We start from the raw sequence: 523,409 nt of genomic DNA, 5'->3' as shown, positions 1-523,409 counted from the left end.
TGAATTCCACCAGACAGCAGGGACACTCCAGATTCAATTAGTCGGTGGATGAGGTCGGGAGGTAAGTTGAGATTGCATTCTGGGTAGAACAGGACAGTTTTAATTGTTGGGCATCCCTGTGGGTTCTTCTGATTGACCTGTAGAAATGAGAGGTAGGGGAAGGGAACCAGAAGTCAGTGGTAACTTCAGAGCTTCTGACCTAGAGAAAAAAATCTATTTGGGGAGCAAATGAGGGGAGAATGAATCTCAGCATTACCTCATTAAATGTTTACAATAGCCTCATGCAGCTAATAGCACCTTTTACAGAAGACAAAACTGAGCCTCAGAAAAGCAACCTGCTTGGGAGTTACACAGCAGTGAGTTAGTAGACCTGGGTTTGAGCCTGGGTCTTTACCACATAGCTGCCGTAACTGAATGGCTGCTCCTCAGCTGTGCATGGAGAATCTGCTTTCAAAGTGATCCTTTCCTCTTGGATCTTTCCAGAGACTGCAGAAATCACAAGATTGTAGAAACATACCAGTAATCGCCCAGAACAAATCCAGAATATATACTCAGGTTTACATGAGTCACAAAATTAAGGTTCAGAGCTCTCATTATAGCACTGGAAATCCAGCAATATAGGATTTTATGGTTCCAGAAAAATGAATATAATCAATTTGAAGTTTTTCAGAATCCCTAATAAATTAAAAGCATAAAACTAGGACTTTGATGAAACTGTTACAGCATGAGAAACTCAGTCAATTACAGTCACATGGAAGTATTTAATTTTTTTTCTTTTTTTAAAATCCCTTTCCCTTCTTTCCTTGCCACCCCCTTATTCTCCTTCCTATTTGTATGTGTTCTTCAATCTCTGTTCTGCACTTGGCTCCTTACTCTTAAGAGTTTCTCACACAGTGAAACAATGTGACATTTAAACTTGTGTGTCTGATTTATTTCACTCAAAATGATAGTCTCAAAGTAAATCTTTTCACCCTCAAATGACTCGTTTATCCTTTATGGCACAGTAATACTCCACTGTGCATAAATTCCATATTTCCTTTATCCATTCATCTGTTTAATGGCATGTGGGCTGTTTCCAAGCTTTATACATGGGTGCTGCTATAAACATAAATTGTGCTGCCATAAACGTGGGTGTGCACATATCATTGTGGTATGACACTTAATTATCAGAAGATATCAGTGTCAAATAGCTGGGTCAAATGGAGCCTCTCATTTGAGATAACTTTAAAAACAACCTTATCAGACGATTAAAAAGCATTAGAATTGGGGCCCCATGGATGAAAGAGATTACTCATTCTAATTCTTGGCAAAATTCATTTGAGTAATTCTAGATCATAGTTCTTTAGGAACGTTCCAAAGTTCAGAACTTAGAGCTAACTAAACTGGATTAAGTTCAGTGTTTCTCATTCGTTGTTAGCATTGGATTGAGGATCTCCTGGTGCTAGGATGACAATGAGGTAACTGTCCTAGGCAACTCTGAAATACAAAGTTTATGTTTAGTCATAAGCAAAAGTCTGTTGGCATATTGTACAGCAACTTTCAGAGTTTCTGGAAACAGCTTATAGGAACATCTGTTTGAATAGTTGCTATATCTGTTGATTCTTTGCCTGTGGGGAAGGGAAATAAAATAGAATCATTGTTCTATGGTAACTATATTTGTGAATTACCTATAGTATTATTTAAAAATTACGATGTCCAATTTCATTTTATAAGGCTTAAAAAGATGAAATAATAAAACAAAGAGCTTATTTAACATTTTATCTGCATACAATATTCCAAAGAATTTTTCTTCCAAATTAACTTTTGTCTTTAAATTTATAAATAAATGTTAAATAATTTTGTACAAATATGAACATACTGTAAGTTCTTTGTTGCAGTCTTTAATGCTCATGCCTTGAAATTTTCCATGTGTACTCTTTTACTTAGTAATTATAATTTGGATTTTTTTGTGTTTTATTTTGTTTTATGAGACAAGGTCTTGCTATGTAGTTAAAGTTGGCCTTGAGCTCACAGTATTGCCCAGCCTGGCCTTGAACAGGTATGCACCCAGCTATAGTTAGGATTTGTTTTTTGTTTTTATTTTTTTTTGTTTTGTTTTATTTTTTTAGCACAGGGTCTCACTGTGTAGTTCAGGGTGGACCTGAACTCATGACAATCCTCCTGCCTCAGCCTCCTGAGTGCTGGGACTACAGGTGTATTATACTACAGGTGTAATTATAGCCAGCCACGCTTGGCTATAATTAGGAATTTTAATTACAGTATTATACCTGTGAAAACACTGCCCCATGAACATAATATCTTCTGTAAATCACACTACTCTGATTATCAATTCTGTTTCATACAATCGTTCATCCATATTGGACATTCAGTGATGATGCCTTTCCCCAAACCTATCACATCCAGTCCTGGACCCTCATGTGTGAGGCTGAGCTCACAGAATTATGGTGGACCTGGTGGTCCCTGTTGTCCAGCATCCCACTGTGCCCTTTGTGTCAGACACACTTAGGTGCACAAGTGTGCACCAGTCGCCACAGCGTGCAGTGCTGCACAGCTCTGTGCCCTGGGCACAGCGGGCTACAATGAGTGTGCCTTCGCCAGGTCGCAGGCCGCACCGTCTCAGCTCACCTGGAGTCACTGTCTGATGTTCACATAGTGATGAAATTGTCTAAAACCTACCCCACTGGGAAGAGATCCATGAGTTTACATTCTTCCTCTTCCTTTCCCTTTCTATGGAAATAGTGATTTAATAAGGTTTAAGATAATCTATTTCTTTCAGGAAACTTCATAACTGTCTGGTATATAATGTATTAGCATTTCATTCGGAGTAAAATAATCTAAAGGTGTAGTTGTGTTAGACAAAAATGAAGTAACCATAATCTGAGTTATTTAAAACTCAAAATTATTTAGAAGAAAATGACATGTCATAGAGTATGACATAAGTGAAATACTGCAAATTGTAAATTGAAAGCACTGTCCTGTTCTCCGTCATGTTTGCAGTACATGAAGTTTACATCCAGCCTGGAGCTTAGGTCCATGTACAAAATAGCTTCTTTTTTGGTTAGGGATGTGATGATGGAAACAAAACCCTGATTCAATTCGGTGTACTCTGGTGGCCAACCTGCAGGAAATTTATGGATATATTCCATTGGTTTAAGGAAGAAAAGATGACCATCAGGTACCGCACCTGAGAAAGACAGAAGGCCATTAAAAGGGGTATGCTTGTATCTTCCCTGGGGAAATGACCTGAGCGGAAAGGAATGAGGAACAGAAACAAGAGAAGCCTGACATGGAGAATCTCTCTGAGTTAGCAAAGATAAAAGCGATGTACTTCATCAGTCTTGTCTCCGTGAGTCATGAGCACCTAGAGTCTTTTTGCATCAGAGGTCACTAGTGCGCCCCCTACTTAGTAAAAGCAGACCCCTTGTCCAGAAGACCATTCCCTCCTGGGGTGTATTTTTACAAAGGGTAAAGAGCATTGCATGTGTTGCTAATATAAAGGAAGCGGAGCTATTCAAGTTAAATTCAACAGCAATTTGCACAAAAGGGGAGGAAGCAGTGATTTTATGCTGGACACATCACCCCTCTGCTGGCATAGTGACAGTGGGAGAGTGCAGAGGCAGAATGCGCCCCTGCGTTCTCCATAGCATGTGGCCTACGGAGTGATAGCAATCAATACTTCTGTTGTGGGCTCCTAATTACAGCTGCAGCCTCTCTGCTCCTGCTGAAAGGTTACAATAATCGCTGCAGGCTCTTGGTGGGGCAGCCGGTAAAGCAGGGCTCCCACCTTGGTGCAGTAATTTGGCAGCATTGTTCTGTGGGCCAGAGCCTAAAGAGCTGATGCCACCACGAGGTGGCCTAGGTAGGAACTTAAGGGCGTGAAGAAATTCCCACAGAACTGATATTTTGGGGTAACTCACTGTTCTTTTGTTCTTACCAAATTACAATTGCCTAGGGAATGTTACTTATACATTTGCAGCATCCAACAAATACCCAAAATGTAAGTGACAGAATGGTCTGCTTTAAGAAAATGTAAGTAAAATCGTGAGCTTCTTGTCAGGGATTCATTTTAGGGAAGATATTCGTTTCCATCTCAACATATATTGCCTCTAAATATTTTCAAGCATAGAAATAAAGATTCTAATATGGATTCCATGGTGCACTCTGGACTCTGAATCCAGAAATAGAGATTCTAAGATTCTTTGTATATCTCAATTATCAGGCAACTTCAATTAGTCTCAATAGTCTGTATTTTTAAAACTTCTTTTGTTTTTCAGTATCTTTTGTTTATATGGTTAGTTGATTGTCTCAGTCTAACAAAATTTAGTATAACCCAAAGATAAGTGAGATATTTAGTAAATTAAACATTCTAGTTAATAAGAGTATACCATAAAAGCTCAGAGTTAGATGTATTTCCATAAATGGGAACTCTAAAATCCTTGATCTGATTTCTCATTTTTCTTGCCCAGGTAGATTACAATGTGAAGTGTGATTGAAATATATGATAATGTCTTAAAGTTTTAAAAATGTTCAGTAAAAGACACATCACTACTGATCATCCACAGAATACTCCCCTTCATTTCAAACACATTTATCCTCTTGTTCTTGCCACCCCTGAAGCAGTTCTGAAGTCCTCTTTTCTGAGTGTTTTTATGAGGTATAATTAGACTTTCGTGAATTCTGCTGCTGAGTCTCATCTGATGGAAATTCGGGCTTGTGAAAATCACACTTGGGTCCTCACCCATCTATTCACCAGACATGGTGCCAGATGACTTCTTGCTCTTCCCTAGAGCTAAAAGGACCTTGCCAGCTAAAGGTTTTCAATCAGTTCAGTATAACAAGGCAGCCATCACAGCACAACTAAAAATACTCGAAAGAGAGGGCTTCCAGAACTGCTCCAGAAAGTGGCAAAATGGTGTGTTCACGATGAGGAGTAGCTTTTTGAGGGCAGTTAAGGGCAGGGTGCCTTTTACTATACTACTTTCCTCTTATCACTGAGTTTACAGACTCGAAGTTTTTCCTCTTGTATTTTCCAGCCCCAAAATACTATATCTTTACTGATATAATCTACATTGTTATTATTCTTTTGATAGTTAACTATGAAACTACTGCTGAATCCTTTCCTATCATTAGTACAGATATAGCTATCATGTAAAGTATATGTTAGCTGTAAGTCAATACCTGTGTTTTCTTAAGGTTTACAACATATGTGAAGACTTCTTCTCCAGGATTACGAGCGGTGTATAGTTGGTTCTTATGATATGTTAATGTCCAATTTGTCTTGCACTATTCCGATGTACCTACTCACTTGATATTAAGGAGGTCACGTAATGGTCACTACTTCTCTGTAGGCCAACAGTCATATTACCTTTGTGGTAATAAAAATGCTAGAGTATATTCCAAGAGTACTTGGTTGTTGGGCTAATTACACTGCATTCTCTTACCCCAAATTAATCAGGATGATCAAATTGGGGGGTAGGAGTGTGCTGTGGCAAGGGGCAAGAGCCATTCACAAAGAACTTCACTGAAAGGGAACTGAAGCGATCTTTACACTAGCAAAAGAGGCTTTGCTCTACAGATGTCTATGAAACTCAGACAAAACACTAGAAACTGAGAAGACAAGACAATAAGACACACCCCTCAACCCCATGCTCCCTTGAATTCAATCCAGTGGCACTGTAAAATGGATAAGCCACACACACCCTTGGATTACTCAGAAGCATAAATGAGGAAGTTAGAAAGCACAGTGATCTCCAGAGAAGATAAAATGAACAGATAATGAAGATAATACCCAAAAGGATGCAGGAGCTTTTGCAGGACACTAATAAAAAGCCAGATGAGCAAAACAAAATGACATAAATATGGATGAGCAGTTTACCGAAGAATTAGAGTTTATGCAAAAGTTTTGGTCAAATCCAGAAGATTAACCACTTATAAGTCCAAATACTTTAATATGATAAAAAGTTACAATTTTTGTAAAGTTTATAATACAACAGGAAATATAAAAATGATGATTTTATCAAATTTATTCAATAGATTTTCTGTGTGGTATATCTCAAAACATTCCATACCCAATGCAACATCACAATCTGGGCAGTACTACCTAATATCTTTCAGAATTGTTTTTGCATTATTGTCTTCTGATGAAAAACACACTTTACACTGTAGTGCTGGCCTTTCCTTTTTCTGTGCATGGCATAATTTCAATAATGTATCTACCCACTAAGCATAATATTGAAGACATCGATTATGGATGTCCAGGTTGGGATTTCACTAACCCACATTTTTCAATATTTGGTCTGTTAGACCTAACCTAAATTGTAAATGACTTTTTTGATATCCTTCAATAGGAGTTTTTATTGATTATAGCACAAAATTATAGGTTTTTTTTAACAAAAGTGAATTAGTAAAAAGAAAAGAAATTGTTTCACTAAAAAACAAACATCAAAATTTATTTCACTAAAATACAAACATCAAACATTCTAAATAAAAAAGTATACAAAAAGCAGTGGAGACAAAACAACAAAAAATGTACAAATGTGCAAATAAGAATCAATGAGCTGGGGTTGGGGATTTAGCTCAGCCCCATAGGCACCTGCCTTGGAAGCAGGCAGTCGTTAGTTCGATTCCTGGTACCGATAAAAAGGAAAAAGACAAAAAAAAAAAAAAAAAAAAAGAACCAACAAGCTAAAATGATGCCTGCCACAGCAAAGGTCATACTGACCAAGTAACACTCAGGATATGCTGTTCAGTGATTAGAAATCATTTTGAAAATAGGGCCAGCGGGAGAGGGTTTCAGAATTAGTAGACAATATTGTCTTCAAAGATCAACTACTCAGACACCTTAAAAACAACAAGAAAACATGAAAAACGGGTTCAACAGTGGTTAGATAATGCAAAGAAACCTAATCTAAGAATAACTGGAGTAAGCAAATTCTGAAGGCAATAAAGATGCTATAAATGTTTTATTTCTGATTTTAAAAATGGTAGGAAACTCCTCAAATATAGGATGTCTTAGTTACTTTTCTCATTGCTTAGACAAAATACCCAATGCCCAAAATTAAAGAAGGAAAGATTTGTTTAGCTCACAGTTTGTGGAGGTTTCAGTATATAATTAGCTGGCTCCAAGGCAGGGTGATATGGCAGGGGGCAACAGTTCATGTTGGTGGAGGACAGCAAAAGCAACTAAAGCAGAAGAGGAGGACAGCTCTTTTCTCCTCTATTATGTGTACAGGCTACCCATCTAGTATAGGGGTAGTATTCACAACTCGCAACCACAATCCCTACACTACAGACGATGAATCAGTCACAAACCATAGATTCCGCACCTCCAAAAATCCTGCCCCTCCTGACCATATGAGGCTTTGGGAGGACATCTAGATACAAACTACAACCCAGGGAAAGAAAGAAACATGCAGAAATGTATGGCAAATAGAACCCTAAATAGTCACAATCAAAAGAGAATGTGAAAGTACCAAAATTGCATCACAGAGACAAAATCTTAAAAGCTATTAGGCAATGAATCACATATGAAGGTAAACCCATCAGAATTACAACAGGCTTCTGCACACAAACCTTACAGACTAGAAGCACTTGGAGTGAAATGTTTCAAGCCCTAACAAATACTAATTTCCAATTTTCACTTATGTACACTGCAAAACATTCATTCAAAATTGATGAAGAATTAAAGTATTTCCATGGCAAAGAGCACCTCAAGCAATTTATGACTACCCAACCAGCATTACAGAAAATCTCAAGAATGTTCTTGAGAGAGACAGTGAAACCCAAAATGCCAGTAAGTCCAAAAGAATGATTATACCTGATTGGAAAGAACAACTACACAAAAGGAAAGAAAGAGGAAGGGAGATTGGCAACAGTAAAAAGATACAAGGAGAAGAATAAGTCAGTGCCTGTCATAATAATTCTCAATGAGAACGGTCTCAATTCTCCAATGAAAAAAATGGATAAAGAAACAAAACCCAATGATATGCGGTATTTTAAAAAAACACTCAACTTAAAAAGAAACCAACTCATAGATAAAAATCAAAAGATGAAAAATAATATTCCATGCAACAGGAAGCCCAGAAAAGAAGCAGAAGTAGATATCATAATTTCAGATGAGATGGATTTCAAGCCAAGACTGATTAAAAGAGACAAGGAAAGTCAGTACATATTGATTACAGAAACAATTTAACAGAAAAAGATGACAATTATGAACATATATGCACCAAATACTAATGCAGCCAACTTTATAAAACAAAAATTAATGGACAGGAAAAATCAGTTAAACACCAATACAACTGTAATGGAGCATCTCATTATCCCACTGTCACAAATAGGCAGATCAACTAGACAAAAAATCTGTGAAGAAATATCAGTTGAACCAAGTCTTTGAATAAATCATCTTAATAGAAATTTACAGTGTTTCACCCAACAGCAACAGAATACATAGTCTTCTTAGCAGCACAAGGGACTTTCTCCAAAATAGACCACATACTAACCCATAATCCATGCTTAAGTAAATGCAGAAGAATTGAAATTATTCTGTGCATATTAGCAGTAAAACTAGAAATCAATGGTGAAATGCATCACAAAAACTATTAAAGCACATGGGAATTAAGTAATACTTTCTGGAATAATCAATAAGTCACAGATGAAATTAAAGAAGTGATGGAGTTTCTAGAATCAAACAGTAATGCTGAGACAAAATGAAAGCAATCATAAGAGGAAAATTTATAGTGGTGAATTCTCACATCAGAAAAACAGAGTAAACGCAAAGAAATAGCCTAATCAAGCACCTAAAGGTCCTAGAAAAACCAGAACAATCCAAGCCCAAAGCTATGTGAGGAAGACAAAATAGGTAAAACTCTTTAAGACATAGGTGGAGGCAAAGACTTTCTAAACAGAATCCTGGTTGCACAAGCAATAATACCAAGAATCAACAAGTGGGATTACATAAAACTAAAATGCCTCTGCATAGCAAAAGAAACCATGAACAGATTCAGAAACAACTTACAGAACTAGAAAAAAATTTTTGCCAGCTACCCCTTAGACAACAGACTAATAGCTAGAATATATATATAAAGGATTCAAAAAATTGCACCCCCAAGTTTAAAGACATAGTCAAAAACAGGCATATAAAATGAATAAACACTTCTCAGACAAAGAAGTGCAAATGGCTAATAAATGCATGAAAAGAGTTTGACACCGGTGGTCATTTGACACGTGCATATTAAAGCAACAGTGACTGAGATTCTACCTTACCTCCAAAAGAATGGCCATTATCAAGAAATCAACCTAATAGCAAAGGTTGGAGAGGCTTCTGGGGAAAGAGGAACCCTTCTCCTTTGATGCTGGAAATGTAAACTGGTGAAACCATTATACACATCAGTGTGGAGAGCCCTCAAAAGCTAAAGAAATTCCATTTGATCCAGTTATTCCCCTTCTAGGTATCTGCCAGAAAGAATGAAAGACATTGTACCACAGGGATGCATGCCCACCCAAGTTTATTAGCACAATTCATAGTAACTAAATCTTGGAAACAGTCTATCTGATTATCAACAGATGAATGGATTGAAAGGTGTTGTTTACACACCAGAGAGCACGCTCTGCTATAAGGAGGATAAACCCGAGTCATCTGCAGGAAAATGCCTGCTCCTTGGGACCATAACAAAAGTGAAGTCACAGACACACAAGCTTGAATGTTGCATAGTCTCTTTTGCGTGAGCCCAAATATAATTTAACTGTAAAATAAAAAGCAGATAATAAGAAAGAAAGAGGAAAAAGTTACTGTAGCCCAGCAGGGACAATGAACCCACAGGTGCACTTGGTGTAGTGTAATTGTCTTAGTGCCTTACGAGTTTTAAGCCTGTGTCATGGTTTATGTCTGTGGCCCCCAGGCCTCATGAGTTTGCATTGTGCATTTGTGATTGGTTCATTGTCTAGTGCTTGGATTGATGGTGTCAGTGCTCCTCCCACATAGGGGTGGAGCCAGGATGTGACGTAATGGCAGGAAGAAGGTGTGTCTTGCTCTTTGCTGGTTCCTGCTTGCTGTTTGTAGCCGCCATGAACTGCAGCCCAGCCATGCCTGCCTGCCTTGGAGCCAACTGAGTGTGGACTGAAACTGCCAAAAACTGTAAGAAATAAACCTTTACTTTCCCAACTTGGGCTTCAGGTATTTTGTCTCAGCAACGAGTAAAAAATAACTAAGATAGGCCTGCTAGTGTGGTGTCACTCTTTATGTACAACAATGAACTTTGTAAGGATGGACCATGTCATATAAATTAAGAATCTGATGCTGACAAAAAGAAACTTAAAAGGGGAGGAAGGGAAAAAGAGTTGTGATTTTTTTATGTACATGTACCAATTCTCTACCATGAAAGTAATTCTTATATACTGCAAACATGTGCTAATAAAAATAAAGAATACCCTCACATTTTCCTTCATGTGGCAAGAAACTGAAAAGAAAGATGATATCTTCCAAATTTTTGTCCTCACTCAAAATGTCTTGAAAAATTTTCTACTCACTGATCATCATTTTTACCGGAACGTCACAAGCCTCATTCATAGGTACAGGTACTTTGCACATTGTCTGGCATTCATTCACTCATTAACTGGTTCACTCATTCATTCTTTCCTTCATTCACATGCTGAACTAAGATGCCTGCTATCTGCTAGACACCTGTGGGGTAGTCATGGCTCCTTCCCTCCAGGAGCTCAGTTTAGTGATCAGAGGCCCAGATAAACAACATGGCCCGCGAGGAACCAGAGTGCAGATGCTACCTGCTGGTAACAGAAAGCTGAGAAGATAATTCCAGGCAGAGGAAATGGATATACTCAGAGAAATGCATATAAGGAGATTTTCTAAATCAATGAAAAATTTGTGCAATTTGCTGTTGGCCTTTATGAGCTGCAGAGAAGAAGCAGTAAGTGATAGCAAAAAGCTTCATGCCAAATCGTAAGGAATCATGTTCTGCATTTAGGATGAGGTTAGAAATGTATATAAATATTTGGCAAAAATCTAGGAATGCTTAGAGAGTGATGCTAACAGAAGATTGGGAGGAAATATAAACCTAGAGACAAACTAGGAAGGCACTTTTGAGTCATCTAAGAAGTTTTTAATGATGATGAACTAATTCGTTGGCATTGTGTTATGAGTAAACAGGGGAATGAAAAATGTTTTAACAATGGGATAAAACTGATAACTGATACATGATTTTTTCTATTATTTTTATTGATAAATTATAGTTGTGCATGTTTATTAAGCACAACATGATGTTTTGATTCCTTAGTTTTATACATTGTATAACAGTAACCATGCAATATTCAACAATAATGTGAATACATTCTATATTGTTTTCATTGAAGGAACAAGATGAGTTTCTAGTCTTCTCCTTGAGGTAAAGCAAACAGAAGGAGAAGCACGGTGTGTGTGTGTGTGTGTGTGTGTGTGTGTGTGTGTGTGTGTGTGTGTAGCCAGTCCCTACTGGGGTGCTCATGAATCACTCGCAGTTGTTCTGTTCCACACATCCACGAGACACACCCAGTTGTGGGAAACACTAATGGTACAAGCCTGAAGTGCAGGGGAGAAGAATCCGATGAATGTGGCAGAATAGTGAAGTAGTAGAAATTGAAGTGAACAATCGCATTGAATAGCAACAGCCAGTGAGGATTAGAAAAAGAGAAAAAGCAGGAGGACAAGAGAGCAGAAAGGAGAGAATAGCCTTGTTTGTCGGTCTTGCTCTTCACCCAGGAGTGCCCGTGAAATAAAAGAGTATTCTTTGTTTAAAATTCATTCTGTGCTTAATTAGTCAAAGGGACTTCACCTGAATTCTTTGCTTGGAAACTGCTGATAAAAATTCCAGAAACTTGCTGTGCTTCTTAAAAACTGCTTCTGCATTGCAACGAGGTTATAAATTTCGATGAATATATAGTAAAATTCCCCAAGGTGACAACAACCATAAAACTGTATTATGCTAAAGATATCAAGCAAGTAGCTATTTATAAATCTCCATGGGTCTCATCTACTGAATCTCTCTATCATCTTGGTTGTTCATGATGAAATCTCAAAAGTGCAACATTTCTGAGCTTGGCCTGATATTTTTTGTTGAGTTTGGCTATATGTTTTTCAATAAGACCTAGTATGGGAAGAGTAATTATGTCAGAATCGTGAAGAGAGTTTTGAGCTCTAGAGTTAGAGTTAGAATCACTTTTGGATTCTGGGGACAGGGTAATAATTCCAGCTGGGATGTGACAGGAAGATAAAACTTGGACTCTTGGAAATAACAGAACAGAATTTGACATTTAGAAATACTGACAAAGAGGAAGACACATGCTCAAAGTTTGGCCGGTGGAATGCTGTTTGACCTTGGAGCAGCTGGGACAGAATTATGGTTGGTCACAGGGGTCACTGTCCCCCGCTCCTTCCATCTGTTGGGATTCTCTGAGGAGGGAGCACTGGGTGACCTGGCAGCCACTCTCCTGCCATCTTCAGTGCCTGGCTGAGAAGTGACGGTGCCCTTGTTGTAGCTTAGCATAACTGACGCCATCTTGTGCCCTGTATTTGAATCGTGCCCTGTGTTTGACCCAGAAGAGTGAAAAATTACTCAGGGTACAAATCCCATGAGAAAAGCAGAATGAGCTGCTACCCACAAGAGAGAAAAATTAACCTGCTCAATAAAGAAGCAGGATACAGGTGTCAACCAAAATTAATGTGAGATTCTAGCTAAATTGTTTCCAACAGGAGGTCTTGGTTTGTGGTGTTTTGCTTTAAATGTTTTGTGACCCTTTAGTTCAGTGCCACTTGCTTGGATCTGAAACAGGGGTCCACAGGGGTGGCTGAGCTCAGCTAATAAAATTCCAAATTTATCAGTTTGGCTGCTTGGATTCTCTCATTGTTTATGAACCCACTTCAACCTGAGGCCTGGGAAGCTGCTGGACATGTCTTACTGTCTTTCTGTCCCTCTCTACCCCACCTTCCTTCCACCCTGCCATCTTTTACCCTCTTACCAAAAAACACAAAGACTCTTCTAGCCAGTGACTCAGTCTCTAATTTGCTTCCTAGTTAATCACTCTTGAAAATAGTAAACAATGGTGAGAAAGTGGGTGCTTGAGGGGACATCTTACCCTCTGGTATAAAAGATGGAAAGATAAGAAAGACACATCACTGTTTTATTCTTTCCCAAATACAGACACTTGGTTTGTTGATTGGCCAAAATATAATAAGCCAAGAGGGTCAGATTGGTGAGTGTCACAACACTTAACCTCAAATCATGTTTGTGGAGTGAACCTTGAATTTACCTGAACATGATTAACATCACTTTTAGATACTAAAGTAAAAATTCGATTTCGTTAAAGACAAAAGCAGAGCAGATATAGCACCATGTAAACCATTCTCTAGTTTATTCAAGGAAGTAAAATAAATAGATGGGATCTGAAAATATGGGAAACGCATCAGCGGCAACCCTGCTGAATGAGCGTTTTCATTGGCTGCTTCTCCGTTTCCTGCACATGCATTACACTTGCGAGGAACTGATTCAGACTCCAGGCCCTACACTTCAGCAGGAATCTGAACTGCTTGGAGAGCTCATTAAAGCACAGATTTCTGGATCTCATCCCCCACTCACTGGGAGGAGGTCTGCAGCAGAGTCCAAGAACCTGTATGTCTAATAAATTCCTAGATGAAGCTTTCGGCCAGCCTGAAGAATCACGATTTGGACACTGAATGTTAAATTATTGGTGATGCTCAGAAAATGCTTAATCTTAATAATGTCAGCAGAGGTTGCAGTAAATTATTGTAACATTTAACTAGAATATATTCCACAAAGATAAAATATTAAACCTTTGTTCTTTATGAATGACTTGTTTCCTTATAATCTATAAGACCTTCACATACACACACACACACACACACACACACACACACACACACACACATTTGATGAACTATGGTTGATTTAATTGAAGAGAAATATGATTAATGTTATTATTTGCTCTTTCTACACACACACACACACACACACACACACACACACACACACATTTTCTGGGCCACGCATAAGATTTTTTCAACAAGAAAGTTACTTCCTTAATCTTTAAGCTCAGAGATAGTTTTTCATCTTTAATGTGTGCAAAGTTAGCTACCACACCTAATCCAGATTGGTATATTTACTCACTCAGCCCCAACCTAATACATACATTAAAAGTGGGGAGGGATTGTTTGTCTTACCAACATGGATGTTACAGGCCATTTTCGCAAGTGATATGCCAAAGTGGATTAGAAATTGTACACTCTATAGCATTTGATTATTAAAGGACAGCTCAATTTGCTATTTCAGAATCGCTCCCATAAGTAAATTCATACTTTACAAGCATAGATTCTCCACTCAAAAATGTCTACCCCATGGGAAAGGATCTATAACATGCTCAGCTGTTGTGATCTAGGAACAATAACACAATAACTAGTGTTTGGCAGAGGGCCTCGAATGTGGTAAGTGTTTTAAACACATCAATTTCATTTCTCAGAAATCCCCATAACAACTTCATCCAGTGGGAGAACTGAAGCTTATACCTTGGTGGTCCCAAAGAAATTAGTAAAATGTAGAACCAGAGTTTGAACTAATTTAAAGCCCACAAAAGTATTTTTAAAGTTGGTTGATCTTTCAATGAATTGACTGGCTGTAGTTCAAAACACGTGATCTGTGTTAGTGTTTTAATCACAAAATTTGCCAAAGCATTCATTATCATAGCTTAGAACAGATAACCTTAGTTATTGATCTACCACACCAGTTAATTTGAGACATTTGTAACATAAAATATAGATATGTCTTGCATTTACTGTTTATTAAATATAAGAGGACGGAGAGGAAAAAGGGCCATGGCCTGGTGGTGTGATGTGCTAACAGGAAGATGCTGTGGAAGGTGGTGTTCAGACTGAGTGTCCTGCTCCTAACATCATACCCACCCCTCCTTGTTTTGAGAATAGAAGTTCTTTCCAGATCCAATCCTCCAAATTTGCTCTGGGATTCCTTTAGTCCTTATTTATATTTTTGATAAGTAAATAAGTAAATTCTTGTGGCATATTTACCCTCTCCCTGTCATTTCAAAGGGTTGGTGCAAATCAGCCATCGTAAATGGATAGAATTGCTTTAAACCCAAGAGACAAGAAGGCACAGGTCTGTTTTTCTCTGTGACTGCCAAACAAAGCCATACATTTCCTAAAAAATACATATATATATATATATATATATATATTTTCACAATTAAATGTTTTATTCAAGTTGCTGATCTCTCATTTGTCACCTAGAGTCAATAATGAAAATACCTCGCTAAGATTCAGTACCTGCTTTCAAAACATTTCCAGTATACAGGGATACATAAGATGAAAGGAAATAATTATTGTGTTAAAGGCAAAAATTATGAGACGTATATCCAAAATAATGTCTCAGAGAAGGAAAGAAACATAACCAGATGAAAATTCACTTGTTTTCCTTCTTAAAAATGGCTTAGTTCTGAAGAAAGCTTTGTGCAGAAAATAAGTCAAGATATCAGTTACTATAAACTATTATATCTAACATTTAAAAGTCACCACAGAGAAAATTAAAATAATGTCATATATATACATTAAGTGATTTTTAAAGATAAATATTGGACATTAAAATGTTGCTTTGAGAGAACTGTTCTGACAAGGTAATATTTTCCATTTGTTCAATGGGCTGAATCTTGTTGCCAATATTTCTGGTTTCTAAAATCAAGAAAGGAATTCTTTTTTTAAACTGTCAATTAAATGAATATATAATTTTGAATAATCATTTGTAATTATTTCTTGGACATGGTCCCCATACCTTTTAGCCAATTCCAAAAGCCTAGCATATGGGCTACGCTTTTACAGCTGAGTCAGAAGTGGAAGTGCCAGTAATAGGGGGTCTGGCAACCTCTCCTCTTGGAAGAGAACCAGGACTTCACCGCACTGTGCAGTCGTCAGCTAAACCAGCTGCTCTTTCTCTAAATTCAGCAGTGTACCACTCTGTAGCAGTGGTGGCAGCCACCTCTCGCCAAACTTGTCTGCAATGGTCAAGACAGAATATGTAAGTTCAGAGTCACTAAAGCATGATTTATTTTCAGTATTGCAGATAGATGCCCTGAGTTTGTAACAAACAAAACTGTGGCAGTACTGCATAATTCTTAAGAACGTGAGTTTCAATCAGCCTTGTATTCTATTTGTTTCACAGCTGACTTTGGGATGATCCTTGGGCAGATTTCAGAATTATCTGAGCTTTCATATCATCATCTGCAAATGGAACCAGAAAAGTTTTCTATAAAGGGTCAGGAAGTAAATATTTCAGGACTGGAGGCTACAGGTCTCTGATGCAACTATTTCTGTCTCTTGTAGAGAAAAATCCACCCCAGATATGATTTAAGCCAATTAATGAAACTGGGTTCTAATAAACCTTCACTTACAGATGCTTCAGTTTGACTTTCATATCATGGAATGTCATTCTTTCTGTGATTCTGCTTCAGCCACTTAAAGATATCACAGTACAGTGAAACATGCTCTCCTGTGTTTAGAGCAGCACTGCTCATTATTCCTGAATCTTGAAGGCGGCCCAATGTCTATCAATAGATAAATGAAACAATATGATATGTATACACAATAGTGTTCTACTGTGCTGTGAAGAAGGATAAATTCAAGACTTTTCTAGGAAAATGGTTGCATTTTTGAGAGCATGATGTTAAATAAAATAAGTCGGACATGCCAGCTTAAATATAGAATGGTTTCTCTTATATGAGTAACGCTGAATGAAGAGCAAAATAAAAGATATATAACAGGAAATAAGAAAGTAGATATTTTGCAAAAGGGAAGAGGGCAAGAGATGAAGGGAGAGGAGAGACTGGAGGAAAAGGGTTAAATTGTGCTATATCAATGTATTAACTCCCTATGAGGAATGTAATCACTGTGTGCTGCAAATATGCATTAATTATAAAAAATAAAATATGTGAAAATCATTCTTAGTCCATGGCCCATAGTTTGCCAAATACTGACATAAAAAATAGTGATAATAATATGCCTTTAGGACTCTTGGAATTATGATGAAAGGTAAGAAAGATAAGTAAAGTTCTTACAATTACTGTAGTCTTTACCAGTTTCATTAAGATAAATATAGCTTTTACAGACTAGTCATTCTGGAAGCCAATGCATACTTTGCAATCAAGTTATTTGGAACATTTTTGCAGACCTTTGGAGGAAATGGCTTGTGATTGCATTAGCCTCCTTTTCTCTCTGAGAACTTGTCAGCATTAGCCAGGAGCAAAGAGAAGCACAGACACAGAGCAAACCAAATGACAGCTTTGTAGTCAGTCCCTCAGTGCCAGAGGACTTAGGTAATTCAAAGTTTTAGACAAGCCAGCACTGATGCCAAATAAAATCCAAGTGGAGCAAAGTAACAGGGGTCATTCCCGTCAAAACGTCCAAGTCAGTGAATTGTCAATATATAGTATCCTTGTGATCAAAACATTCAAAATTTGTGAAGGAAGCGGAGATTCACAGCAAAGATCCAACCCACTACAGCTCTGATATGCCAAACTGGCAAGTACAATATCAAGCAGAAAGAGCAGAAACTGGCAGTAACTGAAATTTGGCAAATACATTAATGTCCAGCACATCACAGTGCAGCTTAACACAGCAGGAAGACCGCTGGTGGAGAGTGCTAGGCTTGATGAGTGCAAGAGAGATAGATGGTAGACATTTAAGATTAAATCCAGATAGCGCAAGAACTGCACTGTCATTTGCATGTACAGTATTTCACTTAATCTCTCTTCACTCATCATAAGTATTTATTGCTCCAATTTAACACATCGCAGAGCCAGACATGGTCTACAAGGAGCTGAAGATCCATCTGTCTTATGACAGTAAGGATAGCTAGCAGGTTTTCCTTAATATGCACCCCTCCACATGCACCTTGATGACCGGAAGGAAGTTTTTGAGCAGGACTCCACGGTAGAGCCTAGAGTCTGTAGGATAAAGTCAGTGTTGTATTCAGATTACCTGGACTTCACAATTTTCACAAGCTATTTTCCCAGGTAGGAAATTTCCAAAACTGTGTAAACAATGGGTGGTATTTACACTCAGCTAACTTCTCTATAAATATGTAATATATTATAGTGAAAGGGGAGTTACCAGGACAATAACAATGCATGAATAAATGCCTTCCTTAGAGCATATATGGAGAAGTACTCAAGCATGACATATTCCCAGCTTGCTCACCTCTCTTTGTCCATCTTGGGAGCTGAGCCCTAGTCAGCAGGCTTCCGGTTTACTGTCAATTGTTAGATTGTCAGATTTCTGCACTCATCTGGACCTTGATTTTGACCACAAGAACAAATGGATTCTGCCTAATCCACTGCTTCCCTCCCAGGATTTAGCAATCTTAGAGCTGGAATGGACAGAACTCATAATCTAGGGAGGATATGTTCAAGGTGGATCAGTTACTGTCATCGCAAGTCTTGGATAACTGGTTCTGAGCAAATGAGGCATTATCATTAAAGAAATGTGAGCTAGAATCAGCTGTGTGAGCTGAAGGTGCACATAGTAAACCCCATCCAGATGTGCAACCATAGCACATTGCTTGGAACCTGGTAGGGGCCCACCCAGTGACCCAGTCAGTCTCAGATTTTCAAGTAGGTTCCTCAGGGCCTGGTTGGGCCCTGCCCAGTGACCCCAAATAACCAGGGAATCACCTGAGCTCAGTGGTGTGAGCCGAAGGCCTGCACAGCAAACCCCACCTTGCTTGGAACCTGGTAATGATGTGCCTAGCAACCCCAAGCAACTGTGGAGCTTTGGTGCGCCATGTGGCATGAGGAGAAGTCCTGCATAGCATAGTCCTTCCAACTGTTTAGCCTTGGTACACCACTCAGAACCTGGTAGAGTCCTCAGGCAGCCAGGAAGCTTCACAGTACCACATCCAATGAGCTGAAGGACTGTCTAGCATTATTCCCACATTTCAGGAGCCATCAAGTGCAACTAGGGAACTGACAAGGCCTGACTAATGACCTCCACTCAACTGGGGAAACTCCTTGCAGTATGGACAGACATCCTTAACCCCAGAAGCAACTGAGACTTTGTCTTCAGCTTCTCCAGGGGAATAGAGGAAAATGACAAAACAAAAGAGCAAAATGTAATCTCAAACCTCCAGCACGTTCCAAGCAAGTTCAAGAGATATGGACGTAGAAAGAAATCTAAGTCATATACCTGAAACATCTGAAGAGATGGCACCTGAAGTAAAGAAGAAATTCCATTAAACTTTAAAGGAACTCAGATCAGAAAAAAATCTCCCAGGTAAAAGAAGAAATACTAAATGTAATAAAAGAAATACTGAGCACATCTAAAAAGACATAGTTGAAAAATTGAGGAGCACTGTAAAAAAAACTTTGCATAAACAATAATACAAGAAAGAAACAGAATGCATGAAACAGATTCAAAGAGATATTCAGGAAAACACAAATACTATTGAGAGCTGGCAAAATCACCTCAATGAAAGAGAAGATAGACTTTCAGACCTCAAAAACAAGATTGCAGCTAGTGACCAGGAAAGACCTTTTTAAAATGACAAGGAATCAGGAAATAACAGTACAACAGTTGCAAGACAATGCAAAGAAAAACAATATCAGATTGATAAGTGTAAATGAAAAAGATGACAATGCAAACGATATCAAAAGATGATTTGCAGAAATAATATCTAAAAATTGCCCAAACATGGGACTGGAAACTGACATACAGATAATGGAAACATATCAAACTCCAATTAGCCGTAACCAAAATAAATCTATACCCAAACATATAATAATCAACATCCCAGAAATGCAACATAAGAACAGCATACTAAAAGCTGCTAGAGAAAAGAGACAGATCACCTATAAAGAAATCCCATCAGCATCACAACAGACTTCTAACACAAACAATGAAGTCAAGAAGAGCATGGAGTGAAGTATTTTAAATTCTAAAGGAAAACAACTTCCAACTAAGACGGATATACCCTACAGAACTTTCTTTCAAAATCAATGGAGAAATAAGATACCTCCAAGAGAAAGAACAGCAGAAGAACTTTATGACCACCAAACCAACCCTGCAAAGATTACTGAAAGATGTTCTAGATAGTCATAAAAATAACTACAACTTCAAGAACACCAACAGAAATAAATGACTAAGCAAGGCAAACAATGAAACAGAGGGGAAAGTTAAAGAACCAACAGCACAAAGATAACCATGACAAAAAATAAGCAATATATAACACTTATAACCATTAATGTAAATGGCCTCAATTCACCAGTTAAAAGAAACAGATTAGCACAAGGGATCAAGAAACAGCATCTAAGCATATGATGTATACAAGACACCCATCTAACTCAAAAGGAAATTCATAGACTGAAAGTCAAAGGATGGAAAACAGTATTTCATGCAACAAGAACCTCCCAAAAAGCAGGAGTAGCTATTCTGTTTGCAGACAATGTGAACTTCAAACCAAAAATGATCAACAGAGACAAAGAAGGTCACAGCATAGTACTTAGGGAAAAGCTTCAAGAGGAAGAGATAACTGTCTTAAGTACATATGCACCAAATATGGAAGCACCTAGTTGCAGAAATCAAATATTATTAGAAATGAAAAATCAAATAGGGGTCGATAACACAATTAGAATGGGAGACCTTAACAAAGAGACAGATAAACCAGATAGAAAAGTAGCAAAGAAATTACAGATCTAAATCAAATATGTGAACAAATGGGCTTAGTATATGTGTACAGAGTGTTCCACTCAATATCAGAATATACATTCTTCTCAGCTGCACATGGGAAATTCTCTAAAATAAACCATATACTTCCACATAGAACATGCTTAAGTAAATGGAAAGAATCTAAATTATTCCATGCATATTATCTGATCATAGTGCTATGAAACTAGAAATTAATGACAAAAGAAACTGCAAAATCTCCATCAACACATGGAAATCAAATAATACACTCCTGAAAATCAATGGGTCACAAAGGAAATGAAAGAAGAAATTAAACAATATCTATAAGCAAATGAAAATACAAATACAACTTACCAGGACCTGGGGGATGAAATGAAAGCATGTCCTCAGAGGAAAATTTATTGTGGTCAATTCCCACTTCAGGAAAACAGAATGTGCACAAATAAACAACTTGATGCTATACCTCAAACATCTAGAAACAATCCATCAAGTCAAGCCCAAAGTCAAAAGAACAGAAGAAATCATAAAGATCAGAGCAGCAATAATGCAATAGACAAACAAATACAAGAATTAATGAATCAAAGAGTTGGTTGTTTGAAAGAATAAATAAAATTGATAAGCCTCTAGCCAACCTTATTTAAAAAACAAAAGAAAAACTCAATTCAAGCAACAAGGAATGAAAAGAGAGAAATCACTACAGACCTTGTGGAAATACAGAATATCATTGATAACCTACTTCAGAAACCTTTATTCTCAATAGCTTTGATAACACAGAAGAAATGGAAAGATTCCTAAAAACATATTAATTAATAAATCTAGATCGAGATGTGAAACTGCTGAATAACCCAATTTCTATTAATGAAATTAAAAATATAATTAAAATCTTACCAACAAAAAAAGCCCAGGCCCTGATAGATTCACAGCAGAATTCTATAAGAAATTCTAGGAAGACTTAGTTCCAATACTCCTAAGCTCTTTAATGAAATTGAAAGGGAAGCAATTTTTTCTAACTCATTCTTGGAAGCAAATGTTACCCTAATGCCAAACCCAGAGAAAGACCCAACTAAAAAAGAGAACTACAGGCCAATCTCTGCAATGAACATAGATGCAAAAATTCTCAGCAAAATACTGGCAAACAGAATGTAGCAACCATCAAGAAGATCATACACTATTACCAAGTGGGATTCATCCTAGGAATTCAGGGATGGTTCAACATATGCAAATCCATAAAGGTATTATACCATATCAATAGAAGCAAAGATAAGAATCACATGATCATTTCACTAAATGCAGAAAAAGATTTTGATAAGGTCCGACACTCATTTATGATAGGAACCCCATAGAAAATTGGAATAGCTGGTCTTTATCTCAATCTGATAAAAAGCTATCTATGACAAACCAATATCCAGCATCATATTAAATAGGCAAAAACTAAAAGGTTTCATTATAAAATCAAGAACAAGACAAGGATGACCATTATCAACACTCCTATTCAATATAGTGCTGTAAATACTAGCCAGAACAATTAGACAAGAGAAAGAAATAAGGATAGGAAAGGAAGAAGTCAAATTAATATTATTTGCAGATGACAGGATGCTTTACATAGAAGAACCACGCAAGTCCATTGCAAGACTTCTTGATGTAATAACCAAATTCAGTAAAGTAGCTGGATTCAAAGTGAACACTCAAAAATCAGTAGCATTCCTCTACACAAACTCACTGAGAGAGAAAAGAAACCACACCCTTCACAATAGCATCCAAAAAATGAAATACCTAGGAATCAATCTAATAAAGGAAGTAAAAGATCTATACATTGAAAATTACAGTACACTGAAAAAAAGAAATCAAGGAGATTTTCAGAAAATGGAAAGACATTCCTTGTTCATGTATAGGAAGAACAAATGTTGTCAAAATGACCATTCTTTGTTATACAAATTTAATGCAATTCCAATCAAAGTACCATTAGCATACCTCACAGATTTAGAGAAATCATTCCTAAAATTCATCTGGAATCAGAAGAGACCTAGAATAGCAAAATCAATTCTGGGCAACAAAGGCAAGGCAAGAGGCATAACAATCCCTGACTTGAAGTTATGCTGCAAAGCTATTGTGATAAAATCAGCAAGGTACTGGAATAAAAAAAATAGACCTGAAAAGCAGTGGAATAGATTAGAAGATACAGCCACAATTAGAAACACACTCAGCCACCCTGTCTTTTACAAAGGGGCCAAGTATGTTCACTGGGAAGGAACATAGCCTTTTTAATAAGTGGTGCTGAAAAAACTGGCTGTCCATATGCCAGAAACTAAAACTAGACCCATATCTATCACCATGCACTAAACTAAAATCAAAGTAGATCGAAGATCTAAATATTACAGCAGAAACATTAAATCTGTTGGAAGATAAGTAGATAGAAATCTTGAAGACATAGGGTTAGGCAGAAAATTCATGAACAAAAACCAAACTCCATGGGAAATACTTCCCAGAATCAACAACTGGGATCTTGTCTTATTAAAAAGTTTTTGCATGTCAAAAGAAATCTTAGACAGAATAAATAGAAAACCCACAAATTGGGAACAAATCTTAGTGAACTGTCCCTCAGACAAAGGACTTCTGTCTAGAACATAGGAAGAATTAAAAAAAAAATCAGATCCCTGAAATTCAAAGACCCAATCCAAAAATGGGCATCTGAGATGAATACACAGTTCTCAGCTAAAGAAATGCAAAATGGCAAATAAAAACATTAAAAAATGTTCTGCTTCATTGGTCATTAGAGAAATGCAAATTAAAACCACAATGAGATTCCACCTCACTCCAGAAATAATGGCCATGATCAAGAAAATTACCAATATGAAATGCTGTAGAGGCTATAGGGAAAAAGGAATGCTTTTATAGACTGGTGCAACTATGGTCAGTCTGGAGGTTCCTCAAAAAGAAGAAATTTGAAGTCCCATTTGATCTAGCTATTCCACTTCTGGAAATATTCCCAGAAGAACTAAAAACATCATACCACAGTGATATACGTATATTGATGTTTACAACAGCACAGTTTGTAAAAGCCAAATCTTGCAAACAACCAAAATGCCCATCAACTGAGGAATTGATAAAAATGATGATTTTTTTTTTCACAGTGAAATACTCCTCAGCTATGAAGAAAGATCACATTGAGGCTTTTTTAGACAAATGGATGCCGCTTGAGACCATGCTCATAAGTGAAATAAATCAAGCTCACATGTGTAGATACTAAATTGTCTCTCTAGTGTAAGAAACTGAAAGGGTAGTAAGATCTAAAATCTTCAAAAAATATTGTGCACGGGTAAGAAACTGCTGAAAAGGGAAAAAAATAACTCAGTGAGGAGAAAGAAAAAAGAAAGGGAAAAGAAAAAATATAATAAATTTGTATATATACACTTAAGATAACTAAGATGATTGTGCCACTAATTCTATTAGTTTTTGGAACAAACGTAGGGTTAGATCAAATTTGCATGTTTATGTCTGGTAACATGAGTAACTCTTTTGAAGATAACTATACAAAATTACAACATTAGTTATCTTCCTACCACCTCGTTTTCAAAGCCTACATTGTCATCGTTTTGGGCTCTCTGTTATTATTATTTGTCTCTTTTTTTCTCATAATTTGTTTTATTTTGTTTTTCTCTCTAATACAGAAAAGATAGATGGACATGTATAGGTTTATACATTTCTAAAACTTCTCCTAAAGAGTTTACAAGAACTGATTTTCTTATGTGTGATGGTATGAACAGCTACTTGGAAGAAAATGACACATTATGGTAGCCACTGCTGATCTCCTATCATCTGGTTGTGAAGTTCAGTAATGCTTTTATTCTTTGTTTCTATTGGTTTTAATTTGTGTTGTATTATTTTAATTTTTATATATTTGAATGTATAGGCAGCTATTTTGAACAGAACAAGAGATATTATGGTAGCCATTGTTGATTTTCCTTTTGTCTGGTTTTGAAGGCCTGTAATGCTTTCCTTCTTTTGATTTGAATGGTTTTATATTACTTTTGTCTTGTTTGAATTCACTGTTTGTGACACTATGGACAACTATTTCAAAGAACACAAAAGATATGGTGGTCTCTGTGGATTTCCTGTTGTCTTGTTTTGAAATCCTGTGTTGATTGCATTGTTTTGTTCTGATCTGGTTTGTTCTGTTTTGTTTTATTCTCTTTAAAATAAAAGTAAAAAATTAAAAAAAATATGACCTAAAAAGACACTTTTGAACGATAATTTTCAAAAAGACACCCAAGTTTCCATCAAGCAGCCTGGAAGACACATTGAACATTTAGTTTCCATTCCCTTTTTGTACTATTATATTACACGGATGTTATGGGAAGAGGCAGTCATTCAAATTTAAAGGAAATAAAATTTTAGATTGACATTCAGTTCGCTTACAGATAACAACAGAATATTATTTTCTCGTGGTTCACAACACCTGTGGTACTCATTAAATTTACATGTTTTATCTTGCTAAAATTTATTTTCTTAATTTTAATACATGTATACTCCCATCTCTTATTTTTCATATTTTATAATATTTTTCTTAAAGGATGTTGCAATTGAAAACAAAAATAACCCCTAAAAGACTCCTGTGTTCAGCAGTGAAGTTTCTACATGATGAGATGGTGGATTAGTCCCTTGAGCAGTGGAGAACTGAATGTGCTATTGAGAGATGAGGCCAGCTGGAGGAAATGAGTCCCTGGAGCTGGCTCTGAAGGGTACGCTCTTGTCTTTGGCCCCTTCCTCTTGGGTCCTTTGCCTGTCTTCTGCTGGTACATGTTATCAGTTAAGCAACTTTGCTCCACCGAACTCTTCCACGGTGAAGTTCTTGACCTAGAGCTGGTCTACTATGAACCAAACCCTCTGAAATGGTGAGCCAAAATAAACATTTTCTTCTCAGGACTGAATGTCAAAGTGCCTTGTCGTAGTCAAGCAGAGTTAACCAGTTCAAAGGGTAAACTCTGAAATAGAATATGCTTCAGGCCCCCCAAATCCTGAAGCATCCCAAGTCCACCTTGAGGGGTCCCTTTTGTGATGGAGCAGCTTCCAGTCCAGTTCTGTTCCTCCCATAGGAACTGAAGGGAAGCACGTCTTTTGTACTCAGAACTCTTGCTTGTCAGTTTTTCCACAAGTGAGTCTCGTCACTCTGTGTTGTTGCAGGCATGTTTGTGCCACTTACCCAGTTTAGTATGCAAAAATGGCTTGGCAATGTGCAATGCCAAGTTTGAGTATGAGGAACATTTTACTAGTTAGGGCCAATGCACAAGGTCTCTGAGTAACACATTTAAAACTGATCTGTGGGGATGATAAAAGTTCCTACCCCATAAAATTTTATTGAGCACTGAATGAAATTATGCAAATGAAAGGCTTAGAAGTTTCTAGCTTATGGATATTTTTCAGTAAAATTACAACTAATGGTAGGTTGAAGAGCATCATTTTTGTTGAACAAACATGAAAGCTGGAGTGGACTTATCAATTTGAATATTTATAATACTAGCAAAATGTTAATCATGGTGGTTATTTGATAGAAAGAAGCAATAAAAAGAACATAGAATTGTGTTTGCTGAAAGAGAAACATTCTCAAGAGCCATGCATGGTGCCGGAGTGGTCTATCAATTCTGAAGGCAACACTACTTTTTTTTTTTTTTTTTATTACAGGGCACTAGATATATTTGATATAGTAACTACTTCAGGAAATGTTGGCAATTCCACAAACAAAATCCTATACAGGCTATCTAAATTTTATTGTGTCCATAAGTAAATTAGACCTATCACTCAGATTGTTCTACTTGGTTCTGCTCATCTCTGTTGATTAAGAGAGAAGAGGGAATGATACTCTTTCTGCCAGGAATATCTGACAGACTACAAGAACATACTAAAGACTAGAAGCTTGAAAAACACCCTGCAACACCAAATGCAAATAATTTTGAGATGCTGAATGAAAACTATTTTAGAAATTCAAAACAGTCTTATGTCTAACATCCTTCCTAATGCTTTGTTAAAATTGGGCTTGCAATGTAAAAGACCAAAGAATCTCAGTCCTTCACTGTATGAAGAGCAAGTTATACTTAGTCAAGTTATATTTTGTTTAAAATTACATGTGTGAATCCACAGTTAATGATAAAATTGCTTTCATAAGGTTGAATGAAACACTCATACTTAGCATTAATGATAATGTGTGTATTATTTGTTAAAATGCTTTTTTCTGTAGTATATAATTTAAAATGTGTTTCAGCGTATTTGTGTATCTATGTTTTTAGGAGGTATGTATTTTCCAGCAGATGTATTATATGCCACACATATTCCCCAGTAAATTGAAAATAAGTTTTGTATCTTTCATGATAATTCTGAGCACATAATAGCAACACAATATTCCATTACTTAACTGCGCTGAAAATATCTCTACTCATTGGGTATTTTCACATTCCTTCTTACAAAATAAACCTTCAATTGCCGATAACAGAGGTAATTATTTTTTTGAAATACAGAATAATTTAAAATTATAGTATATCATTTAAAAGAAGTTTTATAACTCTTTCCTGTGCATAATTTTCATTCCATATTCATAGTTAGGCTTCTCTACCTCATTTAGTGAAGCAATTTTACCTAAGGTAGTTTTTAAAATTAGATAAACCTGTACCTCCCCAAGTTTGGCATGCCTTAAGAAAGGGCCTTCCAGTCCCTCTAACACATCTAAATTATGAAAAGCTTCTGTTCTATGGCAATCAATAGAGTTGAACAGTTTGCCTTCAAGGTGTCTTCTTTTCTCCCATGTTTTGTTAGCAACTTTTATCTACTTTTCCCGCAGAATTCTCCATTATGTTGCTTATGCTTTTGACACTGTTCCCACAATTGGAACAGAATTACAAAACAAATAAAATCTTCCAAGAGATAAATAAAAATTACTTTTTTTTTGGTGGTATTGGGGATTGAACTCACAACCTCACACTTCCCAGGCAGGTGCTTATACTGCTGAGCTAAATCCCCAGCCCAAAACTACTATATTTCAACAACTGTCAAACCCATCGTACATAAAAACGTATGCATGATACGCTGCAGTTTCTTGTATTGAATCTTTTTTCTTTTATAAGCTGCTAACTTAAACCATGTCTACATAAAAACAAAGAAAAATCAAAGTGATTTTTGTAGAAAGGATTGCATGTTAGCATGAAGAGATGTACTCAGCATCAGGAAATACTCAGGGAAAATGTTTGCTTAGAAGTCTCATGCCACACTTAAAATGAAAGGCTGTCCAGAGTTTCTGCAACTTGAGGTCCACAGGTATTGGGTCCTCTGGGGTGCTCAGAAAAGGACGTCTTCTCTCAGTGATGCCAGTAGACTGCTGGCAGGGGTTCAGGTTGTCCAGAACCTAAGGAAGAACTCCCAATTGCAATCCGGCAGGAAGCTGAGGGTAACTCAGAGAAAATGGCACTCTGTTGGACTGGTCGTGGGGCGGTAGTTTTTGAGGTCGCAGCCGGGATTTGGTACGCTCAGCTCACCAGACTCTACTTCATCTTCTCTCCCCAGTCACATTTCCCAGTTTGTGCTACAACCTTTAACCCCAGTTTCTACTCCACACCGTATTCCTCTCCCTACTATGCACAGCCCTGGACTCAATGGCCTTGGTGCTTCCCGTGCTGCTTTCTGTGCTCTTAAAGGAAATCACTTCCAGAAATAAAACAAATAAACAAACAAGAAAATTAGCCAGTCACCACAAATAATTTTCCACACTGGGATTTTAATTTCTTTACTGCAGTTGCCAAATCAGGCTCCTTGAGAACAAATCAGCTCAGACCTAGCTTACCTTTAACTTTTGCATGCTGCAGCTTTAGTTGGTAGGAGTGGCTCAGCTTTGGTCTGCTCTCATTTTATAGTAAAGTTGCCAATCTCTCAGGCTTGCTTTCTTACAGCAATTCCAGCAGACCTGATGGTCAGCCGCCCGAATTAAACGAGTGAGCTGTATGGATCGCAGAGATTATCAGAGGCATCTTGACAAATACCTGGCTTTTTTATCTTGCTTTTTTCTGAAGCCTAAGAAAAGAGCTATAAATTGATCTCAAACCTCTTTTTAAGCTTGACACAGCTGTATGGCTCTTCATAACTAACAGCTACGGCAAGCTTCTGCCATAGATCAGAAACCTTAAACCTTAAAAACCTATTTTCCACATGAAGTACCTTCTATCCCAAGGGCTCCTTAAGGCGCTTGTAGACTCTTCTAATATAGTCTTGAAAACTGTCTTCAGAATTAGAGAAGACGGAAAGGGGACAGCAACAGAGTTTTAATAAAAGTGATGCGATTTAAGGCAATTCCATCATTAAAAGATTCTCAGTCCGAATTAGAGCATTGGTCTTTTTGTAACAAAATGAAGCATGATCCCTTCTGTGAGCTCAAGCATGAAAAGGGGAAGGTACCATCAAATTAGAGATACAGGCAGGCCAAAAGGGAAATCTTGTCTTTAATTCCCATAAAAACGACGCTGAGCAGGATTTCTCTGCGGCTAGTGCAGTTTCCCCTCCGGCCCACAGAGGGTGTGCACTGAGGCTCCCGCAGCTCCTGCTGGAACTGGGGCAGAGAAGGGTGCCCATTCTGCGGCTTCTGGCTGAGTTTGCTCTAAGGGGCCAGTGAGATTTCCTCTTGAAATAGGCATGCTTCCTGAGTTTTCCCTTTCCTTCTTTTGGTAGATAAAGGATTTTTGGTGATTTTAAACCATAGTTCCCTCAATTTATGGTATGGAAGACTGAGTTACTTTCTAATATAAGTAAAAATACAGTAAACCAAAAAACAAAAACAAACAAACAAACAAAAAAGCAAAACAAACAAACAAAAGACCTAAGATGTTTTCCAAAGCAGCCATTGTGGCAGTGGCACTGTGAGTCACATGGTGTTTCATGTCCTGCCTGTGTCCTGAAAGGGGCTTTAAGAGTTCATTTTGCTCAGAATCGAACAATGAAGTTGGTACTCTGTTTTCCTACAGCAGAAGAAGATCCCTTGCATCTGCCCATTTGGTAGAGCCCTCTGGGCCTGCCGAGATCCTAGAGATCCTAGGAGCACACCCTGGGATGCTCACCTTTCCCGTGGCTCCTTAACTGCTCACGCCCCTTCTCTGTCTGTTTTGCTTCCTCCTAAATCTTAGGAACTAATTTTTAGGGAGAGTCTGTAAGTGGGGGTCAGAGGCTCTCCCTGTCCACTAGCTTATGGTGAAGGTTTTGACTTGGGATCATCAGGGACAGCACAGATGGCGCAGCTCACCTAGGGTGTGGTGCACCTGAATGGCAATCGGCATGGGTAGCTGCAGGGGATCTCTCCAAGTGGTGGCTCAAAGAGGAAAAGAGAAATTGGCCTGAAATGTGGCTTGAAGGCCAGTACGCTGCCACTTCCAGCAGTATTTGAGATCATGACATACTCAAACGTATCCTGTACTTTTTGTTTCCCCCAATTATGAGCTATAAACAAATCCTTTATTTCCTCATGTTTGAGAGAATTTTTGTTCTCCCATCTGCCTCTCTGTTGAGTTGTACTATATTTTTGATGTATGTGTAACAATATTCCCTGAGCAGTGAACCAATAAAAAGGCAGGATATTTAGTCAATAAAAACATATCAGATGTTTACTGTATACAAATTACTAAAATTAATAATTCTATAATAAACATAAAAATGCAAAAGCTATGGATCTTGTTCTTAGGAAGCTCATAACTTGCTTGAAATGCAACCTTATACAAAGAATTGATCTATAATAATGCAAGACTATCATTATTACATATTACATATGACTGGTATGCTGCATTTACCCACAGGGACAGAAAAAACAAATAATATTCATTTTCATTCATTTCTTTTGAAATGATGAGAGCCCCAAGAATTCTTTCTTGTTCTGAGTTGGGCTCTGTTGTTACCGAGCAATTCTTGGCCCCTTCTCCCAAGACACTGCCACGCGTGCTAGAGGAAACTGCACGCTACATAAAGGGGTGGGGGTCCAGGGGCAGTCATTCAGTGGACAGAGCTCTTCCTCTGCAAGGGCAGGATGGGGCACAATCAATCTCCCTTTCAAAAAAAAAAACAATTTTATCTTGGGATTCCCTGTTCTCCATTTATAGGGCCAATCTGGAGGCTGTCACACTTGTTGTAAAGATAAACTTCAAATGGAAGAAATGTATGTCTTATTTACAACACCTTCAGTGTTTCTTTCGTATCTCTGAGCTCTTCGCTGGGTGAGAAGTCGTACAGCAAGTAAAGATCACATTAGTAACACATCATCGTCTGACACCAGTGCCAAAGCCAGCAGTCTTTGCCAGGACAGAATGTACCATTTTTCTGGTGACTTATGTGCTTGCATTAGGACGAAATGGGAGATAACATTAAATTATGAGCAGTTTTCAAAACACAGGATGTAAGATCTTTACCAGAAGAAGGAGAACCTGCCCATAGCATTTAAAGAACATTTCTGTGGGATAAAAATAAGAATTGCATTCTTATTCTGGTAATAGTCAAGTATTAAGAAATCCAAGCTAGAAGAGGGTTGATGTGGGATACATTTTGTCAGAAAAACAGTCTTAAAGGAGTTGGGCCTGTGGACCAGCAGCTGGTCATCTAGGAAACAAGGTAGACATTAAAATAAATCCGTTGTTTCCATCTGGAATCTTGTACCATTGCACCCCACTCCCTGTAATAAAGAGTGAGGCACATGTGGGACGGGGAAGAGAACAGAAGTAAGATGGCACCGTGGGTGAACAGGCAGCATTTACGGCTGTCTGCTTGTGAGTGTGAGAGGCCACCGATGTGGCAGTGTTGCTTGAATTACTCTAGCTGCATGGTCTTTTGTACTAACTTTTCAACTCAGATTAAATCAAGAACAAAAATGATGATCTGATACGATCTAAACTTGAACATAGTAATAGACTAAGGTCATTTATTGGAAATTTCAAGCCCAGGCCCTCATTTGGAAGAGCAGAGTGTTTACACAATCAGGACACATCTATAATTCGGAATTGGCTTTGAATAACGCTCACAACGTCAAAGTCATTCCCTTTGCTCAGGTGAATTGAATGGACTGCACCAAAAGTCTCAGTTTCTGAAAGTTTTTGCATTCTCTCTCAGTGTGGTGCCGCAGAGCTGCACTGAGGTAGAGGTCCAGCATGGTTCTGCAAGAGGGATGCCTGTGGATTTAGTTCCTGCAAGTCTGCTCCAAGACTCAGTCCCATGCAGCACATACACTTTAATTACAGGAAAATCTAGAATAAAATATATGTAATTTAATATATGGATCTCAGTAATATGCAATGACCTTCACCCCAAAGGAATGTTAAAAAGCAGGCTCCCAAACCTAAGTCATAATGTGCAGCACAGTGTGACTCTGCATTGGCTGCTGTGTTAGTTACTTCCCCTCTGGTGGGACAAAGTTCCCGATACTCACACCTTAGAGAAGGCGAGGTTGGTTTGGTTTAGTTTCAGAGGATCCAGTCATGGTGGCTTGGCTACAGTGTGGAAATGGCATGGCAGAGGGGTAAGGAAGATGAAAACCACTCAACCCAAGGCTACCCCAAAAGAGTGAGGAGAAAGAGGAATCAAGGACAACAATGCACACCTCTATGTCACATGCCAAGGGACCCCCCTTGTTCAGTCAGACCCGCTTCCAACAGCACATCAGGGATGAACTGATCCAAGGATTAAGCCAACGATAAGCTTGATGGTCTAATCACCTTCCAGACTCCCAGCTCTGAACACTTGAGACTCCTAGGGAACATTCTAGAGCTAAAAAATAACAGTTGGCAAAGAGAAAGTGGTTTGGGGAACCAAAGTACCCATATTTTGCTGTTCCCAGGTTTCCCACTTACTGTCTTTAAGATTAAATAAAGAAGATTTGCTCTGAAGATTAGTCCACAATTCCTTCAGTGAATAAACAACACTTCCTGTTTTTTGAGTGCTCACTTGATACCTTATTCTTTTTATTTGTTCTGTACTTGCTTTTCTTCTATTATGAGGGCAATACCCTTTGTGGAAGAAAAGGAAACTGGCTAACTTCTTACTATTGTTTCTGCTCTGAAACTGTTACCACTGATTCTGGAGACCATTTTGTTTTAAAGCAAAATACTTAAAGATGCATGCAGGGACGTTAGACGTATTATTCAACACTGTATTTCTACTACTTCCCAGTGATCCTAAACGTTTTGCTCCACAGTAGGCTCCAGGATGAGCCCGTAGTAGTATCTTACCGTTCTGTTTCCACTCTATTAGGTGAAGTAATGTTCCATTTCTTCTATGTGACCCCATTAGAGAAGTGCTGGAAAATACCCTCCAGACTGTCACTGCTGTCTGAGCCCATAGCTGTACTATGCATTAATTCACTCTAGAAATTTCTACCTAATAGAGAAGACACTGCCAAGTAATGGCATGCAAATGGATAGCATTTTCCCGCTGAGAGGTTTGGGAGATACTCAGCAGGTAGTTTCTCTGAAGACAGAAATAGTATGATATCATAATTTGACAAGTGGAGATTTTATAGCTTGACTTGTGTGCTCTCAGGATCTAGGCCTTTGTTTCTAGCATGTTCAAATGTTACCTTACTTCAAAATGAGGTCTTTACAGAGATAACCAAGTTAAAATCATCACAGCAGTGCACACTAGGTTACAACTCGTGTCTTGCAAAAAGCAGAAACCTGGACCCAGAGGTGGATGTGTACAGCAGGACGTAGGGGGCACCACCTGGAGTGGAGGAAGAGCTGTATCTTGCTGTCATAAGCTAAAGAGAGGTCAGGCTGCCTGGCCACTAGGAGAGGTGAGGCGGGGGTCCCAGCACGGGCCTCAGGGAAACATCATCCTGCCAGTGCCTAGACTTTGACAGTTCTAAAGTTGTGCATCACTTTTTGTTACTTAAAGCCACCCAGTTATTATTTTTTAGTTCAGTTTATTTTTAGATGTTTGCAGTACGTGATGTTTATGTTCTCCATATGGAGTTGGTCCATGTACAGGACCCTTCCCTGCTCCTTGCATCTGCTCCGCCCTGTCTTGTCCCCCTCTCCTTTGAGAAACCTCGATCTCCCTGCTTTCTGTCTCTTATTTTGCTCTTTATTGGAACTCTGGGTTTCTTATATAAAAGAAACAAACCATTTTTTACACTGTGGGTGCATATGTTGTTAGAGCAATCCTGGAAAAACAGTAAGAGAGAGAAAATTACTAGACACTGAAATAAATTGAAAAAATACTAATAAAGTAATTTTCAGGTGTCAGATTTTAAAATAGTTCCTCTTCATATTTATATCTCTTCCCTGAAGAGGCTTTAGAAATAGATAAAAAATATTTTTAAAATGAAAATAAACTTATCAACCAAAGATAATTTTGATATTTTTATAAATTTCCTTTTGTTTTTTGATATGTCCACTTTTAAAAGTCAACTATATACCTAATAAAACTTTATCTTATTAATTTAACTTATGGTAAACCTTTGTTCCTAAAATAAGTCTTTGTAAACAATGATTTGGATTTTTATATAATGTGATTAAACATAAAACACTTTCTTTCCTGTCTTCGGACAGGTTTTCTTCTCTTATAAATTTTTGTATAAACTAACATTTTCATTTTAACATATTTTAAATATTTTCTCAAATATTTGAATCAAGTGGATAACATTTTAAAGGTTTTTTAGCCAATAGTTTAGTATTGGCTAATAGTTTCATTCTAGTATTTGCCAGTAGTATGCAATGTTATTTATTTTATACCACACTTGGTGCAATGAAATGTCCTTATTGAAATTTGGTTTTGTTTCTGAATTTGATAATTTTTAAAAAGTGTCTAAGTGTAAACATTAGCTTTTTATTTTCAAGTAATTTCAGCCTCATAGAGAACTTGAAACAGTCTGACTAGTACAAAGAACACACACAAAACTTTCATGCAGATTCACCTTGTCTTAGTTACTTTCCTTGTGGCTAGGACAAAATTTGGTTCACAGTTTGAGAGGTTTCATTGCATAGTCAGGTGGTTTCAAGGCAGGGTGATGTGGCAGATGAGAAACAGCTCATGGCATCGTGACAGGAAGCAGAGAGATCAAGGGTGGAGGAGGGGGACAGACCCTTCACATCATGGTGATCCACCTCCTGCAACCAGGCTCCACCTCCCAGCATCACGGTTAGCTGTAAACTCATCAGGGAATTACTCTAGTGGTGAGCATCATTCCTCCATGAGATCACTTTCCCAAGCCCCACCGGTGAGCACACAAGGCTTTGTGGGACATGTAGCTATGAACCATAGCACAGCTATTCTTAATATTCAACCTCATCTACTTTCTAATTGTCTTGCAGAACTATTTGAAGCCACAGAACTTTAGATATGACCCTTGAAATCTGGATATTTTAATGCTTACTTCTGAAGAATAAGGTTATTTTCTTAGACGTGAAGCCCAGTTTTTGGTTTGGTGAAATTAATATTGGTGCAATAATGTTCTCTAATTTATCATTCATTTTACAACGTCATCAATTTATAAAAAATTTTGCATATTGGTTTCTTATTTGTACTACAGAATCAGATCTAAAATCAGCTGTTGCTATTTAGTTGTTATCTCTTTAGCTTCCTTTAATCCAGAACATTGAAGTGGTCCTAGTTTGTCTCTTATGACCTTAATGTTTTTGAAAAATGTATCTTTTCCCTTGTTTAGGAGAACAAGCCACATAGTGAGTTTGTCTAATGGCCCTATTTTGCCTGCTGGTTATGGACGCTCTGCTGAGGTTGTTTGGGAAACCATGGCAAATAGCTACAGAGCACCACATCTGGTACTTATGTCTATTTGCCCCTCATGTTAATTTTGTTTGCCTTGTCAGTGAGGTGCAATTTCTTCTTCATTCTTTATAGCTTTTATGTGGAAAAAGTTTAATACCATACAAATATTCTACCCTTCCTAAAAATTCTCCTGAAATTTAGCACTTACTGATTATTTTATTTGCTTATTGCAGTCTTTACCAGAGTAATTGCAAAATACTGACTTTTAAGTTCTAGTGGTTCTTTCACATTTATCTACTGGTCCCTAGCATTCTTTTTTTTTTTATTTAAATTAAATTTATGTTTAAACTAACACATAAAACATAAACATTGCATGCATTAATGGATTATTATGTGGTGTCTCAATACATGTATGTATTGTATGTTTAAAAATGTTAAACATGTTTATTTCTCCAAATATCATCTTTATTTCATTATAATGACTTCCAAAATGCTTTCATTCCCTCTTTGAAGTGCACCATGTATTATTGTACTTCCTGGAGTCCCCATCAGCTCTTCCTCTTACTAACCGCAGTAGGGCCGCCCTTTCCCAGCCTTCCCCTCCCTCCTCTCTCCAGCCTCTGCAGACAGAGTTTTCAATTTCTAAGCCAAAGACTTTTGTTTTTCAGTGCTGAATCACACATGCTAGGCAAGCACTTCACCCCCGAGCTCCATCCCCAGTTCTGGATCTTTTGTTTTAGTCCTGGGTGGAATCAGGTGACGCTGCCTTTACCTGGTTAATTTACCTAGCATAATGATCTCCAGTTCTACCCAAGTTGTCCCGAATGACAGTATTTCATCACTTTTGTAGTGTCCTATTGTATAGAGGGTCCACATTTTCCTTATTTATTCATTAGCTGATGAGAAGTTAGCTGGCTGTAGTTTCATGGCAACTGTGAACAGTGCTTTCGGTGAAGTTGGGTGTGCACATGTCGCTCTGACGTCCTGACTTTAGAGTCTGGATACACCCCTGGTAGCAGGACTGCTGAATCATATGGTGGGTCTGTGTTTACATTTAGAAAAGGAGAGGGATCTGGCTCTGATGCGAATCCTGGCCCCAAATCCCTTGTCTCCAGCCTCAGCCAGCTGAATTGCAGGCACTGCAGATATGTGCCACGGTGCCTGGCTTTCGCTTGATGAATCTGTGATTTTGATAATTTTTTTTGTAGCACAGGGAATCAAACCCAGAGTCTTACATCTCTAGACCTGCCTGACAGTTTTGAGGAACCACCACAGTGAGTATGTAATGGCTGCTAATTTCCATTCCCAATCACAGATTCATCCTCACATTCCTACCAGGGTTCGTTATCTTCTGTCTTTCTGATAGCAACCTTTTTAACAGGCTGAAGTGAGGCAGTACTGTTGGTGTGATTTGAAGCTCCCTGTTAATCAGGACTGTTGAAGATGTTCTCAAATTTATTGGCCATTTGTATGTCTTCTGTTGAGAAAGTTCTATTGACTTTTTAAATTATGTTATTTATTTATTAATTTTACTATTGAGAAGTTGGGGTTTCTTATATATTCTGGATATTAACCCTTTGTTCAATCTTTAGCTTCCACATACAGTATTTTTTCCTTCTCATTCTGTAGATTGTTAGTTCACTCTTACTCTCTTTGTGGTACCTTCTGTCTGATGTAGTCACATTCTTTACTGTTGGCTTGGTTTTCTGCAGTTCTGTTGTCTCACCCAAGAAAATACCTGTCTATCCCAATATTCCAAAGTGTTTCTAATATGTTTTCTTGTCATTGAATAGTTTCTTGTCTTCCATAGAAATCTTCAATCTGTTTTGAGCTGGTTTATGTAATAAACAAGAGATCCATTTCATTGCTCTTTATATAAATATCCAATTTTCCATCACTATTTGTGAAAAATCCTTTCTCCAGTGCATGTTACTAGTACTTTTGTAGCAAACTAGTTTGCTGTGGATGATATCTGGGTTGAATTCTAGGCACATTTTTCTGTTCCACTTGTCTATGTATCTGTATGTCAGTACCATGATGTTTCAATTACAACTGCTTTAATGGTATATTTTGAAGTCAAATAGGAGGATCCCTCTTGCTTTGGCCTTTTGCTCAAGATGGCTTTTGCTACTCAGGTTTTTCAGATTTTTGTATAAGCTTTCAGATTGTTTTTCTTTGTTTGTGAAGAATCCTAGTATTTCAATAGAAATTATACTGAATCTGAAGGTCACTTTGAGTATGATGATCATTTTGACACTATCAATTGTTCCAATTTATGAAAACAGCATATCTTTATAATTTGTGTCCTCCTCAATTTCATTCACCATGATTTTATAATTTTTGTTTAAAAATGTTTTGTCTCTATATTTATTCCTAGATATTTTAGTGTTGTGGTTATTGTAAATGGGATTGCTTTCTTGATGCATATTTCAGCTATTTCCCTTTGGGCATATAATAACAGTACTGATTTTTGTATCTTGACTTGGTATCTTATGAATTTACCTATTATTTGTAATAGGTTTTTTTTTTAAAGTCTCTGGAGTCTTCTTACATTGGAGAGATACATAGAGAGAATGAAGAGAAAGAGAGAGAGACAGAGAGAGAGAGAAAGACAGAGAGCAAGAGAGTGAGAGAGAGAGAGGGAGAGAGAGAGAGAGAGTGAGAGAGAGAGAGAGAGAGAGAGATTCATCTGCCAGCTGTGACAACTTGACTTCTCATATTTTTTTTTTTTCAACTTGGATGCCCCTTCAGTTTTCTCATTATTCTGGTTAGTCCTTTCAACACTATTTTGGATAAAAACTGAGAAAGTATGAATCTTTCTCTTATTCTGTATCTTGGAGGAAAAGATTACATCTTTTCTCCATTCAGTATGTTAATGAAGACTTGTTATATATAACCTTTAGTATATCTAGATACATGCATTCTATATGTATTTTTCTTCCTATACTTATGAAGTTGTACTGAATTTTATCAAATGTCTTTTATGCATTTATTAAGATGACTATATAGTATTTTTTGCCCTTCTATGCTATGAATAAGTGTGACAGATTATATTGATGTCTTTATCTAGTTTTGAATCAGGCAGCACAGTGTTTGTAGCACGTGTTTGGAATAATTATTTCCTTTTCTTTCTTTTTTGGATAATTTAAGGACAATTGACATCAGTTCTTTATACTTCTTAAAGGTCTCAGAAGGAAAGTTTCTGGTCTTGAGATTTCTTTTGTGAGAGACTTTTATTACTGGGTCAAGCTCACTATTGGCTTGTCCAGGTGTCCTATTGCTTTGTGATTCAGTTCAGGTAAGATGTATTTATGCAAGAATTTATCCATCACTTGCAAAATACTTAAATTTTTTGATGTCTAACTCTTTCTAATAATCTCTGGTACTTTTGAGATGTCAGAGTAATAGTTCCCTTTTCATTGCTGACGTAAATTAAATCTTTCCTTTATTGTTGTAAAGCATGTCTACTCTATCCTTTTGAAAAACCTGCTTTTCATTTTGTTGGAGTTTGTATAAATTTTAGTCTCTGCTTCTGTTATGACGGTGATCATTTCCTTTCTTCAATTCATTTGAGGTTTTGTTTCTTTTTCTTACTTTTCTAATTGATTTAGATATTTAGTGATAGATTATTTTATTTTTCTCCTTTTTTTGCTTAAGCATTGATTGTTATAATTTTCCTAGTTTAACTTTTGCTGTACTATATTTTACAACTTTCTATATTGTTTTCATTATTTTTAGATTTTTAGTTTTCATTATTTTTAGATTTTTGGTTTTCATCCGGAAGATCTGAGTGGTTTGCAATATTAGGACATTCTGAGTTTGTGTGTGTTTTAATCTTCTCAATGAGTTTTATGCTTTCTTATGTTTTCTGGCCACTCATGATTTCTTTCTTCTGTTTGAAGTACTCCTTTTATCATTTCTCATAGAACATGTGAGATCAAGATATATTCTCTCAGCTTTTTTCTAGCAATGTCTTTATCCATCCTTCATTTCTAAAAGTTAGTTTTGCTGGGTATAACATGTTGGCTTGGCAATTTCTTTCTCTCTAGTACTGTGAAAATCCCACACGCATCATTGCTGGTCTGCAAAGTTTCTGCTAAGAAGTCTGTGGTGGGGTGAAGCAGGTCCACACCGATGTGTTGTTTCTTTCTTTTCTCTTGCTGCTATGGGAATCCTCTCCGTATTGCTCATGGCTAAGATCTTACCAACACTATGGGGGTTTCTGCCCTTCTCCTCAGTAGTTGAATGGCCTTCCTGCTCAGTGTGGACATCAAGACCAGTAAGCACTGGTGCAGACCAGAAGGGGCTCCGCAGCTTTGGTGTGGCCCAGGCACTGGCAGGCTCAGCGGGCAGAAGAAGGAGGGTGTTCCTCCAGCTCCTGTCACAATGCTCCATGTGTCACCAACAAAACTGGAATCCTCTAAACTGCGTGCCACTTGCTAATTCTAAATATGTATCTCTCCAGCATAAAAAAATGCCCATGGGCTTGTCTTCTTGTCTATGAATTTCACATCTATTTCTCTTTATATATTTTCCTCTGTCCTTTTCTCCATCTCTTTTCTTCCTTCTTTTTCCTCTCTCTTTCTTTCCCTCTTCCTCTGTCTTTCTTTGCCTCAGATGATTGAATGAATCTGACTCCTTAAAGGAAGGCATAGTTACCAAGTTTCCCGGTTGGGCCTCCTGTTTTTTGTTTTGTTTTTCTGTTTTTTAACTTTCCTACGTTTCTCCATTCCTGACCCAAAATCTTCCCAGTAGGATCCTGCTGAGAGATACTTGGTTTTTGTCAAAACTTTACTTGGAGGAAATTTGATAACTTCCTTTATCTGCTTATCACTTTAATTGCCCTATTTACATCTATATACATGCAAATTTGCAATTTGTTATTTAAAATCCAATATTTAAATTACATAAGTGATAGGATAGTATGTCATAAATCAACATTGTGTTTAAAATGTGCTCATATGGTTCTAGGCCCATTCATCACATTTTAATTTATTCAATCCCTAGCATGTGAGCCCCTCTGGGGCCCGACTCAAACTGTCAGGGAATCACACTCATCCTCACCTGCTGGCTGACCCCCGAGAGTGGGAACCCGGCTCCCAGGGGATCCTCAGGCTTCATTCTGCAAAGTGTTGCCAGCCACTCTCCAGAAAGAATGGGCAGTGTGCCGCTTCCCCAAGCAGTGATATTCTCTTCTCTCAGTGTCTTAACCAACTCCAGGAACTATTCTTCGCCAAAACTGGATGTAGAATTAGATCGATTTCTTTTGGATTGTATTTATCTTGTTATAAGTAAGTTCAAGCATCTCTTCCATTTTGGCTAGCTGTTTGTTTCGTAGTTCAGCTGGCAGTTGACAAGAGCCTGATGACATAAATTGAAATTTCTAAATCCCGTCTTTAAGGTAAACTTCTCAATCCAAGTTATGCTTTCTTAACTGCATATGGCACCTCACCACGCAACTATTTTCCAAGGAGTACTGTCAGCTGGACCCACCGTCCACTTATACTGGTTCATTCACCTTGATGTGTACCTGGTAGTACAGAGGCTGCTTCTGATTGGCAATATCCATGCTACACCAGCTCTTAGTGACCCATGATATTTTGTTTCTAGACCTAAAGTTAAACAAATTTTTCTCAATCTTTCCATCTCCCATAAAATTGTATTAAGACAAGCATTTGCAAACATGCCTTCCAAACTGATTTATCAGAAAGACAGAGAAAGAATATGCAAGGAAATGGATTTGAAAGCTACAAAATAATTGCTCCTAAAATCATTAAATGGCACTGAAAAAGTTTTAAGCATTTGAAAGCAATATAAAAATGCAGGTGACAGTTTCTTTATTCCAGCAATTATACTCCTAATTTGTCACACAAAACAATTCCAAGGATGAAACTAATTTACCTGAAGATATTTATTGCAGTCATGCCAATTTGAGATAAATAATACCATATTTTTATATTAAAAAGAAAGAAGATTAATTTGATAATGGTTAAAATGATATGTCTTGGGTGAAGTCCAAACTTGGACTTCTTAATTTTACTTTTATTTTTAATTTTATTTGACTATTTTTGTTATTTCATTAAACGGCCAAAGAATTTGAAAATAAGATAATGAAAAAACATAATGTTTACCTCTTAGGATACAACATGGTTAAGTGTCTTGATAGGATTCAGTAAATCTTCATGAACAAATAAATAGGTAGAAAGTAGCCCAATAGGCAAAGGTGAAAAATGAGAAAAAGAGGCAGAACTCTGAGCCTCTAACATCTGAAAACTCATTTTTAGAAGAGGAATTTGTGGTTTCTATACACAGTGGTTTTCAAGAGCAACTGCTCTGAAATGGAATGTGCTGAGCCTTCTATCGAGAATCAGTGCAGTGTCAGGAGATGCTGCATGTATCCCTGAGTGTAGGATACAATTTAAAACATGGACCCTGCTTGCTTCCTTGGCAGCTGAACCAGGACTCACATGCGAAGCCCTCTTCCCTCCTAGATCACTGAGTCACAGTGAAGGGAAAGCTTTTCGCTGAAGGAGGTCCAGGCTTCTCCTTTGTCATGTGTGACTCCAGTCCCTCCCTTCTGGGTGAGTTCTCTGTTTATGAGAATATATCCCTGCCCTCACATGTCTAAATGGTGACACAATGGATTGACTGTGTGTGTGTATTTCATTGTTGGAATAGTGTGCCTACCTGTCCTCATTAAATTGGAAGCCCTGGATGGCAACTAGTAATGTTGATCTGTTCGTATGTTACAACCATATGTCTTCCTCAAAAGAGATTTATATTACTCTAATGCCATTTAGATGGAAAAGTTATTGTCTATATGCTGATGATCCCTAAATGGTAATCCCCAAGGTAGACCATCTACCTCTGGAGTTAAAGTCCTATAAATCATTTGCCAACAGAGCCTTCAATCTGGGTGCCTTAAAAATGCCTGCAGTAATTGCATTTGCTGGTGAACACGCCACCTTCTCAGGAAAACCTGCTACTCTATCCCACAGAATGACACTGTCTCTCCCCTTCTCAAGCCACGTAATACTTGACCTTTCCCTCTCCCACACTCCCACAAGCAAGAACTCACAAATCCTAACTATTATCTCCCTGATGAGTCAGTCAAATCCATCTATTTCTGCATACTTCTTCTCTTCTTCTCAGAGGATTGACCAGGCTTTGTTATAGCTGAATTTTTAGTATGAGCTCACTGGACAGGCAGCTCGCCATGTTCACGGGGCTCACTATTGGGGTTCCCAGCATCTGACTCCCTGTGTCTGGGAATAAGAACTCTGCACATGTTTTTAAATTACTAACACTTAAAATGAAAAATAATCTTGAAAATAAGTAAAAATTCACTGAAGGTCAAGTTCTACTAAAAATATTTTCAAAAGCTGAAAATACATATGAACATAAAGGGAGTCTATGTCTTTCTTCTTAGGACTTAAATAAAATACATGTTTATTTTTGCCTTTGTGCTAGAAACTGTGCAATATATACCTGTAAATTGTATTTCATTATAACAACTTTGTAGATTCTTCATACTTAACAAACCAAAGACCTAAAAATCCAATTAGATGATGAAATACTACTCAGCCATTGAGAAAGATAAACTCGAGACTTTAGGGATACAACTCAAGACCATACTCATAAGTGAAATAAATCAGACTTACATTGTATAAACATCATATTGGCCCACTAGTGTGAGAAACTGAGGGTAACTAAGATCCAAAATGTAAAACAGATATTGTGGACTGGGAGGAAACTGTTCAAAAGAAAACTGTTCAAAAGAAAGGGGAAAGGAAGGAAGCAAAAGGAAAAAAAAATATGCATAAACAAGATAATTAACATAGTTATACAGTTAGTTTCTCTTAGCTCACTGAAAAAAAAGTTTGGTGCTAACACTTTTTCAGACAATATTTCATGCCTGTATCTTGTATGATAAATAACTACTATGTATACAGCAACACACAAAGTATTAATTATTGTTACTCTCCTACTAAGCTGTTGTGAAATTTTTATTGTTATTTTCAATTTTTCTGTTTAAAATTAAAATAAAAAGAAAGAAAAAAAGAATGAACCCTACAGAAATATATGATGTACAGCTCCTGAAACTGGATCCACAGAATCAAATAAATGAAGGACTTAAAAGAAATTCCCTCTCGCCTGTGAGTATGCCTACATTTCTTTTTTGGTGCCCAAAACCCCACAAGAATCCCCCTATTCAGAAGGACTGTATCCTAAAGTTGACTCCAGTCTAGCGCAAGCCCAAAGGGGTTTTGTGCAAAACTCTCTAGGGGTATTCAATTCCAAGAAAACATTAAAACTTATAAAACCAAATGAGTTACAGACAGTGGGGTACTATCCTAAAAATCATAATAAACAATCAAGTACCTTATAAATGAGAATATCTCCAATATTATCCTACTTATTTTTCAATAGACTCTTGGGAAATACTCAGAAAAACTACCATTGTTTTACAGATGGGAAATAAAGACAGAGGAAATTTAAAGGTGAGTTTCCTTTTAAGGTATATAAAGAGGATTGTCAGAGAACTAGCCAAACCCAAGCCTGTGTAGAAGACAGTGGAGAGGAAACTAATTTTTGTAGTCTGTAGTCAGAATCTATGTGCCCTAACCATAACTGAATTTTACAAGCTGTGTTTTTAGATGCTTTACCTGTAAATATTCAATATAATATATTCATTTTGCTAATCATTGTGATTAGACTTGACTTGTTAGTTTTTAAATGATATGAAATTGAAATAAAATTTAAATGAATATATTTTTTAAAAAATGTATATAAAGAAAAGCCATACATTCAGACTGATGGTTATATAGATAACGCCTGAATTTCTTAGATTAATGTCTGGAAGCTGATGGCCACCACTTTGAGCACTTCTTGTGACTGCAGAGACCAAAGGTAATGTGTCAATCTCGTGACGTCTCAGTAAATTTAGTACTAATATATTCACACAAGCATTTATTTCCTGATGTGTGTGTACATTTTTGGGTGTTTCTCTCTCTCTGTCTCTCTCTCTCTCTCTCTCTCTCTCTCTCTCTCTCCCGTCTCTCTCTCTCCCTCTCAATTATTTAATAAGGGAGTGTTGTATAGAATACACACTCAATCAATTATTTAAAATTAATCCTGAAGCAACATTCAAGTTTAAAACAATCTGAAGAAATTGCAAATAAAATACATTTTTGAATAGCTGCTAAAAAGTACAAGGCTGCTTCTAATAAAAATGAGTCACTGAATAGAGTTTTTGAGCCCAGTACTCTATCACCTGAGCTATGGAACCTCTTTTGAATAGAATCTTAAAAAGTAAAACAGGGGAGACATTTGGAATATACCTGGCAAAAAGTTCCTACAATCTATAAGAAAAAACACTAAGGGACAGATACATACATTTTTAAATGTATTAACTGAGACCTTAAATGACAGAAACTTGAATAAACATAAAAATACACCAATAGCAAATGGCACATAAATTTAAAAACTGAGAATGTGGAATGGTACAGTTAGCAAACAATGCTTTTACAGTCAGAGACTGGTTGTTTTTGGAATATGAACTCTGGACCCAGAGGGCTGTTTTCATGAGTTTCCGAGCTTTCTCATCAGGACAAACCATTCACACTGAACCTGACTTTCTTTTTTGTAACTAAACAGTCTCACTCTGTTTCTGCTGATTTGCTGCTGTCAGCTTTCAAGTCTTGCTTCTCTCTGTGTCCCCCAATCACTCAGTAGGTGAGCCATCTGTTAAGGAAGCCTGGCTGCACACTTCTTTGGATCTGGTGGGAAGTTCAGTTCCTGCAGAGAAAGCCTCACACTGCATCATGCCTCTAACTACCACACAGAAGGAAACCTATCTCTCCCAATGCATATTGCTGAGTGCAAGAACCCCATCTGAAATTGCTGTGCTCCACAAGGCCCTAGCAATGGCAGTCTGGAAAAGATGAAGCTGTGTTCAAAGCTCACTGGGCTCTTTGGGCTCAGGTGTTGGGAGAGGATACGGTTGATCAGATGAAAACACCAAAGAAGTTTTAGGCCAGGGCAGCTACTTTGTATGATACATTGTCAAAACATAAGATCTAAAATGGAAAGCTATATCCTAATTTAAAATATGGATTTCAGTAAAAAAGAATGTATCGACAGAGTCAAAAATCAGCAGCATTCCTGCACACAAACAACAAACTCATGGAGAGAGAAATTGGGGAGACTACACCTTTCACAACATCAGAAAAAATGAAGCAGTAATCTGTGTAATAAAGGAAGTAAAAAATGTTCACATTGAAATCTATGGTACTCTGTATCAAAGAGGATTTGGAAAACAGAAAAGTATTCCTCGCCCTTGGGTAGGAAGAACCAATATATAATGAAAATGGTCATACTTCCAAAATTGTTACACAGATTTAATGCAATCTCAGTCAAAATACCTATAGTTATCTCATTAGAGAAAGCATTCCTACAATTTATTTGGGACCAGCAGAGACAGAGAAAAGCAAAAACAATTTTGAGCAACAAAGGCAAATCAAGAGACACCAAAATTCCTAATTTTACAAAGTTTCTGTGATGCAAAGAGCATGTGTACTGGCAAGCAACAACAACAAAGAAGAAGAAGGCAAAGATCAAAGGAACAGATTAGGAGACAAAGAAACAACCATATCTTCCGCAGAGGCATCAAACACCCTCACCGAAAGAAAGCCCCTCTAATAAATGGTCCTGGAAAAACCAGCCTTCCACATGCTAAAGACAAAAATGAGATTTGTGACTCTTACTGTGCACTAAACTAAAATCAAAATAATTCAAATACCTAAATATTAAAACAGAAACATTAAATCTGCTGCAAGATAGAATAGGTGGAACTCTTGAACATGTAAGTGTAGGTAAAGACTTTATGACTGCAAGAAAAATATTTCAAAGAATCAACAACTGGGATTTCATCTTATTAAAAAGCTTCTGCACAGCAAAAGAAATCATCAAAAAAGTGAAAAGACAACTCACAGAGAAGGAAACTTTTTTTGCCAGCTGTTCCTCAGACAAAGGACTCAAAAATATAGAATATATAAAAAGCTACAAAAATCAGATCTCCCAAGTTTAAAGACACTCTCCAAACATGGGTATCTGAAATAAATAGATCAAGTTTCAGGTGAAGAAGTAGAAATACCAATAACGATATGAAAAAATGTTCAACATCATTGGTTATTTGAAAGATGCGAATTAAAACAATGCTGAAATTTCATCTTACCAAGAAAGAATGATTATTAAAAGAAATCAACCAGTAACAAATACTGGCAAGGATGTGGGGAGAAAGGCACCCTTCTCTCCAACGTTGGTGGGAGTGTAGACTGGTGCAACCACTGTGGAAATCAGTGTGAAGATTCCTCAAAAAACTAGGACTAGAGGTTCCATTTGACCCAGCTATTCCTTTTCTTGGAAGCTTTCTGAAAGAATTAAAAACATTATACCCCAGCAATTTATGTACATCCATGTTTACAGTGGCACAGTTTATTGTAGCTAAACCCTGGAAACAACTCAAATGCCCATCAACCAATGAATGGATAAAGAAATGTGGGTTGTTTTACACAATGGAGCACTGTTAAGCTATAAAGAAGGATAACCTTGAGACATTTCTAAATAAATGAATGCCCCTTGAGACTATACTCTTAAGTGAAATAAATCACACACACGTGTGTGAACATCATGTTGTCTCCTTGGTATGAGAAACTGAAAATGTCAATAAGGCTCAGAATGCATGCTATTGAGTCAACTTGAGAAGTTTAGAAATCTTACTGAGAGGCTCAGCAGGGAGCCAGGATCCTTACTTTGTAAATATCCTCTTCCTGTGCAAGAGGAGGGCACAGAGATTTTGTGAGTGCTACACCTACCCTGGACAAGGGCGGAGCCTACATACAATATAAGGGAGGAGAAGAGGGCCTGTTTTCCCCTTTTTGCTCTGGCTGCTCCCTTGAAGTGTTGCCCCAGTGCCAGGCCACCCTGCCTTGGAACCAGCTGATTATGGACTGAAACCTCCACAGTGAGCGCAATAAACCTTTCCTTCCTTACTTTTGGGTGTCGGGCATTTTGTCCCAGAAATGAGAGAAAAGTAACCAAGACAATGCATATCAGATTTTATGAAACAGGAATCAAATGCTCAGTTGGGAAGGGGAACTAGGGAGGAGGAGGAGGTGGGGGAGGAAGGGCGAAGAAAATGAGAAAAGGAAAAATGGAAAGCAAGCTTTTGTAAGCAAAAGGGGAAATGGATTGAAGGAAGCACAGGGAGTAGGACAAAGAAAAAGAGAAATTTAGATAAATCACGTACAGGTGCACAGTCCCTAAGATAGTATGATCATTATGTGTATAGAATGTACCAGTAAACTTAGTTAATAAAAAACAAATCAACATTGGGTCATCGCTGTAGCAATTATGCAGTTCAAGTTGAAGTAAATAATTTGGGAAACTAGGATAGGATTGAAGCAATACTTTTTATATTTTTTGTTTGATTTTTCTGTAAGTAAAAAATTGTTCAAAGTAAAAATGTCAGAATGATGACTTTTGACATTAGTAATACTGAATTTTATTTTAAGTTAGCAGAGAATGATGCAATTGTGTTATCATTATATAAGTATTAACATTTTATTAAAATTATATCCTTAAACATTGCTTTGTTCAAATATAATGACACATCAATGTTCCAAAAATAATTGGTATAAATCAATCAAATTAAATACTCATGATTCTTAGAGATTCTTACAAAAACATTTTTTATATAGTACAGGCTCAAAATTATTATAAAAATGAGAAAAATGCATAAACATAAGTAATTAAATTGGAATAAAAAGTGAAGGTGGGAAGTCCATTTCCTCATTTAACTCACTGACATGTTCTCCCTCTTTCCCTTGGGTAGAAGGAAGCAATTAAACAGGAGTTATATTTAGGCACAACTCCACAGTAAAGAAACTCTTCTATTCCTCCTAGAATATCGATCCTGTCCTTGAATTTTAATGAAGCATATTTCCTGTTTTTACAACTTGCCATGCAAATTGTTTCCTCTTCATTCAAATAATTTCAGTAGAGTGATTTAACTCTTAATGAATTTCTATCTTGCTACCACTGTGTCTGTCATGATCACAAGCTTATGTAGACACAGAAACACAGAGATCCAATGCTGGTCTACACTTGTAGTCTGGAGGCTGCATTTACACAGCATGAGTGTTTCATGAATATTCAGGTCCAAGACACATTACACCCACGCCAGAAGTCTCTGTATTTCACCAGATGTGTGTGCTGTGTGTGACTTGTTTTGTGTCTGATGCACATTACAAGTTTCAGAGATATTCAGTGTGTATGCATGATGGTAGCCAGTGTGCTTAGAACTCAGCCAGTCTTTAAAATTGTTTACCAAGTTAATTGTGTGCACAAATCATATCACAGCTCTGAATGCAGTTTACTCATCTGTAAACTGAGGATAGTAAGCCTATTATTTGGGTTGAAATGAGATGGTATTAAAATGTAAGCTCCACAAAGGCTGGGATACTTTTCTATTTGGTTAATTGTCACAGCCCTAGTACCCAAAGCATGACTCACTCATGTATAGTTCGTATGTATGTATTATCTTTCTATAGCTCTATATTACTTTAATAGGTTAAATTAGCTAATGCCTGGTGGATCAAAGGCAGGTGGATAACTAAATTTGGAAGTTGTAAACATAGCTCAGTGATACAATCTCACCTGGTTTCAATCCACAGTACTACAAAACCAACAAACAATTTAGTTTTTAGAAATCCTGTAAAGATTGTCTTACTTACTTTGCTCTTTGCTGAGATAAAATACCCAATATCCAAAGTTAAAGGAGGAAAGATTTATTTAGCTCACAGTTTCCTGGAGTTTGTTCATAGTTGGCTGCTCCAGGGGAAGCCAGAGGGGCATTGCAGAGGAGAAACAGTCCATGTCAAACCAGGGCAGGGAGAGGGCAGCCAGGAAGTGAGCTATAAACAGCAAGTAGCAAGCTTCTAGCAAGGAATGCTGCGGCCCTTTGGTCTTTCACAGCTCATCAGGGCTAGTCTTAGGGTGATTAGTACTCACACCGGTAATCCCAGCACTGACTAGAGTCTACCCCAGAATCACAGCTTTGACCCCAACAGCACACATCCTAGATCCTGTCTCCTCCAAGAAGCCCCCTGAATGACTATGAGGCTTTGGGGGGACATCTAGATAGAAGCTGTAACAGACTGTGTCATTATTACTATTTGTAATGAAGAACTTAAACAAATATAAGGTAAATAATTTGGTAAGATGTGGCATATAACAAATTCAAACGCACCCAGACAGTTTTGGTGGTCCATATGCCAAACATTACTAATGTATGAACTGTACCTAAAGCAGTACTTAATTAATAAACAGTCATGTCTGTTATTAGATTAGCATCACTTCAAGGGTAATGTATCCAGTCAGTGATGGCATCGTATCTATTTAATAATTCACTAGCATAACAAAGCTTGAAATTGCTTATTCATTTTTGCTTTAAATAATATATTTTTCTGCCTTATATGCTTACTCTTATAAAAAAAAGAGGTTAGCAAACTTCTGACTCATAAGCAAAACTTTTACACTTATGAAAATAAGAGTAATTTCAGAACACTTAATTAACCTATACAGACTACTAGATTGTTAATTACATTTTTAAATTGAAGGTCATAAAGACATAAGTTGTCTTCATTATTTTTAAAATAGAGAAACAAATTCTACTTTGTGTATAACATAAATATATGTGCACACTGTGTCCTATTGCATATATTTTCTTTCTTTTGGATATGATTCAAGAAGTTTCATTTCTCGGTAAGCCAAGCCAATCCTGAGTATAAGTGTTGAGTTTACAACCATTTAACCCCACCTGCCACCCTTGTCTTTCCAAATTTATAAGCTAAAGTTTACAAGCTGGCACTGGCAAGGCAAGTGGAACAAAAATAAATATGCAAAGGTATGCTTATGTAAATATTCAAAATCAACAGCAACCTAATGGTTTCTTCCAGACACAGGGCTACCAGGGGCAGAGGCTGAGCCCCATGACCTGAGAAAAAAGTGTCCAGCACCAGAGAGGAACATGTGACCCTTGCCTGAGATGAACTTCCATGATTTTCCAGTTTTTCTTTTCTTTCTCCAGTTCCTGGACTGGTCTTCGGCTGTAGTTTATGGTTCTTAGCATTTCCCGCAATGAACACGGCCATGTGAGTAGGGGATTAGGCAGTGGAGCACAGTAAAAGTAACCTTCACTCCTCCTGCTTAAATACTTAAAACCCCGGTATCCTCTCTCCACCTGTCACTCAAGTTACGCCCTGGCTTTGAAGCAGAGGCCTGACACAGTAACAGAGAGGAAGCCTCGGTGTTCTTAGGGTGCAGAGTTCTTTTACCCTCTTTTGGACCATGGCATTTGCCTATTTTCACACCTGCACACTGGCAAGCGACAGGAACTGCTTCCTGTTTACATCATCAAATGTTTATTATTTTTGTCCCACAGGCTTAGCTTCCATTACAGATAATAGATTCCAGACCTGAAGTGTGAATGACAGCCTCTTCACAGCTCCTGGAAAGAAGAGGAGTAACCAGCACTTGCTGAGCAGATGTGAGGTGCTTGACGTTGTGCCTGAATTTGGAAAGCACCATTCGTTTACATCTCCTAACAACTGTGGTATCATGACACCATGTATATATTACGCTGAGTCAAAGGACAGTTTTCATAAGAAATTTGTTCGCCATCATAGCCCAGAAAATAAGGAAGCTAGGACCAAATCTCAGCTTGGGATGACCAAAAATCTTCTGGACTTTACAGCAAATGAGTTTCACTCTTAGCTTCAAAATTCTTTCAGCACCTCATTGTAGAAAAAAAATCTAAACTAGCTCACCCAACTCTGTTAATGAATTTCAGTTGAAAAGAAAATGTTATTTTTTCAGGATATTGAACTAATTTGTGCTAATGCAATTATTTTCCATTTTGTTTCATGTACTCACAAAGTGTCTATTAAGCACTTACTTTCGAAGGTTGTTGTTTTATTTAGAAAAACAAAGTAGTGTTGACATTGTTAGATCAAGTAGGCAGATTTGTAAGGCGAACACATAAGAGTGAATCATTACATGACACTGTTCCATAGCAGTCAGTTAAATGACTACAGAATGGGAGTGCAGAGTTGCTCTTGGGTATCTGAAAAATCTAATGGATTTAGATGAATAGAATTTACTTATTCATTACTTTTAAATTTACATACATCCCCACATTAATGGGGTTCCATTCCATCTTTCAATATATGTATACCTTGTGAAAGAGCATGAGAATTTTAGTTGATTTCAAAAATAATAAAGTTTGGTAAGACTGGGGCAAGGATCTCGAGAGGGAGATCAGCAGTATAACTGACCTTTTGGACCTAAACCTTAGCGCGATATATTACGTAGTTTCTGAGAAAGGAACTCAGGGAAACTGAAGGTCAGCACAGGTAGGAGCACAGTAAAGGGCAATCAGTACCTCCCGAAGCTAGGATGTAAGCATAGTGGTGTTTCCATATAGAACACCTGACTGTCAAGAAAAACTCTAGGATGCTGTTACCAGGTCACAAGACCGACCTGGTATTTTAGGGGGAATAGTTGATCTGATTCATGAAAACAGGGAAGTGAGTAAGATGTTCAAGAAATCCAAGTGTACAGTAAATGTAAGAATGGTGATTGCAAGTGGGGTAAAAGGGGAAATCTAAAGAATGTTAATAATACTAAGTGCAGTATGCTAGCATTGTCGGGGTGAGTAAGAGGGGTACTGGCACTGTCACCTGCATCACAAATCACTGTTGCTTTCGAAAATCACAGAGCTGTGGGCGATGTTACTGGAGGGCACTGGCTGCAGGTGTTTCACCATTTTAGGGGCGTGCGTTGGTGCACACATCCAGTGTCAAACCCAGGACCTTGCACGTGCCATGATGCAGTGTGCCACTGAGTTGAACTCTTATTCGTGAACAGGTTCAGATAGGGATGAAAAGCACGGCTCTAGGGGGTAGAAAACAGCACATTAACAATGTGAGAGGGTGGCTGGGGAGGAGCGTTTTTTCTTTCCTGCTTTTTCTCATGTTTTCTTTGTTTTCATTTGCCTACATAATTTGAAAAATAAGAGCCAAGCTAAAAATTGATTGATAAATGGTCCTTAACTAGACATCGAAATTTCTTAACATCTGAATATCTGAATATCTTAATATCTAAATAATAATTTGTCCTGGCTTGCGGGTAAGTCCACAGAGACTCTAGAGGGAGAGAGGGGATGAAAAGCAAACAAGAGACACAAACAACAGAGACAAGATAAAGTCTGATCAAGTCTCCTTCATTCAAGAAATGAGTAACAAATATATAGGGTATTGGGGAGGAGGGAGTTGGGTTCTGAGACGTCAGCAGGTAACTTAGCAACAGTGGTAAGACAGGGTTATAGGTTAATTCAAATTTTCAAATTTCACGTGCTGGCTCATAAGGCACGCTGATTGGCATAATCCCTTAATGAGCCAAATGAGCTGGGCAAAGTGCTGCCTAACTACCAAACTGAACTCCTAGAGGGAGTTAAGGTGGTGCGGCCTGCAGATGTAAGGTGGCAGCCAATTACAGGGCTTCCCACAATAATTGAGGAACTGACTAGTATTTGTCATATTGCCATATATATATATATATAATATACTATTTTTAATGTCAGTTTAGGTGGTCAAATCCTAGGTTGTTTTCTTCTATTCTATAGAAATCTTGCCTTTATGCCTTTATGCCAAGAAAAGTAATTAACAGTAATAAAAATGCATGCGGTCAGATTGCATAATCCTGTATATTTATACTTTACTAAACAAACATTTCAACATGTAAATGCTTCTGGAAATTTTTTTTAGCCTCACGTAAAAGAAATAAAAAAGTGTGCTTCTCAACCTAAAGTTTACAAGTTTTCAGTGTCAATTTTATTTTTGCCTGTATATGTATATTTGATATCAGCTGCTTTAGATATGCAAATATCGATCCTGTTGGCTTCACTGCAATGCATAGCTTTTATTGTACTGTAACATGTACTGAAAATCTGATTTATGCGTTAATCATTTTCTTACCACCGAGAAAGTGGGGTGAGGTGTCACTGAAATTCCTTCTAGCAGAGCTCTGTCTCTTACAGCTCTAATTTACCCAACTCTCTGAGGCAATGGTTCTATATGGCATTTCAAACTTCTCACTTGTCAAAATAAAAGATGTAACTAGGAGCACAACAGCACTTTTTTCTTATATTTATATTATTCTTTCAAACACTTATATCTGGAAAAAAAATCAACAGTCTGATTCTAATGAAGTACACAGTGTACCCAATGAAAAGTGACGGAGGAGATCAGAGGAAAAAACTGAAAATTTTGTTCATTTTTCTTCCCTCTCTCCATGATGGTCCAGATTTTACATATATGTGCAAATGTTTGGTGCTATTCTCTGGCCCCAAAACATATTTGAAGAGAGAGAAAAATAAAGGACTTTATCAACCAAAGGAACATTATTTATGCTTGGGTGGACTTGTTAGAATGTGTCTCTGTCATCTAAAGGACAAAGAATAAAGCAGATATTCCTTGGTCATAAAGACATCTTCAGTTATAAACAGAACAAGACCAGTGGTGATTATGATGGAAAGGAAGCTAGTAGCCTTATGAAAGACAGTGGTTGCAGTGAAATAATTATCACAGGAATCAGCTGAAACAGAATAATGTTGAGTACCAAGTGGGGGACACGGGCATTGAGTGTGGTCACTGAATGTCAGGTATGGTAGTTGAATTGGCCAATATGACAAAATAAATAAGTACAATATGTGCAAAAAAGGGTTATGTGAATGACATCACTGGATCAGAGAAAGTTTAAGGAATAAAGAAAATATATTAAAGACATTAAAAACCTAAAATCATAGAGTAATGCAACCCAGGAATGTTTGAAGATAATGCCCAGTGTGTCCATAATAGCAAGCACAATTGTGCCATGAGAGCAAATCAGAGAATGAGAACAATACACATGGAATCTGATAGCACACCCCTGACACAGCAAGGAGTTGTAAGAACCCAAGAAATTTAAACCATAGGACACAGGAAAAAATTAAAGAAACAAAAGGCAGAAGTTTTGTCTTTGGACACCAGTGCAAAAAGAATTTGCCAATCCTCCACTCTGGAAGAACTAGTGATTGATCCACTAATTTAATCAGCCCTCTTTCTTCTCTTCCTTCTCCCTTCCCCTTCTACTTCTTTTTTAAAGGCATTAATCCCGCCACAAGATTATTAATCTAAATTAGTTGTTGTCTAAAGGTTCCAGCTTCAACTATCACATTGGAGGTTAGGGCTTCAATGTATAATTTCCCCCAAATTTCAAAATCTTACTTTAATATGATTTTTATTGTTAGTGCATATCAATTATCAGAACAGTGGGTTTTATTTGGGCCTATTTGTAAATGCATGTAATATAATTTAATCATTTCCTTCTTTGTTTATTTTTTAACATTTTTCTCCATTATTAATTCTTTCAAAATCTCTAAATCTAGAAATTAAGAAATGGTGTGATAAATCCTTTACCTTGCTCTTTATTTTTAAATTCAAATCTTTGAATATAGTTTTTAACAAGTATTCTCTGTCTCCAAAGTCCTCTATTTCTCATCTCTTCATTATTTGTTTAAAGAGGGTTAAAATATGATTTACAGAAATATATCATTGTTTCTTTTTAAAAGTCAGTTTCATCAAACTAAGACTGAAGTTCTCTGCAAAAATAAAAATGTCATAAAGGAAACTTATAGTGGGTTTCCTTTTCCAATTTTTATTATTAAAAGAGATTGCTGCCTTCATCTGCACTAGATTATTATAGAAAATGTGCTCCGTCTTATGCATGCTCTTCACCTAGTATAAAATAAAAGTGGACTTGATAATATGCAATGTAACGTCTTCTTGCTCAGTCTTTTTTACCTTCTGCTCACCTAGCATCTTCTGTCATTTATTACTGGTGAAGCATGGGGAGCTTAGTTAAACAAAGGAGTGGATAAAGGTCCCAGCTCCCTGTCTTTAAGCAATCTATCTGGCCTTCTTTCCATTCCTCCCTCCCTCCCTCCCTCCCTCCCTCCCTCCCTCCCTCCTTCCTTCCCTTCCTCCCTTCCATTCTTCCTTTTCTTTCTTTCTTTCCTTCTTAATTTCCTTCCACCCATCTATTCATCTACGGCATCTACCTGTCCATCCATCCATCCATCCATCCACCCATCCATCCACCCATCCATCCATCCATCCATCCATCCATCCATCCATCCATCCACTTGTTTACAGAGCTCTCCAGAGATACCTGGCTCTAATTGCTCACAGTAGCAGTGGACTTGACTGTCTACTTGTTAATGTCTTCATCCTCTTTCCTGATTCATTCCTCCACATCGCTGCCTTTCTTGTAAATACCTCCCAAATAAACTGCTTCCGGTCAAATCTTAGTTCAGCATCTCCTTTTGAAAAGAATTAAAAATAGAGGGCCCATGCTGCGTCAGCTATGTTAAAATGGCAAAACAGCACTTTATAAAGTTAAAACAGAAAGAGTTTTCATTGAGGAACAAGGTATTAGAATGAAACTGAGAAGAGTGATTCAACACAAGGAAATGATTTGCTGTTAAACTGAGCCTAAGTAATGTCCTTGTCGTATAAATCCTATTTTTTCCAAAGTAGTTTAAAAAACAAAACCATACTCTCACTAAACGACTCATGAAAATTCTCTACTGTTGGTGACTCCCTGTTTGTTTTCACATCATTTAATTTCAGGTATTTATTCAAGTCAAGCAGAATTGACAGTAGCAAAGAGAATTAAAGAATACAGTGATGATCTTATCGAGTAGTAGGAGAATAGATATCCAGAGGAAACAAAATGGATCATCACTGCATAATATCCTTAGCCTTTGAAGTAAGTGGAATTAGATTAAAAATATAAATTAAACAAATCAAGAAATTCCACTTTATGGACCGTCTGCTAAATATTAGGTCTCAAGACTTCAGTTGCCTTTCGAAGGCTGATGTCATCTAGATTTATTTCTCTATCTTTGACTACACCTCTGAGCTCTAGAATGCCTGGCACAGGTGTAAGAACCCCTAACGCAGTAGCTCTCTGACTGCACTGTGAGTTTCACAAGTAAAGGAACTCGTATAGATCATCAGTGTATTGTGGGTTCTACTTTCTCCTTCCTATCCCCACTTTTTAAACAGGCATCTCCAAGTCCTTTACAGTTCAGTGGGAACCCTCGCTTTTGTCCCACAGACTTACTTTGTCCCCGTCTTTCCTGAAATTCTGTAAATAGCCCATTTGTTTAGGTACCTGAGTCCTACTGAACCCATCATCTGTCACTGCGTGCAAGCTGTGTGGATAATGGTCTATTCTCTTATTGTCATTGTTCTGTTTCTCCTTTGTATTCACTCTTCTGTCATTCTTGCTTTCATGTGAGCCAGTCCAGTTAGCAGCCAGCATGATCTTTCTAAAAGAGAAATACATTAGACCGTGCACGTTTCCTTCTGAGGACCTCCAGTAACCTCCAGTGCAGCCAGCACAGGTGTCCTTGTCATTGCTCTGTCTTCCTGCTTCCTTGTCCCATCACCTCCACACTGGAATCCTATCTTCCACTATTGTTTTCCCACTCACCATGTTCCAGCCTCTTATGTCTCACAGGCAGCTGGGTTCTTTCTCTTATGATTGATATTTGAAATACTTTTCATCCGTGTCTACATAGAGCAGTTTGTTCTTGCTCTTTGAGTCTCACTTTGAACATTCCTTCCTTCTTGAAGCTTTCTCAGCACCCAGTTTCTGGGCACTTTCTGTGGCTACAGGCGTAGGAACAACTAATGCAGTGACTGTCATACCACTTCATGAGTTTCACAGGTAAAGGAACTCATCATGTTGCTTGCCCTGTAGTCTAGCATCTGCGTCACGAGTCGGTACCAAGAAGGTGCACAATAGAAACATCAGAATGAATAAATGAAAAAGAATGAGTCTCCTAGCAGTGAGTGGTGTGTGTGTGTGTGTGTGTGTGTGTGTGTGTGTCTGTGTGTGTGTGTGAGAGAGAGAGAGAGAGAGAGAGAGAGAGAGAGAAAGAGAGAGAGAGATGATTCAGAGAAAATTAATAAGACAGGCATTCCTCAGTAAGATCCTTCACACTTGACCTTGAAGAAGTATGGGCTTTATCCTTGGAAAGGATGAGAGGTTTATGCACCAGACCTACACTGCAGGTAGATATTCAGAGCTGAGCTGAGCATTCTAGGAACCCCTCAGAGGGATGTTAACAGCATTGGTGAGATCTGCATCTACAGGCTGAACAGCAAGAAATTGTTGTTTGTATTGGTGAATAACTGTAGTAAAGAATCTACACAATTTAGACCCTCATCTCAGACTAAAAGCCACAGGATGCTGCCTGGTATCCTATGTATTTCATCCAAATCAGTGCTGGTAACAAGATGTTAAAGGCAAAAGCTCCGAGTCTAGTAGACAGAAGGGGTCTGGATGTGCTAATGTGCTTCCTGCCTGCCCAGGAGCAGGAACGGCTCCTCAGTCTGTCCTCTGCTACCAAACTGAATGCTTCTTGTACGATTAATTATAAGAATATGCATAAGTCATTGATGACATATTCAACCCTGGATTAATAAATAAAAAATTGTTGCCACTATTAATATGTTGGCGCCTAGCATCTGATGTGAGTTCCAGCCATGAAGCTTAGCCCTCTCCTTCTGTTTCAGCTTGTTCTTTCTCTCTACTCACATCCGAGCTGACAGTGCTGGTGTGAAGGATAAAAGTAGCACAGTGTTAGGCTTAGTTTTAGAAGTGCTTTGTGAGGCAGAAAAACAAGCAGAATTAGATTGTGGGCAGTAGAATAGTAATGCTTTGCATGTTGCAATTGACATGTATCTAAGTCCTAAATAAAGTGAAAAATTTAAAATGGAACTAGATCAATATAATTTTTAAAGCTGTATCTTTTTGCACTTTTCACAATGAAATGAATACACTCTTGAAAAGTTTATCTACTTGCAAAGCTTCAGCATTGACACTGTGACTGTCAATGCTCTATATGTTGATAAAGAGAAGCATAAAAGCATATGTGGTCTTTGTTCATAGAGGAAGGGACAAAATTAATAAATAATTCAAAATATAATTTCACACAGTGGTAAGTGCTAGAAAAGAAATTGCATGATTCCATAGGGTTCTGTAATAAAAATAGCTCACTAGAAACTTAAATTTCTACTTTTTTATTTTAAAAAGAAAAAAGATAAAACAAGCAAATATATTACCAAACAGGCCAGTGGAACAGTTGCAAAAGTTGATACAGTGCGTATTGTTGTTTTCTTTAGTAGTTTCTACTGTGAACTATAACTAGAACACACTGTCCCTATGGCAAAATGAGAACAATGCATTATAGGTCATGTTAGATGCTTTAAAAGAGAACTTACTAATACTGCATTAATTTTTCAGGATGACCTTAGTACAATAAACTTAACAGAGTCCCATAGTCTTCATTTGTCACTCACGTATTCATGCATGTATAAGTGCACTTACGTATCTTAGATGATCTCTTGTTGCTATAAAAACATATCAAAGATTAATTTATAATGAGCAGAAATATATTTCTCAAGGTATGCAGACCAGGAAATTGAAAATTCCAGGTCTGATATCTGTCTGGGCTTCTCAGTCTAGCTTGCTACAGCACAAGATGAAAGACAGATGAAAGGAGACCAAACTCATCCTTTTCTAAGGAACTCACGCTTGAAATAACAAACCTACTGCCATGAAACAGCATTTGTTTTTTCACCCAAGAAGAACCTTCAAGGCCCAATAACCTCATAAAAATGTGGTCTTAGTAGTGTTACATGCAAATTTCAACCCAAGTCTGGGAAAGGACATTCTAACCATAGCGCTATGCATGCACCTACATGGCAGGACCTTGTTTCAGGTCCTTCTCTGATCCACCCTTTGCAGTAAGAATCTCCTACAATTCCTAGCCCTTGTGAAACGTATTTCCTTCTCTGTGTCGCTGGTCTTTTTGAGAGACTGCCAATAAAATGAGTTTTTTTTTTAAAATCATACTTCATCAAACTTCACTTCTACTTCTAACCTAAAGACTCAGTGAATGAATTTCTAGTCTTCTACAATTCAGCACACATCAACCCTTGTAAATCTTAAATGCAAAAGTGTGAAACTATATTATTCTCCTGCCATGTATTCTTTGCATGTTATTCGATTCTTTGTGGATATTGCTGCTTTACATTTCGTAGCTGCCCTTGTTTCCTAGGGCTGTCACAACAAAGTGTCTCCCACTGGGTGACTCGGACAACAGACATTTCACGTGCAAAGTCCTACGAACTAAAAGTGCAAAGTCCCGATAAAGGGAAATATAGCTGATTGGGAGCCCGTTCTCTGTACCCTGCAGGTAGCGTGACCTTCTCACCGCACTCTACATGGTCCTTACTCAGTGTCTGTGCATCCTTGAGCTCTTCTTGTGCCAAAGTGGCTCTTTTTATGAAGACACCAGTCACACTGGTTTAGGGCTCACCTTAGCAGCTTCATTTCACCTTCATAAATAGATCCAGTGCTTCAAATATCATCATGCTCTAAGGTACTGAGGGTTACATTTTCAATAGAGAAATTTTGGAAGCTGAGGTATTTTGACCAACAACAGTACCCACCCTGGGTGTGTAGCATGTTTGGGAGGCCTCCCTTTCCCTCATCACTTGATATTCAGCTAGAAGACAGGCACCGTCCACGAGACGGACCCTTCTGTTCTCTTTGTTGCCTAACACCATTTCTTACTCCTCTCTTGCCTCTACTGTTGTGATGTTCTTTCTCCCTCCTCCAGTCTAGCTCTTTCTTCACGTTGTACTGCACCTTGTGATTGGAGGGAACTTATTAATTTCCAACAGGGAAGCCCTTAAATGTCTTACTATTGGTGGCCTGCGCAGGGACCACAACAAACTATTACTCTAACACTGCACTTGGTCGCCTTGAGTAATCTCTTTTCATGCATGCTTATATTGCACTCAAGCAAAAACATCCTTCCTCATCTCTTTCTTTGGGGTTTCTGCCTCACAAATTCTACTAGTTCCCAGCCTTTCTGAAGCAGAATCTCTTCATCTGGAGTCAGTGGGACTGTGAGCCTTCTGTAGTTCCCCTGCTCTGTCGTGACTTGGGCATGGTGGAAGCATTGAGCTGAGTCGCTCTGTGTTTTCAGGTCATTTGGTTCCCAGCTCCCAGGGGTAGCAGTCCCATGTTTTCTGTGGCCAGTAGCTGGAAACTGTTGTTTCCATGTGTTCGCCAGTGTTTAGTTGTTCTTAAGACAGAGTTTGAGTAAATTTCTGATTACATCATTTTGGTCAGAAATAGAAATGATTAAAAACATAAAATTATCATGGATTTATACTGCATTTCAAATTCACAGTTAATAATATTATAGCTTTACTGATGAATTTTTATATTTCTATGTTACCACAATTGTCTTATTTGTCATAAGACAGGGAAATAGATCTTTGGAAAAGGGAAGTAGACCTAGAGATGGGGTTATAAAGATGGACAGGAAGAGTTTGTAAAAAGAATATAGATGTTTTTTCCTCTTAGTTTAAAAAAGAAATAAAAAAATTAGATAATTTTTTAATGATTTTAAATAAAAAAGAAAGAATCTAGATGGATGCGACATGCACCAACTCGCCATGATTAATGTAATCATTACCTACCACAAACATGGACCAATGAAAACAAGAAGACAATACTGCTCATGTAATAACTTCAGAGTAACAATTTCATTATTAGTAGAGACAATGAAACACTTATATACATACAACACACTTATAAGATGTGTTTAGATTATTCTTTGCTCTCAGCCTGCATCTCTTTGAGGGCATCATGAGCCGAGTCACACAGAAATGATTATTCTTTCTTTCTATTCCAATAGAAGGATACTTTGCAATATATTTGATCAACATTTTTTAAAACTTTCAAGGTCATTAAAAACAAGACAGCCAGGCATAGAGGTGCACAATGACAATCCCAGCACTCAGAAGGCAGAGACAGGATAGCTGTGAGTTTCAAGTAAGCATGGGGAGACCAAGTTGAAGCAAGTTCAAGGCCAGCTTGAACTGCCCAGTGAAATCTTTTCTCAAAAAGGGGAGAAAAAGCTAAAAACAAGGAAAATCAGAGTGCATAGACAAGAAGGCTGACTAAATATCTAAATATAACGGAAGGATTTTGGTATACAAAAAGACAATGGGTACAAATTAAGGAATCTGAATAAGCTGTAGATGATGCTTAAGGAGAATATCAGTGTTGGTTAATCAGTAGTAAAAATGCATTATCCTAATGCATTCGAAGCTTTGAATGAGGAAGAGACAGATATGGAAGTCCTCTGTGTCCTACATCCAATTATTCTGCAAGTTTGAAACTGTCCTAATGTCTGCTCTATTTTCAAAAGGTTATTTTAAATCTTGGTAACTATTAATAGTAGTGAATCTTTTTCCTTTTCAGTGTTTCACATTGTTTCTTGGTTAACTGAAAATTATTTTAAGTTATTTGTTTATTTGTTTGAGACGACGTCTTCTCTAATTCACTGCAGCCAGCCTTGGCATAAGGACAGACTGTTTTTATGAAATTTGAATAAATTATAGTCTTTGTTTATGTAGGCCTCATGATCGTGGCATTTTTATGCATTGCTGTACTATATGTTTAAACCAAAACATGACAACTTAATCCATTTTCATGCTTCTTTTTCTCTTTCTTCTTTTACTGACTTTTGCTTTAATCTAAAATTTCCCATGTGCTGTGATCATTTGTGTATCTCAGAAGTTTCTCCAGCCAATTCTTACCCAGACCCACATGGTTCAAATTCTCCCTTCCTCTATGGTTTTGTCGTCTAAACTGACTTTTTACGTTTACTTCTGTATTCTCTACATGTTTCAAATTTAGTTTCATTTTTTTCTTTGAAATATATTTTATTAATATTGAGATATAGCAAATTTCCCTCCAACCAGTACACTTGTTGTCTTACTAAACCACTATTGATGTAACATTGCATATGCTACACTTAGTGTGTACAATTGGATGAGCTCAGATACACGCAGGCATCTAACATATCCACTACAGCACTGCACATTAGAATGGCCAAATGCCTCTGTCCAGCTCTCTAAAGAAAGGGCACGACACAGGGTTTCATTTCCTTCCCTACCGCTAAACCACTGCCCCCCCCCCATCATACCTCAGCTTGAAGATTGCTTACTTCCTCTGTTTTGTCCCTCTTCAAATTCAGTTCTCATGAGCCTATGTTGCAAGAAATTTCAGATTGGATCACTTCTCACTACAAGAACAAGTAACTCCTTGGCCCACAAGGGAACACCCTTTTTGCCACATTTTTTGACCCACTGGACTTTCCTCTTAATAGTTTCCAGTAGCTCTTCTGTAGTCCATTTTCCCATAAACTGTCTACAGTCTGTTTTCCTTGCAAATACAGATCTGATCATATCATTCCTGGATTCTCATTCTGCAAATTTTGCTAGCCTATCTCATTTAAAATGAAGTTCAGAACCTCTCCCTTACCCTGCAGTGTTCTGTGCAATCTAGTACTGGATATTTTTGCTTCCTCTAACTTCTTTCCATTTTCTCACTATATGTTTTCCCATATCAGTAAAGATTTCATTTATTTGGATCACTATTTTTTTCTTTGCAAGAATAAAGATGATTCATGATAGATATTCAAAATATTGTGGAAGGAATCAGTGCTATTTCTATGGGCTTTTTATACAATAAAAGATATTCTTAAAGACTATAGAGTGCTCATTGATGTTCAATTTAATTTTAATGTAATGAATATATGACATCAATTCCCTTCTAGATTTCCCAATAAAGTTTTGTAGTTTTAGTAAAAATCCTTTGTTTTTAAATTAAATTTTTCTTAGATGTTAAATTATAGTGTTGACAATATAATTGAAAGCATATCAAAGCAAATTTGAATTACTTCTAAGTATTACATGGTAGCAGAAAATCCCCCTCCCCAGTCATTCTGTTAGTTGCCCAGGTAGCAGTTACTGTTATTCCTGTCTCTCAGAAATGACTGATCACTATGCATAGCTGGTCACTGATACATATTCAAGAACCAACCAAAGCCAAGTACTATGTCTCTTTGCTTCCCCTTTCAACCCCATAAAAACGTCCCTCCTTCAGCCTTCGGGTCTAATATTTTGGAAGTGATCCCAGTCAGTACCAGTTGATGTAAAATAAATCTGCCTCCAAGTCCTGGGTGTTGTTGCAGTGTTTCTGTTTGCTGTTACATTTGGTGCATGAGCTAGGAAGACCAACCTTGCTGACCTCTTTGGCTACCATTAATGCCCTTCACAGACAGAGCAAGGACCTCTCCAGGTGCTGACAGAAAGGCACACCTTGAAGATTTCTTGAGTCCCCTCAGAGGTCTGGAGGGGGATTTTTGACTCCTTGCTGAGTGGCTCACTTTGGATCCCAAAGGAGGAGGATGCAGTCTGCCTTCCTGGTTGCCTGTCTGTTTTGATAAGACCCTTATGAGCACCCAAGTTAGTCTGTTAGTACTGCTCATCTTGGGCAGAAAGGGAGTCTGACCAACTCCTTTAGGACCACCCTCAAGGGAAGAGGATTAGAATGTTTAAACTCTGAGTGCTTGCTTAATGAATGAGTGAGTGAGTGGAACAGACAGCATAAGCAATAGGTTGCTTTATCTGTGCATCAAGACTGGGAAGCATTGATTATAATGGCTGATCAGGCCCTCACCTGTGATTCTATGGCAATTGACATGACATAACAGAGGTTTCACACCTTCCTTAGCTAGATGTGCCCAAGTCCATGCAAGGGACATTGCCAGGTGAGTATCTGAATGATCAATTTTTGAAGGACACCCACCCTTTCTCTGTTGCACCATCATTCAAGGGTACACAACACATATATAGGAAGTCAGAGATGGGAATGAATTAGTTAAAAACCCACACTCCCTTCCTGCAGGAAAATGTCATTTCTGAGATTACAAAATTAAAAAATGAAACCAAATCATGGAGAACAAAAAACAAACACAAGGGCTGGGGATTTAGCTAAGTGGCATAAGTGCCTGTCTTGCAAGTAGGCAGTCGTGAGTTCGATCCCTGGTACCGATAAAAATGAAAAAGACAAAAAACAAACAAACAAACAAACACAAAAAGAGGCCCATTTTTCTTGAGAATTCTACCTTTGCACCTTCATTGGCCATTGAAGTTGCTGCAAACACCTCTTCACTTGTCTATTTCCACTCAATTGAGCTGGATTGCCTGCATTTGGCCACAAGGTCCTCCCTCCAGAGCCTTCTGCTTCCTATCCTGTTCAGACAGCATCATCTAATGCCCATCTCAGATTAATGTCAGAAATACTTTCTGGGTCTATTTTAACACAAAAATGTCTATGTTTTGAATGAGGAAAAAGTTGGCCTGTCAGCCCTGACAAATGAGTTGCCATGGACTTTAAACAAAGCAATGCAGTCAAGCACTGTACAAAGACATTAAAAAGACATTTAAAAATCACCAACCCTGTTACCAAAAAAACTGATAAAACAAAATTACCTGATGTCATAAGAAAATTCAGTCTGATGGATTACCATACCTTCTATGAATTATAAACACTGTGAACACAAAAATAAATGCCACCTCCACAAAGAAACCTGACTGTCCCAGTCCACCTCAACTTGAATCTCTTCTCACTCTGTCAGGTCTGGATGGATAAGACAGATCAAATTGTATAATACTAGGTCCCCAAGATTCTGCAGTCATTGTAAAATTTGGGGGTAAACCTATAACATTCCTGGTAGACAATGGAATGGAATTCTCTGCCTTCAAATGTTCCCTCTGTCAAAAAGTTGCCATCACTGGGGCAACTAGGACTCATACCTCTCACCTTTTCTGCAAGGTATAAATTTTCAGCCTGGGAGGCCATCTCACCAAACATAAATTTCTGACACCAAGCCAGTCAACTGCCCTCTAGTTTAACACTGCACTTTTCCCAAGAGGAAGATGACGCATGCATCAGCTTGAGACAGATAATTACAATCCTGAAATTCTGAAACCTCTTCTACCCTCACCCACAGCCTGCTGGTACACCTGCCTGGAGCTAAATAATGCCTTTGGTTGGCTCCTGTTAACCAGTCCCTCTTTAGAAAGACCCCAGTTCTGAACTCAATGGTTAACTGACTGGCACTCAACTTCCTAAATGTGCACAAACTTGTTTACCCTCTTTGGAGAAGTCCTCACAGCTGAATTGACTAGTTTCCCAACACAAAATATCACCACACTTCTGATTAATGATGTCCAAATTGCTTGTTGGAAAGACACAAAAGCTCTGCTACAATATCTTGCAGAAACTGTTTATAAGAAAAAATCTCCACAAGTTTCTTGGAGCTGCTGGCTTCTATAGAATCTGAGTCCTCGAGGTCACAAAAATAATGCCTGTGCAAATACTTGTATCTAGTCACTAAGAACTGCCTTTCCTTCTGCCTCTATGCAACTGTCCTTCTGAAAAAAAAAAAAAAAAAACTGACAAGCTCACCTGAAGTTGAGATCTAACTGCTGTCCAGGAGCTACATGCTGTGCTGGACTTCACTGAATATCAAGCACTTTTAAGCAAAAATCCTCACCTGACTCTTGTGGCCATAAAACTGCTCAGTTCTGCCACATGCTTGCCCACTGGGCTGGCCCCTTGACTGCTTGGTCCTAACTGATGAACTGTTGTCATGTAGACCAGACTTAAACACCCTGAAAGATGCTGAGGACACTCTGGTTAAGATGGAAGTAGCTTTGTTAGGGATGGAGTCTGATGAGCTAGATAAGCTGTGACCACCTTGGACAAAATTATTTTGGCCAAAACTCTCCTACTACTGCTTTCTGTTGTTGTTTGGAGACCTGCCACAAATCATGCCAAATCTGCACTCAGAATAATCCAGTCCAGAGGCCTAAGTCCCCGTTGGGGATCTGATTGACTGAAACATCAACTCCTCCAGAAAATTTTACCTGGTATTCCCAGAAGATCCAGACCTGCCCCATTGTATGTTCTATAAGCTGAAGCCACAGTGCTGGTACTTGTATCCTGGAAGCCAGCTCAAGATTCAGCATCTGTGTCACTGACCTGAACCTCCACCAGACATACAGATGGATTTCACTAAATTAGAGACCTATAAGGGTTAACAGATACCTATTAGTGTTTATAGTTACCTATTCTGGCTAGCCCAAGGTACTCCCTACCGAAGATGAGCAGGCAATGAAATTTGTAGGGTACTGCTGTGAAAAACCATCACTGGATGTGGTCTACCCTTGACCACTGGCAGCAACAACTACTGCATTTGTAGCAGAGATAACTAAATGGAAACTACAGACAGCCTGCAGACCACAAGTTCTAAAAAATTTGAAGAAATAAAACATAACCATACAGGAACAGCTTATAACCAGTTTAGCTAAAAGACCAGGCACCCCTGCACACACATATAAATCAGGTGCATATTAACTACCTTTAAAGGCTCAGAAATTTGGTTTTAGATCCATTATTCCAGAGTTAAAATACTTCCTCCAGATGATTGCTGAAGAGCTTACCTGGATCAGACAGCTCCTCTCAACTCACTCTGAAGACCTGATTCCCTTAAAGCCCTGCTCTGGTCACTCTGGATGCTGACCAGTCCATGTGTAGGTGAAGCCTAAGGACATTATTCACAGGATTGTTTCACACCTCACTGCATTATTCCCCCTTGATTTTTTTGTGCCTTTTCAGGCTGATTTACCCCATTCCTTGCTTCAGTTTACATATGTATTTGTACTTTTGCCTTAGCTCTTTTGAGGGATGACTGCCCTCAAAAGAGAAGAAATTAACCAGGAATGCCCTTACAAGTGATAAGATTTGCTAAGTGTCCAAGGCACATTGGACACTCTCCTATATCAGACTAATTCCTTCACTCCCTTGTCAGGGAGAAACCTCATAAGGGAAGGAAACCACAGACTTTTGGTGGGAAAACTCTCAGTCTTGGGGATCTTGTCTGGGGCCCATCCTAGAACCACAGACAGCTCTAATGTTACTGCTTAATGTGCCTTGTCTCAGAAGATCATAAGTGATATACCCAACACAGATTTGCTGGGAAAACTAAAAGGAGAGGGAAATGTAGCAGAAAATGTCTCCCCAGTCAGTCTATTAGTTGTCCAGGTAACAGTTTCTGTTATAAGTTCCTATTATTTCTGTCTCTTAGACGGTGCATACTGCAAGAACCAAAGACACCAAATAATTTGCCTCTGTAGTTCTCTTTTCAACTCCATAAAAATCTTCCTCCTTGGATCTTCAGGACCTGATATTTTGGGAATGAGCTTGATAAGTGCCTGTCAGCATAAATCTGCCTTGAAATCTTAGTGCTGTTTCAGTGTTTCTGCTTGCTGTTTCAATATAACTATGATCTACATGACCAAACTTTGGACATTGTGTGTTTGTTTTGTGTTTCTGGAAGTTGAACCCAGATCTTTCACACTAGGCTACATTCCCAGTCCCTTTTAATTTTTTTCATTTTGAGAGAGGGTGTCACTAAACTGCTAAATTTCTGAAATAGACTGTGGTACCTTCCTTCCTTGACATTCCAGGATGCTCTGAGTACAATCTTCTCATAGATACACATATATGTATATGCATACTTGCAAAAGCATATATCTTTTCTAAGTTGTATATTGAAAATGTATATCCTTCTTATCACATACTCAGAAAACTCCAAATGCATACCTGAGGACTGTGTGAATGTCTTTTCCATTCTTCTCTTTACTGCATTTTTTGTATTGAGCAATTATTCTCTAGTGTACCATTTTAATTCCCTTAATAATTTTGTATTTTAACTTATTTTATTAGGGATATGCCCTACTTTTAAATAATATGCTTATCAAAATCTAACTCAGAATCAAATGAATATATTTCCAGTGTACAGAGAAATATTACTTCTATACAGCTTCACTCACTTAATTTTATGCTTTATTAATATAAAGATGTAGAAAACCATGACATTCCATATCCTTCAAATTTCATAATATTCAATCTCCAAACAACAGCTTCTCATCAGAATTTATTTTTGATTTGCTATGGTAAATCAGAGGTAGCGTTTTCTCTAAGGGTATAGTCATGGGAGCTTTTACTAATCTCTACAGCTTGGTGGGGCCAAAATTCCCAAATGCACCACATGTTCTTTCTCAGATGTTCAGCTCCTTGAGATGGTCTGATCCTGTGCATGTACGAACCATTCAGATCAGTCTTCAACCATGGTCTTAAAATACTTGTACATGACCTTTTATTCTTTTTGTCTAACTACATTTCTTTTCTGAAGTTCTGGCTACAGATGTCAAATGCTCTGCCATTCCTCATGTGGTTCTCCCTTTCTGCACTGGGGACTCTGTTTTTGCTTGTGCTCTGACCTACCGTTGGTTAATTTCCCCCAGGTAGACAATAAGATAAACTCCTGATTTCACTTTTCTCAATAATCACAGACTTATGGTCTTCATTTCTCCTGCAGAAGGTAGTTTCCCTGTGTCTAAATGCATAGTTGCTGATGGCAGAAGGCTCTGGAGACAATGTGGTTGTAAAGTCTGAGGATTTTCTGCATTTAGTAAGGCATCTACATGTTCCAACCACATCATCGGAAGTCTTCTTACCTTAATGTTGCTGGCCTCGTCTTTGGGCAGGACATTAAGCAAGGGTCTTTTCTGGTCCAACATCCTCTAAGGTTTCAAAGTGCCTGCTTTCACTAAGGACTTGGCCACGGAAGAGTCACCTTAGCCAGAAGTATGTTTCTTCACTTCACTAGCTGCACAAAACTTTCAGTGCAAGGAACTCCAGACTCATATGGCAGTGGGTTCCAGGAGATCGTTCTCCCCACTTTGCATATTCTGCATTCTCCACTGGAAGGCAACATCCACCCCATATGGCAGTGCCTGGCCTTTTTGGTCCTTTTTAAAAAAGAGAATTCTAAGTGTGCACTAGAGACAAGTGGAAGGCTGGCAGCAGAGGATTTCCTCCAGCTATCTCAGCAGGAACTCTGTGGGACCAGCTTCCAGATAATGATCATTTTTCATTCTGCTGCTGTGGAAAGCATTCCATTATGGCCCTTAATGAGACAGGGGCCCCAGGGGTCTGCAGAGAAAACAACATCTAGCATGACCCAGAAACACAAGTGAGAGACACTGGCAAAGACATGGGCAAAACAGTGTTCTAGAAATGTAGATACCAAAACAAACCTAGACACCACAAGAGATATACTACAATGTGAATTCTAACATACTTGCAAGAAGCATCCTGTGGCTGATAAATTTCCTACTCAAAAAGGTAAGCAATTTTCAAGTGGATGAATTGAGAAAGATATAATTGCTGTTGAATCAAAAATTCAAAACCTGAAAGATTAAATAAAAGGAACATTTTCATGTACAATGAAAAACTTGTGAGAGAAAACCCAAGAAGCCCATTTTGTGATTATAACTAAAGGAAATAACAGAGAAGCAAAAAATTCTAGAATAGCATGTGTTGTGCATAAAGAAAATTCAGATTACAATAATGGGCCAATGTGAAACAAAAATAATTTTTTAAAATTTTACTGAATTAAATGAAAACCAAATTTGGAGGATGACATATCCTGCCAAATTCCAGGCAAATATGTGATTCAGTAGCTATTTAGAGAAAGCCTTCCTCACATAAGCAGAAAATGTATAATCATAATGTCAATCATGATTTTACTCACAAATCAAAAAATTGATTTCTTTCATACAGCTAGAAAAACAGCAAACTGTATTCCACAAACATAACACAATTAAGACTTTCCTAGTTAAAGTATGTTTTTAAATTAAAGAGTATTTTAGACCATGTTCTCTAATAATTACTCTCAAAACTAGATAAGAGATAGATTGATAAATAATACAGTAAAATGTATGAAGTATGAAATTATTTATCTATTTTTAAATCAAGAAACAAAATTCTTGTAAATATTTAGCCAAAGAAGAAATGAAATGGAGAATTATAAATTACATAGAAATGAGAAATAAGACAAGAAATGAGATGTTCCATATCTTCCTATCATAAGCTTTGTATGATTCTATAGCTTTAAGCATTTTTAGCCTTATGCAGTCTTAAATGTTTTACTGACTGGAGATAGACAAAAATAAAAAAAATTTAATATGCATTTAAGAAATACATTGCTAAAAACCCCAAACTAAATATATAAAACAAAAACCTTATGAAAAATAGCTGTAAGGACCAAAGTGAGTGAAACATTCAACAAAAAGCAAATAATTTCTAGAGAGAAGCCAAGAGCAGAGAGATTAGACAGATAAAGACAATTAGGAATGAATACATGGTACCTTCAGTGGGTGTTGTAGGAGACTGGTGCAATTATACTACAAAAACAGACTGGTACAACCACTGTGCAAAACGGTGTGGAGGCTCCTCAGAAAACTAGGATTGGAGGTCCTATTTGACCCAGCTATTCCCCTTCTGAGTGTTTTCCCAGAAGAATTAAAAACATCATACCACTGAAATATATGTGCACCTATCTTATAGTAGCACAATTTGTAGTAGCTAAATCTTGGAAATAACCCAATGTCCATCAGTCAAGGAATGGATACAAAAGATTTTATACAATGGGGCACTACTCAGCTGTAAAGAAAGATAATCTCAAGGCTTTTATAGGTAAATGAATGCAACTTGAGATGATACTTACAAGTGAAATAAATCAGAATCACATGTGGAAACACTGTATGTCTCCCTCATACTGTTAAGAAGCTGAAAGAGTAAATGAGATCCAAAAGGTACAATAGATATTCTAAAAGAGAAGGAAATTGTTCACAAGGAAAGAACAACTGGGATGAGAGAAAAGAGAAAAGAAGGAAGGGAAAAGAATATATATATATATATATATATATATATATATATATATATATGGTAACTAAATAATTGTACTATTAATTTCTATTAGTTCACTGAAAAATATGGTTGGTACTTATATTGTTTATTTTTTCTTACCTATATCTTGTAATCTGTGCAACCACTTTGAAGCCAATAATAGTCAATATATTAATAACCAAGCTCATTATCACTGTTTTGATTATTTTTTGTTTTCAAAATAAAAAAAATTATGCTACAAAAGAACAAATAAAATGTAAAAGAAATGAAGTATTTCTGTGTATGATATTCATAATCAAATTAATCAAGAAGGATTGGAAGAATAACCAGCAACTCTTGAAGTGATGAAGAAAATATTCAGATTCAAGCACTAGAAAAACAAGATCAAATTGGTGCATAGATCATTTCAAAAATATGCAATCTATTCTAAGAATAGGAAAAAATCTAATAAAAATTTAAAATCCAGGGTTTTTTTGTTAAAACATAATACAAGAAAAGAAAGTCATAGGCTAACTTCTCGATAAAGTCCTACATTATATCAAAGCAATAGCAGACTCCTGTGAAGGTTCTATTTCAGGAATGTAAGGATGGCACAATTTCAGGGTGTCTACTCTATAATTTAGAACATCCACAAAATAAAAAGGGAAACCACTGATTATGGCCATAGTGGTTGCTAAGTAAAAGATTTTGGAAAATCACTTTTATTTTTTTATGTTTAAGAAGTCTAGGGAAAGTAAATTTAATTACAATACAGGTACCACTAATCAAAAACTAAGAAAAACTGTCACTAAAACAGCTAGCTTTTATGTAATTAAAGCAATTAAAGATTTTCATAAACTCATATATTAATACATATACAATATATATTTGAAAAGCTAAAAAAATTATCATTTGTGTGAAGATTATATATCTAGAAGCTCCAAGAGTTCCGGAGAAAATAACAAGAGTACTATAATCCTAAGACAAATGAAATATTTCATTTGTAAAACTTAGAGTATTTGCAAAGAGCTTGCAATAAATTTTATAATGGTGGCAAAAACTTTCTATAAAGAACAAGATAAATCAGTAGAAAGTGTGTCCTATTATTAGATGGGAAGGCTTAGTGACAAAAATAAATTATTTTTATTACACATACATGTTTAAGAATTACAATTGTAATCCAAAACAGTTTTCCTTGGGAAAAGTAGGTAACACTAACTATAATTCTTAACTATAACTATAATTCTTAAAACCTGCCTGAGAAAGGAATAATCATCTGTAAACAAATCAATGCAGTATAGCATTATGAAGAGGTGTAAATAGAATTTGGAAACAACTGTAGAGCACAGAAATGGAACTCCCACGATGTGTCTAGTGCACAGAATAATACATAAGCACTTCTGTAGGAAGGGGATGGGGGCAGCATACCTTATCTTGGAAAACCAGTTTTCTATGTGAAAGAAAATTAAATCATTCTCCATTGCACACAACTAATTTCACACGGATTAAAGATTTAAACAAATACTACACCTTTCATAACAAAATTCTACAGACTACAAAAAGGCACATGAGTACTCATAAAACTTGCCATGAAAGAAACCGCTTACGTGTGAGTGTGTGTGTGTTCGTGCATGCATGTGTGTGATGCTGAGGTACTGAGTCTGGAACCTTTGCACTGAGCCACATCCCTGGCTTTAATTTTTTTTTCTCAGTAAATTGTTGTTACCCAGGCTGAGTTCAAGCTTGCAATGCTCCAGCCTCAGAGTCCTGGAGCCTTGGGAATGCAGGTGTGCACTCCCATGCCAGCTGATAACTTGCACTCTTTATGCCGCACAAAGGCTAGAACTCGAAGATATTAAGTTAGTGTGTTTAAGGTTGAAATACACATTTGAAATATAACTGCTGCCTCACACAGGACAGGAAGAGGCCCAGGGACTCTAGTACTTTGTAAGAAGACAGGCAAATTTGGAGGGTTAAGGGGAGTTTATGAGGTGTGTGGGGAGACGCAGGTCATTTGATGACATGGAAATTACACTGCAGCCATCATGTCATAGATGTTCCATGAACTTCCAGTTGTAGGAACTCTTCAAAAGGTACTTGTGGGAGACCATCCTTCTTCAGGTAGTAGTAAGCTGGCATCTGTCATGGACTGGTGGTTTCTCAAAAAAAAAAAAAATGGGCATTCGTATCACACAATCTTACATTTTTACAGCAAGAAACTTCTAAACTGCCTTCATGTGAATCCTCTCTCTCTCGGCCATTCAAGGTTTAATGCAGAAATATGAAACATTTTGAGCCTCAATGTTTCCCAACATACACTTATGGTGTTTCTGCACACAAAGCTTAACAACTGAGCAACACAGCCTCACTCTCTCGTATAAAACCATTTGTGTTAACAATTTTCTTCACTAACTAAGATGTAACACTATAGAGTCATCCTAGAGGGAAGACCTTATGTCTTGCTACCAGGTAGGATGACAAGTCCTTAAGGTACATACACATTTTTTCATAAAGAATGTCAATACATGTGATTTCCTGGGTTGTGTTTGCTGTTTGCTCTTATAAGACCTTGTATCATCTTGGGAGAGCTATTTAAATACTTAATAACTTGTCTGAAGAAATAATTCTTCGCTAAAAGTTTTCTTCAGGTCACAGAGTTTAAACATTTAAAATGATTAGGATTGGAAAGATTTTGATCTTGTAATCTTCCTTTTATACAAAATAGAGCAGTCAACAAATGAGTGGTCCTTCCAGTAACGTCCTTCAGGCTCTGCGCTGTTAAGCGGATTTCCGGTGTTTATTGATTAAGCAACACTTACCCCAGGCCTGTGCTTGTGAACCATATACACACGCGAGGCTTCCATGGCCTACATGGTGCACGGTGGGAGCACACAGAGATGCAGGAGCGCTGCCCGTGCACGGAGCCTCACGTGGGAGAAGAAACAGAAGAGCTATGAGGGCTCCGGCCTCAGGTTCTTAACAAGTAGCTTCTGCACTGTATGTCTCCCTGCATTTATCTCCATTTCCTTTTTTGTCACTATGGTAAAATCAAAATACTATGCATAGGACACTGGTTTTCTATAATTTATTGAAGTGAAACTTACATGCTTACCTAATTGGAGAAACTTCTGAATTACCCAGTGGGTGAGTTTCCACTTTGTGACTGTCCTGTGCAGATATTCTTGGGCAACTACGTGCCTCTAAATTAGAAGAAATTAAAATGAATACTTTGTGTGCTTCTCTTAAAAATGAATTTTTGAATATAACATACAGAGTACTGACCTGATTGCCTTCTCCGGTACCTTTTGGATCACCAGCAGCTGGGAAGCTGGACTGCATTTCTCCACCTCTTGTGTCCCAGCTTCTTGGACACCTGAGTGCCCAAGCTCCACAGTGGTAAGGTGAGCTGTTTCTGAGGCTCAGTAGAGCTGATGTGGGTTCTTTCTGGCGGCTGGTGCGGCTGTGGCCTGTGGAGTCCAGGCTTGGGCATGGTGCTGAGTCACAGCTGACCAGCAGTGGGATCCACTGCTTGTGGCTGGGCATCGCTCCTGGCTGCAGCTTCTCTCTGTGCATTCCTTATGCTGGACTTCCTAGTTCTGTATGAAATTCTGCAAACTTTCTAGAATGAGTGGCAGATCTTTTTCTGTTTAAACCTATGAGGGTTAACTGAATTATCTTTTTATCTGCTGCTGGGTATCTACTAGGACAGCCTCTAACGTCTCAAGTACTCAGAGGCAGGGCTGTTTGAAGGTGACTTAGAATGTCCCTCAAGCACTCAAGCATTCAGAATGCCCTCTCAAGCTCCAAGAACAGGCCAGTGCCATTGAAAGGTGATTTGCTCCATGGGCACTGGATTCATCAGTGAGTTCATTCACTCATGCACTCAGCAGCTGAGGTTGGGTCTCCCAGACCCCACCTGGAGGATACATCTCCCTTCTTGACTCCTCCTTTCTCTCTCTGCTTCCTGGCCAACGTGAGGTGAGCAGCTTCCATCCACCAGAAGCTTCCATGCCCTGATCACCTTGGAAATAGCCCTCCATGAACTGAACCCGCTAAATCTGTGAGGCAAAAGAAATCTCCTTTAGGTTGTTAAGTATTGGCTATTCATTCCCAATAATATGAAAGAAACTAAGACAGTACTCTATCATTACAACTACTGACGAGCGTTTTGCAGAATGGCTAAAATAATTTAAGGTCAGCTATTTAAAATAATTTTGAATTTGCTGGTGAGAATAGTCTCCTCTAAAGAGGAAAAATCTGTCAGGATTATTTTAGGGACTTCTTACCCAGATCATCAGAAATGATGGGCATTTGAATAACATTCCAAGGGCTTTTGAAGAATTGTGCATTGAAATGTATTTGAGAATTTAGCTTTGGGAAAATTAAGAAGTAGCTTGCCAATGGTATTTAATTTTCCGCTTAACTTCTAAGAGGAAAGCTTATCTGATGAGGTACCTTATTAATATGGTCAATTTATATGTTAATATGGATTAGGTAAAATAAGTTTAATTTAAATTTGAACACTAAAAATTGTAAAAAAACAAAACAGTCTGTAACGTGCAGCAATGGTAAGGTTGGAAAAAGGCACTAAGAAATGTAGGTTGGATGAATAAAACATCAAAGATGATTAGAAATAAAAAATGGTGGGCAACACAAATAATATTTCCCTACACCAAAAACTTATCCAGAGCTGGGCATTTCTTCAAGGATGTTCAGAGGAACAATGATACATATTTTTTATTCTATCCATGGTCACTAAAAATGTTTTTACCATTGCTAAAATAAGAAATAGCATAACCAATTTAATGTATTATTTTTATCCTAACATTAATCACACATAGTAGGTGCTATGATCACCATTTTATTTGTGGAAAAAACAGATTGAAAAGGAGAAGTGTCTCACTACACATCACCAAGCTAATAATCCTGGCCTGTGTACATCATTATGCCTCACCCACTAGGACTTTTTCTTCCAGCCACCTTGGTTGGGGGACTGCTGGGGGAGCGAGGTACCACTCAGTTTGCAGCCTGTGATCAGGCTGGTGAGGAAGAGAGTCAGGGTTTGGGTTTGGTCAAACTCCCAGACCCCTGCTGCCACTCATGATGCACTCCCTGTGGGGCAGAGAGCTGAATCCAGAGTAAGACCCTTAAAGGCCACAGGGCTACAGTGCAGGACCAGGCTACGGAATGGGAGAGAAAACTTGCAAGTCAACATCTCACTAAGATTTAATTTTCAAAGATAGGTAAGTAGCTCATGAAACGAAACAGCAAACGAGCAATCCAATTAAATAAAGAGCAGTAGATATTTCTGTAGAAAAAGTATACAAATGGCTGACAGGTCTATAAAAAGTGGCATGTCACCAATCACCAGAAAAAGCACGTATGAACACGTTTCTGAGTATGAGGATCGTCAATACGTTAGATAACAAAATGAAAGATCATGTTATAGTAAAGCTATCAAAAAAAGGAATACTTACATACTGTTCATGGAAATATGAGTTAGTATAATAATTTTAGAAAACAAAGATTTATAAATAGAAAACCCACATCATCCAGGAATTTCATTACTGGGTATGTATCCAGTAGAAATAGAATTCCCATGTTGAAAAATTGTCTATACTGCCATGTTCACTGAAGTATTATGCTTAATAGTACAAATACGAGGTGTCATTAGCATCATCAGTAAATACAGAAAAATATATCCATATATCTTGAAATATTATTTGGACTATTTTCTTTCACTTGATTTTTATTTTTATTATCACATGTTTGCAGTTCATAGTGATTACATTTATCATGGGAAGTTGGAACATGTATAATATATCGTCACTTATTGATATATTTTTCTTATTAAGTTTATTGGTACATTTTAGATATATGTAATGATCATATTCATCAGAGGGAATTTGTACCTGTACATGATACCTATTCTTTCCCTTTCCTTCCTTCAACCTGTCTTCTCTTCCCTCTTTACAAACCTCTGTTTTCATTTTATCTAGTTTTTAGTTATTTTTTCTTTCCATCTTTTCCTCTTCTCCTACCATAGTTTTTTTTCTTTTTGAACAATTTCTTCCCATTTCACAATATCTGTTGACATTAAAATAACAAAATCTTGTATGACAACATGGGTGAACTTGGAAGATGTTGTGCTAAGTATACGGACCAAGTTATGCACAGAAAGACAAATGTCATATGATTACAATTGTAAAACTGAATACAGTAGGTCTTAAGTGTTTTCACTGCAAAGTATGATATGTGTGAGGTAATTCTTGGTAGTTTAATTTAGCTACCCACAGTGCACGTGCATTTCCAAACAATCATATTGTAGATAATAAATACACATGATCTTTATTTGGAAATATAAAGTCAGCTATTTTTTTATAAATAAAAAGAACAGAAGCACTCAAGGCAGATGTCTTCATTACACATGCTGGCTGTGGCCTGATTTGTAGGAAGTGGATGCTTTAACTATTGTCAGTGATGTTCCTGGCTCGGTCACAGCCAGCCTCTCTGCAGCTCTTGGCCATCACACTAAGACAGACTTTTACAGCTACCTCACCAACAGGGACCCCCGGGGGGTACACACTTTGCCAGCTTTCGAGTTGTGAATGCTACTGAGTTCTGCCATCCGGCTTGTGTCGTCAGACTGGGCAGACCAAGACACAGCCCCAGCAGTCACTGTGCCCACGTTAAAAAAAAGCGACCACAGCAAGTATTAGCAAGGACTGTTCTGCAAGGCAACTTCATCCAAAGTAGCACTGCTGATGCTGTGGAGAGAACAGAATCAGAGGCCAGTCTGAGGAATGGTGGGACCAGATGCTGATGTAGCTACAGCATACGAGAGTTTGGTATTAAAAATGGCTAGCTGCGGCTGCAACCATGAGATATTTACTACCTCAGTATTAGCCACATTATCTGACCACTAGAACTAAGATCTATGCAGAAGTAACAAATTTTCTAGGAAACTGTGGACCCAATCAGTATAATACATTTAGAGAATAAGACAGCTAAAGTAAAAAAATCAATTTCATTGAATGGTGGTTACATATTGCTGGAGAGACTTGGGAAACATGTAAACTGATCAAGTTACAATCTCCATGGTCTCAGTACAACTTTATTTCTGAGACCGTACACAAGTAGATATCATCCAGTATATACACGAATACATAGATACCTATATATATATATATATATATATACATATATATATGTATACCTACATAGATATCTACATATATATATACATATATATACATATATATACATATATATGTATATATATATACCTACATATATATACCTACATAGATACCTACATATATATATATATATATATATATATATATACTGGATAGCAAAAAATAGTAGCAATGAGCTAAAAATAAAAGATTTCAGTTTTTGCTTCATTTTTAAATCAACTGCATGAAAGCATAATTTTATACAATATAGTGTACTTGCTTTAACTGTAGAAATTTATGAGTCTTAATGAATGCATTTTCCTTTAGTAGTTATCAGCACAATGAAGACATAGAGCATTACCATCACAGTGAAAAGATCCCCTGTGGCTCTTAAGTCTTCATCTACCATCAACCCTAGCGGCAGGCTACTGGTGGTCTACTTCCTGTCACTAAATGCTAGGTTTCACTTTTCTACATTTTCAGATCTGGTAACATATGTGAAGTTAATAGTTAAGTTCTCACTGTCCACTAGGTAATAATGTGTTAACGTCTTATGTTTGATATATTAGTGCTCTCAATTAACAATACTAATCTCTTAATGATGTTAAGGAGTTGGAATCTCCCTCTGTAGCTAAGATGATAGCTAGAATTCTAAGGGAATTCTATCATCAGCCTTTTGAAGAGCTCTGAATAGATATTACTCATTCAAGCAAATCATTAGTGCATATTTGTTGTTTCAGGCATCATTTAATTGTCAGGATATAAGTGAACAAAGAAAATATTCCAGGTCTCTCTTTGAATTTACATCATAATGTAACGCAGTAAATAGATAAGAAACAGCAAGAACATGAAATAGTTAGAAATACAATGTGAGAAGTGCTATGGAAAAATAGAGCCAAGTTAAAGGAATTTGGGGGTGAGGTGGGGAGTCTACTTTACACAGGATGGACACAATAGGGTTCACTAAGAAGGTTACATGTGCGCAAAGCCTAAGGGGATGAGGGAGTGTACCCTGAGAATATGTGGGTGAAGTTCTCAAGAAGAAGAAGAAGTTGACACAAAGGCCCAACAATGAATAGGCAGCCACAGCGCATGAGCCAGGACTGACTCATAGCGCAGAGGAAGGAGGCGATACCAGCATACAAAACTAGGTTCCAACTGCTTGAACCTCAGCCCGTTCAGACCTGCACACTGCAACATGAAACACGAAGACAAGTTGACTCAACAAGATTTCAAGATCCACTAACTAGTTCAGCAGCTTGCTCAGCTTACAAATTCTCATCAGTTTCTGCCCTGACTTTGGTTACTAACTTGTTCCCTAAAACCACTCTGTGTGACTAACTTCAGCTTTCTCATCCTGACTTTCCAATTTTGAGACACCTTGACACGCTGACAGTTCTCTTGTGTGTTGGACATATTTAATAAATTCAGCTTCATTCAATTTAGCAAGCTTCATAGAGTTTGTGTGGAGGCGGAAGAGTTCCTGGACTTCTAAAGTCAACAACTTGGAGTTTGGTGTGGCTGAAGCTCTGGGAGAAAGGCTGCCATTGGAAAGGAGGGGAGAGGTAATAGGAGCACATCATGGAGGGCCTTATGGGTTATCTTTAAGGCTCAGTGTTAGCCCAAATGAACCGCAAAGCTTCAGAATATTTGGAGAAAAAAGTGCCATGCCCTGACTTCCTGCAAAAGGCCTTGGTAAAGCTGTTGAATCATAAGTGGAGGATAGAGAAGAAATATAGGAGAGCTGGCCAGATGGGAAACTACTGACAGAATCAAGGTGAGAGCTAATGAGAGCTTGAACAATGGGAGAGCCCACAGAGACAGTGCAGGAGAGATCAGACTGTGGCTGTAGTTTGCAAATTAGCCAATTGTATTTACAGATTCAATGCTAGTGAGGATAAGAGAGAAAGATGCATCAGGGATGATGGCAAAGCTATGAGACAGTGACTTAAAAGTATGAAATCGCCACTTTTCCAGCCCGGAAAGATTGGCGTGACTCAAATTTATGGGAGAAAGTCAGCAATTTACTCTTAGAGATTGTTACAGGACAAACTGCATGCTCTCGGCATTTACACACTGAAACTCTAACCCACAGCACCTTGAATTCTGAGTGAATTTGAAAATAGGGTTTCTAGTAAAACTTAAGTTAAAAGGAGGTCAGTATGGGAGCAGAAACATACAGAAAGAAGACCATGTGAGAGACTGCAAGCCAAGGGCACCTCTAGATAAACCAGCCCTGATGACACTGTGACCTCACATGTTCAGCTCTCAGAATGTGAGAAAATAAATTTCTGGTCTCAGCCACCCAAACTGTGGTACTTTGTTATGCCGCTCGCGATAGACTTGGGAATCATTGTCATAAAGATGGAACTTGAGGGTTTTTGATTGAGGTCCATTACAAAGAGAACAACTGCAGATAAAGCATAAAAGAGATGCAAGAAATAAGGTGAGGAAAGTCTCACTTTTTCAGGTTGGAGGTGAGAAGTCCAAGAGTGTATCAACACAAGATACTGAGACAGAGCAAGCAACTGGGAAATCAGGATGTACGTTCTGGAAACCAAGTCAAGAAATTGCTTCCCATAAAAAAGGAAGCCACTAACAGTTTCCAGTCTCCCTGAAGTGTCAGCAGGTTGAGCAATGAGAGCTGGCAATTGTAATTAGCAGTGGAGAGATTAGTTGTGACAATACCAGCAGCACTTTTCATACAAGAGGAGAGACAGTGCAACCTAATTGGAAAGAGTTAATCGAGATCAGGAGACGAAGAGCATCTTTTGCTCTGTGCCTAGAACAGAAGTCATCTAGAATCTGCTTACTGAATCTTTAATAGACGATTCAATGCACTTTCCAAGACTGCAACATTAAAGCGCAAACTCTTCATGGAACACCCCCCCACCCTCCCGGGGCCCTTGAGACATTTTCTGTTGCCATTCTTAGAAATGCTGCAGAAACCATGTCATGATGCCCTTTCGTAGCTAGATTTATGTGTAGAATATAAGTTACCACTTTTCATTTGGTGCTGTCAGTTTCCTCAGAGCACAGGATATTAAGTAATTCAGCTGAAGAGTTAATAAAAACTTAAATTGATAGGTGAAAGCAATGAACATATGCTTTAACATTGACATAAAAACAGCATGGCAGAATCGTCTGGACAATCTTTCAAAAGAATGCAAGCATTGCATCATGGCATACAGAATGTTTTTGTGACCCAATTGATTTAACTGTCAGTTGTAAAAGTTATTTACTTAATATCAATCAGAGCAATGGTTATTGCAGTTTTTGAAAGGTAGTAACCATACTTTGGTCATTAAAATGTTGTTCTTAGAAGTTATTTAACTACTAAATTGGATAAAAAGTGAAGATTTATATGATATGAGAAAAATGGAGTTATTTTAGCCTTCCATGGCTGGGACAAAATTCTGTTACATCCAATTTACAGGAGGAAAAGTTTATTTCGGCTCATAGTTTTGGAGGATTTAGTCCATGGTGAGTGAGCACCATTGTTTGTGGCCTGGGATGAGTCTGTGCATAATGAAAGAAGGGATGACAAGGGACAGCTGTTTATCTCATGACAGCCAGGAAGCAGAGAAGGTGAGAGCAAGAGAAGAAGGAGCTGGAGAGAAGATTCACTGCTCAGGGCTCTACCCCTAGCTACCTGCTTTCGTCAGAGAGTCCCTACTTCTTAGTTGAGCCCACTCAGCCATGAATTCATCCTTACATTCATTCATTTGGTAGAGTGAGAATCTGCATGACCATCACATTCGAAAAAGTCCATCGCCTGGTAACCAAGCATCTAGCACTTGTCCTCCAGCAGACAACCCAGTTCCGAGTCACAGGAGGGCAATGTGGCAAATGCCAGTAATCTGTTTTCAGGTTTATGGTTCATCAGATGTGTGTAGGTGGGCTATTTCTTTGGACCTTACAGTATACCAGCTACTGTCGATCAATTAATCAACCAGATGAGTACGCTCTCTGTGTCACACAGTTTATAATCTAATGCAAGAGACAAACAACAAGTAAATAAGTGTGATCAAAATTTGTGCTAAGAACAAATAATAGAACCACGTTTACTCCTTGGGAAATACTGTATGGAAATTTATAGTGGTCGGTAGAATATGAAGGAGAAAGCTTGAGACAGAATGGCACAGAAAAGCCAAAGGTGAGTGGAGATTCAAACAAGAGGAAGCCTTTTGAGCAAACCAAAAAAGACGGGGCACTCCTAGCAAAAGTCTCTAGTTAGAAAGATCAAAAACTGAAAAAGGACAGAGTGCTAGGCCCTAGTGTGTGACAGCTTATCTGGCTTGGAATGAAATGATGAGGATGTTTTTGTTTGTATGTGTGTGTGGGGTGCTTGTGTGTGTTTACTGGGAATTGAACTCAAGACCTTGCTCTTGCCAGGCAGGGCCACAAGTGTTTTAAGAGAAAGAAAATGACATTTCAGAAAGGTCACTGCGAGAAACGATTCCGAAGAATGCAGTCAAGTAGACAAGTTGTAAGATTCCAGAAATATTCACTTCACACAAAAGCAATGAGCTCATTTTTAGTGACACATTTGAAAATGCTTCCTGATAAATTCATATGGGGAATGTGGAAGTGAAATTACACTAGGAATTGTAAAATCTTTCACTGAAGAAGCCCATATTTAGCGTGCTGCTTTATTTCCTTGTTCGCCTGGAATCTGTCCAAATAAAAGGAAACACTATTCGCAGTGTGCATAGCTTTAACTCTTCTTGTTAGATGTTTATATCTGAAAAAGCCCTTGAAATATATAAAGTAGAAATCAGTGTACAGCCAAGAAATGAAGGCACTTCTTTACTAGTAAAAAGGACACGGTTGCTGAATAATGATTATCAGTTTAAAAATTGTGTATGTACACACATATGCATACATCTTTAAAATGCATGCTTTTTAAAAAAAATATCATTTTAACTCATAAGAGCCACTTAAAAATACATTTTAACTCCTAAGGAAAAATATATTTCTTTAACTTTCTAGTTCACTGTGTTCAATCACATTTCCTAATGGAATTCATAGCTTCCTCATAAATAGAATCATCATTACGAATCTCTTGTTGAACTTCATCAGTGGTAACTTAGCTTAAATATTAGGAAAAGTTTAGATGTTTAGATGTTTGCTGTTGTGCTGTGGTGAGAAATAATAATCCTTTATCTACTTACCTTAGGTTTGCTGTAAATAACATAATGAGGGTCAAAACCCTAAAAAATTTTTAGTCATTCAAACTGTGTTTTTGCTTTGTTAAAGCAATTTGTTTCTGCCAAAGGCTGAAAATAGTAATCAATTCCCTCATTTTTATCTATCATTGAAAGAAAACAGAAGAAAACAAAACAGTATGAATAGAGGTTTGTTCCCTCCATCTGCTCCATGCTGAGGTCCCAGGGAAGCAAGACTGGTCACTGCATGTAGATAGTCTGCCCAGGCTTCCTGACTCCTCCTCTGTGGGACTTCCCTGTGGAAAAATGGTTTACGTCTTTCTATTTAAAATTTATCTTATTGAAATTAGTTTTAAATTCATTCTCAGTTTATTCTCCATGGAACTTGAGCCATAGTACAGAATGATTGAAAATATAAAAGATTTAAAAATGGCCAATAAATAGATATTTACAAAAGCAATCAGAAGCACATTGTAACTACAAGAATAGTTTGTGAGAGAAGTCAAGAAGTAAACTGTTTATTTATGCATTCTTTACACATATATACTTACTTGACGGTGTTAGGGTTAAATCTATGATCTTGTACATGCTGGAGGAGTGCTGTACCACTGAGATGTGGCCCAGTCTAAGGTCAATTTTAAAATTCACTTTTAATTTTTAAATTCATTTTCATTTTTAAATAGTAATATTTTCAGGAAGACAGACATCAAACTACAGTGAAAGTCTTCACATTATTTGCCTAGGAAATAAAAAATAATACTTTTAAAGTGCCAGAGAGCAAAGGATTTGAGGAAGAAAACTATATCTCCTTTGCTATGATGGGAGGTGTCTGGGAGGAGGGGAGAGAGCTGTAATGAAAGTAGATGAAGGAGGTAAGCCTTCTTCTAACAAAACTCCTGAGGCTCTAACCCCCACCCCGCTGTTCCCCAGAAGGCCAAGGCCGGGAGAGGCCACCCAGTTCTGAGTGGCCGGGCTGCGGCAGCAGTGCTGTGCAGCGAGCTGATGGTGCCAGCAAAGAGACCCAGGCAGGAGACTGACAGAGGCTGGGCTTTCCTTTGTCCCCACAGGCTCTGTCCACAGCCCCAAGCTAGGAGGACTCCCAAAGCTCCTAGGTAAAGAGCCAGCATCAAGGCTGTGTCCATTTCAGCGCAGTGACCTCTTCTGGGAGCTCTGCTTCCCAAAGCAAGGTCGAATTCCCACCTTGTCTGCCCTCCAATCAGTGGCAGCAGCATCCTCTCGGCCCTTGTTGGCTGATGATGCAGCCAAGTTTGGGACACTTACCCAGAAATAGCTTTCAAACCTAACAGCTTTAAATCATGCTGATTCATAGCACTGGCTCTCAGATACCTTGATGTGATCGTTCTTGGGTGCAGCCTGGCCCCTGAGATTTCAGGTTTCCTGAAAGGTTTCCAGTGGTCAAGCGGGTTGGAAGTAATTAAAGAAAGGAAGATTGAAATCTCATAAAACCACATCGACTCATGGGCCTGTCCCCTAAAATCACAGTGGTAAGTCTTTGTCTACGCACACCACCTTACACAGTCTCTGTTTTTCTTTTCTGCTTTTTTGTGTGCTTATTATAAAGGTCAAGCTATGCAGAATGAACTCCTTGGAAATGTGTGATTTCTTGCAGACTTAAAGAAGGAAGAGGAGGTGAATGTCACAGGCTCTCAGAACACTTGCAGACCAGCCCTTTCCTTTCTCCCTGCTGCTCTTTTTCCATTGTAAGCTGAGGTGACTCAGGACTGAGTCTATTCTCGGCAGCTGAGTTCAAATGCATTACCACATCCCCTCGTGTGGGGCCCGCAGGGACCTCAGGGAGTCACTTTTCAATTATAGTCCGTGAGTATCTCGGAAATTTAACACCAGGTAAAATGATTCATCCTTCTAATTTTTACTTAAAATATTAAATTATACCACAAGCTTTGGTGTTTGGTGACATATTTTTCCTCTCAGAGGTGACTGCTGACTCTTACATCCAACATCTTGGTTGATACTCATATTCATTATATGTATGTGTGTGTGTGTGTGTGTGTGTGTGTGTGTGTGTGTCTATATATATGCAATACTCCTGTTTCTTCTTTCCCTTAGCAAAAATTACTAGGTTTCAGTTATCATTTCTAATATGAACAACCTAGCTACTCATACAAATGCAATTGGTTTATTTCAAAAGGTCTTGTGAAAATGGTATTTTGAGATGGAGTAACAGCAGTGTTTGGGGATGTGATAGTCACTACGCATGCTTTGTGGACCTCCCTCTTTCTTCGGGGGAGTTTGAGGCTGCTTGATGGTGGGATGACTGGTTCCCTTACAAAGGGAGTTCCCTTTTTAAAGGGAAGTAGTAGACTATGTAGGTTGTGTGAGCCGAACAATAGAAGTGTGGAGACCAGATTTGTCCTCTACTAGAAGTGTGACTTTAGATAGACTATTTAACCTCTTAATACCTCTACCTGTAATCTTTAAACTCGAGATGAAATTACATCTTTACTTATGATACTTACAGACTAAACCAGTTAACGTGTAAAGCACTTGGAGCAGGACTCTCTTGCATATTAAGATCAAATATTATTAAAGATGTGTGTAGAGACTTTGCTATTCTCACATTCAGATTATAGATCTGATTTTTAGAAGTTGCAATCAGTGACAAATATGAGACTAAATATGAATTCAAATTAGATTGCAAAAGTTTTAAAATCACCGAGAGTTTTTAAAACTGAGCGTTACGAAGAACTTAGATTTTCCCTCATGGAACGGTGGGTTGTTTGTTCCACAGTTGGATGGGCCCTGAAGCTCCTCCATGCTCTTCACTGCTCCTAAACAGACATGAGCTCCTTAGGCAAGAGGAAAGGAAAGAGCTAATGAGAGTGTGAGACTCCTACTCAAACTGTAAAGGTCAGTTACGGATAGTTACTACTATACTGGACATTTACACCATTTCTCTAGAGTAATCAAGTCTCTGTGTCTCTGTCTGTATTGCTTCAGTTTGTTGCTTTAAAAGAAACTATCAAGAAATACACTTGAGTCATTTGCTGGAAATTGGATGCACCTTGAGATCACAATTTTAAGTGAACTAAATTAGACACAAGATTTAAAATCACATGACTTCTCTTACCTGAAAAATCCAAAGTATACGTGAAGAGCAAAGTAGAGGACATAATAGGAGGTTTGGAGATAGATATTTCTCAGAGGGGAAGGAGATTGGAAGAGGGAAGGGGAGGGACAAACAGAATGAAACAGGAGTGAGGACATGTCATGTCCAGGACCAGCTCCCCACGAGGACTGCAAACACTGTGTGCCACAGACATGTGCCAGCAAGGAAGGGTCACTGGAACAAGCTCTTTTTGTGTTTTCAATAATTTTGCATTGGCTCATAAAATAAATAACTATATATTTAGACACAGGGGACAGAAACAGAAAGAGTGATTATTTGCTTTATAATAAGCATATGGGGAAATGCGATGGTAAAAATCAAACATTAGGAAAATGCATTGTATCTGTCAGCGCTCACTAGAGAAACAGATGTAACATGAGGTGTGTAAATGTGCAAGGGTTTACAGGGGAGGCTGACAGCAGCTGCCTGCAGCATCAGGTGTGGGATGCAGAGGGCCGTCTGTGCCCTGCAGACCCGAGGGACCCATTGGAAGGCCCAGGGCCTGGAGCTCACTCAGTCGTGTGCCAGTCCGTAGCAGTAGCAGTAGGCTGACAGGTTTGCCCTGGAAGCCAGCAGACAGCATCGGAAGTGGAAGTGACGTCTGGAGCTCTTTGCAAGAAACAGAAGCAAGCCCTCCATCTTCCTTTCCCTTCATTCCACCCAGGCAGCAAGCCCGAGCGTTGGTGCCACTCACAGTCAGGGTGGGTCTTCTGTTTCCGGCTTTTCTCCAGTCACACCCAGAACTCTGCTATCCAGTTAAGCCGCATGTTTCTTACATGGACTCCAGCAGTTAACTGTCACAGGTACCTTATTAAGATGACGCTGCAACTTGCTAGTGGAGACCAAAGGATCTGATCGTATCCACCTGGCCACGAGAGAGAAATGGAGCTACCTCTGAGAGTCCACATGTTTTCAGTCTCACTCCTGCTGCGAAGAGGCTCCTCCTAAGGAAAGTCTATGGAGGTGGAATTTACACAAGATCGGTCAAGAGGAGGAGAGGGAAAATCTTAGCATCTCATCTTCCGGATGCTGGGAGTAGCGATCTCGCATCGCTGTGGATGGTGCTGAGTCTCCTGGCTATTAGGAGAGAGCAGTGTTCTGGGCAGCAGTCTGTCCAGCTACTGTACCCTGAGGATCGAAGTCTGTCCAGCTAGTGTGCCTTGAGGATCCCATGGGCATGAAGGACCAGCATGGGGTGTCACAGGTCAGCAGAGAGCTTTTTTCTTTTTCTTAGCATGTGTTGGTGGTACACAAGGCTTATATACATTGTGTATCATCAGTCTGTGCATACACATCTTAATTCCTTTTCTCATGGTCTTTCCTTCCCTGCTTCCCCTTCTCCCTCCCTCCATCTCTTGATGTCCCCCCATTTGAGAAAAGCAGGACTGGAACCAGCACACCAGCAAGAGGCTGAAATGAAGCCTCATAAACACCAAGAGGCTTGCTTCCGAGCTGTAGAAAGAAAAGTCTCTGGGAATCCTCCAGAAGCAGCTGAGGGATACTGAGTGGATTAAAAACTGAGATCTTTGTTTGCATAAGTTTCATGGGAATTCCCAAAGGAAGTAGGACAGCAACCTACCCAAGTTAAAGTGAGCTTTGTAATGTCTAGTGGAGGAAAGAGCATCTGTTAATTAATTATATAACACTAGGACCCCAGCTGAACATAACTGCTTTATCTGCTGGTGATATAATAAGCAAAAATGGAACATATATTATGCATGTATATATATATGTATATGTATACACAAACTCTTCTGCAATTTATGTTTAGTGTTTCTGTGCATTTTCGATAACAAATCAAGTAATTTAAAATGCAAGACTGGAGAGTCTAGATTGCTTATTCACAGTTTCAAATTAGTTAAACTAAATATTAATCAAAGTACTCTGACAAACCAACAGCTAACATCATACTAAATGGTCAAAAACTGAAAGCTTTTACTCTAAAATCAAAAACAAGACAAAGATCAAGTCTCCTAATTAATAGATTTCTGGAAACATTAACCAGAGGCAGTTATACAAGAGAAAGAAATACAAGGAATAAAGATAGGAAAGGAAAAAAGTTAAAATATTATTTTTTGCAGATGACATGCCACTTTACATAGAAGACTCCCAGGACTCTATCCAAAGACTTCTAGATTTAATAACCAAATTGAGACACCTTAGTTGGACACAAGAACAACATTCAAGTAACAGGAGCACTCCTGGACACAAACAGAAGCTCATTGAGAGAGAAATCAGGGAAAATACTGGTCCTAAAGAAAGTGGTTTAAAGTATTTATTATCTAATTTTTCTCTTCACAAAGTACAAATTATTAATTAGTGGCTGGGATATTGTTTCACTTTTAAATAATTACTGAAAGTTACAATGTTTCCCAGCTAAATATATATTCACAGGTGAGATAATAAATGATACATATGAAGTTCATTTTCCACAGGTTTAAAAGGGAAGGAGAATAGGAAAGTGAGGGTCAGGTTTAGGGGTTCAGGTGGAAGAGGGCCTTTGAAGGGACAGGCCCAGAGCTCTTTCAGGTGTTCCCTGTGTATCTGGGGTGTGCTGGGTGATTCAGTCCCCCTCAAGACCGTCTAAGGTATTTTCAGGGTTGTGAGTCAAATCAAATATCTGAAGTATGTCACAAAATCTCAGGGGAAACTCCACCACTGTCTCCTTGCTTCGTGTCACTTCTTAATCCGTTCCCTTCGGAGCCTAAAAAGCTGCACAATCAGGTCTGTGCCAAAGCAACCTCTCTCTTCTCCCTCCCATTCCATTTCTCGCTCCATCCCACCTTTGTTTCCCCTTCTTTTTCCCATTCTTTCCTTTCATCTGTAAGACTCGAACAGCCACAGTGTCTCTCCATTGCTTTGGATGGATACAAGTGAACAAATTACATAGGAGTGTCACCAAGTTCCCTGAATTGTCACACTAAGCAAACAACCTTACAGTACACATACATCATCAGAAAGTAGTGTAATAATACTATGAAATATTAATAATCGTGTGAAAATGACTTCATAAATGCTTGAATAAAAATGATTAACGTATATTCTGCTCTTATCTGCACTAGAAAAATCACTCAAAAACCCTATGAAGAAGTCCTATTTCTTGTTACTTTTTCATGTTGGGAGTCTGACACTTGGAGATTTTGAGCTTCTGCTTGCAGATCCCAGCCAGCCGATCTGAATGACTGGCGGGCTGAGCTCTCCCAGATCTCTGCGGCTTCAGCGTCAATTTGAAATCCTAAGTGTGGAAGAAAGTGCCCTGACTCACACCCTGCATCTGAAGAGCCAGGTCCTCACGGTGGCTTGTGACGCCCTGTTCCCACCTTGCCTGTGGCTTGCATGCTGTGGCTGCCGGTTGGCTCTATGGTTTACTCTTTCTTATTCTTTGCCATGTCCATTGTCTATGCCAAATGTAGCTCTGGAGTGCTGGCTCCCGCTTGGGGCTTTGGAGACGTGGTTGCTCTGTCCAGGGCAAAGACTCACCGTGGAAAGTTCAGGGAGAGCCTCAGATCTTTCTCTAGCTCCTTCCTGTCCACAAGAGGGATTTCCTGGCCTATGTTTAGGAAAGGCCTCCACTACTAGCACAGTGTCCTGAGTCTCTCCTGTCACAGGGCTCGACTTTCCTGTCACTGGTTTTAATGTCATTTTTTACTCCCAGACATATTCTATGGGCATAATGAGAATTGGTGTCTACTCTTAATTCAAAAAAGTATCAATAAAAATGAGTCTTTTATGTTTTATTTTTACTTTTTTTTGGAGACAGGATCCCACTCTGTAATTAAGGCTGAGTGGACTCTTAGTGGTACAGTTTCCTCCAGAAGTGGCTCAGATGCCAAGAAGTTATAGAAGTTAAACGAAGGAGACTATTTTCCTCACATCATAAAATGTTATTTAAATTTTTTTTTTACTTTTTTGGAACCAGGGATCGAACTCACGACCACACATTTGCAAGGAAGGTGCTTATGCCACTGAGCTAAATCCTCAGCCCCTATTAAAATTTTTAAAAGTCAAGTCTATTGAAAAAAATTTACAGAAAAATAATTCCACTACTTAACCTATTAAGAATAAATTATTAGAAAATCAACGAATACCTAGAGGAAAATAAAGCAAGGCTTTGTCTTGTTGGCTCGTGAGTCACTACGGTTTCAGTGACTAGACACTATTATATGCCATAGAAACTTAGGAAGATGATGATTCCTAGTGAAGTAACACTTGAGAAAGGAAAAGGAAGGTTAAAGCAAAAGACCGTGATAAGATTTGCTAGTAAACTTCTTAACTTTCACTTAGTTCCTTACCACCTTCTTATATGGAGACCGCCTTCATATTTAAAAACACACAAACAGTGTTTAACTTCCAAAGTGTTAAAAAATACCTGCACTGATATTAGTAGGATTTTAGGAATAAATGAGGCTTTAAAAATAGATGTTTTAACCATGTTTGGAACCACTTACATTTTAAGCAACATTTAAATTTCTTGTCATTTGTACTTAGCTTGAGCATGACGGAAACAATCATTTATAAAAACGATAATCATTAAAATATATATTTAAAGGTGAATCAAGACATTGTTCTACAGTACATTTACAGTGTTTTTTTAAATTTAGGTGCTGTGTATTTTGTTTTGTTTTGTGGTACTGGGCATTGAACCTAAGCCTCACAAATGGAAGTACATACTCTGTCACTGAGCTGCCCTCACAGACACGAATATAAGCCCGGAAACCTTGAAGAAGCCTAGTTTTAAATAAAAAAGCAGAGACAAATAATCCACCTACAACACTAGATACTTAACTGATGTGTCTTCTGCTATGATGTGAAAAGATCTAACTGATATTGAGGTCATGTAGTTCAGGGTTCATATTACATGCTACATATTTTCTGGGGGCTAAGCTGTTGTTCTCTGACCCCAAGGCTGTTCCTGAATGGTAGAGCTTCTGAATTCTTGGATGAAGTACGCACTGATTTTCTGGGTTTACCATGACAAGATGCTACAGTTTGTAGTAGCTAAATTTTGAAAACACCCCCAATGTCCATCAACTGAGGAATGGATAAAAAGATGCCATCTTTTTGTACAATGGAGTACTACTCAGCTATCAAGAAGGATAATCTAGAAGCTTTTATAGGTAAATGGATGCCACTAGGGACCATACTGATAAGTGAAGTGAATCACACTCACATGTGTACACATCCTATTGTCTTTCCCTCAGGTAAGAAATTGAAAGATTAAATAAGATCCAAAAGGTCTAATAGATATGGTGAAAGGGAATGAAACTGCTAAAAAGGTAAGAACATTTGGGATGGGGAAAAAGAGAAAAAAAGGAAGGGAAAAATACACACAAAATAGTTAAGATAATTGTACTATTGATTGTATTATTTCAGGGAAAGAAACTGATTGCTTATATTGTTTGATCTATTTTGCATATCTGTGTCATGATAGAGCAACTATTTTGAAGATAACAATATACAATATAGTGACTATTGTTAATTTTTATCTGCTTGTTTTGAAATCCTATACTGTTTCTCATGTTTGTTTTTATTGTTTTGTTTTCTTTTAATCTCTTTAAAATTAAAACAACAAAACAAATATTGGTGCACCCAACTATGTAAAACAAATATCAACAGGCATGAGAAATCAAATAAGCACTAACACAATTATAACAGGGGACCTCAATACCCCATTGTCACTAATATATCAACTAGACAAAAATCAACAAAGAGATGTCAGAAATAAACAAAATCTCTGAACAAACGGACTTAGCAGATGTCTACAGAGTGTTCCACTCCACAACATCAGAATACACAAGCGTCTCAGCTACACATGGAATATTCTCCAAAATAGATCACATCCTAGCCCCTACCACATGCTTAAGCAAATGCAAAGAAATTGAAATTATCCATGTGTATTATCAGACCATAGTGCTATGAAATTGGAAATCAGTTTCAAAAGAAACGACAAAAATACATTAACACGTGTAAGTAAATAATACCTTCCTGAACAACCAAAGAGTCTCAGAAGAAATTAAAGAAGAAATCATCCAGAATCTACAATTAAATGACAATGCTGTTGCAATATAATGGGATTTATGGGACACAGTGAAAGCAGCCCTAAGGAAAAGAGTGGGGAATTCTCACATCAGGGAAACAACAAGCTCAAATAACCCATCTAACATTCAACTTCAAAAGTCCAGAAATAAAAAAAAAAACAAATCAAACACAAAGCTCATGTCAGGGAGGAAATTATCAAGAAAAGAGCAAAAATTAATGCTATTGAAACTAAGAAAATTCTAGAGTCCTCTTTCCTATCCTTGTTGCAGTCCAGGAAGTTTGTATTTTCAATTCCATGGAAATGTTATTGGAATCCTGGTGAATTAATTCCAATCCACCCACTCCAGTGCAACTCCTAGCAAGAATAAACACACTAAGACATATTTACAGCTATGGGCAGCCAAGGGGTCCTGAGTATGATCCAGAGCAGGATTCATGGAATAAAGACCTCGACCCAAGGCCTAACCCTAATTTTATTAATTGGTCAAGAAGGGAGTGGCCAGGGATGAGTGACTGTGAGAATGGCGGGAGCTATGTGAGCACTGTGAGCGGGGCTAGCTAGGAGGCCAGAAAGCACCTCTGCAACACACATAGAGAAGGATGTGCAGAAAGACCCATCTGCACGACACAGCTGAGGCAGCACTTCATGCTTAGGAGGCTGGTGCTTCAGTTCCTGAAGGGCAGACTTTTCCTATCTGGGAACCCAGTTGTCAGCCTTGGAGCATTGGCTAGGCATCCTCCTGTGCTCAACTGTTTAGGGATGCAGAGGCAGGAAACAGGGGCTGTCACTTGACTTCAAAGACTATGCATCAGTACCTCAGCCAGCCCTGTTTATATTGCTTATAGCCAATTGAAGGGAAAAGGAAATGGCTTAGCCAGCTCTGTATACATCAGAGAGAGGGCCAGGTTTAGCTAAAGTGGAGGTAACTGTTCTTTATTCAAGAGAGCTGTTCTGGTGCTCCTTGACAGAGAACAACACAAAGAATCAATGAATAGAAGAGTTGGCTCTTTGAAAAATTAAATACAAATAATAAACCCTTAGCCAACCTTATCACAGAGAGGAAAGAAAAGACTCAAATTCATGCAATTAGCAATGAAAAAGGAGACATCACAACAGATTCTGTGGAAACCCAGAAAATCATCAGTACCTATTGCTATAATTTTAGGTGAAACTGCAGGCAAACAAAGAATTTGAAAGCTAAAGGAACTGAACTATTACAACTAAAGAATGCTAAACAGGATTGCAACTGACTCCTCTGGACCAGGGATGAGAGACACAGAGTGGAATTACTCAGGTCACAGGAAAGTTATTGCAGTTCTCTAATTATGTGCTCAGATTAACACCCATTTCGTGTGAGAGTAAATAAAAACATCATCATCTCAAAGAATAGAAGCAAGAATAAGGAAGACATTTCCAAAGCTTTTTCTACTAACAGAAATCACTCCAGGAACTTCCGAAGGACGCAATGGAGAAATATAATACTACAGAGAAGACCCCGAGTAAATAGTAAAATACTGGCAAACCTAAATAATTGTGTTTGAATCTAAATAAATGTTAACTATAAAAAAGAGTGACCTGAAGATAGTGAAAAATGAAGAGAGAACTAAAATATTTTGGAGGAGTCGTGGGTAAGATTAGGAGGGACCCTCATAAATGACAAGAGAATGGAAAAGAATACATGACAGATTAAAGGCCACCATGAGACATAAAAGTGACCACATTTAATGAATTTAAAGGATACTATGAGAAATAATAGAGACCAAATTTAATCTGGACTGGCATATACAAATCATCAATTATTATCGAAATTCTTTTAGTGCATTTCCAAATAAGAAAAACAGATTCACCCAAAAGATGTAAAAAAAAAAAAAAAAAAAAAAAAAAAAACCTTGCATTCAATTCGGCAGTCATTTGTGAACATTTTTTCCCACTAAACTAAGTCAAAGTCAAATTATATTCCTCAAAAAAGGTATGTTAGAATCCTACCTCTCATACCTCAAAGTGGTCTGTTACAGATGTAATTAGTTAGGATGAGGCCCTCAGGGGCCAGCCTTTGATCCAAAGTGATGTGGATCCTGATGAGAAACAGAGAAGAGGCAGAGACAGGGAGAAGCTGCCATGTGACCATGGAGGCAGACATCTCAGTCCTGCACCTGCAAGTTAAGTGAGGGTTCCTGGCAAACCCCAGAGCTTCAGAAGGCAGGAAACATTCTCTTGTGCAGATTTCAGAGGAATCATGGGCCTGAAGCACATTTTTTTCAGGCTTGTGTAACTGAGAGTAAATTTCTGTTATCTTCAGTCACCTGATTTGTGATGTTCTATTACATCTGTCACAGGAAACCAGTGCAACAGTGATTTAAACACCCACTCTGATAAAATGCATGTGCCAAACCTATAGCAAACAATCTTTAGTAATGACACAGTGTAGTCTTATCCTTTGTAACAGAATGGCATAAAAATCAACTCTGAATATAGTCACTAATGCAAAAAGAAAACTTCTGAAAATTTTTGAATAGTACCCAGGAAAATACTTTAATGATCTTATTTCAAAGTAGGAAGGATATTTTTTGAAAAGGCAAACTCCACTGAAAAAGGTTTTATATAGCAAGTCATGAGGGGCCCAGCAAGAGAGAAGTCAGAGCGCCTCCTGTGAGCCTACCTGCGTGCAAGCTGAGAATCTAGAACATTATGCCCCCATTCCTGGAAGCAACCAGCTGGTTCAGAGGGCAGCCTGAGTCGGTAGCAACTGAGGCACAAAAAGCAACTGATTTTCAGCCTGTGTGACAGTAGGTTCACGGGAGACACTGACGTGTTCTCTTCCTGGTGAGCCCACGGTTCACTCACAAGGCCACCTACATACCAGGGAGGGCTCTTTGCTTTCTTGCTGGACTGGATGGTGTCAAGGACAGCCTGAGTTAATAGCAACTAAGGCACATAAAGCAACTCAATGCTTGTATTGTTCAGTCAGTTATGCTGACCTGGGCCCAGAGGTCTGAGCATCTCTTGGGAGGATGGCACTATGCAATATAGCAAATAATGGGGATTTCCTTCTGCCATCTCTTTGAAGGCCAATATTGTTTTCACTATTTTGCTTTGTTCTGATTAATTGTCTTTGCTCTGTTCAATATTCTGTTTTGATTGGTTTCACTGTGTTCTGTTTTTGGTTTAATTTTGCTATACCTGATGGAATGAAGAACTATCGTGAAGATAATGAGATATACTATGGCACCTACTACTGTTATCCTGGTAATCTGCTGTGAATTGGTAATTTCTGTACCAATTTCACTGCATTGCATTGATTGGCTTTGTTCTGTCTTGTTTTGCTGTGCTTTACTATCTTAAAAAAGCGGGGGGGGGGGGGGAAGCAACTGCAAGCTTGTATTGTTTGGTTGACTTTGCAGGCCTGGGGCCAGCGATCTGAGCATCTGTTGAATGACAGTATGCTGTCTAGAAAATATGGGGGATTTCCTTCTGTTTTTGAGGTCCAATATTGTTATCCCTGTTCTGTTTTGTTCTGATTAAATATTTTGCTTTATTTAATGTTCTGATTGCTTTTATTCTGTTTGGTTTTGGCTTGATTTTGCTATATCCAATGGAATGGACAACTATTGTGAAGATATCAAGAGATACAATGGTGGTCGCTGTTGCTTTTCCTAATATCTTATTTCAAAATTCTGTAGCAATTTCACTGCTTTGCTTTGATTGACCTTATTCTTTTTTGTTTTTTTTTTTGAGAGGTTTTACTGTCTTTAATATAAAAAAGTTATATAAAGACACATGAATTATAACTTTTATAACTGTTATCTACAATAGAATTATGACAATGAGTATTTGAATTGTGATATTTCTAGGTCATAATATGATAGCCATGAAAATACACGAACTAAAGCTGTATTTATCTGTGTTGAGAAATTTCATAAATACAGTCTTGCAAATGTAATGCACTGCAACTTGTGAAATCACACAGGACACATAATCATGTAGATGTTTGCAAACACTGAAAACTATGGTATATATCACTTAAAATATGAATTTATGTAAAAATATGTAAACAAATGATGATTATGATAATATGATCTCCTACCAAGACATGGGCTAAGGCCAAGAAAGAAATGAAACATAATGTTTATGTGTAATACCTAATTTGGATTTAATATGTTTTCAAGTTTTTTTTTTCTAATTTTAAACAATGTCATAGCCAGAGCCTAAATTGATCACTTCTGTCCTAATGAAAATACTGATAGTAATGGAGAACAGATGTGTACCCTTCGAGGAGACATTTCCTTCACTTCTATTCAAAAAATATTTGAGTGTCTACCATACATCAGATACAGAATTAAGTATTTAGATCCTTTCCCCAAAGAAACAGAAGTTTATTCTATGTCATTATCCTACTTGCTCCCAGAGTAATCAGTATGGATTAGGTGGCTCAGTTCTGAGATGATTTCTAGTTTGTGTTCCAGTCTTGAAATTTTCTCTGTGAGGCCGTCCACTTTCTATGATCCTCGGCTCCTTACCTTCTTCATTTTGCTCACTGATCACCAGATGGAAGCTTTCCCAGTGACTACGCGTGGAATGATGGTTTATTTTATATCTCTTTGATGTGAGTCTTTCCCTCTATTCACCTCACTGGGTAGAAAAGCAAATAAATCCTTTCTTCCTGTTTTACTTTATCCATTATTGTTCACATTTCCTGGAATCCAACAGAAGGACATGAACATATGCATATGGTTCTTTGTGGGTAGCTTTCACAGGTCTTCCTTTTGCACATCTAACAATTCCTGCAAGCTGAGTGCTAATCACTGGGAGCTTCTTACCTACTGTAAATATTTTATGATAGTTACTGTTTCCAAAAAATCAAATGAGTAACATTCACGCTGTCAATAACTTTTAAAGGCATGTCTAGGAGCTGGTGACTCAGTGGCAGAGTGGTTCTTCCTCATATGCAAGGCATGGGTTTCATACCCAGCATTGCACACCCCATATAAATCTACTTTGTAAATATTTAAAATGACTTGAGGAAACCCCTAGTGTTTTAGCACATTTTTATTTAGTGATTTTCTCATATCATATTTGTTCTCAAGTCTTTCTACTTTCCTTTCAATACCTGACTGAAAGGCATCTTTATTCATTGGTCATATTCAAAAGCAAAGTATTTAGGGGTCAGGGATATGGCTCAGTGGCACAGTACTTTTCTGGCAAATGCAAGGTCCTGAGTTCAATTCCCAGTAGCAATTTTTTTTTAAAGTGAATTATTTGAGGAAATACATATTAATCTTTTAGGAACATTACCGAAAGTTCATGACTTTGGGATCAAACAGCAGTGGTTCTGTTCAATCTGCCATATCGATACAGCATGCTGCATTTTCCTTCCTTCCAAAGCATTTTGACAGTCCTCTTGCATATCATGTTCAGCATCAAAATCAGATAATGAGGTCCTGGAGCTGTCTGTCAGTCTGTTCCCAGGCATCCAATGAGATCACTGAAGCCTGGTTTTAGCACAGTACGTTTGTCGGAGAAAGACTGTCAACCAAGGGTGGTTGTGCACACAGACGGAGTTGGAATTGGCCACAAAAGTGGGCAGTACTCACGCTGTACCCAGACACTGACCCTCAATTTAAGGAACTGCTGCAGAGAGATAGTTACATAAACAGCTTCCTCATAAGGGTAGAAGTACGGAGCACTAAACTTGACTGAAAGTTACGAACTATCCATGGGAAAAGTTTATAAATGACAGGGAGCTGTGGCTCTGCAATGGACCACCCCAGGTTGTATCAGAAGTTACGCAGCAGCCCTGAGCCAGATAAAGTCAAAATTCACCTTGTAAACAAAAAATCAGCACTTCAAAGTGTGTGTGCATGCACGTGTGTGTATGCACACAAACACACATGTGCACAGGAGATATAGTGGACACTGTTTCGCGTGATAGTTTAGGCAGTGATTATAACCAAGGTCAAAGTTACTCATCAAAGTGAATACGGTCATTTTGTTTCACAAACATGCAAGCTAACTCATGACATCTTCTATTTGTACTTGTGGCATCCAATCCTTGGCCTCCAACCACATTTGAGGAGGTTACTGTCATGGTTTCTTGGTTGAATGCTACAGATCATCCCATTAAAAAATTCAATAGCAAAGGAAAGAGGTAGGACAAAAGGCAGCACCTATCACTTTAGACTCAGCGGCAGGCAGGAGGACAGGTGGCAAGAATCTTTCATGCTGGAAAGCATCTGAAAGGTGACATTGAACATAGGTAATAGAAAAAGGTTTAGGAGTGCGGTTACCTAATTTAGAGCTGCTACTGAGAGCCCAGTGTTCTATAGAAAAGGACCCGAATCCTCAGTTAAAGGTGGTTTGTATGTAGAAAGAGAAAGTGTTGCTATAAATATCAGGTAGTGTATTGCACGTCATGCTCAAGGAACGGGAAGCAGCATCATTTCGCTAGAGGAGAAAAGGAATGTGGCTGAAATAGCTGTACCAGAGACTCAGAGATAGGGAGGATAAGACAGAGATGTGGGGTCTTCAGCACTTTATAAGTCTTGTTGCCTTTAAAATTCAGATAGACAAACTGTGTCATGGTGAGATCAGCATCATATAATACAGAGAGAAAAGGGTCTGGATTTTTGGACATTATGAGTGACCTTCTGCATTCCATGTGGGTGATTAAATTACTCAAGAAGTTTGAAAAGATCCCTAAGAAACCAAAGTGAGAACTGGAAACACTTGTGTGAGGCAGGAAGGAGAAGGATGAGGACACAGAATTCACAGCGACAGGCAGCTGCCAATCTGAGCCTGTCTGGAAGGAGGACCTCCGAAGGGCGGACTCCTCAGGGCACAGGAGGAGGCAGCCAAGCTGTGCTGGGTGAGAGCCGCGCCTGTCTGTGTCCACCCCCAGCCTGGCCGCCATCAGAAGCAGGCATAACGTGGCAGATGAGCTTTGAAACGCTGCCAGGTGTCCCGAGACTGATGTTTTTTCATGCTTTTCACGCTCAGATGCTCCTGTGTCCACCCCTGACTTGAGGCTGCGTCAGATTTCACATTCTTTTCCTTCTTTCTTCCATTATCGTCCCTCTTCATTTTTCTTTTCTTTTCTTTTCTTTTTTTTTTTTTTTTTTTTTTTTTTTTTTTTTTTTTTTTTTTTTTTTTACGACCAGTTCTTTCCTGAGGGAAACACCCTGAAATTCTCATCTGGTCTGTAGCATTTCAGTGGCTGAAAATTCTGCAGTCTTTTACATTTCTTCAACGTCTACCCCAAGGTATTGTTTTTATTTTTATTGCATATGGTTAAAGTGTCAATCATGACATTTTCGATATTCTTACGGTGGTGATTTATAAGTATTTTCTTCTAACACATAGACTGTATTTCCATTTTTGTTGACTGCTACTTTGGTTGACAGAACCTTTTGAGTTTGATCTATTCTCATCATTTAGTTTTGTGGGTGTGACTTTGTCATATTTTGAAAAAAAAAAAACTACCATAACTAATATTCAGGAATTTCTTGTTTCCTTCTATAAGTTATAAATTCCAGTCTTTGACCTATGTAGTTTACATTTTTTGTGTGTAGTATAAGATTAAAGTTAATTTTCTTCTTTTTCAGATGGATATCCTGTTTTCTCAAAACTATTAATTGAAATACCTTATTTTTTGCCATGCTTTCCTACTGACGTGCTTGTTAAAAATTACTGTAGCATATATTGCCTGCCTTCATCTCTGGACTTTCCATTCTGTTGTGTCAATCCAGGTATTTGTGTTTATCCCAGTATCAGACGCTTTAGCTACAGCTTTGTGGGAGGCTTTGGAGTCAGCTAGTAAGATATGTACACTGTTGCTCTTTCTTCTTAGTCTTGGCTACGTGGCATCTTTGTGGTTCCACATGAATTTTAGGACTGTTTCTCCTGTGTGTGTGAAATGCTCTGGATGTTCATGGAGATGGTACTGAATATGCAGATGACATTGGGCAGTGTGGACCTTTTATCAGCGATAGGGTTCTCAATCTAGGAGCATAGGATAGCTTTCTATTGATCTGTTATTTCAATTTCTTTGTTTCTGGTGGCAGGTTTCAAACTCATGACCTTGTGCTTGCCAGGTAGGCTCTGTGCCACTGAGCTATACTCCTGGCCCTTGATTTCAATTTTTTTATCAGTGTGTTTTACAGTTTTTGCATGTCTTCTTTGGTTAAATTTATTCTCAAGTGTTTTATTTTGGTTCATATTTCTGCACAGGAACAGTGAAAAAATCTAAGGAAGCAATTCAGATACTCTGTTTTTAAATCTCTCAAAAACCCTCCAATGGTCTTGCTGGCCTCGGTCCACAGGCCTTTTTGACACGTCTGTGTTTTCCCAGCACTCCAGTACTACATACAACCTCTCCTCAATCCAAATCCAGGACTCTGAGCCTTCTTGAGGAATCCTCTGGTCTTCCTGCTGGCCACGCCCTTTCTCCAGGGTGTTTCCTTGTCTCCTACATATACTGCCACCTGCTGGTGGAGGACTGCCTTATTGTTCCCAACCCCTTGTGAGACCTAGTTTATTAGTATGCAGAATAACAAATGTCAGCAGACAATATATGCTGTAAGGCAATGATAAACAAGTACAATTATCTTGTATTCTGTAGTAACAAACTAAGTGAAAATATATTTCATATTACAGATAACTGCAACCAGAACAAAGTAAGACAGGGAAAGGGAAGCCACATTAATTATGGCGTAGGGAAGACAGGCCTCTCTAGGGAGGGAAGTTTTGAAAGTCTGAGGAAATGAGAAACTTGTATGTGCCAAGCTTGGAAAACAAAAATTCAGAGAGAAAAGGAGGGACAAAGGTCCTGAGGTGACCACAAGGCTGGCACATTTGAGTTACAGTGAGGAAGCCAGTAGATAGAAGTTGTCAGAGATGACCAGGGGACCAGAGGGTGTCTGGCGTTTGCAATAATTATGCACATTTTGGTTTTGATTCTGAGGGGCAGCTCTAGACAAAGAAAGGAGGCGATCTGTTTTACGTTGTAATGGAACTACTCCTACTGCTTCAGAGAGGCTCACTGAAGCTCTCAGGCATGAGCACACTTCATTACTATTCTGTCTTAACACTCATGGGACTCACCAAAACTTATCTAAGTACCCAGGTTAAGTTGGTTGCAAAAGTAGTTTAAGCCAGAACCAAAGATAGTAAAAGTCATTCTTTTTAAAGTAGTGCAAAAAGATTTAAAAAGTAACCTAAGTCCAGAGGGGTGAAATAGAACAAACACACCATGCAAACCATGATGGCAACTGTCCTCAAACTTCTGATTTGGGGAATTCTCAGAAATTCCTACTCTTTAAAATTACTGAGGGTCCCAAAGAGCCTGTGCTTCTGTGGGTTAAATCTACTGACCTTGGCTATAGTGTAAGTTAAATTAAGATACTTTACTTGTGTATTTATTCATTTGAAAATGCCAATGATGAATCTACTGTTTATGTTCATGCAAATCAGTATTTTTATGAAGCATATATTTTCTAAATAAAAACTTAAGAAACTAGAATTATTTTAAATTTTTGTAATTTCCTTTATTATTTGACTTAATAGAAGGCATCTGTTTTTGCCTTTCATCTAAAGAAAACCACACTCCACAGAGCTTCTGAAAACCTATACACATGGTCACAAGTATATGAGAGTGAAAAACATGGCTAATATAGTTGTCTTACTAAAATTTTTTGACCAATAGACTTCCTGATAACAGGGCTCTGAACCATACATTAAGAAATGCAGCTCCAGGAAAAAAAGCAGTTATTATTTACATGAGAATCTGCCTAGGTCCTTTAAATCAGGCCAATGTCTCTGTTAATAGAGATGAGATGAAGTACTTTAATTTAAATAAAACAGAATGAATACAAAAATTATGCTGAAGAAATATCCTGGCTGTTTGAAATTTTCCAGGAGAAATTATTTTACACTGCTTAGTCGAGTTCATTCTTTGTCTTGAAATGTGAAATTTCTGGCCACAGACCGGGACAGAAAAGAGAAATTCTAAAGAAATCAAAGGATTTGGGTAAAGGCCAGCTCCCTGAGGCAGACACCGGAGAGCAGACACATTTCTCCACTTTTATCCATGACTTAGGGACAGTGCTTTAGTAATGAAGATCGTATTTCTTTTTAATCAGTGGACGCATCCTGGGGAGCAGGGACTCCCAGGGTCCATTTAAACTGGATGTTGTGTTTCAACTTCAGGTCATGTTTTAACATCTCAGACTAAAATACATTTGATTTTAAAACTGCTTCTATGAATTTTGAGGCAAATTACAGCAGCATTTTTATAATAGTTTCATGATACTTTTAGTAAGTACAATATTACCCTGAAAACAACCACTTTCTTTTTTTTTTTTTTTTTTTTTTTTTTTTTTTTTTTTTTAATTTAAGAGGAAAAAGAGAAAAACACAAAACAGAACAAAGCAGTGTAAGGTTACACATAATACATAACTACAAAAAAAAACATAACAGTAAGAAATCACCTGTTAATAGATTAACAACCACTTTCTTATGGTAAAGAAATGTATCAAGAAGGAAACTTTAAAATGATTAAGAAATGATTAAGAATATATGTATATATAATCTCCCCAAACTCCCCAAAATTCAAATTTCAAACATAAACAAATTGCAAGCATATACCAATTTAAAAAGACATTTTCTACTCTAGAAAAATTTTTACCTGGTATTTCAGAGAAATCATACTTTCCTTTAATATATTTACTGTAGGCATTTATGTTTTTGTTTCCCTCTGAATAAAAATTTTGTGTTTTTTAGCCATTTTTGAAATATTACTAATTTTCATACTGTTTCTTGAAATTAACATAAATTTATGAAACTTGTGGTAGAAACACCTATTTTAAAGTAATTGGAACAAAATTTCAGGATTTAGGCCTCATATATATGATTTTTTATGTCAGACAACAGTAACACTCCCAATAATTACAGCCTTGACTGACAGAGAAGTTAGGTTAAACAATTACTTTCAATTTATATTAATTTCTCAGTGACTTATTTTAATATTATGTAGGATTTATAGAGATAAGCAGGTTATCTGCAAATTAATATTTAATCAGAATTTCCATAAAAACAGTGAAAGTAACAACTGGAAAGAAATGTGTCCTGTGACATATTAAGACACACCAAAGATCGGGTTTTGTTTTGTTTTGTTTCCAGACAGAGGGTTGCCATGCAGTGCAGGCTGTCCTTGAACTCACTGTGTAGAGCAGGCTGGCCTCAAATTCACAGCAGTCTCCTGCATCAGCCTCCCAAGTGTTGGTATTACAGGTGTGTGATACCACATCCAACTAGAGCCATTTCTTGAACATGTGCCCGTAAACACTGTCCATGTCCTGTGCTCTGCATGTGATATCCCCCTAGAAATCTTTATTCAGTCTTCTCCAAACATTTATCTTCCATTCTGTAGCCTTCCTGTGTCTTATTCCAAATATTAGGATAATAATATCACTCTAGTCATCTGCCTAGGACTAGCAAACTCTTTATAAGAGTGGTCATCCCACTTTGGAGAAGCTTAGAGTTGAAATGCATTTGTGTGCCAGGGCTAGGCCTAAGGGCCAGGAGGGAAGCAGAGAATTAAATTTGAATGCATCATTCAGAGGAGTTGATTTCTCCTGCCTTAATGATTGCAACAGAACAGATTTCATCACAGTACCTAAACTGGAAAGAGTTTACATTTATCAGGAATGAAACTACAGGATCTTCAGTTTTTCTCTACCCAACCTTTAATTCTCAGCCCCCTGATTTATTTCTGCACCACTTTGTAATATTCTTTGTTTAAGGAGGCATTGCATTTTGCTTAAGAAATTAGATATCTCAATCTTCTTCCCTTTTGTGTTTAATATAGTTTAATAATTCCACCAGGCTAATGATTTTATTTTCTACTTTTTCAAATATTTGCTTATAAATTATGTTATTTCAGTTTCTAGTCCAACAAGTAACTAGTTTAAAAGTTGGCTCTTCATCCTAACATGTACAAAAATGTATAAAATGAAAAAATTTATAGATTCTAAGTTTTTTATGCAGGACAAAGATACGGGGTAAACAGTTTCTTTGCTATCAGAGATACTGGTAAGGGAATAGAGAGTAGGTGCTTTCTGTGAATGCATGACTGTGGTGAGAAGCCTTTGGGACCAGTTGATGGGAGGATCTTGGAAAGGTATGGAGATGCTGGCTACAGAAGGACCCTAGAACACTGTGAGGTGAGCTTGATGGAATAACCTGTTTGGAGCACAGACGACCAGGATGCTGATAGAAATACAAATGGTAAAACCCGGGCCCAGAGTCTCTTAGTTGGGAATCAAAACTCTATTGAGAGTTGGAAGCCAGGCCATATGGGCCACATTCTGCCTGTCTGGAGACTTTGCATGAGAATAGGATTATACTGGAGTCCTGGAGTTCTGTTGGGGGAAATTTCAAGGCAGTCCAACATTCAGGCTACAACACAGGTAATGCTTGCTGCTTTTACCTAGGTTTTATATTGCAAATCAAGAGCAAAAAGTATATTAAAGGCTTCAGATTCCAGAAAGGTGGTGCCTATACAAGTGGAGCAGAGTAGATTTTGCTTGCTGGAAAAACTGGGTTAAAAAGACAGCAAATACTTTACAACAGTTGGAAAGTTGCTGCCAGGCTGTGTGAGGAGCCAGCAAGGCCCCTCCTTCCAGGCTTCAAATTCTAAAAGTGAGAACTTCACTCTGAGGTGAGCGCCCAGGGCACTGTGCTCAAGAAAGGCCAACTGGAGAACAGTTGCTGGGATTTGGCTTACAAAGCTTAGCCATTTAGGCACTTGGAGGCTTCTGCAGTTACAGTTCAAGGGGACCTGGCTACTGCTCCTGCTGGTGGTGGATTTGTACATAATCCACATGGTACTGGTTTTATAGGTGTGTCAGATATATTAGTTCATAGGGTCAGATATATATATATATATATATATATATATATATATATACAATAATATTTCTAAAGAGAGGCTGGAAAGCCAGGCAGTGTGCCCCTGAGAGGGCAGTTGGTGAAGCTGTGAGAATGAAGCCAAAAGTATGGTGGAGACTTCAGGGACTTGGAGGAACCAGGGACCCGAAATGTCTGTGGAAAGCCACAGTGAGCAAGCATAGTTACTCCAGGGAAAAGGCAGGAGGGCTCCACCACCAGCAGTACCACAGAGGTGGGGCTGTCCTTCAGCAGGGAGATGGGAAAACTGTGGTGCTGTGTATATGATGGGATGCTGTTTAGTCCTGAAAACAACTATAAATCCATGATAAGGCACAAAAAATTAAAATGCATATTACCAAGTGGAAGAAGAAGTCAGGAAAGGCCACCTACAATATCATTCCAGATAACTGATATTCTGGAAAAGACAAAATTATGGAAACAGTAAAAAGTAGTGACCATGTGTTAAGAGGAGAGAGAGACAAATAGGTGGAATACAGAAGCCTTTTTACATAATTAAACTCATACATATCCCTGTTATTGCAAATATGTGTGTATACATTTTTTGAAACCCCGAGAATGCCAGCTGTAACCCTAATGTGAACTGCAGTCTGTAGGGAATAACACTGTGGCACTTCAGTTCAGGCATTACAACTGTAATAGCATGTGTAGGCTTGGGGAAGCTCTACCACCCACAGACATTCACTGTATGACATACCTGTGTACTTTCCTCCCAGGTTTGTTATAAGCATCAATCTGCTCTAAAAATAAAATCTAGTAACACTTAATGAGGGCTATTATGGCACTTGACACTAAAATATCTTAACACTTGGCTCTGAGAATTATTTTCCAGATTTCCTGAGACACACAGTCTTCACTGAAAACACTACACGAAAGCTGATCTTTGGTTTCCACCAGCTACATGAGCTCTTCAAACCTTTTGACTTTCTATTGTCCTCCACACCTCACTTTGCTGTGCACTCAACTGTCTCATGTGGAGAAAGCTTTTCTTGCTAACTGTTCCAGGGAAATAATTGAACTATGAGTAAAGGGCTCCATGGAAGGTCTCAGAAGTCTCAGCCGAGGAGACTGGAGAGCTATTCTTTGCTTTGCATCATTAGAGGGCCACAGCTGTGAGTCAAAGAACTTGGCAAACCATCTCTAGTGGATAGACAAAAATTGCATTGTCTCTTTCAGTACAAATACTGATATTGACTTCTCTCCAGTCTTCTCTTATGGTGCAATACATGTTTGATATTTCTTTGTTTGCTTAAGATGCCAATTTCAGCAGCAAAGCCCCGCTCTAACAGTCCTGTTTAAAGGGTTAATGTAGATCTCCAGAACAAGTTGTAAGCTTAGGTAAATGCTTATGATAAGTCCAAGAAGTTTATGTTAAAATTATGCCTCCTGCCTATAGTCTGGGAGGATAAGGTGGCTCCATGTTCTCCTAACATATCGGACCACCTTGAAAGTGACAAGAAGATTTCAGAATTTAGTTAACCATGTATGCTGAATGTGGAAAGACATTTCTCATTTAGTGACAAAGTATCATTCCTGCAACTAGGTCATAAAATGATTTGGTTACTAAATGAAGAATTGTATGATATGTGCATTGCAATATTCAAAACAAAGACATTGTCAAAGGAACTACAACTTGATGACTTTGCTTAAACCTTCATGACTCTTACATGCAGTGCTATAATGTATGAAAGAACATAAAACTACAGTAGTGTACTATGCCGTTATCAAAAATTACAGCACTTGACTGTAGGAGAAACCACCAAGATTTAGCACAAATTCCTGTGTCCTGAGTCCAAGTGTTGGGTCTACTGTAACTCTGAACAGTTTTAAACAGGTAAGTTGTTAAATGAGCAGTATCCCTAAGGGGTTGATGAGTGTGGGTTTTTATATGTGTATGCATTTTTGCTTTCCTCCAAAATAGACAAAACACAGCTAAGCATCTAAGAAGAGTCTAGAAATCAGCACTTTTGAATCCTGAGACCTGAGTTAATTGTTCTTATCCCAGTTTCATAAAATATGTTAGTTAGTGGAAGAATAGCTCCGTAGCTGCTAGGCATAATAGACTCTCTAAGAAACAAAAAACAAAATAAAGAAAGTACTATGGCCAAGCATGGTGCTGTGCACCTTTAATCCAGAACTCTGGAAGGCTGAGGCAGGAGGATTGTAAGTTCCACCCAGGTCTCAAAAACTCAAGGATTAAACAGCACCTTGTCTAAAAATTAAAATTTTTAAATGGGAAGGGCTGGGGACATTGCTTGCTGTGAAAGTTCTAGGTCTAATTCCTAATAGTCCTCTCAAAAGTAAACCAGCAGAGGCTAAACCAATTCACAATAATAAGTGTAGCATAATTACTTTTTGGTTGGATCTATGGCTCACTGGTTTCTTTCCCATTGTGGAATTTACATAAGCAGATATCGTCATTCCTAATCCAACAGGAAATAAGCAGTGAGCTGAAAGAGCACCAGAATGTTCTGAAACAGCAGGAGAGATTGGCAAGGCAGCTGCTTGATTGTGTTACCCAAAGACTGATGCCAGGAAGGGAGGTGAGGAAGGTGTCACGGCACAGTGACAAAATGACCTTCACCTGTAAAACAAGACACTTACTCACTCAGAACATTTTTCTGTACTGTGAACAACACGTAAATTTAGTAAATTATTTAGTTTCTTTAAAAATGAAATTCAATTATGATGTTTTTCTTTTCTTATTATTCATTCATTGGCTATTCTTGCCAGGAGGACACTGTTTTTACCTTTTATTTCTACCCTTTAGTTATAAAGAAAGATTCATTCTTTTTCTAACCTATTTGAGCTACTTAAACTACTGAAGCAATGTCTGTATTCACTATAGGACACAAAGTGAAAAATGCTGGTGGAAAACAATACCCTCATACATTGCAAACTGTTTGAGGTTGTAAGGACTCAGAATTCAAAGATATTAAAGAGATACTTGGTCATTACCAATAATCCAGTGCCTAGTCACTTAACTATTTCCTATGATTTTTTGTCAAACAATAATTTTTTTAATCTTCAGGTAAAACAATGTATTTCCCATCTAGAAAGCATGAGGGTTTTTACAGTGTTGTTTCCATAGATGTTTTTAATACAAAAATCAGAGAAATCTAACTGAAGATGCTGGGAATTAAACATTGGTTTTCTTTGCAGATTGAAAATAGCTATATTTTGCTAACCCTAGACAAAAATCAATAATTCTGTTTATAAGACACTTCCAAATCATACCTTTTAGTATGTTCAGTATTCATAAAGCATTCTAGAGAAAATGAACCCAAAATACCAGGCTGGCTGCATACCCTAACATACTCATTATTTGAAAGATTGTTAGTGCATGAGTGTATCACTGAAACATTAATGTTACAATGGATTAGAAAATTAGAAATCTCATAAGGCAGTAAGTGGGTTTTTCTGCCGCCTCTTTTCTTATTGTTATGATTCTAGCAAAAGTAGCTAGTACAGTACCACCATTCCGGGACAGTTTGCCTTTTAAAATGTATTTCCTCTGATGCTTTAGATCCTTTACCCATACTCTTAAAGACAGAAAAGAGTTAATCTAGTCCAGCAGTTTCTTTGAGCACTGTACTAAATATTTGCCTCTAGGGCTAGGGATTTAGCTCAGCGGCATAAGCGCCTGCCTTGCAAGCAGGAAGTCGTGAGTTCGATCCCCGGTACCGATAAAAAGGAAAAAGACAAAAAAAAAAAAAAAATATTTGCCTCTAAAAGTTCTACTGCATTTACATATCATTCATGGATAAAAAGTACTACAAAGCCTTTCCTAAATATCAAAGAGTTCCAACTATGTTGTGAAAGCCTCAGCTATGTCTTAATTTATTCAACAAACATGTATTTAAGGTCTGCATTATATAGTCAACTAGGAATCAAGGACAGTAATACCTTGGTTCACAAATGTTGCTGTTTGCAAGCAATTCAGTCCTCAAATAAAAGTGTTTAGCAGAATTTTGCTTCCTTTCTCAAGCTCCACACCAGGTGGTAAACATGACCACAGCTATCTTCCCTGCCCTGCACACAGGCATCTTCCCCACAGTGATGAAACAAATTAAGTTTGCAAACCAAGATACCTCGCATTTACAGATGGCTAAGTCATAGCAAACTCTATCTCACAAAAGTGCTGAAAGACAGTATGTTTAATAAAAGAGAATTCAAAATGTATTAAGTATGGGTATGTGTAAGGCATAGAATTTTAACAGAAATATGAGCCATAAGATGTCCTTTTCAAAGGTCAGGTGGTATCAGAAATGTTTCCCAGATAATTATATATTTATTTTCATTATAAGAACCTATAGAAGAGAAAAAGTGAACTCTGAGCACTTTGTCTAGAATTTTGAATTCCCATTGTTCTATTGAGAGAAATTAGTTTGAGTGAGCCAATAGCAGACAAGTATGGAGCATTCTCTATAATTTCAGTTGCTATGCTAAAGAATTAAATGTTTTATACAATCCACTTTTTGTGGACTGAGTTATGTCTCCTCTCATTTGGAATAAAGTCTTTGTGGAGATTATCGAAAAAGCAAAATTGCGAAGTTCTAACTCTATAAGACTGATGTCTATATTTAAAAAACAAGATGGGATGAAAAACCAGGGATTCCCACACATTAAACAGAGAGATCTTGCAGATATATTAAGAAAGGGACCATCAGTTGGGCAGAAAGAAAGGTCTCATCAGAAACCACTCATGCTGATACCTTATTTGTATTTTAGTATCAGGGATGAACAAATGTGCCGTGGAAACACGGGTCACTAGGCTATAGTAACAGCCTCCATGCTGACTTCTTGCTATTGGATTTCCACCCTTCAGAACTGTGTAAAATGAATTTCCATTTTTTAACCTCACCTGGTCTGTGCCATTGTGTTATGCAGCTATATTAGTCACCCTTCCATTGCCACTGGGACAAAAACCCTGACATTCACAAATTAAAAGAGGAGAGGTTTATTTGCTTAGTTTTGGAAGGTTCAGTTTATGGCCAGCTAATGTCAAGGTACAAGCAACCTGGGTGTGGAAGGGGCCAGGGAGGGAAGTATTGACTTCATGGCAGCCAGAACCAGAGAGCGAAAATATAAAGTCTTAGAACAAGAATATACCTATCCAGGTCATCCACCAGGGAATCATCTTCCCTGCTTGGCCTCAAACCTAGTATCACATTCATCGGTGAACCCAGTAGGTCAGTTCACTGAGGAGTATAATACCCTCACAACCCATTTCAAAATCCCCACTTCTAAACACATGAGTGTATTAGAGGCTCTTTAGGTCTAAATGCTTACATTCCACACAGTCCCTGAAAGGCTGATGCCATCACTTGAGGAACAATGCGTGTAATCCATCTCTAAGAGTTATTAATGTCTTAACACTTTTAGCATTGCTGAAAAGTTAAATCCAAAGTCTCCTCTGAGATTCAAGGAAAATTTTTAGCTATGACCCTTTGTAAAAGTTAAAAAAAAAAAAAAAAAAGAAGTTAAATACTGCCATGATACAATGGAACAGGGTAAACATTTCCATTTTAAAAGTGAAGAATACTAAAATACAAAAACAAAATCAGACCAAAGCAAGATTATAACATAGCAAGGTAAACGTTAAAACCTGGTTCCATGTCCACCACTCAGGGTAGGTTGTGTTGAAATGTGAACTGAAGAAGGTTTGGGCAGCCCTGTCCCTACATCTTTAGTGGTTACAGCCCGATGGCATCTCCCTTGGGCTCATTCTGCTTGTTGTCTGTAGCTTTCCTCAGTAGATAGTCCAAATTCCTGGCGCATCCAGCTTCCTTGGGTCCCCAATACTTGTTTGGCTGCATTCTCACAGTTTCACACACACACTTCTCTTGGGCACACTGCCTGCCTTCCAAGACATTCTTTTAAAACATTGGTGGAAGTCTCTATGATCTCACAACTGTTGCATTCTGCAAGCCTAAAAAGCCTTCACTGTTGGAATAAAGCCACGTCTGCTGCCTACAGGAACAGCAGTCATGCTGTAGTGGACATGGGTGGGAGGCACTCTTGGAAAGCCACGATGGCTGAGCCTACACAGCCCTGAGTAGGCAGGCAACCCTGGGGTTCACCTCTCAAAGCAATGTCTTTCAAAGCAGTTTACCATTTTACTCTTGAGTTTGCAGTGTTCTAACCACTTCCTGAAACACTCTGAAATCATCTTTCCTAGTATCCCACAGGATAAGACTTGCCTTTTTTTTTTTTTAATGAATCAGTGTTTTTAGCAACCACACTTGTCTTTTGTCCCAACTTCACATATGCTTCCTTTCTGGAAAAACTGAAAATTTTTCATATCATTCAGCTAGGCTTTTGCTCCTGTGTCTTATTGTAGATCTAGCTAACAGCAACCCAGAATACCTACACCAGCGTAAGCATTAGGCTGCTGGAAATTTTCTTCAACAAATTAGTCTGCCATCTATAAACCTTATACAACGTTTAAGGGTAAAGGTAGAACAACAACTTTGTGAGACACACATGGTCTCTAGTCCACTTCCCAAATAAATCCTTTGTTCCCATCTGAAATCTCATGAGCCTGAACTTCACTGCCCCTATTGCATCAGAAGTCTGAACTGTGAGCTGCCAGAATCACCTGTCAGCTCTGTTTACAACAGTAGAGGACTTTTTTAGATCCTGTCTCTATTCATACTTTTCCAACTCTTTCCCACTAACCAGCTTCAAACGCTTTTCAACCACATAATCAGATTTACTCCACAGCCCTAGCCCCTCTCTGTTTTGATTTCATTATTGGTCACTTTCACATCACTGAAGAGAATACTGCAACCTCTCCAAATTGAAAGAGGAGCAGTTCATTTTGACTCTCAGCTTCTTATGATTCTGTGTGCGGCTGTCTTTCTCTGAGGAACAGGATAAGGACAGAGTGGCATGGCAGAACATAGATGTTCACCTCATGGCTGCTGAGAGCAGAGAGGAAAAGTCCGAGACCATGCCAAGCCACCAGTAGCCAGCTCCACTACCCAGTCCAAAGGCACAGCTAGCCAGTAACTCTTTAAGGAGTCAGCCCACCGATAAGACAAATATATGTGGCACCCCTATGACACAGTGGCCTTCCAAAAGCCCTTTCTCTGCATGCAGGAGACTTTACATCCACACAGTAGCAGTAGCCCTAGCAGGCTAATAGATTTTAGAACCCTAACAAACTTCTAAAGTTCCACATGTGTTCTGTGCTAACACTGTCACTAACTAGATACAGCTCCGAGAATGTGACTTCATGTTTTGTACCTGGGACAACTGTTTTTCCTTTCTGGTTCAGTAACTGAATTCTATTTTGTTATGCTGTGATCAGATTATGTGACTTGGATGACTTCTCCAGAGAATTGTTTGAAATCTTTTATTTTGCCAGCTTTTTTTTTTTTTTTTTTTTTTTTTTGGCCTTTTTCCTTTTTCTCGGTACCGGGGATTGAACTCACGACTGTCTGCTTGCAAGGCAGGTGCTTATGCCGCTGAGCTAAATCCCCAGCCCCATATTTTGCCAGCTTTTTACCATTAGAGGTTGAGTGTAAACATGTATAGAAACATTTTTGTTAATTATATTCAATTCCTGTGTTTGCATGTTTCATTTACTTTGTTTTGTGTGTTTAATGAATTTTGATGCTATTTTAGTTAGTGAGTATATGTTCTTGTATTGCTTTTTTTTTTTTTTTTTTTTTTTTTTTTTTTCTTTTTGAGACAGGGTCTCGCTATGTAGTTCAAGCTGGCCTTGAGCTCACTTTGTAGCCCCAGGCTGGTGTTGAACTCGCAACAATCCTCCGGCCTCAGCCTCCTGAGTGCTGGGATTACAGGGGTGAGCCACCACGCCCGGCTTCTTTTATTGCTTTCTGTCACACTTTCTTTCTGACAATAATCCCATAATTTCATTGTTTCAAAATGATGACATTGCTTTGCCAATAATACTTTACGCTTTGCTTTTAGTCACTTTATTTTTAGAAGCTGTTCTCATATTTACCGTATTATTTATTTTACATTTTTTGACTCATATGGACATCTTTTGTTTTAATGAGTACCATCCACCTGTATTGATTTGACAAATGACTGTGTTTTTAGTTGTCCTTAATTTTATATTAGCTTTTCTGCTTTTCAATTTGCTACTTTAAAAAAAAACAACCTTTATATTTTCTTGTGTTTTTTAAAAAAATGTTTTGAGTTATTTTCCATCTGATATTTGGAATGTATATGGCTATTTTAGTTTTTCTTTTTTACTCTTCCATAAATACATAATGACTTCATCCAGTCTCCATGAAATCAATCTCTTGTTTCTGATTTATCAGCAATTACCAAGATTTATAGCATTTGTTTTAGTTTCTGGAGCCACAGTTGCATGATTGCTTATAACCAGGCTCAATATCACAAGTATGATTTTTCTTTATTCCTTTTTTATTGGTTAGATTTTACCCAAAGTAGCTTTTTCAAAGCAAATAGGTAGCTTCTGAAATGCTTGAGTCATACACATTCATAACACTTTGAGTTAGGCTTCAAACTGATTAACATTTCTCAAATGTTCATGATATACAAACTATTATTTTGAGGCTAATATACATACAGGAGAATTTTATTTTTATGGGATAGATACTTTCAGATACATAAACTGAGAAAGCTGAACAAAAGAGAGGTTAAGTGAATTAAGACCCAAAACAAGAATTTATAAGCCTGGATGACAGCTTCTCTAAGTACATAATTACAGTATTAAGATTTACTTTATTTCTCCAACAATGCTGCAGAGAATGTTCAACCATTCCCCAATTAAATGTAGCTATGAAGGAATCTGGATTTATTCACTTATATATGGCTTTATTTATTCAGTGTAACAGTACATCATATTGATTTTTTAAGATGATGTAAGATGCTTGTGTCTCATGTTCTCTTGGTTTTACGTTTACCTTATTACATGCTCCAATAATACATTATTTAATTTTTTGTCCCTTTTATAAAGTCACTTTCCTGGTGACTACTCAAGGATTAAAAGCACATGCACACTTTTGCTTAAGGCATTACTGAGTGCACTACTGAGCACCCCATGACAAGAGAGGAGAGGACTCATGCAGCGCAAGCTGGCGACCCTCTTCCAGTGTTTCCTGGCAGCTCTTGTCTCCTAGCTAAGACTCCCAACTGTTGCTGTCCCTACTCAGTCTTCTGTGTTTCTCTAAGTGCACCAATAGCAAGGATCAGCACTACCCAGATCCAGGATAACTTCATTTCACAATTCTTTATGCAATGACATCTGTAAATACACTCTGAACCAAGGTCACACGTCACACTCATCAGCAGTTAAAATTTAGGAGTGTACGTGGGAAAACTTTTATCCATACACACCATAAACATCATCATCATCTCTTAAGGACCCATTCAGAACGCGTATCAGTTATCACGCATCTGTATTGGATTTTCTTGGTGCAATTCAGTATCAGTCTGAATATACAAATTCCACTGTAATTCAGAAAACACACTGTGTCTGCTGTCTGCAGTATTTTTCTCTCTTATTATTTCTGATTTTTAAACAGACCACTAATGATGGCAGTGTAGGAACTCTTCACCTCACTTGTGTATGTGCTATTTCTCCCGAGCTGTACTTCACTGATGTCTTAAATTTTTAACCATGTATTTTATATGTTTAGCAATTTTTATTTTAAGTAAAATTTACCAGTGTATAGCTGTATATGATAAAATGAACATATTTTATGTTTAGCTAGTTTCAACGAATATATAGCACCATGTAACCAATTTAATTAAAATATGGATATTTTCATGAACAAAAATTTCCCTTATCCCTTGCCAATCAGTTCCCATGCTTCCTCATCCATTCTTTTCTCAGGCAAACAATTGTCTGCTTTTATGATTATAGATAACATTTTTCATTTCTGCAGTTTCATGTGAATGGAATGATTCAGTGCGTTTTCATGTTGCTTCCTTTACTCACCATGAAGATATTGTGTCCATATATGTTATCTTGCTTCAGTCAATCCTTTGAGGTTGTGGAACATATCCCAATATCTAGAGGTACTACATTTTGAAATGTATTCGAGTTGGGGCTATTGGGAAGAAAGATTTAGAAGCATTTTTGTACAGAGAAGTACATGAACATAGAATTTTATTTACTTCACATCAAAATTTAGAAATGAAATTATTGAGCTATATGCTTTGTGTTCATTTAATTTTATAGATTTTTGCCAACACCAAAGTTGCAAAGATGTTGTCCTATATTTACTCTTGTAAGATCTTTATTTACAACTATGTGGAATAAATATTTGTGTATCATTTGATGGAAGGGTTTAATTTCAGCATTTGTCACTTGGAAATTTAATAACTGCAGGATATTTGCTGAGGATTATTGTTCTATGTACAGTTACTTTCATCAGATTATTGAAAATGAATTGGTCATGTATTTTCTTGGCCCAGATTCACTGTTCTTCTCCACTGCTTTTTATATCTATTTCTATGAGTTTTCTTCTGCTGTTATTGCTATATCATTATATGTTGAATCAAACAGGTCAAATTCTCCAAATTGATTTTTATTTTCAAAGAATGTTTTGGCTGGCCCTTTACATTTATATGTAAATAAAAGTATATAAATATACTGCCTTTATAATACATTTGTATAATTATCAAACATATCTTAATCAGTTGTCTATTAAATAAGCTGCTTCTTTGAATAGGCTTATGTTGACAAGATGACAATTGTCAACAACTTGAAATTTTAACTCCTAAATAAGAAGTAGTTCTTTATTTATTAGGTCATTTTAATTTTCTCAAGTATACTTTACTACTTTCAGTGAATCTAAATTATATATGAAGCCATTGCATGTTTGTTTCTGTTAAACATGGATGGACTACTGGATAGAAGGGTTATAAAATTATGTAGCCTTTGCATGTTGAAGTCATCTAAACTTAGTAAGCACACTCAGGTGTTTCTAAGCTAAAAACAAGTACCAAAGGATTCATTTTAAGTATTTCAGACTATTCTGTTAAAGTCTTCTTCATATGTTAGTCTACTGGCAGCAAATTTGTCACCATTTGCTTATGAAAAACATTATTTTACCTCTATCAAAAATAAGAATTATACATGGTAATATATATTATATGTGTGGGCCTGAGTAATTCCCTTGTGGGCCTGAGTAATTCCCCTGTCACAGTACCTCACACATGACTTTCTATTGTTTTCTACCTCATGTAATTTCAGCAAAAGAGTCTTATGTCTGTATAGTGTGCCTTCTTTTTGTAACTTTTCTTTAAGATAGTCTTATTGTCTTGGGCTTTTGGGAACTTTATTAGAATCCATGATAATCTACTTTATTTTATCAAGGGCTCACCACGTTCTTTTTGTCTGTGGTTTTATAAATTCAGTAACACTCGAAAGAAACCTGTTTTTTCTTTGTTTGACCTCTCTTTGTGCTGTAATTACACAAATATGTTACATCATTTTGGGGTGTCATGTAAGTCACAGTGTTTATTGTTTTTAAAATCATTTTTATCTGCATTCCATTTTGGATAATTTGATTGTTTTTTCAAGTTCACTGACTATTCATCCTCAATGTTGTACCTGTTCTTAATCTTACCCAGGAAATTTTTGCTTCAGATATCTCACTTTTCATCTTCAAAATTTCCATCTACTTATTTATTTATTTTGGTTCTAGCTTCCACATTTATGCTTGCCGTAGTTACGTTTTCCTTTCCATGTGTGACTATAGTTATGGTAATTGTGCTAACATCTTTTTGTGTTCCTTCCACCGTTTCTGTCATTTCTTGGCCTCCTTTAATTAAATAACTTTCATGTGGATTGGTCCCATATTTACGTTTCCGGACATATACTTAAGTTTGATTGGATGCTGAACAGTAAATATTTTATGCCATTGAGTTTCTAGTGTAGTTGTATTTTCAAGATTGGCTTTTCTGTGGGCTTCACAATTAAATCACATGCTGTTTAGTTTTTTTTGTTGTTTGTTTTTTTTAACAGTATTGGGGATTGAAGCCAAGGACTTTGTGCTGTGCTGCATCTCAGGCTTTTCTATTTTTTTTTATTTTGAAACTTCTATACTGCCTTACTCCCAACATGCTAGAATTATAGGTATGTACCACTACAACACACTTCATTAAAACCATCTGTACTTTGTTTTGAAGATTTGTTCAGAGAGGCTCTGGAGCAGCCAGTATGCTAGGGAAAAATTAGATTCTTTAATGCAGTTCCTGAATACCAAGCACTATCTCTCCACTCAAAAGATAGAGATTCAGATGCCTCCTGATTTCTTGTGTTTATGTGAGATTCCATTGAATCTCAATGCAGATTTCTGAAGCACAGTGCTTTTTACTTACATATTTGATTTTTTTCTCCAATCTGGTTCTGAACCCTTAACTACCAGCTTCCTGAGAGCCCACGCAATCAGCTCTCAGCCTCTTCAATTCAGTGAGACCAACACATAGCAGGAGGTCAAAGTGACTGACTACAGGTCTTCCTTCATTTTCTTTTTCTTAGAGACACAGTCTTGCTTTGGTCACCGTCACAGACTCTTCTCATTGCTGGGATAAAATGACACTCACAGTTTAAAGGAGGAGGAGTTTGTTTTGGCTCAGAGCCTCAAGGATTTAGCCCATGGTTGGCCATAAGGCAGAAACAGCACCAGGCCAGGATGGTGGACGGCTGCTCAGGTCTTGTCTTCCAGGAAGCCAGGGAGAAGGGAGCAGCAGGGTCCAGGAACACACCTTCCAGGTCACATCCCCCTGACCACCTCCAGCCAGGTCCCGCCTCCTACAGCACCATCGGGCACTGAGTTCATCAGTGGACGAATCCACATGATCCGATCACCATCCAAACACAGGAGATGTCTGGGAAACATTTTAGATCTAGACCACAGAAATTATTATTCAAGGAATGAAAATAGAATTCTGGTTGTTTAAGACAAGACAATAAATTACTTTCCTACTACTGTTTAATCTTACCTATTGCTTAGCGTTACATTTTATTTATTTACTAATTCTTATTGTATCTTTAAATGTTGCTTTGTGTCTTTTTTCATCTCTTCAGTTTGTTTTCAGTGTATCTAAATTTTACTTTCTTTAAATCTTTTACTCAAGTACATGCTTCTGTCTTTTTCGTTATTATGTTCCATAATTATTCCTTTAAGTTGGGGGGTAGATGAGGTAGTAATGTTTATGTTTTTATCATATTATGTATGTTTGTTTACAATTAACAAAGACGATTCTGTTTGGAATCTCATTTTTGTCCCTGTACTTGTGTAATTATGCCCAGAACTATGACTTGGGTGGCTTGTTCATTTGACCATTTAGTCCTGAAACAATTTCTTAATAATTTTGTCTTAATAATTTTCTCTACTTTGATGCTCACTGTTTGCTTTCTATTACCACATTTAATTTTATATGTCAGCAGATTAGCCAGATAATATGAATGTGATGACGCTTTTGCCTTATGAACAACAAGTCTTTAACTTTATGTTTGAATCATTTCTTTTCAGCTCACATTGCTCTATAATCACAGAGCTAATTTTCTCCTATTTTTTGTACCCAATTGATAGCCTTGAATTTATTTTAATTAAGGTTGAGAGTGCAATCAGTATGCCCTAGAGAGCTGCATTTCCTATCCTGTCCGATCTCATTCCCACCTGCCATGGACTCCACAGTCAGGCAGCTTTTTCTGTAGGTAATTCTATTTTTTATTTTTGAATGAAAAAGCTTATTGATTGTGTTTTTCTTCAACTGCTTGCTTTCACCAGAAGAAATCTACATCTTACTCAAAGTTGGAGAAGCACAGATTTTTGAGGCCTTTCTCATTCTATTCACCCAATTGGAAGATTTTTATTTTGCCTGTCTGTGGCTGTGGTATTCTCTCTTCTATATGTCTATCTGTTGTTGTTTGCTGTTTGTCTGATTTTTGGGTTGTTTCTCTTAATTTGGATATTTTAACCCCTCTATGCTGAGATAATGTGTGTTTATACATTTGTACAATATGATGCAGTTTATGAAAAGATAAGAAAATTCAAGTTAGATGTAGACATTTTAAAAAACATGATCAATTTGCTTTTATAAGTCAGTCTTTCTGATTCATATAGATTGGCAAACAAAAGCAAAAAGTGAAGATAATTACTCTCTTTGTTTTTAAAAGATTATCCTAACAAGGTTAAAGCTCTAATGGGATTCAATGGAATTTTGTGTTTGCACATACACGTGGGGGAATGGGAAATAAGGGATAAAAGTCTCTTGGGACATGTCAAAGACTTTAATGGAGATTCTCTACTAGGGTTTGTGATTCCTGCTGTGGTATTACCCAGGTCGAGACTACTCTGACTTGTGCTTCTGCGACATGACCGTATAGTGTCCCTCCTCACTTCCTGAGCATTTGTTAGCCATGGTGCCTCTAGCCAGGAGGACTGGGTTCACAGGACCCTTGACCCCTGGGACCTCGTAAAAGAATGAGTTTTCACATGAGTTACAGAGCATTTACCAAAATCTCAGCTCTATCTATTATCAAACACCGTAATCCCAAACCCTGGTTGAGATATGTCCTGGTCCAAGCATTAAGGACTTCCAAAGAGCTCGTTTCCTGTTATTTTAGCAAGGCCATACTCAGCAATTTTAATGACTCTGTATCATATACCTCGAATCATAAACTGCCTGATGTAATAGTGAAATAGAAGAAGCATCTATTCCTGTGTTCCATCTAGAGTTTTGTCTACCCAGGAAGCTAAATTCTTCTAATAAAATATCTTCAGATGGGGGTTTTATAATGCTCGTTGATCAAACAAAGAAACCCCACAGACCCCACGGAACAACCTTTGTGTTAATGATAACAAAATATAACTAAACCATATTATGAGCACTGTAATCAGGGAGAACAGCAAACCGAAAAGATATTTTGCTGCTATTTGCCTTACCGTAGGGTTTTAACTTTCAGTGTATTCCTGTTATCAGCTATGATTTGAGAGTAAATGTCATTATTTTTCCTCAATTAGAAGCACATGATAAAGAATGTATAATAAGTATCTTTGGTGTAGAATACAGCATACTTTTTGTAATATTAATGATATAATGCAGAACCATAAAAGAGGGTGTGAATGGAGAAGAAAAAAAAAGGGAAAAATACAGATGTGAAATAGCCATGTTTTATAGAAGAGTCAAGAAATTCCACATAAGTGAAACAAATCAAACTCACAGGTATAAATACCGTATAGTCTCGCTAGTGTAAGGAATGGTAAGAGTACATAAGAGTTTATGGTAGTCATGATTCCCCATTACATTGCTTTGAAGCCCTATAATGATAGCATTCATTAGCTGGAATGCTAATGGTTCATTTGATTTTATTATCTGTGATGATATGAACAGCTATTTTGAAAAAAACAAGTCATTGTAATAGCCAGTGCTGATTTAATGTCATCTTACTCTGAAGTCTTACCATGCTTCTGCTCTTCTGTTTCCTTTGGTTCTATCATGTTGTATCTTATTCGATTGTATTATATTTATAGTATAAACAAATGTTCAATGGAAAATGAGATAATATAGTAGCCATTGTTCATTTTCTGTTATTTGGTTCTGAATGCTCTGTAATACTTTCATTCTCTTTAATGGTTTTATACTATTTTGTTATGCTTGATACTATTATATATGAAGTTACACTCAACTATTTAAAAAAAGGGACATTACGGTAGTCACTGTTAGTATTCGATTGTCTTCTGGTGAAATACTGTGTTGCTTACATTGTTCTGTTCTGATCTGATTTGTTATGTACTGTTTTGTCTTAATCTCTTTAAAATAAAAAAAAGAAATTCCTGACTCACACTAATGTAACAAAACAGATCTATAATGAGCCTTGAAAGAGCTAAACTAAAGAAAACACATGATTCTTGCTTCTGGAAGTGGGCTTTAGAAAATAATATTTCTGATTTTTTTTTTTTAGCTCCTTAATGTGCATTTTAACAGAACATTTTTGCAGCATTGGGGAATGAAACCAGAGCCTTAGGGATGCTAACATGCACATTAGCACTGAGCTAAACTCTCAATCTTAACAAAACTTTAAAAAGAGATTAGATTGCATGATTTTCATATTCCTCTCCATTATTAAGGACTGGTAATAAAACTGGTATCTTAGGTTCTAAATGAAGATGGAAAAAGACATAATTCCTACTTTCCAGCTCAACTGAGAACAAATATTTCAAAAACATTTCCATCAAAATACTCACCAGTAAAGTGTAAAGTGTGAAATGAAAAATTAGATGATTTTTGCCAGTATTTTTTGCCAGGTGAGGGATAAAAATAGCTTGGAAACAAAGTAAAACAATGTAATTGTTGTTGTCAATAGGTTAGATTTTCACTCTATAAACCAATACTACAAGAATAAAGTTAATCACTAAGACCTTGTCTCAAATCTTCCAGTCTACTGTATTTTGAAACTTAAGTTTTTCCTCTGTTGTGGCTTCATAATACATTTATTTGGCAAAGGCAGAAGTGCTTCTTTTTAGGCTCAAAGCTTCTAATGTAAAAATTAGAAATCAGAGATCAGAAAGTTCAAGAAAATATATTCGTAGTATTTCATGATCTAAATGACTTCCTTAAAAGAGAAAACAGACAGGCGATGTGACCGCGCTAATCTTCCTCACTTAGTAGAATGCAGGGCTCAGGATTAAATAGATCTGAGTTCAAATACCGATGGTAATGACACTACACAGAGCTGGCTCATGATGTCCTCCTAAGGAAGAGAGGGGTGATTCCTTTAAAGCGGCTCATTCAGTGTCCTGCAGGAGGTGCTAATTAACATTCCTTCCATCAGCCCAGTACCAGCTGCACTAGGAAAGGACTTAGCTGAAGGAATGCTTCTAGTTTGAATGCTGATGAAAATAAATGGTAGAGGAGACTGGAGACTGATGTGTGGGGAATGGTAGGTGCATTATTAATTTTTAATGTCACACAAAAGCAATTATGAAAAATGTGAATTATTGTTTACCAAAACAGTGTGGGTGGAAAATAGCAGGTGCATAGCTGTCTCTTTTTCTAAAATATAATTTAATATGAATGCAAATATGATGTTTCCCTGAGCATAATTCATTACTTTTATGAGGAAATTTATTTAACCATATTTATGAAAACAACATGGAAAAATGTTTGTTTCATTTTGTGTTTAAAATGAATGTCTCATCTATGACTTATTTAAATGAAAGAACACCTCTGTTTGTGAACAATTTGGTTTGCAAACAGAAACATTTGGCAAAGTTTTGCTTTTGTTTGCAAACTCCACATTGGGTTACGGACACAAAAGCAGCCACTTTCCCCAGAACTGTGGAACAAATTAAGTTTGTGAGCCAAGGCACCACTGTATCTGATATGTAGAAAGGAAACTGGTTACTTTATATTGAAAATGTTGGGGATAGCATATATATATATATATATATATATATATATATATGCTATTCCCATATTTATGCATGCACGTATACATGTATACATAGGAAGTGTGTGTGTGTGTGTGTATGTGTGTGTGTAGAAATCTTTTAATTTCTAGGAAAAAGGACTCAAAATAAAGTCAGGGAAACCTAGATGTAGGAAAAAAGATTTTACATCTCCAAATATAATCTGATGGCATACAGACTCCGAAGATGAAAAGAAACTAAAAACAAATAAGAACTAAAAACCAATAAGTATTAGTGGTATAAGAGAATCAGTGGTGTAAGATATAAAGTGTTCTCTAAGTGGTCAGAGAGCATGGACTGGGACCCATGAGTCCAGTGGTGATGAAGGCACCGTGGTGATAACTAGGCACCGAGCTTATGGGTAAACTCGACTGGAATTTACTCAAATGGAAATGGGGCTTAATCCATACTTCGATAATGTGCTTCATAACACCATGCCCTAAATGAAGAGAACATTCAGGTACTTTCAACTAGCGTGGCACTGGGTATAATTTTGCCCATTTCTTAGATAATGAGTGCAGAGAAGGTGAGCTAGGGCAGAGCAAGCATAGGGTTATCATTAATGATGGCCCTATTCAATGTCTTGCATACTGATGCTGTGTAAAATCAGCTCGGGTTAAGTACACCTCTATGTAAAAGCCTAACAGCTTGAATACTGACACCAGTTAAGAATGTGACATGCTACTACATGGACCTGCTGAGTTCATGATCTCGGTATCAACAAGGAGTGATTACCAAGTCATCGGGGGCCAGAGCCATGAAGCAGCCTGTTTCGGGGACATGTACACACACACAGATCCAGAGCTGCCACTCTATTCCGCACCTGAGCAGTGCACTGCTTCAGAGCCATGCTGAAGGGCAGTAAGGTGACAAGAAAAACAGACAACCTCGTCTGTGCTCACGAAGGCTCAGGCCAAACAGTTTTGCACCATATCTATGCCAGAAGTTTGGTGATACAATAAATTGATAGAAATATCTTCTATTCATTCTTTTTTCTTTGTCAGATGAAATTTAACTGAATATCTTGCATACTTGCCTGTGATTCATACTCTTATGGAATGTAAATCTTAATTGTGTACAGCTATTTTACCTGGACTGCATGGTGACGTACTGAATTATTTCTTTACTTCAGTTTTGCAGAGGACCTTATCCTCTCGATGAGTTTGTTCATGCTCTTTATCGCCACAGTGGCGGAAAGGATCACCACTGCTGCTTTAGCTTAATGGTCAGGACTTCACAGTTCCCACAAAGACCGCTTCAGTGAACACTTTGCTGTGGTTTCTGCTAGCTCACTTTCCCCATGGCTTCCAGGATGCCCTTACAGTCAGGTAAGATTCTTTTCCTCAGCAGCCACATCAATTCTTCAGAAACAACTGTGCTTATCAATCCCAGGGTCAGGGCCCAGGGCAAATGTGAATGACCTCGACACACGTCACTTAAGTGAGGAGCAGTATCCCAAAGGCAAAAATACTCAGTGAAACCTCTGCGAGGTTCACCACAGCACTCAGCATATTCATCCATGATCTTCACAGCTGTATTTTCTTCTCTCTGTTTACTTCCTAAGAAAAGGAAAGTTTAAAAAGTCACCATGACAATCACAGTGAAACAAAATGTAGAAACTTAAAAATCATGAGGGGTAGGTGATGTGAATGCATCCTTCCTATATTGCAAGTCTTTGATGGATTCCTTTTGCCCTTAAAGTCATACGTGCACTTCTGAAGGAGATGCTAAGCCCTTTGCAGTGTGGCCTCCGCCTGCACAGTTCTCTGTGGTGACTCCAGGGCCCTCTTGGCCCTGCTGCTTCTTTCTGTGTTTTCAGTCTCTCACAGTGTAGGAGACCACATGGCCCCCTAAAAATCTGCCACATTTTCCCCTTCTCACACGTACTGTATGGCCGTTTCCTCCCCTGCCCCACTCTTCAGCCTGACTTACACTAACACACTTCGGTCTTGGAATAAACATTTCATTCTGGAGGAAGCTTGGCCTGCTGTGTTGGGTGCTCTGGGTGCCTTGCTTCCGTGACACTGCAGGATTTCTCTTAGCAATTGGGACTATTACTGTTTCCTAAAGGTCTCTGGTTTCCTCCCTAGATTATTAATTAAAACAGGCAGGAACTTGTCTAGGTTTTCACACCACAAGGTCTCACCATTCAGCATGGTGCATGGCACACAGTAGGAGATCAAAAACCCTTACCGCACACCTGAGTATGAAGCTATTCTAGTTGCTTATCCTCTTCACGGAAGGTAGTCCATTCTCTCTAGAAGATGTTCTCAACTCTGTGCGAGAGGACCCAGCTGCATACAGAGGTGATGAATTCTAACTATTTGAATGACTGTACTTTGTTTTCCTTTTTGCAACTGTAATTCTAATATCGTAAAGTCCCCAGGGTGTCCAGCCCTGTCTACACCCAGACTGTGTATTTGACAGGTTAAAAGGTGAACATACTCATTCACGAGGCATCCTGAGGAGGCTGATACTACTCTCCTGAATAATTAATTTCAGTGAGGACTATGAAATTCTGAATTTCAATGACTGGGTTTCACAGGTGTTAGATGAAAATAGGGATTCAAATCATGGTGTATCCAAATCTTTCTCACTTCAAAGCTAAATGTTTCAACAGTCCATTCTCTGCATTACCTGCTCTTTCCCTTGTTAAGAGATCTCTTTACTTTGTTAAAAACAGAACTAGGGAACAATTTTTATAATGTATATGACTCATTTCCAAAATGAATGTAATAAAAACTTACTTGCTACCCATCAGGAAGAAATATTGTTTTCAGCCTGTAAAAGTCCATGACTATTTTAGACCTCCTAGATGCTGTAACAAATACCATGACTTGTGTGCTGTTGAGATCAGAGAGGTCTTATAGCACTGAAGACTGTGGAGGCCAAGATCAAGATACCAGCAAATTCGGTGTCTGATGATGGCATCTCCTGATACATAGATTTTGGTTTCTCATAGTCTCCTCATCTGTTGGAAGAGTCCACGGAAGTAACCAAGCTACCTTAGCAGCCTTATTCTGACTCTTTTATATTCTGTGGTGCCCAGGCAGCCAGTGGACAGATCAGTAGTCACACAATCTTAATCCCAGCACCTCATACTCTAGATTCAGTCATCTCTGCAAGGCTCCGCCTGTGACTGCATAAGGCTTTGTGGGGAGCATCCAGGCACTATGCATAACAGCTGTGTTCCAGGGAAGTTACTTCTGTATGCTACGTGCAAGCTGTGGAAACAGTTAATAATGTCTGACAAAGGATAAAAAGGCTTCTTTAGGACTCTATGGCTCTACTGTTTATTCAGTGGTTTTACTGTATAATTTCTGATGGGATCTGTGAACCCCATTTCAGAACTCAAGAATGCAAGAACAAAGGAAAACAAAAGCATTTGCATGTTTTTATATCTTCTTTGAAGTTCTAAAATATATTACATTTTGATAATTTACTAGGCCTTCGTTTACAACTTCAGATGACCTGTATTATATAACCTAAGAACCAAGCCTTTTTTCCCCCATGGCAGAAATTCAGCTCAAGCTTTGCTTCACATATTTTGGGTTTATTTTCTGTACATATTTATCTTGTTCTATTTAATGGTCTGAACATATAAATCCACAGTGTAGGATTTATATTTTCAAATGATAGCATTTCTTAGGGGAAAATGCTTACTTACCAAGCAAACATTGTTTTCAACCAAAGAGGATAAAAGACCTTCTGGATTGTGTGTTAAAATCTACTCTTGTTTTTCAATATCAGTAAAAGAAATGTAATGCACTGAAGATTACTGGTTTCTTACCCTGTCCCTGTGGAGGTCATATTTAGACAAAATGGTATCATCATAAGCTCTTATTGATCCTATTTAGAACTTCATTCTGTCTTTGAAGTGTGGCTCTGACAAGGGGACATAGAATTTCTACAGAGTGGAGGAATGTGCTTTCCTGTTTTGATAGTGCTCCCGCACTTGGGTTGGGGGGAAGAGGAGGATAAACAACAGTATGAATTTTGCTGCCATCAGTGGTTCTCACCTTTTCCCTAAAAGAGATGCCAGATTGCATGGAAAAATGGATGCCCCTGAAAGATTTTTAAGTTTCAAGTTTCATCCCAAAATGTATTCTATTTTGTAATCAACTATATAAATATTTTGGTATTTGACAAACTATTGTCTAAAGTTCATGTAAGAAAGTTTTCTGCCCATCTCAGGCATTGCAAAGTAAGCTTTTACAGGATTTGCAGTATTCAGATTGAAATTTTGGAGGTTTAGGTTCAGCTTTGCCACTTAGGCCTGCCACTCACATGATTAAGAATGAAACAGTGTATCTTACTTTTATGGTTGGTGTCCAAATGTCCTCCAAAGCCTCATGCGGTCTAGGTGAGGTTTTTTAGAAATAGTTGGACCTAGAATTCTGATGTTGGAATTGAGTCATGGTGCAATGCTAGGCTCAAGGGCACTAGGATTAAGGGTCTGAGTGCTTCCTGCCCTGAGTAGCCTGGAGAACAAAAAGGGGAAGATAGATGCTGCCATCTCTGCACCATGAACTCTCTCTCTTCTGTCAATGCTCTTTGCCATGTGCCACCCTGCCTAAGAGCCAGTTGATTATTGACTGGAACCTCTATGAATTGGAGCCAAATACACCATTCCCACTTTGGGTGTTGGGTATTTTGTCTCAGCAATGAGAAAAGTAATTAAGACTAGCAACATTCTGCCTTATGTTTTTTTGAGAGGAAGTAGCACTAGTCAGTATTGCTCTGAAGTTTCTGTGTGGTGCAAATGCAGAACAATTCGCATACCTCCAAGCATAATATTAAACCCCCTATGAAAATCAGGCAATGTTTCATGCATACTTAAGGTAACTGAGCCATGATCACATGCCTTAGTATCATATGTGTATGCTTAGAATTCTGTTATATATATATATAAATGCATAGATAAACATTATATTTTCACTTATTAATGAGTATAGCTTAATAATCACTGAAGCGAAGTATGCAGAATAACACGTATCAAAAGATGCAATAAAGCATTATTTTTTTGGCTACCTTAAAAATATGGTGTCGCTCGTAATCACATATATGTGACAAAAATGAATTGGCTCATGAGCAGTCAAACATCAGCTGAATTAAGCTGGATTACAAATTCTGTTTATTTTAATGTGTGAATTAAAAGATTCAAAAAGTATTCCAACACAAAGAGTATCCTAGATCTAAATCTCAAGTTTTATTTTCATTGGAATCATTTCAGGTGACGGAAAAGATTAAACATACAATGTCTTGTGCTGTTAGTAGAAACAGTGGAGGATAGACCTTCAAAATTCATCAGCTGGGTGCTTTTTTATGCTGAATTAAAATCTCAGTTACTCATAGCTCTTACTCCTTTGTGCTAAATATTTTTCTATGTGGAGACAGATAATAGTTCAACCTTGAGTTTAAAAACTCGCCAACATCTTCCCTTGCCAGAACTTATCAGAACTGAGCACCATCCCAAGGTTACTGCTCAGGTAATTATAAAAGATTTTGCTAGTATAATATGTCACTGATTTAACCATTCCCTTTCACTCAGTGAAAACAATCACAAGGTGATCACATTGAAAGGATGTACTCTCAACCAGTATTGCCATTTGAACATAAGGTACATATTTTAATCCATTTACAGTATATTTTTCCTGTTTGCCAAAATTCAAATATTTATTGCATAATCACCAGGTTTTAGAAGCTGTCTGTCTTTGTTACTTTTGTCATCGCTGAGACGAAATATTCAACATCCAAAGTGAAGGGAAGAAAAGTTTATTTAGCTCACAGTTCGTAGGGGTTTCAGGCCATCATCGGCTGGCTCCAAAACAGAGTGGTACATGGGAGGGGGCAACTGTGCATGGTGGTACAGAACAGCAAAAGCAGCGAGTGAATAAGAGAGGGCAAACTTGTTCTGTCCTTTATATAATATCCAGTCTACTGGGGTTAGGGTGGTACCAATTCATTCAATGGACTGATCCAGCAACTCCTCATTCTTAATCCTAGCACCTTTAATCCCAGCATTGTAGAAATAATCCACATGCATACGAACTGGTGGAGTTTCGTCTGTCTCTGTCCATTTACAAAGTGGTAGATATATACACCGAGTACATACACACATATACAAACTAGGAATATATTTGTGTCTCTCCTTTCCCCCAAGGTCCTCCAAATTTCATATCAAGAACTGTTTCCTTCTTAGTTGTCTTTTTTCCTAGCAGCATATTTTAAAAAGCCTTATTTAAATACAAATTTAGATATTAGTTTTGCTGCATGAAGGATAATTTTCCAAGAAAAAGATTTTCGCTCTTTCCTGGTTCGAGTTTGCTGTTGGAGGCCACCATGAACTTCAGCCCAGCCATGCCTGCCTGTATTGGAGCCAACTGAGTGTGGACTGAAACCTCCAAAAACTGTGTATATAGAAGGCCTCAGTTTCTTTCTTTGTTGGTTATAATTCTTCCTCTGAAGTGTGCTGGCTAGATGGTCCTGCCCACTGCAGGGTGCTATTGAGATGCAAACAGGGGCAGCATTTGTTGGCCCATCCCCTCCGGGTCAGTCAACATGCTGAGGCCAGAGAGGTGCTGAAAATGGTGGCGAGCTAGGGGATCGAGTGAAGAGTCTCTCCAGAGAATTCAAACTCAAAGCTAAAAAAAGACAGCATGGAGAGGACCAGACAAATCGATAGTGATTCTTATTAACCAAGACAGTACAGCTGGAGGATTTAAAGTCGTGCTGAGACCGGAGGCTGCAAATCCCGCGCCCTTAAATCAACAAACAGACTCGTGGACCCAGCACGAAAAGCTGAGTTGCTTTTGGGGACCGCGGGAAACTGAGACCCAGATCGAGACTCCAAGTAGCAGCCAGTTCTGCACCGCTGCACCAGAGCGGACGTACAAAGCTCTGGCATTTCAAATCTAAACGGTGCACAGAAATCTGACCGGTCAGCACTGAGCCGCGAGTGGGGGAAAAGTGGACAGCTTGGTGTGCGGCGGTCCCGGAACGAGGACTTGCACTGGACTCTGGTGAGTACAGAAAACCCCGCGGCTGCTGGGTTTGGCCAGAGAACAGCTGGCCCGCCACCACGGGGAAATCAATAACACAGAGTCTGGTGCAGACATATTAGCCTGGCGGCAGAAACCGCAGCTTGGTGACATCACCAGGTCCCCCTGTAGGGAGGGCTGGTGGAAGACATCTTGAGTCCTGGCAGAGCCTGATTACTTGCTGACTTCAGCTCCACACAGAGAACTTAGTGGGAGCCATCTTGGTTTTGGGCAGATCTGCTTTTCTGGTGCTCCTATCACAGAGAGGTTTGGAAGAGAACGGCTGGGACCTGGGCAGAATCCTGTGCCATTACTCAGCTGCTTCTGATTCAAAGAGAACTGGCAGGAGCTACTGGGGCTAAACCAAGCCTCTGCTTGGGGCCCAATAAGCAGATACAAAATAGTCACAACTCAGTGACAACCAGAAAGTACAGCCTAATTTATGAACTAACTGACACAGAGGCTAGAGACTAGACTGTACCGCCCCTACATCCCAGCCTACCCCAGATAACAGCAAATTGGGGAGGACAGCAAAAACTCAAGCCAGCACGCTTCTGAAAGGCCCTAAGCAATTCGGAGAGGGCCAGAGAACTCCAGGACAGTCTGAAAGAAACCAGAAACATGACAAGAGATAAAAATAAAAAAAAAATCTCCCGCTGTTCAACAGGAGAAATTAAACCCAAGAGAACTAAACACTGAAGAGCACAAGCACAGTAACCATCCTCTACTCGACACAGCATCAGCCGAAATTAAAAAGTACTTACATGATCTCATAGAGGAATTTAAAGATGTACTCCTGATCCAAGTGAGGCAAGATATAAAGAGATTAATTAAAGAAATGACAAGCCCCGCCCAAGAGAACACAGATGGAAGAACTGAGGAAATCAGAAAAGAAAGAGAAGCATCTGAAGAAGAATTTAAGCATAACTTAGAATACATGAAACAGATCCAAAGAGAATATCAGGAAACTAAGAACTCCATTGAATATTGGCAAAATGCCTTGACAGAAACTAAAGACAACCTTCTGAAACTTGAAGAGAGATTTAGGGCTTATGAACGTGAAAGAAAAAGCCTCTTAAAAATAACAAGGAACCAGAAAGAAGCAATTCTAAAACTGGAAGATGATAAAAAGATACATAACCTAAGAATAAAGAATGTGAGTGAGGAAGCAGGAACATCCAAAAATGAAATACAAAAAATATTCACAGAGATATTAAAGCAAAATTTCCCATGTATAGCAAAAAGAAATGATATCCAGATAAAAGAAGCATACAGAACGCCAGCTACCTACAACCAAAACAGATCTACGCCTAGGCATATAATAATCGAGATCCCAGAAATCCACCAAAAAAACAGAATATTAAAAGCAGCCAGAGAAAGGATGCAGGTTACCTATAACGGGAAATCTATCAAAGTAACAGCAGACTTATCAACACAAACTCTTAAGTCAAGAAGGGAGTGGGGAGAAATATTCCAAGTCCTGAAAGAAAAAAATATGCAACCTAAGTTCATATATCCGTCAAAACTCTCTCTAAAAATTAATGAAGAAATAAGATACTTTCAAGACAAGGAGGAACTGTGGGAGTTCGTGGCCACCAATCCAACCCTACAGAGAGCGCTGAAGGACATTACAGAGAAAGAGAGGAAGAGATATCAGGATTACAGCTACAGTGGCAGAGAAGCCTCAGTGAACGGGGCAGACCATGGAATGAGGGAATAAGGTGGACAAATTATAGCAGAAAAGTGGAGTAGCAGACATGAGGCAGAGGCGGTAAGCTAGTCTTTAGTAGAGACAGCTCTGAAACTATATTTAAAAAAAAAAAAGCAGAGGTCATTGCTAATGGTGTATAACGATTTAAAAGACACAGCAGTCCTAGTGCCATATTTAGATTGAAATAAATTTGTTCTGGTCTGTCCACTCATATCAGATTTGAGGACACAGACCTCTAGAACCAAAAATAGCAGGTTATACCACGGTAACTATCCTTACTTTCCTATTGACTTAGGCTGAAATTCTGTATTACTTACATTGTCTTACTATGACTGATCTTAATTGTATCTGAATCATAAGACTATTGGTTGGCCTTGACTGATCCTATTTGAAATCGGTATGCGTGCTAGAATCAACCCTAAAAGTAGAGGAAACTACTCTGAGCATGACAAGATGTAAAGGATATCCATACTGGTATGAATCAGTAACAGCTCTCAAATACTACAATGCAGTCAAAGATAAGTTTTTATAAAAATAGGTGATAGTATGTTTAACTATAATAAGCCAGTGTTGTCGACAAATCTATTGAAAATAACAAGAGAAAACATAGTAGCTATGGAAGATCATTTATATTATAGTTTTATAAGTCCTATCCATTGCATGTTTATCTAGGAAATTGTTTCGCGGTCTTGTTATGACTTGGTTTTCCCTATAATACAGAGAGGATAGGAACAAATACTCTGAGGAAGAGACCTGAAAAACCCGAAGCTTATTTTGTAGCATTATAATATAAATTCTAGCAATCTATTGCTTGCTGATTAAAATGACTCTGGACTGGTTTCTTCAGCTCAACTTCAGCATATGCAGAGATGGGGACGGCTATCACAAAGAGAATGAGAGATGCGATGGTAGTTGGTATTGTCTTCCCTAATTTGGAACTTGAGGACCTAAAAAGACTCCATCATCCTGTAATGATTTGATTAGTTCTATAATATGCAATAAGTATAGAAAGTGGGTGAAGTTAGGGACAACTATTTGTAAGAAGCTAGAGACAGTTAGATAAGGTAGATCTCCAGTGGACTTGCTTTGAAATCTGTATTTCTTTAAATTGTTTTTTATTTATTTTTTAAATGTTCTGTTCTGTTTTGATATGGTTAACCTTATCCTCTTAGAGATGTAAAACAAATAGGTGGGACTGATAATCATATTACGGAGCTTTTGTTCGGCCATAGAGCAGAATGGTTTGTAGGGTCATTTTTTTTTGAATGTCATTCTATATACTTTAATTCTATAACCTGAACAGCCATTTCGAAGATGACAATTTGTAACTTATCAACTGGCAATTTCTTACCTTTTGTTTGTCTGTAATTTAGTATTATTTCTACCCTTTTTTTTAATCTCCATGTATTTTTTTTTCGTTTCCTTTTCTTTAAATAAAAAAAAAAAAAAAAAAAAAAGAAAAAGATTTTCCAAGAACTCTGCTTCAGTTTCCTCCCCCAGCGTAACAGGTTTTACATACATTTAACCTTGATTATAATGAAACCAGCATTTTAAAATGCTCTCTGAAGTGTCCTTAATGTTTTGAATTTATTGCTACTTTTTATAGCTATATATTCATTCTGGTGTGATTGCTTCCTCCTTTTAAGCTTGCAAATGGTAGAGCTCATGGAAAAATGTCACAGCTACTGTGCTACTTCATTCTCTAAATACCCGTTTATCTGGTGCATTTGACTGTAGCTCAAATCTGTTTAAAGTTTTCTACTTTACACCATCAACCCATACTTTTGTCTGGGAATATAATTTTAAACAATTGTGCTTAAAATGCAAGTATTAAAAACACTTACACCAAAAGGAAACTAGAGGTCAAAATTAATGTTTGTATTATTATCAATAAATTTATAGTGATGAGAAGTGAAACTAAGTGTAATTACATTTTGAAAAAGGGTTTGAAACAAATGACTGAATGAAAGTAATTGCTTTGTGGTAGTTGTGAGTTTATTTTGAAGGCGATCACTTTTTATTACCTCCTAAGGTCATAAACTTGTCTTACATTTTAACAGAACAGAACAAACTGCAGGCTCTGTGTCTTCCAAGGACTCCCTGGCAGGCTTATCAATCCTGTCCTGTCCTCCTTCCCCAACCCAGAACTCCGCGCTACTCAACTCAGCAACACTGGGACACTTTCCCTCCTCAGTAGTCCCTGGCTCCCCTACCTCTGTGGTCCAAGATGATTTTGCTGTGTAGCCCAGACTGGATGTGAATTCACGGCAGTGCTCCTGACTCAGCTTCTCCAGTCCTGGAACTACAGGAAGGAACTACCACTGTCGATGCTGATTTTCACCAATTTGTATTTTCAGCTCCTAAAATGAAATAGGGACTTTATAATCAGACAGGTCAAGATGAAATCTCACAATTTCTATGTAGTTGTATAAAGCTGAATAATTTAATGAATTATTAACACCGCACGGTGTTGCTAAGATTAAACTGTGTGTGTGTGTGTGTGTGTGTGTGTGTGTGTGTGTGTGTGTGTGTGGTATAGCAGTGATACCAGCTGCAGTAGTGGATGCAATGCCGGATGGAGAGCCAGGCATGTGTTCTAAAATGGTTATTATCATTAGTTAGTAGTCTTTGCTAAATTAAATTGAAAGAAACATAGCAATGTAGTTCCTATGTAGAGTTTAATAGGTTTATAGACGCTAGCTATGGCTTACTCTAAAAAGGATAATATTGGACGATATTACCAAGAGAAGATAAAACATATGGACTCAAAATACTATTCTAAATTTATGTCTAAATTTTTAATTCTTATTTTTATTTTCTATGCTTTTTTGTTAGACTTATTTTAATTGTTCCTGTACGTTCGAGTGTAATATGTTGAATTGTCCATGCATCTCTATGGAGCTTCAAAATGCCTCCTATATACCAAAGTTCTAAAACTGAATTTATCTTTTAAAGTGGCATGTGATTTCAGATGCTCTGGGCCATAATGCATGCCCTGTTACTTACTGAAGGTGAATGTGCGTCCTTGTCTCTGTCCTCCTTGGACACGCCCTCCCCATATCTCTTTGCTGTTATTATTCTCACTGCTCTTGATCTTAGGAACCACTGACAGATTATTCTCTATCAGCACTGTCTTCCACCTCTTTTCAGTTCTAATCTTTCATCAAAGCTTCTGTTTTTGAATTTGCAAATTCATTTTTAAGTTCCATGGCCATTGTAGTTGGTTACTACATATATACAATAGCATCATCAGAATAGAAATTTACCAAAAGAGAAAACTGTCCCATCTAAAATTTGAGAGAATTTCTTTCTCTAGAATCTGTGGTTTGAATGCAGATTTCTTTATATGCAATTCCCAGAAAAACAGATAATCTCAACTCATTAATGTGAATTATATAAGATGTGCATGATACTTTTAATGAAAATTGTTATGAATTTAACTTTGAATCTCCATAATCTTGAAAGTATTTTATTGTGTGTATATTTGCTTAGCTCCATTTTCTGATTTTAAATAGGTAAGGGATCCAGGGGGATGCAGCTCAGTAGTAGAGGACCTATGTAGTATGCCATGAGTGTAGGTTCAAACTTATACACACACAGATACAAAAATTTTTTTAAAAATTAAAAACTTGGGAGTATTTTGGATTTTTTTTTTTTATACCGGAGATCGAACTTATGACCATGCGCTCACCAGCAGCACCAGGCAGGCTGAGCTAAATCCCTGGCCCAAGGAATTAAACTAATTTAAGGAGAACAGAGGGAGAGAAGGTGAAGGAAAAATTAAGAGGAGGACAGAGAAGATAAAAAGAGAGAACGGGGAGAAACGAGAGTGTGGTTGAAAATATCTGTTCTTGAAATAAGAATATAAGTGATCTACAAAGAACTATAATAATGTTTGTAATCACACTGAACATCGCCTTCCAAATGATTGTATCAAAACTGTAGTTTATTCCAAATAATACTGTAAAGAGAAAAAAAAATCAAACTCTTATTTTAGTGGCACTAATTCAGAAACCACTACTCAAAGTCATAACAATGATGAGAGGTACTAACAGTCTAATGACATAAGTTCCAAGTGATTAAGTTAGTTCACAAACCTCTCAAAACCACAATTATATGGAAAAAAGAAAGCCCGAAGTCATAGATCACAATGAGCAGATTTCCATCATTGCTAAATGAGTTGTCCTTGCTTTTTAGAGATAGTGGTTTAAATAAAACATCTTACAGACAGAAGCAGGGACCCTTTATATATAGTTACCTCTAAAGAATTGATACAACCAGGTAAGAAACTACATTTATGAGATGGTGTCCAATGACCAAATTACAATTTCATTAAATGCAACTGAGACAAGCTAAGCATGATACTTATCTGAACTTCCACACTGTTCAGATAAAGTCTGGAATATGAACACATATTGTAAAAATTGCAAACATAATGAACCAACAGAAACATAAATCTGAGTCCTAGTTAGGCACACATTTGTGACCTCTTGAAGCAGCCTGCAATACACTGCCCTGTACGGTGTTTATCACAGCTCTGACCACTTCCGCAGGAAGGTATTAGGATTGCTGTGTTTTCCTAGAATGAGATAAATATTTAAAGAAGATGGCTCCGACTGCCTGCAGTGAAGATGGGATTGAAAATGGGTGTCCAGAATCTCCAATATTTCTCCCTAGTGATAGAGCAGTTCCATCAGTCAGACCAAATCTTCCCAATTTGTCTGCTTACGGGAGCTCTGTTTCCTAGTTCCTGTGTGGAGGCTGAAGTTTCCGCGGCAGCTGTAGTTGCATCCTTTGTGACACTCTGTGACCAGCTCCTGCCCTTGGGATTTCTGTTCCTCTGGGGAACAGAAAACAGAAACTCAAACTCTTGACAGATGCTGCTCCAGGTTTTGATCTCCTGCATATTTTCCTGTTTTTAATCTATTTTTTCGTAATACTCAGATGGGTGGAGAGGGGTTGTATGTCTTTTCATAATTGTTTAAGACTGCAATCAGCTGGAGGAACAGGGTATCATGGGGCTTGTGTCACCACAGCACAGTATAATGCGATTTTCGATTCATTAGAAATACAGGACCACAAAGATAGTTAGAAACAGCACAAAATCACAGCACCTTGCTTCCAGATCCAATGCTGGTTTTTTACATCTGATATTTCAGACCTCTTGTTCCTAGACTTGTTGCGTCTCATGGCTTTTTTCCATAATTCTGACTTTTGTGCTTCTTTTCATATTGGCAGCTTTCTCTTGGCCTAGAGCTTAGAATCTGTCTCATAGTAGCTGTTTGGCTCACTGCTTTGGGTCTGCTAACTGTATGATTTTATCATTTTTCTACTTTTGACTGTCCTGATGGTTTGTAATTATTTCTCTCCAGTACTTACCTTGTACTGAGTATTCTCATTCATGAGAGACTGGTTAATTACACCCCCTTGTTTATCCCAGTGTCTGCTCAAAGCCAACAGCCAAAGTGGAAAGCTCCTCTTTGAATATGTCAACCTCCACCAATGCACCACTGACAGACCAAGTCAAGGACACTGAGGCTTCCTTAAGGAAGGCCTACTCAGTTAACATCGAACATGGATCTGGAAGCATTAGACATGGTTAATCAAATGAATACATGAGCATATGATCTTAGTGAGTGGAAGAAAACATGTGACAGTTGGTATGACCAAAACTCATTAAAAGAAGGAGCCATAGATGGCTCTCTTATCTACTTAGTTATTCAAACCAGAAGCACACAAATCATGCCAGTCGCTTTGTTTTTCATTGTCCATGTTCGGCCAACAGGGTACCTCATTTCCTTAAGATTTTCCAGTACATTTTTCTCTCCCCACAGCATCTAGTGTGGGTTCCCAGGTCCCAGTGGTTTTGTTTTTGTTTTTGTTTTGGTACTAGGGATTGAACTCAGGACCTTGCACTTTCCAGGCAGGCACTTATGCCTGCTGAGCTAAATCCTCAGCCCCAGTCTCTTTGTTCTTGTCCACGAGTCTCATCTCAGTGCAAACGTGAGCATCACACACCACCCCCCACCACCCCACCCCCGTCTCCTAGGCCAAGGTTCTGCAGTTGTGTTACCTGCTCCAAGATGATGCTCAGTTTCTCATGCCTATCGCCCCTGGAAGCCAGTACTCTTTGATTTTAACCCTTTAACTTTCCTATCGACATATATTTCTGTACTTATTTCTTATTTGTATTTTTAATGACACCAACTACATAAAACACCCATGGGGAGTTTCACAGACTGTATCTCCTTTTGATAAACCCATCAGTTTGAAAGCACAGTTCAGGCGTTAGCTGGTTTGGTTGTCTGTTAGGCTCTTACCTTATCTTGCAGGATTTTCCTCTTTGTCCCTCTAGGTCACAGACTGATAACCATGACTCGCAGGTTCTCATCTCTGGTGGAAATTTACTCTGACTTAAGTATCTCTGCATACAACCTCACTGATTTCTCACAGGCAACACAGGGTTAGTGTGACTGATATGCCACTTGAGACTCTTACTGTCAACGTGCAGCCTCTCCTGGTGTTCCCTATGGGTGACTCTCACCACCGTGTGCCAGCTGGAGAGCTGTAAGTCTTCATTTCCCACTCCTACTCTTGCAGCAACCCAACACCAGTTTTGAAAATTGTATCGCAACATGGCATCTCCTTCCTGGAGCACAGAGGCTGGTTTTCACCTCCTCATCTGTGGGGACCCAGTGGTCCCTAATTCCCCAGGCCTTCCTCTCCTCTGCTAGCCTCTCTTGACACCATAGCACATCTACTCAGAAGTGACTTGCTGACTTGTGAGTACAGTCAATTGCTTTCCTGAGACAGCATCTTTAACACAGCTAAATCTTCATGTACCAACAGAATGTCCTCGAGATTCATGAATTACAGGCATCAGGATTTAACAAATTCTGTTTACTGAAGGAGAAATGGGAGAAAAGTGGTGCCAGGTAAATGTTAAAATGCAGATTAAGATTTTAAGTTTTGAGTAGCTTTGGTGGTTCAGGAAGAGTTGAGTTTGACAACATAAACCATCAATCAGCGAGTCTTAAACAAAGACTTCAAATGTCCATGCCAACATGTTCTGCAGTTCACCAAGAAATCCACACATTAAATGATAGATGGAGTCATGTCTCACTTTTTACCATGTTCGTTTATAATATGTACATAACAATTTCTTTTTACTGAGATTTTTAGCTTTAGCCTATATGTAATGTGAAATTTACTCACGATGAATATAATACTAACATCAGTTAATTTTATGTTTCAATAAGCAAAAGCAGGCATATGTTAGGGGAAAATATATATTTGGTTTGTCTAAAATTTCTTTGAGATAAGAAAATTAAATATCTTGGCAGCATAAAATAGAATTAATCCTATAATGGAGAGTAAAAGGGTGCTTGTTAAAAATTAAATATTTCCTTTGTCAGAAATTTATACTTATTAATTTTTTTCATGGCTGTACGTGTGAAAACTGCATAGCATACTAAAGTCACAAAAGGAGTAAGGCTCCTTTGCCTCACAGTAACTAGTGAGACTTGAAAATACAATTACAAACAATGTGGCAAAAATGTTATAAAATTACATATCTCGGAGCATGAAAGAAAGAATAATACTTCAAATCCATACTCTCAGTTAGATTTTCTGTAGATTTAAAATATAAGAACATACACATGTTTATGGACAATTTTATACAAATGTAGATGCTTCTTTAATTAATAAAACACTGTATAGAATCTGCCTTTCATAGTGTTTTCTAAGGAAAGATAATATAAAATTTAATGACTCTCAAGCTGATGTCTGTAGTAATTTATTAATGATGTCTGTATAATTTATTAATTTAATAGCATGTACTCATAATAAAAATAAATTTAACTGAAATCATATGTCTCCAGAAGTCCTCTATTAAAATGAACATATATTAAATGGGGATGAGTAAATCAGGGCTGCCGGGTAGGTTGCAGAAGTGCAGTGGCGAGACAGTCAGATGTCTGAACTAACGGTGCAAGGATGCAGTTGATGATTTTCTCTCTGGGTGCTTGGGCACAAGAGAGGGGATATTGACACACTGATTGCCATTGCTGGAGTAGGACAGCAGCATAGATATTACATGATTAGTCTCAGGTACAGAGAAACAGAAAGCACAGAGCACATTAAAATTAAATGTAGTGGGGACCCAAAAAATCAGTGCACTCCTTCAAAGACAGCCTCGCCCAGGAGGATGCAGTCCAGCCTGGAGTCAACTCTATGCCTGAGAAAGTGAAGGAGATCCATGAAGGGCAGTGGAGGGGGACAGTAGAGCCCTGCTTTGAGTGACCCCTCCATCCATTTCTCATCATGTTCATCCCAGAATGGTGAAGAGAGAGAAATGAGCTGTTTGGGAGTGCTGTTGCTTTGATTTTCACGAATCATTCTTTGGAGGGGAAATAAGCAAATATTTTTCTTACCCAGGCAACACTTTTCTTCAGTCAGTCCTTTAAAAGCTAGCATGTAGGAGAATCGGAGGGTAAGAGTCTTGAAATGCTAGTGTCACAGAGCAGTACTAGCCTCAGCTTTATAGACTAACTATCCAGACCTAGTTGTTGAGAGCAGTAATATACTCGTTTTGAATATAAAATCAAATTTATATGGGTACTTTTAACGGTAGCATTATTTGCGGAGTAACATTTTTTCCTACCAAGCTTGTACCTCCTGGCTTTGCTCCTCTGTTCAGGCCTTCCTTTCAAGCATCTCATACACACAAAATTGCAACTGGTGGGCACATTCTTTCCACTTGCTTTCTGTATATGTATGTATACACGTGTGTGTGAGAACACACACGCACAATGTTTATAAAATTCACAAAGCATGGACATCCAGCTAGAAACAACAATATGCAAAATGAAAACATGATATCCATTTCAAAGCTTTCTCTCATTATTTTAGAGTGGTTTCCAATTCAGGGAAAACTTATTTGATCTTAATTCTTAGATAATATCCTTTTTAATGCGAGTATGGATATCTATCAGTGTAGCTTCTAAAAAAGAAGGAAGAAATGTCTATATTTGTGTCTATCTTGCTATGTTGTAAACTCATATAGTTTATTATATTGTGAATAATACTGACATTTTGTTATTTTAAGTATTTCCTTTTTAAATTATTTAATAATATTAGTGGTGAAGGTAGAGCCAAATACTTGTTTTCCCTTATTAAAAACAATTCTTGGTTTTATCCTTAGCCACAAACATATCAGTAAAGTGGGTATTACAAATAAGTTCACTATTTAGCAAATTGGGAAAATTCAAACTTAGTTAATTGGTTTATAATCACTTGGCCAATGGATTTGCCATAATAAAAACCCAAACTTCTCAAGAAAAGATAATGTTTCCTACTTATTTCTTTGACTTCTCCACTTCTTACACACGAATTTCAAATCACACCTCATTTCTCCAGCAAAATGATAGTAAATCCAATTATTAATGATTCTTAAAACATGGCTATTCATGGTGTTTCATGATAGATGACAATTTTAGGGTGAGAAGACTGATTATTCTTTTTTCTTTCCCTTTTATCACGTATACAGCTATCTAGCCCTAATTACTTCATCAGTTCACTTCTGCATAGTTTTGTTAAAGATATACTACACTGGAGCATATAAGCTTTCCACTTGTAGAAAGTACGAGTCTACAAAAAACAACCCATAACCTGTTTGACTGAAGAAATTTGCCTGTTTTTACTTCAAGTATCTTACAAAAAATGCCCATGTCTGCAGCAGATAGCTGGTTACCCTGAGGATCACAATGCTATCTATCTCCACACAACTTCCTTTACTTACTAACAGGAGTTGACTCCCAGATCTGCACATGACTGTTGTCCTTACATGACTGCAAAGACATGTTGGTGTTACTAATATCACTTACTTTTACACTTTGATCATGTAAAATAAACTCCCCTTAAAAAGGAAGTGAGGATGCAATACATACAAAAAAATTCCATTTTTTGAATCTCATAGTAACTTTTCTATGAAAAATTATTCCATATGTGTTTTAGCTTAGAAAACATAAACTATATTAAGGTCTTTATTTCACTTTCTCAGAGGAAATACAGATGTCATTACATTTTAATTCAATTCACTGTAACATTTGCTATCAAGTATTTTTTTTATCAAAACTGAACCATGGTTTTTACATGAATTTTGATATGAGTAAGTGCAGTGTGTTTTCAATGAAATGCCAGTGGGATGTTGATGAGGTAGTTTATGCATTTATTACCCAAATACACTGAGATATTACTGACAAACTGCATGTAAAGTATTTAATTGGTGATTTGATACGTGTGTGCATGTGAAATGTTTACCACAATCAAGTTAACACATCTCTTACCTCACAGAATCACACCTGTGTGTATACAAAGAGATGAGAAAACATGATTTTGTCCTTTCAGAAAATCTCATGTGGAATATAGTATTAATTGTGATCACCATGTGGTCCATCACATCCCTGGAAGTGCTTTATCCTGTAACAAAGTTTCTACCCTTGGATCGTTATTTGTCCTGCCCATGGATTGCCCTCCTGCCATAGACTCTGCCCATCATCAGTCTGTTCCCCATCCATATAGTTCAACATTTTTGCATTCCAAATATAAATGAAATTATACAGTGTTTGTCTTTCTGTGCCCGGATCATCTCTCTTAGCATGACGTTCCTCAAGTTCACATGTGTTGCTCTAAATGACAGCATATTCTCTTTGGTAGCAAATAAGACACCCTCTTGCACAGGTTTGCGTGTGTATCTGTGTGTGTGTGTTACATTTCCTTTATTCACCCTTCGGAAAACACTATTTCCGCATCTCGTCTGTTATGAAGGATTCTGCAATGAACATGAAAGTGCAGGTGTCATTTCTGAAGTCTGTATCACTGGCAGGAAGAACAAGACCAATCTATTTTTTACGTGCTCCAGCAAGGACAAGGTGAGCTGCACTAATAGAAAGGAACATGAGGAGAAGAGCAGAGCAGTAGGACTGTGAGGAGATGAGAGATTTGTGAAATGGTCATGGGAAAGGAATAGAAAAAGCTGCTGTGGATATATTTGACCGGTTCTGCACACTGATTTTGGAAGAGACATGCGCGGGGTTGGAAATGACACCAAGTTTTATGCTTGAGTGCCTAGGAAGACATAAAGCTACTGTTTGAACATATGATGAATGTTTAATATTTTTAAAATTACAGTGAAAGACACATTGCCATTAATCTCCCTTATTTCAAGCACACTTGCCCCATTGTTCAAGCAGTTCTGAGGTGCTTTTTCTTGCCTATACAAGGCACCATCAAAAACTTGGTGAATGCTGCTGTCTGTGCCAGCAGGCAGGCAGGCAGGCTGGTGAAAACAGTGCCATGGGTCCTCCCCCTGTTTATTCATGCAGCAGCAACAACTGATGCCTGGTTCTTCCCCAAAGTCAACATGACCAACAAATGTAAATGTTTTGAATTGACTCAGGACATTGAGACAGCCCTGACAGTACAAGAATGGCACTCACAAAAGAGGACTTCCAGGACTGCTAGGAAGTGGCAGGAAAGATGGATGTGTTCAAAGTGAGGAGGGGAAGTTTTCCATCACATATTGTAGTGTTGTCAGAAATAATGAGCTTTCTGAAGAGTTCAATTTTGTTTCAGACATAAAGCACAATGTCTTTAAATAGGGCCTCCATGAAAAACCAAAACAAAACCAAACAAACAGAAAACCCTACAAGTTTAGGCTCAGAGTCTTATAGTTTTACAGATTGTCACAAAATTGGGACAATGTCACAAATCACATAATATCATCTTTACTCATCTACTCACTTAAATGTATGAAACTTGGTAACCTCTTTGTTTCCTGTGTTTTAGAGCTCACAATTGCTTCACTTGTGTTAGAATTGTTCGTTTGATTTAAAAATAAAAATGGTAAGGAAGACTTCTGCTTCTGGTCCTTTCTCTAAAATCTTTGTGTACATTATCTTGTTAATGTTCTAAACAACTTTATGTCATTTGATCTTTTTGTATCACTTCACAGTTTAAAAAAAGGCATAAAAACTCCCATGCTTAGTGACCCAGAGGTGGTGGACATGGCCTGCAGGGCCTCAGTGCACCCATATCCACCCAGATCCCGGGTGTCTGTCTAAGGGACCCACAACACTTTCTTCCTCAGTGGAGGAATCCAGTTAGGTTGGATGTTATCCAGATCTTCGGAATCCAGTTTCAGTGCCCTTTAGACAGCAGCCATACAATTTTTAATTAGAATGAGAAGTCGGAAAACAGCACTCAGATCTCAGTGGTCGATGTTAGCAAAGCTGCTTCCCACTCAAGCGTAAGAGGCCATGACAAGGTGAGGTCTAACCCACACCATGTAAGGAGCCAGCCAATACATCTTCTTTGTCTTTCAGACCAGCATCTGCAGGTTAAAGCATCTGCTGATGCGGCAGGGAAAGAGAGTGCTGAAGGTCTGGTTGGTAGCTAAAGGCTTCGTCATTCCTGCCCACAAAACCACCATCCAGAGGTGCTCACATGTGAGAAAGCGTATCCTTCTTAGAGCCTAAAAAGGGAACAGAATTGGATGTGGCAAACCACTAGAAGACTTCTGGCACCATGGCTTTGGATGACTGAAAAGTACAGGCTTATAAATGAGCACTAAAATTTTTTAAGGAATAATTCCCTGAAATTAATTTCCATGTAGGTGTCAGAAACAATACCTACATGAATAAGAATAAAATATCCCTTATGGTAAGTCCAAAACAGAACATATGCGCCGGCCACATTTACAGTGCCAACAGCCTGAAAGATAGCCGGTTTCCACTTCTTTACACTTAAAATGCCGGCTGGGGTACCCGGAGATTACTGGCCAATCCTGTTCAGAGACTGAGCTTTCATGTGGACCAAAAACAGAAACAATGGCCTCAAAGTCAAAACACAGAGAACAAATAAACACAGCAGCAGGACTGTTACTGATTAATTAATTCCCTAAGAGTAAGTACTCCCACAACCTAGGGTGCTGCTTCAGATGGCAGAACTGCGATGATTTTGTAATTAGAAGTATGGAGCAATGAGAAAAGCATTCCTGTTCTGGATTGTTCCAGACTCAGGAAACCTGAGCCAGTGAAATACCTGAGTTATTTCATGTCTCTGTATCAAAGAGACCCCATACTTTAATGGGAAAAAGTAGACCCACCGAGCCAAATGCTTTGATCCGTTTCATCATGTGTCTCAGACAGGTTAACTGTGCAAGGACATAAATGGTAACACCTATCTTAATGGGAAATTATAAGAAACCAACGTCACACATTTTTAAAAGCATTCTCTTTACCAGAAGCCAGAAAATTAGAAGATGAAAGAACAGCTGGATGTCAGACCCTGGAGGGCCTCATAGGTCAGAATGAGAACTCTGAGATTGCTTTCAGATGGGGAGGCAGTCTTTGGAAGTTTGGAGTAGGAGATGAGGACAGCTAAGTGTACATTTGAAGACTTTGCCTACTGCAGTCTCAAGAACAGACTAACAGAGAATCAGTGTGAAAATAGAGTGACCATTCAGAGGCAAGCACAGGAGGCTAGACTCCCACGTTGTGAAGGATCAGTGACTGAGATTTAAGAGGAAGATCACTCTGGAATGAAGATGAAACACTCAGGAAACCCCATGTTAATAAGGAGTAAACTTTGTGACCTGTCTGACCACTTGTTTGATGCTCCTTGAGAGAGTGGATATATTCCAGATCTTTAAAGTCTCAGCTTCACTTTCCAGTGAAAGCAACATTTGCCCCGTTTTCTCCATGTAATGGTGGTGACATAAAAGGAGAAAATGTTCAATGAAAGCACAAACTTCAAAGCAAGGTGCTCTACAAATGCTCAGTGTGATTACACATAATTATTCGACCTGATTGGTTTGCAGCAAAGAAGTGTGTTTTCCTTTGGATTAGTAAAAGAAAAACAAAGCAACATTCTAAACCTCATGAACTTATCCTACCTGCTGACACAGGTAGAATCTGAAGATCATTTTCTTAAGAAAAGAAATTTTTTTCTTGAAACCCAGAAGATATAAAATTAACCAATTAACCAGTTGTTAGAGTAACTTTAAAAAAAAGTGTATAAATTTCACTTATCCTTGTGCAAGTGGGCCATGGTGGTTTAGTTGAGTTCAGTGCCAATTACAGAGGTGTCTCAGGACCTTAACACACCTGTCCATGCTAAGGGAACTTGACCCTGTTAGGACAACTCAGAAGGCAAAGTGAAATGGTCCTCCTGATTTTCCAGAATTCAGCTCTTTATGAGTGAATGGAGAACCAAAGAGATGTGGTCACCAACCTCCCCGTGCTGTGCTCTGTTTTCTTGTCCAGTGACTCCCCACTGTTTTCCTCATTCTGCTGAAAATGCTAAGGCCTGTGTGAAAACGACCAGCTAAGAAGTCCCAGATTGCTTCTGCAGGTCTCTGGTCTGTCAGGGTATGATTTGTTATTTGGTTTCACCAAGCTCCTCATTCAATTTGGTCAAGGTTTCCATAACTTAAGCCTTTGTTTTTGCCAGGAAACAGAAAACTTTAAAAAAAATACTGCCTCCAGACAAGTGTGTTGACAAACCCTACAGTGCCAGCCACTCCTCCTGAGGCAGGTAGATCGCTAAACCCAGGAGTTTAGACCAAACGAGGCAACATTTAAGAGCGATTCTTTTTAAAAATGCTGCTTCTCACTGCTATCAATATATTTTTGACTAATAACATATTATCTGCAATGAAAATTAGCATTTGTAGATATTTATATTTTAGAAAATACCCTTTATATATTACGTTTCTTAGAACCAGACATGCATATGCACACACACACACACCACAAACTCTGAAATGCCAGCACGATTCAGTGATGAGGAAGCAGAGGCACATGCACAAAAATTAGAGTCCTAGAACCAGGAAATTAACCTATATCTTTAAACCTTAGTTCCAATGTTCTTCTACTAACCCACAGTTGCTTAGAAAGAGTATGTTATTGTCATCTTGCGTGTGCGTACTTGTAAATAATATATATACAAGTATATATGTAAATAATACTAAGTGTACTTGTAAATGATATATATATACAAGTACACGCATGCAAGATGAGGACATAAAAGAGTGTGCCTGAATTCTTGCGTCCTCTCTTCATAGCTTTTTGAAAAGTGCTCATCCATTCAACAAACACTTGTCACAAATGAGGTGAAAGTCTCTGTGTTTCCAATATGTGCCAGAGGCATTGAAGATTCATTTTCAAGTAGAGAAACCAAGACAGTGAAATAAATTACTTAAGTTTATAAAGAAAAATCAGGAAAAAACAAAAATTCTAATTTAAGTTCTCAGTTCATTATGTTCTTATTGCTACTAAATATGAGGCGTGTACTAGTCTGAAGAACAGTTTTGCAAAATATTATTTATATATCATTTCTTTAAAAGAATGTGTACTTCAAATGGATGAGATAAAATTTCAGAGGCTTGAACCCAGCTATTAAGTGATCAGGGCTTTATAACATCAGTACCCAGAGAAAGACAAGAACAAGTAACCACAAGAAACCAGAGAAAGATATTTGACAGAAAATTTTTAAAAAATAAATAATTAGTGGTGCCTATCAATTTGTATAGACACATTCAGCCAGAACACGAAATACGAAATATGTCCTAAGAAAACGTACCAAAGCTCATGTAAAATCCATATAGGGAATATTCTTCATAATTTGCAGAACATAGAACATCAAGAAATGAAAAGCATATTATGAAATTATGTTCATGAAACATTTCACATTAAAACCATCAAAAGAACAGAAATGTCCAATGTGATTAATTAAATAATAAACACAAGATGTAACAGTTGCCAAAAGAATGCAAAAAGTCAATAAAATATTGAGATTTATCTTCACTTAAATAATTAAATAAGGGTAATTCGTTAAGAGTCCTGAAGACAAACAATAGCATTTACGAGAGTTCATTTTAACCTCCCTAATAATTTCCTAAAAGATGGGTTGTTAGCAAGTTGATTTTCTTGGATACAAATATTCTAAGCATTTTTAAACATTACCTATAAGTATAGGTAAGTAGTTCACATAAAATTGTTACTTTGATTGTTTTTATAGCATACATTTCTACACATCTGATATAGCACTTTTTTAAATGAAGGAAGTGGGCTGAGTTAAAAGGAACACAACAGGATTTAGCAATGACACATTCTTTCCCAGCTATGCACATTAGCAGACTAACTCTGAGTCATATCCACGATTTCTATTCAAGGAAGCCCCTACCATTCGTGTGCATCGAAAGCAGAAAGCCAGCCGAAAGCATAGGATGTTGGAGAGATAATAACTCAAAATGTACAAATTTCTATGGTATTCCTGTAACGCTCCAGTATCTAGTGTTAATCTTTATAAAAATTAATGCATGGAAGATTTAGTGGGTAGAGATAGATGATAGAGAGATAGATGATAGATAGATAGACAGATATCAGCTGACTCTTGTATTATATGTGAATATTACCTGTAAATGTGAGTACTTCTAGATAATCAGAGATTATTTTAAACTACTGGGACAAATATGATACTTCATAAATGTTTAGATAATTTTAAGTTAATAAAATGGCAGTTCCCAGTATTTACCAATTATCACACTACTAAATATTATTCTGAATGCCTGGCACAGTCTTCAAATTCTTTTTAATGTGTTTGAGAATTTTGGTTTTTAATTTAGAAAAAAATGCCATCTTATTTACAATGTTTTCTTCTATATTTTGCCTGAAGATCAGAATAAATTACTTTTCTCCTTTTCTAATTATTTCAATACAACACATCCTATAGACCCACTACTTGAGTGCTGTTATTGAAACTTTTATCACACATGTCTCTGTGTTATTTTTTTTTCCTGTTCTCCAGAACAGATACTCACTGATTTGCTTAGACAGTGCTTTCTGTTTCATTTCAGATTTGTGTCATTGAGATTTGTAGGTGTCACTGATATAAACTTGCAGGATCATAGCCAAGATAAAAAAAAAATTGTTTGGGTTATAATAATAGCTAACATTTATTTAAAGTTGTGCTTTGTGCAAGCTTTCTAAATGCTTACCCTTTAGCATTTCATTTAATCTGAACAGTAATTCATGAGGAGTAAAACAATAACCTCCATCGAATCCATCTCCTCCTAAACAGGGAGCACTGCACCCTCCAGGTACATAAGCCTGTGGCCAGGACCTCATGTCTTGCAAAGATGGGCACAACAGGGACTCAGGCATCCTGGAGCTGGGCTTTTCTTGCTCACCAGCCTCACATTAGTGATCGATCTAGAGACCTGGATTAGAGCTAAATCTCATGCAGTGCCAGATGAGTTGTTGTGAGCATTTGTCTTTCACGTGGCTTTTGTGTTGGTTTGGGGCAGTTCTGAGGTCCTTCATGATGGCTTTGAACTCACACACGAGTCATGCATCACTTCAGGAAAACACAGACATTTACTACCACTCATTTCTTTTCAATTCTCTTATAAAAATTAGTTTATAATCATAAAATTAGTTTATAACACCTCTGTTCCTGTCTTTTCCCTGCCTCAGCTCTTTCTCAGTGCCATTTGCTCAATCATCTTCTTCCACATAGCTTTCAAATACAGGTTGTATGCGGGTCTTTGGATGAATACATTTCTCCATTAGTTCCAGGTGATATGCCACTCAGGCATCAGAAACCACAGGACCCTCTCGCCTACAAGCAAGGATAAATAGAATTCATACCTAGAGTACAATACAAGAATGATTCAGCTTGGGACAAATGGGACAAAAGATAAAAATTGCATGATTATTTCAACAGATTTATACAAAGCATTTGTAAAAAAAATCAATATCTCCCATGATAAAAAAAATTCTCAACTGGTAAAATACAGAAAAACGTACCTTAACACAAATCTCCCACGTAATGTCATACTCAAAAGGTGAGGAACAGAGCTTTTCTTTAAAAACAAGAACAAACCAAGGCTGCCCAGTCTTGCCATTTATGCTCAATAGAGTGAAGTCTTGGATAGAGAAATTAGGCAATAAAGAGAAATGGAAGTATTGAAATTTGAAAGAAAATTTAAAGTTTTTAATTTGTCTTGTCTTGTTTGCAGATTACAAGATCTTTTTTCTTGAGATTCTAATTATTTTTTATTGATTTTCTATTAACATATGTTTGTGCTACAGAGTGAATTCATCTATTGTAGGCAGTTTGTGACATATACAAAACATACCTTAATTTTTTCTTCTATGTGAAAGATCCTAAAAGTTCTCCCCAAAATATTTAGAATCAAGAAGTACATTCACTACACTTGCATAATACAAAACCAACAAACAAAATCCAGCTGCATTTCTATATAACTATCTGAAAATAAAATTTAAAATAATATTTATAATAAAATCAAAAATAATTAAATACTTAAGAATAAACTTAAGAGACATGAAAAACTTGTACTGTACACTAAAAATTATAAAACAATTATGAAAAAAAACTTTAAAACATACATAAATGAGAAAATATTCAAGTTCATGGATTAGAGAGTACAGACTCAGTGTAATTCCTATATAAATACTGTTGGAATTTTTTTACATTGATACTAATTTCAAATCCTGATCTCTAATCATTATATTAAGGATCAAATATCACAGTCAATTAATGAATTCATACTTGTTTTCCACGGGTAAATTTGTACTTATGTAAACACATAAAGTACGCAAGGATGTCTAAATAGAACTCAATTTGTGTAATTACTAGTAATTTAATCAATAGATAATGGCTTTGCTTTTGTCTCTCAGCAAAGATAGTCAGCCATTAGTATTAAATGTCTTACACATCTGGTATTTTATTTTAGAATCACTTGTTTGATTCCTAAGACCCAAATGTTACTCGAGGTAGAAGTGTGTGAGAGTGACAGTAAGACTTTATCATACAGTTAATTCATTCAAGTATTAAAAAATTTTTTAAAGAAGCTAATTTGCAAGGTGGGTCAATAGGTCAATTTATTCTTATTTCATTTTTGCTTAAGTCTGCCAGGTATTTTAAGACAAATATATAGTCATTAAATAATATGTGGACCAAGTTTGGTTGATTTATCTACATGAACATGAGAGTAATTCTTAGATGTGAGCAAAAACTGACTAATCTTGAGACTATAACTGTGCCACAGAAATAACTGGTCCTGTGAAAGTTCTAAGTGTATAACTTTGGGGGAGTCATCTGAACATCAGTTACCACTGTCACTTGGAAAAGGAGGACTGGTAATGAGTGATGCCTACATTATGGTTCTGTGAAGATCATATTTATATCTGGTGCTTGCACTATATATATATATATATATATATATATATATATATATATAATGCACATGGAGGGAAACATTAGAATATAAGTATATGATTTTTTAACACAAATATAATGATGGTAATTAATTTTACTGTTGCTGCGGTGGGGAGCTATTAGGTGTGTGAAATCAGAGTTAGGGACATCAGTCTCCATTCCTTGTCATTTGTTGCCTTACTGGTATCACCAGTCCTTCTATAGCTTGATGTAAATTCTACAATTTAAAGATTGCAAAACACACACAATCTCATTCAAGTATCATGAGAATTTGATTAATTATTAATACAGAGTGGAGAATTTAAAGTACTAATTTATCAAGTAGCTATTACCTCTTCAAAAACATATTCAACAGTAAACCTGTTGAATAGTGAACTATTAAACAGTAAAGCTAGAACAAAAATCTGAGTCTCATTAAGAGAACAATGTTGGTGAGGGATTTAGTTCAGGGAAGTAAGCATCTTCCTGGAAAGTGCTAGGTCATGAGTTTGATCCCCAGTACCAAAATAAATAAATAAAAAACTTTTTTAAAAGGCCAATGTTACTCTTACACCCCAAAGAGACAAACATCTTAACCAATATCTCTAATGGTGGCAGATAAAAAGAAAACCTACACACACACTTCAAAAAATTATTTGCAAGATGAATCCAGTAGTACATTTAAAGTGATTATATGTGACCAACAACTGAGATTTATCTCAAGAATACAAGATTGGTTAAACTTATATATATTATGTAACGTAATATGCACCACACTAAAGAAAAAATGAACACAATTTCAGTTCAATAGTATATTTTTAAAAAAGCCTAAGACAACACTTTTTCACAATTAAAAGGTTCAACAAACCAGGAATAGAAGAAATTTCTTCAGCATGACAAAGAACACCTACTGTTAAAATCACAAATAACATCATACTTCAAGGTGAAAAATTGACAACTTTTCTGTAAGAACAAGACAAGACAAGTGGTTTTACAAGTGCTATTTGACATTACACAGAAGTTCTAGACAAGTAGGATTGACAGAGGAACAAAAGGCTTCCTGATAAGAAAGGAAAAAGTCGAATTTTCTCTGACAGATGCCATAAAAACCCTCAATATTAGGCATGCATACACACAGAAACACAACTTTTGAGTTAATAAATGAGTCCTGCAATGTTGAAAGATAATTTCAATACACAAAAACATTTCTATTTCTAACATTAGCGATGATAATCTGGAAAAAAAAGTTAAGAAAACTCCATTTTACAGTACAATGAGAAAGAATAAAAAGCTTAGGAAACAAGCTGAAAAACACATGCTTATGTTTGGAAAAATATATAAAACTGGCTAAAGTAACCAAAAAGAGAAATAAATTGAATAATACTCAATGATTACATACCGGATTATCTAGTGTTGTTAAAATAACTATGTGCTGCACAGTTTGGTACAAATTCAGTGCAATCACTATCAAAGTTTCAACTGCCTGGAATTTAATTCACAGGCATAAGTGCCTCCCTGGCGAGTGTGAGGTCATGAGTTTGATTCCCAGTACCAAAAATAAAAATTAAAACTTAAAAAAAAAATTCCAACTGCCTTTTTTGCAGACATGGAAAACTGATCCTAAAATACATATGGAAATACAAAGTATTTTGAATAATCCAAACAATCTTTAACAAATCACAGATCCACACTAATCACAAAACATATGTCAAAAATACAGGCACAAAAAACATTGCATCCAGGCACACCAGTATGCACGTGTAATCCCAGCACTTGGGAGGCTAAGGCAGGAGAATCTTGAATTTGAGACCAGCCTGATCACATAGTGAAATGCAATCTCGACATAAACAAACAAAAAGAAAGAAAAATTAAATTCTTCTGACCCTAACATGTACACAAAGTCAGTGGGAAAGAGTGGAGAAGACAGAAATAAAAATCTGTTTCAATGGCTGTGGATTTTCAACAAGGGTGCCAATATCATCGAAAGAGAATGTTACAGTCTTTTTGCTAAAAGATTCTGGAAAATTTGACATATAAAGAGATTAATTTAGATTAATTAAAAGAGATTAATTCCTCTCATACTTTGTACAAAAAATTAACTCAGATCAAAGGCCTAAAGTCTTAAAAGTATAAAACTTGTAGAAGGAAATGCATGCAAATCTTCATGATTTTAGATTTAGTAATTATTCTTTTACTATGTCACCGAAACCAAAACATTGATAAAATGTATCTCATCAAAATTAAAAATGATCTTATGTCAAGTGATATTATGTTGTGAAACAGAAAGGTAAACAATTTATAAATTATGTATTTTAAGAAGAATCTATTGTTCAGAATATGTAAAACATTCATGGCTCAACAACAGAAAGAAAGACAAATAATCTTGTTGTAAAATGTAGCAGTATTTGAATAGCTATCTCTCTAAAGTGAGTATAAAAATGGTCAAGAAGCCCATGGAAAGACGCTTGGTATAATTAGTGATTAGGGAAATGCAAATTGAATCACAATGACATATCATTTCATACTTACTAGGATAAGTAAAATTTAAAAAGTAGAAAATATCAAGTTTTCATATAATTGTGGAGAAACTGAAAACTTTATTCCTTGCTTGAAAAACAAAGTAATCACTGTAGAGAAGAGTTTGTCAGCTTTCCTAATAGTAGACATAGCATTAAATAGGAAACAATGATACCATCCTTAGATACATACTTTGGTGTTACAAAGATGAATTCAAGAATATTTATGATATTAAGTGTACAAGATAGTGAAAAATAAGTCTTTATACACCTGAGAGAACAAGAAGAGATGGATTTGCCTTAAGGAATATATAATCCTGAAGAGTAGAGCAATTTCCTCCTCACTTTTATAACTCAACACTATTTAAAATATAGAATAAACAAAACATATATAATTTAAAGCATGCTTTTTTGGCGAGAATCAAAACCTTTCATTATTACTATTAGTCGAGTTTCCTGTAGCTCACAGTACTGAAAATTCTTTGGTTCTTTGTTGGGAAAAAACTATAGAGTGGTGGCTAAGAGCTTATTAGTGGAATTAATTCTGGATGAATCTATACAAAGATTGCAAATTCCTAGCCCCGTGACTTAAAGGAAATTACTTAAGTGCTCAACGTCAATTTCTTCACCTGTAAATTGGAAGAGGGTTCATAAACCTCCTCCTGGAGCTGTGCATGTTTGAGCTGATGCACGATGTGCTGGACACAGAGCTTGGTCTTAGTCTTTTTTCTCTCCAGAACAATCTCTTGTGTCAGGCACCAGCTGTCTTCCTACCCTCAACTTCTGTAATCTGGTGACCAGTCTCCATCTCGGTTCTCTGTTTAAACAACACTTAACTCTCTCCGATCCCAGGAGTCTACAGGATCTCACATCAGATGGGTAGACAGCTCCTGAACTATCAGACCTTTCAAGTGAACATCTAAGGACAGTGGCTTTAGTAAATTAAACTACTTGTCTAGTCCTCAACAGTTCTCCCACTTTTTCATCTTCGTTGGTGTATGTTTGTAATGCACAGTGATTATGTTCATCTTGGCAAATTGGTGCAAATACATAGCACATCTTACCATGGTTACATCCCCCTCCCCTCCTGTGTTCTCACTTTCTGCCTTTCTCAGATGCCCCTCCGCAGCTCCACAAAGTCTACCTTACTTTTTTTTTTTTAGCATTCCTTTCTTATTTTGCTCCTTAAATTATATTTTGAATCTGTCATGTGAGAGAAACCATGCAATAATTAACCTTCTGGGTCTGATTTATATTACTCAGCATTATGGTCTCTCTGTACATCCATTTTTTTTACAAAAGCCCTAAATTTGTTATTGGTTGATTTATTGATAACATCCACTCTTTCTGGGGAGAGATGGAATCTCAGTGTTTTAATTTGGATCTCTCAAATGACAGTGATGTTCAACAGTTTTCATATATTTATTTTCCTTCTGCACTTCTTCCTCAGAAATGTGTATTCATCTCAGATGCTCATTTTTGGATTGGATCTTTAAGTTTGGGGGAGGTCTCATTTTTTCAGTACTTTATATGTTTTATATATATATTTGTCCTTTGAGGAACCACTGGCAAAATTTTGTTCCCATCCTGTCGATTATCTCTTGACATTATTGGGGATATCTTTTGCTATGCAAAGCTTTTTTCATTAAGATGCAATCCAGCTGTTGATTCTTTATAGTATTTCCCATGTGACTGGGGTTTTCATGAAGTCTTTGCTTTCACCTGTGTCTCCAAGAGTGCTACCTATTATCTCTTCCAGGAAATCTAGTGTTTCTGTATTAATATTTAGATCTTTGATCCATTTTGATTTTAATTTAGTGCAAGGTGATAGACACGCATCTAGGGTTAGTCTTCAGCAGGGAGGAAGCCAGTTTTCCCAGCACCATTTATTAAAAAGGCTGTCTTTCTTGCAGTGAATGTTTGGCAGCCTTGTCAAAGGTAAGTGTATTTGGAGTTGTTTCTGCAACTTCTAACCTATTTGACTGATCCTCAGGTCTGTTTTTTGCTGTTGTTGTTACTGTTTTTACTAGCACCATGATGCTTTTATCACCACAGGTCTGTAGTATGAACTCAGGGATTGTGATGCCCCCTGCCTTGCCTCTGTTGCCCAGAATTGTTTTTGCTATTCTATATCTCTTTTGATTCTAAATGAATTTTAGGAATGTTTCCTTTAACTGTGTGAGTTATGCTAATAATATTTTCATTGGGATTGCATCAAATTTGTATACCAATCTTGAAAGTATGGCCATTGTCACAGTGTTGGCTTTTCCTACCCAAGAGCGACAGAGATCTTTGCATTTTCTAATACTCTCTTTCATCTCCTTTGTCAGAGTACTGCAGTTTTCGATGTAGATCTTTTACTTCCTTTATTAGGTTGACTCCTAAGTATTTCATTTTTTCCCCATACTATTGTGAAAGGTATTTTTTTTCCTAATTCTCTCTCCATGAATTTGTTATTTGTGTACAGGAATGCTATTGATTTTTGAGTGCTGATGTTGTACCCAGCTACAAAACTTAATTTGGTTATTAAATCTAGAAATCTTGGTAGAGTTTTTGGGGCCTTCTGTGTAGAGTATCATGTCATCTGCAAATAATAACAAATTAACTTTATTTCTTTCCTCATTTCTTTTATTTCTTTCTCTTACCTAATTGTTTGGGCTAATTTTTATAGAACTATATTGAATAAGAGAGTGATTGCACAATCCTTGTCTTGCTCCTGTTTTTACCATGAAAGTTTTGTTTTTGACCATGTAGTATGATGTTGTATGTTGTTTGTCATAGATGGTTCTTATCAAACGAGATAAAAACTATCTACTTGGATTTTCTGTAGGGTTTTTATCATGAATGGGTGTTGGACTTTGTCAAAAGACTTTTCGGTTATCTATTGAGATGATCATGTGGTTTCTAACACTGGCTGTGTTGATGTGGTGTACTACATGTATTGGTCCACATATGTTGAATCATCCCTGTATCACTGGAATGATCCTAGTTGGCTACAGTGTGTAATCTTCTTGAAGATTTCCTGGATTCTGTTCCCCAGTATTTTATTGAGAATTTTTGCATATATGTTAATTAGGAAGATTGGCCTGTAGTTCTCTTTTTTAGTTGGACCTTTCTGTGGCTTGGAAATCAGGCTAATATTTGCTTCCGGGAATGCTGTTGCTTGCCTTAAAATTTCATTAAAGAGCTTGAGGAGTATTGACATTAAAACTTCTCTAAATTTCTTATAGAAATCAGTAGAGACTCCGTCAGGATCTGGGCTTTCCTTTATTTTTAAAATTTTGCTTACATTTTCAATTTCATTGACTGATACTGGGTTATTTAGAATTGTCATATCTTCTTGATTCAGATTTGGTAATTCACGTGTATCTAGGAATCTGTCCATTTCTTCTGTTTTCCATCTTATTAGAATGAAGGTTCTTAACATAGGTGTTGTGATCTTCTGGATTTCTTAGATTTCACCATTTTTATTCCTAATTGCATGGATTTGAGTCTTTCCTTCTTTGAACAGTTTGGCTAAGCGTGTGTCAGTATTACTTTATCTTCCAAAAGAAATGACTCATATTCATTGATTCTTTGGATTGTTTTCCTAGTCTGAGAGTCATTACTTTTTGCTCTGATCTTTAGTTTCCTCCCTCATCCCTGGTAAAAGGTTTGGGCTTGACTTGCTCTTTTATCTAGAAGCTTGAAGGTAAACATTAGACTGTTTATTTGTGTTCACTCTATTTTCCAGATATGAGAGTTCACTGCTGTAAGTTTTCTTCATAGGATGGCTTTCACTGCATTCCATAGTTTTCAGTATGTTATACTGGCATTAGCATTTTCTTGTAGATACTAATTTCCTTTTTTATTTCATGTGTGACTCATTGGTTATTCAGGAGAGTGTTATTTAATTTCCAGGATTTTGTGATTTCTTTTGCCTTTGATTTCCAAGTTTATTGCACCATCACCTGATAATATGCTTGGGACAATTTCAATGTCCTTATATTTTCTTAAGCATGTTCTATGAGCCAGTAAGTGTCATGTTTTGGAAGATGTCCCATGTGTAGCTGAGAAGAATGTGTATTCTGATGTTGTGGGGTGGAACACTATATAGACATCCACTAAGTCCATTTGTTCATAGGTTTGGTTCAGTTATGATATTTCTTTGTTGAGTTTTGATCCACTTGATCTATTTGTGACAGTGGGGTGTAAAGATTCCCCATGATGGGCTGGGATTTAGCTCAGCAGTTTAAGCCCTTGACTGGTAAGTGTGAGTTCATGAGTTCAATCCCCAGTACAAAAAAAAAAAAAAAAAAAAAAAAAAAAGATTTCCCATTACAAGTATGTTAGTATTTGATTATTTATGTCCATTAATATTTGTTTTATATGGTTCGGTGCACCAGTATTTGGTACATATATATTTATGATTATTATCTCTTTCTCTTAAATTTTCCCTTAACAAGTATGTAGCAACTTTCTTAGTCTCTTTGGTTGGTCTTGGCTTGAAGTTTGTTTTGTCTGCAATAGAATAGCTACCCCTGCTTTTTCCTGGGTTCCTGTCACGTGAAGTACAGTTTTCCATCGTTTGACTTTCAGTCTATGAATTTCTGTATGACCTAAATGTGTTTGCTGTATGCAGCACATTGCTGAATCTTGTTCTTGATCAATTCTGTCAGTCCAATTCTTTTGACTGGTGAATTGAGACCATTTAAATTGATGATTAAACTAACATGGGTTGGATTCTTCTTGTCACATTATTTTTCTGTTGTTGGTTCCTTGTTTTTCCCCTCTGTTTAATTGTTCATCTTGCCTGGTGGATTCTTTCTATTGATGTTCTTGGGATTGTGGTTTTTGTGATCTCTTTCTAAAATATCCTTTCAAGCATTTTGTCAGTGTGGCTTGGAGGTAATAAATGTGTTCAGTTATTCTTTGTTATGAAAGTGTCTTATTTCTCCATTGATTTTGAAAGATAATTTTGTGGGCCACACCAATCTGTTTTGGAGGTTATTTTCTTTTAGTGCTTAAAATACTTCAATCCAATTTCTCCTTGACTTGTGGGTTTGTTGAGAAATCTACTGTGATTCTGATGGGTTTTGTTTTATAGGTGATCTGTTTCTTTCCTCTAACAGCTTTTAGTATTCTGTTTTATGCTGAATTTCTGGAATCTTAATTATTATATACCTTGGTGTAGATTTATTTTACCGATGGCTAGTTACAGTCCTATATGCTTCACGAATCTGTATGTTAAGTTCTTTTTCCATGCCTGGAAAGCTTTCTCTTATTACTTTTATGAACAGGGTTTTCTTTTAGTTTGGTTGTTTTCCCACTGTCTCCTGTTGCTTCTGTGAACAGGTTTCATTTTCACTGTTTCCTTTTTTTTTTTTTTTTTTTAATTTTTATTTAAGGAGAAAAGAAAAGAAAGAAAAAAAAACAGTGAAGGGGTACAAGTTATACAGATTTACAGAATAAAAAAAATGCGCAGTAGGAAATCACTAGTTAATGGATTACATATTGCCATCTTAGAAATAATTAAGTCACAAAATTAAAGCATTGTAGAGTGGACATTCCAACAATGATACTTCAAACAGTTCTGTTCAATGATCCAATAAAACTCTGTGCTATCATTTTTTATCTTATACATTTAAATATACATGCAGTTATATAGTTTAGAGCACTTTCTTTTCCTCTCTTTTGTACAGTGACTATTACACATTCTGGGTTTCATTGCTCCCACGGTTCTTGTTGCTTTTTTGGAAGAGAGTAAAACCAAATGTGACATAACAGAACAGAATCGGTCAAGTCAAAAGGGTGGACATAATAGATAATATAAAAACATAATACAAGGTGATCAACAATGGTTACCATAATGCCTCCTGCTATTTCTAATAGAATTGCCTATATCATTAGTTGTAATACAATTGAACAAAACCGTAAAGAATAAAACCGACAAAACCAAAACATTGGAGATATTGTAGGTCTTCAAAGGTAGATAAAAGTCAACGAGAATGGGCGTTATAATGAATCTCATTATCTTCTCAGCTGATACCTAAACTTTCGAACCTGATACTATCCAGCAAAACAGAATAGAGGAACCTCAGTCAAAAACAAGATGGTGAGAGTAATACAGGGCTTCAAATCGAGATAATAGAAAGTCAAAGTGGGTTACTATATTATATCCTGCTATATTTTTCCCTTTAATTAAGTGGATAAAAATAAAAAAGTAAATAATGGAGTGGAGATTGAGAAAAAAGAGGGCATAACAGCGAAACAGGGCAGATCAAAACATAACCATTTAAGCAGAATAGTGTTTCACCACCAGCTAATCCTGACCCAAAAATAGTTACCATATTGACTCCCTCCCTGAAGTCCTTGAGTACAACTTCATATACTGTAGCATTAAGTATATCAAAACAATGTGAATCCATTTAAGAAAATGACAGCATTATAGAGCATTTAGAATCGACTAACAGAAAATGAACAATGGTCTCTGTATAATCTCCTTGTCTTTAAAAGGTTTTTTCTTATACTATCGTACATAACAAAATCCAATAAGATACAACCTGTTTAGACCATTGGAGACAGAAGAACAAAAGCTAGATGAGACTTCAAAACAAGATGGTACTAAATCAGCATTACCTATTAAAATGTCATTTTCTCCAAAAAAAAGCTGTTCCTATCATCCAATCTTCTGTCTCATTTCTGTTGAGCTCTTTTTCTGTCAGTAGCTGTCAGTTTGTCTTCTTCATTTTGTTCTCTGCTCCATTCGTTGTGGCCTCCCCGCCACTATTTCTGGGTTCTTTGTATTTTTCTTTTTTTAGAATATCCTGCAATACTTTCTGTAGGGTTGAATTGGTGGTTGCAAATTCCCCCAGTTCCTCTTTATCCTGGAAGCACCTCTTTTTTCCATCAATTTCCAGGGACAGTTGTGCAGGATATCTCAATCTTGGCTGTAGATTATTATCTTTCAAAGCTTGAATTATTTCTCCCCATGCTCTTTGTGATTTGATAGTTTGTGAAGAGAAATCTGCTGTAATTCTGATGGGTCTTCCCTTGTAAGTGATCTGTTTCTTGTCTCTTACAGCTTTTAATATTCTGTTCTTGTATTGAATTTCTGGAATTTTTATTATTATATGCCTGGGTGTTTCTCTGTTAGGGTTGTAGGTAGCTGGGGTCCTGTATGCCTCATACATTTGAGTATCTTTACCTTTTGCTAAATTAGGGAAATTCTCCTGGATTATTTCTGTGAGTAGCTTTTGTAGTTCACTTGTTTGTGTCCCTACTTCTTCTTTTATGTTCTTAATCCTTAAGTTATGGCTCCTCTTATCATCTTCCTGTCTTTGTATTATTGCTGTGTGTTTCTTTGTTATTTTTAAGAAGTTTTTCATTTCATTCTTCCATGTTTCAAGTCTGCCCTCCAATTCAGATAGTCTGTCCTTAGTTTCTTTCAAGCTGTTATGCCAGTCTTGGGTAGACTTCTTAATTTCTTGATAGTCCCTTTGCACCTGCTTCACATACTCAATGCTTTCTCTGTTTTCTCCATCAAGCAATTCTCCCCTCTTTTTCTGTTCTTCCATTCCACCATCTGCTTTTTCCTGGGTGGTGCTTAGCATTTCTCTAACTATTCTGCATACTTCTAGCTTCAGGTCATTGATAACTTCATTCCTGAATTGGTCTATGAGGCTCTCTAAATGGCGCTTAATATATATTGGTGCAGTGTCCACTATTGCCTGATTCTCAGGATTGGGGGTCGAGGAGCCTTTTTTGTTGCTTCCCTTCCCCATATTTTCTGTTCCTTATAAAATGTAATCTTACACAGGAGGCCCGGCTTCCCTGCCTGTCAGCCACAGCTTGATCAAATTGCGCTGGCTAGTTGTTCCCGCTCACCGCTGCGCCCCAGGGAGTTGCGGAGGAGGCAGCCTACTCGGGAGTCGGTCGCTCCTCCGGGCCACCGTCAGGCTCTGGGATCTGGGTTAGGCCAGCCTAGGGAGTCCGCGAGCAGCGTCCCTCCGGCCAGGTACCTTTCACCAATCCTGTCCGAGAGGGAATCGTGCGGTTGCAGTTGCCACCGCGCCCTGCTCTTACAGGACTGCCCGCGCCCAGAAAAACCTCCGCTGAAGTCAAACTACGGTAGGGAGTCAGTTCCTCGCTCACCTCGCCATCAGTCAGCCTTCCTCCCTGTCCGTCGCGTTTCCGACTCCGTTCGGAGACTCCCGTTCCCAGAGCTCGGCAGTCGCGTCTCTCCTTGCCGAGCCCGAGCCGTTGTGGACCAGGCGCCGGCCGCCGGGCGGGGCGGTAAATCCAAACCGCGGTTTCCAATGGCGCGGAGTCGAGCCTCCACACCAAGATTTTTCTGTTCCTATTTTAGCGCCAGGACTGTATTCCAAGTTGGATTCTCTCAACCCAGTTCGTTCCTGAGTCAGCAGAGCATATCTCTACTGGTTCGTATCTCCTTAGTCCGCATCATTCCTGGCCTCTGAGCCGAGCCTTTAGAGAGCGTTCAGGAGTTGCTGTTGTCTGTCCGCCATGTTCTCTACTCTCCCATTTTCACTGTTTCCTAATTTCACTGATTTCAATCAATTTTATGATGTTGTTCTTTGCATCATACTATGACTGTTGGCTTGACTTTTCATAGACCTTTGATATTTTTAAGCTATTTTTCTTATGACTACAGAGTGCAGTTTGTCTTCTAGTTCTGATATTCTATTCTCATGTTGGTTCAATTGGTTGCACATACTTTCAATGGAATGTTTAATCTGCTGGGTATCTATTTGAATCTTTCATGGATTCTGTTTCTTTCCTGTGTTCAGAATTCATGGTTTGATCTACAGGTCTGTTATTTCAGATTGATTTTGCCATCAGGATGTATGTCCCTTCCTTTCCTTCAGTTACCTGTGTTTTTAGTTGATTTTCTCTGAATAGTTCTGCTGTGGCTCCTTCTGTATTCAGCCAAGTTGAATTTCTCTCATATATTATTTTAAGTCTGGCTTCTTAGGAGTTATATCTGGGCAGCAGCATCATGAATGGATCACAGGATAATGACAACAAGTTTCTCCTGGATTTGACTGCTGGATGCAACAACACAGTGCCAGATGATGAATTGGAAATGTGGAAATGATTGGAAGTGTAGGCAGGGAAACTTGGGGTGCAGATGTCAGAAACTTTTAATTTCATATAATCTGATTTGTTGCTCTTGTGTACGTGTGTGTGTGTGTGTGTGTGTGTGTGTGTGCGTAAAGGATTTAGCTTGAAAACATAAGAGCCTGCCTAGCATGCATGAGGTTATGAGTTTGATCTCCTGGTACCAAAATAAATAAATAAATAAAAATAAAAAAAATAAAGTCATTGCCTATTACCTATGTCTCTGAGAGTCTTATTTTATCTGTTAGCAGATTCAGTGTTTCCATCTTAATATCTAGGTCTTCTATAAATTTTAGTACTGGGTAGAGATAGGGGTCTAGACCCACTGCTGTGCTATGGATAACCAGTTTCCCCAGCACCTTTTGTAAAAGAGGTTGTCTTCTTACTAGTGCATGTTTTTGGCCTTTTTGTAGAAAAGCAGAGAACTTTGTTGTGTCCCCAGTCTCAATTTTGTCCCACTGACACACACGTGTTTTTGTGTTAGTATCAAGCTGTTTTAATCATTGTACCTTTGAAATGTCATTTGAAATTTGGGATTTCATTGTTTCTTGTTTTACTCTTGTCATTCAGTACTGCTTTGGGAATTTTGTGTCATATCTGTTTCCAAATTTTACTGTTGTATTTTCCATTTCTGTGAATGCCTTTCTCTTTTTTAGTATCTTCTTTAATTTCTTTTTTGCAGAATATGTCTTTCACTACCTTCGTTAGGTTAATTCCTAGATATTTAGTGTTTATGAAGCTTCTACGAATGGGATTATTTTCTTGATTATTTTCTCTGTCAACTCATTTTTAACGTATAGGAAAGTTATTGATTTTGTGTCACACTACAGTCCTGAATTTGCTTGTTAGTGCTAATAGTCTTCTGATAGAGTGTTTTTGGATGTTCTATGTAAAGACATTTGAGGATATGGAAAATTTTTCTTCTTCCTTTTCGGTATATACTCCCTTTATTTATTTTACCTAGTTCCTATTCCTAAATTTGAGTAGGAGTAGTGAAAGTGAAGAGATGCTTCATTTTTTTCTGATGTGGCGGTGGTTTTGTCATAAATGGCTTTCGTAGGTTTGAGTTATCGTCCTGTACTTTTTGTCAGGATTTTTTCTTCCATGAATGGATTTGGGATCTTTATCAAAAGCTCTTTCTAAGTCTATCAGGGTGGTCATTTTTTGTTTTTGTATTTCCATTCATACGATATGCCATGTTTATTGATTTACATATGTTGAACCATACTTACATCTCGAAGAGGAAACCAACTTGATCATGACACACATTATTTGTAAAAAATTGTTGCATTCTGTTTATTAATCTTTTGTTCCCGATTTCTGCATCTGTGTTCTCTAAAGGAAGAAAACCTGCCTAGAGTTTTCTTTTCTTGCTAAAGCCTTGTCAAAATTTTGGTATGAGGCATTGCCTTTAATGCAACAAGTATTGACTAAGACAGCAACAGTATTTGTGCACGTTCAGCATAGCCGGGTCATGCCGGCAGTCCCAATACTGCAAGAGAGGAGGTTAGAGTGACAATCTTGTCTGAGAAAGACATAAGGATGAGGATACAATAGAAGATGGGAGAAATGTAGGAAAAACATTTTCTAGAATTTGTGATAAGCAACATGGATGGTTCATTAAGACACGAGCTGATTAGATTTTCAGCAGAGACCCCTCAGTAACACATATTACCTTGAATCTTCTTCTTTTTAATAGATTCCTAGACACTCTGAAATTTGGGGCTTTCTAGAAAGACTTAACTCTAAAATATATTATAAGAAAATATAGTGGTGGAAGTCTTCGATGCCAGATAACTTCTTGCAAACTTAATGGATTTATTTGGGGAACACGTTACCTGTGTGAGCTTTGCAGCGAGTGCTCAGACTCGATTTTAATTTTGTTGCAAGAGGGAAGAAGTAAAGAAAACAACCTCTTTCTAAATACCAGGAAGTCCACAGTATAATAACTCTTTGTTTCTTTCCCCAAAATGTGATCTCATGGAAGCACAAAGCAAAATATTGGTTACAAGGTCTGGAAGTAGGGTGTGGAGTAGCGGGGAGAATATTAGTTCCAATATCTAGAAGGGGTAGGGGTCCGGCAAAGGATGAGAGAGACTGGTTAGTGTGCACAATATTAGTTAGACACAAGGAATGATTTATAGTAGAAAAGGAATTATGAAAATTATGGAAATAATTTCCCTAGCATAGTATGGTGACCATAAATAGCAATCATTTATTGTAGAATTTAAAAGAGCTGTAACATAGAATAGATTGATTGATTGACTGATTTTTGCGCTTAGAATTGAAACCAGGCCTCACATGTGCCAAGCAAACACTGCACTGCTAAACTACACACTCAGCCCAAAGAGAATTTTAATGTCATCATCACAAGGAAATGACAATTGTCTCATGATAAATGCGTTATTTACCTTGAGTTGATCACTAAGCATCTATTGAAACATCACAACATACTTTATGAATTTGTATAATTTCTATATCAATTAAAAGTAAAAGTGAGACTTTAAAATATGCATCCAAACTCAGGAGCACATTTTAAGCATTTCACTAATAATCCTGGAGGCAGTCTTCCTCATGGAAGTTGTAAGAGGAGATTCCTGCATTTTGGATTACTTCTACTGAAAGCTTATACTTCTGAGTTCACCACTGCCACCAGCACCGCCACGAGTAGGATCATTTTCTCATCACCAGTCTGACCCTTTAGTCTCTGGTTCATTTTCTGTGTTCCTCTCAGAAACAATTCCAAAAGCTTGACCATGCTTCCCCAGCACCTCGCTTTTCCTCCACATGTTCTCAGGCTGTCTTCACCAGGTAGTTTTTATTTTGACTGAGCCTTGCCCCTTTGTTTTGTTTTGCTCTTGAGACAGAGCTTCATACATGTTGCAGACTGGCCTTGACATGTATCCCAGGCTGGCCCTGTGCCTCAGCCTCCCAGGGCTGGGATTGCAGGTGTTCCCCACCTTGCCAGCCTGCCCTCCCCTTCCAGCTCCCTCCTCCTTAGGGCTGATTTTGAGTGATTTTTCCCCGAAGGGAAGCCAATCAATATGGATTTTTCCAAACTGAATAAGGCATTTTTCATGTTTCTATGGTAGTTTACCTACCTCTCTACCCTAATTTCAGAATTCTTTGAAAATCATAACATTTTAATTCATGAGTGGACTAAATGATCATAAAGGCTAGCCATGTTGCTCTTTTGGCCTCTAATTTCTAAGTAAACTCCAGGGTACACAGTGAGTACTTAGAAACATTTATTGTAATGAATTTAAAAAGGTATAGTAGATGTGCAAAAGGATCCCTCAGCAGGAATAAGAAAATGAAACGTGAGACAGCCTGTACTCTCCGAAACCTCTGAAGATTCTAACTACAACTGCTGAGAAAAAATAACATTTTTTTTAAATTCATTGCCTCCCAATCATTTTAAATATATTCAGTTTAGCATGAGATCAAGAATAGTCAGGAAGATTTGGAGTTAGTTAAATTAATTACTCAGTATCTTGCAATTTACATTTTTTCTTTAAAGGCTAAGATAGAAATTATCCATATAAAATGACAATATCATACTAGAACATCATATACTGTCTTTTTAAATATTATTTTAATGAACATCTTCACGTTTACTTTCTAGATACCTAGCACTTTTTTTCTGCTTTTAATAACTTTAAGAGCAAAGCTTGGGACAAATTTTACAACTTCCTTTAGTGTCTTATACTGGGTTGACTCCTTTTTCTGATACACAGCAGGAAGATTTTCAATTGAATAATAATAATAATACCTGAGAACAATACCTTCTTTCCAAATGTCCTGAAAGAGAATAAAAGATGTAAAGAAAAGGTGTTATACAAGAAACGAGTATTGTAATATTCATCATGTGATGTGCTTCCAAAATGGAGAAAAAATGATAAATATCCAAGTGGCATTTAGTATGACATTGGAGTTTCATAAATGTAAAACATTGGACCTAATAAGCTATGGTAGATGGAAATGGAATACTGGCAGGTTCAAGCTAACCCCAGGCTTGTCACAACACAAAACAGGTACCAAAAAAAAATTCTTGAAGACGTCATCATTTCTTCTCCTTTACAGTTTTAATACACAGTGATGATTAAGTGCAGTAGAGTCTAAGAAGAGGAGAGTGAAATGCTGCAGAAGAAAAGTGAAATTTCCTACATAGGAAATAACAAACTGAGTCCGTATTTGGATCAACCTTGGCCAGGAATCTGCAGGCCCTAAATACAGATCCAAGCTAAGCTGGTAACAGCTTTTCCCATTTTTTAATGAACAATCCATGAAAGAGGAAAATGCAGACATCTATCAGTAAAAGGCAGGCACCAGGGGAGGTAGAGGATTTGTGCCCCTGAACTGCAGGAAGCCTGAGCAGCCCTCTCCTCCTGTCTAAGGGCAATGACAGTGGGGGTGGGGGACAGAAACCATTAGTGTTTAAACAAATCTGCTTAACTCTCAAAGTGACAAAATTAAATATTTGCATATGTCATCTGGGTCTCCTGCTGGTATGTTGCCTCTCCCAAACCACTGTTTGCATCACTTTGAGGTGACCTTTGGATTCTCTGCCATCAGATTTCCTGGTTTGGTTTCCATTAGAATGTCTGTCCATTTCTAAGTTTCCCTTATTTGTTTGTTGGTTTATTTTATTTTCTTGTCCCTTCAAAATGCACGAAAACAAACATTTAATTTATATCACTCAGAGTGAATTAGGCTCATTCAGTAAATATTTGGTGAAAAAATGTTCATTCATGTCTTTCTCTTCAAAGAAAATGTAAATAGCACAGATTGGAAAAATTCAGTGTAATATCTCTCGTGATATTTGACATCTGTACAAAAATCAAGTACTACATTGGCATCTGTTTCTGAAACAATTTCCTTATCTGTACAACAGGGCTTATCATAGCCAACCTTGGAGGGGATTCAATACAATGCATAGGAGAGAATTTTTAGAAAATTTAATTGCAAAACAAACGTGCAAATTATGATTGGGGCTGGGGGTGGACACAGTTTACCAGAAGCTCAATGTTAAATGTCCTTGTTATGCAGCTTCTGAAGTCATAATTACGGAAGTGCATTGCCTGCATTCAAAGAACTGTGTGCTTTGTATTCTTCCAGGAGTCAAACCAGATTACTGTGTTCCCTCGCAGTGACACATGCTCCAAGATGGTGACAAGTGTCTGAAAGTCACCAAGAACCCACATGGGTGTGACTGAGGCTGTGATGCTTGCTGTGAAAATGTGAGGAATTTTATGTGGAAGATCTATTCTGTGGAACACTAAAATGCAAAACTGGGGTTGGAGGTAAAATAATAAAAGCAAACCGTGGCTTAAGACCTTGGTCCCTGTAGGGAGTGATCTAACCTCTAGAGCAATCCTGTAACCCTGGAGGTCATAGACTGCGGTAGTCACTTCCAAGAGATCTGGGGACACTTTATTTAACATTGTTATTGAGAGGCTTCTACTCTTCGGCTTAAGTTCAGGCTAAATAACTCCAAGCCCTTCCCACGTCCACGACAGCAATGAAGCCCTTACAGGCCTGGCGTGGTATTCAGGCATGATGAGCCCACGGATTTACACGCTGGCAAAGGATCCCGCAGCAATTGTTGCTAGCGATGACACCACTTCACGGGAGGATGACAGATTTCACCGGTCTCCAGTCAATAGCAAGGTCGGGAGAGGCATGGGGTCCGCGGGAGGAACTCCGCGGCTTTTCGCGGGGTCCTCGGCGGTCTCTGGGGCTGGGGACCTCAGCTATGGTCACGCGTGGAACCCTCGAGGCCGAAGATTCGCTCCTGTGTTTGCTGCAACACCGGCTGCTGCGAATGCACATTTCTGCTGATTAAACCCTTCAGTTACAAACCTGTACTCCCCGCTTTCAATGAGAAAGAGACTGGGGGCTCGGGGGCCGGGGTTCCCCTCCGGCAGGTGCAGATGCCGGGATGCGCCTTCGCGTCAGTGCTGCAGTGTCTCGCGGGGTCCCGTCTGCGCGGTCCCGGGGTGTGCACGCGGTGCAGGACAAAGTTGGAAGGGAAGGGAGGGCTGGAGCCCCGGCCTCCCCGGCGCCGTCCCAGCCTCGCTCTGGCGTCCCCGCGCGGGGGAGGCGGCGGGCTGCGGGCTGCGGGCGGGCGCTCCGGTGTCGGTGTCGGCATCGGTGTCGGCATCGGCGGCGCCGCAGCCTGCGGAGCCCGAAGCCGGCTCGGACCCGTCCACGTCACTGTGCGCCCAGCCCCGCTCCCGCTCCCGCTGCCGGCCCGGTGCACGAGCCCCGGCCCCGCGCCGGGCTCATGGGGCGGGCGGAGCGCGACCCGCAGCTCTGAGCGAACCGGACCAGCGCCCGAGCCCGTGATGTCCGGGCCGGCGCCGGAGCGCGCGCTGCCCGCTCGCCGCAACTGGACCTGGGGCGCGGGCGCCAACGGCAGCCAGGAGCCGTCCCCGCGGCCCGCGGACTATGACGACGACGAGTTCCTGCGCTACCTGTGGGGCGAGTACCTGCGCCCCAAGCAGTACGAGTGGGCGCTGATCGCCGGCTACCTGCTGGTGTTCGTGGTGGCGCTGGTGGGCAACGTCCTGGGTGAGTGTGGGGGGCGCTCGGCGCGGGAGAGAAAGTTTCCGCTCTCAGAGCGGACCGAGCCCCGATCCGAGCCCGGAGACGGGATGGGACTGGACGGGACGCGACGGGACACCGCCTCTGCCCCTCATGGGCGCCGGCTGGGCGGAGTGCGGGGAGCCTGCAGGTTCTGCGGCGTGGACCCGGTGTGCACCAAGGGTGGACCCGGTGTGGACCTGGTGTGCACCGGGGATGCACTGGGAGTGGACCGGTGTGGACTGAGGGTACATCGGGTGTGCACCGGGGGTGGACTGGGTGTGCACCGGTCCGGCCCATGCACCGCGTAGGCGGAGGCAGAGCCCGCAGAGGGCTGAACCGAACCCTCCGGCCCGGCAGAGCACTGGGCGCCGAGAGCCCCGTACGCCTCCTCCCCTCGCCCGGGTCAGCGCGGGGGCTGCAGGGCGCCGGGCTCGGGAATATCCGTGCAGCTCTGCGTTCTGCAAGAGGAGCCCACGCTCGGTGCCGGACACTCACTGTCCCCGGCGGGTCCGTCCTCCTCGCCGGGCCCTGGGTGGGCAGGGGTCAGCGAGGAGCCCCGAGCCGGGAGCGGGGAGCGGGGAGGGATCCGCCTCCGGCTCGCCGCGGTGACTCAGGTTGTGAATGGAGGCGCTGAATGGAGCAGCGCAGCCCGGCGGCTCGCGGCAGAGGGCGGTGTGGAGGGGTCTGGGGCCGCAGGCCGCGGGGCCGCGGAGGGCGCTGTGGACCGCGCGCTACCAGGGCGGAGAAGGTGGGCGAGGCGAGAGGCGGGGGCCTCGGAGGGCAGAAGCAGAGGCTAAAACTGCGGCGGAGGCCGGGGCTTCCCACGCGGCTGCGGGGTTCCCCTCCACGGCGAGGCGGGAGGCGGTCACCACAGGGCCCCGGGGGGCTGCGATGCCAGGAGAACTCGAATCTGCTCCTCCTGTACTGTTTTACAGTATTTGCCTTTTGTTGATTTTTCGAAGATAGAAATAAAAGAGAATCTTCTAAGGATGTAGCCTATGTGGACAAAAAGTTGAAATATTTCTAATTAGGGCCCTTGTTTTAAGGGTGTCAGTTAATAAAAATGCGTTTCTTGCTTCCCTTCTTGTCATTCATATTTAGAATTACAACTGCGGAGACACACGGCTCCGAGCATAGCGATGGTCGCTGCACTCCGCCAGCACTGACTGACTCATAGGTGAACAACCAAAAGCAGCCTCTATCAGCACCTACCGTGCGGCGGCAGCTTCCACAGGCGTCTCACTTAAACCTCAAACTGAGCCGCGTTAGATGGTAGGAAACAAGCCCCAAACGCAGTGGCTTCTAAAGGACGTGGTTGAGATTCTGTTCCATTTCTTGTGACCTCACATCTAGAATTCCCCATTGTTATTCCACTCTTGGCACACACAGAGGATGGATGCTCTGCCTCTGCTTGTTTGTAAACCCACTGGACGGGCCTCTGCCCTCTATATTCATATCTGCAGTCAGTAAAGAACCATGAGGGGTTAAAAGCGCTGCCATTCTTTCCACCAATGATTGCCTAGGGAGATATGTTGTTACTCTTCAGTAAAAAGAAGAGTAACCTTTTTTATTTTTGCAGAAATATCTACAAGTCATAGCTGTGTCTTACATGATTTCATTTGAGATGATCTTTGTATTAAGACATGCCTTTCTTTGATGTTTTCTCTGTCTCTTTGTGTCTGTCTGTCTCCTCTCTCTCTCTCTCTCTCTCTCTCTCTCTCTCTCTCTCTCTCTCTCTCTCTCTCTCTCTCTCCCTCTCTCTTCCTTTTTATAGGCCAGGGGATACAGTCTTCTTTTCCCAAGTGCACAGTTTAGAGGCATAAATTTGCTAACCCGGAGAGATTCAGTTGCCAAGACAGTAAATTGGAGGAAGAGGGCGCTGTCCCGAGACCCTAGTGCTGAAATGGCCAATTCCATTCAGAATAAAGATTTACTCAAAGCACTCTGCTCTCAAGATACTGACAGCGATTTTCCTTAGGACTGAATAACGTTGAAATCCTCTCCAGCGTATCTGAAATTCATTCTTCACAGGAACATTCCCTGAAACTTGATGCCGTTTAGATTTGACATTTAAACAAATGAACAGTGTCATTACTCAAAGACAACTAACTTCTTGCTCTTTGATGTCAGTGTCAAATTTGCAAAATGGATTAGACTGAGAATTGCCTTTTTGCCCCTGTGGCATTGTAATTTTACACCAATATCAGGACAAGGAGTCACATTATTCATGCAAGATAAAGAGTCATGCCAGGTAGGAGGGTGGAATAGCACAGTGTGGGCAGCCAGTGTAACACTGACCCTGCAGATCCACCCTCCATTTGTTCTTTCAGGGAACTGACTGCTTTGACAATATTGATCTTGTTACAGTACAAATATAATGCCATCAGTTAGAAGCCACTTGTCCCACTGTGTCCTTTTGTGAACTTAATAAGGTATATTCTGTGAGAGCAACAAAGTCTTGACCACCCACAACCTCCTTTCCTCCCCCCACTCCTCCTTTTTATCATGATGTCCTCCAGCTTCATTGGCAGGTGTTCCTTCCAGGACATGATCGGGTTGCATGGGAAACACAACATAAGAAGTCACATGTTGTATTAGTGTAAATGGGATGTCATGAGTATTCTAATAAAAAGATACATGCATGACTAATAGTGCAAGTTTAACTCTCAGAAAGGAGCAAGGAGTAGTTATTTTTGGAATGAGTGTTTTCCCATTATCTTCAAAATGATGCCACATATCAGCTGTACACATCTTGTAGAATACCCACGTAGATGGATTCACTTTTTCATCCAATGTATTTTTAGCAATATTGTGCTTTTAATATTAATGTGTATGTGAGAAGAGTCTCTTGGAAAACTCAAATTAACACATGTAATGTACTTTTTTCTGCTATTTCTTTGAGTTGAAATTGGAGGATAAGATGTGCTTCATATCAAACATTTAATACCTAGGGAAAATGAGTAGTTTTCTATTTTCTGCATTCAACAATAGCCTAAATTTCACTTAGTATAGGTCCACCCCCTCCTATTTGCTTCATACAAAAGGAAATTGGAACATCCCATAAATATAGATATTCATCCAGCTGTGTTTCTTGCTTCTTGTCTGACCATTAGCAAGCTTAACGCTTGCCTAGTTCAACTTTTCAAATTGGAAATAAAAGTTTCTATTGCATCCCCCACACAAATCATAGAATAAAAAACATTGATATCCTCTATGTAGATGTATAAAGACATATCTACATTCTTATCTTGAAATGTAGAATAAAAAACATTGATATCCTCTATGTAGATGTATAAAGGCATATCTACATTCTTATCTTGAATAATAACTGATGCTAACTTTATCCCTTCTTTTCCTTTACTAAAATGTCCCTTGGTGAGGTTTGGGATTGCCTTCTGCCCCCATGACCAGGCTGCGTGTCTGCCTCCTTGTCACCTCAGCCCTCACCTCTTCTCAGCTGAAGGTCTAGATAAAGGAGTGAGGGTAGGAGTCACCAGGTGCTTCTCTCCTTTCCCGTCTCACCCATCCTCTTCACACTGACCATGCATCAGTGCCCTCCCACACCGTATGGGCTTCATTCCTAACTATGAGCTCTCACGTCTCTCTCTCTCTCTGTTTAAATTTACATGAACCATGTTTCATTTAAAGTTTTTAAGCTGTTATTAATCATTTGGGCTACCACTACCATTATTCACACACACACACACACACACACACACACACACACACACACACACACATGCACACTTGCACATATGCACACAAAAATGTTGATTTAATTCACTTAAAGCATATCATTAATTAAAGGATATACTCAGTAAAAGTTAAGGTCCACTGCACGACAGGAGTGGGTGGATCATCTGTGAGAGGGTTGCTTTCTGGACAGTTAGGTTTATGTACCAGAAGTAGAAGTGGCAGAGTTGCAATCTTGCTACTCCTAGGCTTATGAAACAATTTTGTTCTGCTTCTCCCAACGTAGAATTTAGTTGCTGGGAGGGTTATAAACTTATTGTGTTCTATATAAAAAGCAATAATGGATTATAGGAAAATGCATTATGTAAGTCAGCCAGGGCTCAGTAGAAACCATAGATTACGGTGTATACAAGGTACTGTCAGCCATCAGGTCTCCTGTCTGTCCTTTGTTATGTAATGCAAAAACACTGTTCATCTAAATGGTGATTAAACTGATACATTTACATTTTTGCTAAACCCATAGTCACTCAGTCTTACTTCACAAAATAAATCATGTTTTTGACTTGCATAGAATTCCAGTGATCACTGTAAAATGGTTCTCTCATAGATAACATTTATCATGGACAGAAAATAATGAAAATAACATGGAATATTGATAATGTAATGTAATGGTTTTTTTATGTATTTGGAAAAAATGTCCAGAAAGTGAAATAAAGAAAAAAATGAAACAAAACAAGTTTTTACAAAGGCAAATCTAAAAATCATTTACAAATACAATGTTCTACCTCTTAAAATTTTTCCTGATTTTAGTAGTCACACATACTAAACTATATCATGCATTTATGAGTTTTCATTACTTTGTCTTTCAATTACATTTGTATCTTCTCATGTACTGCAGTTATGCTAGTATTCTAAACATCCTTGGATTCTCACTCAGCTCCTCAGATAGCAGAAGCGTCCTCTGTTGATGTTACTTTGAAAGTGAAATAAACCCCCTCCCCATCTTTCTTCCTGCAGCATTCTGATGTGCCCCGCACTCCTGGTAAGGATGGGTTTGTTAAGTGATGTCTCCCTGGCATGACTCACTGGTGACACATGACAAACGAAGCCTCCTCTCAACAAAGGAAAATGAAGACTGCTTACCGAGTTACCTATGTACTAGGCCCTGCATGCTGGGTTTCACTGATGTGTGTTTGTCGCCTTCTCTGTAGGGGACAAAACCCTCAACACATACAGTGTATGGGAGGAGAGGATTATTTTGGTTCATAGTTCAGGAGTTTCAGTCTGAGTAGGAGAGACTTAAATACAGAAAGAGGGTGGCAAAAGGGTCTGAGCAGAGGAGCAGCTCACCTCATGGTGGTGAGGAAGCAGAGGCAGAGGGAGGAGCCCAGGAGGGAGAGCTCCCCTGTCAGACCTCACCCCAGTGACCGGCTTCCAACAGGCCACACCCCCTAACTGTGTGTCAACTGCCATATCACGTCACCACAATTTAATCATTTCCAAACCTTCGCCCTGCGCACATGAGACTCTTGGGGGACATTCTTGATCTACATCATAACAGCATTGCATTCCTCTTTCATGATCAATTTGTAATGAGAAGAGCAACTACTTTACAAATGAGAATGAAATGGAACCAGGTTAACCTATTTTGGAATTTAGACAGACAGCAAACAGCAGGACTGAGTTTCAGCTACAGATTCTTCAGATTCCATGGCCCATGCTTGTTCTACTGCTTAATTCTTCCTTGTTCTTTGGTTTCTTATCCCTGACTAGAGATGCTTAGAAGGAAAAGAGAGGGACCAGAGCTAACTGTCCCCTTTAGAGGATTACATAGCTGTCCTGTTGGCATGCTATTTTTCTGATACACTTCGGTTCCTTATCTCTGGGGGTGAGCTCATTGGATAAGCAAATCAAAGTTAGGCTAGGGTTACTTTATAAGAGAAAATTTCAAGGTAAAATAGGCCTTTGCCTTTCGGGGATAGGGTGACTCATAGGAAAAAATGTTAAACAATTGCGAAAGTGCTATTGTTAGGTGTGATTTAAGACTGAGAGCATAAATTCTTGAGACTCACATAATCTAAAGATCCTTGGAATTTATTTGTTTTTAACATCATCTTGCATTTTAAAAAAAAATCGCTTACCCAAAGAAAAAGTACTTTCTATTGCTCTGACCACAAAGGTAAATCTTTATGTTGCATAACAGTGCTCCTACAGAAGAATATTTATTCATACAAAAGACACAGATACTACTCATGAAGACACTTATAGACAGACTGTGGAACACCTTGTTATGCTGTGAACACATGGCTCACCTTTGAGGACCTGAATCAGGAGAATAACCTTGTTCCTTTTGCCAGGGATTTACCTCAGTGGCATAAGTGCCTGCCTCGCAAGTGCGAGATCATGAGTTGGATCAAAGCAACAAAAAAATACAATGCAAAGCAAAAGATATTTGTCCCTCTCATTTTGGTTCTAATCTGTAGGTGAGACTTGCCCTCTTTGCTTTCCCTCTCTCCCCTCCCTTTTTAGCTCTTTCCTCCTTTCCTCCCTTCCTTTCTCTTTTTTAAAAAAAAAATTTGATAGTAAGGATTAAACCCAGAGCTTTGTATGTGCCAGACAAGTGCTCTACTTCTGAGCTATATTCCCTGTAAAGTCATTCATTCATTCATTCATTCATTCTTTTATATGTTTATTTTCAATTTTGAGATAAGGTCTCAGTAAGTTGTTCAAAGCATCCTTGAACTTTTGCTCCTCCTGAATCAGCCTCCCAAGTAGCTGGGATTACAGTTGTTCATCATTACACTGGACTGGGTGATTTTTAAACCAGGTAGTAGGATTGGATAAGTATTTTAAATCATATTAAATTTCTTGTCAGTAGAATTGTACTTTTTTTATTTTAAAACTCCAAATTTCTCAAAATAAATATCTACTTAATTCCTAAAAGTTTTAGAGTTTTTTTTTTTGCTGATTATTAGTAAATTACTTTCAATTTTAAACACATAGAATCAAGGTTTAACATTTATATAGTATTTTCCTCTTCAAAAAGAAATGTTACCCTTACTCTCATTCACAGTAACTTTAGGACCGGTAATATTTCATGAAAAATCTCAAGTACTTGAAGCAATTTAACATCAAGAAATCCAAGCATGAGTACATCAGGTGACCATGTGTTCAGTGAGGGAAAACCTGTCAGTTCTCAACGCTGGAAGGGAACAGATAAAGGACAGTGTGACCTTCAGCCTTTAAGGCCATTTGATTTTTCAGTACTCTGCTGACAAACTTACATTAACCAAATTCACTTTGCCAAAATTAATGTGTTAGTTTATAGTGAAAAATAACTTTTTCAAGGCTTAGAATGTCCAAAGTGCTTTAATCATCCAGATTTCTGTGTAGGCAGATTTTCATGATGATTACTGCTCTGAGTAACTGAGTTACACCATTGTTACAAATAAACCTTGAATTCTCACTGTCGTTTAACACAGCAAAAACGTGTTTCCTGCTCATTTGCCATGCTAGGTCGTTTGGAGAGTCTGTCTCACCCGGTGATTCACCATCTCGGCCTTCTCCATGTTTTAGCCTCCCCCTCAGTACATGGCACCTTCCAAGTAACCAGCTTACAAGCTGCTTCTGAAGCGCCCTGTCTGGTGCTCACAATATTAGTGTATCACCTTCTGTGTTAAATCATGAGAGATCACAGCATCCAGATTGAACTCCTGCTGTCTTGCTCTCGCTCTTTTGGCCACTCTGGAATCTGTCCTTGAATCTGTTTCTCTGATGAGATGAACTATGCTGGTTAGAGCACCCCACCTGGTTGAAGAGTTAATGTCTGTGGCCAATTCAGAGGAAATATAATCTGTTAACCACATGCATGTGCTTAGAGGCAAATCTAGCAGTCCAGACCACACCTTTGCCCCTACTCAACTCTCACTTGTGGGAACCTAATCACAGCCTGAGACGGAGCTAACCTGCTAAGCATCTCCCAAGTACTAGACCCTCTTAGGAAGCTGTAATGCTCACACATATTTGTTGCCTGAGCAGTTAAGTTTTGAGATGTTGATACACAGACTCTAAATTTGTCATAGAAGAGTGGATTGAGAAAATATGAATTTAACTAACTACTATTGCCAAAATATAAAGTGTCAGTCATGCTCAGTAAAACTTGAGTCAGTCATTCCTACGATCATTTGGCCAAGCAATCACATTGCAGTCAGCTTACCTGCAAGGCTGGCTGGGAGATGTGTGATCTCTGTCACAGAAATTGTGTGCCAGTTTAAAGTAATTTAATTTGCATATACTAGAGCAGGTAATTGAAAGGCATGGAGTACTTAATGGCATTGCCTGAGACAGGTTGATAGATCCATCATTCTGGTTTTAGAGCCCTATCACTGGTAGCTAATAACATTGGGAAGCTTTGGGCCTGTTGCAGTGATCAGACTGTGGAGGCAAAGATAATAGAACCAGAGAGATCTGCACTTCCGCAGGGCAGACAGCTGCGTACATAGACAATTTTAATATATTGTGACAAGCACTGTGAAAGAAAGGTGCGCGGAATATGCCAGAAGCAAATGAGGGCACTTAGCCCCACTTCGGGGATTAGAGAGAGGCAGAAAATGATGAAAACTAAACTGAGCTTTAATAGAGGAATTCAAGTTACCCAGGTGAAAAAGATTGGGAAAGGATGTTCTAACCAGTGGGAACAACGTGAGCAAAACCAGCACGGTGTGAAATAGCGCGAGGCGCGGACAGAATGCTAAGCAGCTGGGTAGCTCTTGGATGAGCCCAGTCTGTGAGAGGTCGCTGTGGGGAGGAGGCCAGGGAGTGAGAAGGGTGAAAACACGAGGGGCTTTGTGGGTAGTAACTGAGGTCTGGGCTTTGATGATGTGGTTTCAGGGAGCCCTTCATGGGTTTTATGGAGCCCACCCTTTGTTTGAATTTTGCATGACAGTGCCCTGAAAATGATGCATGAATGAATCCAAAGGGAGGGACATGCATGAAAAGGGTCATGCTAGGATTTGAGTCTTGTTTTGGCTCATCCAATTAAGTTTGCTTTAATGAAATATAAAACCCTGAAGATAAAGGGAAGAATCCAAATTCTTTAGATAATTACTTCCAGGAGGTTTTCTTCTTGCTTTCCTTCTTGAAAGGAAGGAAAGGTGGGAAGAATTAAGAAAATGAAGAAGAAACAGCTAAAGAAAGAAACTGGGCAGGGGGAAACATGTACTCATGCCTGTGAAAAGTTTGTTGCAGTTTCTTTACTGAATAGTTAAATTTGAAAAGTAATTTCTCTTAAAATAGCTTTTTATTATTTCCTATTGGAAGTTTTGCTTATAGATCTCACTGGTCATAACTCTATTAATGTTTTCGAGTATTCTATGGGTTTTCACTAACATCTTTTTGTAATAATTTGTCTATCTGGGTTTCTGTGATTTCTTATACTCTGAATCATCCATATTTTGGATTTTGGATAATGTTTTGGCCACTTACAGAAACCCCCAAAATAAAAAAAAAAATTGAGAACTATTTAAAATTTCACCTTTCCCAATTAAATACTGGTTTCCCCTAAATTCCTTACAATTTAGTGAAGTCTCTTTTAAGCATGGTGATACGGTTATCACATATTCCTTGCCAAGGATCGAAAGACCATGAACCACAGAAAACAAAGAATTTTCATTTGAAAATTGATTTTAAATGACATTTATACCACTCAAATAATCAATGAAGAGGTTAACTTGATTACTTCTTTGGAAATCTCAGTGAACATTTCTCTATAGAAATAATATGATAACATATATGAGAACTCCTAAAGACATGGACAGTTTAAAAACACATGCAACTTCTAGACCACAATAAAAATGCAGCAGTGGTCAAAAACTGTAATATGTTTTTCTATATTTTCAGCTTCCTAGTTACTCTAAAATACTTGTGTAAGGTACATGGTTTCTTATCACATGAGGCCTTGATTTTTATCACCATCTTGTCAGAAATGGGTTGAGAAAACCACTGGCTTTAATAACTTACCTTGTTTAGGATGAATTTGATGAATCATTCACTTCAGGAGACAACCATATTGCTCAGGGAAGGCAATTTGTCTTAAAATACGGAGATTGTGGCAGTCTCTCTGAGACTGGGGAGGGAGGTGTGGACAGGTGCATAAGAAACTATTTTGTGATTGCATGAACTTGAATTAACTTTTTTGAAGTTATAAGACGTCAGACATCAAAAAGCCATTTAGGAACCTGTCAAAATTCTTAGGGTGGTGGTAATTTGGATGAAGTGAATACAATGGAATTGAATATGGATAAAAAAGATAGAAAAAAAACATGGAAGGTTGTAGAGATAAAAACTGGAAACTCATCTGATGTGGGAAGTCTCAAGGAGCAGAAATGTTCCTTGTAATTAATGTAGGTTTTTCTTTTGTATAGACAGGACATATAGGAAGAAAAGCCGGATTGAGTTGGAACTGCCAACGGGGCTATCTGTGAGCAACCATCTAGAGGGAAGGGGCCTCTATAAGAAGTGATGATTAATGTGTTGTGTGAGGGCTACTCAGTGCCTTCTAGAATAATTAAAAGCACACACGGGAATATAGGCTTCTCAGTGTAGCAAGACCTTTGCCATATCAAATACATTTATTGACTCCAAAGATATTTATTAGGTACTTATAGCAGCAAAGTAGACAAACTCTCTTCTCTTAGGGAACTTTTTCTAGTTACTGGGTTTCCTAAAATGGACAAAAGCAAATTCATTGTAAAAATTCCAATTTTAGAAAACTCATATATTGATTCGGAATTTCCGAAAGTAAAATCTCTGGAATCTATGTTTTAAATATGGCGCCAGTACACTGAATATCAATATTCCCATCAAAGGAAAATGGAAAAAGTAGATCTAGTACAGAAAAGTCAAGTGAAAAGTCCAATGTCTTTATAGATGATAAAAATTTTATTGACAATAATGAGCTAACAGAAGAAAGAAAAGTAAAATATCTCAGAATGGAATTAGACAAGAACATAAGAACATGGATCAAGAAAAGCAACAGGAAATGTTACAGGCAGTAAAGAAATTAAATACATGGGAACTGAAAAAATTTCTCAGTGATAGCTTACTTAGTTGCATACTTAGTTATGTAAAGTTTGAAGTATAATTATCAGGGCACCCATTGGCCTTTATTAATTTATTACGTGTTACGGCTGGTTTCTTGACGTCCCCCCAGAGTCTCATGAAGAAGCTTTTTCAGAGGTGGTTGAATGTAGAGTATATGACTGATTCATGGTGAAATGCTGGGGATTAACAGTGCTAGGACTAAGATGTGTGATTACTGAATCAGGTCCACTGATTGGTTTGGCATTGCCTTAATCCAGATGGGCTGGATACAAAAAAAAAAGGGACAGGAGGAGGTTTGTCAGGTCCCTTGTTGCTTTGCTATTTTCTTTCTAATACGAATTTTTTCTCCTTTATGATGTCATCCTGCCTTGCAGCCAGCCTGTAATGGACTGAAACCTCTGTGACCTGTGAGCTAAATAAACTCTTAATTTTGAGCATCAAGTATTTTGTTTCAGCAATGATAAGAATAACACGTTAGGCAAACAGCACATTTAGAGTTAGTACTTCAAAGTCATACTCTAAATTTTCCAGTTTAGATTTCTCTGTCTAGGAAGTCAGACTTCCAGGATGAAAATGAAGTCATACACATTGTTAACCATAAAAAGCACAGTTAATCAGCTATGTGATGGAAGGAACTGAAGGGTTGCTATGAAAATTAAAGATATTTCAGTGTTCACACAAAAGCATTGTGAAAGGCTGGTTCTCAGTCAGATCTAGTGATTGCAATTTATTAAATCATAAAAGTCAGAAAATATTGATCACAAAATAGATACAAAGAGTATATGAAACTTGAGAACATAAAACATGTCAGTGATAATATTGACGATACAGAAATACTGAAGAAATGAGGTTTGAGACAAGGAATAAATCTTTTCCTTAAGAAGTTGCATACACTAAAATTTTGGAAATGTAATTTTCACTGAAAAATTCTAAATACTCTGTATGAAGAAAAGAGGAAACATATCTCACAAGTTCCATCCAGTTCTCTGCAGGTGGATATCTATTCTTTCTTTCAGTGTTCCAGTTTGCAAGTATTCTAACTCTAAAGAATATGTAATATCACACTATCGTGCAAGATTTAGAAGACTAGAGATACAATCTGCTATAGTATGTTAGAAAAGAGATATTTTCATTTTGTACCACATATAGTTAATTCTAATATATAGTATCTAACTCTAATTTTTCATCCATATATATATATAAATATATACGTGTGTGTATGATTTTACATATGTATTTTAAAGACATGTCAATAGCATTCATAATAATTTGAATATCTTTCATACATATTTTACTTTGTTGAAATTTACAGCTTCTCTTTTTATAGCAAAAAAAGTATTTTGGCTCTTTTTATCATCAACAGTGGTGTATACTTTTCCTGCACCTCAATTCCAAGTAACCGCTTGTTCATTACTTATTTTTATAGTTGAATAACTGTTGGTATTGATTGGAGAGATACTTTTAACTCAATCTTTACTAAATCTAGCTACCTTATTCTTTTGAAGACAAACTCTATCATACATTAATTCATACATTAATCTGCATGCCTGGGATATAAGATAGAAACTGGCTATATGTCATTCTTTGAATGTCCATTTTTCTGTTCAGTGTTATAAATAAGCACTTACAAATCTGTCTTTAACACTAAGTGTGAGTAAACATGATCCACTGTCAAATTAAGGAGTGAAGAGTGTAGTGGAAGTATATTGGATAGCGACCATATCATCACGGGGACAGAACACTTTGGAGACTCTGGGAGAGCCACTTTCTCAAAAGAAAATGCTAATCTCCATCTTCCTGTTCTGTGGAGCTTATTCAGGCAGTGAGCCCCAGCTGAAGAGGTAGAAAGTTAATCTGAATGAAAGAACATCTGCTCATGAAATAAAATGAATACTAGGTGTCAGACTTGTGGCACTCTCCTTGACATGAGAGGGATTAAAATTCTAAAAGAGCCATCAATGAACTCAGGTATCTGACCATCTCACTGAAAGCACAGAGATGGCAGCATATTAAACTGAAACACAGCATTGTGTCTATGAAGAGTATGAAGAGAAATTGAGACACAGGTTCATGTACATGTACAATTAACTCAGCAGATGACAAGGAAATATTAACAGCAGGCAGCTGGTATACTAAGCAAATAAACGGCGGAGCAGCATAAAAAGTAGAAGGTGCAGAGGCAGAGCGTGAAAGAGCAAACTTTGCTACCTCTCCAGTTCAGTGTCGTGGAGATGAAAAAAAGCAACTTTGAATTTCAGAGTTTTTATTTTTCTCCTCCCACTCCAATTTGCAAACCATGGACTTGTTCATCATTAGGACATACGTAATATTACTGAAAATATTGGTTATTTGCCAGGTCACCTATTTAAATTTCTAATAGAAGCTGGGTGTGGTGGCACATGCCTGTGATCCCAGCACCCTGAAGGCTGAGGCAAGAGGATCATCAGCAGGTTGACACCAGTTTAGGCCACATAGTGAGTTCAAGCCCAACCTGAACTGCATAGTGAGACAATGTTTCATAAAAAACAAAAGCAAACAAAATTCTATTAGAAAATATTTTGTGTGGCTAAGTGATGATTCATTTGCTTCAAAGGCCCACAATGCTTTACCCTGAATAACAGTAAAAAAGCTCCAGTTCTTTTTAAACATGTATCTTCATATGAAGACCCATTCTGTTTAAGAAATATAGGCATGCCATTTAGAAACCTTGACCACTTAGTGGGGCATTGAAATTGCTTAATACATAATTAGGTAAGATATGTAGCTGCCTATTCATGTTTAAATCTCAAACCAGAAAGCTTCATCAGAGATGAACCAATCTCAAGTTATATGTGGTTTACTTTATAAGACTCAAAATATTAAAACTGGCGTTTAGTTTTGTAATGACCACTGTGAGCAAAGTCATATAAAAGTTAAGATTTATCTGGTGAGGTTGTATACTGTGATCTGTTCAGTTTCATCATTCTCAATTTCTTTAGCTGAATATTTAATTATGTCTTTGTCATTGTGTAGACTAGAAATATGACTAATTTGGATGCCAAAACAATGAAACATTGTTAACGGTTCTTTATGATTGAATCTGGTACTTTTTAAATAAAAGAGATATTACTCTCTCATTTCTACAAAAATATGGTTTTTAAATAAAATATAGTCATATGAAAATATAATTGTATAAAATATAATTGTAAACTAGGAATAAAACATGGAGAGATTCATATAAGACATTTAAAACTTTAAAATATAGATTAATCTAGACATCATGCCTTTCAGTAAAAGTTTTACTCTGATGGTGATAGTTACCAAGTCACTTGCTTTCAGAATAAAGGGAAAGAAGGAAAAAAAATAATGAAGAGGAAACTCAGTGATAAGATAGAAAATAAAGAATAAAAATAAAGTGAAGACTCAGTGGGACATTGATCTTCATAACAATGCAGAGACATTGCAATGTAAAATACCTCAGAGAGGGAAACATCAAGAATACTAAAATGAAAGGAGAATGATGTGAAAATGACAGACGAAGGTATCACGAGGACAGTTATGCATGAAGTTGTCCTCGGTAATCGCTGAAGGCAAATTCAGATGAAATTGTTCCAACTGGAATCAAGGTGACCATGGGCACCAACAAAGTAAAAAGGAGTACCACACTGCCTCAAACCTCACAGCATAGTCTAAAGGTTTAAGAATTTATAACTGTGCTATAGGATATAGCTTTGCAGTTCAGGCTGTGGCTTTTGTCTTCCCAACCACCTCGTCTGCTTTCTCCACATGCTCCCTCGAGCAGCATCCCCTTTCCCTTTAGGAAGCTGTCTGTTTGCCATCCCACATACCAGCAAGTGGGGAAGAAACCACCAAATCCAATGCTCCACTTGCTGGAACCTATGACAGCAATGTGCCATCACCTCCTCTCTGTCAACCACAGAGTACAGCCAAGGAGCGAGACTCCATGGAAACACATTCTAAGAGCTGATAATTCACACATAGCATCGAACCTGACATGTTTTTCTTCCATGCCCACGTCTATGGTGAAGTGTAACTTAATAAAGTAAGCACAACAGATAATTAACTATAATTTCGCACAGATCTTAGCAACCTCAGAACCCTATATGAAGTCAAGAACTTTCAGCCTTTCACTTCAAGGGAGTACTTTATAGCTTCTTCTGGCATACCTTCATTGCCATCAATAGTACTATTATACTTTGGGACCATTGTTAAGTAAAACAGCATTTACTTGACTACAAGCTCTAATGCACCAAGTGACCAGCATGGTTACCAGGCAACTAATGAGTAGGCAGTGAACACAACCTGTGCACAGGGAACAAAAGAGTGACTGGCATCCCCAGTGGGATAGAGGGAGATGGTGCATTTTTCATCATGCCTTTCATAACAACACATGTAAACATTACAAACTGCGTATTTCTGGACTTTGCCATTTATTATTTTTGAACTGCTGTTGACTGTAAGTAGGAGAAACCATGAAAAGCGGAACCCTGGATACAAAGGGAGCAAAGTAGGAACATTCAAGGTCGAGTTCTGAGCTAGACAAAGAGCAGCCCCTACTGATACAGCTTGATTGCATACAGCCAGTCAGACTGAATCTCTCTCTGCCTTTCCCAGGGCCTGGCTTGTACTGTGTTTGCATTCATCAGGTCAGAATGACTCTCTTTCAAAGTACTCAGTAAAGCAGGAGCCAACCTGTACGAAGGGGACAGTGAGCGAAGGAGAAAGAGAACAGGTGAGACAGGATGAGGCTAAGGGAAGACACAGAGAATGCCAAGGAGCCGCTGTGAGGACCTTTCTTCTCTGACACAGTTTATCCTCTTGGAGGATCACTTTCACTTTGTACAGAACTGAGGACGAAGACAGTATGCACATGTTTTGCCAAGGTGGCCTTCTGGTAACAGGGTGGCCTTCTGGTCAGCAGGATGGCCTTCTGGTAACCAACACACAGGCTGCTTCCTCAGGAACCTCAGGTCTCCCTTTGTGGCATTACTGACGCTACCTGTGCTCCTACCTGTAGTCTTACCTACACCCCAACAATTCTGCCCATAAACTTGGCCCTTAACCTAACTTTAACCCCTAAGAGAATCCAATCCTGATTTTAATCTTATTTGCCTTATAGTTGAGCCCTAAAACCTACCATATTTCTAAGCCTGAGCCTAAAGTTAACCACAATCTTACCTACCAACCATAAATCCAATCCAAGCCTCACTCTGACCCTGTCTCTAACCTCACCATGAGCATTGACACAAAACTCACCTCTAAGTCTGACTCTCCTCCTAATTACAGCCCTAACTTCAGTCTTAACTGGAACTGGAACTATCACCCAAATTTCATCTATCTTTAAGGTGACATTTCACAACGTTGGAGGTATCTTTGTCCCTCACTTTGTCTTTGGAAATTGTAGTCTGCTCAACTAAAGATACTTATGAAGGGAAGAACTGAATGCTTTGGGGATGTACACAGTGATCTTTCACTTAGGAAATGTAGCTGCTTACTAGGAAAATGTACTCATGATTTTTCTTTATTTTGATTATTTAACATGATTTCTTTCAATTTATAAAGCAACTTGTGGTCTTCTAGCTTATTCACCTAGATTACAAGTATCTAATTCATGTGTTAAACTCATTTCGTAGTAATACCGTCTATGTATGAAAAAAGTAATAGGTAAATACAAAATGCAATTATGAACTTAGGGATAATAGTGTGCAATGTCTCACATGTACTTCAAAATAATTACATTTGTTTTATTTTGAAAAATAACAAGTGCATGTAATTTGGGGATAATTGAAAGCCAGAGGAAAACTCTTCAATATAATTGACAATTTGAGAAAGATACATTAAAATTCCTCATTTCTCCCTGGGTTGTGTGAATGAAATGAAAAATTCATAAGGGAAGGATGTAATCAGTCAGTCAGAAATCTAAATCTGTCAAAACACTGTTCAGTGCATACTAGCAACGCATGCAGTACCCAAGAGGCTACATTAAAGAAATCTATGCCTTGTGTTCTGAATGTGAATGGAGAAAGATGGAAATCGAGAGTCTGTCTTTGGTGCCAACAGATTTGGGCCCCACTGCAGGGTGTCCAAAGGAACATTCTCACCACTCAGATGGCACACCCGTGCCACGCAGCAGTGAGGCTATAGTGCATTCCTGACAGTCTTTTCAAACACATTTCTGACTGAATGTATTTTGTTTTTAAACACTGTATGTTTCTCAAGCATTAGATGTTCTTTTTAAAAAACTTTACTGTATATGTACATATAAAAATTTTGCTATTGCATATATAACAAACATAATATATAGCAAGCTATTTAGTGCATATATAAATATATAATATACATTAAAATATATAGTAGGTTATTATACTATAGTAAAAAGACAAGCTATCCATAAAGCATATAGAGTAAATTACATATACACATACTATTCTTACATGTTTATATCTCACATACTTGTTTTGTTGTGTATTTTTTAAAAACTTTTCTCTGTAACTTGGGGGATTGGACTTACGCAGTTTCTCTCAATGGTCATCTTTAAGTCCATTGGTTGTTCAGTAAAAGCTCTGCCTGCTTATAATTTTCTATGAGCCCATGTATCTTCTTACAATTTCCATGAGTTTATCCTCAAAATTTAAAACAAGAATTTTTAAATTTTTGCTTCACTTCTCTGCAATTACAATATATGCACTTTATATAATATGATTATATATTCTACAAATGTCACTTTCAACATCCTCTTTGAATTCGGCATTACAAACAATTTTTGTTATTCTGTAATGTAATCGTTTTCAATGTTCAGTTGAACTCTATTCATATTTTGTTCCCTGGTATTGTCTTTGACTTTATGGCACACTGATGTATTTTTGGATACAAATTTCCTTTTTTTGATCAGAGAATGTACCTCACCACTTTTGCAAGTGAACATGGGGTTGATTGGACATAGATGCCTTGTTCATAAAATTTAAAACTCTAGTTCTATACGTGCTTATCAAAACATCACTGCGCTTTAGCATGCTCTGAGGCAATAATTTTAGTCAAACTTGATTTTTTTTTTTAGAAGAAGCCTGTTCTTCTCCCTCCTGGGAATCACTCATTATCTGTAAATGAATGAATCACTTTATCTGATTTGAGTCTTATATTTTAGAAATATTTTTATTCTTGGCATATTGTTACAATGTCTTCACTCATGCATTGAATTCTTACCTGTATTTTTGTGCCATCTGCTTCTCTTCATTGTCATATCTCTTTCTTCTAAATTCTGAATGCCGCTCTGTCATGTCAGGTCCAGTTACCCTTGGCCTCTAGCATGCGTTTTAATTCTGCCTTTAGATTTTAAACGCAACCACACCACTTTATTTTTAATTCATCTACCAATTGTGCTCTGACTTAATCTTAGCTTGTTATATGTGAGGCTACCATACTCGTTCATGTTTTGAAAAACTTAAACAAAACAAAACAAAAACGGTTGCTTCTTAGAATAATTTTTTACTCTGTTCTGTCCTTCCTTCTGGGTTTGAAGACTTCCATCTTTACTGATGTGTCTTCTGCTTGCCAACTGTGATATATTTTTAACTGGAATTGGGATATCCGGGCTTGGAATCTATCTCAGCAATACAGGCATTCGGAACTGTATACCAGAATACCACAGGGTAACTGGCTTATAAACAACCAAAACTTACTTAACCTATTCTGGAGGGTAAGTGAAAGATCAAAGTTTGTGTCCAGCAAGGGCTATTTCCTGGTTATGAAAAGGTCCTTTTAGTGTGTCCTCACATATCAGAAAAAGCTAAGAGAGCTCTTTGAAGTCTCTTCCTGGGACACTAATTCTATTTGTGAGTGTCACATACTTTTATCCTAATTCATTGTCAAGTAGTCTACATTCAGAAACATCACATTGAAAATGTACCGAACATGAATTTTGGGAGGAGTAAATGCTGAGTCCATAGCAATGCTAAATTTCGGATCTGACCTGGGAAATACCTTTTCTCTGCATTTGGTTGTCAAAAGGACACAGTGGTAAGCAGTATGGGAAACAGATCTTCAGACCTGCGCACATGCAGCATTCAGGGCACAAACGTATGCACATGCATTGCACTCCAACTTCAGCAACTCAAGTTTAGCTGCGTTAACAATTAGTTTCACATAAAAGTTGTTTTAAACGTATTCCCGTTGCTTTTAAAGTGTGAAAAGTATTGCTCAAAACTCTTCAGAGTTCATTGTTCGCAGTTCTTCCAGTTTTATTATGTGAAAATCAGAACTTGAAACAACTGCATAACCAGAAACCTTACTTTCTAAATTCACCTCCATAAAGAGAAAAACTGTATGCCTAAACTTTTCAAAACCCAGAAAATGGAATACTTTTACATAACTATTTAAAATAAAATTTCTCTGAAGAATACAAATTTTATCCTTAGTTTTATACACAAAAACTCAATTGATAAATGGCGTGTATAGCTTTATGGTCAAGAAATATTTTGATTTTTCCCAATTTTTTTTTATTAACAAAACTCTTGACAAATGCAATGTGAAGAGTGATCAAGGATACAGGGAAGTCAAGGATGTCCGAAGAGCTGCTGTCCTGAGTAAGCCAGTGGAAGCTTGGTTTTGAGATCCTCTAAATCCAAAAATATAAACTTTTTCCTTTCAAATATTGGAGTATAAATATCTGTCTTAGATATCCAAGAAGGCAATACAAACAGATATTGTATTTTAACATATGAGAGTGAGCTTTGATAGGGAAATTCGAGTAAAAGATGTATATGTGGGAAGTACAGACATTCCTCATTTAATGACCAAGTCTGGGGCTATGATTAGGTCATTAAATGACTTGGTCACTAATTGGATTTGTGTATGGTGTGTACATTATAATATTTAGACAGATGGTAAAAGGAAACCTCAACTTGATGACTTTATTTGCATAAATAAATGCTTTTATTTGCATAAATCTGATGTGCAGTCTAGTCATGTAATAGAACATAAAACTGTGGTACTGTCCTATACAGTACAATCAACAGAAATTACAATACACTTGAGTATAAACAAGGTGTACTACACAAAAAGACATCGAGGCTTTATAAACGAGATGCATAGGACTGCACATAAAAGACAGGTTGTACACAGAGAACAACTAGGATTAGGACATGGAGTTACAATATTTTTATGCCGGTCACCGGAAGTTAACACAAGGAAATGCAAGAAATCTATCTGTAACACCAAAGACATAGATTATTTAGTCAAGAGCCTAAACCCCATGGCAATGTCCCACTTGAGTCCAGATAAAAACCCAGAGCTCAGGACAATGACTCCCAGGAGTCCAACTGGAAGTCCAGAGCCCACAAGAAGGACTCACGCCAGTCTCTTTTACCGATTCGTGCCGGGAAGACCCAAGGGTCAGCGGTGGAAGCCAGAAAGTCTATGCCAGCAGGAGGAAGGAGCTGTGCTAGTGGGATGAGGGTTCTACGCTGGAGCCGAGAAGTCACACTCACAACAAAGACCAGGGCTATCCTGAAAGGCACCGCAGCTGTCCTCAGCAATACGGAGGACCCAAGCTCCTCCTCTGACAAGCACAGTCAGGTACATGCCAGGAAGCAGCATGACGAGTTCATCCTGGAGACCAAGCAGCACATGTCTTCCCCTATGGAGCCAGGAAACAATGGTCGATGTGAGGACCAAAACTTCTCCAGGAGAACCCACAATGCCTCCTTAACGCCTCAACCCCTCTCTTCTTCTCCACCTATTTAGCCTGGCAACTTTCCTCAGGTGGAGCATCTTCACTCAATGCCATGCTGATGTAATCCAGCTGGCGTTGTTGACCACCAGTTCTCAAACCATAACACAGGTCGTGAGTCTGAATAGTAAGAGCAGTCGTTAAACAGGTAGTCCATTAAGCCAAGAGTATCTGTGTTAGGAAGTGCTTGATATTTAAAGCCATGAACCTAGATGAGATCACTGGATTTTTAAAAAGTTTTTCTGTCATGATCTCATTTCTCCACTTTCCAGTGGTTTCCCATGGAAACACATTTCAAATAAACTATGTTTTCTTGGATATCTTCTTCTTATCTCACTCTAAGGGAACCTGAGGTAGCACCAAGACAATGTGCGGAAACATGGAACCCTACTGTACTCTGTTATCGTGGTATATGTGAGTACAAATGAATTACCAAAAATGCTGATGCAAGCATACTCTAGTGAATGTTAGGAAGTCAGTGAGCTGTGAGAGGACACTAAAGGCAACCTGCAGAAAAGAAATCTACAGGAACAAGAAACCACAATGTTTCTAGCAGGAGAGTGTAATGACTCAAAAGCTACTGGTAAGTCAGTAAAATGAGGCTTTAGAGTTGACCTCAGAACTTAGTATTGTGGAGATCATTAATGGCCTTAAGTAGAGTATTTTTGTGTAAGAATGGAGTATGAACAGATAAAAAGAATTCAACAGAAATTACAGTACACTGCTTCATCTTCAGTTCCAAAGAAAACAGAGAAAAGGGGATTAGAGACAGTATAGACAACTCTTCACATTCTGTCAGTGAGGTTTTCTGTTTTGTTTTGTTTTGTTTTGTTTTGTTTTGCTTTTGGTGTTTGTTTTGGGGGTACTGGGTATTGAACTCAGGACCTTGTACATGCTAGGCAACCACTCTACCAATGAGCTACATCCCCAGCCCAGTGAGTTTTGGAATTTAAAAAATCACTTTTTTTAGAGGACAGAATAGACTCCAGAGTGATTGTTTGAGTTGATTTTGTTTGTTGGTTGTTGGGTAAATTCAGTTTAAGAATGAGATTGAACTTCTGGGTTCCACCCTCTTTGAACTCACCAAGTCTCCTTATCTCTCCGTTCATCAGTTCATAAAGGCCCACTACCTGTGTTTGCTTGCTGCTCCTTGGGGCCCCTAGTTCTCTACCTCAGGAGAGCTGGGAGACCTCAGGACCTATTTTTTCCATATCTTCCCATATTTCTGTGGGCATGTGTGTGATGTATCATATGACATATACATATATAGATACATGTTTGCACTGAGGGTTAAGTCCACGGATGCAGTGAGGAGAGACTGTGGTTAACATGAAGATCTTTTAGCTAGATTCTTCTTTCCAGTAATATGCTGCCTTTCCATCTCTCTAGAGACTTTGATCACCTCCTCTGCTACTTCATTAAAATGGTTTGGACCCAGGGGCTGTGTTGTGGTGAGATATTTGCTGTTGGTTATAACAGCTTCAACTGATTGGATCTCACATCACTTGAATGAACTCCTCAGCGATGTAAATCTTACGTGTTATAAATATGAACCATAAATAATATTAACAATAATAATGACAATGGGAGAGGGAGATCCAGAGATGGTGGAAGGTAGGTGGGTGGGAGAAGAGAGGAGAGAACCAAGATGTGTTAAGTGCATGAACCTACTCCCTATGGTGAAGGTAAACCTCAAGTGTTGCAAACATGTTCTCACAAAATAAAAATTTTAAAAGTGGTATTGGAGAAATAGTATCATTTACATTTTTATTCATGTTTTTATTCTTGACCTGGTTGCCTAGTAAACACATGTCTGTATAGTATTTGGTCGTTACATTTTCCTTAGTGTGGATTTTCTCACATACTATTATAATTATATTTTAAATTTTAGTGCTTTTTTAGTGTCTTAATGTTTTACTAACTGTTTCATTTTGTAGAAGTTTAAGTCTACATATATATTTGATGAGTATTTAATAGTACTAATAAAGAGATGAATTTTGATTGAGGAAATTGTCAAATAATGTGATTAATAGAAGTCAAGCATGTTATTGGAGGCCTGTAATCCCATCACCTGGGAGGCTGAGGCAGGAAAACTGCCATGACTTGGAGGCCAACCTGGAATATATACTGACTTCAAGGAGAGCCTGAACTACATAGCAAGACTCTATGTCAAAAAAATTATGGTTAATATAAAGCAATAAGTTATGATATCTATTTTTAAATAATTATGCATAAAGCTACAACTATTGTAAGTTAACATCTTTTAAAAATAATTTTTAATTGATATAAAGACATACTTATTTATGGGTTACCTATCTAGAACTAGAGAACCACTAACAACAATTATAAAACTGTAAAACTGCCAAACAATTGTGAATAGTAACAAAAACTGTATCTTCTTACAACTGGAACTTCACCTGGAGATTTCTCTAGTAGTCTTTTGATAGAGTTTTTGGAATCTTCTATGCAGAGTATCATGTCATCTGTAAATAGTGATAATTTAACTTCTTCTTTCCTATCCTTGTTCCTTTTATATCTCTTTCTTATCTAATTCCTCTGGCTAATATCTCTTCGAAATAAAAGTATTTAATCTATTTGTATTTATTTTATGAGATGAGCTATGATAAAGTCTAGGGAAAAGATACAGTTTTCAAACAAACTAAAGCTAATGAACACTATGTGAGACTACTGAGAGTTTAGTAAGTAATTGGTATCTTTTCAAAGACAATTGAGCAGCATTATGGTGAGAACCAGCATCTTTCAGGATTTACAGAGTCAAAACATCAGTTCCTCTTCACGAAGGCTCACATCCTTGGCTCATCCTAACAATATCAAAAGTAATGGAGGCAAAAATAATTATGTGGAAACTGTCAAGAATATGAGCTGTTTCCAATGTGTTATATGGATCAGAAAAAATCATTTATCATGAAGTTCTAAACATGACCTCTTTATCTTGAAAAGGTCACATCAAAAAGGCACTAACAGGGTTGGGGATTTAGCTCAGCACAATAGGTGCATGCCTGGCAAGTGCAAGGTCATGAGTTCAATCCCTGGTACCCACCAAAAAATAAATAAATCAAAGCACTAATAATTGAATTATTACAAGATAATATTATAATTGACTGAGAACCACGTTGCAAATTCAAGAACATATAAACATAGTGAAAAAGTACAATCGTTCAGAAGATGAGACTTAATTATATGCTTGCCTTTGTAAGTAATTTAACTATGTAAACTGGGTTTAACCTCAGGCTTGATGTGCTTCTCAGGGAGGACCGTGGACAACTTTTAAATTATTATCTAATACCATGCCACATCGGAGACTCCTTCACAATGTTAGTTATCGGGGACTCCAGCAATGAGTCCCCAGAGTTACGGCACACAGTGGAAAGAGAGCAAGAGACAGAACAGGAATGCGGGCAGGGGTGGGGTGACCAGTTGTTTGCGGGGAACAAACAACCTTGCGGTATCAGAGCCTTGGTACTCATTCATCACACCCGAGTCAAGGAGCACGGGTGAAGGGCTGTGGGTGTTTCTGGGAACAGTAGTGGTGACCACGGGGGTTAGGCAGGAGAACAAGTGTTCAGGCAAGGACAGGGATGAGCTGGGGAGGGGCGCTGCGGAAGCTGAAGCTTCCCTGGCACCTTAGCCTCTCCAGTCTCCTCTCGCCCTGTGAGGACCACAGCAGCCCTTAGCCTAGGGATTCCTGCAATCAGCGGGGAGTTTCCGCTTTCCAATCCAACCCAAGGGCAAAATAAGGACAAGTTTTGGACCTCATCTAGACTCCAGTTTTAATTTGTGGTATCCAACAGTGTAAGTCAAAGAATCCTTGCTTTTAGAGATAGAAATTCATAGATTGTGAGATTGAGAACCCTTATTATTCTTCACAGTAAGATTGCAGATAAATTCTGAATAGCAATTTACATTTTTAAATAAATTAACACATTTCACTAATATGCTAAGGAAAAAGAAATTTGCATAAGTGCATCCCTAAATTATATAACAAATTTAAATATGAATGCAACTGTGGCCAATCTAACATGTGGAGGCAAGCATTTTCTCCTATAAATTCAGCTAATTGCAGATAATGACTTCTGTTTTCTCTAAATTTAATAGTGTCTCTTTCTAGTAAGTTCTTTATCAAGTCTGATTTATGGATGTGATTTTTTTTAAAGAAACTTTCCTTTTGAAGTAAACCTAAAAAGCCTGCAAGGTCACCAGAATATAAGATACAAGGACCACACTGTTGTTTTCCTTGGGTTGTACTTGAATGAAAGAGTCGATATAATAGGGAGAAAATTGTAGTTTACAGAAGGAAAGAACGTCTAAGGCTTGTACAATGAGAACAGACTGACCTAATGACATAAGCTCCAAAGCACACCAGATATTTAAGCAATTCACTGTACAATTTGCTATTGTACTGAAGATTTTACGATGAGTAGATCAGACAAGGTGACCTATATGGTTTCTTCCAGTGATGAACTAGCACAGTTCACCTTTTCTCTGTCTCTGAGGGTATATATTATCCAAAGAAGATGTGTGATAATCTATTTTTGAATGTCAAAATGCAATCTAAGTGTACTGAAAATCTGGACAACTAGAGATATTAAAGAAAAGACTTTGCAATCTCTGTAATCCTAGAACAAATTCAGCTTTTAGAATTGGGCCTGCCTTTCTTTCAATCCATATTTGTAGCTGTACTTTCATGACATCATTATGCTATGTCTTGAGGTAGGTATTTGAGTAAGCTTTGAACAAACTTGACTGCCAGTCTAATGGAAGATATTCAGTCTTTTTCATAAGAGGTATTTCTTCCTATGCTGAAAAAAAAGGAGAATTCCAATTTTTTTTGTAAACCTCAATTTTGCCAATGTGTTATGCTAAACTGCCTCATTCACGAGTGGATATAATCCCACAATGACTAGCGTCTGATGAAAATCGAAAGTTTATCCAGGATTTTACCCATCTCATCTACTGATTTGCACTCCGAATACATCCATGAAATTGAACCTTGTACCTTGTGCTGGTATCAATTTCCCCATTTTCTGATGTGTTGAGCATCCAAACCACCAGATTAAGTCTATAGTGAAATACAACCATGAAGAGTAGCTTAAGGTACATTTAAATGGATTCTGAGTTATGCTTTATCAGGATGAGACATATGCAAACTATATAAGTGAAAGAAAGGTTTGTTAAAATGAAATTGGTATGAAAGCCTTATTTATTAGATATGGGACTAACTGGAAGGCTTGAAATCAGGGACTCTGCCTTGTGCTATAGTTTTGCTATGTCTTTTGAACCTTAAATCAAAGCCCAGATGTGTATATAGCTTTTGGTTCAGTTCTCAGAAAGAAACCTGAGGTACTCCAAGCATTTGCAGACTGAAAACTTATTTTTTACTTTATTTATTGTGATCCTGCATCGTATACTCATGGCATGCTTCACGGGGTATGAGTTAACCTCTGTGCTGTCTACTGAGTCATGTAACAAAGCAGCAAGCTACTCACGTGTCATGAAAAAGGTTATTGATCAAGGAAAAGCACTTAGTAAGGTCTTAGAGCACCTCATGCGTAGAACTTCCCACAGAAGGCTTTGTTTCATTTTCAGTCATACCATTTAAAACTAACAGCTCTGTATTTGTACTTTTACATCAAAACTAAAGCATAAATATCAAGAGGATTATCAGAAAAGTGTTATTCCTTTGGTAAGTACAATGAAATAGACTATTGCTACATTTTTAATTATTAACAGCAAACTAATACAATACCTAGTAGTGTGACTGATATAAAAACATACTTTGGGGTTGTTTTTCTACTGCAAAAGGACACATTGGACACTTTTCAGTCGAGGGCCATTTCATGCTCTATGTTCACTTCAATTTTTTTTCATAAATTTATGTCATGAATTCAGAAACTGAAGCTCATTTATACCATCACTCATGTCAAAATGAAATGAACAGTCATACTCCTCTGCTGTGACAGGAATGTGGGACAGCCAGTCTGCAGGGACAGCAAATACAGAGAACAAAACAAGTAAGCACGGCAGAGTGGAAATCCAAGATGGCCCTGCCAGTTTCCTGTTTCTACTTTGTCCCCTCCCTGTGGCCGGTGGCGTCAGCTCCTTGGGCTCTGTAAGATACGCTTGCACCCTTTTAATATATTCCTACTTCTTTCATGTGCTAATGTTGATTTATTCTACTTAAAGGGATTGTTATGCCTACAATTGAATTTTGCTACCTACTCATGTATGTAAAGCCCTTTCTAACGATTGATAACATTGTTTTGCTTCTTAAGAGCATTACCAAGTCTACTTTGTTTGATAGTGAGATGCATGAAAATAAGTAAAATTCTTAAAAGTGCAGTTAATTTTAAACTATGAGTTCCCCGGACCTTTAATCTTAAATATTGTATAAAGCATAATGAGGTATAATTCAAATTACTATCTTAACACAATGTTTTGTTCTGAAAAAGACACCTCGCCTAAATATTGATGAGATAATATGGACTTCTTTCCGACTTCTACAACTTATATTTCACTCATTATTTACTGGAGAATTATTTACTTCTGATGTAATGGGTGCAGATTCCAAAAGCCCTCACACTCTAGCCCTCTCTTTTCTGACTTTTCCCTTCTCTGTACCCCGAGGGTTACTGGATTTCTCTCACGTCCTTTGCTGATCTTTCACCTTGGCATGCACCATGTTCTCCATGTGAAACAACCTGCAAGTCTCCATTTGAGCCTCACTTACCTTTCTGTTACTTCCAAAGTGCCGTGTTGTGTCATTGTCCTCGTTGCATGCTCAGTGACCTTGTGGCTCATAGTCTGCAAGCACAGTGTTAGCAGAAATCATGGTGTCTTGTTCCTGGGGGAGCAAAGGCCTTTCTCTAAGTAAGAGACTAACAAGAAGACAGTTTTACACTTAAAGAAACGAGCCATCACAGTCACTGACAGAAATGCCTGGCTGCACTTTTGATAGTCCGAGAATATGCCAAACGTCCACCTCACACTCAGCAATTCTTGTGCATGGCTGAGCCTGCACGTGGAGCACACCGTGCCCTGAGAGCCCCATGTGGCTGTGGCTCCTCCTTGAGTGTGAGGTTTCCTGCCAGTGTGAATGGATGCATTTGGCTCCACAGGACCACACTCGTCACTTGGAAATGCCTGGGAGGCAGACAAGGGCAGATAGCCCCACGCAGGATTCCTCTTCTCCCACTTCCTGCCACAGCATGAGCTTTGTTTAAATGAGAACATGCCCACAGTCATGGGTAACTCACACTTGTTCTAAAGAAACTATTCTCTTTTTTTCTCAATGATGAGGATTTAAAAGGACATGTCCACAAGGTCTAGCCAACAGGATTTATACAGATTCAGCACTGGAGCTTCTGAGGAATAATTGTTCCCTGATGTAGAGCAAAAGTAGTAGGAGGAGAAGATCTTTTGAGGCTATTTTCCCTGACTTGGGGTGCAATTATGACAAAGAAAGGATCCAAGAGTGGAGAAGGGTATATTGTAATTGTGTGATGATTAAGCTGAGGATGAAAGACCCCAGGACAAATGGGGACAGATGGGTGCCTTTCACTCACAAAACACCAACTCCTCCCTAAGGTAGAATTCTTCTGGATTCTTGTTAAAAACAAGCAAACAAACAAAAGTTTCCTTTTGCTTAAACTCTTCTTTACAAACAAATATATCACAAGTAATGAGATCATCTTTCCTCTCAGTCAGCATCACATCTGACTAGGCTCCCTTAGTTTAAGAGCTCAAGGTTTTAGATGTTCTAGACAGTGATGGCCCTGATGTGCTTGGTGAGGATAGCTTCTGGGGGCTCTGCGGGCACTGTGAGTGTGATTCCTGATTTCACACTGATAGTTATCACAGAGTAGCAGGTTGGGGCTCAAGGGAGAGAAAGAAATAAAAATACATGACATAAGAAAGAAGTTAGAAGACAGAGGGAAGAAAACAGAAAGGACAACAGGGCAAGATCTGACACCGTATAGGAGTATGAAAGAGCCTATGATTTTGGAGAAAAGATAAACAGTGGGATGAAAAGTAAGGAAAAACAAATGGCCATAAGTAATCGGGGGGTGTGGATAACTCCAGCTGTTTATAAAATAGTCTACCTCATCCATTTGAAAAAATCATCAATATATGAAAAACTTATTACTTAAATTATTTTCTATTAATCCTGCCATTCATTAAAAGTTTGAAATGAACCAGTGTGTGGAGCATGTTATATGCCAGGTAAAGAATCACAAAGCCCCAGAACCTCCAGGGAAGAGCAATCTGAAGCACACATCCTGGTTCTGGGTTTGGGGGAGAACCTGCTGGAAACAGCTTTCTGTTTCTCCTGGCTCTGGGTGCCGATGGAACCCAGAACAGTCTAGATGTCGGGGGAATTTATACAGGTAGGTTCAGAGAGATTAAACTCACAGGAAAAGGTGGGAGGTTGTCAAAATCCCTGTCTGGGTCACTTGTTGAAGTTAGCTAGTCCCTGAGGATTGTGGGAGGTGGCTGTTTTTAATTAAATGTGAGAATCTCAACACCAAATTCTAAATTCCATAGAGAAATGGAATGCTAGCTCAGTCATGGGAACAAAATCTCCAAAAACCGATTCTGAAGAAATAAAGGCAAATGAATCACAAAACAAAGGTTTCGCAGTAACTGTTATAAAGATGCTCAATGCATTCTGAAAATGATGAATGAAAAAGATTAGATATCAAGGTAAAGATAATATAAAAGAAGAATGAAACAGAAATTTTAAGTTAAAAGTATAAGTAAATGGAAATTTTTCACTAGAGGCATGAAATAGTAAAATTGAGCAAGGAGAAGAAACAGGGTACATGAACTAACCCAGTCATATACATAAGGATAAAAAAAGGGTGAGGAAAGTCTCTGAGAAACGTGTGACTCCATGGAGCAGACTGAGAAAATTTGGCAGAGAGAATATGGCAAGAAGTCTAACTGATGAAATAATGTCTTCAGTCTCCCCAATTCTGGAGAAGACCTTTCTATTCAAATTCAGGAGCATAAGGGCTTACAAATAACTTAGATCCAGAACTGTTCAGCCTGAGACATTCTAATTGGCTTACTTAAAGGGAAAGGAAAAGAATTTTCAAGAAGTAGAAAAATAGTGACTGACATGGGAACTGCCATGAACCTATCAGCATATTTCTTCACAGAAACTTTGCAGGCCAGAGGCGAGTAGGACTGAATTAGAAAATGTTAAAAGACTACTGAATAAGAGCACAATATCCACTAAAATATATTTCAAACTGAAAAAGAATAAAACCTCTGTCACATAAACACAGTGACAGAGTCCATCACTACTTGACTTACCTTAAAGAAAATGCTACAAGCATCACTTAACTGGAGGTAAAAGACTCTGGCTGCAACAGGAACACACATGAAAACATAAAGCTCACTCGTGGAGGTCACTACAGAAACAAACGCGGGGCACTGTAATACTTAATGGTGATAGGTAGATCAGTTTTCATACTGGCATAGTAGTGAAAATATAAAATAATTAACGTATGTGAATGATCATATAGTACAAAAAGATTCAATTTGTTATCTCCATCGTATGCAGTGTGTGATATGATACCATAAAAGTATAGATCTGGTGTTTTGTGTTATCAGTTGACAATACTTTTTATAACTATATTTCATGTAAGCTCCTTTTAACCAGAATAATTTTCAAAGCTATGAATAATACATAAAAAGTAGAAGAAACCAAAGAAGATAACAACAAAAAATATTAAGGAAACATGAAAGAAGACAATAGCAAGGGATAGAATGAAATAAGGAGAAAATAATAATTGAAAACTGGCAGCATATGTCTTTTCATGTCAGTCATTAACTGTAAAGGACTTTCATAATCAAAAACCAGAATAGCCTGAATGGACACAAAATCATGACCTATCTCTGTGATATCTGCAAGGAACTAAATCTATGAACACACATAAGTTGAAGCTCAGAAGAGAGTAAGCTGACCAATGCAAATAAGAATGAGAGCAGGCTGTGTATACTAATATCAGGCCAAATAGTTGTAACTCAAGAAGTTTCACAAGGAAAAAGGAGGGACATTTCTTTACATTGAATGGGTCAAATCACCAAGAAAGTATCATACAAAGCATTCAGATGCACGAAGCAAACAATAGTAGAGATGAAACAATAAAAATAATAATACAATAATAGTATACATCAAAACTCACCTTGCAACAATAGACAAGAAACCAAGGATAGCAGAAACTTGAAACGGCTTGAACAATGATTTCAATGAAAAGCACCTGACACGTATTTGCAGGTGCTCCATCCAAGACCAGTGGGGAATGTGTCCATCCCAGATCACTCTAGAAGAGATCACATGATACGTTCTGAAACATGTCTCAACAAACTTAACAGTATTGAAATTATTTCCAGTACCTTTTATTACTGCCACAGAATAAAACTTGAATAAAGAACTGAAAAAATGAGTGGAAGTAACCATACATTTGAACAGCTAATGGGTCAAACAAAAATCAAAACAAAACAAAATATTTTGAGACAAAGAATAATGAAAATACAATATGCTAAAATTTGTAGAATGTAAAGAAGCTGCTTTATAAGTAGTTAACAGCGACAACTGCTTACACTGGAAAAAAAGGGAAAATTTCAAGAAAACATCTAACTTTAGAAGGCACAGGACCAGAAGAAATAGAAACTACTCCCTCCAAAGCTAGCCAAAGGAAGGAAATAATAAAGATTAAGGGAAATGACATAATGAATACAAAATAAGCAGAAAAGTCAATAAAACAGGTTGATTTCCCTTAAAGATAAACAAAATTTACAAATTTTTATCTAGAATAAGAAAAAAAGAAAAAAACTGAGGTAAATCTGAAATGAAACAGGTTAAATTATACTCAGAGTTGCCTAAAAGAAAAAGATAAGACTATGTGTGGCAATTATGCACCAAGAAACTTGATAATCTAAATAAATGAATTTATTTCTATGAATTCTCAAAAACATGCAACTTCCTCAGAATTAAGAAGAAATAGAAAGTCTGAGCTTTCCCACACCTGGTAAAGAGATTGAACCAGCAATTTAAAAGGCTCCCTGCCTCCAGCCCAATATGTGAGAGCTTCAAAGGGGAATCCTGGAAGCCACTAAAAGGAAATTAATATCAATTCTTTTCAAACTCAAGAGGAAGAAACATTTCCAAACATATTTTATGAGGCCAGCATTACCCAGAATCAAAACCAGACAAATAGTAAATAACAGAAACTATAGGCTGTACCTGAGTGCCAGTGATCCAAAGGTCCTGAAAATATAACAATAATAACACATTAGATTCAACACCGCATCAAAACGATCGTGAACTGGAACCGATTGGAGTTTGTCTCTGGTGTGCTCCAGTGGAGCAGCTCATGAAACATCAGTCCATCCAAAGCACTGCACTGACAGAAGGAAGCACTTAAGAAAATCACACAGGGTATCTTGACAAGTGAAGAAAAAGGCACTTTATAAAATTTAACACACTTTCATTATAAAAATATTTCACAAAAAGGGACGGAAAGCCTCATGTAATGGAGGCAATATATGGAAAGCCCCAAACTGACATCAGTTTCCATGTTAAAACCTGGCAGCTGCTCCTCTAAAAGCAGAAAGGAGGTGAGGTGGCTGCTCTCAGTCTGTCTTCTCAGCATAGTACTGAAGACTCTATAGAGTCATTAAGCAAGTAAAAGAAATATAAGGACAGAAATAAGTACGTCTGTGCATGACGTGACTTTACATGCAGAAATCACTAGAAAGTATTTCTTATACAGTGAAACTCTGCACAGTCCCTAATAAATTCAGTAAAGTTGCAAAATATGAAGCCAACACACAAATATCAATTGTGTTTACTTGTAATAACAGAAAAGCTCTCTGAAAAGTAAATTAAGAAAACAATCCTATTTACAGTATAATAAAAGCTTAAAAATAGAATGGTTAGCCATAAACTTAACTAAGAAAGTAAAAGACTGATAAACTGCAAAGTATAAAACATTGCTAAAAATAACTTCAAAAGACACAAATAAATGGAAATATCCTGTGTTTATCAAATGGAAGACATAGCACCCAGACCCCTCAAAGCAAAGATTCTATATAATCCCTATCAAATTCTCAATATCATTTTTGTGGCAGCTGATAAAGAAGCAATCCTAAAATTCTTATAGAATCAAAAAGTACACTGTAACCAATACAATCTTCAGAGAGAGACATGTCTTGACTTTGAAAAATATTCTAATGCCATACTATTCTAAACAGCAAGGAACTAGCATAAAGACAGATGTACAGAAGACTGGAACTAAGTAGAGAGACAGAAAAATTCCTACTCATATACAGTTCAATACAATGCAGAGAGTACAGTATTTTTACAAATTAATTTGGGAAAACAAGACAGCTGCATGCACAAAAGAATTAATTCAAACCCTTTTCCCTGGAATCAAGGATGAACATCAATGCAAAACAGAGTTTGTCTTTACTAGTACTTGTGTGTAGTATACCATGTTCATGTTCCTCATGAGGAGATGGTATATGCAATGGAACACATCTTAATTTCTTTTTTCTTACACTTTTCCTTCACTCCCTCCCACTCCCATCAAACCCTTGATTCCTCTTCATTTTCTGTATGTAATTGTAGTACATAATGTTTACAGATCTGGAACTATCAGATTCCATGCAAAATACAAGATAAGAGATGCATAGCATTGTATTGAGAATGATTTCTTAGAAATAACTCCATAAGCACTGGTAGCCAACAGAAAAATAAATGAGACTATAGCAAGTTAAAAATTTCTGCACACACACAAAAAAATGAACAAACTGAAAAGGCAAACTATGGAATGGCAAAACATTTACAAATCATATATTATTCAAAATATATAAGGAAAAATGTCAATTCAATGTAATAAACATAACATATTTGAAAGATAGCAATGATGTGATAGGCATTTCTCCAAAGAAAACATACAAATAGGACATCAGATATATGCAAAGATGATCAACATCACTAATAACCAAGGGGATGCTAATTAAAATGACCTATCACTTTGCAACTGTTGGGGGAGCTGAGAGAGACAGAGCAGCTGTTGGAAAAGATAAGATGAATATGGAAACGTGGGAACCTGTGGTCATTAACGCAGCGAGTTTAGTTTCCTCAATAGAACTACCACATGATCCACAAATCCACTGCAGGGCATTTATTTAAAAGATTCAACAACAAGGTCTTGAAGAGATATCCGCACTCTCTTGTTCATTGCCACATTGATCATAATCCCCAAGGCACTGAATCGAGCTGTGTGTCCCTCGAAACATGCACTTATAAAGGAAGTGAGATATACTTGGGCACATGCGTGTACACACAATAGAATAGCACTGAGCCTCGAAATAAAAAGGAAATTGTATTACACATCCCAGAAGGACAAATTCTGCACGAGCACACTGCACAGTGCACCTAAAATAGGGAAGATCGTAAAACACAGAAAGTGAATGGCTGCTGCTGGGCTCTGGAGACGGGAGCCAATGAAGAGCTGCTGTTCCATGAGAAAGGAATCTGGGTCAGCAGAATGAGAAGGTTCTGGAGACAGTACCAGTGGCATGCCTGCACACAGGTAGTTCATATTGTACTCACACTTACAGTTTTGCTGAGAAGGTAGATTTCATGTTGTTTGAGGGTTTTTAGCCCCATTTTTAGAAGACAGAAGCAGGTGCTGAAGGATTTTCCAAATAGAGCTATAGTGATGTGAATTTCAATGATATGCTGCTAAAAATAAAGTAACAGTCTAATTAATTAACATAACTGATGTTTTAGAGATTTTTCTTCTTGATCTAATGATTGGCTTTTGTAGGTTTTTTTCTCCTTTTGATCTATCTAGATTATCAGTTAATCTCCAAAAATTGGTATCAATCTTCACATTTGGCTAGTTTCTCCCCTAGTTACTGCAATTCACCAAGGTGCTATCTGTGTGTCAAGCAAATAGCTGATTGGTCAGTTCTCAGACAAGAATCCATCTGGCTGCTTGCTTTAACAAATTCATTTGTCTCTCCTTTATGCCTTCTCTATAAACCACCATTATCCTGTAAGCATAGATTTTAAAAGGGAAAGAAAGTGTTGCTTGTTGAATATCCTGAAGGTATATTATAGGGATACAATCTTTCAGTGTTCTTTCATCTTTGTTAACTTTTAAAAACAGTCCTTCTCAGAAAAGCATTTTCAATTAGTGTGGGGAAAGAGGGCTCTTTTTATGACTGTATTTGTCATTACTTTTGTTACCTAGCCTATCTCTTATTGCTAAATTAAATTAAATATTATCAGTTGATATTTTTATCAGTCAAACATTTTTATTTTATTTTTTAATGTCTTTACATGAGGCAACTTCTCTATAGTTAGGAGAAAGTCTACGTTCAATTAAAACCCTGATTATAATGAAGATAGATGCTGAAAAACTCTTTTAAAACTTAACTGACATTAAAATTAATCATGTTCCCCTACTTCTTTTACTTAATTGACCATTTTAAAATGATTTCATTCATTGTAAATGAAGATAAAATTGGTCAAATGTAGCTCCATTAATTTAGGAAACTTCAACCCAAATCTCTAGTTCAGTACTATTGTTATCCATCGGTTACACATAGGTATTAATAAGGTTCAGTAATAATCCAAAATATGGTAGTATTAGGTGGCTGACATCCAGTGATATTTCTAGATTCTTAACTGAAACTTAAGCATGGTGATACTAAGATATATTATTTCAGATATTATTTCCATTAATACCATGAGGGCAGGAATTTGTTGTAGATTCCCAGTAATTTTGGATCATTTAAGCAGGTTGGAATAAATCACAGAGCTATTGTATTTCAGAACCTTAATTGGGACTCAGTTTTGCCCCACTCGTTGCTTTCCCCCGTCCCTTCAGTCTGAGTTATATGTGCTGTGTGCATACACACATGAAATCCATTCCTAATTTTCTGTAGCATGAAAAGTACTAACATTTTAAGGTGTATGTGTTGGAGTGAGCACCACACACAGGCCACGGGGAGGACAACCAGACATCAGCCCTTCCTGGTAGTCGGCGCCATTTGTGGGCCAGAGGGAGAGAACAAGAGGCCAGTCACTTCCTGTGAGTTGGCTCTATTTGCAGGCTGCAGGGAGCACAACCAGATATCAGCTTCTTCCAGGATGCTGACTGGGAGACAAGAAAAGCCACACTGTGAGCAACCTGTTGATCCAGAGAAACAGGCAGAGATAACAGCCATTGAGGTAAAATACAACTTAATCCTAGTAGTGCTTCATTTTCATTGATTTTGCAGTCCTAAAGCTGGCAGTCTGATCATCTACCAGAGGGTAACATATGCAGTATGGTATCTATGGGGATCTACTGAGAGTGGTAGCCATTGTTAATTCCCTATTACCTAGCTTTAAAATCCTGTATTGTTTTCATTGGTTTGGTTTGATTCTGTTTTGTGTTGTTTGATTTTGGTATATCTGATGGCATGGGTAGCTATTTTGAAGATAACATATATTATGGTAGCAATTTTGGATTTACTATTATCCTGTTTTGAAATCCTGTATTATACTGTTTTGTTTTGATTGGCTTTATTCTGTTTTATTTTGCTTGGTTTTATTCTCTTTAAAATAAAAAAAATTAAAAATGTATGCTCATCTGGGAATTTTATATTGTATAATATTGTTCTTCTGTATCATACACAATTAAACTATCATTTATACTCCTTGCATACGCCTCTAATAGTTTTCTACCCTACAAAAGCTCTGTTCTCATGAGGACAGATACTATGTCACATACATTCTTCTTTTCCCAATGGTGATTAAAAGTAAATGCTTTTGGTTACACTTAATGAGAGGGATGGAGAAAGAACCATTTTCTATTTTGAATGAATAAAAGAGAAAGATAAAAGAATAATAAAATTAACAGTAAATTGAGGTTTGAGCATATAGTTAATTCTATGTAATGGAGATATTAATACCTTGAGACAGGTCAAAGAAGATGAAGATGGGCCCAAAATTATTATTTACCCAAATAAATAGTATGCTGGCCACTGGAACACCAGACAGTCTTTAGGCTCTTGTTACAGTCTGACACTCGATTCAGTGGGTTTGTTTGGGCCTAATGCACGGCAGTGCAGGTGGACAGTGAAAGAGGAGTTAACTAAGCTTTGAAGAAATGCAGAAGCCACAGTTGAGGTAGGCAGGGGTTACCAGTGATGAGTAACAGAACTTCTGCCGAAAATCTGTGGGCCTGCAGCACCATAGGAGCAAGGAGATGACCAGGGCGCAGAAGAGAGGGAGATGGGGGTTCGAAATTTATACAAAAGAATTGAATAAAGAAGTGAAAACCTGCGGGACAAAGAATTTTCACATGGAAATTGGAAAGGAAACAAGCGATCTTAACAAGAGAAGTTTAAATATCAAGATTTCCTATGCAAGTTTGTCGAGTTTAAACCACGCTGAGCCTGTGAATTCCATTTGTTTTGCTGCTTCCTAATATTTTTGGATTGACCTGAAGAGCTATATGCATGACTGAGCCTCTAGAGGAGACAGGAACCTAATCGTCATCATGCACCTTCACTTTTTCTCACTGAAACTACACTGATTTCTTTAGGGCTAATGGCGACAAACATCAGAAATGAACAAAGCATTCAAATATCGCCTCCATGTGTTAAAACAAGCAGACAACTTCTGGGCCACATGTTCTCTGAGTGGGCATCGTTCAGCGTTTTCAGTCAAGGTGGGGCACATTTCTTAGACCTTCAGTAAGTTTACTTGTATTTTTAAAACAATTGTAGAGTCAACAACTTAATTTCTTTGTCTTTTTTTTTTTTTTTTTACAATGACACTTTCAAGATCTCTCTACTCCTTTTTGGGTGAAACAGCAGATAATGAAAACGGGAAATTATTTACAGAGAAAACTTCATAAATTTTAAGCAGTTATCTTATGTGAGTTCAGAAACAAACTTCACCTTCGTACCATTCATCCATCATATAGCCTGCTTCTTCGATTGCTGTGTATGAGTATTAGCATGACTTTCATGGTGGGGCAGTAAACGAGGAAATGTTGCCAACAAAAAATTTTGGAATGAGATACTTCGTCACACTAAACTGGATGGCTGTGGACAAGCAACAATCAAACAAAAGATACTTGTTAGGAAAGGATGTAGGGGAACTGGCATTTCTCTACACTGCTGGTAAAAATAGAAACAGAGAAGCCAATATGGGAAAATTTTAAGTACTTCAAAAATTAAAAATGTAAGTTCTATATGACCCAGCAATTCTATTTTGGGTTCACATCCAGCAGCACTCAAATCAAAACCTCAAAAAATATCTGCACTCCAGCTTTCATAACGCTGTCATTCACAAAACAAGCCCGTCCATCCAAGGATGGACAGATAAAGAAGCTATTATACAGACACACCTTGAAGCATTATTTCACCATGAAAAAGAAGAGAATCTACCATATTACATGACACAAATGAGCCTGATGAATGTTACACTAAGAGAAATAAGCCAGACAAACAAAACAAAGACAAACATTGCATTGCATCACTTATTTAAGAAATCCAGTAAAAGTCTCATGGAAACAGAACAGTGGTTCTCAAGGGTTTCAGAGCGAGAGGGAAAGAAGCAGAAGGTTTCTGTCCATGAAGTAGTGCACATGGTTTCACCACACACACATGAGGAAGCTCTAGGTATCTTCTACACACAGCATTGGAGCTGTTGTTAATGATTATCAAGTGGGAGGGTGCCATAGTAAGTGTTCCTACCATGATAAAAAGCTAGTAAGGAATATGGCAGACCTGATATGCACTGATTCACATAGGAAAATTAACTGGGAACAACACTGGAGACCTTCAGGGTTCTCTGGGGAAGATGGATTGTCATACTGAAGTTCTCTGACTGGTAAGGCACCAAAGAACTATGTACTTTTATGCCTTGATTACAGTCTATTGGTGAATCTTTGACAAAGAACTCATGTCTGCTAACCAGGATATGGTTAAATGGATAATTTCATAGAATATTTTAACCATCCCCACATACACACATTTTTAGTCTGTTTTAAATAGTTTAGTACAAATCAAATATATAATATATGACTAATATTTGACTGGCAACTATTGCACTTAATGGTTTTCTCTAATGGTAGTTTTGCATCCATACCTTCAGTAATAGCCATGATAATAATGAAAAAGAAGAGTTTAAAATAAAAGGATTATCAGGAGTTCATTATTCAAAGTGTAGTTCATTGAGCAACTGTAGACTTAACCTGACCTCGAAGTTTAACTTTTTACCTTACCAAATTTTAAAATGTGGAATATGAATTAAGGAAAAGAGATTTTTCTCCTGAATTGAATTATTCTGTGATATATTAAAAATATAACAAAACCTTGCAGTAAATGACTTCTATTAGTCACTATATTAATTTCTGTTTCACATAAACAGAAAATGAATATGGAAAAACACAAATATTTGAACCAAAGCAAAGTTCTGTATTTTGTACCAAAGGAGTCATGACATCAAAATATGTGTAAATTACTTTGCAAATTTTAGATGCTACTCTCAATTAAAAGCATGTTGAAAGAATTCATTGAATAATAACAATTAGACAAAAAATCAAGAAACATGGCTCAGTTGTTTGAATGACATTATCCAAAATAATATCTAAAGATTCCCTTTCTAATTCATTGCTAACAATAAGACCAGGGTACATTCAACTCCTCTGTGATCAGACCTCTTTCCTGGGGCTGTAGGTGGTGAGAAGGACCAGGTCACTTAATTATTTCGATAATTAGCCAGGTAATTGCTAGTGCCCACAACCCCTGCTCCTGAATTCATACCACTTATAGACCAGAATGCTATTCATAGAAATGGTGTGAACAGTCTTAAGAAACAGACACCACTTCTTTTCTAAAAAGCTATGTCTCTACTTATATGAGTCACCTGCACACATTTATTCTATTCAGTAAGTAACTGAAAGTGGATGTAACGTTTAAATAGCACTCATAGATTATAACAGGGTAATATTTAAAGATTACTTTGGTAATCCATTAAGGATATTTTTTAACTCTGACCAGCAAACCTTCCAGTATTTTCATTATTTAAAATATTTTTGCCACTGAGGATTTAGCTTAGGGGCTCAAGCACTTGCCTGGTAAGTGTGAGGTCATGAGCTGGATCCCTGGTAAAAATCAAAAACAAATTTGTAAGATTCATTTTTTTTAAAAAAACATTCATTTTATGACAAAAATAGAAATGTCCATAAGGAATAATAACCCTTTAAGAAGACAGAGAATAAATTACCCATAGAAAACCATATTGTAAGGGTGCACCAGCAGACAAAGGGACAGGGACAGGAGCAGCAGCACTGGCAGGAGCAAGGAGTCTCAGAAAATAAGTGGACAGAGCAACAAGCATAAAGGGAGGAGGAGGATCTCAGGACAATGTCCAGGTGCAGTGAGTTCCTGAGACAAAAAGGCTTAAGGAAACAATGGGGACTGGTCATTCTTTGCAGAAGATGGCCCCAAGGCCAGGCAGGACTGGGAAGAGAGTGACAGACACTGACCCCAGTGAGGAGAAAAGGCTTTTGGGGCTCCACCCCCCACTCCAAGGAAGCTCTGCAGAGCTTCCTGCCTGCCATGCTTAGCCCAGCTCCAGCTCACTGGCCAGCAGCCAGCCTTGTTCTGAGAAGTCTCCGGAGCCCTAGAGACTGATGGTCAGGCTCTCGCTCCAACCAGCAGACCGGAGTTACTTGTCATTGCACCCACCCAGACACAACCACAAGGAAAGCTAAGCAGACCTAGAAAGAAGCCAGAACAGGGGAAAGCTCCCTATTTCTTCACTCATTGCTGTTATGCTGTCTATTAGCTCTACGAGATAGATAGACTTTTGTGCTAGAAAAGAAAACAGTTCTTCCCGACAAGAAGGCCTCTTGAAGAGCACTTATCCAGAAAATCGCTAATCACCAACCATGGAAATAAGTTAAAGAAGTAGCCCTTTGCTAGGGAAGGTGATTGACGCTTCTCAGAAGTGCAGATGGCCAATGAACACATGAAGAAATGCTCAACATTGCCGGCATTACAGAAATGCAAATGCAAACAACATTGAGATTTCACCTCACTCTAGAATGAATGACCGTCACCCAGAAATCAAGTAATAAATGATGGAGAAGCTTGTGTGTGTGTGTGGGGGGACCCTTCTATATTTTGGTAGGAATGTATAGTGTGACCACTATGGAAATCAGTATAGCGAGACCTCGAAAAGCTAAAACACGAAATTTTGTTTGAGTCAGCTATTCTCTTATAATATCTTCTCAAAAGAGTTAAAGACATCGCATTACAGTGTGGGTACTTTTCTATTTTGAGATAACTCTTCAAAAAAATAGCCCCTCTGTGTGTCCCTTGACATCAGTCTTAAGATTCTTTATCAGGAAGAAAGTCAGGGTTACTTCCTGGTGGCTGGACTCCGAGGGGAAGAACCTTCGTCCATGTCAGCCACTGAGCACTTCAGGAATGTGCCCCTTCTGCTCACGGATGGGAGGCCAAGGGAGGCGCTGCTGTGATCTCACACATACCACAGGCATCATGGTGTGCTCACCAGGCAAAGTGACCTCCCCTGCCTCTGTCGCAAAGACTGGAGTTCAGATGACCTCAGCGAGAGGGCCCGACCTGAAGGCTCAATCCCGTGAACTGGACAGTCTCGTCCTTTCCTTTATATACAGTGTTGTCACTCAAGCTTGGCAAAGATCTTGTGATTATTTCACTCAATGTTTATCAAGTGCAGGAATAATAACTTTAATTTTTGAAATGCAGTAGTGTGCTATAATACCTATAATAATTCACTTAATAAAATATGCTGTGGATATGTGTTCTCCCCAAGAGGAATATATTTACAATGTATTGGAAACATATACTAATAAAAAAGGAGAAACAAAGAGATGCTTATTTCTGAATATGCATTTCAAAGTATAGTGGTTCATATAGCTACAAAAATAATTTGGGACAAATTAAAAACACCAAAACAGTCATAATTATTAGAAACACATAAAATTGACTTTTAAAATGCTTAAATTTTGTCATTTAGAGGTAATCATTAGTTTTATACATGTGATTAGAAAATTACTGAAATTCATTCTTAGGCAGCAATATTATAAAAATTTCCTGAATATGTTTTATTATTTTTTGGTGTTTCTGTTAGGAAAATTTTGCATGCTTTTCACATGAAAAGAAAAATGCATGTTGATGTAACTCACTACTATTACATAACCTTTTGCTTTAAAAGTTTTGCAAAGGATAATTCTGTTTGTTCTAATAGAGAACACAATTTAAAGGAAAACCACAATTTATTTCAGTGAACAACAAATAATGTGCTGGTAACTGATTTCTAATTTGAACTATGGTAGCTACTCACATTTTTGTAAACAGAGGAAGCAAGTGTTCTTAAAAACAGATTTCCTGTATCATTTCAAGTTAGAAGACAGTTGTAATCCCAAACAAAGCTGTCATAAAATACAGTGTTTCCTGGTGCCTAATAAGTGGATGAAGAAAAAAACCACCCAGACTTGCAGACTGGTAAGTTATGAGGCCGCCTTGATGAGCATCCATTTAATAAAGGCTCCACTGAGCCTCTGTTTTTAATCATATTTGTGTTGTTCCGTATCTAGCCACAAGTCAGTACATTTCCCGGTGGACACTCCTGAGAGAACAACAAATTTTAAAATGGTCAAATAAAACTCATGCTCCCATCACCTTCATCCTGATCTTCCAACCATGATTAAGTTCTCAATCTCTGTTAATTGTGCATAATCTTCTGTGGACCAGATGTGTTCTAATCCCTTTTCCTAAATGCATTTTTATACAAAATGATTTGATTTTTTTTTTATTTCAGATACCTGTTCTGATAGAAACATTTGGTCTGAACATTTAATTACAACCTTAACAATACTAATAGTTGCTTCAAAGACCATCTTGCCTGTGTCAATGTGCAAATATTTGCATGAATTTGCATTTAATGCACTCTCAGATTCATTCACTGGGGTAAGAATATTACTTAGTCAAACAAGCAATTAATTAATATAATCTTTACATATTCACTTATTAAAATTCACCACATAGCTCCTAATTTCTTGGGAGTTCTCCACTGAACCCACACGATGTGAATTTTAAAACTGCAGCTGCTTCAGCTATTGCTCTTGTTGTCTGATGGAGCCAGACATCTTTGATGGAGGTAGACATTCTTTCATCTTGCCTTGCACAGAGGTGAGTTAAAGACAGCTAATTTACTCTGATATGATGTCTAAAAGGACGTTAACCTCCTTATTCAGCATGCGCCTGAACACACCTGATAGAAGGTCAAGTTGAAGGCTGCCTCAGTAAAAAATTCTAAATATTCAAATGGCAAAAGCTTAGTTATTGAAAGGCAGATACCATTTATGGAGAAATTTATTCAGTTTATTTTATTCAAAAGCATGTACTTTTTAGTGGATATTTATCATACATTCTTATCCCATGTTTTGTCCCAACTAAAAGACAAACCTATATAACTTGCCCAAAGTTAACAGATATGGAAAGTGGAATTGGAATTAGATATTTTAACTCCAAAGGGCGTGAAGTTAACATCTGCAGTAGCTCTTTTTTTGTTTAAGGACAGTAATTTGATAGGATGGAATGATGATTTAAAGATTAATGCCTCTCTCTCTCTCTCTCTCTCTCTCTCTCTCTCTCTCTCTCTCTCTCTCTCTGTCTCTATCTTCCTCAGCCTGCTTCTTGCATCTTAAAAAGTATATTTTTATACCTTCCCAAACTCTTTAATACTTGTTTGGGGAAATGAATGTTTTATGGTTGAACACATGTGAGATACATTTTTAAAAGTCAAGTAGGAGACAAAAATTGATTCTTGAAAATCAATAAAGCTGTGATTAAAAGAGATCATTGCAGAGGAATATAAAACTTCAGTTAAATGCCATAATCCTGGACAAGTCTAAAACTAGTGATATTTGAAGGTAATGCAAATGGTATTTCCTGTTAGTTCTTTACTCAGTTACTACTACTTTATACAAAGTCAGAAAGCCAAACATGACTTAAAATTATTTAACTGAGTTAAAAATATAATAGTAAGTACTGAATTCACTTATGTTAATAAACTATGAATTGTTAAAATTAGAACTTAATGTGGCTTGTAGTGGATGGCACTTTTGTAACTGCATTGAATCTATATATACATCATGACAGAAAGGTTCCTCTTGGATCTCTACATGAGGTACAAATGGATTTAGTACGATTTCTTCTTTTTATTTAAAAGGTCATTTTGCTGTTTTCAGACTTCATCTAAGATACTCCAAGACACTGTTTTTCTGGGATTCATATGAACAAAAAACATAAAGTAAGAAATTGTTAAGTAGGTATTGTTCTTTATTTATATTGAAATTTTTTTCTTTCCAGGATTAAATGTTCATGATAATTTCTCTGATATAAAATAAAATCTGAGTCAAGTAAACTTCATGCATTATCAGTCGTCTGCCATGTTGATTAGGCATCTCTTGCATTCATAAGAGCCCCTTACCAAAGGCAATAAAAAGTAAGAAGTTGGTTGTATAAATGATACAGAAACTGTAAAGACTATATTGGAGAGTAAAAATGTGTTTTCAGCATACTGTAGGAAGAAAGTAGAAATGACCACATGAATTTAAATTTGCACCTAGTTTTAAAATAGGTACAGATTTAAGCCAAGAAGCATTAACCATAATTCTGAAGGACATCATATCCTAAAGTAGACATTTAAATTGCCCAATAAAATTTTAATAAGACTTGTTAGAAGTAGTGAATATTCTAAAGAATTAAATCAAGGACTCCATTTTCAAACATCCAATAGATATACAAAAGTGGGATAAACTAGACCCAAAAGCTGATCAAATATGGGAAAAAATCCAACAGTACTAAGTGCTGACCAGCTGTGCACAATGATGCAGACCCACTGAGGCAGGAAATCCGGCCCCGTAGCTCACATCTACAGAAATACATGGCTGTTACGTAGAGGTGTCCAGTCACACTCTGTGGTAGCAACTGCATGCATAGATACATAGCAAACAGAAATCCACACATCTGTGCGTCAAAAGACATACACGGTCATGTCAGTAGTGAGCTTTTTACAATATCCTGAATTAGAATAAAGAAAACCAGCCTTCAAAAGGAGAGAAGATCAAAGATAATCTAATCACACATGAAAGTACTTCGCAGCAGTGGCCAAGAAGGACCATCAGCCACTGACAAAAGATGAATGACCTTGCAAACCTAATGGTGAGTGGGAGTGATCAGAGGCACAAAGACATACACCTTTTGATTTTGTTTAGATACAAAACAGCTAATGCCTAGTGTTGCAAGTCAGCATGTAGGTTCCTATTTGGCTGCAGAGGAAGGGACTGTGAAAGAGGTGGGTGTCTGACTTCTGCTCGTAGCCTGCGTCTTGATCTGAGCAGCGGTGACAAGGAACGGTTTCCTCTGTGGTAGTCTGTGCAGTGGTAAATGTGTGACTTATATGCATCTGTACATGGATGGTCAGACAGGAAAAATATCTTAATATCAATGCCAACAGTGGCCAAAACAAAACCTGTAAAATACACAGAAAATGATACGATTTCCTTTTTTCTAGTAAATACATTGTGAAATACATGTCTTGCTCTGTGGCATGTACATCCAGCCCTTTTATGTATTTTAACTTTAGAGTTGTTTAATTGAAAAACATCTCCTTATTTTTGTTCAAAAACTGCTGATGTCCTGAAATTATGACCTGGGCAGATTTACTTTGTATCTTTAATATTTAAATGTATAATTGATCTGTAATTAATATGTATATGATATAAAATAGAAATTACATTCACTTTTCCATGTAGATATCATTTACACAACCATTCACAGAAGGTACTCCTTACATAGGGCAGTACCTAGTACTTTTGCTATGTGCCAGGAGTCCCTGAGTGTAAATGTGGATCTCAGGTCCTTGTTTAGTTCTTGAAACCCCCTGTTCAATCTTCATGCTGATGATTTACTATTTTCATCACTGAAGTTTTATAGCAATATTTCATAGCTACTAGTGAGAATCCTTTACATTTGTTCTTTTTTAATATCATAGTATCAATTTGGCTTATCATTTTTTTCCTTTAGCTTAAAAATCAACTTGCTACATATGGTATTTTCTCTGGCTTATAAAAAGAATGCCAGGCTAAGGATTTAGCTCAGTGGCATAAGCAGGTGCCTGGCTAGCGTGAGGTCTTGAGTTCGATCCCCAGTACCAAGAAACAAACAAACAAAAAACCAAAAGAATGCCTTGGGCCACCCTCCACTAGGGACACTTCCCACAGGTAACCAGCTTAGATCTGGGAGGCAGTGGCCAGCCCTGCACTCCAGCCACTATCAGGGATGCTTCCTGCCATAGGTGGCCAGCGCGGGCAGAGAAAAGCAGCAGCCAGCCCTTCACTAGTGCACCCCATGGCCAGCATCAGATACCCATAGCCAGCACTGGCCAGGAGAACCAAAGAGTCACACTTCAGAGAAATTGTAGCCAGTGCAGGAAGTGGGACCCCACTACCCACTTGTCTGGAGGAACCCAGGAAAAAGTCAAGATGAAGAAGCGAAAGGCAGTCTCTGGCCTCCAATCCATGCAGAGCAAGTCCAGGAGATGTAAACATGGAAGACACTGGGAGCCACACACCTCAAGTTTCTGAAGTGATGGCAACTGAAGTAAAGAAACAACTTTATGGGGCTGCAAAAGAAATTAGAACAGAAATACTATCTCAGGTAAAAAAAAAATAAAAACATAATAAAATAATTGCTAAGCACCTCTAGACATACATAAAAAACTGAGAAACATAGGAAAAGGAGGAAAACTTTGAATGAACAATATAAAAAGACTTAGAATATATGAAATAGATTCAAAGAAATATTCAGGAAATTAAAATCTCCATTGAAAGCTGGCAAGCAGCTTGAAAGAAACTGAAAATAGACTTTCAGACTTTGAAGACAGGTTTTCAGTTTGAGATCATGAAAGAAATGATGTTTTAAAATTAACAAGACTCTAGGAAATAATAGTTCAACAGCTGCAAGACAATCCGAAGAAACATAATATAAAATAATAGATCTGAGTGAAAAAGCGGGGGTCAACAAAAATGACGTTAAATGTCTACTTAAATAGTATCAGAAAACTTCTCAAGTGAAGGAAAAGGAAGTGACATTGAGATATGTGAGGCATGTAGAACTCCAGCTAGCCGTAACAAAATAAATCTACACCCAGACATACAATAATCGAGTCTCAGAGATTCAACATAAGCACAGAATATCAAAAACTGTTACAGAAAAGAAACAGATCACCTATCAAGGAAAACATGACAGACTTCTTAACACAAACCATCAAGTCAAGAAGAGATTGGAGTGAAGTATTTCAAGTCCTGAAAGAAAATAACTTCCAACCCAGATTGATGTACCCTGCAAAACTGTCTTTCAAAATCAATGGAGAAACAAGATACTTCCTTGACAAAGAACGATGGAAGGAATTCATGATTATCAAACCAACCAACAAAGAATGCTGAAGGACATTCTAGAGAGAGATAAAAAAAAGACCATTGTTCTAGGAACAGTGGCAGAGGGGTCACCGAGCAGGGTGGACGATGGAATGGAGGGGGAAAGTAGGCAGCCAACAGCAGGGAAAGTAGTAGAGCAGAGACGAGACAGTGCATGGTGGCCATAACCATTAATGTAGGTGGCCTCAATTCACCAATAAAAAGAAACACAGGCTGAGTGGATCAGGAGACAGGATCCATCAGTATGCTTTATACAAGATACACATTTAGCTCAAAAGGGGGTTTACAGACAAAGCCAAAGGAGAGAGAACAATGCTCTATGTGACAGGAAACCAGAAAGAAGTGGAGGTAGCTTGCCCATCAGCTGCAGAGTGGATAAGAAAGACATGACATTTTCATACAATGGAAAGTTACACAGCTCACGGCTCTTGTAGATAAATGGATGCATCCTGAGACCATGTGCATGGGTGAAGTGATTCAGAGTCACATGGGTGAACACTGTGTTGTCTCCTTACTATAAAAAAACTAAAGGAGCTAGTGGGATCCAAAATGCACAATAGATACCGTGAAAGTGAAAGGGGAGGAAATGTCTAAAAAAGGAAGGTAGTGGCCACTGTTAACCTATTATCCTCTTTTGAATCCCTATATTATTTTCAATGTTCTGTTTAGTTTGCTTCTATTTTGTTTTGTTCTATTTGATTTTATTATATTTGATGGAATGGGCAGCTATTTCAAAGATAACAAAAATATTATGAGAGCCATTATTAATCTCCTATTATCTTTTTTCAAAGCCCCATATTGATTTAATTGCTTTGTTTTGATTGACTCTATTCTATTTTGGTTTGTTTGATTGTATTATGTCTGATGGTATAGGCAGCTGCTTAGAAGATAACAAGATGCATTATGGTGGCCACTGTTGTATTCCTATTGTCTTGTTTTGAAATCTTGCATTTGATTTCATTGTTTTGCTTTGATTCATCTTATTCTGTTCTGTTTTGTTTGATTTTATTATGCCTGTTGGTGTGGGCAGTTATTTGGAAGATAACAAGAGGCATTACAGTAGTCCTTACTGACTTCCTTTTGTCTTGTTTTGAGGTCATGTACCGCATTCATTGCTTTGTTTTGATTGACTCTATTCTGTTTTATTTTGTTTGGTTTTATTCTCTTCAAAAGAAAATAAAAATAAAAATAGTTCTTTGGGTTGAGTGATTCTGGATGAGTTTGTATGTATTAGTTGTGGAGAAACTAGTTTAATTTCAGATCAGGTAAAAGTAGTAGAACAATTTTATTTTTCCTGGGATTTAAGACAAATGATATAGTTTATTCAGAAATCTTCATAGAAAATTTTTTATTTGTTCATTTAGATCTCTTGGAATATAATTTGAGATGACTTGGTGCTTCCATAGAAGGTAAATAACACAGTCTACATTATTCTATCTCACATTTGGATCCATTAAAATTTTAGTCAGGGGATAGGGAATGTGAAGATAAGCTTCAGTTATGCAAGTGAAACTTACTTGTGTGATGAACTTTTTAAAATCTCTTTGCTTCATTTCTCTGAGGGCCCACAGTCCACTCTTGAGTGCACTCTAAAGTCTCTGCCTAATAAGCCGTTCCTGTGGCTCTTAGAAAATAAAATGTCATTAAGAAGCCGTGATAGAAGACACAGTTGGAAACAGTCCTCGTGATGGGCTGTACTGCAGTACCATTTCAGGTAGTGGTTTTCATTGACCTTGGAAAGCACAAAGGTCACCGCAGGTGATTCAGTCAGTCCAGGGACAGTTACTCCAAGAGACGAGAATTACCAGAGGGAAAGTGCTGTTCGGTGTTGCCTGAGGCCGGTGGGCAGCTTGTACCTGAGGTTCAGGAGAGAAGGCCAACTGTCAGGTCCCATCACCGAAACCTCACTCTGTTCTGTGACCACAGACTTCTAGGCTTCTACAGACTTGTCAACGTGTCTTCTCTGAGGAAAACAAAAAGGATTGGTAGCAGTTATACTATTTACAAACACATAATTAGGATTTCTTTAAAAAGCAATTTTGATCATTTGTTTTAAAAAAACAAATTCAGCACTGTGACACGTATCCCTAATTTTTTTTTCTTGTGTCAAATTTTTTTTTCCTTTGTCACTAGTTTTTAAAAGTTTTAAAATATAACAGAATTGATTTTCTCAGATTTATTCTGGTTGAGATTTCTAGAGATTCTTAAATTGGTAGATAAATAACTTTGAATACTTGTGAAAAGTTCTTGGATAGTGTTTCTTCTTGGCTAATACATTTTTGAAACTTGTTTTTTACTCATTCTATATCTCTACACACACACTGAGAATCTGATTACCTTATATTACAGTTTCACCAAGTGCTATTTATATTCATTCCTATATTTTCATGTTTTTCTCTATTCTTTGCTGAAATATTTTTTATTAGTTCAGTTACTCCTATCAGATGACTCTCATCTTTTAAAGCAATTTGTGCTGTTTCCACTTAGTCTTTTTTTTTTTTTTTTTTTTGGTACTGGGGATAGAACTCATGACCTCATGCTTGCCAGGAAGGTGCTTAAACCATTGAGCTAAATCCCCAGCCCTAAAGTAGTCTTTAAGTTATGTTTCTTCTTGACTTTTGCTAATTATTATCTGATAGTCTCTATAATAACATAGAATTTCTTAAATTTATTAATCCAATGATTTTAAATGAAGATTTCTTATTATTCTCTGCAGATTTTTGATGAGGTGATATTGCCTTCTGATATGCTTATAGATATTTTTACTAACTGAGTAACATTTTATATGAAAAATTATATGGATTATTTGATGCCATAAATAATGTTAACTATCATAAAGAATGAGCTTTGACACCAGTGAGCAGTTAGTGTCAGGACACAGAACCCCTACCCAGCCGGCCAATGGAGGGATTTGAACTGAGCTCTGTTCCCTAGCAGAGTTTGTCTATGTCAGTTTCTCCCCTGCTGAGGCGCAGCCTTCAGAGTCACAGCTCAAAGCCAGGTTTACTCACTGACTCAGCAGGTCTCGAATGTTTATGAACATTAATGTCTGACTTTCCTCTTGGACAGCTGAGGCTCCTATTTGACATTCCAGAGTCTCAGCTTCTGCCCTCTGGCTTTAAGCTTTTAGTTAATGCTTCCACCCTTTCCTAAATTATGCCAGACTATCTCCCCTTTAACATTTACTCCAAGATACTGGCCCTGAACACCCCTTTCCCTTGGTCTTAAAAGTGATAAGTAATGCTTTGTGAGAGTTTTAAGTGAGATGTTCACAGAGAACTTACCACTCTTCAACACAAATAAAATCATATTTTAGTAGTGAAGCAAATGTTTAGGGCCATGACATTTGGTACCTTCAAGACACAGCTGATAACTTTTTTATTTCCCGATGAGGGACACGTGGTTGTAATTGCATAGGTTTCTGGGGATGGTTTGGTCCTTCCCTTTTTACTGTCCTTTATTCTTAATTTGCCTCAATCAACTGATTTTAATCACCATCTCAAGACTGATGAATCTCAAGTAATTACTTGTAAATGAAATACATCTCCTGAAATACTGACTCATAAACTTAACTGCCACTCAGACATTGACACTAGACAATTTGCTAATGTTTTATACAGCCATGTCCAATTGAATTCCTAACCCTTTTTCCCTGCTGCCAAACAGAGCTAACGGTAGAAATAAGCACCAGCACTGCCACGGTAGCTGGGCTGAAGCTGAGACAGGAAGACCTCTTGCCACTGGGCAGGACCTCTGCTTTCCCACGGAGGGGCAGATTGATGGTCACTCTCCCTCCCTGCTTTTCTGCCTCCAATCACAACTCTAGACTCTTTCGTTCTGTTCCGTTTCAAGGTGGACATTGAGCAGGCATTAACTCTACACTACCCTCCGTGGACCCAGTTGCCTCTTTGGGTTTTGTTTTCTTCTGCTTTACTTCTACTTTCAATTAGTTGTCTGTGGGCCAGCTTACCCTTCCTTCAGCACTGTTTGATTTAGAACAGAACTCTCCATTATAAAGAGCACTTCCGTGAACATCAAGCATCGCTGACTGTCAGGGAGACAGTACCAAAGCTTTCACTGACGCTTTGTGGCCAAGAGTGGAACTACAGACATTTTTGGACCAGCTTCTTGAAAATATTTTGTATGCATCCTATAACAAATAACAATCAGGTAATTGCTATCTTAACTATCTGCATACATATCTGCATGCTCATAGATATATATTAAAAACAGCTAGGAATTTGCACACTATTTAATTAACATATATAAATGGATGTCTCACTATTTACTGCAAGCTATACTTGTTTCATAAATTAGTAGAATTTTCCTTGAAAAGCACATGGCTGCTGTCTTCCTCATTACCATAACAGAACTATAGTTTTTTTGAAAACTTGTGTATTCCTTCACTATTTTACTGGTTTAAAAGTATATATACAAAAAATAGGTAGTGGAATTATCCGTGAACATTTCCATTTTGTGTGTAAGATTTTTGAAAACTCTAATCCTAGAAAGAAGAGCATTTTCAAAAGGACTGATGACAGCCAGCAGGAGCAAGGAGCAGGGGCAGGGGAAGGCTTGCTCCCTGGTGGTGGGAATGTAAGCTGGTCGAGCCCCATGGAAAGCCTTATAGAAATTCCCCAAAAACTCAAAATTAGAACTACCATCTGATCCACGAAGTATCCCACTTTGCATAGATGTGTAAAGAAAATTAAATCAGCATTTGAAAAAGACACGTGCAGGGCTGGGGATGACACTCAGTGGTGCAGCTCCTGCTTAGCAAGGGTGAGGCTCTGTGTTTGATTCCTGGAACTAGAGAAGCAGAAAAAGACAAGGAGCTGCATTCCCACGTTCATCGCAGCACTGTGCTCACAGATACGGAGTGGAAACAGAATTACTGTCTGCCACCTAATGAGAGGTGACAGGGGGCACTCTTCAGCCATAAACAGGATGAAGCCCTGCCATTTGAAATGATATGGAGGAAAATGAAGATTGTTAATGAAGATTGCTCAGTCACAGAAAGACAAAACCAAGTGATCCCACTCATGTGAAATCCAAAGTGGTGTCTGGTAAACAAACAAGGGTGGGTGTTGAACACTGGCGGAGCAGAGAGGAGGGAGGAAGCATGCACAGGTGAGCGATGGGTCCAAAGACCCAAGGAGACAGGAGCAAAAAGTTCTGCTGAACAACTGTACAGTGAGCTGACGTACACAGTAACAGGGCTGTCCATTTTAGAAAGCAAAAAGAACGAAGCTAGCAAGTTTTCCCTACAAAGACCAGACAAATATTGAGAAGACAGACAACTTTCACCTGATTTTAACTTGCACTATATATATATATATATATATATATATATATATATTGAAAAATTATGTTACACCATGAATATATACAATCATTACATATGAATGTGTCAGTTAAAAGATAAATTTAATTACAGAGAGGAAACTGATGTGACCAAACAAGATTTTAAAGAAAATTGTTATTGGTAAAAAAAAAAAAAAAAAAAAAAAAAAAAAAACAGCTTTGTTTTCCATTATGGCCTCCCTTCTCACAAAAGGTAATTTTTTAAAAATATGCGGAACTTTAATATATCATCATCCATTTTTAATTGTTTAGTTCAGTGACTTTAAGTGTATTCACACTGTTTATAATTGTTGGGACCATTCGGCTCCAAAAGTTTTTCTGTTTTCCAAAGCTGAAACTCTTTGTCCACTAGAGAGTAGTGTTCCTTCTCCAGCCTGTCCTGACCTGCAGCAAAATCCATTCTGTTTTGTAATTCTAACTGTTCCGAGTAGCTCATGTGAGTGGAATTGTGAGGTCCTTGTCCTTTTGTGTCTGCTTCTTTCTATCACCATGAAATTGGTATGATTTGCTAATGTTAAAGTACTAAATGGATTTGAAAATCTTTAAAATAAAATCAATAAATCTGTCTCAGATCTTTTAAGGATTGGAGTAGTACACTATGTATTATATATTCACTACATGTTTAATCATTGTGATCTCATCCACTCAGTTTACTTGTTTTTAATTAAGTAAGATCATCATAGATTAATAGTAATAACCTTAGCTTTTATTTTTTCTAAGTACTATTATATTTTGGGAAAGTGACTGTCCACACTGAAACAAAATTTATTATAAGTACAAATTTTAATAGAAAAGACCTGGCAGCCCACAGGGCAGCATGCCAATTTTGACATGAATGTGCAGTACTGTTATATAATATCTACATTTATTCTTTAGGTAGTTTTATTGATAAATTAGTAGCATTAACTTTGAGAAATTTTATTTTGTAGAAAAAAAGATAAAACAAAATTCAGAACAAAATAAAGGGACAATATCAATAGTTAATACATTGCATATTATTATTTTTAAAGAAATTACATAGACTGCAATACAGGGGCACAAAAATATCTCTAATCAACATTGGCACAAACCTGCCTTTTCAATGAACTAAGATACACTAATTGTACAACCAACATACATTTTTCCCTTTCTGCTCTGTCCTTTCCTGTTTTCCCAATTCCTAGTTTCTATTTTCTTTAGAACAATTTCTTTGCATTTCATAGCATCTATTACACATTGAGACCCTCTTTACTCTTTCAGTTTCTCCCATCAAGAAGGCACTATGCTGTTTATATATAAGAGTCTGATTTATCTCACGAATATGGTCTCAAGCTTCCTCCATTTACCTATAAAAGACTCAAAGGTATTGAAACTATACTACAAAGCCACATGGTACTGGCAAAGAAACAGACCTGAGGATCAATAGAATAGATTAGAAGATGCAAGCACAACTACAAAGAAACTCAGTCACTTGATATTTGACAAAGAGGCTGAACATGTTCACTGGAAAAAGAATAGACTCTTTAATAAATGGTTTTGGAAAAATTTTCTCTGTACATGCTGAAGACTGAAACTAGATCCACGCCTATCACCATGCACTAAACTTAAGTCTAAATGGATCAAAGACCTAAATATTAAAGCAAAAACACCTAATCTACTGGAAGACAAGGTAGATAGAAGTCTTGGAGACATAGGGGTAGGCAAGAGCATTCATGAACCAAACATAAACTGCACAGGAAACACTTCAAAGAATCAACAACCAGGATCTCATATTATTGAAAGGTTTCCGCACTTCAAAAGAAATCACAAACAGAGTGAAAAGAAAACCCATAGAATGGGAAAGAATTTTAGCAATCCCTCAGACAAAGGGCTTATATCCAGAACATATGAAGAATTGAAAAATATCAAGCCCCCAAATTCAAAGACCCTCTTCAAAAATGGGCATCTGAGATGAACACACAGTTCTCAGATAAAGATGTACAAATGGCAAATAAATACATGAAGAAATGTTCACCATCACTAGTCATTCAAGAAATGAAAATTAAAATAGCACTGAGATTTCATCTTACTCTGGAAAGAATGGCTGCCATCAAGAAATCAACTGATAACAAATCTTGGCAAGGATGTGGGGAAAAAGGAACATCGCTCCACTGTTGGTGGGAGTGTAGACTGGTGAAACCACTATCGAAATCAGTGTGGAGAATTCTCAGAAGACTAGGATTGAAGTCCCATTCAATCCAGTTATTCCCCTCCTGGGGGTGTTTTCCCAGAAAAACTAAAAAGGTCATAACACAGCGACATATGTGCACCCATGTTCATGGCAGTACAATTTGTAATAGCTAAATCCTAGTAACAACCAAAATGCCTATCAACTGCAGAATGGATGGAAAAATGTGATATTTTATACAATGGATTATTGCTCAGCTATAAAAGGCACGATCTTGAGGCCTTCATAGGCAAATTGAGACAAGTTGAGGCTATCCTCATTAGTGAAATAAATAAGAATCATATTTATAAATATCACATTGTGTCTCTAGTGTAAAAAGTAATAAGAAATATAGGAATAATAAAACCCAAAATGGGTAATTGCTATTTAAAAAGACAAGAAAATAAAGTGCTGTAAAGGATATAACTGCATGCATGTTTAAGTGTGTAGGACTGATAAACATATTACTAAGTTTTTGCTGGATAGTTAAACAGAACTGTTTGCAGTCTCTGTCTTTGAATTTCCACTTTGTATGCTTCACTTTTGTAACTTGAACAACTATTTTTAAGAGGACAATATGTAATTATTTTTTGAAATGATGCATTATTTTCACACTTTTTCTGTTCTGTTTTTTTTTCTTTAAGTAAAAATGTAAAAAGAAGAAAAAAAGGACTCAAGCCTATCTTTCTCTATGGCTGAATATCACTCCACTGCATAAAAATACCAATCTTTTTATCCACTCCTGGCTTGATGAGCATCTAGGTTGTTTCCAAGATTTAGCTATTACACATTGCATTGCTCTAAGCATGGGTGCACATATATTGCTGTTGTATAATGTGTTTAATTCTTCTGGGAAGAAACACAGAAGGGGAATAGTGGGGTTGGATGGACCTCTCATCCTGGACTCCTGAGGAATCTGCACACTGATTTCCACAGTGGTTGCACCAGTCCACACTCCTGCCAACGAGAAAATGGTTCCTTTTTTGCAACAGTCCCTTCGGATTTGTTACTGGTTGATTTTTTTATGACAGTCTTTCTTTCTGGAGTGACGTGGACTATCAGTGTGGTTTTAATTCACATTTCTTGAAAGAATAAAGGTGTTGAACATTTTTTCATGTATTTATTTCCACTTACGTTTCTTCATCTGAGAAGTGCATGTTTATCTCATAGGCTCATTTTTGAATTGAGTCTTTGAATTTGGGAGGAATTTGATTTTTTCAATTATTTATATATTCAAGAAATCCTTTGTCTGAAGGACAATTAGCTAAAATTTTTCCCACTATTTGGGTTGTCTTTTCACTCTGTTGGTAATTTCTTTTGATGTGCAAAAGCTTTTATATAAAGTGAATCTCAGTTTTTGATTCTTCAAAGTGTTTCCCATGCAGTTTGGGTATTGTTCATGAGCTCACTGCCTATGTCTGTATCTTCAAGATTTCCACCTGCTTTCTCTTTCAATAGATTTAGCGTTTATGTTACAGTTTTAGATCTTTGACCCATTTGTTGCTTCCTGCCTTGTCTCTTGGCCCAGAATTCCTTTTCCCATTCTAGGTCTATTCTGCTTCCAAAATAATTATAGTAATGTTTTCTCTAGTTCTGTGAGGGATGCTAATGGCATTTTGATTGGAGTTGTATTAAATCTGTATAACAATTTTGGGAGTGTGACCATTTTCTTCTAGCCATGAGCAAGAAATACTCATTTTCTGATACCTTCTTCTATCTTCTTTTTCAGAGTACTGTAATTTTCAATATACAGATCTTTTATTTCTTTTATTAGGGTGATTCCTAAGTATTTCATTGTGAAGGGTGCTATTTCCTAATTTCTCTCTCAGTGAGTTTAATGTGTGTGTTCAGGAATACTACTGTTTTAAATTTTTTTTCAAATCCATTTTATTCATAGATAAGAAGAAAGAAAATAAGAAGAAAAAAACTACAACAAAATTGTCTGAACAATATCAGTAAAAATCTTTCTCTTCAATGAACTCAGAGAATTTGGTAGTAAAACTAAACTATTATTATGTGCATATAAATACACATATGTATATTTTTTCTTTCAGATCGTCACACTAATAAAGCAGTATGATGTTTACACATATGTGCCTTATTTATTTAGCAAATGAATATGTTCTCAAAGTGCATCCACTTACCCATAAAACTGTTGTTTGTCATGTTCATGGCCAAATAGTACTCCATTGTATAAAATATGACATCTTTTTTATCCATCCCTCAGTCCATGGACATTTAGATCATTTCCAAGATCTGGCTATTATAAACTCTACTGCTATAAACACTGGTTCAAATATATCACTGTGGTATGACATCTAAAATTCCTTTGGGGAGATGCCTAGAAGCTGGATTGAATGGGACCTCCAATTCCAGTTTTTTGCGGAATCTCCACACTGATTTCCTTAGCGGTAGCACCAGAAAAGAATCTGAAAATGTTGCTTCTCATCCCGTTTCATTGATGAGTCTGAGAAGCAGAGGTGTTATGTCTTCTCCAAATTTCTTTTAGAATTCAGCAGAGACTGTCAGGGCTTTGGGTTTTCTTTGTTGATAGGTTTTTAAATACAGCTTTGATTTAATTTATTGATATTGAGTTATTTAGGATTTTTATATCTTGATTCAGTTTTGGTAATTCATAGGTATCTAGGAATATGCCCATTTTTTCTGTATACTGCATCTTATTAGAATACAAGCTTTCAAATTAGATACAGATGACTTTCTGGATTTCTGCAGGGTGTGTTGTGATTTTGCTCTTTTCATTACTAATTGTATGGATTTGAGTCTTTTCTTCCTTTTTTGATAAGGCTGGCTAAAGGTTTGCCAATTTTATTTAATCTTTTAAAGAACCAACTCTTCAATTCATTGATTCTTTTTTTTTCTTTTTTTTAGTCTCTTGCTGCTCTGATCTTTATAATTTCCTCCTTTGTATGAGTGTTTGGTTTAACTGCTTTTCTTTTTCTAGAAGTTTGAGGCTCAACATTAAGCTGTTTAAATGTACTTACTCCGTTTTACTTATATGGACAATTAATGCTATAGTGTTTTCCCTCTTAAGACTGTTTTTGTTGCCTCCCACAAGTACTGTTGTATTATCATTATCATTCACCTGTTAAAACTGCCTAATTTCATCTGTGACCCATTGGTTGCTCAGTGGGGTGCTATTTCCATGTATTTATGATGTTCTTGTGGTTTCCTTTGACATGGATTTCCAATTTCCTTGCACTGTGGTCTGATAGTATGCATGAGATAATTTCAAATCATTTACATTTACTTAAACATGTTCTATGAGCCAGTAAGCACTGTTTTGGAGAACATCCTATGTACAGCTGAGAATGCATATCCTGAAATTGTAGGGCTGAAAACTCTATAGCTATCTACTAGGTCCATTTGTGCAAAAGCTTGATTTAGTTCTAATAGTTCATTATTGACTTTTTTTCTAGTTCATTTTTTTTATGGTATTAAGGTCTCCCAATGTAATTGTACTAGGGCTTATTTGATTTTTCACATCCATTAGTAACTGTTTTATGTATCTGGGTATTATCACATATATATTTATGATTGTTACCTGCTTCTCTTGGATTTTTCCCTTTATGAGGACATAGTAATTTCCGTTATCTCTCTTAATCAGTCTTGGATTGAAATTCACTTTGCAAATAGAATAGCTACCCCTATTTTTTGCTGGATTCCTGCTGCATAGAGTATTGTTTTCCATTCTTTGACTTTCAATCTATGAATTTATTTTTGAGTTAAATGTGTTTCTTGTATGCAGTATATTGTTGGATTTTTGCTTCTTGATCCAGTTCGTCTTTTGACTGATGAACTGAGACCATGAATATTAATGGTTATAATTGATATGTATTGACTTATCCTTGTCATGTGCTTTTCCTGTTGTGGGCTTCTCCTATTTTTTCTTCCCTCTAATTGTTTGCCTTTCCTGTTGGATTCCTTCTATTGGGGTTAATGGAGCTGTAGTTGTTATTATTTCTTTCTAGAATGTCCTTCAGAACATTTTGGAGTGCTGGTTTGGTGTCATAAATTTCCTCAGATGTTCTTTGTCATGGAAGTATCTTATTTCTTCATCAATTTTGAAAAATAGTTTTTCAGGATACATCAATCTGGGTTGAAAAATATTTTCCTTTAGAACTTGGAATACTTCACTCCAAGCTTTCCTTGACTTGAGAGTTTGTGCTGAACATCAGCTGTGACTTTGATTAGATTTCCTTTGCAGGTGATTTGTTTCTTTTCTCTACAGCTTTTAAGAATCTATTCTTGTGTTGAATGCTGGAATCTTGACTATGATATGCTTGTATGTAGACTTCTTTTTATTATTGCTAATTGGAGTTCTATATGTCTCACTTATTTGTATGTCAAATTATTTTCCTCTATCAGATAAGTTTTCTGTCATGACGTCTGTAAACATGTTTTTAATAGTATTTGTGGTATCTCCTGCTTGTTCATTGACTCCAATTAATCCTAAATTATTCTTCTTTGCATCATCTAGCATCAGCTAGATTTTCTCATGCTAGTTTTGAGAAGCTTTTCTTTTCCTGGGCTCTAACTGTAAGCTGTCTTCAGTATCTGAATTCCTGTCCTCACATTGGCCTAATCTGCTTCAAATACTTTTACTGGAGCTTTTATACTCCTAGATATCAGCTTGAATCTACTTTATGAATTCCTTTGTTTCCTGTGCTGTATTTTCATAATTTGCTTAAGCTCATCTATTTTTTGTCTGTGTCCATTCTAACATCACTAAGCATGGTGTGTATTTTGGTAATCTCTGTAATTATTTGAGAGATTATTTCTTATTTCATTTTATCCAGAGCCTCATTTGATTGCTTCAGAGTGATCGGGGGGGGGGGGCTTTCAGATTGTTCTGCCTCAGTGCCCCCTGGGTTTGCCTGTGATGATTTGGATGTCTGGGGTTGTCTGCTGTTTAAGTGTCTTCTCATTTCTATTCTTTTCTTAGTCTAATTCCTGGAGTGGAGCTTGTAAGTTGCCTATGGTGGGCTGCTTTATTGGTGGTATCTGGGACACTCAGGTGAGCAGTTTCCCCAGGTCTGCACCCAGCTAGAAGCTGCTGGAGGAAGCTGGCAGCAGACCTGGTTCCAGGCCTATCGGGGCTGACTCTAAATGGCTCCCAGCCAGTAGCTCTCTCGCACCAGAGGACTGAGTCCTCGGCACTCACTGCCAGCCAGTGCAGTCCTCCACGTCCTCTGCTCCCCTCCCCTGCCACGTCTCCCTGCAGAGACCCCCAGGGTCACCAGCTGTCACCATTACTGTCACCTTGACTGTGCTTTTCCAGGTTCCACCAACAGTTAGCCCAGCTCCAGGCCAAGCCACTGCTAGCCAGAACCTTCTTCATTGAGGTTTTTCTTTCCACTCTCTTTGTGAGCTTCAATTCACACTTCAGTTCTTCCTGGTCCAGGGGCCCCTTGTTGACTTCCTCACAATGCTGTTTTCCCGTCTGGATGGTGACTCTCAGAGAGGCTGTTTTCTCTGTTGCTTACTGCTCTGCCATCTTCCTGGAAAGCCGCCATTGATTTTTGAGTGTTAAATTTGTATCCAGCTAAACAACTGAAATTGGTTACTAAATCTAGAAGTCTTGGAGTTTTTTGTGTCTTCTAAGTACAGTATCATGTCATCTGCAAATAATGGTGATTTAACTTCATTCTTCCTATCATTATTCCTTTTATTTCTCTTTCTTCTCTAATTACTCTGGCTAATGTTTCCTTATTGAATAATAACATTGACAGTGAATACCCTTGACTTCATCCTGATTTTAGAGTGAAAAGTTTCAGTTTTTGTCCATTTAGTAGGATATTGGCCATTGGTCTGTTATAGCTTTTGTGATATTGAGATAAAGACCATATATTCCAGTTTTCTGTAGGTTTTTTTTTTTTAATCATGCATGATTGTTGGGCTTTGTCAAAAACTTTTTCTGCATCTATTGAGATGATCATGTGTTTTTTTTTCTTTGGTTCTGTTAAGGTATATTACATTTATTAAGTTGTATATGTTGAGCCATCTCTGAATTTCTGGAATGAATACCACTTGGTCATGGTGTATAATCTTCCTGACAATTTGCTGCATTGTGTTGCAGTATCTTATTGAGGATTTTTGGATCTATGTACACTAATGAGCTGGGCTTGTAGTCTCTGGTTTTGGTATTTAGGTAATGCTTACTTCTAGAAATGAGCTAGGGAGGATTGCTTCCCTTTCAATTTCATGAAAGAATTTGAGGAGTATTGGCAGGAAATCTCTAAATTTCTTGTAGGATTCAGCAGAGAATCCATCAGGACCTGGGATTTTCTTTGTTGGTAAGTTTTTATTGATTGATTGATTGATTGATTGATTGATTTTTGGTACTGGGAATTTATCTCATGACCTCACACTTGCCAGGCAAGCACTTATGCCACTGAGCTAAATCCTCAGCTCTACTAGTAAGTTTTTAAATACATTTTTAATTTCATTAACTGATACTGGGTTACTCAGAAATTTTATGTTTTCTTGATTCAGCTTTGGTAATTTATACATATCCAGGAATCTATTTCTTCTTTGTGAGTAAGGAGTTTCAGTCAGTATTGATGATCTTCTGAATTTCCACAAGATATTTAGTGATTTTTACCGTTTTCATTTTTCACTGCATGAATTTGAGTCTTTTCTTGATAAGATAGTCTAGGGGCTTATCAATTTTAGTTATTCTTTCAAAGAACCAGCTCTTCAATTCTTTATTGCTTTGTATTGTTTCCCTAAGTTCAATTGTGTTCATTTTTGTTCTGATGTTTATAATTGATTCCCTTGTATGGGATTTGGGTTGACTGGCTCTTCTTTTTCTAGAAGCTCAAGGTACAGCATTAGGTTATTTGCACTTGTTATGTTTTCCTGATGTGAGAATTTACCACTAAAATTCTCCCTCTTAGGACTTCTTTCATTACATCTCCCAGATTCTGGTCTGTTATTTCTGTATTTTTGTTTAATTGTAGATATTATGTAATCCCTTCTTTAATCTCATTGGTTGTTCAAGAAAGTATTGGTTAATTTCCATGTGTTTACAGAGGTTTTACAGTTTCTTTTGCCATCAATTTCCAATTTCATTCACTATGGTCAGATAATATGCAAAGGATAGTTGATTCCTTTGCATTTACTTAAGCATGTTCTATGTACTAGTATATCATCTACTTTAGAGAACTTCCCGTGTTCAGCTGAGAAGAATGTGTAATCTGATGTTGGATGGAACACTCTGTAACATCTACTAAGTCGTTGTTCACAAGTTTGATTGAGTTCTGATATTTCTTTGCTGATTTTTTGATTGGTTGCTCTGTCTCTTTGTGTCAATGGAGTGTTAAGTTCTCCCATTATAATTGTGCTATTGCTTATTTGAATTTTTCATGTGTATTACATCTGTATTAGTTGGGTGCTTCTGTATTTTGTGCATACATATTTCTGATCATTATCTCTTCCTCTAGAAGTTTTCCTCTAAGAAGTATGTAGTGACCTTCATTATCACTTTTGATCATGTTTGATTTGGTGTTCACAATGTCTGCAAACAGAATTGCTGCCCCTGCTTTCCCTGGTTTCCTATACGTGGAACATCACTTTCCATACTTTGACTGTTAGTCTATGAATTTCTCTTTGAGTTAAATTTGTTGGTTCTTGTTTATTGACATATTCTGTTTCTTGGTTTAGTGAGTTGAGGCCATTTACATTGATGGCTATAATTGACATGCATTGTCTTTTCTTTACCATACTGTTTTTCTGTTGTTGGTTCCCTGGATTTCTCCTCTGTTTAATTGCTCACCCTGCCTGGTAGTTTCTTTTCATTGTTGTTCTTGGAATTGTGGACATTTTTATCTCTTTCTAGAATATCTTTCAGTATTGTTTTTAGGATTGATTTGGTGGCTATGAAGTTTTTCAGTTGTTCTTTGTCACGAAAGTATCCTATTTCTCCATTAATTTTGAAAGATACTTTTGCGGTATACATCAATCTGGGTTGGAAGTTGTTTTCTTTGAAGACTAGAAATAGTTCACTCCAAGCTTTTCTTGACTTGACGGCTTGTGTTAAGAAGTCTGTCAGACTCTGAATGGCTTTCCTTTATAGGTGATGTTTCTTTTCCATAACAGCTTTTAATATTCTGTTCTTGTGTTTAATTTCTGGGATCTTGATTATTATAGAGTTATTTTGGATTTGGCTAATTGCAATTTTATATGCCTCACTTATCTGCATGTCAGATCCTTTCCCAGTGTTGGGAAGTTTTCTGCCATTACTTTTGTAAACAGTCTTTTTATGTCCTTTGTGTTAACTCCTGCTTTTTCACTGACATCTATCAATCTTATATTATTTTCTTTTGCATTGCCTTGTAGTTTTGAGTTCTCCTTTCCTGATCCCTTGTTCTTTTTAAGACTTCTTGCTAGCCATGATTCTGTCTTTAAGGTCTGAAAATCTGTCTTCAGTTTCACTCAAGTGATTTTTCCAGCTCTTCAATGGAATTTTTTAATTTCTTGTATATCTGTTTGAAACCATTTCATGCATTCTTTCCTATATTGGTCATTCATGTTTTCCACCATTTTCTGATGTTCTACTTTTTATGTATTTCTACACTGAATTTGCAGATCAATTCCTTTATTAAGGTTATCATTTCTTTTTTTGCCTGAGAGATTATTTCTGATCGGATTTCATCTATACCCTCATGGATTTCTTTACTTCAGTTGCTATCATTTCAGAAATTTCCGATGTGTGTCTTTTATTTTCCTCTATCTCAAATGTGTCCTGGATTTGTTCTGGGTGGGCTAGGAGTCTGAAGTTGTATTTTGCTTCTTCATCTTGTCAATTTCTACTTCAAGAAAAATTTTATTGTGGTATCTATGTTGATCCTTGTAAGTTTTTTATAGTAAGTAGCTTTTTCACTAGTATCAAGTGCACTGTAGCAGAAGTCTATTCTTCAGAGATGTCTTCTGTGTGTCTACACACATTGGTTTGTGTTTTTCCCAAGGTCCCTGTTTCTCTCAGCATCTCTCTCCCCATTGCTGTGCTGTTTGCAGAAGGAGGCAGGGGGACCTGTCCCAATCCCATGCACTGTTGTCTCCTCCTGGTCCTTGCTCAGCCCTTTTTGTTGCTCTTACTCTAGCAAATTTCTGTCTTCTCAAGTTGTTTGTTTCAGGGTGGGGTAGGATGCTGTGTGATCATCTGCTCCTGACATTGTCTTCCAAGGCTGTACAGTCCTAGTTTTTACTCTTCTCCTAAGGAGCAAGTGCTAACTTCCAGCTCTTTGCTTTATAAGGTCCACTGACACTGCCAAACACTTCTGCTGTAGGCTGTAACTTTGTCAGAGAGGTGGAATGGAGTGCTGTGGGATGGCTTTTTGTTCATGCCTCTAGGGTGGGGAAGCCCAGTGCTGCACAGTTGCATTATGCAAGGCTGTTTAATTGCTATGTGTCTTGGTTACTTTTGCTATTGAGACAAAACACTTGACCCCAAAACTAGGGAAGGAGAGGTTTATTTAGATTATAGTTTTGTTTTTTTTTTTTTTTTTTTTTTTTTTTTTGTGGTTTCAGTCCATACTTAGCTGTCTCAAAGACCAGGTGTGAGGGATAACCATCTATGGTGGCCATAAGCCGCAAGTGCAAACAGACAAAAAAGGAAAAAGCACACCTTCTTCCCTCCCCTATATTGTATATTGGCTCCAGTCCTGGGTGGATACAGCATTCAGTTCACCAACTCCAGTGCTAGACAATGAACCAATCATGATTGCTAGATTCAGCCACCTCCATGATTGCATGAGGCTTGGGGGCTACCTAGACACAACCATACACCATGCATCTCTAATTACAGGTCACAGGGAAGAGGTTTGCTGTTCATTGTAATATGCAGCCCTGTAATCTTTAATCTTGTTCCTAGAGATTCCAGTTAATGTTTTGGTGCACAGAAGGAGATGTAAGAAAAGGAAATGAAAAAAAAAAGAAAGAAAGAAAAATGTAAAACTAGTTGATCTTCAGGGAGAAAGCAGCTCACTCACTTTTGAGTGTCAGTGTAATGTACTGTGGGCTGCAGCATTCTCTAATGGGAGGAAAGCAGAAGAGGCAAGGGGATGTTATGTCCCAAGACTGTCCTGTGTGGCTTGATTTAGCTGTACCGTTCTAGTGTATATTATGCTCTATGCTTATCACCCTAGTAACTATGTACTTGGAGCACTGACCACGTTGTTATAAATTTGTTATAAATTAACTGACCACAGAGTTATGCTGTTCTGTATGCATCATTCTCCACCACCTTAGTAACCTGTTTGCTGTGTCAACTTTTGTTTCCCTTGTAAGAGACAAATGATGCTGTGTCAACCATTGTTCCCTTTATGAGAGACAAATGTTCCTGGAATTGGCAGACCAAGGGCTATGAATTGGCTAAGCACACACTGTGAAATGCCTCTGACCTCAAGCAAAGGGGAACAAAGGCCCACGTTATTTCTATTTCTCCTTACTATGTACTTAATGATAAATGAGCTAATCATAAATACACTATAAAAATTAGTCAAAACTCTAACTCAGTTGCACAGCTTTGCAAATTCCATCTGCACTGTGTCGCTGGGCCAGCTAAAACAAAAGCACTTCTTAAAATGACATTGTTTTGGTTTTGGCTTTTTACACAGTTTTGCCCGGTTCTTTTTACATAGTTTTGCCTGGTTCTTTTTTCATCTTTGGGGTCTTGCCCCATTTTTCATATCGGGGGCCTTTTTAGGGAAGTACAACAATGTATCCGTATTTTTTTTTCTTCTTGTAAGATTCCAAGTGTGGGCTGAGGATAGAGCTTAGCTGCACAGCACCTGGCAAACCTAAGGTCCTGAGTTTGGTCCCAGTGCAAATAATAATAATAATAATAATAATAATAATAATAATATTTTCTAAGTATGATGAACAGTTGTCTGGATCTGGTGACTCAGCAGCAGTTGGGTGGGCTGGCTAGTCATTTTATTAAGACCTTTTATTATGTTTTGCTTGATCTATGAGCCTCTTATTTCAGGTTGATTATGGTCTCAGAGTGTACGTTTTTCACCTTTCTTCCAGTTATTGTGGTTTTTGTTGTTCTTGTTGAATTTCTCTGAGAAGCATTGAACCCTGCTCCTCTTTTATTCAGCCATATTGCCTTCCAATTTTGTGAATTTATTATATTAAACAAGGAGTACTTAACAGAAAAATGTTTAAAAAACTTGAATTTTTAATATTTGCTGACTATTTATGTAAATACATCACAATTTCCAATATTCACTGTTATTTGGTGGACAAAATCTCAAAAGCAACATCAGAAATAAATTCTTATATGCACTACAATGAAAACGCCAATAGAACTCTACAACAAAAACAACCTTTGCTTTAACTGTTACAACCAAAGTTGTGTTCACACATGACAGCTGCATGTTCCGTGTGCATGTCTTCCTTGCACTAACAGTGCAAGAGTTGCACTTTCCTTCCCTATGTGTCAGTCCATTAGTTTCACTTCTGTTATCTTCCAGGTTTGTGAGGAGCTTCCTATCGTATTGTACAGTGTGTAAATAGCAGGAAAATAAAGTATCAATAAAATAAAATATCAACTATGAGTGAGTGCTTAGACTAGACATCCACATTTTCATATCAGTTGTTTATCTGCTTAAAGAATGTACAAGATAACATCAGAAATAAAAACCTAAGCAAATTACAATGTAAATACAAACAAAACTTCTCCAGAAATCATCTTTACTTCAATGGTCACACCCAGGGCAGTCTTCATACATGATAATTACATGTTCCATAAGTATCACTTGCACAGATAAGTTTTCCTTTGCTTCTTTTTAGGGCATATTTGATATCTTGTTTGTCTTTGGGATGCTGTGCTAATCTTTTTGCCTGTCAGCTTGCCAGTGTGCTTACAATTTTTTTTTTTTTTTTTGTAAATAGTTCACTAGGAAGAAACGTTTTGTTTCTTCTCAGAGGTAAATGACCCCTTATGAATTCCAGTCCCAGTTTTCAAGAAAATTTCAACATGATGTTTTGTATCTGTTTTCTTTGTAAATTAACAACCATTTATGCCACACATGTTTAGGATTGAGTAAAATACAACCATTGCCCACTGCTTTGTGTTTTGAGTGGCATCAGAGTTGCTACATAACTCAACAAAAACATCTATTCTGCCTTTGGTTTTATTGTAGAAAGTTTCCATCTCAGGCTTCTGTTGTGTTGAGGTTTCTCTATTGGTATTTGCATTATGGTGTAGCATTGCCAGTTTGTTTTGCTTTGCCATATATGAGAACAATGTTACATTTTTCTATAATCCAAAGATTGTACTGATACATTTCCTCTGCTTTGAAATTGCAACATTTCATTTGGAATTTCTGCTTTATTCCTGAGTACAGTTCACACACTGATCAACTTACACTGTTAGCAAACACAACATCAACTGGAAACTGGTAAACAAATTTTCAAATGTTGTAATCTGATTAGTTTGTCACATGGAAGCAACAAGTCTGTTTATAACATCATTTGGCTTATTACCATATGAGTAAGGACCTGGCAGCTGAGTTCCAGGATAAGTTTCTAAGTTGAAAGTGATATGTCTTCACATCTATAAAAGCATGTTGTTATGTCATATTTTGAAGGGCTTTTTGGGAATGCACTGCCTGAAGGTACAATGGCCATGAAATGCTGCATGATATTCATCAACAGTCATACATTCAAATGGTGTGTGCATTGCTTGATATTTAGGCCTAAAGCTCTCAAACAGTGGGTCAATAGCAGCCAGATTGTCAGTTCTTTTTCTTTCTTGGGGGTTATTTGTCATCAAACCTGAGGCTATTTTCAATGATATCGAACCTCAAGCCCATGCCCACTGCTTTTCCATAAGTCTTTTACATTCCTGTGATGACTATGAGAAGATTTTGCTAAGTATAGCATACCTATGAACGCCTCTACTTCAGCTAGTGAGGTGTCACAGTAAACACATTTTTTAACATTGCTGTTGGTGGAGACAGAGCATTTGTGTTAGAGCATTTGTGTATTTCACAGCATCTTGTAGCATCCATTTGCTACAAACAATTTCCAACATTGAATGGCAGTGTTGGCATGTCCAATCGATTTCACCCCTGCCAAGATCCTCACTATATTTTCAAATCTAGTTCTAACAATGGTTCATTCCATTTGGTTATGTGACCATTTTGGACCATCTGGGCAAGTCAAATATCTATTCATATTGCTGTTTTCTTCTTTTCTTCATCAACTACATCGAGGAGTCCTGCATTCCCTGTGTCTGTATTGGTTGGTTCTTGCTCCATTTCACTGTCACGGGACCTTTGACTCAAGTGGCCAATATAAAGTTTTATCATCTTCATCTTTTATTCATGAGTGAGCTGATGACTCACTTTTGACTTCTTCCAAAACTTGGGAATAATTTTTCCTAATGTTCCATTGCACTGAATGAGCTACTTCTACTAGGAAAATGAAAATAAACCTACAACACATTATGGCAAATACATATTTACATAACAGAAGAATGGTGCTGGTATAGTTTGCCTCCCATGGTGCTTAGATTAAACTTACACAAAATTTGTTAGACAGAGCATAAAAATTGCAGTTTGACACTTTTGTGCACATGCACACAAGTTGTTACTCATCATGCCACGTGAGTAAACACAAAAATTGCTTCTTGTTTCCCCAGATGCAGCTACTGAGACACATAGTCAGCTAATTATGCTAAAGTACAATTTACAGGAGAAAAGTATGGTGTGGGTTTTTTAACCTCATGCTATGTGCCATACAAATTTAAAATCAACATTTAACTTCTCATATGAAAGTCAGTTTAATCCTTTAGTTTTGACCCCCCCCCTAATAGCATGCTAATAGATTAGGTCAGGTCTATAGACCACATTTGTATATTATTTTTAAAAACTATTTTTGCATCATGCAGTGCAGACCCTGTGCTGTTACCTGATTCAGTCCTACCTGTTTGTCATGCAGAGAATGGGCAGAAACTAGGCTGTGATCCCAGTGATTGTGTCAAAGGAGAAACAGAAAATGGATTTCCATTCTCATGGCAACTGAGCATGCCAGAAATCCCTATTTCAGAGTCTTGTTTTCTGTGTTTTCTTTCACCCCTGAAGTCTAATTGTTCTCTGCTATTTCCTCCCACAGTGATGACAGCAAAACATACTTGCTAGGCATGCACTCTGCCACTGAGCCACATTTGCAGGCCAGGAGGAAGGTTTCAAATGCAAACTAGCTATAAAAGGCCTTAATATTGATATACTGTAGTCACTCATAGAACTGATTTCAAATATAGTATCAAAGTCAGGTCTCAGAACTTCTCAGAGTCCATCAGAGACTAATATGTGGATGTGAGAACAATAGCTTGCTTACCTCCAGAAGAATTTTTACAACAAAGTAAGCGCTCTGTCAGTTATATAATTTCATTCAAAGAAATGAAAGTAAGTGTCATTTTGCCCTCAAACTTTTCTCTTTTTTCAAGAATTTTCTCTTGGGGTAATGTACCATATCATGGGAGCAATGTATTGTACATGTATGGGTAAGTCAATTTCATTCATAGTTACTGCACAGTGTGTTCCAACAACATTTCTGCTGATAGGTTGAAGACAATAAGAAAAACAAGGAAAAAGGAAAGGCAGATTATAATGATATGTCACGATATATTGAGCCAATGAAGAGATAAATATACAAAAACATCAACAATGGTTCATAATAACTTTAGAATCTAACTCATGACCATGAAACAGCAAATATAATAGGGTTGCAAAAAAGTAAGTTAGGCTGACTATCTTCTGTGAATCAGAAAGTTTTTATTTGGCTAGCTAGTATATATTTGAAAATGATTTAAAATGAATTATGGGCATTTTCAGACAGAGGAATGCTCTGAGCAGTGGTAGGTGCCAGCAATATGTATAATGTCCAGTGAGATTTTTAAATTTTCCCAGTGGTCTACATATATTATGGTGAGCACTGAAAGATAGAGGGGAAAGTTCAACTAGACCTTAATGGTAGAACTGCTATCTAAAGCTTTTTGCATTTAGCTCAGAGGAAGAGTTTTCTGCTGAAATTAAAGAGTTAATATTATTAATGTGAATGGCATTGATGGATTAAACACAGAGGAGTAAAGACAGTTATACTGGGGGAAGGGAAATTAGTAGAGCCAATGATTGTAATACAAAGACTTTGTGTATTTGTAAAAGCGATGGAAAAGATGTGACAGAAACAGGAGATATTTTGGAAATTTCAAGTGTCAATCCCTAGGGTTAGAAAGGAAGGCTAAGGTACTTCACAGACTATGTAGTTCAGGAAAAGATAATGAATTTAAGTTTCCAGAATGTCCCTGTGCTATGAGAAAGCAGCATTCATTTTGTACCTTAAGGACTTCAATGGATAAATGAACAAATGATTGTTTGCTTAGAACAGATCAAGCAGATGACAGCTAGAGATGCCTGCAGTTTTGGATAGGCCATTTAGAGCCAGGTCCTGACAATCTGGAGTCTGCTCACAATAGATCAGGATAATGAAAGATGAAACTCTGCTTTTTTATGCAAAGGACCTGTTGAGGTTTGTTTTTGTTTTTTTTTTTTTTTTTTCCAAGAGAAGCAAAATCACGCAAATTAAGCATGGCCACAGTCTATAAATATTTGTAAGGACATAGCTTACCCAATTTAGAAACCAAATTGAAATTTCTTCAATTGTCCTAATAATGTTATTTCTAGATTTTATTTTCCTCATGTAGGTATGGCTCTCTGGGATTCAAAGGTAAAGATTCAATCAAGCATCTGCACAACAATTTTTATTTTAGTCACTAGATACATATGTGGCCCAAAAAGATAAGACTTGGTTGCTAAGAAAGTTTGAGTCCTCTGATTATCTTAATAGAGAGCTGGTGACTGGACCAGGTATCATGCCTTGCTGCTTTAGACCACACCTAGACTTGTGTGTACAGTTAGAGATGGATCATTTAGAGCCCCTGCTGGCCAGCTCAAGTGTCTTCAGAATAAAGAGATCAGGGAGCCAAATCTCTGAAGTTGCATGTGGATCTGGAAATCTTTAGCTCAGAAAAGAAAAAGCAACAGAATAGATATAGTTGTGATATTAAAACATTTGAACAAATACTATGGCAGATTAAACTGTGTCCTCTAAAAGATGCATCAAGGTCTAATTCTCATGACCTCAGAAGGTGTTCTTATTTGGAAGTGGGGTCGTTGCAGGTGTCATTTGCTAAGGTGAAGTCATGGTGCACTAGTGTGAGCCTGTAATTCAGTAGGGCTGTTATGTTTGTTTACAAGAATGAGGCCCCGACAAGAAGGAGACATAGATGACCCTGTAACAAAGGAGTTCACAGGACAGGAGTTACACAGCCACAACTCTGCAAAATTCAAATGCATGCCTACAAACCACGAGGAGTTAAGAAGAGGCAAAGGAGGATTTGCCAGCAGGTGCTGGAGGGAAGATAGTTTGCAGATACCTCACATTCAGATTTCTAGCCTAGACTGTAAGAAAGTAAATTCTCCTGTTTTATAGCACCCAATTTATGATACATTTTTATAGCAACCCTGGGTAACAGAAGTGCAGGTTTAAAAACAGATAAAGTTTATTCCTCAGGCTCTAAGAAATCATTAAGAATTAGTATGCTTAAATATAAGGGATGTAGATTTTTAACTAAATATGAATAAGAATTTTCCAGTAGTTAACGCTACCACAAAATGGACTCAAGGGCTTCTGTCAGTTGTGTTTACGCAAGAAGAATCACACATGTTTCTAAGGTAGTAATTTTGCATCAGATAGCAAGGTTTCCAGTGAAATCATTTTATAGTCCTATCAAATTGAGAGTGGTAGCTTGCTTTTCATTTTCTGATTTATTCAAGAGTATTTAAGGATGAGACAGCTTGCATGAAAATGTTTAAATGCAAACTTTAGTGCTTACTGGTCAATTTTTCTTAGCTGAGTCAATCTTAATTCTTAGTTCCTCGCCTGTTGAAAACGATATTAGTAGTATTGCCTGTCTAGCATTACTACCATTAAACTAGTTAACAACTTGAAAGTTCAGAATACAGCAGTGCATACAGTAAGTACTGCAGGAATGTTTGTTGAACATTTATTTGCATTGATATTAGACATGATTTGTTAATTCTTTCACACACCACTGTCACCCCTCATCTCCAAATGATGAAGAATTACAATCACACTACGACCAATCACAACTTGCAGTACTGTGTCTTTTTCTAGATCTAGAGACATACAATTACCGCCATATGCAGATCAAAATTCAGAAATACAGTATTCCTGTCTGGAATTCACAGCGGCCTCTGAACATGAGATTTTTTTCACTGCAGACTGTGATAATGCTTTTAATAATGCTAAGAATAAAGTATATGTGTTCTGGTACATATGGGAAATAAATCTTTAACAACACTGTTTTCAAAGAATAAACAGTATGCCGAATTAAGGCTTACTGAGGTTTGGATATTACTGTGTTGGAGAGAGATGTGAAGTACTCAATATTAAATCTTCATGCAACTATGTATTTTATTAAATTGATATCAGCTAGTAACTGATGGCCCATTGTAGTCTTTGGAGTAAATAATAAAAGCATTTTCCAGCATATGAAACTCTTAATAAATAGTCTGTAATTGTCTAAACAAAATATTTAGGGACAAATTTAATAAAATGTTCTCTTATTTCTGAGCTATATATGGCATCATCTGGGGGTTAAGGTGATGTCTTTGACAGGTAACGATGCCCCAGACAAAACCAGAGTTACTATCAATAGAGCAAAAGAACCCCCACTTGTGGGCAGCAGTGTATAACCCTGTACGAGCTGCTGTCAATGATCTTGCAACTTTTGTCTACACTGGAAATTGGAGGAAAGAGAGAGAGAAGCTGGATGTTCCTTTTGAAAAGAGCAGCTGAGTGAGATAGCATTGCTTTTCAGCTGGCGGTGCTCTTCAAGGAGATGAGGCAGGCCTGCTGGGTAAGTGCTGAACAGTACATTTGATGTGAGGGACATGCTCAGAGGCCATCTTGAATTCCAGACAGGAAAGAGGATTGTAGTTCCAGAATCTGTATGTCTTGTGTTACAGCTCCTTAATTTTCATGAAAGAAAGCAGCTGTGTGGTAAAACGAAAATCTTTTCCTTTGGAACTAGGTCCTAGTCGTAGCTGTTATTTTATGCTCTAAAAGCCGTGTGTTCTTAGACAGGTCCCATGAGTTCTCTCCATCTCAGACACCATGTGCATACAAGTGGGGAATATCCTCTTCCACTGAGACGACTTTCAGGACCAAACACTGTACTGACGTGCGCCACCCAGCTCAGCATTTGTCTATCAGCTACGGGCTGCTGTGTTTCAGGGATGAGATTGGCCATCTGTTAGACATTCCAAATGCAGACTCGCAGAGCAGGCATGGGTCAAGGCCACAGAGGAGGCAAACTCATCAGCTCACTGAAAGCTGCCAATACTTAGTTCATCTCAACTCAGCAACTATTTTTTGGAGTTCTGCATAGCAAGTGCTGAGGAAGTATATAGATAAATCAGACTGTTCTTCAAGAATTTCAGGAACACACAATTCAAAATCAAGTAAAACTAAATACACCCTTTTTGATCAACTGGAAAAGGTCTAACAAGACAAGTGGAATTATGCAAAGCATGTATTCAGCATTTGTACAGACTCGTTCAGTAAAAGCACACCACAGCTTTACATATCTTTCCTTTTCCAATACGTACTTTGCATGCACTTGATAGGAATCCTGTTTTTTCATTGATAGCTATTTTCTTTGCTTAGTGCCTATTCCTTTCTCATTCTGATTCAGTTTGTGTGGCCGTGTGGAAGAACCACCACATGAGAACAGTCACCAACTACTTCATAGTCAATCTCTCTCTGGCTGACGTGCTTGTGACGATCACCTGCCTTCCTGCCACACTGGTGGTTGACATCACGGAGACCTGGTTCTTTGGACAGCCCCTCTGCAAGGTGATTCCTTACCTACAGGTAACTCCTTTTTATGCTTTTTGGCTCAATCAGAAACTACTAAAAAAATTTTCAATCATAGTCCCAACGTCTGGTGAATTAATGGGTGAATTAAGAAAGAAATGTATTTCTCTAGGAATGTGCAAACTTACGGAAGATTGTGTTTGAGATTTCTGAAGACACAGGTTGAAGTTTGGATAAAGTTAAAGCAACAAAACTGTCAAATCATCTTACAATATTCCATAAATATTTGACTTTTAAAATTCTTAACTCACTTATTTTAAAATAATGAACTTGCACAGATTAGTAGCTGAATCTCTCTCAGACTACATAGTCAAGGATATTTATTATTTTTAAAAAATTGTTATTTAAAGAAAGAAAGAAAACAAAATAGAAAAAAGTAAAATAATACAGAATTCAAAAAAATTAACATCATAGAATCGCTAGTTGATACATTACATATTGTCATCTTAAAAATAGTTGTTAAAGTTACAAAATCAAAGCATAAAACGTGGATAGACATGCAAACACTGACAGTGCAAACCATTCTGTTCAATGATCTAGCAGAAATTTAGTAATATGGTCATCTAGCTTACACACTTATACATCCCTTTAAGGATTTTTGTAAGTGATTTCTTTGCATCCTGAAGAATTAAAAGCTATATGAAATTATTACAATGGGCATGTTTTATTGTCAAATCTAAATCAAACTATAGGCAGCTATGTGGTAAAACAAAAATCTTTTCCTTCGGAACTAAGTCCTAGTTGTAGCTGTCATTTTATGCTCTAAAAGCCACGTGTTCTTAGACAGGTCCCATGGGTTCTCTGCACCTCATCCATCTATATCTAGCTTGAAATGTGTGATCAGTCATTTACAGGAAGCATGCTACCAAACCAAATACGAACTATTTGGTTAAAAGGGACTATCCCTTTAATGACATGTATCATATATGATTGTTGTGACAATCTGCTTAAATAATTTACATGAATCTGTTGTTAAGATTACACTCTGGTGATCTTATATTCTTAAAATCAGTGATCAACGTCATCATTAGATGGCTTACTAGCCAACAGAGAAAGGGGTTTTTCCATATGTGGTTGTCATACAAATTAATACTTTCAGCGAGTAATTTTCTGATTGCTCTTGTACTTTACAATCTTCTGACTAAAAAGCTCCAACACAATGTCCCCCGCTATACTATGGAAAGAGATCCATTTACTTTAAGAACCAGACAGACTAAAACAGTAGCTACTTTCTCTAGCCTTTTTCTCTTATTCTCTCCAGTCTTGTAGATGGTTGAAGATATTTGGGGGAGGCCACATATAGCTCATTTCTAGAAATTGTACTGATTAGTCCTTTGAAACCTAAAGGTTGCAAAGGGATCTCTAGTTTTATAGTCCTTCAACCTCTTAAAAAAAGAAATTATAGCCTTTAGGGTTACATATTATTTACCAAACAGAAATTACAAGTTTACCTTACATGAACCTACTTCAAATTGTGGACAGATTAAGAAACAAACCATAGCAAAGTTTTGGAGAAAAATAATATAAATAACAAGAGAGAGAAATATCTCCATAAAATAAAAATCAGGAAAATTGGATGGCTCTGATGCTTACAGCATAGTAAAGCTGGGAAAATCATAAGTAGCAGAGAATTCTGATAGCTCAGCACCTACGTGGTACTTGCTGAAAATGTGTTTTCTCTTAGTTATAATAATCACCCAGGAGGAAATGTTGTGAGCCTCCTATGTTTCAGGATGGCTCTAGTTGTCCAAAATCCTCAACTTGTTGAGAACACTTTCTGCTATGTGAACCAGAAACTTGCAGAATACAGTGATGAAGAAAGGATCTGTCATCTGTAGCAGGAGCAGGCCTCATCTGACACACAGGACATCTTGTGGAACGGGGATTTAAGAGACTTCTTTGAGCACTAAAAGACAAACTAAAGGCAAAGTTAACCCATGAGAGATGTGAGGCATGAGTCCCAAGTCTCAGGCAGAGCACAACTTATTAAGAAGTCCTGCAGCAGAAGGGACACCCACATTGCAAAGTGATCCTGTATGCTTCTGCATGCAGTGTCCAGCATACCCAATTCTATATTGGAATCTCTGCTCTGTTAGTTTTCTCAAAGAGAAAGCTAGTGAGCAACTATAGATGGAAAAGACTAGCCACTACCTGACTCAGCATTACTTTTTGGTGGAAATGTGTAAGTGCTCAAGCAGATTCATGCAGTAACTTTTATCCTTAGAATTTTCTCAAAGGCAATGAGCAGGGCCAATGCACAATAGTTGAGATGTTTTGAAACCAATGGATTTTTTTGCTTTGATATATTATTTATGCCTTGCTGAATGTTAAAAATCCTATTACATATCTTCCAGCCACATTTTAAGGTTACTATATTTTATTTAAGATAATTTGGACACTTACCAATTTACTATAATGTATATGTTCTTTTTCATTTAAACACAATATAAGATTTAGATTTATGAGTGATTTATAACACTTTGACAACTGCTCAACAACTTAAAGTTCCACAGTTATATTAAAATTTAGCTGAATAATTAATGTGGCCCTTTATATTTTTAATAATACTATAATTTGAAGACCATAAACATTTATCAGTATATTGGCTAAATAATTGACTTCTACACTGACAGAGGCAGCTAGTTTTCAGGGTGATTTGAAAAAAAAATAAATTTAATATAATAAAAAAATCTGTTTAGGAGGCTCTGCACAATAAATGCCAGAGGAAAATGACCGAAAATAAGTGAGATATAGGTGATAGAATCCAGGTAGACAGAAAGACTGTTTTATCACCCTGCATTCTATTAGTGCCCATCACCAAGTCCATGATTTGGCAAAATTTCTGTTCCTACTTGTCACAGATTTTTGAGATCTTTTGGCACATCTACATGTTAGCATAAAATAAGGGTGTTCTATGCCAAATTTAATAGTTTAGTTATTGAATTCTGAAGCATTGCCCTGAGAAGAGTGCCCATGGTACAGGTGAAAGATCAAGGACACAAAGGCAAGGAAGTTCCCTTTATCTCATATCTGCAACACTAACAATCCACACTGGATCCATCTCTCAAATGACTTGCTTCCAGACTAACTAAAGCCACCATCATCCCATACTCTAAACAAAGAACACACCCAGAAGAGCTCTCGCACAAACAGAAAGCAATTATGAAGTTCTCGTTTATAATAATAAGTGAGAACATGAAAGTTAGGATCTCCCTAAGAAAATCTTAAAATTTAAGTGTGAACTACATACTAATGTATGTTATACACCTGCAAATACGGAAGTTGAAATATTGACTATTAAAACACTGTCAAGGGTCCACTGATGTATTACACTTTAGAATCAACTGAGGCTCCCTTTAGAATCACAGTACTATATTTGTTCATGTCCTGCATAGTAGGCAGGACACAGTGCCTTGGATTACTCTTGGTATTATATATCAGTTTTTCATGTAAAGTGATAAATTGGCTGTTACTCTTTAGTAATAGAATAGTAATAGTAATCAGAAATACTGAAAACGACATTTGAACTTCCATCTCATTCATCCAGGTTGATCAGAATTCATACATAATAAACCAGCTTGATGAACAGTTTCCACATCTAGTTGCTAGAGAGAAAAAATATAGCTCTGGCCCAATTGCTGAGCAAATCAGCTGTACAAATCTGAACTGTCACGGTTTTATCTCCAGGTTAGCAATGGAATTGAGGAGCCCTTGGTCCTGGTTTGTTTGCATGAAGGAGTGCAGATTGGTGGGGATAGAAGTGAAATTTTTAAAAAATTTTTAAAGAAAAAATAAAATGAAATTTCAAAACAAGATAATAGAAAAGTAACAATGGTTAATACGCTGCATATTGTTACACACACACACACACACACACACACACACACACACACACACACACATTGATCTTTTCTCTTGAAGTGAAATTTTTTTGAGATACAGACTGAAATGTATTCTAACATAGTACCAAAAACTACTCAGGATTTATAATTAACTGACTCATAATCTGGCTTGTACTGGTAGAATTCAGTCCTCTAAGATTTCATTTACAATGAGTTGCCACCAATAATTTAACAGAGCTTAGGCTTTTGCTCCTTATTTCTATAACTGAAAAGCAATGCTTCCCAATTTTAATCCAACTCTCAAATGGATAAGAAAACTAATGTGCGTAACCATCACTATTTTTACTATAATTCTAATAACGAATAGCAGGCATACAGTGCTTACATGCAGAGTTGCATCAGGAATTTTACATATCAGCTACAATGCTATAGCTTCACCATATTTCACAGGAGAGAAAACTGAAGATTAGAGAGGCTGTGTAAGTTATCCAAGATCACACAGTGAGATGAGAGTCAAACACAGCACACTGGCTGCAGAGCTCATTCCAAGTATACTCTTCACCTTCCAGAGAAAATCAAAAGAATCAGAACTTTAAGAATTTCATCTTTCCATTTTCCTTCATTTAACAGAACCATGCACACATGCACACACACTCACAACCGAAGCTACACAATGGCTCACCTGACATAGTGCAATTCCCTGGCGGGATAGTAAGAACAGAACGGTGACTTTGACTCCTGTCTCAGAACCCTTTTTTCTGGTCTGCTCCAACGCTTGGTTTCTTTCCCTTCATTCATACCCAAAGTAAATGCATTAATAAAGAAGGTCCTAATGTAATAAGCAGACATTCCTGCCCATAACAAATATTATAGGATCAACAGAACTTGATCGAAAAAAGCAAGAAAATAAGTGGATCACAAATTTACTGTGCAATGAAGCTTACCAGTATTAATTAAGTAAATACTAGTTGTTACATGTAACAATGCACACAAAAGGCTTGGCAGATCTGGGGAACAGTGATGAGACCAAAAAAAAAAAAAAAAAGTAATTTCTTCTGTCACAGAGCTTTATTGCAACAGAGAAAACAGACATAAATAAGAGAAATTAGATGAAATCTCTAATTTAAGGAGGAAATTGATGTTCCATCCAGGATACAACACAGGAAATATGCTTACATAAAAAGATGTGGAACTAGGCATGTTTAAAATGTTTGTATTTTTTTTTCTTAAAATTCCAATTTAAAAAACCATGCATGGTTTTGTTAATTATTTACAAATCTGCGTTGGGTGAACCTCTCCTGCTGTTTAGAGAAAAGTTACTTATCCTAGCAGTGAGTGAACAACAGTAAAAAGATACATAAAGAAAATTTTCTTTTAACGTGACACATGCCTTTGTTTGGAAATAACATATTAGAAATAAACTAATGTACAAATATCTCTTATCTTAAAATATAAACTTAGGCACATGTAAGTCATGCATTTGGTGAAAATTACACATGATTTTCAACAAATTCCTACATGATAATTTATAAAACAGAAAAGAAAGACATGCCATAGTATTCTTCTCTCTCTCTCTCTCTCTCTCTCTCTCTCTCTCTCTCTCTCTCTCTCTGTCTGTCTGTCTCTCTCTTTTTGTAGTGCTGGAATTGAAGCCAAGGTCTGCACACTGAGCTACACCACCAATCCTTGGTAAAAATTCTAAACTTGGAAACAGGGTCAATCTAAGCTGCTGGATTGCACAGGCTGGAATCAAACTCGTGACGCTCTCGCCTTGGTTTCCTAGACTGCTGGGATCACAAACGTGCCACCATGACCAGCCAGCATATCGTTCTCTTTAAAGAAAAGCTCAGTCTAAGCATGCGTGTTTTATTTCTTTTTATCTGAGGCTATCATCTACCCTGTGTACAAAAACTTACAAAACAAAATGACAGTAATTACATAAAGGGGGTCAGGTTATAAATTTAAACATTTAACATAAAAATGATCCCAAGGTTTTCACAGAACCTTTCCAATGTCTACCAGGAAATACAGACTTTTCAATATACTTCTAATGTTTTTTTTCTTTTTGACAAACATTTGCTTAACATAGAAGTCACTTGCACGCGCCTCCGTCGCGCTGCCCTGCTGGCACATGGCTGGAGCCGAGCTGTGCCTTGACGCCTGGCGCCCCTCCCGTGTCGCCCTGTCTCCCCCAGACCGTGTCGGTGTCCGTATCCGTGCTCACGCTCAGCTGCATCGCCCTGGACCGCTGGTACGCCATCTGCCACCCTCTGATGTTCAAGAGCACAGCCAGGCGGGCCCGGAACAGCATCGTCGTCATCTGGGTGGTCTCCGGAGTCATCATGATCCCTCAGGCCATCGTCATGGAGTGCAGCACCATGCTGCCCGGCCTGGCCAACAAAACCACGCTCTTCACGGTGTGCGACGAGCGCTGGGCAGGTAGGAGCCGCGGGGGGCTCTGTGACCTCACCCTGCTTGCCGAACCCCTGGCCAGCTCCAGCCGTGGGGAAGCTGCCCTCGTGCGTGGACTGCATTGCACTATACAGCTGGCAAAAGCGTGAGATCCCAGATGACACCCCGAAAAGTCACAGAGTAACCCCAACTATCTGAGACCTTTGAAAATGTCATAGGCGTTATAATTTCCATTTGCTTTTTTTCAGAAAAAAAAAATGTAAGAAGGAGCAGGTCTATGATTCAGATTAGGTTATGTTAGGTTTTCTCAAATCCTCTAATGCAAACCAGTGAACCATGATAAATAAGAATCCAGAACTGCATTCTGAAGTGATGAGCATTTTACTGGCTTTTCAGCATAATGTTGTCTCAGGTGTGGAGTGCACCTATTTTGTTCTGTTCTCATTTTAAGGCCCTGTCCTGGTGACTTGTGTCTGCAACATTACAGAGTGAGAATCAACCACATTTGCATTCAGTGCATGTTCGATCAATGGATTTTAACACTGGGATAAATGTATGATTTAGGAATTATAATAGTTACAAATCATTTCTGTTTTTCCATCAGATTTGTATGCATGATAGTAAAACTTAAAGATGCTAAAAAGTGTACGTCTTATGCTGCTTTGGCTGAAAACTCATAGCAAAGAAAAAATGTGTATCCTTGCCTTGTGCTGGCAGAAATTTGGGCAGAGAAACAGCTGACAAGAAATCACCCCACATCTTAACTCAACATGTACTAGATACAAAATTATTACATCTAAATAAATCTAAGTAAAACAGTAGTTCTTCTGGATTGAGTCTAATATAAATGGCTCATCGTTAGGAAACTGCAACATTAGGAGATGATTTCTGTAATAGCTAGCTTTCCCTCACCTGGACAATTGAAAGGAATTTAACCACCTCAAGTTCCGGTCAGCTGCCCAAAAGGCACAAAGGGAAAGGCACTGGGCATAGAAGAGGAACTTGCTCATCCCATGGCAGCCAGAATGCAGAGAGAAAATGAAGGCGACGAGAATCCACCCTTCAGGGTCACACTCCCCATGGCTCCCTCTCCTACCCCACTCACCTCACAATACACCCTCAGCTATGAAATCTACAGAGGACACGAACCCACCTGAGAGCAGCACCTCATATTCAGTCACCTTTCAGAAGCGTCACTTCTGAGCCCCTGAGGATTTTAGGGGACAATTCAGGTCTAAACCACAACAATGTGCTTATTAGAAGGATTTATAGTTACACTTATTAGAAGTTTATTATCAAAACCTAGAGTTGCTTATAGTTGTAATATTTCCAAATATTTGAATCCCTGAATTTATAATACTCACTTGAGGTGCTTTTACTGGAAAAAACTGAAAAAAGAAAAAAATCAGTAGCTGGAAAATTTAGCAGAACATTTTCTCCATAGCAAATCAAATTTTAAAAAGTCTAGGATTTTTAATATCAGTAACATAAGACTTTCAGTACCAAAATGTCACAATTTACTTTATTTATCATGAAAATACTAAATATATCTTTTGCATTGATCTCTACTCTTCAAATATTGAAGTTAATTTTGTTATGGTTTTTAGACAATCTTCAAATTTCCCCAATTTTTCTCTTTAACAGTGCAGACAAAAAAAAAAAAAAAATGAATGGAAAGGTCCAGGGTTCTAGCTCACGTTTCATGAGCATTCATTTGATGCTCAATGTCCTGAGTCTTAGAGTATGACAGGCACCAGGCCAACCTGAAGAGAAGGAGACTCTGTCAGTGTACCTGACAGGAAAGGCATTGTATGGTCAATCCCATTAATTCATTTATTATACATAAAGCACCAAGAACACACATGAGAAAACAAACCACTTCCAGTCATTTGGATAAAAGTTTGCAATGCAGCTGTCCACATTTCAGTAAAGCTTTGAAGTAAGCAGGAATGATGCAGGCAGGGAGGAGGGAAAGGGGTGTTTCAGGAAGCAAGAAAAACTGCCTGTGGACACATTGCAAGACAGACAGGAAGAAGGACAGGCATGTAGCTTGTGACATAGAAGCGGGTAGCCTATAAAGAATTGAATTTGGAAAGAAGGTAGTTCAAGGACAGATTATGACATGTTTCTACTTGATTCCATTAAGGTAAAATATTTTTGGAAAACAGTCTAAAATCTCTTAGTTAGAATCTTTTGTTCATGAACACTAATGAGATTAAATTCAAGAGTAATTTAAAAAACGTGTCTATGTAATTTAAAGTTTCCAACCCAGAATTTGTGATCTTTTAAGATCATGGAGATTGAAATTAGATAAAATATTTAATATTATCATTTAATATATTTAAGCAATATTTTCTCTAAAGAATTATGATAATTAGTTTCATTCATATACTTGTTTATGGGATATATCATAAACGTTTGTGCCCTAAATAATCAAGAGCATTAACTCTTAGTAACAAAAATATTGTAGGGATACAGACTCTTGTCAAGATTATGATTCATGAGTACATTATCTCAAATTACCTTTGAACAATAAGTATACATTCTTAAAGTTCATTTCTATCTCCAGTATTTTATTATGCAACACTTGCTATATATTTTCTTTTTAATGAAGAAGTATCAGTGAATAACTTTTAAAAAATCTAAATTCAGTTTTCAGAAGTCATTTAAGAAAACTCTTTGAAAGTAATTACAATTATGGCATCTCTCCTATTAGGAGATTTTGTAAGGATCTAAGTCTGCATATATGTGTTAATTGGAATTTGAAAGTATTTATTAAGGGAAAAGATTAATAAACATATTAAAGATTCATTAAGTTTAATCATCCATAAGTTTTAAAACAAAAGTGAAATTGAATACTAGCAATTTATCTTTAATCTACTTGTCCATTCAATCCCTGATAAATGTAACATGGAGAAATGTTTGTAGCTTTTAGAGAACTAGTTTAACATGCTAGTTGAACAAGAAATTTTAGCTCATCTGAGGAAAAATTAAGGTTTTTTTTTGCCTAATGTATGACATTACTCTTTACTTTCTGATTTCAAAGAGTATATATATAAAAAGAAATATATATATATATATATATATACAATGCAATAATTTATTGAGATTGCATTTGCCATCAGTTGAGTAGAGACAGATTTTAACAGTTGGCAGTTTTCAAAATATTAATCATTAAGTAATTAATTAAGGTAATGTTCAAGTGAAAAAATTTGGTTACATAATTCAAGGTTATACATAAACATCATAAGTATTGAAGATATTGCTTATCGAGTGCAGAAAGTCTTCAAAAGTATCTTCAGCACACAACTTAAATTTTCAGTGTCACATATGGAATTTCAGTTACAGCCTACTATAAACATGAACTGACAAATTTCAGATTAACATACTTCCCCAATCATCTATCATAATGTTCTCATTAAAACAGTCTAACCCAGAAGTGCATTTTTGCCTAATCACCTTTTCTCCATAAGTGTTTATAATACACATTTATCACCCCTCCCATATTTTCCCAACTGTTTATGAACATATCACTTGCAGACTGAGCTTTCTTTCTTTCTAGGTAAAGCTCCCAACCATTATTACATTAAGGTATCCAGAGCTGTAGTTTTAAAAAAAGTTAGTGACTTCTCAAATCTACCATCCTCTGTTTAGTCAGTTTAGTTTGATGCAGACTTTAGGGCTTCACAGATAGGTAAGCTTCAAAGGTGTGTTTTTATGTAAAAAGCTTATGTGACACTTTCTGCAAAACAAATAAAAGTTCAAAGCCATTCAGGTGCCTGGAAAGTGCTGAACTCACCTTCCAGTGCCTTTGAAATCGGCCCACCAAGTGCTGCTCAGCTGGAGGACTTCAAAGGGAAACTCTGTTCGTTATTCCTCCAGTCAGACTGCTTGGATTCTGTCACTTTTTATGAAGGGGCCTGGTTTGCAGGTTAGACTTGAAAGGAAGCTAGAAACTGACAAGGTAGATGAATATCTCACAGGCAGAGAAAGACTAAAACAAGGCCTTCAATACATCTCTTGGGTTTTCTAGGCATATGTAGCCTACTGTGCCCTTCTGAGGGTACCGTAAGGAAAAGAACATGGAGACAGAGTTTTAGAGGAAAACATATGCGGAAAATTAAATTCAGACTCAGACTTGAATCACAAACTATGAATCTGACACTGTCAAGGATGTGAATTCATAAATAAATTTAAAACTTATTCAGTTAGATTTAAATCTATGATTATCAAATAAATTCATAGACATTTAAAATGTATTCATTCAGAATTAAATCCACGATTACAAAATAAATGTCCTCTATTGTTAAGGTCACTACCACACTTCCTGTTGGTAAATACTGAATAATTGATTGCCCTTATCACAAATTTGATCACATAAATCCAAACTTCATATCTATCTATAGTAAAGACAAAAATGCACAGAGATGATAATGTTATTTCTCAATGTGAAAACAATTCCCTTGCCAACAACAGGGTCAAAATATGAAGATACATTTTGTACTAGTTTGGAGGGCAGTTACCTTCAAATTAATATTTATTAGATGTAATCAAGCCAAATAAGATTTTTGATAAACATACACTTGATGTTGGGTAGACTGTGGTAGCATAAATTAAAAAAATCACTAATTATTACTTCTCTATGAGTACATTAAGTGAAATTAAAACTTCATGTATATATATATACATATATATATATATGTATATATATATATATATATATATATATAGAGAGAGAGAGAGAGAGAGAGACAGAGACACAGACAGAGACAGAGACAGAGACAGAGACAGAGAGACAGAGATAGAGAGGGAGAGAGAGAGAAGTAAGTATGTTAAGGAAATACATTGATGCAGTTTGCTACTTAACCTACCCATGAATCTTAACGCGAGGTTTTTATTATTCTGACCTCCATCCCAGGTGAAATTTACCCCAAGATGTATCACATCTGCTTCTTTCTGGTCACGTACATGGCACCTCTGTGCCTCATGGTGTTGGCTTATCTGCAGATATTTCGCAAACTCTGGTGCAGACAGGTATGTAACTTCAAATATTTTGGTTGTGTTTTAAGATTTTAAAAACATAATTTTAGGAATGCTTGGAAACAACTTAACATGCTCACAAAAGTACTATTTGTTGTAAATTAATGAGGCTCTAGCTGTGGAAAGGCACCTTGACTCATTTGAGAAATGTCTTAAGTCTTGTCTTGAGGACTTAAACTAAATTTTAGTTTAGAACTAAAATTTCATCTCAGAGATTGAAGTAATTGTTTTCTAGGAGTAAGGTTATTAATTCCTTTTTTTATGAGAAATAGCAAGTAAAGATTTCTTTAAAGTTTGCCGGGACTGTAGGTAAGTCTAGAAATTTTAATGTTTATACTATTTGATGAAATATACTTTAATAGGTGGGATAATCTCCAGCTTCAAAGATCTCATTTTTGGAAGAGTTAACAAAGCAGACAAATTTAGAATTTAGAAACTGTTTTACATTTGAGTCAATTTGCTAGATAATGCTACTATTACACCAGTAAAGATTCCTATTGCTTTGCTCAGAGATTCATTACCCAAACATTCACCATGTGCTGTGTGACCATACTGCCGGGCTCTCAGTTGGAAGGGAGATGAGGGTTATTTTGCTAAAATCCCAGTCTTCTCTACTGGGTCCAAGGCAGGATGGCCTGGTTGAGGTGCGTGGTGCAGAGAGCCCAGAGAGCTTCGGTCCTCGGGCTCCACACTCACTGTGTGACTTCCAGGATGAGGCTGTCCTCTCCACAGCCGTGGAACGAATTAAATGGAGTTAGGTACCACTGAGCACCGTTTGCGACAACAGCTGTGTCTTAGCCATGGTGCCTATCAGGGCGGGGTCAGTTGCAGGTCCAGCCCTAGGAACAGGCGTCCTGCCCTAGGATGGAGGAAGGCAGGGAGCTTGTGGGAAGGAGGGAGAAAGAAGTGGGCTTGCCTCAGAGAATTCTGCTCTGAACTGGCTCACGTTGTCTCTCCTTTCTTCTCGTCCGCCAAAATACTTCATATAGTTAAGCTGGACCATGAAGGAGGGATGCAGTCATTCCGTGGCCCTGGTGGGGACACGCTGGGAGTCTCAGGACAGTGGGGCCTCCCCGCAGACAGAGGGGACAGGCAGGAAAAGTGACACAGCTCAGAGCAGTAGGAAGTGCTCTGCTCAGGCCCAATTGTGTGAGTCAAACCCTAAGCATCCCTCTGGCAATCACAGGGGCTTTGCAGCGATTTAGAGCATTTCTGCCTCTCCTTTGTCATCTTTAGAGTGATATACATAATACAGATCACTTGATGCTTTATACACAGATCACTTGATGCTTTATACAAAAATAAAAGAAGCTAGGAGAAAGTGTTACAGAGTTCAATAAACGAGATCATGCCACATTTTTAGAAACACTTGAATCTGAAGAAAATTTAAAAAACGTTTAATGAGCATATCACATAGAAATAAAGATACTTAAATCAAGATTGAAACTTTAGCTGAAAATGTCCAATGTTAAGAGCATCCTCCATCCCGTATTTGTACTGGAAGTTTGTATTAGCTTCTCCACTTATGTACAAACTAACATACCTCAAAAACTCTGTAGGGGCAGTGCATAGATTCAGTCTGTTACTATTAAATTCCCACCCTTGCACGGTGCCTCGCAGAAAGAAAGAATTCAAAAACTAATTTTGAATAAATAGATGATTACCAAATCCCAATTTACTTCTGCATTATTTAAACTCATAACTGCCAATTTCCCAAACTCCAAAATGCACTCAAATTATATCTTTAGAAAGAATCTATATTAGTTTCAAAGAATTCTTCTGTTTAAGTCACATGGTACAGGAGGTTTGCAGTAAAATGCTTAAATGTGAAAGCAAAAGCATTTGCAAAACAGATTGGAATAGAAAATGGCGAGTTCAACCGAGCTCCATTTAGCAGCAACAATAAAGTAAATTAACTTCAAAAGGGAAATTACATAGAATTCAGCCTGAGCAGCTCTCAATTCCCAACTGTTAGCATCTATTAACAGAATGGTGAGGCGGTTTGTGTGCTATAGGCTACGTCACCTACAGCATGTAAGCCATCCAAGGAGGAGCCTGTCTTATTTGCTTAAAATTAGACACACAGAGCACTGCTTTTCAAAACTTTCAAATTAGTAAGTTTAGGATTATTAGTGAACAAATCTTGTGTCCTTGTCTGACTTTCTCAAGAACTTTCAGCCTCATTAAAAGAACTAGCTATTGCTTTGTTATTATCAATTAACTGAAGTCTTTATCTGACGATGGGACTCAAAACAATTCTCTAAGAACTTCTGGTCTTACTCTGCTGGGCCGATGTGCAGCAATCAGCTCTCTTTCCAGTTCAGTTTCCATGTAAATCATCATCATCATAGGAATATCTCTTCATTCACTGAACAGATGTTTATTAAGCACTTAAAATGGGACACACTGCGGGTAAACTGAGACCAGTTTCTAATGACTTTGGTAAAACTTACATTTCCAAGCTCTTATCACTATTTATTCTGCTGCTATTTATTCTTGAACATTTCCCCCTAGGGGAAGTTAGAATTAACACACATAATCTGGTGAGATAAGGGACAAAGAAAATTGTTATGTCCCTCACCAGAAGAACTCAGTCTGTGTTGCCTGGCAAGCACCAGCAAGGCCTTGGATCTGATTCCTGGAAAAACACACATGCACACACACACACACACACACACACACACACACACACACACACACCACAAAATACAAAACCAAAGAACGCAGTATGTGGCTCTTAATTCCAACAACAGTGCCAGGTAAACAGCAGTGATGATGGGAGACACAGAGTCACAAAGCGTAATGGGAAATGGTCCCTAGACATTGGGACTCAGTCACCCCCAATGCTGTTGCTGAATGTGAGGGACCAGAAAGGGTCTCTTCATCTCTGCTAACAGTGATGTGCAGGTTACTGTTCATGTAAGATCGCTAGCGCCCCACAAGTGTTGGCTGTACTTCATTAAGATAAAGTGGGTAAGGAATCGGGGAGACCTGGGACCAGTCCTGGGGACCAGCATCTGCTAACTGCTGAGCCAAGGCCTCCTTGGTACTCAGGCCCTCCCAGCTGCCAACCCACTGCGCTTGTCCTCCTCTGAGATAGAAACCACCCACCAGCTTCTCAGCATTCGTGGGCTTTGTGTTCTCAGCCCACAGTAACACTGACTTCTGGGCCCACTTTGTTCTGGCTTTGAGCTCCTTCACTATAGTGAGACAGCATCTACTAAAGCCAACCGTGACTTCTGCAGAATGGCTTTCTGACCTCTTGGGCCATGTTAAGCGATGGTTTTCAGTTTCGCATCCACACACCTCTCCCCAGTGACCCTCCCATGGATCTTTCTGCTTCCTTGTTTTGAACAGTCGTCCTTTCTTTGCTGGCCATTAAATGCTATCTTATCAGATCACTTCATGATTCCTTACTTTCTTTAGGTAGGATCTGAAAGAAACTTCCCAGGAGTTTTTAAAATATATAAAAATATCTGAATGAATGACACTTTTAAAAATGTGTAACCCAGGTTGTGCCCTGGGATGCATCCAATTCTACACACACGTAAATAAACACATATGGTGCCTTTATTATAAGTCGTGAAATAAGCCCTCCACTTTTGTTCCTCTTTTTTATTTTTATAAGTATTTGGCTACTACAGTTCCTTTGCATTGAAAAAAAATTAAAATCAGTGAGTCCATTTCTCCATAAAAGAAGAAAAAGCAGTGTGATTTTGAATGGCATAAATTGCCTAAAGTTCATGGATCAATTTTGAGAGAAATGCCTGCTGTGTTAAGAATATTAAGACTTCCAAACCAGTAAATATCTGTCTTCATTTAGATACTTTTTAATAGTTCTCAATCATGGTTTTCAATATGCATATTTTCACTACATTTTATTGAATGTATGTAAAAATGTATTTTTGCTATTTCCATTTTGCAGTATAACTCTCTCCATTTATGTATTGCTTTTTAATATGTTTTGCTATTTCTATTTTGCGTGGTAACTCTCCATTTACGTATTACGAGTATATAGAAGTGCAATTGACTTGTTTATTGAGTTTGTTTTCTCTTTCTTGCTAAAGTCATTCTAGTTCTAGTTGTCAGTTCCTTAGAGTTTTCTTTGTAAGCAACACTTTCTTCTCAGCAGAATCCATCTGTGTTCCTTTTATTTATTTGTATTTTCTTCTTAATACTGGCTAAAAATTCCAGTATTTCTAAGTACAGTTGATTAGAGAAGATTTTATTATCTTAGAAAAATTACTCATTTTTCTCTATTTGGGAAAGGCTTTGCAAAGATCCTTTTTATCAAGTTGAGAGTTTTCCTTCTATTACTAGTTTACTGAGTGTTATACATAATGAGTGTTGAGTTTTTCAAATGTTTTCCTCCATCTATCGAAATACTTTTCTTTTATGCTGTTAATGTGATACCTTATACTACTTGATTTTTTAATGTTAAGCCTTAGTTGCATTGCTGAGAAAATTCTAATTGAGAAGCTGTTTTAATCTACTACAACAAACTGTTGGTTTTGATTTGATAACATATCTAAGGAGATTTTTGTCCCTGTTTGAGAATGATATTAGGTATTTTTGTTGTTGTTCCTTTGATTACTAAGGCAACTGGGACCTCACAAAATGTGTTGGAAAGTCTTTTTCTATAAATATTCATACAGAGAACCAAAAAGATTGATATTATTTATTTGATAGTTTGTATTCATCAGAAAACCTGTCTGTACCTGTACTTTTTTGGTAGTCAGGTTTTAAGTATTATGCACTATTAATTATGGTAATGATTGTATTTCAAGTAGTTTGTTCATTTTATAAGCTGAGAAACACTGGCTATTCCTAATACTCTCTAATTCCCTTTTTAATGTCTGTAGCATGTTTTCTCTTTTGTTACTAGCTCGTTCTGGTCACAAATGCTTCTTCCAAGAGAGCATTTCCAAGGACCACCATCTGTGTGTCATTTCAAATTCTCAGTGTTGGCAATACCTCTTTCAAAACATCTAAATGAGGATAATTTATGAAGTTTATTCATAGTAGCACAGTAAAAATGGTTTGTTTATGTATGTACTTTCCATAGTCAAAGACCACTAAGCCCTCAATGACACAGAAGCAGGAAACTTTCCCACAAAACATCCCAGGAGTGACTCTCACAGCCATTTGTATTGCTAGCACAGTTTTTGTTTCTAGGCTTGTACTGAAACAAAGGCTTGTACTTAAGCGACTCCTGTATCACTGTAGGTTTAAGTCTACAAATGGGAACTGTGCCTCAAGTGGAAAGAGATGAATTGGGACATCTGATAAACCTGAGTGTGAGTTCTGGCTTTGTGTGTGTCACAGTTATCCGCTTGAATTCTTAAGGATATTTAACCTTAATGTCTGTTTGATTAATCTACAAAATGAGATTTACGGTAATCTTTTCCACATGCGCTAACATACTCAAATTTATGCAAAATCCTTGAAGCTCACCTAGTTTAAGTGACTTCCTTCTAGTTTTATCCCGTTTTTCTGGGTACTCAGTTTCTTCATAGTTAGTCACAGATTTTTGTGTCCTCAAACTGAGTTGCAGGAGTGCAAACCTCTTTCTTTCTTTATGTAGGTTTTCACTTTAAAAGAGTGTCACTGCTTCATTTTAATTTTTTTTTCCTGGCCCATGACTATACCCTGTGGCAGTTTCTCTCTATGGGACCTGTTTCTGAGAGCTGCAAAAGTCCTCAGTTGTAGAATGTTGGTTCTGCCCTTAAATGAATCACTCACTGGCAGAGCTGTAGAAGTTTAAATCATCTCCCTGTGTCATGTATAAAACAGTTCAAGACCATTTAGCAGAAACAGTTTTCATGGTAGAGGTTTGGAACTTTGCAACATCCATTTGTTTGTCTCTGTTTTAAAAATTACAATTTCAAAATAGAGTCACAAGAGAGAAAGGGGTTTCCGCCCCCCCCCCCCCGCCAATGAACTATAAAGTCGAATCACCATTATTTGGAAAGGGTAGTGTACATGACAGGTCATGTGACATGTGACGTGAGAAGAAAATGAATTGGTCGGATATTTTCTCTGTAAAGGCAGAGAAACAACGTAGCAACACTTACATTTTCTTCAAGAGAGAAGATGCTCAAAGGGAGCAGAGTATTATTCTGTCTATGTGAATGCAAAGTAAAATTCTGTTCTCAAATTAAGTATTATCTTTGATCTTGGGATGTGGGAAGCAATAGAACACGTCTATCAGACGTTCTGGGGGGTCACAGGACACAGCGCTCTGTACTGGCGTGCAGTAGAGAGAGAAAACCAACAGCTGAACAATCTCACAGAACTAGGAAGGCCCTGCCATGGTTTTCCTCTTTAAAAATTATGCATGCCGGATTTTGTTGTTTTGCTTACTAAGAGTTGTTAATCTTCAGGAGTTTATAATTAAGAAAATATTATACTTGGTTGGCCTCCCTGTTATAGTCAAATAGCTTTGAAAAGAAATGGAAAAGTACAAGTTGTGTCATGGTTGTTAGGAATGCTAGTTAATTTCAAAGGTTAATGTAAGACCACAGGGGATTTTCAATGTTTGGTGTGCATTTTAAAAGGCAGAACTGGTCGCGATTTCACAACTGCGAATAATAAACAACAGAAGACATTTTATTCTTCAAAGTCCCTTCCACTTAAATCTAGAAGTCTTTGGGTGGAGTTTTGGGGGTCTTCCTCCATTTAAAGAGCCGCTCTGTCCAAAGCTAAGAGCACCGTGCAGGAAGCCTCTCTTGCCGGCGCTCGGCAGGTGGCAGCATTGCTGCGCGAAAAGTCACCTCGGGAGCCTTCCTGCCGGCGGGTCGCCGTCCCTTCCCCTTTATGCGGGAGCTGGCCTCAGCGCTCCTAGCGGGGTGGACCATCCTTTCCCTAGTACCTTCCTTCCCCAGCTCTTCCTTCCTTTTTCTCGGGAGGAATATCTTCCCTGTGCCGTTGTCAAGACCACGACGAGATGATGATGCTCTAACTTTTCTCCACTCCTGACAACTTCGGGCACTGGGCCGAAGGCACGATTGCTCCGGCCCGGCCCGACCTGCGCCCCTCTCTCCGCAGATCCCCGGCGCCGCCCCGCGCTGGAGCGCGCTGCAGCCGCCCCGACCCCGCGGTCCCGGCGCCCCCGCCGCCGAGCTCAAGCAGGTGCGCGCGCGCAGGAAGACGGCGCGCATGCTCATGGTGGTGCTGCTGGTGTTCGCGCTCTGCTACCTGCCCATCAGCGTGCTCAACGTGCTCAAGAGGTAGGCCGGGCCCGAGGTCCGCGGGAGAGTGAGCTGCCCTGCCCCAGACACCCCCGGCCACACGCGGCCAGGGCGCACCCATCCCGGGGCGAGGCGGGGCTCCTGCAGAGGGCGCCCCGCAGGGTCTGGGGAGCCGGGCGGAGGAGGCCGGGCTCTGCTGCCCGGAGCCGGGCGCTAAGCCAAAGATCTCAAGCAACCCCGAATACAAATGCAAAATAACGCCGTTTACCAATTTCCTGTCGGCGTGTGTGTGTTTCGATGAAAACTGCAGAACTTGGCGCTCAGACACCTGGGCACCAAAGACGAACTCTTTCCTAAAGGATCAAAAAGAGACAGGGGCATTTTAGGCACCAAACAACAAACAGCAATCCAAACAGGTATTCGTGTGCGTAATGTTGGAGTAGGAGAGAAAAGCCTTTTCTTTCAGTTACTGAAACATGCTCAGGACGAATGTTCATAAAAACCAGCCCCACATTTTTCAGCAAGGGAAAAGATGCAGTTTGTTGCACTCAGTCAGCTACCGAGGCTCAAATCATCAGCAGCGACAGTGGCCGCTGAATGCGGCCCCGAGCGAGGTTCTTTCCGTCCTCCCAGAGCCCAGAGAGGTGGACACCTCCTCAGAGGACCGTGCTCAGTGCCGGGACTCTGGGTACAGCCGGTCCCGCGCGCTGGGAGCCCTGCAGGAGGCGCTCTGGGTGGAACGCACGCGTTTTCCGTGTGAGCCCCTGCTTTAGTTTAATGGCTTTGTGAATGGAGAAGAAATAGAAAGATGAACTTTCGTTCAGTGATATTATTTACTGCAATCACAGCCCCAAAGGTATAAGGTTTGCGGCGGTTTGGATGCATTTGCCAGGTCACAGAAAGTGAAAATTGTTTTGCCTTCTATAACTTTTCCTAACCCCCATCTTATTTTTTTGCTCAGGAAAACACCACGTAGATGTGTTCTGGTCTCCCTGCTAAACGGTGTGGTCACCCCCTAGGAGATTTTAAGCAAACAAACTGTGGGGCTGGACATGCTTCTGGCCGCCACACACACCCACCTCTCTCTTGCCTCTACTAGAAAGTCAAAATTCAATGAAAACTGAATTTATCATCTCGTTTAAATGTTTGAATCTCCTATAGCTGAACAGTTAGTATGTATCTTATTCTTCTAACTTAAATACCATGTTTATGTTTTTGTGTTTTGTTTTTTGTACCAGGAATCGAATTCAGACCTCACACTTGCCAGGCAGGCGCTTTGCCATTGAGCTGTATTCCTGAACCTTAAATACTTTCTTGCTGAAGAAAAACAAATAGCTTCTTATAGAAAACACACAAGTGCAATATAAATATTTTCAAGTTTTTTTTTGGCTCTTGTCTTTTCTACCATATGCATTTTTAAAAAGAATCTTGAAACATTTTTAAAAATATTTACTTCTAAGTTTGACCTTACATATATTTCTAAGACTGCACTAAATTTTAAAATAGCCTGTAAGGATAATTGTTTTCAGAGTTTACTAGACTATGTAAAAAACTAAAACTCATGAATGTTAAGAAATTATCAGAATTATCTGCAGAAAACTAGTTCTCTCCGTCAAAGACGTCCTAGAAGCCAAACTGCAGCCAAACCAAACGCACTTTATGATCATTCCAAATGAAAACTGGAAAAAGTACTCAAAAACTGCAGGTCAGGAGTTTTTTTTTGTTTTTGTTTTTGTTTTTGTGGATTGAAGCAGGGCCTTCACACCAAGCTGCATCTCTAGCCCTCCTCCCTCTAATTTTGTTTTTGAGACAGGATTTTGCTAAGACTGAGATGGTGTCCACCCTGGGCTCAAACTTGTGATCCTCGTGCCTCAGTCTCCCATGGTGGGAATTACAGGGGTGTTCCACCACACCCGGCTCTCAATATCTGTTCTCTTGTCTACAAGAATTGGAGAGAGAGAGAGAGAGAGAGAGAGAGAGAGAGAGAGAGAGAGACAGAGAGAGAGAGAGAGACAGAGACAGAGACAGAGACAGAGACAGAGAGAGAAGAGAAAGGCAAAAAGGCACAGAGAGGCAGAGAGCGACAGAGAGGGCTCATCCCTTCCGTCTGGGCTGCGCACCTGTTGGACACTGACAGTGTTTGGCCCTGCCAGGTCTGGAGCTGTTCTCACACTGCTAGGTCCCTGCAGTGCATGACGAGCTCTTGCTTATCTCCAGCTTTAATTCTGCAAAAGCTGCTGTCCAGGATCACTCTGAGTCCGTTCTCTCCTTGCAGGGTGTTCGGGATGTTTGCACACACAGAAGACAGAGAAACCGTGTATGCTTGGTTTACATTTTCACACTGGCTGGTGTACGCCAATAGTGCTGCGAACCCAATTATTTATAATTTTCTCAGTGGTAAGTTTTCACTTCTCCTATAAAGTCACAGTCCTGAGCACAGGAGCGAGGAACAAGCTGGAGATACAGAGCCATCTTTCCTTGTTTAATGAGTTAAGTTGATAGGTGTATTTCAGATGTACATAATCATCACATTCCTCATGTGGATGGAGCTGTCTTAGTGCACAGCAAGAGCTTGGCTGCTAGAGATCTGTCTTTGTCTGGCCTGAATTACCTTGAGTTTCTTCCTTTACAAAAGTGAATATATGTTCCCTAACTATCCAGAGAGAATTACATAGATTTTTTCTTCTACAACATCAAATAAATGTTTAAATAGGACAGATATAATGATGATAAATGAACAGAACAGTCCTGTATGTATTACTTCAAACTTATGACTCACAAACTTGTAAAATACTTTTACCTGTTTTGCCTTGCTGGGGTTATTCTTTTGCCCAAAATATAACCTTATTGAGGCAGAACTTAATTTTTCCACTTTTAGAAATTTTATGTATTTGTATTTCGCTTATAGGTTACAGATCTTGTATTTATGTCAAAATTTCTCACTGATAACAAAAGTATCATTCTTAGATAAGTAACTAACTGAGGTATACAAGTAAACATCTATGATCTGTTAGATCTATGGTGTGTCTATGCATGAAATAAACATAACTATAAAAGTAGTTTAAATAATTATTGTTGTATGTTCATCTGGACTATTAGAATTGTGTTTTCATTAGCTACAAACTTACACTGTCACTTCTCAAGCTATTTGAGTTATTTTTTTTTACTTCTACTTCCAAATGTATGATAATTTTACATGAAAGAATAACCATTAATGTTGTTATATGCTTCATAAATTATGTTCATCTTCTATCTTTGGGTTTTGGGTTTAAAAAGACCCATTGATCAATTGGGGGGGCACTAAGTTAAAATTAGATAAGAATAAAAATTCTGGTATGTTACTGCCCAATACAGTAACTATGGAAAACACCTATTATAAATTTAAAAGAGCTGAAAGAGGAAATTTGGAATGTTATACCATAAAGGAATGGTAAAGATATTTGAAGAGACAGACATGTTTACCTAATTTAAACATTATGGAATGTATGCACATATTGAAACACTTTATTTTTAGTGTGTTAGTTAAAAATAAATTAGAAATTGCCTAAATAGAGGACAAGAAATAAAAAGGATACACAATTTCATTTCTCAAAATAAAGTTGTCTCACCCAGTCTTACACAAAGCTGGTGAAAATTATGAGGAAAGTGAAACAAAAGTTAAAGACCAAGTCCAAGCGCGAGGCCACGGAGGGCTCACAGTGAGCTGGGAGCGTCCCGAGAGCTAGCGTGGGCTGGCCACACTCATGAACTCTGCTCTCCTTTGGCCACTCGGCCCAGCGGGAAGAAATGACAGCATTCACTCTAAGGCAAGGGTTTCACGCTCAGAGTTTGCCAATCACCTGCCAGTAATGGAAAGGTGAGGAATACTTCTAAAGATCGTCCTCTTTCAATCATTTTTCTTTTTTGCTCGCTTTATGTAGATTATGAAACTAGAACTTTTAGCCATGTTTTAATATATTTTTCTGGCTATTTTGTCAAACTCTGCTGTTCAGGTTTCCTTAGAATACAGGGTACTTTTAGCAAACCATGGTAGTGGCTCCATTATTTTGGAAGTTGTGCGGTCCCTGGGCAGGCTTCTGTGAATGACCACTTTTATAATAGCCTTACAGGTAGACTAATAGCACATTCACTAATCCATGAGGTTTGACTAACAAGGAATAAAACAAACTGCAAACATCAGGAATGAAAATCAGTCTCATGATTTTATAAAACAGCCTCATTGTTTCAGGAATTTGCCAGGCTTCCAATAAACTTAATTTCCTTTTCTCATTTGCTCCATCTTTGCAAAATATTACAGCGCATTGTTACTTGGCCTCCAGGGAGCAGCTCCGTTTTACCCTACACATTATTTGCTGAAACATTCACGCACAATCATTTTTCCTTCCATGCTGTCCGGCTTGCCAGGAAAATTTCGGGAGGAGTTTAAAGCAGCCTTTGCTTGCTGTTGCCTGGGCATTCACCATCGCCAGGAGGACCTTCTCATGCGGGGCAGGACCAGCACGGAGAGCCGCAAGTCCCTGAACACGCAGATCTGCGCCTTGGACAACGCGTGCAAGCTGTCGGAGCAGGTCGGCCTCTCCAGCATGGGCGCGCAACCCGAGGCCAATGGGGCAGGGCCACCTCCGTCCACCTCAGTCCACCTCTGGTAGACTCTCCGTCCCTGTGCCAACGGTACCCAGCCAAGTGTTCTTTTCTAAAAGCTCTGTGTACAGAACTTTATTATCCTAATGATGTGAAGCTGAAATGCTTGTGTATCCGTTTTTTAATAATGTATTGCTCTTTGGAAATAAAAACGTCAGTTTAAAATGATTTCTCAACTTCTGACTTAAACATACTAGAACTTAAACCTTCACCTGAACTGATTTCAGCCTATTTCACTTCTAGCTTCACGTATTAAAATTGGTGTCAATGGAATATTTGAATATTTTTAGAATCCCTTGTTATTTTAATCTTACACATTCAAACTGGTTGCTAAAAATCATGAACATTTTCTTTTGGCTGCTAAAATAAGTAGCTATTATAACTGTTAACAGCAAACTTATTTTAGTGGACCTAATAGTTTTTTTAAAGTAACAAAAGACTGCACTCTAATGTGTCATCTGAGAGAATGTTTATATATTAAGTAGCATATTATATGAGATAATGCAAAAGATACCTTTCAAAACCAGGTAAATACTGTTGAAGGTCATTTTCCTCTAATTTTATCAGGTGTTTTCTCAGTTCTCTCAGGTCTTTAACTTGAGCATCATTAACATTCCTTGTCCAACATATTACCAGTAAGACTATATGAAAATAAATGTCATTCATAGTAATGACTGTGAATACATAAAAACTTGCAACTCCAGGAAACAATTTTAACATTTAAAAATAAGGCCCTACTATATTCTTCTAAGCAACCAAGTGAGGCCGTCAGCCTTGCTGGATTAAATGAAGACTGTGCTGCTGTGCTGGATCACAGGGAGGATGCGGCGAGATGCAGACTCCGTCCAGGGAGCTGCAGCTGTGCACAGACTTCCGGTGAGGGAGGTGGCTGGGCACTGCGCCCGCATCTCTGAGCAGCCAGGGCAGCACAGCTGCCCTTTTCCCCACGTGATCCAGGGGTGCTTTCCATACACGTGAAGTCCAGCAGAGGCTGGGACTCAGCGCTGGATAGTTGGATAGGAGTTTGCGTTCATCTTGCACCCAAGTGAAAGAAATGCAATATATTTTGTATAAATGAAAGCTCTGGATCCCAAAGCACTGTGCATTTCAAATTGTTCCTTTGAAAAATTCTTCTGATTCAAATATTCACTTAAATGCGAAATAAGTGATCAGAGTTGTGATCATCAGAGTAGGACAGCAAGGATTCTGATTGTATGGAAAGCAGCTATGTGCATCATATTTAAGAAAAACTTTCTCAATATGATTAACATCTTGTGATCTTCTTGTTTTCCCAAGTGTTATTTCAGAAAAAAAATAGCACAGTAAAATTATTCACAGTTTGTTTTCTAATCTTAGAATTCAGGATTTCATTACCTTGTGCCTTTGACTACTCAAAGCCAAACTCTCTTATATGAGGCTTATTGAAATTATATTGGCAAACCTCTGCCTGTAGTAGTGGAAGTAGTGTATTTTAAATCTTTCCTTTCTTTCCTATGTACATTTGAGAATTTATGCTGCATAAAGGAGAGTTGTAGTTTTCACATCATGATGAAAGTTATCATTTTAATTATTTTGAAGATAACTTTAAAAAACATTGCATTAAAATCCAAGTAATAGCTCAGAGGAAGAGTAAATATTTTAGATGTCAAAAGAACTGTCTCTATCATTTAGAAGCGGAGAAAGAGAAAGAGGGAAGGAAGGAGAGAAAGAGAAACAGACACAGAGACGGACAGAAGGTGAGAGAGACTGGGAGTGGATAAAAGAGTAACTCCGACAAGTAATATTTGTGTGACAGTTCTGAAGTCAGGGTTCACTTATGCCAAATTAATGATTCTCAAATGTGTGGTATCCAAATCCTCAACATTAATATCTCCTGAGAAATTATGAAACTCAAATTCCCACCCTACCCCAAGCCTGCTGAACCAGAAGCCGTGGGGTGGTACCCAGGGATCCTACCTGTTGTCAAACCCCACGGGGGATTCTGAAGAGCCTTAAGATTTGGAAACCACTGCTCTCTGAAGGATACCGTCAGGCATGAATTTACTAGCCCGTGTGAAATAAAGTCTTTTGCTGCGCAGGTGTCTACAGCAGGGGCCATGCTCATCACGACTGTCAGCTGCGTGGGAGGGCTGAAGCAAAAGTCATCTCGCTCAGAGATAATGGCTTACAAAACAATTGCCACGATGCTGCAGGTGCCCTGTGAAAGAAGATGCTGCTTTACAGTGACCCAGAGGACCTGAGTGTGTAACTGCAACTTTCAAATCCCTATCTTATTTACCAATTTACAAGGTTTGTAGAGGCAGATGGTTTCTAAGAATGATTGCACGTGGACAGAAAATATGAAATAAACCAGTACTTCAAAGAAGTGTTCGGAATAGAATAATAGACCATGTGTTTATCCCTCAATATGTGCACCCTGAAATCCTTTTAAGAGGCAAGGAGTTACCATGCTTACCTTAATAGAACGAATGACAAAGAAACAGGCATTCCTAAACGCTGCGAAATTTATGAGAAAAAAGGATCAACTACTTACCTCATGGCGTGTTCATGACCCAGCAGCAAGGTGTGTGTTGGGACTGTTGGATGCTCAACACTGAATGTGTGTGTTCTCTCTTTGTTCTGTTATATTCAAAGACTCCACATACAATGTCAGTGTCACTGAGATTGTGATCTGTAAGGGTAGATGAGATAATAATGTTACCACAATGTAGAATATGTTTGAACTTCATTATCTGCATTCCCCCCAAAACTTGAAGACCTTGATATTTCAATCCATTCATTCTTGGCAAGAGAATTACTCTTAGTCTATGAGGAAAAAAAAAAGCTTCTACATTTCCCAAAACCTAGAGAATTTCCTGAGTATTCCAACTTGTTATAAGTTATTGGTGAGTTAATTGCAGAAAAATTAGGCTCAATGATACTGAGTTTCACTCCGAGCGTATATTGTTTTTAAAAAAAGATTAAGATAAACATAGTAACAAAATTTGGCCTAAATATGCTTACATCTGAATCCGAAGGGCAAAGTCCCGAAGCTGTTTACTTATTCAAATTGTGAGGAAGCAACTCATAATAGTAGGAACTGCATTTCAAAAAACATGGCTCATCATTACAATTTAGAAAGTTTTCCAATGGAAGTTAATTTAACGACAGGTGATTTTTCTACTTCTTAGGAGTACAAGTCACACAAAAAGTAAATTCAATTAGATAATATGCAAATACTTCTCAAATTGCATGGAGCAACATAATAGAGTTTTTTTAGAACCACTATATAAACACGGAAAATATTGTTTATTGAAGCCCAATCTAGTACCGTATATAGCAGAGAAAATGGGGTGCATTGGCATGAAAACACATTAGCTCTGTCTCTCACAGTTTAACGGGAATTGTTTTCTACAGAACTACTGTTACTGAAATGGGGGGTGCAAAAACTCCCCAACTTGCCACGTATTTCTATTCTTTAAATTTCTCTATACGCTTTGGAATTTGAATCTCTTATGTTTCCCATGAAATGTGTTCCTGTAACTGTTGAGCTCATGTATGTAACATTATGTCACTAATTCAGCCATTGTCTTGAAGGATTTTTTGCATCTACTTTGTACTGTGTCTCCAAGAAAACATTTGTTAACAAATCCAGTGTGATTACACATCTGTCGCTGTGAAAAACATTCATTGTGTACTTTTTAAATAAAAACCATATCAAGAATTCTGTAATTACATTCACACTGCTCTCTGTACCGTGTGAAAAATCCTGTTGTTGTTGATTAGATAAATTGGATACTCACTCATAATCAGTGTCAGATCACTGAGTTAGGGATTGAATTAAGCCTTCTGATGCTGTTCCTATGATCAAAATATTTTTCCCTGTACATTTATATAATCATGATACAAATGATTTTTAATATTGTTTTCAAGAATAGGTACTATACTAAGGGTTAAGATTAACACAAAAATATTTCTTAGAAATTACATAAAACAAATTACATTTGCACACCAGTAAATTTTGAATCTTTTATCTAGGTGAGAGGTTTAATCTGCTTTGATATAGAGAAAATGATGAACTCATTATTTTCAGCTTATTATGAAATTATGGAAATGTACTACATTTACATGTCTTTTCCAGGCCATAATATATATTTTAAGTTTAAAGATGAATTTTAAAAATATATACTTTCTGCTTTTCTTTCACTTATCTGGTTCTGATAAAGTTTGGAATCAAACGCCAAGGACTTTAATTCTAAAAATAAATTCTTACCCAATATTTTTTTATCCTAACACTTATCAAAAAGCAATCATCCAAGGTGACACTTGACCCCTAAAGACCCACAACTGGACCGGAGTGGAGGGTGTGTAGTCTGGTGGGCGTTTTCACTAGAAACACTTCCGCAGCAGGTCTCCTTTCTAGGGGGGAGTGTGATCACCCAGCGCCCACCCTGCACGGAGGCCTCCTCCTGGGGCAGCCACACAAGGGAGGGCATCAGGGTCCCTCCTCAGCCGGCCTGATAGAGGACCAGAAGGAAGGTTCCCAGCCTGTCTCACCGCTTCCCTCCATGCCCCGCTCAGCAGGCCAGACCCTCTCCCCTGCCCTCCAGCTCTGCAGAGCTTCTGGCCACCCTTCGGCCCCAGATCAGGCCGCTGCACCTGGCTAGGCTGCATTAGGAGAGCGGGTGTGAAATCAGAGAACAAACTAAGCTTGAGGAGAGAGGTTAAAAATCAGTTTGTAGCCCCAAATCAATAACAACGCCTCGTTTTTTCAAAGTGTTTTATGTCTCTTCCAGAATGTTCCTATGGGTGGGCAGACTTCCAGCTGCATTCGCCCCTCTCCACGCCCCCAGCACGGCTTGCAGCCTCCACCTGCTGGGAGTCCCAGCCCTGAGACCCAAAGCCAGGCTGGGCTGCAGAGGTGCTGCCAGGCACTTTCAGAACCCAGTTCCTATTCACTGCCTTTTGTAGGTCTACTTTGATGCAGTAGTAGAAAAAACTATGTTTTAAAAGATACTGCTTATCATATAATAAACTTCCATTTCAAAACAGTGAAAGCAACACTGATTACCAAGGCAGAGTGGTATGGACAGAACGTGGCTAGAACAGGAAAATCAGACAGTGCAGTGCCCCACGAAGCTTGATTTACTGTCCGTGTAAAATGAGGACATCCTTCACTTTGTATGCTTTGATACTGTGACTTGAGCAACTATCTCTAAGATGATAATGTGTAATCTATTAACTGGTGATTTCTTACTGTTTTTTTTTTTTTTTTTTTGTAGTTCTATATTACTTGTACCCTTATACCGCTTTGTTTTGTTTTGTTTTTTCTCTTTTTCCTTTTGAATAAAATTTTAATAAAATAAAATGAGGACATCCTGGAAAAAGAAGCAGTGCCCCCTACATGGAGTACAGGTTTAAATTTAAAGGAAAGGAAACAAGTCTACAAAGTTGTGTATGGATCATGCAGAAGATCCATTATGGAATGGGGAAAATGGTCATATTAGAATACTATCAAAACACAGTATACTGTATATTTTTCTGTGTGTTTTGATAGTACTGTATACAGTATACTGTATATACAATACTATATATTGTATACTTTTTGTGTGTGCTCAGTTGTACAACACAGTGAATTAGTCTGAGAATATCTTACAACGTGTGTTAATTTCGCATGTCATCCTTTGAAAGATTTCATTTATTTAATTCACTATTTCCCTAAAATTGTTTCTTTTATTTTTTATAACTAGTTCCCTAATTTTTTGATAAGTACCCAAATCTCATTCTTCTGCTAATCAGGAAAGACATTTTCCCAAGAATGTCTTTTTTTACCTGTAAAGATTTTTGTTAGGTTTATTTTTACTTGCACTCAAATAGTTCCAACAATTTGGGAGAAGTGAAAAAGAGAGGCCTATAAAGGCTCATTCCCCCAAATCCGATGTTAATAACGTAAAAGTAAAAGGTTTTTGATATCCAGCGCAGCTCCAATCTGGACCCACTTTCTTCCTCATCCAGAACAACAGGAATAGCACTGTGCTCTTTACAGGGCACTGCTTATTTCCATCAAGGAGGAGCACATTCGTCTTCACAGAGTGTACTCCTGTAGCGCTGAGGAGAACCAGTCCCAGCCAGACAGCAAAGCCTCCTGGACTCGGGTGACCAGACTCTCAGCGCTGCCCAGCACCAGCCTGGTCCACACTCCTGGTGGTCAGTTGGGTGTGGCACTAGGTACCCTGCTGTCTTCATCCCATCTCTGCTGCCATTATTTTTCTCCCACTTTAGAAGCTGTTCAGGAAAATGTCCCTGTTATTTACCATTTGAAGACCACACAAATGTGCTTGAGTTCAACCACCAAAGCCTCTACAATCTCTAGTTCTGTTGTACCATGTTTGCTTTTGACTGGGTAGGTTTGGGATCAGAAATAAGAATCTCATTTTGTACTTTAGTAGTCGTTAATAATTTACTCATGAACTTTTACCCATGATAAATCTATCTGCAGCTGCCACGCTGTTTTGGTTTGTAAATCTGTGGTTTTGGTCCTTCTCTTGAGAATATAGTAATAGTAGGAGTTATCTCCTTGTACTTTAGCAACTTGAATAGGTAGCAAGACTCCTCTTCATTTGATTATTCATTTGATTATTAAACCACTATGCTTGCATTCTTTGAGTATCCTGTTCCAAGAGGAACTACATGTGCTGTGTCATACATTTTGGATTTAAAGAATTCACTGAATTAATTTCAATGTACCTTATTAGAAAAATGCCGTTCTCCCTATAAAACTTACATTCTTTCTTGCATTCATCTTTTTAAAAGCCCATTTTCCTTATGTGAAAGCCTAGCCTAGACTTTCAGGATATGGCATGGTAAGGGGTTTTGTTTGGCTTCCCCAACAGAATCTGAAAACTGGGTGTCAGATAATGACCCCAGGGTGTCATGCCCTGCTGTCAAAAGGGGCCACCTCTTCATTACCTCTTTATTTCTAAATTGTGTACCTTTTATGACTTATTTTGTACATAAATGGAATGAAATAAGACTTGGAGTTCAGAAGATTGAGTAAGAAAGTATCTTCAACCTATTAGCAGAGATTTCTATTCTAAGAGTTAAGAGCATAGCACACATTCTACAGGGACAGTCTTTCATTCTCCTCACTCATCAGCACATTAAATGCAGGTTAGAATGAGCTTGAATGCAACTTTTTTAGGGCACAGAATCCATGTCCTTGTCCCCTTGATGGCCACAGTTCACTAAGACCAGCTACTGGTGCAGATGCTGGTTATGAAGCTTGATGGAGCCATCATCTGGGGAGACTTCCTCAATGAGATTTTCAGATGGGATAAACGTTAATAAGCTCACTCCTTTTATTAAATGATTCACAATTTTTGAGTTAATACTGAAATCTAATGAATTCATGATATTTTTCTCTGTTATAGAGGCAGTTAATATTTTATATAACTACAGCAAGATCAGGTAGCCACTAAGAACATTCAGACTAAAATACTAAAAGAGCTAACTGCTACTGTAATTTAAAAAAAAAGTTTCAGGGAACATGTTTTAAACAAAAATGATTGCTTTGTATAGCTCTACCCAGGTCAGCCCATACATCAGTGTCTGTACAACCTGTTGCCCGTGCTATATGATTTTAGCTAGTGTGTCCATGTAGAAGGCATTTGCTCCAATCATTTTTGTGTTTGTATTCTGGTGAGGAAGGCACATCAAACTACCATCGCTTAAAGTCAGGGATTCTATTTGTGATTTAGTGGGCCAGTTTTCATTTTCTGATTAAACTTAGTGTGGACAGTCTTCCTGGTAGAAACTACCAATCCAATTTTGTTTCAATATTCTCTGAGATTCTTGTTTAAAACTCAGGTTCCTTGACACCGTGCCAAATACATTACTTTCCTTGATCTGAGATGAGACTCGAGATTCTGATTTACCCTGTCTAGCATTTAACCCTTCTCATCCCCTGAAGCTCTAGGGGTCAAGCATTCATTTATTGCTTGGGACTAAACTTTATGTTAAAGAGGATATCTTCAATCCTTCTTGGAGTTGACAGCATTTCCTTTAAGTCACTCTCTTTGTTTGGCTTCTTAATGTTCAGTTAGTATAATCTTACTTCACAAAAGCTTCCTTAAATGGCTCCATTCTTTTCTGGTAACATAGGTATAGCCTATGGTCTTATCAGGATTCACTGATATTCTTAGTGAATAAAATTGATATAAATTTTCAACTGACAATATTTGATGTTTAAAAAGTTATAAGCTAAGATCAAGTAGTTGTAAACACCACAGCATTCAGGCCAGCTATATGGCAAAGTGCACAGCAAGCTCAAGGTCCTGAGTTCAATTCCTAGTACTGGAAAAAAAGAAAGTTATAATGTAAGAAAGACAAAACTTTTTCTGCCGGCAGGTGGCATCATTTTGGATTTATTTATGGATAGGCTTCCAAAGGACTCTTCCTACACTAACTGGGGGCAAAATGAACTTAGAGACATTACCCATCAAAACTTAGGACACGAAATACCACCTCTGGAGACTTCTCTGTAGGATTAAGCAGTCTTTTTTCTTGCCACCTGCTTTAAAATCCATCCTTATTTTAACTTCAAGCAAATCTGTGTTCTTCTATTACGTGTGTGTGTGTGTGTAGATGTACACTTCGATATGATGATAATTTGGAGAAGCATTTCAAGGAAGGGTTCTAAAAACACTACAGTATTTTTTTCTTAAAAGTGCTGCAGACATTGTTTATGGCATTTCAAAGACATATGAAGAAGTGATAAAAGGACATTTTTACCTGGATTCAGTACCAAGAGTCCGTGGTGTTTTGATTTTGAGAATATTGCACAATGTCTTATTTTTAAAAACTGCACTCAATATTCCATTTGCTTTCTGGAAGGATTTAGAAGCAGATCTCCAACCAGACCAATCCCAAGTATACAAAACATCATGGCCAACATTATAGATGTTGATCTCCATTCTGGCTTCCCATTATTTTTTTTTTTTTTCACTATTTACCTCCATTTTCCAGCATGCAATTTTTAAAAAAGCTATATTAGGTACAAAAATAATTCTTGGCACAAATAAACAAATAAAAATTGTTTACACAAGAACAAAAAGTACTTACAAAAATGTAAAGAGATGAATGTTAAGAAAAACTAAAAAATAGCTACAGATACACTTACATATGCTTTTAGTTCTTAATTTTTCTTTTAATTATTAATCTGTATTACAGAGGGAAGATCTGAAGTTTAAAAATGTGCTAAAATAAATGCAGATTTTGGGTCCCAGTCTCCCTGGCTGTGGCCTCCGTGGAGACATTCTCCTGCCTCAGGCTCAGTGGAGTTCTTTAAGAACTCTATAGTAGCAGGCTGCTCAATTCATTATGGATAAGGGCGTTTTCTTCCCAACTAGAATATATATTATTTTAAAATTTTGAATATGCTGTACTCAAAAGCTTTGTGTGCCAGCCCTGGGGGCTTAAATATTGCCTCATAAAATACAGACCTTCAGTAAGTTTTATTGATTAGATCAGCTAGAGAAGAGCTCCCTCTCTTGTGTTGTACTTTCTTTCATTTAACTTTGAAAAATGCTAGGAACAAAGCATTTTTGGCTAGGACATTGCCAAAAAAGAAAAACACTAATGTTTATTATTTGCGTAAAAGAATTTGCTAAGAAGGGATATACAAGTCAAAAAGACCAAATTCCTGCCAATGTTAAGGTAATGTGAAGAAGAATTTAAGCAAAATTTTGAAGTCAAATTTAGGTACCAGATGAAACAGGGTAACACTTGTGGCTTTGTCTAGTTCCTGGTACTCTTGGCAAGCCTTGGCTGTAATCTGCAAGCCAACTTAAGGAAAGCCAGCCATGAAAGCAGGGCCTATTCACAATGGGACATGACTTAGGGCAGATCCCCTGCCCTGGCACTGCACACCATTGGAAAATGGGCACTGGAAGGGTGAGAAGGGATCGACACTATAAAGCATTCTGTAATATTCAAGGAAATGGGGAACTTGTGTTATATAATTGGGAACAATTTAGGAATGTTATCCAGAAGAGTGACATGGTTAGATTTGTGTTGTGAAAAGTGTATTAATACTTCTGTAGGCTATGAAATTTAAATCTCAGGTAAGCTTTTACAGAAGTACTTACTCTGAAGAAACACAATTTGGCTCTAAACCAAGGCATTGGAAATTGGCCTGGAAAATAAGTGCTGGAATTAATTTCTAGATGACGGTTTGGGAGTAAGAGAGATCGCATTAGTGCTTACCTCTGTTTACAATGGATCCAGCCATCACCCACTTAAACAGAGCTGTTATTCCAGTAAATTAGAGTACTAGGTACTGTAAAAAGAATGGTAAATCTGTTGTCCCCTGGTTAATTTGCCGTCATTCCTTCTGCAGTGATGAGAAGTTGAGTCATGGTCACCTGTGGAGTTCACTCCGTATGCTACGCCCTTGCTCTTCTCCTCCACCTGGTGGCTGCCACCCTCTTCTGGCTGTGCTGGCTCAGGCACGCAGTTGTGACTACCAACCTGTGAGTCTGGCAGTCAAGAATCCGAGAAAAAACAGGTGGTGGAATGGAAGAACAGAAAAAAAGGGGAGAATTGTTTGATGGAGAAAACAGAGAAAGCATAGAATACGTGAAGCAGGTTCAAAGGGACTACCAAGATACTAAGAAGTCTATAGAAGACTGGCATAACAGCTTGAAAGAAACTAAGGACAGACTATCTGAACTGGAGGGCAGACTTGTAATATGGGAGAATGAAATGAAAAACTTCTTAAAAATAACAAACAAACAAACAGCAATAATACAAAGACAAGAAGATGATAAGAGGAGCCATAACTTAAGGATTAAGAACATAAAAGAAGAAGTAGGGACACAAACAAGTGAACTACAAAAGCTACTCACAGAAATAATCCAGGAGAATTTTCCTAATTTAGCAAAAGGTAAAGATACTCAGATGTATGAGGCATACAGGACCCCAGCTACCTACAACCCAAACAGAGCAACACCCAGGCATATAATAATAAAAATTCCAGAAATTCAATACAAGAACAGAATATTAAAAGCTGTAAGAGACAAGAAACAGACCACTTACAAGGGAACACCCATCAGAATTACAGCAGATTTCTCTGCACAAACCATCAAATCACGAAGAGCGTGGGGGGAAATAATTCAAGCTTTGAAAGATAATAATCTCCAGCCAAGATTGAGATATCCTGCACAACTGTCCCTGGAAATTGATGGAAAAACAAGGTGCTTCCAGGATAAAGAGGAACTGGGGGAATTTGCAACCACCAATTCAACTCTACAAAGAGTATTGCAGGATATTCTAAAAAAAGAAAAATACAAAGAATCCAGAAATAATGGCAGAGAGGCCACAACGAATGGAGCAGAGAACAAAATAAAGAAGACAAACTGACAGCTACTGACAGAAAAAGAGCTTAACAGAAATGAGGCAGAGAAGATTGGATGATAGGAACAGCTATTTTGGAGAAAATGACATCTTAATAGGTAATACTGATTTCGTATCATCTTGTTTTGAAGTCTCATCTAGCTTTTGTCCTTCTGTCTCCAATGGTCTAAATAGGCTGTATCTTATTGGATTTTATTATGTACAATAGTATAAGCAAAAACCTTTTAAAGACAAGGAGATTATACAGAAACCATTGTTCATTTTCTGTTAGTCGATTCTAAATACTCTGTAATGCTGTCATTCTCTTGAATGGTTTTACGTTGTTTTGATATACTTAATGCTACAGTATACGAAGTTGTACTCAAGGATTTCAAAGAAAGAAACAATATGGTAACTACTTTTAGGTTAGGATTATCTGGTGGTGAAACACTTCTGCTTAAATGGTTATGTTTTGATCTGCACTGTTTCGTTGTTATGCCCTCTTTTATCTCAATCTCCACTCCATTATTTGTTGGGAGCCGCAGCCCCGAGCCCGGTCGCCTTACTTGGCAGACGTGAGGCCTGTAGGAAAGAGCAAAGCCTGAGCTAGATTACCCCTCCCATCGAGTGTGTTAGTTTCCTGCTTACCGCGTAAACAACCCGCTCAATAATATGTTAGCCAATCAGCTTGCCTTGCTTACTTTAATATGATTGGACACTGTATCCGTATATATACTGGTGCCACCCCTGGGGGGAAGTAGAAGCCCGGAAGGAGCTGCGGAGAGCGGACGGGTAGAGGCTTCGGAGCGAAGCCCGGAAGGAGCCGCGGGGAGCGGACCAGAGGAGGCTTCGGCTGGGAGCGATCCCAGGGCAGGCTGTACGGAGAGAAAATAAAAGAAAAGGTTGTCCACTGCCAGACTTTGTCGTGTGTCCTTCCTGCCGGCCGGGAGCGACATCGACAATTATTTACTTTTTTATCTTTATCCTTTTAATTAAAGGAAAAAAAATAGCAGGATATATTATAGTAACCCACTTTGACTTTTCATTACCTTGATTTAAAGCCCTGTATTACTCTCACCATCTGGTTTTTAACTGATGTTCCCCTATTCTGTTTTGCTGGATAGTATCAGGTTCGAAAGTTTAGGCATCAGCTGTGAAGATAATGAGATTCATTATGACGCCCATTCTTGTTGACTTTTATCTACTTTTGAAGACCTACAATGTCTCCAATGTTTTGATTTTGTCGGTTTTATTCTTTACTGTTTTGTTCAATTGTATTATAACTAATGATATAGGCAATTCTATTAGAGATAGCGGGAGACATTATGGTAACCATTGTTGATCATCTTGTATTATGTTTTTACATTATCTATTATGTCCACCCTTTTGACTTGACCGATTCTGTTCTGTTATGTTACATTTGGTTTTACTCTCTTCCAAAAAAGTAATAAGAACCGTGGGAGCAATGAAACCCAAAATGTGTAATAGTCATGGTACAAAATAGAGGAAAAGAAAGTGCTCTAAACTATATAACTGCATGTATATTTAAGTGTATAAGATAGAAAATGATATCACAGAGTTTTATTGGATCAATGAACAGAACTGTTTGCAGTATCATTGATGGAATGTCCACTTTACAAGCTTTAATTTTGTGACTTGAACAATTATTTCTAAGATGACAATATGTAATCCATTAACTAGTGATTTCCTACTGTTCATTTTTTTTCTGTAAATCTGTATAACTTGTACCCTTTCCCTGCTTTTTTTTCTTTTCTCCTTAAATAAAATTAAAAAAAAAAAAAAAAAAAAAGAATCTGCCACCATCTGGCCCACAGCAGCCTGTTCAGCGGGACACTTTCTGGTTGCATGTGGCCTTGCCATGCAAGTATGTGGTGTGAGGGATCTCTCTCTTGCTCCCCTCTGTGGGTATGCTGGTGAGTGAGAGGGTGGGTATCTACTGCAAACAGAAGAAAAGCAGGCCACATTTTCTCCTATTATTTTTAGAATATAATTTTATTTTTTCAGTAAAGCTGTTAACTGTTACATTTTCTCAATGTTCCTACCAAGTTGTACAGATGACAGAATTGTAACCTCTTCTGATTGTCTCCTATTGTACACATCAGAGTGTCTGACATTAAAACTTGTGCGGGGTCCAAGGTCCAGAAACTCTTTAGGTCTGCAGCTCCCACTGGTTGTCTGCCTCCTAGAAGACCACCTTGAGACAGTTGAGATTTGTAGCATCCTGCCTTATCCTCAACTTCAGCTCCCTCTGGCTTTTCTTGGATTCAGGATTCTGTGTCTAGTTAGGGAAAAAAAATAGTCAGGTACCGTGGCTTCCAAATCCAGAATGTGCCAAACCAAATGGTGAATTTCTGGGACATTTAAGGAGTCAAAGAGAATACTTCCAAGGAAGATATTTTTAAAGTTACTTCAAGCTAAAATAACAAAAACAACAAAGACAGGTCAAGGAAGATGACATAAATGGCTGAGAAGCACGTATGCTTGCGAGGCCCTGTCAAAATCCATCATTTGTGTGATAGGATTAGTAGTAGTTGTAGAAAACAGGAAATTCAAGTGGGCTGTTTAAAGAAACTAAAATTTCCTTGTGTTTTACTTGCTGTCCAGAGGGGCCTGGGGCCCAGGGTATGTGTGTCTCAGTCTGAATGTGAAGCTCCTATGTTTGCAAACCCTTTTCTTGGAGAAAATTTCACTTTCAAGACTTTACCTGAGCAAGGTGACAGCCGAAGCTGCATTTGTGATGCCCAAATTATAGTGAGACGGAGAGGCAGAGAGGGAGAGAGAAAGACAAAAGAAGATATGCAACATCTGCCTTTCGCCCTCTTCAGAAGCTTTTCTGGAAACTTCAACCTACAAGGAAGGCCAAGAGGTAGAGGGTTTGAACTGAAATCACTGATACTTCAGATAAAATTAGGGAAAATAGTAACATATTGTTCCAATAGAAAACCATAAGACCCATCTACACTAGCACCGCAATTTCTGGAAGTGTTTAAACCATAAGGTAAAGTCTTTGACAACAGTGAGTAATACTTAAGCAAAAACTTCATAATGGTCTGAGACTAAAATATTTTAAATGATTTAAGATATGATCCTGGAAGTTGGTAGACAGTTACAGAATTAAGTGGGCAAAAAGAATTTCAACAAAACCAGTAAGAGTAAGAAAAATGTCATCATAGGGTGACTTCGAATAAAAATAACTGTATTGAACACTCCTACACCAAATGTAGTCACACTGTCTGCAACAGGTTTTTTCAGGACTGGAAGTGAGTAGCTTAGCTCAGTGGGAGGTTGCCTGCCTAGCACCTACCCAGCCCTGGGCTCGATCCTTACCACCTCAAACTGAAAGAGAGTATATTTAGAGATAAGGAAGCATGTAACCAAAAATCATGAGTAAAGGTATCCTAAGCAAATACAAACAAAAGCTAAGTAAGATGTTATTATTAAGCAAGTTAAAATTAAAAGTAAAAGTATCGTAAATACGTGTAAACCATTGTCACAAGCTTCTGTGAACTTGCAATAGTAAGAAATGAAGAAAATTTGAAAAATAAAGTTTGATAAAATACAGTTACCAGGCAACACTGATATATTTATCTCAAGAAGTACTATATGACAGTAGGATAATATATATGAGTTATGTCTGGTGGGTCTGGGATCTAGGGGTCCCCAGACTCACCCTCGTTGGGTCTGTCTCTCTCTCCAACATAGAAAGAGGAAGAGGAGTTAGAGAAGCCCAGTGCAAAGCAAAACTGATTAACCCTTGTCCTAACCCTGGTCCAACCCTAGCCCTAACCCTAATCTACCCTAGGGACTGCGTGAAGTGTTGTAAAGGTCCCCAAAGGAGGTGGTGGAGTAACAGGACTAACTCATGGGTGAGTGTGAGCAAGCAGCCCAGTTCTTAGAGAGCCTGCATCTCAGCCCCATGCCCCCTCAAAGGTTCAGTGCTTGACTGGTTATTAGACTTGGTGCTAGGGGCCAGGGCCAGGGAAGATTAGGGTTAGAGCTAGGGATAGGAACAGGGTTAGGACAAGGGTTAAGACCAATAGGGGTATTTAGAAAAGAAGCTTTTCTTCACTTTAAAGAGAAGGAATCTACTTAAAGTGGGGCTTAGGTGAGACAGTGTTGCAGCACAGAAGGTGTCAGAGTGTTTGTCTAAGATGACTGCACCAGTGTGTGAGACATGATAAAAAGTACAGTAAATGTTTAAGTATTAAAAATAATTATTATACTATAAAATGCATTGCCGTCATCACCTTCAGAACACTTGTTTCAGGTGTGCTTTCCCTGTTGTTCTTGCCACTTTCTGAAGCAGTAGTTTCCTGTCCCTTCTGTGTCCTAAATTGATTGAGTCAAGCCAGGAAGGCAACCTGAGTAACTCTGTTCTTCCCCAAGGTCAAAATACCAGAAAGATGAAAGTGTTAAAACTGTGTATACCGGGAGGTTGGTCTGAGGAAATTAATGGCAATGTGTCTTTTGCAGTAAGAAGTTTTCTTTCTTTTATTTTTAAATTTAATTTAAGCGTTCTGTTTTCTTAAGCACATTGTATGTTAATCTTCCAGGCTGCTTTTGCAACACTGATATTCTTCTGTTGGGATGGGGAAGGGATCTATGCCTCCTACCTCAACACTAAGCAGAACTTTCTAGTGGCCTCTAACAACAGACTGCAATGAAGTGGCACATGTGTGTTCAGGCTAATTCATAAAAGTCATGGTTTGAATTTGTCCCCAAGGACTCGTATGTGGGAAGCTTGGTCCTCAGGTCACCGGGCAGCACCTGCAGGGGGGACAGGGATTCTAGCCTTTCTGGCTTCCAAACTACATATGCAGACTCTTCCCTTGAGTATGCACTCCAGTCCCAATGCCACTGGGCCCTAGACCCTCACCAGAGGCCACACTGAGCAGCCGTTGATCCACTTCCAGAACTGTCTGCTAAATAAACTTCTTATAGAGGTGGCCAGCCTTGGAGATTTCATTGTAACAGCAGAAAAACTGAAGGGCACAGTCAGTAATTTCATCACTGACCTGACTTTCTTGGGACATGCACCATAGGGCAGAACTGGGGAGACACTGAACTCCCCTAAGTCACTATGGTACACAGACCATGTGGATACCCTGCAGAGACAGCATACTTTTAGTGGCTTGAGGTTTCCCAGGCATGGCAAGTAATGCAGAGGCTTTTAAGATCTTCATTCTGAAGTAATTCTGACTGGCTGCAAGCTATAGAGAGCTGCTGGGCAGGACCATCCAGCCATGCCCCTCAATTCCAGCCCCCTCAAAACAGCGCTGCTTGGGGGTGATGTTTACACATCAGTAACAGCTGCGGCAACAACAGTAAAACAAATGAATGTGGAACAAGGACGTAATTGCAAAACAGGCAGAAGAAAATTAAAAACTTCAAGAAAAGCTATAGAATGGTCCCCAAAAGTCAGGTTATACAGACACCATTAAATCAAACTGCCTTGAATCCTAGATTTTTATATAGTAATCCAACTATTATGGTAGTGTGAGCTGGGAAAAAAACAAGAAGCTACTATATCCTGCAATTACAGGAAGTCACCCTTCCACCCCTTGATTATTTTGCTTTGCTGCTTTGGAAGGTACATGACATCTTTTCTTGGTGATGATTAGCATATACAGAACCATCTAAAGTTAATATGAAGTGGAAAACAGAAAGCAGATAAGGAGTTAAGGAGATTAAAAGACTGAAGAATGCACTTTGATAGCTGGTTTTGACAGACCATGCTAAGAGGTGTCACCAGTTGCTGAAAATCAGATCTAACAGAAATTCCAGAACCACTTCAAAGCCAGATGCAGTAGTCCTGTTTTCAGACAAGAATGTTAGCTGCTTCATAGACAAAACCTTCCATGCCATACATTTACTAGAGATATGAAGCATGAGTTACCCTTACGGTTAACCCAATTGTAAATAAGATTCAGCTGTGAAAATTTTCAAATATACCTTGCCAAAGCAAGAGATAGCATGTTAGCCAGGCATAGTGGAGCACACCTGTAATCCCAGCAGTAGGAAGATTGCTGTGAGATTGAGACCAACCTGGGCTAAATGGTGAGTTCAAGGCCTGTCTGAACTTCATAGTGAAGCCCTGTCTCACAAAAACAAAACCCCAAGATAGTATGTTAAAGTAAAGGTGCGCTTCATGAACTGAAAGAAGGTCCATCTATCAGAACTTACATTACAGAGTTCATCAGTCTAAGCACTCAGGTATATGTCCATCATTAGCCAAACAGAGCAACACTTTTTCAGGCCAGATGGGCTGATATGACTGAGCATATTCATATGCTGAAGGAAGGCAGGAGTATGGCATGTACCTTAAGGAGAGTGATACATGGAGATTATCAATTATTATTAATCTGGTGCCACCAAATGTTTTTGTTATATAAAATCAGTTAAAGAACTAACCCTTCATGATTTAAATCCCTGTTCACCTACCCTTCTCTTATTGTCATATATACTTGAAAAAAATATAGTAGTTAGTAATGACATTTCTTTTTGTGAATTAATAAATTGGTAATAATATTAATACTTCCATATCCATGACCTGTTTTAATGTTAGTAAGATCCTAAGGATGGATCCATTTTTCAAAATTTATTAGATTGAAAGCCAGAACTGTATAGCAGTGATTCCCCCAAGGGCTGTATTAGTTTTATAGAGTATTTTTTATCCCTTTAGAGATCAGCAGTTTATCTTCCCCATAACAATATAGAGCATTGAAACTATTGTTTAATTCTAGCCTTTTCAATGGATATAGTTATATCGTATATAGACCACTGAATTGTATACCAAGTTCTTTGATAAATGGTATCAGCCAACACCAAATCACACACAAAACGATCGTTATGGTTTGTGTCTAGATGGCCCCACAAAGCCTCATGTGGTCACAGGTGGACCTTTTTTCAGAGATGGCTTAATCTACAGTGTGTCATGGATTCATGGTACAATGCTAGGTTAAGGATGGGTGATTACTAAGTCCGTCTATTGATTGGCTTGGCACTGCCCTAATCTTGGTAGTGTGGATACAATATAAGGGGCAGAAAAAAGCTTGTCTTTTTTCTTGCTTGCTTTGCTACCTTCTACCCACATGAATTATTCCTGCTCTGTGATGCCCCTCTGCATGCTACCTTGGTTCGGAGCTAGATGATTGTAGCTTGAAACCTCAACAGTGAGTCAAATAAACCTTTTTGCCTTTAACTTTGGGGATTGGGCATTTTGTCTGAGCAAGGAGAAAATTAATCAGCCCAGGACTCATCTTGGTTTTCTCCTCTTCTCTTGTTCCTCTGCCATCCAATATCTTTTCCTCGTTGAAACTATTTCTTAATTCAAACCTTATCAAGTTTCCGTCAGCTGGAGAATAACTATTCTTCTATCACATGATCTTCTGTAGCACTGACCACACAACTTTTTTTTTAAAGACCAAACTAGTTACTTCCTGTTTAACATTCATTGGAGCCTGATTTTACCTGTTCAATAGATTCTGGTCCCTTTTTTAGGTATAAATGTTACCCATAGTCATCTGGCCTGAGAACACATCTTAGATTCTTGTCTCCTTATTGTTTCTCAGTCTTCCCTGGCTGCCCTGTTTCCAAAGCACAGCCCCCTGCCATCAGTTAGCATTAGGATTAGCCCTGTGGTTAGTCCAGGGTGAGGTCATCAAATATCAGATCAGGTTGACTCAATTACATTGCACATACATTTTCCTGTTAAGGTGCACATGCAAAACAAAAAAAAAAAAAAAAAAAACCTACAAGTTTTTCCTTCTCCAAACCAAAAAACAATACCACATGTATTATTTTATTGCTCAATATCTTAGAACCGCATTTACAGTTCTTAAGCCAAGGGACACATCATCAGAACATTTTTTGTTCAAGAAGTGAGAATTTCAAGTTGACTCTAAGGCTGAGGCTGATCAGACTTCCTCTCCTCCAGAAGAGACTATTTTATAGAATTTTAAGTTGATAAGTACAAGGGGAATACAGGGAGAGTCAGCGAAAAGAAAGTGTTATTGAGTACAAAGTTTAAACAGCTTTATTTTCTGAAAGGAAATGTGTTTTTATAAATGGGTATTTGTCAATGCTGTGCTCTGGCTTTATTTTCACAGTACTTTCTTTCTTTCTTTTTTTCTTTCTTTCTTTCTTTCTTTCTTTCTTTCTCTTTCCTTCTTTCTTCCTGTTGTATTCCATTCTATTGGAACCCTAGTTAATATGACGCATGAAACCAGGGCCATTCCTTATCTCAGCTTTCCAGTCTTACATGGCAGATTTTAGTACACATTTGTTGAATATCTATTCTCCAGCTGCGAGGCTTAGGACCTGCTTTGGTTTGGATCTAGAATGGCCCCGAAAGGTCTCACACTCAGCAATGAGTTGGGGCCAGTGGGACTGGACCTGAAGGGTGCACTTTGGTTCCCCGTGGCCTCTTATCTCTCAGCTTTACTGCTGCCCCGGGTTGGGCATGACCCCTCCACCATGCCACTCACCTGCTCCAGCTGTGCACCCAGTCCTTTAAAAACCAGGGGCCAAAATGAACCCCTCCTCTGAGTTTCAGATGTCCAATATTTTCTCCTAGGCACAGGAAAGCCACCTAGTTCTGTGCATTGCCTTTAATTGCAGTAAAAACATTTCTTTCTGAGAAAATTAAGCAAGTAAGTGAGATAAAGGAATTATGAATGGGAAGTCAAGCAACTTTGGATGCTTCCATGTCAGCTGTCATGAGTTGTGAAGAGAAATCAGAGTTTGGGTTCTTGTCCAATTTCCTAGAAGAACAATTCTACTTTTTCTTTCATCTACATAGTTATAGCATTTTATTTGAAACATAAATATATTCAAAGTTACATAATTATCATTTAAAATTATAGAAATTGATGATTTTAGTATTTACTCTCACCTCTAGAATGCTCCGGTTCAATAGTCACTGCCATTTGAAAAGAGAATTGGGAGTATTATTTTCATTGACATTGACTAGGCTTTATTTATCTGCCATGTCTGCAAATTTGCTTCTGGCTCTGTTCTGTTCTATTTTTACTGAACTCATTGAAATTCAGTACTTCCTATGCTATCTTTGTCATCCCTAGAAATTACAGATATTTTTATCCAACCTTTTCACTTGTGCAAAAATATCTCCAATTAGGATTTATGATCATCACTATGTTGAAATTATAGTATTATTAGAACCATTTAGATCTTCATATTTAGTCTCTCACTAACAAAACATAGGTGTTACTTTACCATGAGCTTTTGATATCCAGACTTCAATATGATCAATTGTCTTTGTAATATTTTTAAAAATTTGCCTTGATAATATTCTGTTGGGAGCTCCCTGAGGAAAGTGCATAGATGACATTGCCTTAGTGAATGACTCTTATTTTGTGTGTGGTAAGCAGGTATGGCACCTTAGGTACCTCCTCTACCTCTGAGTGACAGGACCCAGCCTACCGGTCTAGTCTTCTCTGAGCCTTGCATTCAGTCTCTGTGGGTTACTACATTCCATATCTGCATTAACTCATTTTGACTTGGCTTATGTGGAAAAGCACAGTAGTAGAGGATATGAAACAAATTTAGAGTTTCAGTATCTTTAAAAGGAAAAATGATTAATTTCATTCATTATAATTCTTTTGCTAAATTATAACTAGGTCATTGGGTATAATCTAATTATTTGTAGACTCCTATGATATTTGTACACTTTGGAGATATTATTTGTGGACTTCTAACTGAAGAGGGGGAAAATAACTTTATGAATGTTCTGAGTGTGTGTTATTTCTCTTGGTTTGTGGACTTTCTTGGAAAAATAATATCCAAAATTAGCACACTCAGGAAAAATAATTAAATTTGAATATGATTAGGAAAGTTCGTGGCGCAGGAAAGGTTGGTGAGGAAAGAGTGACGTCATTGACGCTGTCTTGAATTGGTAATGACCGTAGGGATAGAAAGCAGGACCTGGCACCTTACGCTGGACGCTTCCTGCTGGGAAGGTGGCTAGACCAGCATCTGCCTGCTTCGGGGACGGCCCCAGGGTTTCTGGCATGATTGTGTTTATTTTCCTGGGTAAGTGAACTGTCTTTCTGGTGTACCTGAATTTATCACATGCTGACTCTTTGTAAACTGATTATGGTCCCATCTAATATGAGCTTATAATAAGAAATAATAACAAATTTATACTTTCAAAGAATCTAATATTCTTCAAAATGTATTACTTTACTCATTTATTTCTAACTTCATAGGAAATGTACAAGGTAAGAATTACTTCAGCTACTCAAATTGTGTTTCATTGTAGAAATAGTTCATAATTCTGAGTTATTATTGGGATTTATAAAATCATACATGTGCTAAAATTTTTTGGAAATGAAACCTCCCATATTTACACATTAAAAGATAACAAATTTCATATTAGCATCTATGTTGTTTGGAAGTTAAATAAAACAGAGATCAATTTAAACCATTCAATTTACTTCATTTTCAACTTCTCACTTACTGACTAGGAGTCATTTAGTAAAGTAAAATAATACCATATCAAATGCTTTATATTTTGGTCAACTTTTATGGAAATACCAGTTTATTTCTCTGATATTAGATATTATGAATGTAATATAACAAAATGGAGAAAAAGAATTCATTTGCATTTAACATAGAATATGTGAGCATCTGCTCTATGTGTAATTAGAGAAATATTTATGTATATACTATATTTATGTATTCAACAACATTTTGAGAGTCTATGAACTGAATTCAGGATAAAAGAAAGCAGTGATTATAAAACTGGATATTAATAGATATATCTGAGGGTTCTTTGCCTTAAGCTAATAGATAATAATAAAAAAAGGCATGCCTGACAGCAAGACAATAGGGTAGATTATTTAAAATCATGTTAAATTAAGAAGGAAAATAAATGAAGTAGAAAAAATTAGTTTAGAAGGAAAATAATCCTTTCATTTTTTTTCTTTGGATTGAATAACAGTTCCACAATGTTCCAAAATTTTGCTTCTTGTACTAATTTACAAAATATTTCCTTAATTCTTCCATTGATTTCTAGTATTTCCTCATTCTTATTTTTACAATACAGAGAAATTTAAAAGATCTTAAGTTCTGTGCATCAGGCAGTAGTATAACAAAACATACAATAATTACAGCCACCTACGACTTCTATTGGGAAGTCAAAGGCCTTCGTTTCCATTGTGACCTCTAAGTCAATCTTAAAGCCAGGCTGAATGAAGGAGAGAATTCACTTTTAACTTCATTAGGACCAAAATATTTCTCACACTGTATTCTTCACAGTTCTTGTTAATATCACATAAACAGTCCTGTGATAAGGGCAGTTTCTCTCGTCAAAGAAATCGAGGAAGCAGGGAGTGATTTTTCTAAACTTAGAGCACTTAATATACTAATTAATTGTGTCCATCTTTGGTGGGATGACCTACTGGGCAGCATTCTTCATCTTATTAATATTAAAATATAACTTTTTTCGGTGAGCATTTCAGAAGAATTTCTGGAAAATCTTGAGCTAAAAAGTTTTTCTAGGACTTTCAAAAAGAGAAAACAGTTTTTCTGTTTATGAGTGGAATATTAGAAAATATTGATTGTTTTACATTCTTGAGAATTCCTAGCCTAAATTTTAGTTCAAAGCAAGAGAGAATCAAGTTGTCCATAGAAAAGGAAGAATAAGAAAGACATGATAACAGAGCTTAAAATACAGTTTAATAGATTTTATTTTAATCTATCAAAGAATGAATTTTTGCACAGAAAATGCAAAAAGGACAATAGGAAAGGCATCATAACCGAACCTAAATTAAAATATGTTTTAATAAAGATTAAGAGACTCTTAAGAAAAGCTCACTGTGGCAAGAATACAACAAGTGGATAAACATCAAGAGCTCTAGAAGAGATTGTTGTCTGATTAATCATTGTTCACTGCTAAGCACGATCTCCAATCCCACCTGGTAAAGGACAAAAAGTTTGGCTCGCAGTTAACTGGCTGCCAAGCAGAAGCACCTCGATGTACGCGTGGTAGAGCAGAGCTACTTAGCCCATGGTGGCCAGGGACAGAACAGCCAGCAGTGCCTGAGAGGAAGGGACGAGGGCCCACACAGCACATGAGGTCACACCTCCACGTGGACACACCTAGACGTGTGCTTAACTAATCCCCTGGGCTGCTCCCAAGCTAATCAAGTTGACAATTTGCTTTATCACATCCCATCACTTGCCAACTTGACAGCCAAATACATCTCCTTAGATCATAATTAATCACCAAATGAACCCAATACGAAGTTAATAATATCAGCCAATATGATACAGTAATCTTGCATACAACCTAAAGGCAGTAATCCCTTCTCCAAAGTCTCAACAGTCTCAGCAGTTTTCAAAGATCAGAGTGAAAGACTTCTGAGATTCCAGGCAAACTCTTAACACCTTTAAATGAAATCAAGTTATATGAGTGTGATCAGTAATGGCACTGATAAACTATGCCATTCCAGAACAAAAGAAGAAAGGGATAAAAAATAATCAGACCAAAGAAGACCAAAAGTCAACAGGCAAACATTAAGTCTTACCAGATATGTCTAGTGCTTGGGGCACACAATCAGTTCCACAGGAGACCTTTTCTAAGGAAGCTTCCCAGGGATCTGTTCTCAAATGAAAGTTTGATACTTTTGTACTCTTTGGCCTTTTATGGGTAGGTTCTTGCTGTTTTCTGAGTTTCCCTCATATCTTTCCTCTTGTCTCGGTAAAAAGAACTTGTTCTCTTTTTCAGTAGTCTAATCTTTTCAGCAATCACAATTCAATTTTACAAGGTTGCTCTTAAGCCAATATTTAAGTTTTTAAAAATTTTCTACTCTAATTTTTTCTTATTACCCCTATAATTTGGATTTAAAAAGTCAGCTATACCCATGGCACAGCCTGAATGTTGGGCTGCTTTGAAATTTCCTCCAGCAAATCAGTTATTCGCTGTTCTTAATCTCAGCTTCCTGACATGCCTTGGCACATGGGCAAAAATGTAGACCATCTTTTTTTATTTTTTTTTTACCAGAATATAACTCAGTTGACCACTAATCTATCTCTCCAAAGAATCCTGACTCCTAAGTGAAAACTCATCAACCTGGTATTTATCACCCAAATTCTTATTGATGCAGAGTCTTTTGAGCAGAAGTGACTTGACGGGCCCTGCTGCAACCTTCTAGTCTTTCTCCAGCCCATATCTCTACATTCCTCCAGAACCATTCCCAAAGGGTTCTAGGCAGTATGACTAGGTCCAATCCCAACAAGAATCTTGCTTCTTTGGACCCGATTTTCTATATTAGTAATTTTTCCATTCCCTGGGATATAATATCTGATACCCACAATTTAAAGGAGGAGAAATTTAATGTGATTTGTATTTTCAGGGGAGTTAGTCCATGTGGCTTGCAACCAAGTCAAGAACATCATAGCAAAAGGATATGGAGTAAGAAAATTGCTTAGGAAGGATCCAAGGACCAGTCATAGTATCTGAAGTCAAGCCTTGATGGCCACCTCTGACATACACAGAAATATGCTTATCTGTCCTGTAGGAGACTCCTAAGTAAATCAAGTTGACAGAATCAAGATTAATTACCACTATTACCAATGAAAGAGATAGTATCAAAATCAAGTAAGTCCATAAGATGACTACTGGCAAAAAGAAAGCCTTGAAAGTATGAAACAGGACACTAAGGAAGTGACTAGATATAACTGAAGAATAGTACTCATAAATAATAAATTAAGGAGTGAATGAAAGAGAAAAAATGCAGCTTATGTAAGAATGTTGCATAAGAAAAATACAGATTAAAAGCTAAAGGAAAGATTAAGACTCACTTCTTTTACAAACATTATTTCCTATAATTCAGCTTTTATTAGTTGTAGCTGAGGTTTGGAGAAAATGGACACCAAGTTGTCACACTGAAATTTGTCTTCTTGTTATTCTTTTGCTGTTCAAGCTATGGGACTCAGCTCAGAAAATAAATCTGCTTTTCCAAACAACGACTGTGCATATCTAAGGCAGCAATGCCTCCGTGATGGAACTCCATGTAAACATGCTTGGAGAATAGCGAAAGATGCCTGCAACATTTCAGGTACAGTTATCTGCTAAAGTGATAGGAGCTGACTTCTTTTTACAAAGATAAACATAAAATTTCATAATGACTAACACAATTCGAAAACAAAAGCTAGTTTTTCTATAAATATCTTATTTAATCAGCGTTTAGTTGATTCACCTTCAATCACTGATTAGGGTATTTAATTACAAAAGAGTATTACTTGCTTTTACTGGAACCTGATATATTGAGACTGAGGGCAACTTCGTACAACATTTCAGGTAATTTTCTTGCATATCTCATGTGGATAATATTACAATTATACTAGTGCTTCTCAGAATAAGAGAAAAATATTTTCCAAGTAAAATATCATTTTGCTTATACACAAATTTTTCAATAAATAGCAAGAATACTAGTGATTATATTATGCATATATATTTGAATAATATATTTTATATTTTTGCAACATATACACTATTTTCCATTCCAAGTTTACTGAGAACAAATTAAAGAGTATTTTTACTTTTACTTTATCATGTATTCCAAACATTTGAAGAAGGATTCATGAGAGTGTGAAGACTGAAAGATGACTAGTATTTATTTAAAAATTACATATGAATATTCAAGTAACTGAATAAATACTGAATAAGAGGGTGATAGACTATTAATTAAAGATAGATACAGTAAAGTAATTATGTAGCAGGCCATTGTTCTAACATTGTTACAACAAAATTATTCAAAACAGTGCTGTAACATGAAAAATCATCCAGTATTATATGAATATTATAACTATCAAAATCTGGTGAACTTTATGGAACTATAAGGGAAATTTAGAAAGAAAAATAAAAATGTTTCTCCTATGGTTTACTCTGTTTTTCCATCTTTTTTATGCTCATGATTCTCTCCTATGCATTCTTGATTCCTTTACCTTTCATTGCCTTGGGTTAAAAATCAGAAATTTGTGGTTCTAGCAATGCCAGGGTGCAGTGTCCCGCAGAAGGCTTTCTGCCCAACGGCCTGACTTTGTGAGACCGGAGATGCTGAAAAAGGAGGAAGTTTCTCCTTTTCTCTGCCTCTGGTACAGGACATGGAATATTTTCACTCGAAGGAAAATCATAGCTATGTAGCCCAATAATATTGTACTGTAGGAAAAATAATTTCAAAGCTATGCTTTCCTAAAAGTAACACAATAGTTTTAAGATAAGGACAAAAAAATGACCAAAAAAATCTGTTACGTGATTTGATGATGAGACTCCTTGCTGTATTTTATGAATCATTTTAAAGTTTGCATTGTGAAGTTTTGTTTATATATTTTCTTATATGACCAGAGAGTCATTTGCAGTAAACTTCAGTAATATTTTCATGATAATTTCATGCATGGATATGAAATAGAAATATCTTCAAATGCACAAATGAAATGAACTCAAGTAGTTTGTCGAGAATAATGAATGAAATAAAACTAGAAAAGTATGATTTTTGAAATTAAAATGGAAAAAGAAATATTGATAGTTACAACAACTTTTTCATTTCTTTAATAAAATGTGTTGAGTGCTTTCTAAGTGCCAGGATCACTTTGTTTTTCATAATCAATCTAGTGTCACCTACACATTTTTCAACATAATCTTTGAATGACACACAAAATAAAAAAATAAAATTGCTCAACTGACAAAATATCTAGAGAAATAAGTCACCTTGCACAAGGGCATCTCAAGCATAGTGACAGCAAAACTTGCCATCCTCTTTAGGGACAAAGATATTTTACAATGCTGAATGGTTCTCATGAAAAAGTACATTAAAAAGTCACTTACGTGAACAATTTTCAGCAACCCTGAATGATATTATCACACATATGGATACTGACACATTAAAAGCATTTCAGGGAAAAAACACTAAAATCATACTCAAATTAGCATGTGAAGTGCTTGCTGTATCTTTATGCAATCCTGGTGACTCCTGTGCGGTAACTGATTTATCACTCTGTAATTTGACCATCCAGTCCTTGGTGGAATGCAGTTTCCAGTTTAAACAGTGTGTCTGCACTGACGACCTTTATTGTACTCTGAACAAATTTTTTGGAATAAAATGCATCAGTAAGTCAGGTAATACCTGTTGTCTTATTCTTCTTACAAAGCTAAATCCTGCGAGATTGTGATATCTTATTCTGTTCTTCTGTTACTGGGTTTAAATGTGTAGCATTTTGTTGATATACCTTTGTCCATGCAGGATGTTGACTTGTTCTCTTTTCTTATAATTTCTCTGTCTGGTTTAGTTGTCTGACTAATGGTAGCCTTTTAAAATGAATTGGGAAGTATTTCCTTTCCTTATATTGTGTGGAATAGTACACAAAGAATTGTGTAATCTTTTCTTTCTATTATTGGCTTGATTAACCACTGAATATAACTTAGTACTCTTCATTAAAATTTTAAATATAAATTCAATAAGCTGAACTGATATAGTAGTGTTCTAGTTATCTAATTCTCTTGGGTGAGCTTTGGTTGTGTCTTTCATTTACATTGGAAGTTTTAGCTTCCGTGTAACCATTTCTTTAGAATTGCTGTGTTTCTAATAAGTTGCTGTTAATACCATTTAGTTGCTCTTTAAAACATCTCTAGAGGTTATTGTGAGGTTTTTTTCTTTCATTCAGATATCGACAGTTTACATCTTCTCTCTTTTTCTCTAATTTGTTCTTTATTTTTTTTTTCTTTACACAAATACTTGGTTTATTACTACTTGAAGTCTAACATTTCAGTACATTGTCAAGTCTCACTAGTATCCATCAATAAAAGTACAGAAAATAACTTTATAAACCTATATTATGAATCTCTTTTAATATTGACATATGAAGCTAATTATTATTTTACTGCTTTTACTTTATTTTTTATTTAAAGGAAAAAACAAAACAGAAAAAGGGTAGAAATAAAACAGAATTTCAAAATAACACTAAGAAATCACTAGTTGATAAATTACATATTATTATCTTAAAGGTAGTTGTTCAAACTACAAAATCAAAGCATAAAAAATGGACAGGCAATCAAAGAATGACAGTGCAAACCATTCTGTTCAATGATCCAACAAAAACTTAGTGATTATCTGTCTCCATAAGATGGGCTAATTAGCATAATCGCTGCACGGGCTGAACCACAGGGACATGTGACAGGCTAGGTGAGGAGAGATGGAAACTCAACTACTAAATAGAAACTTAACATTAGATGGTTGTTGTCTTATTAACATAAGATGATGGCCAATTTCGGGGTTTCCCACAGGATCCCTTTTACTTTAAAATATAAGAGGCTGCATCCTTGAGGAGACTGTGCCTGTCTTGGGTCAGGACTCTTTCACACGGGGCCAATTCTGCCTTATCCGTCATTGGAGGCAGGGCAGCAACAGGCCCAGCTCCTGTCTTAGGAGACAGTTGGTTAGCACATGTGAGGTCCAGTTGCCCATCTCTAGCTATGCAGTATATCGCACCAAGGTAAGAGAAATGGGGCAGACAGCATGCTTTCACAAGGCATTAATCATCAAATGATTTAGCAGGCTCTGTGTAATTTTCTCTCTCAGCCATTTCAAGCCTGTGGTAATGGACCTGTATAGGTTGCATTTTTATGGCATCCACCTGTTGTTTGTCAAAAACCATCAATTTATTTAAAAGGAAAGGGCCTAATGAAAGTAAAATTAACAGTCCAAGTAATGGTCCGAGCAAGGGAAGAAGATAAGGCAGGATTCCATTCCAGGAGCTCCAGAGAGAGCTTTCAAATAGCTCTCTTCTTCTTTTTACCATGTCTTCTTTTAGTCTCTTAATTTTGTCTCAAACAATGCCGGACTTGTTCACATAGAAGCAGCAGTGTTCCTGTAATGCCAAACAGATCCCTCCCTGCTCTGCCATTAGGAGGTCTAACCCCTACCTCAGCTAATCAATCTATTTGATCTTGACTGTCCTGAAGAGTACTAGACAATGCCTGATCATCAGTAAGCTGACTGTAAAGTTTGTTGCACTGCGACTCCTAGTCCCACAGTCCCTGTCGCCAGGGCTGCCAAAATCCCTAGTCTTACCAGCAGGGGAATAAACTGCACTTCTCTCTTAGTATGACCTGTAATGTAATCAAGACTGGAAATGGGAACAGGCTCATCTCCAGATATAACATCTATGTTAGGTAGTAGGGTAGCCATGACACACAACCCTGTCCAATTGGCAGCTGATGTGAAAGCCAAGTTTCTCCCACAGACAAATATTTGTCCTGTAGTCGGACAAAGAGGGGTGGTCCAGTTAATTATAGAACTGCAATTAGTGAAGGTGACAAACCCAACATCAATGTCAGAGGTATCGTTATGAAAACTTCCCTGTAGGCAGAGGAAATCTCTGAAACCTACAGGCTGCACTCTAAAGGGGAGGCTGGCACTACAATTAAGATTTGCAAAGTTATGTGGGGTGAAATCTGAGGGAATAGTGAGGGGCATGGATGTGCCTAGGGTCATGCACAGCCAGCAGCCTTTAACCAAATCAGGGTTAGAAACTTTAAGGGCTATATAAGTGGCTTCTAAGATATCTAAGTTCTGGGTATCTAGATCTATACCTCTCTACTTGGGGAGAGCCAGGGGATGATAATTTATCTTGGGGAACATTTGTTCTATAATTCGCTCTATGTGTTTTTGTACTTGAAGTTCTCTAACCTTGTCTTGGGGTCTGCCACCATCTGAAATGTGTATCAGGGTTACCTTGCTCCAGAACACTGGGCTACCAATTGTGCCACTGCATGAGGCCTGGGCATATTTTGAATTTCCTAGGACTTATGGGATGCTGGACCCCTTGCCTCCAAAACTTCCAGCATTAGGTCTTTGAAATATGGCAGTGAAATAAGTCTGATTATCTTTTCCCATGCATTCCTGCACTGAGTCATAGCAGGAAGAATGCGTCTCTGTTTTGTAAGAACATTTTTCGGGGCATAACCCTGGTTGGCTGTTGGGTATCACATGAAACTTGACATAGCGCCTCCAGCTTTGGCTCATTCCGCCTGTGACAGTTGGGCAGGTGGGAAGGTATGCTATCTTGTCCCCACAATCTGTCTGTTGAGAGTATGTGTATACTTTAGTATTGCCTATTTGTGTACCATAAGATTGGCCTGTGCCTCCTGTGACATGCAAGGCAAGGCCTTTGTTATATTTATCACAGGTAAAACCTCCTCTGCAATCACAGGGGTTACCATACAAGTGCCTTTGTAGTTGTTCTTTGCTTATAGGAGGTCCAAGGCCACCATGTGAGGTCAGCAGTAGAGCCATCAAAATTCTCAGTGGAAAGGATCCAGATTTTCAGTTCCATCATCTAAAAAACAAGGGATGGGAAAAAATCTCTCAGGGGGCATTATCATCCCTGGAGTCATCCAGAACATTATCCTCTATTTGTTGCACTTGATGTTTTGTTTAACCAATCATTCTGGTAGCCATCTTGCAGATTTCATCTCTTTAGAGTATATGCATACTGATTGTTGTCCCCAGATAAGACTGGGTCTGACCATGCCATGAGTTAGTCAGGGCGTCTCTACAAGTATAGAAGCAAATTGCTTTTGTGTTTCAGTATGCCAAAAATGGGTGGCTGCTGATTGTCTGGTGGCATCCAAATTTAAAAAATTAAGGATGAATAGGCATGAGATAGAATATTTTTAGGTGACCCCCTTGTGGGGTACCATTCCCTCTTTTTTATTTTATCAACCGTGAGTTTTAGGGAGAGATGTGCCCTTTCAACTATGCCTTGACCTTGAAGGTTATAAGGTATGCCTTTTATATGATGAATATTAAGATGGTGACAGAAATGGGTGAAAGCAGAACTAGCATATCCTGGGTCATTATCAGTTTTTAATTGCAGTGGGCATCCCAAAACAGATAAGGTAGTTAACATATGGCTAATAACATGTTTGGTGGCTTTACCAGTCTGGGAAGAGGTATAAATGAAACCACTAAAGGTATCTATAGTAACATGAACATATTTAAGGTTGCCAAACACAAGAATGTGGGTGACATCCATTTGCCATAACGCATTGGGGATTAGTCCTTTGGGATTAACTCCAAAGTGTGGAACTGGGAGGTGTGTGGCACATTAGGAGCAATTGTTTACTGTCTGTCTGGCTTGTTCTCTAGTGATCTCATGCATAAACCGGAGGGTCTGGGCATTGAGATGGTGTAATTGATGACTCTTTTGTGCTGAAGTAACATTATCATCGTGATCACTGGAGCTAGCGTTAGTTAAAGTACAAAGAAGAGCTTGTGCTTGTGGTCGAGTGGCCAGGTCTGCCGCATGATTACCATCAGCCAGAGGTCTTGGTAACCCAGAGTGAGCATGTAGATGTCTGATAAAAAAAAAGTCAAGTTCTTTTTATAATAAGCATCTGTACTTGCCTAAACAAGATCTCCAGTGTTGGAGGCACTTTTGATTTGACCAGCTGTTTCTAGCAGGGGCACAGAGTGTGCAATATAAGCACTGTCAGTATATAAATATATGGGCTTATTGGGAAATCCAGAAAGGGCTACAGTGGCAGCATGCAACTCTGTGATCTGGGCTACTGCACTGTTTGTTTGGAAGGGTACAGTTTGGTTTTGAAAAACATAAGCTGCTAAGCCAGTTGAGGAGCCATCAGTAAATACTAATAAAACATTTTTTAAGGTTTGAATAACATGACCATAGAGAAGACAAACGAATGCTTATTGGCAAATTCAATAAGCTTGTCCGGGGGATAATGGTTATCTATAAGCCCTGTGTAGGAGGCAAGGGCAATGGGCTAGAATTCAGTTGTTTGCATGAGCCAATTAATCTGTTCTTTGGTAAAAGGCAGTATGATCATATCTGACTCCTTACCAAAATAACATTTTCCTTGTTCTCTTCACAAGAGAATGAGGGTAGACATAGCCTGATAATAGGATTCAATGACCTTTTTAGGTGTTGCTGGCAAATGAACCCACATTAACGATTCTGTCTGCCAGGAAACAGCAGTTAGAGAGAGAGTAGTCTTGCATATGATAAATTTCAAGGGTCTACCATAATCTATAAAGGCAATGGTCTGGGACTGAATGGCCTGCTCAACAGTATGTATTGTTTGCTTTCCTTCTGGAGAGAGTTTGCAAGGGGATGTAGGGTCAGGATTACCATGTAAGATATCATAAAGGGGTTTTAACTCACTCACTAATTTTTACGTAGGGCATGAGCCAGTTAATATCTCCAAGAAGTTTTTGAAAATCATTTAAAGTCTGAAGTTTATCTAGCCTCAATTATATCTTCTGAGAAGAAATCTGAGGTCTCCTCATTTGAAAACCCAAATGTGTGTATAGATTGGTGAGTTGAACTTTGTTGGGGGCTATCTCAAGTCTTCTATCCTGTAATGCAGCCTGTAATGCATCATAGCATCTTAAAATTCTTTCCCCATTTTTTTCCAGCTATCAAGATATCACCCATATAATGAATGAGCTATATTTCTGGCCAGAGGTCTCTCACAGACTGTATTGGTGAAGCAACAAAAGACTGGCATAGGGCAGGGCTATTGGCCATATGTTGTGGCAGGACTCACCATTAGAATCTTTGCACAGGGGCTCTAAAATTAATAACTAGTAAACTAAAAGCAAAACATTTTTGATCATCTGGATGCAGAGAGATAGTAAAAAAGCAATCCTTGAGATCTATGACAATTTAAAAATAGTCCAAAGTTATAGCAACAGGAGAAGGGAGGCCTGGCTGTAAGGCTCCCATCAAGACCATAGTCCTGTTTACCTCTCTAAGACCTTGTAGCAATCGCCATTTCCCTGATTGCTTTTTAATGACAAAGATGGGAGTGTTCCTTGGGGAATTACTAGAAACTATATGGCCTGCTTCAAGCTGTTCCTGCACCAGCTGTTGTGCAGCCACTAACTTTTCAGAGGTGAGAGACCATTGATCAACCCATACAGGCTCCTCTGACAGCCCATAATTTTCTCTGCATGGATTGCAGGAGAGTCAATGGCCCCTATGCAAAATGGCCCAAACCAGCTTGGTCTGTCTTTGGTACAGTCTCTATGGGCTCTGTCATTCCTGTATTATTTTTTCCAAGGCCTATACCAGGTGAATAACCACTATTTAACATTTGAGCAGTGACAATGGTACTTGGGCTACCCATAATTAACCCCATTTGTGCCAATAGATCTCTACCCTAAAGATTTATTGGTAATCCAGCTATGACATATGGCTGTATTGTGCCTTGATTGCCCTCTCTGTCCTTCCAGGTCATAAGTTTTGAACTTCTCTCTGGGTTTTGGTTTTGACCTATGCCTTTTAAATGAGTCATGGTAATATCTAAGGGTCAGGTCAGAGGCCAGTCTTCCTTTTTAACAATAATAACATCTGCACCCATAACTGTAAGGCTGGAGAATTCTTTACCATCTAGCTATAATGACATAAGGGGTTTCTGAGCGGAAATTGCTTCTGCCCAAAAGACATCTGAAGATCTAGATCCTTTATCATCTTGTTGTTGGGAGATTATTTTATTAGTGGTTTGAATTAAAGGCAAGAGTAGTAACTGAGTGAACCTTTGTCCATTAGTGAAGGTAGTAATGTATTTAGGTAAGGATGCCATGACCTTTATTTCTCTAGAATAATCATTATCAATTATGCCTGGAAAACCCTGTAGTCCATTAAGCATTGAGCTGTTGCATCCTATTATCAGGCCAAATGTATTCTTTGGTAAGGGCCCAAAAATTCCTGTAGGGAGGGCTGGACCCCCATCTCAGGGGTTAATACTGTGTGGGTGGTGGAACTGAGGTCCAATCCTGCACTCCCTCTTGTGGAACTAGAGAGGTCTGAGATGGATTGCTGTTTGCTGGAACAAAGCTGTCTGCCCCAAAGATTTGTTTGGGTTTGGGGGCCTGGGGCTGCCCCGATTCCCATTTCCCTGCAGTGGAGGCAACTCTTTTCTGTTAACATACCTTTTAGATTTGCATTCATTTGCCCAATGGTATGGTACCCTCTCTTACATCTAGGGCATAATCCTGGTGCTTTGGCTTTTGCATTGACATTGGAATCTCTATTTTTGGAGTCCTCTTTGCAGTTCTTTGCAAAATGACCAGTTCCTCCGCCTGTAAAACATTTTTGTTTATTTCTTTGAGATAAGAATTGTTTAACTGTAAACCCTTGCAAGGCAGCAGCCATAACAAGGCCTTGTTGGTAAGCACTTCCAATGTCAGAGCAAAGGCGTATATATCCTGTCAGGTCTGTTTTCTTTTCATGAGATCTAATAGCAGCCTGACAGGCACCATTAACATTTCCAAAGGCTAAAATTGCTTTACAAAATCTGTACCTGCATCAGCATGGCCAAAGATTCTGCCAGTGGTGGTAATCAAACGATCAACAAATTCTGAGAAAGTTCCATCGGGCCCTTGCTTACTGCTCCTGAGAGTGGAGCTCGCATTGCCCTTTGAAGGCAGTTTTCTCCATGCTCGAGTAGCTGCCATTTGAATTTCAGCAAAGAGCACTGGATGAACTGCATTGAGGCATCTTTATCTGCATAGGCACCTTCTTCCGTTAACATATCAAAGCTCCACCCATTGCCAGCTTGTGTATTACACCTGGTGGTATCTTTGCAATTCTCTATATATTCTGATTTCCATAAAAGATAGTGCCCTCCCAATAAGGTTGCTTGGGCCATTCCTTGCCAATCGATAGGTATAAGCCAATTGTGGGCCAAAGAATCCAAGACAGCAAGAGTATACGGGCTGTAGCTCCACACTGTGCCACTGCTGCTTTTAACTCTTAACTGTTTGAAATTGAAACCGGTGTAGTTGTGGACAGGCTGGTCTTCTGCATTTCTTGTTTCAGTCACAGGGAAAGCATCCAGCTCCAATATGGGGTCAAGCCAGGGGGTAAAATTAGAAATCATGCCCCTGGGCGGGGGGGGGGGGTGTCACTAAGTGGGAAAAATCCCGGACTCTGGGATTTCTGTCACTATTCATTTTGAACTTCACTGTTTTTAGCCTTTCTAATTCGGTTATTAAATGCTGACATTCTTTTTCCAGTTCAATCTGTTCTTTTAAAAGTTCAATTTGGTCTCTTAATTCCTTCCTAGGATTGAAAGCTGGACATTCTGGAGCAGGGGTGGTAGGGCCATTATAGTATGGAGGAGGGCGTGGGGTGAAGGCCACACTGAGGGCCTTGTCTTCACAGGCCACTTGGGCAGGGCTGAGCTGCAGTGTGCTAAGCCTTGAGGGGTTGGGCATTAACTGGCCAATTATGACTATAGTATTTTGCGGCCTCTTCTGCTAGACTATTCCAGTCCACATTGTCCTCATCTGTGTAAGTCACTAAAGGTAGCTCAGGGTAAAGTTGGTTTTGGCTGGGCTCCCTCTAGGTCATAGAGAATGGGTTTTTGGCTTGGAGGCATGTCAGTCTTTGTCTGTTTCCTTTGTCTTTGTTCTCCAAGGCACTGTTTACCTCCTCATTATCACTATCAAAGGACATAAGGTCCTGTCTCTTGGTCCCTTCTGTTTGTTTAGTTTTGCTTTTAAGATTTTCTCCTTGTAATATATTTTCACCCTTTTCAACAACATTAGCAATTATCAGATCACTTTGTTTCTGAGATAAAATTTCATCTATTAAGCCCCAGTAATGAAAGGCAGTTACTGGGATGTTTTCAGGTCCAAAAACATCATAGTAATCTCTAAATGCAGAATCAACCTTTTTCATCATTTGGAATCGATCATCCCTTCAATAGGAAACCAAGGACAAGCTTCTTTTGTAAATCAAAATATTGACGCAATTGCTTGATTTTAACCTTTACTCCTGGCACCTTTAAAGCCTTTCCTAGACTTTCAACAAAAATCTCATGCTGGCTCACTTCTTGTCCCATAATCACTGTTCACTTACCGAGGTTCAGAAAATGCACCAGGCTCCTGCATAGTCTTTTCCTGTATTCTCAGAATTTTCTCCATCCTGTTTTTGTGCCGGCCTCTCAAACAGAGTCCCTCACTGGATCCCCCATTCTTGGGCCCCACGTTGGGGTGCCACTTGTCCAGATCCGTGGGTAAGTCAACGGAGACCCTAGAGGGGGAGTGGGGGTTTGGGAGAGACAAGAGACACAAAGAATGGAGACAAGACTGTGGTCTGATCAAGTCTCGTTTATTCAAAGAAGGAGTAACGAATATATAGGGTATTAGGGAGGGAGCTGAGTTCTGACACATCAGCAGGTAACTTAGCAACAGTGGAAGTTCTAGCAACACCAGAGGCTACAGGGTGATTCGAATCTCCCATGCACAGGCTCATAAGGCAGGTTAATTAGCATAATCATTGCATGGGCCAAACCACAGGGGCATGTGACAGGCTAGGTGAGGAGAGATGGAAACTTAACTATCAAATAGAAACTTAACATTAAGATGGCTGTTGTCATATTAACGTAAGATGACAGCCAATTGCAGAGTTTCCCACAATTATCTATCTTACACACTTAAATATACATACACTTATATCCTTTAGTACACTTCCCTTCCCTTTCACTTTTACAATAGCTATGACACATTTCAGATGTTATTACTCTTACAGTGTTTATTACCTTTTACACTAGAGAAACAATTTGATATTTACCAATATGATTATTTATTTCACTTATAATAGTCTCAAATTGCCTCCATTTATCTACAAAAGCCTCAAGATCATCCTTTTCATAGCTGAGTATTATTCCATTGTATAAAATTACCACATTTTTTCATCCACTCTGCAGTAGATGGGCATTTTGGTTGTTTCCAAGATTTAGCTATTACAAATTGTGCTGCTATAAGCATGGGTGTGCATATATCACTGTGACATGACCTTGTCAGTTTTTCTGGGAAATTACCCAGGAGGGGAGTAGCTGGATTGAATGAGATTTCCAATCCTAGACTTCTGAGAATTCTCCAAACTGATTTCCATAGTGGTTGCACCAGTCTACACTCCTACCAACAGTGGAGTAGTGTTCCTTTCCCCCCGCATCCTCACCAACATTTGTTATCAGTTGATATTTTGATGGCAGCCATTCTTTCTGGAGTGAAATGAAATCTCAGTGCTGCTTTAATTTGCATTTCTTGAATGACCAGTGATGGTGAACATTTCTTCATGTATTCATTTGCCATTTGTATATCTTCATCTGAGAAACATGTGTTCATCTCAGATACCCATTTTTGGAGAAGGTGTTTGAATTTGAGGGGGGATGTTTTTGAGTTCTGAATATAAGTCCTTTGTCTGAGAGATTGCTGGCTATTTATTTGTTTTTTTTAAAGGATTAAGCTATTCTTTAATTCCTTCCAAATGAAAGGCTTTTTCACCAATTTAAGCTTTTCTCTTTGTTTATAAAAGTGTTTAATATTGTGATTCCCCTTCCAAGTACTGCTTTCGCTACATCCACAAATTTTGTGTTTTAATTTTATTCAGTAGTTCAAAAATACTTGTCCTATGACCTCCCCTTTGACTCACAGTGGTACAGCAAGCAGAAACACTAATATTACACCCCAGGATTTGGAGGCAGATTTGTTTATGTTGATGGGCACTGATTAGGATCATTCTCAAAATAACAGACCCCAGTCCTTGGTGCCCTAGTGCTTATGTGGGATAAGCAAGCAGAAAGTACAGAAGCAGAATGGTTTGTTGATTGAGGACTGGTTCTTACAGTATGCACCATAGTGACCAGCTATGCATCAAACCAGCCATTTCTAAGAAACAAAAGTAGCAGAATCTTTAACCAGAACTGTTACCTGTGCAACTAGCAAATTGAAGCATACTGGCTGGAGGGTATACATCTTCCACTGTATTTCTTCTCTGTTTTAATTTGCTCAGCAAATCTTTGCTGGGCATATTACATGTGATCTGATACAAGGCCAAGCAAGAGGCACTAACACTGGGGCTGTCAGTGGTCCTATGATGGGGCTTAGTTAAGCTCCCTAAGACTGAAATTCCTACAAGGAGTTTCTGGTTTGTTTTCCCCATCACAGTGTTTTTAGGACAAGGCATGATTTAAGCCCATCTTTTCTGTAGCAGTCCTGTGAATGATGCCCTCAGGCTTCGCCTGTGCATGGACTAGCTTTGGGTGATCAGAGCAGGGATTTGAGTTCCTTGTTTCTTTAGAGTGAGCTTCAGAGGAGCTGTCTGGTCTGGGTAACTCTTTCAGAAATTCAGAAGGGCTCTGAAATAGTGTATCTAAGACTGAGTTCTTGAAACCTTAAGTGCTGTTAACGTGGTGTGTGCACCAGTGACTATGGTTTAGCTGGTCTTCCTAAACTGGTTACAAGAATTTCCTGTAGGGAATTCTTTCAGATCTTTATGGCCTGTATGCCACATGTAATTTGCATTTAATATTTAATAGTTCAGCCAGGTTTTGAACTATTTCTGCTACAAATGCAGGCCCATTATTACGGCCAGTTTTCAAGGATAGGCCATAGCTAGGGATGATTTTTCATGGCCGGACCCCATAAACTTTTGTTGTCTCAGTCAGCCTGAGTAGGTACAGAAGAGCACCAGATCATGCCATTTCAGGGTCAAGGCTAGTAGCACAGATGCCAAAGCCGGAGCTGGTTTTAGGGAGGTAGGTGCCAGCTCTGTGGCTTGAGCTTGCAGAGCACATGGTGGGGGCAGGTTTGGCTATGATCCAGATGGGCACTCAGGGACTACCAGGTAAAATTCTTATGACTAGGATTGATGTTTCAGTCAGTTGGAGAGGCCTTGAGGGTGCAGGTTTAGTGTTGGTGGTGCAGGTTTCCAAACAGCTGCAGGAAGTGGTAACAGGAGAGCTTTGATCAAAATAATTAGTCCAAGGTGACCACTGCATATCTAGCCTGTCCTAACAGAGTTGCTTTCCTTCATAAACAGGGTTTACTCAGCAACTGTCAAGGGCTTTATTTTACAGCTATTCCAGATATGAGTGCATGTGGCATTGGGACAGTTAGGTCTGGGCATAAGGAGAGCTTGTCAGCTTTCTTGGTCAGAAGGACAGTGGCTATTACAGTGTAAAGGCAAGGGGAGATAGCCTCAGTGAGTGAATCCAGGTATTGCACATGTAGGTCCCTGGGTGCTCCCAGGCACTGACAGTGTGGGCTAGTGCCATTGATTTTGTGAAGTCAAAAATTCAAATTTTACAGAAGCCAGAAGTTCTGAGAAATTTGCAGTTTCTGGTAACCAGTTTCTCCTAGATATTGTAGCAGAGATTTTGTGTCTTTTTAGCAGGCTGCCTGGGTGTCATTAGTCATCTAGGAAACTTGTTAAACAATTTTTGAACCTCTTGGATGTCAGTCCAGGCCAGTTAACCTTTGAGTTCAGAACTGAGGTCAGTCATGGTAGCAGGGTAGAAATACACACATAGATGGCTCTAAATGGAGAAAACACAGCAGTTTAAAGACAACATCTTTTCACTGCGTGATGAACCCAAAAGGTAAACAAGGAGCACCATGGAGGACAGATTCTGCGAAGTGGGAAGAACATGTGCAAACAGGAAGGGGAACGAGGTGGGGGGAGGAAAAGAAGGGGAAGGGAGGGAAAAAGGAAAGAGGAAACATGGAAACAAACTTTCATAAATGGGGAGCAGGGGTGGGATTTAAGGCAGCAGAGAAAATGAGGAAAACAGTTAAAGTGCGTTTGTAAGGTACAAATTCACTCTGATGAATGTGATCAGTAGGTATGACAAATACAAACTAACAAAAAACGAGATTGAAAATGAAAAGGCTATTTAATGTAGACAATAGTGAAAATGATTGAGGAACATGTTTGTAAAGGCAGATTTCCAGGAGAGTGGAAATTCACAAACGTGAGAAATAATAGATCACACGAACTTTGTGCCAGGTATGGCACAAGACTCCTGGCAGTCCCAGCACTCAGGAGGCTGAGGCAGGAAGACCTTTGCAAGTTTGAGACCAGCCTGGGCTACAAAGTGAGCCTGAACTGCATAGCCAGGCCCTGTCTGGAAAAGACAAAAAACAGAACAAAAACATTGTATGTATTTTACATTGTGTGATTTCTAACAATCATCATTAAAATTTAGTAAAAAGTCAATAGTAAATGATAAGGACAAAATTCCACTAAAAGAAATTTAGCATGAACATTATGTAAGTCCATAAACTTTTATGAAATATCTCAATTTTTTAAGTCCAAGATTATTTGTAATAGCTCAATCCCTTCAAGTAACTTTTCAATGAATTTTGAAAGATCGTGGGTAATAAACACTTTCTAATGCCATGTCCTATATAAAGGCATGTAGAAATCATAAATTTCCTTGGCGTTATCATTTCTCTCATCTTATTTATAGAAGGAGAGCCAGTGCTGCCCTCAGGGTTGGCTTCACCGCCAGCCATCACACAGTGGTCCCCCAGGAAAGATGTATTGTCAGCGGCTGAACAGCAGAGCGACTGTGTCACAGCAGCGCGCATCTGCTGGGAATCTCAACACTGCGCTGCATTGTACGAGAATTTCAGCAAAGTCTGCAGCAGAAAGGCCAAAGAATGCAAGCATCCCGGGGGTAGGCAGCTCTGTGCGGCCCTGAGAAAGAGCTTGACAGAAACTCTTCTGTGGACCTGCCAGTGCAACAATTCTTCCCACGTCGCCTGCAGTCAAATCTGGAAAAGTTTGTTCGAAGACGTTTGCATACAGGATGCCCAGATGAACGAAGTTCCCACATTAAGTGAGGACCTTGGCGTTGAAGTCGGTCAAGACAGTGTTTCAGGTTGGTATGCGGAAATGAACTCAGGAGCGTTGAGTGTAATCACAAAAATGGTTGCAAATATTTATTCTCTGATATTAACTCAGTCATTTCTGTATCTGTTAATCCTGGGAGAGTAAAACAAAACACTCAGTACCATTAACTTGTCCAAAAAGAATTATGAAGTAAAAGAAAACCAGGCTGAAGGGTGGACACAATGTGAGCTTCACTGCTTCATTCATTGACTCATTGAGCAAATACTTGTGGAACATGCACAGTGTCCTACGTTCTATGCTGTGCGTTTTAAAAATAATTGCTCCCTCACTGAAGGAGCTTACTATTTTTATAGCTTACTGTTTTTAATATTGGGCAAATAAATGATATATGGTAAGATTGGTTGACTGATTGGCTGGCTGACTTGATGAGTGATCAGTTCTGAGCACCTACTATGTTCCAGGCCATGTGTTAAGCCCGGGAATCAACAAGTTTAGGAAACAAGCAAAATCGCTGCTCTCTACCAACACTCTCGCAATCTGAGGAGTTTGCATAGGTTCCCAGAGGTTTGTGTACCCAAATTATAAGCAGGTGGGCACCCAGCAACAGAATCTATAGAAGGGACCCAGGTTAGACAGAAGCAGAAATTAGGATGCAGTAGCGTTTGTGCTAAGAACTTAACTGTGTCCAGTTTGGCTGCAGACGCAGGCCTTTCAGATGGACCTCCTCTCGGGGAAGGGAGCCGCATAGAGCAGTGGTAGGCATGAGCTGTCCCTGGAAAGTTTGTAACCTGTTGCCTAAATCACAAGCAGGAATCTGTCTTTTGCAAAATGTTTTACTATTTAAGAACAAATATTTAGGGTAAACATTATGAGTTACACTTATGACACAAAGAAGTGCTTCCTAAGTGTTCTAATTTCGTGGTGTACATGGAAGAAATACTGGTAGATCCCAGGAGTATAAATGAGTGCAACCTCACCGGGGCCAGGGAATCAGCATTTTGGCACATCTGTGAGCCATCAGGTGCACTTTGTTGGAAAAATAAGCTCAACTGTGTTTAAAATTCAACTACAAGTATTTCTATATATATTTTAATAAAGCACTGATAATTCTACTTCACATAACAAACATTTCTTACACAGTAAAGCCCAACAAAGAAATGGAATATAACACTGATGTGCTGAATCTTAAAATTCTCTGTCATCACTGTAAAACAAAACAACATCTTCGAATGGCACTGTCATGAAGTGTAATAAACTCACTTATACTTCTTTATCTATTACTTGGTTTTTAAATTAGCACATGTGTGTAGCACATGACGAGCACGTTCATCGTGGAGGATTTGTACCTGTGGGTAACATGTCTTAATTCTTTTTTAAAGATCCCTTTCCCCTTGCTTCTCTCCAGCCCTTCCCCTCATTTACATGAAGCTCTCTTTCCATTTCTTCTTCAATTATTTGTCTCCTTTCCAATCCTTTTTCCCTCTCTTCCCTCTCCTTTCCCCAGTCTCTTGTTTTCCTTCCCCTCTGAAGAAGCTTTTCCCACTTCCTACTGTCAATTCTCTGTTTCATATCTTGTGTTTTGGCTTGCTCACATGAAAGAGACAACAGGCTTGACTTACTTTACTTAGGATTATGATCTTGAGGTGCCTTCATTTACTAAAATTTCACTTACCTCTCTTTATTACATTGCAGAATTCTATGGTACATAAAGACCACATTTTCTTACCCACTCATCTATCGATGGATAGAGGAGCTGTTTTCCAGGTTTAGTTATTATAAATTGTGCTATCATAAATGTGGGTGTGCATGGATCATCATAATAAGATGGCTTTAACTCTTTCTGAAAGCTACCTAAAAGGAGACTTTTTGGGTCAAAAGGAACCTCTAGATTCCCCAGTGACAGTATCAGTTTACATACCAACCAACTTATAATTTACGTCCCTAATGATTTATACACCTCTGTCCTGCCCTAAAGCCTGTTAACCGGCAACTGTTATTGGTTGGTTACTGGGCAGTGGTCATTCCTTCTGGAATGATGAAATCTCACTATTGTCGGAATGGCCAGCCATGTCCAGTATTTTTACATGTACATACTGACCATTTGTACTTCTTCATCTGAAAAGTGTCTCTTTGTTTCAAGTGCCCATTTTTGAATCAGGTCTTTAAATGAGGAGGAGCTAAATTTTGTATCTTTATGTATTTAGATATTAGTCCTCTGTCTATGGAGTAGCTGGCAAAATTTTTCACATTAAATAGGTTGTGTCTTCACTCTTAATGATTTTCTTCATGGTGTAGAAGCTTTTTAATTTAATGTGATTCTGTTTGTTAATTCTTTGTAATATTTATATGCAATGATGATTTTATTCATAAAGTGTCTACACTTATATCTTCAGAAGCTTTATTTACCTATTTATTCCATTTTCTAGCAGACTATGTGTTTTCGTTTTAATGTTTATGCCTTTGGTTGATTTTGACTAGTTGAGTGACTGGTGAAAGATGTGGGTCTAGGTTCAGTCTTCAGCCTGAGCAAAGGCAGTTCAGTTCTCCCAATACCCTTTGTGAAGAAAGAGGCTGTGTTCCTTACAGTGAAGACTTTTGGCCCTTTGTCATCATATCTGTTCAATATCATCTTTGAGACACAAGCCAAAGTAATTAAACAAGAAAAAGAAATAAAATGAATAAAAATAGTAAGAGAACAAATTAGATTGACACTCTTTGCTGATGAAATGATCCTATACATAAGAGATACCAAAACTCCACCACAGACTACTAGAATTAATAATATAGCACTAATAACCAAATTTGATAATAACCTAGAATTAATGACCAAATTTGGTAATGTAGCAGGATATAAAATTAACACCCCCAAATCACTAATGTTCCTGTAGACCATGAACTCACCAAGAGAGAAATTAGAAAATTGAGCTCTTAGTGGTGCATCACAGCATTCACACAGGGAAAAGAGAAAATTGACAAGAGAAATATCTTTAAAATATGTGTACTTCAAATAGCAATGAGTACTAAGAAGAAAATTAAAACACGGAGGAAAAAAAGGTCTGAATGGATGGCCTATAAGTTTAGTAGAATTGCCACAAAAGCATTCTGAAGAAATTAACATTTGAGAAAAAATTTTTTAAAAAACTAAGGAATGAGCCAGATGGATGCTTGGGTTACAGAAATACAGAAGTGAATCTGAAGTCCCGAGCTGTGAATCTGTCTGGAGACTATAGAAACAGAAAGACACCAGCTAGAGATGAGAGAGCAAGTGAGAGGTGCAGGAAGAGAAGGCTGAATGCAGTAGAGGGCAAGAGCAAAACCTTGGCTCGCTCTTAATTTTGATGCTGCAGTAAACCACGAAAAGATTTCAGTCTGCAGAGAGTTGTGGTCTTTGATGAGATAGTTTTTGGCTTTTGTACTGAAAACTAACTGAGACCCAATGTGGAAGCCCAGTTGTGAGATGTCCACAGTGCCACAGAAGAAACATTGTGGCGGGATGAGCAATTACATGGGAATGCAAGAAAAAGTGAATCCAAGGTTACTCATCTTCAGCATTTAAGCCACTGTTTGAAATGCCTTTGTGTGCAGACTTTGCTCAAAGGGTGTGTTCACACCCTCAATTATACAGCACATATATATGAATATCACATGAAATTGGCCTTGCTTGTGCAGAAAATTGATTGCAATCACAGCATATAAAACAGCATCCATCAAAAAGTGAAATTTATTTTCTCACATTGAAAGTAACTCTTTTGTTGTTTGGGGAATAATTTCTCTTATAGTAGGTTAGTTACTCCACCCAGGCTACTGTAACACAATGTCACAGGTTTAAAAAACAGGATTGCATTTTCTCACAGTTCTTCCGGCTGAATGTCCCCACTCAAGGTCAACCAGAGTGTGTTTCTGAGGAGTCCTCTCTCCTCCTGGCTTGTAATAGATAGCCATCTCTTATTCTCCCCTTACATCTTCTTACAAGAGGGCTAAATCTACCCCCTCTGGGTCCCACACGTATGACCTCATTTAATCTTATTTACTTCTTTTAAGATATCCTCTCCAAGTACGCAACATTGCAGTTAAGGGATTCAAAGATGCGTTTGGACCCCGGGGCATTTTCTGGGCTGTTTTAGTGCAGACTTAACGATATGTCTCAATGCACAGGTATTAATGCATAGCAGAAAGTATAGCCTGGAATTCTTATTTTTTAAGAAAATTACACAACTCACTGAGATCTGCTTGGTGGTATTTAATTTCATAAGGAGTAGTAAAAACATAGATGTAGGAATATCAGCACTTCCTTGGAGAGAGAGTGGTTGGCTGAAGAACAAACAGTGTTCCTAGACTGAGATTTAATCAACAGGAAAATGAAAAACAACACCTATCAAGGCCATCTGGGACAGTACAGGAGGTCTGAAGAGGTCATGACATACAAGTGGTGGGAAGGAATTTCCTGCGATCATATCATCCTCTGTGTGCAGAGGGCTGGCAGGCAGGTATACGAACAGAAAGCCCATAGGGAGAGAAACTGAGTCATGAAGGAACGTGTATACCACAACATGCATTAACACCTTAATAGCTGATGGCAAAAATGTAATTTTTATTTTAAAATGAACCTCTGGCCTTACTATCTCCCTCTGACATTATCCATGTATCTGTTAGTGTTTTTCATATTTTATTTGGGTTTGGTCACTGTGTCTTCCCAACCAGGTTACAGAACGCTTAGTGACGGAAGTTACAGAGATCACCATTCACGTGTTGCTTGGTGCTCTGTTCCTTAAACGAAGGTTCTGGACTTACGTGGCTACTGAGTTCACTTCTGTCTGGTTTGCCAATCCCTCATTAGAATTCCTAAAAGTTCTTGGAGAGTAAGATCTTCTGAGGCGGAAACAGTCTTTAAATTGCGTATCTATCCAGTTAAGACTGTAGCGGAAAGGGATTTCTCTGTAGACAATATTCTGCACTTGCCTTTCTGCAATCTTCATTGACATCAGCACACATGGCCTTGTCATTAGTGTTTGTTTAAATATTTAAGTAACCAAATCCTCAACACTGGGTTCTTTAACTCAAGTCATAATACAGAAGCTTATTTATTTCATCTCAGCCTCAACAATTTTAAGTGTCAGGGCTTAAATAAGTGTCAGATGAGCTGGTTTGTGTTTAGCTTGATCATTCATTCAAATATTTTCCTAAAATTTTTAGAAAATCTTTCAGTAATGAATTAGTTTCTTTGTTTTCCTTCTAGATAACATCAAAGAGGACAAAAAATTCAAGTAGAACCTAATTACCCCTTCCCACCATGATAATTTTATGAATTATTTTAAGTTTTACCTTAAAGGGGCTAGGGATTTATCTCAGCAGCATAAGCGCCTGCCTTGCAAGCATGCAGTCGTGAGTTCGATCCCCGGTACCAACAAAAACATAAAAGACCAAAAAAATAAAAAATAAATAAAAAAAAAGTTTCACTTTAAAAAGTAGACAATACAGTTTAAATATATAGTTCTTTCAGATAGGCTAATACCAACTAAGTGGCATAGCCTACCAGTTACAGTATTATAAAATACAGGCAAATTTTTACATTTCTTCCACAGATGATGTGACTGTGGTTGCTTTCAGGATCCAGAGGGATGCCCTCCTGTCTGGAAATCATGGAGGCCTGTGTTGGTGACGTGGGCTGTAATGCACACTTGGCCTCTTACCTTAAAGCATGCTCAGCCCAGGGAAGCCTGTGCGATCGGGACCACTGCCAGACGGCCACACAGTCCTTCTATCAGAGCGTGCCATTGAACGTGGCCCAGATGCTGGCCTTCTGTGACTGCGCGCCATCGGACACCCCATGCCAGCAATCCAGGGAAGCTCTTCACAGCAGACGCTGCATGGCAGACTCGGGCCCACCCCCTACCTGCCTCAGTGTCATTCGCAGCTGTCGTGATGATGAGTTGTGCAGGTGAGCGAGGGCACACGGCCCTGACTCTGTGATTTTGCACCTTGTTTGTCCTAGTGCAGTCCTCACACTTGGGCTGGTTACATTAGCTCCAACTCCTGTCACCATCTGTTGGCATGCAAGGCTTGACGCTGCAGTACACATCTAGTGTTCTCTTTCGAAATTCAAATGCAGAGTAGCATTGGAAGATGAAGAATTTAGACATGTCATGGTAGCTGGGAAATAGTGCCACCAAAATGGTGCATTCTTTCTGAACGAGTGAATGAGTCAAGAGTCCAGGTTTGAACCCCAACTTTCTTCTCTGTTTCTAAGTGTGATTATAAAAGGTTGCACGCATGGTAGAAGTTTATTAAGCTGACGCTTGGAGCTTTAAAACAGATCTTTTCTGTCCCAGGCTAATGCTCGCAGAGCAGAAGGCAGCTTCAGCAGATTGGACCCGTGTCAGGAGCGTGCCCCTTCTCTTTGTCTGAGTGTTACTCAGTCCTGTCTTTGGTCCGTTAGGAGATGCTTATGAAGCATCTATGAGCACGCTCAGCGTTAGTGAACAAGAGATAAAAATGCCTGTTCCGTGCATTTTACACAAGCACTTAAAAATAAGAAAATATATGTTATTATAAGGCAATGAGCACCCCTGAAATTAGGAAAGGAGCAGAAGGAAGAAGGCTATGATGGCTCACAGAGCTGCAGTGCAGAGGAACAGGAGTTCCCGTCTGAAGCACTTTGTCACGGTTAAGCCTACACAGTTTTTTGTCTTTTGTAATATACTTCATAGCAAAAGGACTGCATGTCTTCAATTCCTTTTAGCAAGTCCCTCAAAGAATACTTTATAGAGATGATGGAAATATTATATAATATTAATATTCAATATGAAGAGACAAATCATTTCATTTCTCTAAGGGAAACACTTTTGCCCTAGGGAGATTTATAGCATTTATATTAAATTATTGTTCATGTAATTTAGATTTTTAAAAAGTTTCCAAGTAGGAAACCTTTCATCACCCCCTTTTTGCAGAAAAACCTGTACATGACAAAGCAGACCACTGAGGTTTAAAACACTATTTCTGTCCTTGTTTCCCATTGGACTTGGATGGGCTTGAAATGCCTTGAGTTTCTGAAAATACCAAAAGAGACCATTTCTCATTAATTTTGTTGCATACATATATCCCTTGGGAGAAAAGATTATATTTTGCCAATTATAAAATTTTAGAAATTTATTGAAAATTATAACACATATTTTCATATATAAAACCTCACATGCATGGAAGAACTATTTGTTTAGAAACTAGTCTGCTTTTTAAAAGTAAATCTCTATAATACACCTATGTATTATAAGTGATGTGGTATATATTCAAAATTGTATATTAGATCACAAAGGCAAGTGTAATATATTTCATGTGCAAAAATTATGGAAACCATATATTTTGTCTACAATGTAGCTAGAAATTAACAGCAAAAACATAGACAAAATGTTCATTTTCTTTTCAGAGATTAGATTTTTAAATTCTTTCTTAGAACAATGAATCAAAATTAAAAATTGAAGAATATGAAAAATTGGGGTAATAAAAATGTTACCATCAAAACTGTTCAAGCTAAATTACAGATTTTAATTTCAAATATTTTACATATCTAGTCTACTTTAATAGTTTTAATTAAATATTCTTTAATTCATTATATTCACAAAATTTCACTACTTGTTCTCCAAATTAAATAACTTCTACAAGCAGATAAATTTTACAATTTAAATATAGCAGAGCAAGTTCAAAAAAGAATAAATTGCATCTAACTGTGAGCTTATTTTCTGTCAGTTTCCTGGATGACACTACTTTTAAAATTTACTTATCTTTGATATTTTACTTTAACTGACTTGAGGGCACATATTTATCCCTCCCGTCTCAGAATCTTATGCTTATGCAATTTGTGGTTTTCTTAGTTATGAATTTTAATACACATAATTATTTTTCTGCATTATATTAAAAACCTGACCTTTTGAGGTAATTTAAACATAAGATTATTAAAAACAATGTGGCTTTTGCTTTTTGAACAAAAAAGCAGTGTATGGACAAACAAGCTCATGCCTGCCACATGCTCAGCTCTCATGCCCACAAAAGGAAAAATGCAATTTTGGCTGATAAATATCAGTAGCTCCAATGAGAAGAATGTTCCTGTCCTGTGAAAGTTTTAAAAATGGAATAATTGCACGTTATCCAGATTTTTATTCAAAGCTATTCCAGCAAGAGTCAAATAGGTAGTCAGGAAAGTGATCGTGGATGCAGGTCCAATGGATTATCTTAGCCATAAAGTGAATCTGTGATGTTTTACTTTACATTAGCTCTGCTGTCAGAAAAACAAGGCATTTTGTGAATTCTAATTAGTCTGCTCAGAAATGTAGAAAAAGAACACGACACCTCTATTTCTGTAGCAAAACTGGCTTGGAAGCCCAAGTGCTTATTTGAAATCACTTGATGCGAAATCGTGGCCAAATTCTAGCCACAAAACCACATTAGACTTAAAAACTCTTGCTCCTAAATCTCTCAAGTAGCTCATGCTGCAAATCATCACCCACTGAAATAAAGTTAGTAATGAGGGAAAGTGCAACTGGGGACTCCTCCGTTTCGCTTCTGTCTTTCATCACAAAGCACAGTCATTCACAAGCTTCTGCTACTGTTTCTTCCACGAACCTACTGGGAGATTTGAATGCACCATCTGAGTATTCAGCTATGTCCCGGAATCCAGAAATATCTTGTTTTCTTTTAGTGTCTCATTAGCATTATCTGTTAATGTGAAATAACATTATTCAAAATCTCATTCCAGTGCTGGCTTCTTTGTTCCTAGGAGGCGTTACAGGACATTTCAGTTGAAATGCTGGCCCCACGTGACTGAAAAGTGCCATGAAGATGAGACCTGCATTGGCACTTTAAGCAAACGGGATGTCACATGCTCCGGAAGTGAGGACTGCACAGCCGCTTACATTGGCATCCTTGGGACAGTCCTTCAAGGCCGGTGCACATGCAGGGGCACTGCACAAACTGAAGAATCTTTGTGCAAGATTTTTCAGCAACTGCTCCATAGAAAATCATGTTTCAGTAAGTTCTTCAAATACAGTCTGTCATCGTCTACCAGTATACATGCATGTACCTGTGAGTCTAATGTCTATCTGTCATGTTTCAACCTTGTGGGATTTGTTTGTTTGTTTGTTTTTGGTTTTCTGTTTGCTTCTTTGCTTGTTTTTGTCTTTTTGAAACATGCTCTCGCTTTGTAGTTCAGGGTGGCCTCAAATTCACAGGGATCCTTCTGCCTCAACTTCCCAAGTGCTGGGATCACAGGCATTTGCCGCCTCATTTGTGTTTTTAAGTAGTAATCCAGCAAAGAAAATTTACAATTGCTAGTCCTCTTTAACATCTATTTTCCAATTGTGTTCTCAGTGTTTGCTATTTTACTAATGTATTAGGAAGTAATTCACTTAAAAATTTACATGATAGGCCACTCCTAGTTATCATTTATTGAATTCAATGTCAACAACAAAATGTTTAACCTATCAAATTTTTAAATTAAATGGATTAGATGTTCACTGATAAGAATTAAGCCACTCCAAAAACATTAGCTCACAAAAATAATAATTTATTTGATTCCAATTGTCTACACTGGGTGTAGGTCCACTGGTGAGTTCTCCTGAGTTTTGTCTAGGGCTGCTCAGGCAGCTAAAGAAATCTGGTGGCTCTACTGAGACTTGATGGTCCAAAATGGTGCTCTGTGAGCATCACTGGCTGGTGGGCATGGCTCTGCTCCAGGTGGCCTCTTCCACCATGTAATCCAGGCCACTTCCATGAGGCAGCAGAATTACCAGTGGCTAAGACCTAATATGCAGGTGTTTACCGAGTGTCTACTACTGTCTTATTGTGAATATTCCATTAGATAAAGATGTCACGGGCCAGGGGTATAGTTGGGTGGCACAGTGCCTTCCTGGCAAGTGTAAGGTCCTGAGTTTGATTCCTGATTCAAAAAAAAAAAAAACCAAAAAAGGCATGTTGCCAAGTTCAGTGCCACTAGAGAAATGACTACGTGAGGACACCGCTGGTCAGGTGTAGTCACTAATTTAACAGTTTAATTTTTAAAAATTAACAATCCACTCTGTAGCACTACCCTAACCTGGGTAAAACATACTTAGCCTTCAGTTTAGTTTTGTCTCCTCTTTAACATGTGCCTTTGATAGCCAGCCTTCTAATGCTAAAATGGAAGACATGTTTTTGAAGCTATTCTTTGATCTAATTTAGAGATAAGAAAATTGAGGTTTTGAAATTTAGTTTGTCAACATTCTGAAAGTGAGCACGTGTCAAGAGAGATTTTTCTATGCAATCTAAGGATATGTTCAGGTGTTAAATCAGACTTCTCCATATCAGCCTTCAAAATTAACCCATGAAATATTCATGCCCTAATCCCTCTCCAGGTCTCCTGAGCTCTTGATTATAACCAAAAAACTTCAGGTACTATATTTCCAGTAAGAAATAATGGGTGGTATATGTTTCATGACAAATTAAATCTTTATATTACTGGAAATTGTTGGACAGATACAGACAAAGTCATATATCTATACATTCCTATCTTTCCACATATAGATATATGTATGTCTATATTTATTCACAGATACCCAGTCTTTAACTTTTTTTCATTTTTCTATACAGATACTTAGGTGATACATACTAGCCAATGTGATTGACGCAAAATTTACCATACAATAAACTACAGCTAGGACAGTGCTCTGTGGAATACCTACAATTTATACAAAAAGTACTACAGACATTTTAACTGAAATTATGATGGTTTGTGGTATTTCAATATTGAATACCAAATAGTCAAATGAATTAAACCAACAGCAATATATCTTGTTATATGACAATGTTTATTTATCAATGGGTATATTAAATAGCACAAAAAAAAACACACAGATTCTACAGTACATAGTAACATAGTTTGTTGGGAATGGATTCTCTAAAACTATCACTATAGGTATACACATTCTGAATCAAAACATGTTTTGCTCCATGTATTTTTTATTATTGTGTTTGTTTTCATGTTTGGCTCCTGTGACCTTATTGACCAAAATACGTTTCTGGAAGGCAGCAGTAGGGGACATTTAGAATCCACAACCGGTAAAGTATTATATTAATGCTCGGAAAAAATGAAAATTCAAGGCTATTTCATCTTTCTTCACTTGAATTTTTGTTAGGAAGTTTTCTTCTTTAATATTGTCCCCTGAAACGAGGTGTTTTAAGTGATAGGACTAAGGATCCTTATAGGCTTTGGTCAAACTTTTTGGCACTTGAATTAATAGCAAAAGTCTGAAACAAAAAACCAAGCCTCAGGCATGGCGAGTTCAGGTAAAGTCTATCTCCTGCCTCAAAGGCACAGCAGGACTGCAAGGACACTTTGTGAAGGAAACGTTTCTGACCACCACGCAGACCTCTGACGCCAGCCCTGCTCTCTCTTTTATTTTCAAGCATCGCTGCCGTGTATTTCCCATACCTCTGCTTCCTTCACCTTGCCGGAAAGGAATAGAACTAGTAATCGTAGAGCGACTAGCCTCTGAGCACCTGCACTCTGCCATATTTTCTCATTTCATCTGAACCAATCTGCGATCTCTTACTACTGACATCTCAACTTTACCGGAGGAAGTTAGGGGATGAAAGGCTTCAGCCTTTGGGCTCAGGACGTATGACCCTGTAGGGTTCCCTTTTATTTGGATCCATTACATTCTTGGGCTTGCAAAATAGTAAGCAAGAAGGGTTCGTGCCGCATCTTTTCAGTATATCCTGCAGCCTCCTGCGCACCAGAGGCTCATGCCCTGTTCTCAAAGCCTCCCTGGAGAGCCACAGAACCTCGTGTGCGCCAAAGGGACCAGATGTGACAGAGGAGCCTCCTGTGTGCTGTGCCTCCGAGGCCTGACTCTGCTGCTCTCCTCCAGATTCACAGCCGGCTTGCCTGTTCCATTTTGTAGCAGAGCACACACAGTGTTGATAGAGAGATAAAGGCCACAGAAGAGAGACTGGCTGGGATAGAGAGTGGTTAGGACAGGATTCGGCTTTGCAGAATGTCCACCCTCTATGCTTTGCCTGAAGCCATTTTTTTTTTTTTTTCCTATATGCAATAGTCACAAAAATAGGAATGGTGATAAGAGCAGTTTACATCTAAAGACTCAGTTCTTCCTGTTTGGAGAATTTTTGAAAAGAAGAATATATGTACCTCATTAATCCTAAGAAAGTGGAAAGCATAGAATTTCAAATATAATGCAAGCTCACACAACTGTAACATCCACAGAAATAAAAATGTATACTTCTCACAATCCTATTCTTAAGATAGCTAACACTAAACCAATTGCGTTTTTTGTTTTTTGTTTTTTTTTTTTCCTTTTCTTTTGGTTTTCTTGAGACAGGGTCTCTCAACCTAGTTCAGGCTGGCCTTGAACTCATTTTGTAGTCCCGGCTGGTCACAAACTTGCAATGATCCTCTTACCTCAGCCTTCACAGTGCTGGGATTATTGTATAGTCTTTTGAAAGTTTTCTTTACTTTCAGAGCATAAATATTCTGAATACTTCATATAGACTCATAAACGCCTCCTCACCCTGATGCATTGTGTACACTCACACGCGTGCTTACACACACACACACACACACTTTAATGATTTATACATATTGTTTCACAACTTGCTGTTAAAATTTAAAATTAAGTGGTAAGTCCATTTCTGAATTTGCACATTTACAGTGATTTATTTAAAATAAAAATGCTGCATAATACCCTATGGCAGTGGTAGCAAATCTATGGCAGACATGTTATTTGTTTTTCTTTCTGAGAAAAGATGTTAATGTACAACCTGTGTTTTCTAAACTAAAAGCTGTGTCCAGGTTCAAGCACTCCATTGACACTTTGCAGTCCATAAGTGGTTTTGGGTTTCAGCCCACCCTGGTCTCTAAAAGGTTCCCCATCACCATCCTGTGAAACACTCACACACCTGGTTAATCAGTCTCCGGGTAGCATGGGCGCTAAGGCGTGTGTGCTGTTTGTCACAGGTCTCGCAGTGCTGTCACAGGTCTCACAGTGTGAGGCGCCACAGAGCTGACTTCAGTCCAATGTCCCACTGAGACACGTCTGCATGTTTAAATTTGGCAGAAACTGGAAAAATGCTTGTTCTAATGATACTCTTGGAAAAATAGTATTGCTTTTCATTTGATTTTTAGTATAAATAACTACTTTTAGTGGCTTGCTTAAAACTTTAGGTTTCTTCTTCCCTATTTATATTCTCTGCTTCTTTAATATCACTAAATGGCCCACTGCTGCTCACTTCTGTCCCATGAGTGGGTGTGAAGCCCTCTGCCCGCCATCCCGAATTCCCTGTCTCTTAGGGCAAACTGATGGCCCGGTCTGGTGTCAGATCCAGACCTGCTGGGAGCAGAGTGGTCACAGAAGGGAAACTCACTTCACACTTCTCCGAACTGGCAGTGGTCTTCCCTAGCAGGTGGCTTGCTTTATGTGTGTAAAGGACTGTTTATGCTAACTAATAAATACTTGCAGAGGAAAATTTAAAACTTTAGTAAATCAGTGAAAAATGGTGAGTTTTAGGGCTCAGTTTTAGAAACTAACACTTGCCATGATCTTCAGAAAGTTTTAGGAAACCCTCAACATCAGATCTTTTTTCTCCCAAAACAGAGAAACTCAAACTCCAAATTTAGTGTTCCAAAATTCTTTTCATTGCTTTATAATGTTATGACATCTTGAACACCAATCAATATATTGTTTATCTTCCATTTTGAGTATCACATAAATGGACTCACGTTTGCTTTTTCTGTCAACTGTGTTGTATTTAAACAAGTCTGTTGTGATACCTAGTTGGTGGATTCCTTTCTACTGCTGTGCAATATTACACTGCATGAAAATATACTACGAATTGTGTAGTGTGAGCACTCTAGGGCCAGACGCACACTGCTTTCTGGGGAAGTGGTTCTCAGTCTTTGCTCCACATGAGAATCACGGGAGAGTTAGAAATCTGGTGCCCAGTAGCCCAAGGGCACCACAGTCCACGCTATGCCTGAGCAGCACATCAGCGGGTGGCAGTGAGCTCCTGTAAGAAGCACGTTGACCCAGGCCATGTGCCCACCTGAGGCCCTGAGCCTGTGTGGAGCCCCCACACGGGCTCCAGGCCTCGCGTCTGCCCAGTCCTGGGGAGAAATCCGGAACTTTTTGTCGCAGTCTCCTTTTATAAAGTGCGTGGATGCCACGGTCACCTTGCTCCAGCTCCTGCCCCTGCCCTGGCCAGGCACGGTGGGTCAGCTCTTCCTGTGTCCACATCAGGTACTTTTGGCCCTGCCCGGCACCCCCTCTGCTCCCCACCACTCCACAACTGCTGCTAAATAGTCACCTACTTTTTACCAAGTGACATCCAGCCTTCTACTCCACTGTATTTTTATTTATATCTTTTCATTAGCTTTTACTATATTTATAATAAAATAGTTTCTCAGTAACTTTCTGGCTATATTTGAAAGTATTTTAAATATCAAAATTGCTCTTCTGAGTCATAATTTAGGGCTGTTATCAAATTCTTTGTAATTGTTCTATGCAAAGTGGACTTAAATTTGAAAGTAGCAAAGTTGTTAAATACTTCTAAATTTTAAGATTTTATTGAATTACTTTGTGTGCCTGTGTAGGTAGCCATAGGTTTTTAATAATCCTAGTTTTGTTCTCTCTGTTTGTACTTCCCTTTTCTGACCTCCCAAAGCATCCAGGACAAACAGAAAGTGTTCAATAAGATTGATGATAGTGACCACACTGTCCTGATCTAAGAGGGATTATTTTTTACTATTTTACCATATTTAATGCTTGTCATGTTTTTTATCCATATTTCATATCAGAATAAGAGAGTTCTAGCATGGAATCGTAGTCACTTTAGGCAATGAATGTGAATTGAATGCCATTAAATCTTTTCCACATTTGAAAATTTTATTTGAAATTTATCCTGAACTTTTCATCATTTCCTTATGATGCAATGATTCATCCATGCACCAAATTATTTATGCTACTAGAAATAGCATCCCCCTAAAGGATCTTTAATTATAGACCTATCAATTTCAGCAATTTCAGGGGTTCTGGAGGTTTCTGTCTAGTAAAATTAAGGCAACTTCAAGAACAGTTAAATTCTTTGTCTCTTTCTCTCTCTGTTTTTACTCCTCTCATCTCGCAGATGTTTCTCTCCATCTACCTCATAGGCTCATACAATCTGTCACTTATAAAGTCACAGATTCTCTACTAAAGCAGTTCTGTTCTTCCCGTAGGAAACTTCTTTCTTGTTCATAACATCATTATCTCTATACTAATTTACAGTAACTAGGGAAAAACTTTTTACCAAATAAACTTCAAGCTAATCATGCCCAACTATTCAGTGTTTTCTTTTATTATTGTACCAGAAGGTGCAACAAATTAATTCTGGCAACATTAGAAGTGGCTGTGCAGAGAACCAACCTCTTCCCCAAATGGCCCCTCACTCGGCACAGACCTCAGGGCAAGAGCCCGAGACCTCAGCCACCAGCACAGCGGGGCGCGCGAGGTTTCAGTGGGTCTCAGCCATGTGCATCACACACGGCCTCTGTCGCCAGCACAGCTCAGACCAAGGCCTCTTGCTCAGGGGAGGCTGTGAGATGCAGTGCAGTTTCCATTAGAAGGAATAGCATCTATGGTTGTTGATCAGCAAGCAATTCACTGCCACGGTTTGCTCTTCTTTTTTAGTAAATACCATTTCATTCATCCGTTTTTGCTGAGAAAATACCCTTTTCCCAAGGAAGACCCCTAAATTTTCTCAAATATTTATTCAATCACAGCCACCTCTCAAACATCAGCACGTTTTGTGACATGTCATCCAGATGATGTGGTACCTTTTAGTCAACAATCTGGGAAATACAGAGGGCAGTGGATGTCATTCCTCCAAAACACACTCATGCATGCACACACACATGCTACGCATTACACATACACAGAATATGTGTCAGGGACAGCACGACCTCTATCAAGACTCCTATTTGACATGAGGAAAAATAAAGGAGCCACAACACACAGCAATGCAACTCTGTCCTGTAGACGTTAGACAACCTCCTCGATGGTGCCAGTTTCTTTAATTACGCTCTGAATCAGGTATCCATTAAGAGCCACCTTCTAGCTCACAGTGGTGGCACACATCTATCATCCCAGTCCTCTGGGAGGCTGAGGCAGGAGGGTGGAAACTGTGAATCCTGCCTGAGGACATAGTTCATGTTACCATGCAAAAAATAAAACAAAGAACAAACCAGCAGCAATGACAAAACTCTGCTTTCCACCAGAAGGTTTTCCTAGATGAATTTTCCCCATGGCTGCATTTGATGGAGAGTGGACTGTTCCCTCCTTGGTGAATACAGGCTCTCACAGGCATGTGTTAGATTTCTAATCTATTTTCTTTTAGTAAATTTCATGTGCCAATATCCACAATGAAAAAACCGTTTTCTTGATTTAGTTCCCAAGTCTGCCTTGCCCTTCTCCTCCAAGCCCCACTCTCTCATTTACAGATTTAAGGTAGCATAAATGACAGACTGGAAAGGAAAGGACTCTCATTGGTCTTTGCTCCATAGCTGAGTCAATTAGTTCTACATAGAAATACTGAGCCTTTTGTAACAGAAAATATTGTTCCATCTTATCTCTTGCTACTGCAGACCCAGAGACAGTCAGTTTGTTCAATATTTGAGAGGCCTTCTTCTCCACCTCATCAGCTCGACAAACCAAGCTGTTTAGTTTCTAGGTGAACTCACGGTTTTATTGTAAATCTCTGCAAGGTGTGTCCTGGAGTCACCAACTGTCACTTGTTCTTTCAACTACCTCGCCTAGTGCTGCAGGTCAGAGGGTTATTACATCTCCTTTCCAACTATACCAGTGATTTCCAGCTATAAAATAAAAATGTTTTCTACTTTTGCAGCTTCCAATGGGCACTCCTAGACATTTGACTACCCCCAAATCTGGTATATTTCAGGGTTGTACAGAGGCAGCAGCATCACTGAAAGGCGTCGACTTTAATATAGATTAACTCAGCTCTAACTACGATAACTGCTCAAACAATGAATACTAGTAGACTGACCCAAGAAATAATTTCTCACCTACATGAAATTTAATCAAGTAGCAAGGAGTTAGGATGGGGCTTAAAAGTTAAAGAGATTTAGGGGATGCATAGCTATTTGACTACTCCAAATGCTCCAAATGTGGCCTCTTCTAACTTCCAAAGTCTTCTTCATTCATCCTGCTAGTGTAGCAGAGATCACACTACATACCTTTATGAATGCATCATGCTATGCTCACCCCTTCCACTAACATTTCAGGGCAAGGTGGGAAACAGGTTAGCTCGGTGTCAGTAGAAAGGAAAATAAGTTTGATAAGTAGCTAGCTCATCTCTGTGGTATTGTCACCCTGAAGCTGATCCTATTTAACAGTCATTAGAACCACATTTTCATATATGCTGGAAAGTTTGAAATCATCTTCGAATGTATCTATTGCACATAGCAGAAAACAAAACACAAAGCAGTCAGTTGAATGCAGAAGGTCATTTGGGAGCACTGCTAAGGTGGGGAGTCAACGGTCAATATGGATTTGCCTTCTCATACAGGGAATGAGAGCCTGTGACTTTGAGTCCTTCTACGGTTCTTTACGAAATGCATTGATAAGCTGTCTTCACAGGAGAAGGAAGGGCAAAGTACTTACGCTTTATGAATGCTGTCCCTCACTTTTCTGGGCTCACTCTGCAAGCCCTGGTTCCTGAGCATGTGTATATTGTATCCACAAGAAAGCTGAGTGGGATCCCAGTTTCATTTCATGTGTCACGGCAAAAAATTACCAAGGAGGGGAGAATGAGGTGCCCAAGGAAGGTGCATGGGAAAGCACTGCATGAAAGGGTGTCTAGTCAGGCATTTGACGGAGCACTTTGGTGGTGAGCCACAAAGGCAAATCCTTACCTTCCTTACCTTCCTTGGGAGGTATAGATTCCAGTAGGGAGGCTCACTGCCCTAATCTTCCAAACTTTGGGCTCCATCTAGGTATTTGTTGATGATGGGATATTTGCCATTCAGCACTCTCAGAACCTTGGTCCATCAACCTTACGGAGAGGAAATCCATTTTTGGGGGTCACATGTACTCATCTTTAACTACCCTCTTCATTGTACTAGCAGAGGGTGGTTGAAAAAAGAGACAGCCTTTCTGATTTTTCATAGGTGGACCACTAGTTGGTCCAGTTATGAAAGTTCTTCTCTGTGCTGATTGCTCTGAGCTCACTGTTAAGCCGAGACGCAGGAAACTGCCCACTTTGTGACTTTACTAGGGATCCTTCTAGATGTCTCTGGCTCTCATTTCTCATTCAAAAATCTTCTAGTTTACTCTTTCACCACTCCAAGCAAGGAATTTGCCACTGACTACGAATGTTGCTCATAGTATTTCCATTTCCAGAGTAAATAAGCAAGGGTACTGCTAGATCCTGTGATGGGTCTGTTTTCTCAAACCTCCTCTGCAGGGTTTATAGTGCATGGCAGTTGTCTACTCACAGTAAGCAAGGGCACACTGTGCTTGCCATTCAGGAGCCAATGATTTGCTTTTCCTGAGAAGACCCAGGAGGGTTGGGGCCAGTGGCACAGCCTTGGTTCCGAGCCGCAGATTTTCGCTGCCTCTCTCCCCAAAGGCTCACCTGGAATCCCATGTGCCCTCAGTGAGCTCGAAGGAGACAAAGTGTTCTTTGCACACCAGAGGGTGGACACAGGCAAGCATACTCGGCTAGAAATTCAGCATTTGGCTCTTGATTCAGAATTGCAACATTGGGCTTCATGTTTTATTTTTATCTTGTGTTGCTTCTTTCTGGCTTAGTTTTTTTCCTTGACTTTTTTTTTGTTGTTGTTTTGATACTTTATGAAGACTAGTAATGTGACTGGAGTTTCCACGAGGATTTCACTGGTGCTAACTTGTTTCCCAGCTCTGTCAAGAACAGCTTTTCCATTATAAATTTAAAAAACAAATTGGGTCATAGCTCAGCAGCACAAGCTCCTGCTGGCAAGCGTTCAATTCCCAGTATCAAAAAATAAAAACTCCATAATCACAGGGATGACCCCAAGCTGTAGAGAAATACTAATGGACATTGAGATTTTGGCTATCAAATTTGAATGATTATCAGAAATAGCTAGAAAGTTTGTTTAAAATAGAGATATTTAGTTCTAACCTTAACAATTCTAAATAAGTAGCACAAGTGAGAAGCTCAGAACTCTGTTATTAAAAAAAAAAAAAAAAGTCATGCAAGTTGTTCTGATGGTAGTAAGTCTGGGAACTACTCTGTTCAAGTACGGAAAAATATCTGGTCACCATCCAGAGATCCCAGAGCCTGTTTTCACTTACATCTCGCAGGGAATGAGAAATGTATGTGCTGAGAAAAGCAACTGCTTCACCCAAGTTCCCCAAAACAACATCATCCCTACAAGCCACTCGCCCAGAGTGGCTAACAATAAAGTATGAATGAGCAAATCATGAATCAAGGCCTACTCTGTGTCTGTGGAAACAGTGTCCTGGCAGACTGCTGATTGTCTTTCCCTTAGTGGAACTCTCCTAGCAATGCAGTCTCCCTATTAAGATCCTCAAACCTTTATGTTTTCACTCAAGCTGGAACTTTCAGTTCAAATATTTGAGCAAACTAATCAGGAATTCACAAGACCAGACTGCTGCTGCTAACCTTAAAAACATTTTAAACTCTTTCATTTTCAACATTTCTCCTCTATTTGGGTCTACTTTCAAAAGTTCTTAATGGAAGAAATTGTTTTACAGAGGATCCTTGAATGTATCTGCTCTGCAAGCAATGAACTCTAATATATTTTTGCTCCTAAATGTTTGAATCCTCTAAATGGCCTAGGATATGCATGCTCTATAGGCTAATATAAAGATTGTGCATTATACATTGGTAAAAACAAGTTGCTTTTGTAAAATATTAATATAAAAATGTCTCAAATGTTTATAATTTTAAGAAAATTTTTTGATGAGTGCTTCTGCCTTTAATGTCTTATTTTTACATTAATTCATTGTCTCTCAATATCTTATTTTAGACATCCAAATGTTAGCACTGCTGTTTGATTCATCTTATTTGTCTGCATTCAGTGGACAGATGATTTATTTGGATGATTCATCTCGATTTACACCGCATCTGTCAATTCCTAGGGAAGGCCTGGATATAGAGTAGCATCCCATTAGTGAGTGTTTTTATAGAAAGTCTTTTGAACACTCCCACGTATGCATGAAAATGCATAATACATAGTTTTGTATTTTCTAAACCACATAAAATTTTATATTTACTTTTAGGAAAACAATTTAAAGGGTGAAAAATAAAATTAATATGAGCTCATACTCATGTCCTAAAATTTGCGTCTTAATGCTTATTGTGATCTGAGCACTGGCTGTTTGAGAAGGAAGAGTCACAGACTATAAATAAAGGAGTGAGCTAAGTGAACTTTGAAAGATATTCCCCTCACAAAAATCGCTCTCTCCTCTCTTTGTCTATTTGTTTCTCTTTTTCAGTTATATGCAGGCATATATACATACACGCATAGGACCCACTCTCACCGCCAATTCATATGTTAGTATTCCAGGAGATTTTATGTTAAGTTTTGACTTTAAATAAATCACTTCATCTAGCCAAAACCACTGACTTTTTCTTGGTTTCAACACAAAACTCTAATTCAAGTCCAGTTTCCTTCAAATTCAGTCCAGGTGCTAAGAAAACCTCCTGGTTTTCCAGGGAACATTTGACAAAATTTTCTCTACTAAGTACTCATATTTATAACATAGTGTCTAACAGTCCAGTATTTTGTATTTTCTGGATTAAAGTGGCTCCATGCTGAATTTGTAGGCCATCAAATTCATAGACACTCACTTATACATGTATGTTTTTCCTCTTAGAAATCAGTAATTATTCCTTTAGGATTTTGTTTTTCATTATATGCAAACTCTTCTGAATGCTTGGAAGAACAGGCCTATGCATTTAAAGTCGGCAATAAAAATAATAAAAGCAAATAAACCATTTCTTTAAAATGAATTTAGTTACCATTCAGTGTAGAACTCCATAGTAAATTCTGTACCTCTTAGCTTGTATACTCTTTAATTTATAGACTTAGAAGTTTGGATATTTCTTTGGGTTTGTTCCTCAGGGATAAATCTGTGTATTTAACCTTTATTAGCTTTCAAATCCAAAATATAAACAGAGTCCCTTCTTCCACTCTCCTTTCTCAAGCCAGCTATTTAATTCTGATTAAAGATGCTGATAAACAGCACCTCTAACAGGCAAGTGTCAAGTGTGGAGAGTTAATTGCCCTTACAGAGAACACAGCTTTGGAGGGGCGGTGTGGCACTGATGTCTGAAATGGAGATTATAATAATCTCCATTATAATGGAGATTATCCATTATAATCAGCTCTAACCTTCACTGTTAGTAAAAAGGTCCTAACAGTTAATTCACAAAGACTCTGTAACACAGGAAATTTCTGTATAATAAACCTCGCTGTAGATTTTGAGGAATTTGGAAAATCACAGAAAGAGTAGGCTTTGCATAATCACGTTGTCAGACATGACAGAGGACAGTTTTTAGACATTCTCAGGAATCATACTCTCGGGATAATTCATTTCTTCAGCAGTGTTATCTCTGGGCATGAGAATCACAAGGTCTCCAGATAAAATGCAGATTCCCCTTCAGCAGGTCTAGGACAGGGCCTGATTTTTGCATTCACTCCAGAGGAGGCTGGTGCTAACTTTTCAGGATCCCAGTGTGTATAGCAATGACATGGTGATCTCCCAGGGGCTGCTTAAGGAAAAAATATATGAATACTATGTGTAATACATACAACAACCTGTTTGCTACTGAAAAATAAACAAGATAAGTGGCAATGTATTGTTGCAATCTAGTAATCAATTTTTCATGAAAATTGTTATATTACTACCTGGAGAATGTTCAAGCAGATGTCCTTACAGTTGACTGAAACTCTTGAGCTCTTAAGCCAATATAAAGCAGAGGCTCTCAAATTTTAGCCACACCAGAGTCTCCCAGAGTGTTTGTTAATCACAAACTATTGGGCCTTTGTTGCTGGAGTTTCTGATTCAATAGGCCTAGGGTAAAAGCTGGATATGTACTGTGCTAGCAACTTCTCAGATGGATTGGTGCTGCCCACTTTGTGAGTACCCTTTAATAATCCCTGACTCAGAGTGCTCCTTCATTCTCTCCTGAGGGTCCTCCGGAGTTGGAGTTGTCCTGCACACACTGCACATCCACTAAGAACTTCACCAGGGGCTGCTTTCTGACACCATTCCTAGTATCATGATCCTCAAGTGTTTTAAAATTTCCTACCAAGTCAGTGAAACAGAAGTTCTTATAATCTATCGATCTTGAACTATGCACCATCCCACACTCAATAGCATAAAGGCACTGCTTATTTTATTTAAGTATAAATAAGGTTTTACTCTATACTGCATCTGTAAGTATCAGTTAGATAAGTATGAAAATGAAGATGTGGATCATTGGAAAAATTCTGATTGGCTCCATAATTTTACCTTTCACCTTGGTAACAACTGATGTAGTAAAAATAAGGAATCATAAATCATCAATACAGTGTTGTCAGCCTGGTTTCAGTGTACAACATAAAATGTTCAGAAAGTACCACAGGGCTGAAAATGTGTATGCAGTTCATGAAGCTGGGCTTGGATATGGGGCGCACCCACATCCAAGCGGGGCAAACTTTCCTGTCTGCATATCTGAAGCACAGCCTGAGTGTATTTGAGTAAGTAATATTTTCCATAGGCACTTTTGCAACTTCAGAACACATTTGGTTCCAGCAATTGAAATCCGCCTCAGAACTCTACAGATAGAAAACTCACAGGCCCATAGGTTCTTTCTAGATTTACTGCTCTCTGAAAGATAGACATGAGAAGGGGCTGGGGATTTAGCTCAGCGGCATAAGTGCCTTCCTTGCAAGTGTGCAGTCGTGAGTTCGATCCCTGGTACCAATAAAAACAAAAAAGACAAAAAAAGATAGACATGAGAAAGTCAGACCATTGTATGGACTTTGGAATTTTCTACCTCATCTGATGGTGCAGTGAAGATCAGAGTGGGAGATGCCAGTCTAGTACAGATAGGTACAACCTGTAGTTTTACCTGAGTATCAAGCATTGAATTTAACAGTACTTTTGAAGGACGTAATGAGTTTCAAGTATACTATCATTTGCCATAAAGACACTGTAGAAAGAGTGATTAGTTAGTGATTAGTGATTAGTGATTAGTGGTTAGGAGCTGGCACCAGATCTTGAAAGCATTGCATTCATATCAATGACTTCAGGATATGGGCCTATGCTTAAAAATAATCCCACCATTTACATGACTACAATGAAAATGTTCATCAGCTTCCTTACAACTGTATCTCAACATGGCAAAATAATAGCTTGGAGAAAATGGAAGCTCCACAAGATGGAACATACTTCAGAGGGAAGATTAATAAACACCTAAAGATAGATTGCTCCCTCTGAAAGTATATCCCGCCTATGAATACAAACTGGCTTGGCATTTGTTTTCTCAAAGTCCTAAGAAATTGAATGCTAACTTTGTATCTGACATCATTACACCCTGTTAGTACACTTTAATTAATTTAAGTTTCACACTTGAAATAGACACTCTTTATTTTACTCAAAAGGAAACTGGGGCACTTGAAAGTTAGTAACTTGTCCAAATCAAACATGAGACAAACAGAGCCAGAGCTTAAACAAGGAAGGTTTTTCTTTTGTTTGTTTGGTTTGGTTTGTTTTGGTTTTTGGTCCTGGAAACTATGATTTTAAACACTATAATATACTTTTCTCATCTAATTATGTGATATTGATAATTGTTAATTAGTTATAAAAATCACATTCCCAGGAAATCCATATGCGTATAACAAGGGGATGTTTGAGAGAAGTGTTTGATGTGAGGTGATGATTCAAGATCCTAGGAAGTGAGTTTGATTCTTAACTCCACCAGCTGATGCAGGAAGTTCAGGTACCTGCTCCACAAACATCAGAGCCGCCATGCATTAAATTCTTGCAATAGTCTCACATCTCACAGAAGTAATCTCTGATATTACATTTCTTTCTTTCTTTCTTTCTTTTTCTTTCTTTCTTTCTTTCTTTCTTTCTTTCTTTCTTTCTTTCTTTCTTTCTTTCTTTCTTTCTTTCTTTCTTTTTGGTACCAGGGAACAAACATTCATGACCTCATGCTTGCAAGGCAGGCACATGTGCCACTGAGCTAAACCTCTCGCCCTGGTTTCTGATACAAGATCTGTGCAACATTTGCAGGATTTAGGATGGAGATTATGCTCAGGAACTGCATATTTTCATTAAACCTTCGTAGCACCTATGTGTAGCTCCAGCTACTGCCAGAAAGACCAAGAGTCATGTCAAGAAATTCTCCTTTTAAAAGATTGCACTGAAGTTTGAAGCAAATCTGTATCATTTCTTGCTTAAGTTTTGTAAAAAGACTTTTTCAGCTATCCAAATTGAAAGTTGGAATAAAATGGTTCTCTTTATTGCTAGGTTATATTTTATTGCTTTGATTTTCAAATTTTGAATATGTTTCTAATGCATCCCATAACAACAGGATGTGTTTCTATGCTTTTATGACTTATATGATTAAACCTATAATATCATATAATTTTAAAGGAAGAAATAATAATTTTGTACCTAAGGCACACACCAAGTAAGCAGTTGACTTCTGCCATCTGCAAATCCAATCAGCAGGGTATTGTCTGCCATGTAGACTAGGTGCTACTACTGAGCACACAGCATGCAGTATTACACTGTAGTACACGTCATGCAGCTGAATACATACGCCTTTTTTCAGGACCTGTGCATAGGGAGTCTGTTTTAATTTGGGTAATTTAAAATCAGATTGCAGAGGAAGAGACCCAGCTTCTTCTCTCTCTCTAAAGATTAGACTAAGAGAGGCATCATATCCAACTCTGTTGGCTAAGATTTCCATCAGACACTCGGAGGAATTGTCTGGCAGGTTTTATCTTAGGACCTTTCAAAATTCACTGCCCCCTTAAGAGAACAGGCCTGGAGGCAGGCCCCAAAGACCCAGCCCATTCCAATGGATGCAAATGCTGGCTTTAGTTTCACTGCTAGGTTTCTTTGCACACAAAAGTTCTCAATAAAATCCAGCTGGTTCAAATTTTGTCTGCAGACCTGAAACTCAGAAAATTTGGCTTGACTCCTTATTTTGCAGAAAATGCTTCGTATGGCTGTAATCTGGAAATACTGAAGCATACAAACCCCCAACAGAAACAACAGGAGCCCAGCTGCCTCCTCCCTTGGCTTCCTCCACTTTCTCCCTGCTTCTCTCTCACAAGGCGTAGGTACTGCTCAGGGAGAGGGAGAGGAAGACATCCGTCACTGAGTATAAAATGTTGTGTGGATCATCTGTGACTACCTTTGTTGTTTGCTCTAGCCAAAAAGCAAAGATTAAAGGGTTGCTATTGATGACTGAGAAAACTCACATTTTGGCAACATTAGAAGAGGGAAAAAAAGACTTAAGATCATGGAGGGAAATAAAACAACACAATACTGTTACAAACACGTTGGGTTATCTTTTTTATTTTATGCTTTCATTGGCTTCAAACAATCCCCTTGTTACCTATAATTAGGATGGAGTTAGAGCCAAAGCTGCATAAAATAAGCAATCTTTCCTTTATACTTTGTACATCATGATTGTGTATGTGAAGTCATAAAAAATCATTTATTATGAGCATGTGTATTCCTGGCTTAGTGGGCCAAGTATTCTTGTGACAGCAGTATAATAGCATCAGATGTATTCCCAGAGAACACCATATGCGGGCACACACTACTTCCTGCCCTGGCATCTCCATGCTGGATGTGATCTTACAGAAGAACTCTTCAGGAAACGCTGGTACTGAGACAAAGACCTCTGAAGAAATAGGTGAGCAACAAGAAGAGATTTCCTAAGAGGTCATTGGTGATGGCAAGGAGATCATCGCCATTAGTATCATATTTTTCAAATCTTCAAATATTCTTTGCCTGGATTCTTGGAAATCCTTTATAGCATTGTAAATATTAGTAAATATCCTCTCAGTCAAAAGGTTGTGAGAATGCTGTAAAATGATGCGATGTCTAGTAAACTACAAAAATGAGCAAAACAATTTTTGTTCTCTCTCTTCACTCTTTTGAAAGCATGTATTCGGGACATGTGGTAAAAATCAGAGGAAACAAATCAGTGCTCAAACTAGATAAAATAATGCAGGATGGAGGAAAGCTGCTCTTGGCATCTGTGGCCAGTTAGGGACACTTTGACGGCTGCCTCTGTGACACACACCTTTGTGTATGTCTCTTTCCTTCCTGTTGCTTAGCTTTGGGGTGAAGTGGTTTCCCAGTTTTGCTGTTGAGGCCGTGTTTGTGCTTCAAGTTTGCCATACTTCTAAGTCTGATGCTCTGCACCAGCATGAGGACAGGGACACTCACGCGGGCTGTGATGGCACCTTCCGGGTCATCTCAGCTGCAAGAAAAAAGTCAAATGGGACCGAGATGAAGAGTTGGAGGGAGCAGGGTGAGATCACAGTGAAAGGAGAATTAAAGCATACATGTAACAGCTCCTCTCATAAATGTAGTCATTATCCATTGCCAACATGTACTAGTAAAATACATAATTAATTTTAAAAAGAGGAAAAAATGCAGAGTGTCTCAAGCCTACGTCTGCTTAGTTGGGATGCAAATCCATCTGAAGGAGGAAAGCACTCGGGTCCTTGTGCAGAGCTTTGGCAAGGGTGCCTCGTCGGAATGGCGCACGGCTGCGCCTCACTAGGATGTGTGCAGTAAGATGCTGTTGGTGGGGTTCAGGTTTCAAAGTCAGTACTTGAGTCTATTCACTCTCTTCCTTCCTAGTATAATGCAGTGTAAAGCATACAATGGTATTTTTGTTTAAACTACATATGGTAGTTATTACCTTGAAAATGTACACCAAGCCTATGTCTACGACCCTAATAGCTACTCCAACCCTTCTACATGGCTGCTTTGATCCCCGTCAGCTTCTCACACTCTTTGGCCTATACTTGCCAGCACCTCTTCTCTAATGGGAATATCGCTGCCTTCCATTGTTTTTATTCTTTTAACATTGCCAGGTAGCTAGCTGAAAAGGGATTGTTTTTCAGTTGGTAAAACTGATTTACCAATTGTCACCAATTGCTTATTTTGGAAGGCCTGTATTATTAAATATAACACTAACTCTCTGCACCCCGTGCCTCCCCATACACCTTCTACTGAGAACTCCTATTGTACTAGTCTATGAAATGTGGTTTGCACTCTGATTTTCACCTCAAATCCAACCCTATGTCCTCCTCTCTACCGATGGTTCTCCACCTTGAGTACTCACTGAGCGTATCGGCAGAGGTTTTTAAATTATGAATGTAGTGTTTTATCTTCACTTGCCACTGGCCTATTAAACCTCAGCCTACAGTGACAAAAATTACCCATCTTTGTCAATAAGTGCTCTATAGTTAATAGTTACATGTAGCCACTGTAAAAACACTTTTCTAATTAAAAACATCATAGCTTTTATTGTATGCCTACTTTGTGAGATAACTGCCTTGACTCATTTAGACCTCATAATGAGCCAATAGCATTATTATCCTGATTTAGCAGAATAGGAAATTGGGGCACAGAGACTTAAAGGAAAAAAGGGGAAAAGGAAAAGTAGTCCAAGCTAAACATTTAGCATATTTTAGCACTGGGTCTTGAATCCATGGCTGGCAGCCAGAGGAGCCTGGCCCCCCTCCATTATGTTATCCAACTACTCACTGCATGCTAACATTCATATTTACTGCTAACTTATTTTTATCCCTAACTCTCATTGTGTCTTGGTATGTTTATGTAAAGTAACAAAACAGCTGGAAACCCCATTTTTACAAAAGTGCTAGTATCTAGTACTTGATCGCAGCCTAAATTCATGATTAGTAACACTGTGGTTCTTTTTGGGATAGAATTTAATCCAATAGAGACCATGATGCCACCCCAAGACTATATTTATTTCTGAAATAAGTTGAATCTGAAACTAACATAAGTCTATGCTCCGTGAGAAGAGTCTGCACCCAGTGCATACTCTACTGGGCAGTTCTCCAACTGGAAGCAGAATTACAATTGCTGTGACAATGGAACTGTTCTTCAGAGCCTTCCCCACTTTTCTCTGAGACCACTCTGCTCCTTCCCACTCTGCTTAAGTGTTGTGGTTGGAATCTTAAATGTCCCTCCAAATCCACACGCTAAAGAACTGCAGAGTACCTGGCTCAGTGTGTGTGGGGGGGGCAGGCCCCTGGAAGGGGTGTCGGGACATGCTCCCCCTGTCTCTCCTGCTTTGCTTTCTGCTCTCCTGAGCTGAGCAGTTTTTTTCAGGCTCGTGCTACACTCCAGGATATCCTGTACCGTGCAGCCACACGTCCATGGCTGCTTCACAAGATTCCTTTTCTGTTGATTTTTTTCAGGGGATTCACCACAGCTACAGAAAGCTGCCTACCATAAACACCTCTTACTTTTTTCTTCTCCTGTCTCCTAGCATTCAATTGACAAATGTATAAGGGGAGAGCAAAGAAAGAATTACTTTGTCAAACACCTACCATCTGTCAACAATTTTCATTTTTGATGTCTAATTACCCTTGAATTCATAAGCTTTGGTAAGTCCTGCAGTAACATACAATTGCCAAATTTTGGTGGCTTAAAAAGACAAAGACTTATTTCTACATCCTACCACATGTAAGTATCTGTTTCCCATTTCTAGGCTAAAGACAAAGCTGCAACCACTATTTGGAACATGTTATTCTTATGGCAATGAGACAAAAATAAGCCGCAGAATCACTCCCGCTTCCTCTGCCTGAAATGTGTGTTTTCCTCGCTCACATCTGTTAGCGATGCAAGTCATGATCAAGAGCACTCTCACTTTACGGTGCTGCTCCAACTTACAGGATGCCAAGTGGGGTGGAGGGTGCTTTACAGCAAAAGAGCAATGAATCCTCTTGAAAATAGTGCACTGGATCCCAGTCCCCTGTCCACACAGGAGAATTACGAGGCTTGGAGGTTAAATTAACCACTCAAACTTAGTAAATGTAATGCAGGACTCCTCTAAGACTGCAATTTAGCTCTTTGATTTCACAGCCAATGTTATTTCCTCTTGCAGCCAGGTTCAAAGACTGAGAAGTAACACGATTGTCTTCTCTCCCATTATTTGACCTCACTCCAGATCTTTTATTTAATGCTCTTCATTCTCTATATCAAATGAAACTCTAAGTTGAATAATAGTTAATAACAGCAACATTTATTAAGTACTTATTTTGTTCCAAACACTGTTCTAGGCTCCATTCATGTTTTATTTGATTCAATTTTTTATTTGACTTTTAACAATAATCTTGCACTTAATATACCTCTTTAAAGATGAGTGTGTGAATTTTCAGTAGTTGCCTTTAAGAGCCTGGGTGAGTTCGGGGCAAAGGTGCTTTTTAAACCATACTTCAGTCTAATGTTTCTGTCACTGCACTGTATCATTCTTTTTAACAGACACCTTTGTTCTAAATGTGCTCTTGAGTTCTCTATTGCCTCTACTCACTTCTATCACTTATTTGTAGTTTTCATCTTCTCCACCCTAAGTTTTTGCTGCTAGTCCAAGTTAGAACTTGCCTCCTAAGCAATGCGACTCAGCTTTTAAACTTTGCCTTGATTGTGGAATTTTTGTTTCCAGAAGCATACACTGCTCTTTTGCTCCTGCTTTCATCCTTCTCATGCCTAAAAATCCTCTGTCTGATTTCTAAGGACACTCAGAATTCAGGTTCTTCTTCTGTCCTTAGGCTGCTCCTAGATTACTGGTGAAAGGCCTGCCAGGGATACTCAACAGGGGAAATTTGTGGTTGTATAGGTTTGTGCCTACTAAAGCCTAAAAATTACAAGTCAGAGCTTCCAATCGAGGACACAGAATATTGTTCATAGCAGTTGTCTGGCTTTCCTCTGAGTAGTTTAAAACAAGAATCTACCATGAACATCCTATGCATACCTCAAATATTTAAGTGCTTACCACTTAGTCACATGAATTTCCAGATTTATCCCCTGGGGAACATAAATGCAGGCATTGTGTTCCAATCTGTTATATTAATACATGGAAAGCTCTTGCACTGAAAAACAAATCACATAAGTAATCTGTTTTATGCAGAATCTGCCAACCGATGCCATTGGCTTGTGGTATCTTATGTGCTTAACACATAAAAGTATTACATAGAACTAGTTTTCCATGAGAAACCATTTAAAAGAATTGTTTCCTTCTAAAATATTTGAATGTACTGTGTCCTCTTGAAGTCAAGTTTTGGAATTAAAAGCTAATAGAGGGTTCTACTACTATATAGTAGCTGGGGAAGATATTTCCAAAAAAGTCGTCTTCAGGTGGACAAATGAAGGAAAAAGATTCTGGTCCAGGAAAAGTCTACAGCAAGGAATCTAGCAAGAAGAAAAAAGAGGCTAGATGAGATTTTTGGTGGCCATAACAAAATAGACAAAGATAAATGTGTAGGACTGAAGAGGTCATTTAGGACCTTCTAGACTGGGTCAAGTCCTGAGGTGTTCATTTTCGGTTCACTTAAAAGCTTTTTAAAATTTTTAAATAGGGAATGAACAGTATTTGATTTGGGATTTTAAGGGACTACTCTGATTTCTATCAATTTGAGCCAGCTAAAGTCAAACTAGGAAGATAACTTGAAAATAGTGCAAGTTCTTATCAAACCAGTTCTGGAGGAATATGATTATGGTTTTAGCTAGTTCAGTGGAGACAGCAGTGGAAAAAGAATAAAAATACAGGTCGATTTTGTGCAAGGCCCCCATTTCAATTCTCAGGACTAATTAATCTCCAACAGACTAGTTAATAAATGAAGCATGCATGCGATTGTGGTAAAATAAAAAATCAAGGATTATTTCCAGATTAATTAAATGATATTGATAGGTTTTATCATTTACTGAGATGGGACATGATTTTAATTAGAGGAATTTTAAGTTTAGTTTGTCACCTTAAACTCCAAAGAACACTGTGGGATTCTCTTGCCATGGCAGCAAAGGCCCAGGTGAGGACAGGAGAGGAACTTGGGCTGTGATCTCACTAGTCAAGGAAAATAGGAAAAAGGGAAGAAAGGAAAGAAAGTGGAAAGTGAAGAGAAAGGGAACTCGCAAATACAGTACATTCTATTTTTGTTTTTTTGGTAACAGGGATGACCTTGCACTTGCCAGGCAGATGCTTAGGCCACTGAGCTAAATCCCCAGCCTTAAATTCTTTCCTTTATCCTTGCTTTCATTTCCATTCTCATTCTAATTGTGCATTCTTTCCCATGGAGTCCCCAAGAGCTGTTAGTCAGATATTAATTTTAATAGTTTAGAATTAAATCATAAATATTAGGTTTTTCTTTGGCATGGTAGAAAAGCAAGAGGGGGAAAAAAAGGAAAAAAGGCCTTTACTGTGGGCTTAAGAGAGAGGGCTGCAGTGGAGCACAAGATCCCCTGGAGACAGACAAAGAAGCCATGGGGTTTTATTCAGTTTGACAGAGGGTGGAGTTTGAAGGGGCGGGGGGGGGGGGGAATGACGTATTGACAGCTGATTGGGGGAATGTTGGCATGCGCGAGAAAAGCGGGAAATTTGATTTTGGGCTTGGAAAAGAACACGGAAGTCAACACTGGAGGGACCCACTGTGGCTCTAAGGTCTCTCACCATGTTGGGCAGGTGCCACACTGAGCCTGACAGAGCTTCCCACGGCGGAAGCAATCAGGAAAGAATCCTTAAAACAATCTTGCTAGCATAGCAATTATTAGTCTCACTTCTCAGAAAAAAAAAAAAAAAAAAAAAAAAAAACAGAAACAGAAACAAATTCTCCAGATCCTTTACTTTTATTGGGTATCTCTGATCTAATGCCCAAGACACTTACTTTTTGCCTATCAGTATACAAATTTGAGTGGTAGAATTAATCTCCAAACAAAAAAATTGCGTTAAAAATTTTTATTACTTGATAATCCTGTGCATTGCTGAAGGGAGACTGGATTTACAGCTGAGAAATAGTGAAGAACATGTAATTTATGTGAAGACACATGACTAATATCTGTTAAAAATAAAACTAAATAAAATCTGACCATATTTGGCCAAGAGGTACTGCAAGCACATGGCATAGTGCTAGCTCTATTCTAAGTTACACATAATTTATTGTCAAGGAGATTGCTGAATAAAAAGAATCAACAACACAGTTCATGCTTTCATTTCTGGTTTCCCTACAGACCTGAAAACCTACTTATAAGAAAGAAATGTTGCATTATTTGTACTTTAACCATTTAAAAGTGAAATAACATATATCAACCAATCAAAAAAATGTTATAATTCATCAAGGTAAAATCATACACATTTCCAAAAGGGTAACTGTTGGTGAAATTTCAGTTTCAAATAACAGTATCATAAACCTATCTAGACAATAAATGATACTTTGATTTTTATATTTTTTAGAAACTTTCATGTTAAGAACTTCCACATATGAAACACAAATTATGAGTTATGAAATACAATAGAAACTATTCCTTTCCTTATCTTACATTTTTTCTTCTTTATTATAAGCTTCCTAGTACTTGTATAATATAATTCAAGGTAAAATTTACTACTCAATTCTGGGAATACATTTTTCTTTACTCTAAATGGAGGAAAATTTTTTTCCAACCTGGCTCCTCACTATTATGTGTCAAGTGAAATGAAAGCCTACAAATTTACAGTTTAATTTCAGGTGATCGTATTTGATAAATTTTGACATTTATCTTTAATTTTTTATTGTATGCACTATAACTTCCACAGTCTATTTATCATTCCAAATAAATTATAGAAATCAAAATTGCAGTCTTTTTCAGCTCTCAGTCACTGTTGAAGAAAAATCTTGAAAGAAACATAAATTGAAATGTTGACTTTTTTAAGCTCATTTAGAGAGAATAATATTCAAATTTGTTCTTCAAACAAGGTTGAAATTAATCTTGATTTTCCATCAAGTGCACAGGAATTTTATAGTATAGTTTGTAATATGGTTTAATTATTCTAGGATGTAAGTCAAGATAAACAAGTCACTGGTGTGTTTATCTATAAATATAGCAGATGGTGTGGGATTCAGATTAGTTATCAATTGTCAGCTTTAATTTCATGGTTTAAAGCACTGTACACTTTATTATTTATAAACGATAAGGGAGAATCTTCGATGGGCTTCAGTAGCCAAAAAAAAAAAACCTTAGTAATATTAATCATTCTAACTGATACTTGGTATTCTCCTATGGTTCAATATTTAAGATTGTGGAGTGATTGGTAGACCATTCATATTTTCACTGAGATCGTTAATAGTATTCCCGGCATTGATTAATGATGACTTTGTTAATGAGTTCCATGTGTGGGTTAAATCTAATGCATGAGACGTTGCTTTCTAAACTTTTCTAGGTGAACATTTAACAATTATTGTTGACAGTTATTTATATGCAAAAGATAAGCTTAATTTATAATTAATACTTTTTAATGCAAAGATGAATCAAATTGTAATATTAATCAGACTAAATGTACTCAAGGGGAGAATTTCACAAAGGGAATTCATAACATCATTTGAATAGTCAACTTATGTGATATATATACATACATGGTAATATATTTAGGTTATATAGTTAGTCATATATATCCTTAAGTAATGAATCTGCCTAAAAATTCACAAAATACAATATATTTTAAAGATAAACAAAACTTCGTCATGCTCTGGATTATTCTAAGTATAGTACTTGAAATACAATATTTTATTATGACAACATATTTCACAAAAACTTATGTTTGACTTGATTAAAATTCATTCTTCTAAAAAAACCCACGATAAAAAATAGTATTACTTGAAATTATTCAGTATATCCATTCTAACCTTATAGTGGAAAAAAGTGAAAAATATTCATGAGCTCAACTTATTTATGCATTTATTTTGTTTGGTGCTGGACACTGAGCCCAGAGCTGTACCTCTGAGTTACCTCCCCAGCCCTTTTTCATTTTCCTGAGACAGGGACTTGGTCACTAAGTTGCCCAGACTGTGTTAAATTTAGAGTCCTTGTATCTCAGCCTCCCTATATTTTCATATGCTGCAGAATTTGATTCTCCAGTTTCTGAGAAGGAGAAGCTTCTCAAATATATGATAATAATATGTTATGCAACTTGGGCAAGACTAAAAGTTTGGACTACTTTAGCATTTTGTGCATGCAGTGAAGATTCCCTAGCCATGGAGCTACATCTGCAGCCCCACGTTTTCTAGTAACCCACTGTTACTTTTCTGGTTCCTGTCTTGAGATACTTCGCCACAATTCAGCTGAAAGTTTTACTACTGAAATTCCAGTCTGTCTACTGATTACCCTTAATCTAGAGCTCAAACCAGAGCTCTAGAAGCAGCCCTGATAGAGAAGGACTGTAGTGTACATCCGGCAGAAGAATCTTCCCTATCCCTGTTCACAACCTGATGTTGGCAAAAGTGTTATCTTGATACTTGACTTCTTAGTCATTTTTCTCATAGCTGGAACAAATACCTGACACTCACAATTTAAAGGTGAGCTTTATTTTCACTTGTGGTTGTAGTCCACAGTGCCCTTTCCCCAAGGCAGAATGGCACGGCGGAGAATAATCCACTCAAATCTTGGTAGCCAAGAAGCAGAGAGAGAAGCAAGAGGCCCACACTTTCAGGACGCCCCTCCAGCGACCCGCCTCCTCCTACCAAGAGCCACCTCCCTTAGCAAGGCAGCTCTGTGCACCCCAAAGCTATGTCTAATAGCCCCGAGGTCCCTGGGGACCTTCTAGATCAAAATAGGACACTTGATGTGCTCATTTCAGTAACAACTGTACACAAAATCTAAATTTGCAAATTCATGAAACATTTAAAAACCAAAGTCCCCCACAAGTGAAGAATCACTCTGTTTCTTCTTTCTTCATTTAATGCCTCCAGACTAATCAGAAATATCACCGTCACGAAAGAAATTGATTACTGGGCTATTGGTTGTGTTTTGCATTTGGATTTGTAATAGATCAAGTCAAAACTAGGGATGGTTTCTATGAATTTACAATTAATTTTTAAGATTATAACACCTTTTTCTTAAACAAGAAAAAGCAGAGCAGCGAACACATCTCTAGAAAAGAAGAGTTCTTAAGACCTGGCTAGTAGAAAGCAAGATTGTAGAGTTAGAGAAATACTGTATTTTGCAGAGATATGATCCGGAAGGTGTGGGCCTTGGAATGGGTAGGACTCACACCTCTGAGTGACAAAAGATAGGTTTGGTTGGTTTTTGGCTTTTATTTTATGAAAAAATAATGTAAAATTGCACAATGGAATAATGAGAGAATAACAATAGTTAAAACAGATGATGTGTTGTAACCTTCAAAGAAGTTAGGTTTTAACAGTAGAAAGGAAGCTCTGGCTGGTGGAGCAGTCAAAAGGAATTGGAGAGCAGGAAATGAGTGAAACCAGGCATTCCCACACGGCTCTTTGGCTCAGGTGTTCTGTTGTATGGGAACTCACTTGAAACAGTGGGTCACCGGAACATGAGAGACCCTGCGAAGCACATGAAAGCAATCACTCCTCAAGAGGCAGGGTATTTCACAGGATCTTACTGGGCAGCTTCTCATCCCCACATCTTGTTTTCTTAGTCTTATGTATGGTATAACGAGTTAGCTTATGAACTATCTTATGTGTTTTACTAATCATGGCTAGAAAATAAATAGTTTCCGAAAGGAAATTGTGCCATTAAAAGAGGAAACAGGCTGTTAAATTTAAGGGCTTTCTTGCTTTTGTGAAAACTTACCAGATTAAAATAGTGTCATAGAAATAAATCTCTGTTATGGTATTAAGCAAACAGCTGAAGAGATAAAAATAACATTTGATGTTTCCATACTTTTATCTCCTTATTATCATTTTTTCCAGATTATCCAATCCTTTCTAATGTCAAAGGTCTTCCATTGTACGAAAGAAAACATGCGAAGGAAATCACTTTCACTGGATTCCACTCTCCCATCAATGGTCAGTTCAAAATCAGTCCTCTCTAATACCTCTGTTAATCATTTCCTCTAAAACTTCAGTGATTATTTTTAAAATCTTCTATTCCTAGGAGAAGTCATTTATGCTGTCATGTGCATGACAGTCGTCTGTGGAGTCCTCCTCCTGGTTATGCTCAAACTGAGGTAACTGGATAGAACTCAGCAGGGAAGGTTGGGGAAGGGAAGGCTTACCTGTGCTCAGACTCATCCCACCACGGCTTGGCTCACTCTGGCCTGGGGTGAGCCCTGCTCTGGGAGACGTGCTGAATTGTGCTCTACGTGGGAGAACGCCACAGAAGCAGTGCCCTCACCGTTCACATGAAAGGGAATTGTGACCACAGAGGTCTTCGTCTCTTCAGTTTACAAGCACGCATGCACTGTGTGTTTCCTCCAAGTAAAATGTTACCTACTAGTCTTTCCTCTTCGTTTTCCTACAAAATTCACGTTGAATTTTGCTGTATTGCTTATCTGACATATTAGGAGGGTGATACACTCACACCCATGACCTATGTATACTTCACACAGTTCATATTTACCTGAAGAGATATACTCCACTCTAATATTTGATATACTAATGAACTGTTATGAGGAAGTAGTATACAAGCACTTAAGGAGATGTCACAGCATTCCCACAGAAGCACATCACCACTGCCTGACATCCCTTTCCCCTTTCTCAATCCTCCTTGGCTGCCTTCCTGGCTAGATGTACTAGTGTTGCTGCTAGCAAGTGAGGCTTTGAGATTAGAGATATACTAGTTTCCATATTTCTAAATTTCTAAGTTTTAAAATACTTGAACTTATTTTTTTATTGACAAATACAAGATTATGCTTTGTTTGCCTTTAATTTTTTAAAACCCTCAGGTTTAAAGGTTAACAATATTCATTTTCTTATTCATTATATACAGTGGTTCATGAGCTCAATTCTCTCCATTATTCTGGTTGCAAACCAAACTAGACCAAAACTGAATCAAATTTCTCCACAAGGTCCACATTGAACCTAATCATTGAATTTGATTTAGTTGTTGTCCAACTTGGATTATGACCAGCATTGTGGAAAGAATCAAGTTCAGGAACAAGATACTACTGTATAGCTATATGATGTAGGCATCATAAATGTTAGTGCAGAAATATACCTGTAGGTGTTTACTCATTCATAAGTCTATGCATATTCATAAAGTATGTTAATCAGATTCAGAACAGAGGAAACAGGACCACTAGGCATTTATCTCATGACATCTGACACCTGCAAAGACTGAGTCACGTATCCTCACCTACTCCTCCTCAAGGTGACATCTGAGGGTTCCAGGACTTGACAGACAGGCAGCCGCAGTGAAAGACAGAAGTGAGTGGTGTGTGCAGCAGCACGGGCTCAGGCACATGACTCCCACGTGCTTTGCCCCCGACATTCAGATTCACATACTTTTAAATATCACATAGTTAAAGAAACTGCCTCCACTTGTTGCATACAAACCTTCTAAATATTTAATTTGATGTTTACCAAAACCACTGCTAAAGCAAACTGCTTTCTTTCAAAGCCTTAAAGCTGAACTTGTGTAAGATGAGGTCTCATGGGTTTCAACATAGAGTTTGAAGGTCAATGGAAAAAGGTAGTCTTCAGATTTTATTAAACTTTCCTTTATATTTTTGAAAATATCTGAGAGCACTTTTATGTCACTTTGCTTTCTAGAGGGGCTAGGACATTGTTCCCTGAAACTATTTCCTAGCCCTTGAGAAAAACTTATTATAATGGTTCTTGACACATTCTTCCTTCTCAGCTACACATACACTGTATAAAGTTCATGTCTGCCAACAGGCCTGTGGGTCTTAAAACAGGGCATCGTGCAGCAGATCAGTACCATGCAGGTCACCGAATTCCCTGTGCAGTGGCCGAAACGCTGCCTTTCCTTCCTGCACCAGAAATGCATCACCTATTTGGTAACAGTCAGAGCACTGGTTTATACTATGGATGAAAGTCTTGGAATTGCTCTAATATAGAATTTAAATTATTCCCACTGGCAAGTAATTACATTTTAGTTAAAGAATTTTCAAATAATTTAAAGTTAATCATAATGTATAATCTGAAAGTTCTAGACCTGGTGCTAGGTAAATGGCAAAATAAAAGCTATCAGAGAAAGAACAAAGGCGTCAGCAACAGCTGAGCAGCGTTCTCCCACATCTGGAGGCAGGGTGCGCCCCAGTGAGCATCAGGCTGGTTAGGACTATTTCATGTGAGCACGCACCTTAAATAATGATTACGTTTCTGTGTGTATTCACTGGACTGCTAAATTGAGAGAGCCTGAGATCTTCAATTAAACCTGCAGAGAAACCAAGAAAAGCTTAAATATTTGAGAAAATAAAGGACCACTTAAAAATAGTATTTGGAAATCTTGTATGATTCCACAAGATGTATGACACTCCTTAGAAAGACCTTGTATTATCCTACTATTGGGACTCTATATTCAGAAATTTGATTATTTCCACCCTTGCCACAGAATCTAACCAAAAGTATAAGGACACACAAGCTCATTTGTCAAATGCTTGAAATAACATACTGCTGACTTTTGCTTTTGCTTTTATATAGAATTTCCAGAATTTCAAGTCAAACGAGGAATCCATCACCAATCCAAATATCTGGAGGAATCATCATTCACTAAGAGTCGTGGATTGTCATGTATCACTTTTTCAAAGCAAAGATTTTAGCCAGTCAACATGGTATCACAGGCATCACTAATAAGGAAATGTTTAGGGTGGACTTCACGATATTAGGTCATTAAATAGAATATCATGAGGTATATGTATGGCATGATGATCATAGACTCCTTGTTTTTCTTACAAAAATATTGAAGTAAGTAAGTATGGAAGATCTTTTACAATACAAATAGAGACTTGACGTTTCATTTGAAGACAAAACATGTTATCCAAACTTACAGTTTTTTCATGTATGAATGTTGCATCATAATTTGACATTATAAAGGTTTTTTAAAATCATTTTTGTAGGTTTCAACTAACTTTCATAAATAGAAACATTAGTAAGAAATATCCACCATGTATTATTTTTATATTCTTACCTATTTTCAAATCATTAGCTGTATAATTAGCTTCAGGTTCCTAAATATGTTTGGTTAGATGTGATTAATAATCAACAAGGGCATTAGACATTTTAAATTTGAAAATTGCTGAATTTTTCTTTTTTAACTAGATGTTTTTATACCCATAAAAAACTGTTAATTGAGAAAAATCAGAGAAAGTTACATTAACTAAGAAAATCCAGTGAGCATTTCAGTAAAGATACAAATTGTTTAGCAACTGGAGTTTTCTGTGGTAAACACAATAACTTGTACAATGACAAAGCAACACCTTACTTGCTAGTTTTTACATTGTTTCTAAACGGTTAATTTGACTTCAAAACATAATTGTAATTCAAACACTGAGTGAAAGATATTCATTAGCTAAATTATCTATATTTAATTATATAAAATATACATGCATGCATTTATATAAAACACATATATATACATATTCAGCTCTCTGCAATCCTATCAGTAACAGAATATGCTCACAATATGCTGGTATTATCTATAGTAGTACAAAGGCATAAATAATCAATAATTTGAGCATATCATACTAATAATTATTGATAAATTTATAATTAAAATTAAATATGTTCTGCCTTTTTGCTTTCTCTGTTAATAATATTCTTGCTCACTACATTTGAGATTAATTTGTCTAGAATTAAATTCAACTGAAAGTTAACTTTTGGCTGCTTGTACTCAGAGTAGCCGAAAAGCTGCCCTTTACCTTTCATGACAGAGAAGAAAAGGTCAGTGAGTCCCGGGTACGCCCTGAGGAGACCTCCTGGTTATTTTCCTCCCCACCGTAGTTTTCCTCCAGCTCTCTAGGTCTGCTTAAAATAAAAACGCCCTGACTCCAGTTCCCTGAAGGTTCATCCAATTTTGATGGCTTGCAGTCTGTCCTAACTTGGGAATCCCCTCTCTTTCCTGCTGAATCCCTGACTGACTGTACTGGTGACTAATTCAAGTTTGGATACATTGATTTTCCAACATCTGCAGGACTATACAATACGCTAAATGGGATCTGAACTAGAGCTGCTAAGCTTCAAGCTCTTCCTTAAGAGCTTCAAGCTCTAGTTCCATCTCCGTCATTCCAGCCAAGAAAGCCAGTTTACACTGCAGCCTGGCTTGGGACTCCTTCCCCAGGGAGAGGAGTGGCCAGATCAGCAGGCAGCAGAGAGCAGGGCCTCTCACGGGCTCTGGCCTGCCTGCCTGGAGATGCCTGTCCATGGCCTCCCTATGCAAAAGTATGATGTCTTGGCTCCAGCTGTTTCTGCTTATTTACCCACTATCTGTTTCGTCTGCACAATTCCTTCCTTCCATTCTGCCCTCAAGCATTCCAGAGAGCCAGGAGGCAGCTGCTGAACCTCAGCAAGGCGCATTGCCTTTCAGGAAGGACTTTAGGGCGGGAAAGAGCGGGACTGTGCCTCAGCCCAAGCCGGAGGACAGGTCTGTGCCTGCTTAGGAGTCCCTTTATACAGGCCCTGAAAAGCAGATCTGCAGTATTAACCTGTACCCTATTTTTTGACATATTTGGCACAATGACTATAAATGACTTAACAAATAAATAAGGAAAAGAAGTAGGTAGATCTCTTTTCAAATGTATGGAAGAATAAGGGAAGGAGGAAAAGGGAGAGAGGGGAAAAAAAGAGGATGGGAAGAATAATGGAAGGGAAAAAGTAATGATGAAAATAGAGCTTTTGTAAATGGGAAAGGACCAAAAGTTGGAAGAAGAGATTTGGGAAAAAATAGGTGATTAAAAAATAAAAAATTAAGACACATTGTATACGTGCACTAGTTTCCCACAGTCAGTGTAACACAGTAATTATGTATCATGAAAATGTATTAATAAAAAATTTAAAAGAGAAGATAGGCAACATGGGTTCAGACTAGTGTATTTCGTCACCTTGAGTTTCAGTTCTATTTTCCATTTAATATTTGGAACTAAATGACCCACATCTTACACAGTGCTTCTTTGCCTGTGACAGTACTTGAACTGCTCCCGTTCAGGATTCTTCTCTGCTTATTAACTTGTCTGGTAGTTAAACAATCTGGGTTGCTTTTTTCAGCAAAAAGAAATGCATCTTCAGTGAATATCTCCCCAGAAACTTGGGGATCATTCATTTATCAGGAGGGAAGAACACGGAAGCCGTGCTGCAGTGAAGGACTCCATTACTGTGGTGCAGCCTGGCTTTATCTTCCTTTCTGGAAATGACATTTTATACAAAACTGTTTTTTCTTATGGTACTGGAGATTGAACCCAGGGCCTTCACATTGTACTACATCATCAGCCCCCTTCCCCTTGCTGTTTTGGTTTTCTGAGACAGGGACTCACTTTGTGGCCCAGGCTGGTTTTGAACTCACGGAGATCCCCCTGCCCAGCCTCCCAGGTGCTGGGATTGCAGGCGTGGCCCACCACACCTAGCCAATCTCTGACTGTTTTTATTTTTTATTTTGAGATAGGCTTTTGTTAAGGTGCCCAGGTTGAGCTCCAACTTGTGATCTTTCGGCTTCAGCCACCCTGGTGCTGGAATTGGAGGCATGCACACCACACCACAGTGCCGAGGTATTCTGTAGAGGGCTGATTTACCTTGTGGACATTTCCCCTCATTAGCTTGGAAAGCTGACAGGGAGGAATGCTTTGCAAATAGTAATATGAAAGAGTATCAGAGGTCAGTGATGTCAAGTAAATCACCATTGAAGACAGAAGGCAAATGCTCAAAGGATAAAAATAAGCTACAAAATATAAAGGAAAACAATGAAAAATTAAATTATACACATTTGGGAGTCACAGATGTCTGTTAGGGCCATGCTTCAGACATACACTGCTTTTTCCATGATTTAATCAACGGGGTCCAAGGTAATATAGAGGATTAAAAGTTAAAATTACAGATAATAACAGGAGGAAAATAAAAATCTGTTAATGCTTCAACAATAAAGAAATTTGGCAACAAATTTTGAAGAGGTTAATAGAGTGAGGATCTACGTAGGAGTTTCATGGTTGCTTTGGAATTTGCTTGTGTGGAAAGAGGAAGTGGTGTCACAAGTGAAGAGATGTGAGCTTGCGGCACTGCAGGCTGACAGTGCCGGACTGCAGGAGGGTCTTTCATGGTACCAGGAAACACCCTCACGGGAGGCCAGACAGCTAACTACCCTCTCCTACTGTGTTTGTTTTATTTTAATCCCCATACTAGACATAAAAGAAAATGCTGGTTCCTAGAGTTATTTGGCTGATTAGTTTATGAACACTCCAAATCTTCTCCATCATAAATACTAATTTTATTTAATTTATTTTTGCTTTCCTCCCAACTTGTTTGCTTTTCTTCTGGTTTCATAAAGAACAAGAAAACAAGTTCAGGACAAAAAAAAATCAGTGAGCAACAAGAAGTCAATAGAGTGTTCCTAAGATGCACAATAAACATTTAGGTCAACTTTGTTTTGTTTTGTTTTTATTTTTGTAACTGATACTTAAAAACATATATTTGCACATATTTATTAGATTTATTAGACTTATTTATTAGAAATGTCTGATGTTTTACCATAAGTATGCATTGGATAATTTTTAACAGTGTGGGAACATCTACCTCTTCAAATAATGAACATCTCTTTATACTGAAAATATTCGGAATCCTTTCTTCAAACTTCTTGAAATTCAACTGTAGTATTCGTATTGAGTCCTCTGCTGCAGAACGGCAGGCCAGGACTTACTTCTCCTGCCTGTGTGTCAGATTATACCTGGTTTTCAGCTGTTGCCCAGGGCTCCCTCCCTTCAGCCCTTTCGTCTTCCAGGAGATAGCACTAAAATTCTGCAGGTGAAATCACGAGGTACACACCTTCTGTATCTGGTCATTTCCCCCTTAGGACAATGTCCTCTGGTTCTACCCATGTTGTAATACATGGCAAGGTTTCTTAAACTGTAAGAACTGAAAAGTATCTTTCCCATTTTGTGTCCATGTCACGTTTTATTCATGTAGTCATCAGCTAGAATCTCCCATCTCTTGGCTACCGTGAATAGTGTTGGTGCAAATACAGGACTGTACTTGTCCCGCTTGTGTACTGATTTAATTTCCTTGTATATGTGGGAGTAGGATTTCTAGGCAGCATGATAGCTCTGTTTTAATTTTTTAAGCAAGTGACATGATTTTTCATAGTGGATGTCTTACTTTTTTCTCGTCGCTGAAACAAAATACCTGAAGCCCAAGTTGGGAAAGGAAAAGTTTATTTCTTACAGCTTTTGGAGGTTTCAGTCCACACTCAGTTGACTCCAAGGCAGGCAGGCATGGCGGGGCTGCAGTTTATGGGCTGCAAACAGCAAACAGGAACCAGCAAAGAGAGAGACACACTTTCTTCCTGCCATTACATCACATTCTCGTACCACCCCTTTGTGGGTGGGGCACTGACACCATCAATATAAGCACTAGACAATGAACGAATAACAAATGCACAATTCAAACTCATGAGGCCTGGGGGACACAGACATAAAACATGACAGTGGATGAATTAATTTATATTACCACCAAGAGTGTGCAATATTCTCTTTTCTGTACATCCTTCCCAGCAACTGTTACCTTTCTCTCTTGGGTAAGAACTATTCTTAGAGGATAAGGTTTTGATTAGTATTTCCTCAGTAATTAGTGATACTGAACATTTTCTCATGTGCATTGGATGTTTTTATGTCTTTTTTGAAACACATCTAGTTCAATTCACGATCATTTTTACATTACATATAATGTCTCACTTAAAAATAGTCTAACAAAATGCTAGTTCAAGTAATAGTTAATAAACAGCAAAGAGGAAATAAACATTAGAGATGAGAAGAAATGAGATGTGAAAAATTTGAAGAGAAAAACTTTAAAAGAAAAATAGCTGCTACCAGGCACTGAGGAGTGTGCTTCCTTCCCTCTCTTTTCCACTCTTACGTTATCTAAATTGGATAAAGAAGAGTGTTACCACAGGAAAGTGCAAACCACATGCTAAGTCATCTGCACGTCAGGGTTTGCAGATCCTGGGTGACTCCAACTGCCTCCGTACTGTTCTGCAAGTCATTCCACTATCATGGCCACAGATCAGAACAGACAATCTCAAATCAAATACTTCTTCCATTGTGGCTCAAGGTAAAATATAATTCCTTTGGTTAAATTAACGTGACACAACTTTCTAAGTGAGAAATAGTTTACTCCTTTTAGCAGATGACCTCTTTGTACCTCATTGACACTCAACCTAATACCTAAATGCAGTCCTCTTTGTGTTACAGCTGCTAGAAAGCTGAGGGGTTCAATTTGGACTAACCCTTCGAACAATGTTCTTGATTTTTCAGTTTCTATAACATTTTAATTCTCTAACCTATGCCTGTATTTGCTTCCCTTGGTTGTCTTCCTTATTTATAATACGTTTATTAGAAATAGATAATCAAATAGGAGATAGGTTGGGCCAGTCTACAGTGATAGATGATAAGGCTTAGTTTGGAATCACCCTACAAGTCCATTAGATAAGTTTGACGGCTCCATTGCTTTCCCTGCGAGGCTAAGGAAACCACTCTGTCTGAAGCTTTACCAAAGAGCAAGGAAAGATGAAGGTGAAGTAAGGTCTTAGAACTCACATCCAGGCCCTCCCTTCATTCCTTCTTATGCTTCGTTGGCCAAAGTGAGTGAGCAAAGTGTCCCAATCAGTGTGACTTGGAAGAGCGCTTTTCCTCCGGAGAAGCCTGGGGGATATCAGGAGACAGCATGGCAGACTCCGAATTGGTCTTGTATAGAAGGCAGTGTTCTGATGTTTATGTTCAGTATGTACCAAAGTTCTGCTTGCTTTGCACTAGGATTTTCCTCATTTGATAGCTGAATAATGAGTTTAGAGAAGAGGAAATGTACTCAAAGTTACACAGATGACAGAAGCCTGGCTTGGAGTCCTATGCTGGGAATCCAGAATCTCTGCTGCTTGTCATCTTGATTTCTCCTGGGAACAGGCCATGTCTATTTCTAAACAAAAGAAATCAAGAAGATTCTGAACGATCTACACCATCACCATCCGTTATGATGGCAGCAAGTTTCCTTCCTCTCACTCTGCTTCAAAGGCCAGTCTCAGTGGCCCAGTGTAGCTGTTAGGAGGCCGAACAGTGTTCACCTGGCAGAGATCTTGCCTATAGACATTCATAAAGACAAGAAAATGACCAGCCACTTGAAGGCCTTAAAGAGGTCACAAGCAGATTGTTTGCTATATAAATATTGTAAGTTAAGTTGCATGTGTGTGAGTGGATTAGAGAGAAAAAGAAAGACCGAGCCAATGAACTGGCCCAATACACACACACACGCACACACACACACACACACACACACACACACACACACACAGTCTCAAGACTGGTGATTAAACCCAGACTCTTCTCACTGAGCTTCATCCCTAACCTATTGATTGATTGGTTTGTATTTTTGAGACAGGGACTTGCTAAAACCCTAAATTAACAGTCTAGGTTTGAAGCTGCAATTCCCTGCTTCAGCCGTCCAGAGAGCTGGGGTTACAGACATGTGTCCCCATCCCAAACTTTCTTTTCCCTTTTTAAAATTCTGTGCTTTGACTCTTAAAGTACAGCTACAGGCATTACATTAAATCAGGAGCATTCTGACTGGCTGATCACCTCCTCCAGCCATTCTGAGTGAGCCAGCAGGTAGCTTTACAGTTCACCAAATGCCAGTTCTTTCACATAAAAAATCAGTCTGGCTTTGCCACCACGATTCTCCACTGTCATTTCTTATAGCTTCACTGAGCATGGTAAATTCAACAAATTCTGGGACACTATTACTTATCAGCTCTTGTGCAGGACCCAGAAATAACAGATAAGGACCTGGCTTTCCTGGAGCTGTAAGTCCAGGTCGGGGGAACATATATAAGTAACTCAAGTACCTTTGCAAGTATAAGGTACTTAAGTACCTTTGCAAACAAGTATTAAACCACATGGCACTGAAGCATCTGGCAACACATCTCATATGAATTCTCTCTATTCGATGTCATGAATTGGATAAAAATATATTACTCAAATTTAGTCACATTGATTCTAATATTGCAACTAATATATGTTCTATATTACAAGATGAATAGAAGAGAATCTTGATAACTATTCAGACAGACAATAATACAGCAATGATTTAGATACATATTTTATTAGTTTAAATCTTAAATTTTGAAGACAATCATTTTCAAAGGCTTAAACAATGTAAAAAGTTTCAAGAAATGAATTACAATAAAGTATGCCAACATCCAAAAGTTATTTCAAACATAGTTATAAATATTTATAGGTAGACAATGTAGGAAAATAATTTTTGTTGATTAAAATTTCTTCCATCTCTTGTGAGGATTAAGATTATGTTACTAACAGACTTTTTAGAAAAGTCTGTCAGTGAAAATGAATAATCAGGACTATACATTTCACTTTGCTGTAATAAAAGTAACTTTACATTTTCTGGCTTTTAGACTATATTACTATGTGTTGAAAACATTTTTGAATACCTCGAAGCACACATGCAGCTTAGCATAAAAGTATCAGACCCTCAAACAGGTGGATAACATAATTTTCATTTTACTAATGCATACCAGAATTGAAATTTCATCTTGCCTTCATTTGAAACCCAGCCATTCAGTTAGAGTAAACTGGCTTGATGGCAAGTTTATCTTAGGACTTATGTAATCTTTGCCCCTTGAGTATTGTGATGTTTGGAGAATACATTTTCTGGGGATAACATATGGTGGGACAATCCTTTGGGTTACCTGTTGTGACCCTGAGTTTGCATCATCAATGGGAAATATGCTTCCAATTAAAATCGTCCTATGGGGACGCTATTCTTTATGAATTCAGGGTGAAGAATAGCAGAGGAGTCTGGTCTGTGTCTGACAGCTGGTGCAAAGCACCTTGAACCAATAAAATTCTTATTAATTCCATCCTAAGTAGTTGCTATTGGTTCACATAACTCTGCAAATAACTGGAGATTTGGAACACAGGTTACTTCAGAAAAAAACGCCCAGCGTTCTTTAAAAAGGCCTCCATATTGTCAAAGAACACTCCCCAACTGAAAAAAAACTGCACACCAGCAGCTTTTAGGCTCTATTTTAGGTGTTTTCAGTGCTAGCAAAATTTTGAAAGACATAATTTCTTTCCCCTCACGTTTCTAAGAAACCAGACAGAACTTTAACTTAAGACTGTGCAGATCAGGGCAGAAAAAGGTCTCAGGTATATGAGCTCACTGCCAAAAACCATCCTGCCCTCCACAAACTCCTCCTGCACTTAACCCTGCTTAATGCTTCTTCTACTAAAGAGTCTGCAGAGTCAACTGGGTCTTTTAAAGGGTGATTTTGTGGGGTTTTTCTTATTCTTTTCCATAGTCTTTCAGATTCCTTTTCTATCATGCAGTGCAAATAACAAAAGGTCATGTGAATCACACACTATTTAGTCTTCCTCTGGCTTTTTAAAAACCTTATGTGATCCTAGAATATGTTTAACAACTTTGCTTTCTGTTTCACATTTGAATATAAAGACACAGAGAGACAATAATTTTATTTTACTGCAGTCCCTGGCTTCTAGAAAAATTTTAACTTTGGGCCAATAATGGGAAAGAGTTGAAACGTCACACTTTACCACAATCCATGGTTTGAGTCTATTATGTGAGGCTTCGTGTGGGAAATTCGGTCCTCAATTGTGAAGGTCCAGAAGGTGCAAAGTTAATCCATCTATGGTACTTAGAGGTGGGCTCCTCGAGAGGTGACTGGGATTACAGGAGCTCACTGAGGTGTGGCCCTCATGAATAAATCTGGTGGCCCTATAGGAAGAGGAAGAGAGGCCAGAAGATGTCTTGTGCCTCTTTGTGTTCCCTGTTCCTCAGCTGTGCTGCCCTGAGTCTCACTGGGACTGTGCAACTGGCCACCCCAAACTGGGCACTCAATCTTCAGCCTCCATATCTGTGTGGCAAAATAAATTGTCATTCACTGAAACTTCCCAGGTTGAGGAGTTATGTTATGATAAAGAGTGTATGAACTGCTACATTTAATTACTGTGATGTAACTTTGTTTATTTAAGCCTTCTTTTACTGAATAAATATAGAAGTGAGGGGATCACTTTGTCTGATGCGTAGATTAAATTACAGGAGAGGTTGGAGGCTGTAGGTGTAATTCCCAAAGCATGCAATCAAGCAAATCCCTCACACATTCTCATTTGTGAGCTCCTTACTAACTTGTGCCTGCACATTTATGTTTCTGTTTTGTCCTGTGCTTCAACCACACTTGCCTTCTTTTGAATTTCCCAAAATATAGCAGGCTCCTTTCTTCTAGAGAATCTTTACGTGTGTGTTCCCTTCCCAGGAAATGTTGATTTCCATTCTCTATTCGTCACACCATAATCTTCTTTCAAATCGCATCAGAATAGTGAACCATGTCCTTTGGACGAGCTATCAAGCTGCTTTAGAACCAGATAGATTTCTTCTCCCCAGTCCTTATCATTGTGTAATCATTGCCTGAAGTTTATGTGTGTTTACACGGTGACAGTTTTGGGAAGCACCATTCGTTGTTTTACTGCCCACTATATCTCTGGCACATGGGGAAGTCGGGGCCCTGCAGCTATTTATGACACAGCTCTTACCACGGCCTGGTCTCACTCACTTTTACACACAGGTTAGAATTTTGTTTTGAGTTTGAATACTCCTTTGTTAGGCACTTTCCTGTTATTGGGACAAAATAACCAACTCTCACAGCGTGAAGAAGAGAGGTTTATTTTGGCTCACGGTTTTGGGAGATCATTGTCGGCTTCAAAGCAGAAACTGGAAGGCAGAACGGCATGACAGAAGAAAGCTCATCACCCCTGACAGCTTATAAGCAGATAGCGAAGAAGAAGCCAGAGATAAGACACACCTTCCCTGTCCTGCCCCAGTGACCGCCCCCAAGCAGTCCTACCTCCTAAGAGGCAGTCAGCCCTGAACCAGCGACGTGTGGTTCTTCTGATAACCATAGCACTCTGTGATCCGTTCTTCTTCCAGATGCTCCACCACTGAACACATGAAATTTTGGTGGGTAAAATAACAACTAAACATGGTGATGTGACATTTCTGGGCACAAACACCCAGGGTTCCTTGGAAAATTGCAGTTTTCCTGGTAAAAAAGGTACATAATTGTATAAGACTGCTGTTGATTGTTTTTTTGCCTTGAAGATGAGTGGGAAATTTGAGCTGAATTAGTTATATTGAGATGGAAAGGAAACAAGCATAACCACAAAAGCTAAGCTGCTCCCCTACGTTATCAAGGATGGTGAAGCAGAAAGATGATGTGGCAGGATCCTGTCAGCAGTCACACAGACATGATGGACCTCCACCAAAACCTGTTTCAGATGTCTAGACCAGTGATGTCATGCACATCCCCACAGGGTAAGAGGAGGTGAGTTACTCACATACTGAATCTTTCTCAAACATCAAGGCTTGCCAAGCAGGAGGGAAAAGATCATGCACAAAGGAAGGGGTGAGCGACACTGCGTTTCACTACGGCTACGGAATGTCATTCCTGTTGGTAATGACAGTGTCTGAAGCTTCCTGCTGTGTGGACAGCCTTCTCACCTGCCCCAGCTCATGTGGCAGTAGTTAGCTCTCAGACCCTTCTTTTCCTTACACTGGATATTTTAACTGCAGCCTTCTATCTCGGCATATTTCCATTACTTTTGGGGAAACACAATCCTAACTGAATGGAATGTACTGGATAGATACTTGTTAGATAAATGAAAGCAGAGGACAGAAAAAGCAACAAGGGAGGGAACAAGTCTCTTTTTCTGCCTTACTTTGTAAGCAGGTTCCCTGCCCTGGGACGAGCACATCTCCCCTCTTGCACAGGCGGAGAATGTTTATGAAGTGAGGACCCTGGCTCTCTGCTGAGTCCCTTAGTGAAACTTCTAAACTTCTCATGTTGATGCAATGAATCAGCCATTACAACATCCTAAAGCAGAAACAGCCTCCCTGGAGCATGTCCTCTACACTCTGGCCTGTAGAACTTCTGAGTTACTTACTCAAGCTTCTAGACGTCTCAAGTATCAACCATTACAGCAATTTACAGGGATGGAAAGATTACATCCATTTGTTTTTCACCCAAATTTATGAAATGCTGCACTATGTTAGCCTTTGTAAGAGTCACTGAAGTTATATTGGTACTTATGAAACAGCCTGCATATGTCAGCATCTCGAAGTCATGGGAAAGAGGCCACCACACAGCAAATCACCCCACTGTAGGTGTAAGCCTGAACCACGCTGCGGTTGCACCGGTTAAAGATCAGCTCCCTGAGGGAGTGCCATAGGTGAGACCAAGAATGAGCATGAGCAGTGGGAGATTTCAGGGCCGGCCACTTCTTCTGTAGGGGTATGAGAAGAGTTATGGAGCACAGTGCACAGTCACATGACAGGCAGTCACCCTGGGTAGAGGCTGATACATATGTGGCGAGCAACTTATAAATCGGGGAGATAACAAGTCACAGTTGATGCAAATAATTCTGACCAATGCAATACTTCCTTTTTTTGGATTTTGCAAAATCTTACTGTGTTACCCAGTTGATCAAAAACTTGAGGGCTCAAATGATCCACTTCTAGGTAAAAAATGTATATTTTTATACACTTAGCATGTAACATGCAAACTTTTCTTACATGAGAATGATATATTATAAAATGTCTTCTTTAATATGTCTAGGTAAATTACATCACATGGGTTATAAAACTTTCTTTAAAAAGAAGATAAAATGTGATTGTCAAAACAAATATAAAAGTGAATTTTCCTCAAAACTGTTGCTGTGCACTCTAGATACTAACTGCATAAAATATTCTGCCAATCAAGTAAATGTGTTTATTTACTAATCACTGAAATTGTCTTAGAAACATTTGATATTGTCTTTCAAGTTACCTGAAAAGCAGAAAATTTGCTTGGTTCAGTATGGATTTGATTTTTGTAAATAATTAAATGGTTGTTTAGATAAAAATCTAATTGAGATTGTATGTATAGAAATTGGCTAATTTCATAATTGTTAACAAAATTATCAAAACATAAGAAAAATATATGGTCTCTGCTAACAGCCGCACAATATAAAACTAGAACAGTAAAACAAAACAATGTAGTGCCTTATATAGAAGAAACAGTGAAATTCCAAAGTGACAGCTTTGAAGGATGCTTTCCCTGAGCGCTGAGAAATGCATAATGACAGCATCACTCCTAGAGTCCTGGGGCCCGAGACTCTGTCTGGCTAAGGGAGCTAAAGGAGGTGCCCAGGTGAGAGGAGGCCGAGTGGCTTTCAGTGCCCATGTGGGACCCCATCTCATATACATGGGGATCAACCTCACAGGGAAGCAGCATCCTCCCCACTCCTGCTGCCAGTGTTCATCTTCCTGCAGTTCTCCTTCCTCTTTATTGAGCAGAATTCTAACTTGACCTCCTCTGATCCACAATATCTGTGTATACTGTCCTTTGTTTTAAGGAAGATTGATGGACATTCTTTTCTTCATGTCATTGTACTAAGTACTGAGAGCACAGGTTGCTGTACAACAGCAAGCCACAGGCATCTCATTGATTTATCTTTGGGGTGTGCCCTTCTGCACAATGTGAACTTGTGACACCTCAGTTTAACTCAGAGAATGCTCTGGGGAAAGCAGGCCAAGTTTCCTCACAAAGCTCTGAGTCTGTTGGAGGGTTTCCGGTATGTCTAATACTGGCATCTGTACACTAATAATGTCTCACACATTGGCCTTCTTACCTCCAGCCCATTGGGGAAGCATTCTCACTGAGAGGAGCAGCTCAGGGTTCATAGGACACAGAATATTATCTGCTTGCTTGAAATGTGATCTGCCTCTGTCAGAGGCCTGAAGGAACTAACTAGAGAAAGGAAATTCAGATGAAACAGTCACCAAAAGTTCTGAGATATTTTCTCCAAATTTTGTAGAATGGCGTAAGCTCTTGCATAGGTCAAAAAAGCTTGGAACTACACCTCAGGTCAGGGAAGAGATGACTCCCACGGCAGGGAGGGATAGTGCTCTCCCATTAGGCACAGGACTTTATAAAGGGATCAGCAAGGAGGAAGAGGAGAAAGTGGATGTATGCTCAGCTACACAGCTAATCCAACAGATACCACTGAATCGGCAGCTGCAAATGTCGATATCCAGCTGTCTAATTGTCCAGCTACCAAAAGCGTGGGAGAAATTCTTCATGTTCACAAACTGTGTGACATTAGGTGATGCAAGATATAGAAAGTGAGCCTACGATGATGCTTCATGCCTGACTTTACTCAGCCAAAGTCTCTTAATAGGTTCCTAAGTCAAATGACACTCATAAAACACAGAAAAGAACTAGCTCAGAATGCAGGGCTCTGCCATGAAGCACAGTAAAGAGTATGTGCCAGTTCAAAAGCAGGGCAATTTAGGTTGGGTTTGATGAGAAGTTGGCTCTCTTTGAGTCATGGCAGGCCCTTCCCTTCAAGAAAACACAATCTGTACATGGGAAAGATGAAGGATGATCTTTATGAGAGCCTCTCTGGGGGTTAACAACTCATAATGGAAAGAGAAGTTGGACTCCAGAGCAGGGCCATAGGAAAGGATAATAAAAATGATGATAGTTAACATTTATTGATCACTTACTAAATGCCAGGCACTTCGCCAAATACATAAGCATTATTTCGTGAAATCCCTTCAGCAGCTGTATAAATAAGAACTATTGTTATTTTAGTTTTACTGGTAAGGTTCAAAGGCATTTAGGGAAATTGAACGAGGTTGCAATTCAATTGAATAACAAACACAGGACTCCACACCAGACTGCTTACTTCCAGAGCCCAAGATCAGACTGCACTAAAGAAGCCTGACTCTGATGGAAATGCAGCGGGTTTATTAAACCTTTCTCACTTGGACAAAATTGATGGCAATGTCTCCTTCCCTGAACTGACACAATATTTTCTGTCTTTCTTCATGGTTACCATTAGTACTTACTTTAATTCACTTCTACATTTGCAATGAATTTGATGACTACTGTGTACAGAAACTTGGTAGAAATTTGTCTCAGATGCAATCTCCTGGAAACACCTGATAATAAGCCTGATGCTTATGGTGTAGAAGCCATGTAAGCCAAGTAAGGATGACATGGACATTTGCTTTGCATGCTCTGGTTCTCCCTTGCAAGCTTGGTTCACATTAGAAATGTGGGGTGAAACAGGAGTTTAGATTACGCTGATGTTATTTAGATGATGGTGTGTGGAGTCAGGACACACAATCACTCAGTCTTTTCTGTTTGTCTCCTGAGCTCATTATGACAGTGGTAAATCATTAATTTGGAAAGCAATTCATCCAGGGCCATGATTCTCAAACATTAGGGTCCCTTAGAACAACCTGCAGAATCCATATGTGCTTCAAGTCAGAGCTTCTGATTTAGCGGATCTGGCCTGAGATTTTGCATTCACAGTGAATTTAATTTGCAGTCCTATACAATGGCATCTATGACTTTTCCTGGTTGCTGGTACATACATACATCCACACCCTGGATTTTAAGAACTGACCCGACTCTTGTGAATGAAGGTCCAAGGGGAAGGAGGCCATTGCCTCATGCTGTTAGTCTCGGGTCACACGTCAAAGCCACTGCTGTAGAAGAGATTTAAACTGACTTTGCATGTGAAAACTGCGCATTACCCATACATTCTTAAATGCTAATGCCCTACTCCAGACTAAGCCTTCTGGGCTTGAATCTCAGTCAATAGTGTTGATAAACTTTCTTCCCAACCCTATGAATGTGCAGCAGAAATGAGACCCCAGAGAATGACTGGTTTGACATCAGTTACAGACAATCGAGGGTTATAGCATTTAAAACCTGATTCTGAAATAGCTATGAGTGAAATTAAGTGAAGGAGCACTGAAATAATGTGACTGGGTGTTAAATCATTGTGAACTTTTCGCATGTTAGTCACAAGTGACAGCTGGTGTACAGGCTCATTCTCCCTTGATAACATGTTTCAGTGCATAGTTTAACAGACAGCACAGTCTTGGCTCCTCGGATAGAAAATGGACATCTTTCAGAGAGTTTGGTGAGAAAACTGAGTTCAACTGTCCATAAGTAGAGTGGTGTACATGTGCCTGTGTGCGTGTGCGTGTGCGTGTGTGTGTGTACGAGAGAAAGAGAGACAGAGAGAAAAGTACAGTGAGAGAGAAAGAAATTGCAGATACTTCTCAATCCCTGAAGCAAAACTACTTAGTTATTATTCATCGTATCTACAGTATCTTTTCCATGTCAGGAAGTTATATGTTATTACTGACACTGTTCACTTGTAATTATCAATTTCAGCAGGTTCTCTCTGGATTTACTTAATTCTTATGTAAAATATACCTGCTTATCTTACACTTTTGATTTATCTAAACCTTTTCTAAACTTTCTTGTGTGTATAGATACTCACTCTTCAATTATTCATCATATTTTGAAAGGTCTTTCAGTGAGCATTTGCTCCCCAATTTTTTGGAACAAAAAATTCACAAAAACCATCAAGGGCCCTGGGAATTTAAATATGTGTATATTCAAGAAGCAGTTCAGGTGCTTAAATTACCAAATATTTGAATTAGACCTATTTCTATTCTTCTCAACTCATATGATTGTATAGATACAGGGCAGTCCCAACACTTTATTCTAGACATCGAGAAAATGCTGTAAAATTAGCACATGATAAGGATACCTTTGTATCCATGGTTACTGTGGCACAATTCATAATAGCCACAATATGGAAACAGCCTAGGTGGTTGTCAAGATATGGATGTGTAAGGAAAACCTGATATATAAACACAGCAAAATATTACTTAGCGGTAAAGAACAACACCCTATCACTTTCAGAAAAGTGGATAGAACTAGAGGGCATCATGTTAAATGCAATAAACCAGACTTAGAAAGACAAACATTTTCTGTTTTCACCCATTTTTGGCATCTCTGCTTAAATGGTTATGTTTTGATCTGCGCTGTTTCGTTGTTATGCCCTCTTTTATCTCAATCTCCACTCCATTATTTACTTTTTTATCTTTATCCTTTTAATTAAAGGAAAAAAATAGCAGGATATATTATAGTAACCCACTTTGACTTTTCATTACCTTGATTTAAAGCCCTGTATTACTCTCACCATCTGGTTTTTAACTGATGTTCCCCTATTCTGTTTTGCTGGATAGTATCAGGTTCGAAAGTTTAGGCATCAGCTGTAAAGATAATGAGATTCATTATGACGCCCATTCTTGTTGACTTTTATCTACTTTTGAAGACCTACAATGTCTCCAATGTTTTGGTTTTGTCAGTTTTATTCTTTACTGTTTTGTTCAATTGTATTATAACTAACGATATAGGCAATTCTATTAGAGATAGCGGGAGGCATTATGGTAACCATTGTTGATCACCTTGTATTATGTTTTTACATTATCTATTATGTCCACCCTTTTGACTTGACCGATTCTGTTCTGTTATGTTACATTTGGTTTTACTCTCTTCCAAAAAAGTAATAAGAACCGTGGGAGCAATGAAACCCAAAATGTGTAATAGTCATGGTACAAAAGAGAGGAAAAGAAAGTGCTCCAAACTATATAACTGCATGTATATTTAAGTGTATAAGATAGAAAATGATATCACAGAGTTTTATTGGATCAATGAACAGAACTGTTTGCAGTATCATTGATGGAATGTCAACTTTACAAGCTTTAATTTTGTGACTTGAACAATTATTTCTAAGATGACAATATGTAATCCATTAACTAGTGATTTCCTACTGTTCATTTTTTTTCTGTAAATCTGTATAACTTGTACCCTTTCCCTGCTTTTTTTTTTCTTTTCTCCATAAATAAAATTAAAAAAAAAATCAGGAGAAAAATAAATGGCATGAAAGTAGAAAGGAAGGAGAGGATTGAGACAAAGGATAGATAAGGAGGATAGAAAATGAAGGACAAAGTATGTTATGCACACACACACACATATCCCCAAAAAGCCCACCATTCTGTGGTAATAAAATAGGATGGAAGTGAAATTGCACAGTCTTGAAGTGGTAGAATGCAGATAAAATATACCTAATCAATGCTAATAAGAAAAAGGTAGGAGATCTGTTTTCTATTGGGGAAAAAAATAAACAAGACAATACTTTCAGATTACAAGTACTTCTATTGTCATGGAAGAGTTGGCCCAACTTACGGGGTTAATGTACTTGCAGTCAGTTCCAGACTCCCTTCCTTGGCAGGTTTCCCACCAGGCCCCCTTCTGTTCTTTTCCACGGTGCAGTGAGCAGTGGATCCAAGGGGAAGAGCTATATTGGCTCTCAGTGAGTGCTGGAAATTGGGACCTGGGGCCCTTTGAAGCAGCCAGAGCCACCTGGCCATGATGGAGGAGATTGCAAGAAGACCATACACCTGGGCTCCAAAGCTGGGCAACACTCAGTTTTCTGACCAATGCACGTGGTGCTGGGAGTTCAGTGAAGACATGTGGCACAGTGTGCAGTGGACCCAAGAGGAAGAACTGCATTGATTCCCAGTGAGTGCTAGGTTTTGGGTCTCGTGGCTGCTGTCACTCGCTGGAGGCCATCTTGGAATTGGGCAGAGCCCGGCACCGAGGCAGCATCAGAAGACTGGTGGAGGACATCTTGGAGTTGGGCAGAGCCCTACACTGCAGTGACATCAGTCAGCCACCCCTGGCACAGAGAGAACTAGCAGGGTCTGCTGGGGCTTGACTATATTAAGCCTGATGATATGACAAGTCTATTGAAAATAACAAGAGAAAGCATAGTAACTATCGTAGATCACGTAATATTGTGGTCTTATGTGTCTTTTTCATTGCATGTTTTCCTAGCAATTTGTTTTGTCATCTTGTTATGATCTGTTTTTCCCTATAATACAGGTAGGATAGATACACATGTAGAAATTCACACATGGGAATAATTTTTTAAACTATTTATGGGAACAGATTATATAATGCAAGATGTAATGAACAGATACTCTGAAGAAGAAGAGACACTAAGAAACCCAATGCTAATTCTGTAACATTATGATATAAAATCTAGCAATACTGTTATTCACTGTTCAGAGTGATTTTAGTCTAGTCTCTTAAGTTCAATTTCAGCATACATAAAGATAAGGACAACTACTATGAAGAGAATGAGAGACATTATGATAGTCATTATTGACTTCCTCAATGTCAGATCTTGAAGACCTAAAAAGCCTTCATCATCCTGTAATGATTTGATTAGTTCTATAATATGCAGTATGTATTCAACGTGTGCGAAGATGGGGACAACTATTTGGAAGAAAACTAGAGACAATATGATAGACAGTGAAGATCTCCAGTGGACTTGCTTTGAAATCTGTATTTCTTTAAATTGTTTCTTTATGAACTGTTTTGTTCTGTTTTGATATGTTTAATCTTACCCTGTTTAAGATAAAAAAAAAGTGTGTAGAACTGATAACCATATTATTAAGTTTTTGTTGGATCATTGAGTAGAACTTTTGGCAGTGTCACTATTTGAATGTCACTTTGTATGCTTTAGTTTTGTAACTTAAACAACTATTTGTAAGATGACAATATGTAACTTATCAACTAGTGATTTCTTACTGTTTATTTTTCTGTAATTCTGCATTATTTCTACCCTTTTATTTGTCTCTGGTTTTTTTTGTTTCTTTCTCTTTAAATAATAAAAAAAAGATTACTATAACTTGCATTTCAAAGACAACTGTAATTACTCTGTCATCCTTAAACTCTTCCCACAGAGTCCAGGTTGGCACCATTGTACATGCAGGGAGCCAGTGTGGTGGGTCCTGCACTGATTCCAAGACTTCCTGAGCAGTGAGATGTAGCTTTGACAGGGGATGCTACCAAAGGACATCTGGTTGTTTTACATTTTATCAGAATTTTTCCCCAAAATTAGAAAATATCTTCTGAAGTCAGCTAGAGGAAGAGAAAGAGATAACAGATAAAGTGGAAAGGTATTTTTCTTTTTTCTTTTTTGAGACAGGCTCTCACTATGTAGCTCAAATTGGCCTGTAACTCACTACATCGACTGGCTGACTGTAGCTTCTGGTGATCCTCATGCCTCAGCCTCCAGAGTCCTGGGACCACAGGTCCCTCTAACTGCTCCAGAAGTACAAGCTTGCTTGTGGCAAGCATGCTCGGGTAGCACCGAGGCTCTCCGGAGGCAGACAGTAGGCTGCGTGGTGCTGTGCCTGAAGCCGTCTTTTGAAGAGTATATGTTCTCTTATTTTGAAACAGCAGCACTTCCTCCTTCCTTTTTTCTAGGATCCCTTTATATCAAAAGAGGCTTTTCCAAGTATCTTAAAGACTGCACTGTTGTGGAAGAGGGGGGAACATTCAGTCTCCTCAGGACATGGGACACACACGGTGTCCGCGGGTGCAGGTGAGCTGTTACTGTCCTCATCTGCCAGGACATAAACTTCAGCACAGACATGGACCAGGGGACATGCCCGGGCAGATAGAGAGCCAGCTGCAATTTTGTGTTTGGTGTGCTTTCCACATCCCAACCTTAACCCAGACAGGCACAGGCAGGTCTGGAAGACCAGCTGTGAAGCACCAGGTCCAAAATCCTGTCATGACCTCCAAGTCAGCCTCCTCCACAGAGATTCAGTTCTGATTTGTCAGTCCACAATGTTTCCCTTGTGACTCTTTCTTATGAGTATCTTTAAAGATAACTTAGTTGTACAAAATGCATCAAGATGTGTTGGGTACTTGTACCCCCTCCCCAGAAAAATGGAACCATCACGTTCTGCAAATATGCTCTAATAAAATGTAATTTAGTTGGTATTAGAACTTTTATGTTTTGAAAATGTCCTTTTATTTTAACGGGTTTGAAGACTATTTCCTAGGAAGTTCACAATACTCACTTTCATATTTGAATTTATATAAAAATTTATTCAAAGATAAGGTCACCTAGTGTTACTGGAGAAGTCTGTGTAGTTAATGTAACTGGTATTCTAGATCCATCTGTAATAATACAGTGCCCGTATGATTTGCATAAATTACAGAAACATTTTTCTGGACACAGACCCTTTTTATCTCTTCTCAACCTTTGATATATTATTTTTTTGCTGTCTCTGGATTTGCTTTCCAGTACAATAGACAGAATTCCTACAATCTCCTCTTAAAAGATAATCCCTAGAAAGATCAACTAAAAATGATCTGATATAATCAAAGTACTGTACCATAAATCAAGAGAAAACAGCTCATTTTATGAATTAAAAATTATCTTGAGGTTCTTAGGAGCTGAATAGCATTTTCTTGGGCAATTTAGAAGTGAACTAAAATTATGGAAATAGATTGTGTTACCTGTTCTCATCACCACCGTTTAGACATCTGGACAAAAACCATACCTTATCATTTCTCAGCAGTGCAGTCCTAGTACGCTAGGTTTCATGTATCTGTAACTGATGAAAGGTAAAGTACGGTAAACCAGAGGCACACAGCAAACATGGGAGGTCATAAAAAGCGCTTCCAGAATGTGGCATCTTGCCATTGACCACAGCCCCTTGGAACGAGATAAAGTCATTGAAATGGTTAACAGATGTTAGCCACACTTGAATATAAAAGCTCTATTGCTAAAAATTGTGTAGGATCAGATGGAGATTTGGCTCTTGGACCATAACGTAACCGACTTGGCACATGGAAATTTGAGAGCCAGAGGCCTAACACACAGTGCTGGGCCACACACTTGGCGCACCATGCAGGAACTCGTAAACTACTAACGGCATGCACACTGCTAAGCTAAGCTGATTAAACACTAACACATACTGGATACTTAGGGAACCCTGATGTCTATGTTTTACATTTACTACATTAAAGAGTTACTTCTAGGAGACCAAAAAGTAGATTATTTACTTCCACTTCCAAAAGATGTCAACGGAGTTTTATTTATCTCAGCTTGCAATTTGCCCAATAGCTGCTATTGTTTCCCATTGACTTCACAGTCTATTCAGCAGAAATTTTGATAAAAGTGTCTTCTTTTTTCCATTCTTCTCTGTTATTTCTTGCTTCTGAATAAGATTAACACTGATTTCCAGGGGAATCTACATAGCCAAAGGGATCGTCTAAATCTTAGGTTATAAATAGATCCAAGTTAAGCACTGAAAGATGCTTGTGCTACTTTAGAGTTTGTAGTTCTGTTCACAGCTTTGCAGATAAAATCACCAGCTTCCATGACTTTGTAGAGATTCACACCCTGGTCAAAAAGGAAGGGACAGCAAAAGGGATGGGAAATTAGAAATAAGACAAACATGGATGCCTTTTAAGTTTACAGGTCATTACTTATTAATATTAAAATTGTTAAACCTTGTGTTGTTCATTCTCTATTGGGATGAAACCTATGTTTTTAACCATATAGTCAGCATTTCATATTTTTCAAACATGTATTGAATCTCATCTCCATAATAACATAAATTACACACAGCCAAATAACAGTGCCATTCAGGAGGACAGTTGTGGATTTAGAAAATAGCCCACAAAACATCACTAATGCACAATCTAAATAAAAACAGTTTGAAGGAGTTTACAAATCAGAACTGAAATAGGAAAAAAAAAAACCAATCTTGTTATCCTATAAAGAAAGAAGCTTGATAAAGACCTACAGATTGTAGCAAAAATGAATGCATAATTTTTTGCACATTCAGAATCACTATTACTGATGTAGTGCTGGAGGAGGTGGTTGGAAGCTGGGTAAAATGAAGTTACGTTTAGTACACATCTGGAATTTCTTTGCCCGAGAGGCTGTACTGCCTGGAAATATAAATAGGATCAACAAAAGCTTAGGCAAATCCAAGGATGACAGATACGAAGTTGGGTATGAAGGTGCACATCAGAACACGTTCCTCATCTCTGTGCTTGGGGTAACAACAGGTCACCACTGAAGTCTGCACCTAGCTCTGTTTCTGTCCCAGGAGTAGGTGGACTGCTCCTATATTTGCCCTCATGCAATGTTTCATAAGCTCCAATGTCCTCCCTCGATGCCAACTAAAAGCAGTAAAGGCTCAGAATGAAACACACTCAGCCCTTGTTGCCCCTTAGCAATAGTTATTAACACTGTGGAAGTCTGAATTTCCCTTAAAAGAGACAAGTGTGAATGCTTGTAAGGATTTTTATAACAACTATTGCTTCAGAAAGTGGAGCTATCTCAATCAATTTTTCTGGAAATAATGGGGTTTTTTTTGTAGTTTTGTTAAGGATGATTAAGAAAAATATTCCTAAATGACACTTCTCAACAACTTTTGTTATTTCTTTTTCATTGTAGAGTTGGTTTTAGGGCAGTAATGTGCATTTTGGTAGGAGAAATTTGATTTTGTAATACTGATGATATTTGATGGATTATCTGGCTGGAACAATTTACTCTAACAATCTTAATTCCTTGTGCTTCAAATTTGGTAAATGACTGGACTCAAATATCCTTCTCTTCTGAATTACTTGAAGCAAGGGTTAATGGGGAGGTTTAAATTATTCATGTTCTTCATTTTCTAAGCATTCCATTTATAACAATTAGGCCTGGAATGTGATGAAATATAATTTCCAAGGAGAATTTCTTTTTGGCCTTCATCATTTTTCAATAAACAGCTAGTATAATGAGATCATTATCATGCGATGATACTTCATTTATTTTTTTCTTCGTAAGGATCAAAGATTGAGTCCAAAGGGTGCTGAGCTACATCCCAAGCCTCCTCCTTTTTTTTTTTTTTTTTTTTTTCCTAACTTTGAGACAAGCTCTTGTTATGCTTGCCAGGCTGGCCTTGAACTTAGGATCCTCCTGCTTTTGCCTGTGAGCAGCTGGGATTGCAGGCAGGTGCCACCGTGCCTGGCTTTCATTTACATTTAAATAATTTATCAGGTACTTAAATATGTGCCCTGTGTGGTGATGCTTCTGGGGGTTTCCAGGCCCTCATGGAGAGTGTGGTTTCTGTCTTTGGGAGCTTATGCTCAAACAAGTAAGACAGAGACATAAAAAGAAACTCTGCTTTATTTAAAACTGCAGATAGAGATGTGTCCAGGTAATGGTGGAGACAGAGCATGGAGCATCTGACCTATGGTGAAAAAGGAACAGACAGAACATGCTGCAGGGCTGTGCGGAGCGAGGAGCCCTGATCTGAGCTGTAAATGGAGAGGATGAGCCCAGGAGAGGAAGGAGTGTGTGACTCACTGCAGGCCATGAGAGGAGCTGCACAGGACGTTGGAGGCTCTCGGGGTGTACACGCTGGGTGACAGGCAGTGTGCACAGAGGATGACGAACAAACAGTGCAGTGCACGTGGGAAGGCGTACAACACACCTGCCAACTGGAAAGGGTGCACACAGGCAGGACCGTGTGACAGCACAGCCCTGCTTCCAAGGCCATTTGTTCGGAGGCACACTTGTACTTTCATTTTTTTTTTTTCTGCTTTATTGGTACATTTTATGTGTACATGGTGATTACATTCATTCCGGGAAATTTGTATCTGTACATGCTATATCTCACTTCTGTTTGTTCTATTCTCCTCCCCTCTCTTTAGCCCGCTTCTTCTCTTTATTTACAAAAGCTTTGTGTCCATTTTTTCCTCCAATTCTTTTTATTTTTCTTGTCCCTTCTTTCTCCATCCCTAGTTCCCCTTCTCATCTGAACATTTCCTTTCCACTTTGCAATATCTCTTCTCCATTTTGGTCCTTATTTATACTTTCAGTTGTTCACACCAGAGAAACAATGCAATATTTGCTTATGTGTGTCCAATCTAAGAGTACGATCTGCAGGCGCATCTATTCACCTAGAAACGTCTCAGGCGCCTCCGCCCACATCTCCTTTGTCCACTCGTGCTTTATGTTAGAGAATCCCTTTGACGGCAGCGTAGAGGCTGAATGTGAAGGGAAGTCTGAAGCCATGGCCCATGCAGAGAATGAACACTGGGGAAGTGTTTAACACCCGTGCCGGTGTGTCCCTAACAAGGATGAGAGGGAAGAAGCAGTCACCACAGCGTTTCTGCAGTCTCTCGTGAGGTCCCCAGTTACTGAATGGGCCTGGGACGCAGAGGGACATCGGCTCATCAGCCTGAGTCACTGGTTGCATTACTCAATGCCATTATCCTCCTCGAACTGCACAGTCCTTAGCACCAGACCTATCTACAAGTGCACACATGGTTAGGGAACAGGACCTGACAAACAGTATCAGCTGTCCAACGAGCTCCGCTCACTCAGCCAAACTCCAGGGAAAGATGGCTTTTTCTCCAGTTCGTCATCTCCTTCTGACAGAAATGATTGAGCTACTTTGCAAATGAAACATTTGTTCCTAACTAGAGACAAGCAATAGCTTTTGGTGTTTATAGACAACAGCTGTGGGCAGTTGGTGCCAAGTGAACGCTCAATAAATATTTATTGAGCATCTTTATGTCACAAGCACTGAGTATGAATAAGCTGTAATCATTGCTCTCTGGCTGCACAGGAAGCTAGACTCGTAAACAAGACTCCGAGGTAGCATCATGGTGTTTGCAGAGGTAAAGCTATTAAGGACAACAGGAAGCCTGGAAGGAGGATGGTCCCAGCGCAGTGTGGGGGACAGACAGGGAGCCCCCGGAAGCAAACATGTTTAGGATAGCGGTGACTCACTTTGCAGGAGAAACCGAGCATGTGCATGAGACCATTCCAAGTGAGGGTGACGCGTGAGGGTGGTGATGAGGAAAAGAACAGGGACAGCAAGAAGCTGGTTGTTTCAGGAGCCTCCACAGAACCGGAGTAAGAAAGAGGAGAGACAGGAGATAGAGACTGGAAAATTCATTCTGTAATCCAGATGATGCTTTTATCTCTCAGGAAGCACTTCGGATGGTTAGTAATCTGTGAAGAGTTTTCTTGCCCTTCATATTTCCTCCATAGGTAGCCTGACTGATAAATTTTCAGCCTATAGGTGGATGTGATCGCATAGCATGTGACTTCCCTGGTGCTACTTGGGAAAGGGTTAGTGCCAGCTGGTGTCTCACGTGCCAACCACCTGAGAGAAGAGAAAGCTCTTTTCTCCCACTGATGATTGAAAAGTGCCCTGGGTGAGTGTCCACAAGCCTTGTTGTTACCTGAGACTGTCAAGATCTCAGTTTCCTCCAAGGAAACAACCACACAAGTAACAAAATTGAAAGAACAATAGCGAAAATATGGGCTCTAACGCACAAAGTATACAAAATCAAAGCAGTGAGTGTATGTAAAAGCACTCTGGGTTCAGAACACACTTTGTGAAACAGTAATACTGTTGATGATGATTGAGCTGTAGCAATCCCTGGGGGAAAAATGTATTTCCCAGAGCTCATTTTAGCAATTGTGTAATAAGCCTTTGATCTCAAAATTGCTTCCCAAATCTGAGAAGCATTCCAACTTGAAGTTGCAAGGAACACGTACATGTTGACACACATTCCAGTAACTTACTGTGTCGATGCCCAGGCCGTGAAGCATGTATATCAGGTCCTCAGTGGCCACGTTCCCAGAGGCGCCTCGTGCATAAGGACACCCTCCTAACCCCGATACCGCAGAGTCCACCACATTAACTCCCATCTGGAAAATAAACCAAAACACCTGAACTGTATATGCTTACGGCACGTGAACTGTTTTGTCTCTGCTTAACGTGTGGCACAGGGCAAATATGCAAAATCTGAGCCTTCAGTCAAAACACCCCCTGGCCCTTATGGTACAGCAGCAACTCCCCATGCTCATTTCTCCTCTGACCAGTCTTCTCTCTCAGACCAGCAGAGGCCCTGTAAGTATCTCTGGACCTTGAAGAAGCTTGCATCAAAATCAATGTCGGCCTGTCTGTCTGTTTGTTTTGATAACAGCACAACTCTGTAGGTGGCAGATCCTGAAATAAAGTTATTTCACTCCAAGGTCATATATATTCTCTTATTCACTAGCTTTCTCCTAAAGGCATGGTATAAACATGGAATACTTCCAACATCCAGAATAAAAATCAAAGTGCCTCAGAAGATTCATACTGTGCATGGGGTGGGGAGGCATAGTGCCATGACTGTGCTTACAATATAGTATACTGTGGCTCAACTCACCTCGCCCTTACAGAAGCATTATTTTGCACACAAAACTCTGCCCTTTGGAAGAAGTGGGAAGATATATAGGAAGCAGGATACTAAGTCACATTTATTTGTCCCTCAAAACCCACAAAAAGATAGTTGTCACCTGAAGAGAGGAAACAGGTGCAGAGAAATCATGCCCTTGGTCCAAGTTCATCAGATGAGCGAGTCCCCTGTCTGTTGAGAACTCACACACTGCTTGACTCCCAGCCTCTGGCTGCATGAAGTGCAGGCTCTTGTGCTTGCAGAGGCAGAGGTGGACAGGAGCCGCATGCTGGAGGACTGAGGGTTGCACAATGGGTGGTGCAGGCGCACGGTTGTGCATGGCTAGGGTCAGATCTCAGGGATAGGAGAAGTAGAGAGGCAAGCATGTGCTTTTGCTGTGCAAGATGACAGTGCAATCATCAGAAGCTATGGAGAAACCTACATCAATTCCTCACTCTCCACAAATGAATGAAGTGCGGCCCGGCCTTATCTAAAATGAGTGGCATCTCAGGGCTGAATATTGCTGATTGCTGCTGCCCTGCCAGTGTGTCCACAGCGAGACCAGAGGATTGTAATTTTTAAAAAGATGCTGCTGGTCCTTCTTCGTTTCCTCTTTTATTTCCCTCCCTCCCTGCCTTCTTCCAGTTCCTCCCTCTCATCTATCCTCTTTTTTGTGGATAAGGTTTCTATTTTAGAATGCTTTTCAGAGAGCTTCCCATAGACTCCCTCAGGTCTATTTTTACCACCAGCTAAGGAAAAAAAAAAAAAAAACTATTCATTGGTAAGTGCTAAAGCGTGTTAAAGAAGACTTGATTTGCGGTGCTGCGATAGCTACAGAGAAGCAGTAGAGTTTTGCAGTACCAGAGGCTGGGGCTAACTGAACACAGCAAGCGAGTGGGTTGGGGTCCGTGGATTACTAAGAGGAAACAACAGGAGTGGGGATTTAAACTGAACCAGCCTAGCAAGACCTTTTTCTTCTGAAGATGGGCCAGGGTGGTGAATCACCCCTGGGGTGCAGTGGGCAGTGAGAGAAATAAGTGGATGCAGAATGGAATCAGATGCGGAGGGGAGATGCTTCTTGCTAAAATAAACTGCTCAGCAGAGACTGCTATTGTTGGATTTCTGAAGAAAGTGCACACCCTGTCTTGGGGGAAAGTTTTGAAGCCTGAAAAGATTGGCTAAGGAAAGACTCAAATTTTACATTGTTATAGTGTATCTGTCATAACTAAGGAATGTACGCTAATTTTTTAAATATTGGTACCTTACAATCACTTTCCTTCAGACAACCCTCGTGACACTTTTAAAGGCATTTTTACCATCCTGTCTGTTAGCTGCTTTCAGAATGTATCCGCACACCTCAGAACAGCACTATCCCAGCTCATTTGCCCTTCTGCACCGCGACAGTGTCTTGACAACTTGGGTTGTAGATTTCATGCAGCGTCCTACAACTCAGGCTTGTCTGATCTTCTTTTCCATGGTCAGATTGTGGTGACAGAACTAGGGAAGACCCCAGCAGGGAAGCCCCCTTGCCAAGCCATCCTATCAAGCGTGTCCACTATGCCAAGAGGACTGACCACTGTCACTAACCTTGACTGCCCAGCAGAGGTGGCGTCTGCCCAAGGTTCTGCTAGGGTACTGCCCTCCTCCCCTTTCTGCCCTGCAGTCCTAAGCCACCATGCAGTACACATTTACAGAGCCATGACATCTATCTACATGGATCATCTGTTAGTCCTCCTGTGACAGATTTGTCTATTCTCTTACATTTATTTAGTTATTTATTTGGAAAAATATTCATAATAACGGGCTCACAGGTATTTATAGGCATTCATTTTGCACTTTGAGCTATAACCTCATACTTCTTTATATAATTTTTTGCTCAGATGACTAAGTATTCAGCGAGTGGGAGCTCTTTTAGTTGGCTCTTCTATTCTTTTGGCAGTGGAAACTGCACTTTCTCAACCACATGTCTAGAGGTTTTCTTTGCTACACTACCCCCCGTGGTGTTCACTGGGGATCACCGGGCAGAATGAGAGATCACTGGGACTGAAGGGAGGTTTTCGAGGAGAGATTGCTCTGCACCTCCTCTGTCCTAGCTGTACTCCTCAGTGTGGGGAGCGCACCTCATCTTTCTTTCCACTGTCCACATTCTCCAGTAATGATTTGAGAAGTTCATCACAGGCAGGTGTTCGTAGTAACCAGGTAGTGGATGCATATGTGGGGTAGTTTACATTTTCTGCAAACCAAATGCGCGTAATACTATACAGTAGTTGAAAAAGATAAATATCAAGGCGTCAGCCCAGCAGTGGAGTCTGCCATGAACTTAGGGGTTTTCTTCACCTGTAGACTAAACTGGTCTAGGTAATGCAACTGAATCTTCACCTGAGAAACAGAAGTTTCAGTACTTCTCCGTCCTTCTGCCCCTTGGAATCACCCCTGGTTCTTCAAAAATGCTCACACCAAACTCATGAAGTCAGGATCAGTGCTGATGCGTCTTTCGCTTGTCCTCTGGGGCTTCTTGCCTGTAGCTTGGTGTGGGAGCCCTCAAGGTGGAAGTTCTCATCTGTGTCACCACTGTCAGTCACGTGCATGAGTCAGCTTGCATTTGGCAGATGCAGGGTCCACCCTGGGCAGCAGGAAGCCAGCATTTCAAGGAACATGGTATTTGAAAGGAAGCCTCAGCCTGCGTGAAGCAGGAGAGCAAGAGGTCCTGGCGTGACCCGGAGGGCAGCCCCTCAGCCCGCCATGCTCAAGGCTCTTTCTGTTTCCTGCTCCTGTTCTGACTGAAACTGCAGCCACGGGACACCAGAAAGAAAATGCGTTACCTTGTCAAAACAGCAGCGATTTGGGTCTTAGCTGGACCTTTGAGAGACAGTGAAAAATAAAAATCACTGTGTATTTTCTAAGTAAAGTCCAATGTGACCAGTTGTTTGGGCAAAAGTGAAAGATTTATTCACAACAAAGCAACCAGTGCCACAAAGAACTAGTAAATGACCAATGTCACAATAGAGCAAATTAAATAACCAGTGAGGGCATGAAAACATGTTAAACCTCATATTAGGCTAAAAATTGTGAAAGAAGTGTAACACTATGACACTTCACACTTTCTGACTAACAAAAGATTTTTAAAAACATGAGTAATTAAATTGTATATTATAGAGCGAGTGTGATGGTGTACACCTGTAACCTCAGGACTTGGGACTGAGGCCAGCCTGGGCTACAGTGAGACTTTATCTAAAAAACAAAACAAAACAAAACCCAGAAAGAAACAAATAAATTGTGTATTGTAGAGCAATGAAACAATCTATAATCTAAGCAACACAAACACAATTCACCAACAAAATGTTGCCTTCAAGAAATGCAATAAAATGCAACTAAACAGAACACGTAAGATTCTCATTCTAAGGTCTTAAAACACAGGATGCTGATCAAAAGAGAAGTGCAGAGGGCAGTTTCCTCCAGCAGGGACTTGCAAGTGGCCTCAAGGGAGCTCCCCAGGGCAGGCAGTGTTCCCTCTCCCGAAGTGAGTTGGTCACACTGTAAGATGCATTTGTGAAGGTTCAGTGAGTTTATCACTTATGCACTTCTCCTCATACATTTTATCTCAGTATGCATCAAAAAGGTAATGCTATGTTTTAAGAACTAGAGGTAAACAGGTAAACACATGAATAAGAATACAAGTTGGAATCTTTTTCATGATAAATAATGGATAATTTGTCTGAAGGTGCCAATCACCTATTGTCTTGGAAACCCGTTATCAAGAAAGTTCAGTTACAGATAGTTCAGTTAGACTGAAATTAACGTGCATCAGACAAGGAAGCGCCCTCGAGGAGGGCATCATTGCAGAAGAGGGGAACACATCAGAACTGCGGCTGGAGGCTCATCGGAAGGAGGCGAGACCTCAAGATGCAGCAGCAGTAACCAGGACCCTCCTAAGGGATAAACAGCCTTGGGCACTGCACTGTCACTAGCACCACTGGGTCCCCTAAGTCAGATGCCTATGCAGGAGGCAGCACCTGGATCCATCCTCCCACCCACCCTGTCTCTTTCCAAAAGGCCCCTTTGTTCTTCCTGTGTCCGATGTCACAGACAGGCAAAGTTCAGGATGCTTGCTTGCCACGTGCCCTGGCTGCACGCCTTGCTTTCCTGTCAGACCTACACTAGCTAAATGCCTGTACTTGTGAGCCTACTGGCTGATCGTAGTTTGACCCATCTTGTGTGCACATGCACACACACACACACACACACACACACACACACACACACACACTCATCTCTCAGGATCTTTCTTTCAGTAACTTTTCCTACACTTAACATCCTCTGTCCTAGAAACTCAGTCTTTGATATGGGGGAGACAGAAATTCAGCACAGCTGACAAACAACAGGTTGGGGGTTATTTTGCCTCCATCACAGCTCCTTTTAAGAACATTTTTAAAATTTCAAGTATACAATTAGATACAAAATAAAAGCAGATAAACATCAGTGGGTGACTCTCATTGCATTTTATGTTAAGAAGAAAATTTGAAACCAATTCAAATGTCTCAAAATGGTAGTAACTTAAACTACTTAAGATGTTTCTATAAGATGAATGATAAATGGCATATAAATGTTCGAGGAGATAAATGGATTAAAGAATGTTATCACAATGTTATAGTCATGACACATTTTTTTAAATAAAATCAGGGCAGGCGAAACAGCAAAATGCTAAAAATACTGGTGCAATGAGCAGTGAATTACAGGTATTCTACTTTATTTTGTTTGTCTGTTTTTCAATATCCTGACTATAGTAGCTTAATAATAAATAGAATGATTTTTTTAAAAATCAAAAACTAATTTCTAAATTAAGAGTTTTTGCAACTAAGTAATTTCTTTTAGTGTCTAACACTGCAGGCATGTTCTGCAGACGTGTTCTGGTAACACGAGACACATTCCGGTAAAGAAGAATTGGAAAATACTCTTTCCCTGTCTTATAATATCACACTGGCTCCTGGCAAAGATTACCTCTTGTGAAGCTCTATTCACAGTTAATCAAGGGGATGAATCCTAAAAATAATATATAGATTTAAAGTTGAAGAAAGTAATTTTTTAAAAGCATTTTTTAAAATCTGTGTTACCTGTAAAGGAAGACACAAGGGATCTCTTTAGAAAAAGTCACCATACTTTATTTTTTTTTCATTTTATACAATATCACCTCAATTATTTCTTCTATCAAGTGTGCAGTTCTCTTCTCTAGATATAAAGAAATTCTCAAAGACGTTATCTATATTCTACACTATGTATCCTTGAAATTATGTTGGCCTTTACTAGATATCTGGTAAAAAATATACACAGGGAGATACCCCTGAGCCACGGAAAGAGCGCGTCCTGTCATGCACAACAACGTGGAAGAAAGGACACATGGCTGTGCTGTGTGAAATACAGCTTCTGCCCATGGTCACTCTTATGTGGTATCTAAGAACGCTGACCTCACACGCAGTGAGTGTGCAAGGGCGATTCTCAAAGGCTAGAGGGAGGAGCAGGGGGAGAATGGGTAAACGCCCAGCAGTGAGTTCTAAGATACACGTACAGGAACAAGAAGCTGGTCGTGTGCTACTGGGCACAGGATGACTGTGGACACCAGCACCATAATGTACATTATGTACAGCATGAGGGAGGATTTTGAATGTTTTCACATGAATTATAAATGTTTGAGGAGATAAATACTCTTACCCGATTTACGTATTATTTAAGTTATACATGTATCAAAAATCACACGGTACCTACCTCATATATATGTGCATTTTAATGTTTTATGTATCCACTGGAATTTAATTTTAAAAGTCTAAATAAATAAAATTATCTCCTTTTCTTTCTAAGCATGCTGTTTGGAAATTTCTAGTCATAGTCTTATAAGAAATTCTGATTTTACAATGTGTTTTCTTCCTCTTCTCATATGAAATACTTAATACTAAGTCTACAAGTTCCCACAGGCTTCAAAGATAAGTATTATTTCCACTTTAGATTACTCATAAACAGAGGGAATTTTATACATCTAAATATACCTATTACTGAAATTTTATCAATTCAGAATTAAAGAGTTACCCTCAGAAAAATGCCCATTCCCTTTGGCTCTGATTCTTCGTGTGTGTGGGTGGGTGTGTGTGGGTGTGGGTGTGTGGTGGGGGGTGTGCACAGCACAAGTGTGGTTTTTCGGTGATGCTTTTTGACTTGCTCTGAAGCACAGTCAGTTCAAGTGAGAGACCACGAGGTGGCGATGTGGCACCGGAATCCCCAAGTCACAGTGGGGTGCAGGGCCACAGAGACCAACATGACAACAGCCAGTCTTTCCTTACCGGATAGTTTGCTTGAATTCAAGATAAGGACAGTTTTACTAGTAGTGCCGAACACATGAAAGTGTACTTCAATAGGTTCAGTATTTTATTCTTCCTTCCCTTGACAAAGAGGGTTTAGGAAGCACATTCTCTGTATCAAAGACTGGGGACAGGAGACAGGAGAAGTCCTGCAGTCACGGATCTCAGCAAAAGAAACTAAAATGACTATTTCTCCCATCACTAAGAAGACTTTTACTATTATCACAGTAAGAGCAGTTTTCTCTAAGCTTCAGAACAAAACAATAAAACACAAGACAAAACCCTCTCAAAGGTCTGCAGTGCCTCCTCGGGTTCCTACCATCCCCGGGTGAAAAGTGGCCTGCTCACTCGGCCGGGCACAGGCAGCTGCAGAGTGCAGGCTGCTCGGGCTCGGCTGATGGGGGCTTGCAGTGGACGCTCAGCAAAGCTGACAGACATGAATGGAGAGCAATCCATACTCCAGCCGTGAAAAACCACTAATGGCATTGTTGATGGTTTTATGTAACATCTCTCGTTTTTGGAAAAAGATTTTCCTAAATGCCCCTCTCATCCTGACCTGAGGAGACAGATTCCTATGTCTGCTGATGGTTATTTGCTACGTTCGTTGCATAAAAATGACAGTGTGCACACAGAAAGGTGTAAGAGAACAGAAAAGCATGTAAAATGGGAAGTTCTCAATTTTAGCAGGACTGAGAAAATAGTAAATAGTATCGATAAGCATACTGAACGTTTATTTTGTCACAGGAACTGTTCTTTGTGCTTCCTGTGTGGAAAATTTTACAAAGCCAATAGACATAATTTCCTCAATTTACTGATAGGAACTTGAGGCTCAGAAAAGGCTTCACGCAGTTGGTGTGAGCAACCAACTGTAACACTGTCAGATATTAATCGTCTTGTGTCATCCAAGGTGACCATGTGCCAAGCACATTACTAAACACTTTACATCAGAGGTACCCAACTTTTTGACGTTTGGGATGGGTTTTATGGAGAAAAATTTCTCACACACTGACTGGGGGTGGGAACTCAGGCACAGTTTGCAGCAGGCTTCTCGCTCCTAAGAGCATCTCTGGCCCAGGATTAGGGTCAGGGTTAGGGTCAAGGTTAGGGTTAGGGTTAGGGTCAAGGTTAGGGTTAGGGTTAAGGCTGCAGGCAGCCTGGGTGAGGGCTCCTCGCCTGCCCACTGCACACAGAGCCTCTTCGTTCTGGGCACCAGGAGCTACATGCATTCCTTCACTGTGTGACCTTCTCACACAACTCCAGTGGGCTGGGTAGGAATTACCAAGAAAGCACCAAGAATTCAGAGTCTCTGTTTATTTCCTCATGAGACTTTCTTCGTCTTTTTAAAGTTTCCACAAATCTTAATGACATTATCAAGACTTCAGGAAATAAATGTTTGCTGTCCTGGTAACTGCATTTCTAAGAAGCTAGCCCCCCAAATAGCCAGAAATGTTCATACTGATTTATGTTCAAGAATGGACATTCTTTGTAATATTACTTGTAAAGCCAGAAATAAGTCCTTAAGTGAAAAGAACAACAAAAAGACACTTAATAAATCATGTATGACAGACTATTATGAAAGTTAAGCATTTCCAAAAACTATTCTATGGTTTGGAAAAACAATTCTTAGAAAATAGAAGATAAAAGAACACACGACTACCTTTGGTGCAATCTGCTGATGTTTCTAGATTTTATTCAACCTTGTATAATAGATGCATCCTTTTCACAAGCTAGATGAAGTCCCTTCACCTTCATTCCCTTCTGCCTATACAAAACTTTCAGAGTTAAACTTACCTGTCTCGGGCTCTTGTTCTTGGACTACATTTAAATTCTCTAGGTAATTTCTATCTGTTTTTCTATTCTCTTAACTGGAAGCTTTTATCAGTTTGCTTTCTCAGTATCCATTTGTGTTTTCTAATAAGTTGACATAAAAAAATTAGACCAAAAATTAGGCTCCTTAAACTTTACCGAGCCAGAGCTGGTGCCTGACATTCTGCCCTTCTAACTCCCCCACTCTGCAAAAGCTGCTGGTCCCCAGAACGCGGGTGGGCAAGAGCCTCAGCTAACCTGAGGGCATCGACCTCAACACCTCAGCTGCAGCCAGGCAGCACCCTCCAAGGTCTCAAGGTGTTCCTCAGTACTGCCTGAAGTCCAGAAGGAAATGCACAGTGCTGTGTTCTTTGCCAAAGTGAACCCCAAATACATGCTCTGTTTCAAATTCCAAAATGACTTGTTTATGATTATTATTATTTGTATTTTTTAGTACCGACCGATGATCGAACTCGTGACCTCATGCTGGCCAGGCAGGTGCTTGTATGTGGAGTTCTTTTTTTGCTGGTTTTGTTTTGTTTGTGGACATCAATCTTTGACTCCACTGTTTCTGTGCTGCAGTGAGGGTACACGCTTCCCCAGTCATCAGTTTCCTCTCCTACAGCACCACACACAACCCTGGGGGCTCACCCCTACGCTGCCCCAGTGCCCGCACCGCTGCACCCCCACCCCATCCTGGTGGCCCAGCACAAGTGTGAGTGTGCTTAGCCAGGCACTGCATGACGTGGTAGAGGCCACCTGCAGGTCTTTCAGAAATGTCTTCCTTTCTCATAGCCAAACGTAGATGACACTGAGCCCAGAGAGCTGCGCAGGGTTCCTGGAGCTCCAGGGGACAAAGTTCCCCAAGCAGGAAATGTGCGTGGCGGGGGCAGTGTTTATCAGAGGACCATGGAGCACAGCTGCACCAGGGTCAAGATGGACTCAAATGTGCCATGTTTCTAGCTGCTGTTTGTCCATCTGTCTTTCTTTTTCCCCCTTTTTATAACTTCTCCTTTCTTAAACACTTTCATCATTCCATTTTATTTACTATTTTTATCTCCTGTTTATTTACTATTTTGACTTTTTATACCACTAGTAGATGCCTTCTGGGTCATGGTGTGCGTCTTTAATTATGCTCTGCTCTCCAATCCTGAGGCACAGGGCAGGGAAGGGGCGCATACTGTCATCTTCTCCTCTGTGCAGCCCTTGCCTATATTTTAGGTTTCCTGTAGGGAGTCCCCTAACACAGTGCTACTCTTTCCCCTGTCACTAATGTTATCTCTTAGAGAAATTAAAATTAAGTTTAAAAATATCTGAGGTTTTTATACTGACATTCTGGTCTGCTAGCTGCAGATATTAAAGAAAAGTGACCGTTGAGCGAATTCACTGCACTGATGCCATTAACAGATTTGGAGTCCCTTCAGCATGAGAGCAGGACAGGGCAGCGCTAAGAATGAGACTAAAGGCAGGAGCGAGCACACTGCCTGGGTCTAGCTTGCTAGTCAGATTACCTAAATACAAGATAATCAGACGTTGTATATTTTTCCATCAAGTTTTATAATGTAACAGGAAGTATAAAAAACACAATTTCATCAAATACATTCAATACAAGAATCAGCTGGTGAAGATGATACCCCACTGAGCCGTGCTCAGGGTCAACTCTTATGTGGGTGAAGGGTTAGTTTTGGAGGTCAGATTTGTCTGAATTTGCCTATCACTTGATAACTGTGTGATCTTGATAACGTTACTTTTCTGTTCCTCGAACTGTTGTGACACCAGTGAAATCTTTCATGTGGGGCAATCAACAAATGCTGGAGTTAAAAAAGCACCACCGCTAATGATACAGAAGCAGACAGAAGATGCACAGTCACAAAATGAGTAAGAGATGGGGAAAAAGTTGAAGGAGATGTGTGAATAGAGAAGGATTATGATTATTTAAGAGGCATTTACCTTGTAAGTCATAAAAGACAGAGCTAATCTATTGAAATAAAAAAAGATGTCACAGAAAGGGAAATAAAAAAAAATCTTTATGGATGAGGTTGAGCTGGGAATTAGGGCAAAACAGAGAGCAAGCCAGGAAATTACTAGAAAAAATAACCTTTGAAGCAGGAAAAGAGAGGATAGGCAGAGGTTTAAAGATACAACGAAAGGACAAGGACTCTGAAGCTCTGAAGAACAAGGAATGAACAAGCTACTGAGAAATACGGTACTGAGTTCATCTGTTAAGAGCCCAGGAAAGAGTGGATCATCTCAGTCAGGTTCCTTGACACCGCTTCCCTGGGACCCAGCTCACCACACTCTCACAGTGAACTCGAAGAGTGAGGCTAGAGGAGAGAATGGGAATATGGTCATGGAGAGGATGATGAGGGCACGGATCACAGAGAGCACTGTGCAAACAGCACCTACCGCAGATAATCTGCAAAATGCTGAAGTTTACATCCAGATCATTCAGCTAGATAACTGGTCAATGGATTTGTTGACAGATTTTTAAAAAGTGAACCAACAGCTCTCATTGAGAGTTTCTGGGAGCTACCAGAAGTCACATAGCTGCTCAGCTATAGAGAAGATTTAGAATGCAGGACTTATTTTCAGCAAATAGAGCCAAGTGTGGTGGGACACGCTTGTCTACCAAGCATCTTGGCACCCTAAGAAAGCAGGACAGCAAACTCAAGCCCAGAATGGGCAACTTAGCAACTTAAGACTCTGCCTCAAAATAAAAAATAAAAACGGGCTGGAGATACAGCTTACAGAGTCAGTGCCAATGCTAAAAGAAAAAGAAGGAAGGAAAGGAGGAGAGAGAATCATGTATACAGATAGCAATGTTTACTTCTCAGGCAAGTACAGATGTTATTTCACTCACTGACTAGATCACAAGATGGTGTAATAAGAAAAATAAGCTAAGTATCATCTGTTATGGACAAACCCGGTAGATATGGCCAAACACCTTATCTGAGTAAGGATTCAAATCATGAGTCTCCGCTTTAATTCTGACACAGGAAAGGCACTTTGTGCGCCTCAGATTTTGAAGAATGCAGTCCTGTGACCGCCCTCTGCCTGTCTCCCTACGGCATCCTTTTGCCAGGGTCCACTTAGCAGCTGACCGGTCCTACAAGCTGCAGTCCCCAAGCTCTCAAAGCACCCTGAATCTTACTGGGTTCAGCCAGGAGAAGGTCTGATGGCAGAGAGAAGCCAGAGTATTTGCTTCTGTCTGAGTCCTCCAGGTGCTATCACACAGTGTTTCCTCTGTGACTTCCAATGATTTCTGTTGACCACGGACAAACTGATCACGGCCCCAGATCCCTCCTGGTGAGTCCAGCTGCCGAGCTCTAACAGCACAGCCTTCTTTTGCCCTGCCAATGAGGAGCCTCACTGCTGTAGAAGGTGTTTCCCTGCCCTTGCTTGGCTCCTAGAGTGGCTTCTTCAAAGTGAGTCAGCAGAGTGCAAACCGTGAGCAGCCTCTCAGTGTCGGCTGCCCGTGTGGCCGGATCCGAGCACACCCACAGCGTGGTCTGTATAGGCCACTGGGTCGGTCACGCTTGGATGGCATTCAGTTCTCCCATCACTGTCTCCCATCACTGTCTGCAGTGTCTATTGTGTCCCTGTTTTCAGCTTGTCCTCTGACAAATCTGAGCACTCTTTCCAAGCAGGTCAATCTGAGGTTTTTTTCTGTCTGTCTCTTGTCAAAGAAGCAATATGGAAAGAAGACACTTTAGGAACATCCTGTCCACCCTCCTCTAGGTGGTTGGTCTCTTTGTTTATATCAACTTAGTTCAGCAGAAGGTCCCGGATCCCAGGAGCACAGACTCTGCAGACAGCACCTCATTTTTAGGGTAACCCCACTTAATTACCGAAAGTCATTACAATGAATAGATACATTCTTTGAGGAATAGAATTTTCCTTACATTTATCCTAAAAACCTCTGCCAGAGACATGGTACATTGATTCTTCTACATTATATACTTATTATCCAGCATAGAAATTGGGTGATATTTTTTAAAAAAGAAAGCAGAGTTCATTGGTTCCTTTAAATGCATATTGGAAAGAATTTGGTTGGGATGACCGGGTAAAAAACTGGAACAAGAATCTCCAAAATTAGTCTTCCTCCTTTCCTCTCTCCTTCTCTCCCTCCCTCCCTCCCTCCCTCCCTCCCTTCCTCCCTCGCCATCGCTCTCCTTCTCTCCCACCTTTCACACTGTCCTCCTTCCTTCTACCATGTTCCTTGTTCCTCCTCCTCTGCTCCTTTCTCATCATGTCTTCCCCCTCTGTTTATTTCCCTACTTCTCTAACAAAGGTCACCATTTTATATCCCAAAGAAGAGTTTGTCATCATAGGTTGCAGCCAGAAACCTCCAGACAGGGTTTTTTCTATGCCCTGGAGGGACATTCCCCACAGAGAGAGGACCTACAGGAAGACTGCCTGGCTGGAGCCATTGCTTTGTTTTTTTTAGCCGGGAGTCACAAGAACAGCAGCCATTGTGGAGAGGGGCCACCAGAACCTAGGCGATTCTGAGAACCTCATGGTTGGCATGGTGGAAGACTACTTCCCTGGCTGGGGGTGTCTTCAGCAGACCAAGCAGTAAGCCAGATACCTTCTGTAGAAGTCACTTGGTGTATCCTACATCAAGTTTTATGACAGAAATGGATTAGTGCGAAGGCTTTCATGTGTGTCTTTAAGTCTTCTTGCACAAGGAACTCAAAATAACAATTGTGCTTGGGATAATAACAGCTCCTTCCATGACTGAAAAGGTACTTCCTGAGTTCCCACCTTTTCTGAATCCCAGGTACAGAACAGGGATGAAACATAGAAAATCTTTGCACTCGTGGGCCTAACATGTTGACAGAGAAAAACACAAGACAGTAAGCAACTAAAGGGCACTAATAAGAGTAATTCAGGAAAGCAAGACAGTGGAAAGCGAAAGCTGTGCCTGCAGGAGGAGATCCAGGAAGGCAATACAGCCTCAGACACACTCTGGGGCCATAGCCGATGGCTAAGTATTTACAAATCAGAACAATCCAATGCGTTTGTGTGGAGTTACAACCATTGTTTTTCCACGATGAGAATGAAATACAAAATACCTTTGTGCACACTTTCATCCAATAAAAAAATACTTTGCTGCCTGGTAAGCCACAGTGTTCCAGATATATGAGCCACACTTAGGAGGCAGCACGCGTCAGGCCCAGTTCCCATGATGCTATTAATGTAGTTATGTTTTTTTCTTTTTTTTTTTTTTTTATCAAATAAAGGATGTTTTAAAATTTGTTTCTTAATGAAATCACAAAACGAGTTTCAAAAATTTTGAAAAGCTGGGAAAGTTCAAATTTCATGGCAGGCAGGGACTCTCTTCTGTCAAAATTAGTGTAGAATGGTGTTTCTTTGGAGAGCCTTCAGATTTATGTAAGGGGAAGAGTGAATCAGCAGTCAGCCAATATGTAATTATTCATACATAGAAGGCTTGGAATACATAGATACTTAAGATATAATTCTCAACCCCCAAATCATGATATAAATGTAAATAACTGCAAAGAGTACTGCAGAATGGTCATTCAGTTCAGTGAGAAAGATGTCGTGTCCAAGAGGAGTGAAATTGTGGGACGCTGAGTTCATCAAGGCAGATTTCAGGATCTTGGCTGGGAAGAGCCAAAGGGTCCTCCAACCAGAGCGGGCTTGAGGAGACGTCATTAGAGAACACAAACAACATCAAGGGTGAGCTTCCTAATTAGCAACTTCCTGTTTACTGACGTTTGACATCAGCCCGGCCAAAACACTGAATTCCTCCTCCTGAATACACTTTGGCAGAAGTATTCCAAAATACTACCCATTAACGATTTATTAAAACATTTATCAGGGGTTTCTGTATCAAACTCAGCTTGGAAAATACAAATAATCAAAAGATGCAGCATTAGAAATAAACATGCTATCTAGAATGAATCTTTAATGTAGTAACATGATGTGTATACATAAATATATATATAGATAGATAGATACACTTTTCACATGTGACTCAAGGTTATATTCTTAAATATGTTTAAGATATTTAGAAGCATATATATGCATGCATAGACACATATACACACATAGATTGATGTAGTTTTCTATCATTGTGTGTTGATTTTGGCTACACTGCTGAATAATTACTTAATTTAGAAATTTCTCTTTTGTAGAATCTTCACAGCTAAGGTCTATAAGACACTTGTAAGCTCCACAACATTTTTTTTTTTTTTTGGCTTTTTCGTTTTTTATCGGTACCGGGGATCGAACTCACGACTACCTGCTTGCAAGACAGGTGCTTATGCCGCTGAACTAAATCCCCAGCCCCTCCACAGCATTTCTTAGCAGAAGGGTGTCTGTTCCTGCTCATGCTTTCAGCTCAAAACACAATCTTGTATCAGTTACTCCCATCGATTCATGTGTTCTGGAAAAATTTATATCAAGATTAGTGAGCCATCAAAGATACATGCATCCCACATCATATAGGTCTGTGTTGTGAGATTCTTGCAGGAAGTCTGTTTTACCAAGGGCAACAGAAATTCAAAATTTAAGACAAAATGAAGTAGTATAAAAAGAACTGTAGGTTATGTGCAAGCTACTATAACCATTTAAGTATATGCACAACAACTAATTTATTTTATTATATGCAAGCTTCAACTGTTATTTTCCAGTTCATATTTAGCTTTAAAACTAATCAGTTACATATACAATAACTCATTTCACTGTACTAAAAGCCATGGCAGATAACTGAAGAGAGCAATAACATATAACTTTAATCGCATCTTTCCTTCCTATCCAATCACATCTTTACAAACACGACTTAAAGTCAGACAAGATTTGGCAGTGCAGACACAATGACTTTGGTTTTGTTTTCATCTCTTCAATAAATGAAAGCTGGCTTTGAAAAAGTCACTTTACTTCCTGGACCCCACTTTTTACATTTAACAAGTGAGCTGAGTTTGCATTTCTCAATCTTACTTTTAAATCATATAAAACTATTATTTTTTAAAAAGAGGCAAAATAAAGTTAATGGTTACCATCTTAATTAGAAAGACAATGAAAGATATTTATAAGTTGTCTATAAGACTTTAATCCAGAGGCTTTCAAAGTGCTTATGTTTATATCTTTCAAATACTGACCATCGCCTGCCATAATCATACACATGATTATTGATTAATTCTGAGACATTACTGAACCAAAAACGCCTACTAACATTTACTTTCGTTCTCTGTGTTCAATGAAAGAAGTGAGTACACTGATTGTGTGAGAAACGCTCATGTTCTTCAGGGGTGATCTCTTATAACTCAGTGTTCTAAATGTTTTATAACTCATACATTCCTCTAAGTACCTGAAAAAATTTATTTTTTTTCATGCTAAAATAATTAAACATACACACACACACACAACTTTTCTAAATGATTTGTACTGAACTCATCCCATTGCTAAGCTCTTTCAAAGGGCAGGGTGGGGGATCTTTTGCTGATTTCGTGATCTCTATCGTCTATGTATCTTAACATTTTTGTGTATTTTTTAACCCAGAAATGTGAAATTTAGGATGACAGGTTTAAACGTCAACATCGCATATTAGTATGGCATTAGCAAAGTTTAAATGTTCATATGGTGGAGTAAATTTAAGAAATCTCTATGAGATATGTAAACTATAAGATTTAATATATTCTCAGGAAAAACAATTTAATTTGTTTTGTGAAGACTTCTGCCCTCATGGTGCTGCTACAGGATTCGGGACCAAAATAATTTAAATCTATGCTCTAAATGTAGAAAAACCTGCATCTTAATTGTAGGCATGCAGTGTAACACCCTAATGAATAATGGTCCACTGTATATTTTTAGTCCTCTAACAATCTTCTAAGACAGTAAGGACTTTTTTTTAGAGTAAATGAGTTTTTGGAGAGTACAAAGGAGAAACATGTGGAGCACATTCCTCAGCTTTCTGAAATCTCCAGCTGAGAGTGACAAACATAGAGTACTTTGAAAGTGAAAGAAAGAAAGAAAGAAAGAAAGAAAGAAAGAAAGAAAGAAAGAAAGAAAGAAAGAAAGAACAGAAGAAGAAAAACCAGCCAGGCATGTGACGTTATAATTTCCCAGAGAGAGCAGCCCTGTGTGGCATGTACTATAGTCCTCAAGGGCTGTCTCGGTGCCTGTCGCTCATCCTTCTGGGCTGGAGGGCTTGGAAGGAGCCTTCAGTCCCTGAGAACAGGGAAGGTGCTGCTCACTGTGAAGTGCGGGAAGGGTTGGCAAGGACATGTAGCAAGTGGCTAAGAAGGAGACTAGAAATACACCTTTTCTCTCAGGTTAGTTTGTCTAATAAATTTACTTAGTGTCTAATAAATTTACTTAGCATGTTTTAGGATTCAAATTAAAACAACTTTTCAAGAAGCACAGGGTAGCCATAACTTCATCAGAACTTTCAAAAAAGTTTAAATGCATTGTAAAATTAAAACAGCATAGTTCTAAAGGAATAGCTTGGATTTGAAGTACAAGAATGATTGTTTTGGTTAGCTGGACTAAAAAGAAGAAGGAAAAGGAGAAAGAGTAGGAGTGAATGAGGAGGAGGAGAAGGAAAAGGCAAGAAGGAGAAGGAGGAGGAGAAGAAATGCTTAAAGCAGTAAATAAAAAGCTGATTAACCGCACTGCGCTAAAATACATAGCTGTGAAGAACTATTCAAAAACACATGGCCTCTCTCATTTTAGAAGAGGAGATCACACCAGTCAGAAGCATAACTAAGAATATAATCCAGGATGGGTGCTTACTAAAATGCAGAAGGCATGCATAATTCCTTGTGATGTAAATGAAAGATACGACTATCGGTCAGCAAATCAAGATCAATCTTTCTACACGGTCAGATACGTCTTATACACACATGAATACAGGGTCTCAGGGAACTCTAGTGCCGACTACTGTCGACAGTAAGATTGAAAAGTAAGAAACAGTAAATGAAAATATATCATAAATTTTAAAATGTAGTAAGGAAGATTGCCTTGTGTCTCTACACTTAGCTTTTTGAAACATGTTATCTCTTGCCTCAAATGCTGCTACATGCTCTCCTGAGACCTTGAATTCTCCACACTCTGATCTTTCTCTGTTACAACTATAGGTAAATTTCCTCCTTTTTAATGCTGGCCATGTATATTCACCTCTTAAATTTCTAGGTTTCCTTCTTTTCTCAACTAAACCACAGCTAAGCTTTCTCTCCTCCCCGCCGCCGCCACTCCATACCCTCCAAACTCTCTTCTCCCTTGCACATCTGATTTCAACCCCTACATCTGGAATAACAATTGAATGACTTTACTTTTATCTAGAGTTAACTTTCAAAATATATTCCAAATATGTTGTGCCTATGAGTAGAGAATTGTACTGTCACCCAGTTTCACTGAACTACACCCTGGCGATGGTCAACCACAAAGTCAGCCATCCCAAAAGCACCGGAGAACACACATTACACAAACTCACTAGGCTGAGTGTGCGGCTCATGTGTGTCTCACGTCGCTGCTCTCCATGTCAGTCAATTGTCTTCTCAAGAGCAGTTAACTGAGGAATCTTTAAACACAACTATCCCGATTAGAATCCTGTTTATGTAAAGGAAAAATCCAGCTATGACAGTGTGTATGTTCAAAATTCCCCCAAATTTTAGTAGCTTTGCAGGGTTAAGTCTGTGCAATCTTTACTTGAGAAAATAGAAACACGAAATACGTAAAAGCTGGTCCTTATGATGTGAAAAATTGTAATAGTTTTAAGTAAATCCAAAAAAATAATTTAAAAAACTGTCTTTCTTTCTTTTAGTTGTATGCTGTGGTTTCCTTATGCAAGAGTGCTGTACTGAAGAGAAAATTCCAGAAAAGTTAAGCAAGAATATGCAAATTTTTAAAGATCTACTATAAGACAATAAAATATATTCTGATATAAGTGCTTCAAGTAATAACAATGAAAATATATAAATTTTGCTCTGAAACATCAGTGAAACTATAGACTTTCAAGTATTTCAAAGAAGCACCGTCTCCCCAAACCAGGAACCCTAGGCCTTTTTTCCAGATGGACTCACCCCAGAAAAAATGAAAGCCTGTGTATTTTGTTCTGTTTTTGATTGAGCTGTTCAGTTTTCTACGCCACATGCTCTTGCCTTCCTGAGAGAACACTTGGGATACACTTTCAGCATAAAAGATTTCCAAGTTCTATTAAATGTTGTAAGTCTTACCTCCAGGGTAACACAGGACCATAAAAAGGAAAAGAGAACAAAATAAAAATATAAAATAGGTGAAAGAAGTTTTTTGGACTGAATGTCTTATTTTGATTTTAATTTGTTAGATTCCTCACTGGTTCATGCATTTTAAATTTTAAATATTAATCTGCAATGATGCTCTCAAAACATTAGGATGAAAGTTTTTGTCAAGATACATATATTAAGGAATGATAACTACCAATAACATTAACATTCAACTCCTAGAGAACTTAATTCAGTTAATTTACAATTATGTAATGACAACTGACTGCATAGTAAAATCTATGTCATTAGACTTGAAGATGACTTATCGTTATTTTAGGAAAAGTAGAAGATTACTACTGATAAACATTTGGACCTATAGTTGTAAGTATAAATCAAATGAAAAAGGACAACGGTGAACTATAAAGGTCCTTTCCTGCCAGCTTTAACACTGATGAATGTGACTCTTTACTGATTTAATTCCTTTTTTGAAGGTTTTTACAAGAGGTTTATTCATTGCAGCTATGAAGAAATGCTAGAGTCAAAAGAAAAGCAAATAGCAGCTAATGTTTGGGAGTTTATTTAGTACAAATTACTGGGTTCAATTCTGGAACATTTGCATTTGCATGTAACATATTTTGATTCTGCCCTCTCCCCCAGTCCCCTTCCTCATTTTAATTCCTTTTTGGGGGTTAAGAAAACATACCTTCTTCTAAGACTCTGTGTATAAGTCTGAATAACCACCTAAGGAATATTTTCAAGAAATATAATCCACTATAAAGTTCTCCAGAACACAAGCAAGTCATGGAACACTAGGTATGCCTCACTCTCAGCTCTGAAAGTGAATCTGAGTTGTTCCAGCTAAGAGTCACGCTGAAACATCTCCTCCCTTGCTGTCCTTCACCATAGGTAAGACTGAATTCCTGGAGCTGTGAGGGTGAAAACACGCAGGACTTCAGGTCTTACCTAGGCCCTGCTGTCCGGATTTTTAGCACTGAGCACTGTGTGCCATCCCAGGGACAGGAGCTTGTCTGGGATTCAAGTCTGACCCAGCACTGGAGGGTCATGTTTCCTGATAAGGTCAGTCCTCCTGTCCTGCTGTAAAATGTGCCCGCCTACTTTTGGCTTTTCACTCCTCTGTGTAAATGTTAGAACTGGTTATCAAGTTTCCTCATCAAAAGTGCTAGTATTTCACTTGAAAACACATTAAATTGACAAAGCACAATCAGGAAAATTGCCATCTTTAAAGATGCCTGAATCTTTTCACCTGTGAATGTTATTTATCTAGCCATTTTATCCTGATCAATTCATAAATCTTTAGGTGACAATTTATGATTTGTTCTATATTTTTTGAAGTTAGTGTATGCTCATAAACACAGGTTTCATTCTTGCCACAGAGACTGAGTGTACGGAGCACATACATCCTCCTAACCTTCACCACGCCCATGTCTCGGTCCCCTTCGATTGGAAGACCTCTCTCCACTTTTCCTATTCTCCACCTGTGGTTTGGCTCTTTATGTATATTTTGGATTTCTCATATATGACAAACCATGCGATATTTAAGCATGTGCCTGATTCATTTCACTTAACATTGTGCTCTCCAGGGGCATCCATTTCTTTACAAATTACCAGTTTTCACACATAGTTGGTCTCTACTGGTACTTTACAGGTTCTGTCACTAACTTGAATTTTTTTCTATGATACTTTTATTGGTTATTTTTTCTTATTTCTCTATAGGATCACTGTTTTAAATACTTTAACCTAAAATTTAGTTAAATGCTATCACCACACACACACACACACGTTTACACTCATACACACAATAGTTGTCATTATTGCAAGTGATATGACATTCTACATGAAAATCCAAGAATATCTATAAGAGATAATCCATCATTTGAAAATGTGGATGAAACATGTAATTCCCAATTACTTTTATCACTACTTTTCTTACTTTATTACACTGGTAAAACATCCTAAAATATTACAACAGTGATGTTACCTTGTTTTTCTAGTTTCTCTGAAGTTGATACTAAGTTCATCATTAAGCAAAAGTGATAACCTTCATGAATTCCAGTTACTCCCAATGTATTCTTCTCTGAGTTTTTTAATTACTATTTTAGTGCAGTAGGACATGTGCATTGTGTGGAGATGGTACCTGTACATAACGCATCTTACTCTTTCTTTGGTCCAATTTCCATTCCCTCCCTCCCTCACCTACCCACCACTTCACCTGCCCGTATTTCTTTATTGTTATCAGTGGGGAAGGGGATCAGGAGATGGAGGGCGGCAGGAAGAAAGGGACAAATCATTGGAAAAAAGGGATCGGGATGTATTATGCAGATGCACCAACTCCACACAAGGAATCTAAACATTATGTGCTGCGAACACAGACAAAAATAAAAAGAGACAGGGATACCAATCTTTTCTTAGTGTAAAGTTTTACTGTGTACAAGAAATATTATCAGTGTTTTCTGTGGTCCTTAAAAAATGTTTTTCTTTTCTGGCTACATCAATTCTCAGATATTCAGCCGGTTTTTCAGTCACTCTGGTTAACACTCTGCTTGATAATGTTGTCTCCTCCAGGAATCGATTTGTAACAGTTCAAATCTGTGTTATTAACACCATTCCTTATTTTTCTTTAAATCCCTGCCCGCCCCGATTCCATGGACCATCTGACTCCAAATGATTGCAGTTTTCCTCTGTGATATACTGCCACCGGTAATTTTTCCTAAGACGTACTGGGGGCTTTGTTTCTCTGAGGCCCCATATCAGAGCTCAGAGCCCCCTACTTAAACTTTATAAGGAGTAAAGTAAAAGTCTGCGCAATGCTGTGTCTTATGGATGTGATTATTTTGAGGCAACCTCACCAGTCATGCTGGGAGGAAATAAGTTCTGAGGGACCCCTGAGGAGAGCTGTGCTTCAGCACAGCTGTTGTGGAGCATTCAAATGAGGCAGCCCATCAAGAAGAAGAGCTTTGCCAGCTGCCACAGGAAGCTGACGACCAGGTCCCCTTCTCTGAGCCAGTCTGGCCACCTGCAGTGGCTGCTGTGTGTGACTCTCCGGTTTCCGCCACCTCTGGCTGAGCTGGGTATCTGCTGAGGGTGACAGCCTAGCAGTTTAGCAAGCAGGTCACATAGTGACTCCTGGCCAATGTCGGTCCACCACCTATGTGAGAAGCACACCCTCGGATCTGTTCCTTCCCGCTCCACTGCCTTCCATATCTCATCACTCGTGAGACTACCACCACCTCGTAAAAACACTCTCTATCAGACCTGTTCGCTGCTGTATGGAGCCTTCTTACACCCAAGACCCTCAGTACCTACTGGCTGATTTACTGGAAGTTCTGATGCTCTGATGTGTTTGGTCCTATGTCTCATAAATCTACCATCTATAGGAATATAAACCGAAAAGCTTTCTAAGATACAAATCTGAAGTCTGAATAAGAACGTCCTTGCTTATACAGTTTCTGGTTCACCATCACCTGCTGGGTGAAGTCCTATGTTACTGTCATCATTATTAGTGAGGCATTGATGACCTGGCCTCGGAATTCTCTGTCCAGCCTGCCTCATTTACCGCTTTCTCACACTTAAGTGATTCTGCCACTATTTTTAAGTTAGCATTGTCTTCAGCATCATAAACTATCTTAGAGGTCTCTCAAACTGTTCTAAACTCCTTCCTTTTACCTCCCTGCCTTCTTTCCTGATGTACCCACTAATTCTTCCCCAACTCAAGGTACTGCCTCTTCTAAGAAAACATATTTAGGGAGTAAAATTTTGACTTCAGCTAATAAAAATTTTATTTTAAAAGACTCCTGCACACATGTAAAAAAAACTTATACTTCAGATTCCCACATGTGTTGTTCAATTTTTATATCAACCATATAATATGAAATCCATTTTCTTTGTGAATATTGTCAGCGTATTGTTTGCAAATGTTCCAACTAAGCGTCCAGGCGGGTTCTTCTGTGCAGCACAGAGGAGGGAGCTGCCACAGCCTGCTCCATTTTCTCCTTCTCGCCCTACCTTCCACCTAATCCCAGGTAGAATGGGGAAACAGAACAAGAACTCAATTTAAGAAAATTGCCAGACCACCTAATAACAGAGAGATCTGAATTTTAAGCAGCATTGTAAGAAGTACCCAAGTTTACCCTGTGTGTTCGTGCAGGTGTGCTGCTCTTTCTACCTTTGGGGACAGAGAAATTAAGTGATCATCTGCTATCCCACCAAGAAATTGAGGAAGTAAGAATAAACTCACCCTCATCACTCATGTGAGGAACCGAGTGTTTGCACAGAGCCAGTCCCTGCCACTGGTGTGTATCTGTGCCTGGAAAACAGATGCCTAGCACTAAGCATGCACGCTGTGCTGGCTCCCTTGGGGAGGTCAGGACCACAGTGCACAGCCCTCCTTCCCAAGGCCACACCACTCTTGTGGAGCTGAGCAGCAGCGACGTGGTGCGAATAGCACTGTGGTCGTGAACGCCACCAGGTAAGGAAGAGCAGCTCCAAAATACCTGTCCACAAACCACTTAGAAACATAACTCAAAAGAAGAACGTTGGCTGTGTAGACACAGGAGGATCAAGTGCATGACAAAATCACCTGGGAGTTTGGAGGAGGTGCATAGCACAGTGAACTCGAGTAGCAAGGAGCATAGGTGGGCAGGCAACATACTAGACTGAAGACAGCCTAGTATGAGGTTGGGATCTACCTGATATTAAAGGGTACAATAAAGTCACCAACTGTTTTACATCCAACTGGAGGCCTTATATCCAACACTGCACAGGGTCACGCAATGTATTTCGGTTTAGCAATTCAGGAACTGTTTAAAAATGAATGACCTGATCCCATGACACACACTTTACAAAGCAAGCCATTACACACACCACCTAGCAAAGGATGGTGGCACCTAAAATGAACTCAGGATGACTTGTTGAACTCCTGTGAGAGGAAAAAATGCTCCTGTGACAGGATACTGCCACAGCCACGACTGTCAGAGGAGGAAGCACGGGTCACAGAAAGCTTACATGAATTACCTAAGAGCTCAGAAGCAAAACTCGCTCCTACAAATTTATGTTCCAGTGGCGCTGTCTGTAATTAGGGGTAACACTCTCCCTTTAGGAGCAGCAGAAAATAGAGTCACAAGAAAATAAAAATAAGTTGGTTCTTCAGGAAAAAATCGTGGTGACAGCTTTAAATATGTGTGGCTGTGTGTATTGTTTTGGGCTTGTTTGTTTTGCTATGGAGACCGCAGAGGATGTTTAGGGATAGGTTAAAAAAAAAAAAAAAAAAAAAAAAAGGGAACCCTCTACCGCAGTGCGTACCTGATGGAGAACTGTGAAGACCTCCCTTTACTGTTATTCTGACGTTAAATCAAAGGTTTGTGGAGAGTATTTGAAACTGAAACAAATATACCAACGCTGGGTGGACAGCATTAGTAGAAACAAGAACTGGAAAAAAGATAGAAAGACCACCAAAAAAAAAAAAAAAGGTTTACACAGCAGCTGGGAGCAAGTGGAGAGGCCACAGGAAAGAGCAATAGGCAAGCCTGTAATCCCAGCAGGAGGATCCTTGAAAAGTTGACACCAACCTGGGCTAAAAAGTGAGTTCAAGGCTAACCTGAACTGCATTGCGAGGTGCTATTTCAAAAAGACAAAAAAAAAAAAAAAAATCCTGAGAGGATACGAAGACCTGCTCAAGAGGGAAGATAAATGAGGAAGTTCATCTCAATATAGGCCATAGTATTATAAATATAATTTTATTTCATATCTACATATCCATTTATTTAAACAGTGACCTAGAGTTCACTTATTCATAAAATGCACCTATATTTGTTCATATGTGAGTATATACTTATATATGGAGGAAATTCATATATATATATATATATATATATATATATATATATATATGCAATTTGCTTTTATTTGATTCCTTGAAATATGTAATACAGTGAAAGAAAGGGAAGGGGTGAGACAGGAAGAGCCTGAACAAGCATGAAGCTAGTTACCAAAAAGGAAGGGAGAGCAAGGAGGAAAGGAAGGAAAAGGAAAAGAGAGGTACCAGCTACTGTGCACTAACAGAGTAGCGTCAAGGTGGACAGAGCGCAAAGCCCAAGAGCACACAGAGAGCCCAGGTGCCTTCTAATTTCAGGGGTGGACGCAAGACCAACAGTATGTTTCGGTTCGTTTGAGAAGTGAAAATTCTCCTCTGTATTCAAAGACCATTAAATTATTTACAACTGGACCTGGAGGTTTTCTATTTATCATCGTGTAGCTTAAAGCCAAGTGCGCCTTTCTCAGGAGCACTGAGATTAACAGATTAGAATGTGTTCCACATGTCCACTGCGACTGTCAGGAGAATTTTAAAGAAGTTTTCCAGTTTCTACAGCTGAACCAGATGTCAGCGGATCGCACCGTGAAATGGAATTAGCTGAGGAGCCTTCTCACGACCCCAGGGCTGGTTTATCAGGCACCAGTTTAATGTCTTAGAGCCATTCTTTGCTTAAAACTGAAGTTTTCAGGCCCAGTCTGCCGCAGCTAAAGAAATCTGTTAACTTTCTTGAACCACTGAAACCCAGAAGTATTTCTTCCAGTTTGTCTTCTGCGATGCTGCAGTAATTGTTGTTTGTGTTGATGTGAGAACAGGAAGATGTCACCCACCACACACTTCTGGTCGCTGGTTTTAGACATTTCAGGAGAGAGTATTTTGCAGGCACATATTTGTTTTGAAAACAAGTGCTGCTGATTTGTACTAGAGATGTCTTCACTGTGTTCTCAGATGACTATAGGCTGCAAACTTTCTGAAGGTCACATTCTGAAACAGCCTAGGATTTGTATAATGCTGTCTTAAACTGTAATGAATACCTTCGGTTCACAAAAGCATGGCTGAAAGTCCAAGTGTGGTTATAATGGCCTATTTTATTCCTTTTTTGTTTAGCTTTTAAATTATTTTACTGTTAATGTGAAAATTACTTTCAAAGTAGTCTCAATGTAAAACATAATAAAATAAATGCCCTGTGCTTGCCACAGCTTAAGATACGGAGCAAGGCTAAGTTGTTATTCACATCGTTTCTTTCCAGGTTTTGTACGTGTTTGCAATACACCGTGGTTCCGTCCCCAGGTGGTGCTGTGTCTGCACACACTGCACCTTCATTTTTCGATCTCTCCTCTCCCCTCACCTCCCTTCCTTTGTCCCTTGGTCCCCTCTTTGCTATCTCTACGTTTCACTTTGTTCCTTGTTTATATTTCAGATTACTCACGGAATATTTAAACCTGTGTGTTTCACATTTCACTTAACAGTAGGATCTCAAGTGCCTCTATCTTCCTGCATTTTTCAGAGTATACTATCATTATTTACAAATGCCCCGGGCACACTCTGTGACAGATGTCTGCTCCCCTTTTCTAACTTTCTTTTGTTGTTGTTCTTTTTGAGACAGGATCTCACTATGTGGTTCAGGCTGGGCTTGGGTTCACTTTGTAGCCCAGACTGGGCTGGAACATGCAACGATCTTCCTGCCTCAGCCTCCTGAGTGCTGGGATTACAGGAGTGCACGACCACGCCTGGCTCCAGCTTTCTTTAAGATTGCAGATTTTATCTAATTTGAGCTTGCATGGCTGGAGTATGACTTTATCTGTTCCTAGGTAGAGTTCCTCCTGCCATACCCTTCAGCTCCCTGCTTTTCTCTTTAGGCGTGTTCCGAGTTCTGAGAAACCTACTAAAGGCGTGCTTCATTTGTTGTAGTTTTGTTTGTTTTGTAGCAGTTCCTTTACCACTTTCTTTGAGATTCCACCTCTGTACTTGTATTTCCAATTTTGTTGTATGCTTTCTACTTCCACCTTTAAAGTACCACACGTACTAGTCATACTGAGATTCCATCTCACAGCTCTAACATCTGCGGCCTCTCTGATTCTGGCTTTTGCTCTTTCTCTTCACATTGTATTTTTTGTTAGGGTTCTGTTTTGTTGTTGTTGAAAGACACGCATCGTGTGTGGGGACAGAAACTGTGGAAAACAGACTGGAGGAGGGAAAACAGCTTTCAGGCAGAGAGTTTGGCTGTGCACGTTTGCTTGCAGCTATCACTTCCGGAGCCTTCAAATCCTCCAGACTCTTCATCTTCCTTCCCTAAGTTTTCTTCCTTGGATGGAGTCTATAACCAGCAGTTCTTCCTGCTGCAGTCCTCTTTTCTTGTACTGGAACCCTGCTCACTTGGCTCTAAGGTATGAGGGAAAGGGCGAATTCTATAATCTTGCTGATACAGGAGAAATAGAATTCCCAACTGTGAGGTGTAAAATGCACCAAGTTCTTGGTCTCATGGCACTGGAAAATGAAGTCATGAACTAAAGGAAGAAGTTAGGGGATTTTTGTTGGAAATAAGGAGAGAAGAGTAATTCCTGGGTTTCCTGAAGGGTCTCAAATGGGTGGCCACTGAGGCCTTTTACCAGGGTAATTTATAAGGCAAAATCACAATGTGGGTACAGCAGGGGTCAAATTACAGTCAACCAACAGAATTACAAGTCTAGCTTTGTACTGCACGTTGACTCAGTAGGAAAATGCTTACACAGCCATGGAAAGTGGACAATTCTGCTAGGGATAGGTCCAGACGCTTGTTCATCCATCTGCCTACTCTCCATTCATTTAAATTTTGAAAACTTGTCTCCTTAATGTATCATTTTCCTTAAAGCAGTATTACATGTTTGTGGTTGTATTTATACTTAATTATTTGATAGGTTACTGATGTTACAATTGAAAATTTGTTAGTTCATTTTTAAATAAATTTTTACTAGCCTAAACGGAAATACTGCATATTTTTATATGTCCTGCTTATATTCTGTATTTTTTTTAATTTTTAAAAATTTTATTAGGATATGTTTGCAGTACATAGTGATTACAATCATCTTGGGGACCTCACGCATGTATATAACACATCTAATTTTCTTCTATTTTCTGTAATCTTGATTTTAAATGTTACTAAAATTTCTTTTGGGATTTTGAATAATTTTGATATTTGAAGCAGTAATGTTTTTCATCCTTTCCAACTGTTCATCTTTATTCTTTATTTCCAATGTCCATATCATAGTTATTTTTCCTTTCTTGCCCTGACTAGAAACTCCTACTTCGTTAAATAATATTTTCAGTTTTAAGATCATAAATTTTTTATTTTATTAATATTGACTTTAGAATGATTTAAGAACATTTCCAATGATTGATTTCAGGATGGTTAGCTGTGACTTCTTACTAATTTTAGAAAGTTTAACTGCAAGTTCGGGGATGAAACCTACTTGTCCTAAATGAATTGATCTTTGTACATGTCTCTCGATTCACTGGAAAGGCTTTCTAAAGATACTACGCAATCGATTTGACTGTGGTTTTTCTTTCTCATAACAACCTTGCAGGGCTTGTAATCAAGGTACATTAGACTCAAGAAACGGATTAGGAGGAGAGAAAGCAGTGGAGCTCTGTTGGGCCTCAGGAGCACAAGGCTGCTCCTGAAGCACCTTAAGAACTTGCTGCCCTAGTTCATAGTAGTCAGAAACGATGCCCAGGTCTCCCATTATGGAAATGAAGCAAAATAACTCACAGTTTATAAATATAATATATTCACTGGAATAATCAGATCTTTTCCTCTGTTAAGTTTGTATTTTATAATAAATTTTCTAATGTTAAATGAAACTTGAATCTTGAAATAAAACAAACTTCTTTTTGATATGCTATCTTTTACCTGCATTAGTTGATCTGGCTTATTAACACTTGTTTAGCATTCACTATTCATATATAATAATAGGTACTATTTTTCTTGCATATAATGTCTATCTGATTTGTGAACTAAAATATCAGCTACATAGGTATTAAAACTGAATGCGGTAGATTCAGTTTTTCAAAATCCTTTGAATGTGTTTAAGTAATACTTGAAATGTTTTCTTTTTTTCCAATATGATTAAACCATAAAACATCTGACCTTGATGTATCCCATTGTGAAAAATCTTAGGTACTGATGTGACAGTAATATTTCTTGTTTTCCATCCCTGATGATTTATAACACGCTTTGCCCTGCCTTTTTGTGATGAGCTGCCACATGTTGTCTCTGCTGTGTCAGTGACACTAGGCTCCTTCTCATTCCTTCTGTCTCCTCATCACTTTCTGTGACATCAAACACAAGATAATGCAAAGCAGCTCATGCAGGAGTCAAGAGTAGCTAAGAAGTTCCTTATAATAGTTATTTTTCAATGCAAGAACCAAATCAGCAGGCAAGATCACTATCATTGAACTACATTCATCTTTCCACACACATTTTTAAAATAGGGAAGTAAAGAAAGTATAAAGTAGTATATAAATGAGACAAATAGATGCTGTCAAATATTATATAGAAAAACCTACATTTTAAAAGTATCAGCTTCTTTCGATGAGTGGAATATAAAGAACAAATATATGATATAAAACAACTTAAACCGTGCAGCTAAAATGTTCCATATAACCCAGAAAGTAATTCCTAAAGATGGAAATTTTAAAAGAAACCTAAAGAACAAATATGAATATGGTGTGGTAATCACATAAATTCTAGATACTATATATGTAAATATTAAATATATATGTATATATATTTAATGATACAACAAAACACCCAAGTTATTAGTGATAGACAGATCAGTCTCCTTGTCTGTATGAAATCAAAATTTTCATTTGAAGTGGATGTCTTGCTTGACTAGTTATTTTTAAGTTATTTTTATTTAAGCTATTCTTGCACTGCACAATACTAGCTGAATGACAAATACATGCCTATCAATTCACTTTTATGGCAAGTAGATATGTTGGGGATAAACTCTTCCTTTAGAACTCACTGTCACAATGCATGGCCTCAGGAGCAGAGAATCAGCTAACGGCTTGCATGGAGGCCACAAGCATGCTCAGAACTGAGTAATGGGCCAGCTGCTTACATCATTGAAATTTCCTTTATTAAGATTAATGTCTATTAATGTGTATGCATACATTAGTACGTACGAGCTGTTTCTTCTAAGCTAAGACCTTAGTATTCAGGTTTAGTTGCAGTGTTAGCATTTTGGGATAAATGAGTTGGTTTTGGGGTCCAGTCTAGCTCTTATCTCCTCATCTCCGAAAAGTTTGCCATCATTGTGCTATTATCGTTTAGTAAGGTCCCAGTGCTCTCCTGTCTCTTAGGCACTGTCTTTGCTAATCATTTGACAAGTGATAGAATTGTGTGTCCAGTCAAGTGGGCTTTTTAAGACTCTGAAACCAAGTCTAAGCTATGAGAGATCTTGGGGTCCTCACCAGCGTCCCTCACTTTCCAGCCGAGGATTATGGAGGTGGAGCCATCCTCTTCAGGTCCTCGATTTGCCAGCCTTTTTACACTTCTGACACATTTTTGCTGTTGCTGAGCAACAGCAACTGCTGAGAACCACAGTGCTTTCTGTATCTGGACAATCTTCCTGCCGTGTGCTTGTGTGTGGCTACTGCCTGTGTATCTACATTATAATACACACTGAGGTGTGTCTCACAATAGGGGATACAGTTTACTGGAAATGTGGAGTCTTAGGAAAACATGGGGAAGTTTAATAAATTTCTGAGCCATTTTCATGAAATTACCTATCACCTGACATGTTCATCCCATACATTTAATTCATACAAACAATTGTCTTTCTGTAATGCAATTTGTTTTTCTTTTTCTCTTTATATCCATACTTTTTCATTCTTATAATAGTAGAATAGGTCATACAAATTAGAAATCTACAAAAAGACATTCAATAGTTTTTTAAATAAAAAATGGAAAACCCCAGTTCAGTGTGTGGAAGCCAGAAGGTTGCAGGGTACAAAGGGTCAGGGTGTGAACGCGATTGAAGCTGTCAGAGCACACTGGGCCGCATGTGCTGGAGAAAACACGCCACATTTCTGGGAGTTCCGTGTACCTTTGTTCAAGTCTTTCTGTTGCCATGCGAGAAAAAAAATTCACTTACTATGCAAGGTAGCACTTCACCAAAATCCATAACAAAGCAAGATTTTTATGTGAATTCTAATGATTTCAGTAAGCAGGAAATCAAGATTTCAAACTTTTAGTGGATTATTCTCTAAGTAGCCTTTTAAAATAATGTTGTTGGATTTCTAACAGCTGAAGCAGAGACCTATACTGTTTTCCTCTGAGGTCTGGTATCTTGTGTATTTTCAAGGGCAAGTGTTCCAAAATGTCCCTGCAGAAAAATAAGTAACGTTCTCTCTCCTTGAAGAATATAAACATCACTATTCTTTTAATTTGGAAACTTCAACTGAAAACAGTGGGTGTTGGTAACTGATGAAAATATTTCTTTAAAAAATTTTTACAGAAATGAAAACATTTTACTAAAGAAAAGGTGCTTTATTTAGTTATCTGTAGTTACTGTGAGATCAAAGTAAAAGAAACCTCACCCTCAAACCATCCTCTTTAAACCACAACATTTTTACCTCCGAAAATTGATGTCATAAAGTATTTCGCACATCCTGTAAGTAACATTTTTCCCTGAGAAACTGCTCAAGGTACTCATACACTTAATAGAAATAGATTTAAAAGTTCTACATACAAATAAAAACAGTAATGTTCTGAAAAATTTTAATGTTTGTTTAGGGTGGAAATGAGCCTTGAAGAAACTCATGATTTCTGAATGAAGGATAGAGAGATTGATAAAGTGGTGGAAGGATGCAGTTGAAATCAAGAAGGAAATCAAAAGCATTTATGATATTAAGTAGGGAGAAATCTAAATTCGTAAACCTTCTATAGAAAGAAAATAACCATATAGCATTTTTATACAAACAATAATCCAAATAAGTGAAAATGTACATAGTAGGTGGATAAGAAAACAGTATTGTTACTAAATAAATAACTTTTAAGTTAATCTATGTAGTTTGTAATAGATATGTGGATGATGGTATGTTAAGCATATTTATTTGAAAAAATTTGTTAAAATAAGTATACATAATAATCAAGAGATTGATTTTTAAAAAGCCTAGAAAAAATGCCACACTACCCAGATTTACATCTAATATACAGCCACATTCATCAAGATCTAAGGAAAATGAAATCAGAGTTTCAGAGAGATAACCATATTCCTGCTAGAGACCCCCGCGGTCTGCATCCCCTGCAGTGCTTCTGACCGCAGCAGGAAGTGGCCTGTTAAGTGTCCACGAATGCATGAGCAGATTAAGAAAATGTACTTCCTGTATGAGACGGAATAAAGAGAAAAGGCCCCGATACTTGTGACAATAAAGAAAAAAATGAGCTCTTCATTGAAAAACAGACTTTTTCTTCGTTTCTTCTCTAACCAATACAATAGGAATATTCACTCGGTGTCTGCATTGCATTGTGAATTATTCATAATGAAGATGGTAATGTATGTGCAGGGTGTGTGTGAGTCGTATCCAAATACCAGGCCATCTTATATAAGGCACTTGAAACTCCAGGTATATGCAATGCCTACTGACATCTTTACCCTGGTGTCTAATAAACTTGTTCAGTGTGTCACTCAGTCCCAAGTTGAAGTTCCACTTTCACTTACCAATGTCCCCATGCACAGCTTCCCAACCTCTGCCGAGGTCACCTTCACCTGGACATGCACAGGTGAGCACCACTGCAGGTGTGATCCCTGTCCTTCCCTGTTACACACGCTATCTAATCCATCCTGAAACCAAGTTTAAAAATTACCCCCAAATCATCTTCACTCATTGCCTTAGCCATTGTAATTGCTTCTTTCCTAACGTCTCCCTGCCTCCATCTCACTTCTCTTACAATCTCATCTCATGAGACACCCACCCCAATTCCATTAAAAAGCAACCCGCATCTGCTCAAACCTGCAGTTCCCATTTACTCAGAGCAAACATGAAGAGGCTTGCACTGGACCACAAAGGTCTAGTGTTCCCAAGCTCACCATCTTCAGTCACACGCTGGCCACACTGCTGTTTGTTGAATGTACGTTAGAGTCCTCAGCGTAACCGCCCCCTCCATCTGGAGTAAACCGTCTCCAGTCTGGAATGCTCTTCCAGAGTAAATGTGAGCAGAGTAACACTCTCATTTCCTTCTGTTCTTTGCTTAAACTTTCCCTGGAAATTGCCTCCTCAACCCCTGGCCCATTCCTCTGGGCCCCAAACTCCTACTGTTGTATTCTATTGTACTTCGGCTTTCATTCCTGTTTCTTTTCTCACCACTTTATATTCTCTAATATGCATTTTTATATTATGTATGTTTTTTAATTGGCTGCATTCCATGACAAGAATATGAGCTGTATAAAGACATGTTAACTCTATTTTTCATTTTTGCCAAAAGAATAGTGAGCAGATTTTATGCATTTTGTTTCCTAAATAAATTCATAAATGAGTAAATATGACTTTAAAATAAATATAACTTGAGCCAAACAGTGAACTCAAAAATAATTTCACTATCTATATATATGTATATATATATATGAATAGATATTATATATCTTACTACCTAAATGATAACTTATGAATATATAAATGAATCTTAAGGATTGATGGAAAAAAGAGGGCTGGATATAATTCTGTGGTGGAATGTTCACTAAGCATGCATAAATTCCTGGAATTAGTATCACAATCACAATCACAACAAAACACTTGATAAGGAGAGATACTTCAGTAGAAAAGGTAGGCAAAGGACCAGAACACTTAACCAAAGTACAAGTGTGAACTTGTGAAAAACTGTTCAATTTAGGTAGTAACAAACTACATGCAAATGCAAATTCAAATGAGACATCAGTTAGCAACTTTGCATGCATTTCAATTATAGCATTTTCTATTGGTGAAAATTGCTTAATTCAGAAATGTTATAAAAATCTAGCGAGTGTCTAAACAAAAAACATCCTATCTGAAGATAATGATATAAACAATATATCAAAATACACCTATTCGATTGTCTTCATGAGTTTGATTTTACATATATGAGCAAAAGTATATGAATGTTCACTACATTTTTATTGCAATAATAATAAAATAAATGCTCTCAGTCAAAAGTAGAAATGGTTAAATCAACGTACATATTTAATAGGCATGCACACAATCATCGGCCTTGTGGAATCTAAACATCACATGCACAAGGCTTTAATAAGTGTAGCTATGTGTGTGGCGCAGCACCATGCACCTGTAATCCCATCATGCAGGAAATTCAGACAGGAATTTGCAAGTTTGCATCCTTCCACCTTAGAAAATGTGGTAATTTAATGAGACTGTCTCAAAACAAACTATACAGAAGAATGAACTATACAAACTATACTATATAAACTATACACAATAAGCTGCAGCTTATTGTGAAAGTTCTGTGTTCAATCCTCAGTGGCACAGATAAAACTTTTTTAAGCAACAAAGAGTGTTGTGTATATTGTACTAACCAAAATAAATATGCGCCGCATGATTCACATAATTCTCATGGATATACATGTATAAGTGTGGAGGACCCTCCTTGAACAAAGAGCAATTATCTCCACTTTGCTTAAACCTGGCTCTGTCTCCAGGTACTGATGTGTGTACAGCGCTGGCTAAGCCATTTCCTGTGCTAAGCAATGTAAATAGGACTGGCCAAGGTGCTGACTCATAGTCTTTGAAGCTAGATAACAGTCACTGTTTCCCTGCCCTGTGACTCTCAAATCAATGCCAGCAGGACTAAGAGTCACTGCTCCATGCTGTCACCTGGGATGAGCCTCAGGATAAAAGGCTGTGACTTCCCAGGGCAGAAAAGTTTGCACATCAGAGCTGAATTGCTGGCCCCAACATTAAATGCTACCTCAATTGTGTTACGTGGATTGGTCTGTCTGCATGTTCTCCCTGCACATGGCAGAGGTGCTTTCAGGCCTGCTAGCTCAGCCCAGCTCACAGTGCTCACATATTTCTGGCTATTCTCACAGTCACTCATCATCCAGCCACATCCTTCTTCACAAATTAGTAAAATCCAGATTGGGCCATAGTTTGAGGCCTTTCTTCTGGTGAACACTGTCTCGGCTGCACTTAGGACCTCCTGGCTCCCCATAACTGTACATATGTCTTAGTGTCTTTATTCTCACCATGGGTTACACCGAAAGTGGTAGATTGAAATTAACTCACTAGAATTCCAATAACTTTTCCAATAACATGTGATTACAAAGACAGACTTGACAAAGTCTAGGAAGGTCTCTCAGTTATACATGACAAAGAATGATTTTTTTTTTTTTTTTTTTTTTTGGTACTGGGGATGAAACTCTTGACCTTGTGCTTGCCAGGTAGGCACTTGTAACACTGAGCTAAATCCCCAGCCCTTACAGTGATTTATTTTAATAATTTATACTTATTTGTACTTTTTGGTATTTTCCATATATTTAAAAATCAATATATTTTTTAATTATTTAAAAAATAAATCCTACAACAATCGCTTTAATCCACAACGAAGTAATAAGTACAGAACTTAGGTTTGGCTGTGCATATTATATCCATCAGAGCCCGGTAGGTTCTGCTTGCCTAAGGGATCCAGGCGGCCCCCAGAAATTGCTCTAACGATGTCTTGTGTGGTAACTCCACAGGACAACGTGTTGGCTCTGTGGAACATGGTTTAGAAAAATGAGGATCACACTCATTAGCTTAGCAAGCAGATCCTACATCTGCTCTCATAAATCTGCCAGTGCCTTGGAAAGATCAAGCATCCTACACACAGCCACCTAATTTGCTAGGCTTACAAATTCAGTCATGTGGTTTTCCTCTTTGCCATCCTTCCCTGCCATACCCTTGCAGGAAACTGTTAGTTCCACTCACTCTGCATCCAGTAGCTTCTCTTGCACCGTTCTTTCACCTCGTAGTCCCCTTGGTTTTAGTCAGGTCAGGCTACTAAAACAAAATGGGTAGTTTATAAAAAACAGGGTTTTTTTCTAACAATTCCAGGGGCTGAAAAGGGGAAGATGAAGGTTCAGGTCCCGTGTCAAGGTGGGCACTGTTCTTTGGTTCTCATAGAGTGGCAACTTGTGTGTCTTCATATAAAGGAAGAGCACAGAAGCGCCCATGAGCTTGTCTGCAAGACTTGTTGATGCCATGCTTGTGTTGCTGTCTCTCTTGATCTGACTGCCTTTGTAAAGTCTTGCCTCTCAGTACTGCCGTGCCCGGGGTTAGCATGACTTTTGAGTGGAGGCACACATTTGAGCCATAGTGCTGCTCATCATTTGTCTCCAGGAACAGGAAGTCAGCGCCCAGTCTCCTTCCTAGTCTGAGAGCCTCTGGCCTCCTAAGGTTTCATCACAGCTCCACTCAGAACCATGTTGGTTACTCTCCATGCAGTTTATAGACTGAGCTTCCTAAAACAAGCCACTAATCAAGTCAGTTCCACTTAAAGGTTATCTATTCTCTTTAACATTAAAAAATAAAATTGAAATAATATAATAAAATCAAAATAAAGCTTTTCCCTTGCTTTTCTATGACACATTATCTAAACCTACCTGCTCCTACCAAGGAAGGTAAGTTTGGTAACTTGAGCTTACTGTGGATATGTCATTGCCAGTACTGTACCCCTTCACTGCTTGAAGTAGATTGAAATACACATATGAACAGATACTTTTAATATAAATAAACTATGAATGTTTCAATACTAGGGATGAAAGCAAAATACAAAATGGTATTTTAATTAAATTAAACTTTTGTTGGGTAATTTGTAAATTATATCATCAGAAAAAAATAGAAAATTTCAATTAATCTGAAAGACTTTTATAGAAACATATAAACATCACTTGACTCTGATAGTATTTTTACAGTTAATTTTAAAATTAAAAACAATATATTGTTTACACAGATAATTTTGGTGAGTATAACTGACTACTTACCTAAGTAGCTTGATTTCCATATTTTATTGGTTAGATAAAAAAATCATTAGTGAAAAGAACTGTGCTTCAGTCTTCAGTTTATTATTCAGGATACTTAACAGCAGAGAGATGGCAGTTAATGTAATTTGCTTTAGTGAGTGTTTTACAATAACGCTAATTGATCACAATTAATAGAAGTAATTTCTACCAAGAATTATGCTCTATATTAAAGTGATTAAAAATACAAGTGTGTTTTTTCCAAGCAGAGATTCTAGTTTTTAACCTGTCGTTATTGAACTCGTCTACCACTGACTTCCTGTTGTGCATCTGACCTTTGATAACTCTATTAAATATATCTCCTAGTCCCTACAGAGAAGTAATTCTGTAAGATTGAGCCAATTTGATATAACAACTGATATTATTTTCTTCTGAACAAATACAGAACTAGCATTATTTTGACACTATATGAGAAAGTTGTTAAAGATAACAGATTCCTGGGTTGGGTTTTATTATTGTTATCAGTGGCTTTGTGTGTGTGTTTTTGTATGTGTGTCAGGGCAGATACGTAATCATTAATTGGTTACATTATATTATATTAAAATGGCAATCATGGGAGTAACAGTTTATGTTCAATATCAAACCGACCAAGTTCAAACCGGTGTTCTAAAGGAGAAGATCTTTGCTATAGTATGTTCAAGATCAAGAGTGTTTGTGCATAAAATTTCCTGTAAATATGAATCATGAAAAAATATGAAAAGAAATTAGAAAATGAAAAATCTTAATAAATGTGATAGAAACAACAGCTCAAAATAATAAGATTTCCAAATTAAAGCCACAAGTTGAAAGAGATGTGACAAATACTTTGTTGAAAGAAGATGCTGAAACCATGATTTAGATAACGAGACACTATTAGTGGGGGTCCTCAAAAGGTAATGAGTTCTGAAACATCTACCCTTCACGCCAAGAAAAGAAGCATATCATTTGTGCCTCTTAATCGCTGCCAAGATGTAAAATTCAAAGTTAATCTTAAGAGAAGACAGATTAGATCGAGAATAAAATGCCAGTATAGATAGTATGGAATCCTTTTTCTGAAGGCTATAACCGTGCCAAAGATTAATTCTAAAGTTCCAACTGATTTTCAAGAACATAAAAATAACCAAGATATGTTATCCTGATTCTAAACTTGCATTATTATAGTCAAAGAAAATGCAGAACAGGCAAAACCCAATATTGCTATATAATTCAGTGCAGTCAGTAGCAGAAATCAAAATATCCATGAATACAACTTTGTGAATTAATATGATCACACTGATTAAATCAGAATTACCAAAGAGGTCAGATAAGATCGACTATATCTGCTTTAAATCAATAAGATTTCCTGGAAGAGGAGTGAACATGCACTTTGATTTATCTTCTAGTTTAACAAACTTTTACATAAGAGACAATGGGAAGCCAGAAAAACAAGACTTTCTTGTTCCACAAATGATGGAAAGGTCAGTGTGACTTGACTTGCAAATGTTACGTTTTGTGTTTTTCTCTTTTTCCTCTTAAATAAAAAAAAAAAAAATTAAAAAAAAAAAATAAAATAAGCAAATGTAAAAAAAAAAAAAAAAAAATGTTACGTGAATAATTAGAAGTACACTTCAAACCAGGGAATTTCAATAAGTGAAGGGAAATCACAACACTTAGCTCTGTGGGAGTGAAAGGTAGAGGCACCAAATCCTATTTTTTATTCTCTCATTGAATTTTGCTGTCCTTCACTCTAGTTTTGTACGCACATCTGCTGTCCAGGGTCCCACCTCTGACCCACTCAGTCTCTGTGTTAGAGTTTAGAGCTACAGTTTCCCCTAAGCCTCACATTCTCAGTGAGGGGGCCAGGTTGGAAAGGACAGGTTCTTAGGGCTAGGACTGGCAGGGTGTGTTCTTCTGCAAGCTTCTCCTTCCCCTCTGATGTCTCTTTTCTGACTCCACCATGGAGCAGCTCTCCTGCCCAAGGCCTCCCACCACACGGTGAATAACTCACAGCCCATTGACCATGTACTGAGTCCACTGAAACTGTGAATCAGAGTAAATGTCTCCTCCTCTGACTTGCAGGTGTCAGGTGCCTTGTCAACAATGGGAGGCATTTATTTGCTACCTCATTATCTCAGAGCTCTAATCGACTGTAAATCAAAGGACTTATACAGGCCAGAAAATAAGGACTTTTAGAAAGAAAAACGATTATTAAGAAGAAAAACAAAGCTTCTTGGATGATCTGATCCTCTTTCTTTGCCATTTTCTGACTTAGCAGAATAAAAGACATGAAAATCAAATTCTGCACCAAGAGCACATTTGGTCTCCATTGGCGAAAGCTTGCTGGACCCATCAAGCAGCAGTAGCCACATTCCTTTTGTTGGTGAGCTTCAAGTTTAGGGTCTGTTGTGAGCAGGTTAATCAGTTCATTATAGCAGCATTTTGCATATTAGTTTAAAATGCTGGTTATTTGAATATCAGTTAAAAATACCGGCTAGCTTAGAAGCAGCTTTGTCCAAGTATTCATTAAACACCTTTGATATTTAGAAATAGCTGAAAACTATATTGATTCTGAAGGTAGACACTTGCCAAAATCACAAGAAAGCTTATACAAATACAAATAAAAAGACAGTGAAGTTAAAGTAAATTTTTTAAAGCTGATGCTTTATTTTAATCTGAATGTTTTAAACTTTTTCATTATTGAGATAAGCAATTCGGCCACTTAGCAAAGTATAGAAATATATTTTGTTCATCATTCTGTCTTAGGCATCTGTAGCCCAGGAACCATATTAATTACTCTTGAAAATTCAATAATTCAACCAAATGCAACCCAGTGCATTGCTGAAGAGAAAACATTGTTGAAGTCTTGTGCATGGCACTGTGATTCTGCAAAATTCGGGGAAGTGAACATCATTCTATGCTTGGTAAGAGGAGGCTGCTTCCCTCTCCCTTTGTGACCCTCTGCTGCTTTTCCTCCATTGCTTCCCCTCTCTCTTCCCCTGGCTTCCGCTCCTCACTTCCTCCTTTTCTGACCATAATTTACTTATCCTTCTACATTACTATGAGAAGGTCACTTCCCAACAGATCCTTATGCTGGAAACAGTAAACAGCTAGAAAACCCACATCAAAATCAGAAAGATCTTAAAAATCTGTTTAAATTAAAATAGGTTTTCCTTGCAATAATAATCTCACATCTACAACAGGATCTGATAAAAATCTCCATTCAACTAACAATGCATTTTATAAAACCTCAGTAAGAACAAAGTTTTCAGATTGTTCCTTTAATTTTTGATATAGTTATTTAACAGGTGCTAAAGAAATGAATTCTATTAAACACAATATTCATAAAACACATTTGTAACAAAATTCTCTAGGTAGCCTGGATAACAACTATACAGACAGCACAACAGCATTAAACAAGTGTACTCTCCTCATGCCCTTATTATGGAAATTCTGTGCCTCATCTCAGTTTTGCATGATCCTGAGAAGCAGACATAAATACATCTTTGTAACTAAATATAGAACTGAGAAACAGGTTTATCTGATCAGCAATGGGATTCATTTTTAATCTCTTTAACAAATGCATAAACAAACTGCAAGATGAAAGATTTGTTGTTTGCTTGGAGAAGTCCAGCTTGGTTGGTTGGCAATTTTTAACATGGTTTAGTAAGGGTTTATTTAAAAAATGAATGCTTTTGATGTAAAAATTAGGTTAATAATTTGGTCTTTCCAAAAGAGAATAATAAACATGTGGAAAACATTACAAAGAAAGGCACATTAGCTAAAAGTCTATTAAGCTGAAGGGAAAAAAAGGCACATAGAATTTCTTCATGAGAAATATAAATACTGCTTGCTCTGTTTTGTCTCTCTGCTACCAATTAATGAGTGGCTGTTACTTGAGGTATTGGATCTCATTAGCTTTATTCTGCTTTTACCAAATTATGAAGACTCAAATCATTTTAGTGGAAGAAAATGAGCAATTGTCTGGTATTAAGTAGATTAAATAATTTGTTAGCTAGTGTTTTCCTTAGGTACTTGGGGAATATGTAGGAGAGTGAAACCCAACTTTCACGTTAAAAAAAAATCAAGACAAGTATATTTGGTCACATAACTGTCTTCCGTTACCAAAATGTTGTACTTTTGTCACCTCATTTTCTTGTTCTTTTGCTTCCGAATGGTTAAAAATATCCTCCACTGAAATCTACACTCTCAAAATAAAATATCTATATTAAAATAATGTCTGGTAATTATGGGTTCTGGACTTCCATGCAGCCATTTCTAAACCTGGAGAGCATATGTTTAAGTAATAAAAAAACATAATAAAGCGTAGGAACCCAAAAAAGATCCTCTACTGCAGGGTTAGTATGCGCTTTCCAGTGTGGATGTTCCATTTATAATATTCATTTGTTTCCTACCATGGAGGCCAAGTTTCCACTTATTACATGTCTCCTTGCCTTAATATTAACTTGCAGTTTGGAGCACTGCAAGCTCTCTCTCCATCCCTAAATTAAAGCAAATGATACCCACTCAACTCTACTACCAATTTTACTAGATGCCACTTCAAAGACTCCACTTTAAAAAATGAAGAATGACCACTGCTTCCAGAAACCAAGGTCAGCCCTGCTCATAGCAAAGCTGGACTTCTCCGATTTCCCCTCTACAAACACACAAAGGATTTTTTCCAAAACATTTTTTCTCCTCCTCTAAAGTTAAAACTGCTTGCTTTATTGTGGCTGCTACTATTATTAGAGAGGAGACAGGCGATGAGTACAGGACTCTGCTGGACCCCTCACTCGGTGCTGCTATATTTGCTGTGACATTAAACATCACATCCTCCTGTCCACAGTGACCATAAGGTTCCCAAGCAGTTAAAGTTCCTATCAGTTACAGACAGGCTCAAGAAAGTGGTAATGACCATTTTCCCCCAAATTTCCACATCTTATTGAAATACATGAAGGTGAATGGCAGTGACACAAATGCCACAACTTTTCCACTTTCACGTTCCCTTGCTCATCTCTGTTTTTTGACCATTTTCTCAACTGTCCCCTTCCAGCAGTCCCTCTGGACTCCATTCCATCACTTACTACACAAACCGCTGCCCTTCGTTATTCAGTGTATGCACTGGACTGGGAAGAAAGCCCCAGCCAAGGTGGCCCAGAGCTGGAAGGAACTCTCGCTCCCTGAGGAGAATCCTGCCTGCCATAAATACACGCGGCTTGTACATACAGAGATCACATCCAAACACACAGTCACAGATGCAGTCTAGCAACTGGGACATACACATACACATATGTGTGCATGTGTGCACAAGTAGACGCATGCACTCACATTGAAGATGCCCTCTTTCAAAAAGAATACATATTCTTGTCACCTGAAGGAGCTACTGGCCCTCAATTCTTTGGAAATAACTTATCTGCTCAGGTCTTTCCAATTCTGTAGTGCAATGTGCATCTGAACCTTAAAGTCACATGAGGGCCTACGGAAAGTTAGGAAGTGTAAAAGAAGGCATACTTCTCCAGTCCCAGGTAAGGCCATGAGAACTAAGAACACCTTCCTCTTCCCACAGCAGGGAGACGTCTGCTGGTTCCCCTCCCACCGAGGGAGTGGTGACGTGGGCAGATCTCACCCTTCTTACTTGGGCCCAGCATTGCTTCCTGTCCTCTGTGCAGCTGCTCATGCTGCTCAAGCAGTGCGCCAGCCCTGAGCTCCCCGTCAGTGAATGAATGCCCTTCACCTCCCCAGCACATGGCAGAGATTTAATTTTTCTCTGAGCATTTTAGTCTTCTATGTTCCTAGGACACCATCCTCTTGTCCCTGATGCTTTCTGCCCAAATGGTGCTTCACCAGCTCCCAATATTCTTTCTACTGTATGAACATTGGCAAGGCCCTGTCTGATTTTTAGATCCGATTCAATTACCATTCAAGCATTGTTTAAGGATGGGTTCCGGCCTGCAGAATGAGATACATGTTGTTCACTGTTTCTTACTAAATAAAAACAACATAGTGAACACAATGCTACAGCTGGGCATGTGCCTCAGTGATAGAACACCTGCCCAGCACAGAGAGCCCTGGCATCGATCCCTAGCACCACCAAACAAAACCAGTGAGAGTTTAGTACAGTCCACACACGATCTGGTAAGCACATATTCACTGCTCATCGCGTGCTGTGTGCTGCACAGCAGTGCATGTGCTGTCCTTCCCTGTGACTGGTGATGTGATGGGTTTGTCCATAGCAGGAACACAAAGGGAGACTGCACTGGGACATAACAGCACCTATGGCACTGGAGGAGAGCAGTTTTTAGCTTCATGCTAATCTTGTGAGTTTACTGTTGTACCCACAGAACATCAATAACTGAAACATCAAGGTGGAGACCAAGTCTGCACCTCTTCAGGTGACCCTGCCTTCACCAGGAAAGGCACAAAAGGGTTTCAGCATTGTATTACACTTGGTCATTTTCAAGAGGTACGTGGAACCCAGAAGAAACCCAAGTCTACAAATTTTGCACAATTGCCATTTATCCCAAGAAGTTAACTATAGTCATTAAATAACAAGTATGATACAAAACTGAAACATTACTCAAATTTTAAACTACACGCACTTAAACTACACGCACTACATCCACACAAAGAAATGAGCGGGTTTGTAGGGAGAGCCCAGAGCCACTTCAGGAACTAGCTCAGCAATATTTTACAATTTACAACTGCCCTTCAGACTCTCAAGGGGAAACCCATTTTCTATTTTTTTAGAAACTAGCACAGCTAGGGAAAAAACATCGTAAAATTTCTCATGCTCAAAAGACCATGCGATAACATCTCCTCCTCTCTGGATTCAACAGGATGTCCCTAGCTTGCTTTAAGAGTCTGTGCACAGATTCAGATTCGTGCACACAGACTACAATGTCAAAATAAGCTCCATGGTGCTCAGCCCTCCCATGCTTCCCTGCATCTGCCAAGCAACTGTGCTGCAGAACTGTGCTGTAGAACTATAACACTGACCCACAGCCTCACCCAAAGGCCTTCAGACAGTCTTACAGTTAGCTATAAACACCTTGGATTCCAAGGATATTGAAAATGAGTCTATTTTAACTGAGTTTAAAAATACATTATTAATTTTTAAAAGCCACATAAAATGCTACTTATAACCACTTATATATGAATGCATTTAAAATACCACAATTTAGTAAGTAATTTTTATCACTTTAATGGTCTCTCATTTATCATTATAATACTTACTTAGTTATCAAAACAGGAATTGTGTTTGCAACATCAGAACAGAAATTGTAGTTCGCCAAAAATGGGATGGAAGCCACCAACATGAGGAAAACATTTTACGCCACATAGCCTACATTCTGTCTCCATATGTAACTGTCATAGAGCACAAATTTAACAAAAACAGCATTCCTGCCACAATGGAGACAATGTACTCTACTGTTCCACTGCTCCAAATTCCATTCTATCGCAGTCTATTAAATCTTAGGGCTCAGACTATAGAGGTTGAACCAAATGGACATAGCCCTTCCAGGATTAATACTTTAAAATGAGCAGAATTACAGTTTTTATTGTCAAATTAACACTAATCAGAGACTTCTGTTACCCTAAGAACATGTGGAATTTGTGAATAAACTTCCCGAATGCCTGACAAGTTTAGTATCATATTGAATACATACTGCTTAAATAGTATATGCATAACATTTCATTAATATGTCTCACTAAACATGCTTTTATGCTAAATAAGGATACACACTACACGAAGAACATGAAATACCTGCAGGGCTGTGAGGATGTTGGCCAGGGCTTGTCCGTACGTGTCATGACAGTGAACCGCGAGCGCAGCTGGCGGGATTTCTTTCATGACACACTCCAGCATTCTCTTCATGCTTCCTGGAGTGCCCACTCCTGTCGTGTCTCCCAGAGAGATCTCATAGCAGCCCATGCCATACAGTCTTTTAGATACCTGCTGAGAAAGGCCAGGTGCTAGTAAAACAGTAGGCATGGATAGACAGATTCTCTTGTTCCTCAGCAAATGTCATCTACATGTAAAAACCATAACCAAATTAAGCTTATGATTCAAAAATATAGACTCCCATTTTCTAGCCCTTCCTCTCATTCATTAAGTCCTAAGCTTGTATAAAATGTAGAATGAAATAACTCACCTTAAATATTCAAGTTTTCCTCGATCATGTCTATTTAATATCTATCTGTTCACTTGAGAAATTGTAAGCTTTATTTCAGATATGGGTGGCTTGTATCTCTCAACATGCTCATCAAACAGAAGCAGTACAGATTTATTTTGGAAGTTTTATGTCTCTTGGATTAGAGGTTAAACAATACCAGCAGTTGTTTGAGCTCTACCACTAAAAATTTCTGCAACTGTTAGACGCCATCAATATTCTTGACCTAGTTTTCCTGACTCATTGATGGTTGCACCTATGCAAGATAAAGGGCAAGGCCTTTTTAAGTTTAAGCACTGGGGCTGGGGATTTAGTGCAGTGGCATAAGCACCTGCCTTGCAAGCACATGGTCATGAGTTAGATCCCCAGTACCAATAAAAGAGAAAAAACAGTTTAAGCACTAAATGTGCATGAGCACTGTACGATATTTTGACAATCAAAAGAGACCTAGATGCAGCTTCTACCTACGCTCGTCATGAGATTCTGGGAAGAAGGTTACTATTTTAACTGTCTAATCTATAGAACAGTGAATTAACTTCATTTGGCATGTTTTTTAAGGTTTAATTACTTCATTTTTAAAAAAATCAAAAGAATGTTAATGGCATGCATACTTGAATATTTGAAACAAGAATGTAAAAAAGTCACTATATATGAAACCTGGCATTCATTCATTCATTTAACATATACTTCTCCAGGGGTCCTATTTTTATACCAGTGGTGCCAGTGTTAAGATGCAATACAAAAACAAATATGGGCACATCTCATGCTGTGACAGATCGGCATGAAAGGAGGACAGGTTTTAGTCAGTCCCACTGAGACATCCACAAAGAAGAATTCTGAAACAAGGAAACAGGATTCTATGAGCAGATAGCAATGGAAATTAAGGGCTTAAGCTACAACTGGAGACTGAAGAGCGCCAGAGTGTGAAGGGAAGGTCTGAGAAGTGTCCCATAGAGAATACCAAATATAAAGGCTGCCACAATAGGAAATTCAAAGTGTGTTCCAGGTAGAGGAAAAGTCATGTAAGGGAAAGTGAAGACCACTGGGAGAAAGAGCAGGCTACCGGCTTGAAAACAGTAATCACAGACTGATCAAAACAGTCATTTCAGAAAAAAAAAAAAAAAGTGAATTCAGCACAAAATCTACTACAATAGCACAAAAGACCCATTTACAGTGGCTGAAGATCATGAATTTCTAGAGCATCCAGTTAGTACGGAGTGTGTCGGGATGGAATGTGTAGGCCAGCCAGAGGACAGACAGGTGCAGAGGTGAGAGAGCACGGAACTCAGGGCTAGGCAGAGGTGGACTTACGTTGTGTTGGGCCTGAATTTATTCACTTTTACAGATGTTCTTTAAGAGAAGAATATGTGATCATAGATTTGGGTAGTACCAGTCTTGGAGAGGTCCCACGCAAGGAAAGCTCTGGCTAGTGTAAGTGTTTTTACTGCACAGCGCAGCCAAATCTGTGGGCAAAGGCACTGGGGGAAGGAGAGGATGGTGTAGCTCCCAGAGGAAAATCTGCAGTAAATTTCCAAAGCTCAAACAAGCGCACAAGTCAAAATGGCTTTGGAAGTGATGGTTTAGGGTTGGCCCTAAACTTCTAGCCCCGACCTGTAATGTAGCTATCACACAGTGAGTGACTTTTTCACTTTCCAAGAGACGCCGGGGCAGTTTGCAGCACATACTTCGTCTTCACCTTGGGTGCTTGAGGAGCAGTTTTGGTTCTGTTCTCCACACTCTGGCAGGCACATAGATCAGAGTCCACACTGTGAGGGAGCAAAACCAGAACCGCTCCCAAGCAAAGCCCACACATGTGCAACAAACTGCAGGCTGTCTGATAGAATGCGGAAAAAGCCACGCACTGTGCTATAACCACATAAAACAAGGCCTTTTATTCTTTCCAAAGCTTAAAAACACAGATAGGAAGAACCAACTGTGACTTTGAAAATTTGCAGGTCATTCAGAAGAGCTTGGTGACAAAATAAAGCATTAAATGATCAAATTTGTCTGTGGGTATAGCTACCCGTTCCACAGATCTATTTAGTTTGCTATGTAGAACCAGTGAGTAGAAAGAAAATGCTTTTAAAGATAACATGCATTATTTTACCATTAACCAAAAAGGCTGGAGGTGTGTGTATCTTACTTCCGCCACTTTTTGTGGTGTAATGCTTCCCTCATATGGACAGCCCAGGGCACAGGACACATACCTAAATTTTAAAATACAGAAAGATATAAACTTTTTGGTAGATAAGTCACTCTTAATTTTCAGTTTATGAAAATGAAGAAATCAAATGCATCAATAAAACATATTTTACACTGTTGTAATTATTCATTATTATTTTATCCTTAGATAAAACAAAAACAATATAGGTAAATTTTGAATTGATTTTCCTTCTCGTTTTTCTAATAACTATAATTTGATATATGTTATTTGATGACAAGTGGAGACAAAGTGAAAGGTATTTTTCTTGTGAGGTTGTTTATAGAAGCATGCACAGAGTTTTATTTAAATAATGCTATACATTCAACTGTTAAATGTAAAAGACTTTAAGATTATACATAAAATCATGTTTAAAAGAAAAAAAAAAAACTAGCTCAATTTCTGTTTCCATCTGGATGCTTCAGTCTCATTTAGGTAGAGTCATTAATCACCCCCGAACGCCTAGAACTGAACAGCGCTTGAGTCCACCCTGTTTTCCTCTCATGTGTTTACTTAAATCATTCCAAAGGAAGAGTGTCTAATGCATTTAAAAGGTTCCAAGTAAAGATACCGCTGGCTTCCTCAGCAGCTCACGCTCATAGGAAGTCTAGCCTTTTCTGTACAGACAGTGATCCCTTTCCATTTTAAGCTGTTAAGCTTTAGGACAAGCCTGTTTTAGCTATTTTCAGCTCATCACCAACCCTATTTCTTTAAACTTAAGATTTTTACAATGCTAGTTTTGAAATAAAGCATCTGGTGGTCATGAATGAAGCAAGCCACATACTATGGGAAGGAGAGGTGGAGACCAGTTATTTGGGCATGGGAGGAAAGAGTTTTACATCAAAAGAGCCCTTGAATGCCATGACAAGGAGGCTGTGCTGTGAGATGTCTCCAAACTACTCTGCTCAGAATCCATAGACTGCAGGTAGGACATGCGGACAGTGTGAGCTGACCTGGATGGCTTGACAAACACAGAAAGCAGGTTGCAGGCTTTAAATAACTGTGTTGAGACAAATACTGAGGACCATTTCCAGGGAAGAGACACTGACCTCACTCCACAGTGCGTCGGGAGGCTGCCTTTGAAAAGCTGTTATGTAGAGCCGGGCTACTGATTAAAGCATAACCAAGCATGAGGACTTTCTGACATGGAAGGCCTTTTACTGGAGAAACTGCTAGCTAACATGTGGGGTGCCATCTCTTTTGAAACTTGATTATAGGTGATACCAGATAAAGGTATGGATAAAATGAGTACTCCAGGTTCACTAAGGATCTAGGAAAATTGACTTGCATCTCCTTTTAAATACGAATATTAATTTTTATAAACAATTTATGACTAAAGTAAAATAGCATATCCTACAATGTTTCTCAAAAAGAAATCTGAGAGTATCTGTAGCAACTTAATCGTTAATCTGCATTTGCTCCTTGCTCTCATTGCAACCTTTTCCATTTTTATTTCTTTTTGGGAACTGCAGACGAAGTGTACCAGATACAGCCCAAAAGTACCACACTTCATTTTACAACTTTTTAAACAATCAATGAAAGGCTTTGTTTGGCTCAGAGGATGCCTATGAAAATCCATTCACTGAGCTTTCAGTGGGGTCAGACACTCCCAAAGTAATCATTACTCATCTTCAAATCATTTTATAAGACCATTTGCATGGCTTGTGCTTTGACATGCAAAGCTGTTCACTTTGTTACTTTATGATTTGCTTTATAAGAATTTAAACAGTGAAACTATGGCACCTCAATAATCATTTCTTTCTTAAGCTAACAGTGTCACAAAGAGTGTGTGTACTGTTCATGTGACTTTATTATAGAGAAGCTGCCATTTACTTTAGACAAAAAGCAATAAATCCTAAATCTCTCAGAGGATATAACAGAGTGCTATTTCTCACCTTCAGATACTATAATTTAAAAGGTTCCTGACAAACCTACAGTTACTTCTTTCAATATTTCTCCTTTTTAAAAAAGGGGAAAATAATTTTATTCTTTGTTTTCTGTTTTTAGATTTAGACAAATAATAAAGTAACCTAGGTTTTTAAAAAATATGACAAATGACTTACATCAAAAAAAGTAAAAAGAATTAAGTGCAATATGCATGTATTTCACTGTTCATGCACGTACCCATACACAGAGCACAGCTGGCTGATTCCGGACTGCCCTTCACTGATGTGGCACGTTACCATTTCAGACTGTGCATCAGATGTTATAGAAAGTTCTAAGCCTGTACAAAATCATGGACATCTGTACGTAATACATGTGTTTTGAGGAACAATTGAGCAATAGCCTTCATAATTCTAAAGAAAATTCAGTACATGTAAAAGTCATCATTTTTGCAGAATTTTAAATGGGTTTAGTGAGCATGTATAAACTGTACATCGCTTTATGGTTTTTAAATCTAATCGCTGATGACATAAGTATTCTGGACAATGACTGTGCACTGTTGCACTTTAGATCATGCTGAAGCTTCAGTGCTATGGCTTGAGGTCCCAAAGTAGGCACCCATGGCTTAAGATCCATAATATCAAGCACCTATCTCTAGGTTTCTTAGAAAAGTAAAATCTTATTGAAACTCTTCAAAAATTTGGGTGAGGAGAAAGATACTATAATTTCAGGTGCACAAATAGCTGATGAGTTCATATACTGAACTGTTACATTTCTTAAAATGAATATTCTTCCAAAAAATTCAGACATTGATTTTAAATGGAATAAAATCTGTACAAAAATCATATCTGTGTATATAATAATTCTCCAATATGCTTTACTGATTTGTAAATAAACACAAATGTGAATAAATTCTATTCCACCATGTACTTTTGTAGCTTTCATACCAAAGCCTGAGAAATAAGTGTTTATTTAATGATGGAATAATACTAATGTTCAGACAGTGAATTTGAAGGGAATTTCAGATTTTGATTTGCTCAACTTCATGTTTGATTTGCTCAACTTCATGTTTTCTTTTTGGTGAAAGAAAGCTAAGATAATAAGGACTAATTTTATACAATTGATGTTTTCGTCTTTCAACATTAGAAAGTCCACACAAATATTGTAGGTTATGTTTTTTTTTTTTTTTCAGCTTTCCTTGGAGTCTTCCTTTACTAAAGTTTAGATTTCATATTTCAAATACATACTAAAATAAAATGGGCTCTTCATTTTTTTCTATTTGCTTTAAAAGAGAGACAAAGCAAATTACTCATATTTGAATTTAAAATTTATATTTGCATTTTTTATTGTCATTATGTGTATTTTGCCTTAAAATGATTTTAGAAATCATTCTTTATTTTGTGCTTTTCAAAATACATTATTTCAGCTTTTAAATTTCTCTTGAAAGATCTCCATGATATTTATCTATTTTACTTACAAAGTAATTTCAAAACTCATTTTGGAGACTTATGATGGGGAAAGGGAAAAGCAGTTTAAAAAGGAAAAAAAAGCAATAATGTAGTTCACTGTGGTACAGTCTAACTCTTCTTGCTCTCCACATGACCTTGACTCTGGTCCAGTGCTTTTCTAATATTTTCACTCAAAGCTGATTTATTTGTGCTTCTAATTAACTACCGTTCCTCCCATGTGCACTTGGCTCACCGCAACCAGAAGAGATACAAGGGAGACCTAAATCAATTTTAGCACTCAGCTTTCTCTTGCAAATACTACGTACTTGAGATAATATGGCATGTCTATCCTATCTTCATATTTATAGAATAATAGTTAATGTCTCTCTCCCTCTTCAATAACAAGGAATGCACATTTCACAGCCAAAAGCCCTGCTCATAGCACAGCTAAATACTTGGTCCAGGAAGTGGGCATGAACCAGGGGACTTTTTCTCTCTTCTCCCTTCTCATCTATCTCATCGCTTCGAAGAGCCTCTTTCTTTTCCCACTTCTGTTTTCTAACCCTCTGTCTTATCATTGATTTATAGGTGGCTCTATCTTAGGATCTCTCAAATAATGAAATCAGTCTCAAAATTATATAATCTTTCAAATCGAGTAACTGTGATTTGTATTCATTTCTAAAGCAGAGAGAGAGAAAACTGAGTTTTGAAGTTTGCGTCAGGTTTCCTCATCTGACTGTAATCAGTGTATTGTGGAGGAGAGGAAAGCAGACAGCTCAGATCATGAGTCATGCAGCTCCTCCAGGGAAATTCCAGGGAAGTGTCCTGGATACACCTGCACTTGCAGAAATACATGACGCACAGTAGAAAGTAGAATAGAAGAGAGCTGAAATTGCTAGCGTTTGATTTCTGCATGCAATTTCCCAAGTACTTTCTGAACAGCGTCCTGTGAGTTGCTGCAAAGGTGCTTTGGTGTTGGCTGGAAAGAGAAGGGGAGTCAGCAGTGGGCCGGGAGGTTGGCTGGGTTCGAGGTTGAACCAGACTTCCCAGTGCAGCTCACAGGCTCAATCTCCATTCTGAAGAAAAGTAGTGCTTTTTTAGGGGCTGGGGGTTTAGCTCAGCGGCATAAGCGCCTTCTTAGCAAGCAGGCAGTCGTGAGTTCGATCCCTGGTACCAATAAAAAGGAAAAAGACAAAAAACAAACAAACAAAAAAAAAAAGAAAAGTAGTGCTTTTTTAAAAAATATATATTTTAAAATAGATTTAGAAAGCACATGAATTTATTCCTTTCTAAAAGTTATTATGACTTTCCAAAATCAATTTATCAGTGTATACAAGGCTGTGACCAAAAGATAATTGCATGTAGAGGCCTGAGTATTACCAATTTACTTCCAGATTTGTAACCATTAATAACCCCTTGGATCTCAATCCTAGCACAAAATCCTAGGCTAATAATTATTAATAGCATTAAGGAAAGATCACTATTTGAGGTGTGATCAAAACATACAGTGAATATTTAATTTTTAAAAATTTTGCTAAAAACAGTGTCATCATCCCTCTTAGAATCCTTTCTTTTACTTCAAGCACACTTATCCCGTCCCTCTTGGCACTGTCTGAAGCGGTTCTGGGAGTACATTTCGTGCCTTTAATTGTACTGTGGTTGCTGCCTCAAAGTCCTGAATTTGCACAGTTTCAATGTGCACCCCTCTCATAACCATCGGGGGACAGTGAGAAGTCAAAGTCACACAGTGGCAGATCCAGTGAATAAGGTGGTTTCAGGCACACCAACATGCTTTGTGTGACAGATGCTGTCATACAAGGGGGGTGTGTGACAACACCATGGAGGACGATGCAGTCATCTGCCCCTTTGCCAGGTCGTTTTCTATGCACTTTACAATTTCCTAAGAGCTCAAGTATACTTTGTAATTTTCAGAGCTCACTGAAGTTCCTGGATTCAAACTCAGCCAGCACAATTCCATGGAGGTCAAAAAGCAATATCACCCTGATGCTAGATCTCCACTGATACAGTGTTTTACGGGGTAATTTCCACTCAGAGTCCTGAGCCTTGGTGTTAGGATCATAACCATCATCTTGAGGTTCATCTCCCAGGATGACATTTCTTAAAATGCTGGACTCTGCAGAGCAGCATCTCACAAGTCTGGTGAAATATGTTGTCCTAGATCCGTGATGTATGACACACTTTAAAGTACATTTTCTTTTACTATAGCTCACAGCCGACTGTGCCAAACCAGTTGCAATGTCACACACCGTTACTAAAGTTTCAACTTCCCCGGTTGAAGACTGTGTCCTAAAGGATGTCCTAAATGAATGGCTATAGGCAGGAGTCGTCACCGTACTTTTGATCACACCTCATACAGTCATTTTTCCTTATTAAATAAGGTACATAGGGGATGCTATATATGTATTTTTTAAGAATGGTAGAAGGAACAAGGATATTTCTTAAATAAGCTTTAATAAAAAATGTTAATAGCAGAGAATGTGTGAGACTTCCTAAGTACCCTCGTGCTGGAATGTTCATTTGGGCTGCAGACTTAATGACCTCTTCGAATTTTCCCATGCTTTCTTCAATGGAACAGTTAATGTTCTTCTTGCTAAAGGATTCAGAGGCAGCCCCAAAGACTGATATTTCAGTGGCTCCAGCAGCAACCTGAAAAGTAAAATTTAAAACCAAATGCTAAAATTTTCAAGTGTAAATTACAGTAGATTATGCAACAAAGGCAAGCTTACATTCTTTAGTTTTGTTTTGTTTTTTTTTTTTTGTTTTTTTTTTTTTTTTTTTTTTGGAACAGGGTCTCATTGGATTCACTTGGCTTTGAACTCACTATGCAGCCAAGGCAGGCCTTGAACTCGCAGCGATCCTCCTTCCTTGGCCTGCCAACTGCTAGGATTGCAGGCGTGTGCCACCACACCTGGCTGCATTTGCCTAAAATTTAAAATTATAACCTTCTCATCTTGCCACATAAACACTTTCAAAAGGGAAAAAAACTGTATTAACAATAACTCCACAAACTATAACATTCATATGAGGCATAGAAAATACAGTGATAAAGTTACAATTCAATTTGGAGTTTTAACTTATTACTATCCTACATACTTTAACCCTAGTTATAGAAAATACTTGTACCCTAATGCAATCTTTATTTTCATAGCAAAACATTGTTTTCCAACCATTTATTAAAATACAGGTTAGTAAAACTTTGTTTTTCTTCTTTTCCTACAATCCAACAGAAATATGATTTTCCAATTCATCATTTAGATTCTGCATAACACTTTCCTCCTATCTCTGCGCCTGTCTCCTGTTGTCTCATAGCGGAGCAGCCTCAGCGGGACTCTTGTGTGCCTAAGGCTTTTGTGCTCCTGCCAGTCTTCAAATCCAAATTACGAATCTAATTGATTTTCCAATTTGCCTTCTTTGTCTTCCCGCAGGCTTCTCTGGTGAATTGTTTTCCATGGCCAAATCTCCTAGATTTTTGGCTGATTTTTTTTTTTTTTTAATTTTAAAGAGGATAAAATCAAGGAAAATAAAACAGGATAAAGCCAATCAAAATAAACCAGTTGTAAGTGATATAGGACTTCAAAACAATACAAAATCAACAATAGTTACCATAATGCCTCTTGTTGTCTTCAAAATAGCTGCTGATACCTTCAGTCATAGTAAAAATCAAACAGAACAGAATAGACATGAAAAAACAAACCAATGAATGCAATAAAGGACTTGAAAACAAAACAATATTAAATCCAAAATGACTACCAAAATATGTCTTGCTACCTTTGAAACAGCTTTTCCTCCATCAGATTTAACATAAATAAAATAAAAGAAAATACCCCCCCCTCAAAAAAAAAAAAAAAAACTAATGCAAACAATACAGGACTTCAAAACAAGACAATAGGGAATTACCAATGGCTACAACATTAGAAGGAGATTCCCCCCTGGATGCCACACTGCATACCGCTATCTTCTGAACAGATGATCAGACCACTGGCCCTAGCCCTGCAATGTTAGTGAAACACCAAAGCACCCCAGGCAGCCAAATGCATTTATCTCGATAGCTATCATCACAGCCTGTGATTCTCCAGATCAGATTGGTACTTTTTGTTCAGCTGAATTTTTAAAAACTGTTAATTATCACTAGCACTCTGCCTGCATTTCCTAGATCCCTGTCAGTGACTTGCTACTGACAGGGATCTAGGAAATATATAAAAAATAATTATAATAATATAAGAAAAAAATATTCTATCATCTTTCCAACAGCATTTAAAAACAAAATTGGTTTCTATGTCTCTATTCAAAATAAATTTTGCACTTTTAAAATAAAATTCTGCTTCTTCTACTAATTGTCAGTACTCTTATTAGTATTTTACATGTCATTTTTGCAATCCAAAAACAACCTTAAAATTAAGTTTTTCCATGATGCCATTGTATAGATGAGCACATTATAGCACTACCAAGCTAACTAGTTTCTACACTTTTGGACAGTTAATTGTAGTTATGGTGTTGTGTTTTGAGCCAACATTTGCTCCACACTACTGCTTGCTTTTCTAAACTATCACACAAAGGTTCTCTCGGTATCTTCGTAAACATGCAGACATCTACTGGGTTAGAACTGGATAATAGCAATAGTTAAATGTTCTTAAAATCCATCTCTCTATAACAATAAAATTACACTGAATTGAGCAAAACTAAATCATTCTAATAACATATACACTAACAAATAATCCAAATAACATCCTACAATCTCAACTTTATGTAATAAATTCTAAATAGAGAAGTGAAAAAAATATTGACGCTAATAGCTGCTAAAAACCTTTTGCCAGAAATGCACGTAAGTGTAAGATTTTACTTAGAATTTTATTTTTCCTGCATGTGTAATCATTAAAGCCTTTATTAATATCATATAAATCTTTAAATCATACAGGCTCAGAAGAAAGAAACTAGAAAAAGCTGTTAGAGGCATATATGATAACAAAAATTAACTTCACCTAAAGATAGGAAAAAGGAAAACAAAAAACAGGCAAAAAATGACAGTGTTTATTGATTTCAATATCGGTGATCACATTACTGCATTGAACAACATTAAAATTGTACTCTATATTACTTAAGAGGGATGCACAAAATATGCTTTCAAAAATTTTCATCAAAATAGAGAGTTGTGCTTCTATGTTTTGATGGTGGACTGGTTAAACAGAAAGGGTGATTTTTGTGGAGCCCGTCAGTCTTCAGCAACGCCGAGGGTTCTCGTCATGTGCACCCAGGTTGGTGTAATTACAGTATTCAGATAGGGTGAGACACAAATTAAACATGATACCATTTTAACTTTCTAAGGTCTTTATGACAGTAAGAGGCATACCAATCTTAGAGAAAGTAGGAGCACACTTACGGCACGGTGAAAACCCTGAAGGTTCGGAGTAAGAACAGGGTATCGAATGCCAGGATACTGCCGGATACCTTTCATCACTTCAGCATGATCAAACATCTAAAATACATCATAGTTACATGTGAAAATGGAACTGAATGCTCTGTCAAACATATTATTTGATTTTCAGTTGATTTTTAGTTACATATGCAAACATGTACTACGAATCAGTGTTTAAAATGACGAAGCTATGCCAGTTCCCAGTGTCACAAGACAACATGCTGTTTTTATCCTCCACATAAAAATCATACTTGTAAATATTTTCAGTGTATCCCTTTAATGGCTAGTAAAAGATAAGTACATGTTTCCATTAGAATAATTAACAATGCTGAGACTGCATGTTATTTGGATAGCAGAGTTATTTCAGTTAGTCTGATCTTAGGTTAGTCTCTGTTCTCATAAATGCAGAATTAAATATAGTAGACAAATTGCTTAGCGCCGAAGTTATCTCACATTGTCAAAACTTTATTTTCAGAAGCTAGTTTTAAAAATCAACTGTGAAATAAAATATCAAATGCACAGCCTGTAAATTATGCTCTTAAAACAATAACTGAGAATCAGATCGCATAATCAGCACACAGAAAAATTATAATTAACATAATATGCCAGTATATTTAAGAATGATAAGTTATGGCATGTGCATATATGCATGTAAGGAATAATATACAAATACACACAATGAGCATGGAGTACGCTGTGTAAACATACACCAGACCCAAATCGGTAACCTCAATATGAGGATAAAAGACAGCTGTTTATGGAGTAGATGTTACCGTTTGGATACAAAATGTTCCCGAAAGTCACATGTGTTTGGCAGGTGGGTGGATTTGAGGTGCTGTACTCATACTTGGGTTTATAATGGGTGAGGGCAGTAGCTGAACACACCGCGGAGGTGGGCCTTGGGGGAGTGGTCACTGGGGCCTTGTTCTTGTCCCTGGCATGCCCACTCCTCCTTGCATCCTGGCTGCTGAGGGCTGAGTACATCCTTCCCCAGTCTCTCTGCTGTACTGTTTTTGCACTGAACAGCCGACCATGGACTGAAATCAGAAGCCACTCCCCAGCAAGGTGCAGGTGTCAGATATTTTGTTCCAGCAATGGAAAGGAGTTAATATGTTTGGCTTGTTATAATGATAAGGCATTATTTTCAACTACAGAGAATTAACCAAAGTACATATAATTGTTTTCGTTACACACACACACACACACACACACACACACTTTAAAAATGTAAAATATTACAGTGTTCACTCAGTGTTCAGCCTTTTCAACAATCAGATAAAAGCCAATAGACAAAAATTCAGTATTTTGAATGAATATATTGTGGATTAAATGAATTTCAAATATATTTTAAATTTAAAATTCAATCTAAGATACAAAACAGTATCTCTGATGGCCATTGTGCTATATCAATTGCCATATCAAATCCAAATACAATTACTTGTGCTTGAGTTTCTTACTTATTTCTAAGGGAGCTTATTCACCCCCTCCACTACCACATCCTTTATGAAGACTCTATGTAACCATTTATGATGAGTAACGGCCAAGTCTCTCATCAGATTTTACTCCAGATGATGTTAACTATGTACTATTCTAGATCCTGTGGGAAATTTAAAGAAAAGCGATTGTATTTTCTGTAGGAAACTGAGGTAATGTGCAGCATAGCTGGTACACACGAAGAGTTAATAACTCAAGGCATATACAGATCATAAAGGAGAGAACAAGATTTTCAGCGTGCAAAGTAGGGAGAGGCTGGTGTGACTTACAAGTCCATGAAAGTTTAAAAGAAGAAATGGTGCTACAAACCGAGGTCTGTGGTCGCAGAATGACATAGTTTTTATTTATTTATTTTTTAATGGCCACAGTAATATTCCCAGCACACAAGCTCTTCCAGGTCTGACCTGAGTAAATCAAGAAGTAGCTTCCACATGTTCTCCCCCATGACGCTGTGTAGGCGTAACTACTCCAACCAGTAGAGTGTAGTGGAAGCACTATTATGTGGCTCTGGGCTAGATCACAGAAGGGGATGTAGCTTCCATGTGGCTTTCTCTGTGGGAAAAACACCTCGGAAGACTCAGCCCTGGGCCACTAGAAAGCTCAAACTCATCTATGCAGAGGCCTCATGAAGAGGCCCTGGTGGACAGGTACTGAGAAGGGGAACCAAGGCCCCAGCCAGCACCAGAAGGCTCCCTGATTTTGGACTGGAGCAGTTTTCGGTGACACGTGACTCCATAACACAGGTTATATGCCTGAGACCTCAGGCACTGTGGACCAAAGACAAAAGTCCTCCCATATCTTGTTCAAACTCCTAACCCATGGGACTGGTGAATACAATACATGTCTATTCACACACTAAGTTCTCAGGGAATTTATTCGACAGCCAGTAAAGCCGGGATACTGTGCCATTAATTAAGGTTTGTTTTGTTTTGTTTCTTTTTTTTTTTAAAGATTCCTGATTTGGCCTGAAGGTGAAAAAAAGGCAGAGAGCAGGTTTAAAACAGCAGACACTAACATAAGTGCAGAATTATAGAAAGATTAATCTGAGAGGGTATGAAGGTCAGTCCAGAGAGAAAGGCAGAAATTCTCAGGTAAGGTGAAATTCTGTTACAAAACGGTACTGGGAAAAGAACTCTCAAGCAAAAATGATTTGGGCACAATGGCTAAAACTACAAAGGAGATGACTATTTAAAAATGTAGCCTTTACTATATAAGAGTCTTCTTTAAAATATGTAGTATTTGTACACATTTCAACACAGTTCTTGATCACATGTTCATGAATGTACTCTGTGTCTGATGCTGTTTACAGTGAGTTTTATGTCCTGCCTCTGCCTCTGTCTCTGTCCCTCATACAAATAAGCACACACATGGAAATAGCGGCAAGAAAAATAATTTTTTTCTAATTTGAAGTAGAAAGGAAAGCACAGTTATCATGAGCTTTAGCATATTGCCAAGAAAAGAAAAGCAGCATTTTTCTACTAGACGTTAATTGATAATGCTAATGCTTAACATTGAACACAGGACCCTAAAGTACTTATTGGAGGCCAGGAGATTACCATGATGATAGAAATAGTGTATTCCTAAGCAAATGCATATTGGAATGGCAATATATCACAAACAGAATAAAGGGGGAAAATTAACTTAGGAAAAACGTAAGTGATTTTGGCATGTAAGGGGTTATTTCATTCTATACAAAATTTAATGAAAACGTTGAACCAATTTGAAGAAACATAGTGAAACAAACCAAATTTTGGGGTTGCAAAGGCTTAATTTTAGTAATCACTGAAGATATGTTAATTAAATTATAATAAATATATTAGTTATTATTCAAAAATTCATCCTTTTTCATTTTAAAAAAGTCACATACAATAAAACCATTTTGAAAATAGTATTCTTAATTTGCTAAGAAAGGCACGGAAGTACAGAGCTGTAGGATACTCTGATTAGACATAATTTTATTATAAGGAATAAAATAAAGCATGTTGCAGTTAAATGTATTAAAACCTTGCTTTAATTTTTTTCTTGAGGGAGTTTATGTTATCCTTGAATCTTGGTATTATTTAAATGTCAAAATTTTAACTATTATTCAAACAATGGAACTAATTATTCCTTTGCATTACTGTCTTCATATCTTAGCAAAATCTTTCTACAGCTGGTTTGATTTACTACATGTTTAAGATTTTGCTCCGACTTTTTATTTCCGATTATAAAAAGTCCTCATAGTTGGTATATGTTCTGCCATATCTGGACAGAGTCTGGAAATGGGAAAACTTGTGTTTGTCTAAACAAGAAAACATGGTTCATTTCTCAGCTATCCATGTTCCAATATGTATTCAAATCATCAAGATAGGAGTGCAACCCTTTTAAGAGTTTCAATGACATGCAGCATGACCAAGATTAGAATGTAATATTCTTATGGCTCAGAAAATTCATCTGCAGCTAATGTAGTGCAAACAGCCCACATTTTAAGTAAGTATCTAGACATCGTGTGGTTTTTCACTGCATTTGTACTGCAATCACTCCCAAGTGCTCAGGTTTCCAGCGTGTTCTCCAAGCAATGGCAAGGAGACGGCCTGGGTGCGGTCCACCCAGCACTGCCCATCCCTGGGTCATGGACCTTTAGGGGACAGGTGAGGACACATGGACAGGGCAGCTGGAGCTTCAGAGAATGAGAATGAAGGTTCAAATACTTTTTGTAAATAGGGTATTAACTTACGAGAACTGTAGTTCAAAAGCTAGCACTGTTAAAATATGAGGCTTGAACATAAAGTTGGAAAATTTATTTTAATTTTTGAATATTTATTCAAATGTCTAACATTAGAGCATAAGAAATGAAGCATCTGTGGTCCTCACACTGACATATTGGTAATGAGAATATAATAACCCTAAACTTAAAACATGCTTGCTTAAGATATTTCAAATAATTATGGGTTGGAATGTATTATAGAAATTAATTTTGAACTTTTCCCAATTACACAGTCTTTCATTTTCAAGACCAATTAAATTACAAATGAAAAGTACTGTACTTTATTTCTCTTCAAAATAAAAGTGGATGGAGAAAATGGAAATTAATATTTAATAAAGAAATTTTACTCAGTTGCAAATGGCTGTACGTAGTATGGGTTGTTTAATAAAATGAAATAAATGTTTAATTTAGGTGACATTACATAAGAAATTGAGCAGTCTATACTACCTTTTAAAAGAACTTCTAGTGATTGAGGCTATCATCATTGACTAATTTTTTCCCTTTTGTCAAAACTAGTACAATTACAAAGATTCAGTATTGCATGAATCTCTAAGTTTTAGATCTTCAGTCCAGTATGAAACTATCTCATATACGTTTATGATAAATAAAATTTCTGCATGTGATTTTAATGTAATAAGAGATTGGTCACTAACATGAATGCAAACTATACCAGAGAAGATGTATGGATTGGGTTTTGGGTTTTTTTTTTTTTTTTTTTTCTTTATGCATGAGTCCAAGCACAGATTTTACAAATTGAGAGAACACACAATTTCTGCAGTCTTTGAGAATACTGGTGTAAATATTCTTGTATTTTTAAATATATAGAATAAGTAATAAAAAATGTGACATTCAATTTTACCTCGTCTTAAAGAGGTCTCTTTAGGTTTAAGACAAATTACATGGTCACCATGGCCCACAGTGTAGGTAAATACTTTAATAAAGGAGGAACAAAGTTTAAAAGCAATAGAAGCAGCTAGGCCATGAAAAGTTATTCCAAGCATCATATGTGAAAAATTGTAAATGAATGCATTAATCTTATCAATCCAACAAAACAAACACAAATGTTTTTATCAGGGCGTATTCAAAACAATAATTATGACTATATCAAGAATAATTTTATGTTTCATGAATATCACAGAAAATAGGGTAAATTGAGAACTCATATGAAAATTACAGAACTGTAGTTGTTGTTCTAAAACAAAAAAATATATTTGTATGTCACATTACATATTACAAAACATTAGAATACAATTTAGCATAATATTACCAACAATGAATCACTAAACTAAGTTACTTTTCTAATGTGTTAGCATGCCTGGCAATTGTGAATTTCTGAGTGTACCTCTGAATATACAAGTTTTTGCCAAACCAGAATCCTGTGAGGTCCTAAATTTTATTTTTTTACATAAAACTGAAGCTAGTTTTGCATTAAAGCCAGAGCTACTGGCAATCAAAAACTGGAAATTTCTTTCAACGGTCCACTCCTGCCGAGAGCAATGAGCATGGTCTGCAATCCTTACAACCTGGTTGAGTATACCAAGTACTTCTTAAAACGCCAATCTGAGGACCTCAAGGGTCTCAGTTTTCTTGATGAGTTTTTTAAATGATTATTTCCATATCTCCTACCATGGCCAATGATTCACACTCTGAATGCAAACTGAAAATCTGCACAATCAGCAAGTTCCTCTGGTGATTTATGTGCCTGATCTAAAAAGTGTCTGCATCTCTTTTCCAGTGTGAACAATGATTTATGAGTGGACATTTCCCAAAATCTGCATAAATCCTACAGAATATGACTTTGTCTCACACCTGCTCTGAGTATCATCACAGCCCAGAATGCCACAATCAGGACATGCTGCTCTCGACTATCAGACTCCACACAGGGATGTGGTGTTGGATCAGGCACCCACTGCACTGTGCAGACAAGGACAGCCTTACAGCAAGGTGAGCCTCTTTCCAGATGGAGCTGTACCCTCTGCTCCCACTGAGATCCCAGAATGGTATACAGTTAAACCCTGGAACATCTTGGGAACTCCAGACTCCCAATTCTCCTAAACAGCTCATTTAATTCTTATAGGCTTATAACGTACTTTTAGGTACAGAAATTGCTTGAAAATCTGTATCATATTGTTTCAGATCTCTGATCCTGCACATCTGCCTGAAAATATGCCTCTCTTTTTCATTTACTCAGTTGAGTTTTATCTTCCATGTTCCAACTCAAAAATCTGTTTTTCCAAGACATTCTTAGCAACTATGATTTATTTAATGTCTCTATAATTGTGTAGGTCAACACACCTATCAATACCGTTATTAAATTTCACATAATGGTTAATTATGTCTTTCTCCTTAACTAAGTTAGTAGCTTTTTAAATACTTTACATACAATTAATATTTAATAAATTGTTATTGAACTGTTATTTCTTGTTCTTGATTTTAGTCCTTTAGTCTACTACTGAGGGTTTCTCTTTTAATATGTAATCGTCTTAAGCATTTTTATCTAACCAATGAAGGAAATGGATTCTGCAGGAGAAAACTAGACTTAGTGTAGTAAGAAAACAGAAGTTTGCTAATGAGTGGAACAGCTGAATTGGAAGTGAAGTCTGACTGTAAAGCATGTTCTCTACCTAATAGCTCCTTGATAAATATGACTTTCATGTATGTTATAGATTCAAAACTGATGGTCAATTTAATGCCAGCTGAATTAAATCAGCATGGTCCTGAGCGTAGGTGTTCCACCTGAGGAACGTTGTTAGCATAACTAAGAGACATGGGGAAGGAGAAGCTAGGTGTTGTGGGTTCTCCTATGTGTTGTTGTTTAAGCCATTGGTTCTCTTGGAGGAGCTCATCATGACTAGCTTCCTCCGTGTGAGTTCAACCATTGTCATCCAAGGATCTTGGGACCTTGTTGGTGACAGTAGCTGTGGTTCACTTTGGGGGAGCTCTGGTCCTTACATGGAGCATCGCTTGCTCACTCAGGAGGGGAAGACATGTGCCATTTAATCTCCAGGATGAACTCATTGTGCTGGCTTTCTGGCATGTATTCAACTGTTCTCATCATCAGAAGAGCTTGAGGCCTCTGTGTCGCTGAGGATGGCTGTGGTGCTTTTCAGGACAGTTTTGGTCTTTATGAGTGTGACTTCTCAGCTCTAGCATAGAACCAACCCTCAACTTAGCTGCACAGCTCCTTCACTCCGCTGGCATAGACTTTTAGCTTCTACCCTGACCTTTGGGCCTTCCCAGCATAGATCCATAAAACAGACTGGTGTGAGTCCTCATGGGCTCTAGACCTCCAGTTAGACTCATAGGAGGCATTGTCACAGGCTCAAGGTCTTCAGCTGGACTCATTCAGGACATTACTGTGGGATCCAGGCCCTTGGTGGAATATCCTGAGTCTTTAGTGTTGTGGGGCAGATTTCATGCACTTTCTTCTGTTAAACTCTGGGTGACCATCATAAACAATAGTCTAAATTCTATGTCTTGATTCTAATTGTTGTCCTCACAACCCCTGACTACAACAATGTCTTGTGTCTATCTTTTAGGGAATCATCTTAGTTATTCTAAAGATTCTGCACAGCACAATGTTAAGGGTAGATCATGCAGAAAGAGCTAAGCATGTCTTATCATCTCACCCCTTTCTCTCAAATGGAACCCATTGCCAAAATTACCAGAGGAGAGTCAGTGACATTCACAGGCTATAGGGGGAGAAAACAAGGATTCACCAAGAAGCAAGCTCTCCCTGTGAACCAGCACCATCCACAGGCTGCCGCTGACAGAGGGACAGCCAGACCCCATGCCATTATGGCGTGCAGGCTGGCAAACAAGAAGAGCCAATTCCCGACACCCTCACTCCCATCCCATAAGTGAATGGCTGATCTAGAGAAACACAGTCTGCAATGACAGCTATTAAGGTGAAATGCAATGTGATGCTTGTAGTGCTTGGTGTTTCCCTGACCTTGCAGGTCTATGGCCAGTTGTTTGATCATCTGTTCAGAGGACAGTGGTACATAGTGTGGCATCTATGGGGGATCTCCTTCTGAGGATGGTAGCCATTGTTGATTCCTGATTATCTTGTTTTGAAGTTCTGTATCATTTTCACTGTTCTGCTGGGTTGGGTATTGTTCCATTTTTGTTTGATATTGTTATATCCAATAAAATGAGCAGCTATTTCAAAGATAGCAAGATATATTATTGTAGTCATTTTGGATTTTCTATTGTCTTGTTTGGAGTCATTTATTGCATTCATTGTTTTGTTTTTATAGGTTCTACTCTGTTCTGTTGTTTGATTTTTACTGTGTCTGAAGATATTTGTAGCTATTCTGAAGACAACAAAAGGCATTATGGTAACTATTGTTGATTTTGTTTTGAAGTCCTGTGTCACACTAGTTTGTTTAGTTTGGTCTTGTTCTGTTTTATTTTCCTTGACTTTATCCTTTTTAATATAATAATAAAAAATTACCGGAGCTACTTTACAAAATACAATTTCCTTGGACCCATCTGTACAGATTCCAATCGTACTCTGCTATAGGCTCCAAGAATCTGTCATTGCTCAGCTTTTCAGGAGATGCCAGGCATCTATAGGTTGGGAATCATGGCAGACTCCAGTCACAAAGGCTGGACTTGAGGGAGGACAAGCACATCAGTGGCCACGAGGTCCCCGCTCCTGTCTCAGTACAGTGAAGTACAGCTAATTTTTATTCAGTGGGGAATCCAGGTTGTATAAGCCCGAAGTGATTTGGAACAAAGCCGCTTTATCAGGAAAAAACCCCAAACTATTTAATTTGAAAATATCATTAAAACATACGACCAGGTTAACACTTTGATAGGACTACAAGGATCTAGGAAACACTATATGTATATGTATATGTATTTCCTACATCCTGTCTTGGGATTCTATGTATAAAGTTCTATCCAGGATAAAAAACTAAAAATAAAAACTTTCACTGGGAGTTTGAAAAGTTTCATTTATTTGCTAAAATTTGGATCTTTCATAGTAACATCATTAGCATAGTCAAGGCTCTTGTCTGAAATACATAGTAGCATCATTAATATCCATTTTCCTTATCACTCTAGAAATTCTATCAACAAATGAAATTGGGATACTTCTTATTCTTGGTATATCTATACCACTCCAGGGTATATTTATATATGTTCCTAAATTCTTTTAATGACCTATCATAAAAATTTCCAGGAAATAGACCTAAATTCATAAGATTATAACACTTCTTTTTCTCTGCTTACTAATATAATTTTATAACTTTTTTTTTTGAGTACTGAGGATCGAAGCCAGGCGTTGTCTACTGCTGAATAAATCAAGCACACTTTTCATATTTTGAAAAAGTATCTCATGACATTGTCCAAGCAGCCTTCAGAGTTGTGCTCATCCTGCCTTAGCCTCCTCTTTCTGGGTGTGCACCACCATACCCAGTTATTTTAAAATATTTTTGAAGCACATATTGCTTTGCTGCACTACTAACACTCAGAAAAAACATTCAGATTTCTTCAAAGTAAGTATATAATGTCAGAGTCATTCGTCCACAGAACCCACTGGCCAGGTTAGACATAACTGATGGTGTTAATTTCTGTATTGCAGAACTGCAGAAAAAAATCCAGACAGAACATATGTAATTTCTTCAACACATGCCATCGATTACTATAAAAATGTAAATAATGTGGTTTCAGACCCTATAACTCAAAACTCAATTTGAGCAGTAATTCCTCTTAAAGGTAACATTCGTAAATTCAGTAATGAGAAAAAATGAGGCCAGAGTTCTTCCTGACAACCCTGGGTGAAAACGCTCTGGCCAGCTATGAAAAGCAGTACAGCCTGTACACCATAACCCTGTCTCGTTCACAGACTCTGCACAGACCCCATATATCTTAGTCTCGGTAGCATGGAGGAAACCTTGGTCTGCTTGAAGAAGTAAGACAGTTTTAATAAATCACAGTCTTACAATAATAAACACAGGAAATCTCTGGAAAATTATACATCCAGTTTTGTTCCCCCAATACCCTGTCGTGACTGCCAAAGGTAAAATGTTCTGACACCATACTCACAAAACTTCTTAAGTCTAGAAGCCTTAAAACTAATTTGATGTGGTGTATAATTTCCTGTACTTCTTTACTCAACATTACTTTTGTGTAGGACGACCCTTTTACTGCCCTCTATTGGATGGGATACCAGGCTTCTCTTGAGTGACCAACACTTACTGTGAATAACGACAAAACATTTTACTCATAATCCACCAGTGTCTCCAAATATTCAGTTTTAAGTTATGAAATAAACTCGAACTACCCAAGTGGGTTTGTGGGTTATAAACTGGGAGACTAATGTTCCAGACAGAGAACTGAAAGTCATTTTGTTCAGTCACATTTTCCAGTCCTGCAACAGACATGATGATTATGAACTAGTTCTTCTTTGTTGAGGTCAGTGCCTCTGTGACCACCCTCCTGGGCTTCCCATGGCAAAGCAGTCATATTCCCAACATCATTCTGAAGTGCGGGCAGAAGTCTCAAAGCTCCCAGAATAATTTCTTTCCCCTAACTGTGCTGCCTCTCCATATGTTATGCCTTGCTGTTTGATAACAAGTAGCTGCTTTAAATACTGGATCTGACTGTATTCATCCTCTACCGACTATAATTGGAGACTCTCTTATATTCCTACAGCTCCTCCTGGCAGCCAGCTCATCCACTACGAAAGAGAGAATAGGCCTGAATGGCTGTGGGAGAATAACTCATGGAAATAAGATAAAGCCTATGGCAAAAAAAGAAAAGGCTTATCACCCTGACAAGCTCTGCTATCACTGCCACATCTCCTGTTTTGGCTCACATGGATCTGTAGAGCTGTTTTAGTAAACTTTGCAGAAGGCAAACTATGAAAAGGTTGTTCAGAATGCTCCATGCTAGTTATTAGGTTCTATTTGATTCTAACTCACTTCTACTGCATTTCAAAATAATGTTTCCTGAGTTTTAACGTTTCGGTGTTTTTATCCCCATTATTCATCTTGACTTCTAATTGCCTTCCTAGGTACACACTGCAGTGATTGTTAGCAACTGCCTATTACTCAATTTTGGAGTCTCACAAGGAGCTCAATAGGGACGCAATAAAAGACATGAATGGGAGAATGAATAAGTGGACAGGATCCAAGGCATAGAGAGATGAAAATACTTTGCCAAATCATATCACAAAGGAGCAAGAGTCAGGCCTCAAATTTTCTATTATTCCAGTTTAACAGAAATAATGATGTCCCTAAATGCTTAGGGACTCTGGCGGGTGAGGTAGGGGGGGAATAACTATATTTGGAATACTAAGTAAGCAGTACATTACCAAATATCTTACCATATGCTATGAGCATAAGTCAGTGTGAGATGCATCCATTTTCACTAAAAACAAACCCAAATTTGCCAGTAGATCTTACATCACAGAAGTGGAAGATTTGGAGTAGGAAGTATTAATATTATAAAAATTTTTAGCATGAATAAATTTCTACACGTTGATATTTCAATGAGTTCTTAACTTGAATCTGTAAGTCTTTTTAAAGGCAATTTTGAATTTTTCCTTGACATTTAAAAAATGGACTCCATTTTTCAAAAGAGTATGTTTTGTACTAACAATGAAAAAATATTTAAAATCTATAGATTTTATAAAATTTTCTAGTAATCTACAAAATTATAACCTCAATCAGTCTAAGATTCTATAAATTGAATATTCAAAATAGAAGTGTTTGGATAAAAAATTTATTAAAGTACAATAAAATCAGGTGCTTTATAAAATGCTTTTCTCTATGCTTTTCTACATTCTGAGTATATATATATATATATATATATATATATATATAATTAAATGTGTAAGTGAAACTGTGTTTATATGTCTCATTAATGTACAGATTTTAAAATATACCCTTTGTCTAGTAATAGTTTTGGCATTTTATCATTAAGACTTATCTTTTTAATTATGTTTAATTTATGTTATTTCTAGGGAACAGTCCAACAATTTAATCAGAGAAGTTCAGGGAAATGTGCATGTATCCCAAGATTAGAATGCACTTTTTACTTTTTTCCTGTACCGGGAATTGAACTCATGACCTTGTGCTTGCCAGGCAGGCACTTGTGCAGTCACTGAGCTAAACCCTTGGGCCTAAAAAGTCAAACTAGTTTTTTTGTTTTGTTTTTTGTACCAGGGATTAAACTCACAACCTTGTGCTTGGCAGGCAGGTGTTGTGCCACTGAGCTACATCCCCGGCTAACTTTCGAGCATTTTTTCTAAGCTTTGCTTTTTTCTTTCTTTTCTTTGCTTTTGTTGTTGTTATTGTTGTTGATGTAGTTTTGGTAGGAGGGATCAAACTCATGACCTCATCCTTGCCAGCAGGTACTTCTGCCGCTGAGCTAAATCCCGGTGCACTTACTTTTAAAAACTACCAAAAATCACAATTCATTATAAATACTAACAAAAGATTATCTTAAATCATTAACCATTTAAAAATAACTGGTATGTGTTTAATTTTTGATGCTTAATGTACAGGACCCAGAATTATTGAAAATAAGTTCTTCTTTAACACTCCAAAACCTAGTGTCCACGTGAGTCCATGTTCAATATCAGAATGCTTCACAATTTAAACCAGATTACGAGTAGCAAACGTGACTTAACATGCGATTGCTTGGTAACTAGGCATGTGGAAAAAACAGCGCATCTGGCTGTCGCCCTGCTCTGTCTCCCTAGGCAGATCACTTCCATGGTGAGGCAGGAGGTATGGGTGCGGTATGCTTTCAATAACAGAAGGTCAGCAGTGCAGAGCAGAAGCTAAACAGCATGATATCCAAAAAAGACGTTTAAATGTTAGGCTCCAGTCTTCCTTATCCAAATTGGACCTGTATTTGACTTTTTGCATGATACTATGCACAGGCTTTTCAAATGTTAATGCATATAAATAATTCTGCAAGACTAAATTTATGATAATTTTAGATATTTACAAAAGTAGAATTTTAATGCAAACTAGCATTGCAAGCTTTTCCTTTTTCTTTTTTCCTTGAAAAACCTATAGAAAATTTATCAGCATGTAAAGTCCATAAAACTGAATAAAAGATGTTTTATTATAACATTTTGGTTATTTTTATAAATCTAAGAACAAAGAAAATCCAGCATGTTAGTCAGATGTAATTAATCAAATTAACTTGTCAAATCAACTTACTGATTAAATCAATCTATTGAAAAGTACTACATGCTAAGCTTGATAAATCTGAGTACAATTGTGTTTAGCCTCATGGGGGAGAAAGGCAAAATCAAAATTGAATTATTGCTTCAGATCAAAAATAAGAAAATTTAACCATAAAATTGTTAGCATTGTTGCTTTTAATTATCAGACTTGCTTCATCTTGGAGTGCCAGAACTATATCGAACACACTGAGGTTGGATGCTGCTGAACAGCAAACAACATTAGCAACACATAATATCTTTCCAGTTATACTGCCGATTAAGTTCAAAGAAAGAACATACATGTGTGAAAATTTTATTCATGGCTCCATCTGCCTTCCTGAAAGAAACAAAAGGTATTTTGAGACTTCACAACTATATATTACTTCTGGCTAGTGCTTGCCCTACAAGACAGTATCAATGATAGAACTGTTTATGGACTCAACTTTAAATTTCACATTTTAAATCAGCCATTGGGTAAAATCACAGAAAATTATTAAGCAGCCCTTCGCTTGTGCACCCCAAGCACAAGGGATCAAACCCAGGATCTCTGCACTGAGCTGCAACGTCAGCCCTTTACTTTCCTATTGCTTATTTATTTTTAATTTAAAAGCAGTGGCCACTTTTTGCTTCTGCAGTATATTACCTTTGGTCTGAAGAAAGGCTTTCCTCTCACCTAGTCTCTCGAGTCTAAGTGGGCATCACCCAAGTACTGAACTAGGCCATGTGCGAGATGACTGCAGGACACCAGCAGTCAGGCGTGGACGTGGAGAAGAAGCTTTCTGAAGCTGTAGGTAAACAAATTCTGCACCTTGTTCACCGCAGCAAGCTTGCTGTTTTCAGAGTTTGCGAAAACGATGTGGGAGGCAGAAAGCTCACTCTTTAACTATTTTCCTGAGTTTAAGTTTTTATTCCTGTATGTTTGCAGTACACACTGATTACGTTACTCTTGGGGAATTAGTACATGTATCTAGTACATTTTCATTATTCTTAGGTCCACTCTCATCTCTTGGTCCTCGTTCTGTTTTGCAAAAAAAAAAAAAAAAAATTCACCTCCCATTTTCCACTGAGTATCTTTTATTTTGCTCTTCATTTATATTTTAGGTTTTTCATATAAAAGAAACCATCTGATATTCAAAGTCGTGTTACTCCGCTTACCATCCTGGTCTCCAGGAGAATGCATTCATTACCTTTTACCTTCTGCTCTCCGGGCTCCTTTGCCTTCCTTTGTGGCAGGGGAGTGTCCTTCCTCCTGTGGTCTCTCTTCCAGCTTGGGAATAGAGGGCCCTGACTCTGCGGGCCACGCTGGGGCTCTGGCTCTCTCTTGAGCTGCTCCCGGAAGTCTGCCTTCTTCCTGGGTGAGGATGGGAGCCACAGGCCAGGGCAGCTTCCTCCTCTCCCTGCTCACTGTCCAGCTGGTCCCCTTCCCCAGGCACCTAGCCCCAGTCCTGTGCCAGGCCAAACAACTTCACAGGGGAAACGGGAGGAGTGGTCCAGGCATCAGAAGCCATGAAAGTGCTAAAACATGGACTTTTTTTAAGAATTTGGGTGTTTGAGAATGCAGAGCTTGTTTCTCTATGAATCGCATTTATTCAAATTAGCAAGGAAATTGCATTTATATTCTAACCCTAACCAGCTCGTGCCTTTAAATACTAGGAAAGAAATGAGGTGGCAAATTGAACATGCATGTTTCCAATTTTCTTGAAGATCTAACATACTATACACAGCTATAATTCTCAGGACAGTTTTCTCCCTGTTACTTTCAATAGCCATCTAGCATCTTACTGAAGAATTTGGCTTCTCCATCCCTTCCCTGAGACCAAATCCTGAACAAACTGTGTTTACCTGACATCTTAGAAATCCAGTACCCTCAAATAAGGTGGAAAACAAAACAAACGCAGTGCTTTTAGACACTGCTCTAAGGCAAAATGTAGCATTACAATTCTGAGTGCAAACCTTCCCCACAGAAGCAGCATCGGTGTGTACCGCGGCACTGCCAATGCCAGAGAAAAAGAGAAAAGACAGGCGACCCCCTGGATGGGCTTGGCGGTTGTTCCTGAGGCTGATGGAGGGCACTGAACAGCGCCAGCTCTGTCACTGGGGACTTAGGGGAGCAGAGCAGAGTGGGGACCTCTTGGCCTTGGAAACACTGTTTTGCATGCCGCTCCCCAGCTGAGGGTTCCAACACAAGTTCCAACATTCAGCCTCCCCCCACCTGCCTGGGAAAGGTTCTCCTGTGACACCAGGAAATAAAGGAAGAGGGAACTGACAGCTTAGTAAATGTCAACAGGATCCTCTTGGGGAGATGACTTGGACTAACTCTTCAGGGTAAGGGAAAAGGTTTGCCCTGGAAACCACCCACGGTGGTTTCCTATTGTCCCTCTCTTTCCCTCTCTCTCTCTCCCCCTCTTTCTCTCTCTCTCCCTCTCCCTTTTTTCCCCCCTCTCACCCCTCTCTCCATCTTACCATTTCCATGCTATTTACCCCACCTCTTTTCTCTTCTCCACACTACACTCCTCAAAAGAGCAAAACAGAGCTAGAAAGAAGTCAGGACAGGACTGTAGCAAAACCTGCAGCCTTCTACATTTCACCAAAAAAATTCAAATCTAAAACTTCATTTTGCTTTCAATACTAGTGATGAACGAGTGGTATCATGAACTTACAGAAAAGCGGGAGTGTTTACACAGTCTTGCGTAACATGGCTAATGCGCTAGGCCACGTCTCTAAGAGTGATTTGTAAATAACTGTTACAGTATTTAGATGTATTATTGTGTCTTAATAAAGAAAATCTATTTCAACCTACCTTCTCATCCACCTATTGCAGATGGTTGAAAATCCACTAATCAGAGAGTAAATATTTATGACCGAGACTTTGCATTTTAACATACTTATACACAGTGTTGGGTACACTTAATATATTTTTATTTTTAAATAAGTGATACTTTAATCCCTCATATGGATAAAATGTTTTAAGATCAAATGAATATAAACTTGAGTACCAATTCATTTGCTTTTTTAAAGTTAATGTAGTTATAATAATTTAACTGACTGCCACATTCCGAAGTTGAACAAAGCTGATCTATTTTTATAAAGGTTTCTTTCTGCTGCTATTGTATGTTCCATCTAAGCAAAGTTCTACGTGGACTCATTTCAAAAGTTCTTATGTTACATGTCACTCTAAGGAAAACTTTTTTCCAGATAAGTTGTAAAGAACATGTACTTTTTAATGGCAGGTATTTTATCATCTCTGGCCATTTAGGTTATAGGTGTGGGATACTGTTTTATATGGCACCCTGCTACTGTGGAACTTTTCTTTTCGCTGTTTGAATTAGAAGCTCTCTGCCAAACAAAACAGTAGGAGGGAAACTGTAAAAAAAAGCTTTAAAATGCTAAAAAAAGAAATAAGTGAACAAGCAGCAATCTAAACATAAACTAGGGAACTGTTCCCATGACCTACGTTTGACAGAAAAAAGCAGAAGGTTCTGAGCACTCATAGAATAGTGACTGAGAGTCGTTCACATCCTCTCCAGAAACAAAAATCACTGCAGACAGTATGTAACCAAACTGTAGCACTAAAATTACCTTGTCCCATGTCTCAGCCATCATTTGAAGGCTAATGAGTCTGGTATACAGCTTTCTTCTAAAGTGAGAATTATATCAAATTTTAAAAAAAGAAACATAAAAAAAACAAGCTCAGTGAAACCGAAAATATAAACATAATAATAGTCAAATTGCAAAAAAAATGGCTTTTTCTCAGTATTATGTTTTGCAGAACACGAGACACATGGTAGAAAGTGACTGGTCCTTGGAAGAATTATGAATCCCACAGTATCTTTAACTCAGGCGCACTGCTTTTTTAAAAGTATGAGATTTATTTAACTGTAGTTTTTGTTTGGAATGCGTGTAACCAGGTCCTGAAATCCGTATCAGTATAGTCACTGTGGAAACATCTCCGAGCAATGGTCAGCATCCAGGTGCCCTGGCTGGGCGTGCACGCACAGGCATGACTCACGTGCCTCTCAGCCTCCCACCACGGCTCCTGGGCTGCAGGCACTGCTGCTAGGACTGCTGAGGTGCAGAGAGGTCAAGCCCCTCACTGGAGTGCAAGACACCGAATCACAGCTCCAGCAGCCTTCTCCTCACCACAGCTGTCCTCAAGGGCTGTGTGGGGGAATTTGATCACTTATTTTATAATATTTTCAGCCTCAAAAGACTTCATTAAACCTTAACAGGTTAACTCCCATATTCAACTCAGGACCAGTCTCAGAATAAAAATCACATTGTGTTATAGTAGCATCTCCGTTATCAATTTCAGTGAGACCAGGAGGTGAGCTCGGGTACTGCTCCCTGGGGGACTGCTTTTCTTTCCCTTTTGTCCATTTGTCCTCTTCCCTATGTTTGCAAGAGGACGCGTAGCCTTTTCGAGAAGATTCTAGCTTCAACCTTTCAAACATTTCTGGGTGCGTTATAGACTGAATTGAAGAGCAAACTACCAAATTACACTGTTGTATAGTAATAGGATCTGGCCATAAACAGCACAGAATGGAAGAAAAATGTTTTGTATGCAGCTTTATAAAGCCAACAGAAAATAACAGAATCTTGAAGAAAGTTAATGAAATTTACGCTCTGAAATATAATTTTGGTTGGTCAGTATTCACCATTTAATATTAGGAAGATGTGCCTTCTTTTCTAACCACAATTCTAAAGTTACACCTGCCTGTCTTGTACCTTTCAAGCAATAATCAATATGTGAAATGAACACACACTAAATCAAACAAAGAAGTAACATCAACATCACCAAGCTGAAAGATGAATGAAAAATTTTACATGTTTTTTAAATTAGTTGACAACGATAGAATAGTAATAGCATTTTATAAAATGACAATGTCAAGGAAATATGTCTAAGGTATCAAAATATTTGTTTTTCCTAAGGAAAAACAAATTTTTCCTTAATTATTACAGGAATAAATATATGAACAAAAATATATAGCCACTTGCTCATTACAGAGACTTGAAAGTAGAATGTCATCGTTCTTTCTGGCTGACTGATTCAATATTCGTTTTATATTAATTTACTGTGCACCTAATTACTACGGCACCAAAACTGGGACTATAGTGATGAACGAGAGACTCAGTTATCATCTTCATAATGCTTAAAGTCTTGGAATCAGACGATCAAACGATGCTTACAAATATGTGTGTGTACGTAACTACAAATAGTGATAACGGTATGAAAAAAATCACTGTTTTCATTACAAATAGAAGTAGCTGTGAAAATTACATATTGCCAACAAGCATATTATGATTTCCACTGCCATCAGTGCAGGGCAAATGAAAAGGCTCTCAGCATCCTGTTCTTTTAAAGAGAATAAAACAAAACAAAGTGCACCAAAACAAAAAAGAACAAAGTTGAGCAGAGTAAAGCAATGCAAACAACACTGAATTTCAGAAAAAAAGACAGTAGGAAATCAACAGTAGCTACCATAATGTCTCTTGCTTATAGCATTCTGTTTAATCAGGATGCCATAGAAAAATGCAGAAGCTGAGATGGACACAAACAGATACACATGGAGCGGTATACAGATAAGGAGGACAGATGCGATGATAGGGGAGACGCAGCAGCTTGGCTTGGTGAGAGCGTCTCCAGAGCAAAGTAGCACATTACAGTTAAGGAGGGATGGGAAAGCCGGGCGCTCCAACACAGGTCAGTGTCCAGGCTTTGCAAAGGGGAGGAGAGGACCTGGAACCCCTTACTTCATGAGTTTGTGGAGGCTACCGTGTCTGGGGCATTATTAGAAGCAGTGAGCATAATGTCCAAGAAAGGAAGAATGATGCATAGGAACATCATTTAAGAGACTGTCATTAAGGGCCTGAGTTACCGAAATACCTATGAGATTGAAAAGAAAAGACAAGCATAGACTACACTGGAGAAGATATGAGTTAGTATTTGTTATAAACTAAATCTTTCCTCCCAAACTGATACTTTGCACACCTAAGCAAAGTGTGATGAGGCTTTAGGGAGCTCATAAAATTATGAAATTGGAGCATTCACACTGGGATGCATGGTCTTATACTAGGAGACAGCACAAAGGAGACTTGCACAAAAAGGAAACAAATATATTAATGTAAATTTAGTGAGCTAAGAGAAACTGGTAGTATAAATGAAACAAGTTAGCATATATATTAAAATACTTTTGACAAAATGATGCCTTGTACATTGAAGAAAACCATACACAGTGTTGAGTAACTATTGTTATTGTTAGTATTTTGCTATAAAATTTTGTATTTTCTTTTATGAAATAAAAATATGATATAGCCATTTGCTTCCATTCTCTGATATTTGTTACATAAGGACTCAGTGAGAAGAAAGCTCTAGAGAAGCCAGGAAGTAAGTGGTCATGAGATACCAGGTCAGCTGGCCCCTTGAGTTTGGACTTCCTGGGCTCCCAGAACTGTGTTAAATGACTCTATGTCCCCTAAGCCACTGTTACAGTAGCTCTAACCAACTGCAGTGGTCACTGGATACAGAAGAGAGTCCTATTTAATTCAAGTCCAAGACTACAAAGGGAATATTGAGCTCTTAGCATAAAGCAAGATGAGTATTGCTGTTCAACCTTGAATCCAACAAGTGTGAAGCACATTCAGCTGAAATTTAACAAAAAAGGCAAGTCCAGTACTACAGATTTATTTTTGCATTAGAGTAATACTGTTGCCAGTAATTAGCTTTTTATTAGAAGAAATATTTTAACCCTTTTATCCCAACTAAATAAAAAGATGCGGGCAAACAAAGTTTTAAGAAACACAGATTTGACATCTTCAGAAGTGACTATTGATATTCAAAGGACAGTCATCCAAGACAGGCTATGTAAATGTCTTAGATACTTTCCTTTCATTGCTGAGACAAATGACCCAATACCCAAAGTTAAAGGGGGAAAGGTTTAGGTTTTAGATCATAAGCAGAGAGGCATGATACTCCAAGGCAGGCTGGCACATGGTAGGCAGGCATTGAGGAGAGGAAACAGTTCATGATGGGCAGAAGGCAACAAAGCAAATAAAAAGCAAAACAACCCTCTTCCTGCCCCTTGCACTGTGTCTGGGATTAGGTTGGTGCCAAATCAATCAGTGGGCTGATTTAGTAATCACCCACCTTTAATTCTAGCACCTTAATCCTAGCTTTACAGCATGAATCAGTCACATACGGTTGACCTTTGAAAAGGTCCCACCTATGACTGCATGAGGCTTTGGGAGGCATCTAGACACAAGTCACAACAGTGAAGAACTGCATTATGAGGGAATGTTACACTTGGTGGTTATGAAATGATGGTTATGTTACGGGTGACATAAAGTAACCAAATCAGGACAGTAGGGAATAATGGAAACACAGAGAATGAAGGCAAACTAATCAGCAAAATTAAGTGCTGGGGAGAGGCTGAGGAATTCACCTCCCAAAACTGGGGACCAGGCTACAGAAGGAAAAGGTTGTAATGGCTGCCAATTGCTAATTGCTAAGCATTCTTACAAAACTAGAATCTTCTCAGAATCTTTCACTGTTGCCAAACACCTGAAAACTCTGCACACAGTTCTATGATCTTGCGATTTTTCAAAAGTAGATTGCAGATGATTACCTTTACTTCACCATTAGCAAATATAAGCGCTAAAAGAAACAAAGCAGAGAGACTGCACCTCTACATTTTCACTCTTTTATGTGAAATTCCTTAGGGGATGATGACAGCCCACTTAATCATCCCGTCTCTTTAAAACCATTAAATCACTTGGAAAAGTCCAGATTTGAAATCTTTCATAAAACAGAAAATGGAAGGCAGGCTCTGAAATTGTTTCTAACAGACATATCCTCAAGTTATTATACTGACACATCACATCAGATTAATGCAGAGTTCCAAGTTACATTTGAGGACTCAATTTGTATAAGACATTTCATCAAGTGAGATTTTCTTTAATTATATCAGTGCATGCCCTAACAGTTCGTAATTATATCACATTAGTATCACAATACATATCTCAGTGTTCGCTGGTTCTCATTAAATGAAGAATGTAATTATGGAGTTATGGATTTAAATACCTGTGGGACCCATCGGGAGGACACAAAGCTGGTTACTTCTATTACAGACAAGCCAGTTTGGGAAAGTTGATTGATAAATTCGATTTTTATATCTGTAGGAACTATAACCTATAAAAACATAAAAAGTTGATTTATAAGTCATATAGGATCGATTAAAGCAAAAATGAAAATAGTTCCTAACTGGAAGCAAATAGGATTTATAAATTAAATAGCAAGCATACTGATATAAAATAAAATCCACATGCCTTTAAAATCTTATAAAAAACTAATATTTAGACTGAGCATTTGAAATGCACTCTGTAAAGTTAGAATAAACCTACCCTTTCATTCTGCAGCCCATCTCTAGGCCCAACTTCTACTACTTTAACATACTTGGGGAGTTCAGGTAACTGGCCTGATTCCTGAAATGTAAAACAATAAAGACAAGAGAAACAGATACATTTCAGATTGCCAGACTGGATTATTGCAAAAGTCAAATAAAATTAAATAAATTCTTAACCAGAAATTTAAAAGAGTAAAAAAAAAAAAAATCAACACAATGATATACTCCAAACACTGTATTTATAGTTTTTGTAATATACACTAAATCATTTTTTACCTCAGTGCTATTCAGTATAGCCATGATTTAAATTCTAATAATTCCTACAAACATAATTGTGAAGCAGGTAATTTACTCAGCATCTAACCTGTTGAATAATTCGGTACATGTTTATAAAATTGTATTGTTAGTTTACTGTTTTGAAAATTAATCTCTACTTATAGCCTACTGCCACAAGGAGTCACATGAGAAGTCACACTGTGTTCTGAATGCATGTGCAGCTGGTATTCAGGCTTATGCTCAAAAAGCTGAGGCTAAAGAAAAAGTGTGTTGCTTGCTTCTATTCTGCATCAAATGTTACAGCTACCACCCAAAAGATTCTTGCTGGTGACACACACCTAGCAGGACGTTACCTTTGGTATCTCCTGGGCAGATTTGCTTTAGTCCAGGGTAGGACTTTGGTCTGTATTGATGGTGGCAAATGGTCTGGACTCCAGAAACTTGTCACTAGACTAGGTGGCTATGGACCTCGTTTAGGATGCATTTGCTTTCTAGATGTACCTAATAAAAAGGTTACTACAGATATTCTAAATTTCTATCACAGTGTAAATCAGCAGTAAGACAAATCTTTTCAGACTGGACCTACAATGTCCTCATCTGTCTGAGCAGTGTTGGTAACCCATCAACAAGTTCTTCAAATGGATAGCTGATAGATTCAACCCAGATCCGCAGGACCTGTGCACTAAATTTTTTTGTTCTGCTTTTCATCAGAAATAATAAATTCAAGCTGACAAATTCATACTGTCTCACTTTGTGCTTGTAAGCAGTCACTGGCTTATGCTGGCGAGGTGACCATTTCAAATGAGAAACCTCATTTGCGTCTATGATACAGGAGAAAGCTCACTGGCCCTTTTAGAGTTTCAAGTTGCTACTGGCTTTACTAGCTTCTGTGCTAATTCAGCGAAAGAGCCCAGATGGTCCCTGATAAAATATTAGCAAGTTATCCTCCACAATTCCCATAAATGGGCATTGCATTTAAAAATTATCAAAGAAAAGTATTCTTGTGCACCTTCTGCTCTGATTGTGGTGCATGGAATTGACTTAGAGGTAGGGTTCAGAAGGGAGCACAGGTCTCTGGGTATCAGGTTGTTTTGGATAGCAAACCTTAACATGGTATTAATCATGCCTAATTATTGAGTGGTGTAATACCAGGTATTAGGAAAAGACAGAGCACAGGAAGATGTAGTGAATGAGAGAAACGTACTCTTTTTTGTTGCTATCTCCAGTACTAGAAGACAGAAATCAAACAGAAACAATGCAATTTTAAGCCATGTGGTTTTATTATCAGTAACTGTTTCCCCCGAAACTGTATTTTCAGAAGCAATTAACTTGCAGCATACATGGACAAAGAATAATCCTTTAGTGGATGGCAGTGTTTACCCAAAGAAGGAAAACAGAGTTTTTAAGGTCATAATGAGGTGTCTAAGACAATTAAAGAGCTAACTACCTTCTTTTGCAGTAATGCAATATAACTAGCCTCATTCACTAAGAGTAGGAAGAAACTGAACAACTGCGACCATTTCAGAGGTGCTTATTTGATATGATTTTAGAATCTTCTCAAATCTGTTTTTACTATTAGTCTTTCTCGACAATTTGAATTACACTGTGACTAAAGAAAACACATAATAAGCAAATAATTGTAGATTTCAGCCCATGTGCTGTGTACTATTTTGTTAGTACACACTCACATATAGCTAATAATAAATGGACCAACTGATATAAGTAGTAAGAGAGAAGGTAAAGAATAGTATACCTGAGGATAACTATATTCTGATGGAGAAACAGCACTCAGTTTGAAATCACTGAATTGCATGTGTTTGTGCACCATCTAAGTGGATTTTTCCACTGAGCATTACTTGTGTGTACAAAGCTCTTTAGAAACATCACTACTGAGAGAGCAGTGCCTGAGGAGAGGCTACAGGTTACCAAGAAAGGGCTCATAGTCAACTGATGTGTGCTAAATCTGAAGGCCAAACCCTGGAGGGCAGCCAGGGGAGCTGGCACACGTGTGAGCACATGCAGGGACATAGAATTCATCCAGGACAGTAAGCATGCCTGCGTTTGCTCTGGATGAAGACACTGTCTGCTGCTTCCAAGTCTGTTTTCTAGATCAACATCCTGAAAAGACAGTTTCAAAAAAGATGGCCAGTGCTTTGCTACTGAGACACAAAGGCAGCTATGCAAATGACCCAACAATTCCCCCCATTAATATTTGATTATTTGATTGTTTCCGCCATTAATATTTGATTATTTTCCTCAACCAAATTTTATCCTATTCTCAGATGCCATCTGTAATCTACTCAGGACCTTTTCAGATAGAAGTAACTGCCTTTTTTGATGCCACAATGATGCTTATATTAAAAGATATCTGTCGGCTTGTTTGTCTGGCTGTCTCTGTCTCTCTCTCATAAACTCTAAGAGTTATAAAAATGGATACATAAACATCAAATCAATGTTTTTAAATAAATTTGAAATGTGTTATGTACATGTAACAATTCCCCACAGTGAATGTAATCACTATGTACTGTAAACCCTACTAATAAGGAAAAAAATGAATTAGAAAACTAATGTTAATGTTTCATTTAATCAATGCTTGTTCGCTAATGCAGCCACTATAGTCATTCGAAATACGAAGTGAACCCCACAAAGAAAAATCTCTGCCCAAAACTAGCTCTTACTTTATTGCCATAAGGCTCTTCATGGTCTCATGAAGCAGGGATAGAGAAACATTTTCCTTATACCCTGAATGTATGACAGTTATCAAATGATGAGTAAGTTACAAGGAACTAAATTTTTAAAAAGTACTCTGTAGAAGTTATCAATATAGTCCTTAAGCAGCCATAAAGTCTGACATTTACTTTTACAGCATTAAAAGTCCTGTTACGGAGCCCAGTGTATCCTTTTTAAAGTGCAGTGTAGTGCATGATACCAGTAAAACACAAAAGATGTATTATCCAGAGTGAAAGTTTCAAAGAGCTGTGTTATACATCTGGGTGTATGCCCACATTTGGCATCAGATTTCTAATGGTTCACTTTCGTAGAGTAACAACAGAAGAAATACTACCTTGAATTTACTTCACTTCATTTTTTCAAAGAACCTTTTTCTATCTACATATCATCTGTAAAGCTACACTATTTGGTAGGCAAAACTGAAAGAGATTAAATGACTTTCTAAACTGACCCTGCTAAGTTCACTGGCTCCTACTTTAGTTTCCTTTCTTTTTTAAAAGATAATATTCAATATATCACCTATTTTTTGCTTGAAAAAAATAAACCATTCTTTTATGCAGAACATAAACATTTTTGCTTTACTCATGTTTTTCAATCATACATAAAATAATGAAAGGCATATTTTGCTATAGATTTCTCTGAAAGCATTTGTGAGTATGTAGAATATGTTTCCCAGCAGCAATAATGGGAGACTTTATATAGTCAACCCTTTTCATGGCAAGAGATACGATTCTTTAGCATTTATCATACAAGTACTGCTTTTTCTTGCAAAAATAACACAATCCATAGGAAAAATTTCTGTACAGACGTGTATATGTTCCACTCACTTCATTTCTCGAGCAGTAATTTTTTGTGTAAATAAAGTCTTTATGGTTATTGAGGTATCTTGTTTCATAGCCACTATTCCCAAGGAGAATGGTTATGCGGGTCAGATCAAATGCTCCCACTGCATGGATGAGAAGTCTGGATCAGGAAATTGTGTGATTTTCTTTTGAAATTAAACTGGACTTCTTAACAGATTAGATATCAACTTTTCCAAAAGACTATTTTTGTCATTTTGCCTGAAATATGCAATGGTGCATTTTGTGGTTATGTTAAACTCTCCACACTCTGCTGTTTGTTATTCCTTGGATATTAATGTCTCTTTTAACCCGATTTAATCAGAAACATATAAACCATTATCATTGATGTAACAGATACCACAGGAGCCTTGGTGCTCTGGAGCAATCAAAGGACATTTCTCTTTCCGAGTGCCTCTGTAGGAGAAAAAAGCACTGAATAAACCAAGCTGATATTTGAGCTTTCTCTGAGAATATCTGTGGACTGGGGTTAATTCAAACTCAATCTTGGCAATTTAGTAAGAATGTATTTGCCAACAAGTAAAACTAAGTTAATCATGTTTTATTAAGGCATCTAGCCCTCTATGAAGAATATCTCCTGATTTACTGATGCAAAAGGTAAAGGGAGGTGACCGTAGAAATATCAGCATTTTTTTGACAAACAGAAGCAAACATAGAAAGTGTGTGGTCATTTGTTACTCTCAGACTTCAATCAAAATTTTAAGAGTGATAAAAAGCAATCTCTCAAAAGGTGGACACCACTCCATGTGTACATAAACTAGTGGCTGTTCTCGGCATTTAAAGGGAAATTGGTGGTGGGCGTCAGCACGGATGCACAGCATGGCTAACTGTAAATCTCTTCGGAAACACACATATTTCATGAATACTTAGAAAAATTGAAGATAGTTACAAAAAGCAGAAGAACATCACACAAGGTCCTCTACCACATATGAGAATATGCAGTGTAGCAGAATGATGAACAATACAAGGAAAACTGTATATTATTTTTTTTTTAAAATGAGGCTATTGACTTCTGTACCATATAAGCTTCTTTCTCAGTTAAATACATTTTTAAACTGGTTTATATACTAAGTGTATGTATGTTGTTAACACTTGTCAGGTAATTATTGTTGTAATGCAAAATCATGATATATTACAAATAAGCAAGGTCTGAAGAACTGGCAGAGTGAACATAAAAAGTGATCGCTTAAATGGTATAAAAGAGAAGCAGTTACAAAATAATAAAAAAAAAATGAGAAGAACGTGTAAGAAGAAATAAATCAAGCATTGAGGGTATCAATTTTTAATGCAAGCATTTAATAAACCATCCAAGAAAGGCATTTAAATAATTTTAAAATAATTCAAAAAATATGCAAAAATTCAAAAAATATGCAAAAGTAGCATCCAAGCTTCTGCATACATACTTCTGGTACTTTAAGTGGTGTTATTTACATTATTTTGTTTCAAGAAATAAAGTTATTCTTAACAATAAAAAAGCTATCAAAATAAACCAAGATGATCTATAGATTTTTTACCACCATTACTGTTAATATCATAATATTAGAAGTGAAGACTGAAATAAGAATGTTAAATAAAAAATCAAAAGGAAAAGTTTAACTTGGAGAATTTTAAGTTAAGGAAGAAAAATTTAACTTGAAGTATTTTAAGTATGAAAAAAATTATGTCCTTAATGACTTTGCCAACACAACTTCTCATCTTGTATTGTGTCATCATGCTGATATCACTCCAAAATTAATTCTAGAAACAACCAAAATATTTTTTGCATTATGCAAACATAATTGTGGTCAACTGCACTGAGTATACACAAATGGCAATTTGAATTGGGGTTATTTACATTACCAATGCAATTTATATTACCAAAGCAATGGCACTACTTTTCACAATCTTTCAGTCATTTATTTTTATTTTTATAACAACGGCCTGTTGGAAAATCACATTGAAAATATGCTATAAAGTTTCACTTTATCACACACCATCTTAGGTATAACAAAACTATTCAACTATTCACAGAACCCATTTAAATTCTAAATAAACTTTTTCAGATCTTAATGAAACTTTATCATTAAAATACTGACTTGTGTAATGTTTATTTTCTGATTAGCCAAAATCTATCACACTATCTGTTTCTATCATGATTACAAGCATACTATACAAACATTTTCTGAAAATAACAGACTAGGTTTTGTTTACCCATTATCACATGTAAGCAGTTTTTGATATTTGTTAGGAATAAACTGTTGAATGTTAAAAGAGGCAGAAACATCTGTCAAGAGAAGTCAGAAAGGTTTACGCCTCTGGAGATTTCGATTTCTATCAATAATGGACCACAGTAGGTACTGTAACATACCACTCAGATATTCCTTTCAGGACAGAGACCACCAATCGCGTGAGTTTTGGTAGTACACAGCATTTTACTGAGCCGTCTTTTAGGAACTGCCATTGCTGTAGACCTTAGGAGGTCTTGACCATTCCCTCAAATCATCTAATAAGTGGGCTGGGGCCGGTCATAAAACCACAACTCCTATGCTTACCAGGAGTGCAGCTGGAAGCCCAAAGAGCCTATGAGATTGAAACCTCTGTTGTGACTGTGTCACATGTCAACTTCTGCACGTGCCTAATCCCACCTGCCTTATTTCCCATGAGCATTGATTCCAAGGGCAACAACATCCTGCAGATAAATAAACACCCAAGACTGTTTCCTAGGAGATAGGTCTTCTACGAGCCAACTGTCAATTAGTCTATATTTTTGAAAGTAGGTGAGATATCACTGCCCTTGAGTAACCTGTGCAATTATGAAAATATTCGCTGGTTCTGATCAGACCAAATTTTTTCCTAGAAGACATTCAGTGATGTCTGGAGAAAGTTTTACTTCCACCATGACAGGGCACTATTATCACCTAGTGATTAAACACGTTATAATGCACAAGACAAACTTCCATAGCAAAGCATGATGTTTGAGGCTCTGTACTGCTCAGCTTTTCTGCTGGTTAGACTCAATATACAACACTCACAATTTGAAGAAAGAGAGTGTTAACTTGGCTCATGGTTTCAGAGGCTTGGTCCATACTTGGCTAGTTCCAAGGCAGAAGCATCATGGCAAAAGGTATGGCAGAGTGAAGCTGCTGTCTCCGTGGTGTTTGGAAACAGCAACAAATGCACCGGAGAGGAAGGGTCCAGGGTCCAGGCAGACACCAATGCCATGCCTCAGGAACAACCTAGACATGCCCAGAAGTGTGCTTCACTAACTGCCTAGGAAACTCCCTAGCCGATGGATTTGACAATAATGACTGATGGACAGAGACTCTGCCCTATGATGTACAGCAGTTGATCGGCTAGTTAAGGATAGCCATTTCAATAATAAGCCATGGTCCATTGCCTAGTTTATATTCCTGAGTCAATTTTTAGGCCAAAAACCAATAGACAGAAAAAACAATCAAAATTCTATAAGGAAAGCCCTATATTACAAAGAGAACCATGTATAGTAATTCATCCAAATTTTCCCCAAAGAGACAGCAAACTGGATAAAGAATACTAGTAATTTCAGAATATTAGACAATCTAATATTGAGACTTTGATATTCAAATTATCATTACACTCTCCTTATTAGAATTAGACAATGGAAGGCGCATAGTAAATGAAGTCCTAGGACTCCATTCCTCTCTGATTTTTCCAGTTGAAGAGTGTAAAATTGAGATAGACATATTTCATATTTGAAATAGCACCTAAAATACATTGACTTCTTGTCTTATAATACAAAACTATCATAGTAGGAAAGGGTACTTGAAGGTTTCTGGGGCTACTTAGTCTTCCCTTTCAGCCAAGACAGTAACAGGAGAAAGACAAACCAAGTAGAGGAGAAGGAGGAAGAGAAACAGCACCTAGAGAGAAGTGGCAAGGACTATGGCTATCATTAGGTGTCCAGAGTAAATGCTGTCAGAATGATGACCTCGTCAAAAGTCTGCTTTCATAGCAAACACAACCTCCACCAAAACCAAAAAGGTGTCAACATTTTGAAGGATGACAATGGCTTACAATAAACTCAGCCCACCTGCAGGCCACATGCTCGTGTGCCATTCTGCAGAGTGTCACAATGATCCAGTACAACAAGGACCAATGCATCGAGCCCCTTTCCACAGAAGAAAGCCAATTAAAGCACACTGGGAAATTACAGAAGTAATTTTGGGGACCCTTTTGGAAAAAACACAGGCTTCCAAAAATAAAAAAAAGCAAAATAAAAATCAGATTACTAAATGCTCAACATACAGGACTGAGAATAAAGGACTTATAGAGCATGCATAAGGCCCTTGGTTCAGTCCCTAATAGGGCAAAATGATGATGATGATGATGATAACAATAATAGTACAGAATTAGAACTGTCAAATACTGTAGATATGCTGTCTCTGCTGAGCCAGAGAGATTTTAAATGTCCAGCATGAATAGTACTCCTCCTCCTCTACTTTATAGAATAGTACTCCTCCTCCTCTACTATATAATCGAACTTGTAATCTTTCACAATGTGTCCAAGAACTGTACTATCTCCTAGTCTTTCTCAGTGAAGGGATGCACTCTAGTATCTATTATGCAGAGAGATGCAATGATCTATCATAATTCCAGCTATCTACTAACAATAGTTGAGTTTAGCGCATAACATAAAATCTATTTACAAAAGATGACTGAATGATGAGCAGCAAGAAAAACAGCACCTCTAATATTTCCATTCAAATGCTGGAAGAGGCAAAATGAGAAACTGAAGGAGGAGGAAAGTAGCTCTTAACAATCCATGAAGGATCTGAAGTGAGAATCAGAGCCCATGATGACAGCAAAGAGAGGGACAATAAGCATATGGCATATGGCAAGATGCATTTTCACCCTGAGCCCCTACTCACTGCATGAGGGGCAGCTCAAACCTGCAGAAGTACAGTGACTCCTGGTGACCCTAAAGGCCTCCAAAGAGACATGCACCAGTGGAACAGAACAGTGGATGCTGCAGACTGCAGTGGCCGGTGAGTTATTGAGTCAGACACCCCAAGGAGAGAGAGATTTGCCAGTAGCCATTTTGGAAAGGGACAAACAGAAATCAGAACTCAGAACATTTCCAGGGTTGGCTCCATCTAGCAGTTCCAAGTGTTAGATGAGGTACAACAAAGTTTTAGTCTGCAGAAGGTCAAGGAGCCAAGTTCAAGCCAGCTGGAGGCACTTGAGGTGTCACAGGCTAAAAAACTAAAGTTCTAGCCTCACAGTGAGGATCCAGAAGTGTGCTGAACTTCAAGGGAACTAAAAGCCAGGTTTAGTGGGATTATCTATCACCACTGTAATTGCACTCCACAACATCAGACTATACAATCTTCTCAGCTGTACATAGGGCATTATCAAAAATAGCTCATATACTAGTTCACAGACTACGCATAAAGGGACTGAAATTATTCCATGCATATTACCAGATCATAGTGCAATGAAATTGGAAATCAATGGCAAAAGAAAACACAAAAATTTCACAAAAATATGGAAATTAAATAATACCTTCCTGAACAACCAACTGGCCACAGATGAAATTAAGGAAGAAAGTAGACAGCTTCAACAATTAAACAATAATGCCAATATAACATATCAAAACTTATGGGACACAATAAAAGCAGACTTTCAAGGGAAATTTATGGCTGTTGATTCAATATTAGAAAAATGAATGAACTCAAATAAATAATCTAATGTTGAACCTCAAGCTTCTAGAAAATGAAGAACAAGCCAAGCTTGAATTTCATGCAAGGAAGGAAATTATGAAGATTAAAGCAGAAATTAATGCAATTGACACTAAGAAAACAATAAAAAATCAATGAATTAAAGTATTAGTTCTTTGAATGATAAAATAAAATTAACACCTACAAAATTATCCAAAAAAGAAAAGATTCAAATCTATGCTATCAGGAATGAGAAAGGTAAAATCACAATGACTCTTGAGGAAATTCAGAAAATCATGGATTATTACTTGGAGAAACTATATTGTAATAAGAGGGGAAACACAGAAGAAATGGAATGATTCCTAGACATATGTGATTTACCAAAGTTGAGGCATGAAGATATAAAAATTCTAACAAACCTAGTATCAGTGAAATTGAAAATGTAATTTAAAAAAACCTATCAACAAAGATACCTACACATTCATCATTGAACCCTACAAGAAATTTAAAGATCGAATGTCACTAGTCCTCAAAAGTTAATGAAACAGAAAGGTAAGCAATGCTCCCTAATTCATTCCTGGAAGCATTACCCTGATACCAGAACCAGAGAAGGATACAACCAAGAAAGAGAATTAAAGCCAGTCTCCCTACTAACCATCAATGCAAAAATCCTCAACAAAATGCCGTAAACACGAAGGTTGCAAATCATTAAGATTATATACCACAACCAAACAGAAATCATTCCAGGCATGCAGAGATGCTTTAACATATGCAAAGACAAATGGAATATGCCATATTAACAAAGTCAAAGACAAAAGACACATGATCATCTCAAGGGATGCAGAAAAGGCATTGGACAAGGTCCAACACCCATTCATGATGAAAATCCCATAGAAAATGGGAATAGATGCTCTTATTTCAACCTGATTAAGCCATCAATGAAAACCCAACAGACAATATCATAATAAGTGGTCAAAAACTGAAAGCTTTTACTCTAAAATCAGAAACAACACAAAGATGTCTACTATCACTATTCTTTTTCAAAAGTTCTTGAAAAATAACCTAGAAAAATTAGGCAAGTGAAAGAAATAAAAGGAATAAGGATAGGAAGGGAAGGACTTCAATTATCATTATTTGCAGATGATATGATACACTACATAGAAGACTCCAAAAACTCCACCAAAAGACTTCTAGGATTTAATAATAAAATTTTAGCACCATACAAATCAACATTCAAAAATCAATAGCACACAAATAAACTCATTGAGAGAGAAATTAGGGAAACCACTCCTCTCACAGGAACATTCAAAATAAACAAAAAAGCAATACTTCAGAATCAATTTAACAAAGGAAGTAAAAGACCTTTACATTAAGAGCTATAGTCCTCTGAAATAGGAAATTGAAGAAGATATCAGAAAATGAAATTATATCTCTCACTCTTGGATATGAAGAATGAATGTAGTAAAAATAGCTATATTTCTGAAATTGTTATTTAGATTTAATACAATTCCAATCAAAATATCATTAACATACCTCACAGAATTAGAGAAAACAATCCAGAGATTTGTCTGGTACCAGAGGAGACGTGCAATAGCAAAAGTGATCCTGGGCAACAAAGGCAAGGCAGAGGCATCACAATCCTAACTTTAAATTTTACAACAAATCTGTTTCATTTTTTCATTTTTATATCTTGTAATCCTAACAATTAGTTTGAAGATAACAATATGCAATAAATAAATTAACCATTATAAATATCCTATTATTTTGTTTTTAAATTTTTCATCATGTTTATTCTTTTTTGTTTTTAAAATAAAAATAAAAACAGCATGGTAATGGCAAAACAAACAAATAAATAAACCAAACCAAACCATATGTGAGGATAAGTGGAACAGATTAGAAGATGCAGACACAACTCCAAACACACTCAGCCATCTTATCTTTTATTTTTCCAGTCACTTTAACTTTAATAAAAGTACCAAACATGTTAAGTAGAAGAAAAATAGCCTCTTCAATAAATGGTGCTGGAAAAAATGGCTTTGCACATGCCAAAGACTAAAAACTAGATCTTGTCTATCACTATGCACTAAACTAAAATAAAAATGAATCAAAGATCTAAGTATTAGAATAGAAACACTAAATGTGCTAGAAGATAGAATAAGTAAACCTTTTGAAAATGTAGGTGTAGGCAAAGATTTTATGGATAAACCCTGATTGCACAGGAGATGTTACGAAGAATCACCAATGGGATCTCATCTTAACAAAAAGCTTTTCATAGCAAAAGAAACCACCGATAGGGTGAAAAGACAACCCACAGGCTGGGAAAAAAAGTATCTCATCTGTCACTCAGGTAAAGAACTAATATCTAGAATACATAAAGAACTCAAAAAATCAGATCCCAAATTTAAACACCCAAGCCAATAAATGGACACTTTTCAGACGGAGAAGTAGAAACAGCAAGTAAATATACGAAAAATGTTCAACATCATTAGTCATCTGACAGCTGCAAATTTAAACAACACTGAGATTCTATCTCACTCCAGAAAAAAATGACTGTTACAAAAAAAAAAAAAAAAATCAACCAAAATCACCAAAATATCAAAGGCTGTCAGGGCTGTGGGGAAAAGGAACACTTCTCCTTGTTGATAGGAAACTGACGCAACCACTGTGAAAATCAGTATGGAGATTCCTCAAAATCTACATGTAAAGTTTTATTTGACCCAGCTACTCCCTTGTTGGTATCTTCCTGAAAGAATTAAAAGCATCATACTACAGGGATACATGTATACCCGTGTCTATAGCAGCACAGTTTGTAATAGCTAAATCTTGAAAACAGCCCAAATGCCTATCGTTTGGGCGAATGAAGAAGATGTTTTTTTTATACAATGGAGTACACTCTGCCACTAATAAGAATACATGTACCTGGAGACCACACTCTTAAATGAAATAAGTTAAAAGTGCTCAAATGTCACAGCGTTTCTCTGGTAGGAGAAACAGCAAGTTTAAAGAAGGACCAAAATGCACAATAGATACTTTGAAATAGGAATAAATTATTCCAATTGGAAGGGGAACTAGGGAAGGAGACAGGGAAAAGGAAGAAAGGGAAAGAAAATAAAAGAAAAAATTGAAACAATTCTTTTGTGAAAAATGAGGGAAACAAGTTGTAGGGAAGAAATGGACAGGGAAAAAAGAAGAATCAAGACATATGAACAAGTACAAATTCTATATGATTAATGTTATCATTATGTATATCTAAAATGTGCCAATAAAAATAATTAATTAGAAATTCTGTTTCATCCAGGGATAGTGGAAAATGTCTTATCACCACTCTGTACTTTGTTTGCTCATGTTAAAAAATGGAGAACATAACAAGCTTTGAAGAGTTTTAACAAAAACACACATAGAGGACATTAGAAAAATAATACATAAAGGCAATTGCTTTTCATGTATTTTAATTCTGTTAATACTAATTGATATCTAACCTATCCATGATCCTATGCCAGGACTTGGTCAGACAAAGCCTATTTTCACGCTGAGATTAATTTCAAAGAAGTTGAGGATTTTAAAATATTACTAAAATAAACCATAATCGATTTATGGAGCTGTGTCTGAAGTACCACTGCTGAAACAAGCTTTACAAATTTCTTTGAAATGATGGAGCAGTCAGCTGCCAAGCAGAGTAGTGCAAAGGTATAGAGGAAAATACCCTGGTTCTACTACCTGAGGGTGCACAAATGTGGAAAAAATCCTTGAATTACTCTTCTTCATTTCCTCTGCTAAAGAATGGCACTGGCCCAGGGCTTGACTGTAAAGACTACATGAGAATATGGCTATAGACCAGTGATTATGCTGCTTGCTTGGTTAAAAGTTACTATTTGATCAATGTTTATCACTTGTATTTCTTAAGGACAACTTGAAGGCATGACAGTTTTTTAATATTTTCTCAAGAAAGAGAACTCAGATTTGTTCCATTTACCATCTAAAAATATACCTCCTAGCTTACAATTTTCAGGGAAGTGAACCGCAGTTGATGGCAGAACACGTTCCTTCTACAGTTCTTGTTACAAACCAAATAATGCTTGGAAATCTTTCAAAGTCTTTCAGCAAGATGCTCAGAACATTCTGGAGGCGTTACCTGCCTCTGGATCGTGCCAACAGTTTTACCCACCTCAGTGGTGACACCATCACTCTACCCATCCTGATCCACTTGGCAATACCGGAACATTTGAGAGTCACAGAGAGGTTCTCACTTTCACTTGAGAAGGGAGTGCATATTCAAACTCCACCTGAGTCATGCCATAAGCAAATACAGGAGCCACAGCTATTTACTTGTTGGAAATGCTTTTATGGAAAAAAAGACTAACTTCAGAGACAAATTAAACATATTAATAACTCTGATTGGCAACACATACTGAGAGGCAAGATGCCTCATCACAGGATGAGTTTTAATTCCTTCTTTCCCCAGGGACTTTAGTTTTAGCTCTCAAACATAGCTTTGAGTATAAAGATCATTTTCTAATGCAGAATTTTCTGTGCTATGGGGCTGGCATACGAATAGTTAGACATTCACATTAAAGCACAAGGATTCAGGCTTCCCACATCCATAAGCAAAGGAGACTCCAAAATGCGTGAGGAACAGGGGTAGTCATTCGATTGTCAACTGTGAGGTGCACTGTTTACTCTTACTGCAGCTATGAAAAGCCTGTTGATCTCACTATCAGAATGTTCAGAATGGTATGAGGGATGTTCAAGTCACCAAGGCAGTAGAGCATACTGAGCACAGTTCCAGCAGTGAAAGAGCGCACAGTCAATTCTGAGGAGGTTGGCACAATCTCCATGGCCCCTGTTGCCATGCAGTACAGCACGAGGACTCTACTCACAACATCTCTACCTAAAGAGACGCAGTGGTTGGCTCATGAATGCTTCCATGTGCAAAGAGTTCAGTTCCCAAACACAAGTGTTCAGCAGAATTGGCTTCTGTTGGCAACCTTGGCATAAGGTGATGAACAGGACCATGGCCCTCATCATACAGAACCCAGAGTGTGGTTAGCATCTTCCTCAGAATCACGGAATGAATTCAGTTCTTGAACCGAGGCACCACCATGCTGAGCACACTCCTCTTCTAAACTGGTGACCCTTCTCAGGGTCAATGTGGACTCTTCTCAGATTACGGTGATCAATAGGTCCTATGCAGAATGGAAGTAATCATTTCTTCTGTGGATCACTGCAAGAAATTGTAAGTTGTCTCAAATTCCACACTTGCCACTCCCTCCCCAAGGCAGCAAGCAATCTTGCTAATACTTTGAAATAAACCCAACTATATCACTCTTCTATTAAATATCCTTCATGACCTTCTCTTTTTCTGAATGAAAAATCCAGTCTCTGCCACCACTTTGGAAGTCCTCTGCAAACTTGTGCTTGTGACCTTCCGATACCCTCTCCCACCTGGCCTTCTCTCCTCCCCCAGCCACAGTGAGTTCTTAGCAGGCTCTTGACACTTGGGAACTTATATTTGTCTCAATAAGCCACTCTTACCCCCATAGCTCTGTGGCTTTATGGAATCTGCTCCCTAAAATCTTTACATAAAATAACATGAAAATGATCCACAACCAAATAGAAACAGAAACCTCCTTTCCACTCTCTATCATCTTTAATACCCATTGTGTGTCTATCACTCATCACCATCTAGCATGCTGTATATGGGTCTATTTGTCTGTTTTCACTCTTTTTCCTTAGTCTGCAAGGACCATGAGTATACTGGTAATATTAGGTCCAGTGTACTGTACACCCTACTTCTTAGACCAGAGCCTGGCATATGGAGAGCATCCCATCTTTGGGATACATAAATGGTTATGATTCATATAATCAGAGTTCATATAATTAGTCATATAATGGAAGACTTTCGTATCCACATTATGGCTTTGAAAATTAACAAAAGCCCGCTACATGCAGTGTTTCCTGATACTAAGGAGAAGACTAGATTCATGATTTGCACTTTAGTTGACTGAGGGAAGACTGCAAAAACCCTTTGAATGGGACACGCATGTACTAAGGAAAATTTAACAAAAGGAAAGATTGCCAAATGCCATCAGTTTTGGCAGGATAGCACTGCCAGTGATCGAAAGGATTATACATGTTTCTGTTGCACAGATCCTTCTCAGCAGATGGTGTAGAGTTGTTTTATACCAGTATCACTGCCGATGACATATCAAAACTCTTGATCCACTTATCCAAATACCTCAGTATGCAGAGCCATCTGGAAAGAGCTTTCATCAGAAAAGGACAGATTATGATCCTCAGCCACAAGACTTGCAAATCCTTTGAGTATCAGTAAGCGGGATGCTTGGCATCCAGCAGGAACAAGAACAAACAAAGGTCCCTGTCTTCATGGAACTTAGCCCCAAAATATAATAATTAAAATGTAATAAGGGTTATAAAGGAAGAAATCAAGGAAGGGGAAGAGAAACCGAGAGAACATGGCACATGTGGCAATTTTACACCAAATGGGTGCTTTCAGAAAGGAACAAAAGAAAATAGAGGTGGGGAAGGGCATCAACCTATGCTGATAACTTGGGCATGGCCTCCTAGTCAAGGGAACAGCCACACAGGTTCCCCCAAGTTGAGTGTGGAAATGGGCCTGATGTGCTAAGTGTTGGAGGAGCTAGAAGGCCAGAATTCAATGGGGCACAGGTAGAAAGGGGTCGAGAAATTAAAAACTGGTATGGGAGGAGAGAAATTAAAAACTGGTAGAGAGGGCCCAAATTGGCAGGAGGAAGTCAGGGGCGGTGAGCGCAGTGATATAGCTGAGGGTACTTGACTGGGCCTCAAGTTGTCACACAGAGAATGGACTGAGAGGGCCTGGCAGAAGTTCAGAGAACACAAGTCAGCAGGTTATGGGGAAAATCCAGAGGAGAAAGGCCGGCAGTTTGGAGGAAGACAGCTTACAGGGAAAAGGCAATGGGAAACCCTGAGAGCACAATGACTTTTAACCATCACGCATGAGTCTCTTGACTCCTAGCCCAGGCAGCGCAGGTGTGCACTTTCTCTCCTGATTTCCCCTAGAAGTTTAACCATGTGAAACGCATGGAAAGTCACAGTACTTAGGCAAAAGAAATAGTCCCAAATGTAAGAAAAGCTACGTTGTTCAATATACTCAAAATGTGCATCTCCATTAAACTCTTTCCTTCCTTCCCCCAAAGCACCACTAAATATTTTCATATAGGAAATTGCCTCACACTTTAAAAAGTTAGATGCAGTCACTCTTAACGATACCAATATTTAGTCTCTCTATTTTTCTTGCAAGGCCTCAAAACCAAAGTCACCTCCAGGCACTAATTTTCCTAAATGTTCTTACACCCAGAGATTCTCCTAATTGTTAACCTTTAAAGTACGTGGTTGTGCTTAACCTGTTTCCCATTTCAAGTGATGAGTTGCTAAACTGCAGAATTTGCGTTGCCGGTCCCCTCATCAGTGACTAACTTCAGGTCACCCACAGAACCCGCCATCAGCAGCCCTGTGGGGCAGTTGTGATTTCTAGATTGCTTCCATCACTGGCGCCACTTTCTAACACATTGACCTTTCCTGGTCCCAATTCCAATTAAAATGTGGGTTTTGTTTCCTCAGGGCTCTACACCCCAGTGATGAGGTTGCTACTGGCTTTATTATACTTCCCTTTCCAGGTGGCCTACTTCACTTTAGAGACACCATGTCCTAAGCCCCAGAGGTGTACCTCATGTTGGGAATGTGAGCAGGCTGACAAGGGGTGGTCCAGGGCTGCTGACTTTCTGATCCTTCTTAAATCACATCACGTGTGTATTTGTTCATTCCATGCAAGTCTAAATCTAGCCCTGCTTAAATGCGCTCTGTACCCAGGGGAGCAGGACTTACTCAATAAATTATGTTGCCCGTACAGAATACAGCTGGTGCCCATTCTGCACTTAAAAGTGCTTCACAGACTTCAAGACTGTGCCTGATACATCCTGCAGCCTTCCCTCCCAAGCTCAGTGAGTGAGCAGCAGCAGAGTTAGATAAAAGTTTAGCCCACTGGGATCAGGGTACACTGCCCCTGCCTTTCTCAGTGGGGGCCTCACTAGAGAGCTCACTTTTGCTTCAGGCATTTCGTCAGAAAGACAAAGAAAATTTAGAAAAAGTCAGCAAGCAGATTAAAGCAACAGTTTACAGGAAGGACAGGGGAGGTAAAAGAATAAAAAAAAAAGCAGAGAAAATATTTAATCTTGAACATAAAGAACAGGCAAGTTTGTAACTTCAACATGTGAAGTGTGATCTGTGAGATGAGTGCTTCTGCCAATTTTTGTTTAACAAAGGATTAAATTTAAACTATACACTGAGGATAAAGGTTTTGAACAGTATAGGCTGTTAAATACACTGAGCACTACTGCTGTTAGACGAATATAAAATCACTTTTAGTATGAGTTTTTCCTATCACTGGATTTCCGTTACTAAGTGGTACGTTCTGAGCTATGTTGCCAACACCATCCCATATCCTTTTCACTGTGGGACAAGTTCTCACTAAGTGGCAGAGCTGCCAGGCTGGTGACACTCCTGCCTCAGTTCTGTATGCTGGGATTACAGGCTGTCTCCACTGTGCCTGGCTAAAACCACTGAGTTAATATAAAGTAGTTATACATCCCTTGTGTTGGAACATGGTCTGGATTTACAGCTATTGTTTTAGTATAATTAATATTAGTCCTTTTCTTAAAGTTCCTTGTTTGGATCATATATTACACGGTCATTCTAATTAAGTTTACTATAAAATGTAATTTGAAGGAATACAGAGTTAATTCTAATTCATGTCCATTCTAGCCTTATACAAGTACAGAGTTTTCACAGTGACAGAATGAAGTCATTTGATGTAACCAAAACTCTTCCATGTGAGTACAAAGACCAACGTTAACCCCAAATAATCAAAATTGGCCCTTCACCTTTACCTCTAACCTAGCACTCAGGTTACCCTGGAGGTGGAGTCCCTTCTTTCTGTCTCCTCAAGTCTGTGTTTCCAGAAAAATGTTATATACAGGCAAACTCCAGGCAAATATGAACTAGGAATCTTATTTTCAACTCTGCTTTCTCCAAAATTAGTCCTTGACCTTTATAGAAAATTTTGTTTGTGTCCCTTGGGTCTACTACCAACAGAATTGCCAAACAGGTACTCATGGATCTCCTGGAAAACTACTGTCTTCTTTAGCTGCCAGGACTAAGACCTGCTTTCTCTAAGTGCTATACTCACACCCATACAGGCCAGAACAAATCTGGGGAAGACAGACAGCTTCATCTAGCAACAGAAGCAGTTCTAAAACACACTTTAGCAGGCCGGAATTCTTTAAATTCTGACCTCTCTAATCTGTTTAGTAAAACAATCACTGCAAGAAAACAACAGTTTAAGGAGCCAGATTTGCACCCAGACTTTTTCTACCCCCACTCAAAAAAAAAAAAAAGTTTTGCTCTGCAAAGTTTTGTTGTGCAACAGACAATACATACACAGCTCTGTTTAACTTGCCCAGACATTGGCCCCTGCAAAGTCCTATTAGACTTATATTTTCTTACGAGCAGCCTGGAGATTTGGCAGGAAGTTTAGGACTACATAGCACAGACCACAAGGAAAATGGCTGAACCACACTCTCCCATCACCTTCACATGTGGGACTGCACCTCGAGTGACTTCTGGGGAAGGAAGCAAGTCATTCACCACAGAAATTGTAAGAGATGCTCTTTTCCTTGTCTCTTTTCCCTCTCTGCAGCTAAGTGGACAAGCTCTGCAGGAGTCACAGGACAGAACAGGAGCCTGGTTTCAGGGTGAGAAACCCTGTGTGTTAGATTTGATGGAGAAATCATGTGTGCTGACTTCAGGAGTAAGAATCTGGGCCTAGGACTAATGAAACCTAGACTGAGAGCCGCAGTGCTCCAGCACCCCGTTTGCGGTATCTCTGTGTACTGTGCTAAGAGACCACTAGGAAGATGACTCGGTCAGACAAGGACAATTTCTATAGTGCTCCTTTCACAAGATGCCTGGTGTCAAAAAAAAAAAATCTTTTTTCTGGGGTAAACTTTGTGTTTGTGTTTGTAAAAGACAAACATGAACTTCTGGAGAAAAAGAAAATAGGTCTGACCCCTTATTCTAAACTCAACACAGAGCTCTGTTTATTCCTTTACTCACAAATCCACTCTCTCATCAATTCGCTCCTAATTCCATGACAGGGACAGATACTGATGTTCAGCACAAGAATAAAAAGAAATGTTTGTTTAAAGCAATTTAAAGGACCACTGCCTCCTGCCTTATAAGCACGTCAGTATCAAACCACTAAACCAAAACACTCACTTGATCAAAGCTGTAGATTTTCATTTCCGAAGCCCAGAACTTTCTTAGGACTTTAAAGTACGGCCAATCTAATTGGAGTGAGACTATAAAGCTGTAATAGCAGGATGTCTTTCCAACTCCAAGAAGTGATTTCCAGTGGCTTTGAATAACTACACATCATCACTGTCCTGTATTGTTCCAAACAAATACTCCCAAGTATGTTCTCTATTATGTGAATCTTGTGCTATTTCATGTGATACCTACAGGCTGTTCTGTCCAAAACCAATTCCAGTTTTTGTAAGTTCAGCTGTGATCTACAGTTCATTCTAAGTCTTTTCCATAATCCCTCCATTGCATATTATATGCACACCTTCAGTGCTTCCTTCCCTGCCTCACCTCCTAACACCTTCATTTAATCGCCTCTTCATCATTGGCCTGAAAAGTAAACCTTCCAGCCACTTATTGTTCCTTTCCAGATGCTGCTGTTGAATGACTCCCTGCAGGCTTCACCTGACATTCCATCCATGCTCATTTGGCGGTGCAGACTGCGATCCCAGCACGCCAAAGCTTTTAAGCTCTCTCTTTCCAAGAAAACACATAGCTAACACCATTATTTCCTCACAAAAACAGCTAACAGCTGCAGACTGAAACAACAAAACAAAGAAAAAGTCTTGCACAGTTCTGCTAGAGTTGGATACAACCTTTATCAGCCATCTTGGGCAATAAATCAATGCTCCTCTTCTCAGTTTATATTAGAAAAAAGAAGTAGCCAATTTCCATTTCCACTCAAAGGAATAGAGAACAAACAGGTACATGCAATGATTAATTAGGCTTTATGTCTCCTAGTTCAATGAACTAAACCTCTATTTGGAAAATTGATCTCTAATATAATTCATAAACTGGCTCAATAAATTGTAATTTTATTACGTATGTAAACAGTTGATTTCAGTTGCATTACTATTTACTTGTGTAAATAAAATATTTTAAAATGCTGTTCATTCTAAATAAGTAGTATGTAAGGTTTATTACAACTATGTATTCCTAAAAGATTCTAATACCTACTAATAAAACTGTAGTACCCTATAAAATCACTGTTAAAACTATGATCTTATTTGTCCTGCGATCTGAGTTTATGAAGGTCCCTTTTTAGAAATAAGAAAATTAGCACTCTAGAAGTAAGACTGAGGAAAACTCAATTCTTAGTCCCCAGCCGTTTCCGGTGCAGATCACAATGGCCTCTAGTCATGGGCTTTTTAGATCAGTGGTTCTGAAATTTTAATGTGTTTTGAATCCCCTGTAGAGCTTGTTAAACCCACTTCCTGGGAGCATCTCCAGATACTATGATTCACTAGCCCCAGTTGAACTTACAAGTTTGCATTGCTAATCAGCTTACAGACAGTGGTGGCGCTGCTGATCTGAGCACCACAAATTAAGATCCAGAGCTCTCCTTTAAGGCAACCTAAAAATTACAATTTTCATGCAATTATGTTTCAGTAACAGGACAATACCATCAACTGTAAAATCAAGAAACTCCTCAATCAATATAATGTAGCACAGATAAAAATTTAATTCCAATTTTTATATTAATATATATTGTAATTCCACATTTGAATGTTTTCTAATTGCTTCCTTTAAAATGTTACTTTTTTTCCCAGTGTAAATGATTTCTCTTGATTACACATACCAGAAAATTTTCTCATCATTTAAACAATAACACCATATTTTTGAACAACTTTATAAAATCTTAAAAAGTTCACAAATCAGCTCAACATTTTTCTATCCTTCTTTTACTGTCTAGTGATACTGAAGAAAGCCAGTTCTGGGAACTCAGAGTGCGCGGAAATAAACACACATACAGAGTACTGCAGAGCTGAATCCTTCAAAGGAGTGGGAAATGTTAATTATTCAGGAAAAGGCTTGTGCCACCTGCCTCCACTCTCTCATTCCTGCCCTCTAGGCATCTCTGCTCTGTTCTTGTGACAGGAGGGGTTAGAATATCAACAGTTTTGGTCTAACAATGAAAGTAGTCCTCCTGTTCAATTACAGAGCTGCAAATCAACTAATTTAAAAGTCATTTTAAAATTTATTTGAAATAGCATCCTGAAGTTACAAGGATCCTCACAGACAAGCAGAATAGGCTACAATCAGAGGCAAGGCAAATGCGACAAACAGTACAGCGTCACACAGATGTTACCCTCGTCTATGTCCTCTACACATTCACTTTTCAGCAACCTCTCTCAGTTCTTACTGTAACAACTTCAGACACAAATGTCCTCAGTTGTTGTAGGATCTCGTTCCTCCGAGGACCACTCATTACCTTCCCTGAGTAGAGTAACTCCACAAAATATACAAGTATATATAAATATATTTCGTGTGTGTGTGCCCTTTGATGTGCCACCATCAACCCAACAGTAATAAACAGTGAATATAAACTTATATATAAAATACATTTGTACACTTATGCACAGATTGGACATGTAGGTGTAAATTTTAGTTAAGTGCATACACTAATGCACACACATATATATTCTAAAACAGGATTCATCGGAACAAATTCAGAACTAATAAATATTTGTCCTTAATGAGAATTAGAGCAACTAAAACTTACAACCATTTGAATATTATTCAAATTTTAGATGCTAAGTAATAATGTACATAATATTGATCTAAATTAGTATTGTTGTGTGTTCAGGAAGAATATTAAAGCCAAATTATGAAATCCAAAACACACCTCCTGTAGACCAGATATAATTTTATTCTGCCACAATGATCATACAGAGAGCAAAACAATGTAAGATATACTTGGATTATCTGATCTGCAATTCCAATGATTTTTACTGTACTTGGGGACTGTATATTTTTGTTTATGCATAAATTTTATTTTTGCATCTATTTTTCCTTCCTTGAAATTGACAAAATATCTTTATCACATATCTCAGCACATTTTTAATATTTTAAACTGAATAATGAGAGTTCTTGACATTTATTTTCTATTGTGGCTACTGACTAATAAATAGAAAATACTGCCATTACGCACTAAATCTGGAGACTGAAAGCAGTAATTGTATGTGGCTTGATACCAAGTTTTTCATGTGTCTTCATTAAAACTAGCTAAATTGAATTTACACAAAATGAGCAAGAAGGATTCTATTTTTATTCTCCTTTCTCAGCAGTTTGAAGATGAGTGGCTGGGAGTGTTCTGGCCTATGCAGGAAGATAGAGGTAGCCTCAGGCTCCAGGCCACACCTGCTGAAGAGTCCAGGGTCCCACACCACAGGGTGGGCAGCTTGGGAGAGAACAGAAGAGCTGTGGAGAGGGCTGGGAAGCTCCTGCCCACACCAGCACCATCAGCCTTCACTTCCCAGAAGCACTGAGCAGTAATCAAAGACAGTAGAGCTGCAGTGCTGTGTATTCCAACTCAAATGCCCTTTGCAGCTGAGGGTGCCCCGTTTCCTACCGCCCAAGGGTAAGCACAGTGAAGTTCTTGTCTAGCACTTTTTCTCTTTCTCACACATTATCTTTTTTATTATATGATCGTGTATAATATGTTTCACCATCTTGTTTCCAGACTACTACGAAAAGTGTTCTCTATGCTTTGAACTCTTCATGTGTGATCATAATTTTTAGACATTACATTATCAGTTAGTTTATTGTTTTCTTTTTTATTTTATCAAAACATAAGACAGTCACAACAAGAGACTAACAATAGTTGAAACAGTACATATTTTTATCTTCAAAGTAGTTACTCAGAGTACAAGACATAGACCAAAAATATTCTTACAAAGAAGAAACAAGCAGGAAAAAAATGAAGTTTTTCTTATTACATTTATTGTCCTCCACCATGTTTTATACCACACACTATGGCTTTGTATGGCCTCTCAGTTTGTTTGTTTGTTTGTTTTTTCAGTTGTTAAAGTAAAGCAAATTGATTCTTTCCAACAGATTTTTTTTTCCTAGAAATTTCAATATGTATAGGAAATTTACATGTTCAATATTTGGTATAAAGTTATGTTTTATATGAATCCCACTCTCTTAATAACTTTTATTGTATTTGCTTTGAGTCTGAACTACTTATGGAAAAAAGGAAGGATTTATATCACGGAAATCATCTATAAAGCTATTTACCTGAGGATGGAGAAAGGATAGCTGGGGGGCTGATGTACAGACAGAAAGGAGAAATCCATGAAAAGTTATCAGGAACAATAGAAAAACTTGGAAGATTTGAAAAGAGTTGTCTCTGAAGGAAGGGTGATTTATTTTATTTTTCTTCTTTAAAATGTTTAATCCACAGATGCAGCTTGTATGGATTCACGGTGTACATAGTAATGCTTCACATACTGTACAATGATTATCATAATATAATTAATGAACACGTGTCACCATCCATGCTACACTTTAAATTCCCAGGATTTACTTACCTTTATGTAAAATTAAGCTTATTCACACAGTTTAGAATACTGCTGAATTCTACAAGAGATTTAGAGCAGAGCTAATAACACTACTCCTCAAACTCTTCAATGAAATTTAGAGGGTAGCAATACTCGCAAACTTATTCCCGGAAGCATGTACTACCCTGAAGCCAAAGCCAGAGAAGGATCCAACCAAAAAAAGAGAATGACAGGCCAATCTTCCTAATAACCATGCTTGGAAAAAATTCTCAAGAAGATACTGGCAAACAGAATGCAGCAAATCATCTAGAAGATTCTGTATCATGGGCAAATAAGATTCATCTCAGGGATGCAGGGATCATTCAACTATGCTAATATATAAATGTAATACATGACATTAACAGAGTCAAAGATAAAAATCATATGATCATCTTACTAGATGCAGAAAAAGCATTACACATAGCTCAACACCCATACATGATGAAAACTTTATAGAAAACTGGAATTGATGGTCTTTATTTCAATCTGATAAAAGCCATCTTTGACAAACCAACAGGCAACATGATAATAAAGGTTCAAAAACTGAAAGCTTTCACTCTAAAATCAGGAACAAGAGAAGGATATCTACTGTCACCACTCCTATTCATTATAGTTCTGGAAATATGAGCCACAGAAATTAGTCAAGAGAAAGAAACAAAAAGATTAAGGATAGGAAAGGAAGAAGTTAAATTATCACTTTGTGTAGATGACATGATACTCTACATAGGAGACCCCAAACAATTCACAAAAAGACTTCTAGATTTAAAATATAAATTTAGTAGCATAGCTGGATACAAAGTCAACATTCAAAACTCAATAGCATTCCTATACACAAATAACAAACTCATTGAGAAAGAAATTAGGGAAACCACATACCTCACAATAGCATCCCAAAAAATGAAATACTTTGGAGTCAATCTAATGAAAGAATCAAAAGATCTTTATGCTGTAAACTACAGTACTCTGACCAAGGAGATTGAAGAAGATACTAGAAAATGAAATGATATCTCTTGCTGTTGGATAGGAAGAACCAATACAGTGAAAATGGCCATATTTCCAAAATTGTTATTCAGATTTAATGCAATCTCAATCAAGATATCATTAACTTATCTCACAGAACTAGAGAAAAAGTTTCTAAAATTCACTTGAAACCAGAAGAGTCCTAAAATAATAAAAACAATTCTGATCAACAAAGGCTAGGCAGGGGGTGGGGGGGCATCTCAATCAATGACTTTAAATTACACTACAGATCTACAGTGATTAAAACAGCATGATACTGGCAAAAAGGCAAACCCAAGGATGGGTGATTGATTCAAGCATCTTCTATTTCAGGCTGGAAATGTTAGTTCTCAAAAAGAACTAATAATGAAATGTAAGCTACCTAATTCTAAGTATTTGTCATCAAAAACAGTAGTATCTTAATCTGGATGTTGGCTAATGTATTAAAGGGAAAGATTATCTTAAAATTAGTACCACACAATTTTGTTCTTGTGAATGAAGCGTTCACTGGTCAATAGACAGGAATGATGTGATGGAAGAAAAGCAGTCCCTGGACTGTGCAGGTGAGTACCTCAGGAGGGGAGAGGTTTACTGATGCTCTTGGCTCTCACTGTTTCAGTTTGGAGATGAGAATGGCAGGATCTTCTTTGCAGAACTCTAGGAGTTTAGAATTATGTGAAGCCTTTGGTGAGTCACAGGAATAAGTTCACTGCTTGACAAAGAGTTTCTGGTATTATTATTGCCACGTTTATGCAATTTCCCAAAATCTTATCCATGATGCTCTGCTGAAAGTTAACACAGTGTTTTGTATCGCATATAGTCTTTGATTTGTTCCATGTGATGTCTTCACAAATCTAGAACAAGTGTGATAAAATATTGCTTCCACTAAATAATATATAGTTTGATGAAGACAAATGATTGATATTCTATTTAATAAATTATCATTATCTTTCCTACTAAAAGGTGAGCACCTACATAATTTCTTCAGAGACCTAGATCTCTAGGGGTGAGAATTTATGCACACTTTATGTTCCTTATCCTTAACTCATTTTCCTTTCAATATTTGCTAGAACACACACTCAGCAGAATCATATTAAATTAAGTATTAAAACCTTGTCACAAAGGAATGGGGGCTAAGCAATAGCAGACACTCTTGAGTGAAACCCTGAATGTCTACATCTGTTTCTCCACAGCCCTTGGAAATATCTTTTAAATGCAGTCTTATAACCTAGGAGAATTCAGTGCCAAATTATCCTCAGCTTTAACGTCTGATCAGGTTCACAGCTTTCTATAAAACGTAAGACTAGATCTGCCCCATATCATTTTCAAAATAAGAGAACTGTCGACCCTTAAATCAAAATTCTCAAAAAGTAGAAATTGTGTCTAACAAAAATGAGATTCATATTTTCAGTCCGACATTAACCTATGACCGGTTTCTATTTCACAGTGAAATAAATACAGATTGAGTGAAGAATTTCAAAAGCGAATGCCAAACTCTGTACACCCAGCGGGTTACAGATGTAGGAACTCAGTGGCAGGGAGCCACTCTACTTCCTTCAAGATCCAAAAACGTTTGGAAGGAAACCCCAAAGAGAACATGTGTGTCAGACATCGTTCCTTTTGGGGTTTCCTGCCTTGTATTTGCCAAACTTCCTAGACCTCCTTGCTTGTTAATAAAGTTCAACAAAAAGACCTTATGAAATGCTGATTTCATAGAGTGAAACTTGCATTAAAGGAGTTTTTATGTAGTGGAAGTTTCCTGCCATCTGTATTTCTCTACTTCACAAAATCAAGGACGTGTGATTTGGAAAGTTACAAGCACAAGGTGACATTTGAGTGCTCGCTGTCTACAGATGAAGCCCAAACACTGACCCAGAACTGGAGACCATATTTTAGACATCGCAACCGAGAAGACGCCTGGCTGTGAGGACACTGCTACACTCTCAGCACTTCTGCGGCTCCTGTAGGTGAGCAGTGGTGAAACTGCACAGAGTGCATAGTTTAACTCCATCGAAACACAGACAGGGAAAATGGAAGAAAAACTGAATTCAAATTTCTTTTACCTTTACAACAGTAGTCATGAAAAGGAAAAAAATATTTTTTTTAACTTTCTCTCGCAGTGGGATTAAGAGTAGACATCACAAATTTAACTGAAATAATGAGTAAAACTAACCATTCTAGTGCAATAAATATCTTCCAATCTTCAGAACTATCATTATTTTATCCTCTTTCAATTGAAAGTCAGTTAATTTATCTCAGAACAATGAATATTTACACATTGTGTTAATCAGCTTTCCCACTGCTGAGGTCACACACACAACATCTACAACTTAAGAGGACAGGAGATTTCTTTGTCACATGGTTTCAGAGGATTTGGTTCATGGTCCTTTGGCTCCACAGGAGAAACATCATGGTGCTCAGATAATTGCCTGTAGGAAGCAGAGCAGGGAGATGGCACCAGAAAGGAAGGAGCTGGGGACCAGATGCAGATCCCAGGTCATGCCTCTACGATCCACCCAGATTTATTCACAAACATGTTTTGCCAATCCCCTGGCCTGCTCTAAAGCCACTGAAGTTGACAATTTACTTTAACAATAATATCCTACCTTTTGTCATCTTGACACCCATGTTTCTCTTTAAACCACACTTAATCTTCAAAGAAATACAACAGCAAATGCATAATTTCACCGCCCATAATACTGTCCTGCATACAACCAATACACAATATTCCCTACCCTCAGAGTCTAGTAGTCCCAGAATTGCTAAAAAGCCCAAGTCAATGTATTGTTTCTCAAGGCAACTCTTAGCCATGAACTCCTGAAAATTCAAAAAGAAAGTTATATAATTCTAATATACACTATTATAAGGTAACCATTCTTATTTTCAAAAGATAAAGGAGGCACAGAAGAGTGTAAGGTCAAAGCATGACTGAAACCTGGGCAAGCATTAAGTCCTACAGCTCCACATCCAGGATCCAGGAGGGCACATGGTGTTAAGCCGTGAGCTCCAGAGGGCTTGGGTGGCCCTATCCCAAGCCTCTTCCCGCTTGTAACCCACATGGCCTCTCTCATGGGCTGCCTCTACTCATTAATGAAGCTCTCTTTAGCAAATGTCCCATGTTCCTGTTACTCCCAACTCCTGGGGCAACACCTTCAGCTTCCTTTCTACAGTTTCATACACCAACCTCTCACAGATAAGCCGCCTCTTGCACGCCTTCCTCTGACATCTTAGTGGAAGTCTCCCTCAATCCACAACTCTTATTTTACAGGCCTGCTCAACCAGTATCACGTGAACTATGCCAAATCTGCAGCCAGTTTGAACAGAAACCAGCCCTGTTGGACTACGATGGCAGCAGTCTCTGAGTTTCTGGGCAGGGAAGAGGAGTGAAGGGAATCCCGGGGTAATTCCTTAGAAGGCACTTTTCAAGCAAGGATCCCAGAGGTCCTTGTCTCAGATGAAAATCTTACACCTTTATACCCTCTAGCCAGATAACTTGCTGATTTCTGAATCTGATTGTTGCTCTCACAGTATCTTTCTTTCTGTTCCTGTACAAAATACTAGTGTCTTTTAATGACACTAAATTCTTCAGCAGTCACATTTCTTTTGACCTAGCTTTACTTACGGTTCCTTTTGAGCCCTAATTTTTTTTTTCTGCTCTGTTTTTTGAGCACTGATTATCACTATAAATCTGCTAAACACAGACAATAGTATCTACGCCACAACTTGAATATTGGGACGCTTTGAAATTTCCTCTGACAGATCAACCAATTCGATACCTTTATACTTAGTTTCCTGGAAAGTCTCAGGACACAGGAGAAACATAGATTTTTTTTTTTGCCAGTGTGTAACATGCTTCTGGTTCATTTCAGAATTTTAAACCTCCTGAGTCTACCCTTTAATGTTCACATTTCTATCAGCGTTCTAGCTTCTTAGCTGGGCCCAGAGTTGCCCAATGCGCTCTACCTCAGTGCATTCTAGAACTCCTTCATCTCACTTCTCCAAACGTTTCCCCATTTGTCCAGCAAATCTATTCCAAAGGCCTCTGACCACAGGGTAGGGTATAGTTATAGCAACAGGCCTATTCCCGATCCTCATTTTACTCTATTAATAAGCTTTCATATTGGGCAAAACCAAATATCTGGTACCCATGATTTGAAAGAAGAAAGATTTGTTTGGCTTATGGTTTCATAGGATTCAGTTCATGATTCAGTGACTCCAAGGTAGCAATATTATGGCAGAGACATGTGGCACCACAAAGCAGCTTAGTGCATGGCAGCAGGAATGTGAAGCAGAGCAGTCAGACCACAGTAAAAAGGACCACAGACCAGATATAGTACCCAATGTCATGCCTTCATGATTTACTCAGACCGGGGTATAAGCATTCTTTGTGCATCCCCTAGGTAGCACTCAATCAAGTTGACAGTCCCCCTTACCAGTCTCAGCCACAGGTATTTATTGGTGTTATAATATTGAAGCTGTTTACCTGGATAAACATATAATAGGCATCTAAATATTTATGTGTCCTGTAAAACAAAATAAAATAAAATAAAATAGAAATGTGCCCCTTAAGGCCTCAATATAGTCATACGCTATAGATTCAATTAAGGGCTATTTCACTCTACTTAACACTATTTGGTAAGAGATTCTGCATACATGTAGAAAATTTGCACAAATGCAGAAAAATAATCACTATAAGAGAATTAGGATTGGCAGATAGAGATACAGATTTTACAAGAGAAGACACAGATTCTGTATTCATAAAAAGAGAATAAGTATCTATCCTCAAACCAAATTGGAAAAAAAAACGGAGCAAAGTTTTTGATAGCCTAGTCAAAGCCCTGTCAGGGAGCCAGTCCCCAGACCTTTTTACAGTGCATGTTGAGATGGGGTTCACTAAGTCGCCAAGGTACTCAAGGCTGCGATCGATTTTGAGGTCCTTCTATTTCATCCTCCCAGAGTAGGGGTGTGCATGCGTATGATGCCATGCCTGACTCATAAAGCAAATTTTACCATCATCTAGCTTTAATTTTGTTTTTGATAAGATATGGTAGATTCGACATCAAGATTAATGTTAGATTGACATATCTGCACACACATGCATACTATATGTGTGTTTTTTTTTCAGGACTAACACTCAGTGACATCACTCACAATATTGATTATATACCTAATCAGCAATCCTCTTTTTCTAACCAGGAGTGCCATCTATCCACATTTCACATGACCCTCAAATCCTGCTCTTCCACAAAGTTCACTACTGCCTAATTCCACATGCACTGAATTGAAACAAATGGACAGATTTGTGCTTTTAATTGCAAAAGAGAATTGCAGAAAAAACAGAGTGGAAAAACTAGCTTTCCAAAGAGCACAGCAAAGAATAATGACAGTGCCGCCTGCGGAAGCCCCGAGCCAGAAGCACTCGTGACTTCCGCTTTCACGCCACGCTGTCTGCTACCTAGAAAGGTCAGCACCACAGTGCAATCAGAGCACCTGACACAGACCTCCTTCCTAGAACAGGAAGCAAACGTCAGTTCCTATTTACAGCTCTGCTCCCTGCGTCATGGCCCACAATTACTGGGTATATTTTTGCTTGTTTGTTTGTCTGTGTTTGTAGTACTGGGAAAATGTCACACATGGCAAGAAAGTACTCTGCCACTGAGCTATACTCCCAATCCTACAGTTTTAAAAAATTCTTTTCAGAAAGTTTTTATTAGGTTACTTGAAATTCATAGAAATTACTATATATAGAATTTTCTTATATAAAACCTGATTTTTTTAATATTTTGGGAGTAATATTCACAAATCAATATTTTTTCTATGAGAAAATACCATAAAAATTGCCATAAAAATGGTGAGATCTAACAGACAAAATTAAAAGCACCCGAGCAGTCATTTAGGTCTGAATTCTGCTCATTCAGAAAAACAAAGGTTTTCTAATTAGAAGTCAGCAAACTCCTGTTCACTTGAATACAATTTTCTGCTGGCTGAGTGGTGATAATTAGGCTGTACAACACTGGAAACTTATGCCAATGTTCAGAAATGTCCAAGATAGTCACATTAAAATAGTCCCATGCAATTCTCCATAAAGTATCACAGAAGATACATTCTTAAGCATATAACAGTTATCTTAATGTTTGAGATAATATAATACGTGAACAAAACAGGAAGATCTGCTTAACGGCACTTTGTGTACCTATGTTCTGTGTGTAATTACAGTCAAACAAATTATTTCCAGAGGCTACATTTGGCTCACTTTGGAGGTAATACACATCTCCTGCCTCAATTAATAACCGTAAAAAGAACACTAGGAACTGGGCTTCTAAATGTTGTTTTTGTTTACAAGGCTAAAGGAGGCTTGACAACCACTTTCAAATCCAAATTTCTTTTAAAATAATAGCTTCCAAATGTATGATTCTGCTTTATCTCCTTAATGACCATGTATCGCATGCGAGTGACCTATAATATCATGGGTCCATGCAGTCTAGCCACTCGGTTGATGAGGGGCAATATAAAGAAAGAAAGCTAAAAGCAAAACGTGAGAGATGCAAGAAGAAAGAGCCAGGAGCAGTTACAGCATGAAGTGAACAAGCATAAAGAAAGCCAGAGGACTTGGAGGAGCTCAGCGCTAATGAAAAAAACAAGAACACAGAGCAGTGGGTGGGAAGGATGTAGACGCCAGCTGGAATACAAGAAAGCAAGGACTAGAGCAGCCAACAGAAACCCAAGGACAGAAAGTATTGAAGATTGAAGGGAACAGGAAATTTATTGGAAACCAAGCTGTTTTTCCTTTTGTATCCAATGCAACTCTATTCCGGGCTGAACTCTAGTCTCGGCCTCAAAGAAGACAGAAGGGAAGTTGAAACTCATAGGTATATTTTTTGCATGGTCAGGAGCCAGGAGCTCTGGAAAGGCCTGAGGAAAGGAAGCAGATAGGATAGCAGAGGCTCTGACAGCGGATACAGGGGGATAGAGAGATTGTGGTATCATCCAGCACAGTGTTCACAATATTCTGGAAAGTTAAATCAGATAATCGGATTCCAACTGAGACCTACTGAATCCGAACTTCCAGGACATGTAGCAAAGGTCTCAAGTGAGTTGCATGGATAGGAAAGGAAGCACTGGGATAGTAGGGAACATAGCAGGCTATAGAACTACCAGAGCACAAATCCTCACTCAGCTTGTCAACAGCTGTTGACTATGAGCATGTTTATCAGTTTGTGTCCCAAATTCACTAATTATTTAAATGGATTCCTGTAAAGATTGAATGAATTATTTCATGAAAAGCAAGTAGGTAATGCCTGGTACATACAGAGTGTTCAGTAGCCATACAGTGTAGTAAGTCCTTGAAATAGAAAACTCTTCCTGGGGCTGGGGATTTAGCTCAGCGGCACAAGCATCTGCCTTGCAAGCGTGGAGTTGTGAGTTCAATCCCCGGTATCGATTAAAAAAACAAAACAAAACAAAAAAAAAAACCTCTTCCCAAGTAATATGGTTTAATTGATTAAAAATGAAAGATGAGGAAGAGGAAAAAAAGTTCTACACAGTTTATGAAACACCAAGGAAAACAATTCCCAGTGGCACTGAAATCAAGCCACAAGCTACCTGGTTTCCATCCCTGGCCTCAGCATGCATGATCCAGAAATTTCCTTTAGGAGATCAAAATGTGGCAGGCCTTTATCTAAAGCTTATCTTTTTATGAATTCATGTATGTCAATGCAAATAAAAGGTGGCTCGACGTTCTAGCAATTTCACACTAGAGAACAGAAGATTCTATTGAAATGCAGTATATCTAGTACCTGGCTGCTGCTGAGCCAAACTCATGGTGACCATAAAACTGCTGAGACTCATTTGTTTGGTAATCACCTTATTTCATAATTCTGTTCTCTTAAGTCATTTCTGAAATATAATTTCCAACAGAACTAATCTTTTCATAGATCTCTGCATTCTCTATTTTCCCTTTATGCTCAGATTTAATTAGTTTTTTTAAAAAATACTAATTAAACCTAGCTCCCTTATTAACACTCCATTTCTTTACTGAACATTACTAGTATCTCCTGAAACTTAACCAGACTCCCATGACACATGTGGAAGACACCTCAGTTGTAACCTTTACATAAACCACTGCTTAATTCCCCATTCTCTGCTTATAGGCTGGAGGTAAGAACGGTATCTTTAATTTCTGTCACTTCGTAAAGGTTCATACTTGTTCCTATAATGCCCTCTGATGCTCCAGGAGCCACCTGCTCTGTCTGTGGTGTCCTTTATCCCAGCTTGATGACTCCTATCTTACCCAACTCAAGGTCATTGGAATACAGCTCACAATGGCTCCATTAATTTTCAATGCCAGCATCACTGCATAGTGTATTTCATGCCGTTGGACCTTCCAGTGAAAATTTTTCAAGTAAAATTCATTAGTCTGTTATTGTTTCAGCCATTTAGTCAATGGACTATGAAACAGGCTTATTATTACGTATGATTGCTCACCTTTTACATCCTGGACCACAAACATCTACCCTTTCCATTTTCTAACTTTATTGGGTCTACGATCAAATCTTGGCCCTCAGGGCTTTGGAATGCCCTACAGTTGCCTTGGCTATCAGAAGAAGAAGCCAGCAACGAAGAAGCCTTACAAACTGTATGAAGAATTGCCATGAAATAGTAAAACTGGGGTTCTGAAGATGAGTAAGTCCGCTCTTTCAAGTACATCTTTTGCTCCAAACAACGGTACTGACTTTTAAAATACTTTAAAAAGCCATCAATATTGGCTGCTTTCTTGATCTTGGCCATTCTTTCTGGAGTGAGATGGAATCTCAGCATTAATTTTCATTTCTCTAATGAACAATGACGCTGAACATCTTTTCATATATTTATTTGTCGTTGGTTTTTCTTCATCTGGTAAGTGCGTATTTATCTCAGATGCCCATTTTTGGATTGGGTCTTTGAATTTGGGAGGCCCAATTTTTTTTTTTTAATTTTTTATACATTCTAGGTAGAAGTCCTTTGTCTGAGGGACAGTTGGCTAAGATTTTTTCCCAATTTGTGGGTTTTCTTTTCCCTCGCTGAAGATTTCTTTTGAATGCAAAAGCTTTTAATAAGATGAGATCTCAGTTGTTGATTCTGGGAAATATTTCCCATACAGTTGGATTTTGGTTCATGTCAACTCTATACCTACCCCTATGTCTTTAAGATTTCTACCTACTTTGTCTTCTAGCAGATTTAGTGTTTCTCTTTTAATATTTAGATATTTGATCTATTTTTATTTTACTGTTGGTGAGAGTGTAGATTGGTGCAACCACTATGGAAATCAGTGTGGATGTTCCTCAAAAAGCTAAGTCCTACTTGACCCAACTATCCCACTTCTGGGCATTTCCCCAGAAGAATTAAAACATACCACAGTGATACATGTACACGCATGTTTACAGCAGCACAATTTGTAATAGCTAAATTTTGGAAACAACGCAAATGCCCACGAACTGAGGAATGGATAAAAAGATGTGGTATTTTTATATAACTGAATACCAGCTATAAAGAAGGATTACATCAAAGCTGTTATAGGTAAATGGACATAACTTGAGACCATACTCACATAAGAGAAATAAATCAAACTCGGATGCATAAAATACCATATTGTCTCCTACTACAAGAAACTGAAAGACTAAGTAAGATCCAAAATTGGCAATACATATTGTGAAAGGGTAAGAAACTGCTCAAAGGGGAAAAAATAACTGAGACTGAGGAAAGGAGAAAAGAAGAAAAGGAAACAGAAAAAAATATGAATGTGTGTGTGTGTGTGTGTGTGTGTGTGTGTGTGTGTGTGAGATAGTTAAGATGACTATACTACTATTTCTAATGATTCTTGGAAGACAGCAGTGTACTGATACCATTACATCAATTTTGTATGTTTATATCTGGTAATCTAAGCAGCTCTTGAAGATATCAATATGAAACTAACAACCATTGTTAAATTCCTATCATCTTGTTTTGAAAGCCTATATTGTTATAGTTTTGCGATTTTTGTTTCTTTTGCTTTTTGCTTTTATGTGTTTACTTTTTTTATATTAAAAACATAAACTAAAAGATAAAAAATGCAAAAGAGTAAGTGAAGGTGAGAGAAATGGCAGAAGACAATAAACATATCAATATTCAGACAAACATAATTAGATATAAATTTGCAAAAGTATGATGAGTAATCAGATGAATTCAGATGACTTGCTTCCAAGCAATGCATTTAAAGCAAAATAACAGATAATTCCCATAGCAAAGAGAGTAAAAATGCAGAATAAATATATTTATTTATTTTTGGGTAGGCCTTCTCTCTCTCTCTCTCTCTCTCTCTCTCTCTATATATATATATATATATATATATATATACATGTTAATATAATCAAGAGTATCAACAAGCCTACAAGGTGTTTTGAATAAACTCATAAAAAAAAAACCAAAACCAGACAAAAAGTGAGAGAGAAGAGATAGAGAGGGACAGAGAGACAGAACAGCTTAAGAGAGCAGAGAAAGAGAGAATGAACCAGGAATGAAAATAGTCAAAGCAAAAAGCAAAAGACAAGATTTAAAACCCGGATCAATGAATACTGCATGATGGGTAGCAGGAAGTTCTGCCTACCACTGTACAGCACAGTAACTATAAGTAACAATAATGTGTGCACATATAAAAAGTTAGAAGAAAGAATTTTTAAATATCCCAATTAATATTTGAGGAGATTTAACTGTATTTAACATTATACAATGTATCAAGCATCAAATGGAACAAATATTTGCATTCAGATCCCACTAAGGAGAGACACTGGTAAAAGCCTAGATTCAGTTAAGACTTCTGAAAGGTTACAAGATAAAATAAGGATAAAGAGGAAAGGATAACCCTTTTCCAACAGTCAAGTCAACCACACACACCTATATAAGCATCTGATAGGCTCAAGGTAAGTAATCTCTACACTGAAAATCCGCTAAGACAAAACAAATTCTTTCTTGCAAAGAATACTATCATGCATTCTGAGGCCCAAATTGTATCACAGTTCATGCTAGATGTCTAACATGCAATCTAAAGCTAGTAGGAATGCCAGGAGAATGATGCATGAGCCAACTAAAGATGTGTATATTAAAGTTATCAGACACGGAATTTAAAGTAACTCTGATAAATAGTTAAAAATTCGTAAGACAGAGACGACATAGAGTAAATCTAGCTGTAAAATAGCGCAAAGAAATTCTTTACCTCAAAATCATAATAATAACAATTAGATTATTATACACTAGACAAAGCTGGAAGTCACTGGTGACAGGCAATACAAGTGAGAACAAAATATTCAGACAACATGGAAAGCAAATCTGGGACAAAAAGTACAGAAGGGAATGTAAGAAACCCAGTAAGCATTGAGTCATACATCTAAGAACTGCTGCAAACATTAGTTAGGGAAATACATCAAAAAACTATACGTAGACAAACCAAGGTGTATGATTGGAAATCAGAATTAACAAGAAAATGAAAGACACAATCTTGTCAGATTAAAACCAAAGCAAATAGTTGATTTTAGCTTTTTAGCTTTCTATTATATCTAAATCTGTACTTTGTATCCATCTTCTTTTGTTTTATTAGTGTATATATGCAATACATAATAATTACATTTACCTCAAGAAACTTATTTTACTTGTATTTTAATTATACTGCTTTATGTATTTTAATTAAGTACTTTAATACTTTTAATTAAGTATTTTAATTAACATACTCAGTGTTGATTTATAATTATGAACTTCATGCACGCATGTTTGTAAACACACATATGTAATATCACATAAAGTAAAACTGAAAGAATTCATCTCTGCAAAATTTCAATATAAAATATATAAAGGAGATACTTCTAGTTGAAAGAAAATAATCTCAGTGTAAGAATAGAGATGAAGAAATGAATGAAGATCAGAGGAAAGGGAAAAAATGTATAAAAATAAACAGATACTGACTGAACAAATATACTTTGTAAATATACCACATAGAGAATAAGTATATATCACATCAAAAATCAAATATCAGAACACTGTAAACAAGTTAAAGTGTTATATTTTCATTTTCAGCAGATCATACTCATACTAATTTATATCATAGTTTAATTAATCAAAATTGTGCATTGATCCTGTAGTTAGCAACTAAGAGAATAACTAATTAACAAGTGAATGTAAGGCAAAAGGAATAACAAAAGTACATTAGTTCAGAAGAAGCCAGAAAAGAAACGAAAAGGGGGAATAAAAACAATGAAAACTAAACAAACAGAAAACAGACAGTGAGATGGTAGTTTGGTTTTTTCCTTAAGACTGATTTCCACTCATCCTAGGAATTTGATGTGTATTAATTGCTACATGATTGCAAATTAAAATTGAATAGTTGCATTCCTATTTCATTAAACTGTAATATATTTAGATTATGTTCTGAAGACTCTATAGTACTAGATAATTTTATTTGGAAAATAAATTTTACTGAGAGCAAAAATAACATGAAGGAGCCAGCTCTAATGTAAAATAACTCAAAATCAGACTTCACATAAAACTGTATTTGTAGAAATCTTTAGAAATTTTATTTTTTAAGCAAAGTATTAAAATATGAAGAAACTTAACTTCTGAAAATCAAAGACTTTCTTAATCAGGAATCTTGTTTAATCAAAACTAATTAAACTAGTTTTATCATACCCGTTTGAGCAGAGACAAATACAGAAAATAAGCACGGCCCTAAGAAATACTTTAACCACAGAATAAACAATTTTAATGTATTTGTCTAGCAGGCTAAGCATGGTAGTGCCTGCCTGTAGACACAATAAATAATCTTGGAAGATGAGGCAGGAGGAGAATTTCAAGTTCAAGCCCAACCTAGACAAGTTAGCAAAACATAGTCTTAAAAAAATTACAGAGATCTGGGGGATATAGCTCAGTATGAAGTTCACTGGTTCAATTCAGAGATAGAGACAGACAGAATATTAGCAAACATGCAGTGACCCAAATACTACTGTCTCAAAGACATTATTCTCTGTACCAACCATTTCTGTAATAGGTACTAAATCATTATATTTCAAATGTATACACACACAGACACACATACAATATTTGATTTCACCTCAATAATTTATCAAGGACATAATTAGTATCTTGAATGTATGAACCAAAATATTAAGGTCTAGCAAGCTACTGCAAACATAAAACTGCAGAATAAACTTGTCCTGCAAAAAAGATCATGATTCTTAACTTTTGTTGCACAGCTTAGTATTCTTTGAAAGTATAACACTTTCTATATATTCGAATTACTCCACACATATGACTGCCTCTATCGCCTTAGCAAGGAGCCTGGGTTAAGTTTTTTGCTATCTTTTCACAGCTCCAGAACCCATTTCCTTCTGTCTCTCCATCGAAACCCAACAGGGTCCATACCATCATTCTCATTGATTTTGCACTGGTGTAACAAATACCTATCAAAGTTGGGATTTTCAAACATTAGACTCTGAACAAATGCTAAAAGTTTTCAAAGTATGTGATGTGTATGTCCTAGAAAGGAATATGATCGCACATATGTTTGCTTAGCAAGTACACACCACCCCTACCATCTATACAGGCATTTTTTTTTTTAGGTATTAGGAGCCCAGTGATGGGTTGCTTCCTTGTTCTTATTGTGCTCAATGTCCTGCATGGAATTAAACATCAAATAATCACAAAATACATACATAATCCATAGGAAATAAAACAAATAAGACACTGTGATAAAAGTATGACAAAGGCTTCTAGCCCAATTAAGGCTCCAGAGAACCCATTATGTTTTTTTTTTTTTTTTTCTATTCATAAAAGCAATGAGTGTTCACAGATGGCTATGAAAGAAGGGGAGAGCATGATTCTGTTTGAAATACAGGGACGTATGGGAAGATGGTAGAGTGGTAAGCAGCAGAGAAAGAGTTTATCTGAGATGTGCTGTCCAGACTCTGGACTATTACAACATGAGGAAAAGAAGAAGGAGGGAACGGGGTCTCCTGGACTCAGGAAGAATCTGAAGTGAGAGTTACAATCCTTGGGGAGAGTGAGGAGAGAAACTTCACCAAAGAAGGAGATAGCTAGCTGCACCTTCTCCCTCAGTCAGGACTCTGTGGGAGGAGTGGTTCAAACCTGTGGATACACAGTGACTTCTGGCAACCCCAGAGGCCTCTTCAGAGAGATGCAGCAGTGCAATGGGAAAGTGCATGTTATGAGCTGCACTGGCTGGTGAATGTACCGGATTTTGCTTCCACTGGGAGATTGTGATTCACTGGGAGCCATCCTGGAGGGAACTGACAGATCTTTGGAACTCAGAACAACTGATGGCTGCATCCAGTGGCTCCCAGCTGAGTTCCAGCCAGCAGAAGGTATGCTGACTGCTACAATCTGTACAGCTCTGGTTCCAACCTCACAACCACAAACCCAACTGAACTTCAAGTAGCACCCACTACCCCACCATAAAGCTACTGCTTGTTTGCTGGGATAAATCAACACAGACCTGGACTCTGTTTCCACACATTGTCTACCAGTGAGAGAAGACACATCTTGCAATGAACATTTTGCTTTCCTCTCTCTCTTTTTCATTTGTTTGTTTTGTTTTCTTAGGACTGCTGTTGTCATTTTGTTTTTCTCTTCATTGTTCGATCTTGTTTTGATGATTGTGAACACTGCTTCTAGCTTTTCTGTGGTTATTTTGTTCTTCCTTTTTTCCCTCTTTTTCTTTCCTGTCTTCTGCACCAGTTTCCTAAATTTATATCATCCAACTTTATCCTTTAGCCTTGCTTCTCACCTCTTCCTCTTATTTCTCTATTTTTTTTTTTTTTTTTGCATAACTCTTTAAATTTTTCCCCAGTGGCAAAATTGATATACTGAGGGCTTATCTTCTGCATACAATTTTCTGGTTTGTTTAAGATTTTGTTATATATCCACATATCTAGTTCATACAGTTAAAGGTGGCAAATTAAAGATTACCTCAGTTTGTTATTTTCTAGGCTGTATTTGATGTTATTGTTGATTGCAGTACTTCAGCCAAAGTGACATAATTGTTCTAACAGACCTGTCTCCCTGGTATACCAAGACTGAGATACCTAAGGCTCATAGAAAATACTGTGGACCAGTACTAAAGAAGTAAGAGCTAGTCAAACAGGCAGCAATTTTGCAACCCCCAAGAGGTAGAATTTTGCAACAGACTTAAAACCCAAACATCAGCTATTCCTGGAAGACACTCGTAAGAAATAGTCATTTCCTAAGGGTTCTAAATACTAGCAATACAGCTACTTACCACAGGCAATTTATAAGCATCAACCCAGGAATTAAACTAAAAAGAAAAAAAAAAATAGAAAATGAGAATACAAACAGGCAACCCTGGACATCCAGTTCACCAAAGGTAAAATCCAGGAGGCATTGAGGTATAAAAGTCAGAAATCCACCCACCTGGCTTCCTTGAAATAGTAACATCAAAAGCAAATGCACAAGGTTCTAGGAAAACTCAAATCAGAAATAATTTCACAGATAACTACAGAGATCATGCCCACAGTGAAAAACATGTTTAGTGGTCCTACTGCAGATATAGATTAAAAAAAAAAAAAATAGAGGAGCTTAGGAAAATGATGGAAACCAGGAAAACCCAACATAGGGCAGAAACAAAATCCATAAAACAGATTGAAGCAGATATCAGGACATTAAAAATCCCACTGAAACTATTTGCAGGAGAATAAATCAATGTGAGAACAAAATCTCAGACAAAGAAGACAGGTTTGTGGTTAGTGATCATGAAAAGGAAGATTTCTTAAAAATAGCAAGGAACTAAGAGAAATCACTACAACAGGTGCTAGATTATGCAAAGAAGAATAACATAAGACTGACTGGAGTCAATGCAAACCACAAATAACATTAAAAAAAAAACCTGTCCACAGATGTCAAGGCAGAAAGCTTCCCTGGCAAGAAAAAAGAATTTGACATACAGATAACTGAGGCATGTAGAACTCCAATTACCTATGATTAAACAAAAAACTACAGCAAGGTATATAATAGTCAAGATCCAGAAATTCAACACAAAACAGAATAATAAAAGCTGTCAGACAAAAGAAATAAATCATCTATAAAGGAAAGCCCATCAAAATCACGGCTGACTTCTCAACACAAACCCTCAAGTCAAGGAGAGCTCAGAGTGAAATATTCTAAACCCTAGAAGAAAACAAACTCCAACCCAGATTGATGTACCCACAAAACTGTCTTTCAAAATAGATGGAGAAATAATATACTTCCACAACAAAGAATAACTGAGGAAAATCATGAACACCAAACCGACACTCCAAAATGTTATGAAGAATATTCTAGAAAGAGACAATGAGGTCAGCACCATAAATCACAAAAGAATGAATATAACAGGCAAGAAAAACAATTAAATAGGGGAAGGTGGACACCAGTAACAGGAAAATAACATGACAAGGATCAACCAATGCACATCAGTTTGAACTATCCATGTTAATGATCTCAATTCACCCAGCAAAAGAAACAGTCTGACAGAATGGATTAAGAGGCAAGATCCAACAATATGCTGCCTACAAAAAAACATATGTAATTAAAAAGAAATTCACAGACTGAAAGTCAAAAGATGAAAAACAATACTCTGTGACAGGGAGCCAGAAAAAAGCAGAGGTAGCTATTCTATTTGAAGACAAGGTGGTTTTCAAGCTAAGACTGATTGAGAGACAAAGATTACTGCATCCTTTCAAAGGGAAGGATCCAGGAGACAGACATAACAATCATAAAGATATATGCGACAAAAACCAGAGCACCCAATTGTATAAAACAAATATCAATGGCTATGAAAAATCAAATAAATACTATTACAATTGTATCTCAATACCCCACTGTCACAAATAGATCTACTAGACAAAAATTCAACAAAGAAACATTAGAACTGAACCAAACTTTTGAAAAAAAAAAATGGATTTCACTGATCTCTACAAAGGGTTCTACCCACAATATCAGAGCATGCATTCTTCTCAGCTGCACACAGGCCATTCTTCAAAATACATCACATATTAACTCATAGAACATGCTTAAGCAAATGCAAAGGTATTCAAACTATCCCATGCATATTCTAGAACATTTGTGAACTATTTGCATAGACACTGTAGCACTCCAGGTATCCCTAGGAGGTAATGCGATTTTAAAACTGGCAGTAGCAGGAAAGTTGAACGAGTCTGGGAAAATTTCAAGTAGTAGAATGAAGGACACTGTGGCACTTTGAGTGTGAAAAAAAAACAAAGTAAAAGGAGCTTTGGGCTTCCATTCTCTGTCATGAGAAATTCTGGAGAAAGCCTAGGATGAAAAGGAGGTCAATATGGATGCAATTTTGGAAACTTTTAGTTTGAGTATCACTTGAGTATAAGCCTGCTATACTCAAGTGAAGGGCCGAGTGATTAGCTGAGCACTAGAACTTCTGCTGAGAAAGGGAGGTGTTACAGAACTCTGGAGACTTATTCACAAAGCCTAAGTAACACTGTTTGGATAGAAGGCAGACCCGAGGGACCAGACAGACAGACAAAGGTCACCAGGCCGACCACGGGGAGATAGGAGCCAGAGACAAGGCACAGAGCATCAAAGGTACATTAGGACACACGCCTTGGATGACCAGCCCCAGAACCAAATGTCAGGTGTCAGTGCTGCTGTGAGTTCAAGGATGAGACATAAAAAAATTACAATTCAACAGAATGGCGAAGAACACACAGAAATGAAAATCAATTTTAAAAGGAAAAAAGAGTTGGACAAAAGAAAGGAGCTTTAAACTGTATCTGAAGGCTGAATAGGACTTTTCAAGGCTGAACACCTGAGGGAGAAAAAGGCAATATTTCTCTAGGACAAAACAAAACAAAGAACAAAAACTCTGCACTGGCTGATGGGGTCCCCAGTTTCATCCCTCTCCTTCCCGGATCAGGTAATCGGAAGTGGCTTTCATTCAGTTTGCACTCATAATTCAGCACAAGAACAGCTAAGCGCTCCTCCCAGCGCCCCTCCCTTTTGACATATTTTAACCTTCACATAGCAAGTATCATCATTATTTAAAAATCAGTGAAATTTTAAATTTTATGTTTTTTAAGGGACACTTACATTTTTTTTTTTTACATATTTTTCTTCATTTATCTACCCTTCTGGTTGAGAGTGCGTTAAATATATAAGGGCACTGAGTTTGCCATTGTTCATACCCGGGATTTCAAGAACAATGCAGAAATAAAATTTAGCCTGAAACAACGCCTATGCACAACTCCAGTTTTCTGGCCTGCGGACGCACAGGTACGCGCGGCACAAGGCAGCATCTCGCGGATGAACCAGCCGCGGGGGCCGCCTGCTGACCCTGCACCTGGGCAGCACCGCCCTTCCCGCGGGCCGCGAGGGCAGAGGCGGGAGGCTTCCCCGGAGGGAGCGCGGCGGGCGCACCCGGGCTGCGGGGCGCGCGTCCGGGGAGGGCGGGCGGTACCTGCGCGGAGGGAGCCGGGCCCGCGGGGCCGAGGCGCGGGTGCAGCAGCTGCTGGAGGCCGAGGCAGTGCGCGAGGGCGGACGGCGCGGGCCCCATGGCGAGGCCTGGGCGGCACCGGGCGGCCGGGAGCGCGCGCCTCGGGGACGGGGACGGGGATGGCGCCGGCAACAGCGCGGGACAGCGGCGGCCCCGCGCCGTGACCGGGTCCGCGCCCGCCCGGCGCCCCGCGCCGTCCTCTTACGTGCGCCGCGGAGCGCGTCAGAGCGCCCCCGACTGCGCACCGCCTCTAGGAAACTGAGGCAGGGCGCGCGCTGGCGCAGCGCGGAGTCCCGCGGGGCGGGGGCGGGGACGGAGGCAGAGAGCTGGGGGACCCGGGGAGACCCAGGGGGACCCGGGGGGACCCGGGCGTTGCACCAGGCGACAGGTGTGGAGGCGGGAGCGGAGCCGCGCACACGGAAGTGGGGACAAGTGCTGGGATGCTGGCACGGGGGTGGGGGTACCGGGGGAGGAGCCGGGACCCTGACACCCCAGCGCCCCTGCCCAGGGCAGCGGCTCGAGGACGGGGTGAGGACTGGGTGGGGCCGGTCTGTCCAGCCCAACACAAACCCAGAGTCGGTGAGCAGCAACACAACCACATCAAGATACCCAAAGACTGCCTCGCAAAACACATCAGCAGCACATGTAGAGGGAATTTGCTGCATACATGTAGTCCTCCTCACCATTTGTGCTAAGATTTCCACTAAAACTAGTAATAAAAGGTTAAGAGGAGGAAAAGTCAAAGAATGGAAGAAGAATCCCAAGAACTGTTAAGTGAAGCAGTATCAGAATGAGAAGAGGAACACAGTGAGCTTATACTCATCTTGACCGCTGAAACATGAAGCTGTGCCATTATGGGACACCTTTAAAACCCTCTAAAGACACCGACTCGCAGGCCGCATCCCTAGAGTTGCCTGTGTGTGTTGCCTGCAGAGCTCACCAGATGCACCGTTTTGCACCGTGCCCCCAGGTCGCATTACAGCCTGCCACCAGGTTTCTAGCTCTATTTTAAATTTCTAACAGGGAACATGATATCTGAAAAAAATTACAGAGACTCCCTTTGAACAGCACTAATTTAGCAAAAACTTTAATAACAATCAGTTATTCAAAGCTGCAACAAGTTTTGACAGCATTAAAACGAAGTCTAAAATTGAAGAATATGAGCTGAGCCACTCCTAGGAAGATAACTTCTAGTAATCAGTTTTACTGCTTAATAATGCCAGTCTTAGGAGTTCCCTTCTCCAATTAGTTGATAATAAAGATACACTTTTTTTACAGGAAGATCATGTAAATACACAAACGTGTGCGACACTTATTTGAATGCATTTCACATGAAAAATGTTTTATCTCCCAAATTTAAACTAAACTTTCTATAAATAGGAAAGCCATCAAAAAGGCCAAATATCTTAAAAATGTTTAATACGATGAATACAAGAAAGTGACAGGTGTGCTTTCTCTAGTAATTAAAGTGAATGTTAAATTATGAATCCTTACAATTACGAAATTTTAATAGCACGTGCTGTTGTACTTAATATTAGTGTAACACTTTATTAGAAAGGAGTTGAGGGAACAAATGGCATGGAGTGGAAAAGGTACTTTGCAGTTTTATTTTAATAATGAGTCTTGGAAAGATGGACCCTTGACCCTTTTAAAACTAGAAGGCTGTCAAATCAGGATAAAGCTAACTTTTGTGACATGTATAGTCTAGATCTGTCTCCTTATAGGTCAGGCTAAGAACTTGGGCTTCATCAGAACAGTAAAGAAATCACTTGTTAGGCTGGCCTTGCTCATTGCCTGCAGCAATGAGCAGCAGTCACTCAGCAGCTCTCTATCCAGAGGTGTAAAGAAAATGCTGTTACTGTTATCTCTCTAGGACACTGTCCACCATGACAATTCCAGAATGTCAGAAGTTTAAATGATTCAGCAGTGGGCCTGGATCCTTACTTGTAAACATCCTCAGCCTTTTCAAGAGGAGGGCCTAGAGATAAAGTGAGTGCTACATTCATTCAAGGGACATAACCTACTTATAATACAAGGGACGCAAAGGGATTTGCTCTTCCCCCTCCTTTTTTCTCTTGTTGTTTTGCTGTCTTTTGCCAGTTTGAAGTATGCCCTGGTGCCATGCCTCCCTGCCTTGGAGCCAGCTGATTATGGACTGGAAACCTCCACAAACTGAAAGCTAAATAAACTTTTCCTTCCTTCATTTTGGGCATCAGGTATTTTGACTCAGCAATGAGAGAAAAAATAACCAAGACACAACCCTTCCTTTGAAACTGGGATGGAAGCTTCCATGAACCTACAACAGTGATATGTCTCAAGCCTTGAAACCAATGTCATGTAAATGATGCCATGATTGCTACTCTGGGTCCCTGGAGCCATGGCTTCAGAGAGCTGTAAGAGCTTGGGTGACTAAACTTGGGAATTTTCCTCTCAAGGTGCCTCTAAGTGAGCAGAGAAATGTGGGAATCTTTTCCCAAAGAAAAAGTGTTTTAAATGAGTTTACCATTTTATGCACTTGAACTCAGCTCATGATAGGCAGGTACTGACCAGTCCCTGGGAAGCTCTGACATTGTGTTTCCTATTGTCTCAGTGCAGAGTATTTTTTTTTTTTTTTTTAAGTCATTACTGTTTTCAGCCACTGCACTCTGCTTGGCCCTAACTTCACAAATATGATTAAGTTGTGAAATTTTCACAGCTTTCAAATCTGTTTTTTTCCTAACGGGTGGGGGGAATGGCACTGGAAATTGAATCCAGGACTGAGAAGCTTCTCACTGAGCTGTGTCCCCAGTGCTTTTTTATTATTGACAGGGGACCTCATTAAGTCACTAAATTGCTTAGGATGGGCTCAAACTTCCAATCTTCCTGCCTCATCCTCCCAGAGCACTGACATTACAGGTCAATTCTGTGCTTTACTCCTGATTCTTATTGTAAATCTAGCTAAAGCAGCCACAGCCTGAATTTTTTTCGACCTGATTAATTAGTCTGCCATCCTGAAATTCTGCATATAGTTTAAGATGTGGGACAAAATATATGCAAATTCTTTGCCAAATTTAACATAAATGGTCCTTATCAAAGTTTAATGAAGCCCTCCTTCTATTCTGAAACCTGACAAACTTGGCCTTTACTATCTGTATTCCTATCAGCATTCTGGTCTTAGGAGTCTCTACCAGAATTGCCCATCAAGTTCATTTCATGGCATTGTGAGGCTTCTCGGGCATATATCTTTATACTCCTCAAAACTCATTCTAGAAACCAATTCCAAGAATTTTTTAACCATGTGGTCCTACAGTGTGGGTCTTGAGGTTCCCAGAGAAAAGCATTGTAAAAGGATGAGAAAATAAAGAAGACAGGGAAGCTGGGATCAGGCGGAGCCCTCTCTTTGGATGGGAGGGAAGGAACAGCCCTCTCACTGCAGGGGTGTTTATACATTTAGCAACTTAATGTCACATGACACCCCATTGGTTGATAATCTGCATGTATGGCAACCTCAGAGCTTGATGTTTTGGGGGCCTGTAGTCACTTGTTTCTGTGGCTCTCCCTGAGTGGTCTTTGTTCTCAGACCTGACTGGCTGGCCCCTGCAGATGTGGTCAAACTCCAATTTCAATGGCTCCCAGCATATAACAACAACCTCACTCTTGTTACTAATTTTCCCTATGAGTGATTTTTCACATTATTGAGACAAAGTACCCACAGCTTTAGCACGCAATTTGAAAGGGTTCAGTTTATACATGGCCAGCTGATTCCAAGGCGAAAACTGCATTGTGCAAGTGCATGGTAGAAGAAAGTTGCTCACTTCATGGCTGCCAGTGAGCCCAGAACAGATGGTTGCAGCCCTTCCTGTGCGTGGTCTCAGTGATCCACTTTCTCTATGCAGGTCTCACTGCCTGATGGCACATTCATCTATGGACTCACCATTAAATAGTCCACTGATGCATGTAGCTTTCCCATGATGCATTTCCCTTCCAGCAGTTCCAATTCAAAACACAGGAGATTTTGAGGGGACTTTTTAAATCTAAAAAACTTTTTGAAAGTATTTAATCAACAGTTCTTAGGCTATACTCGGGCGATTTCCATAATTTTTGCAGAAAAGCTGTGTTTCTTAACACGGTACATTTACTTTTTGTGATAAGATACTTAGTTATCTTTCTAGCCTCAATTCTACCTATTTCCTGAACTGCCTTAAAAAAATTACATGTGACAGCTAAAGGGCTCAAGAATCCAGTGTTCCATCGTCTAATTCTTTTCCTTCTTATGAAAACTTTGGAAAACATAAAGAAATACATACCAATATCAATAAACCAATCCATTATTTTAGTTTTTGAAATATTTTAACATATATTTTCAGGAGAATTTCCTAAATATGCTTTTGATTCTGTTTTTTATTTGATTTAAATTTTTAAAATATCTCTTGTCTGGTGACTTAAATCTCCTAACACCAATTCTGAAGAGTACAGTATATCCTATATAACCAGGATCCTTTATTACAAAAAATAATGCAGAATGTTAGTCGGTTATTTTCTAAAAGGGAAAGAGGTAGCCAACATACGATCATATAAATATTTTTATAAATATCTAACTAATCTTTCAGAGTATCAAGGCAATGCAAATTCTTCACAGTAATTCTGTTTCTGTCAGTTTCTCTTTATATTAAAAAAAAAATCTTTGCTTCCAATATTCAGTATTTCCTTATATAGATGGTAACCTGCTTATCTCTGATGAAGGCTATCTCTTGATTTCCTATGAGAATCTTCTATGAGACACTTCTATAGAATGTTTTCATTTTTTCCTATCTAATGAGTTTGGCTTGGTAGCATGTATTTTACATATTTTTTTTCATGAATTTAAGCTCTCAATGAGATCCACATGCATTGTCCCCACTTTTCATATATAGAATGATCTTTTGAGATAGATAACTTGTTTTACAAATGCCTCTGCTTGCAAACAATCTCATTAGCAGACAGAAATGTTCAGCAAAACTTTGTTTCTGTTGGCAAACTGCATTGGGTGACAGAAATGACCACAGTTATCTTCCCCACACAGATAAAATGCATCCGTCTTCCCCCAAGTTGTAAAATAATAATAATAATAATAATAATAATAATAATAATAATGTTTGTAAACAGAGGTGCCACTGTAACTTACGCTATGTTTCAAAGGATTACTTTTCACACACAGCTGTGTGTGATGTAACTTCTTCTATGGTGCTTGAAACCTCAGCTCCTAGCTACCACATCCATCCTCTCTTTCAAACCTCTTTACATTAGTTGGCTTCTGGATATGTCCTTGGTATCAGAATGTGAGTGAGCATAACGAATCTCTCAGATCAGCTTAAGAATTCTGACTTAATCTTTTCTATGATTACTAAATTTGTTCCATGTTTTTAATGTATTTCATAGAACACATAACTTCTAAAACAGTAAAGATAGGAAATAAGAAATGCTAAGTTAAGAGCATCACATGTAATTCAGAGAATCTGAGGACCGGACAAGGTATCTCTCCTGCCATCACTAATCCACACAGAAACAGCTATACTGAAGCCATGTGCTCATTCTACTCATGTCCATCCTTTCTCCTGCCCCTTCTTTGTAAATCACAACTGTGTGTGTTGTCTTTTCCTTAACCAAAGCTTCTCAAAAGCAAAATGAAGAAGGTTTGCATTTTAAACTAGGTAGACCCACTCTATCAATCCTCTTCAGCAAGTACTTGAGTGCAAAAGATGCAGTTATAAGAGGTTGACTTCTTGTGACTCTCTTTGGCATCAAATATGGCTATGTATGAATCTGTATGATACAGCATGAATAGAATCAGATGCAAGGGAAAAAAATAAACATTCTCGTTATAGACAGTTCCAAACTGGAATTTAGCCAAGCTACCTACTGGGTAAGAGATCAAAGAGACATATGGAGAGTCCCAAACGATGTTGCCATATATTTCAGCAGATATCACAAAAGTAATGTGCTTCAGATTTGACAATAAAAAGGAAGCACAAGAACAACTGGGAGGTCAATACTAGATGCTACCTAGGAAAAGCAAAGCTTTCATCATCCGAGTTTTATTGCTGAAATTTAGATAACTTCTCACATATGTTATGTCTAGCTGATCTAAACTGATCGGAAGGATAACAGAGTGTTTAAAAATGTTTTTGGCATTTAGTCACTAAAATAAAAGTCCTATTAACAATAGCATGATTTTGATATAGAGCATTCTTCTGAGAATAAGTAATATTTTACCAAAATAACCCATCACTTCAGGTTGATCAATAGCTGGCACTAGATACAAAATTCAACACAAAGCCAAAAATCACATTTGTCCAGATGTGGGAGTCTATTTGTTCCATCACTGATTCAGAAGGATTGAAAGTATCAACTTTGCCAACTCTACGGCAAAATAAAAGACACAGCTATGGACTGTTCAGTAAATAATTTTAATTTGTTGTATGGCTGCAGTGCTCATAATTTTTGCCAGTTGATGTAAAGTGTTTTTTCATCCCATTAACGACTCAAATCCTATTTGGAAAATGTTTTGATCAACCAGTTATATCTTGGTGGTGATGTAACCTTAATAAGTAAACTATATTAACTCTTACTTATGGAAAATATCATTTTTGGACCCATTAATAAGTAGTACTGAATAAGAAAGTCACTGTAAGTATAAAATACATATTATTTTGCCTTGTGCATAGTATATGCTCCATGATTGTGAGCCTCATTGTTAAGAATGGGAGGTGGTATTCCAGTTAAAAGAAATCAGAACAACACAAATCTAATGATTTCTATGTAATACTTTTTAAAACACTAAAGTGATTCTTTACCAAATTTCATTACTTCAATGTCTAGTAGAAAAAGTATTAAAAATACATATTCATGATGGGCTGGGGATTTAGCTCAGTGGCATAAGTGCTTGCCTGGCAAGTGCGAGGTCATGAGTTCAATCCCCAGCACCAAAAAAAAACAAAAGACCTATTATATATTGCTTCATGATATTTCTGGGATAAGGTCTGAAGAGAACAGACTAAGACGGGGTGTTGAATACCCTGTAGGGGAACAACAGAAAGGCAGCCTTTAAGCTTAGAAATGTCTAATTTGGTAAAGAGAAGATGCCCCTCAAATGGTTTAGCTGAGAAGAAATTGATAAGTGTCAGAAAAGAGTTCTGTGCCATAGAAATAAAACAATGAGCTCCTTGCTGAACAGTGATAATAAGAGTGACTACTTTTCAGGAAGGAAAGCACCTTTGAGAAGATTGGATAAATGTACCTACTCAGGAGGAGGGGAAAGTTGTGGGGACCAGTGAAGAGAAATAATTGACACCATACTGCATTATATCAAGAAATAATAAGACCTGACATCACTTTCAGATAGCAGTCTTTTTTATAAGTACCTGACAATGAAACGTTTTTTTCCCAAGATTTTTTTCACTGTGATATTATAGGGGAAATTACTGTATTTGGGGAATTACCTATTAATTTCATCACAGATGCATGCACATAGAACATTAATCCAGCAAAGACACTAAACAGACTACTTTTGGACCATTTTACTGTTACAAATATTATAAACAGATTTAGATATTTGAACATGTGCTGTTTTCCATGGGAAGAAGAGGGAAAATAATGCTTACTAAGTAACTAAACTTCTCTGGATATTTTAAGTCTGTATATAAATCATCATATCTCCATCAGAAAGATAAAGAAACAGACTGAGAGAGTAAGACCCATATAGCCAGAATAAAGGCTGGCACCAACATACAGTCTCTTTAGGATCTAGAACCAGACATCTGGAAAACAACAATGGAAGGAAAAATTAACTAGATATCTGGCAGTTGAGAGGGAGCTGACAAGAAAATTGGAAATTATAGAGAAACTGGAGAAACAGCATAATGCAAAGAAAAAAATGGGGCAGTCTGCAGAGCTATCCTTAGCTCCCAGGTGGAGATCTTATCCTTGGTAACAAAAGGTAAGCCACTAGCAGTCAGCAGCTCTGGGGAGAAACAATGGATTAGATTAGCTGCATCAGCCTCCAGAAAAGCCAGTTGTTGTAAACTGAAAAAGCTACATGGAGATTTGATTCTGAAAGTAACTCCTTCCACACAGCAGGCTTGAGTTAGAGGGAAATACAGGGAAGGACCAGCTGTATTTGAGAGTGTTTAAACAGGAGTCATTTTGGAAATGGCTTCGTTGTTGAAGAATGAGTTACAGAATAATCACATACCATGTTTTTGAGGTCACTCAGCCACAGTGACTAGGTAGAGCATGGTCTCGAAAGGCAGACACAGAGTGTACAGAGGAGGCACAGATGTCTGAGAAGTTTAATCTTATGCCAGAAAAAACAAGAGAATCCTGCCCTCCACAGTGAAAAATCCAAACTGGTCATTTGTGGATTTTAGAAGGAGCTAGGACTGAAAGCGTAGTCAGTAAGTGGACTGCTTCACCCCGACATCACACGAGTTACATCCAGCACAAGGAGGAGTGGCCTTTTTGCCTTCTCCTCTGACCGATATGATTGGAGCTATGCCTCAGTGTAGAAAGTTGTCTTAGCCTGGGTGTGTGAATGGGAGAGTGGCTGTACAGGCCATGCATTAGGTGAAGAAAGCTGTGACTTAGGGCTCACAGAGAGACATGAGGAGAAGCAGCTGGAGTAAATATAGCCCCAGGGTAGGCAGCATTGACTACACAAGGTAGGAAAGGCTGAGCAGAATTCCATATTCGCACAAGAACATGATGATGGGAGCAAAGTAGGTCCTAGTCATGACCTCTGCCCAGTGTCTAGTGGAGTCCAAAATTACAGGATTTGGAATGAAATGACTTGGCATAGTCTTGAAACTTTCTTCACTGGGTAGAGATTTGTTCTTTTCTTTTTCTTCATTTTATTCTCTAGTCTCTTTTTCTTTTTTCTTCTTTGTTATTTTCTGCTACATTTATCAAAATCCGTTGACTTTTTTCTGCTTAGAGGAATCTTTTTTATCACTTATTTCTCTCTCTGCTTGTCTTTTATTATTTTTAAAATAAATAAAAATTTATGACTCTCATGTTCACCTTCCCTACCTCTTCTGTGTTTACTAGTGTCAGTATTAAGTTGTATTAAATTATTTTTAGGTTTGTTTTAGAGACAGTATCTCTAAACAGTATCTTTGCGGTTTAGTTTGACTTTAAACTCACAGTCCAGGCTGACCTCAAACTCATGGTGATCCTGCCTCAGCCTCCTGATTACTAAGATTACTGGCACATGCCACCACGCCCAGCATAGCTGTATCAATTTTAATATGTGGTTGATTCTGTTCTATTATTACTGAATACTTTTCTATTGTCAATTGTGCTATAGTTATTGTATTTAATGTATGTCAATATTTAGTTTTGCATCTATAATTGCAGATCTCCTTTCTATTATTGAGGATGCTTAGTTAATGGGGATGGTCAGATTTCAAGAGACAGAGGCCAATATGTAGCCATGTACAGAGTGCATCACTGGAAAAAAATACCAACTAGATATATCTCCATATGGAAACTTTCCCATATAATTAACCCACAACACCCAACTCTCATGTACATGCACACACATGCACACATGCACACATACAACGCAACATGAAAAACAGGGCCACTAAATACTTCCCAAATTTGCACCTACCTAAAAGCTGATAAATGATGCACTGATGGTAAAAAAAATTTTTAAAAATCCTGAGTTAAATGCAGCAATAAAAGAGAAGGCAAAAAATATAGTTTATCAATGTGTTCTGTGAGCTCAAGGATATATAACTAAACAGATAATGGACTTAATAAAATTATCAATGAACTAATAGAAGACAATCAGAAGCTAACTGAGCAATGCAAAATGACATAAAATATGAATGACAAGTTTGGCTAAGACTAGAGTCCAGAAAAGGTTCTAAACAAAAATCCAGAAGACAAAAATTCTGTTGAATGTTTATACAGTAGAAATGATCAATGTGAGGTATGAATGTCAGAAATAGAAAATAATGCTGATGAAAGTGATTATATACCCAGAGATATCTTGGGAACAAAAAGAAAACAGATAAAACAAATAGAACAGCTCCTAGATGACTCAAAGCGGAATAATCTAAGATTAATTTGAATTAGTGAAAACTTAAAAGATAATGTGAATGGCATTAAAAACCTATTCAAGTACTAACAGAAAATCTTCCAAATTAGGGGAAAGACCCTCACTAAAGCTAATTGAAACATATGGAACTTCAAATAGCCATGATCAGAAATCCTTCACAACAAAGTAAAAATTCCTGAAGTTTAACACAAGGACAAAATCTTAAAAATTATTACAAGCAAAACAACAAATTCTTAATGAAGGCAAACCCATTAGAGTTATAGAAGATTTCTCAACATAAACCTTAGAGCCAGGAAAGCTTGGAGTGAAGAATTTGAAGTCCTAAAACAAAACATTATCTGACCTGCACTTACAAATCTGCAAAACCATCATTAAAAAGTGGTGGGCAAATAAGGAATTTCCATGAAAATACCACCTCAAAAAATTCATAAGCACACACATACACACACACACACACACACAAAAAAAAAAAAAAAAAAAAAAAAAAAAAACAGTTTAATGAAATTAATTCACAGCATGAGCAGTTAGGAAGGGGGAAAAAGAATTTAGGAACAGGAAAATAATGCAATGAATAGACTATGTGAATAACTTTCAGTAATCACTCTCAATGTCTATGTGCTTAACTCAACAAACAGACCAGCAGGTGGAATCAAAAAAGCAAAACCAAACAGTAAGCTGTATAAAAGAAACACACATAATGAAAAAACAATTTCATGTATTAAAATCAAATGATGGGAAACATATGGCATGCAACAAGAACCTGAAACCAAGCAGGACTAGGTGTCCTATTTTCAGGCAAAGTTTCAAGTCAAAACTGATCAGACAATGCAAAGAATGTTATGATATACTAATTAATTAATATATCATATTAATTATAATACATAATTTTAATATATTAATTAAGGGAATACCACGTGAGCAAGAGACAATTATAAATATAAATGAGCCAAACACCAATGCATCTACCTTCAAGAAAACCAAACAACATTAGACATAAAATATCAGATAAAAATCAACACAAATAGCCTGGGGGTTCACTCCACTATCTCTAACAAACAGATAAAGTATACAGTCAACAAATATCACAATTGACACATGCTTTCTAATAAATGGATTTAATATGTGTGTGCAAATTATTACAGTCAACAAGAGAATAAACATTCTTAGCAGCACAAGGGACATTCCCCAAAATGTACCACAAACTAGCAGATAAAGCAATTAAAATTATTCCATGAATATTATCAGATTATAATGCAATGAAAGTGAGAATCAGTGGGAAAAAGAAACCATCAAAATTCTGCAAACACGTGGAGATTAAACAGTACAGTCATGAATAAAGTGGTCACAGTAAAAAATAAAGAAAGAAATGATATTTCTGATACACCACTTGAAGACATTTGAGTGACAACACAAACAATCCTAACAGAAAAGTTTATAGCTATGAATGTCAGCCTTAGAAAAACAAAAAGCGAAAAACAATGAAAGCACCAAAAAAGAAAAACAAAGCAAGCTCAAATAGATAAACTAGTGATGTGCCACAAATCCTAGAAAAGCAAGAAAAATTCCAATTCAAAATGAGTACAAGGGTAAAATTATAAAGATGAAAGAAAACTTAATGAAATTCAAAACAAAAATACCAAAAATCAATGATTCAAAGAACTTGTTCTTTACAGAACACAAAATCTTCTCTAGTATTACAAATAAAGTGTGCTCACTTCACAACACAAATACTAAAATATTACAAATAAAGGAAAAAAAAGACTCATTGATATAATTAAAAAGAGAAATTCAAACATGGAGTATGCCAACATCCACAAAATTGTTAATAAGTGCTTTGAAAATCTATATTCAATAAATTGGAGAACCCAGCAGAATAGTTTCCTAGGTATTTATGAATTACCAAAATTGAACCAAGGAAACATAAACATGCTGAATGATAGAATAACAGTCAATGAAATTGAACTGGCAAAAAAAAAAAAAAAAAATCTCCTAACTACAAAAAGCTCAGAGCAAAAAGAATTCACCACTGACTTCTACAAAAAGTTTAGGGTATTTTCCACACTACTACTTCCCAAACTACTTAATGAAATAGAAAGGAAAGGAGTGCTACCAAACTCTGCAGAAATCTATCATTACTATGATTCCAATACCAGACAAATTCAACTGAAAAAGAAAACTGCAGACCAGATCAGTCTCACTAATGAGCACAATTGAAAAGATCCTGGCAAATAGGATACACAAAATTAAAAAAGAATATACTTCTGACTAAAAGGGTTCATCCTAAGGGCAGGGTTAGTTCAACACATATAAATCAAAAAATATTACATATCACACAAAGAAAATTGAGAACAAAAATCACATGATCATCTCCAAACATGCAGAAAAATCTGTGACAAAATAGAATATCAGTTAATGATAAAATCCTCATGACAATAAGAATCAAAGGACTTTGTCTCTATTAGATAAAAACTGTTTAACACAAACCTACTGTTAAAATAATATTAAACTGGAAAAATTAAAGTCTTTTCCTCTAAAACCAAAAAAGAGCAGGGAGTTAACTATCACCATTTCGGCTCTATACAGTACTTGAAAGTCTAGCCAGACCAATGAGACTAGAGAGAGATAAAATGGGTATGTTTTAAAAAAGAAAAAAAGTCAAACTGTCTTTTTTCTTTGTTTAGATTGTCTTTATTCCTCAAAAGATATGATCTCTTGCCCAGAAAACCTGTAAAGTTCCATTTAAAAACCCATAGAACATAGGAACAAATTTAGCAAATAGCAGTAAACAAAATCAACACACAAAAATTAACAGTATTTCTAAACACAATAACAAACCCATTGAGAAGGAAAACAATACCATTCACACTAGCTTCAAGAAAAACTTGTTTAGAAATTAATCTCACAAAGAAGTAAAAGACTTCTATTAAAAAATAATGCTCTGAAAAAAAAATTGATGACAATGTGCAAAAATGGAAAGATATACTTTTTCCTGGATGTGTAGAACTGATATTGTTAAAATAGCCATATTATCAAAGCTAACATACAGTTTTAAGACAATATCAACTGAAATGCCTCACAGAATACAAGATAAAAATCATAGAATTCATGTGGAATCAGAAGAGACTCAGAACAGCAAAAGCAAATCTAGAGAAGAAGAGCAAAGCAGGAAGTATCACACTACCAGATTTCAAGACATATTACAAAGCAACAGTGTCAAAAACAGTATGACACTGGCACAAAGGTGGAAACATGATTTATAGAACAGAACAGAGGATTTAGACAATGCATTTTGGAGGTAAGTTAACTCTTTGAGAAATGAACTCTTTGGGAAAACTAGCTATACACATTGAACATTGAATCTAGATCCATACATATCAGCATGCATTAAACTAAAATAAAATGAATTAAACAAATATTAAAGAAAACAATATCACTGAAGAAAAATAGGGAAAACTTTTGAGCATAGTTATAGGCAAGGACTTTCTGAATGGTTAATTACAGAAGAAGTTGTATCAAAAAATCAACAAATGGGGTTATATCAAATGAAAAGCTGCACAGAAAAAGAAGCAATAATATCAGCAAAAAGACAACCTAAACATAAGAAGAAATGCTAGCTACTCCTCAGATAAAGGACTAATATATGGAATGCATAAAGAACCCCAAAACAATTAGATCTCCAAACAATGGACTCAAACAAAAAATTGTCAAGTGAAATGAACAGACACTCTAAGGAAAAAGAAGTACTATTTGCTCCATGAAATATCGTCAACATATCTAGAGCTTAAAAATACTAAAATACAACAACTTCTGAAATCTTACTCTAGAAGAAATGACTAACATCAAGTAATCAATAAACACAAAAGGCTCTGGGGCAAAGGAACACTGGTAAAATTGCTATCAAAATTAGTATAGAGTGTCATGCGAAAACTAAGAGTAATTTATTTGACCAAGCTACTGTACTTGTAGGTATCTTGAAGAAATTGTTAAGGATTGTGTTGCTGTGATACATGCATCCTTGTGTTTACAGCAGCACAATCCATAATTCCTTGTGGTAGATTGATAATCGATGCTCAACTTGTAATGTCAGCTGAACTGAATTATCATAATGCTGAGCATGGGTGGTCCACGTGAAGGTTGTTGCCAGCATTAAAGGAGACCTGGAGAGGAGGAGTTGCATTATTGCTAGGTGCTGTTAATTCTCCTGTTGCCATGGGTTCTCCTGAAGATTTCTGAGGTTCTTTCCTGATATGAACTTGACTGTTTCCATCTTCAGAGGAGCTTGAGACCTTGGTGCTGAGAATGGCTGCAGTTCACTCTGGGACAGCTCTGTTCATTACTTTGAGCATCGTTTCCTGTCTCCAGAGAAGAGGGTGTGCTGTTCAGTCTCCAGGAGAAGATTGTCGTGCTGGCTTCCTGATATAAGTTTAGCTATTCTCATCATCAGAGGACCTGAGTGTCACTAAGAATGACTGTGGTAATTTTCAGGGGATTAATTCACAAATGAAAATGCATCAAGATGGACACATTATACATTTCCACCAGAGCCATCACTGATACATACATGATTGTCTCATTGGGAAGTTTGTACTACTGGTGATACAAAATGATCTAATGACTTTTATCATCTTTTTAATAACAACATTAATAAAAAGTCTATGCACAAATAGATTATCAATAATTAATTTTCTAAACTTTAACTGGAGGGCTTACAAATATACATCCAATAGTTGATATATACAATATATATTTACAAATGCTACACTGCAAATTATCTGCATTACAAGTTTTTATACTATTTTAGATTTTTCTTAAGGAACTATAACATGATGATATCTCATTCTAAATCAGTGATTTTATTAACATTATTGTAATAAAAAAAATCCCTGAGAAGTGGGTTACCCGATGGGATGGGTCATTCATGTACCACCAGTGGCATACACTATGAGAAATGATCAAATTCAAATCAGAGCCTCCCAGTCGTGAGACAAATGAATTATGACCTAGCCATGAATATGTTAAGGCAATAATTTATTATCATTCTGTCATACAGTATCAGTTTTTATAACTTTCAAAAACTCCTGTTTGGTAAGGAAGAAAACACATTAAACAATCAGTGCCCCTTCCCAGATGAAGAATAGTAACCACACCAGAAGAGCAGTACTCTCTCCTGTGCAACCAAACAGATGTGTATGGCATGACTTGTGCACCTCTCTCTCATGAGTAGACAGACCTGCACAAGACAAGTGGTATCCCTCTCCCATGCAAGCAAGTAGGCCCCTTTCAGAAAGGCAGTACCCCCAGACAAAAGGGTACAACCACCCACTACTCCAAGCCAGCTCCATAGTTTGCTGCTCCACTAGGCAGCAAAGGTGAGGACTAACTTATCAACCTGGTCCTGGGTGAGAACAATGTTCTGAGAGAAAAGGGAGCAACCAGATCCACAGTAGTGGACACTAAGTCCAATACTCCACACGAACCCCTTCTCTGCATCTTATATACAGCAGAAACCAGGGGGACAATCAGGTGCCTCATCTACTGAATGGAGTAATGGCCATCTTGACACCAATGCTAGCAGCACCTGTGTGGACCATGTTATGGCAAAACAATTACCCATTGGACACTGAGTTTCAGAAACAAGTAAGGTTTAACTCAAAACGGCAGTGACCAGTTCAACCTGCCTGTAAACTCCTGGCTACTTGTTGACTGGCCCTGATTCCATTGTCTACTCCCATTAGAAATTGCTGGATGAGTTCACAAGGTCAGGAGGTTTCCATGGATACCACCTTTGCAGCACTGTCACTGCTCTGGAATGTTACAGGACCTTCTCAAACATCTGGTTAATTGACACACAGACTGTGGGCACCAGGCAGTTTGGAGCCTTAAGATAAGCCCATTTGTTTCCCTTTTGGTAGATTTTATGAACAATCAAGGGAGAAGAAGAGGCTTTTTGGGGATTTGTCCAAAGATCACTCACTGTTTGAGGTCTATCTGCTAACTTGGTATCTAAGCTATAACTTATAAGCCATAAAAAAGTGAAGTTTTCAAGACAAAGGTTTGGGAGGTTTCAAAGGTAAAAGCAGAGAAAAAAAAAGAAAATAGTGGGCAGGCTACAAATCCCCTCACATTACCCCCTCAAGAACATATTTTTCTTTCTAGGATATATATAGTCCTTCATAAGGTGGTTCACAATTGGACTGACTGGTACAGCACCTGCCAATACCATTGCATGTACCTGATTCACAGGGCTTTGAGTCCTATCTCTAACCCAATTAATTATGCAAACCCAAAACTGAGAACTACTATTATGATAATTATTGGCCCTGTGATCCCTGCAAGGATGGAGGCTAATTCTGAGTTTCACATAAACAGTCTCTGAGTGTCATAATACATACACAATACATAATTCTTTTGCTTCTCATTCTAATTTGTCTAGAGTTTCAATGACTACCCCCAAGTTATTGCATAGAAGCAACAGCCTTCTCCTAGTGCAGGCACAAAGTCCTCCCTCTTCTATGACAAGTAGGTTAAGTCCTCTTCAGTTCTATAAACCTACTTTGGCCAGGGAGTGTACCTGGTAATGAAGCTGTTTAACTATTTGCCACATCCCATCTTTCTGTCTTCTATGCTGTAGGTTATTCAGTGAAGCCTCTGGAGACCTGTTTTGGAATAGGTTATTGCTCCTGCACTCACCCTGAGTGTGCCAGGTATGCTTGGTAAGACAGCAGCCCACCCGTGTCACATCTGGTGGTTGACCTACAGTTATCAGTCAAGTCCTCTCTGTACAGCTGCCACTCTGGTGTTTAACATTGTCAGGATGCAAGGGCATGTTTGAATAAATTTTTCTGTATGGTCTAGATTTTTGAACAATTTATTAGTACAGAAAAACCAATACCCCTGAGTGCTCAGTAGATGGAATCCTATGACCTAGTTTGGTTGCATGTAACCTGGTTGTTACCCTGTCTCACACAAAATCCTTGTCCATAAACAGTGTATCATAAAGAATAAAGGCCACTTTATTCTTTATATCCACTGTCCATAAACAGTAAAGATAGGGGTTCTGGGGATCTACTTGGGAGCAGAGTGTTTGACTGGGTATGACTATGGTTGAGGAAGCTTTAGCTTCACAAAGGTTGGACTTGGTTTTGCACACATCCCACAGCACTTTGCTATGGTGGGGTGTCACATTTTTAGAAGTTGATGAGTCTCACTAAGTACCTGATAAATCCTAGATTTTGTACCTGCTTTGGTCTAGACCAACCTGAATGTCTACCAGGGATGAAACATTATCTTTTCAGGGGGGTCTAAGGCAAAATCTTTGGCCTCAGGCCTTCAGGACCATGCAACTCATGGAAGAGTACTGAAAGGGGGCAGCAGGCTTCTGGAGCATTACTTCCATCCTCGATATGCAGATAAGGATCCGTGGGTCTATCCATCCCCCTATTTTTTGCATGTGCATAAAAATGCCCCAAATAAACCCTGTTTCCCAAACTGAATTATTAATATCCTTGAAGATTATTCTAACTTGCAAACAGAACTTGTGTGAGTACCCAGTTCTGCAACCCTCTCACTTTTCACTAAATACCTCTCTATACCTGGATGAAGTTCTCATTGTAGGCCCACAATAGAGTCAAAATATTTGGGTCATTTACTCTAATTCTTGGGTCCAACCTATCATATAACCCTCCCCAAAGTCCTGTGATCTCACAACCCTGGTGTGGACAGTATGCTTTCTTTCATTATTACAATTTCCCTTCTTTACCTTAGGACACATATATAATCCATGGGTTACCAGGTTGATGTCACCTAAATTATGCCTATTGAGTGCCTTTTCTTGTTCGTTACATGCACAGAAGCCATCTTCTCTGCCACCAGTGGAGATCCCAAAAATAGCATTATAGGGATACCAAATACAACAGATTGTTGGCAACAAGGGAGATGTTCTGCTATTACAGCTGGTTTAAGCCCAATAGAGTTCACTTGTGGGCTTGCAATGGTGTAATTGTTAGCTTTTTTTGGTGCAATGAAGGAGCAAAATATAAAAGTAAAAATGGCCTTTATTCTAAGAACATGGAGAGGAGCCCATAGGTCTGCATTATTTCTCTGACTGGAATCTGGGATCTGGAATGTATGTAACCTTTGACCTGGAGTGGTGCTTAGGACAGACATTGATGATGCAAGAGGAGCTGATTGGAGTTTTCTTCATGCTCACTGGGAAAGGAAAAGGAAGTTGTAATAGGGGAAGGAGGAAGTGATCTCAGGGTAAACATCCTGATTTGGCCTTTCACCACCAAAATGTCCTTTAATGTATTCTTGGGCAAAACTCTTTCAGCAATTACAGAGTTGCTCCCCAAGTTCAGAAGGGGTAACTGTTCTTATCTATGAGCTGATGTTATCAAACTTCATCAGCAGAATAAGAAGCAGTAAAGGTGAAGTTTGAATCATCATTCTCAGGTGTAATCCCAGAAGGCTTAGGTTATCCCTAGGAAAGTCATTTTAAACAGTTGAGAGTGCTTAGTCCAATAACTAGTAGGTAGAAAAGAACAAAAACAACCTTCTCCCGAACCCTCCACTCCTCTGGGTATACAATCCAGAGCACAATAGGAAATACCAGGCCAACTGGGAGGAAAGGGACCACGAATACAAAGGGATAGTCTTGTGTATGGTGCCCAGTCAATCTTCAGCCATATGTTGACTCATTCATCAACTTCCAGAGTGACAATGGTGGGACTTTGGGCATGTTGTCTTCTCAGCATCATCTTAAAGGACGCTGTCTCTTTGTGGCAGGTCTTCCTCCAGTCCTCACTGGGATTCATCTCCTTGTTCTTGTGTTGTAATCTCTGAGAACATCGAGGTAGACAGGATTTGAGGAGGAATGAGTGAGTTCCCAGGCAGCAGTAGTGAGTCAGTAACCATTTGCTCCCCAGGTATCCTTTCTTAACCCTAGAATGGAGACTCCACAGTGCATAATTTTCAAGTTTTAAAGCCATGAGTGTGGTTATTATGACCTCGTGAGGGCCCTCAGACTGTGGATGGAAAGACTCCTCTTTCCAGAATTTAACTAATAGCAGGTTGGAACCCATGGACAGGAGAATGTATAGGAAGAGGGTGTCACAACAGTGCAGTTTGTTGACATTCCTTTAGAATTTGATGCAGAACTTTCATTTGTTGCCACAAGTCTGAAGCTCCAATTTTCTGTAGTGCTTCAAGAGCTGGCATGAATGGAGGAGACCTTTAAAACACTATCTTCAAAAAAGTGAGTCCATCCTGGTATGAAGTGCACCATGATCATAAGAGTGAAATAAGAAGCATTATAACCCAATTAGCTTCAGTTTCTTGGCAGAATTTTGTGAAAGTGTTCTTTAGAGTCCAGTTTTGTCTCTCCACCTGGCCTGAACTCTAAGGTCACTAGGCCATATGTAGCTTCCCAACAAGCACTGAGGCCTTTGACAGACCTTGGGTCACTCAACTCACAAAAGCAGATCTGTCATTTGAACTCATTATGGGAAGACCATACTGGGATATAATCAAGTCTATCATGGCTCTAACCTCTTCCCTAGAGGTCTCAGTCTTAGTGTGAAGTGCCTCTACCCAACCCAAGTAGATGCAGACCAAGACTAGCAGGTACCTTTTTTTTTTTTCACTTATGAGTTTTAGGTCAGTAAAGTCAACCTCAGCATCTTCAAATGGAAAAGACCCTTGCTTTTGGATACCCAAATGCTGTTGAGATTGTATAACCAGATTGTTAAGGGCACACACAGGCTTCACAATGAGCAGCCACTAGGCACATAAAGTCCAAAGTCTCTACAAAGAAACAACAACCAAGCAAATTCGACATGGCTGTCCTTCCTAGTGGGTGCAGCTATGTAGGCCTTGTGTTACATAAAATTTTGGAGCCTAGTGGAGAAATACCTTCCCTCCTGGCAGAACATGCCACCCATTCGCCTCAGTGACTGCCTCTGTTTTTGCCTATTTAAGGTCCTCCTCTGAATAGAGGGATAGTTTAAGTAGGGAGGCCACTAAAACATGAGCTGAATGAGGCTGCTGGCCCCAGGAAGCTTGTTTAGCAACCATATCAACTGCCCAATTTCCTCAAGCCTCCATTGAGTCATCCTTTGATGTCCTGGACAGTGCATCACCACCATCTTAGAGGACAGACAGACAGCTTGTAACAGGTTCAGAATTTCTTGGGAGTTTTTCATGTCTTTGTCTCTCACCATCAAGAGGTGCCTCTCCCTGTAGATGGTGCCATGCATGTGTAGAGCAGTAATCACATAATGAGAGTCAGTATTAATATTCATCTTTTTGAGCTTGTGTGAGTGCTATTAACTCTGCCCACTGCACTGAGGTCCTGGGAGGCAATGGTCTGACCGGACCATTTGATGCAAGGTGGTGACTGCTGCCCCTGACTTCTGGACCCCATCAGTTACCATGCTGCTGCCATCCGAAAATAAAGTCAGATCTGGGTCCTGGATGCGGGTGTCTTGGTAGAGCTGGCTGAGCTCAAAACACCCTTTCACAGTGACTTCAGTACAGCCATCCTCAGGTGCCTCCAAGGAGGAGGGCAAAAGAGAAACAGGGCTAATGGCTTGAATCATCCTAATAGTCAGTCTAGGATCCTCTAATAAGGCCCCCTGATACTTTACCACTTACCACCAAGTACTCTTAGCAAAGTCTTTACTGCATGTGGTACAAACATGTTCAAATTCTGCCCCAGTCAGTTTATCTGCTTCCTTTACTAACATCACTGTGGCATCAGTGGAGTGTAGGCAGGAGGGCCATCCCACAGATGCTAGGTCCAATCTTTTTGGCAAGTATGCCACAAAAGGTCCCAAAGTTTGTGTTAGGACACTCAGACTAATGCTTTTTTTTTTTTTTTTTTTTTTTTTTTTCCATGAACAAATAACTGGAAAGGTTTTGTGATGTCAGGCAGTGCTAGAGCAGGGATGCTTACCAGTTTTTCTTTCAAGTCCTCCAAATTCACCTTTCATTCAGGATTCCATTTCAACAAGGGAATGGCTGGGGATTTAGCTCAGTAGCATAAGCACTTGCCTTGGAACCACAAAGTCATGAGTTCAATCACCAGTCCCTCCCCCCAAAACAAAATTCAACAAGGGAGTACTTCTTCCTCTTAAGGCCTCATGCAGAGGCTTGGTGATAGCTGCCTAATTAGGGACCCAAAGCTGACAGTACCTGATAGCCACCAGGTACTCTTCTCCACTCTTTTTTTGTAACAGGTACTCAGGCTCTGGATAGTCCATGAAGTCAGCAGGGCATATGTTTCCTTATTCAACACAGACCCTATCAGTTTGTATAAAAATATGAAGCATTTTCTTTGAAACTCAATACCCCTTCTCCTGGAGCAATCCCAGCAATTTCTTTGTCCCTTCTTGGTATAGTTCATATGTTTCAGCAGCTAAAAGCAAGCCATATACATACTATAATAAGGAGATTTCAGGTTTTTCTTTACTGACAGGGTAAGATCTCTGGACAAGGCCTTCTCAAGCATTGTCAGTGAATTCTTGAATTCCTGGGGGAACCTTGACCAAGTTAATTGACATTTTCAACCTCCCTTGGATTCCTCCCAGTCAAAAGCAAATATTTCTTGGGAACTTGCTGATAAAGGAACACAAAAGAAGGCATCTTTCAAATCTAATACAGTGTGCCAAGTTTCACTAGTGGGAGTGGGTTAAGCAGGACACACAGTTAGGGACAGCAGGATGAAAAGTGGTGACTACATTATTCACAGCCCTGAGATCCTTGACCAGTCTGTATTCATTAGTTACCGGTTTTCAAATCAGTAGGCAAGATGTATTCCAAGGGGACTGACATTCTTTTAATACTCCTACTTAAGTTAACTTCTCTACAGGGGTTTCTATCTGTTGTCATAAGATACTGTCTTAAGCACACTGGCTCCTTCTCCGAGGATGGAGGCAATACAAGTGGCTTCACATTAGATGACCCTTCCTGAATCACCAGCACCCATTCAGGGAGAGTCCAGACACGAAGATTAAGTCAGAGAGGAGACACTGGAACCACTGTATCCTGGAATCCACATATAGAAATTGATCTGGGTGCCCTGGGCTTCCCGTAAGTACATGCCACACCCAGCTGGCTATCTGAAGGCTGAGTGTTCCCTTCCCACTGGCCACCTAAGGCCAAGAGCAAGCCATCTTTGTAAAATGCCCAGAGTTTTCTTTTCCTCAGTTTATCAAAACTGATGAGTGTGTATCCCAGTACTGCCAGCGTACTGCCAGTGGATCTCTTTGTGACCACAGTTAAATCCCACCAGTCTTGCAGTCTGTTTTGGTGAGGCCTTTCCTTCTTTCCACCTTTTCTCTACCAGTCCTGTTAGACAGACACAAAAGCCAAACAATCCCAGGAAAAACTTCCCCTGCTTGACCTCAAAATGTGAGGCAAACTCAGGGTAATTCCTTGACAAATAGGCAAACACCACATTTGGTGTGCTAAGCTAGTCTCAGGTTCAACAAAAAACACACACACAAAAAAACAAATTCCTGAGTAAGCCAAGCTTACTCAGCCAATTGCCTAGCTAGGAAAGCAAAACCAAACCAGAAGTTCTCACCTCGGTCAGGTGTGGGTACTCAGCTGTTTATGCCAGGGTGTCTCACCTCCGGGTATTGGCTGCCAGGCAAGGAGACCTGGGGCCCCTTTCAAAGGAAGATGCCCACATGGGAAATGTAGCAAGTCTTGCTGGGCCTCCAGAATGTCACAGCAAAAGAATTACCTGCTGGGCCCCGAGTTTCAGAAACAAATGAGGTTTAACTCAAAACTGCAGTGGCCAGCCCTACCTGCCATTTAACTCCTGGCTACTTGTTTACTGGTCCTGATTCCTTTGTCTACTCCCATTATAAGCTGCTGGATGAATTTACAAGTTCAAGAGGTTTCCATGGATACGACTATTGCACTGTCATTACTCTGGAATGTTACAAGACCTTCTCACACTTGGGTCAATTGACATGCAGAATGTGGGCAACAAAGATTTGGTGCCTTGAGATAAACCTATTTGTTTCCCTTTCCATAGTTTTTATGGCCAATTAAGGGAGAGGAGGAGGCTTTTGGGGGATTTGTCCAAAGATCACTCACTGAGGTCTAACTGCTAACTAGGTAGCTAAGCTGTAATCTATAGGCCATAAAATAAATGAAGTTTTCAAAACTAGGGTTTGGAGGGTTTCAAAGGAAAAAAGTAGAGAAAACAAAGCAAATAATAGAGGTTACAAAAGCCCTCACAGCAGAACGGAGGGGCTTCTAGTGCAGGGAGGTCTTCTCAAGAACCCTTAGGGTCCACAGCTTAGCACAGAAAATTCTGTCTGTGATGGGGTCACTAGATCACAGATCCTAGGGAAAAAACACTCATTCTATAACACATGAGGTTTTTCATGGACTTAGTCTTCTTTTGCATTGTTTTTCTTTTTGTTGTTGTTGTTTGTTTGTTTGAGTTTTTGGACATTTGAGGAATTTTTCATTGTTTCTCTTTCTTTAGTTTCTTTTATCTCCTATTCTCTTTTTCCTTTTGACTCTTTATCTCTCTTATTTTTTCCCTTATTTTTTTATTTTTGTCCTCTTGCATCTTTCCTTTCTCTTGTTTGTTTTTTCCTATGAGTATTCTCCATTAACTTTCATTTCCTTTTTCTCCTAAAGGATACCTATCTCAGTTTTCTCTATTTCTTCTCAAATCACATTGATTAACTTTTCAAATTTTGCTTTTAACATTTGCTTGTTGCACACATTTTCTACTTTACTAGTAAAACTATTAATCTTTAAAACTTTTTAGATAGGTGGTTACGTTTATGAGTTTGCGGTTAAATACAGTTGTATTGTTCATAGAAGAAAAATTGCTCTTTTTAGGAGATACTGTAGCTCTACTGTAGGTCAATATTTGCACTGTCTTAGTGTTAAGACTATAATTTTAGATATATTTTCTATGGAAAAAACTGGTTCTTTATTGGCCGTTAGGGTTTATCAACAATCAGTTTGTATTTGATGTCATAGTTGATGCTGACTTTATTACTGTAATCAAAATGGCTTAGCTACTGATGTTAACCGATTTTTTAGGAAGACAATATGTGAACATTCTCAAGGTTATTAACAGTACTGTGGTCCATTCCTGGAAAACTTAGATCTTGGCATAGAGACAAAGGCCAATATTTAGAGAAATGCCCAGAGGACTCCACAGAAAAGTCGACTTTAACTAGAGAGCTTTCCATACTAGAAATAAAAGTTTCCACTACAATCAATCTGCAATACTTCACACACACACACACACACACACACACAAAAAAAAAAAAAAAAAAAAACAAACAAAAATAGAAACATGAGAAATAAAGCCAACAAAATTCAGGATGGAAACGTAAAACACTAAAAGCTATATGCACTGAATATTCAAAATATATCAGAATTGTTAATAAGATAGGCCAGTAAGGCATTTGACAAGCTACAGAAGATATAAGTAATGAGAAACTGGACTGAAATAAAATTATTATAAGTCTAAAGACTACACTAATAAAAAGCTCAAAGAGTTTTAACAAAATCATGCAGATGATACATGATGACCATAGAGAAGAAATAGAGTCCATAAAAAGTTTCTCAATAATGAGTTGCTTATGGTGGCACACACCAGCGATCTCAGCACTTGGGAGTCTGAGGCAGGAGGATTACTGCAAGTTTAAGGTTAGCCTAGGCTATGTAGTGAGATTAAGGCCAACCTGAATCACATAGAGTGGCTCTATTCAAAAAGGTTCCAAGTATCAATACAGGAGATTAAAGCTTCAATCAAATGAATGGGTATGAGAAATGACCAGTGTGAGGACAGCATGTGAAAACTAGAACACAGGGCTTTTGCTGGTGGCCAAGTTATAAGGAATATCTTAAAAACAAGAAGAGAACACGAAAAATGAAACCAAAGTTTCTATATGACACAAAGACAAAATTAAGATTAACTGGAATTAGTACAAGAACAGAGGAGAGAAAATGGCATAAGAAGCCCACTTACTTAAATAATAGTTGAAAATTTTTCAAATAAGGGAAAGGAGTTTAACATACAAATAACTGAGGCACAGGAAAATCCAAATAGTCTGAAGCAGAAAAGTACCACAAAATGACAGATCATACCCCAAATCCTTGAAGTCTGACACAAAAACAGAATCTGAACAGTAATTAGAGAAAAGAACAAATCACTGTGAAGGAAAGCCCACCAACACTACAGCAGCCCTCTGAAACACAAATCTGAAAGGCAGCACAGCCTGCAGCGAAGTGTTTCAGTGCCAAAAGAACACAATTTCCAGTCCCGGATGACGTATTTTGCAAAACCACCTTTCAAAATTCATGAAAAATAAGATATTTTGATGATAAACAGCATCTTAAGAAACTTGTGACCAAAAACTCAACACTTAATGAGTTCTAGGCCAGCTTGAGCCACATAGTGAGACCTTGTCTCAAAAACCAATAAATAAATAGTGAAATAAAATCAAAATGGATCATAAATATTAGAACCAAACACTTAACCTGATGAAAGACAAAACTGCTAAAACTGTTTAATTCATAGATATAGGAAAGGGCTTCCTAAACAGAACACCAGTTGCACACGAAATAAGTACTGAGAATCGACAAAGGGGATCATGTCAAATTAGAAAGCTTCTGCACAGAAAAAAAAAAAAAAAAAAAGAAAAGAAAAACATTGATGTACAACCTATAGAAGGGCTAAAAAATGCTATCTATACCTTAGACATAATTTAGAATACTAATATCTAGAATATATGAATAACTAAAACAATTAGACTATCCAAAATAAAAGACACAAATCAAGTATGGGCAAGTAAAATGCATACAAATATACAAGTGGCCAATACACACATGTAAAAATGGTCAAAGTAAAAAAAATGCTCAAAGGGGAGGAAAAGAAGATATATAAATAGCAACTTCATTCAAGAAATGCACACATGATTCATTACAAATGTACAAATGCAAGCAATGGTATCACAACATTGGTGGAGGTGAGTGGAAAGGGAAAAAATGGAGACAAATACAAAGATTGAAGATTTATCATGCGTTTCTGGGGCTGGGTCTGAAAAGACCCCAAGGATGAAACAAGAAATTTAATCTGTCTTTTTAAAAACAGATTTGCAAATTCACTGACTCCAATCACAGAAAAATAATTTCCAGTGTGCATCATAAGAGGTCAAAGAAGGGTTTATTAGGATGCATTCAATAATGGAGAGTAAACACTCAGAGAAAGGAGATGCTTACTGGGAACCACACATTATAAATCAACGTAGTATCTGCGTAGGCTCTTCTGGCCCTGCCTGCCTTGTGGGCTGGTTTTGGATTGCAGAAACCACCTTCCTCAATGAGATTAGCATCTAGGTGTGGGGATGGATCTTAGCTTGTTTCCTTTATGGTATTAAACCTGCCCATCCTACCCCTTCTCTATGCTGTTTCAGGAGAAGAACCCTACCCTCTTCCCTATATTTGGCTAATGAGGTGCCAGCCAACTGGGGATTCCAGCCTTTTGCTCCTAGAGAACAATGGTGGTTCCAGATCCCTGCTATGTATCCCTCCACTTCATCTTTCTCTTTTTTCCCTTTTCCACTATGTGTCACAGCCCATGCAGAAGACTGTAACCCACCGCAGAGGTCTCCAGTAACTGGTTCCATAATAATATATTACATCTAGGGTGGAGTACATTTAAGAGGATGTCTTCAAGATGAGTGACCTAAAATGTCATGGTCTGTCGGGTTCCAGTGGATGCCATCTAAAGTGTGTCTGAGGTTGAGATATGCTGCCCACCAATGTTGCTGCCACCTGAAGAAGGAGGAAGGGAAATGTACAGGTGAAAAGGGCAGGTTAAGAGCCTGCATTTACAGGCTTATTATAAGGACCTCTGGGAATTTTAAAGTTGTTTTTCCTGGATGGAAAAATAGCTAAATAGCTCCAATAATTTTATCTTAAAGATGCAATTTTTCTGAAAAGTGCAATTTAAAAATATTGATATCCTGTCTCCTTCAAGTAAGGTTTTATTTCTTCTATCCTATCTTATTCTGCACATGCACAAATTCTCCAAAAAGATTTTAAATATCATGCATTGCAAACATGTATTAATAAAAACTCTCCTAATTGATGTTTATATAATTTTTAACTTACTCGTTTAAAGGTTGAATTAACCAAGAGTTGTAAGTCATGTCAGAGCCTAGGAGAATGGAGGCTGGGATGAGCAGAATAAGTGCTTAGAAGAGGCTGCAGTGATCCTGTCATTGTCTTTAATTTTGTTCTCCTTAGTATTTTTCCCTGTGTCTTATATTACAGCCCTTTCTCTGTCTGCTATTCAAGCACTTTACATTGGTTATTCTGTAACCCTATCAGAAATTTCCCTACTTCATAGTGTTATGTTTGAGAAGATTTCTAATTTTTAGTAAGTCACAGTTTACCTAACAGATGCTTTGAAGATAATTAATAAATCATCATTTTTATTCAGGGCTATTTGAAACATTTTAAAGCATTTGTACCCTTTAAATTTCATCTTTCATAATAGAAGAGTTAAAATGGGTGCTTCTGAACCTTGGAAATATTGAAATTTGGAATTTGACTATTTTTTGATTGGAGGTTGTGATGTGCACTGAGAAATTTTACTAGACTCTCTGGCTACTACTCTCTGGATATCCCCTGAGATAGAAAATCAACCTTGATAGGAAAACACTGGTTTAAATGATGATGTTGAAGAGTTGGTGATGACATTTTTTGAGTATTTTTTAGGTACCAGGCACCATTCTAAATGCTTTTGGCATTCATTGGCTAATTCTTGAGGAATGTCCTGTGATTCTTATTTTTCAGACAGACATTATATAACTTTATATAATGTCCTGAGGTAGGAGATTAGGGCGTGGGCTACTGGCCGGCAAGTGGTTGTAATCTGTCGATCACAGAAATCCAGTACAGGTGCACAGAACTGCTCCAAAGTCCTGCACGTAAGACCAAGCAGAGAATGCAATTCCTTCCATGAGAACTTGAGTAATGTTTTGGTAGAGTGGCCTAGACCTGGTATCAGCCTGAGGGGAGGGATAAGAAAGGTGGCTGCCACTGAGATCTTGGTCACTGTGCTCTGCTTCACTCTCACTTTGTATGGGGCACTTCTGCTTCCGATTGCCCCAACCTTGCTCTTCAGAGCATGTTTCTTTTCCTACTAAATATAAAACCTGCCACCTGCTTGTCACGACTCATTCTTTGTTTAGGACAGGAAGAACTTAGAAAATACTTCTAGAAGTACATTCGCAGACCTCAGAAACTGGTGAGGTATTTTGGCAAAGCCAGTTTGGAGCAGGTAAGGCTCTTTGGCACCATTTATTTTTCTCTGTCTCTAAAACCTACATCCAAGAATGTTTTTTGTTGTTGTTGTTGTTGTTTGTTTACTTTTTTGCTTTTGTTTCCCTGTCTTTCCCCTTGGAAAGCTCCAGTGCCCTTGTGCCTTCTATCCCAGTACCAGCTTCATCCCTCAGAGGGATGCAGTCGTTGTTGGTTATTGGTAAGAGGCAGAAACTACAGGGTGTGCTAAAAGTAGACAAGAGCTAGGAAACTCAGGAAGCTTTCTCAGGTAACGCTTTCACAGTGGGCCCCCCGTCAGAAGTGGAGGAGAAGAAGCACATGGCCTCTGTGTTTCTTCCAGTCAGTAAGAGCTCCACAACTCTAGCTAAAGTTTTTCTCCCTTTTCTTTTTTCTCTTTCCCATTCCCAGTCACTCATTGTAGGTACGAGGCAGTAAAGGATTGCCAAAGATTGCTGTTAGTCTATTTGCAGTACAGATCCTTTAAGTTCATTTTGTGTGACCTACGGCTTATGATGCCTTCCCCCTCCCTCCGCCATGTTTCTGTTTTCCACAATGCATTTCTCAGCCTTCTCACTTTTTTTGAGAAAAATAATGATTGATAACTTGGTTCCCTGCTTGAATATACGCCTACACCATTTTACTCCCTTTCTTCCTTTTTCGCTTGTTCAAATTTTCTTGTGTGCATTGCCCCAAATGACTTTTGAATCTGGGTATCCTTAGTGAGTCACTTTCTCGAGGCCTAATTTCACCTCAACCCAAATTTCTGGATGCGTGGCAGCCATTTTGTCTCCACATATGAGTTTGTCACATGGATGCACTCACATATTGGTTCGACATATGAGTTGGGCACAAGTGTCTGCCATACTTTCAGTCATTTTGATTTATCTCTGAGTTGGCCACATAGATTCTACCATGTTTTTTCAGTCATTTTGGTTAGTTACATTGGTCAGTCATATTATTCTGCCATATTTCTTTACCAGTTTCTGTTTTTAAGCTGACATCATGAAAACCAGAAAATCTCACTCTTGTAGATAGGAGCTAAGCTTCTGCTTTTAGAAAATATATGAGCCTCTTCCATGGTTTTACTTTGTATCATGTTAAATACTTCTCCTTATTTATTCTGATAGAAATTTAGGTTATTTAAAATGTGTATGCCTAGCCAGGCATGGTGGCTTACACTTGTAATCCTAGCACTCGAGAGGCTGAGACAGGAGAATCCCTGTGAGTTCAAGGCCAGCCTGAACTATGTAGTGAAACTCCGTCTTAAAAAGACAAAAATTAATTAATTAATTAATAAAATAAAATATATGTGCTTGATGCCCTGAGCAGGACAAAGGAATACCTAGTTAAGCAGTTATGAGTATGTAAAAGAGGAGCTATCCCTGTTCTT

General features: G+C 38.2%; 3 protein-coding genes across 9 annotated transcripts; 2 read left to right on the top strand and 1 right to left on the bottom strand.

The window, feature by feature from the left end:
• The first annotated feature begins 169,142 nt into the window (after positions 1-169,142).
• On the top strand, positions 169,143-266,515 carry Hcrtr2 (hypocretin receptor 2). Its single transcript, XM_063253820.1, has 7 exons — positions 169,143-169,547; positions 243,041-243,219; positions 249,260-249,503; positions 254,395-254,510; positions 261,564-261,745; positions 263,982-264,103; positions 266,111-266,515. Exons 1-7 carry the CDS (start codon positions 169,322-169,324, stop codon positions 266,353-266,355), a joined length of 1,314 nt encoding a protein of 437 aa, XP_063109890.1. The 5' UTR covers positions 169,143-169,321; the 3' UTR covers positions 266,356-266,515.
• Positions 266,516-287,766: 21,251 nt separating this feature from the next.
• On the top strand, positions 287,767-347,025 carry Gfral (GDNF family receptor alpha like). The gene is given in 9 exon segments (XM_063252420.1): positions 287,767-287,788; positions 291,685-291,819; positions 293,721-293,879; positions 312,669-312,747; positions 313,047-313,370; positions 316,200-316,450; positions 343,431-343,526; positions 343,615-343,687; positions 346,125-347,025. Coding segments are annotated over 9 exon segments (1,212 nt in total). The 3' UTR covers positions 346,198-347,025.
• Positions 347,026-367,485: 20,460 nt separating this feature from the next.
• On the bottom strand, positions 367,486-493,973 carry Hmgcll1 (3-hydroxy-3-methylglutaryl-CoA lyase like 1). 7 transcript variants are annotated; one of them, XM_063253814.1, is made up of 11 exons: positions 493,573-493,973; positions 490,369-490,404; positions 449,794-449,874; positions 449,474-449,581; positions 427,931-428,026; positions 426,157-426,195; positions 425,051-425,199; positions 419,108-419,207; positions 416,595-416,786; positions 372,017-372,142; positions 367,486-367,819 (listed from the first exon to the last, which is right to left on the bottom strand). In XM_063253814.1, exons 1-11 carry the CDS (start codon positions 493,666-493,668, stop codon positions 367,718-367,720), a joined length of 1,125 nt encoding a protein of 374 aa, XP_063109884.1. In that variant the 5' UTR covers positions 493,669-493,973; the 3' UTR covers positions 367,486-367,717. The 7 variants fall into 7 exon arrangements, with proteins under 7 accessions (XP_063109884.1, XP_063109886.1, XP_063109885.1 ...); XM_063253816.1 differs by having other exon boundaries at positions 419,144-419,207; positions 493,573-493,972; XM_063253815.1 differs by having other exon boundaries at positions 416,595-416,783; positions 493,573-493,969.
• Positions 493,974-523,409: the final 29,436 nt, after the last annotated feature.

This window comes from Cavia porcellus, unplaced genomic scaffold (assembly GCF_034190915.1).
Source record: "Cavia porcellus strain 051 isolate PalLab524CR breed Dunkin Hartley unplaced genomic scaffold, mCavPor4.1 scaffold_7, whole genome shotgun sequence".
In the NCBI taxonomy this organism is placed as follows: domain Eukaryota; kingdom Metazoa; phylum Chordata; class Mammalia; order Rodentia; family Caviidae; genus Cavia; species Cavia porcellus.
Note: the sequence above shows the minus strand (reverse complement) of the source record. Positions and strands in the feature narration are given on the sequence as shown.

Excerpts from the sequence above, each read along its gene's own strand:
- Hcrtr2 (XM_063253820.1), top strand. The coding sequence starts at position 169,322 with ATGTCCGGGCCGGCGCCGGAGCGCGCGCTGCCCGCTCGCCGCAACTGG. Across the intron at positions 249,504-254,394 it reads GTGCGACGAGCGCTGGGCAG|GTGAAATTTACCCCAAGATG; the intron begins GTAGGAGCCGCG and ends CCTCCATCCCAG. Across the intron at positions 261,746-263,981 it reads GTGCTCAACGTGCTCAAGAG|GGTGTTCGGGATGTTTGCAC; the intron begins GTAGGCCGGGCC and ends CTCTCCTTGCAG.
- Hmgcll1 (XM_063253814.1), bottom strand. The coding sequence starts at position 493,668 with ATGGGGCCCGCGCCGTCCGCCCTCGCGCACTGCCTCGGCCTCCAGCAG. Across the intron at positions 490,405-493,572 it reads GCCCGGCTCCCTCCGCGCAG|TTTAATTCCTGGGTTGATGC; the intron begins GTACCGCCCGCC and ends TTTTCTTTTTAG. Across the intron at positions 428,027-449,473 it reads CCTCCCGATGGGTCCCACAG|ATGTTTGATCATGCTGAAGT; the intron begins GTATTTAAATCC and ends GATGTATTTTAG.